The sequence below is a fragment of the Spodoptera frugiperda genome, chromosome 29 (assembly GCF_023101765.2).
Source record: "Spodoptera frugiperda isolate SF20-4 chromosome 29, AGI-APGP_CSIRO_Sfru_2.0, whole genome shotgun sequence".
Lineage (NCBI taxonomy): Eukaryota > Metazoa > Arthropoda > Insecta > Lepidoptera > Noctuidae > Spodoptera > Spodoptera frugiperda.
The window spans coordinates 10,075,029-10,651,744 of NC_064240.1; the positions used below are offsets into that span (position 1 = coordinate 10,075,029).

At 35.1% G+C, this 576,716-nt stretch overlaps 20 protein-coding genes and 2 long non-coding RNA genes across 49 annotated transcripts in view; 14 read left to right on the forward strand and 8 right to left on the reverse strand.

Moving 5' to 3' along the window:
- Positions 1–22,672: 22,672 nt before the first annotated feature.
- Positions 22,673–27,356, forward strand: LOC118268373 (uncharacterized). Its single transcript, XM_035582835.2, has 8 exons — positions 22,673–22,824; positions 23,112–23,363; positions 23,649–23,917; positions 24,793–24,979; positions 26,244–26,343; positions 26,432–26,536; positions 26,912–27,067; positions 27,262–27,356. The coding sequence occupies exons 1-8, from the start codon at positions 22,679–22,681 to the stop codon at positions 27,313–27,315; spliced, it is 1,269 nt and encodes a 422-aa protein (XP_035438728.1). The 5' UTR covers positions 22,673–22,678; the 3' UTR covers positions 27,316–27,356.
- A 20,893-nt stretch (positions 27,357–48,249) lies between these two features.
- LOC118268346 (molybdenum cofactor sulfurase) lies at positions 48,250–71,433 on the forward strand. 4 transcript variants are annotated; one of them, XM_035582340.2, is made up of 7 exons: positions 48,250–48,303; positions 65,288–65,383; positions 65,927–66,761; positions 67,137–67,431; positions 68,323–68,977; positions 69,056–69,489; positions 69,794–71,433. In XM_035582340.2, the coding sequence occupies exons 1-7, from the start codon at positions 48,297–48,299 to the stop codon at positions 70,013–70,015; spliced, it is 2,544 nt and encodes an 847-aa protein (XP_035438233.2). In that variant the 5' UTR covers positions 48,250–48,296; the 3' UTR covers positions 70,016–71,433. The 4 variants fall into 4 exon arrangements, with proteins under 4 accessions (XP_035438233.2, XP_035438691.2, XP_035438692.2 ...); XM_035582798.2 differs by lacking the exon at positions 48,250–48,303 and adding an exon at positions 62,975–63,095; XM_035582799.2 differs by lacking the exon at positions 48,250–48,303 and adding an exon at positions 65,004–65,022.
- On the reverse strand, positions 53,875–58,325 carry LOC118268083 (lipase 3-like). Its single transcript, XM_035582342.2, has one exon. The coding sequence runs from the start codon at positions 58,036–58,038 to the stop codon at positions 56,821–56,823; it is 1,218 nt and encodes a 405-aa protein (XP_035438235.2). The 5' UTR covers positions 58,039–58,325; the 3' UTR covers positions 53,875–56,820.
- LOC118268086 (migration and invasion enhancer 1) lies at positions 71,332–72,410 on the reverse strand. The gene is made up of 3 exons (XM_035582345.2): positions 72,230–72,410; positions 71,808–71,905; positions 71,332–71,579 (listed from the first exon to the last, which is right to left on the reverse strand). The coding sequence occupies exons 1-3, from the start codon at positions 72,283–72,285 to the stop codon at positions 71,416–71,418; spliced, it is 318 nt and encodes a 105-aa protein (XP_035438238.1). The 5' UTR covers positions 72,286–72,410; the 3' UTR covers positions 71,332–71,415.
- Positions 72,411–72,651: 241 nt separating this feature from the next.
- LOC118268314 (ras-related protein Rab-27A) lies at positions 72,652–78,072 on the forward strand. Its single transcript, XM_035582755.2, has 5 exons — positions 72,652–73,011; positions 73,197–73,264; positions 73,595–73,709; positions 73,836–74,032; positions 75,271–78,072. Exons 1-5 carry the CDS (start codon positions 72,868–72,870, stop codon positions 75,374–75,376), a joined length of 630 nt encoding a protein of 209 aa, XP_035438648.1. The 5' UTR covers positions 72,652–72,867; the 3' UTR covers positions 75,377–78,072.
- A 1,563-nt stretch (positions 78,073–79,635) lies between these two features.
- LOC118268087 (sorbin and SH3 domain-containing protein 1) lies at positions 79,636–288,170 on the forward strand. Of its 22 annotated transcripts, XM_050706568.1 has the most exons (29): positions 79,682–79,905; positions 113,541–113,836; positions 115,353–115,385; positions 127,687–127,838; positions 129,240–129,295; positions 131,859–132,902; positions 154,724–154,801; positions 211,172–211,219; positions 248,132–248,319; positions 250,485–250,650; positions 255,123–255,218; positions 255,802–255,953; positions 256,748–256,814; positions 256,925–256,960; positions 257,673–257,901; positions 258,480–258,594; positions 259,348–259,380; positions 259,751–259,816; positions 260,678–260,772; positions 261,045–261,214; positions 267,295–267,354; positions 276,609–276,769; positions 282,261–282,311; positions 282,596–282,850; positions 283,155–283,395; positions 284,514–284,675; positions 285,657–285,786; positions 286,026–286,171; positions 286,319–288,170. In XM_050706568.1, exons 2-29 carry the CDS (start codon positions 113,741–113,743, stop codon positions 286,339–286,341), a joined length of 4,149 nt encoding a protein of 1,382 aa, XP_050562525.1. In that variant the 5' UTR covers positions 79,682–79,905; positions 113,541–113,740; the 3' UTR covers positions 286,342–288,170. The 22 variants fall into 22 exon arrangements, with proteins under 22 accessions (XP_050562526.1, XP_050562525.1, XP_050562529.1 ...); XM_050706569.1 differs by lacking the exon at positions 115,353–115,385 and having other exon boundaries at positions 79,636–79,905; XM_050706572.1 differs by lacking the exon at positions 259,751–259,816.
- Positions 109,555–110,255, reverse strand: LOC126912767 (uncharacterized). Its single transcript, XM_050706677.1, has one exon. The coding sequence runs from the start codon at positions 110,253–110,255 to the stop codon at positions 109,758–109,760; it is 498 nt and encodes a 165-aa protein (XP_050562634.1). The 3' UTR covers positions 109,555–109,757.
- Positions 288,171–288,947: 777 nt separating the features above from the next.
- On the forward strand, positions 288,948–303,684 carry LOC118268545 (centrosomal protein of 290 kDa). The gene is made up of 32 exons (XM_050706630.1): positions 288,948–289,199; positions 290,093–290,168; positions 290,808–291,079; positions 291,719–291,854; positions 291,942–292,078; positions 292,152–292,259; positions 292,352–292,636; positions 292,712–292,899; positions 292,982–293,266; positions 293,336–293,472; positions 293,544–293,718; positions 293,798–294,633; positions 294,711–294,876; positions 294,954–295,092; positions 295,166–295,275; positions 295,426–295,602; positions 295,691–295,952; positions 296,028–296,271; positions 296,372–297,044; positions 297,172–297,306; positions 297,378–297,483; positions 297,560–297,733; positions 298,032–298,234; positions 298,818–298,967; positions 299,266–299,400; positions 299,887–300,041; positions 300,547–300,722; positions 301,041–301,201; positions 301,586–301,713; positions 302,226–302,329; positions 302,588–302,725; positions 303,150–303,684. Exons 1-32 carry the CDS (start codon positions 289,017–289,019, stop codon positions 303,213–303,215), a joined length of 6,420 nt encoding a protein of 2,139 aa, XP_050562587.1. The 5' UTR covers positions 288,948–289,016; the 3' UTR covers positions 303,216–303,684.
- Positions 303,685–304,607: 923 nt separating this feature from the next.
- On the reverse strand, positions 304,608–321,376 carry LOC118268374 (putative sodium-dependent multivitamin transporter). 3 transcript variants are annotated; one of them, XM_050706607.1, is made up of 10 exons: positions 321,033–321,376; positions 316,361–316,483; positions 315,513–316,075; positions 315,347–315,443; positions 312,250–312,414; positions 311,637–311,794; positions 310,630–310,834; positions 309,985–310,179; positions 308,120–308,284; positions 304,608–305,973 (listed from the first exon to the last, which is right to left on the reverse strand). In XM_050706607.1, exons 2-10 carry the CDS (start codon positions 316,475–316,477, stop codon positions 305,938–305,940), a joined length of 1,701 nt encoding a protein of 566 aa, XP_050562564.1. In that variant the 5' UTR covers positions 316,478–316,483; positions 321,033–321,376; the 3' UTR covers positions 304,608–305,937. The 3 variants fall into 3 exon arrangements, with proteins under 3 accessions (XP_050562564.1, XP_035438731.2, XP_050562563.1); XM_035582838.2 differs by lacking the exon at positions 321,033–321,376 and adding an exon at positions 316,930–317,092; XM_050706606.1 differs by lacking the exons at positions 304,608–305,973; positions 321,033–321,376 and adding exons at positions 306,448–307,287; positions 316,930–317,092.
- Positions 321,377–331,563: 10,187 nt separating this feature from the next.
- LOC118268378 (odorant receptor 19a) lies at positions 331,564–341,283 on the forward strand. Its single transcript, XM_035582843.2, has 5 exons — positions 331,564–332,587; positions 335,697–335,793; positions 337,618–337,731; positions 338,610–338,765; positions 341,094–341,283. The coding sequence occupies exons 1-5, from the start codon at positions 331,680–331,682 to the stop codon at positions 341,145–341,147; spliced, it is 1,329 nt and encodes a 442-aa protein (XP_035438736.2). The 5' UTR covers positions 331,564–331,679; the 3' UTR covers positions 341,148–341,283.
- A 142-nt stretch (positions 341,284–341,425) lies between these two features.
- On the reverse strand, positions 341,426–368,954 carry LOC118268379 (uncharacterized). The gene is made up of 5 exons (XM_035582844.2): positions 368,243–368,954; positions 351,596–351,656; positions 348,038–348,246; positions 343,864–344,026; positions 341,426–342,099 (listed from the first exon to the last, which is right to left on the reverse strand). The coding sequence occupies exons 1-5, from the start codon at positions 368,409–368,411 to the stop codon at positions 342,009–342,011; spliced, it is 693 nt and encodes a 230-aa protein (XP_035438737.2). The 5' UTR covers positions 368,412–368,954; the 3' UTR covers positions 341,426–342,008.
- A 1,310-nt stretch (positions 368,955–370,264) lies between these two features.
- On the forward strand, positions 370,265–372,014 carry LOC118268233 (NAD-dependent protein deacylase). Its single transcript, XM_035582627.2, has 4 exons — positions 370,265–370,703; positions 370,788–370,982; positions 371,254–371,413; positions 371,702–372,014. The coding sequence occupies exons 1-4, from the start codon at positions 370,380–370,382 to the stop codon at positions 371,902–371,904; spliced, it is 882 nt and encodes a 293-aa protein (XP_035438520.2). The 5' UTR covers positions 370,265–370,379; the 3' UTR covers positions 371,905–372,014.
- A 366-nt stretch (positions 372,015–372,380) lies between these two features.
- LOC118268341 (NAD-dependent protein deacylase) lies at positions 372,381–377,869 on the forward strand. Its single transcript, XM_035582790.2, has 4 exons — positions 372,381–372,814; positions 373,052–373,246; positions 373,572–373,731; positions 373,960–377,869. The coding sequence occupies exons 1-4, from the start codon at positions 372,497–372,499 to the stop codon at positions 374,163–374,165; spliced, it is 879 nt and encodes a 292-aa protein (XP_035438683.2). The 5' UTR covers positions 372,381–372,496; the 3' UTR covers positions 374,166–377,869.
- Positions 377,870–378,568: 699 nt separating this feature from the next.
- LOC118268246 (ATP-dependent DNA helicase DDX11) lies at positions 378,569–386,596 on the reverse strand. Its single transcript, XM_035582655.2, has 14 exons — positions 386,382–386,596; positions 386,018–386,138; positions 385,399–385,745; positions 384,796–384,962; positions 384,243–384,483; positions 383,633–383,900; positions 382,777–383,099; positions 381,764–381,943; positions 381,174–381,377; positions 380,315–380,503; positions 379,945–380,051; positions 379,583–379,746; positions 379,071–379,171; positions 378,569–378,715 (listed from the first exon to the last, which is right to left on the reverse strand). Exons 1-14 carry the CDS (start codon positions 386,499–386,501, stop codon positions 378,635–378,637), a joined length of 2,613 nt encoding a protein of 870 aa, XP_035438548.2. The 5' UTR covers positions 386,502–386,596; the 3' UTR covers positions 378,569–378,634.
- A 154-nt stretch (positions 386,597–386,750) lies between these two features.
- LOC118268270 (dynactin subunit 6) lies at positions 386,751–388,158 on the forward strand. Its single transcript, XM_035582688.2, has 4 exons — positions 386,751–386,904; positions 386,988–387,158; positions 387,321–387,493; positions 387,793–388,158. Exons 1-4 carry the CDS (start codon positions 386,894–386,896, stop codon positions 388,014–388,016), a joined length of 579 nt encoding a protein of 192 aa, XP_035438581.1. The 5' UTR covers positions 386,751–386,893; the 3' UTR covers positions 388,017–388,158.
- An 841-nt stretch (positions 388,159–388,999) lies between these two features.
- On the forward strand, positions 389,000–434,243 carry LOC118268102 (phosphatidylinositol 4-kinase beta). 2 transcript variants are annotated; one of them, XM_050706583.1, is made up of 10 exons: positions 389,000–389,536; positions 410,951–411,842; positions 420,461–420,661; positions 423,645–423,911; positions 428,288–428,449; positions 428,738–428,971; positions 430,511–430,689; positions 430,817–430,928; positions 431,024–431,165; positions 431,425–434,243. In XM_050706583.1, exons 1-10 carry the CDS (start codon positions 389,445–389,447, stop codon positions 431,604–431,606), a joined length of 2,463 nt encoding a protein of 820 aa, XP_050562540.1. In that variant the 5' UTR covers positions 389,000–389,444; the 3' UTR covers positions 431,607–434,243. The 2 variants fall into 2 exon arrangements, with proteins under 2 accessions (XP_050562540.1, XP_050562541.1); XM_050706584.1 differs by lacking the exon at positions 389,000–389,536 and adding an exon at positions 410,500–410,786.
- Positions 434,244–435,841: 1,598 nt separating this feature from the next.
- Positions 435,842–442,605, forward strand: LOC118268544 (ATP-dependent RNA helicase DDX54). Its single transcript, XM_050706586.1, has 12 exons — positions 435,842–436,147; positions 436,352–436,531; positions 436,842–437,025; positions 437,345–437,691; positions 437,947–438,157; positions 438,508–438,740; positions 439,414–439,605; positions 440,118–440,231; positions 440,514–440,653; positions 440,952–441,087; positions 441,731–441,881; positions 442,405–442,605. Exons 1-12 carry the CDS (start codon positions 435,956–435,958, stop codon positions 442,578–442,580), a joined length of 2,256 nt encoding a protein of 751 aa, XP_050562543.1. The 5' UTR covers positions 435,842–435,955; the 3' UTR covers positions 442,581–442,605.
- Positions 442,606–448,657: 6,052 nt separating this feature from the next.
- Positions 448,658–452,162, forward strand: LOC126912756 (uncharacterized). The gene is made up of 2 exons (XR_007707422.1): positions 448,658–450,780; positions 451,457–452,162. It is a non-coding gene; the product is annotated as an uncharacterized LOC126912756 (long non-coding RNA).
- Positions 452,163–482,267: 30,105 nt separating this feature from the next.
- LOC118268624 (uncharacterized) lies at positions 482,268–486,114 on the reverse strand. Its single transcript, XR_004783041.2, has 2 exons — positions 483,634–486,114; positions 482,268–482,375 (listed from the first exon to the last, which is right to left on the reverse strand). It is a non-coding gene; the product is annotated as an uncharacterized LOC118268624 (long non-coding RNA).
- Positions 486,115–491,544: 5,430 nt separating this feature from the next.
- LOC118268440 (UDP-glycosyltransferase UGT4) lies at positions 491,545–493,583 on the reverse strand. The gene is made up of 4 exons (XM_035582935.2): positions 492,717–493,583; positions 492,408–492,630; positions 492,090–492,309; positions 491,545–491,846 (listed from the first exon to the last, which is right to left on the reverse strand). Exons 1-4 carry the CDS (start codon positions 493,545–493,547, stop codon positions 491,558–491,560), a joined length of 1,563 nt encoding a protein of 520 aa, XP_035438828.2. The 5' UTR covers positions 493,548–493,583; the 3' UTR covers positions 491,545–491,557.
- Positions 493,584–522,148: 28,565 nt separating this feature from the next.
- Positions 522,149–524,994, forward strand: LOC118268543 (peptidoglycan recognition protein-like). The gene is made up of 4 exons (XM_050706625.1): positions 522,149–522,310; positions 522,698–522,899; positions 523,538–523,656; positions 524,783–524,994. The coding sequence occupies exons 1-4, from the start codon at positions 522,256–522,258 to the stop codon at positions 524,980–524,982; spliced, it is 576 nt and encodes a 191-aa protein (XP_050562582.1). The 5' UTR covers positions 522,149–522,255; the 3' UTR covers positions 524,983–524,994.
- Positions 524,995–576,078: 51,084 nt separating this feature from the next.
- The window catches only part of LOC118268542 (phosphatidylethanolamine-binding protein homolog F40A3.3-like), a 2,004-nt gene continuing 1,366 nt past the window's right edge, over positions 576,079–576,716 (forward strand). The window contains exons 1-2 of the mRNA XM_050706624.1: positions 576,079–576,249; positions 576,593–576,716. Coding sequence (XP_050562581.1) covers positions 576,106–576,249; positions 576,593–576,716 — 268 coding nt within the window. The 5' untranslated portion in view covers positions 576,079–576,105. The remainder of the gene's footprint in view (positions 576,250–576,592) is intronic.

Genomic DNA, 576,716 nt, shown 5'->3' on the forward strand with positions numbered 1-576,716 from the left:
CTGATATTTGTTACGTATTAAACAGTCATTATTAAATAGAGATTCTGGGCGTTAATTCTTGGAGAATTAGCCCCAAGGACATTTGCAGTTTTTTATGGTATAAGCTGGTAAACGAGCAGACGGATCACCTGATGGTAAGCAATTGCCGCCGCCCATGGGCACCCGAAACACCAGAGGCGTTAGCGTTGCCGGCCTTTTATGTTACCGGAGTTAGAAATACAGAGGTTGTTGGGGAATCGGGGATTGGGAAAGGTGGTAATTGGGCCTCCGGTAACCTCGCTCACACAACGAAACACAACGCAAGCATTGTTTCACGTCGGTTTTCCGTGAGACCGTGGTATTACTCCGATCGAGCCGGTCCAAGTATGCCGAAGCATGGCTCTCCCACACTTAAAAGTTAACCTACAAGTCTAAGACAGAAGGAGATCTCGAAAGGAAGACGATTCATAATAAATATGCAAAAAGTAAGCCTATCACTACAATCTACTGGGCTTATTTGCATTACCTATATAATATTCAAACTGAGCTATTAAGACGTACTAATAAGTTGTGTCAGTTAAATAGATTGAATCTAACTTTAAATTTTATTCCCTCGGTAATCTCGGTAAAATTATGGTCACTCGACTAACCTATCCTTATATTTTTTTAACCCGCTATCCCTAAATATATCACGAAAAAGTATAAAAACAAAATTGTATTACAAAAATCTTCACGGTTATAATTCTCAGAGGGGTAAGCACAGGATATTATCGAATGGCCACGGTTTGGCAATGTATTGAGTCCCGCCGGTATTGGGGTCCGGCCTATTCATTGAAAATGGTTCCAATGCTCTATAACAGAAATATTCTTTTGTAATAGAAAAACCCAATTACGGGTTTTACCTTATAAAGTTGAAAAGTCGTGTTTATTATCGGAAAAGTTATTTTATTGGATTGGTTATTAGGAAATTGGTTGGATTGGGAATTGTTTAGTGTTAGTAATTATGAATTAATCTATAGAACTGTATATATAGAGCTAAGAGTTTTTTTTTTGAACATACTAATCTCCAGAACTACTGGTTAGATTTGAATAAGTCTTTTTGTGTTGGATAGTGCATTTATCGAAGATAAAATCATGCTTCGAGCCGAGAAGAGCGGGTAACACCGCGTGCAAGTAGCTAGTATTATTGATTAAATATTAAATGGTACTAAAACGCTGTGTTTTTAAATACTTACTTGGAATTAAAAACCTTCACCATTTTTTTAAGCCATAGAATTACTTCCTACTTAAAAATAATTACGATTTCAATTAGCATCGACATATAATTATATTGCTTTATTAACCCTGTCACCCGCTTTCCGCCCTCGCCAACAGCTAACCCGCTCCCTAACCCTACCGCGGCACGTTTACGTTAGCAGAACGCGTGACTTTGCATGACACATACCAATATGTCCCACCAATGTGCCACAAATCGATCCTGATACGGTTTGTCACCTCTTTGATGGATGGATTGCCGTTTCATTTACCCAATTCCCTGTTTATGCGTAGTTTTTTCCTGTTATTTTGATAAACTCTAAGTGTGGATATAATGGATTTTTTTTTCTTTAGTGTTCAATCCCACTTTTGTTCCCAAGGGTTTGAGTTTGTCTTGTGTGTGTGTGTGTGTGTGTGTGTGCCTGGTTGTTTTACTGATGACTTTATTCAATATCAGGAAATGAGGTGCACGTGAAATAGAAACGGTTTCATTCATTTCCGAATTTTTTTAATGATGTGTTAAAATAAGAGGTTTGTGCTTTGTTTGTGATCTAAATAAGGGAATGTTTTGCAGAAATTGTAGATTCGAATGCACGGTTGATGCGGTGGCTGAACAACCCGCTGCCGTGCAGCGAGTAGTGGGTTCGATTCCCGTTCGAAGCAACTCTTTGTGTTATCCACAAATGTTGTCCTAGTATGTTTGTAAGCACACCCACGACATAGGTGAAAATCATACTAGAGGACAACGTTAAAAAAAATATTAAAATTATTGACTCGTTCAACGAAAGGTTTTTGTCAAGTAACTGTGAAGCAAGGCTTCTCGATGTTCAATTACCAAGTCAGTGAAAATATTATTACACATTTAATTCTTACTAAAAGATGTGCTATGTAGCTTTGCTACAAATATGCAATAGCTAAGCTGTGAAACTATGTGACGAAAACTTGAGAAGATGCGCCATATAAAAAACATAGCTTAGCTGAGTCCCTTACCACCAGTGCTGAGCTATGTGTACTCAACAAATATGATTGGTAAAAGCCAAACGCATCCACAGCAACGTAGCATAGCACATCTTTAATAGTAAAGCACCCTAAGACATTGATGACGTCATCATTCACTCGGAATCCACAACAATACGAACACTATGTAGGTAACCAGATCACGATTACATAACACAACACCTAATAATCACACTCCCATACCAACAAACATGGCCAACCGCAAATTGGCCGTAATATCAGCATACCTATAGGCTATCTAACTATCTAGACATTCTGCTGAAACTCAATAACCAAACGACCATGACTAAACTGTATCTAAGTAGCTAGGTAATAATAATATACCATAGGTTTAGTTTCACGGAGTAAAGTGGGAATGGAGGGATAAGTAAGATACGGTTTCTTTATGAACTGTTCAGATTTGCGTTATCTTCGCGACTTTCAGTGGCTTTGCATATGCGTTATTCCAAAAATTATAATAGGGGTGAATTATAGAATTTACCCCTATTATAATTTTCATCTCGATCCCTTTAGTCGTTTTGAAGTGAAGGAGTAACAAACAAACAAATATACAAACTTTGTAACTTCATACCTATTTTTACCCGACTGCGCCAGAAGGAGGGTTATTTACATCATTGTTACATGAATTATTATGTTTTTTTGGCTAACTCGCATAATTATTTGATGAGAAACTCGACTAGTTGCAAGCCATGCTAGAGGCTCATATTCAACGTAAACAAAATATAATAATTAATTTAGTATGTCGCACGAAAGTTATGATATAAACATTGATTACATTAATTATTTCTTTTAATAAACTATACAAGGAACTAGAATTAATTGCTTTCACAGACTCAAGGTATAACCTTATAAATTAAAATGCATTTACAAATCAAAAACAAAAACTTTTAACATAAAACCTTCCATTCTATAACTACTCTGTGTTGTCCACGTAATGCGGATGTTTCCCGCGCTCAACTTAAACTAACTTCCGGTTCCTGTGTAATCGCATTTCCTTTGTTTCAGTCGGCGTCCGTGAAAATTTGCAAGTAAATTGTATATAATAATGTTGGTTAAAGGTAATTATGTCGATAATAAGGTCTTATTGATACAATTACTTGTAGAAAGTGATATCTCTCGAGAGACAAATATATTTTATAGTCATAGTATTGTATCGGGTGATGGATATTACTTTCAAATCTTGGGTATGGACAAAGAGTTTTTAGTTTAGTTGATTACTTATTTTTGATAACTCAAAAGCAAAGAAGTCTTACAACTTGCAGTGAATGTAGTTTGTATATAAAAATTATCAGATAAAAGATAAAAATTAACAGGTATAAACTAATTGGGATGTTTCTTAAATATAACACTATGGGGATTTTTCACTAATTACACGTTTGGCTTCCGCTAATCATATTAATTGGTATACATAAAACTAACTCATCTGTTTTTGTATGGAATAGTTGCTATAGACGGCTAATAGGGAATTATTGATACATCGTAAACTCGATCTGCACATCTTCCTCACACAGCTACATAGCTTAGTATCGGTGGAAACGGTTACATAGTTTCACAGCTTAGCTATTACATCTTCGTAGCACGTAGGACATCTCTGCTGAAAAAAGCACCCTAAATGTCTTTCAAATCCTCAAACTACTAAAATAGTCTAAAATGATTTTCAGTACAATAATTGATGAGAATTTTGTAATATATTCCCGCAATACAAAGCAGTGCTCCAAACGGACTTAATGCAAAACTTGTCATTAACCCCCGCTCTAGTGGAATCCGTCATTTGTGCGCATCGGCTGTTAATTACAGCAATTGATTAGTTTGGGACGTTCACGCATCCAATTATACTGCTGATACGTTTACGTCATACATTTGTAGAGCAGTTTCAATGGTTTTAAGTATAAAGCTGTTGTATAAATTAAAATTGTTAACAAACAAAATTTCTAATCATTTATGTTTTATGGTTTACCTATTCATGCATGACTAGTTTCATGCCACGTTAGGAGCTCATACTCATAAGCAACATTGCGCGCGACAAACATCTCAGAGCCAAAGAAAATTACTATCAACTTAAAAACAAAACATTTATTTACCTTTAACAAATGTGTCTGTTTTACAAAGTCTATGATTCAATTCTCGTGTCAAAGACTAATGTTATAGTAAAATGTCGAAGTCTAGGTAGCATAGCCCCTAACTAACAAAATAACAAAAATTACTTTATATTGTGCCGTAGCCTATAATATTTCATTCACAATAACTGAATAAGTACAAACCCTATCTTCAATTTTCCAAGTATGTGAGAAATAATATGCTCAGTATATTTCCTATCATAATATCCTAGACTTAAAGGAACAAAATGACAGAGGAGTATTAAAGGGAATTTGGTTAAGCATCCTTTAATACCCTTTCAATACAAAAATCAACGCTTATACAGAAATTTTACAGAGGCGTTATCTCTTTATACACCTGAATGTTTTGAGCCCCTACCATGGATCCACGTTCGAGAATATTCGATGAGAATAGAACTGTATTTTTTGTGACATAAAATTACTTTTTACTTGATTACTGGGCCTTTAGTTTAAATATTATATCAGAAGTAGAGGAAACGTAGACTCGTAGCGTTTCGAAGCTGCGGAAAACGTAACAGGTTACCGAGGCTGTGACTCAAAGCAGGAGTAGAAACGGGGTTGTTTTTTTGAGTCAGTAAGAGTCTGACACTTCCTCCCGGAAGGCCAGAGAAGTCATTGGATGATTCCATCAAAAAAGAGACTCGTAGAGCGTTCAATGTATTTTATGATGGACTTGAGACTTTATTACTTTTGGATATAAGAACAAATACCGGGGTGGATTTGGCGACAAGCGGTTGGTTATGCAACCAAGTTGACAGCAAGTGTCGCATCACTGTGTTTTGTTGGTCATACGATCAAGGAGTTATTATCAAATAGGCCTCTTACAGGTTTTTCTTTACATAACTGAACAGTGGAAATCTTTCAAGTAATAATAAAATTATTTATTTTCGTGGCCATTGCCTTAAATTGATTGATACAATCACAGGTTATTCACTCATTTTCCGTTTATTACGTTACTAGTCACAAACATGTAATAGGGATGAACCAAAATATAATATATTGGGCACAATTCTAAAATCCATTAGCTACTACTGAGAATTTCAAAATTGAATTTAACAATTTTTTTCTAACTGTCGGACCTGGGATTTCGTAGAATTTATTTTGTGAATTTGTTTTTCAATCCTATATTTAAGTTTTCTTTTTGGGGGTGTTATTAAGTTTAAAATGATGAATATATCTAGAAATAGAAGAAGGTCTAATTTTCTTTGTTAACATAATAATTGGACGTTTACACGTAGGTACATTGTTTTCCAATCTTTTTGTTTAGGTGTCATAGAAGATAATTACTTATTGCAAAGAAATATCTTAAAGCTTTACCAACGAACATAAATTTTGTAGCCTGAGAATAAAGAAATATTAGTTAGTTAAAGTTCAACCAAAAACAAATATATTGTTCTATAAAACTAAATCAATGATGGCGATAACAGACTTACTAAAAATTTACTTACTTACTTACTAACCAACTAAACTTACTAACTAAACTAGCTTATTAACTTACTAACGGACTTACTAAAAGACTTACCAAAATTTTCGAGAAGCATTTAATGTGGAAATGTAGAAATATTCAAAATTCGTCACACTCGATCATAGTAGCGGCGTATGTTTACATTTGAACGAGGCCCAATCACGCGTACGCTTCGCCACGTCACAATAAGATAGCAACGGCATTGTCGACTATTTTGTTCCTATTGAAACGGCTATTATTTCGAGAACCTTCCATAAACAATGTTGTACAAGATACGAGATTGTTGCTTGATAGTGACACTATTGATAGTGATAGTTATGTGTGTTGATAACATGAATCAGGTACAAAGAGGAGGTGCCATATTGTAATTAAGCACTGTGACACAAAAAAACGACCCTGCCCATTATTATTTATTATAAGTAAATAAGTTGTGGTTATAAGCGTTCAAAAAGTTGCACATTAAAATGTGGACAATTGGCAATGTTTTTATACTATCCAATTATCCTCTCATCCAAACAAAACATTGAATTTTCAAATTTTCCCAGAAAACGCAAACAAGTTAGGAAGAGTTGCCATTATTTATTGTATGTCTTGTTTTGTAATTAATTACCTAAGTTAATACTATAGCCAAAACCATACACACTCGCATTGCAAAACCCAAAAACACGCGTTACCTGATAATTACAACCCAAGACCTCCCTAACATCCGGAGCTGCGGACAACGTTAAAGGTTACCGGGGCTCCGGCTCAAAGCAGGAGAAGTCATTGGATGATATTCCTACCTCAAAAAAAATTATGAAATGACCTCCCTTACACAGTCACAAAAAACTCACGTAACAAGCTAGGTAAGTTACAATGTTTATATAACAATATACTCCAAGTTTTCACCAGGAAAATTGTATGAAGCATACTTCCCTAAGTTGAAGGAAGGAGATCACGTAGAAAAGTTTTAATAAACTTACGCCCGCCCTCGAGATATCGTTATGACACTGAGGTTACATCGCTCAAAGGGAAATAGTTTACGATAAATATTCGTTTAGATATTCAATAATAGTGTTCTGGTGTTGATAGTTTGTTATAGTGAGTAATGATGCACTGTTAGCGCAGTGGTTCAGCGCGATAATCAGCTGCTGTGCAACGTTTCGCGGGTCCGATTCCCGCACCAGTGAGTAAGTGAGAATGGTATTTACTGAGGAAAATGATTATTAACCCAGAGTCAGAAAGTTTGGCAGTGTTTCACGTCCATGTCCCAGAAATCACGTAAAGCCGTTGGTCCTGCGCCTGACCTCTCTCCGGTCGTGTCGGTCTGCTGTCTCATCGGGTTTGGAGAATGAGGGAACAGAGTGCACCTGTGTTTACGCACACTCTTGTGCACTATAATATCTCTTATATAGTGAGCTAGTGTAATTAGGCAGACTGGTCACCGTGATTGAAATCAATCGGTAGATTTATATTTTTAGTGATTATTAAGGTAACATTTTTTTACTACAGGGAAATATGTTGGACTGAAGGATAAAACTCAGATTATTTAGGGTTATATTACACCTTTTAGTAAACTATGCATAAAACATATTTTATGACTAATAGAAAAAATCGCTTCCAAAACCAAATCAATGTATTATTAAATTTTCCCCGTGAAACAGACAGAACATCAACAGCCTTACATTAGACTAAACGTGATATTCTGCCTAGAATCTGTTATTAGATTTTGAAGTCAAAGCATACGTTGAATATCTATGAGACGCCGTTTGAGATGCTCTATTAGATCGCATTAAACTGGAAGTAACTCTACGTTTTGGTGGTGTGTGAGTATGATGGATAAAGAGCGCTTCGTTAATAATTATTTACTTAGAATTTGAGAAATGCCGTGATAGTAAAAAGGTTTATACTTACTTACCTTACACCTTCGCTAAGATTAATTATGTATCTTTAAGTTGTGAATGTATGGTTTTGGGACCGAATTTACAGTGTGTAGTCCCAAATTCTAACAAATTTATAACCGTCAACAACTTGGACCCACTAACTGCTGAAAATGACCTCAGTCAATTGCATATAGGTATGCACCAGCGTAATCACATGCATCCACGAAGTTCAGCTTTTAAAATTCAGCCATTACTTAAAAGTCAATTGGTATAAATAGAATTGGTATACCTCATAAGTACCTCGTCGAATTCATACGCAAAACATTAATCTAACCATAATATACAGCGTAACTCTGAGAAGCGTTCGACCCGTCATGTCTGACACTAGACGTCTTTGAGTACAAACGCGTGTGTTTCCCTGATAAGGGAGAAGGGATACATTCGTACACAAATAATCCTAAAGAATTTGTATGAAATTACCATTTTTATTTGCAAAATATTGTGTCGGAATCTTAAGGGTAGAAGGTAAATGTCAAAACTTTTACGCGAGAAAGCCTTTTAAATGGACGACTATATTTTCGTTTTACTTCTTTCTCTCTGTTTCCTATTGTTATTTAGTTACTCTGTATTTCTTTTTTTACAAGTGAATTACTTGGTTATTTTTTGCTGAACGTTTTTTAGATAGCGTCTTTGAAGTTGTGGATTGGCTAAGTATGGCATTGGAACACGAGTTGTCAGTAATAGGATGGATTCTTGTATGCTCAGTATGTAACGATTGGCTCACTGAGACATCAGACCACCGTAAATGGGGCCCAATACGGCTGATGCCCGATAAGGAGATGCGGAAGACATGACGGGTTGCCGGGGCCCCTGCGCAAAGAGCAGACGTAGGAACGGGGTGGTATTTAGTCAGTGAGAGTCTAACATTCCCTTTTGCCTCACCCAAGGCGGGAGAAGGCATTGGATGATTTACTCCCTTCAAAAAAAAGCTCACTCCCTATATCACAGTACTTTTAACTGAGCGAAAAGTTAGATGTTACACTTATTATGTGCACCTCTTCACCTTCGGGGAATACAAGGCATCATGTAATGAGATTCGTTGCACCGCCGTCAGTATAGGCTGAAGACAGGTGATGCATGTACTGGCACATATTTCCCACATCAAATTATACATTGGTGAGAGCGTATTGGATGAATTTTGAACTTGGAATAAACTTGCAATCTAAATTCATGGGACGCCGGATCCGACCGGACCGTGGCCGGACGGCGACCGGTCTTACTTATTTGTACGTTGGCACAACGTTTGTTTGTAAACGAAAATATTCCGGGCCGGAACGTGACTTCAACTCTACTAAATGATTAGGGTCCGAATAACTTCCGTGGATCGATTTCAGAAGGAAAAATGTAAATACCGATGTGGATTTTTTTTATTGTTACATTCGTGCATATTTATTTTTAGAATATGAAGAGAAATTCAGGCTACATCATATCCACCCCAGATGGGGCCCAGTAGGGCTGATGCCTAATCCGGAGCTGCGGACAACCTAGCGGGTTTACCGGGGCTCCGGCTCGAAAGGCAGGAGAAGGAACAGGGTGGTTTTTAGTCAGTAAGAGTCTGACACTCCCTCTCGCCTCGCCCAAGGCGAGAAAAGTCATTGGATGATTTTCCCCCCTCAAAAAAAAAAAAGGCTACATCATATAAAAAGAGATGTTCGATGTTAGTTTTTTTGGTTATAAATATCGAAATATTAATGAAATTCATCATTCATCATCCAATGACTTCTCCCGCCTTGGACGAGGCGAGAGAGAGTGTCAAACTCTTACTAACTAAAAACCTCCTCATCTCTTCTCCTGCTTTGAGCCGGGGCCTCGGTAACCTGTTACGCTTGTGTCACAAAAATGTACTTATGTCAATACAAATTATTTTCATGTTCATCTATTTTTGCATCAAAATCTAAAACAATTTGATCAGAAAATGTAACCAACAATAGTCGCATGTGTATAATATCATCAAAGTAAGATTCCACGTGGATCCACCGCTTCCCCATACGATGCCAGTGACTTAGTATTTGATGCAAGTCAAAACGTGATTAATTAAACTACTAGGAAACGTTTCAGTGTATGTAATACTTTAGTCTAAGTCTACTTAAAGATTTGCACAAACGAAGGATTTTATGAATTAAGTACACATGGCGCTTTTTGTTAATATAGATCCCATAAGTGTCCTACATGTCGTGGTGGCCCGGTGGTTTAAGATGCCCGCTTCTCATGTATGAGGGTGCGGGTTCGAAAGCTGCCAACGGCAGTGACTTTTTCCGAGTTAAGTATGCGTACTTTTTAAGTTTACTTAGACACCTCTGACAAACAGTGAAGGAAAATTTAGTTTATATTATTTTGTCCTCACCAGTCGAGCAGCTAAAAGTTTCTCATTTAACCACGTTTAAATTTATTTACTAAAAAATGACTACAATGGTCATTTACGAAATAAGCAACTACATACTTTACATACTATGCCTACAACTGTGTACTTTATTTCTTAATATGCATGTAAAAAAATAAATATTTTCCCTTATTTCTCATCTACCCAACGCCTTAATACTTACTTACGTTTAGTTGGTACGGTTTCATTATGAGTTTAATGTGCACATTATGACTAAGTAGCTGCTAACTAAGACGTCAGAATGGTAATTAACGTCGTCTAGTTGTTCTCTGTAATGAGAAACGCTTTTCACGTTATTGAGTGTTGTAGTGCAGTGGATAAGATTTAGTGTGTACGACGCCAGTTTGATTTAATGAGCCAGAACTGTTATATTGGTTGAAGATTTCAAAACTAAGTCTTTTTTTGTTGTATAAGCTGGTACACGAGCAGACGGATCACTTGATGGAAAGCAATAGCCGCCGCACATGGACACCGGGGATTCCCAATCTTCCCAATCATCGATTTCCCAACAACCCTTAAATTCCTAATCCCCAAAAGGCCAGCAACACAATTGTAACGCCTCTGGTGTTTCAAGTATCCATGGGCAGCATGCATGTTTCACGTCAGTTTCTGTGAGGCCGTGGTATCACTCCGGTCGACCCGGCCCATTCGTGTCTTTACTCGCCCTAACACGAAAGAAAAACAATACCTATTACAAAAACACAAAAATCTGTTCATGAAATTTCTATCTTCCCTATTGAAAGGGAGAGTTAGCTGAAGTATCAATTGTATTTGAAAAATATCAATTTGTTGACTAACAGGAGACGGTTACGTCCCGGCGTACGTGACTGCAATGTTGAGTGAAACAGATTTTGAAGACACAAGTCGACGCGACGACGCGAGGCGACATTCAATTCGACACTGATAGGGTTATAGTGTGAGGTGAAGTACTTGTTTTTATTTGTTTATTCTTTAATGCTTATATACAAAACAAATCATTTTTTTTTTTGTATTTGGTAATAAATATTTAATTAATTATGTTTTACAGCTTACTGTCTGACGAGGTAACTCGACTACTTTTAAGCCACGTAAGGGGCTCATGTTAATCAGCAGCTCATGGGATGTCTATTTTTTTACTAACATTAACAGAACACTGTACAAAGACTCATAGTTAAAAGGGCAGATATTCCTATAGATGCTTAATTCTTTTTTGTTATAATAACTATTATGAGATATACTAAATTAACTAAAAGTCACGGTTTACTCACGTATATCAATGGAGAAAAGGTCGGAGTAAGCTGTGCGACTGAAGTCGCCGCGTTTGCGCAAGCTGCTCATGATGAAGAGTCCTTTTGTGACTCGAAACTAGTAGAGCTTTTCTCCATTAAATATAAGTGAGTAAACCGTAATTTTTAGTTAGTTTATAAAAGTATTTAATAACTCGTCTAAATATCAACACAGCTCTAATTTACTAGTAAACAAATGTAGTACTATTGTTATAAAGGTCGCATAGCCAGAACAAAGTACAAATGCAGCTTGCACAGCATCTAACCTTGGGTAGCAAACTTCATGTCGTTAAAAGTTGAGAATGTTCCTGAATTCTGCTGTTGAACATCTAACCTCCAACTAAATAACAGGTTCGTGTTATTCAAAATACAACTAAATTCCATTGACTTAAAGTGTTAAGTTGTGCGTTTGCACTCGTGTATACGTCTTCTATTGTTTCTTCTTTACGTGTGACGAAGCTTATTTTTTGATAGCAATTTTTTAATTGAGCTGCTTTAAAGGCAAGTAATCACACTAGTTATAATATAATAAATATGAGTTTGTTTGTTTGGATGTTTGTCTGTCAATCACCCTAAAAGTACTGAATGGATTCTGATGAATTTGGTATATGTACTGACAGGATATGAGCTGATGTAGGCGTTAGGATACCTTTCATCCCACTGCAACGCGGGAGAAGCCGCTGGCAGAAGCTAGTTGATTTATAAAAAGAACTTAAACGCAAAAGCCTAGGTAATAAATAAATATCTATATAGTGATATTGTTTGTCAATTCATTATTCTTAGACACACAATTTTTGCATCGTTCCTTCTCTAGGTTCATGAGTAACAATAACAAGAAATATTAATTTGAAATCTGAATTCGAGAACTCTCATTTTTATATCTTACTTAAATACCGTCGTTAAGCCTCAAATCTCAAAATAAATATTAGTATTTAACCTAAGAAAACAGATTCAGAATGTACAGGTAACCTAGGTAACAAATAGCGTTAGTAACAGAAAAGCAAATAGTTTCAATATTCAGTCTAACTTTATCAACTCTAAGATACTATAAACTTGAATATTTCCAGTACATTTCGGAGAATATAATTAATATTTCTCAGTTACCGGAATATCAAATGTTTACTAAAGAAATTGCTCTCTTGTATTCAATAGAAATTGTCTATCCTCGTTGGGTTTGATTAATTTTAAGAATAGCTTAGTATCGAACTGGGCTTTAAATATTTACCTATTACTGTAATATCTAGTAATTCCTGTAACAGATAATCTAATGATTATAACATAGGTAGTAGCTACTTTTATGCAGAGTAAGTCACCTAAAATTTTCCATGAACTAATATAATTAAGTATTCAACATTTATTTTGCAAGAAGGCATGTAAAGATTTTTAGTTTCCTTTTAAGTTTATATCTGCTTCATTGCAAAAATATACACATACTAAATTATACACATATTATGTTTTTCGGCTTACTCATTAAATTATTTGACGATGAACTCGACTAGTTTTAAGCCATGCTAGATGTTCATATTCATAAACAACATTCCGCGACACACGACTTTCCACGAAACTAGTCGAGATCCTCGTCAAATAATTACGTGAGTACGCCGAAAAAACATAATAATTAAAATGCACACAGTAAAAACAAAACTTATTAAAAGTACACTTAAATACTACAACTCACAACTAACAAAATAAAACCTTCCAAAAATATTCTCACACAGATTTCTCCGATGTATTTTCGCTAATTTTCCCCATGAGGTCATCGGAAACCATAAAACTGTATAAAAGCATATATTTAATTAGGCAATTACTTCCCGATGGGATAAACGGTGGCGTATTACTGGGAATAGCAAGACGAGCCAAAGTATATCGAGTTACCAACAAAATGCCTCCCTTTTACAAAATAATGGCCGTGTTTTTCCCCCTTAAGACGATTTTGTTTTCGATAATTTCTGGTTAATAATTGGTTTGAGGAAAATCTGAGATTATTTGTGTAATTGTGTTGGTTTAGTTTTATGTTTCCGCAGTATTAAGTATGTTGTTACTATTGTAACGTTATACTGTTATTATTGTTAACTGTGATACCCAATATTTATCTTTAAATATTATAGTTATAAAATTTTTGTTTGGATGGGGTCGTTGATCGAATGGTTTACAGTTCGTATTTCCACGAATTAATCATTCGGCTACATGTATACACATCATATACATACGAGTAGATTCTATGTTTATTGTCATCTAACATTATTCAATCATTGGATTTATCTTTGGTTTTGACTCCCGATTTAGATAAAGTTTTTCGGCTTCAAATTCAGTAGGTTACACCTTAGCCCAATCATCCTTAGCCGTGACTTTCAGATCAGTCAGTTGGAGTCAAATGTAACCTGTGACTCACTCATGTTGTATGTAGTCATCTACCTGTATTACGGATGGAAACTCATCATAATAGAAATTATATTTTATATAATAATTTTACAAACGTAAAGGGCTTGTAGAACTACCCTTTGTACAAACCCACTCGTGCTTACACATTGAGCTCTAGCAAGCACAACATTAAATAACATTGTACTTAAACCAAGAAAATACATAGTAAACATCTTTTCTCAACACAGTGGGTAACTAAGTACGCATCTTGGGTAAAATCCCAACAGTAACTAGTAGGGAGAACATTAACCCGAATGTGTTATTGTTTATTTTATAGTGTGTTGGTCTAGGATAACTAGTTAGCGCCTGTTATTAGAGTACTTGCACACATTATCATTTTCCTAGTAACGTGGAGTGTGAATGAAGTAGGTGTTTGTAGGCCACGTGTATTGCCGTGGTGTTTTTGTTTACTGCTTTATAATGGTGTTGGGTTTTTTTAATACAGTTTTAGTTTTAATTTTAATTTATTTTATTGTTGAAACTAATACTTTTTTTGTTTATGGAGGGAAATATTCAAAAGGCGCCTAGCTTTTTGGGGAAGAACTAGTAAGTGTGGGGTTTTTTCCTCACTAATACCTCCCCGGTGGCCACCATCTGCACCTAAGGGAGGCTCCGGGTTCTCTTAGTAGACCAGCAACGAAAGTAATTCCTACTGAAAGGCAGGTTGAGGATTTGTCATTTATGTTATAATATACATATCTGTGTTTGGTGAATTCATTCACTCATTCTGGCAGGTTCGATCAACTCGCAAAACGCACAGCAATTTAAATAATAAGGGTGCAAGGCTCTCACTATATACCCAAATCAGTATATGATCATTACAACCCATAATTAGACACAAAAAAAACTAATTAAAATAAAAATACACCAACATATCAACGTCGAAGTGACACGCGGATGATCATTATGCTTAAAACTCGATGCCTTGCGATCGCTCAACGGCTGGAAACGTGCAAGCGTTCAGGGCATAAAGCCTCTACGACTCAGCCTGTGCTTCGGAGATAAGTCACGTTTTCATTACACTAACTTTGGATTAACCAACATACACTTCATAGACATTATTAGACATATGCTATATGACTAGGTAAGAATCAAGCTTGGGATTTGTGTTATTTATATGTCTGTGAAAGATTTGCTATGTTGTTTTCTATGATAGACGACTGTGCATTGATCAAATGGGGAGTGTAAATACCGAACTAGGGAACTCACGTGCGATTGCTGGGTCGGATAAAGTAATTATCGGAGGTTTTTCGGACTTTCGATAAAAATCTGATAATAGGTCTATGAAATGGTGTCTGGTATTTGACAGTAAACTTCATGTGAGAAGTGAGTCTGTTTCTTGATGGGTAAAGCCCAAGTGAATAAGTTTCTTCTGGGCAGACGTGCTCCATCGTAGGCAGCATCATTACGTACCATCATAGGCGAAATAGCGTCCAGACGTCGCCTCATCAAATGTAAAAACAAAAATCGTCACCCCATATCATACAAGACTCATAACATAAATACCTAGTGATAGTAACATTGTGTATGGCTATCTCTTCTTACCCCTTCGGTAAAAAGATCGTGACGTAATATTATGTTTAGATGAAAGACAGAAATGGAATTAATAATTTATTGTTTTGTGTTCTAGATCTCTTTGTTGAACATAAATTTCGTAATCCGTTTGTTTAAGTCTAGACGCACGTAATACCTGTATAGCTATTTTGTTATTAAAGAGGGTATTAGATAGATTAATAATTTTAATAAACCATGTGTGCTTAATGTAGGTACACAATGAGGAAAATGTAGAAGAAGAATCATTTAGTAACGCCTTTTATTACTGGAGAACTTCTTTGGATGCCCTCTGCCCAATCTGCGTGAGTCAGCGTTTTTTGCTTTGAATTATTCTTAAAACTTGGTCAAGAAGATGTTAATAATTATAAATGTTTATAATTGTGTTACTATATGCTAGTTCTAACACACTGCGCCATTATGTACGCGTACAAAACGTACGTTTTTCTAATAAAAAAATATTATTTTCCAGCATTTCATATTTTAACTTTAATTTTGTATAATAAAGACAAATACTTAGCATTCCAATATTTCCGGGGCTCCGACTCGAAGGGCAGAAGTAAGAACGGAGTGGTTTTTAGTCTGATACTCACTCTCACCTCGCCCATGGCGGTCAAAAATCATCCAAGATTTTCCAATGATGATTTTCCTTAAAAAAAGCATAACAATATGTTGAAATACTACTTAAACTTACATGCCTACATTAAAAGTTAAAGCTAGAAAATATTTAAAAACTTCACCTAGATACGCTAATCTCTAGAGTCTAAACGTTTACGTAATACTAAGCAAGACATAGAAATCCGTGGAGACTATGAGAAAGCCTTCATTTATTTATATTCCCGTTATTTCTCCCTGGAGGTAGGCGAGTTTATATCACTAGTGCATTAGCATAGCCTGAACCACACGTGCATGCTAGAGTATGTCAGAATGGTTTATTTTTGTTTTGAAAGATGTATTATGTTCCTAGGATTTATTGTTACATTTCATTAGTAATTTACAAGATACCAATTCATGTATAAATGTTAGATTTGTCAGTGAAGCATTGACGGCAAGACAGATTAAAACGAATAATTTTTTATCATAGCTTTTTAGTACCAACCTTACAACAACTTAAAAAAAAGTTGCCCCACACTAGGATTTTCTCCTGTATCGTGGATGCGTTAACAAATATACAAGTTCACATGCACAGGACACCTAGATCCGAGTACAGGAATCGAACCCGCTACACGTTGCAGCAAGTTGCCCAACCACCGCGCCAACCATGCAGTCGAGTCAAGGCCTTTATACTTACTTAAGGACTTTATTCATAAGAAGACTATCTAAGAAATATATTCATGCACATTGCACATATTATTCACCGTTTAAAAAGTTTAAAACAAAGTATGAATATTAACGTAACGCCTAACACATGTCGTTTGGATTATAATTGGTAGTAAAATGGGCCGGCAATCGGTCTCTGCCGTTCCGGTCCTGACCCTATTACGGACACATATTAATTTTTCGCATCCGGTACCCGGACACGGCCCTAATTGAGCTCTTTCACCTCCACTCAACATTGACGATGATTAGTAGAAACCGGATTACCCTGGCCGGAATGCAAGCCCACTGTTTTGCATATATCTGGATGGCTTGAAAAATTGCGGAGAAAATTATTTTATTGGCTGTTTGGATTTCACAGATTGTCTGTAATGGAAGACATTTGTGTCATTTATTAGATGAGACTATTACTATAAACTAGATATCTATTACATAAAGGAGATTGTCCAAAGCTGGCTATTTTTGAACAGGCTGCTCAACAAAAATGTAATTTACCAATAATTTTATTTATATTTTAGTAAATGTCTGATGCTAATAACTTTGTATCAATTAGCATTATAAAAAAATCGATTTTTATTGGTATTTGTTATGATAAGACCAAGTCTTTGTAGTAGTTGGCTTTGAATTTGACTTTAGTGCTGCCAATCTGCTGTCAATCTGTTGTGTTTTTCGTCAAAATGACAGATATTATTCGCTTTGTTCTTTTGCATTGTTGCACAATATAACTGCAGTTTCTTGCGTGGGAAAATAAAAAGTAGACACATTAGTAGGAAAACATATTTTATATATTTATTATATGAAAATAACACTGAAAGTAGGACAGCCATCGTAGAACAGTAGGTTACTGTGCACATATAATGACTATTATTTGGTTTTTAAGCTGGGCAAGGTACCAGAAAATTATTAATCCACCTGCCGAGTTCCTTGATCATATTTTAATTACATATGAATCGGATTAATAATGCATTTTAATAGAAAAAAATGTTTTATTTCATGCATAACCAGTTTCAATAAAATGTAAAAAAGTATCTAAATATAAATCTTGATACAAAACTAAGTTTGTATATTCATTCTTACTGATATGAACTAATAAATCAAACATATATTATTAGCTGGAGTGCTTGTTCAAAAATAGCCAAAGTCCCATACAAGTTGGTCAATCCCCTTTACTAGGTTGTAATGGGCAGGTATGCTCCATCGTAGACAGCATCGTCGCTTACCATTTGGCAAGATAGCAGCCAAGCGCCTAACTATTACCAATAAAAAATAAACCCCTTAAAATAACGGAGAATTTGAGACTTGAATTGATAAATAAAGTCATAATTCAATACTTAATGTGCCTTAGGGATTCATCCCAAGGGACCTCATACTCTGTGGTCCCACTTGTAATTACTAGACCAACAAAGCAATCGAAATTGAAAAGCTTAATAATACTTAGTCCTCACACCTAGGCAAACTCAAACATCAAACTAAGCTAAATAATATTTATGAGCAGTAAGAAAAGTAAGATATTAAATTTAAAACATTATGCATTGCCAACAAATACTTCATATAGCTGGCTTCCTTTTTGAAGTTATAGCCATGGAAAAATCGTACTCAGTGAACTGAATAAAAATGAACCGATTAATACTATCGATAAGGAAGCAATAAGGTTGATTTTTCTTTTTATAAACCTGTGCAACTTCATCTCACGTCTAGTTTTCCTTGCTTTTGCTTTTACTTTAGTTACCTATAAATATGAGCTTTCTGTAAGCTTTGAAGAGTGAATGTTTAGTCAAAGTTTAGTTGGCACTTAGTTAGGTTAAACTAAATTTGTCGTGAAAGGTCTTATGGGTGCTCGAATATCTAAGGACCATTATTAAGAAGTCAGGCTGTATTGACAGGGTATACATAATACATTTGTCACCAACCCTTCTCCTACCGCGGGTATCAAAAATGTCATCTATGAGATTATACATCATTTATACACCAAGCAGTGCTCTCTGATAACCTGATTCGCCTGCTATGTGTGCAGATTATGGCAAATCCTCTTGAAGGAATATAAAGAGGAGATCCATAGTCAGACAATGGTCTGTCGCGAATTTTTGATCTTGAGCACCTCATGTACGTTAGGTTACATATTTTTTTGGAAGTTGGTCACTTTTAAAAACAAAATATCAAAATAAATAAAAGGGCGAAATACTAGTCAGAGACAAATACCACCCTAATAAATACCAGCCAGAGAAAACGTCAGTTGGAACAAAAGTAATTACCAACAGTGAGCGTAACTAGCTCACATTACGGGGCAACGGAATGTAATTGCAAATCAACAGCCAATCACAGCTTACTGGATTACTAATCAGCCAATAGTATTACGTGTAATGAAATTCTGATCTGCTTTGCAAAGCTTTTTGTTTTTAGTGCATATTCAAATTGCAATACTGTTTGTTTGTAATTCTATTCACAAAATGTAAGTACTCCACTTTTAATCTTCTCTTTTTTTGAGGAGGAAATGCATTTTTAATGACTTCTCCTGCTTTGATCGAGGCCAATGGGAGCGTCACTCTTTTTTTTGAGGGGGAAAATCATCCAGATGGCTTCTCCCGCCTTGGGCGAGGCGAGAGAGTGTCAGACTCTTACTGACTAAAAATCACCCGTTCCTACTCCTGCTTTTCGAGCCATGGTAAACCCGCTAGGTAGTCCGCAGTTTCGGAGGTAGTCCGCAGCTCCGGAGTGTCAGATTCATACTGACTAAAAACCACCCCGTTCCTACTCCTGCTTTTCGAGCCGAAACCCCGGTAACCCGCTAGACAGTCCGCAGCTCCGTATCTTATTCGTCTCTTGTGTGTTGAAAAAATATATATACCTTAATTCCGTACTATCTAAAAGACAACATTATTAAATCAAAATCGAAACGTAAACGAGCAATAAAATAAACTCCCATAGTTTAGTAGGAGATTAAACTGTTACAAATTGTAGGTGTATAATAATGACGTGTAACAGAAGTGCCGCTAACATAAAGCTACGGTTTAACTGCTGGCAGCTGTGGCTCGCAGTTGTAAACGTTCGGCATATCGTTCATTGTTACTTTGAAGACAATTTGCTTTAATTACCTTTTAAGTTACATGGTATGCTGAATTCACTTTGTTTGTTAAAGGGACGTTTACTAAGAATGAGGGTATAATTGCATCTGAAACATCGAATGTCAATTTTCTAAGTAGGTAATATATATTTTTGACTTTCTATGTAAACAAAAATGTACTTATTAAAGCGCATTCCGTAATCATGTAACAAAAGGTCTTTGTTAATAGGTCTTGCAGATAATCATATTCTTTTATTAAACTATGTAGTTTCACTAGTAACTTACTAAAACTTCATTCGTAAGCTAAATATGGCTTAACCCGAGGTACGCTCTCAGATCATGAACCCAGGTTTCATATACTGATAGACAAGACGTTAAATCTCGGAGTGCTGACTTTGGCCAACAGCCTTTATTAAATTCACAAAGTAATTGGCAAAAAGTTTACTGCAAGTTCACTTCAAAGTCCTTTTCCTTATCTTTTCGCAAAACAGGTGTTATATTATCATCTTTTAATTGTTGCCAGTTCCAAATTGTTCTAAGTGAATTCTTAACTAATTCGTTTTGGATGGGAGTTTTATTTGCAAGGGTTCCGAAATGGACTTCGTTATGGGAGAAACTTTTCCTAACAGTCTATTTATAGAAGGCATTATTATTATAAGTGTTCTTTAAGTGAATTAATTGTTACTGCTTATTATATCCAGTGCGAAATTTTGATTGTTTATTTTTGAGTTTGTTATTTCAAAAATCTGTACCGACGATATCAGAGTCGCGAAGAGCCATTGGATGTTCAACGTGAAAGACTTAGGGGTAGGCTTTTTACGGAGCCGTAGAAGACCTGACGGGACGGTCAGACGGCCTGAGGCTCGCAGGAGTAAGATCGGGGCGGTTTTTTGAGTGTAATGATTAGTTTCGCCTCATCCAAGATGGGAAAATCATTAGATGATTTTGCCCCATCACAAAAAAAGGGATAGGCTTTTGTATAGCAGTGGACATTATATGATGGTTATGATTTCAGAAATTTCACCATTTAACATAAATCTCAATATAAGAATACAGATACTAATTAAATCTTTTCTCATTGTTTTATTGAACAAAGGACATGAAATTATGTTTACGATTTCCACCAGCAAGAACTTTATAACAGTAACTAAGGCTATACCTATAAAATTCCTCCCCCATATAATTCTATCACTTAATTTCTTCCAATATTAGCAGCCATTTTCAAACACTAGCGACCTCTCCTTTAATAGCAGTTTTATCGTAGTCAAGGACGGTTTTTACTAGCCACTTCGTAGCCTCTTCAAGCGATGCAGCTAAATGCTCTGTCCCATAATTGGCCATCGAAATGATAGCCCAGAAAATGTCAGGCTATAAAGACAGACAGTATCAGACATTTTTATTGTCACACGAACTGTTTAGGCGTTAAAGAATGTCCAAATTTATGAAGACGAAATTATTAAAGAATTTTCTCACGTAATTTTAGATTTTTTTTTTTCGATTGCTCTCGAACGTTTTTCGTGATTTTATAACAGTTTGCAGTTGTAACTATTATGACGTGTTTTGAATGAAGATTTATTTTGGAGTCGATTACTGTGTACACAAAACTTAAATGTTTAGGCTTCTTATCCACCACCAAGCTGCTGATTTTTCTACAAAAAAACAAAATACTACTTAACGCTGTGTTAAAGATGCCAAAACAAATAGATGATTTTAATTTTCTATTACCAACCAATATTTTTTTTAGCCAATGAATTGCCGATATTATTTACGCCATTATTGTTTTACACATGCATGGTCATTATTTTGTTAATTTTTAAGTATTTTAAATGTTTCAAGTTTGTGATGTCGTAGTACTTTTTCGAATAAATAAATAAACTGCATTTCTTAAACAATAAAATATTAAATAACAAAATATTCTTCAAGCACGATTCAAATAAGATTTTTCAAAGTCATTGTCTTTTCCAAAAATATAGTATGAATAATTACTATCAGAATTTCACGTTACTTTCTTAAAAAATTAGCATTGTCACTTTCGCAAACGTATCCAGATTTTAATTATTTTCCCATGAAATGGTACAAAATGGGCTTTTTCAGAATCACTTAGCTGACGACATTGCCTCGAGCGATAATACAGCAAATACAGGGTTATTTGGCTCACGGAATTACTGGTCAGAAAATATCGGCCGCGTAATAAAAGACAAGATATTTTCTACTCAATTGCACTATCATCGAATGCGTTGTATTAGTGATGGTTTTGATATTTCTATGGGATAACAAGTTATAGAAATATCAATGCAATTGTCCAATAATGATTCAAGTGGTTTTTGTTGCAACATCCTACGAAACAACGTTTGGTGACTTGGTATCTTCAATTTTTTTTTTAAGGGGGAAAATCATTCAATGAATTCTCCCACCTTAGGCAAGGCGAAAGGGAGTATCTGAATCTTACTGAATAAAAACTACCCCGTTCCTACTCCTGCCTTTCGAGCCTGAGCCGGTAATGCCGCTAGGTAGTCCGCAGCTCCGGATCAAGGTAACTTATACCTACTGTGGTGTTCCATAGTGCTGTTTTCTTCTGCCAGTTTCATTGTACCATATAATTTTTCTGGAAACTCATGATTATCATCGTCATCGAAAGAAAATGTTTGTTTTTTTTTAGCTTTTATAAGGCTGCTTTTTTGTTACAGGTCAATCAGGAATCGACTAATTAATTTCACAATCTTTATGTACAATATACAAAATAAATAAAAAAAAAATTTTTTTTAACGGAACCCTAACAAAAATGATGAGGTTTTATTACAAGGCACGACGCCGAAGTCATTATGTATTTGATAGTAATTTGTCATCATTAGGTACAATCCGTAGTCCGGCAGTGGATTTTCAGGAGTTACTCATATTATTTTTGAAGTCCGACCACAATACAAGCACTATGTGGAAAAAACTTAAAGATTTCTACAACAAAACCCATACTGACTTCTCTAAAGGCTACGTTGATCCTTACGAGTTTCATAAGACATTCTACCAAATACTAGTTAATTTTAAAGTTGCTGATTTAAGTAACGAAAATCCTCCATCGTAAGTTTAGGAAGGAGACAACACTATTTTACAATTATCCCCTCTTAAAATTAGCCATTTTTTTATTACATTTACTTAGTTGTTTAACTGTAAACAGATTTCTTGCTTCCTCCAAATAACGAATGATTCTCAATATATTAAACCATCCTTTCACTAAATTAATTATTATGTCTCGGAACTCGACTAGTTTCATTATTATAGCACCCTTTCACTATTCGAACCTTCTAAGTTTGTTTTCACTTTTATCCCAAGTTTTAATACAATTGGTTTTATTTTATTAATTTCAGTTACTTCAATCAAAATACAATTATCTTCATGACAGGATTTATTGCTAAAGTGTTATGCGTCATCTCATTTTATCACGGTCTAATGACCTTTAACTTAAGGCTCGCTACTGAAGCTGGTACTTATACTATTGTAATGGCATACGCGCTACTTATATCTTCTTGTACAAGAAAGAATGTGCCCCAATACCATAACTTTTTGCGAGCCATGAAAGATGATTTTCACTTTATTTGTACTTCGGGGGAGAAATACCGGTAAGAATTTCTGATTTGGTTTTTTTATGCTTTGAATGATATACTTATCCCTTATGTATGCTACTGCGCTACATATCTTCAATTTTAACTGTACAGTTATCTCGTAAGGTATGTCATCTGTATGGATCTACAATTTAGCTGTACAGTTAAAACTGAACCAACTTTGTCAAGGTGTGTAGCGTGCATTTATAATGACGGTCCCTCTGTATTGGAGATTAGAATAATGACTATGAGTAGACCAAACACCAGCTATTCTTCCTTCTTTGTCATTTTTATGTGTTTCAGGACTCAATACTTTCGCAACCAATTGCTGACTTGGAAGATCTGCATATTTGCTTGTATATTCACAGCAAGTATTGCCGTGGGAATGGTCTCCTTTGCTTTCTTGTCACTACTCTATTTTCTAGCGACTTATAAGGAAGAAATTGGAGGCAGTAGACCGTTGCTGTTTCCATTTTGGTTGCCAAACGTGGACTTTGGCGAAACACCAGTTTATGAGATTGCTTTTATGTTTTCTAATATCTGTGCTCTACTTTACGCTTATAATTACATATGTAAGTTTATGTTCTATGATTGGAGTATTGTAATTATTAGTGCTTAAGTTTAACATTTTATTAAGTTTCTGTAGTTTCAAAAAACCGATATTTATGTTAGTATTATACTTCAAATGAAGTAAAAGAAGTTGATCACCCTTTTTTCTAAAATTTGTTATCTCAAAGTTTAAAATTAGGTGGAAACATTACCAAATTTTCATTAACCGTCCAAATTATTTGAGATAAATGCTAATTGTTCCTTGATACTTTGCAAATGCGTTATGAGAGTTTCAGTTAAATACTTGAGCTTTTATCACTCCCTCGGGTCCTAAGATTTGGAAACTGTAGTTAGGGCAAGCTTGGTTGTGTCGAAGACGCGCAAACTGCTAATCTGATTCATTAAGTCTCTATGATTCTTCCCAAAACAGTAAGTAAGTAAATTATAATTGGAATTTGACCAGAATAATAATACGTAATTAGAGATTTGTGCATGATTATAACCTGTAACTATCTTACTAATATTATAAATGCCACAGTTTGTGAATTTGTGTGTTTTTTTGTTACTCAAACACGTGAAATCGGCTGAAGGTATCGGGTTGAAATTTGAAGCAGGGGTAGATTATGGTCTGGAATAACACATAGAATACTTTTTATTACACGGGAACGCAAGCGAAGCCGCTGGCAGAAGCTAGTATAATATAACTCAATGAAATTCTCACCCAAACTTATGCAACTAGCTGTTACAGTTACTTATCCTGTACACTTTTTGGTAAACATCAGATAATTTACTTAGGAAGTGCAATATTAACAGAGTAAAAACGCTGAACTAAATAAGGAGCTAATTACTGGTTGCTCAAATGTCAAAGAAGACTAAAATCCACCTTATTGCTTTACAGTTATGATACAAACTCAAATAGTTTGGATCAGACAGATAACTTCAAAAGTGGACATTGTTATTTGGAGTATTGAAGATCTCCTAATGGACATACATCCAGCGACCTCAGAGGAAGAGAGTGTTTATTACTCGTACTTGATAAAGGCCCGAATGAGGGACATTCTTCGGCACCATCAATCTATGTACAGGTTAGAACGAATTAGTGACTTACAGGGATTTTTTAGTATTCAAAGCATACAAATAAAGATAATCTAAATTCTCTGGATTGATCTCTGTTTAGTGGATCCAAGACAAAATCAAAATTTCGGTTTTTTTGAGGGGGGAAATCATCCAATGACTTCTGGCCTTGGGCGAGGCGAGAGGGAGTGTCAGACTCTTACTGACTAAAAACCACCCCGTTCCTTCTCCTGCTTTTCGAGCCGGAGCCCCGGTAAACCCGGTAGGTAGTCTGCAGCTCCAGATCAGGCATCAGGTCTACTGGGCCCCATCTGTGGTCTGGGCTTAAGATAGGTTTATCGGTCGCTACAGATTTTTTTATAGTCCAAGCCGGTAAAGATTGTGGTCCAGAAACTTTCAGTAACACTCACACAACGAAACACAACACAAGCGTTGTTTCAAGTCGGTTTTCTGTGAGGCCGTAGTATCACTCTGGTCGAGCCGGCTCATTCGTGCAGAAGCATGGCTCATGGCCAAAACTACGGGTCTATCTGTAGAAAACTATTTTATTTTTTTACATTTTATACATAGATGAAATCACTGTATAAAATTTGATTTCTGTTGTCCACGTTCATAATGAAATTGTGTATGAAACTTCAAGAAATGTCCTGATAAATTAATTATGTTACGTGTTAAATGAAAAACGGGACGCACAACGCACGAGTTGTAAACAACTTCCATATTTTCTGCATTTAAATAATTGTATGTGATTTTACACGACATAAAAATTAAATGTGAATACTTAATGAATCTCCAACCAGCCTGACAAGCATGAAAATTATGGCAGTTCTTCTTATTTAGAACAAGCCATATAATAGTCCAGGGGTGGATTGACACGGGCTGATAACGATGATCAATACTTTTATAGTTTAAAGCCTAGGCTTCGGTTCGATTTTCAGCTTTTCAACAATTTTTTTAGTAAAGTTATGCCCAATATATGGCAATAGATTCGTCACTTATTACAACGGACTTATAACACAAATGGTGAAAAGTACATTATACAGTGACTTTACGTACCGAAATGTTCACTTCTGCCAACCTAGTCGGGGATAAAAGACGTAACAACACATCATTTTATAGTTTTTGAGCTAAGTGGCTAGTATTGAAAAGGCTTATTTATCAGTAATGAACAGGGGTTGATGTACTGATGAGATCTTATACGTTGACAAGTATCTATAAATATTTTTTTATTACAAACAAAAATGCTTAATATTGAAATTGTTTATATTTTTACAGTTTAATGGAGGATTACGCGATAGTGTACAAAAAAATGTTAATGTTCGAACAAAAGTGTTGCGGTTCTGTGGTCTGTTTGACGGCTTACTGCATCGCTGAGGTTATTGGTTTTGCATGGTTTATTACTTTAAGTGCTATTTATTATTATGTGCCTACATTTAATACTAAAACGGTTATTTAACTTTCAGGCATTCGACGAAGGTGAATTCCAAGCAATTCTCCTGTTACTATGTATTGGGACCACTGTTTTACATTTTGTACCCTGTTACTTTTGCACGTTTCTTGCTGTTAAGGTAGGTGTATGATATAGGTCTAATACCTGTCTCTAGGCACAAAAAAATCGTATTTTTTTAAGGGGTGAAAATCGTCATACTACTACACCCCCGAGGCGAGAGGAAGTATCAGACTCTTACTGAATAAAAACCACCCCGTTCTTACTCCTGCTTTTCGAGTCTTAGCACCGATAACTCGCTTGGTAGTCCGCAGCTCTGAGTAGCAAATCATCACTAAGACTGCATTTGGAATACCTCTTCCCCACTACTAAAAACTTAATAAATGATTAGTAAAGAGTAAGTGAAGATAATATTGAAATTTACACACATATCCTTACAAAAGCCCGTCTTTAACAAGGTCTTGTTGAAAACTATACAAATTAATATAATTTCCAGGTTAGTTCAGTGTGCGATGCTTGTTGGAACATTCCATTCTGGAACGCGGGTCCCGTGATACGTCCTTACATGGTACTAATAATGCAACGCTCGCTACGACACTTGCCGCTTCAAGCTGCCGGCTTTGAGGACATTTCCATTGAAACATTTTCCAAAGTAAGTTCATATTCGTACAGTTCGTTCGGTTCGTATTCGTATATACCAGAAATGTTGCATTCTAGAAATTAAGGTAAATATTTAGTTGGACAGAAATGTTCTTAGCTTACTATTATATAGTGTGTTCGCCTTTGTAAATAAATGGTTTTATGTTTGAATGTATTCTATGAACTGTTTCTATGTTTATGTTTCAGAAAATGACTAACGCATATTCTTTGTTTAATATGCTAAGACAAGCTAACATTTAAAAAATGAAGAAAATAATTAATCACTGGGTTTGCACTGTTTTTTAGCAATACAATCAACAATGATAAATAAATAATTACTGATAGTAGAAATCTGCATCTGTTAGTAATACAATCAACAATAATAAATAAATAATTACTGATCGTAGAAATCTGCATCTAAATGCTTAGTTTAGAACAAAAAGCATTTTATCAAGTGCACTTAAAAATATATGAATTTTATCAATTAAAAGCACATAAATAAATACAACGGTGTTGTCTTTTATTTCCAAACCATATATACCTACTTTCTATTACAATTACTTAAGGTTAAGCGTCCTATTAGGTCCTAATGAATTTGAAATCCTTAGAAATCATGTCACGTATAAGTGGCGCCCAACGTGGGACGTTTTATATCCGTCGACAATATCCATTATAATTGTTCATTAGGGTTTTTATCAGAGAATTAAATCTTTTTAAAACCATATCTTGTATTTTATGATGAATTTGAGTAATGTAAATGTGATAGCAAAACTTAAAAGATGACTATTTTTGTAGGTTATTTCAAACATTAGACTCGTATTTTTTATTTTCTTATGGAAACAAATATTTTCGAGTATATATTGATTTGAAATATTGTGTGGCGTCACTTTTAGGTACATTTTTGCGTAGAAATGACGTATTTGTTTCCACTCCTAAACTTTGATTTCGTTTTATCTAAGTACCTATTGTTATTTTATAAGACATAATAAAAATACGTGTCTGCTATTTTTTCATTGGTACCTATCTGACGGACTAAATAGATTTTAAATTTTCATACACCGTCATCATCCCTATTGTCCCAGTAAAAAAGAAAACAACGCTCTACAAAGGGATTCAACTCAAAACCTCAAATTTATCCAACCAAAGATGCAATCAAATACCATGGAAACATCTATTCATCAATCGATTTAATTAGCTCGATACGAACTTCATACAAGCACATCACTAGAAGCCACCCCAAGAATTTAGTCGACAAACAACTAACTAAACACTGAGACCGCAGCACTAACTCCATCTAGTAGTAGTTCTTGGTTAATTTGATTAGTGCATGAATTTGTTTATGATTCAAACATGCTTGTACAGAACACTATGCCTAGAAATGTGGCCGCTAATTCAATTAATGTCCTTCAAGTACTAATTAGGTCATGTCCAGTGGACATTTATGGGCTCTCATGCTATGGTATGGACCAATTAATTATTGCTTTCTCGAGGTTATTATTGGAATTTGCCTATAATGTATTTACGATGTCCGTTGGGAACGTGAAATGGGTTTGGAGTAGCATAGATAGATATGGTTCAAATATAGTAACAGTTAAATGTCGCAAATAGATTGCTCTGTTAAGCAAGATAATATAAAAAAGCAAATAGAAATTAATATCCAATTATTCGCTTTTTATATGTCGCGACGAGCAAATCGCTAAGAAGATTGAAATAATTGAAATTTAATTAAGTCTCAAGATCACTTTTGCAATCAGAAAGAGGAGCACTGTCTTAATTAATCCGATTAGATGCATGGAGCAAGAAATGTAATAAAACTATACCAGTATCCTGATTTGCTTTAGCTTCCGAGTTGTTTCCTATTGCAACTTCCAGAACGGGCCATTTAGTACGAGTGAATTCGCAAACGTTGAAATTCGTGTCACGTAAAAGTGGCGCCCAACGTGGGACCAAACAAACACATTGGTGTTACCTTCTAATCTTATTATTTACCTCTTCTGTTGCTTCGTGCTAGTCTGAAACTTGATTCTTATAATTAAACATTACACATGGCTACATTTAAGTGTAATATTTTTTAATACAGTATGTGGAGTAATTACAAATACCATTTTTTATGAAAATGACTGTAATATTACATTGTACATACAACCATCTGTAGCGTTTATAATTCAGTTAACAACATTTTAACAAGATTACTAAGTAACGCACACAACAACAGTTGACGGATCGCTTAGTTGGAATACAAAGTTCCATTGATGTCCGTTCAATGTTGAAAAACCTAATACATTACTCGAACAACAGAAATTAAATGAGTACTAAGTCATTGAGACACGAAGCACTTTCACAACGCAATATCCAATACAACACGTAAATTATTACACTCCACTGGACACTGAAAATAGACAAGAAGGAAAGAGGCGAGCTTTATCCAATAATAATTCTCACTTGAAACGCTCTATTTGCTCGCCGTCGCACGATCTGATATTGAATATGGATAAAGTGAATTATATTCCAAACGGCGAGCGTCGACTCGCAGAGTTTCAGATAAGCGGATTACTTACAAGTTATAATTGGTTCTCGCTATTCGAGTGACTAAGAGAAAAACCCGGAGTCATTTCAAGCACCTTTTAAGTTCTTAGATAAAGGCAGCAATTTCATTTTTCCCCCTTTTTTAATTCGTTATCTGCGGTCGACGCAGTTTTGCACATTTCGAGATTGTGGTCATAATAGAGATTAATGATACAATTATTGTAGATTATTGTAATTATGATTTCTTAGGGACTGTTTAGTAAATAGGACAATAAGAAACCAGCATTTATTTCACGTTTCTTTGTATACTCATTCTCTATACCTAGACGCCATACCTCCTCTAATCTCACGAACCTATTTAAAGAAATCAAAACACAGCGCCAACACAATACCCTCTCAGATTACATCCGACATTAACATAGCCGAAATCTCAAACAAAGGCTCCAGTAGACTTTCCAAGAACCCTACAATTTGATTACGAACTTACAAACAACACTTACCACGAAATCAGAAATCTTATTTAATTCAATAATGCCTAAGTCAACAGATATGATTCGTAGTAATTGATATTTTAGTCTACCAGTTCGATGTAAAGTATCTGTAATAGGAAAACCAAATCTCATTGTTCTGCAAATTTTATTTCTAGATTCAATTCGTTCGTACGTCGCGTCCATTAACAATAAAATCCCCATCCAGGTCGTATGTAAAAAATGGTCACATCGAATGAGCACAGTTAGAGGACTGGTCATGTTTGTAGCTAACGCAATTACCAGTGCCGCCGACAGCGTCCTGCAATCTGAAGCCGATTCAATTAACAGCGGCTTTTAAGTTCATCCATTGTACGTATGTCTACTGCCACTCGTGTGCCGTCTACTGGCGTGATGTTCGCCGCTACGTGTTTATCGAATATTAGTTCATATTTTACTTCACTCTCTGCTTCATTTTTTACGCTAAAACCAATTCTGAACTGTCTTTGTATTTTTAGTTATCCACGTGTTTGCAAGTTTGGTACATGACAGCATTGAAATCTCTCGTTAGCTTTTTTGCCAAAAATGAACACTTCCGAACTAAACAATAGACTTCTTCTAAAGCCTAACCACAACACGTAAACAATCACTATACAGAAAACCGACGTTCACTATGAAAAAATTGAATAAAAATCTGCATGGAGCCTAGTAGGGTGTAGGGTGTTGCCAATATTTGATTGTTTCCGCGCTCCAGCGGTGCGAGCCGTACTCGCGTCATTCATGTATGCCCGCGTCATGTACTCAACGCGGCTCGACCCACGTTCACTTTTGTTACGTAAAAAACGATTTTTACATACAACTCACTGTTCAAACTAAATTGATCTGGGATTAATACCTACTATGTTACAAAAACCTATAAAAAATTACAATCATAAAGTCATCTAAAAAATTTTTTCTGCACCTTATCTACATAGAATACTACACCCAATATCAAATAAAATAATTTGTTAGTACTATCTGAGTAAAACAGTAAGAAAAAACACATCAAGTTCATTCTTAAGAAGGTCTCCATAACCGCATAGTTTACGCACCAATAAAACTTCTTTATAACAACAGTAAATAGGCCTAATTTGATAAAAAACAGTTGCATAGATAAAGAAACATTTTTTCATTGCAAACAAATTAACCTATTCGTTTGTCGTTAAGGCATTTTGCGTTCATTTTGAACGGTGGTTATGGTTGAGTGAAGACGGCAAATGAGCCAGTGTCCCACTTCTTGAACAATTTACGTCGAACCATGATAGTAGTTGTTACAAAAACACCTTTATTTACTATACCGTAGGTAATGTTGTCATTAAATTACTAACGAGTTATTTTTTTATTGTGTTTATACTGATATCAACATTTAGTCCAAAAATATACCCGTAATCTTACTTAGTAATTGCTTTGCTATAAAATTGATTAGGAAAGTAGATTAATGCTCTATTTTTAGATTATCATTTATTTTTAACAGTTACAACAACCTTGCTTATTGATTGGTATTTAATATGAAACTAGACTTGAGAAAATAACACAATTTATGTCATGCTATAATATATAATTCTTTAAATAATCATTAAAACAATTACCAAAAAAAAAAAACCGTAAAAAACGAACACAATCCATGTCGGACATTCCCTACGAAACACAAAAATGTTTAATCAACCTGCCAAATGCCAGATTTAATTACTGGAAAAATATTTAAGATTTTCTGAATAAACCTCGAAAAGGTAAACCTTTCTGGTGCCTTTGAGATAAAGAGGGAGGTTACAAAATGTTCAGTTACATCTGCATTCACGAGTTGTCGACCGCACTCAGCGGTCAGCGGGAACACGGATCGTAGAAACAAAATAATTAAATATCATGTAGATAAGAGGTCATAGCTATGAGTCAAAGTCAAAATCAATCAATTAAAAAGCTTCACTGGAGGACTGACCGACAGACAGACATTTTGTTTTTTGTTTATATTGTAATATTTGCTTTGACGTCCAAAAGTTCCGATCTATTTGAAATAAATTATTTTGACAGACTTTGACTTCGACTTTAAATGTCAAAGTTTTGCAACTCAGTCCATGAAGGTAATAATAAAAGATAAAGTTGAGAATTCAAAATTAAAAACAACGACAAAGTTATGCAACTCAATAAATAAGAAAAATGTTACTTTTTAATTATCCCCTACCAATTTTTGGATTTATTTATTAAAAAATCAGTAGTTTTTTATCAATTTATTACACGACCACAGTACCATTAACCAGTCCTTCAACCAAAACGCCAAACCAATAAACCAATTAACACTAATTTAAAACGCACTTTTGACCGAACACTCCAAGCAATACCGCATCCACTTCATTCAGCGATCCTCGTTGGAACCTATTTGCCGGACCGACATTATCGGCTCGGCAAATTTCTACAATCTCTGTCCCTTTTGTGACCACTACTGGTCATGACATGTCAATTACGATATCCTGTAAGCCCTCTCTTGATACATTATAATGACATTATATTCTCTCTTTATAAAGGAAAACTTGATTGTAATTTCTACTTTGTAATTTTGTTGTTTTTTTTCTGGACTAGTACTGGTTGGTTGGTGAATGGAGTGTTTATTTTCAGAGTGTTTATAAATAGATGGTGTTTTTTTCATTGTTTTAGATTTTAGGAAAAAATTTTGTACATTATTTATGGAGTGATTAGTAGGAATTTCGGTATTTTATTGTGAAAACCACTCGAAATATTTACCATGTTTATCTATTTTTATGAGTTTCCGATATTTCGACACTGTTGCAAGCGCCATGATCACGGATGAACAAGAAAAGTAGTCTTGATGATGATGATGAAAAAGAAAAGTACCGTGGTCTTAATGTTTTTACTATTTAGATGGAACCCGTTCTGATCCGGAGCTGCGGACTACCTAGCGGGTTTACCGGGGCTCCGACTCGAAAAGCAGGAGAAGGAACGGGGTGGTTTTTAGTCAGTAAGAGTCTGACATTCCCTCTCGCCTCGCCCAAGGCGGGAGAAGTCATTGGATGATTTTCCCCCATCAAAAAAAAAAAAAGAAGGAACCCGTGGTTTCACATAATTATATAACGGTGACTCTGATATACCTAAGTTACAAGGTCACGTATGCTTTATATAGCAAAACTCTGACACAAACAAAAAATTGCCAACGAATGTAACTCCACAAAAACAAACATAAATTATTAACTGCCCAAACAAACCACACACCAATCTAGACAACCCTTTATAACAGCAATCACAGTTTAATGACGTCATATCCTAATTATTGGTGACGTCACCAATCCGCCGGGTGTCAGCGACGCAACGATCCCACTTAACGAATTCGGACGCAAATCCGGCCACACACCGATCCGATTAAAAGCGTTCGAATTTTCCGCTTATATGCGTATGTCTATGGTTGGGTTTAGGTTGTACCTATGGGTACATGTGTAGCTATAAGAGATAAATGACTTGAAAATGTTTTGGTATACTTGCGACGATTATCAGTCACTAGTGCTGAACTGATGGACGGAATTTGGAAAAGTACTAGTATTTTACAAACTTCTGCCTTCTTATATTTGTTTTTCTATGAAGTTTAGATATCAACCCATTTCTTATTATTCACCACCATCATCAACAGACCGCAAGCGTTCATTGCTGGACTGTGAGCCAACTTAATAAAACAGGGTTTGCCATGGGGTGGTTTTTAGTCAGTAAGAGACTGACACTCCTTCTCGTCTCCCCCAAGGCGTAAGAAGTCATTGGATGATTTTCACCACTCAAAAACCTTTTTTTGCCATAATCTCCATGTTTCGCCGACGGGTTGGAGATCGATCTGGCTATTACTAATAAATGCGAGTAAGAAAAACCCTTCAAAAATGTTTGTTTGATACACAAAAAAATAAACCGTACAAACCAACTGACGAAAATAATAAACGACGAAATCAAAAATTTAAATCCAATACAGCCTCCATTAAACAATCAGAGACCCGCAAACTATTTTAATAATGAAAATAGAATGACTTTAAATACCTCTGTGCAAAACGTCAGAGCGACCTGAAACCTGAACTTCCACATTTACATTATATTTATAGGTTGTTATGCAAGCCTGAATTTAGCTTAACGTAAAAGCTTTTTCCTGTATGTGCAGTGGCAATTAAAAACCCTTTTAACATTGTCTTATGGATCCGATAATAGCCAATAATGGTGCATTCTGTGTAGGCTGTGGTACTATTGTTGTGATTGGGATTTTTAACGAGATGTACGTATGTATGTGTGTCTTATTTTTGGTCTTTGAATGTGTTTGAAAGAACTCGCTATGAGGTTATCTACACGAGCTGCAGACTACTTAGTGGGTTACCGATACTCCAGCTTAAAGGGCAGAAGTAGGAACGGGGTGGTTTTTGTCAGTAAGAGTCTGACACTCACTCTCGCCTCGCCCAAGGCGGGAAAAGTCATTGGATGATTTCCTCCTTTAAAAAAGCTAAAAATTAGGTTACCTAACTATACTTTTACTAGATTGTACACGTGGGTGAACATTTTTTATTAATTTTTTTCCGGAACTTTCTGTAGCTTTAATCTATTTTGGTGTAGCAGCCTGAATATTTTTTGTTATTTTCACATTTATATTTTAAAAACTTTATTTTATTAACCTATATGTATATCTTATATTATCGTCTAAATCATTATATTCAAAACCATGTTCCAATATAAACACAACATCTTCAACCCACAATTTAAAAACCCATTTTATTCGTAAAATATCAACAATTCAAAATAACCGGCGCGACAGTAACACGCGTGACACGTCCGCTAGTCACCGCTGCCGAGTTTTGAGTGACATCTTATTTCCTTAGCACACTAGCGCCACGTCCGTGTAATAGCCACGTGCTATTCTATTGAACGTTTGCCGGAACTACCGTCCTAGTTTGCATACTACATAAACGTCATTGTTTTTGCATTTCAACTTGTATTAACATGTCATCTGCTTTGATAAGTTTGATGGGGGTTTTGTGGGACGAGCGAGATATGTACGGCCACATAAAACAAACGATAGTGAATTTTATGGGTGGACATGTTTCAATTTGAACGGTTATCGCATCGTGCTCGGTAACGTGGCGTGAGTTAGACTTTAAACCGATTTAGACAATTGTTAACTATTTCATTCCGGGAAATAACTACAATAATTTTTTACTTACCTTTTTCAAAAAATCTGGTGCTTTGGGTGTCCATTGGCGGTAGCAATTGCTTACCATTAGGTTATACCATAAAAAATATATATACAATGTGATAGGGGTGGGACTTCTAACCCGTTAAGGCTGAGTACTACATCTAATTTTAATAGTGATTTTTTCGGTAAAAATAATTCACAAATGATTTTTTCTCACCAAAACATTATCAAACATATGAAAAAAGTAATGAATTAGTTAGCCAAGGTTATTAGCTACCGTTTGTCGTTTTTTTTTGTTTCTACGACGCATACAACCCTTGATATCAAAAAAAGTTAAAAAAATATTAAAATAGCCATTTTTCGACCCCCGACTTTTGTCTTTATAATTAGATGTAGTACTCAGCCTTCACGGGTTAGAAGTCTCACCCCTATCACATTGTATATATCTGTCAACTTTACTGCACAAGACACGACAATATAAAATAAATATTTTAAATTAAGAAAAAAAATCACAAACCACAACTAAAACATTAAACAAACTACATTCAGAATTGAAAATTAGCCCCAATACCGTAGAGATAGCAATACTTAATTCAAATTATAAGATCTGAAGTAGACATAAAGCTGAGCCATAACTTCCAGGTCCCTAGGAAGAGGTCGTAAGTAAGGAACTGTTATTGCGGAAGCAGGTTAACGTTTGTGGAGAACGACTTCACAGACTGTTGACTAACCAGTGCATAGAGGGAGCCACTAGCTAGCTATGTTAACAGGGGTTGTCACGGATCGGTGCGTGGTCTAAGTGTGGTTGAAATTAATAATTTGGTTCTTTAATGATCATCACTACATAGTATAATTTAAACAAAGTCGCTTTCTCTGTCCCTGTGTCCCTTTGTATTATGATTATATCTTTAAAACTGCCTAACGAATTTGGATACGGTTTTTTAATAGATAGAGTGATTCAAGTGGAAGGTTTTTGTGTATGATAAATGCATAATATATCACCATTGCCCCCATGCGAAGCTGGGGCGGGTCTCTAGTTTATTTATAAACAAAACCAATGTAGATTATTAATACTTGTTTCATGTTAAGGCTTTTGAAAATGATTTCTTTTTTTTTTTGGCAATCCTTATCAAATCAAGAGGAAGTTGAGATTACATGTGTAAATTACAAATACCAGTCACATTATCCCAAATTTTTTTACATAATATTTTATTCATTTACCTTCCAACTGCAACGAACTTACACTGTTCAACTTTGCATCCAAATAAAATACCTGCCTGTACAACGAACGTGAACAATACGCAAACAATAAATTTTAAACAGTTTTTCAATATCGTCCGCACTGTGTTCCATGACCTGTGTGTCTCCTGTGTAAAGGACGGAAAATGGACTTTTAAATTATGCCAAAAGTGCTCGACACTTGCCGGCTCAATAAAAACCTTTTGTTTACTTTGACAGCAATGAAGAACTGCAATATGTTTACTGAAAGTGTTCTATAGTGTTCGTTGTAGTTATACTCGTATTGGGTTTACTGGAAATTGGTTTATAAAATTTGAATTTGGTAATCAGTAGTAGATAGGTGCCGATGCTATTTTTTTTGTTAATTTGTGGCATGTGGTTTTTGATTTCAATTGTTAAGCTTATTTTCAATATAACTCGTGAGACCTGTTCAATTTTCAGTTTCAGCCATGATCGCCCCATTACAGGACAAAGGCCTCCCTACCCTCCTTCTACTCTTCTCGTGATAGCTGTTGTTCAAATATAAAATTACTAACATAAAATATAATTTTCTATACTAACTATAAAATTTGACTACACGGTTGGCGTGCTGGTTGGGCAACAGGCTGCCGTGTAATGTGTAGCGGGTTCGATTCCCCCACGGAGCAACTCTTTGTTCATAATCCATAAATTGTGGTTTCAGATCTGGATGTTATGTGCATGTGAACTTGTATGTTTATAAACGCACCCACATTACAGGAGAAAATATTAGTGTGGATCAACGTTATCAAAAAATATGTTTCAATTTACCTATTCTTTCCCGAAAAACAAATGTTAATTATGAAATCCTGGCGGAATGCGTGATCATGATGGCCATTGCAAGACTTATTAATGACTTAAAATCTACAAGGTTTACAGCCCCTGCTCTTGCCCATAGACAGTCATTTAGACATACAGACCATAAACTGTCGTGTTATCGCCTCTAGGTGGGTATTTATGTAACACGTTATCTATTATGTAGATATAACAACTTTATATAACACCTTAAAAGATTAATATGTATATTGAAAAACTAATATTCATAAAAAATTACAACTTTTATCCCGCAACGTACAGAGTACCTAGTTAAATTCACTTTACGCGAGTTATATTTCTAGTCTTTTCATTATATTAAAAAAATATCTGATAGAATAAAAATATCATGATACAGAACACTTTCATGTGAATAACGTAAGTTAAAAAATAGGATGGCGTAAAGATCTCCAAAAACAGCAGAGAGTCAGACTTCAAAAATATTTAAAGGTAAGTAGGTAAGTACTCCTAGGCTTCTCAACAACAACAAGGAAAATTAAAAATACATGACAGTAATAAAAAAATATATATTTTCAAGACCACTCCACATGATGTCCGAAAAAAAAGTTTGAATACCTACTTACAATAATACTTTCACATTTTAATTTCCGTACTTTTTCCGCGCGTTCGATATCGCCCCAATCATTTTGTATACAATTTCCTGTTGGCAAAAAAAGATTTCGAATTCAGGCATCCACTTGAAAGGTTTCAAAGCAGTGTCAGTAATAAAGGTGCATGCAGACTCATCGACGGTTCCGTGAATAATTCATGAACATGCTTAGCGCGTTCTCGTCACGCCACACTTAACCCGGCGATCGGTCGCACACACCCTTTACCTACGTGAACTTTACGGGAAATCTCTTCATTCTTACGTCGCGTCGACGAATTTTTTTGACAGTGTGAACGGGTCAGATGTTAAAGGTGGTTAGAGGTTAATGTTTGTATGCTAGATTATTGAGATACATGTGAGATAGTACTTTTTTAAACAATCTGACTATGATTTTTGTGAAGAACTACTAAAAAAAAAAAGAATAATTATTACATAAGCGAAGGTTAAAATGCATTTTTGCATAGATAATTAGTATGACTGCCTCGTTGGTCGAATGGTTGCAACAGCGACTCGGACGGCGACGGCGACGACGGTCTCGGATTCGATTCCCGGTTTTTCGATATTTCACATTTTTCGGCTTTTCGAAAATTTCTTAGTAGTAGCACGGAGTCTGGAATTGTGCCCCGTATATTGCAATAGGCTAATCCTTACTTATTACATGGAAGTCATAACACAAATGGTAAAAGTGGGTGTACTCTCTCGAGGCAAAAAAGGCGTGACGACATAAAAACAAACAAAAAAATTAAGAATGACATTAGGAAACGGAAAATCAAGACCAATGTTAAAATCCCATGTCCTCTAAAACTATCTAGAACAATCCGCCAAACAGAACTGTTTTACATATTCACTAAACAACAACATCAACAAAAATAATAATAATTAATATTTTCCTCATTTTTAGGAAGTTGACCAAAAAATAACATATCCAAGAAAAATACTACCATTTATTATTTCCCCGTTCCGCACACCCATCACAAACTTGCCGCAAAACTCTAAAGGTCAGGGTCTTCATTAAAAATTCATAGCAGTCAACTTAAAACCGTGTCACAACAGTTTTAAACAGTAGATGTGGCAAATATACCAATCAAAGTTTACTATTAATTCTCCACGTATGCTAATTTGTTTGTCCAAACCATTTGACACCAACTCAACTGTACTTAGGGTGTCCAAACCATTTGACACTCGTAAGTACAGTTAAGTAAATGAGAATTCAATATTATTGACATTAAATATTACTTAATATTACTCACAAAGATATTTTATAAGCTGATGTTTGAGTTATGGGAAGGTTTATGTTTCGTAAGCAAACGAAACTGATTGTCAAGTGTTTTATTTAGTCACATGGTTCAAATTTTTAGTACTAATACTAAGTTTAAGTCAATAGGGGCATGACAGGGGCAATGACGGGGCATAAAAATTAAAAATCTATTTAGCCCGTCAGTTAGGTAATGAAAAAATATTAGACATGTATTTTTTTCAATTTTATTTTATTTTTTTCAAAATTCAATTAAAATATTTCGAATATAACTGACCCATGAAACGTATAAAATCAAATCAACGAACAGTGGATTTTGTAAGCTCTCGAAAGCCAATGCAGTGAAAAAAATACGTCAAAAATTTTCTTCATCAGCAAAAATGAAAAATGAAAAACAATCGAACATCCAATCAGCCACATTATAATATTTTATACTGGTTTCTGTATCACCTCGTAGTTTAACATACAATGTATAAAGCGGTTATCCGGCAGGCGAAAAGCTTTTAAAACAATTAGTTGTGTTGTTCCATACAGGGAAAGCACTCAATATAATTTACGCGGATTCACAGTGAAGTATCAACCGTAAAGTAGATTTTATGAATAAAGATAAATTGAACGTAATATTGTTTAATTGACTTTAAAAACATGCTCTGTGTTTGCTAAATGAAGGCTTTGTGTTTAAATATTTTAATATGATTTTCCAGACAGATTATAGCTGGAGCTGCGGACTGCCTAGCGGGTTACCGGGGCTCCGGCTAGAAAAGCAGCAGTAGAAACGGAATAGTTTTTAGTCAGTAAGAGTCTGCACTCCCTCTCACCTCGACCAAGTTAGGAAAAGCCGTCGGATGATTTTCTCCCCTGAAAAAAAAAAAAAACAGATTATAGACAATTTCACACAAAAAATCCGTACCCAAGCACTTTGTCTGACCTAGAGATTGAACTCGAAGTCTTAGCAGCCTTTTATAGTACACACACACCACAAAATAAATATTATACACAAAAGCGACTTTAACATTCCTAAACATCATACAATCAAATGAATTGATGAAACCTGATGCCTAAGGTGTCTCCTAATTTACATCTAACCTAATGATCAGTTGGCCAATGGCTATTAGACATAATGCTCATTAAATTAGGTTATATACATGGATTTAGTCAAATTTCAAGAGCCGTCAGTACGCCTGTAGGCATTGAGTGAGCAACCAGCTATTGTATGATTCACAAATTATTATTTTAGGTCTGAGTGTATGATGTACATATTTTATTGTGTTTAAAAGTATTTATACGCACAGTAGAAAAAACAATAAAGTAAGCTTGTAGAGGAAACAAATTATAACTATGGGAGAGCCATGCTTCGGCACGAATAGACCGGCTTGACCGGAGTGATACCACGGCCTCACAGAAAACAGACTTGAAATAACAGTAGTGTTGTGTGAGGTTGTTAGAAGGTTACCGAAAGCCCAATCCCCATCCTTCAAAACCCCGATACCCCAACATCTCTTAAAATCGTAACCCCCAAAATGCAACGCGCGTGTAACGCCTATGGTGTTTCGGGTGTCCATGAGCGGCGGCGAATGCTTACCATCAGGTGATCCATCAGCTCGTTTACCGGCTTATAAAATAAAAGTTGTTAAATAAAACACCAACAGCATCTAAAATTATTATACAAAAATCATAACCAGTAGAATTTCCACAGAAAATCACACTTGATTACATCACAATAGGTGAACCGTCCTTTCGAAACATATTAACCTAAATGATTTACTCCACTTAACACATAAGCCCAGCGCACCCCGATGGATTTTATTTATACACAGCACTTTGATCCGAACCACTCCTCTGAAAGAGTTAATTAAGTGAAAGACTCTCAACCTATGGACTGAATGATCATGTTAGACAAATTATAACGTATTATTGAGCAAAGAACCCATATATATACTGGCAAGTATAATAATACAGTCCATTTTTCTTTTAAACACTCTTATTGTAAAGGTGTTAGGTTGAATTTGCAATGGTGTTTTGTTTTCAAAGGTTTTGTTGTATCGTGGTAGTTGTAGGCAGGGATGATCAATATGGTATTTTGGTTTGGAACAGTAAACGATGGTGGATTAGCATTTGGTGCGGTTTATGCATATGATCATAGACAGGGTCATCATATTATATCACTATGTTATTATAAGGCGTGCATCTATATTTAGCAAACGACCCATTTCAGGACACAAGAATGTATTTTGACAAATCTCTATACTTAAAAATCAATTGTTGTTCGTTAGTTTCGCTAAAACTCGAGAAGACTGGACCGATTTAGCAAATTTTGGTCTTAAATTACTTGTGGAAAGGTTTATAAGATGAGATAAAAATGTGTCTAGGAAAGGAATAAATGTGAAAAAATTTTTGGAGGTGGTACAAAGTTTGCCATAGCCGTAATACAGAATAGCAAGAGATAACAAATATATGATTTAATCTGCAGATTAAACTATTCTATAATAATATACATACCAAATTTAATGTTTAGCCTAATCTCCTACAGTTTCGACAAATCGAAAAAAAAAACAATAATAAATTGCGCTTTTCGGAAATCAAACTAAAAACATCCCTTTCTGGGTAGTCGCATTTATTAGTACCACTTGACTAACCAAGCTTCAAGTAAATCTGATAGTCATATAGCAATGACTGCACGGTTGGCGTGGTGGCTGGGTAACTGGCTGCCGTGCAACGTGTAGCGGGTTCGATTCCCGCACGGAGCAATTCTTTGTGTGATCCCCAAGCTTCAAGTAAATCTGATAGTCATATAGCAATGACTGCACGGTTGGCGTGGTGGCTGGGGAACTGGCTGCCGTGCAACGTGTAGCGGGTTCGATTCCCGCACGGAGCAATTCTTTGTGTGATCCCCAAGCTTCAAGTAAATCTGATAGTCATATAGCAATGACTGCACGGTTGGCGTGGTGGCTGGGGAACTGGCTGCCGTGCAACGTGTAGCGGGTTCGATTCCCGCACGGAGCAATTCTTTGTGTGATCCCCAAGCTTCAAGTAAATCTGATAGTCATATAGCAATGACTGCACGGTTGGCGTGGTGGCTGGGGAACTGGCTGCCGTGCAACGTGTAACGGGATCGATTCCCGCACCGAACAATTCTTTGTTAAATTGTTGTTTCGAGTCTGGGTGTGATGTGCATGTGAACTTGTATGTTTGTAAACACACCCACGACACGAGAACGGAATTCGAGCTAGTGTGGGACAACTTTATAAAAAAAAGCAGCAGCAAAAATAACAGCCTTCTGCCGACCCCTTAAAGAAATAAGTTTAAAGATATTATATTGTTGTTAATATACATTTTACTGGACCACGAACACAATATTGTGGAGCAAATAGCCGGAAGTCATACACAGCATACTATCGATTGGTTTATTATATGTTAGCAAGTATATTATGTTGTATGTATGTACTCGTATACGTAGGTACATATACGGCGAATAACTGAAGTGCTGCCACTTCAGTTCTCGACAGATTGGCCGGAATATCGTTGTGATGACTATAAAATGTGTTGATAAAACCACAAAATATATTATACGAGTACCTATATATTAAAAATCATTTGTATTTAAAATAAACTAAACTAATTTATACCAGTGACTTCGGTTGCTTTCTTAGAACGCCCACCTTCAAATGGGGTACAAAGTTCACCCAAGTCATATCACACCCTATTTGTACACCAAATTTCATCAAAATTCGTTCAGTAGTTTCAGCGTGATTGACGGACAAAAATCCAAACAAACAAACTTTCATATTTTTATATTAGTGTTATAAAAGCTTAATATCAAACAATTCCGTTCATTACAATTTATGTGTAACAAACACCATACTTTCGTCACAAACATTCACATTTATAATGTTAGTAAAATTTTATGGTAACCTTGATCCAAACGGAACGTCTCGCCATGACAAAACAAACAAAAGAAGTGAGATTTAGAGCCTTAATTAAGATCATGTGTGAAAGACAAATTAGATTTTTGCTGCTACTGAAAATTTTAAAATAAATTATTATTGAAATTTTAATAGGATCAAATGCTTAGGTAATAAGTTGAACTTACCTTATACGAATTGAAAAACGTATGAAAAAACAAACAAGTACAAGTCTACTTGTATTTATTTTCAAAAAAAAAAAAATATTCGAAATATAAACTCCCAAATAATAAAGTTTGTCTGCAAAACCAACCATTTAAAGTTTATTCTAAACATTTCAAACCACGTACCATAAAGTATATATTCCCGCTAAAAAATCAAAATCTTTATTCCAATTTCAAACTGGCCACTTCATTTTGAAACGGTTTAACTGAGTTGACAGGAGGTTAGTAGCAGTTCTATTTTTAAAAAGATGGCGTTAATCAAACAGCCAGTTGCAAAGGCAGAGCGTATTTGACTGAAGCTAAATTTTGTTAATTACGAACGTAACTGAGAGGCACTCTGCATTTTCAGCTCGATGCAATAATGAAAATAATGCTTGCCTGTCTTGCTAAAGAATTTTGTGACTCTTTAATGAACATTACACTAAAGGTAGCTGAATGTTACAAAGCTATCATCATCATTTAGAGGGCTTTTCTACCAGAGATTTGCTATGTAGCTATGCTACGAAGATGTAATACTATGTAACCGTTTTCACTGATACTAAGATATGTAGCTGTGCGAGTAAGATGCGCCGCCACAAAGTAGCTGTGGGAGGAAGATGCACATCTCGAGTATGCGATGTATCGATAGAAGGGAAACCATCTATAGCACACATCCAAATCACGCATCAATATAAAAAATATAGCTTAACTAAGTTCGTTTCCACCAGTGCTAAGCTATGTGTATCAACGAATATAATTGGTGGAAGCCAAACGCTTTACCAGAACTCGTCTACATAGTTTAGCATAGCTAACTACCTAACTTCAAACATAGCCAAAATCATTCAGTTATTTAGTACCAGTTTTGTACATACTTTGATGTTGGTACTTATGTACATAGGTACTACAAACTTAACCGAAATATTGGCATAACATTTGTGGTTTTAATGGTGGTTATTAGTGGTTGATTATAGCTTTGTACATCAATATAATTTACCATACCATAAGTAATTGAAATCATATCAATACACGCTAGAGGTACTCAGTTTAATAGCCCACTTTAAAGGAACCTCGTGTATCCCTCCACAGGTACTAAGTACACTTATTGCGTGCACAAGTAATACAATATTCTCATTACTAGAAGCACTCTGCTAAAGTCAATCATGCATTCAATTATAGCCCTTATAGATACTTCCGATCTTGAAGTTACAATATTTTTCGTTTCACGATACAGCGCTATTTTCGTTTGTCGTTTATTGGAGTCGGAATCCCGGGAACTTTTGTACAGATGTCATGTTCTATAAGAAAAGTAAGATGAGAAGACATCTTTTATGCAGCGCTCCGTTTATTTTTAGGATTAGCGAGGTACTGAACTTCTGGCAGTTTTCATAGAAAATTCTCCAAGTGAAATATTTAAGTGTCTAACAATAACTGGCGTGTCTATTCAAGGAAGTAGTGCTGTAACATTGTGAATATTTAATTTTAAACTTGCAAGTAATACCGTAAGTTAATCTTGAAAAACAATTGATGTTCAAACTTCGAAATGAAATAAATTGAGAGCCTTAAAAAGTGTTAGTAAAATCCTTCTTTTACTACCACTTGCTGTAATCGTTAAACCTTTTTATATTGCCTTTTATATTACGACCCTGAAACTTAGGGTACGGAGACCAATTACCTTTTATTTAAGATTTCTGTACAACCAAAATTATCATTTACCATACCATAACCACAGAAGTCAAGGCCAAACACAACTTCAAAAAACGAACGTTCGAAAAATGATACTGGCCGAAACAAAAAAAGCGCGTTCCACGAAAAATTTTTGAATGAAATTCAATTAAAAATTGTGGCTGTGTAACAGACGTTCACGTTTTTTAACGTTCGCTGTTTACTCAACTCATTCTTTTGTTCGTAGGTAGCGGAATTTGACAGTTCAATTTTAGAGGGAGAGGTCGGATTACCGTAAAACCTTCCAGGTACGTCAGACGTCAACACAATGAAGGATCGTAAAAGTGGGAATGTAGGAAGATGTTTCTTTATTGAATTTATTATATTCTGAATAAGTTATCATGAAAGAGTGCAAAGACGTTTTCGTGCTTGAGGTTTTAGGGTGGAAGTGTTACACTTTATTACATACAAACTGAACTGTATTACATTTAAATTCTTAGACTGAACTTGATTCTATATCAAGCATTATTCTACAGCAGTTAGTACACAACTTATATATTAAACTTAAGCTTTCTTACAAAACACCTCAGTAAACAAACAATAGATACAAAACACCTATCCACAATAACATAATAAATCCGCCAGACTAAACAAAATCAATTTTAAATCCAACAAAAAAGGCTCACCATGTCCGGACACGTTTCACGAACGTAGGACGCCATGTTTCTATTTCGATTACCGAAATATTGGAAATAAAATATAACCACTATCGTATTTCCACGCGACAGGCGGAAATAAAGCTTGCCGACAAATCGACACGGGAGCCGCATCGTGGAAGCGCGTACCGTCACACCGTCACAGCGTCACAGCGGCAGCGCTCTGCTAACGAAATTGTATTAATACTAGCAAAACTCTAAATTCACCAATTCTGGATATTAACTCTAAGTACTGATGGAATGGACAGAAGGTTTACTTTTGGATGTAAAATATAATTATAAAATGTAAAAAGGAAACAAGATCTCCGTTTTAAAGCTGTGATTCAGACAATGTGTCCACTCCTTAACAGTTCTGTACAGCAGTACCTATATAGGTATTTGCTTGTCTTTATCATCGGTCTAACTAGTCTAATCTATAGTTTGTTTTGTTTAATAAGGTTTAAAAGATATTTTGGTAGGTACGGAGTTGTTTTTCCTTAAACAGTTCAAAACTCATTAAATTATCATGTGCCGTGTGTGTGTCAAATTATCGCGGGTTAATGGGTCTCTGCCTCGGAACGGGGTGGTTTTTAGTCAGTAAGAGTCTAACACTCTGTATCGCCTCGCCCAAGGCAGGAGAAGTCCTTGGATGATTTTAATTAGGCCTCCGCTAAACTCACTCACACAACGCAAGCGTTGTTTCACGTCGGTTTTCAGCGAGGCCGTAGTATCACTCCAATTGAGCCGGCCCATTCGTGCCAAAGCATGGCTCTCTCACACTAATCTAACCTTCTGTCCATCATTTATCATACTGGCAAGTTCATTTCATAATGAACTATTATAAAAAACATAATACAACGCAAGCTGAGCAGTTTATGAAATTCATTGACGCCTCCCCGTGTAGTTCATAATATGCGTTTATTAAAACGGGATGATAAAGCTGATTCTACCGTCGCCATAATAATTTACACGCTTTTTGCAAGTTTCTAGGAAAAAAGAACGTTGTTTTACATTTTTCTTCTTCTAAAATTATTTTAAATTATGCTGTGAAGGAGTACTTTCACCTTTCTTTTGTAGTCTTAACACCACTTTACTGAGATTTAGAACTGCATGTTTAACTTTTAAAGAGCTGTTATTTGTTAAACTATAGATTACATCGGAGCTTTTTTTTTTTTGAGGGGGGAAAATCGTCCAATGACTTCTCCCGCCTTGGGTGAGGCGGGAAGGAGTGTCAGACTCTTACTGACTAAAAACCACCCCATTCCTTCTCCTGCTTTGAACCGGAGCCCCGGTAACCTTTAACGTTGTCCGCAGCTCCTACGATAACCGCGGGAAGAGAAGGGAAAGGATGGTGAAGAGAAGGGATGGTGACAAATATGGTTTCTATTTTGTGGTAATCATATGGCTAGCAATACATGCTCATTCTTACATATGTATTGTACCTCTCACATATTTAATATGTGCCAGTTCAATAATGCCCCATTATGTCCGTGGGCTGCGGACCTGGTGATCTGTAACTCAGGCATTTCATGGCTGTCTTAGCCGCCAGCTCCTTACACGTGGAAACTAGGCTAGGTTATTATATTAAGTGCCAAATTATGAGGAGAATATACATTAGAGATATATATTATTTTAACAACAATTTCAACCTCATAAAAATCCTCACATCATATTATCTTAGACGTAAAATTTTGTAATTCCTAAAAGACAATAAAGATTCCTTAAACCTAAGAGCAATTAATTAGTCGTTAAATTATTTTGATAAAACCTTTCAAAATATATCCCATTAACCTAGAATAAACACAACTGAGAACATTGTTTCAGTACAATGACTTAGGAACTACGTAATAGAGTAATTAAAAAAAATAATAGTAACTTACAAACAATCCTACCGTCAGTTTGTTCGAATTCAAACTGAACTGGTTTTGAAAAATTCATTAGAATTTTTTTCGAAACAAAATTGTTAACAAAATTGTTTTCATACTAAAAATGTTTTTTAGAACATGAAACGGGAAATGTTGACTAGTTTTTCGCTAACAAAGCACATTTATTAAAGTTAAACCAACAAGGTAAACTAAAAATTCATTGAATAAAACAGTGTTTCATTTCAAACTGTTGAATATTCGCTGTTACTTTTACTGATTTTAAATAGATAGGTATTATATAAACCTAAATGGTGTATTCATGTCATCCTTATTGTTTATAGAGAAGACAAATGCGAATTAATTACACGTTACGGTTTACCTATGAACCCTGGTTTAGCTGGAAACTCGTCGAGTAACCTTGTACAACATTCTTTTTTTAATTAAGTAATATAGCTACACCGCACTTTGATTGGTTGGTTCATTGGAGCCGGCCAATCAGAAAACCGAATAGAGTCTCGTTTCAAATAAACGCAAATTGTGTTCCTACAGAACAAAATGTGAGTTAATTTACTCGAGAAAAGCCGCGGGTTAAGGCTAGTGTATATTAGTGGTTCATTCTTAACCATTGTTATCTATTTTATGCAATACTTTTTATGTACTAAACATTTAAAGGTTGTTCTGTTTAGGTTTATGTGTTTTGAATAAATACCAGTATTGGTGTAAACTCCAGTCTACTTGGCTATCAGTTGTGTTGTTACCATTAGTGCCATTGTGGATTTATCAAATGGCAGGTAAGTCACAAAATGTATGTGCGACCGCAACTCCTAAATGCCTACACCAAATTGGATAATTCCTTTTTTGTCGTTTTCATTATAAGCATGATGATAATAAGTGAATTTAATAACACCAGGATGATGAAATAAAGGATAATAAAACATGATTTTTTATTTTTTGCTGAAACCATTATGCTGTAGTGTCTTAAAAATTACAAAATACCTACTTATGTAGTAAAATTATGTTCCATCTTTAGATACTACAATTTAACAAATATAATGGTCTAAAAAGTAATTAATTCACTTTTGCGATACTAGATAAGTATACATTGCCTAATTTACGTTTTGAAGTATTTAGCAAGCAGTGAGTTAAAAAAATCTCAATAAGGTAGTGGTAGACAGGGAATTAAAAAGATTAACAAATAAAATCACGATTTACTCATGTATAATAATGGTGAAAAGGTCTACTAGTTTCGAATCACAGAGAGACTCTTCATCATGAGCAGCGTGCGCAGACGCGTTTCGACGTAGCGTAGTCTATTACTGCTTGCGCAACATCGCATTTTTTAGTTAATTTAATGTCTCACTATAATTATCATAAAAATATATTAAAAAGATATCAAAACTATGACGTCATTTATTAACTCAGACATAAGACTTGTCTCTCTATGTGTATTACACATACAACGACCATCAATTTTTAAACAATATTTGCAATCCAGCTAAAAAAGAAGCTCATAAGTTATTTGGAACTTGATGTCCAATGGCTATTTATTATACGATCAAAGTTGTAAATATTTTATAGAATTAATGACAAAATTGATTGTAAGAATGTTTACATCGCTTGACCATTTGCATATTTTTCCAATTTATTTATTTGTTAGGTTTATGAATTAAATACAAATATTTCATTCATAAATATATCGGTACCCACTCAGTCAGCAGTCAGTTAATCAAGTCGAAAAGATTCGGTCTCGGAGCTGCGGACTACGTAGCGGATTTACCGGGTTCCAGCTCGAAAACCAGGTGTAGGAACGGGTGGTTTTTAGTCAGTAAGAATCTGACACTCCTTCTTGCTTTGCCCAAAGCCGAAGAAGCCATTGAATGATTTTCCCACCTCAAAAAAAAAACATGTATTCTCGAAACTTATTGGCATTAGATACAATGTGACCACTATTTTCGAAACAGAATTAAATGTTTTCTAATTATTTTTGTAACATAACAGTCCTACCAACGGTTAAAAAAACTGAAAACAAATTCGTTTTCCGCAAACAACCAATACTAAACAAAAAAAAATATTTAAACAACTGCAAATCCTTTACCCTAAAAATAATTACCCGTGCAACATGAAACGAAGTGACCCCATTCCCACCCCTTTAGGTGGCACTATGGCACGTGGCGCAGTTGTGTCAATCCTCCCCTCTCGACACATTATCACTCTTTTAGAAGCTTACCTCATGTTTCCGGACGAATGCCACAGTTTGGGGGCTAGCGAAGCGTTGCAAAGTAACTTGTGTAGCGTCTGTTAATTAATAGGTCTATGCTCGGATTATGATTTATGTGCACATGACTTGTCTATGTATAATTATTGTATGTTATATGTATAATTATTGAAAAACATAATACGTATAACACGATATTTCCTATTAAACAAACTTTCTAGTCCAGTTTGCTTAAACTTAGGGTTTCCAAGACTTACCAAAGCAGTGGACTTATATCGACCACTTACTCACAAGTTGGAAAAATATGCAAAGTGATACATTTAGTGATGCCAGAATCCTTCCAGTGCTCTCATACATTGATGCGTTAGCAGTGTCTTTTCTTTATAAATCTTAATTTCAAGTATCTTAATACTTGCATACAATCTAAAACTCGTCCCAGTGCGAGACATGTGGTGCAAAAAGCGACATGTTTTCTTATCACTGAAACATAAAATAGTTTTATTTTGATGAATGACCATAGCGTATTACCGTTATAAAACAGAAGAACTAGTTCTTATATATATATGTTACTTATCTAATTGATAGTCACACAGTGTTAATGAAACATGATGTAACATTTGCAAGGAAAATTAAGAGATCGTGATCCAAGGTGATAATCTCGGTTCAAGGTCAACTAGTAATAAAAATGAGGCTTTTATATTCTTTTGCGTGGCTCTACGATATAATACTGTATGCGGAACAGGAAATATTTCGCGAAATCCATATATAGTTAATTCGAGTTCATGTTAAAATTATCATACTAAGTACTAGGATGTAGGAGATTTACTTATACATATTTGGTAGTGTATACGGAAGTCGTGCTATATTTGCTCATTCATAAGACCGTCAAATAAAATTTTGGCATAGAATTTAAGAGTAAAATTAGTAGCATGTAGGTTTGTAGTACCAGTTTTTTTTTTTATGTAATAAACAAGAAATTATGAACATAACACATGCATTTGCATATTCCGGAGCTGCGGACTACCTAGCAGGTTTACCGGGTCTCCGGCTCGAAAAGCAGGAACAGGAACGAGGTAGTTTTTAATCAGTAGGTAAAAGTTTGACATTCTCTCTCGCCTCGCCCAAGGCGGGAAAAGCAAAACAAACTAAATATCATTTATCAAATATTTGAAAAAATAAACAAGTAAACAAATAACTAGTTCCTCTTCATGCAAATAAAATGTAGGAACTAATTAAAATAAATGTTTTAATAAAAATTAACATTAGGTATAATAAAATTATTCGTCGGTGTGGTTGCAATAACAATTAGCAAAGAAGTTGGTAAACAAGTGCGTCATCAGGGTCGATAGAGATCAATTTATTTAAATTTCTTCCCAATCCCCGTCATCCCAAGAACCCGGCGGATTAAATTCCTAACTCCCAGAAGGTCGGCAACGAATTTGTAACGCCTCTGGTGTTTCGGGTGTCAATGAGTGACGGCTATGGCTTATCATCAGTCGATACGTCTACTCATTTACCGGCTTATACCAAAACAATAAAAAAACGTTTACAAAAGTTTAAGGCAAGATGAGTTTATGAACTTTCTAGTTAGACATTAGTAAAGAGTACCAAAATCTCCCTTTACATTGCCAAAACAACAGCTTTATTTTAGCAGTAAACAACAGCAGTATCGAAAGTACACTCGAGCTCAGTATTTGCGTTAATCGTGATTCGTAAATGAAGTGTTCATGGAGTGTCCCAGCGCAGGTAGCCGTGTTCATTACCTAGACAATGCAGAGTGTTTTTCACGATTAAATTGACCGTAGAGAGGCAATTTGAACGGGCCGTCTGGTCGTGACATCGTTTCGGTCAGGTTGAGTATTTTAATTTTTCGTCTCTCTTTCTACTTTTACCTATGTTCCTATGTGCCTCTAGGTTTACTGAAATTGCAGATTTTTTGTACTCTTTGTCAGGATTATGTTTATTGCCGTAGTGGTTTAATGTACCTACTTACTTTCTTTGAATGTTAAGTAAAATTGTGTTCCTCCTTAACTTATATTGTTGTGCCCGACAGGGTCCACATTGTGTCCTAGTTAAGTTTACCACCTAAGCCTTACATGTGGAAAGAAATAAAGTATCGAGTATTGAGTGATGTTTAAGGGTCAAAGTCAAAGCGTTTGTTGCAACTAAGTGTACAGATGATGGTTATAGAATTATTATAGATGATGATATAAGGGATAATGGGTGTAAAGAGATAAGTCGTCTTAACTCCTTTTGATGCGTTAAGAGGCAAATAAAACAAATGTATGTGCCTATCATAATAATGACTAAATAAATTTAAACCTTTACCTTGCAAGAAATAAATATTAAAATTACTTATACAGTTTCTCTTCCTAGTGGCATAGCGTGATAAAATAAAATAAAAAATATTTACTCCTACGCTCTTTGACGCCAATGTCAAAATGTATCGAGTATCTATAATTTGCATATACAATCGTTACCACCGCAAGGTTATACATGACATTTGCTTAAAACGGCTGCATATTTGTTTCATTCACTTACACACCTACATGAATCTACATAGGCACGTTATACCACGATAAATAAATTTAACTTTCTTTTAAACATATTTGACGATTATGCAGACATCACTTATGAGAAAAACTGATAGAAGTTAAATTTATGTATGCAACGTGCACTTTATTCTTGTCTTGTGTGAGTGAGGTTACCGGAGACCCAATTACCCCCTCGCCAATCTCCCCAATTCCCCAACAACCCTTAAATTTCTAACCTCCAAAAGGCTGGCAACGCACTTGTAAGCTTGTAACGACTGTTTATGACCGGCGGTCATTGCTTACCATCGGATGATCTGTCAGCTCGTTTACTAGCTTATACTATAAAAAATCCACAAAGAGAATAAACCCACTTTATTACTGAACTCTCCACCCATCCATACGTATGCACCGTTATGTTTCAGTTTGCGTTAGTTCGACCGATACAGGTGTAGCGCACGACTTTTCAATTATGTTCGCGAACTCGCCGATATTTACAAAATGTTTTGTCGGCGAATCCTATTCAATATTTGACGCACATGCTCCAAACAAATGATCGTTGATGGACACGTAGTTATTAAAAATGTTGCCAGAATTTTTAAATTTCAATGTTGCTATTGAAAAAATGTCATGTCGATTTGGCGGGCAGGTGTATTGTTTTGTGTGTAGCTTTTAATTGATTTTACACTGGTGTGTTTGAGTATGTCAACTGCATTTGTTGGTGTACTTGCATTTCTGCCCCAAATGTGTTAATTAATACTATTACCAAATGCCAAATCAAACCCATTTTCTATTCGAAAGGTCTTTTATTTATTATATTTATATATTACTTCTCCAAGGAATCTTGGTCCGTGCCCTTATCATACATTTTTTTACAGTAAGCCAAATCAATATTAATTTATTACACACTACAATTTTAATGTCTTAGAAATCCTTCACTTATCAGAAGTTTATTACTTTATGATTGATTTATTTCTTGAAATCACCTACTAGTCGTTTTCCAGCATACACGACCTAAGTTTATCAGACAGTAGGTATAGGTAATTATGCACAAACAAAAAGAACATCATTCTTTTGTTTAAATTCTGTGAAAAAATCCGTAATCAACAGCCTTGTCCTAACTTATGCAGTTTTATTTTACTTGTTCTTTACAATGTGTGTTTTTATCGCTGTAGTGACGTCACAAATAATATAATTACTAACAACAGTTTTAGGTATGTGTTTAACAGAAACAAGTTTAATTTGTTTTCGATTAAAACATACGTTAAGTCTTATAGACGATATATCAATCCAAAATCGAAATAAAGATCGGTTTTTGACATTCGTTCTAGTGAGTTTCAGTTTCAAAATTGGTAGGTAATGAACCGAATTTGGCACATATAATAAACAGTTTGATAACTTTATTAGCCAAGCATTAAAAATAATTTAGGGAAACCTCCGTGTCACCAGGTAGGTACAAGGCACTTGTAACAGAGTTTTATAAAAATTAAAAACGTGTAATCACATCATTCAATTAAAAAAACAATGAAAAATAACCGACCACATTTTATAAACACTTCACCAAACATTACACTTAAAACAAAATGATAAAATAAAGTAAAATAAAACAGGCTCCATAATATTATTAATAATTTATTTTATCATGTACATTTTCTCGAAACACGACACATATTTTAGCATAATTTTATAGCACAATTAAACCACTGAAAGTGGCCTGTTTTACAATATCGGGTGAGAAATTATCACGTGTCAAAATTTTGCATAATGGACTCTCGCAACTATGAACGATTCATTATTAATTTACCTACAAACATAGCAAACAATGTTAATTTATGTACTTGGTACGCTATTGTAATTGATATGAATTGATTTACTACTGCATTCAAGTGTTGTTCTACTATTTAATTTGCTGAAAATGGTCGTGAATTTACATAAATATGTAGGTAGGTAAAGCTGGACTTTTCACTATCTAAGAAAATTCAAAGTCTGCTCGAGTTTGCTAAATCGTCTTAGAATTCTTTAGAATAAAACTAAATTGATCCCTTGTAAAATTTTTGTCACTATCTTGTACTACTTTTACTATCCTTAGCCTGTACCTAACCTAATGCCTTTTAGCGCATGTCTACTTGTTGAGGAGAAAACTAAATTGTATGGGATTGACGTAATTTTTTACACATGTCAGTGTCATCCTAATACGTTGACTCTTCTACTCTCTCTGTAGACAAGCGCTAAAGTGGTATTTGGCTACAGGCTCTTATGGTAAGCGTCCACAGGCCGCAGGCGATGCGTACAATGCGGGCCTGTGGACGCGTACCTTTATCGTCCTCTATCAAATATCAAATATAATACATACTTATCAACTAACTAAATATTTCACCCATTCCTCAAACTCAATAAGCATACGGCACACAATTTCTGATTGAACACAAATTTTTGATCACACTTAATCATAAAAAAGATTTCTTTGCACATTGTGTTAATAAAAATTCATACCGTTTGAGGTTATGTGCAATGACCCGGCTAGTATGGTCTGCATACACAGTCGATCGGAGCCAAATTAAACCGTAAGGTCGAAAGCACTGCCCCAGGCTTTTCTGTACACTGTACACTACCAATGCTCATGGAATATTTACAGCCAAAACTTAGATGAACCTATTTATTAGTTTACCTTATGGAATAATGAACACTATTGATTTTAAAAGTATAGCTTATATTAATACAATTTTATAAATGTACATAAAGATAGGTAGATTCGTATTAAACCTACACCTACATGCCTATAAATTATTTGTATTATACTTGTAAACAACTTAAAGACTTTACAAGCAATTTGTAGGCATGTATTAAGGTATACCTATAATAAATATTCTCATCAAATACGTCTACTATAATTTAAAAGGTGGGTTAAGCCTATACACATCTTATATATAATACCTACTTACCTATTATAATTTATAATCCAATCAAAATAAATTACAATAACTATCTGTCTACGTACAACCATAATAAAGATAGCTCCTAATGTTTTGCAGGCTTTATTTCTATATCACAATTCCCTTTGCGAAAATCCCATCATGTATTATAGATCCTCTTCAAAGTATCGCAATGATTGCAGAATCAATGTTCCCCCTCGCCATACCCTAAGCAATTTGACCCCTATCAATGAACCCTTTGGTCCCATGGAAAACCAAACGCGTGTTTATTTTATTTTAGAATTTCCAAAACGGTACCTATGTACTTGTACTTGTAACACGGGACGGTGAAAGGGATTGCATTGAGAGGTAGGTACATTTTGTATGGAACCTTTTTGCCTCCCATATATGCTATTTTTAACCCGTCATTGGTGACCTATATGTCTGTGATTATTAAATTACGTTGTGATTTCAAGTAGCTGCCTTAATGCATGCGCTCTACCATCAGTCCATCCCCGCAACAGCAACATGTGTATTTTGTTTACATGTCCTATCTATGTCATCGTCCTATTTTATATCATTTCTAATTCAAAATAGCATAAACAATGATACAAAAGAAATACAAAGAGCACAAAACCACGGTGCAGGAAACCAGGGTCACCGATTAAGTAAAACAAATATTGTATTATTGATGCAAACGGGGCTAAAAAAAGTCTACGAAGTTAAAAAAATTACGCCCATGTAATTTTTCCAAAACTAATTATAGATATAAGGTGTTCTAAAAGTACGTAAGTCTGCCACTGCTTTAATGGTAGTGTTCTGTTTGAAAATAATAAATAAACAATAGTAAAAAAAAATCATACCCCAAATTAGTTAATTTAATTTGACAACATAAAGAAGTTAAATAAACATTGACTCTACTCTGCATAGAATGGGTCACAAATACTCACGATGCGACAGAGAGAGTAAAAGAGAGCTCTTACATAACAAACTCACACTCAAAAAAAATACACATAATCAATCATTTATATTTACTAAGTACCTATTGTAATATTTCAAACACATCACTACCTTCCATTAATGTCGTGGCAGATAATTTTAGAACAGCTTATATATACCTAAATTAATCAATACCATGATAGAACCCATAAAATACTGTTAATACAAACAAGGATCATAATCACATATCTTAGAAGAAGAATTCAAAACAGTATGCTATCAGAACGATAAAATTATCTTATATGCATAAGTATGAAATATTTGAAAAATGCTTGGAATGTTATACCTATCTATACAAATTTTATTTCTATAGCATCTACTATGGTACTATTGTTTACGGATGTTATGGAATCACAGAGCTATGTAACAAAGCGTCTAATATTTATAAATAAGTATACAATAAATTATCATAAAAATCTCATCGAATTTTGTAAGAATATTTACGATATTTAGAATTTCTATCTATGTACCGTACCAATTTTTATAATACTTAATTATATTGTAAACAATCACAGATCAATTTAATTAAATGTTCAAAGCGACTGAAAATCCAGAAATCATCTAGCAAAAAAAGCTGACCTCTATTTCAAAACATAAATACCTCTTATTCGTAGACAAAAACAAAATAGGTAAAGTAACTAAGCGTACATTTTATAAATCTCCATTTAGTATTCTAATTACATCATTATTAACTATCTCGTTAACACGAGTGCCATAAATAAACTCTAAATGTGTGAAGTCTAACGATTCATTTAACTTCACATGCCTAACAATATTAGGTAATTGTCTTCGAAGTCTTTCAACATCTGTCGGTGTACTAAACCAATCCAAATCACTACTGAACATATACACAGGAGCTCTAACCCGAGACAAATCGTACGACGCAGGCATAACAGAAGAATACACCTCTCGATTCATTTTCATACCATAATCAAACCTTTGAAACCGCTTACTCGAATAACTTTGGAAATAATGAATAAACGTCTTTATAGAAACCCCAGCAGGAATATGACTAGCAACAATCGGAAGTTTCTTTGGATACAAATTACTCAAATTCCTTATACCATAACTTATATAATATTCTAACTTACAGAGAATATTTTCAGGTACACCCAAACGACACACTTTGGCATGATAAAGATTAGTCAACACATTATCCGCAAATAAATCGTACACGCCGACACTATCAAAGAATGTCTTTAGTACGTCCAAATTTTGCGCTAAAATATCTATAAACGGGTACTGAGTACTTGTGATCCACGCTATCGGAGCCAGTAATATCGCTTGCTTGATCTTCTCGTTGTATTCAGGCTTCATGCTACACATTACGAAAAAAATTGCCGTTCCTTGAGAAAACCCGATGTAGGACAGGTTACGTCGAGATGTTGTTTGGAGTATATAATCAATCACCGCTGGTAAATCTTGCGTTCCCATCTCTTCATAGCTGAAATCCCAATATTCTTTGTCAGGGAGATTTCTAATGTGTCCCTTACTGTATTTATTTCCTCGAGCATTATACATCCAAACGTCGTATCCTAGTCTGGCGAGCTGGAACGCTATCGACTTCTCAGGTCCCAGCAGCAACCACGAATCAGAACTGTCACCAATCCCGTGAACTAACAACACTGGTGGTCCTTTATTTGGTATTCTGTAACAATTCACTAAATATCCATCGTCCGTTGTCACTGTATGGCTTTGGGGTCGATACCCGTACTTATTAATGAGTTGTAAGGAGTTCAAATATATGTCAGAGTTTCGGTCACCAAAATCTACGTCACTGTTTACTTTTATCTTCCGTCGGTTTTGTACGTAACCAAAACAAAATACAAAGATTACGCACCGAAATATATTCGCGTCACCGAAATTCATCGTGATTGCGAAACGTCTCGCGGTCGCAAAAACAAAAATTCATCTGTAGTCGTACACACACGGCGGCGGCGTTATTTACCCGCTGATTGTCAGTCAATGCCATGCTGCCGACAAATCGCCGTCTGAGAGCCAGCACCTGTAGTTGTAACCGCAAAGCGGCTGCAACTAAGGAAATGAAGAAAAAATACAGAAAAAGTGCAGGACCAGGTACCATAATCTTAAAACTACATTTATTTTGTCTTAACACCATGCAACATCTAAAACGTGTTAACATTCAACTTCAAAACAAACTAAATAGTTGTGTCTGCTCTAATAATAGTGGTATGTTATGATTAACCTTAAATACCAGTCATAGACACCAATAACAATTAGTACCTTCAATAGTAGACATTTGAAACTTTCCCATTATCTAGCAATACGATCGAAACGATCAAATTCTATCGGAACGTGATCTACAAAAACATAACAAAAATCGATCGCGAGGGAATATTCCCAATGCTACTTAACTTTCAGTGTCGAACGAAACTACAAGTGGTTAAACAGGATGTATTATATCAGATTAATATGCGGAAAGGAGAAATGCATTATACGGTTGCATTCTCAGACATTAACAAGGTTACTTCTTTGTTTTCATGAGTGTGATAGTGGTCTGGAAGTTAATGCACTAGCTCTGAACCGTATGGGTGCATATTCAATACCAATGAGACTTATTCCTATTGAATATACAGATAATCGCCATTAATATACAGTGAAGGAAAGCATAGTGATGGAAATCTGGACTTTTTATTTCATATAATAAGATTGAAATTGCTAATGCACCTTGAGTAAAGTTGATTATGACATGACACTAATATTATAAACGTGAAACATTTTGTTTAGAAGTTTGTTCATAAATCACACTGAAACTACTGAACGGATTTTGATGAAATTTTGTATACAGACAGGGTATGAGTCGACTTGGGTGATAGGATACTTTTTATCCCATGTAATAATTATCCGCTCTGTGTGAGAAGAAGCCTTTACCCAATAGGGAGACAGGTTACGGGCTAAGAAAAATGATAAAGGCGACTTTGATTTTAACCAACAGTAGCTATCTTTGACCCATATTACATAGGTACTTGTTAATTGCCAAAACCACCTCCGTCCTTGAATAAGTACCTAAGTTAAGTGCATAATCGCGTTTTTTAAGTGTTATGTTACAACATCCTCAAGTAAATTGCAGATGAGGTGTATCTTATCGGAAGCTTCGCAAAGGTCGAGGCCACACTCATATCACCTTGAAACTTAAAATAGCTGTCTAGTTGCTTACCAATAAATTAAAAAGAATTATGTAAACAACCATACGTGTTTTGGCAACTATAGTAAGATATCTCATTGACAAAATGAGAGGTCAATGTTAATATGAGTAGCCAAACATTACATAAAAATGTATATATATATATACTAAACCTCGAAAGTGAAGCCGCGGTAAAAAGTGAAGTGAGCTAAGAAATAGTTTCAATTCACTTTACGTTTTAACACATTCCTTTTGTGTGTGTAAATAAAATATTTTAGTAATAAATGGCTAGACAGCAAGGACGGTAGCGAGGTTGACTGCCCTGGATGAGATCAACATATTATTAACAACTACTTATTATAGATTAGTAGGGACGATAACGGGTATGAAAATTATAACGAATTTAGTCCGTCAGTTAGGTAATAAAAAATAACAATACTTTTTAAATAAAAGCATCAAAGTTCAGGAGTCATTGACCTATACTGATAATGATGATGCTCATATATAAACTAACACCTTCGGTCCATGAAAGGAATATAGACGTGATAGAGGTCTATTTACTAGGTACTATATTTACTTATTTGTATTCTCTTTTACTCATTTGGGCACGTCAATTTAGAGTATTCAGGTGCTGCAACAGCCTAAAGGCCTCTACAAAATAGGCTCCTTGTATTCCAATCTATCATATTTTAAAGATGATCTTTCGAGAATATTTACTTCTACATCATTTGCACTTCAACGAAATTTTCTAATCATAACATTAAGTGTGGAACAATTTACAATATGTTATTGTTGAGACGAGAGTTGTGTTTTGAATAGCCAGACAAAAATGTAGATAGAATAAGATATCCTGAAACAATAGACTACTATACAATACGCAAAATATTAATTATGCTATTAGTTTTAACTTCTATTTGCCGAAAACAATGTGAAAAACAGCAAATTGTTTTAACAGCATGTAATGCATGTGTATTCAACGATCGAAACTTGTATAATCCATACTAATGTTATGAATGCGAAAATAATTCTGTCAGTCTGTCTATCTGTTACTTATTGACGCCTAAATTACTGAACCAGTTTGCATGAAATTAGGTATGGACATTTCTAATACCCGAGAACTACTTTTTACCGCAGGATAATGACCTATTCCCATGGAAAAATTCAGGTGGGCTGCTCGTTCTTACGCCTAAACTACTGAACAGATTAAAATGTTTGGTAAGGAGATAGCTTGAGACTTAAGAAAGGACATGAGTCACTTTTAACCGCGGGTAAATAACGCATTCGCATGGGAAAAAAATGCTTTCCGCGGAATCTAATCGTTTTCACTCCTAAATTAGCAAATAATTAAATTATATTTGGATAAAATTGATATTATGGGAATACAACGCAATCCCAACCCTTGTAAATTATTTGTAGAACATATTATTAACATGCTCGTTTATAAAAAAAAATATATCATAAATAATATTGCAAGTTAGTAATGAATAAATTGTATAACTACTAGTGCTAATGACAACATTAACTTTGTATAAACATATTTATTAAAATTATTTTATAGCGTCAATTACCTCTAATTAAGAATTCTAACTAATTTCATTCACTGCGATAATAACACTGGTGTTTAGGTAGATAGTTAATTTTGAATTTTTGAACAATGCTGTAGTTAATTCGGCTGTCAATTGAATAATTCATAATTGCCATTAGATATATAATTGAATAAATTGATTTGCGCAATAACACAGTTTGAACAATTAACGTTGTTGAAATTATGAGTGAATTGGGAATTTAAAAACCTATTTGAATATTTTGTTATGGTGACATTTAGCGTTTCCCTACAGGTAGGTCTCAAAGGGAATATGGACAAAACGAAAATACTTACAGAACTCATCGTAGGGAATAATGTCCCACAAAGTTGTAGCCTAAGTAGCTAGTTACATAGGTACAACTTAGACAAAAAAAATAGTTTAAAAGTCTAATGCCCAAATCGGATGGACAGCATTTAGATGGGATCTGTGTCACCACAGATCCATGGTCACACATGGATTAAAATATGCAACGAAAGAAGGCCTCCCCTTAGGGAGGATGCGTTTGTTTAACAGAATTTCGATTTCCACCTGAAACTGATATTGAAATTTTGAACACAACAAACACTTTGAAAGTTTTTCTTTTTTGAAGGGTGAATATCATCCAATGACTTCTCCTCCTTGGGCGAGGCACACTCTCTCAGTGTCAGACTCTTACTGACTAAAAACTACCCCGTTCCTACTACTTTTCGAGCCGCAGCCCTGGTAAACCCGCTAGGTATTCCGCAGCTCCGGATCCTCTGAAGGCTTGCCAAATTTACATCTACCGAATAAAATATTTTTTATATATAATTCGTACCTAAACGTAACGCTAGCATTGGGTGTTAATTTATAACCAGGTGTTGCATAGATTAAAGAGATACGAATTTGAGAGAGACATGCAAAATACTATATAAATAACTTAAAGATTTTTATGTACCACTCCATATAATTAAGCTAAGAGCATTGAACTTTAACAAATATTTTGCCAATGTCATTCTACAGTTTGACGGTAAACTACTTATAACAAGGATTTCTGATAGCGAGACGTGATGTGTCGCGATTAAAATAACGTTTTTAAGGTTAAACTGTTTACTGATTGAAACTAAAAACATAAACTATTGTTTCGGGTCTGGGTATCATGTGTATATGAACGTGTATGTTTGTAAACACACCCACGACACAGGCGAAAATCCTAGTGTGGGGAAACGTTTCTTTAAATAAATAGAAAAAGTTTCTAAAATCTGCAAGCTGAAGTAGCCGTGGATAAGCCACATAATATTTCAACTTACTTAAGTTATGCATGATAACTATTAACAGGTAAATCGAATCATGTAAAACTTACAGCCGCACTCAGAGGCATTTAATGGTTTCTTAACCCAGGTCTTAGCTATTGTTTTCGATACAAAACCATTACTATGGAATAGCTTAAAAATAAAGAAGTTTGTCCGTATCAGAAATATTTTGAACGATTTCGGAGAAGATTTTTTATGTTTAGATTTATACCAATATTCGAAATTGCACTTATGTGAAGGGCCATGGATTCTTGGCAATGGTCACTAGTCTTAAAAAACCACAATTAAAAATAGACATTCGAGTTGAGAGCTTTTTCGTAGTGATACCAATTGGTCATGAAACAAGGCAAGAGGTCAATGCCCTCTCGTTCTCTCGTGTAAGGCCTACGTATACGATTTCGTAAAATTCATATATTCGAATAAAGAATAATATATCTACTTACCGAAGGATAATTTTATTAATATTCGTTTTATTATAACACAAGAATAGGGTACTTAAGTAATAATTTTTATTTTAATATTCGTCTGGCAGATAATTTGAAACATTAGACAAGTATTAGACTCACGTTTTATATTCTCTCCTTTTCGTCCTCAACCCTGTTACTATCCATAGAATATGGTATTTCCACAATTAACAATATTGACAAATAATTTCGTGATATTTGTAAACACGGAGGTTAACACGTGTCTATAATACTAATAATACCTAATGATTAAATAAATAAATAGATATATACCTACTTGGAAGCGTGCGCACGCCTCCAGCGGGCAAGACATATTTTTATGCTATTGTTTATGGGTACCAATAGGGATAGTAATACACAATAGTGGCATATTAACGAAGGCTATAATACGAGGTGGTTGTGGTATCTGAACTCATTTGCCACTCGAGCAAAATGAGAACAACAGGAGGTCAAAGTTAAGGTTAGTGGACTTTCCTTTTTTTATTTTTATAATACGGAAATTAATACTGATATCCGAAGTCAATTAATTTTGTTTACGTGCGTGACTAGCTGCCATACTCAGAGTTATTTAATGATTACTTAAACTATTCCTTAGTCACGATTTTGTACCGAAAACGATTGCGAAGGACTAGGTTACCTAAGTACCTAACCATTGATACCTCTGAGTACCTGCGGCAGTAAGTTGAAATTGTTACATAGTGTGTATTAAGTGTGGGAGAGCCATGCTTCGGCACGAATGGGCCGGCTCGACCGGAGTGATACCACGGCCTGACAGAAAACCGACGTGATAAAACGCTTGCGTTATGTTTCTATGTGTGACTGAGGTTATCGGAAGCTTGATACCACGGTCTTACAGAAAATCGACGTGATAAAACGTTTCCGTTTCGGGTACCTATCCATGGACGGTGACGATTGCTTACCATAAAGTGATCCGTCTGATCGTTTACCGACTTATACTATAAACAAAAATGTTTTACCTTTTTTTATAAGTAAGTAGTTCGTACTCCCAACATTTGTCATTAGCTGACTTTTATCTATTTTGTTAACTGGATATTACAGTAAATAAATATTAATATTAAGTAGGTCTCTTTAAGTTTTACGTGAACAAGGATTAGTTTAAATTATGTCTAAAATCAACCAATTTATAGGCATGAGTACCTATTAGTAACAGCTACCTATGTATTTGCACTAGGTACTACCTATACATTATAAGATAGACCTTCAGCTTCCATACAACAAAATCTGTAACAAAAAAAAAAGATATCTCAGGTAGGTAACCACTTCCAATTTCAAAAGAGCCACTTTCCCCGCCATTTCTCAGATCGTAATTCGAAAACTTCTTCGCCACTAAAGGCGACGGCTGTCAGAACGTTCCCTAGGAAAAGTGTGCAGCCAGTAAAGCGAACGTTCTGTGTCATGGCCGTCAATTCACTTAGGGGAAGTCGATCATGCCCCGCTTGATACTAAAAGCTACTAAAAGCCCTCCATAAAAGCAATAATTAAATTTGTGTAACTCAATTTAGTAAGGCGATGCTGCCGAAGGTGAATCTACCTATGTATGAGAACCTCTTTTGTGCAATAAACTTAAAACTATTAGCACTGTTCCTTGCTTTTGATGTATTTTTTTCTTTATGCTACCTAGATAAAAAATTGTGCATTAATTATTTTCCCAAGGTTTAAAATAGATAATTACTACTAAGGTATACGACATTTCGTTTCCTAAAAATTATAAGCACTGCTTTGTGTTTTTGAAACTAACAAAAATGTAGGTAGGTAAGAACAAAATGTATAGTACATACATATCTACTAACATTGTTATACTTAAGTCACTGTTACATAGTAATTTGCTTTAACACCTACTTAATTCATTTTATAATCATCTACTTACAAACAAGAAAAGCTTCCACACGTAAAAATTCAAACAACTAATTTATTATTACTAACGCCATCTGTGTAAAATTAAGAGTAGCTCGTTGGAGGCATCAAAACCCGCGACCTCAAAATTAAGCAAGCAATTTTATTTGTTATAGATCTGCGTAACTTCTACCTACTTCATTCAAAATCTTATCCTTTATTAATATTATACTATGCATAGAATATTAGGATCCGGAAGTTATAGTTTTATTAAGCAAAATAGTTTTTATAACGTTCTATGTGTGCATACACTCCACATATCAACTTAGAAACTATTAAAAATGTTTTATTTAAATATTTGGCTATATTTTACGAAAGTTTATAAACAATTTAACAATAACATCCCGATTGTTATGTAAACTACCATTAGAAGTTTATGTTATAATTCTGGCAACACTTTGACATAAAAGTCAAAACAAACGTGTCTGTCAGTCTGTCACATTCCAGCTGTCAATGCTGTCACTCACGCAAATGTCAGTCAGATGTTCATTACCGTACAGTGCGATTGTTGTTGTGCTTATTATTTTGTAGATAATAGTTTTATTATTACGTACATTACACTTTTCCTCCGTACAAGGTTACTCTGTAAACGAGTCGTAACGTTTTAATGATGCTCATAGCATCAAATAACTAGTGTTCATATAGTTTTTTATTTTTATTCGTAGTTGAACTCGTGAGTTCGTAAACTTTTTTATTATTTTTTTTGCGCATGTTTATTCCAAGTTTTAATGATGTCAGGTCCCTATGAGGAGGCAAACGAGATGAACACACTGAGTCAGGTCATTGATCAAGAGCATATGATCAAAATTACATCGAATTTCACAAGGTTGGGAGGTAAGTGGATTCTAATTAGTTACTCTTTATAAAGTGCTTATCTTACTTTCGTTTTTAAAGTTAAATTGTAATGTGACACAAGTATACTTGTTGAGTCACAAACTGGATATGAAAGAGAAAGTTATGTACAGTGAAATGTGAATTAATAAAATGCTTAATTAATTTCAATATACACATGAACTTCTTATTCTTTAAATAACTAGTTATGTCGTTAATTTTGTTCTGCTGAAAAATAAGAATGCTATAAATTGCATAAGTAAAATTATTTAGATTATAAAAAAGTACCAATATGTTTGTCATTCGAAATTGATGTTCTTTTTATTAACTGTACCTAATAAAACAGGTACTTGCATAAACCCAGTTTGTAATTTATCAGTAATTACTAATTACATTTAGTTGGATTTCTCTATCCTTCAAACGAGTTGCTTTATTGGCATTGTATCTTACAAAGTATTCGTAACTTCAGCTGTATACACATTTAAAAAAATAAGTAATTTACATAAATTTCATGGTCGCTTATGTCTATATTTTGTATAATTACAGACAGATGTTATTTGGAAAATGCGGGAGCCACGTTATATCCGCAATGTTTACTGACTGCTGTACACGAAGACCTTGTGAATAATGTCTACATGAACCCTCATTCAGATAAATATACAAAAGACTGCGTTGAACAAATCCGCAGTAGCATCCTTAAGCACTTCAATACAGATCCGAGTACCTACACAGTTGTATTTACAGCAGGGACAACATCCGCACTGAAACTAGTTGTCGAATCTTTCCAATTTTCTGAAGACGATATAGATAATGAGAGAAACAATGGCTCATTCGTATATTTGAGAGATAACCACACATCAGTGCTTGGCTTGAGAGAAATTGCTTCTGACAAATATGCTGACATTATACACATATCACACGAAGACTTCTTATTAGCTGTTAGTAATGCCGGAAAGTCACATTTAAAGAGAAAGGATAAATTCTTAAACAAGTATGATACCAACACATTGCTGGTATACCCTGCACAGAGTAATTTCAATGGATTTAAGTACCCCATTGATTGTATAGACCTCATAAAAAATGGATGCCTTAACAGCCACTTAAAGAAACAATTATGTCATATCAATAATAACTGGTATGTTCTTCTTGACGCAGCTTCATTTGTGTCAACAAATAGATTAGATCTGTCTGCAACCCAACCAGATTTCGTTTGTCTCTCGTTCTACAAGATATTTGGGTACCCAACTGGATTGGGGGCAATTTTAATTAAGAATAGCAGTAGCGATGTTCTGTGCCAAAAGAGATATTTTGGCGGTGGGACTGTTGATTTTGTTTTAAGTACAGAAGATATGCATGTGAAGAGGAAAGATTTGTATGAAAGGTAATTATTAATCTATAATTTATTTTATTATGTCGCTAAGAAGTGTTGTATCTATACAAGGCTGTCGTTAACAAATATTTATTCACCCAAAAAGTCGCCTAACTACCTACACTTATCAGACTTCCTAAAAATGTTTTTGATAAAACTGAAAAATGCAAAACCCCATACCTAATTAACTTTTCATTTCATTTTTGTTGAATTTGGAACACAACTGGAATGATCCAGCATATTTGGATCAAACATACCAGTTTAATCAGTTGTTTTAAAAACGTGACCGCCAATTTAACAAACAAGAAATGGATATAACAATACCTTTAACTTTCATTATTTTTGCATATTTGAATAATATTTACTGAATAATTATTTATTTTTCAGGATGGAGGATGGCACGATACCGTTTTTATCAGTCCTTTCATTAAAACATTGTTTCGACACTATGCACAAATTAATACCTAAATCAATATACGATGATATAATGGATACGGTATCGTACCACACGTATTTTTTAGCGAAAGACCTTTATTTCCAACTGCACGATTTGAAACATACAAATGGTAATAAGGCAGCTGTTACATACATGGATTCCAACTTTAGTGATATTAGAAAACAAGGTGGAATCGTTACGTTTAATCTTTTAAGAGAAGATGGCTCCTATATTGGTTTTGTTGAGGTAAGAAATTTTATTACTTATAAGCATTGAAAATATTAGGTATGCTGACATTATCTCTAAAAAAAAAAACATTTTTAAATCCAAAATGCGTTTGTTAATCGTGTTTCCGGTAGCCGACTATCTGTATCTATTGCGGACAAATTGTGTGGTTAATTAAATCTGCAAAAGTCGCACAAAATCCCACATATAGATTTAGATAGTAGGTACCTATAATCTTCTTAATCAAGTGAAAAAAGAAAACATTATAAACTTGAGCAAAAAAAAACTGAGTAAGAAGAACCCAAGTCGTGCGCAAAATGGGCACGAAACGTGTTTAATTATGATTCAATATACGAATGGGCAGATTAATTATTCTTAATTTAGCACCGGAAAATTAGAACTACTGATAAAAATACACAATTTCAATTACGTGCTTGCCTACTCGATACTTGAGATTTCGGGGATGCTGGGCAACCAATAGATAACGTCACATCAGGAGGCGTTGTCGTGACATCGACTCGACTTACAATATTCCTACAAACAATCAATACAAATTATCTGTACTACACATACGTATAGATATGTCTATAGTAACTAAGAACAAATTCGTAAACAACGTGATGACGAAAGACCATTCTTATCATGACTGAGGCGTATTTTGAACATGCTACTCGTATTATTGTTTAATTTTAATATATTGGTATTTACTTTGCAAGATCTTGCATTCTTGCATTATTCCTGTTTACTTTTCACTGATAAATGCAAGCATGATAAAAGCTCAAAGCACTACATTGTAAAATAATGAAGGGTAGAATTAAAAATTTAACTGCTTCACCTGCCTTACTTGTGGTCGAAATTAGGTATTAAGCAAAGCTTACACTAAATTAATTAAATGTAAATTTTAAATTTCAGTTTCAACACATGGCAGACTTATTCAATATCAATGTGCGAACGGGTTGTTTTTGCAATTCCGGCTCTTGTCAACGTCATCTAGTAGCTTCTAATAAAGAATTAAAAGAAATGTACAAATCTGGTCACGTATGTGGTGACGAGATTGATCTCATTGATGGAAGACCGACTGGAGCTATTAGAGCCTCATTTGGATACTTTAACACGTTCAAAGATGTAGATAAACTAATACATATGATATGCCGATGCTTCGTCAAAACGAAAATGAAACCACCAAAACGATACTTATCAATAAGCCATAGAACAATATTAGATGCATTAAAAAGTAATAAATTATACAACGGCATAGCACAAGCACAGAAGATATGGAATCAACACGAGTTCTTTTTCAAGAAAGAATCAGAAGATATTCCACATAATAATAATAGCGACGCTAAAATCACATTAAAAGAAGTAGCCATATTTCCAATCAAGTCATGTGGTGCTTTTAAAATTAAGTCTGCATGGAAAATAGGACCCAAAGGATTTGAATATGATAGGGACTGGATGATTATAAAGGACAATGGAGTATGTTTAACACAGAAACACACGTCTAGAATGTGTCTGATAAAACCTAAAATAGATCTGCAGAGAAGAGTAATGGTATTATGTTTTGAAGGTACGGTATTCTTAATAAAGGTTTTTTTTTCAAATACTTTTACCACGGTATTAACTCTATTTTCAATTAACATTGCAGATAAGACCCCAATATCAGTGCCATTAGATATTACGTCCGACAAGAAAATGAAGAATTCATCGCTATGTCGTAGCAAAGTGTGTACAGACATTATCCAAGGTTACGACTGTGGTGATGAAGTAGCAGACTGGATATCGGAAGCCTTAGAAATATCCTACTTGCGTCTTATCAGACAATCGAGTGACGACAATAGAGTCCAAAAGAAGAAACAAAATGGAGAGAAGAAACTGCTTTCTTTAAGTAACCAAGCTCAATTCCTCTTGATAAACAAGGCCACAGTTCGATGGTTAAGGGAAAAGATCCAGGATCCTCAATTCGTCGATGATGTGGACAGTTTGACTGACCGATTTAGAGGAAACCTCGTCATTGATATGGAGGAAGAACTTGCCGAACGAGATTGGCACAGAGTCATCATTGGGAATCAAGAGTTCAAGGTAATTAAACACTCAGTAATAGATGACTTGTCTCTATTTTTTGTAATGTAATCAAGTATTGTACTGGCAAAAAGCGAAATAACCTGCACCTACAAGTGATGAATTATGCCTGATTATAATCACCTGTGATTACACTATTGACATAAATATTTTATAAGTAAGGTGTTTTATTACAATTTCAAAAATATTTGATGCCATGCAAGGACTGTACTGCGTGTTATTCGATAAAGGAGCATGTGGTCTGACAGCTTATAAACTGAATCCATTTTTAAATTACTTTAAAAGTTAAACCGATATTTTTCAGGTCGAAGGCCTCTGCCCAAGATGTCAAATGGTGTGCATCGACCAACAAACAGGTGAAAAGACAGTAGAACCTCTTAGGACAATATCTGAACAGTTTGCAGGAAAGTTGCGATTCGGTATTTATTTAAGTTATGTAGGTGCAGCAGACAATTCTAAAGACCGTTACCTAAAAATACATGCACCAGTAAAACCTATAATAAATGAAGATGATATAAGTAGGTGAAATATGTAGATAAGTGTGTGGTTACAACATTATTATAATTTAAGAAAATATATTTTCTTATTTGGGGTTAATGTAGGTGGTGGGGTTAGCTAATTAGGTTTTCTGAATTATTTTTTTACGCGGTAAATATGGGATTTACTTTAAAATCTTGCCTTCTGGGGCTATGATCCGTATCTCATTAGGTTGACATTATTTTTATGATACAATTAAAAAATTGTATCTACATTAAAATCATGAATTTTACTATGATTGCATCTTAATACAGGTGCACTCAGAATTATCTGTTAAAAATTACTGTTATAAAAAATAATTCGTTTAAAGACAAAATTCTAACAGTAAATATAATATATCCCACTATATTTGTACCTTAATTGAATATGTTTATATAGGTATCGTACATAGGAGCAATGCAATATTTGTCACGATCAATAATAATAATCTTGTTTTAATAATTCTAATAAGACCTTCATGAGATATGGACTTGTCCTTTAAAACTTACTAATTTACTAAATTTTCTAAATTTATAGATTTAATGTAAAAATATAGTGTGCAGAATATTACGGCTGTGATATGTAAATTACACATAATTATGTATCTATGTAAAAATTTTAAATTCTTTCTAAATCATTTTACTATAGTATTTTACCTATTTAGAAAATATTTATAATGTGATATCTATTATACCAATATTAGAGTATTAAAATACAACACCTTTTTACTGCCGCTGAATTAGCCAAAAGATCTTATATAGTATAAGATCTTAATAAATCATATTAATGGCCGCACTCAGGGACAAATAATGATTACTTAACCCAGTCCTTAGTAATTGATTTCAGTACAAAAACGTTACTAAGGAATAGTTTAAGTAATCATTGAATGTCTCTGAGTGCGGCAGTAAGTAACAAATTCCTATACACAGCATTAGTGTGGGTATAAATTTTAATGTTGCGAATAAATAAGCAGATAGAGGCTGAATCTTTAATTGGTTTTTATAATCAATATATTAGAGATTATAATTGAATGACAATAAAATTGCCATGAAATAGTCTGTGAATGTATTCTTAAATTCATTTATAATTCGAATAATATTAATTGGCTGCTACATTCCATTACGTTTTAAGTAGTGTAGACCAAATTTAAATAGATTAAACCATTCAATACCAAATTATAATTTGTTGTTTGAAATTCAAATGAAGTAACTATATTATTTTTGTGAATCTTTAAAAAAATCTATTTACAAAAAGATCAGAGTTTATTGGAAAATAATATTTTTATGTATTGTAATATTTTTGTAATAAGTAAATAGAAAAAAAGAGTTGTTATTTTCTCATTTTATATTTTAATATAATATAATATATAAGACTAGTTTATATTACAGTTGTTTACGAGTTGAATATATTTTATGATATTGCACAGTTTATTGGTTGTTGTCCTTTTATGAGCCGAGGCTCTTCCCCTAATGAAACATTGTTTACAACCTCTGCTACCTCGTCAAAGTCTGGTAATGCCATTGTTTGAAGCTTTGAATATATTAATTTGTCATTTACTTCAACCTCGAAGGCACCTGGAAGAGAATTACTTGTAATATTCAAATTCCTCACATAAAGTTCATTCGCTGAAGGATACAATTAACAAATTCATTAGCTTTGATTTATTCTAGACATATTTACTGTAAAATTATACATAAAATATTAGCTTACATTGAAGGAGAAAAGCTCGAGAAAAGTTTTGAGTCACTGAGTGTCATAGCTAATTTAGTATGTTTCACTAGTTATTTTAAAAAATATATTACCTTGTCTTCCACGCTTACAGTGTATTGTGGCATTAGGGGTCATTTTTCTGATTATTTGTCCAAGAGCTAAGCAATGACCGCCATAATCACACACTCCACTGAAATACACAAGTACAAAAATATTAAGATGACAGAATTTTCGACACTCGATTTTTCATTATTATTTAGTTGTATTTATTTCTTTATACTCTTTGATCCAATAAGAATAACTGCCTATATAACCTAACCTAATTTTTACCCTTCCTTAACAATTATTATGGTTTTCAACAAAATAAAAAAAAAAGCTAGAGAAGTAGAGAACAAATTAATCATAGCATACTTTAGTCATTACTGGCAAGTATTTTACATAGAGCCATTAACATATTATGATATTAAAACTACATAGGTACCTATGTAGAATGTAATGAATAAAGATACTGTACCAGTATTCCACTTTTACTCTGGTATGATTCTCTTTTGCAGGTTCATTGCTGGCCATTCTGTTCAGTTAATTTGATAATATCCTCCTTCTTTACATAGTCAGTTTAATTTACATAATTTAAAAGATATTCTACTTTAGACTTTACCAAATGTGGTGTTTGTAAACTTAGAACAGCTGATTTTCTAAATGTTGCCATTTATACTCTTCAAATGTCAATATAATATAAAATGTTATGGTATGTCTTTCGGTTGCACAATTAGGAAAATTTTAATTTTAAAAGCGCTGACGGAATTTCACTCGTTTAATTTCTCTGATTAATATTGTAAATCTGTTTTTAAAAAAACTGATAATTGGAATTATTGGTAGGAAACTGAATAGTTAAAATGGCAACCCCTGTGTTATCATAAGTTGGGAGTGGAAACGTCAAAATGACATTATTGACAGGAAAGTCATTAAGAAACCGATCGATTGTTGATGTTTTTTTCTGATTTATTTTGTGATTTTTGTGATAATGTACTAAACGTATACAATGCACCAGTATTATTAGATAAAGGCCCTGAAATATAACCAGTTACGTATGGGAGGTGAGACACGGAACCAACTTTGTTTGAACTTAGCTGTTTTAATCCCAATATCACTATGGACTACGACTATCTTATTAAACTTCTCTGTGTGGGAGATTCTGGAGTAGGGAAGACGAGCTTCTTATATAAATACACCGATGGGGTCTTCCACACGCAGTTTATTTCCACCGTGGGCATAGATTTTAGGGAGAAAAGTGTGGTAAGTTCATTATCAAACATTAATATTTTATCACATTAATTTACCTGCTTATCTCGAATGATTGATACAGATAAAATTAATTAACGTATGAGCTTTTTGCAATGTACTTTAATTGACCATTTGCGTTTAATATGAAATTGGAAGCTTTGATAAATTACTTCACTATTTTGTTTGAAATATTTCAGATTTACCAACAGAATGGGAGGCAGCATCGCATTCATTTACAACTATGGGATACAGCTGGGCAAGAGAGGTCTGATTTATTTTTATTTTATTTTCCCTTTAACATCATAATTACTTGCAGATATACTTTATTTTCTCTAGTTGCTTCATTCCATGTAATAGGTAACAAATGGTTTCCTGCTCGTTTATTTCCATTCGAAGCTATACTTTGGAACAAGCACTTAGCATCACTGACTGACAGACTAACAGACAGAATTTTCAAAAGTACCTATTTATGGTTTAATTAGAATAAACGATTGGACTTCTAGGGCTCAGGTAGTGCCATATTCGGACCAACAAATAATCAACTGATTACTCTATGCAAATTTTTGTCTAACACAATAAAAATTGTATGTTCTAGATTCCGCAGCCTGACTACAGCTTTCTACAGAGATGCCATGGGATTCCTTCTCCTGTTTGATCTGACCAATGAGGCATCTTTTCTTGAAGTCAGGAACTGGATTGAGCAGCTGAAGGTATTAATTTATATTGAATCTTATTGCAATAGTAGTAAGGTTCAGTTTAATAAAACTGTCTTACACTAGAGTTTCAAAGGTTTCTTAGTAAATGAAAATTACTTAATTATTCTAACTTTTTTCCAGACTCACAGTCTCTCTGATGACCCAGATATAGTGCTCTGTGGTCATAAATGTGATTTACAAGAAAAAAGGCTGGTCAACCAGAATCGTGCCCGGGAATTTGCCAAGAACTACAACTTGCCATACTTAGAGACTAGTGCCAAATCCGGACAAAATATCGACCGAGCTATCGAGATTTTACTTGACCGCATCATGAACAGGTAAGAATTATGTATAGGCTTATCTAATAGTTTAGTCACAACAAAGTCTGCGGGCTTCTTGATGGAAATGGTCACCATAATAACCACAAAAAATCCAAGTCAAGTAGAATCACTGTATTTTACTGCATTAATAATATTAATAACCAGTGTAGATTTTCTAGCGTCCGTATCTTGGCTACGATTCAGTAATCTCTTTGGAGAAACTGAAGGATTTGTCTGCGCAATTATGGACGAAGTTATCCTTACGAATAACTACCGGAAATATATTATTAAGGATGGGACCGTTGACATATGTCGGGCATGTCATAGTCCTGGTGAATCCATAAGACATATAATTTCTGGTTGTGGTCGTTTGGCTAATGGTGAATATTTGCATAGACATAATCAGGTGGCCAAGATTATTCACCAGCAACTTGCTTTGCAGTACCAACTTGTTGAGTTTGAGGTTCCATACTACAAGTATGTGCCCGATCCAGTTCTCGAAAACGGCCATATCACATTGTACTGGGATCGATCTATCATCACTGACAGGACTATTGTAGCCAATAAACCTGATATAGTGGTGATAGACCGACAAGCGCGCCGCACGATGATAATCGATATCACCATCCCTCATGACGAGAACCTCGTGAAAGCTGAAAAAGATAAACAAATAAAATATCTTGACTTGGCTCACGAGGTTGTCGACATGTGGAATGTGGATTCGGCTATCATTGTGCCGATAGTCGTGTCGGCCAATGGATTAATTCCCAACAGCCTCGACAACCACCTTAGGAGGCTGGGGTTGGGCGGATGGATCAAGGGCCTGATGCAGAAGGCAGTACTCCTCGAAACGGCACGTATTGTGAGGAGGTTTCTGTCTCTGGAGCCCTAACCACCGGTGGCTTGGACCATGCTCCCGCTACTGGTCGGCTCCTATTTTTATATTTTTAAATATTATTTTATTTTATATGTGTAGTATTTAAAAATGTAAATCTAGAGAATGTTAAACAAATAAAAAAAAAATTAATAAACTAAGAAATCATGGTTTATTCACATACATAAATGGGGAAAAGCTTTACTAGTTTCGATTCAACATTAGCAGCGAGCGCAGATGCGGTGACGACGTCGCGCAACATACATTAGCCTAGTTATTATAAAAATGGATAAACACATTTTAATTTAAAGAAATAGCTCCTAAAAGACGCCTTTAATCAATAATTTTCAAAACACTAAGTACCTAATATTTTTTTATGCAGAATGGAGTCTTCAGTGGAGTATGCGATGCTCTGTGCGTCAGGCCGCCGTCGTCAGTCTCTCCAGAAACTGCAAGCCAACAAGGACAAGAAGTTTTGTTCATGCTAAGTTTTATAGTCTGTGATTTTATACTATCTTATACACTATCTTACCTTGGAACTAAAAATATTTGACTATACACTTTATGAACATCTATTATATAAAAATAAGTCGGGTTTTCCTTCCTGACGCTATAATTCCAGAACGCACGAACCGATTTCCACGGTTTTGCATTCGTTGGAAATGTCTCGGACGGTTTATAGCAAAGAAAAATCAGGAAAAATTTAAGAGAAAAGCAGGAAAACAGGGAAAATCATTGGTGGCGAAACGGAGTTCGCCGGGTTTGCTAGTATTTTATAAACTTCAAAAACATTTTATATTTATAATCTTGGAACCAAAAAATTGTTTATTCCAAAGGGTCTACGGTTAATGAGACTGATTTTTGTTTTCTAGTTCATGGAACTAATTTGTTTTACATTCCATCCTTCTTACTGTACTTTTGAAAAGTGATTTTTGACATTTATGTCTATAATAGTTTTATTTTTTGTGTATTTCTTTTTTACAATGTTAATGATCTGAATTTCGTACAATATTTACAGGTTTACATTTATTCTCGAATTTTTGAAAGTCAGGTTTGTCGTTATTTTAGGGATGGCCATAACTCGAGCCGAATACTAGCATTTAATTACTATTCGGCGAAATATTCTAACAAAATAAATATCAGGCAAACTATTACTTTTATTACTTTTATCTTTTTAATATTTAAGATACAATATCTTAGCCAATCTGAAAAGATTTATCTATGATAGTTATTTTATATCCTGAGAAATTTTAATGTAGAATATTTATCGATTGTTGCTTTCTTTATCGTAAGTGCAGGGTAAGCCTAGTCACGCGAAGTTTTGAAGTCGTAGAGTTATTTTATTATTAACTAATACACAATGGACCTATGCACTTGACTTAATAGCTTGAACAATTAAATAAATACACAGTATTAATTTGAAACTCGCGTATCTTCAGATACGCTGAATTCTGATGTAATGTGTGACGTTGTTTTACACTGATTGCTTATTGTATGTAACCAGTGCTATTGCATACATACACCTCATTTTTATATATTTCTAAGGCCTCGTTTCTCTATGTTAAATGTTCAATGAAGTACCTATTTGTTTCATTCAAACGTTAGGTATAGTGACTGATATCATTCAAATATTCGGCTTTCATACTTAACATCACTATTAGGTTCGGCGAAAACTCGGCCTGCAAGCAAACTTCAACCTTGTGTATAGGTCCATTGTGTATTAGAATCGTATTGTTGTAAGCTTGTTTCTGTTGTTGAATGTTTTGCACAAGTGTGATATTTTAGTAGCACAAATTAATAACTTATTAAATAAAGTGTATCCAGTGAGTTTTGTCTGCTTAAGTCTGCTGTTTTTGGGAAAAATCTTATGATATTTGATATTGAGGAGTTAACCCTAGTCTATGGAAATGATACTAATCTGAATGAATTGTTATACACTTTTTATATTTGAATAATATTTAGATTGTAAGTCGACATTAGCGTCGGGATGTGTTTATGCTAGACGAGATGTCATAAAATGTGAACATTTAATAAAGCTGTAACTTCAATTTAGTCCGTGAATCGCTAATAAATGCAAAAATAAAACAAGCAGACCTATAAGGCAAGCGTCTACAAGCCCGCATCGTACGCAACACAAGTCGTATGACGTCATCAGTACGCATCGCATGTAGGCATTGCTGATGATGCAGTGCATACGATGCGGATCAGTGGACGCAGTTATATGAGTTTCTATTCAAGACAAACTAAAATCCGTTACGTGCGATGCGTACGATGCGGGCCTGTGGGCGCGCACCTATAGACAGTTTGACATCTTCCCTGTTATCAAATACCCGCATCACTTTTATTCTAGATTCTCCTCGTTTAGTCTAAACACATCTCATGTCGTGAAAGAAGTATACTTGATCACGAATGCGTTATCTACATACATTATATTAATATCTAGGTACTGTTTAAGAAAGTAGCAAACTTAATGAGTCTGTATACCCCTAGAAATATTCCTAATAAATCCGTTCCTCGTATAATTGATAACAATATACCAACCCTAGTAGATAAATCTCGTTGTCAAATTAAATATTATACCTGTACATAACTAATGTGACATTTTAAGGACGAACCACAGTTCAGTACACTTAGTATGAGTTTGCTTTACGTTGAACGAAAACGAAATGAGAGCGCGTTCGGCGCTCTGATTGGCCGACGTGAATGAACTAACCAATCAGAGAGCCAAACGCGCTCTCGTTTCGTTTTCTTTCAATGTAATGCAAACTCATACTAATGGTACAGAAAGTATACGTCAAATAAGCCGAATATTCGGCTTACCAAATATAAGGATATTTACTACATTTTTAAATAAAGGCTTTATTTAATTAAAAATCTTGCCATAATTATTAAGTTTATGCTAATCAATTCTAGTCATATTTAATCAATTTTATAATAATATGAACGCGCAAACTGAGAAAGGGCGCAAAAATTCAAACGAAACTTTCGTCGTTATTGTGATCGGCTTAAAAACCTATATTTATTATTAAATAATATTTTGTATCGTATTAATTAAAATATTAAGATTTACCCTTGACCAAATTACGATTTATATACATACTTATTATGAAGTGTCAATTTTGTGTACAATTATTGTCTATTTGATGTTTTCTGTGTCATTCAATTACATAATATGATTATTGAATTGTTTTTGTTTTACTTCACATCAAAAAATAGTGGTAAGAGAAATTGTGTAGGCTTGAGAAACTCCTTTTATCTAGTGCCAAATACTTTTTAGGTCAGTTGGGCGTTTGATGTGGCCAAAATCTCAGTATATATTGTATAGTCTATGGGCTAAAAGTAGGTGTAGCTACTACGCAATTACTGATGAATATATTTTTTTTATGACAGACGTCATATACGCTCATCATTTGAAACTGTCTACATTTGGAGTGCATCTAGAGCCGTCTAATTAACGCACATTCCTTCCAACTTACTCCGGAAAGGATTTAACTATCTACATATTTATAACTTATCTCAATCCAATATGTGTGGATTAAGGTCGATTTTTGCTAGAAAGTTCATATACATAGATAATGCAAGGTTAGCTTGCCGACCCGTGCGTACGGCGTATCGCGTCCGCACGAGCTTCAAAGAGCTATCAGACCAGCAGAGCCGGGGCCGTAGGCCGTAGATAGGGCAGTAGAGCTGATGCCCGACCCGGAGCTGCGGTCTACTTAGCGGGTTTACGAAGGCTCCGGTTCATAGAACAGTAGTAGGAACAGGGTGGTGTTTAGTCAGTTAGAGTGACACTCACTCTCGCCTCGCCTCGATTCGGGATAAGTTATTGGATGATTTAATTTTTTTCCCCCTTAAAAAAAGTATATTTAGCGCTAGCACAAGTAAGTAGGTAAGTAGAAAATGCTATTTAAGTCTACTTTGTTGAAAGTTTAGCATTTTTGCTTGATTCCACAAGATGATGCTATACTAGGTAATCTACTTAATAAGATTCTCTTATTTAAATGCCAGCCGTTTGGGGCAATTTTTTTAAAAGCTCTACGAAGGTTTCTTTTATCTTTATTTTCGTATCTAACTGAAAATTATTAATTAGCTATGTGTTACTTAAGTATCATCTCACATACACTTATTTCACACAAGGAAATACTGACTTCCCTCAAAACAAAATGAAATCGATACGAAATGTAAGTTTTTGTTAAATTGCATTTAGCTCCAAGCTTTGTATCGAGGGGTCGTGGGTGAGTTCACCAAACTGCGATCATCTGGCCCCCCTGCACGCACGTGACACGTCTGCCTGCAGTATTTTATACGACCGCCGTACAAATACAAACCGAATCATCGAGGGGTAAAGCTCAAAATTGTACGGGTACTTATAATAAGCTGCAATACAAACCGACAATGGCTCTCACTCATGGACTCTGTTATAAGGACATAGTGTCGAAATTGGCCTTTCTGAAGGACGCGACCCCATCACGCAGACGCGGAAGCTCCCGTACTACGTCACACTAGCGCTAATCTTGGCCCTACTTAACGTTGTTTTCGTTGTTTCCACGATACAATCTCATCATGTGATCTTTCGTGTCGATTATAAAATAAACCTTTCTTCATTTTTGTTTCTGTATCGTTTGTGTCTTGTTGTTTCCGTGTTTGATGCGTGCGTGTGTTTTTCCGGGGCGTTAGAGTGTACTGTGTATAGCCGCTTCGTCTGCGGCTAGCTTCATTCCGCTTGGCAGTTTGTTTATGTGTTGGAAGACAACAGATTGGTGCAGCCGGCTTCTCCGAGCTCCGTAATCGAGGCACCGTGTTTTCAGTAAGACGCGAGTTATCAATGAAGCTGCGTGAACGTGAATAGTGCACGGGATGCCCGCAACATTGTACGGCTGTGTGTGAAGGAAACCGCGTGGTTTGCAGTGCAGTGTTGACATTTATAACATCGAACTGAAACGATACGATAACGATAAATATTCCGATACATTAATACAGTATTTTAAGCAGTGATTTTAAGGATTTTTTTAAAGAGGTGAGTTGATTTTGTAATGTAATTTAGACTTATGTCTAATTAACTAAGAAAGTACTTATGTACTTTCTGGATATTTAATAGACCTATGTATTTATTTATTATCTAAGTTACAAGTTTTAAGTTAGCAGTTAAGTAACTAGTGGTAGGAGAATCAGTTACCATTCAAGAAAAAAATATTTGGGTTTACTTAAGTTGCATTTTATGTTTACTTATTGCTTTTTGTCACCTTTATCTACTTAGTTTTTACTACTTAAGTAGCTCTATTAATTAGAAGAGATAGATTGATATCGGCTGTTAAAATAGATAGGTACCTATAAGCATCGCATAACACACTAGAAAATCAAAAAGATCCAAAACATCAGCGAGAGGGTAACAGATAGAGTAATATAAAATCTAAATCCTCTAATTTATTTTCACGTCAACATCCTGAATGCATTCCCATTTAAGATTTTCCTTGAAGGTTCTTAGATTTGAGAGTAGTTCTTAGATAGAAGGGTATTTTAAAGACCCAAACCCTAACCCAAAAAGGCCATTGGATATTTAGAGAACCCAACCCCTTACCCATAATTTCAAGCAACGCACTTGCATCTCCTCTCGTGTTCCGGGTGTCCATGGGCGGCGCTAATCACTTACCGTCAAGTCAGCTAATTTGCCGCCCATTCCACTAAAAAGAAAGCAAAGTCGTTTCAAAATATGACCTAACCACATTCAGATATTTAATGATTACTTAGTAACTATTTTGTTCCGAAAACAATCACTAAGGACTGGGTTAAGTAACCATTATATGACTCTGAGTACGGCGGTACGTACTATGTAAATATACTTATTAAACTTAAGTTCGACTTACTAACACTAGCTTAGCTGTAGTATGTAACATAGGCATTAAAATTTTGGATTAGATTTATCATAACAAAAAAAATATGACAAGGGCACGGACCAAAAGTCCTTGAAGAACAAATAGGTCTAAATAGGAAAAAAATCACTAGCTTAGCACATAATATAGTTATTATGTGTCCTACGAAACTAGTCCGCAATCAGAACCCAAATTACGTTCACACTAACATAGGTTAAACTAATATAAAAAATTCAGTATTTAATCTCGGGAGGAGAGAAGCCACTGAATTTAACTTTTATAATGGAATTGTTAGATAAAGTGAAGTTTACTGGCTAAAAGTACCTACTTGTTGTTGTAGAAAAAGGTTGCGCTATTTACTTCAAGAGAAGCCTTTTTGAAAATAAAGGCGAACAGCGGTTAGGTTTATTAGGTACATAGAATAGTAATTTACCTGGAACCTGGAAACTCTCCTGGATAATCTCTTTGCCTGAATATTGGTGTTACATTGTTCTCATATAATTGAACCAACGAAACAATGTAACCAAGAATTGTATTGTGAGCCTGATTGAAAAAGAGTAACCTATGGAATTTCTTGCTCGTTTTTCTTCATATCCATCCATCTACACTTTGGAACGAGTAAATTAGCTTCACTAGAGACTTAGACTTTGTTAAAATCATTATATTTGGTCTGTTAAATAGGTATCAGACCGATCGGACGTCAAGAAGGGGTTAAATAAAATTATTTATAAAATTAACTAACAAACAAACAGGCCAAGCTTAATAAAATCGTTTTATAATAAAAAATAAACGTTAAATTCTTAAGACTCGATAAGATACTTTTCATTTTCGCAATAGAGCGCTGGATATGGAAAATTGCATCGAACGACTTTCGAGAGGTATCGTTCTTATGAACATCATAGGTGCATAGATATATAACTACAACGTTTATATTAATAGACTTTATTAGAATAAGGCATGATCTTCTCGTTAAAACTGCTCATTAATCTAAGTAAATTCAAATTGTTTGACAAAACGTTTTCAGTAGACTTAATTAATTAACCCGGAAAACACTTATTCATTACATCTATCTCCATAATATTATGCCATCATATCCTTAATGCATATAATTACAACATTCATAAAGGGTGGGAGTTTTAAACCATCTACTCAAGTTCTATTACAGCCAATTAATTTTAATTAATCTCAATAACTGGTTAATTTACACGCAGCGTTGTTGCCAAAACAAGAAACAAAATGTTCCTATAATAGAAATGTTACGGACAAAACGATATTTCTGTTACCTATTCATTGGAGCTATATTTGGATACGCAATAATGAAGAATTGAATGAAGTGTTTCGTTTGTAGAGTTCGCGTAGATTGGGTAAAATCTATGTACATATTCATCTATGTACAGATTTCTTCTGCCTCTCCACATATGATCCTTCTTTTCTTAAGGAACTTTACTTTCTGTTCTCTAAGCCTCTTACCTAATAAGCAATGTCTTATCATAGGACTTGTACGTTACTCTTTTTACTTCTTCGCTTCCCTATTCCTATTTTTAACCGACTTCCCAAAAAGGAGGAGGTTCTTTCTCAATACTTTCCTCACCTCAAGGAGCTAAGTAAGTAAGAAAGGTGTCAATGAATAAGAACTCCCTATTTTCACTTAATTGTCAGTTCGTTTATGGGCAATAGACATCTCCAATAGTACTAATCAAGTATTGAAAATACCTATACTAGTTGTATTATAATAATACACACATTTTAGCTTTCTTCTTGCTTCTTGCGTGCCAACTAGTGCCAAGTACCAGTAGAAGATTCTGCTCGGAGCTTTTGTTTAAATAAATAAGTATTATGGATTCTGTGTTACTGTTTCCTTGATATTGGTGAAAGATACGTATGTGCAGGATTCAGTTTATTTCACCTCCAAAATCTGGGCCAATGAAGCGGTGGATGATTGAAATATACACTGTTTACATTCCTTGCGGAAAGCGAATAATTTATAGCATCTGCGAATATGTGAGCCATGAATGTTATTACTTTTTTAAAGATGATAATCTTAAGATTTTGCGGTTAAGGGTTATCTAAGTGTGACGGAATTCGTCGTGCGAACTGCTCATGATTAAGAGTCCCAGTGAGGCTGGAACCTTGTAGAGGATTATTCGAATGATTTATGTAAAGTTACCGTAGGATTTTATAATTAATTTTGGTTATTTAGCTGGATATGAATTAATTTTATATTTGGAATCCTGGCTTTTTCCAACTAGGCTAGGGGTATACGTATAGAGTTTTAAACAAACCAACATCATGGCTGAACCAAGTTGAAAAGCTTTGGCACTCTAGTCTTCTGGATAAGCAGCATTAAGGTTAATTTTAAAAAACAATACTTGATTTACCGTTGCTAAAATTAACTTTGAACATACTTCATGTAGGCGTTTACATAATACGTTCACATATTTGCCTCATAACTGTACCTAAACATAAACAAAAGATAAACAAGAAGAATTTTGATGGAGTTCAAAGCTGATGTTGTGACGTCAAACTTTGATTGACTGCTTCTAAAATAATATGTTGGTTTGTAAATGTTACGTTATTCTATTTTTGGTTGTACCTGGAATCGTTATTTATAGCTTTGTCTAATGCACGTGAATTTGGACGTCACGTCAGTAGAGAGAAATCTCGATTTCAATTCCTTTTAGTGCAAGTTTTATTTTCTTGATAGTTTTATTTTGTTGGAAAATAGAGCTTGCATTTGTTTCAGGTGGATAAAATAAAATATGTTTTTTAGCTGCTAAGGAATGGTTAGTTCCTAATAATTATCTTCTGCAAATGGTATCTATTAGATTATTAACTGAGCAATCTAGTCCCAACTAGTCATCATACATCGTATCTATCAGTAACTGGTACATCAGTAAAGTAAAATATTTGAAAATGAAATCTCAATCAAAGATATTTTTCAAAAATATGAAAGACATTGTTGACTGATGTTTATATTTTTATAATTTATTTAGGTACCACCTCGTCTGGTGAAATAGTATTGAATGTTGGCACAATATTACGTAGATACTACAGACGAATTACAATAAGTATACGTAGATACATGGTGTTGGAATGTATCGCTTAGTTTCCTTGAGATTGGATGTGATGGTCGAGATTTAGGTTCTCATTTCGCATGAGAAATGTTATTGTTCCAATTTGGTATTCCTATCAGCCTGTAGCTGTTTCGTCCCAAAATTACGACTACATGGGGCATTCTAGAACAATATAGGGGTATCCTTTGACCTAAATCACTAGATCTAACTCTGATTGGGAGGATGTTACAATGTTGATGAAGTGTTTGTGTTGAAATTATTTAGTTTAGAAAACATTGTTTGATCGTTTCACTGAAAATTATAAGAAGAATAAAAATCATCATGATGATCATATACCTACATAATCTCACGCCTGTCTCCCATGGGGGTAGGCAGAGACAATGGACAGCCAAATGCTACGAATCTTACATATGTCTTTCGCTTAAAAAATCATCATGATAATCACTATGATTAATATACTTTTTGAAGTGCCCTTAGACTCAGACCATTTTTTCCGAATCCTAGATTAAACCGCTTCATATAGTGCAGCAGTCGGTACCGAATTCAAGAAGAGCCGATCACTAAGCAATAAGAAACTAGATACACTTAATCTAAAAACAATCAACACTTGACTTATCTTCAATGACCCTTACACCCTCTTTTATCAGTCAGACTTTAATCCAAACTTTTTGTGACCACAAGCCATTAAACCCACGGAGTTCTATTTTAGTCCTGCAATCTCCAATCTCTGTAACAACCTCGTTTATGTTGGCAGTAACCGTGGGCTGCTTAGTTACTACAGTTATAGTTAGATAGTCTATAGATAACGCACGTAAACAAACGTATTTCAAAACAGCTGTCATACTCTATTTCTGTGATCTAAACTATGAACGTAACATGGAATTAGGATTTGCTGGATATGGTGGTGCCGTCACCTGTGTAGCGAGCGGACGTAATTGTTTCTCAAATATAAGAAGGTATTTCTTTTGACCTATCTATGGTTTTTTTTTTGCTCGGTAACTTCAAGTTAATTTACTAACAAATAAGCCACTGACTGTAATGGCACCAAAAAGGCTTCAAATATTTTGCACTTTTTATATTGAAGAATTATACCATGCGCCTTCGGCCGTAGGTAGTCTTTTAAGAGAACTTTGGCAGTGCTTGATAAAAATCTCGTTATATGTTCATATTTGGAAACAGCAAGACAATGTAAAACTTGCACCATCCAGTTCTTTCATATCTAAGGGTCGTAGTACATTTGTGTTAACGTTTGTAATTTTATTTTAACACATAATCATAATTAATCACCAGTAAAACGTGTATGGACGTGCCAACTGGAGCGAGCCATTAGCAACATTAGTATTAACAAGTTCTGGGAAAATCTGATTCCCAGTATAATGATTACGTTGAAACTTGTGACGATGATGATAAAGCTGTCAATCATAATGGTAGAATCAGACCTGTTCTAGCTCGTGAAGGGATAGGCAGAGTTAAGGCAGAATTATGGCCGTATGTTGAATGTTGTTGACGGCTTGTAGTTCTACGTATAGGACTAAGGGGGAGGCCTTTGTCCAACAGTGGACGTCCTCCGGCTGATGATGATGATGTGTTGAATGTTAAGATCCCAATTTCCATCTGTTACGCTGAGCCCCAAGTGAGGGTTACGGTTGCTAAATACTTTTCTAGGAATCCAGTAATAGCAACAGAGCCTATTGCTATAAACCGGGCACAATTCTAGGAATTCAGTCTTCGTGCTGTTAACGAGGTTTTCGGTTGAACAATACATACTGGGATCCTATTCCCAAATTTAGGATTTGTTATAGACTAACAAAGCAGTACCTAAGAGGCTTAGGCAGTTCTCCGAAAACCAATTTTCCATGTTATTACAAATCCGTTTAAAACAAGTGACGATGACAGCGAAGCCATCAATCCGTTGTCAAATAAATCATTGACGAGATGATGATAATGATTTAAGACATTATTTTAATACGTATCTGTGATAAATTGTAGTAATTTGCCGAAAAGCAAGCCTTCATTAGTGTGATGGGCGTTTAGAAGGATTCAAGATCATTCAACCTTTGTGGGTTACAAAGCTTAGAAAATTATGCTTGGTATCAGCTGTGCTACTTGTAATTTTTTTTAGACTGGGAAAAATCATCCAATGACTTCTCCCGCCTGTGGTGAGAGATAGTGTCAGAATCTTACTAACTAAAAACCACCCCTTTTCTACTTCTGCTTTTCGAACCGGATCCCCGGTAACCCGCTAAGAAAGGCCGCAGCTCCGGGTCGGGCTCAGCCCTATTGTGGTAGTCTGATAGTTAGCCACGGGTCTGTTTCTGGTCGGGGTGCCACTTATACTAGGAATCTAATATATTTCACTGCGAAGACATTGCTAGTTTAAACATACTTTTTATCCTTTTTTTAATAATATATATTAAATTTTTATTTTACACCGATTATTTTATCTACGTCTGTTACTGTGCTCCTTAACTTATCGTACATTCACGATATCTAATTATTGCTCTCAAATTCTCAATCAACATTCCGTTCTCTATTGAATCATAGTTACCTCATAGTCCAATACGTTTATTGTACAGTCATTGCTAATTTAAGCACTCTATATTCAGACTGTTAATCAAATTGGTTGATTGGTTAAAAGTACAGGAAGCGACAAAAGTGGGATAGCATTGTCTAATGGGTTTAATAGTTTGTTAATCTTGTCATGTATACAATCATCCTATGTCGTGGTGGCCCGGAGGTTTAAGACGCCCGCTTCTTATGCACGAGAGTGCAGGTTCTCAAAAACAGGACGTGAAACAACGCTGTTTCGTTGTGTGAGTGAGTTTACCGGAGACCCAATTACCACCCTCCCCAATCTTCCTAAACCCCGATTCCCCAACAACCCTTAAATTCCTAACCCCCAAAAGGCCGACAATGCAAATGGCTATGGTATTTCGGGTGTCCATTGGCAGCGGCGATTGCTTACCATCAGGCGATGCGTACGCTCATTTACCGGCTTTTACCATAAAAAAAAACAGACCAATCGTACTTATCTACTTATTATTTCTGCATCTGCAAGACTGTTTTGAAACTGTCGTCTATTTTTTGTCGCTGATTATACTACTTAATTGGTAGGTATTGCTCATAATGTTCTAGATTACATATACTGAAATATTGCGAACTGAAATTAAGGAGTAATTTAAAAGTCATTTGCATTAAGTATGTGTGTCGCATGCCTGGACATTTTTTGCGGATCATTCTAGTAATATTGAGTTTAAAGATACTTATATTATAATATGGAATATTGCACTAAACGTACTTGAACGTCTTTAATATGGAAATGTTTGTAAACAAAATATAAAGGTCGTCAATTCCAACCCTAGTTTTCTCTATTAAGCGATATTTCTGAGTGATAGCAAAAGTATAGAAGCACGGAAAGTGCTACTTGGTGCGACGAGTTGTATTCTCACCTGTATGATTTTGTTATTGTTACGTTGTGTGAGTGAGGTTACCGGAGGCCCAATTCCCCCCTTCCCAATCTTCCCAATCCCCGATTCCCGAACAACAACCCTTGAATCCCTAACCCCAAAAAGCCGGCAACGCACTTGTAACGCCTCTGGTATTTCAAGTGTCCATGGGCGGCGGCGATTGCTTACCATCAGATGATACGTCTGCTCGTTTACCGGTGTTTCATAAAAAAGACGATACGGCGTTTTCTCTCATGTTCTGTTTTCAACTGCACATCTCTTAGTTTTTTTTTAATATCCCTGTACTTAACTCCCACTTTTGAACAGTTCATTCGCTTCCACTTAGATCAAGTACTAAGCTCTTCACCCCACTCTAAAGTAACGTGGGTGTGAGCTATAAAAGAGTTTATTATTTAAATTATTTAACGTGAAACCTTTATTTGTTGTCTTTTAGAGAAAAGGCAAAACACTTGACTATATTTAGATAGTATTGTTTTGTTAACGGACATTTTTTGTTGGTACTTCGTCTAGTAAACAATTTTATAATGTACAAATTAGTATCATCGTATGGTACAGCTTTATTGTATCTGTAACGTTATATGAGTTTCGAAATGTAAAGTAATCGAAATGACAGCGCTTTCAGCGCTCTGATTGGTTGGTTTATTCGAGCTGGCCAATTAGAGCGCCGAACGCATTCTCGTTGCGATTACTTTAAACGTAAAGCAAACTCGTACTAAGGGTGAAGTTTAAAATATTACAATTGTTCGTTTTAAAATTTTGTGTAGTTTGCAATAGAGAGTATACAAATACTAAAGGAAATTAATAAGAAACTGCATGTGAAAACGGCACTAATCTTCAAGTAAAGCTAACAGTTAAAATAACTCCTCGTTACGACTGTATACAATAATCATTCTTACGGTCTTATTAATTAAGATAATACTCCATTAACAACTTTAATCCGTACACAAATCATATTCTGCACAATAAACAAAAAATAAAGACAATTAATATCGGAATAAAATTTTAATTAAAGTTAATCTTCGCGTGACTAGCCTGAACAGACGCACCCAATGCAATCTAGTGATAATCATCTAGGATAAGCCCCAACGCTTGCATTCAACGCGCATTCATGTAGGACCCTAAGATACATATAATTACGCAAATGAACAAACAGACAGACATTCCAAGTGGCACTGCAGCGAATCATGTAATGAGTCTGAACATTATCATGCTATCTCTGTCCCTTAAAAGATTCATGTAATGCGATATGTAACAGATGGTAATTCGCTAATTTGAATGCAGCACTGTTACTACAGTATTATCTTTAAGATCACTTGACTTTCGCCAATTAGCAACAGGATTGTAAGGCAATGAAAGATTTAGTGTCCTATCGTAAAAAGAAATGATCAAAAGAAGAAATATTTTGAAATGAAAACGCCCCATAAGCAGCTTTCGACGCCATTTGTCGATGAAATTTATTTTAAATCGCATTTTCTTCACTTTAAATAGAAGAGAAAAAAATCAAAATCAAATAAAATACGTTTCCACAAATTGCGGAAGTTGTGACGGCGGGCGAGGTCCTTTTATATATTTTTTCTTCCCAATATCCGTCCGCTTTGATGACTGACGTGAAAGATTTTAAATAAAATATGGCGTCAACGGCATCAAATTGAAATTTTCTAAAAGATCTTGATAGTGCCGGGTCTTTTGGGCTTTATGGGCTGACAATGACGCGGCCAACTGTCCGGCAATGTCCGCCCTTATCTATCGCTGACCCAACCCTTTTCACTGCCACTCTGAGCATTCTATGCCTACCTACTTACGTTGATGCCCTCATGAAGTCGTGGGGCACGTATGTACTTAAGTGCGAAGGTACGTACTTGAAGACAGTTGTGAAAATACGAGGGTAATGTTTGGAAAAAAGTTTGAGAAAAACTGATACATACCAGAATGTCGTTAATTTAAGCGTTGTCTATTTATTTGGTAATAACCCGATTCTAGAAACATCATCTAGTGCATGCAGTTGGAAAATGTAAAACAACAACTTAAAAATAACCTTCGATTAGACAAAATGTAAACAACAATGCAGTAACGAATATAAAAATGTTTAAAATTAAACTCTTACTCAGATACATAGTCATTGGTAATCCCAAAGAGCTGCGAATAGTTCTGCAACCATACAAATGAATAAATCTCATTATATTGCTATCTACTAAAAATCCCATTACAAAATCAAAGATCTTCTAAATGTTTCATGATATGTAAAAATAGAGAGCAGCGTCAAATTCTAGACAATTTAATAGGCCATAATTATTTTACGAGACTCAATTACACGGCCATGACGTAATTTTCGGCAAACATTGTGTGAATTAAGATTTTATTGATACTTATGTCGTAATCAAAGTACGTGTCGGGTTGTAAGATGAAACACCCTGTCGCTAATTTGTAGGTAGGTATGTTTACAAGAACACAAGGGATTAGAGTTTTTTTATGTTATAAGCGAGAAACAAACAGACGGATCATCTGATGGTAAGCAATAGCTGCCGCCCATGGACGCCTTTTGGAGATTAGGAATTCAAGGGTTGATTATGAATCGGGCAATGAAAAGCTTGGACCAGCCCATTCGAAGTATGGCTCTCCCACACTTACTTACTTAAAACCTCGAATGTTAGGTAAAATATTTTGTTTTATGAGTGATTGGTGACTCTTGTTTATTTTTTGTAGTCTGCCTTTCATCAAGCAAAGAGCAAATCTTGTTTAAAAATATTTAAATTAATACTTCTATGTTTACAATGTGATAGGGGTGAGACTTCTAACCCGTTAAGGCTGAGTTCTACATCTAATTTTATCGATAAAAGTCGGGGGTCGAAGGGGTCGAATCCCCTCCCCCTAAAAATTATGGCTATTTTAATATTTTTTTTACTTTTTTTATATCAAAGGTTGTATGCGTCGTAGAAACAAAAAAAAAACGACAAACGGTAGCTAATAACCTTGGCTAACTAATTCATTACTTTTTTCATATGTTTGATATTGTTTTGGTGAGAAAAAAAAATAATTTGTTAATTATTTTTACCGAAAAAAGTCACTATTTTTCAATATTTTCAATTAGGGGTTCAAACCCCCATATTTTTTGTGGATAAAATTAGATGTATGTAGTACTCAGCCGTAACGGGTTAGAAGTCCCACCCCAATCACATTGTATATGTCATAAAGTAAGTTGTGTTGGTTACACTATTTATAACTCAAGGACGGCTAAATTTATTTAGCGGAAAATTGATGAGCTTTTTTATCCAACGATTTCCCGAAAATCCCACGGGAACGAAAAAAAACGGGATTTCGCATACAAAGTCGTGGGCAGAAGCTAGTCATACTATAAAAACGTAGTCTTGAATCAGAATGTAGGTAATTAATTTTCGTATTTATCCCATACTGGCGACCCGCCCCAGTTTCGCATGGGTGCAATGGTGATATATTATGCATGTGTTATACATATAAACCTTCCTCTTGAATCACTCTATCTATTAAAAAACCGAATCAAAATCGGTTGCGTAGTTTTAAAGATTTAAGCATACACAGGGCTATAGGGACAGAGAAAGCGATCTTGTTTTATATTAGATTGTGATTAATATTTATCTTCATAATGTTAAGTACATAATACTTTGTTAAGCTTTTATAATTCGTAATTTATGTGTCACTTGGGTCTTAATTAGTATCCTATTTTGTAACCTACCCTTTATGTCTAGACTTACAATTTACAACATTGTAGCATACTCGTCTGCCTTTACAAAAATAATGTCTTACCTCTAGATAAGTAGGTGTGTACAATCAACTGTTTTGAAAACTGATCTACCAATTATTATAAAAATGATCTGAGCTGAATGCATTAGTATATTAACTGAAATCCATGGCAGTAGCACGCAGTAGGCTGCGCGACGCCGCCGCATCTGCGCACGCTGCTCATGATGAAGAGTCCCTCAGTGACTCGAAACTAGTAGAGCTTTTCTCCATTAATAATACGTGATTAAACCGTAGTTTTTAGTTAATTTAGTATGTCTCACAATACTTATTATAAAAAAATACATTAGCACATTAGCTATACTACAATGTACTATTGAAGTAGCTTTGACCTCGCACCATCGGCTTTTCGCATACAGCTGCTGCTGGGCGGCGGGACAGTTTTCAGATATGGTCACTCCTCGCTTAAAACTGTTCTTAAATTTAATGTTAACTTCTTTAAAACTCTCGAAAAGCAGGAGAAGGAACAGGGTGGTTTTTAGTCAGTAAGAGTCTGATACTCCCTCTCGCCTCGCCCAAGGTGGGAGAAGTCATTGGATGATTTTCCCACCTCAAAAAAAAAAAAAATAAAACTTCTTTAAAACTGACCTCAAAATATCGATCGTTTAACTAAAGACACCAATCACATTACCAAGACAGAATAATTACTTGTCACCGCTAGTGTGTCCCGGCGGACGGTAAACTTGGAACTTGAGACAAACTTACCTAATTAGACAAAATACTTTTCAGAGGACTAAGGAACAGAAGTGGCTGGGTAATTGGTTGTTGGAAAACTACGTAATTTAAAAACATTAAAGAAAATATGTACCTTTACTTGCACAGAGAAAGTTTTTCATGCTACACATTGGTAGACGACGGTTAAGACCGTGTCGCAATTGTTTGAATTTTTCAAGTTATTTATTATGACTGCCTCGCTGGTCGAGTGCAACTATCTGGTACGGTATCTCGGGTTCCATTCCCGGGCAGAGTAGGTATAACTAGAACTTTTTCGGTCATTCGAAAATTTCTCAGTACCTAGTAGCACGGAGTCTGGAAATGTGCTGCTGCCAACTGCCAACCCTTTGCGGATATCATCACTCCACTTAACTGGAGGCATCGAATACTTTATTTACTTAAACATGGTCACTACTCGTCTATCATTAATATCTGTTTGTTACCTTTGAGGATGACCTTAAACTATTTTGTTGGTTGTCATAAAACCAAGTCCATGTACAAAATTGTCCCATCTACAAGACGACCGCAGCAAGCGGGGCTTACCCTTAATCAAGGCGTAGGTTAGTTCCCCTCTGGATTCTCCCCTCATCCCCATACGTAAAGATAGTAGTCACATAAATAAAGTAAATGCGACACTGTCCAGAATTACCCCTCCAAAAGTCCAAATTAAATTGGTGTAATGCAATTTGAGAACGTAATTTCAGTAATTAGTAAAATTGCACCAAAAATATATTGGTCGTCCATAGTTTAATATTGTTTCGATTTTGTGTTGAAAATAAACTCTGTACTCATTAAATATTTAATTATTATGTGGCATGTGTGTTACCGGATTTCGCGAATCGAAACTGAAAATAATAATTTGACCTGTTACGCTACGAAATCTGTACGGCGTTCGCCGCTCTGATTGGTAGGTTTATACGAGCCGGCCAATCATAGCGAAGAGTGCATTCTCGTTTTAATAACTTTAAACGTAAAGCAAACTCGTACCAAGAGTACTGTCTTTCGTATGATACATCATTAGCATGGTATAACTTTTCCCGGAGCTGCGGACTAACTATCAGGTTACTGGGGCTCCCGACTCAAAGAGCAGAGGAACAAGTTGATTTTTAGTCAGTAAGTGTGTACCCAAAACGGGAGAAGTCATTGATTAATTAGATAGAATATTACATTGGCAAAATTAAACCACGTTTTCTTAAAATATTTGCTGCAGAAACGCCACAAATCTGATACCACCTAAAGGGGTCAACTTTATGCGTGTCATAACGACCCCAATAAAAAGCACACAGGATATAGTTTTGAAACTAGTTTCCTATTTGTCGGTTACCCTTCGTAAATCTGTTGACAGATGCGTCTCCAGTTACCGTCTGAATGTCCCTCCTCGCGCCCTCGGCCCTCCGATACGGCCCCGGGTCTGTTATCAAGAGATTAAGTTTTTTTATTGCCCACCCCCGGCTCCCTTGCCTTATCCTTGAATTTATGGCGTTAGTGAATAAATTATGGTATTAGGTGAAGCAAAGATTGAAGTGAAACGTTGTCATAGGTCGCGGTTTGTTGGGGTACATAAATAATTCGTGAAATTTTGAAGTCTGAATGAGATATGAAATTCGACAAGTGGTGCTACATTTTGTTGGAAGAACTTAACCCAAAAATGGATGAATGATGCACAAGCTCGCAACGTGTACCACTTTCCTTGCATAGCGAAGTACCTGCTAGGCGCATAATTATTAATTTAACTAAAAATCACGGTTTCCTCACGTAAATTCGACGTCGCGCAGCCTACTAATGTCGCCGCGTACGCTGCTCATGATGAAGCGACCTTCTGTGACTGGAAGCTGGTAGAGCTTTTGTCCATTATTTTACGTGAGTAAATCGTGATTTGTATTTCTTATTTCTTACGATTATACGCTTATTATAAAATTATTATTTTGTTCAAATTTCTTAATTATCTATTCAGGTACTCGTTTTTTCTTTGAAGATTGTTACATATGTGATCTAAAATAGGTCAAAGTTATAAAATAATATATCTACCGATTGTTGAATTACTTTCAATAACTTTGCTGCATTTTCTGAAAACTGTTTATGTACCTAGTGTTTAATTTTAAACTATTCTCTGACAGCCTAGAATTATCGTTTCATTTAACGTTGCACACGCCGCATCTTGTTCCAAATATTTAGACTATCTCTTTTGAGTCTGCAAAAATGCAAGCTTGGCTTATAAATTATCTAGTCCCAGGTTACTGCAGAACATTTTTGTTGAAGCGATGCTGAAGTCGGTTTTTTTATAGTTTGAATAGTTAGCAAATAGTGGTTTTTCTATTACCTTAGCTTTCTTTGTTTTATGCAACTTCAAGGCGGGCGTTTTGTTTTAAAAGGCGCTACTAAGTTGAAGCATTTAAACAAAAATTGTTTTCGAAGTTTCTCTCTCTTGTTTCTTAAATTTTTTCTTTATCTACAGTTCTACGGTGGCATTTGTTTGTTTAATATTGTATCCTACGTATTTTCTGCTCTTCTAGAAACTAGTAGGTAAGTTGCTTTAATAGTTTTTTCTATAATAATTTTATGTTCCATCTACTCGAGTCGCAATGAATGCGGTGTTACCACAAAAATCCATTTACCGTGCGGTCTCGGAATATAAAATGGGCCGTTTTTACCCGTTTTTTGGTTGTTTAGCTATTTTTGTTCCTAAGTTTGTGAGTCAGTGTGTGTTTTATAATGATAATTAAATACTACAGTCACTTATAGAGCATAGTAGCATTTCAGCTGCTTGCCTGGTTATGCACAAATTATAATGTTTTCCGAAAATTAGTAGTAGGTAATAATAACTACGAAGCCTGGAAATAAGCCCGATGTACAGCAATCGGCCTATTCTCTAAGTGTAGCGACATGTGACAAGTAACAGATGACAGAAGTCGCACATAAACGAGCAAATCAACGGATGACGTCCTAAATGCTACATAGCAGATATGAAGTTTACGTGCGAATAAACATGGATAGAAAATCCCAACGAACAACAGTTGGCAGAAAGCCCGCCAGCCACGATCACCTCGCCTAGTCGAAGGATCCTCCTTTTAGGGAACTTTACTCTCTGTGCCCTAAACTGGTGATCCTGGCGTGATGCAGTGGAACAGGCTGCATAGATATTTATTTCTGCATGGGTAGCATTTATGGGGAATTAAGAGGCGTGAAGCTCTGTAGGTAGTATTTAACCACTATCAGTTTATTTAAAAACATATGTGTAACTGTTTATTTATCCTCAAAAAACGCAAGCTAAAAGTTTGGTACCCTAACTAAATAAATTTTAAAGGATATTTTGTCAGTGGTGTTCCAATGAGGACTTGGCTAAATTCCAATGGAAATAAAATTCCTGCTTTTAAAATATATAGCTGTTATGTCACTAATATTCTGCACAAATGGCTTGGCAATTTGTAAAACCATATCTAGCCAATTTTAGAATGTAACATTTCGAAGATGCATGTAGTGAGGTACTTAGTGGCTTTTTTGAGTTCACTAGTTATGTTATGACTTTTATAGTAGGTATAGGAAGTTGGTTACTAGGGTGTCCCAAAAAATGAATGTCGAAATTTTTGAACGCATACCCTCTAATTATTTTCGAATAGTGTCAACATACACGTATATAAAGTTTCATTTACCTAGAAGCACAGCAACCCGTGCCGAATTGCCTTGATACATGTCAGTACTTGCATATTTTGAGGCGTCGGAGTTATCGTATCGCAGTGCTTGTTATTACTTGTTTAATTTATTAGGGAACATATTGTTTTCGTTTAGTCAAGATGTCAGGGGCATTACGCAGTTCTAAAAAGTGTATATTATTCTTCATAGGTGATGTAAAACATCAAATCACCGATACGAAATTGCCCTCCAATGGCCAAGTATTGGTAGGTTTGTTTTACAACATTCAATTTTCAATCATTCAATCAATAAAAGTGCAAACCTAACTATTTGAGAGTGCATTAGTTATTGAGAAAAAGCCCGTATATTACTAATGCATTACCCAACTGTGTTAAGAAGCTAGTAGCCTTATACCAAGTTTGGAGAGATCTACAAAAAATGCGAACAAAACCGAAGACTTATTTAAACGCCCTCGTCAAATTTATTTCTAATTTGGACAATTTATTCGACATTGCATATCAGATTTGATGCTCATTAAAGATAGATGAGGATAGGATCTTCTTGCAGTGACAGAAAGAGTCTGGCAGGCCTGGTCACTTAGCTGGAGTGGACAAAAACCGGAACCTTGGTAAACTCTCTAGATAGGCCGCAGTTCCGGATCAGGTATCAGCCCTACTAGGCCCATCTATGGTGGTCTGATGGCTTTTTGTACCGCACGTGTCTGGTTCTGGTCGGGCGACGAGCTACATTTTGCTCGCCGTCCGCAGAACCACACTTACGGTGGCCAGAAATCGTTGCGCGATCCCTGACGCCCGGAGTGCCTCTCGCGACGGCTGGGTCTTGAGGAGGTTCGTTTCCATACGCGTCCCGCTTCTTCCTTAGCTAGCATGACTGCTTCGCATAAGAAAGAGATCGCATCCCAGTCTCCCTCACTCCGCACATAGCTTGAACCAACGCCGGACGCGAGAGGTCGCCGTAGCCTAGCACATCCCTGAGGACACGGCGATGCTCAGCCCATACCGGGCATACGGCCACCTGTACACCAATATGTTCCAACGTGTCCTTCAGGCGCTCACTATTGAGACACTTGGATTCAACATTGACGGTTATTCTACATGTAACTCGTCCAAAAGCAAGTCCTTGAACGATCATTTTAAAATTGATGACAGTTTCCTACACTAGATCCTATTCATGTTCAAAGAATGCTATTTTTCTAAAAATAAAGGCACAAATGTTAATACCAAAAGCCGTTAGTGATACAGCCAATGTGGGAGCAGTGTAATTATTGCAAGATTTCCACGAAAAAAAATCATACTTGAAGAGGAACAAAAACAGTTGTTACTACATTGCGCACAGGTACACAGACTGAAATATCCTGGCTGTAGAAGAAGTTGCCATTAATGAGGAATTTAATATATAATATTATTTTAATAATAAATAAATATTTAAAATAATAAAAAATATTAATTTATAACATTAAAGCTAACTTTAAGTGATTTTTCTTATAATCTCCATACAATTTTTTTCTTGAAACTTTGACATCAAGTCGGCACGGGTTCCCGTTATCCGATACCAATGATATTTTTTATTTTAGTTATTATGGTCAAATAGAAAAAATATAGAGGGTATGCGTACTTAAAATCGAAAAAATTTTTTTGCCCTTGTAGGCTGGGACACCCTATTGGTTACTATTTACCAACTTCAAAAAAGGAGGAGGTACTCAATTCAGTATGGCACCGACTTCTAACCTATCAGTTAGTACTTATAATAGTCATTTTATGCTTTTTAGTTTTAACTTTTTGTTTTTGGTTTTTTGAAGTCGGTTTTTAAACGCAGTTTTTTTTTATTTAGATACATTCCTTATTACGGTCAGAATATTACTTTAGTAGAATAAAAACTGTGGACTGATTCGAGAATCGAATCATGAGTATTTTAATCGGATGCTTAGGTAAGGACAATAAAACTGATAATTAAATGATCATTTTAATGTACAGCAAAAAAATCTTGACACCAAAAGAAAATACTCAAATCATACCAAACAACAAAAGAAAACAGCCATATCCAATTTCAAAAACCGAACCACAGATAACAAAGCTGTTTTTAATAAACAAAATGTTGCCAGTTATTACAGCGAGCAACGTTCTGAGAAGTCGACAACACATCTCCACTAACAAACGGCTTTTGTAGTATTAACTGCAGTCAGTTGGTCTCTCAAAGAACACTTTGTTGTACGAAGATAATATTTGAACGTTCCCAACCTAACTTTGTGTATAGGTAAGCACTTTAAGCTTAACAATGCTTTACTATATTGAGGAAATATCTTGAAAGTTAAGTCGCAAGTGGGAGAATCTTAGTATAACTACCTCTGCTTAAGTGTGAATGAGCCATACTTCGGCACGAATGGGTTCGCCCGGAGTGATACTATGGCCGAGCAGAAAACCAACGTGAAACAACGCTTGCGTTGCATTTCGTTATGTGAGGGAGGTGAGGTTATAATTGGGCCTTCACAATCTTCCCAATCCCCGATTCCCCATCAACCCTTAAATTCAAAATCCCCAAATGGCCAGCAACGCACTTATGACACTTCTACTGTTTCGTGTAACCATGGGCGGCGGCGATTGCTTACCATCAGGTCCGTCCGCTAATTTGCCAGCTACGTGTGCACCAGGTACCAAAAACGTGTATTTTCGTATCTTCGTAGATCCTAGGTATTCGATCCCAAAACAGAGCACCAATAGTACCTACTCATGAAAGAAACATTTATTCAAATAATCCTTGTATTATCTTTTAATACAATTTGTATCGGATCGCAAAAGAAAATGTAAACAGATAACGTTGGAACAATATGTAAATAGTATGTAATGTCAACATTATAATATTTATTGGCTGCTCATTTCTATGTAAATTGGCATGTGACTTGATAGGCAGGAGGTTAAATATATGTAGGTACGTACATCGTGTATGTCATGTGAATTTTGAATTGTTAGATCGGTTTTCGTTAAGTTAAATTGCGAAAAGACTGAGTCAGTTCTCTTTTGGGGGTAATGATTATCCAGTGACTTTTCCCGTCCTTGGGTGAGGTGAGATAGAGTGTCAGACTGTTACTGACGTTACTAAGCTGGCTAAGCACGATAGAGAATCACCCCGTTTTGACCTACAGTTCCCTGTATAATTGATAGGCAGATATGGCGCTAGCTACGCCCCGGTCGATTATCCTTTTAAAGTTTTGACAATGTCAAATCTCCCCTTGTAAAGAAACATACCATAACGTTGACATTTCAGTAAGGCAAATCCTGAGACAAACTCGCCAAAAGCTCTACCATCAAGCCTTATGCAACCATCGCTACAAAAACCTCGAAGACAAAAGATAAATTGCCTTACCTACTTTTTACTTTCACAATTTAATACACTCTCTCGCTTAGTCAACACACCAACATATACATATTACACACGCGCCAAAAAAACATATCAACCATTTTCCTCGTTGTAAATCCGGGCAAATGAAAAGTGTCGCATTTTATATTTCCCGCGGAAAGCCGTGCAATAAAGTATGTTAGCGATTTGAGTAGAATATGCATTTAGTGGGCCGACAGCTATAAATTCAGGGCCAGCGAATGAACGAGCATCCGTTGCCGCAACATTCTGTGGGCTTTTGTTACTGGGTCGAGTTCACGAGATATGGACTCGGGAAATGGAAGGATAGCCTCAAAAAAGTTGGTTGGTGTAGTAATTTTGTGTTGTTAGGACATCTAATTATATTGTTTTATAAGGTTACTGCCTGTAATGCTTAGCAAGATCCTTATAATTATGAAGGTGTCCCTTGTGAGTCTTCTGCTTTAATCGTGATTTGATACTTAATATTATAAATGTGAAAGTTTGTTTGTTTGGATGTCTAGATGCGTCAATCACGCTGAAATTTGGTATACAGACAGAGTATGAACTAAGGGATAGGATACTTTTTATCTCACGGGAACGCGAGCGAAGTCGCAACCAGAAGCTATTTGATAATATGTCCCAAATCTAGATGACTAGACAAACATTTTAGAATATTAAGTGGCAACTCGTATCTCTCAAAATAAACTTCACATTATTTGCTGGGATCCGACAAACACTGGGATGCAATCAGTTGCAACGAGCTCTAACTACGTAGGTAAATATTCTTCTGCTAACTTTAAATAAACAGACCACGGTAGTTAAAAGCTGAAATAACTACCGAAATGCTTTGGAGCAACTGATGGAGAACCTTAAATGAACGTCAGGACTTAAAAAATATAAGAAACGAGACTGTTGGCTAACGAACTTTACAAACAACTAAAAACAGTTTGAAACAACAACGTTGCAAATTCGATTCAATTATTTGTTTTCGTAAACCGATTAAAATTGTGTCACTTGGCCAACAAGAAAGAATTTTGGAAATAAATCAAAATACTTTCATAAACAAGTTCCAATATTTCACCTTTCAAAGATGTACGAAGTTTGAGGGCAAACATTTAATTTGCATCATAGCATTTTGTACTTAATGAATGATTTACTGAGGTCCATAATTGGTTGCAGTGCAGGTGTAGAATTTGAACCGTGTTCAAATCCCTAGGGTTGTGGTATAATTGAGCAGGTTTGTTACGAACGAATAGATGCCAAGGATTAGTTCGTGGCAGTGTGGGACTTTGGCGCAAGTAAATATCACTCTGTATTTCTTGTACGACATTACATTACATTAAGGTATAAGTACCTATGCTTTCGGAGCTGCGGACTACCTAGCGGGTTACCGGGGCTCCGGCTCAAAAATAGGAACGGGGTGCTTTTTAGTCAGTAATAGCCTGACACTCTCTCTGCCTCACACCAAGGCGGAAGAAGTCATTGGATAGATTTTCTCCCTTCAAAAAAGTATTTCTAAAATTTACTTAGGTATGCCAATCATTCTATTAGCTTCTTCTTTTCTTAATTAAGGCTTGCTATTACTCTGTACTGTAAACCTGGCCAACGATCGTTATCAGGACTTGGTAAAATAAAATAAAACAATGCTGATATTTAGCATCTACAGTTCGTTTCGACAACTTCAATCGTATCTTTCATTATCTACGGCTTATAACGATCATTCTGTGTCTTGACGTTCTCACCCATTAACAAACCAACAACAGCTCAACTTGTGTGGGAGATTTATACGCCTACTACAAAAAGAAAGATACAAGAAGAAGTACACTAACCAAATAACTGTATCCAAACTAACTTTCATAGTGAACTTATCTAATGACAGTTCCAACTTACTCACATTTATTGTCAAACAAAGGTCGACCTTAACGACATTTTGTTTCTTCAGCAATTATGTGATCTCCGGAACGAGCATTAGACCTCATTATTTCTTGACTATTACGTAATTACAGTAAATTGTTGAGAGTACAAATTGCATTGGTCATTCAGAGAATCAGTCCATTTATTTGTACGTACTACTAGGTAATCATGTTTGGTTTTTGAACACAATATTTTTTCCTATTACTGTGTTATGGATTAGCTGGTTAATTAATGGTTTAAATTAAGACTCGCATGTTTACCTATTATATCGTATTTGTTAAGCTTAAGTTAGGCCATGAACAACATTTAAACAGGTTCTTCAATTAATCAGAAAGTATTTTGCTTCTTACACAAGTCTTACATCGAAATTAAGCTGATGATTCCATATCGGTAAGAGAAGATATACCAAAACACACGACACCCCACACAATTTAAGATAAAAGAAGATGGTAACTCATAGGAAATACCTAGTTTTATCTCAAAACAATTATATTATTCCTGCCCTGGTTCGAAATTGAGAGCAAGCCAACATTATCAATAGAAATGTGTCATAGAGTGCACTTATTCACGGATACTATGAAGATCTTTATAATAGTGCCCATTGTGTGAATGACGATATTATTTATATTGAGTAAAATATAATTTTAGACCGTTTCATTGCTTAGTGCTGTTGTGTAAGTGAGATCATTCAGTTGATAGGTTCCTCGGTCAAATGGTGGTTCTTTTTTAATTTAAAGTATTTAGTAAACTATTTAAGAACTACTTTCATGACATAATTGTTGTATAATTCAATTGTAAATTTATGATTTTTTATAATAATCTAGACGTGTAATAGTGCTCTTGTAGCGTATTTACAAAAATAAATTCAATGTTTCATTGTTCCTCCTCGCCGAACAACACCTCGCCACCTGTAACTGCTGGCTTCCCGAGACTCTGGCGATGTCGTCGGTTCACGTATCCAAAAAATCGCTTTAACATAATATATTCCAAAACTATCCGTTTGTCAGACATCATTTTCCATTGAACATCGAACTAATAGCGCCCAGCTGCAAAACTTCCCCATTCTAAAACATCCGATCACTATTCTCGATTGAAATGTTAACACAGATGTTTCCGAGCTTTTATGAAATTATAAAATGTTGTCTCAATTACGTAGGTATGGTATGGTGGGTTATATTGGATCTTCATGGTATGTGGGTCAATGTGATTGCTATGGAATCCGTATATTTACATCAGAACCGATGTTATTGCGTTTTGAATACGTTCAAATTGAATGTTTAGAAAACCTTTTGGGTTATGAATTTTCTTGGACATCGGTATAATGATTTCAGTCACTGTCGAGTCCAATATAATTATTAAATTCGTTCTCTCTTCATCTTAAACAAAATATAGAGTTAATGTGCCGGGTAGAAAATCCTTTTTTATTTTTAAGAAACGTTGCCCCACACTAGGATTTTCTCCTGTGTCGTCAGTGTGTTTACTTACATATAAATTCACATACACATGACACCCAGACCCGAAACAACAATTTGAGGATTACTCAAAGAATTGTTACGTGCGGGAATCGTACCTGCTACACGTTATACGGTAGCCAGTAGCGCCAACTGTGCAGTCAATTAACGACGACACAATAAAATAAAATTAATGACCACACATGAAAAAAGAATAGGGAGGTCCCTTTTTCGAAGAATGTGATAATGATTACCTTCCACCAGCTCAGAAAACAAACTGACCTCGTTGAAAAAAAATCAATACCTTTAGTGAACAGAAATGATGATATATGTCCCAACAATATAGTGTTAAGACAAATGTGTGTAAATATAATTTACATTACATGAACAAGGGTAACAATAAGGCATCATGTTTATACATGGCACTGTACAGGGAATAATAAAGTAGGATCGAATAAGGTACCTCGAATAAATCAGGGTCCCTGAGCTACCTCCCGCAACCGTTTCTGTCCTCGCCCTCTAAGATAGAGGTGTATATTAAGTTCTTGAGATTAGAGGACATAGTTCGGTGTAATATTAGGGCATGGTGCAGAAAATATTGGTCTTATAATTAAGCTTTCTTGCTTTAGTGCCTTGTAGTTAAATTAAAGTTAAGTGTGATTGTGTCTATCACTAAGGAGTTTATTAATGAGTGTGTATTACACTAATAATATTATTGTCATATGTCGGGCATGTCATAGTCCTGGTGAATCCATAAGACATATAATTTCTGGTTGTGGTCGTTTGGCTAATGGTGAATATTTGCATAGACATAATTAGGTGGCCAAGATTATCCACCAGCAACTTGCTTTACACTACCAACTTGTTGAGTTTGAGGTTCCATACTACAAGTATGCGCCCGATCCAGTTCTCGAAAACGGCCATATCACGTTGTACTGGGATCGATCTATCATCACTGACAGGACTATTGTAGCCAATAAACCTGATATAGTGGTGATAGACCGACAAGCGCGCCGTACGATGATAATCGATATCACCATCCCTCATGACGAGAACCTCGTGAAAGCTGAAAAAGATAAACAAATAAAATATCTTGACTTGGCTCACGAGGTTGTCGACATGTGGAATGTGGATTCGGCTATCGTTGTGCCGATAGTTGTGTCGGCCAACGGTTTAATACCCAACAGCCTCGACAACCACCTTAGGAGGCTGGGGTTGGGCGGATGGATCAAGGGCCTGATGCAGAAGGCAGTACTCCTCGAAACGGCACGTATTGTGAGGAGGTTTCTGTCTTTGGAGCCCTAACCACCGGTAGCTTGGACCATGCTCCCGCTACTGGTCGGCTCCTATTTATTTTGTTTTTTATTTTTATAAGTAATGTTTAAAAATATAATTTTAGAGTGTTTTAAATAAATATATGGAAATTATTAATAGATTTAGATTACAGCCATGATCGTCTCACTGCAGGGTAAAGGTCTCCCTACCCTCCTTCTACTCCTCTCTGATTAAATATTATAATTGTGAAAGATTTTTTGTTTGGATGTTTGGATGCTTGTCTTTCCATCACGCTGAAACTACTGAACGGATTTTGATTAAATTTAGTACACAATACACATATAAGTATTAGCTGACATGAGTGACAGGATACTTTTTATCCCACGGGAATGCAGACGAAGCCGCAGAAGCTAATCTTTTTAGTTCTTAATATTTTTGCCATTTTCCAATCAACAGCCACTACTGAACTGTGAGTCTCTTCTACATAAGAGAATTAGCCATTAGTCTTCTTGTTGAAAAGACTGATTGGAGGTCACAGAAAAGGTTTTACGATAGCGTTGTTTTCCGGTTTCTGTCTACTGTCTTTGTTAGTGGACTTACGACACCCACGGGGATAGTTGAGATGGTGGCAATATATAACCTCTACTCTGTCGGCTAAATAAAAATATCACAATAAAAAAGTAACACGCACCTTTTCCATTTCTCCTGGAATCAAAATAATATCTCAAATCATCATCAAAATCCGTTAACTGAGCTGATTGTAAACCAACACAGCGTACTGCCTTCAAAACGGACTTACATAGTTTTAAAACATCACTTTTAAAATTTTGTCTAGACTTTAAAAGAGGCAGTGGCATTTGAGTTTGTTTCGGCATTTCATCTCAGAGTAGTCCGTTAGGAAATGGCGACCTCATCTAGATTTTTTTACAATCAATTTTGACGTGTAAAAGTGTTCTTTTGAAGTCTATTTACAAAATAAATTCATTTCATTTCATTTCAAATAAACCAAACACGTTTGACACAGAAACCTTAAGGAGTGTTAGTTATCCGATATCTGCATACCATATTCTTGACTTTATACAGGGTATGGAATATAGGTCATTCTTTTATGAAAATCTTTGCCGTTCCATTAATATTTTCTATGAAGATTGTGTGCTCTCGTCTCGCATTGTTGACTCTTACGTCAGCTTTCACAACACCCTGTGAAATTACTCCTCACCTTTATACTGCGTGAATGTAACATCAAGTATATTATTCCACATAGATTTTAGGTAGAATTCTAAGCTTTTTGCCAAGTTATACAGACCTGTTTGATTTTTTTTTTTTTTTTTTTAAGAGGGGAAAACATTCAATTGTTTCTCCCACCTTGGGCGAAGCCAAAAGAAGTGTCAGACTCTTTCTGACTAAAAACCAACCAAAGCCCAAATAACTAGGCAGTTCGCAGACAGTTTCGTAAACATTTTCATAGTTGAGACAATTTCTATGGTGAAATAAAATAGATGACTATTATTTTCATTAGTAACTCCTTAGTAATCTATACCTTCTAACACGCTTAATCCGATTGCATCAGGAACCTTGTGCTGCAGTTAACCTCACCATAATATTAATAGTTAACACATAATTTTGTATAAACCTCTCATAATACAGGATTACAAAGTTTTAGTCCATGGTTTTGTTAGAATCGTAAAATTAATACTGAAATACGAAATGTATCTGTAATAACACTAAATATAAACATGTTGCCGGAATTGAGAAGAGGGATAAACTCACTCCCTTAATGGGAGACCCTTTAGGAATCACTAGGTGAGCCATTCGAACTAATAAAATACGAAATTCTTGGACACTCCTATTTCTTTCTACGGCACATCGAAAAGAAATTTTATCGTGCGCATTTAAAGTTCAAATTAGATTGCGTGGCTTCGTGTATGGGTGCTTTCTGTGGTGTAAGGGTAAGGGTCAATTTAATTAATTACAGAAACCACGACATGCGCCCTATTAAACCTTTGTTACGCGGCTCTTATTTTATATACTTTCTACGATTGCCGCTGACATTTATTGTTATTATATTTTTTTTTGTTTTCGAAATTAAGTGAAGTGTGGGAGAGCCATGCTTCGGCACGAATGGGCCGGCTTGACCGGAGTGATACCACGGCCTCACAGAAACCCGACGTGAAACAAAGCGTGGGTTGTGTTTCGTTGTGTGAGTGAGGTAACTGGAGGCCCACTTGGCTCTCCCACACTTTATCATCAAAAACTTCAACTAGCCGTTAAAACATTAACATTGCCTAAAGGCCATATACATTTTTCACCAGCTTTAGTGCTGAATTAATCTTAACCACTATTTCACTGAAATGAGTTTTTCATTCTCCTCTCTAAAAATTCTTCCTAAAAAGTATCTTTAACATAAAATTAGCTTCGCTACTAACATACTTTTTAATACATTTTTTGAATTTCAAAGCTACACTTTTCGGTTTAATTTAAAGTACCTAAATGTTTTGACTTCAGACCTTCCATTCCATTTTTAATTTCAAATTCAAAAAGCCTCTTGTAACGGCAAATATACTTTCGCATTTACAACGCTTGCATTGTGAGACTGAGGCTACTGGAAGCCCAATTACCCTCCTTCCCAATCCCCGATTCCCCAACAACCCCTAAATTTCTAACTCCCAAAAGGCGGTAACGCACTTTTAACGCCTCTGGTGTTTCGAGTGTCAATGGGCGGCGGTGATTGCTTACCATCAAGCGATCCGTCTGCTCGTTTACCGGCTAATACCATAAAAAAACACAATAAAACAAAGGTTTTCAATAAACAAAAACTATTTGTAAATAAAACTAGGTTAAGTAACACCAGTAAAACCCCAAACGCAACAAAAAGCATTCATAGAAAAATCTAGAGTAAGTAAACATTTTCAAAATAAATTACTTGCATTACATCAACGTCTCGCCAGTCCATCGATACACATATTATGTAATTTTAACGTTATATTTAACCTTCGATTAACCAAATGCTAGATGAGTCAGACTACTGATCTATTATAAGCTACCATCACCTGCAAATCAACCTACCCTTTTCTGTCAGATTTCTTCATTAGAATTTCAACCTTACAGTTTTGATATAAAGTCGAAACTTCAATGTACAAAGAAGACTGGTTGGATAGCTGTATCTGCTGGCGTTTGTAGTGACGGTGATCTATTTACGTCAATAATGTCCTATGTGTCGATTATCGATTGAAGATCTAATTTCGTTGTAGACGTAAACTAATCAGTGTTCAATAATTTTTGTTTTACATTGCTTGATTAGTAATTAGTGTGATTGATGTCTTGTGTATGGAAAGAGCAATGGTTATTAAAAGGGTTTGTTTGGAAAAATCTTAAAATTATCCATCAGTCTGAATGAATTTAACCAATATCAATCAAATCATTTGTCAATCAACTATTGACTTACTCATTTAACTAACTAGCTGATGCCGCGTGGTTGTACCCGCTCTGTTAGACTCCTATTATTCATAGCATGAAGTTATATAGTTTTTAATCTTCTTCAATAAATGGACTATCTAACACAACAATAATCATTCTAATCAGTACAGTAGTTTAGGCGTGAAGAAGTTACAGAGATGTGAGTTACTTTGGTACAAAAATATACAAACAGTAGTTTCTGCGATTAGTGCGGTCAAACAAACAAATAACCTCTTCAGCTTTATATAGAGAAGACCTTTTGTCTCACGAGCGCAAAATCGAGAAACCTCATTCGTCGGAGATGAGGCCGTAAGGATTCAAGGAACCAATGTTATATTATGTTTAAATAGAGGGTGGTTAGGAGAGCTAACACACATGATTAATCAAACGAAAAACTAGTAAAGCTTCTTTGATGGAATAAGAAACCGTATTATAAATATGATTAATGATTTTTGGTCTATGCTTGGTCTATCACACTAATATTATAAATGTAAAAGATTGTTTATTTGGATGTTTGTCCGCCAATCACGCTGAAACTACTGAACGGATTTGGATGAAATTTGGTATACAGATAGAGCTGATTTGGGTGATACTTTTTATCCCGCGGAATGACGGGCAAAGCCGCCGGCAGAAGTAGTTTTCTCTATAAAAATAAAAATGAAACTCTTGAATCTATCTATCTTATCCTTACAATTATTATCTTCTATAATAGACCCCGTCTGATATGTGAAAAGACCTACCTAAATACTGTTTCCCCGTATTTAAACAAAATACTATTTCATTGTTTCTCTTTAAACAATTGAACAGCGGCGACCACAAGCTGTCGGGTCCAGCCGCAGTTTTTATTACACGTCCAAGCCCTTTTATAAATCGTTTAAAAGATGTCTGGCATTGTCAGGTGTATTCCCACGTCACATCTGACGTCAGCTACAGTCCTGACGTCATTCTGAACCTTGTTTCAAGTCAGGGAGCCTACTCTAATTCAACGAACGAACGAACGAACGAAAAATCTTCGCAGATTGCATACTACAATTCTATTTATTGCGAACTTTCGTGAACAAAAATGAACGAATGAAATGAAGATAAATAAATAGGTTTTGATATGAAATTAAAAATAAAACGTTATTTCAAGTAATTCTATTAGTAAATCAATAAAACCTACGGCCGAAGATTAAGTCTTTGACTGCCAATAGAAAACTGTTGAAGGCAAATCCTCCGCTAACGTCGGTCGCCGGTGACCACCACGGCGTTCAATGTATTAATCGAAACTTCGGATTCGAGAACCGGAGAAGGTCCCCAGGAATATAAGTAATAAACACTTTTATTCCCAGTATCTTACCGAATCACTTAAATATTCACAAACAATTTTGAACGAAATGCTCGAATAATCTGACAGTAGTAAGGCTTAGCTGAAAGCACTTATATTTAGTTCCAGTTTAGTAAACTGGGGAGCTGCAGGTAAATATTAACTTTATTGTCAAGAACTGAAAGTACAATATCCTGTTCCTGAAGAGCTTTCAGCTAAGTTTCAACGACCTACATGTTAGTATCTTCTACCTTGGAGGTTGCGTAAGATTTGATTTGGTCTTATTATAGATCTTACTTTTAAGACTACTAAACTTGGGAGCCAAGAAATGAAGACAATTTAGATTTTTTTATTTCTTGTTTAAATATTTTCTGATAAAAGTATTTTATTGATTAGTAATGTATGTCGTACAAAAGGTTAATTGAATTGCCATAAAAATGCTTTTTTTTTGTAAAACGATTTTTTTTTTTTTCATGAAAATGGGTGAAAGAGCTCTCTAGTGTAGCTGTAGCTAGTGGCTCCCATTATTTGCTCCCAAGTGTATTTTTGTAAAAATGGAGTCTTGGAGTCCCACTTGGAGTCTCGCAATTTTTTAAAATTATCGTAATTCAGTAAAATTTTAAATCAATATCAAACAAGAAAACAAGCAATATCTTATCCTTTAAAAGTAAATATATCAGGATCCAATACTTTAAGAAATAGAAGACGTGGTGTAGTGACATGCGGTTGGCGGTTCCATTCACATGTCAGTCACATGTACGACGTATATTGGGGGTCGTTCACAATGTCGTGTCAGTTTACCCCTCATAGGACTTTCGATTGTGGTAGATAACTATGGATTAGGAGAAAATATTTAATACCCAAAGAAAAGCCATCTTATGCTGCAACAAGTACTGTTTGTCAAGAGGCCATATATTAGGCCATCACTGTTTCAAATTTTAAAATTGCAAATTTCTATCTAAAAACACTGATCTTTAGAGTTACATAGACTGATCTGCAGAATTGATTACATAACTGTTGAGGTTAAAAATTAAATGCTTAAAATCTTTCAGTTAAAAAAATAATAATTTGAAAATATCGAATCATTTTTTTTTAATAAACGTTACCCACACTTGGGGTTTTCTGCAGTGTCGTGGGCGCATTTATAAACAACATAACATACACATGACAGCCAGACCCGAAATAAAATTTGTGGGTCACAAAAATAGTTGCTCCGTGCGGGAATCGAACCCGCTACATGTTATTTGACTGCATATGGTTGGCTTTTTTTTTTTTTTTTGAGGGGGGAAAATCATCCAATGACTTCTCCCGCCTTGGGTGAGGCGGTAGGGAGTGTCAGACTCTTACTGACTAAAAACCACCCCGTTCCTTCTCCTGCTTTGAGCCGGAGCCCCGGTAACCTTTTACGTTGTCCGCAGCTCCGGATCAGGCATCAGCCCTACTGGGCCCCATCTGTGGTGGTCTGGCTCTTTGAGGCGCGCGCGGAACGCGACGCGCCGTACGCACGGGTCTGGTTCTGGTCGGGCGGCGAGCTACCCTTGCTCGCCGTCCGCAGACCCGCACTTACGGTGGCCGGAGATCGTCACGCGATCCCCGACGCCCGGAGTGTCTTCTGCGGCGACTGGGGCGTGAGGAGGATCGTTCCCTCACGCGCTCCGCCTCCTCCTTAGCTAGCATGACTGCTTCGCAGAAGGAGGAGACGGCGTCCCATTCCCTCTCGCTCCGCACCATGGCCTGAACCAAAGCCGGACGCGAGAGGTCACCGTCGCCGATCACATCCCTAAGGACACGGCGGTGCTCAGCCCATGCAGGGCACACCGCTACTGTATGCTCCACCGTGTCCTCCGGGTGATCCACGCAATGCCGACACCCGGGCGTTTCCTCCCGCCGAATCCGAAACAGGAACCTACCGAAACTTCCGTGTCCGGTAAGCACCTGCGTCAGGCGGTAGGTGAGGACGCCGTGACGCCTCTCTAGCCACTCCTCAAAGAGGGGACTTACCGCTGCTATAACAGCGAGCCCATGCATATGGTTGGCTGCCGCATAAACTAACGACCACATATTTCCAGAATTCTTTTAACTCTTCTTCTGCAATAACAGTCTCAACAAATCAACCACAATTTAAATTCCCAATAAATTACAATTAGATACAACAGTTACCTAGCTTGTCACTTATAATTGCGCAGATGGTTGCCCTTGCCAACAAATCGATAACCTCTAACTCCTTACATCACCGACAGGAATGTAGATGATAGGTTACCGGTAGCGCACGGCCAATGGTCATAGAGTGCATAATTGCACAACATGATACTAATTGTGACCTAGTTTATAATAGGGTAGATGACTAATTTTTTTATTTGAATGTCCTTCTTGTAGATTATTTTAAAACATTACACACGCAATTTTTTTTCTTACAGAAACAAATGAATTGGCGTAAGTATTTGCTATCACGACTAGATTTGATCTTATCTTATCAAATTCACGTGATCCTCAAGCAGGAAGCTAATAACAATTTTATGTTCCTGGTTTTTATTAATATTTATATAAACAATAATTTTTATACTTTCATCATCGAACTAAAAGACAATCGGTGAAGCGTCATCGCTTCATGGTAGATATCACACCCAATCGCACGAAGCGCTTCGTTTCAAGCTTCCTTGTGCGAACTGCTGAGATGTGTAATTCTTTGCCAGAGTCTGTCTTTTCGGATGGACATTACCTGGGTGTCTTCATGGCCCCCAAAGCTATACGGTTGCTTATGGGCAAACGTGCGCCGTCGTAGGCCGCATCATCATTTATCACCAGGCGAAATAGTGACCAAAGGTCGACGTCGATTAACAAAAAAATGGGCGCCTACAAAGAACTGTCAAAAGACCGATACAATTATGAAGTCCGATCGGAACACATTCCGCACAAAGAGCCGAACACGTCTTTAATCAATTGAGCGATTAAAAGTTAATTGGTTAATTTGTATTGGCGCGTAAATCAACTGCTGTTCCTCTGTTATTTGTTTAACTCTTACGTTCTGTACACATGATTAAAATTTTCTTAGTAACTCTCGTTTCACTGTAATTTTTGTATGTTTTTTGATCCGGAGTTGCGGAGTACCTAGTTGGTTTACCGGGGCTATGGCTCGAAAGTCAGAAGTAGGAACGGAGTGGTTTTTAGTCAGTAAGAGACATTCCCTTTCGCCTCGCCCAAGGCAGGAGAAGACGTTGAATGATTTTCCCTCCTTAAAAATTAAATAAAAAAAGCTTATATGTTTTTGGTAATAACGTCCGAATCTGACTGTGTCATATTTTATTTTATTTACATTTCTGTATGTAACATATGATAGCGGACTTCATTCCAGGTAGCATTCTGTATCAGTCCACCATTTCATTGTGCATCAGGTACTTAAATATTTCTGTCAGTTACGTTAGTCCTATTATAATAAGGAAATAACACTAACCAGGCATTACAGATATTAAAAAAAATTGAGGAAAAATTTAGTTATACATACATAACATAGTTATATGACTTGTTTGGGCATAAAATCGGCGATGCTATATATAGACTTAGCCACAGACTATGAACTAAAGGAAAATCAACACACAATCATCTTCAGGCGGAACACGCAAGCATACAATATACGAGTTTACAAAATATCCACACAATATCCATAGCAAATTAATTTCAAAGAGTAGCCAGCGGTGTAACGTGCATTGTGTCACGGTAACACGGCGCATGTTTACGCATTTGTCAAATGGAGTGGTGTTCACTTGCAGCCGGAATGACCGCAGCGTTTCAGTTAGATCCCGCTCGGAACATTGTGGTCAAATTCGTATGCGGTTATCTGTTAGCCAGACGCGTTTGCTGTGCGAATTTGAACCTTAATTGGTAAATTATTGATATATTGACAATGTATGGTCACTGGTGTTTGTATTGGAAATTGGTATTAGTTTCTGATTAAATGAGAAAAATGCATAAACAATAAAAATACGCATTAGGTTTAACCTTCTGTAATGTATAGTTGACAGTCGATATTGTAAACTACTATTATTGTTGTAGCTTCCCGAGATTAAAAAGAAGTATAAACGTCTCTTAAATATAAAGCAGAGCTAAGTTCAAAATTTTATTGAATTTCTCCAGAGCTGCGGAGTACCCAACAGGTCTACCGGGGCTCCGATTTGAAAAGCAGGAGTAGGAACGGGTGATTTTTAGTCAGTACCTAAGAATCTAACATACTCTCTCGCCTCGCCCAAGACAGGAGAAGTCATTGGATGATTTTCCTCTGTTAAAAAAAGATTCAATAACTGAGTGCATCCTATACATATAACAAAATGTGCTATCAACCAATTTTATCTCAAAGACATTCCACTTCAAGCTTTGAATCTTGAAAGTACAAAACCCACAAACTCAGTTATTACACATTTGTTGAAAGTAAATTGAAAAATGATTCATACAGCGTAACCATTCGACCTTCATACTCCATGGTGCATCATACTCTGAAAATAATTCAGCTGTTAGTCGACCTCGCTACAAATAAAATAACTTTTAGTTTACGACACTGCTCTTTACCTAGTTACGCTTAAATAATGCTTGTACTCAGAATTTTAGAATAGTTTTAGAAGTTAGTGTTTGAGACTTGCAATCGTGGTGGCAAATTATTATGGTGTGACTAAAGCTAGACGAAATATTTATGAGTCAAATAATCTTTAGCCTATTGTGTCATATTTAACAGCTACAACTCCTTAAATAGAATATTTAATTAAGATCTCTATTTCTTTAAAAGCTGTCATCTACTGATCAATTTCATCATTCCATCAAAATTGCTTCCGTTTTATCAGAATGCTAGAACCAAACTTTATGATTTCCTCCACATTAATTAATACGATTGCTTCACCGAAATACGAAATCGGATGTTTCATTAAAATTGATTTAATTAAACAGATAATTCTACCCGACACTACAAAGCAACCATCTTTAAATAGGTTAATCGATTTTCATTCAAATCTCGAGTTCCGCTTAACAGCATCTGTCGACTAAGTATAGATTATTTTATGTACTTCTTTATGGGGTATTTAAAAGAACGAGAGGACTGTTCATAAAACTAAATATACCACCCGACTTGTTAGAGGTGATTAAGTAACCGAGCCAGCCGATAGATGTATCTTATTTCCCTATTCCAATATCGGAAGCCCGCAACTGCGCCCGCTGAACCGAACGACGTAATTACTCACTTTCAAACTACTAAACTGCTCTTAGCGATTAGTCATGTCTGTCAACATGTACACCTACCGCCGTATTATTAAGTGGATCCGTATCGTGTAATCTTGTTACTAATTTAATGTTATTTTGTTACAGATTCGAACCCCAACGCTCAAGCTTCCAGCACAAAATTGACTGAATATAACAAAATTGTGATAAAAAACGTCTACGGGCTTCCACTTTACGCTTTAATATTTTATACGACATGAAGAGAAGTTGGCAATCCATTGACAGTTTACGTTCGAAGTGAAGTTGTGTATTGTGAATTTGTGAGGCAATGGAGTGAAAAGAAGGCGATGACGGCGAGGGAGGTGGAGTTGACGGGCGGCGCGCCGTGGGGCTTCCGCATGCACGGCGGCACCGATCAAAACCAACCACTCAGAATCTCAAGGGTACGTTCAAAATGTTTTCTACGTTATTCCGAGCATACTTCCCGCGAGCGACTGCGACGCGACGCTTACAATCTTTGCTCGCGAAATATTAAACTACGAGACGCCTCCACTTCAACACAAACGACTCACAGTAGTTTCACAAATTGTTTCTAAATCCAGCTCTAACGGTTCTATATAACATTTTTTATAATAAACATCCGTTGAACCCTTATCCTATAAACCAATATTACGTCACGCCTACTGACACTGACGCTTTACACAACTAATCGAAATCAATTGGCGTGAAATGTTCCATAATGAAGCAGCTTGCAATACTTGGTTCGTAATGTAATAAGAGTGGGGAATATTTCTTCAAACTCCTCCCAGGATCAGATTACGCAATTAAAGTTCGTTGTAGATGGTGAAACAGCTCGTTCTTGTCTAAAGCGCTTTGTTTGTGGGAACTCAGTACAATTTACCAAGAGAATTGTACTATTGAGAGGAAACTAGTTGTTATATTACTGTTTGTTGAAGCTCGAAGAGTACGAGTATCATCGTCTGCCTGATTATTTAGTTCCTTCCTTTGTGAAAATATTAATTCATATTTATTTTCCTTCGGTTTTAATGCTCCAACCACCTGTTATGTTGTTTTGTTCCTGAGAAGTTTATGTTCTTTTGTATTTCTCCTGTTGGATTACAGTGAATATGTATGAAATATCATAATGGATTACACTTCTTATTTGTTTCCTTGAGAACCGTCGAAAGCTCCTTGTTTACAAAGGAATATCTAATAAGACAAAGCAATTGGTTTGTGCGTTTACCTGAAAGGTCTTTGAGTGGATTAGGTTACAGATTGCCTTTCAAACCTATAACTTGTAATAGTGATCTTCCTAATGCAATAATTTATATGCTCTTAGAAAATAGTGTAACCACTAACTAGTTAAGATTTTTCATACTTATTTTAATCAGAAAGTTATTTATGATACTAACTAAATATACTTAGGTAATACTTTAGAAGGAATGACCTGTCTTTTATTGTAAAGAATCTGATCCTTGACTATATTGACTGAACTATTATAATCTGACTCGTTGATCGAGTGGTCGCGAGTACGACTGCTTGATCAACGAGGGGCATCAAATTCGATTCCCGGGTCGTCTAATTGAAAAATGAGCTGTTTTCGCTTTTTTGAAAAATTCTCTGTAGCATAGAGTACTACTGAGAGAACCCCATATTACATGGAACTTAAACACAAATGGTGAAAAGTGGATGCACATTGTACAGTGGCATTACGTGTCTTAATGTGCAACTCTACCTTTCCTTTCGGGGATAAAAGACGTGACGTTACTGACTATTATAATCTGATCAAATCAAATCGAACCTAATTTAACTCTTATGTCTAATTAACAGTCACATTATTTCCTCACAGTAGATACTAATAGGTTTACAGTCTACTCACATATCACACATTTATTAACTTATCAATTTTCTTTTATTATTTATTTCTTTCTTTCTTATTTAGTTTTATTATTTTTCCAGCGATACAGCGATACTGTTCAGCGCAACCTTGATGTAAGTAGAGTGAGATACCAAGAAACGGTTTGTTCACCAAACAGTAATCAATCATGTTCTCCTAAGAGACCGATATCTTCTTCAATAAGTATTTGTTTTGTTTATCCAACCAAAATAACGGCACCCCTGACACTTATAATTTGTCTTACCTTTTTATTAACTTCTATAATTATTATTGCACGAGTTCCTTTAAGTATTGCTGTTTGGGTTTGTCTAATGAGTTTGTTTTTTCTTTAACCATATTAATTGATTTTGATTTTAGTTTGATTACTTATCCATTTTAATTATCATTGTTTTGATGAATGTGGTGCTTTATTTTAATATCGCTTTATAATCAAATTAATATAAACTGCCTCGTTGGCCGAGTGGTCGCAAGTGCGATTGTCGGGCAAGGGGTCTCGGGTTCGATTCGGACCCAATAACAGTGCTCGCCAGGGTCGAGCACTATTACTGGGTTTTTTTCGGTTTTTCGAAAATGTCTCAGTAGTAGCACGGAGTCTGGAATTGTGCCCAGTATATTATGGCAATAGGCTCACCCCCTATTACATGGGTTTTATAACACAAATGGTGAAAAGTGGGTGTACATTGTATAACGGCATTACGTGCCGTAATGTGCACCTCTGCCTATCCCTTCGGGGATAAAAGGCATGACGTTGCAATCAAATTAATAATGCGCTGATAAGTGAGTCTGCGACAAACTTAACTTTTAACTTTCATCGAAGAATCCTAAGGACTATATCACATGGTAGATAAGTATAATTTTGTGTATGTCATCACTTTTAAAGTGGTTCTTAAAAGGCCATCCAGCAAATCCAACACAACTGCCTTACTTGTCATCTTTTTTTGAAGTTTTGGACGCTTTCTAGTCTCTTCGCATAAAATTAATAGGCACTTACAAGATCAAAGAAAATTTTTAATATCTGTCAGCAATTTTTGAATATTGTAATTCTGATTGTACATCGTTTGTGTATCTGATTAACATAATGTCACTGATTTTATAATAGATAGATATAGAAAAGAGAGAAACTGATAGCGATTGAGCTTTGACGTCATTTCAAAACTAGGTATTAGGGTGTTCTTCTACCAGAGATGTGCTATGTGACATTAATACTAAACTATGTAGCTGTGCGAGGAAGATGCGCAGCTCGAGTATGCGATGTATCAATAGTAGGGAAGCCATCCATTGCACACATCCATAGCACGCATCCATAACACGCATCTTTATATATGCACCAATGAATATGATTGGTGGAAGTCAAACATTTATTATTTATTAAAGGTATTAAATATGTATATTCCGATACCACTTTTATTTATCACGGAAATATTTACAAAATACACCATAAGGATTATTATTTTTTCTTCTTCCAACCAAGTTTCGCTTCAATATCAATAGATGGCGCTGACAGTAGGGTAAATCCCTTGCTTAATGGACACGATATCGTAATCCTTTTGTATAGCCCTGAGTATAGCCAAAGATTATTGTTTGATGGCCCGATGAGTAAGATAGGGCCTAATTTAAGGGCCCTTTCTTACGAAGATAGGAAACGGTTTTGTTACGGAGCTACGGCTGTGAGATGAGGAATAAGGAAATGGAATTCGTTTGTGCCATTGATATGTTGTTAGCGGATCATTGTGTTAGTATTACGTGTTAGTGTTGCTATTGACAGATGATTATCTTGTGTTAATTGGAACTGTTCTTAGGTGTGAAAGTATGTTTTGTCTATATTACCCAGTTTAGTTTTCTTCCCAATGTGATGATGATCACAGACTTGACGGAATACAAAACAAATAATAAAAAACTGCGTAAAAAACTAAGTAAACAATAAATAAAATACTGAGTTCAAATACCGGCTTCAAAAACCTAAAACTAAAGACAAACAACAAAAAGTTAATACTAAAAAACATAAAAAGCATAATTGATGCATTACTCGCTGCTACAAATTTCCAAAGCTGCCTCGGTTTACCTAGGATTCCATCATCAGATCCTGACTGGGTAAAAGGGCATCGGGAATATAAGCTCTTGAACAAAAATAAAATCGATCCACAATTTGCGGAGTAATCGGTAAACAAATAAAGAACATCCGAACTGAGTACCTCCTCCTTTTTGGAAGTCGGTAAAAATACGAGGAAATTAATTATTACGGATATTTTCTTTTAATCTGAATACCAATCTATTTATAAAGTTATCTAGAATCCACAAAATCTTCAGTACCAAACCATAATATTGTATATGAGCAGTTGAGCTACACGTAATAAAATTAGCTAGGTATGAAAATTATGTAAATGAAATGGACTAGTCTGCTAATGATGTAAACTTAACCTTAATTTAATACTTCAGTTTATAACCCGCTGCGGTGCAATTAACCTTTTTCAAGCTAATTACGAAAAGATCGTCTGCAGCTTAAAATTTTCTATAGTTTATTATAACTAAAGTTAGTTTCATAAGTTTCGAAGATAGCTTAGTTTACCCCATTTTACGAGTAAGTACTTTTTAATAATTTTTAGGTCACCATTGTCCTAGTTTTAGAATAGACATTTAATAAAATTGTTTGTAATATTATTAAAATAACTGCTTCTAACTTCATGTATAGGAATATGCATACGACACATACACAAAAAATTTTTTTTTACAAATTTTGTTTATCTGTCTGTTTGTTCCGTCTAATCTCTGAAATGGCTTGACCGACTTTAGTGTTTTAAAGATTGAACTACAGGCTACGTAGTGAACTTATGCTTTATTGAGTTTATTTGCTGCCAATAAACAATGAAGTAACATAAACATCACATGACCCAAAATTGAGAAGCAAGAGCCTTATGTAACCTATATCTCTGAACATCGGGCTGTGGACGGACTCCATCTCAGAGACATTTAGGTACAGAGACACTTAGGTAGGTAGACAGTGCACCACTGTGACCATTGTACTCTCACGTCTAGATAAGCACTTAAACCATTTACTAAGATCTGTCTACATTCAGCACTTAGACTATTTACAGAGCATCCTCAGCACTAGTAAGATTAAGTGCTTGAAGTAACATCTAGGTGAACATCTTACCTACATCGAGCATCATGAAATAGTTGTTTTCTGTTTTGAGTATGAATAAGGAATCAAGCATTGATTCTTGGTTTCAAACCTCTGGGAGAGCAATAGGGTTAGGTATTGCTATACCGAAATCCTCAAGGGAAGGTCCATTGTTACAATGAGGACAGTTGGACATCAGATAACATCACCTCTCTACCCCTCCTTGGTGGTTACCTCTTGTCTGTAAGTATATGAGACACAATAGAAAACACATTGTGACTCGCTTAGATCTGTGTTGCGACTTGCGACACACAACGGGTTAAAGGACCAATAATTACCATGATTATAAGAAGGAAGCCTTTTAGATTTTTGATTCTGCAGCGTTTAATTACGCCTTAAACCGCTGAATGTGGATATTATGGAATCTTTCTTACGTATCTAGGGGAAGCATTTAAACCAGGTGTAGATCACTGGTTGTTTATAAAGGTCAGATCATACATAACAAGCACGTCTTTACGCGATGCATATAATGATACACAACGTTACTAAGTACACAAACAAAATAAAAATATCTAAGCAAATGTAGATTAAAACAATTTGTAATTGACCAAAGCAACCTATAGATATCATTTACGTAACATAAGTGTCGGTTTGAAAAGTTGAAAATGAACCGGTTTCAAATGGTTCTGAATAATTTCAAACTCTCAGAATACGAAAGTTTTCACAAAAGTTTGGATATTAAAATTAATAGACGCGGAAAGTCAACCCGAGTGAATGCTTGTATTTTAAGCGGTGAAATTTTAACCACGTAGACGTTATTTCGGAGTTATACTCCTCCATGTTTTGTTAGGCCCTCACTAAAGGTCATTTGACTTGGTTTTAGTTTACAGTATTGCGTATATTTTTTTTTCTTGGTTAAATGTCATTTTATCGCCTTATGTGTTTTCTGTTAAATGTCATATCAAAGTGTGGGAGAGCCACAGCCGCACGAGTGGTTCGGCTCGACTGGAATGATATCACGGCTTCACAGAAAACCGATGTCAAACAACGCTTGCGTTGTGTTTCGTTATATGTAAGTGAGGTTACCGGAGGCCCAATTCCCAGATTTCCCAATCCCCGATTCCTTAACATTCCTTAACAACCCCCAACCCACAAATACCTAACCCCTAAAAAGCTGGCAGCACACTTGTAACGCCTCTGGTGTTTCAAGTGTCCAGTGCGGCAATTGCTAACCATCAGGTGATGCGTCTGTTCGTTTACCGGCTTATACAATCAATACGCGCAATATCATAATATCTATAGAAGAATGAAGTAAAATCAGTTCTTGATGTCCAGTGAGTACGTGCAGTAATATATTAAAGAAGAATGATGTAAAATCATTCTTGAGTCCACTCTGTACGTAGTTTCACCTCAATCCCTCTGAGTCCTCTAGTCTACAGTCGACTAAAGTCTACCTACAGGTTGTCACAAAAGTGTCAAAGGGTAAGCGTGATTACGCCGAGATTGCGACGTTCACAACGCTTTGTCGTTTGTTCGCGCGTAAATTATACTTACGCGTGCCATAATGCCACGTTCTCATTTAGAAAATCATCCTGTCATGGAGTATACGGTAATGGAGTCCTTGCCATAGGTGCAAAACTGTATAAAGAATGTGGAACTGTAGGCACAACTATTGTTTTTGTAGTAAAACTCAATTCAATAAAGACATTACGGAAGTTAGTGAGTTGGTAAACTTTGAACTAACTGCTGTCATTTAATAGATAGTTTGGTATCTAAGCTGAGTGTAAAATTGTATATGTATATGAATATTATGCATTTTGGAACAAACGCGTTTTCAACCAACTTCTAACCTACTATTCAGTTCTTATAATAGTAATTTTATGCTTTTTAGTTATAACTTTTTGTTTTAGTGTTTGGTTTTTTGAAGCCGGTTATTTAAACGAAGTTTTTTTTTATATTTAAACACCACTCCTTGCCACAATGTTTCCTACTATATACATAGAGATAGTACTCCTTTGTCTCTATACTCCATGCATCCCTTAACTTCGTTCGCGCGGTTTATCGCGCACCACGCATAAAACGCAGCGACGAAGGGCGGGTGAAGTGTCTAGAATTAATAATTAAATTGTATAATTCGTGTTTAATTGCAAACAAGGCTTTATTGTTTAAGGTTAAGAACTATTATGCTATGGCGTGTGATTATGTAATTAATTTTGTTACTTTTTTGGTTGATTGCCAGTTTTCTTGTAAATTTTCGTATCGTGTTTTTACGTTTTTACTTATTAAGACGTTGAACTAACTAATTTTCATACTTTATGATCGATTGGGATAAAGTTTAACTTAGTATCACTAACCAAATCTGTACAATCCACAAACAAACCTAAAAACACGAAACACCATTTCAATAGACCTCTTATCTCTCTACACTATTAAGGGATGTCCTCAAAGAATGTATGACAGAAAAAAACTATTGTGGGTCTACCGTTATTGGGCAGTCACTTAACTGGTTGTCGGATGCAGGGCACGTGTTACTCGTGACTCCACGACGCACGTGTCTGGCCTCACGATATTGGGCCTTATAACATACCTACCTAATAACCACTCGAATCCTGAGCCCAATTTATCCCATGTTCTTCCTCCTATTCCCTGCACTTTTATCATGTTCCAAACCTTCTTCCTTTGTATTCTATGGAACTGGTAACTGTATAAATCAATACTGTAATATAATGGATTCCCCGTAAGCGGAATGCTTTCTGATTTTCTGGAAGTTTCGATCTATAATAGACTGTGTTTTTCGAGGAATCTCGATGTGGAATTTCTGTGTGATGTCACAATAATTAGTCACTAGTTGTTGCTAACGGTTTCATTTGTACCATAACACGTCTATCTAAGAAGAGTAAAGTGTTACAATATTTTCGCCAATTAGATACGGATATTTTTTATTTTATTGTAATATTTGGCCAATGGTTATTAGGTTAACCGACGTTGTTAGGTTCAGTGCATGAATAGTACACAATTCAGAATGTTTTTTAGATCCAAAAATGAATCTTAGATCCTTAGCAAAAAGTACAATTCTTTTGAATAGTTATGTTTTGTTTCTTTGTGAATATTATATCACCTTTTATATAACCATTAACACAATTCGCAGCACATTAAAACACAACAAAATAAAATTCAAAGATAAAATAAAACGAATCAAGTGGTAGACGCGAGCAACTCTTGATATAATTGCACTAACGAGAACGCTCAAAGTTGTGCATTTAATTATAACAATCTGGAAGACGAGGCTTCTACCAAGGAGTTTCTATATACACGTTTGATGCTCACTACCAGGAAGAGGTTCCACTCTGCTTGGCGGAATTTACTATGTTGTTGGTTACATTAATGTGTTTCTAGAATGTTCGATAAAGGTGATTTCATCATGAATACATTTTTAGTTCAAAAATAACTACAAGTTCGCTCAAATACCCTTAGTACGAATTTGCTTTACGTTTGAAGTAATTGAGCGCGTTCGGCACTCTGATTGGTTGGTTTATTCAAGCCGGCCAATCAGAGCGCCGAACGCGATCTCGTTTCGATTACTTTAAACGTAAAGCAAACTCGTACTAAGGGTACAGTTGTGTGTTCAAACAAAATTGATTCTAAACTTAAAGCAAACTTGCTTGGAGCTGTGAACTACCTAGCGGGTTACCGAGGCTCCAGTTCGAAGAGCAGCAGTAGGAACAAGGTGGTTTTTAGTCAGTAAGAGTCTGACTCTCCCTCTCGCCTCACCAAGGGCGGGAGAAGTAATTGGATGATTTTCTCCCTTAAAAAAAGTATACTTGCCTAAGTTAATATTAATTTACAAAAAGTGTAGGTAGTATTTGCTACGCAAACTCTTTCAAAACGAATCTTCTATCAACTTTTAACTACGTGAGAAAAGTTACCCTGTTATAATGTTTTCAATATAAATAGTTAGCTAGTAGGTAACTTACCTACTACATAAATAAGTATTGGGTAACTTTACGCTAAAAAAGTGGCACGATGATAAGTACCTAAGTAGAAAAAAAATATCTATAAATTCTTAAAGTCTTTACTATTATTTTAACAGTACCTAAACACTTTCATACTCAGTAAGAGTTTTATAACTAAGTACTTCGTAAGTTCCTAACATCCGAACACTACTTTTAGATATAAAGCATTATGTAGTAGACCCAATTTGAGAAATGTCTGTAGGTCTGTAAAAGTGGCATTTATTTTAATTACTCGTAGGTATAGCACAGGCACGTTTCAAACAACAAAATTGAAAGAAAGACAGAAAGAAAATTAATTCATTTGGCCAAACACCAGACACAAACAATATCCATAGGTAATACCACTTAGGTAAAATTAATCTAAGTTTAGGAGTGGGAGCAAATACGTTATTTCTACGTATAAAACATACCTAAGAAGTGACATCACGCGATATTTTAAATCGATATATCTTCTAAAGTATTTGTTTCCGAAACAAAATAAGAAATACGTATCTAATATTTTAAAACAATCTACATCTACAATCTACAAATTAGTCATCTATCCTATTGTACGTGTTTTGTTTACTCCTTCAAGAAGAAAGTGTTTCAAGGAAATGATATTAATCTGCAGCCTCTAAGTGAACGTCTCTACATGGTTAGGCTTTTGCATCGACTTACAAGGACGTGAAACAATGGAGTGCACTTACCATTTGAATTTCCCCACATACGGCCTTCTCCTTTCCTTATTCAACGCTCCAATGCAACTGTTTTTACCTTTCTTATTTCTTTGTTCGATTTGGTATAGTCTAGAATGGGTACACTAAGGTAGATTACTATGTTAGACTTGTGGGGAAAGTAGGGTTTGGGTGTGTTTTTTAGGTTAATTTATTTTGTACACACCTAAAAAGTATTTTGTGAACCCAAAAGATTACTAGATAGTAAATAGAAAAAAAAAACGTCTAAAAGAGGTTAATTAAATGGAGAAGAATGGCAAAAGAAGACGTCTCGATCCAATAATGTCGGAATTAAATAATTTTGAGGAAAAAAATCACATAAAAATATCCCAAATGTGCCCTTAACTATTTAAGGGCACATTTGGGATCACCAACACTAAGAATTTACAACCTAAGAAAATCTATAAATCCGCACAACATCTATTACATTACAATGTCACCAACGTAACTTACAACCCCATATTACTTAATTATCTACAACTAGCTACAGGCTATACCCAAAGCCGTCTAGTAATAGCTTTTGGGGGGTCATTTATACAGAAATGTCATTATCAGCGCCGTAACTGGTGGGACTAATAGACCGCGATGATTAGCAGCCATGTGGACATATTTCCATAATTCGGTTTCGAAATTGAATTTGTGGTCGCAGCTTGTTGTTCGAGCTATATGAGGTTATATTGCTACTGGTGACCGTTAATGAGTATCATGTTCGTAGTGTTGGTAATTTTAATTTTACTCTATTTTGTTGGGCGAGTATACTGATTAATGTTAAGCTCGATTTTGTAATTCTAGTAGTAATTTATATATTATGGGGGTATAGGAAAGGTCTGGCTTTTACCAGCTGATCTGCTATTAAAACTTAATCTACAATGAATAATTACAGGACTTGTGAGAAGTTAATGTTAGGTAAGCAAATGAATGCAGTACTTAGTAGTCGTTTGTATGTGACCTGTAAATATTATACACTCGATATTTTAGCACTCGTTCTTTTTCCTCTAGAATGTTTTAAGGATCAAATCCAAAAACTTACCTGTTAATAGTTTCATCTTTAGAGACTAACAAATAGTACTTATCTACCTAAAAATCTTGAGGGCAATGAATCACTATAAAGTTTCGCACCTAAGTATAAAAATAGGAGAAGTTTTATATTAATAAAGTAATTTGAAATATTAGCCAGTATCCTAATCTCATATTATTTCCATACAATGTGAGAAAGGTCATTAACCTATTGGGGATCGGAGTCCTTACGATCGCATGACTTAAGACCGTGTTACGCCTTCGTCGGGCATTCGACAAGATTAATATTCGAAGCGGGTGATGGGCAACATAACAATGGTCGAGTCTAACGCGCATGCATTTTCTATAATGCCCATATAATGTTTCGATGGAATTAGTTAGTTTGCGGGCAACCTCCTTCGCTTTTGTATCGTGTCGTGTGTGACTTTCTTCGCGTGTTTTTAGACTGTTTTAGTTTGTTTTGCGGTGAATCTTTACCTTTGTGGTATAAAAAGATACCATTTATTTGTTCACGATTAAGTAAAAATGTATTGAATTCACCACTTTGCTTTGGAAAGTTTCTGTGTTTCATTTCAAGTTCATCACAATTTTTTATAACCTTATGCAAAGATTGTTTCCTTTCTCCGAGTGTCGTAGATAAGGGTAGAAACAATGACCTTTCTCAACGTGAAATCGCGTGTGTACGTGTGTTGAGTGTTTTGTGAGTGCGTGCGAGGGGTGGGCACAATACCCGGAATACCCGGACTACCCGGACTACCCGGACTACCCGGATATGTTGAAGTTTTGCTCCCCGGGTGCGAGGCGAAGGGAACCCAATGCGGTTTGTAACTTCGCTCTGTTCCATAGTTCTACGCTTGCCAATAATATTGTATAGTTGTGTAAAATCAAATATATAAGGAAGGTTTTGTTTGCCGGTTGCGGTTTTTGGTTTTCGTGTTGTGTTTATGTTTAGCGGTCTTTATCCTTGTTGGATATTAGGTATAGTATAATATGAAGGTTTCTTTGTAGAAAGGTATTTTGGACGTAGGAATACATAGATATTAGATAGTATAGGCAAGTATACAATATAAATATATTCATTGATCTGATCAAAAAAGCTGAACGAAATAAATATTTTTCTGCTACATCCATCGAGGCTCTCTTTGCAAATTTCTTTCTTCTCAGGTACTTAAGAACCTAATAGTTGTAATCAACTGCTGCTGATGTTGTATGAATAACATTAAAATTATAAACAAAAAAAAAATGCAGCGTTTTTCGGGAGCGTTCCGTTTACACTCTTTATAAATAGGCACTTATAATCGTAGTGCTACGAGTATTCTGGCAGGCGTTGACATCAGAATCTGTACCTAAGCGCAGCTGGACACCATTTTAATGAATGTTAGTGACCATAGTCTAGTCTAGGCAACTACAATCCCTTTGTGTTTCTACTAAGCTTGTTGTGCAATCCTTTACCTACGTATACAACTGACAGGGTCTATTTGTAAATAGTTAGGTAGTGTGTAACATAGGTACTATAAATATTGAACTAAATTAATTATTATGTTATCGGCTTACTCACGTAACTGTTTGACGGGGAACTCGACTAGTTTCAAGCCATGCTAGAGGCTCATATTCATGAGCAGCATTCCGCGACACACGACGCGGCTATTGTCGCTCTGCTAACATAATATTATGCTAACGTAAGTCGATAACATAATAATTAATTTAGTATGTCTCACGAAAGTTATAATAAAATTTATTATACTTTTTATAGAAAAAAATATGACATGGGTACGGACCAAGAGTCCGTGGAGAACTAATATAAATATAACTAAAAAAAGTAGTAAGGTACGTCGTACTATTTCCCAAAGGGTAGGTCCCTATCTATTCATCATCCTCTTAACAGTTACAAGACATCTACTATTAAACATACAAATATAAAACATAAATAATAAATGTTTATTAGATAGCAATATATATTTTACCTTTCAAAATTACAAAGAAAATATCTAACTTTTATGATCAAAAGAAAGATAAACTAAGGTAGGTACTACTTTGTCTATCTGTCATAATACAAGTATGATGAATAAATAATATTTTATTTTCACATTTGTCTTCATGATTTATGGAGGTTAAAGTGTTAGATCGCTTTGATCTAAATACTTAGACAAAAACAAATAATACACATAACATTCTCAAGATACATTTAAGTATTTATTTGATAAGCCAGCTTCTCAAATAAATACAATATAATAGGGATGAAAAAGAAAAATCTATTTAGGTAATGAAAAAATTTTAGACACGTTTTATTTTATTTTTATTATATTTATAACAATACTTAGATAAAACGAATCAAAGTTTAGGAGTGGAAGCAAATACGTAATTTCTACGTATAAAACATACCTAGAAATGACGTCACGCGATATTTCAAATCGACATATCTTCGAAAGTACGGTATTTGTTTCCATAAGAAAATAAAACATACGTGTCAAATATTTTAAAACAATCTACAAGACGGACATTAAATAAAAATTAGTCATCTAGCCTATTGAAACAAACTCGTAACAATAAACAAAAGGATTTAGATTGATTAAGTACCTAGCTTCTATAATTATGAATCATAACGATTACGTATTATAAAACTATAAATAGACATGCGTATGAGTTGCAGGCGATCGAATCACGACGTATGAAGATGCATTTCCTACACTTAGGTTCCGTTTAGTCGTCGTTATAATATCCGCTCGTCTACACACTGGTCTTATGCTTTGTTGCTTAGAGTCCTAGTATTAAAAACTCGTAAAGGTATTCTTGACTAACGATGTAAACCGCATTTATTACCAAAATGTAATTTGACACCAAACACATGTATTTTAAAGCTGTAGCGAGGTCTGCCATTGAAATAACGTTCAATTTGTGTACAAAACAAAGTTCAATTGTGTGTCAAAGCAAGCAAAAAATTTGCTATCTCTTACTAACAATCAATAAAACATATCACATAATAAACCAATATGTAAATGCATACAAATATATTATTATCCTTCTAATAAAAGTTATCGAAAATGTTATCAACTACCAGTATTTGAACTTCTGCTGATACCCTGGAGTATTAGAGGCTTCTTCAAAACCGAGGATCAAAACATTCTTAAGTGTGACGACTAATCTCCATATTATGTAGATACCCTATAGACTTCCTTAAACATGGATGTAGTAAAGGTATGCTAAAAGTATGCTTAAAATAGGCTATTGTTACCATTCTTAAAAAGAAAACATGCTTTATATAGAGATGACAAACCTCAATAAACAGTTTGAATTGTTTTTAAACTGACATGGTCACTAACACTATTATTAGAACTTGAGACGGGATACTTACCATGTTTATTTATTTCATTTTACAGTTGATCCATGATCATGGCGCTTGCAACAGTGCCGAAATGTCGGAAACTCATCGAAATAAATAAACATGGTAAACATCCCGTCTCAAGTTCTAATAATAGTTTGAATTGTTTATCCTTGTTTACCTACGAACTAATTGAACTATTTCCCCTCTTTCCAGGTGAACCCAGGACGTAAAGCCTCACTGAGTGGCATCCGAGAGGGCGACATCATCTCCTCCATCAATGGCCGGCCTACCAAGAGTATGAGCAATGCTGATGCCCACGCCATGCTCAGATCAGCTGGGCCTGTACTCCGACTCGGATTGAACGAGTAAGTTTTAATATTTGAATTTCGTAATAGAATTAAAATGGTGACATGTAATTCTGATTTTTAGATATTAACGTTCGACATTTGATCCAGTATATGGAATTCGCCATGCATTCATTACTTTTTATTTTGAACTTAATTAGAAGCATTCAAAGTTACCAAAATACTTGCACTTATTTTGCAGCAATTACTTACAGCAATGGAAAAATGTCTCTATTTTCGTAGAAAAGAGATCCTTTCTTAATTTCCTTTAAAGCCAATTATTCCAAAAATCATAGCACAAAACCAAACATAACTAAAATATCACTCACACACACATCCCCCCTTCCACTTAAATTTCCGGCTTCCAACACTGAGACGCACAAGCTTCGATTCTGCACTCCGATAATCCGATCACTCTTCGACATTTCACACGAGAAACGAACAGTGGACCGTTTGTAGATTAGTCCTGACATAAATTGGACCACTTAGCTACGTTTCTCATAGGGAATCGCAAAATGTATTCAGAGTTGCACACAAGTCCATACTCGTAATCTCTCCGAGGACATTGACAGCTTTAATTTAGTTTACAACTGCGTCGGTTGCACTTCGGCTCGTTGTCTGTTCTGATAATGCATGTTGCAATTGTTGAGTTTTGTGAAGGAGAAAACATTTTTGAGGGCTTTTAAAATACGGACGTTAAAATAAAAATTAGACGTCTGGACCTATTTTTTATGGTATAAGCTGGTAAACGGGCAAACGGATTACCTGATGGTAAGCAATCGCCGCCGCTCAAGGACACCCGAAACACCAGAGGCGTTACAAGTGCGTTGTCGGCCTTTCAAGGGTTAGGAATTGTGCCTTTGGTAACCTTACTCACACAACGTACGCATTGTTACACGTCGGTTTTCTGTGAGGCCGTGGTATCACTTCGGTCGAGCCGAGCCATTCGTGCCGAAGAATGGCTTTCCTACACTTATAACCCTATTGGTAATCCCATTTCTAATCCTAATACTGTTCCGAATTTCTCTTGTTACAACTAAAAAGTATTGTTCTCTTTTCATAAACTTGTAGTCCTTTTTTCTTGACCAAATGAAGTCAAAAAATTCAAAGTTGTATCGAAATATTCAAATTGATGTTTTCCGTTAAATATATAAAAGCCAAATTTTATTCTAGTTAAAGATTTATGAGGTAACATAGTTCGAAGAAGAAAAGTACTTAAGCTCGATATTGTTGATAGCAGGTAATTTACATTTCAAAGCTACAAAACTTTTGATCAAGACTCGTTGCTCGAACGCTGATCGTATTCGTAAACTCGTCATGGCATACCTTACTAGGAAACCTAAAGAATAATACTGAATTCCATTATTTTGTGAAAGTTTTTACTTTATTCTCGAGTTTTAATCTAAGTTTTCTTGTCGCCAGAGACAGGGAGGTGTCACCAAGAAGAAGATCAATTGGCAAAGGATCCGAGTTGAAAAGTAAGTTTTTAGGGAACTTGCGTACGTTATGACTGTGCAGCAAGGTCGAAGTGTCTAGTAAAAGTAGCAATAGAACAGTAGAAAGAAAGAAAGAAGAACATTTATTCTCACACAAGAAACAAGGGTACAGAGTATTGTAACTACTATAGTACTGATATGATTTATAACGAAAATCCTTAACAGGCCTTGCGATCCCTTTTTAAAATGGGCATCATTGGTTGAAATACAGTCTTGTGCGTGGCGAGAGAGAATGTCCAGCTCTTACTGACTAAAAACCACCCCGTTCCTTTTTTTTTTTTTTTTAAAGGGGGGAAAATCATCTAATGAGTTCTCCCGTCTTGGGCGAGGCGAGAGAGAGTGTCCAACTCTTACTGACTAAAAACCACCCCGTTCCTACTCCTGTTTTTTGAGCCGGAGCCCCGGTAAACCCGTTAGGTACTTTGCAGCTTTGCAGCTCCGGATCAGTTGCTTGATCCATGGTAATCAAACACAGAACTTCTATAATGCGGGATAACTGTAAGCATATCACACAAAATTTAATTTCCAATGAATGTTGAAAAACCTTTTCTGTTATTTTAACTGTATTGGCATATCCTGTAGTTGTTACGTAGGTGCTAGTAAAAATGGCATCGGAAAATTCTCCACCATTTTTTGTGCACTTAGTGATGCATTAGTGCTGCGTATAAATTAATGAATTGTGACAAGGGAACCTGGTTACTAAAATGCTGTTGCAACAGCAATTTTAGTTTCGATTTTAATTTTCTGTGCTGTATCTGGATATGAGTATGTAGAAAATGTATAAAATAATATTTTGAAAAGTAGCATATTTACAAAGGAACTCGATTTAAGAAATGAAGTTTTTATATTTTACCAGAATAGTCAGCTTTTCTGAGAAATATGTCATCATTATCTTTTAGGTTATTAGCAACTAATCATACATATAAATGAATAAAAATCTATTGGGTGGTATTAGTCATAAATGAAAAAAGGAATGTGTGGTGTTCTGACCTATACATATTAATCTAAATCATAGGTTCTAAGTACCACTACTCTCCCATTGTATGCCATAGCTAGCTCTAAGCCGTCCGTTCAATATGTCCAACTAACTGAAGTAGATGCAACGACGCTCAGTTCCTTCGCAGGATTAGTCAAAGACAGAAGATATCTTCAGCTTATTGGAGGAACTCTGTCATATTTGTATCCCATTTTAGTCATACATGACAATACTTTAACTTGCATTTACAGGTATTCAGTATATAATGACCTTGCAGTAAATAAACTTTTTATTTGAAAAGAGTTCTATTTCTGGTGACGAATTAGCATTCACTATCGATTTGTTTAATACTTATTTAGCGGTAGTATAGCGGTTTCTTTATTTATTGGACGAATGTGTTTTGCATTTGATTTTAGGTATAACTGTTAGTGATTTACTTTATTTGCATTGTTTTACTGTTATCTCTTACTGTAAAGCGGATCTCAAAAACTGTTAAAAAATCCGTAGCATTTGAATCAGCAACGAATCGGTTTCACTGTCGTAAGCATTGCTTTTTGAACCAAAACTTAAAACTAATAATTAACCATAAAAAATATGTAAATGAGTCTGGAATCTGGAATTGTGCACAGTATATGCAATACATGGAACTTATAACGCAAATATGGTGAAAATTGGGTGTATATTGTACAGTTGCATTACGTGCACCTCTGCCTAGCCCTTCGGGGATAAAAAGCGTGGCGATAAGTATGAAGCCTAAATGATTCAATGACTTTAAAAATAGTCATCTACTTTAATCCTTACAATTATAACTCGACTGTTGATGTATTATCTGTGAACTGTGAAGGTTTATTCTTAACATAATAGGTACCTATGTTATGTAAAGTAAAATAAATTACAGAGTTACTGGGTTACATTAATTTATTCCGTAACACATTGTAAGCGTCGCGAAATTGTAAATGTCGTCAATATTTCCATGCCTATTTCCACTCATTCTCATTCATAACGGTCCTGCAAAGTGGTAGCACGTGTTTCCGCATATTCATATTTCATAAAGCAGAAAATTTACCTCGCTACTATCACTACACAAATATTCTCCGGTAACACTTTTACAAAATGATAATGACATTCAGACAAACCCAAATACGTAAGCTGAACTAAGGAAAAGATATCTAAATTCCACATTCATGCAAAACTAAAGCAATATAACTTGTTTAGTAGACAAAATATGAGCTGGCGTATAAATCAAGGAAGGTGGAATACATCTCGCAGTCTGGAATATTCCTTTTGTGTAGTAGACATGTATTACTTTATCGCACGTCTGCATATGCAGAGCCCCATTGCGAAGCGGGGACTTTATCGCTCCTCAGTTTGCCAGGAAATGTTGAAAGGCACTGCATCACTAAGTCAACTTTACGTTTGTGTCGCTAAAGTTCAATGTTGACTGACACCACTTCGTTTAGATGTATTGACAGGCTGAACTTTACGCCGCGATGTTCGTTTTTAGTTTTGTAGCTAGACTTTAAGTTTTATTTACTTGGCGCTGTGTAACGTGTTTTATTGCTCTTTCAGGGCCTTCGCAACTGATAGCTGAAGTGCAAGGCGGCAGAGCAACTCCCCAGGCTCCCGTATATGCCACTATCCGACCGTCGCAATCGCCACAAAATCGACCATCGCCTTCTTCCATACGGGCTTCCTTAAATTCTCTCCCTGCGGCGCTTAACTCAACCTCACTTGTTAAGTCAGTGGTACAGAACGAAGAACCTCTTAGATTCCATCCAACGAATCCATTTTTTACGACTTTACCCTCGAATTATTCAAGTACTTCTAAACTCCCCGTGCCTAACGGCAGGGCTTCAATCGCTAGCTTAGATAGAAATAAATATAAAGACAATGCGTCGAACAATGACTTCGGTTCAGATTTAAAATCTCCCACATTTTTTACGCAATCTTACGACTCCGGTCCTAGCAGTCTTCCATATTCATATCACAACGAAAATACAAATGGCTACAACAGTCACACTGTAACAAACACTGCCAATGAAAAATCTGATTTTTCTCACAGAAATCATTTAGATCAGATAGAAAATCAAAGTCTTCCAAACAATGCACAAAGTAATAATAAAAATCCGTTTGAAACGAAAAGAAATAGTGATCCTTTTGAAAAATATTTGCGACCAGAGAGCAAGTTGAATGGTAAATGTGAATATGAAAGTAAGACTATGTCGAACTCGATCAGCGACAGTAATTTCCATCCGAAGGAGGAAATTACAAAACGTTCGACGATCTCTGAGCACAAGATAAGCGAAGTTGAAGAAGTGAGGACTATAAAGAAGATAGTACTGAATGGATGTGACGATCAGCTGGATAGTGGGGAACGCAGTTTTAAAAGTGAATTGCGTTCGACGAACAAAAGTGCAATGAATGGCGCGGAGTCACCGAGCACACATGGAAAGAACATTAGCTTATCATCCCATCAATCAGCGAGGCAGGAACGCGAGCGAGCCACTCCGATACAGGAACGGAGCGAGTATTACAGCACATTCAATCAAGATGAAAGGGACTGCAGTTCCACAACTAGGGCATATGAGTCAGCGTACGAGGCGAACAGATCAGGTAAGTGCATATAATTCATCATAGTATCTATTTCTTTTTAAATATTGCGTCATTACAGGATGTATCGTAGTGTGTTCCATATTTTTATATTTCTCATACTGTTATGCTATTTAGGTACGTCTCAAATATTTACTAAAATTAAACCTGATACTTGCATTAAAAGCCATCAATGTAGGTCATATGGGTTATCAAAAAACTTATAGGGTCTATATATGTTCTTAGGAAATCATATACACATAGGAAAATTACCATACAAGATTATTGAAAACAGAAACCTTGAATCAATTTACATATTATGTATTATGTTACCTAGGTATTTATTTTGTATCTGTTCGTGAACATGATTTCAGATTACAGACGGTAAAACGTGCCTACATAAGTAAGCCGTAGAACACACTTAACTCAGACCCACATAAATACAAGTTAGAAGGCAGGTCGTTACGTAGCTTATATTGATACGAGCAAAGTCTGGAGAATCAGTGCCGAAGGCACGTCGCATGCAAACTTCATTGTGTACTTACTTAGCTTTATGTAATAGGGAGACATGATATGACGGAAAAATAAGTTAATTATTATTTGTGCAGTTTTTTTTGTATTAAACTCAATCGATCTCAATAATAGCGTTGTGTGGGACAATAGTGAACGTCGTGGTTGCCCGTAGGTTTAAGATGGCCCGCTTCTCATTTCGAGGGTTGGGTTTCAGAACCTAGGAACGGCAAAATTCTAATGTTACTTCTTTCGAGTTATGAGTACTCACTAGGATTATTTGGACACTCAAACAATAAAGGAATGATGCTTAATGGTCAAACGTTCTCCTTGTGAGGAGAGACATTTGATCAGCAGCGGTCACTTATAGGCTAATGATATATGACGTGACAATAGGTTCTTTACTTATTAAATATATTGGAACCTATAACAGAGGGCATCACTGTACCATGCAACAGTATGATTGTTATTTAGTTATTTTTTCCAAAATATACTTTGTTGCCGGTTCACATACAATATTCATAAAGATTTCTGTACAATATATTCGATCTTAAATCATTGGGTTAAACCTCTACGCCCTGGCATGCTCGTAAAACCGTCGCTCGTTCCAATTGTCATACTAAGATCTATTACTGTCGTTAGGGCTACCTAGCCAAAAGCCCGAAACCCTAATATTAGACTCTACGTTAAATACAATACTGGTCAAAACTCCGTATTAGAATCAAATTCAATCCACGTCGACCCTGGTTAGGGCAAAGTCTTAGTGGATTTTTTATTATATAGGTACGGAAAATCCCGTGGAAATGTAGGTGTCGGATATCTCGAAGAAAAATTAGATTTTTGTTCTATCTAATTAGCCATAGAACAAAAAAATACAATGAATTCATCTTAAATCTGTCTAAAATTATAATTTTGAACCTTTCAAATGTATAGATATAAGGTACACTTTAAGTATTTCTATACTTAATTTAATTGTTGATTAAAGATATGATTAAAACACTAATTTCAAAGCACGTCGGTTATCTACACCTTTGTGTAACCCTTTACCAAGAATAAACATAATATCTCACACATAAAATCACTAGGCAGAATAAATTAAACTCAGCTAGGGCAACGAAATTGTTTTTGTTCGCCCCTAGTCGAGGTAATAAAGGTTTACAGCATTTTCCAGGCAAGCTCATATATTGTGGGAGCCAGCTAATTTGTATGACAAAAACATGTCCTAAAGTCATGATATTAAAAGAAAAAAGCAATAAAGTTTATACTGAAAGCGTTTATAGTGAAATTTTATATGAGGTGAGAAAATTAGCACGGTTCTTTTAGTGCTGTTAAGTTTTTAAGTTCATCGTTTGTTTCTCTTTGCTAAAGGCTGTTATTTTGTTAATGTTAGATACTAAAATACACAAAACGTATGTAGATAATTACCTAGATATTACTGCATGGTTGGCGCAGTGGCTGGGCACTCGGTTGCCGCGCAAAGCGTAGCGGGTTTGATTCCTTCTAGCTTTTAAGTTTTCAGATTGTGTGTGTGCTGTGTGATCCACAATTTTTTGTTTCGTGTCTAAGTGTGATGTGTATGTTAACGCATCCACGACACAGGAGAAAATCCTCTTGGAGGGACAACGTTTTCTTTCTTTTTTAATTGCACTTGTAAATTTTGATACCTACACCGGTTCGCCTTGAATATTCTCACATAGGTATATGTAGATAAAATCGAATCTTGTTACCTTTCAACAACACACTATAGTTAACTAGACGCCTCTAACCATGTTTTGTATCAGTAATCTAAATTAGAGGCACCTTAATACTATACTTAGTATTGATTCTGCTGAAATCAAAGTAAATAGGTACCTACCACGAACCAAATTCAATTTCATTTCGTTACCTCTCAAAGGAAAACTTCTTCCTAATTCAAATGGAAACTAGAAAATTAATAGAAACACTGAACTCACGTGTAAGTTGGTACTTAACAGAGCTTCTTATGTATAAGTAGGTATGTCACACATCGGACTATACATAACCAGTTTATCATAGTCCAGCTTTGTATGATCTTTTCACACATTCAGCGGTCAGCATATACTGGTTCTGCATAGCTTAATGTGTGGTCTTGTGTACTAGGTCTATAACAATAGATTAATTAACTATTTCCTCTGAAGAGTAGATTACTTAGATAATAATTAATAGAACTTGCTCCATGAGCTCTATCTTGAAGAGTATAGAAAGGTAATTTACAATTACGTAGCATAGGTAGAAGAGTACTTTATACGCTATACTAATCTGAAGAGTTTGTTTAATATCCAGAACTACTGATAATTATTTTTGTGTGTGGAAAGGCTATAGGCTATAAAACATCACGGATTGGGGCATCATGAATTGGAGTTGAATTGAGTGGGTGAAACCGCGTGGAAGTAGCTAGTAGTTGATAAGGTTGTTGCTGTTGTAGATTGGTTTTGGAAGTTTAAGGTGTAGCAGTTAAAAAGACATACCAGAACGACCATAGAATTTAAGTGGTTAATTAGTAACTATTTCAATATTGGAGCTACTATATTAATAGTAGCTAGTATACTAATACTATTATAGTTTGACACCTTTCTATGTTTGCAAGACTATTTATTTTAGTAAGTATTTGTTAAAAGTTGTCTTAAAAATCGTCAAGGACTGAATCTGTGTCTAATTAGTAGAATTTATTTACACACCTAAACCAAATCAAAATGTTATGCAATGTCTGAATTGAGGGTCCAAGAAGAGATCCTTGAACTTTACCAATTAACATCTACGTAGTAAAGCTATAGTTTATCTCCGATCCACGTTAATTCTCTAATGCCTCCCTAAGTAATTAAGTGACAGTTGGCGGCCATTTTACTTAAGTTTAAAACTTCGCTTCTAGACCAAACTGTGCTCAACGATCAATGCATAAACTGTATCTACAACACTAAGGGACATGTTATGAGATGTTTTTCTGCAAGGGGAGAAGAGATATGTTCTAGAAGCTTAACATCTTCGTAGCACAGTAATTAGTAAGTAATTCTGATTAAGAGCAAGAAGAACAAACAAGAAGCTTATCAAAGTAATTTGGTGCACGCTCTAAACTTTAGCTCCTAAAATCCAGATCGGCCTAGCTGAAAGCCAGTTTCAGCTGAAACTTCTAACCATCTCAGTAGGTACGCAACTATTGGGCTGAATAATTCAAAATTCGAACATTTTCCTACTCGTTAAACGTTCGAAGTACGTCTGTGTACTCTAGTACTTTAGAGAATAGTCCAGTCGTTCAACCCAGCTGTTTTACAGTTGACACTAAACATACTTTGCGAACGTCAACTGGTTTTAGTGGTTTGACGTCAAGGGACCAATATCCTACAGTTTATTTTGAGTTTTATAGACCAACTTGACTGTTCTAATCCAAAAACTAACAATGAAATATATACCGACTATAATTATTTAAGCTAATGTTTGCAATGGCTAATTAAGTTAAGTTATTTATGCTGTGGATTGGAATAATCTTAAAAATTAATGCTGACCACGTAATTTCATAGTCCAACAGTCTTAATAGAAAAGATAATTAAGAATAACAAAAGAAAACCACAGTAAAAACGCTTAAAAATAATAGTAGCGCCTGTTATAAAATACATAGCAATACGTATCGCACGATTCAGTTGCTATTCACTTTCTATCAGGCGTTGAATTTACTATTTTTAAAGACTCATCATTTGTGTAATACAAGTTCTTGAACGGCTTGACGGAAATAGACATTTGACCTATTTTTGACAGTCAAACGATTATCTCTCGGTTACTTTAGTTTTTGTCGTTTTATAAACGTATCTATTGTAACGGAAACCGGGTTTCCTTCAAGGGAACTTTTATGGTACGCTTGGAGTTAATTAACTTTGATCTTAGTTACTTATCTAATTAGGTATCTAATGAGTTTTATTGCTTGATCAATGGAGCTTCATGTTTTAATATGTGTTTAAACTGATTTGTAAGGGTTTATGTTTCAGTTAATTTTGTTTTGTAGTGCGTTTATGTTAAGTATTTATATAGGTAATTTGTAATGTCTATAAAAACCTATTGCATTTATAGTATACTAGCTTTGCGTTCCCTTGGAATAAAAAGTCTAAAGATGATATTATGTATCCAAGTTAGCTCATACCTTGTCTGTATACCAAATTTCATCAAACAAACAAACTTTCACACTGATAATATGAGTGTGATTCTGTAGGTAGGTTACATGTTAACAAAAGCAGTTGCTTAAAATTGTGACTCACTTACGTACTCGTGAAAATACTTTTAGCTTATGTTATCTACGTTTCCCGACTCCTGTAACTTCTTTCGCGTGTCAAGGAAACAACTTAAGTTTTTCTTTTCAAGAAGAACACACATTTAAGACGTTTAAGACATTTTTGAGAATTTATCTCAAAATTTCGTCTCTCATTTAAAGAAAATAATTACACTCCTATAATAAACCTTTGCAATAGCCGTATAGACAAATCAAATCCAGCCATTTACACTCGATTTACCGCAGTCTCAGTCTGATTACGAGACGTTACTATGTTATTTGCCATTGAAGTCATACGGAGCCTAATTCAGATTAATTACGGCTGTAATCGATGGGCCAAGGTCCCCAGGGGCTTGTCTTAGGCGTGGTGTCACGGTCTACGGCCTTCCTCCAAGGAACATCCTCACTGAACATCATACAGTTTCCTCGCCGACTTTGAGCAACGTTCTTCAAGACCTCACAGTGAACAGTCGTCAAACACATTTAGCATATTTTATTCAACATGCTTTTTTAACCGTGTGTGATATAAGTCAGTGAATTTAGACTCTGCTTCTAGTGTAGTAGGGTTGAAAATGAATTCCCCTTGTTTCACGGGTAGCCCGTACATATTTCACCCTCCATCTGATACTTCGGCTACGGAATCCGAAGATAGTGTGGACTCAGGGCGCGAGAAAACCGTCGGCGATGGTTCACGAACGAAGTACACCGATCCGAAGCTAAGAACGATTAATAAAGTCAGCATCAAAATACTAAAGGCTATTGAGAAGCTTACCTGTAATATCAAAATTAATAAGAAGCAGAAGAAGGCTGCACCGACGGACAATGGTCAGTACTTATCTTGGCAAAATCATAAATACTCTATACTAATCTAGATTTATATACTAAGAGTACCTACGTAACAAAATTCTATTTCATCTAACCCCATATTCTGCGCAATACTTTCAAATTTATCTAATATTATTTTATGAATAAAAAGTTTGAGAGAACATTCAACTACGCTATTTCAACAACAATAAATATCATAAGCCTCATGTACGAGTATTGCGAATGGCAAGTAAAACTTGAGTATCATAATCCCCTAGTACCACAACCATCATAACAGAATATTACAAATTTCACGAGCTTCAGTACTCCTCCAATCTGATCCTCCTCATAATAATTCGACTTTATACTTGAACACAGATGCCCATTTTTAGAAGATTATAACTTTTTCCCATTCAAGATGTATTATTCTTTTGAACACTTTTTAACTGTCTTTATCTTCACTTTATTAATTGTCTTGTCTTACCATACAAAGTACAATAAAACTACTTTGAACAGATTTTATTAGTACAATCCATTTTCTGATAAACTCTGTTCCTTATTTACCAGGCATCTTGTTTTAGATTTCCCATTTTTCACAATTAAGAGACGATCATATTTCATCCGATGAAAATTTATGCAAAGCGTGTTTTTGCTTTATTTCTTTTCGCTTGTTAGTTCCTTTTTATAAATAGAGCTTTAATAAGAGGATCTTGTATAAACAAAGCGTGGTTCATAAATATTTAATTATGTCTGACTATAAACATGGTATGCGGATTTTATTAGATTTTGATAGTACGATGAGTTTAACTACCAAACATTTTGATGACATAATTATTGTGTCTCTAATTTAGTCAAAATGAACTAAACTTCGCTTTTTTTAATATTAATACCTACATATTTTAGGTAAGTATTATTTGTCATCAACCACAAATTGGTTAAAAAATATTGTGACCCCAAAATGAGCTCACGATACAATAACCCAAGCAATCATACCACGAAATATATTTCGTAAATATGAAAGGATAATTGGGTAACCTAAGTTAATCAATTCGTAAATTCCACAACCCTTCTAAAAATACTTGAAAACGTACAAAGTATATGAAAAGGCTTTCACATCGACCCTTACCAGTAAACACTCGACATTTTTCGACCAAACACGACAGTGTCAATTTACTCAGAGGTCAAATACCTTATTGACGCGTTGATTAAACTGTAATACTAATCAAACGATACATGACACCCCGGCCAATCAGCTTTCACGTTCCAAACGGTTATAGTTCTTCAGCAATCGTGTTAAAGCGTAAATTCCTCTGTATAAAGTTTTAGTGTGATAGCATTATTTAGACGAGCTCGAAGGGGCTTTACTGTCAAATAAAGTGTTTATACGAGAACCATGTGATGATATTAGATACTGGAGACGCTTCGGTTAATGTTAGAGAAATAATACTGAAAATTACATTTAAAATTGTGATGTTCTTTTAGTACCTACGTGACTTTAGCAGTGGCGGTTTTATTGTAAGTTTTATTTTTATAGCAGATTGCTGTGTTGATACCTTTTGATGAAAAGTTCATTTAGATAAACATGGTCTAAGACCATGACCTGAACTACTCAATAGTAAGACCGATCTGTACCCTTAGTATGAGTTTGCTTTACGGTTTAAGTAAGCGAAATGAGAGCGTGTTCGGCGTTCTGATTGGTTGGTTCATTCGAGCCGGCCAATCAGAGCTCCGAACGTGCTCTCGTTTTGACTAAAGCAGACCCTAGTAGGCACTAGTATTCTTAGGTACTTACTGGTCTTGCGGGTGTTCATGGGGAGAGCTGATCAATTGCCACTAGGTTATCTGTCTTGTCTTGTCCTATATAATAAGGAAACGAGCCTGTTGGCAAGTCGTTACCAAGATTAGAATAATTACTAAAAAACCCAATAAAAGGTAATTTTTATGACCACGAAAAGTCAGCAGCTGAGAAGTTAAGCTCACCCATCCACAGCACAATCTCGTTAAACATAGCTTAACTTTACGTAACTGGACCATTTTGTTAGTTTCTCTCACGAACATGTAAATACTAAACCCTAAATGTAACAATTACTATAGGAAGCCGTATAATATAGTGATTATCATAAACTACGAGGAGTTTGTTCTAAACAATCGAGTTTAGTCGGCTATGTGAAGTTTCAGGAAACTGTTCGCTAACACACCATTAGAAATTAGTTTTAAAGTTCAACTAGTTAAGATCGGTTTTTAATCAAACCCCACAGTTTCGTTTAAACTACAATGTATGATGTTTTAATTTTTTTAGTAAATACACTTATTTAAATTATAGTTTAATCCTCGTATAAAAATATATCTAATCCAAGTAATATGTAATTATGAATGATAACCAGTACTAATATAAATTTGGTTAAAATTCACGATTTGTTTTACTCTACTGCTTTAATATTATCCTTTCGAGGATTTTTTTATCGCATGACTGAGCTAGATATAATTTTAAATAATAATTATTATATGTATGTAAACTTTTATACGATTAACACAAAGTTTAAAGATCCATACAAAAAAAAAAAGTGGGACGAGGTGACCACTAAAAACTTAATTCATTTTTAATTTCCCCAACTCGTCCCAAATGGGCCGTAGGTATGTGGTCCGAGTTGACTACTTACTCAGATTTTTTGAGATTCAGATCCAATTAAAATAAAAGTATTTTATAGGAAAAACTTTAGTTTTCGACTTTTTAGACGTATCAAAAGTTATTAGCCATATGTCAAACAACCAACAGGAAAAGTAGGTATATCTTTTGAAAAAAAAAGCCAAAAGTATTGAATGTCAATTATTAATAGATACTTTACCTACTGCAGGCAGATGTTAGCAATTCATCGTCAATCAATATAATAAAAAAGTTATAAATTCCCAGTCTTTGTTTTTAAAATTTTAATGTTAGGTCATTCATAGAAATAGCTCTCGTAAAATGACCTGGATCTGGGTCGTGACGCCATTGTTTAAGATCTGCGTTTCAATCTAACAGCTGATTTTGGCAACAACAACATTTACTTTGGCTCAAAAAAATTGGCAAAATCGTCAGTAGAGAATGCAGTTTTGAACAAAGAAGACAATATTGTGATAGTGACACACTAACGCTGCTGTTTCATTTTTTTTTCAAGTTAACCGTTGCCCTACCCTAGTATTTTCTCCTGTGTCGTGGGTGCTTTTACAAACATACAAGTTCACATGCACATGACACCCAGACCCGTAACAAAAATTTGTGGATCACACAAAGAGTGGATTCGTGCGTGAATCGAACCTGCTACACGCTGTACGGCAGCCGGTTGCTCACCCACCAGGCCAACCGTGCAATAAAATTACATAAAAATGTGCTAAATTTTTATCAAATCTGGATCATCTATGATTACAGATTACGTCTTCCTATATCCCTATCGTAGTTGGTCTGGTACAGACAAAGCTGCCACATGTGTGCAATTGTGCATACACCAAATGTTAGATGATTTACATACTTCGAGACGGCAAAGACTGAACCAAGAAAAGCACTTAAACGAACGTTAATAACAAAACGAGTACTTGCAAAGAAAATGAAAAATACAATCCCGATTTTTATAAATCACTTCGAATCGAAAAACAACAAAAGCTTATCAATATGGCTAGCACACGATGTAAAACTTCCGTGAATGATCGGAAACATGCATAGGTAATACGGCCAGCTATTTATTTGTACATATTGGGTCGATGCACTCGCACTATGTTGCACAGAAATGCACACGGATCGCGCTGGGCATTCCCCACAGTTCCCGGGTCATTTGAACCGTTACGGGCATATGTAAGTACGCACCGTTTGCCCGAAATAGGTTAGGATAGTTACATATTGTTAGCTGCTATGCTTGACTAGATATAGGACATTCCTAAACATATGTTTAAGGCAATGCGGTAGTGGTTTGGTGCTTGAAGTGACAATAAATAGTAGGTTTCATAGGTTTGTGTTAAGTCCTGATTTTAACTTGAATACTTAGCTATCTATATATTTACCTATCTACTGGATTTTGTTTTGCTATATTCGTATTATAATAATATTATCACATCTTGTGCCTAAAAGAACCAGTGTTTTTTTTTGCGATACATATACTACTGATTGATGACAATCTAAAGTAAGTACTGATTTGACTGCTCATTGGCATGGCGGCTCGGCAACCGGCTGTCACGCAGCGTGTAGCGGGTTCGATTCTTTGTGTGATTTCCAAATAGTTGTTTCGGGTCTGGATGTCATGTGTATGTGAACTTGTATGTTTGTAAGCACCCATAACACAGGGGAAAATCCTATTGTTAAAAAAGAAAAAGAAATTTTGTTGAAATTGAAGTCAAAATGCGTTATTTGCTCAGAATACAATGATAAATCTCTACCAAAACACCACACTAACAACATCATCACTTTAAATACAAATGTCATTCAAAAAGTTCCCCCGAACCGGCGAGACGGAACCCGCCTTGCAGCTGTTGTTTAATATTATTATTAAAGTACATTACACTATTCATATAATGTACATACTTTCGTTTATAATAATCCTGTAATGCAGGAAGTTTCACTGGCGTATGTAATGCAAAACAAATTTCTGTGTTTACATCGGTTCGTGTGGCACCATGTGGCTCATATTAGCTCTAAATAGGATGTTATATTTGTGTAGGTACCGTTTGTGCCATGGAATTGTGTACGAATGGAGGGATAGTTGTGGCTTGTACTGTCATTGCCGGCTGTTATGCAAGCTGCTTGTGAATAAGAGTTCAGAGGTGACTTGAAACTAGTAGAGCTTTTCTAGAATTATTCAACTTTGTAAGAGCTACTGTGCGTAATTAATAGATTTAATTTATTTGTAATGATTATAGTATTTTTTTAATAAAGATTATTTGTATTATTTAAGTGACTAAGAGCAAGACCCCACATGGCCGTTACGCTGCATTGCATCGTCACACCGTTCCCTATATGTTTTATGACATGCCCATTTTTGGTGTAAAAAATATATGGAAAAGGATTGTACGCCGTAGCATCGTCGCGTAATATACAAGTGGAGTCTACATATATTATGTGAAAGTAGAATTGTAAAAAATAAATAAATGCGAAGAATTAAATTTGATAATCTACGAACTTAACCTAACCGTTAAATATAAACTAAATTGATTACGCGAATTTTGCTTACCGACGTATTTTTTTTTTTTTTTTTTTTTTTTTTTTTTTTTTTGGGGGGGAAAATCATCCAATGACTTTTCTCGCCTTGGGTGATTTGGCGAGAGGGAGTGTCAGACTCTTACTGACTAAAAACCACCCCGTTCCTTCTCCTGCTTTTCGAGCCGGAGCCCCGGTAAACCCGCTAGGTAGTCCGCAGCTCCGGGTCAGGCATCAGCCCTGCTGGGCCCCATCTGTGGTGGTCTGATGGCTCTTTGAGGCGCGCGCGGAACGCGACGCGCCGCACGCACGGGTCTGGTTCTGTTCGGGCGGTGAGCTACCCTTGCTCGCCGTCCGCAGGCCCAACCATATTTACGGTGGCCGGAGATCGTCTCGCGATCCCCGACGCCCGGACTGTCTCTCGCGACGGCTGGGGCGTGAGGAGGTTTGTTCTCTCACGCGCCCCGCCTCCTCCTTAGCTAGCATGACTGCTTCGCAGAAGGAGGAGACGGCATCCCAGTCCCTCTCGCTCCGCACCATGGCCTGAACCAGTGCCGGGCGCGAGAGGTCGCCGTCGCCGACCACATCCCTGAGGACTTGGCGGTGCTCAGCCCACGCAGGGCACACCGCCACCGTATGTTCTACCGTGTCCTCCGGGCGGTCCTCACAGTGATGACACCCGGGCGTTTCCTCCCGCCCAATAAGGAACAGGAACCTACCGAAACTCCCATGTCCGGTAAGCACCTGCGTCAGGCGGTAGGTGAGGACGCCGTGGCGCCTCTCTAGCCACTCCTCAAAGATGCTGGGACTTACCGCTGCGATGACAGCGAGCCCAGCCCTCGGTTGAACTTAACCTAACCTAACACTCCATTTTCAATGTATTCAGTGTCAGTATTTTCAAATATGGCGGTTCCGTATCTTATCACACTAAGTCTAGACTAACAATTTTCTAGGTAAGACTGCAACTGTCCCTTATCATGCTAGGTCAAGGTTGTAAAGATAAGGAAGAAAATGCTTTCCTCACTATTTATGGTAATGCTCTCATGTCTGATAAAAATAAATCTTGAATGGAGCAAAACATTTGTCACTTTACTTTCTTCAATGTAGCTAATAAAGGGTTTTGAAGGGCAAAAAGTATCGAATTGAGTTTTTAAATTTTCTTCAATGTGCGCAGTGACATATTTCTGGCCCATTGCCTACACACAACAAACAGTTTCATCAGTTGATATACAACTATATTAGTTACTAAACATAATACCCGTAAACTTTATGTAACCACCGGATGGAGTACAATACCTTTTCGTCCACACACATAAGGGTGCGCCCACGCATTGCGTTGCCGTGATGTCCATAGTTCCGCCCTTTTGATTGGCCAAACGCTTGACACGACACGGTCCAATGATACCGTACATCGGTGTTCACAACACGCTTGCATAACGCTATTGAAGATTTTTACAAAATAGACCAGACCAATATAACAAGGTCTTCATAGATTCTAGTAGAGCGATTTCTACGCTTGTTTTCCACAGTTCATTTTACGTTGGTTGGTTGATATGGATGAAAGCTATCGAAAGGACGATTCGGACACTCCTTCCCACGCTGTATGAATTGTTGTGATGTAATTGGAGGTAGAATGCGGTATATTGAATGTTTACAATCCGTAATAATGCTACAATTTTATTGGTTCCCTGTAAACTAGGTTTGTTAATGATTGGTAAGGTTGGAAGCTTCGTAAGCAATGTTTGGGTAATTTTACTGTTGATTGCTTGTTCATGTTGTTGGTCTAGTTTTCAAACAAATGGGGTGTGTCTTGTTTTTGTTGTCTTGTGTAAATTAGAACGTGGGATACGGGTTTAGGGAACAGAGAGTAAAGTTCCCTAAGCAAAGGAGGATCCTCCGAACAGGCGAGGTGATCATGCCTGGCGGGCTTTCTGCCCAACTGTTGTTAGTTGGGATTTTCTATCCATGTTAATTCGCATGCAAACTTCGTATGTGCGATGCAGGACATTTGTGACGTCATCCGTTAATTTGCTCGTCGATAGTCTATGTGCGACTTCTGTCATCTGTCACTTGTTACTTGTCAGAGTGTCGCCACATCACTCCCCCCCAAGACCGGAGGTCGATTCTGTTGAGACGGCTGTCGATGCTTGAGATGAGCGGTGCCAGAGCCAGTGTAGAATGTCCCTAGTTCCAGTGAGTCGGAACTGTGCCGCTGAATGCCCAGTGAGTCGGGTGAGCGGTGCAGGGTGATACTCCAGTGAGTCGGAGTAGTGAAGCTCGCAGTGTCCCACAGTGAGTCGGGGAAGATGCTGCGAGGGTAGGTGCGTAGTGGCTGGCGTCTGCGTCGACGGGAGGAAGACGTCCTCAGACCGTGTGCAGAGTGCTGTGCCTAGACGCTGATGAGGCCGTAGGGAAGAACCAGGCTGCATATCTTCGATGTTGCGTGTGGTGGTCCCTGATGAGGCCGAGGATGCTGGTTGGCTGCGACTTGATTACCGCTCAGCGGAGAAGTGATGGGTGAGGGAGATGGCGATAAGGATGACGGTGCTGATCTGCTCCGTGAAGGTTGGTTTCAATCACGTCGGGGGTCACCACTTTAGGGAACAGAGAGTAAAGTTCCCTAAGAAAAGGAGGATCCTCCGACCAGGCGAGGTGATCATGCCTGGCGGGCTTTCTGCCCAACTGTTGTTAGTTGGGATTTTCTATCCATGTTAATTCGCATGCAAACTTCGTATGTGCGATGCAGGACATTTGTGACGTCATCCGTTAATTTGCTCGTCGATAGTCTATGTGCGACTTCTGTCATCTGTCACTTGTTACTTGTCAGAGTGTCGCCACACGGGTTTCAATGTCCCTATGTACAAATATGGTAAGGAATCGATAATGACTCCCATATTTCTTTGTGGATCCCTATTACATAAGAATAGGTACTTATAGAAAATTAATATTTAGAAATGTTTTTTTTTTTTTTGAGGAGTGATATCTTCTAATGACTTCTCCAGCCTAGGCTGAGACGAGAGGGTGTGTCAGTCTCTTATTGACTAAAAACCACCCTGGTCCTTCTCCTGATCTTCGCGCCGGAGCCTCGGCAACCCGTAAGTTCTTCTGCGGCTCAGAAATAATACTCTGTAATTCTAATTAGTTAATTATGTAGATCTAATTAATTATTATTGTACATTTACACATTGTTTCCTTTATAAATAGTGAGGATAGAAGTATAAACATTCGAAGGTAGGCAGTTTCATTTGAACTAATTAATTTAAAGTAATTATTTTACTTGGCAATGTTCCCATACGATCGGTCTGGTAGATTCTCCGTCATTTATAATTCATAATTTTAAACAAAATAAATGATAATTTCAATTATTATCGATTTAATTGGTACATAACATTACGCTTTATTTGTCGAAGGGCACCAGAGAACTATGCACTTTCGGCATTTCTAGTAGTCCGATAGGAAAGGCCTCATCTAGTTATTTAAGAGACTAACGTGTAAAAGAATTACATTGTAAAATAATTAATTACATCTGCAAAAATAAATATCATTTATCATTTATCGAAACGCAAATCAGAGCAAAATCCCAAAGTTACTACAATTTGCGAAAACCGAAAAGCACAACTATTTAACAAACTTTCGAATAAAACCCGATCCAAACAAAATCTATACAACACTTATACAGCAAGAAAACCTGTAAATTCTAAACACCAATAATAAGAGTCTCGCTAAGTATCCCAAGAATAATGTTCATTCATCTTCAGTACCCCTGTTTAACGATGCTCTCAAGGGATTGTTACCATAACCACCGGCGGATTAGAGGAGAATGAATGATTTTATTGGCAGCCACCTACTTACCTACTTTATTAGGGACAAACGAGAATCAATGCGGTGCTTCGTTTAGCTTCATTGTGGATAACTACATGATTTATTATTTGTTTGTTTGTTTGTTTGCACATTACTTTAAATCTGATGAAGTTGTAAAACTAAACTGTATTTACATTGTTTTTAAGTTTCATTTTGTCCGGAGCTGCGGACTACCTAGCAGGTTTACCAGGGCTCCGGCTCGAAAAGCAGGAGTAAGAACGAGATGGTTTTTAGTCAGTAAGAGTCTGACACTCGTTTAGCTCAAGACAGAAGAAGTCATTGAATGATTATCCGCCGTCCAAAAATAGTTATATTTAGTGATTATGATTCACTCTAATATCGATAAATGATAACCATAAATAACTTATGTTGTGTGTCATCTGTTTAGCAATATGGCCCACCAACACGCATGGTTATACATACTAATGCTTAATTTATTATGTAATGACTAATGAATCTAATGATAATAATTAATAATTGCCCATCTGCTTGCATTCTGCATCATTTTATACCGTTTATATTTGTATAGTCATTGGGGAAGGCCTATGTTCAGCTGTGGACCTCCTATGGCTAATGTGATAATGATATTTTTATATCAAATAACTCCTAAGAACTAGATACAATTACATATAATATGTTAAAAAAAACTAAACGCATCCCATTTTAGGACACGAAAAAAATTAACAAAACTTTTTTAAATTAAAGAACTTTAAGGGCTCCGTTTCTATCAATCAAACTGACATAATCGTAGACGACCGAAGACCGCAGACAATTAATAAACAAGAAGTATACAATGACAAATTATTTCGCGTTTCCGTGTCCCAGTTTTTGGTTAGCGTTGAATAGGCTAGACATGTATCAGAGTGATGGATGGTTGTAACTAAACTTTGGTCTCGCACAATTAGGCTGACAATCCACCACACCTTGCCATCGGACAATATATTGTATGTCAATCACTGCGAACACGCACCGATATATGTATGGGCATTCGATGGACGATGTGCTTCATGGTATACGATACGGATACGATGTGGGGTGGTGTATGTGATGAATAGGAGATTTGTAAAATTAACTTTTACAATGATCATTTAATGTGATGAACCTAATTTCAGGAAAATACAGATAAAACTCGTTAGCGCTTTGTAAAATTAACTTTTACAATGACCGTTTAAGGTTTGGTTTTGTATGTCGTGTTTTATTTAGTAACAGCCTAATTTGAGATAAGTGAAAACACAGATATACAGATATAATTCTTCCTTAAACCTCTTTAGCACTTTGCATCTTAATAGTCATTAAAAGCTCTTTCATTTTTAATACTGATCGGTACATGGCCAACATGCTCCAGTTTTAGTGTTAAATTTTTTGATCGCAATTTAGTTTGTAGTATCAAAATAATGTTCGTCTTGTATTACAAGCAGCATTCCATAGCATCAGTAGCTACCGTATCGTAAAGTATAAACAAGAGGGCTCTGTTAGACGATCATGGAGCTCCACTAGACTTGAATCCGATACTATCGCTTTTGTTAAGTATCAGTTACATTCTGTAAGCTCTATTTATGCGTGTTGATACTGATATACATCTCCTTGCCATTGTTCACTGATTATGGAATTACATGGTGTGATTTACTAGAGTCAAGCTGTACATAAATTAGCTTTGACTTATAGTCTGTTTGTTAATCCGCTGCCTTGATTTATTCGCCAATTGAAGTTAGTATTTTAAAGCTTTATTGCATCAGTTACCTGTTGCATTTCTCTCGCTGTTGCTTCATTGTTGATCCCCTCATTCTCCATTTGGCCTTCGATTCCCCCTTATTCCCTTATGTGGCCCTATAATGTACGGAATAAAGTCAAAATTTGCTTATAAAAAAACTGGCTACCATAGTTTGACGTTCGGTGTTTAGTTTAGCGTGTCGCAATCAGAGCACAAAGCTGGTATTTTATTGTGATTTACATACAGAAAGTGTCCATTGTGAATGCGCGCCCTGTCACAGTTGCCCTCTGGCCTCCGTAGGCCAGTGTGGTCTAGTAGACCCGGTGTGTGTACAATTATACATACGTCTATTAGACCGATAGACTCGTCGCGGACTTTGTATGTATAGTGTTGTGTTTATTTTTCTCTTGTGATCTTGCTTGTGTCTCTTCATATGTGATTGCTGAATTGTATGCCTATGTAAGTTCAGTTTGTTTATTTTTTTTATATAAAGCTTTTTTAGTAGTAGTGCAAATATAAAGGATGTTTATTTTATGGCTGGAGATTTATTCATATTGTTGTTGTGTATTTCGTAACCGTCCTGTTAAGGTGACTTTGCTTTGACATCTCGTTAAGCTAGTTTCAATAAATCAAATCAAATATTTGCTCACGAAATTTTAATGGTATCTCTTTGATTGGATATTGAAATAACTCCAAGGATTTGAATCAGAAATGTTCTCTGTAACTGACACGTTCATAAATTATTAAATTCTTCAGCTCGATATGATAAAAAACGGTTTCGATTTCGCTATAGGAATTTGTACAATGTTTACAGTTGACAAACGTTCGTCTTCTGATTTGAATTTTCTTTCATTGATTTGAACCCTCGTCAATGGTAATTAAAATTGATTGCTTGAAATTATTAGTTAAGTTTCACTTCCATGGAAATTTATCTTTGATTTTGATGTTCCAAATATATCCATCCACACATAAGCTCACATTTTTGTACTATGGTAGTAAGCAGAACCACAGGAATACAAAGTACAACCCAGTAGAATATGTCTGATTAGTTCTGATATTTATATGTAAAATACAATATATCACCGCCTATTACATAGGACTTATAACATTAATGGTTTACATTGTACAGTGGCGTAATGTGCACCTCTGCCTACCTCTTCGAGGATAAAAGGCGTGACGTTCCATACAATATATCATAGTATGTTTATAAGACCAGCAGACTAGGTCACGAACACTCCCACATATTCTAACGTCACTATTTATTAACGTAAACACTACTTTAATCATAATATCATGACCACCGACAATACACTTTCATTATAACACTTAGGTCAGTAATTTACTTGGCAATTTTATATTATACTATTCAGGTAGTTAATTTTACTTATCGACGATACTATTTAGTACGTAAAGAAAATGTAATATGTTACCTATGTAGAATCTACAAGATCTTCAGTGTATCGTCACGTCTTTTATCCCCGAAGCAGGCAGTGATGCGGCACGTACGTTTATACGTAGAAATGACGTACCTATATGCTCCCACTCCTAAACTTTGATTCGTTTTATCGAAGTATTGTTATCTTGTATGACAAAATAACAAAATACGAGGCTAATATTTGTTCATTACTTGGCGGACTAAATGGATTTTTAATTTCCATACCCCATCATCATCTCTCAAATAATATCTTCGTCAAAGAACACGATCGATCCCATCATTTAATTCTGTGTTGAAGCACCATTCAAACCGAAATGAATCTTAACAGAAAGTTTAACTTCTTAAGGATTCGTTTAAAATATAAGAGTTTTAAGTAAGACAGAGTGGCTCTGAGGAGCTAGTGTTTACCCATTAAGACTTGGATTAATTTAGCTTTGGTTAGTAAAAAAGTTTGTCTTTAATTTCCAACCTTCTTTTTACTAAAAGAAGGCTGAATTTACTTAAGTGCTTAAGTCGAGATCTGTTTAAATGCTGAATTAAGAGAAATGTAGCTGATTTATGCCAATTTTAATAAAGGATCTCAATAAAAAAATCTTTAGATTAAGATCGACTTTTGGCATTACGTTCTTCATTAGGTACATTAGTTCTATAGAGTTTCTGTCAAAAACAAAGATTGATCCAAAGATTTTGGATTAAAATTGGTTATTGAAATTGGTAGTTAGCTTACCATTAGTGGTTATCCACATGATAAGCGTTAAGCGTGCAATTTGATAACGCGCGCTACACGCTTCCCATTTCAGACCATCACACATGGGGCCCAGTACGGCTGATGCCTGGTGCGGATCTGCGGACTACCTAGCGGGTCACCCCGTTCCTGCTCCGGCTCGAAAAGCAGGAGTAGGAACGGGGTGATCTTTAGTCAGTAAGAGTCTAACACTCCTTCTCGCCTCAACCAGGGCGAGAAAAGTAAATGCATGGTTTCACCACTAAAAAAACTATTGTCATGTGAACATACACTTATTGTTTACGCAAACTTATGAGCTTTTGATTTAAGTATATGTATGTTGGTAAATGTATGTATATTGTACTTATATCTAATTATATGCCTCATTGATCAACCGTAACTAAATATAGCCTCGACTTATTCTCTTATCCTCATTCTCAATTTGGGTATTTTATTAGCCGTCTGACTTTGTTTACGATAAGTATTGGCATTTCTTTCTTTGTAATTTTGGATACCATATTTGGTATAGAACCTCCCTTATATGGCTTTTTCTGTAAAAGTATTCAAAGTTGTAAGGAACACCTGTTTCGTACGATTAGGTACGTTATTAATAGATAAGCACGCTTAAACGCAAACATGATTCATGGTACTAAACCTACGTCAGAATATAAAAGCTCTATGATGATGCGTAATACATACTAGGCTAACGGGTCAATCTAATCCACAAAGTAACAACAAAGTTCCTAGTCCGGTCAAATTAGACCAAAAAATTAGGGTGAAATTACATAAATTCGCAACAAGCTGAATTTTGGTACAATTGTTCAAAACACGATTATAAACAATAGCGGAAAGTTCCCCATCATTCCCGTGTGTGGAAAAATTTTTATTCAAGGTCAAATGTCAAAAAAATGAGATTTTCGCGATTTTCAGCAAAACGGTAAGTTTTATCAGAAAAATACCTCAGACTAAAATTGTAGATCATTAAATTATCTATAAAAAATATATCAATACTTTTTTCTTCATTGTTCCAAAGTGGAAAAATGAGTGTCCCCCCGACACTCATTAATCCACTTTGGAAGCGTCTAACATTCAAACGGTTGATTTCGACGAAAAATGGTTTTAGGAACCTTAATCTCTTTTTTAAAGACCTATCCATAGATACCCATAAGGGATATGTTAGCTGAAAAAAAAATTTTTTGAATCAGTTCCATGTATGGAGTGCCCCCTTTAATTTTTAAATTTATGAATTTTTATTCAAAATTCGAATAGCGGTTATCGAAATACATCAACCTACAGAGTTTCAACTATGTAGACCCAACAGTTTCGGAAATAAATGGCTGTGACATGATGAATCTATAAGGGTTCCCTTTTTTGCCATTTGGCTACGGAACCCTAAAAACGCGCTAAGTACACTACCTCATAGGTGGCGTGGAAACGTGTGCATTTTATGACAATTGCAACTGTTACAACTTTTTACACTGCGATATCTCCGAAACGGTGTCTCGTGAGAAAAAAGTATTGATATATTTTTATAGATAATTTAATGATCTACAATTTAGTCTGAGGTATTTTTCTGATAAAACTTACCGTTTTGCTGAAAATCGCGAAAAACAATTTTTTTTGACATTTAAACTTGAATAATTTTTTTTCCACACACGGGAATGATGGGGAACTTTCAGCTATTGTTTATAATCGTGTTTTGAACAATTGTACCGAAATTCAGCTTGTTGCGAATTTATGTAGCACCGAATGTCTAATTTGACCGGACTATCCATTTAACATTGCCTTTATTGTTTTGATAATAATTAGAAAACATATTTTGACATAAAGCATTTGCTCAGGTTCTCACCTTGGACTTTAACTCTACCCTTACCCTTGCGCTTTCAGCCAGCACAAGCGCGATGTTTATCTTCATAATAGGACACACATACGTTAGAAAGACGTGATTTATTTAAAGTATCGTTTCAATAGGTTGTTGGAACACAGCTCGGTGCCAAATGTACCGATCGTATGCATTTCCTGGTACCAGATTCAAAACGGGCGACTCGCATCGCATTTAGTTTTAACTCTGTAGTTAGTGGTCAGCTAATCGTAACGCACTGCCGGGAAGTGCTGTGCTTTGATTACAACAACACCCCTTATAAATAACAGTGTGCTGTGGCTAAATTTAGAATTATCGGAACAGTTTCGAAAATTAATCCGTTCGTTCTCAATGCAAATGTAGCAACTGATACTGCATCGACAGCTGCACCTACTCCAGTTAAATCTTCGACAGTTATCGTCTCATTGTTCGAATGACATTTCCTAATCGTATCAGTTTTCTTTATTCGATATTATGGTAAGTGGACTTCTGTTTCTTGGTACCCGTGGGTGGTTATTTACGTTAACGATTCCAACGCTCCATTCATTATGATTCATTCGGATAATATCAACAGGTAGTTACAGAATTTGTGTGAATTCTTTTCAGCTGTGTGATTTTAAATTTGCATTTGTATTGTTAATTTTTTATTGATATGGAATTCCAGATTTTGTTGATGATTGTTGGTTATTTAGTGCTTTTAATTAATTTGCCAATATTCAGTGAATCATAATCACATGTTGCACTGTATCTATATCTAATTACTCATACTTTGAAATAGTCATAACCAGGAAACCATTACACATTTTGTAACCTCTAATGTGAGTATCAATATCTGACTGAATCTTTTTCATACAAATAGTGAGTGTTATTATTGGGACTTGAAGCTTGGTTGTCAGGCAAATAAGTGTAAACAAAGTAAGCAAGATCTTCTACTTCCGAATAATTTATCGTATCTAAGGACCTTATATTTGCCTTTGTTTTTCCTTCTCCGTCTTATTTTATAGTGTTCTTTGTGTCAAACGTTTATTCAAATACATACTTTGTGCGATTACGAGTCAGCCCACTGATGTCTTCCCTGTTTAAATAAACAAGACTAAACTCTTTTGATGTATTGCTGGGATTCAATCTCAGTTATTTTAGTACTTTGAACTTTCAAGGTTGTTCTTATTTTGGTGTTTGATGGTCTGTTTTGATATTATAATGAAATTGGAGTTTAATTAGGTTTTGCTATCGTTTTGTAAATTTCTAGAAATAAATCTTATTTCAGCTCATAGAAGTGTAAATTGATCGCCAATTCCAGCGACATAATAACAATTTGAATTTGAATTCTAATATAAATATAATACTACAAAAATACCAAAATGTAATACGAAGAACAAATCCCGATTGCTCAAATTGAGGTACGAGGAAAATACTTCTTGTACTGAATTACGAAATCCCGTGTAACGAGAGAGTACTATTGATGGAAATGATTTGTAATGTGATCTTTTTTGTTTACACAGCGGAGACGAAGGCGGACGAGGTGGTCTCGAAGCAGGCTGTGAAATCACCAAACACACCGACGGCTCCGTCACCGAAACGTGAGTAAAGCCTTTTTGTTACTAAATGGTCCGTTGTTTTCAACAAAAACCCCATTGTTTTTGAGTAACCTGAAACTTTGGAACAACACACAACCAAAACATCGAGTTATTTTGTTTTTAAAACGCAAAAAGTGTGAACGCCTAACCTCGGACACGACAAAAAATCTTGGAGCTTTCTAAAAAACATTTACAGAGTTCGTTTTTAATTTAGCAGTTAATTGTTCTTTTGTAGGATTTTCTCGCTTAGCAGCAACAAAACTCTATCGGAATTGACTTCAGAATCTAATTACCAGATATGACAAGCGTCATTAGTCATACTGACGCAACCGATGATTTTACATAACACATACACTTTGCCTACTGCAGATTTTTTATCTTTTATCAAGTCAATATCAAATCGACATTCCAATATTTCTGACAGACATGAACATATTTTTATCAGCAAGGTTATCTTCAGTATATTAGCACTGCAGCATTCAGTAGTACATTGTTTGCTCAAGTTAGGTCTTATCAAGATACAGGACAATACAAGGAGCGAGATAACAGGATACATTATGCTTAGGTCAGTTATATTAGCAAGTAAAATGACAATGGTTTGCAGGGACGTAGTCTGGTACTGTTTACATGGCACACCGTTGGTAAAACCTGAATATTTTGGTACAGATGCTATGCAATTCGAATTGTCAAATGAAAAAGTGTCCTATTATAATTGCTATAGGTCATTTATTAGAATGCATACATGATATCTAAATGCAATTGACACGAGCAATTAATTAGAATGTCATTATAGAATAATCTGTTTGCTAGACACACAAGAAGTCTAAACATAAATTAAGACGATAGATTTAGCAGAACCGTTCATTGCAATACCAGTAATTTGCAGCAATAATTGATGAGCAGATCAAACGTTAATAAACACACACAGTTGCATTATGTTCTTGGCAATAGGCTTAAAATACATCGTAATGAAAGACACGATGCATATCCCAACTGTTTTTACAATACATACAACACATGTTCGTTGCAAACATACTTTAGGATCGTATTGCAACTGTTGTATGGGAGTTTCTCTTAAATAGCGGCCTAATTAGAAATGGTTAGCATGTATGGGCGATAGCGCTATCCAAAAGTGTCCAGGCTCTTCAACTTTATGACCAAGTGATAGGGTTGAAAATCTATCAAAAAGTTTTGACTGTTTAGGGTAACTTGTTGTGCTGCTACGTTTATTTAAAGTGTAACAGTGAAGAATGGTTCTCGACACATTCACCTTATAACCTCTTGACTTGGAGCCAAAAAAGCGGCGCCGGAGTTAGCGGCAGCGTTTTGGCACACTGGCACGGATCTATGCGGCGATTATGTCATGCATTCTGATCCCGACTGTTTATTTCATTCTCTCTGGCAAATATTGGAATAGCGTTTATTGTGGAGAAAGCTGAGGACGGTTTGGATATTTCTGGAGCTTGGAAGGTCGTTGCATTGCTGTTTTGCGCCGTGTTGCCAATGCATTTCACATATTTGTCTCACCCACGATGTCTATAATTGAATTCGTGTAGATATGATTTGGTATATTTGTTTTGGTTTTGACGGTAAACTGTTGTTGCTTTATTAATTGGAGGTTATTTTTTATTAGTCATAACATACATTGTCATTCGTATTTCGATTAATTATAACTTTATCATCAAAGTTGAATTTCACCCACATAGGTGAAAATTGATGCTAGGACAAAAAGATGTAATAAACTTAGATTATAATCCGAACAGGATCTAGACCTTTTACGACAAGAACCCAAAGAACATACCATATAAAATCTGATAATCAGTCCCTGAAAAAGCAAAATAATATTCGTCCAAAGAAAAGGACGCATAGCTTTTTATTTGTTCACCAAGATTTACAACTTACGCATCCGGCATGGGCCATATTCGAATTGATTGATGGAATCTTAGACAGCTAAACTTGAATACGTGAGCTGATCTAGATACCGTATGAAAATAAACCAAGTATTTTGAATGAGACTGAAATCCCGATTTAAACACGTTTAATATAAGAGTGACCGTACTGACCCATTTTTGTTTGGGAATACGTTTTTATTTATGACGTACGTTTTCAAGTAATGTTATGGGAATGTTATGTATTGGTGTATAATGAAATATAATTAGGTAGGATGTCTGAGTGTGTGTGCGTACTTTGATGTAGACCGAGTCTTACAAATGCGTTTGCCAAAATCGGTTCTTGAAATCGATTTCCAAATTATATAAAGCATAAATAGTCTTTCGATTTCCTTGTGTTATTAAAAAATATAAAAGACACGATTTCTGTTAAAATAATGAAGTCATCTACCAATCACTTTCACTCCATAATTTGAATTTGTTATCGAAATTTCATTTTACTATTTGCCATTTATAGTCTGTAATAAATAATGTTTTTAATTTGCAAATGCTTTTATAGAAAGATATAAATCTATCGAACAATCGATGGATGATGTCAAAAGGAAAAATAGTGAATTAAATAAACATGCATATACGACGCAGCGTTTGGTTTAGACCTTACAACCTTTAAAATTAAATCTGAATTGTTTGTACTTGAAAGAAGGTTTTGAATTTTTTGTTACGTTTTGAAAATAAGAAACATAAAAGAGCCTTTTTTATGTGTTTGCTCTGTATCTCTCTGTCTTATTATGCAGGTCTTCATGACTCAGTCTTCGGCTAAACTGTTGGAATCAACTCATGAAATTTTTAAAATAAACATAGATCATATGTAACAATTTTTAACAAACATTGAAGCTGTCGGAAATTTTAAAGAAATTTTAATTATTTTTCTTCTAGGTTAGTAGATGACGTACCGATTCTAGACGTTTACAAAGATTAATTATTATGTTATCGGCTTACTCACGTAACTGTTTGACGAGGAACTCGACTAGTTTCAAGTCCTGCTAGAGGCTCATATTCATGAGCAGCATTCCTCGACACACGACGCGGCGATTGTCGCGCTGCTACTGGTAATGGACTTGAGTTTTACGTTAATAATTAGATGACCAGTAGTGGATGATCAAAGGCTGTCCTTAATTAATAAATTTACTGAAAAACATACAATTTTGAGCACAAAAGTTTAAATGTTTTTTTACCTGACTCGATGACTCGATGAAGCCAAAACCTGACACTGTGCAGTCTTGATAACAACGACTGGACAGCCTTTAGTAAATGAAATATAATTTCCTGAAATGCTGAGTTAAAGCATTACAAGTAAGATTATAATTAATGAGTCACGTTTAATTATTGAGATAAGTTCTCAATTCTTAAGGAACGTGACTTTGAATTCTAATGTGTAGGTACGTAGGGCCATCTATACCTAAAGAACCTAATAAGATGTAAAAGTGTGTATGGAAAATAGATCTTATTGTAGATGGAATAATGTAGAAAATTGTATTACTAGATTGTGTACTGCCATTGATTACTTTTAGGATTCTTTATATTATTTTTTTTAGTTCAAAATCGTACCTTTTACAAAATCAGACATTGGAACGTCACGCCTTTTATCATCAAAGGGGTAGGCAGAGATGCACATTATGGCAAAATCAGACATTATTTTTTGAGTTACTGCTAGCTAGGCCACCATCTAAATAATTTGATGATACAACGCAAATTCTTTTACTATTTCTTCTTCAACCCAAGAATCACTTATGTCATCGTCAAATCAACATTTTTGTACCAGATATTTGTAACAAAATAGACTCTAACCGAGTATTATTAAAAGCTATTATTGGATATTACCTCACCGCGGGTGTTAGGCGATTTGAGATCGAAAGACACGACTCAGTGGCATAGTTGGGTGCTATTTCGGGAAAATTACCTAGGTAATGATGTTGTACCAATATCTTATATCTTACTACCATGATTTGAAATATAATGGAACTTTAAAACTACCCTCCCTGTCGCCTCGACCAACGCTTTCGTGTGAGAAGAGAGATTGGATGATTTTCCTTCCTTAAAAAAAGTAGTAGTATGAAATTGCAACAAACAAATAATAAATTATGGAACAAAACTATTTAAAGAGTATTTTAATTTACTTTTACGTTTCTAAAGGAGACAAGCAAGGTTAACGTTTATTTTAATAAAGTAGCTACCTACTCAAATTGCATGTCGTGTCCATGTAATATACAAACAAAACAAATTCATGAAATGCAGTATTTCTGGCATCACGTAAACATACGTTCAATGGAAAAACCTATAAAACTGTAACAGGGAAAAACCCAAAAAAAAACAAACATCCCGCTGTATTAACATTTTTTCGATTAGTAGTAAAAAGCACATTCGATGGTCAGTTTATACAGGTTATGCATAGTTTAATATGTATTGCACCTAGCTTAACTGACGAACAGACTGACAGACTATTGTTTATTTCTTTCTTTGTTAACGTTTCAAAAGCACCTTAGTGTTTATGGTTTAATTGGAATAAATGATTTGAGTTTGACTTCGACTTGTTCGAGTGTACCCAACAAAAATCGAAACATTATCAGAATATAAATGGCGGATTTCGTAACCTGTTAATTTGACATCAAAATATTGCAAAAATCAAAAGGTTGCGGCCATGACATGGTCACCACAAATATAAACAAACAACCATATGTTTAATTTGCATAGTAATCATCTGATCATCAAACTGCACTCAAATAAGGTAACAACAGCTTCTTATTTCACCATCTCATGTATCTCGTCATCGATTAAAGTAAATGTTTACATCATCTATTTACTTGTTATTTACTCGTGTATTATGTACGATAATATACTGTATGTTATGTAAAGACAACGGCAGATCAAGTTACCTTAAAACTGACAATCGATTATCCACTCTATCTATACATATAATAAAATCGTAGAAAAGTGCTGCCTGTACATTGAAAATAAAAATAAAAAAAATAGCAGGGGTTATTGTTATGTCGATGTCGAACCCAAAAATGTAATTAACTTTTTTTTTTGTCTGTTTGTCTGTTTGTCTGTTCGTCTGTGCGCGCTAATCTCAGAAACGGCTGATCCGAGTTGGATGCGGTTTTCACGAATATATTGTGGGATGCTTAAATTTACATTTAGTGTTTGTTTCATGTCAATCGGTTCATAAATAAAAAAGTTATGTCAAATTAAAGAATCACGTCGAACATTCTATGCTTATACCATTAATCTCCGCAACTATTTGACGGATTTGGTTGAAATTTGGTACAGATATAGTTTAGAACCTTATATTAGAAAGGACATATTTTTATTTCAAAAATCAAAAAATAAAATAAAAATAAAAAAAAAATAAAAATAAAAATAAAATAAAATTAAAATAAAAATAAAATAAAAATAAAATAAAAATAAAATAAAAATAAAATAAAATAAAAATAAAATAAAAATAAAATAAAAATAAAATAAAAATAAAATAAAAATAAAATAAAAATAAAATAAAAATAAAATAAAAATAAAATAAAAATAAAATAAAAATAAAATAAAAATAAAATAAAAATAAAATAAAAATAAAATAAAATAAAAATAAAATAAAAATAAAATAAAAATAAAATAAAAATAAAATAAAAATAAAATAAAAATAAAATAAAAATAAAATAAAAATAAAATAAAAATAAAATAAAAATAAAATAAAAATAAAATAAAAATAAAATAAAAATAAAATAAAAATAAAATAAAAATAAAATAAAAATAAAATAAAAATAAAATAAAAATAAAATAAAAATAAAATAAAAATAAAATAAAAATAAAATAAAAATAAAATAAAAATAAAATAAAAATAAAATAAAAATAAAATAAAAATAAAATAAAAATAAAATAAAAATAAAATAAAAATAAAATAAAAATAAAATAAAAATAAAATAAAAATAAAATAAAAATAAAATAAAAATAAAATAAAAATAAAATAAAAATAAAATAAAAATAAAATAAAAATAAAATAAAAATAAAATAAAAATAAAATAAAAATAAAATAAAAATAAAATAAAAATAAAATAATAAAATAAAAATAAAAAAAAAAAAAAAAAAATAAAAATAAAAATAAAAATAAAAATTAAAATTAAAATTAAAATTAAAATTAAAATTAAAATTAAAATTAAAATTAAAATTAAAATTAAAATTAAAATTAAAATTAAAATTAAAATTAAAATTAAAATTAAAATTAAAATTAAAATTAAAATTAAAATTAAAATTAAAATTAAAATTAAAATTAAAATTAAAATTAAAATTAAAATTAAAATTAAAATTAAAATTAAAATTAAAATTAAAATTAAAATTAAAATTAAAATTAAAATTAAAATTAAAATTAAAATTAAAATTAAAATTAAAATTAAAATTAAAATTAAAATTAAAATTAAAATTAAAATTAAAATTAAAATTAAAATTAAAATTAAAATTAAAATTAAAATTAAAATTAAAATTAAAATTAAAATTAAAATTAAAATTAAAATTAAAATTAAAATTAAAATTAAAATTAAAATTAAAATTAAAATTAAAATTAAAATTAAAATAAAAATTAAAATTAAAATTAAAATTAAAATTAAAATTAAAATTAAAATTAAAATTAAAATTAAAATTAAAATTAAAATTAAAATAAAAAAAAAAATAAAAATAAAAATAAAAATAAAAATAAAAATAAAAATAAAAATAAAAATAAAAATAAAATAAAATAAAATAAAATAAAATAAAAATAAAAATAAAATAAAATAAAATAAAATAAAATAAAATAAAATAAAATAAAAATAAAAAAAATAAAATAAAGTCCGGACATACAGCGCCATCTATTGTTCAATTTCGTACTTATAGTACGGAATTGAACAATGTCGGGCTGTTCCTATACTCCGTAGATAGATAGCGTTGATCGCGCAATGGTGATATATTTTTATTTCAAAAATCAAAAAATAATAAATTAACGCTCTTAGTATAGATAATTCTATGTCGATCGTTACACGACTTCGGTTCATGTTATTGTTTTAATTCATCGAAAAAAAGTTAACAAATAGTAAAAAGCTATGAAAAAAATTATATCAATATAATTAAACTTTTAGTACAAAGAAAATGCCCGAACAAGTTGTCCAAATAATCCAAGTTGTCTTTATCCTCGATAGATGGCGTTGGGATCGAAATAGATTGCGCTATGGTTTTGTTACAATTATTTGGTTGGGTATCGGCCGAGCGCTTCGGTACTATTGTAGAAAATGTGTATCCCATCAAAAACATCCTGTAAAAAACCCAAGTCTCGCAGCTCAGGAGTATAGATAATTCTATGTCGATCGTTACACGACTTCGGTTCATGATTTGATTATAAGTATGTATCACACTACACAGCACGACGGGCCAGCGACCAACAGGAACGAGAGTTTCAATCGCGTGAGGCGCGAGAGACTAAAGAATCTAATATAATATTGTAATATTCATTTTGTTTTCATGCGATGTCCAAGTCGATCTATTTGTTTAAAACGTTAAATATTTTTAATATTGGCATGATAATAACTTATGTAATAACTTAAGACAGAAGGTCCTTCAAGTAGACACTAAATAGATTAACCGACTTGGTATTACATGGATCTCACAACTTTTGACGGTAGAAAGACTGAGCTGCGAGACTTGGGTTTTTTACAGGATGTTTTTGATGGGATCTCACTTCTTTTTGTAGAGCCTTTCTTTTTGATACCATCTACTTCTAACGAATTTTGTTAAAGGTCTTATGATATTTTCTTATTTTTATATGTAGTCTTCCATTTTAATATATTGTTTTATTAGATTTTCGTACTTCAAGACATGTCCAATCATGTGTTTTTCATTACGTCGACCATTTTACAAGTAATAATGTTGTTCAGTTTCATGGGCTAAACACACCCTTACCCACCCTATACCCCCTCCCTTGCCTCATATGGTAGGTACCTATCTACACCTATTAAATTTATAACCACCACCAACCACCAACTGCATAAATAACTTTGTAATCCCATATATATATGGGATTACAAAGTTATTGATGCAGTTGGTGTATTTGGAAAACTGGACCGAAATTACAAAATATTTAAGTTTTCCCATGATTAAGACACTAAACTCTATATGTATTCCAAATATGAAGCTTCTAAGTCTGCTAGAAGTGCCTTGGACTTTTGATGATCGGTGAGTCAGTGAGTGACAAAATTTAGAAACTTTAACAAGTTGTCATTCTTAAACTACTGGTTCAAATTGACTGTATCGGCCGAGCGCTTCGGTACTATCGTAGAAAAAGTGTATTATCAGTCGTATGATTATTTGTCTGTAGTGGTCCTGCTGTTTCGTATATTCTAAATTGGTTTCGTTGTATTTGTCAATTAATAAGTTTATTTGTTGGGTTTTCCTGGTTTTTTGGTTAAACTATTTAACGTAGGTTTAGTTTGATATCGATTATTAGTAGTTACTGTAGTTAGTTTTTTTAATAAAATTGTAAGTCTAATTTATAAATTAATTAGATTAGATTTAAGTCGTTTCTTTTAAATTATTTAGTTTAAGCTTGGTTATTATAGCATAGAGGATAGGTTGTAATATAGTTTCTTTTTTAATTGTTATAAATTCGTAATTCGTAGCTTTCTTTAGTTTTAAGTTAGTTTAAGTCCGTTTTTAAACTATTTTTTCAATGCCCTAAGTGAGTATACATCTATTAAATTCAAACGCAGAGCTCATTATGTTGATTTTTAAAGAGTTCCCTGGAATATCTACCATCACACATCGCTAGGCAGTACCTGATAACTACGTAGGGAGGCGGCGGCGTCCGCCTCTGTTGGCGGTTCCGGTGGCTAGGACAAACTTACTGGCGAAAGCCGCAGTCACGCGAGCTATCCGTAATATAAATGTAGTGCACGAGCAAATAGATATTTTTACATCAACAGAGTGAATTCACAAAGATTCTACTATATAATTTGTGTTATAGATAGACATTATAGATGGATATTTCTATTTTGTTTGGTTAATTATTATGTTTGTTTTTGTTTTTATCTCTGTAATAGTTTGGATTAGTTTATTAAAATTAATGTATAAGTTTAATTTGGTAGAAGGTGTGACTGGATTTTATAATACCTTGTTATCGCATTGGGTCCTAAAACCTGTAATGTTAACTTGTGTGTGTAATAATAAATAAATAAATAAATAAATAAAATAAATAAATCTTCCACATCTCATTTTTGAAGAGATCCCGCGAGATCGGGAACTATGTGGTTAAAACCAAAAATTTGCCGGAAGTCACTATTCCACGCGAACGAAGTCGCGGGCAAAAGCTAGTTCCAAATAAGTATGATAGAAAATCTATTAATGAAATTTTACGTTTTTGTATAGGTTGATGCGCTGTCTATAATTATATAAGGATTTGTTTTTAGTACCAAGAAAGGACGAGTTGCAGATTTTTATTTTCGAAGGTGTTTTAAAAACCCTTTTAAAGTAGGGTTTTATTTTCTTGTGTTGAAAGGATGTTTTAAATTGAAAATGACACGAGATTTTGCTTGCTTTTCCTTCGACATGTTTGTAAACAAATATATTCTGTAGGTACCTACTTTTAGTGTTAATATTGCGAAAAAGTAATGTTCTTATGTGCGATTTGTAGCGTCAGTGTTATTTGAATAAGCTACGTTATTAGTGGTTATGATTCATACTGTGGCTTAACACTAATGATAATATCAATATTTATAGAATGCTACTTAATAGTAATAATTAATAGTCTACCTAATGGTAGACTATTAAATTAATGAAGCACTTAATTGAGAGTCTCATTCCATGTTTGAGAATATTAATTAATCAACACATTTATTAAAGGAATAGTAAAACAATTCTTCGTTTTAAAATCTTTATAAACTAGAACTGTCAATAGGTAGATGTCTCGACATGTTTCATCGACGGGGGAAAAATCATCCAATGACATATCCCGCCTTGGGCGAGGCGAAAAGGAGAGTCAAACTCTTTACCTATAGCTCTATTAGTCTTATCAGGCACTCCGAGTCAATTAATGATTACCTAACCCAGTCCTTAGCAATTGTTTTCGATACAAAATAGTTACTAAGGAATGTGCGGTAGTAAGTATTCAAACATTACAATAACAATAAATAATAACATTTCTTATAACATCACATTCATAACTTAATTAGCGAAGGCTGCTAAACACTTAAACTCAAAGAAATTCCGCGTAGTACTTTGCAAACTACAAACATATAAATGTATCTTAGGACTTAGTATAACATTGAACATAATATGTAGAAAACTATATCTATATAATATAGAGAAAACACTCTCAGTTGTACTGGAAACCATCTCGTTATCTCCACCTTACTATCACTGAAGTATTCTCTGCTTCCAAGAATTGTCTTTTATTCTCCAAGTATATTTTGCAAGCCATTGCATTTTCTATACGTACGTGCATCGCAGGAACCTCCCAGTTTATCGTAAGAGAAAATGTTATGTGTCTCCTGTATATAGTTTGTTCTGTTTATATATTTTTTATTAGTAAAGGTTGCGTTTTGCAGTATTTCTAGGTTCTATTTGTTTTGGTTTTTATTCTTGAAAGTTTAGCTATAATTAAATAAGTGTATGTACAACATAAACTTAATTTTCAAAATTCATATAATTGACACGAATTACTGTCGTTTTCGAGGAAAAGTACGAAACAAATATTATACATTTTAACTTTTCTTCTAACTTTCTCGATCATTCGATTTGTTGTCTCAGGAAAAACTGACTATAAGTACCTATACGTAGATAGTGCACGTAGATTGGCTGTAATAACGTTGCGCTAGTGGAAGTGGTCAATCAGTCCATGTGACCTGCAAGTCTAGATTGTCTAGATCCAGGCTAGGCTACCTAACCTATTACCTAACGCGTAATATCCCGTCTTGACTTAAATTGTTGTTACGTACACTGATTTTTTATTATTATACTAAATGACGGTTGTGGCTTTTCCCGTCTTGAATACTGTTTACCGATAACTGTGACTCTCAGTTTGTTTTCTTAGAAAATGTTTACGTATAGGAAGTCTTTTGTATTATACAATAAGAGATTTTTTTGTTTGAAATTTTAGTTCCTTTACTTTTAACATTAGTCTTCTTCGGAGGTCGTGCAGACAAAGTCATGGATAGAATTAAATTATTCTAAAGGAAGTTTGTTTATTAATTTTTTTATAATCCTAAATTGGTTCGATTCTCGGGTCGAGCAAAGTATTAATGAGTTTTTTTCGGTTTTTCAAATGTTTCTCAGTAGTAGCACGGAGTCTGGGTTTGTGCCCAGTACATGGCACAAACAGATAGAACTGTTTAGTTTCTATATACTTATAATGTTATGTATACGTATTAAATATGTCCGCATTTTGCTATCGTGGGTGGCACATAACAGCACGTAATAGAGTCCAATATAATGCTGTAATATAAAACTGCTTTAAATTAAAATAATTTATGTAATGCGAAACTGTAATAATTTCGAAAGAGGAGTAATTACTTATCTTCATGTGGTATATTGATTAAATTGATTTACATGACGTCATTTCGTCAATGTTTTTTAATCCTCGAAAGGATAGGTAGACGTGCACCAATGTAACATTTAGTTATGAGTGTAATAGGAGGTGAAGCTATTGATATATACACCGAGTATTATTTCAGACTCTCTGTTATTTTTGAGAAATATTTAATTACTAGCTCCTGTCGGCTTCACCCGCATTCCCGTGGGATAAAAAATATCATTTCGTCCAAGTCAGCTCATACCAAATTTCCATCAAAATTCGTTTAGTAGTTTCAGCGTGAATGACGAACCATCTCCCAAACATCTCGAATAACTTTTTTGTATCCTTCGGCTCCGTTAATGCTATAGTATCCTTGAATGCTTTACTCTTCGTTCATATTTAGATGTTGGATTTGTTATCTGGATTTATGGATGTTGCGATTTCAAAATTCTATCTAACAAAATCAAGAGTCGTTTTCTACTAGGCACAGTCATGTCTACTAATATAGACTTTCTTTACAGATTTTAGGATTAAATACTCTATTGTTTCTGCATTATATTAGTTTTTCAAACAAATCCTTGGATGCACATCACTGCATTTGTCATTAGTTTTTCTATTTCTATCTAGATTTTAAGTCGGGAATTGTTCCGTAAACCGGCGTTGCAATCCATTGACTTTGTTCAATATTCAATGTCAAAAGAATTGAAATTATCTTAATTGTTTTACAGTTAGATTAGGTACAGATCCAGCTACTCTTAATTGACTATATTCTTCAATAGATTTCTAACTTTAATGCAAGATAATTAGGTCGAAAATTGATTCAAATTTGATGTGAAGCGTTGTATAAAAACCACGCCTAATTGCCTAGTAATATATTAGATGTTTGTATATTTGTTCATATTTATTACACTAATATTTTTTGTTCCTAATCTGTTCCTAATGAACTATTAAAGATTAGATAATAAATTATCTTAAATGATAACATTCTTTCATAAGATTATTTATACGTTTCTTAACCTATTAAACTAAATATTATTTAAAAACAATATTTAGTTCACTAAATTAAAATAATAGTTATACCTATATGATTTTTATTGTTACCTCAAGGTGAACAGATAAAATGGTTACCATCGATCAGTTTTCATCATAATTAGGCTTTATCAAATTGTAAACTGTATTTTTATAAAGGTTTTCAGTTACAATACACAATACACCGGCGAAGGTCGTGATTTCCTCTTTGATACAATGGTTTTACAAAGTTTTTATATAGTAGGTGTTTTTTGTAAGCATCCTACTGATTGGTTATAAATAAACATACTTCTATAACCACATTGTACAATTTAATTCCAATAATCACTATTTTTTGTTATAAATATTAATAGAATAGCAACGGACAATGAGACTGCATCTGGTTAAATATTATTCTCGACATCTGCACCTACTACCTACATAGCACTCAGTATCTTCGCAATAAAACCACAACACGACACACTGAATCATCACAAACAAATAACCAAACTCACCAAACTGTTTTATTGCTTAATGAATACAACTTAGAATTATGTTTGCGTCCTATCCGATCCTAATAAGTAATAGAAGCCATTGTGTTTTCGAGTTCCTTCCCCGTTATTCCTCCCTAAAATGGTAAGATGCGTGTGTGCAATATTAATTAGCAATATACGTTTTGAAGTGCGCTCGATGATAATACAGTCGGACAGTATTGGTAGCGGGCGGCGGCGAGCCGGCTCCCTTCGCTGTGTAGAGTCGCGCGCGCACCACGAGCGTACACGTCTCCGCGTAAAAATAAAGTCCACGGCCCGCGCTCTCGCACTTCAACCCATTTATAATTATCAGTAAATCGCCGTGCGAGTGCATGACTGCCGCGGCCGGCGACCGCTCGCCGAAAAGAAAATCACATTCGTTAACCTCGAACCCGAATCTCACGTTGCTCTACACCGAGCCCTTGTTTCACATACGAACGACGCGAAATCCCTAAATACGTTTAGACGAATATCGACGGAATCGTCACTCCTACGCAATAGATACCGGTGTCGCGAGACGCGTGGAGCCGTCTGTGAATGGATCGTGTGTGTTGTGTGATAAAGATTATGTTGTGCTAGTGATAACAGTGTAGCGATTTTTAAACATGCCTGAAAGACCGAAGCGCCGTAAAAATAATAAAAACAAACGTAAAAATAAAAACAATAAGCCCGAAGTGATTAAAAATAATAGTGATGAAAAGAAATTGGACAGTGGTGAATCGTGTAATAGTAAAACCGATAGCAAAGAAGATTTAGTCGAAAATGAGTCGGTTGTTTCGGAGGAAATTAAGCAGGAAATTTTACAACCATCGATTGAAAATGAAATCGCGTCAGGTAGTACTTCAAGTGATGTAGTTAATTTGAATGGTGATTTAAATAATAACAGTGATGAAATCGTTGAAAATGTGCCGCCCTCACCAACAGACAAATGCGTTGTTGTTGATACCGTAGACGCTTCAGCTTACGTTGTAGAAGCTCCTGGCCAATCCCGTCATGGTAAAAGTAAGGTCAAATTATCAAGCAAAAGTAAAAGTTTAGATGATGATGAGGCTACTAAAATTATTGATGTTACCGAAGATGTTACAGCTGAGCCCTCAAATGAAAATGCATTGGCTTTAATAGATACTCAAAATGTAATAGTCACTCATGTTGATTCTGATGTAGAATGGGAGAATGCTGCAGAACTTAACGAAGTTGATGTAAAACAACCGAAAGAACTTGTTACGGGAACTTTATCAGTTACCTCAATCCCTCTTACTGTGGCGCAATGTGAACAAACAAAATCTTTGACACCTGATGAAGAAAAATCTTTGAGAAATTATTTGAATACTCTTAACTTAGCAACCCAACCAGATGGTGTTAACTCTGTAGAAATAAAAACTGAAATCGAAGAAATAATAAATCAAGAAATTAAACACAGGTTACGCAAAAAAGCAATGGCTGATGACTTTTTCCTACACAGGTTAGGCCCTCCAAGAATGTTGGACGTTATTGATGAAGAAGGTAGTAGTGGATCATCTATGACCTCGAGACGTCAATCTTATCTTAGTGACAAAAGGAGTGATGTTGAGGATCTGGAAGACGATGTCTTTGAAGACAATAAAAACAAATTAACTAAACAGAAGAAAATGATGTCTACTGCTGTTCACAAGAAATCTTTTGGAAAACTAGTACCTCAAGAGTGTCTCTTAGTAGGTGCTAAAATTAAAGAACCTGAAGTAAGTGAAGCCAGAGGTGATTGGACTATGAAAACTGTTGAGAAAATGACTGGTGCTGAGGTTGTTTACTTAACAGATACATCCAGTAGTACAAGTTCGCTTCACGAAATTGGTGAGGATGATGATGATGGTGTTGATACTGATGCATCAGTACGTATGATTACACCAACAATAGAAGTTACCGACACAGAAAATTTCCTTAAGAAAACATTTATTTCAAACACTGATAACAATAAACAAGATACCAACACTGGGAAAACAATAGAAATACCTATTCAAATTATCCCTAATGAAAAGGTTAGTGATGAGATAGAAAAGAAAAATACAAATGCCGAGCGTATAATAAAGGTACAAGTAGAAAATGACACAAGTGTAAATATAGAAAAAATTGTACCTGAAAAAAGGACTACCGAAAGAATTGTAGAAGTTACTTATGATAAGGAAATAAAAGAAAACTCCCAACAACTTGTTCGTAATGAAACAAAATCTAATGAACACATAATAAAAGTAGCCTTGGAACAAGATGCCAAGAAAAATGACGTAGAAGTTATTACTAGTACAAATAAAACAGACAATGATCGTAACTTAAGGCTAGAAAGTGAAAAGACTTCTGAACAAAGTAAGAATATTGTAGAAAATATATCTAGTCAAAATTCCCATGAAATCGTAGTTTTATCAACGGATAATATTAAAACTAACTTATACGTCAAAGACATCGAAGAGCCTATAAATAAAGATGATAACAAAATGCAAGCAAAGCAAAACAAATACGAGTTAGAATCGAAACTCATAAAATGCGAATTTAATGATGCAATAAATAACTTGATTAAGGAAGTGGTTTCTGAATCGGAGGAAACAAATGAGAATGCAAAAGAAACATTTTCACGCCAGGATTCCTCGAGCAGTGTGGACTCCTCTCAATGCACGGCAAAATATAACCCTAATTATTCTTCCCTAAATGACATTGTTAGCATGACGCATGATGAAACTACCACGAATAACAAGACAAACACAGAACAAGTGTCTTCAACTGCCAGTCATGTCAAAGATGTATTTGAATGTGTTACAGGAGCCCCACGTCAAAATAAGACCATAGCTGACGATGACACAAAAGAACCATTAAAATTGAGAGATTTATGTGTCAGAAACATAGCCACATTGCCTTATGGGAAGAAAATACTTGAAGAATTAGCATCTGTATCCGAACGTTTACAGAATATTGCACTTTACGGAGCTCCGGCAAACGTAATAGATAAAAAACCAGACACTGACAAGATGCCACATTATCGGTTACCTGACGTGTCATCAATTGACACGATAACTATACCAGTTAAAACAAAAGATCCCGTACCTCCACCTGTTAAACCTCGTCGGTCCTCATTAAGGAAAACGTCTCAAGAAGAAGAACACTGGACTGGTGTACCTACAAAAACGGAACCAGTGTACGTTTGTCTTTCCCCTTCACAAAAAATGTTAATGGAAAAAACGAATACTGTGATAACGAAAGATGAAGCAAGCCATCTTGTTGACATGCACAGAAAATTCGTCGATCGTCGTGGTTATAATGAACAATACAAAAGTGATAAGGAGAGAGAAGAAAGTGATGTCGATAGTACCCCAGTTATACCATTTAAATCTCAGACTGGAAGCCGCTTGTTGGCTTTGATTCGCGATCCTACTCTCACGAATAATATCAACTCTCTGAACCAAAGATTAAACAGCAGCACAGACGATATTCAAAGGAAACGTACTACTACGACATCTACGACATTCATGAAAAGTAATCATGACCGATTTGCAAACAGAGACTTCTCATTCAAGCCAATTCCACCTCCACGACCTAAAAAGTATTCCTCATCATTTTATGAAAGTGACGAAAGTTCTGATTTTACTGATAGCTCCATGCGGTCAATGAAGAGTGAAAGAAAATTCTTCCATTACTCTACTGGAAACTTGAATAAAGAAATTGAGAGTGATGTCTCTTCGATACAAAATATGCATCGTTTCTTTACCGACAAAAGAGACGAGATAAACGACTATAAAAGTCCGAGAAGACCTTCACTCCCGAAAGATTTATGTGAACAACAAATGGAATACATCCGTAAAAAAGAAAAGGAAGTTGAAGCTGAAATACAACGTCTTGAAGCATTAAAAAGTAATATTCCTCAGATGCAAAAATCACCTGGGCCTAGAGCACCTTTGATATCAGAAAAGGAAGTTATTGATGAAAGAATAAAAGATTCAAATAACTATTCTATATCGCGTAAAAAAGATGTAGTTATGACATCCCATGGATCTGAACCTAAGAAAGGAAAGTTGTCTTCGGTATTCAGCAGTAGCCAGGAAGAATTACTTCGCGAAAAAATGTACTCAGAATACGTATCTCAAATGGCAGAACGTGAGGAAAGACGGCAACATAAAGTCATTAAAATCACCAATACTCCATCTTCTACTAATCACATAACGGTTTCCAAAAGCATGCCAGCTCTTGATATTCTTGACGCTAAAGTCAACAATAGAATCGAAAAAGAGTTTATATCTAAAGCTAGGGAACGGTGGGATAAACTAGGTATCAAAGACCCCGAAACTGAAGACGAACGCGAATCTAACAACGTGTACAAAGAGCCTAAAGTGATAGAACATAAAATTAAAGTGATCGAAGGTGGTGAGGAGAAGGACGTTAAAAAGTTACCGAGTCACCTGCAAGAGTTTGTGCGGTTTACGGCTAAAGACAGTGAAAAGAGCACGAGCAGCGCTGGTGAGTCCCCTGGACCAGCATCCCCGCATCTTGTGATTATGTGTGCAGTGATTATAATCGTGATAGCCGTTGGCAAATACTTTTTACGTTTGTTGCGAAACAAATGACGACTAACCTAACACGTACATTGTGACTGATGCCCTAAATAATTCGAATGCTTTAGTGTGTATTGTTGTGTGTAGCATTGCATGAAATGTTAAACCAAAATTGTAACAAATTATTTATTGTAGCCCTATCATTAATATACGTAATTACTGGACAATATAGCGTCATTTATAATTACATCAACATAGTAGACAAACATACAGGTAAGTTTATATACATTTACATTAATTATTATAATGTTTTACACGTCAAACATTTTGCCCTCTACACTTTTTAGAATAAGCATCATTACGTTCCATTTGCTAAATGGAAATGTTCGGAATGAGTCAGAAGATTTTACGAACGCATGGGTATGCGTATTGTGTTATAAATTTAAACGTATCCAATGAATTTTAAACTACTTCTTATTTCAAAAACACATCTATCACATATTTTATGTTAGGAACATGACCACGTGGCCCCTGCATACGCACACATAGCACTTAGAAACGTAATAAAATATGCTTGTTATTTGACCTATATGAAATAATTAGCATATTTTATTCACACACTCAATTTATTTTGCCCTATGTATGTACTTGAATACCAGGTTTCTAAACGCAATAATATTTAATGAGAGCATGAATGAATTTTCATTTTGGATCTGTTTCAAATTACTCCAGTATTTTCGTTTTACGATCCTCATAATGCCTTGGTCTGCCTCGGCCGGTATATTGGCCTGACGCAGATAGAAATTACACATTATTCCTGATTTCTGTTATGTACGTTCATGACATTGTTCTTGTACCGCATTGTTGTTGGAGCAACAACGAACCGATTTTCAACAGTAATGCAAAATGATAAGGTTGAAAATCTATTAAAGTTTGACGGATCGAGATAGCAGAATGTACAATTTCATGGTTCTCTAACAAAAGCTGAACAGGTGATCGACAGCTGTTCTCGGTCTGCGCCACTGCGGACTGCGGTCATTTGATAACTCTTATCAGCTATCACGTATGCACATAATCACAAAGATAATGATATCGAGACCGAATATAATATCGGTTGTGTGTAATTAATAGATAAACATGTTTGTTGCAAGCAATCATAATGTTGGCTTATCATCTTATATCTAAAGTTTAGTGTATAAACATAAATAATATGGAAATTACGTTAAGTATTCCATAATCTCGGTGTTAATGCAGGAGCTGCAATAATTTGTCGGAGCAATAACGTTCCAACCAATATCTGTGTCGTACAATTTCGCTATATCAGACGAAAATAATTTGCTTACCCAGTGTGGCAAGAGCGTCGTCCGTGAAAATATTTGGATCGTCTAAATCTGTGCTAAATGGCCTTTGGTGACTCAAAGTCGCTAACGCATACCTTGTTATTTGCACTGCCTTTAAATATGAACACATTAAAACTTTGTACCGAGTTACAGAGACGAAACGTTACATTTAACTTTGTTACGGCATTCATAATACATTTATTATCAGTTGAAACATGAGTTTACAGAAATAAATCTGCGCTCGATTTACGTGTAGGTACTTACTCGAGTAAATTATTCGTGTATCGATTTTCATTATGTTCGCATTTTCGTGTAAAACGTAGTCTCTTAGTCTATTTCAATGTGTATGTTAAGACTAAAGTTATTTACTTAATTGAATCCTTTCGTTTCGTATAATACTGTTGAAGTATTTTATTGTTTCAATTTATTCTGCAATGCACTGCAATTAGAAGTAACAATTATTTCTTCTACAATCGCATTTTCTTTGTTGGACTATTGAGTCGGTTCCATTGTGTTGAATATTTTGCATAGCAACTGTGAACTCTTTAAATAAATGTTTTAATAAAGAAAGTTCATTGACGTCGGAGTAAACAGAGAGAGTTGTGTAATAATCTTGTATCTAAATTATCAATCGCCGTCAATTAAATTGTCCAATCACGGTCGCTCAGCCGAGGGGCAATAACGATGGCATTTCAATTAACATTATTGGCCACTTTATTTATTCAATATTGTAATCGACTTACCCCTCACTCTTTTAACTGCTGTATTATCGAGGTCCTGGGTTTTAAAGTCGGATATAAGCTTGACATTTTCACATATTATGAGTAGGAGTGGAGTCTTTATGTTATTGTTTTATGTTAATAGGTTTACTGTGGTACAAGGTATTGTAAATAATAAAACTAACAAAGAAAATAACTCTACAGATCTGCCTACTTTTCTTGTTAAAAATAGTCGTGAGATTATCGTTCCACGTGCTCAATTTTCTTCACAATAATTTCAACAAAAGAAAGATGTTTAGCATTCCATAGAAAGTTTGGCAATCGATTCTATTAGTTTCTCTAATCGATTCGTTACGTAATCGGATTTGTGTCGAGGCGAAAGAATTTTCTTTTATGGGAACATTTAAGTGGTGCGGCTGGAATAACTTTTGTTACAATATAGTTGTATGTTTGTTTTTACGTTTCCCACCGAAATAAAACTTCAATCGGTCGATAGTTCAGTAAATGTTTTGCGAAGACGGGGTCGACAGAAATACTCGTCGTTTTTTGCTATAGTAAAGATGCAGGAAAATTTAGATTTGATCTAATCGTATAGGTATAATGCAGCGTCCGTTTACTTGAACTACATCATTACTTTATTTATACTGCTAGCGAGCTGTCTGTGTACGTGCATTGCAAATATTTATTTATCTTCCTACGCTCTGTTTTTGCTGGAAAAATTCTATTACACCTAGTCGCAGTCTGAGATGTGAATTCTTGGAAATATCTAGATTTAATGTCACCTTGTGTTGTTGGGATAAAATATCTTTATTGTATTTTATCTAATAGCTCCAGTTTTGCCTGGGAGGTAGGTATTTATTCCCAGATTATTCCCAGTGGTATTTCTAAATTTTTCTTTTTTAACTTTATGATTATGCACTCGTCGGTGACATTTATTTGTTTACAAAAAATATTGAAAACTCCACCGGTAGTTTCGCGTATCGAGCATTAACTCCTGTATTTTATACATATTATGAAGTCTCAAGAAAATAATTTACTTCCCCACTTACTTATACAGCAGGGCAAGTATAAACTGTTTACAATACTATCGGGCAGTGTCTGTAAATAGTTGGTATCTACGGTATTAAGTTTGGGATAAAAATAACGGATAAACACTCCACACTCCATTCATTATAGAAACACCTTATAGTTTATTGTTACTTCAGTATATTTAGAGTTTCGTATATGTATGTTAGGGCCAAAGATTGTTGTATAGCTGCTACTAACTACGTGTATATTTATTGATTTGTATTTCATCATCATCATCACCATATCAGCCACAAGACACAATGACTTCTAGATAGGCCGGTTGGAAGCGACCTGCATCCAGCAGCTCCCTGCGACCTTAATCAGGACGTATGTCCATCTTGCTACGCGACCTCGGGGACTAAAACGTTAGAGACTTTTGAAATGTGCAGTCTCTATTGATTTGAAACTAAAAAAAAATCACTGATAATGTTTCAAATCAGTCCAAATTGTTCTCCTCCGTAATATTACAATATAAAACGTAATTAACTCACACGTATCCATTTTTTTACTTTTGATAATGACTATGTTTTAATTTGACATTCTGAGACAATCAATACACCTACTACGAAATAACGGTATTCAGAACAAATAACTTTCCAATTCTATTCCTGAAATTATCGGTGAAGTAATAAACATACGCCTTCAATCTTTGCACGGATGACGTCTGAAACTGAAAATCTTACGTAATCAGAGCTATTAGATAAGTAATGAGTTAGTTCACAATCCAACAATATACTTTTACTCATCATTATAATATCCGGGTTGGATAAATAATATTCATTAAATTAAAACTTTGACTGCACGGTTGACGCGATGGCTGGGCAACCGGCAACGCAACGTGTAGCGGGTTCGATTCTCGCACGAAGCATAGCGGTCTGAGTATGATATGTATGTTTGTTACCTTACACTAGTATTTTCTCCTATGTCGTGGGTACGTTTCCAAACATCCAAGTTCAAATGCACATCACAGAAACAATAATTTGTGGATCACGAAAAAGTGTTCCGCGCGAGAAATGAATGATTGTATTACTCAAATTTTAAAGAAATGTAGAGTATGTGTGTACGTGTTTGTGTTACGTATATTCAATGAGTCCATTTATCTCGCAATTTATGTAACAATTTATCAAACGGCTTGTGTACGACATTTGTATATCAAAACATTTACAAATGTATTATTTTAGAGGTCATAGATCAAGATTTTGTGTTTGCTTTAGTACTTTTGAGGTATACAATTTCAGTATTAAATATTTATTTTAGTAGCTATACTTACTTTTTTACTTTCCTATTAAAATGAATTTCAATTTTGTTTCAATTAATTTATCTATAGGACATATATGTAACCAAAACAATTAAATCAGTTATTTGCAAAACTTTGTATTGGAAATTGTTTTTTTCTGTTTGTAAAACTTTTCACCTTTCACTCATTTAAATATTTTACTTTCAATATGGTAAAACACTCACAACAAAAAAGTTAAAATTATCTTTTTCAAATTGACTAGGAAGGCACTTTTAAAAATGTCTGTCAGTCAGTCCTGCAGTAAAGCTATTTGCTCGTTTCAAAGAATATATTCCTATGGAAAAGAACGAGCAAGAAACTCCATACGTTCCTCTTCTTCAATCAAGTTCACAATACAATTCTTGATTACATTGTTTCATCATCTCCCTTAAACCAAACGACACAAAATATAACCTCACCAAGTACCTTAACCAAGCTAAGTACATCTAAGTGCTACTACAGTTAAATAGCTAAACGATGGTCACAATTTCCACGTGGCTAATCACACGAGTCATTCAGGAGATAATTTTACGTGTCACGAACCCAACAAAGAGTGAACGTCAAAGCACCCGCAGGCGCGCCCGGAAGTGATTTGACTGCGGAACTGACGTCACTCTCGGGGGGACTCCACGCACACATTCGTGCTTATACGCATTTTGTTATAGGGTGATACTAAAATGGTAGGTTTTAAATATTGGGTGATGTATGGCAAGGAAGGTATGTTACGGTTTTTTTTGTGTGGTATGTAAAATATGATTTATAATTATTAAAAGCATTTTAATCCGTTACTTTTTCGAATAAAAATCTTTTGTATACGGTCTTTAAGAAAGGTGATATATTATTTATTTTTAAAACCTAAAATTTATTTTTGTCAAAAATTTAGTTTAAAATGTTGCACTTAATAAAATCGTGAATTTAAAATGAATTACGGTCACACGGAATTCTGACCTTTTTGCGGCGAATTTTAATTTAAAATAAGTATAAATACAGCCAAAATGCAAATTTCGCTTTTGTCTTCAACCGGCAGTGCTGACGTGACACTCCACACGGCTGTGTAAGTTCGTAACTCAGTTTATTTATTTCGGACTCAAAAATGCACAAAATTCAGTTTCTCTCTTTCGTGGTACAGTTTCAGATAACAAAGAAAAAATATAATATGATTATACTGGGCGAAAGCTTTACACAGAGACTGCGATCTCCAAAACGAAACTGAAGTTTGTAGGAAGCCCCTGTTATGTTAAGGACGCCCATAGTCCAGCTGTGGTTGATTTCTTTATTTATTGATATCTTTATGTACACCATACAGACAATATTACATGTAGGACAACATATTTAAAGTATGATATTACTATGATTAAACTCATAAACTGTGTCCCGTCTTAATGAGAGTTGAGATGTCTCAGCCATTTAGGGCCAACTCAATTTCTAAATAAGATTAGGTCACGATAGAAGTAGTATATTTTGTTACAAGTTTCGAAGCATAGGTATGAGAATAAAAAAAAATCTTAATTAAATCAAATATCTATACATATAATAAAATCGTAGAAAAGTGCTGTCTGTACATTGAAAATAAAAATAAAAAAAATAGCAGGGGTTATTGTTATGTCGATGTCGAACCCAAAAATGTAATTAACTTTTTTTTTGTCTGTTTGTCTGTTTGTCTGTTTGTCTGTTTGTCTGTTCGTCTGTGCGCGCTAATCTCAGAAACGGCTGATCCGAGTTGGATGCGGTTTTCACGAATATATTGTGGGATGCTTAAATTTACATTTAGTGTTTGTTTCATGTCAATCGGTTCATAAATAAAAAAGTTATGTCAAATTAAAGAATCACGTCGAACATTCTATGCTTATACCATTAATCTCCGCAACTATTTGACGGATTTGGTTGAAATTTGGTACAGATATAGTTTAGAACCTTAGAAAGGACATAGATATATTTTTATTTCAAAAATCAAAAAATAAAAATAAGAAATAAATTATTTATAAATAATTCTATGTCGATCGTTACACGACTTCGGTTCATGTTATTGTTTTAATTTATCGAAAAAAAGTAAATAAATAGTAAAAAGGTATGAAAAAAATAATATCAATATAATAAAACATTTAGTACAAAGAAAATGCTCTAACGGAGTATAGATAATTCTATGTCGATCGTTACACGACTTCGGTTCATGTTATTGTTTTAATTCATCGAAAAAAGTAAATAAATAGTAAAAAGGTATGAAAAAAATAATATCAATATAATTAAACTTTTAGTACAAAGAAAATGCCCGAACGGAGTATAGATCAATAATCCGAGTTGTCTTTGGCGTTGGGATCGAAATAGATCGCGCTATGGTTTCGTTACACTCATTTGGTTGGGTATGGGCCGAGCGCTTCGGTACTGTCGTGGAAAATCAAAAATATTATAATAAAATCTGTAGAAAGTTCAATTCTGTACATTGAAAATATTGAAAGAATAAATAGCAAGGGTGTTACTGGATCGATACCAAACCTAAATATGTGATTAAATTTTTTTTTGTCTGTCTGTCTGTCTGTATGTTCAGGCATCACATGAAAACTAACGGTTCGATTTCGATGAAACTTGGTATAATTATATCTTACTATCCTGAGCATAAAATGGGATACTCTTTATCCTGAATAATACGTAGAAAAAAAATCCTTATTTTTCAGTTTTATTCTACAGAACGCGAGCTCAACAGCAGTAGCTCAATAGAGGGATCTCCTTAATTATTATGGGCCTCGCCGTATTTGGGTCCAACAGATATTTATAAGATGTCATTGTCAGAGTTACTCAAAATGGAGAAATAAAACTTCCACGCGAAGACCGACATCCGCGCGGACGGAGTCGCGGGCGGAAGCTAGTCAATAATAAAAATAAAGGAGACAGCACAGCTTTATTTTCGTGAATGGAAAAAAATGTGAACACATTTTTTTAATCAACCTGTATCTGTATGTTGGTCATACACTTTATGCAAGTTATTTTTATTGACATTGACTTTTGATTTCGATGACATATAAATGTCGGAGGTCATTGAATGATGGATGTCATACTTACAAATCAGACGTTTTTATCAAAGCGTTTTAGGGTTGCCTCGGGGTAAATCGGTTTTGTGTTGTTTATTTGTGAGGTTCCGGGGAAACCTGATCTTACTCAACAAATATTGGTTTAATCCTAGAGGTTTTTCAACTTTTATAGGGAATTCAGTTGTAAATAACACCGCACTATGGAAGCCTCATTGTAATGAAGGATCTGCATATTGAACTGCCGTATCCAGAGTCATTTAATGATTATTAGAACCAGCCCTTACCAATGGTTTTCGGAACGAATGTTTACTAAGGAATAGTTTAAGTTATATATTATGGTGTAGGGACATACTCAGAGAGAGAGAAAATACTAATTAAATATCTCCTTTTAAATCCTTCCTCAAGTCAAAAGCAAAACTAGAGGTAGGTATACACGTATGGTCCTGATTCTAACTCCTAAGTCCTAACTCAAAACAAACTTAAACAAAGAACATTATATGTAATGAACACTTGTATAATAATCTACGAATAGTTTTATATCAATCAAATATTAGGATAGTGATCAAATAGAACAAGTGCTATCTTATCGGTTCTAGGAACTCGTGATTAGAGACTCGAGTGGAAACCGCAGAGCAAAGGTTAAGGCGAACATTAATTGTAGATATTAATTACTTGTCTGTGCAATTATATTTATTATACTTTTTATTCACACAAAGGAGTTAGCAGAAGTGGATTACAAAGCCATGGTGTTGGATTATGGTCATCTTACATCAAGGAATAACGTTCATTTGGTGTTAAATCATAATAATGCTTTGCTCGACCCAAGACTCAGCAGTTGCGCTTGCGACTAGTGGTCTAGTGAACAAGATAAAAGCATTTTAGTACTGGAAAATTTATTCATTTTGAATTTTTATGAGCATTGTGTCGAAGCAACCTGTAAAACGCACCCACGTGCTTTTTTCATGAAATAAACATTACACAATAACTAAAATTTGGATGATACATTTGGCACACACAGTCATATGTAATCCTATATTTATATTTTCGCGTTACTAGGTTCCAAAACTTTTTTTCATAAGTCTGCACTGAAATATTTTTTTGCAGAATTATGTCATGCCTCAAAAGCTTCCTTCCGCCGCGCCGGTGTAACATTTTCATAAAATCGAAATATTTTCTTTCGCCAACGCCATCTATGTTTATACGTTAGAACTAATGCAATAAGTTCCCTGTGTCTTCGAGAGATGTCAGTACTGTACCGAATGGAGTTTGAGATTTTCCTTTGAAAATAAGATGCTGAAATGTCTTAAAATATACTTATAGGAATAGGAATCCGGTTGACCCATTTTAGTTGGGCTGTGATGTGTATGATATGACAGTCGCTGTAATACAATTTTATGTTTTATGGGTGTGAATGAGCCAATTTATTTAATTCTAATTATGTACGGTATTAACTGAGAAAACTTACGAAGTTATGTCAATGATTTCCTGTTGTTGTTATGACTACGAATTTTGGGAATTCCTTTATTAAATACTGACTTCACTATTAAGTGTACGGTACCTTTCCCTCTCTTTAATATACCTCTCTGTTGATTTTTAGTTCTTTTGTAATTTTTAATGACCGAGTATACCTACTTACCTATGCACTACATACTTGAAAGCACCATAGAGACTATTGTTGTTACTTTATATACTCTCGAATAGATGTTAAAGAAATTGAAATAAAATATGGAAGGTAATTAGTAGACAATTTCACGTTCACACTAATAGGGGGACGACTATCTCAATAATTTTAATAGTAGAATCATTTCCAACTAGAAATGATAGCCGTGGTAAATACCAAATACCAAAGGAATTGCTTCCAGTGTTTGTAGAACTGAGCTTCATCATAGAAGACAATGAACTACTTGATGAACACCACTGTAATTTAGTGCTCCATATTGTTTGCTGTTGAAAAATAGACTGTATGTCGGAAGTGTTTTGTGTTAATATGTAATGGCAGCCTTGTACACAGGAGTCTCGGTTTTGGTTCTGAGATTTTCGGTACACCAAATGCTTGTGCTTAGTTCTAGCACTGAGCTAATATAGTGCATATTTCGAATTACACACAATTTTAAGTACCTTAAAGACTTGTCTATTATACCTATCTATGTAATTTCAATCTGCAAATACTTTAAACTTTCACCACTTAGATAGAGTAGTAGCCACGGCAGTAGCTTTATAATAATTTACAGTATAATGAGTCCCGAAGCTACGAACTGCCTAGCGGGTTGCCGGGGCTCCGGCTCGAAAAGCAGGAGTAGGAACGGTGATTTTTAGTCAGTAAGAGTCTGGTACTCCCTCTCGTGTCACCCAAGGCGGGAGATATCATTGGATGATTTTTCTTTCACAAAAATAGCATTAGGTATGTATGTATTCTAATGCCTTTCTATCAAACCAAAAAATAAATCACAACTATTATTTTACATCTCCTTCCTACTTTTAACCCAAAAACAACAACAAAATTAATCAAAATCTGCATTAAATACGTTAGCACCTACGTATATTGACCAACATGCGTCAGTGATGATGATTTTAATTACAGCGCGATATAGCGCCAGACTCGCACCAGACTACATTAAATTATCGGATGCGTCTGACCCCGGGCGACAAAATGTGTAGCTGTTAACTAGGTGTCGCGTGCCACATCAAACTATTAAACATTCATTACTAAGGATTGTAAAGTCGAATAGTTAGTTAATCGCTATTATTGCTATTTTTACAAAACGTTTTGAGATGTGGTTGAGAATAAAAAAAGCATTTACTGCTGAACTCAGATTCATTTAATGGCAGTTGTTTTCGGAACAAAATCGTTACTAAGTAATAGTTTAAGTAACAATTAAACGTCTTTGAGTGTGGCAGTTAGATACCGAGGAATAATTTTAAAAACTTTTGTAAAAAAATAATCCTGAGCACAATTTTTTACTATAACCAATAGTTATAAATACCTACGTAGTGAGTAATAAATTAGCCAATTAATTTAAAAGTTATTATTAGACAAAAATAATTTTAAATTATTCCCCCATTTCGGTTTTGCTTTCAAAAAATATTGTAGTTTGTATACGTATACGTGAGTCCTCAAAATTCCACTTATATACAAAATTATAATAATTTTAGTAACATTTCTTCCCTTCCCAAATACTGTTAATATTCTATTTATTAAAAACGTTTAATACCGGTGTTAACAGAGAGTTTCCTCTTTAATCCGTCCATTAAATGCACAACGAAATTATTTGTTTAGGATCAAATATTTTACTGCTGTTTAGATTTGTAAAACATAAAAATGAATATAAAAGAGCTGTTATTAAAAAAGTGTTTTAATTAAAGATGAAACATATTTCTGGATTCTTTGAGATAATTCTTTATTGCATGGATTTTGTTTATTAAGGAAAGATGACATTTTAGTAGACTTTTCGAGTTGATATCGAGTGACGATTTTCTCAAAAAATCCGTCGTATTTTACTGAAAATTATTATAATCTTTTGAAATTTGGATATTAGGTAGGTACCAAAAACAAAAAAAAAATCCTATATTTTGCACCGCGTTGCTTATTTATCTGCTTGTAAATTGTATTTTCTTTTTGCCTACAATATTTTATAACGGTGCAAATAAACTGCTTTCCTATCTTTCTTTCTATAAAAAACAAATCAGTCACAAAACTACATATCAATATAAATTCCATAGTCCAATATGTAGAATTGTGAAGGCTGAATCAAATGAACGGATAGATTTATTTGTTATGATAGCCAGTCTAGCCTTAAGCCCTTTGTCTCGTAAGCCAGGTTGTGAGCAAAGGTCGAGGGCATCAACCCTGTTTTATGAGCCATCTGATTCTATGGCCAGGCGATATGAGTCCTTATTTGAAGATCTCTGAAGTAATTGAAAAGATTTTTGCAGTTACATTGTTTGGATTGTGTGTCATTTAGGTTACTGTGTAGTGATAGTTTAGTGGGATATTCAATTAAATTGTTCTTGTTAAAAATATCATTGTTATGACACTCACACACACTCTTGTTTTGAAGTTTGGATGTTTGTCCGTCAATCACGATTAAGCTACAAAACGGATTTTGATTAAATTTTGTATACAGACAGGGTATGAACTGATTTATGTGGTAGTATAATGTTTATCCCATGGAAACGTGGGCGAAGCCGCTGGCAGAACTTAGTATTTTAGTGAGAATTTAGTTCCTATTTAATGATCACCTTTAGTAATACTTTTAATTTAATAGCATCTACGGAAGAAATAACATTTCCCCATTATAACTCAAATAGCTAGGTACTTTCAAGGTCCTTTCCTTTTCACACATTTTCTATAGTATACAATTTATAATGATTACTATAACTTACCGCCTTCTAAGAATTCAGCACGTATTTTCAATAGATCATAAAGTTTCTCTGTACTTGGAAAGTTGTGAGTAGTTAAAACTCTAGGCTCACGCGACGTTAGGAAAATTGTACATATTATAAGTACTAGTTATCTACCTAGATACATTCACTTTCTGAGTAAACCTCTTTGACATATTTATGTAATAAATAACTACCAATCTATTTTGTATTTCCAACAGCGTAACGTGAAAATGAAAAATTTAAAATATCCTTTATTTTTGCAATTTGTTAAAACATTGGGTAATCGTGTTTTAGATGACTCCTTTTAAGGAAAGTATGCATGCGTTAGTAGGTACTTGTAAAATTAGTGTCCTCAAAACCCGTGTGTATAAGTTGCTTATGGGCAGACGTGCTCCATCGTAGGCCGCATCATCGCTTACCACCAGGCGACATAGTGGGCAAACGTCGACCCACCAAATAAAAAAAAACCGTGAAATTATTTGTTTATTTCAGCGTATTGACTATTTTTAAACATTACAAAGAACACATGAACCCATTTAATACCAATAGTCATACTTAGTGGTAGCCTTATTTTAAATAACCATAAATGTATAACAAATAATACTCTTTGTAGGACCTCAACTGTCTGTCCATCGCAGCTAGACGTCCGACGTAGACATCGGTAAATAAGACATTAATCATAGGTATTCCGTCATCATTATAATGCGATCAGGGAAACAATACATTACAGAGGTACATGGTACTTTCCTGTAGTATTCTAGAATGATTTAAAGCCCTGTAAGTACATGTTTATATTATGCTCAAGTGCCTGAGCTATCGAGGAAGGACTCACGCATTTGTGTCATTGAGGAAGAAAATATGTAGTATCACCTAGTATGGTCCTTACCTGTAGGAACCTAAAGAAGTATACATACTTCTTTAGCTTCCATCACATTTATTCATACACACATACCCTCACGCCTGTCGCCCATAGGGGTAGGCAAAGACAATGGAACACCAATTGCTACGAATCTTACATACCTCTTTCCATCACATTCATGGCTCTGATAATACAAGCACGCCGGTTAAGGCACTTGGTCTTTTACTATAACTTCTTCTGTAAAAGCAGCTTATACAATATAATGATGGATATTGTAGGAGTATAATGATTTTCTTTCCACACCTACCGAAGGGTAGGTTTGATGTAAACATCAGACCTCTTATTCTATACCTATTATTACCGATAAATAAATAAACCTTTGTTCATTTTTGCGTACCTGATACGGTATCAAATTGTATGGCCTTCTCAGTCTCTTCTAAACAATGGAGACGTGTAAACGAGTCTTTATGTAGGATATAGGATATTTTTACTAGACAATATGGATTTATGATCAGGAGATTTTACTGTTGAGTCGAGAAACCTGTGCATCGTATTACAAGATAGGAATCGAGAACGTTGAAAAAATAGTAATTGTTAGGGCATACAAGAAACCTTACCAAAATCGCAACCACTGTTTTTATTTAAAAATAGCTTCTGCCCGCGACTCCGTCCGCGCGGATGTCGGTCTTCGCGTGGAAGTTTTATTTCTCCATTTTGAGTAACTGTGAAAATGACATCTTATAAATATCTATTGGACCCAAATACGGCAAGGCCCATAATAATTAAGGAGATCCCTCTATTGAGCTACTGCTGTTGAGCAGAATAAAACTGAAAAATAAAGATTTTTCTACGTATTTTTCCAGGATAAAAAGTAACCTATTTTATGTCCAGGATAATAAGTTAATTATACCAAGTTTCATCGAAATCAAACCGTTAGTTTTCACGTGATGCCTGAACATATATAGACAGACAGACAAAAAAATTATAATCACATATTTGGGTTTGGTATCGATCCAGTAACACCCTGCTATTTATTTTTTCTATATTTTCAATGAACAGAATTGACCCTTCTACAGGGGCCTTAGTCTGCTATTACAATTGTGTCAGAATGGTCGATCACTGAGCAGTGCGAGAGGGACGGAGCTATGAAGGTTGTATACCTCCGTCCCTCTCGCATTGCTCAGTGATCGACCATTCTGACACAATTGTAATAGCAGACTAAGGCCCCTGATTTATTATAGCCCGCGACTTCGTTCGTGTGGAATAGTGACTTCCGGCAATTTTTTGGTTTTAACCACATAGTTCCCGATTTCGCGGAATCTCTTCAAAAATGAGATGTGGAAGATATTCTAGGGAACTCCTCAAAAATCAACATAATGAGCTCTGCGTTTGAATTTAATAGATGTATACTCACTTAGGGCATTAAAAAAATAGTTTAAAAACGGACTTAAACTAAAGAAATATTATAATCTTTCCGAACTTAAGATGAAAACTAACTTAAAACTAAAGAATTCAAGAAAGCTACGAATTACGAATTTATAACAATTAAAAAAGAAATTATATTACAACCTATCCTCTATGCTATAATAACCAAGCTTAAACTAAATAATTTAAAAGAAACGACTTAAATCTAATTAACTTATAAATTATAGACTTACAATTTTATTAAACAAACTAACTACAGTAACTACTAATAATCGATATCAAACTAAACCTACGTTAAATAATTTAACCAGGAAAACCCAACAAATAAACTTTTTAATAGACAAATACAACGAAACCAATTTAGAATATACGAAACAGCAGGACCACTGCAGACAAATAATCATACGACTTATAGTACACTATTTCCACAACAGTACCGAAGCGCTCGGCCGATACCCAACAAATACTAATAATAAAAACGATAGAAAACAAATAAAAACTATCTTATGTCCTTTCTAAGGTTCTAAACTATATCTGTACCAAATTTCAACCAAATCCGTCAAATAGTTGCGGAGATTAATGGTATAAGCATAGAATGTTCGACGTGATCCTTTAATTTGACATAACTTTTTTATTTATGAACCGATTGACATGAAACAAACACTAAATGTAAATTTAAGCATCCCACAATATATTCGTGAAAACCGCATCCAACTTGGATCAGCCGTTTCTGAGATTAGCGCGCACAGACGAACAGACAAACAGACAAACAGACAAACAGACAAACAGACAAACAGACAAACAGACAAACAGACAAAAAAAAAGTTAATTACATTTTTGGGTTCGACATCGACATAACAATAACCCCTGCTATTTTTTTTATTTTTATTTTCAATGTACAGACAGCACTTTTCTACGATTTTATTATATGTATAGAAAAGTTTTCTTTTACCCTTCATACACTTTCGGGTCAATTATGTTATGTATTAACTTTAAAATACAATTCTAGACACTATCTTTCCCCTGAGAATTACGATTTCGATATCCAATTACACATAGTCATACCTTGCCTGTGCCAGGCAAATACTAATTGCTCTATGCAAACAACAAAGCGGTTCATATAATCCCTGAAAATAATCTAGTACTTAGTGATATTACTTAAATCCCTACTACAATCTCAGGTCTCAGTTATTGGTACTACAATGGACATCTAGTACTCGATATTAGAAGTAACTAAGAACGGAGCGGTGGACGCAATAATATCTTGTGTACCTTCTTCAGTCCTTCACTGTGCTACAAGATATTACGACCATGGAAAGGAGTGGATTTATTATTAGGTACTAGTCTTGGATTGACTCATTCATTCGCTTTGAGCTTTTAGCTATGAGATTGAATTAATGAGTAAAAACTAATTTAATTTTATTAGGTAAATAATAAAATCGCGATGAAAATATTTTAACAACCTGTTCTTGTACCGTACCAAATAAGGAGCCATTTCAAATTATTTCTTTTTTCCAGTAACTAGATCGGTTTTTGCATTTTCTAGAATTCTCTGGATCGTTATTCATATGAAATGTGAAGTACAGTTTGATGAAATGCGCTGTATTTATAGGTATGTACACGTCTTAATATAAAACTGCTGTAAAATATGAATTAATTGAAATTGCAATGTAATTTAATTTTTATATTATTTCGTAGTAAGTTCGTGTGACATGTTTTTGTGAATTAACCATTTTTCCTGGTAGGTATTTGTTGAACAGAAAACAATTATTATTAGTTTATTCAATGTATATCACCCAAAAGTTCAATTATTAAATGAAAGGTGCATTTTTGTTTAAAGTAGAAATAATCGAACATTTTTTTTAGCGTCCTAGCCCGTTGAATTTTATTCAGTTGATTTTGCAAAAAAGCAGCATTCATAAAGGTGACAAATCAAATAATAAAATTTTATACAACTCTACACGAATCAGTTCAAAATATTCACAAAATAAAAAACGCTTTGTTAAAATACCCAAAAAAAAAAACATTTTCAATGAAATTTTCATATCGCATCAATAACTATAGAAATACGAAATGTTACAAATATTTTTGTGAATATTCCCTACAGTAGAGTACGTATATAGTAATATTTCAGGGAATAAACAAAAAAATAGGAGAGATGGTAGTGAGTATGGCAGTGGCATATTTTTCATCCAGTATATCGTTCGATCGTTTCGACGTCCGTGTGAACCTGAAAAAGTGTTATTGAATATGTATATGTATGTATATCTACGTTTGTACGTCTATTGACCTTACACTCTCATGGATTGATTGGTGGTGTTACGGCTTTGTTAGTGGTAGTTCCAAAACCCATAACTTATATATAACTTGCCCCGTCGCGAATCTTTGAGAGAACTATTTAAAACTATAAACATTCTTACAGTGCCTTCTCAATTCATTTACGAAAATATTATGTACGTGAGAAAAAATCAACAATTGTTTGAAAAAAGAAGCGACAGACACAATTTTAATACGAGAGGTAAAAATAAGTTAGCTATACCGCAATTCCGATTGTCCAAAGTGCAGAAATCCTTCATGGGATTTTGTGTTAAGTGTTACAATAAACTACCAACCACCATACTGAATCTGAACGAGAAAAAATTTAAATCTTGTATAAAGCGTGAACTGTGTAAACAGGCATATTATAAAGTGTCAGATTATATTGAAGATAAAAATGTGTGGCAGCATGTTGGTCCGGCTCCACTGGACACTCGCTCACACTAGACAATGCTCTAATACGATCACTAGTTACACGTTAAATTAAAGTAGTAATTTATTCCAATGTAGTCTAGGGATCCTGTGGCATCAAGCAGTTATTTATTATTTTTTTATTTGAAAAATTAAATTAAAGATTATTTTTTATTTGTATAGAAGCATTATTTCAAAATTGTAAGTGTACATATGTGGGCACTATGTTTGAAACAACCCGCTTTTTTAATTTATATTCTTTACAAATTGGTTTTATTGTCCCATAGTTTTGACGTCATATTGTCGTTACATTGTTCCTACATATATAGACAATAGGTAAATGATCAAATAATGTATCAGAGATATTGTAAAAAACATTTTTTGAAAAGAGTAACGATGGAGTTTCTTGCTCGTTCTTCTCCATTCGAAGCAACACTTTGGAACGAGCGCCTAGCTTCACTGACAGACAGACTGACGGACAATTCAATTTGACGTTTCAAAAGTGACTAATTTAGGATTAATTGAAATAAATGCTTTGACTTTGACTTTGACCATAATAAGAGGAATATTTCACATAAATGATGATCACCATCTGTCAAATAAATGAATAAACGAATATAATTGGAAATTAGGCACTTGATATCGTACTTCCTTTGACGGTGTTAAGAATTATTATATCTCTTTTAAAAGTTTATACTACGGTCTAATTAGGATTAATTAGGACCGGTATTTACTGGTTATAATTCAACAATCTATTTGTCAGTTTATGTATGATACTTTTAAGGTTTAATTACCAAAAACTATCTTCCCTAAACTCACATTCTTTCACAATTTGTACATACATAGCAATACACTTTAAGAAATGAAAACTCTAAAGTTATTATATTTTAAGTTTTATGACACAGTGAATTCAATCTTACAGTTTTAAGCACTAAAAGTATTGTTTTTGAAGTGCTAGTACAAATAAAATACAATGTAGGAAAGGTTAGTAAGTTTGTCTGAACGTGGGTCGTAAGTTGAAGCAGTGCAGGAGTCACGATCGATGATCACACGGTGTACCTTGTTCTGTTGTGATTGTACATACACTAGTTTTTATTATATAGGGGTATTAATACTAGGGTTTCGGTCGGGGTTCCAGCTCGAAAAGTAGTAGTAGGAACGGGATTCTTTTTAGTCAGTAAGAGTCTGATACTGCCTCTCGTCTCGCCCAAGACGGGTGAAGTTATTATACGATTTGTACATATAAGGAGTTCTTTCAACTTTATCAGGAACAAAACAGTTAGCCAGCTGAAAGCTGCTAAAAATAAAATCAGTGAAGTTTTTGTCTTTGAAATAACAGTTAAGGTCACTGGGGCAAACGAACAATCTACATCACTTCTGGCCATCAATGTTTAACTTGCCATTTCTACACGGACGATTACCCACGAACTTTTGCATAAACCGACTGTTCTACAATCCACATTGCTGCGATTTTTGTGCGGGCAAAGTACAGATTTAGAAACAGGAGGGACTTTGAAATGATACTTTGTGTAGCAAAAGACTTAAGTAGTAGCACGGAGTCTGGAATTGTGCCCAGTATATGGCAATAGGCTCACCCCCTATTACATGGGACTTATAATACAAATGGTGAAAAGTAGGTATACATTGTATAGCGGCATTACGTGCCGTAATGTGCACCTCTGCCTAGCCCCTTCGGGGATAAAAGGCGTGACGTTAACGTTGCTAAAAGACTTAAGTTCCCATTCCATTCCATGGGGCACATAACTAGTGATAAGCGGGTGTTAACGTATAGTTTAACGTTAGTAGTCTTTCCACAAAATAGATAGGGATGCAGCCTGAAACAAGCTGAAACATGGCTTAATACGACATTTACAGGATTTAATTTAGGTTGTCAGATCGGCGGACAGGCTTTATGTAATACAAGTCATGTCAGTGGGAATTTGGTTGAAATGCGGCCACTTCGAATCCTAGTACGGCGGGAATCCGCAACGGACAAGATTAATTAGAGTTGCGGTTAAATTAATAACAGGGCAAGCACGCACCCGTCCGACGGGCCGACAGACCACCCTACACAATGGCTAATCAAATCGCATTATTGTTCATGAAAGTGCTTTGCGGATTATTCCAGGGATTATTTTCGCTTGTTATGATAGATACCGGTGCAAACCAGTTTACGTTTCGAAGATTACCACGGTTGACCGACAGTTATGACTGGGTTATTGTTTACATACAACGGATTATTGGTTATTGGTAATAAAATGTACATTTAGGCGTATTTACATTCGTCAACAACCTGACAATATATAAGATAGGCGGGTTGAAAATCGCAGTGTAAAATATAGGTGCAGATCTACTAGGTATTGCAAATGTGAAGTCCCTTATTCGGTTCTATCGATTAGTCGAGAGATGAAAAGAGATTGGCAAAGGTATTCTACTGGTACGTTACTACACAGCTCGATGCCTACATTAGTATTGGATATATTTTTTTTAAATACTCCACTCTAGGACTTTTTCCTATGTCATGGGCGAGTTCCCAAAATATAGAAATACAAATGAAATCCAGACCCAAAACAACAATGTATGGATCAAAAAAGTTACTCCGTGCGGGAATCAAACCCGCTTCACTTTGCGCGGCAACCAGTTGCCCACCGCACCAAACGTACATTCAGATATATTACATATACAAGTATAAAATAGGTACATTTTACACATAGGTGTTGAACAAGGACTCACTGCATGATGCAACTTCATTCTCCTCGACTACTTTAGAACATCTGCTACAAATTGCATAGTGAATTAGCCTTGCATCTTTCCACGTAGGTAGCCAAGTCAATTGGCAAATTGGATCATTTAAACGGGACGGAGGGGTTCAGCTAATCTACTCCTTGTCCTGTGCACTACGATTAAAGGTAGGTCTCGGTAGACATCTTGTTTCCTGATTAGAAGTAAACTTAAGGAAATTGTTTAATTATGTCTTTAGTAAATTAAACCTTATATTTTGCTCTATCATTAGGTTTAACAAAGGGCACGAAATTCTGATATAAAACTATTCTTTGAAAGTGCTCACATAGAAGTGTATTAAAAATTTTGAAAAATGCGTATTATAAAATGTATATTCTATTGTAAAAAGTCTGCATTTGATCCCAAAATGCACTTTTAAAAAGCAGAATAAAATAAGTATACGAAACCCACGATATTAAACCACGATTTCTAGAATTAAGAAGTTCAGTTTTAGTTTTGATCAATTTTAGCTATGGCTCTAGCTAAATAGCTAGAGCCAAAATTTAATGTAAAAAAATTTAATGTTAAGGAAATCCTTAACATTAAATTGTCTTAATGTCTTTCTATGACCATATATCGATGCAAACCATAAAACTACAGTTGTCGAGTCCTCGCTCAGGGGTTTTATTTCCAAAATCCTTTCTTATCTCACGCCGGCACTTACATAATCTTCTTTCCTTAAACGTACCCACTTATGGCTCAAGCTGCCTTGCATCTACATACATACATACATAAATAAGTTTCGTAATAGTACTCCATCTTATTCCCTAGTAGAAGTTTAGTAATCAGAAGAGTAAAGTCTAACCGCCGTACTCAGAGTCATTTAATGGTTACTTAACCCAGTCCTTAGCGATTGTTTTCAATACAAAATCGTTACTAAGGAATAGTTTAAGTAATCATTTTAAATGTCTCTGAGTGCGGCAGTGAGTTAAACATTTAAATTTCTCCAGTTAAGTTTCGAGTCCTGTGTAATGGGAAGTCAGCCTATTGTCATATACTGTCCTCTTTTTTATTGCAGATATTAGTTTACTTACTAATATACGGTGTGTAGATTCAAAAATGTTAAAACCATTTTATGATTTAAAATTGATCCCAAAAAATTCTTCACTATGACAAAAATGTGACTCCAGACTTTCGTACGCGATAATTAAACTTATAACTTCTCTGCCAAGAAGACTGTTTACCGTCTATTCATGCTAAAACAGTTTTGCAATAGACTGAAGAGTATGGCATCCCATCTAAATTTACCTGGATATATTAGGTGTTTCTGTAACGCCAACAATCTTCCAAACTCTGGGAAAGCGATAGAATATCGTAAAGTTAGTCTCGTGGCTGGCTTGCAGACTCCTGATGCATCCAATAGTGGCGAAGTTGGTACATTATCGGGTAGAATATCACGTTATAACACTAAATTAAGGATAAACGAGACCATTGTACCTTAGAATAGATTACTTCGTTGCTTTTAAATGGAAATTACAAGTGTTTGACTACAAAAACACCACAACAACATCAACAGCCTATTAGTAGCTACTGCTGACCAAATGCCTCTTCTAACGTGGAGAAGGTTTGAGCATTTAATCACCACACTTGCTCAATGCGGGTTGGCGATTTCAAACTTCCCAGAGAGAGAAAAGCCCAGATTTCCACACGATGTTTTCCTTCACCGTTTGTCAGTTGTGTCTAAATAATTTTAGAAAGTACATATAAGTCGGAAAATGTCACATTGGTACTTACTCTTAAAACTTATGTTTCGAACCCGGGCTTCTTAAACCTCCGCGATATTATATAACACAACATCCAACATTGCAATTCCATCAATATGATTGAACAGCTAAAGTTCAAAATGCATTAAATGTGTTTAATTTCCTCCTCAGTTCGGTTCATGAACGACAGTAGCTAGTTTCTGTAATAGAATCAGAGCGACACGACACTCGCATTGCGATGCAAATTACATTATAACATTCAATGCTTATGAATGAGTTCATACTATAATGGCATTGGCCGAAGGTCATTGGAATTGACACTAGTTAATAAAACTACGTTATTTAATACGTTAAAAGGATAATTTATGGAATATACTTTTTTGTGATGCAATTTTTGAGTCATATTTTGCTTCCGTTATCCTTGATCTGTGACCTCTGTTGCATATTCTGAGTCATCAATTTACAGTTTTAGTCTAATTCTATTCAATTCCATCTAATGTGTGATGTATAAAATTATAATATTAAATGTGGTGTAACATGACATAACTTGGAAATTTGAACTCAATTATATTGAGTGGTATAAGCACAATCACAACTCCTTTTTCTGTATTGAATCCATCTTTATTTTCTCACCTGCATCTATACGAATAAATAAAACTGGAATGTATGTTTGTAATATTGCAATAATTGCTTTTTAATATATTCATACGATACATACACTCAAATCACAATTTTTATTTGTCTGTCTGCCAGCCTGTCTGTTTGTTCAGGCTAATCTCCGCAATAGCTGAACCGATTTCGACGATTTTGTTGACCTATTCAAATTCCAAGTCATAGGTTAATTCCCGAATGTTTTACTAGTATGTGTCAACTACACAAGATCGGTATGTAAACACAGAAATGATTGCTTAAACATTAATGCTTGTCCAAGTTCTATAGAAATTTGTCTGTTATTACCTACTTAGGTAGGGTATAAAACCTTGTAATTGTGACTCGGTCACATGAATGCATTAGTCAATGTTAACAGAAGGTGCATAAAATTGTAGGGGAAAACCTTTGCATAAACTGAGGAAAAATGCATGTTTTTGTGTAAATATGTAGGTACCTAATGTTCATTCATAAACATCAATAAAATTGTGTTATCATACTTGTATACTTTTAATTGAATCTATGTCTAATTGAATGAATTCGTCGATCATTGAGATCACAGATTCGGGAATCTGCATATCACATATTGTTTATTTTAGTTGAAAGACTATTTTATTGTGCTATTGGAAATCAATTTTATACATTGTATTTTCTATAGTCCCGGCTAGGTTAAAAATCAGTTTGTGAACTGCATTTTTAAGTTAAAATCCATCTGGCATATAGAAACATTGATACAAGTAAAAGATTCATAACAAATTTACACATAGGTACATCGCTTTGCCAATCTTCAAGGAAAAACAGAAAATAAATAAAACTGGAACAACTATCATTATACATATATGAAATACGAGTAAACACACATATTAATCATTGGTTTATTTCAGAGAAAATTTACAAACAGCAATGGTATTTTCGTAATAAAAGCAGGAATTCAGGCAAAATAGGAAAAGCTTTCCACTTAACTATTAATCAACAAACAGTTTTACTTAAACGCAATAATCAAAATGATGCACGATGCACTCTATTTCAGCAAATTAAAAATTAAATGAGGCACTGCATTAAAAGTCGACCGGTGTAGAGCAAATCGCTATCAATTTGGTGAAATCAGACGAATTCGAGATGAATAATGCAGTTCATTTAGTGCTTCGAACATGAAACTATGTTTTTGACATCACATTAGGTTCATACGGTTGCACATAAAGGTATACAGAACCAGTTTATCTTGATCTTACTTTGTATGACCGTAGCGCAGATTTAAAGGTCAGTTTATGTTGGTTTTTTATTACACAGGACATAGGATTCCAATGCACCTAATTTACCAGCTGTAGCAGTAATAGACCAATTTATTTCACCCTCTGTTGCATTTCTGTACATTTTGTGTACGCGTTACGAATTTAATTAATGTACAATTCTAATTAGCTCGCCATTCATTTTCGTCGGTGTCGTTTTGACACTCGTTTATGGAACTGCAAGAAATATGGCGGAATTGCATTTGTACTGCACAGCTTAATTATAACGTCTTTCAAACGCGTTATAAATATTTATAAAGTTTCGACTTAATCTTGAAATAATAATTCTAGAGATATAAAAGGGGTTATTTCTTTTAAAAATGTATTTGGTTTAACGTTTTAACAAAGTTGCACTACTCGCGGTCACAAGAAGTTATAATAGACCCTATTAACTAGCTAAAATGAAGTATATATTATAGACCTGCCTTTGTTTTTGGAAAATAAATAGATATAGTTACAGATAAATTCCAAGACTAGAAGCCCAGATACATTTGAATTTTAATTGAAGTCCCTTCGTATCTGTAAACCGATAGGTATTTGGTTCACTTGCTACGATTGGTCAGTGGATACTGGATACCGACTCCAGAATATCGCACCACTCTGCGTGTTTGTGGTTTCGTGTAAAATATTTGGTTCCTAGCATTCAGAGAAATTTGGTTAAACCTAGAGATCAAATGAACAAGGTTATTTGTGTGAAACAGTAAAATAATAAAAGAAAATAAAAACATTTTGTATATTCCGTTTTCTGATTGTCCACAATACATGTATGTATAGGTACTTTATAAAGTCTGTCATCTACACGAAAAATTCATAAATCGAACAATATATAACAACCTTTCCGAAACGACAAATTCGAGAAAGCATTCTCTCATAAAATCCAGTTCACATCACATATTGAACGTATCTAATATAACAAATGAAACTGCTACTCCAACATGAAGTTAGCTGCAAGCGATGAGCAACTCGTAGCTAACTTCAGCCATTAAACTTCGAACATTCATACAAGGAACGTCATTTTTAATACTATCAAAACTCGAATAAATTTACTCGTTTAGGAATTGAAGTGAAATTCATAGATATTCCACTCGACATGTGTTCGGTATCGATAGAATTCAGATCTGTATGAGTTAGGTCATTAGATGAGTACTGATAGTAGGAGAAAGAGTATTTGATTTGATAGTTTCAAGGTTTTTAATTTCGAAATTCTTCGTACCTAAAATTAATTTTACTATTTATTAACATTACTGGAAAATAGTCAAACAACTAACTACATAATGTCAATTGCAATTAAAATCCCATTTTCGATTAATATGTTTAATTCATTTTCTGGGTTTGAAATTCCCCGAATCATTAATTGTGTTTATCTTCGTAAGCCTAAAAAACAATAAGTATATAATATAAAATGGTAAAACTATTAGATAGACATTTAATTATAGTATAATTATTACCAGTACAACCTGAGATAAAATATATTTAACGCAAACGTACTTTTTTATTACCTGACACAAAATCTTAATGAAATTTTTTGTTTATACAGCGAAAATGATTTACAGCTTGTATTAATTAATATTATTTTAACATTAAACAATTTCGCTACACACGCAGCACATCAAGCTATCCCCATGCCTAGTAGATTTTTAACCTTAATTCTTTGAATTAAAGTTGATAATTGAATAAAGAGACTAGCCAGCTAAGGATACTTTGATACGCTGTACCTGAAAACTCATTTAATTAGACAACTGAAGAAATTATATTTACCTTCATTCATTCAAGATTTGAAACAGTTTGTTTGTTCAACGAACAACTGAATGATTCCGGCCAAGAGTTTATTTCCAGATTCCTATATTTTGTTCCAGTTTATTTTCGGGATCTCTCGTGGGCAACGACGTGCGAATCTAAGGGCTTTAACTAAATGGATCGATGTTAGGGAAAAAACATATTTCTTGTATACGAAATAGAGGTATTTATTGTGTAAACGCGCGGATGGGTTAGCTGTAGTATGTGTCTGTTTTAGTTATTTATTAAGATATCATTAATATCTTTAGAAAGGGCTGCTTGGAAAAGAAGTAATAGTAATATAGAAGAGTCGTAGTTGATGACTCTATGTATTTTCTGTATAATCCCATTGCAATACAGAAAATCCTCTGATTTTCTAAAATCAATCAAAATCAGAAAATCAGAGGGTTTTCTGTATTTGTAATAATTGAAATACAGAAAATCAGAGGATTTTCTGTATTCTGTGCAAAATACTAAATTTTCATATTATATGCAATTACAGTATTTTAAATAAGTATGCCGATTACAGATAATTTTAAAATACAATAGAAAATTACCGTTTGTAATTATTCGAACATGTGGATAATAATAGGTATACATAAGTACTTTACATTATCATAAAATGCAAATACAAGTTGCTGCGAAACACATCAAAGAAATTGCATTTTTAATCGACTCCACTAAACCTCTATTGAAGTAGATTGAACAACACTTCATAACGTTACAAGCGAATCAAGTGTTTGCAGCAATATGAATAGTAAGTATGTATCTTCTTAACTGCGACCTTTAATGGAATGCAAAGTAGAGCAGCGAAAGTAATTCTTATCACATAATTTAACGACTGAATCAAACCACGTCTAATCTCATTACCGTTATCTCGTGAAATAACCATAACACGTCGCGTTTCCATTGTTTTCCATTTTCTGTCGAGTATCGTCGCGTTATCAGTGTGTGGGTTTAGTTGGCCGCCGGCCGCCACGCTCGACGCACGCTCGCTCGTCGCCGTTTTCCCGTTTCCCGAGTTTCCCGCGCGCCGTCCGAACGTCGGCACGTATCGAACCCACTCCCCTCGCCGTATCGTGCCGCATCGGGATATGTCACCCTGATATCGAATTAACGGTGTGTATAAACAAGCAGTGTTTATTCCTATGGATAAGTTAATCGAGTTAATGATAAGTTAATGTGTGTCGGCCCCGTGTGTGTGGCACGTGATCGGATTACTGAATCGAGGGATAATATTGTTTTTACTGACGTAAGTAGGTACGATAGGGATTTGTTAATGAATTAGATCGCGATTGTGTAAGATTACTGATAACAAGGACGCGGTGTCGAAGGTCGCACAGATTGAGTTGTTTATCTTTTTATCGCAGCGCTGTGACGCTCTCCGTGCGCTATTTGTCGTGACTTTTTATTACATTTTAGGAAGGTTATTTACTTTGACAGTTTTTGGTTGTTACTTCCTGTTATTGAGGTACTTTGTTTACAAATTAAATATGCATGTCGTATAGAAGAGGCTAAAAAATAAAAGGCGCAGGGAAAAAATAAGAGAGATACTTGGGAACAATACGTAAGGTTCATAAACCTCACGAAATGTGGGCTCCTCTTTTTATATGTCACCCTCCCCACATATTGGTCACCCCTCGCCGCCCTGCCCTATAATGCGTATGCATATTTGGTTTATTGTATACTTGCGGTGTATATCAGCCATATATCTTCATATCAAATGCTTTTTAAACGTCACCCTGGTAAATTTGAACGGGCGACGAAGATATATTACAACTTTATGATCATTTCTTTATGGTATTGTGTGATAAGGGATGTAATAACGTCGGTAGCTATGATGATACAGGTAGTTCTTTTAATAATAATTTATTTGCACAGTAAATAGTGAGTTTGAGATTTGTCACGTAGGATTCTGTGCTCTATTACCGAATATAATAGGTAAAGTATCGAATAATTCGATGATACAGGAACTATCAAACTGATCTGAGTTTAATTAATCTATATTTTTTTTCTATTGTGATATTCTTCGGATTTCCAAAACGGTATACGTTAAATCTCATTACCAACATACATTTATACATTTTTTTTGTATGTGTCACGGAATTATATAAACTTATAATTTACTTTATTAAACTATTCTGGAGACGAAAGACGTGTCTCAATGTCTAACAATCTAAACTTTCTATCCAATATGCATATAGAGACTATAAGTATAATCATATTTTAGATTAAATGAAAACTCCAAAAGATCAGATGTCTCATATTTATTTGAACAAAGTTGAATTTAAACCACTCTTTACCATCAAACGAACCGTTTATGGAAACTTCATGCAAATCAACAATAAATTATTATAACTGCATATCTATTGCATTCATTTCAACTGATTTATTTTAATTTACATCTTTTTAAATAAAACAAGTATTAATTTATATGTATTTAGATTGGAATCAATGTTTATGTTGGCATTCACCTAGTTAGCTGGAATTAATTAATTTCATAGTAACTACTATTCATTTAGTAGAGTAGAAACATCTGTAACAACATTATAGGAGCATTAGTCATATTATGATTATGTTTTGAAATGAACATAAAGTGGTCTTAGTAATATTACTGGAAATACTATCTACTACTATCGGTAGCAATAAAACTTACGCCCAGTATAATGATAAGCCATCTTCACTAAATACGATTTCAAAATAAGAGGTATCGCGAATACGTGACTGATCTCGAAATAAATCTCTAGTAATATTTTTTGGTGAAGAAAAGGCAACTTTGGTGTCTCTTCAAATCTTTTTTCATTTGGAAATAAATGTGTATGATTGACAGATAATTTTTAATCAAATATCTAGTTTAATAAAGACACAAATAGCAACTAAACTAGTCTCATAATACCGACAATTCACACTGTCTGAAGTTATACCAGAATATATTTGGATTAAAATAGTATCATTTTAATCGAAATAAAATATTCCACACACGTTCGCGTCCCTTTCCAAGGACAAAAACAACAAGATAATACTTAATATTGTTATTTTGTTTACTCAAACAGCTGTACGAATATAAATTACATAAAGACTTAACAATATGAATACTTTATAAAGAATGTAACCTTCCAACAAATTGTTCTAAATGTCGCAATAATTGATTCTCAGAAACAACATATTTAAATAGACAAGCAGCAGATCAAGCTACTCTCAAACCCCAAATTAGTCACTAAATTATTAACTGTATTGCAAAATAATAAGGTAGATAATCCATTAAACAATTTAACGTATTAGTGTACTTTGATATGCTGGCTCTCTATACGTTACATTCTTAATATGTCGTAAACAAGCATCTATTAGTCTTAAAAGGAAAATACGTTGGACTGACTCCAGTTTGCACGTTGGTGGGTGTGCTATTATGACGCCAGGTCAGGTCAGGGTTGCCACGTTATCAACGATCTCAAAGAATAGACCTACATCTTTCATTCCACCTTGACAGCCCACGTCAATGAAAATGGAGATAAGTAGCTGTCATTTGCAACTTGTGACATCCGAATTAATTTGACGTTAAGAAAATTTTGAGAAACTTTTGATGATATCGATTTGTTTAAGATCTTGGAAGGTTAATTTATCGTCAATTACTTTTTACTGATTAATGTCTTTGAAGAGCCTTATGTAAATGAAGTCATAGTTGAAAATCTATCGTTTCAAAGGTTTTTAGGTTATGACTATTTGAGTGACAATGTTGTTATATTAGTGATTCAGCCAACAGAGAGGTAAAATATAAATTTGGGTTTTTCGATTTTAAAATTCTGAGTCGCAGCACGGAATGTGAAATTGTATCCGGTATTTAGCAATGCATTCGCAATTTCCAATGACGTCGATAGCGTTTCTGGAAAAAGCCAGTGTACCTACTGTTAGTATACACACCTTTTATCCATTTGGAGAACAAAAGTAGTTACTATAATACGAGTATTAATAAATAATTTCCTAATTATATTTCCTATTACAATCCACTCCATACTTTTTAACTTTATACTACCAAAACACCTCTCTCATTACCATACCATAATTACACGTATTCTTCTATTTTTGTTGTGTTACTAGAATACTTAGTTTATGTGAATGATGACTCATGTTCTAACTAGACCATACATGTGTCATTACACGTTCGACTTGTAAGGAAAACCTCAGATACATAATGCGCACGACATTACAGGCTTCGCAGCATTCATAGCAATACCTGTATAGCTTGTTCTCTATAATAAATTTTGCAACACATATGTAAATCAGTGTAATGACAATAGGATGAAAGGTCTTGTTGGTCTAGATAGTTTCTTATAAACTAAAGGGATAGTACTAATTAAAAATCTTCTGCAACAAACATAAAAAATCAATCAACAATTAACGGCTACAACGCGGTTAAGTGTTTTCAATGTTCTAATCTCTTGTTGTCACAAGCCTGACATCTTACTCTCAAACAAAACTTGAGTAATAACTCAGTGTTTTTGAGTGTCTACATAGTTCCAGACTATTCCTCCAAAATTACTTAACCATGACACCGCTAGTATTTGAATTTGTGAGAAAATTAACTTCGGGATTATACGTGAAATTGTCTTAGATGTTTTATGATGTGGTTTTAGTGTTTACTTGAATAGACATTCCTGTACTTTATAGCTGTTTTATCAGTTGTTGATTGAATACTGTAATGGTAAAGTCTACCATTAAAGACTGGAAGTAATTAAGCAATCATGATAGCTCATTTCAAGTTCTTATCAAACTATCGACCCGCTGTATTTTGTAATTCTAAACGCGAGAGTTTAGATTAATGATAGCAAGGCTTCATCTGCTCATAACGATGTGAATTCACTCAATATGCACCTCGCTGCAGTTATGAAATAACTAATGGATGGTGCCAACTCATTAGTCCTTACACACAATTAGTTGAACAAATTGTCACAACGGTCGCGCTCGTTCGTGAAATGTGACACAGAAGTACATGAGCTATTTTCAAAGTGAACAGCTCTCTTATTAAAAATAAATAAAATAATATAATAAAAATGCCAAAAAAATATCTAATAAAATACTAACTGGGCGTTTTATCCGGCATTTGATTCCCATTTAATATGAAATATGTTTCCAATGACCTATATTTTATGTCTTAATTTTTGGGATGTGTATGGGGTACATTTATCAATGCTACTAGAAAAGCATTAAACAGGGAAATGAATTTTAATTAATTACACCGATAGACATTGATAGGAAAAATAAAGTAAAAAATATTGACTTCCTCAAGGCAGCATTTTAGGTCCATTACTCGTGGAACGATTCTATATAATCCTTATATTTACTTCCATTATTCCGGTGATAAATTAACAAAAGTTTAATAAGTACTAAGTAACCAGCATTACCTTTCCTGGAAAATCCTCCAACATTTTACCTCGAAACACAAAATCAATACTTCACTCAGACAAATTCCAATCTAAACGAAACTACTCAAAATACGACTTATGTACCATTCATTAAAGAGATTGGAGTTTCTGTATCACGATCTACGGACGAAAATAAATATATTATCGGTGTGTTTGGTAAACAGACGTTGCAGGCATCGTTATTTGGGTCAGGGACTTAGCACGTGGAGACGTGGACTACGCCCGTCCACCATAATGCCGGCATTCGGCTAATACCTATCTACACAACACTTGATCATCATGGACATTGTTTAATCGCTATTGATTGGATATTGCTAGACTTGGTTATTAATCTAGGTTATTAATTAAGCTTTCAGCTTCTCCAGCAAATGTCTAGAATCAATTTAGAACATCTATAAAGAAACAGACAGGATATGTTAAAGTAAAGAAAAATGGAACAAAATATTGTCACAGTAAACACACGAATAAATGTCCATCACTCTAAATAAACGATAATAAAATCCAATTTATAAGACCCGTATTCCCTACTGAACTCAACGAAAGATCAAAAGCTGAACTAAAATCCTCTATTATAATCTTATTATCCGTTGCACAAACAATAACCCTTATTTCACGGTAATAAAACCTATTGATCTTCACGACGCCTTTGACCAGTCGCCGCTACATCATAAATTGGTTAGCCAATCAATTTCCATGCTTGTTGTAGTAAATTGTAAGTCCACACAAGGCTTTAAGAAACCTTTTACGGTGTCCAAGACTAGGGTTTAGTCATAGATCCATAGTAATACATGTAAGTGGTATGAGCACTTTATGGATTATGCAAGTCATGGTAATATTATATTTTCAACCTTTACCAGGTATTTACTATTTGCTACTAATGTTTATGGTTTTATCTGATTTTACTTAGGAATATTGTGTTCATGCAGATGTGCTAGAATTTATTATTATCCTAAAATAGTTTTGTCTATTTCGTAAACATATGGTAAGTTATAATTAGTACTATCTAGCCAATACTTACTCCACACTTATACACTATAATAATCTGTAAATATAACATGATCATTTATAGATTCTAATTTAGAAAAAAATGAGGTCGTACGTATCGTATTTGAACGAATAATTGAGGATAATGATGGTTTAAATGTAATTTAAATACCAATAGCCTGTATTTTGTCGTAACGAAGGGTTAACCGAAAGCACTTGGTTAGCCGTTGACGATGTTATTATAGGTTCAAGTGAAAGGGTCTGTACATTAAAGTCAATAGTCGCATTGGGTAATAACTCTCAAATTCCATAGTAGGTATGGTTATGCAAATATGTACCTTGTACTTGTGAATTAGAGAGAAATTGGGTGAAAAGGTCAACCCTAGTATATTTACCTTCTAAACATTTATTACTTACGTCTAAACACGTTCTTCTCAGTAGTCGCTGCTTATTCAAATCTACTATAAAGCACCTACTTAGCATTGCCAAGTTCAGCTCGAGCTATCAGAATCTAAATATCATCATAGATCAACACGATCGACGTAATGCATTTTATATTTGCCAATCACTTAACGTTGAAAGCAGTATACTTCAGACTAGTTCATATTCTATTTTCGCCTAATTGTTAGGCAAATACAGTCGATATAAGAAATCTCAACAAACCGGAGAGCTCTAACAGAGAAACATCACGTACGCATAATTTTACAATTCCACATCGCATAATTGCTCGCTATGAATTCCTCAAACATTTGGTGAATGAAACAGAATCGTTAAAATAATCAATTGCACACCCGAATAGAATTCAAATACGCTGTAATTTTCTAAAATTAACATACTTAAAGTTCCGTAGGTGTTAGATTAAACAACGCGTTCGTACTAATTGTGAAATTCTGTGTAGCTACGTTTAATGAATGAGTCAGACTTTCCCATTTAAGAAACGGAAACATATCGTTTAGATGATTAATAAAACGCTAATTGATTTAGAAAATATGAAGTAAATTAACAGCATAGAAAGCAAATGAGAGATCAATAAGTCGATGCTTTAAATGTAATAAAAATCGATAACATGTTCAAGGTTATCTGTATGTCAATTAAATTACTGTTTTTTTTTTCAATAAAATTAAACATGACATGTTAACGCTATCGATCTTATGATGAAATGCAACAAAACTGATTTCCTATAACATTCTAATCTAATCATGTTTCTATTTCGAAGACTACAAAAAGACAAGTGTTAAAATCAGATAACATGAGGATTTTATTTTTCTTACTAGCACTAGAAGACATCTGTTTGAGAGGCAATTGGAAACGTGTTTTTATATTTTTCATAGCCGATACTGTGTGTTACCTGCGTGTAGTTGCCGACCTCGTCTTATTTCCCTTGGCACATGTGTAGATGCTTAGATGAATCTGATAAGCTTCAGTAAGGCTGATAAACTTGGTATAAGGATTTTCTAGATTAATGAAAGCAATATTTAGCATGATATACTTAGTACTTTAATGTTCTTAGCAAATGGGATGCTTTCTTTCAAAATAGATAGTCTAATGATTTGATCGCTATAGGTCTTTTGCAGTTGTTGATGTTTCTTTTATCACTTTTCATTTTGTTCAAAATATTCTATTTAATTATCGAAAGTTTCTTACTCATCCGTAAGTTCGAAATGTAGGTTAATCCTATTGTTGATTATTCGGTACCTTAAGACGAAACCAATAGAGTTCCAATTTTAATGATCAGCTTATTATAAGCAAATTACTACAAAGTTTTCCATCCTGTTTTGTTTCCTTAATTTAGCTCACTTGCGGTAATGATTCAGAGTTCATTCATTATGTGGCTAGCGTTACGTCAGTTGACGTATACTCTGACTCAATTGTGTTGTAATATTTTTATTTTCGAAGCTAAAATCAACTCGTCTGTTGTATATTTAGAACTAAATCTAGTGTTCGTTCTATATCAGTACCGTATGGGATAGTTGAATGACTTTCCAATATTAGTTCTTGAAGTTTCCCTTCATATACTTAATTGGTATTAGGTATTGTTGTGTCTACCAAATCCTTGGTTATCTGGTTTATATCTTCTATGTTGTATTTGAGGTATTCAAACACTAGTATGTCTATGTTAGCTTTAATTATTACAACAGTTATAGAAACAATGTTCCTAACAAGGTCCTTTAGTACAAATATTTAAACATCTGTTTCTTGTCCTATTACAGGGAGATCAAGAACAATAAATTCTCTGAATTTATTATGAAAGGAGGTTTCTAAATATTAGACACTGAAATAATACATTTCAATACTAATTTGTACAATACGAAGATATGATATTAAAATTTCAGTAAACAAGTAAAAGCTTTTAGGCACATCGATGACATTACAGAATCTACTTATTGTGGTGACCCAAATAAATATACATAATTTTTTGTAGTGCTTACTCGTATAATAAAGTTATTTGTATTTATCAATTTTAGTTAGTATAAAAAATATTTTACTGAAATTGAGACTTTATGCAGTATGCTTTAGTTTGCCTTTCCAATGTTTTACAAACTCCATTCGTAGTTGAACATGTATCCATAAAATCTGAATTTCAATGTTATCACGTCGTGTTCACAACATCTATACCCAATTTGGTACATTTTACACATTTCGCACATTGTTCTACTTCATTTTGCTTCAACAATTTTACAAAAACGACGTTTTTCTTCACCCTTTCGTGTGAAACGTGGCCTTTTTGCATAATTTGTCAGTGTTCTCGGCAGAATGTAAATACGAGAATCGATTGTTCTATCCGAGATATCATAAAATTTGTCATCTATCTCTTTTGGATTTAAATAAGATTCAGCTGTCTTGTATGGATTACGTTGAATTGCCTTGGGAGATTTGTTGCTTTTTTACGTGAACTAGAGTACGAATAGTTTTCGTATTACGGATATAGTATTACATTTAAGTTCCTTGGTTAGGTATAATCTGTAATCTCTTGGATTTGTATGATTTGATCAGAATTAGGTTCTCAATTTGCATCGAATATTTTGTCATCGATTTGCTAAGTTATTGCTTTCAGAATACATTTTATATGGTATTCAAAGTAAAATTTAAAAATAAATTAATCATTATTTTTATAGAGACGCATATTAAGGCAAAAAGAATTGGCGAACTCAGTACGAATACCAATCTCCAATTCAAAATACTCTTTGTTCCCACAGCAACAACAGACATCTTTATTGCATAAGTATCATTCATTCATGCAACACAAGTCACCATCGCAGATAACTTGATTGTGTGTGACGACAGGCGCGGCGCAGATCACATTCTATTCAGACGCAACTTCCTACATTCGTACACACACATTCACATCCGAACTTCTAACTGGACACTGGGAACGGATCCCCTTTACTTCTCTGTTGATTTTTGTGTCTGTGAATGTTTGCATGTGTGCGTGGCCGATGGATATAGGAAGTCGTGTGTGTATAAAACGTCTGATTGTGTGGATGGGTGCGGCCAGTTCACACAGTGCACAGGATCTGGGCTCTATTAGCTGCGCCCGCGGCTCGCTCGGCTGTGGAGACTCGCCCTGATTCATAAAAATAATTCCTACCAAATGACGTATGATGGCGCTGACGGAAGTTTTTCTTTAGGAGATTTCCGATGTGTTTGAGATGTTTGTCATCGTTAGGCTTTTAACGGAGTGTCCAATATGGTTTCTGTGAATTTTCGCTAAGTATTTTTGGTGAAAACTTTGTTGTTATGACATAAATCTTTGACATTAATTATGAGAACTCGTATTGCAACAAAACGATGATTAGAATCTCAGAAAGCTAACACCACTTTGTATATGTGTATGTATAAACTCAACAAGTACATCTACATGTACACGTTGGGTTGAATTTGCACAAGTGATGAGCTCGAGAATTTGCATCAATACCTGTATTCAGCCTTAGCGTTTTGTAATTGTAATTATTTAAATATTTGAATGTGTGATTCATTGACACACCTGCAACACCGTATCGGATTCTTGTTTCAACGAATAAGATATTATTCCGCTTATTTTCGTATCTGACAGTGAGCCAATTCGATTTCATGGACCAACCGCTGCGTGTAGCTACCACTGGCTGGTTGATTTGCTATTCAAAATCATATTCTCTCGCATAGTCGCGTTACCCTTCGGATTCGGATACATTTCTCACCTCAATTACCTAGGATTTTTTAGTTCTATGTTTTTATTTGGACAAGAATAACATTTAGGAACTCATCCCATAATCTTCCTTGCAATTTGTCAGATACTTCGAGATTGGTATTACCAGACCTAATTCTTCATGGCGTACTTACTAAATGGTCAGTCTTCATAGAAAGATTATCTTATTTTGAGAACTTTAGGAAAAGCACAATCGCAAATTCTAATCCATTTGAAGATTTCGATCAGGTTTCGAAACAAAGTATAGTTTTTACTAAATGTTATACAACTTAAGTTGCTACCTTAAATTTAGCCCAGCTTGTAGGTGAGTACCCAATGAGCTTGACACAGGGATCCAGTCAAAGATAATATCGGACAAAAGGGTCAAGATTTCACACTCTCTTAGATGCCTCCATTATACGACCTTAGGCTCTTCTGAATGAACCGAACCCAAAACTCATTGACACACTCATATTCAGTCGAATGCTCATATCTTTAGCTCTTTGCTTAAGTCAACTATATCTTAAAACAAATATTATTTTCACACGTCTGATTGATCTGTGACTGTGACCTTTAAGTAATCGATAAAAGGACGTTATGATGATGTCTGTTATCACAAGAACGTCATATCTATAAATAGAGAGGTGTAATAGGATAATGGATAATCAGTACAGAGTGAGAGGGAAATGATCTTTGCAATCTGTTAATTGAAACCAAATATTAGTAGTTAATAGGAAGTAAGTATAACTTTTTCTAAAAGGGTTTTAGGGAAAAGATTTCCATATAATCCTTTTGAGGAAAAGTAAATCAGTATTGCCAAGATGGCACTTTCATCTATCGTAGCCTTAATATTACTTATATCTAGCTAAAACTAAAAACATGTGTTACTATGAAGCTACTAGAGAGTAAACAGATGCCAAAGAAACAGCTAATGTGACGTTGTAAGAACATTTGTTGGACATGTATTGACTTTGACCTTGACTTTGAACTACAATACATATTGCTTGTATCATGTTGTTCAAGAAATATCCCTTCGTATTTACCTGCATTTTAATCTCAAATATAACCTCTTTACTGAGCACACAATCTTCAAAGGCTCAACGTCACGACAAAAGCAAAGCATACAGATAGTAAGGTCCCGTACAGTTTACCCAAAGCGTACTAAATACATAAAGTGATGGTAATGAACCCAATTTTAAACACTTGCTAGTCCCCAACTGATAAATGTTTGGTACACTTTCTCCGCAATTATTCTGTGCGCGTTAATTCAATATTAGTTTAACACCGTTCTCGTTGCGACCCACATCCTTCACCCTAATATTGTTAAGCTGAATGTAGACCGTTTGAGTTGTTCGTTGTTCCATGTTTTTATTGATTAATTGCATTTTGTTAACTCTTTCGGTCTAGTAAGGCGCGTTGTACACTGACGGAGCATCGTCTGCCTTATCTAAATATTCTTAAGATTTTAGTCAGTGATATGTTCAAGAAGTGGGATTATCGTATGTGATAGCAACTTTCGTATCATAAAACGTAGAACAAACTCTTAATGACTCTGTCATAAGTGTTCCAATTTTATCAAAACCTATAAATGTCGATCGGAACGCCCATAACAAAGTCAGCGATTCCTATTCAAATTATTTTATTGAGAAGATAAACCGACGATGTTAAATTGTACGGAGGAAGGAATGAAATATGATAACGGACAATCAAATACCGAAGTCTCGTGGCCTTGCTTGAGGCTCGTAAAGATACGAGCGTCGCTTGATAACGATGATATAATTAAGTTTGTTGACATACATGCACATAAACACTTTCCCTTGTATAGTCATTACACGTACGATGTAACGAACGTTTAAAGGGAAATTCTCTTTTCTCTATTCGATGTAATTTTTGTTGTGGTGTCAGAATTTTTGTTTTGACAAAATTAGGTTGTTTAATAGACGTAATAAAGTTTAATTTAGCTTAATTTTATTGGAAGTCTATTTCTGATTAATTAGTTACAAACAATACATTTCTAGAAAACGTATTGCTCATTGACACAATTCTGTTGTAAATATAAAAGAAGAAACGTTTGACTTTGCCGTAACACTCATTTGCCATTTTTAATTGTGGTTCCCTCAGTAGTATTACCTAGTATTCTTTTTTCATTTATGCATTTGTATCCATAGTTGTGTTATCCTGGTTTTGTTCCCTTTATTTTTCTTTTAGTTAGTAGAATAGCATTAGTTTGTGGTATTGATTCATATTTATACAGCTGTAAAGAAATACAATGGAATAATAATGTTATTTATTTATACATGGTGTGTGTTATAAGCAAACAGAACATTGACGTATTTTACAGATTTATATATTCTACGTGAATTATTTATATACTATACTGGCCACAATGTCAATAGGTGACTAATAACCTCATTAGCCAGTTATTGCTAGTACCAGGTACGTTTAGGGTCATAAGAAAAAAACATTGTTTTTTTATATTTCTAAATACAAATAAAAATTCTTACCTATCTATAATAGCTGTTATGTGATATTTAAAATTACCTAATTATGACAACAGTCACAGTCAATATGGGTCCCTCTCGTGGCCTGAAACTGGTCGAGTTACCTCGTTGAACAGTTACTTGTGTAAGCCATACATTGTTTAGCTAGTAGACAAGCCTTTTACTCTAATTAACCTTATAACATAAGTATCGAAAGATATAGATGTAGATACATCTACATGGATCCTTGAACTTATAAGAAAACTGAAAGAATACAGAATTAGACCAAATCTTAACTTTTAGACTCCTTAAGAGGAGTTATTTATATTATAAAGTATCGAAAAACTGTGTAGGAGTAAACGAAAATATGATTCTGATCGATAATTCGTTCAATTTGAGGTGAAAAGGCTTCGCAGTTATTTATAAATTAAGAACTTTTCTTTGAATATTATTCTGTTTGCGATACTCGTAGTCAATATTATTCGATTGTGATTGATGTATTATTGTAGGATGATGAGTGGGCGTCTTTATTATGTAAGAATCGTTTTCTTTCATTGATGACTTTATTGACCAATAGCCGATAGAGGTCGCTAGTTAAGCCTAATGGCGCCATTGTTTGGAACATTTTTCATATTGACCTTGAAAATAGAAAAAAGAAATGGTAAACAAGACCCGTTAAAAAACGTCGTAAGCGATAATAGGTCTTTTAACTGATTATCATCTTTAGTTGTTATGATTTAAGGTTTATTTTTTGTTGTATTTCATATTTCTGATTGTAATTTCCAGACACTGTCATGATCGCACCGACCTTCAAAGCGCGCTCGACCTCTCCAGGTATTGGATAGTCCCCGGCGACTAACTGCTCTGCTGACCCCATTTTAGTACTTAATGATTCATATGCTTTGATTGTTGTGTGGTAGTTAGTGGAGAAAGTGGTGTATTGGGTATTGAGACCATTATCATAGAGTTCATTTTAAGAATCCGGGACAATCCCGAGTTGAGTCCTGAATTGGCCAAAGTACTTAGTGAGTGTTTTGATCAAGTACCTATTATATTGGGTTTTTTCTAAAATTGATAATAATATTGTAGTGTACAAATATCCTCGGTACTACGATTTCATAACACTTAAATATTAACATGTGTGGAGACAGAGCTTCCATCTCCTCGGGGAATTGGTTGGTATACACCATAACTCATGTTTGTGTAGGGTTTAATTGACTTAAACCTAATCTTATCAAAATTAGTCACACCATAATCATACCCCATAGAAGATAAAATTAAACCTTAACACCACAGTGCTGTGGCTAAGTAGACGCTAAAAACACCATAAATAATTAAATACGTCTGTCTCTCTCTGACTCAGCCAATATCCTGAAATAGAACGATATTTAAACACCATTGAATGCTAATTGGATAATTAATAAGCCTTCAATGGGGTAGCCGAAAATATCCTACATAATTTAAATGCCTATGTGTATGCCTTTTAGAAGTCCTGTGCCCTTAGTACGATTAAAGTAATCATAATGGTTGGTTTATTCGAGCTGGCCAATGAAAATGCGCTTTCGTTCCGATTTCAAGAAACATAAAGGAAACTCATACTAAAGGTATTGTGAATTAAGAAATAACATTATGGCTAAACACCGGGCATAATTTCTAACTCCAAAACCTAGAGATAAAAAAATCTAAATATCTAATAATGCAATTTAAAAAACTAAATATCGAATAGCGAATCAATTACGATCGTAAACATTCGTTCATTGAGGCAAGTTTTTTTTAATTGACAACTAAAATACACGGACATATTTTTAGTTATTCAAAGTTGAACAGAAACATGAAACAGAAAAAATAAACAAATCTGTATACAAATGTATATGTATAGGCAACAAAAATATATGAATATGGTTTCATTCGCAGCTTTTCATACCCTTTCTATTATACGTAGAATTGGTTTCTATGAAAATCAAAGGTTATGTTCGAAATTGCTTTTTTCCAATTTCCCTTGCATACTCATGTTATTAAATACGTAATTTTTTTATATGAAATATACAGATTTGTATATGATTTTTTTACACCAGCCTCGTGGATTTACCAGTTTACTTATTTACTTATAAAAATATTATAAACGAAGTTTGAAATTGTTTAAATACCTTTCATGAATAGTACTCAAAAGCAAAACTATTTTTTATAATTGGACTAGCGTTTCAAAAGCAGAAATGCGAGCGAATTTTTAAAGTATGGTTTAAGCTGCTAAAAATAACTTTCTATATCAGATTTATAAGAAACTAGCTTCTGCCAGCAGCATCGCTCGATTTCCCGTGGGATAAAAGTATCCTATCACCAAAGTCAGTTCATTCCTTGTCTGTCTAAATTTCATCAAAATCCGTTCAGTAGTTTCTACGTGATTGACGGACAAACATCCAAACAAATAAATTTTCAGATTTATAATATTAGTGTGATAATTGGACTAGGGTTTTCAAAGCAGAAAAGCATAGCTTTAAAGTAGGGTTTAAGCTAAAAAACAACTATCAGATGTATAACAAATCAAAGCATATGAATCATGGTCTTCAATGGAGTCTCAATAAGTCCCTTAATAAATACCGAGATTTTGAAAATGGTATTTTTAAAAGACAATTCAAGCCCAGCTTTTCTTGGAAAGCTACGTAACTTACCTGGTTTTCTTTTGACGTTGTTTTTTTTTATTTGAACTTAACAGACAGAATAACGTCGTTTTATATGAGTTTATCTTGGATTCGATTAAAGTTTGAATATAATATTGTGGAATTGTTAAGCTTTGCATATAGTTTTAGAAAATCAATTCTATTTCCAGTTTGTTAAGGTACAATTTCGCAATATTTGTGTTCTTTCTTTTTCGAAATACGGAGTTCAAGAAAACTCATTGTTTTATTGATGTGAACTTTACCTAACTAATTATTATAATGTTTTAATTATTTAACCTTGGAATGACGATTGCAGTGTTTTAACCGTGGTTTTAATAGTGTTTGATTTTTATGTGTTTTATCTGTTTTCTGTTGGTGTTGACTAAACATTTTTATGTTGTCGTTTCTTTATATAAAATAGTTATTTACAGCAATATACAAGGAGGTAAGAAATCAACAGTAGGGAGATCACTCATATGATTTAAATGAAACTACAAGTAGTACTCGTCCACAGAAGCATAATCTATATATTAATACGTGATGCAAAAACTTTGGACCTCTTTTTACGAAAATTGCGCGGACGTAGGAGCATAAAATTTGGTACACTTATAGTTTATGTGTAGGAGAAGTGAAGAACGCTAAAATTTTTCAAAAATAATGCTTATAAAGTACATTAAATCAATAAATAAAACATTACACACACATGCATAGTATCTGATCGTATTTGACAAAACGTCAAAATCAATAGACATTGCGATGATATTCTGACGTCTCATATGAATAGAGTTTTATAAAAGAGTTTGTTTGAGTTTGAGTTAAATAAAAATTATCCTTGAACGTATGTTAAGTGGTATTGTAAATTAAATCGTATATGGTCGAATTTCGACCACTAGGCGACCACTAGTATAAATAAATATTTCAACGAAAATTAAAAAAATCAAATAAAATAAAGAATGAAATTAATCAAGTATTGAATTCGGTGGACTCAGCTTCATATTTCTTAACTTTTTGGCTTAACTACTGGGACTATATCGCTCATTTTTCGCATATTGTCAGCCAAGATGAAAACAAGTATGTGGTTTAAATTATTGTTTATCCAGAGACAATAAGATATGTTTGATTACGAAACACTATAGCAATCCCATAAATGACCATAGGCATTTGACTACTAAACACTCAATAGGAATAGGCCCTATGAGTGACCATAGGGTAAATACCTATCGAAAGATATTCTTATAACAACAAACTTATTCCGAAGAATAAACAGCAGCCCTTGAAAGGATAACATAAACCCTGATCCCTATAAAACCGTTTATAAAGAAAGTTTTTTACGACTGTCGACAATCATATCCGAAATAACCATAAGAGAGGGAAAACCGTAAAATAGGCATTAGTTCCTCCATGGCACCGCTGACGTAGCATTTTCTTGGACATTCGTAAAAAAACGTCATATCTGACCACACATTTGCATAACATTCCCGCCCCTATTGCCAAAGTAGTAAAGCTTTTTATGCCAGTAACGCGTATTGGTTCTTACTTTTTTTTGTAAGTTAGTGGAGTTTTGACAGTAATATGATTCGACTGAGCGATCTAGGGATTGGTGTTAAGTTGTCTTTTTTATTTTTTTATTTGATTACTGAAGGCCGTTTTCCTGATATTTTAACCCGAACCCGACTGCACGGTTAGCGTGGAGACTGGGCAACCGGCTGTGGCGCAGTGTGTAGCGGGTTCGATTCTTGCACTGAGCAACACGTGATCCTCAAATTGTTGTTTCGGGTCTGGGTATCACATTTATGTGAACTTGTATGTTTGTAAACGCACCCACGACACAGGAGAAAATCCGGTACCCGGCAACGCATTATCAAAAAAAAAATGGCCTGATATATCAATTGTTTCGTGTGAGAATCGAACCTGTGACACATTGCTTAGCAACCGCTTGCCAAGTAAATAAGTACCTCAACCGTACAACCTTCTACACTCTATACAATAATATTAATATAATACTGTTACCTTCACACAACTTCTCCATCTGTAAGTACAAGAGGATAAAACTGGAAAAGCACAGCCTCCCACTGAATAAAACTTTATGAATATTCCTGAAAGTCACGTAAAAACGTGTCCCGTTAACATTTTCTATGAATATAAAATTTGTTACGACATGACGACATTAGCTCGACAGCGACAGCCCTATAATCTGAAGTTTGCGCGCGCGCCGCGTGTGGCCCTGCTCTGCATGTAAATATTACGTCACGGCTTGATAACGATAAAACCGTGCACTTCCTTCACACCGGCGTGTAGTGTAATATAAATATTAACACGCTACTTGTACCAAACAGATTCTTTTAAACGTGTTTTGGTGTAGAAAAATGTTCCTAAATGATGTATTTCTGGATATACTGTAATTATGTTTTACATACAAGTAATTTGATCAAAATAATATTATGTAATCGACATTATACTAAAATAAGAAATAAAATCACTAAAAATGATTAACCACTTAACCCAGTTCATAGCAATTGTTTCCGATACAAAATCATTACTAAGGAATAAATTAATTAATTGTCTCTTAGTACGACAGTAAAAGTATTTCACAGTAAAATTGAAATACAAATAATCTTCGTCACTTTAATATGGTGGAAGCAGACATTACCCTTGTATGGAATAAGAGTAAACTTTTTAGTTAAACTAATTCTCTAAATATCTACTCAAGGTCCCATGTCCCCTAGATGGGGCAAAGGGCGTCCACAGAGGTCCTCCATTTCGATTGGTCTTGAGCTTCTCGCTCTATGTCATGACGATACCCACCGCTTCTGCCACTACGCAACGTTTGCCGAGGACGGCCACGCTTCCTTTTCCTCTGGACATTCCACTCTAAGACTTGTTTTGGAATGTGAATGAATGGAATCATCCTCTAAATGTCAATATTTTTTTAATTCCCATAAATTACTATATGTATCGTCACATCCTTATATCCTTATTTGCATTATAAATAAAACTTAATTAATTAATATAATATAAAAATAGATTAGTTATTTTTATAAAAATGTCATCTGCGACCACAAGGTAACAATTTGATTGCCCCAACCGCCTTGAGATTCTGTAGCCCTGGTACAAACATTTAGTTACTCGTAGTTTACGACATCCCACATTCTGGCGATGACAGACAGACAAACGGTTACATGAAATCATCGATGTAAACTTATTTTATTTGAGGTTTGGTTATTTATTATTACATGGGTTTTTTTGTTATTAATCGAATTTAACTACGGAAACATGTTTTTTTTTTCTGATAAAGCCTTTGCTGTTCAGACTGTTTTTATTTACATTTACCTTATCTTTGAGTAAATATTTAACAAAGAAATAATATATGTTCTTTGATAACTCAAGTTTTGGTATCAAATCTTTATCATTATAATATTCGATGCACTAAGTACATAATAATCTTAATATGCTCGAATTTTACAACTACTAAGATTTTACTACACTAAGCATCTAGTAGAGTCAGAAGCTGATGACCAATGGAAAATAGTAAAGGAATAGTAGTAGTAGTAATACGTAGTAGTCGTACTACGTATTTTAAGATTAATCCATTAAGATAATACCACGTCACTTCTCAGCAATACGAACGAAAGTCTCAAGGAAAATATCGAATTCAATATTACTTCTATAAATGTTAAGGCTCGCAATTCTCAGTACGCTCGTGTAACCCCTATTTCAAATTATTGGTCGATTATATAACTATTATTGAAATATCGCGATTGAGAGATATTTTAGAAACAATACTATGTCCTCGATATCCGGCTACTTGATTGATATTACGAAGTTGAAGACACAATGTTCAATTTTTGATCTATTTTAGCCTCTCCGTAGAAAGTTCTGAGATTCAGCCAAAATTTGTTTAAGACGTAGACCGACCCCAACCTAGTTGGGAAAAGGCCAGGAAAAAGAGGTCTATATCAAAATATCTAGCAGCTATTTTGAGTATATGTACAGTACATACAGCCAAATTATTTGGTATACAGGTAAGAAAATAATGCTGATTCGTTACTGTATAGATAGAATAGACGATACGGTATCTGAAAAACTTTTTATTTTGTTACTTGCTAACTGATAAATTGTCTGACTGTACATTATATTATTATTATTAGAACTTATAACGGGATATTTACCATGTTTATTCATTTTATCGAGTTTCCGATATTTCGGCACTGTTGCAAGCGCCATGTTCACGGATTAACTGGAGTAAATGCGGGTGAGTGTTTACGAGCAGACAAATCGGTCTATCGCAGAATATCTTTCAAAACTTAAACCTAAACCCAACGAAGAATATCTTTTAAAACCATATTAATAGCAATATTGTCTGTGCGTGTACAACAACCATCACCTCTACCTACCCTTTCTAAAAATGACAGGCGAGATATTTAAATGGCTTCCGTTTGTATTGATATGAAGTAAATTTATTCGTCTATAATGAAAGACACTTCAAGCCACTATATCGGCGTTGAATCAATTAACCTTTGAGCCAGGCTCTTTCAAGGTGAAGGCAATAATAAGACTGGATAACGTACAATTTGTACAATAACTTGAATAGATATCCTTGGTCAATGTCGATATGATCTATGTATTCACGGTTGGTGCGGTGCTTGGGTAACTAGCTACCGTGCCGTGCAACGCGTAGCAGGACGATTCCCGCACGGAGCAACTCTTTGTGTGATCCACAAATTGTTGTTTCGGGTTTGGGCGTCATGTACATGTGAGCTTGTATATTTGTAAACGTACCCACGACACAGAAGAAACCTCCTTTATCTACAACATTCTATAAAAAAATACACGGGATTTTATATTCAGTCCGTCATTCAGTCAAAATGAATTGTTAGTGAAGCTAGGTGCTTATTCCAAAGTGTAGCTTCGAATGGAGAAGAACGAGCAAGAATCTCCGAAGTTACACTTTTCAAAAGACTTGTTTTTTTTATAATCTCTCTGATACATTACGAGTACGTCAATCTTTGACTATATGCTATATCAGTCTCCTCTCTTTTCGAGGACCCTTCAAGGAATAAAACACGTAGTGTTACATAATGTTAATACATATAAGTTGAACAATAAAGGAAGGTTGCGCTAAGTTTCAATGGCTGTTTAACTGTTCTTTTGGGTCAAAGATAAATGCTACGGTCAGTTAGCAGATATGTTCATATAACACCTATATATATAGTTTCCGATGTATATGTTTGGATACACGAACACGTGTATCTCTCGCAATGCTTTCTATCTCTTAAAGTTTTACCATTTCTATGAGGGGTTTATTTAAACTGTATCGTCATTGAATATTTACTTTACATAACACACTTGTTTCTTGTGAATTGCTTACAAATTATGAAAATTAATATTAAAAATAAACTCATGCAGTTTTCCAAGTAGTGGTAATTTATATTTTACTGAGTAATTATTCTTATTGTAAGTGCATAGTACCTATACCTCTTATACCATACAAAGTATAACAAGGAATATATTGAAATACTGTTTATGGTGTAAATGACTAAGTTGTGACATAATACTTAGGTATTATGTATTTAGACATATTCGGCTAAAATTTATGAAGCCCTAAACTCAAGTCTAAGGGTTTTTTGCCCACAATAGAACCCATTTCTCTAGTTACCATTGCTTTAATATGAACATAGCACATAAATTTAATGCTTCATATTATTAAGTTATACAGCTATATATCAAGTTACAACCTCTGTACATAGTTTCAGTTAAATACAACCGCAACCCTTTCCCAGACTAATTAAAATGTAAGACGAGACCGTGGACATGATTATTATTATAATAAATTAATGTTGCCTTAAGTTTTTTCTTTCATTCTTGAAAACTGAGAATTTTCTAAGATGGCGACTTTGCTTGGGTTTTTAATTAAGGCTTTGATTTTTATTAGACTGTTGTTACTGAGATGGTGAAGCGACTAAATAGATAGAAGTACATACATTCGAATGATCTAGGTATAGACTAGATCTTAGTAACGATTTTGTTCCAAAAACATTTGCTGATGGACTGGGTTAAGTGACCATTAATTGACTCTGAGAACGGTAGTAAAGTCTAGATTTAGCATTTGATTTTGAAATTACAAAGACTAAAGCGGCTGGAATTTGCCCGAATTTGGTCATAACACGAAAGTCGTCTGTTATCTATTTTGAGGCATAAAATCGAAAGTATTTTTGATCTTTGACGTTGAAATAAACTTGATTAATAGAGAAAATATATACGGTACTTATACAAATTGCTTGAAGTACGGCAATTTGCGTCTTATGTAAACAAATTGGTTTTTATAATAGTTAACATGCGTACGACAGACGTAGTTACTAGTTATATTGTATCTTCAACATGGCTATATAATTCACACTTACATCACCACAATTTACATAGTCTGTAGGAATTTGAAGAATTAAAGGCTATTAAAAATGGCCGACTTAATGTTGAAGTCGTTAAATTGTATTAAGGAACTAGTATGTAAAGTATGTACGACTGCCTCGTTGGCCGAGTAGTCGCAAGTACGACTGCTTGACAAGGAGTCTCGTGTTCGATTCCCGGGTCGGGCAAAGTATTACTGGGCTTTTTTCGCTTTTTCGAAAATTTCTCAGTAGTAGCACGGAGTCTGGAAATGTGGCTGGTATATGGCAATAGGCTCACCACCTATTACATGGGACTTACAACATAAATTGTGAAATGTGGCGTTATGGCACATAATGCCAATGTACACCACATTGGCATTATGTGCCATAATGTGCACCTATGCCTACCCCTTCGGCGATTAAAGGCGTCACGTTATATGTAAAGTATGTTTAGTTATATTACTACTAGTTACTAGTTCTACATATTATATTATTGACAAGTTTCTGTCGTTTTTCCCGCTTATGTTTACATTTTGAAATAGTGTATGTATTTCTAATATTTATCTATTTATTCGTTTATCAATATTTCGAGCTGTATGAGCTGTGCTTAGTTTAGTTAATAACTAAGTGGTGTGTTTTTAAAACGTGTAGTGTTTACATAATGTATTTATTTGGGATGTTATTTATTATCATAGATAAGTACTATTTTTTTTAAGTGCGCACTACTGCTGTCTATATTATGCGAAATACCAAACAAATATTTAGATGTGGCCTCGATGTCGCCTTGACACTTTGACCCAATACGTTATTTACTTAATTCTCAAAACAAATAAATCATAAATTCATGCCATTTAGGGGTTTCACAACTAAGTGGCGTACAGCAAAGGGTTTTGCTTCCCTCAAAAACATTTCCTCGCCTCCTACAAACAATAGGCTGCTCAAAAGGGTACGTTTCCATTTGTATGAAATCCTTTTTTATATTTTTCTGCCTACAAAAGGTGAAAAATTGAACCTCTTATTCCCGAATACGGCTGCGGACCTCTGTATCTCTCAGATTATTTATCCAAGTAAGAATTCGTTGAGTAAATATAATAATTCTTTAATTTATTACGATTAACCGGAAAATCGGGTATTCGGAAATCTTGTATCAATTTTATTTAATACCAATTTCGATCAATAAAAACATTTAATAATTTTTGCATATTTCTTTGGTTTGCTTGTAATAATAGCTCATGTTTTCAAAGCCCTGTCAGTTTTTTTTCTGAAGTTATGTCGACATGGGTTGTAAGCCCAGCACGTTCGTCACACGTACTGAAAGTTTCAGATTGATCTGTGAAAGCAACACAAAAATCCTTTTACACGAATGTTCATCTTTCGACATAAAAGTTTGGGTTCGTTCGGCGTGAGTTTTTAGCACGACCTAAACAAAAAATCTTATTTTTATAAAACCTCAGCTACGTAATACTATTCATTCTTTCAATACAGATTTCCAAAAATATATTTGATACTCATATTTCATCCAAAAAAAATTTTTTTTATATGTTTTCCTGCCTTTCAAAGTCTCCCTTTTCACAAGGTACAATATAAAATATAATACATAACATATAAACACGAAAATTACAAGCTACCGTCGTCGTGTTCATTGAACTTTTATAGGGTTGCCAGCGTCGGCGACTCGTCAGAATATTAATGGCACATAATATGTTCAGAATACTTGTTACAACTTTTCCCATTACCCCCAGATTTACACCAGGAAAAATTGTTTGACGCGGAAAAGGCGCTCAGTGAAACTCAATGAAAGTTAGTCATGTAACAAGATGTAAGGGCCGATTACAGGGCTGTCAATTTGTTTGACGCTGTCAAACCTCAGCTCGGAGTATAACGGCCTGTAGATAGATACGTAGATATGATACAGCGTGTTGATAAACGTTTGTGTGACGTTTTTACGTTTTGTGATGAAGTATAATGTTGTCTTTTGTGGACAACTAATAAATTAATTTGACTGCACGGTTGGCGGCTGCCGTGTAACGTGTAGAGGGTTCGATTCCGGCACGGAGCAACTTTTTGTGTGATCCACAAATTATTGTTTCGGGTCTGGGTGTCATGTGTATGTGAACTTGTATGTTTGTAAATGTTCCCATGACACAGAAGATAATCCTAGAGTGAGGCAACTACACTTATTTTACTTTACAAAGCTAAGTAGAGAAGCAAACGCTAGACCCAAATCAAATATTGTATCCAGGCGTATATAAATACTATGTATGTATAATGACATACCTAGGTACTGGTATATCATACGTATCAGATAGAATCCAACAAAAAACATTGGCAAGAAACAACATTCAAAGAAAGCCAACGAAAACTCGTTACAATATTTCCCTCTCAATAATATTCCCTCTTTGTTTGCGATTGTATAACTCGAGAGCAAATGTGTTGGCGTAGTCGATAACGCACTTATATGAGATCTATGTGGCTCACTTCTCTATAGGAGGTAGACAAAAGGCTGGGTTTACTGTAAAAGCCCCATTTTACTAGAGTAACCATCATTGTTTGAGTCAAGCCCACTAAAAGCACAGCGATTGAGGAGTTGACCTTTTTTACTGTTTCGATTTTGTGAACGGTTCTATACAATGTTGTTGAATTCAGAACTGTGACGTTGCTCGTTGAAATTTTATTTGGAGCTCGATCTACAATTTTTTGATTGCATTTTTGGCATTTTTGAATGTAGATAATATAGATGAAGGAGAAATAGAAATACTCGTCTAATAGCCAAAAAATTTTCCTACAATATATTTTTCTTTACGATTTACGAAATTTTATAGCTTGCTATCAATTGATAACTAAGCCACCTTGTTATAAATTCAATAATAAATAATAAAGTCTACAATTTATTTACCAGCGTAACGGTCTAATAACGAAACTGTTCTAAACACCAAGTAAAATTTATAAAAAACAATATACTTAATCAGCTGTTAATATTGACACAATTTTTTTATCAACATCACAACGAAATCTGTTTAATAATTCCCAGTTTTTGTAGGCGTACAGTTTAGTACGATATCAGTGTTGAATGGCGAGCGATAAAAATAGCGAGCACATGTGTTCCTACGCCAGATGCCCTGTGACCTTACTCAGCCGCCGCACAGAACATATGCACCACAACACAACACATAATAACATATACTTTACTGTAATAATATTGGCAGCAGTACCCGTTCACACTACATTAAAATCTTATAGAACAATATGTTCATTGTCTTTTTGACAGACGAACCTTGAACACCATGTGATGTTTCTACATAAGTAGGTATTTACCCTTTAAGCGCCCAGTTGAAAAATAAATAAGTACCGTTACTATAAGGCACAAATCAAACAATTACGTATCTACACTAAATAAGGAGCAATCGTGTGACTAGAACGAAAAAATCATTTAAGTTCTCTGTCGCAGCAATACGACATGAGCGGCTGGGACACGGAAATATGTGTCACATATGCGGGACAGGCGGTTAATGGGTTAATAAGCATGTTATCTCCAAAATATTGTGTTTATCAAAATTTAGATACATATATTTGACCTCATACGTCGAATAGTCAGTCGCCAAATCAAGTCACTATTTGTCTGGGAGCTAGCGAACTGAATATGGCAACAATATGACACGAAAAAAAGGTAATACAACGTTTACTACTCGTTTTTCTCTATGTACATTTAGTACGGAACGAGTAGCAACAGTATAACGTATTTTGACTTTTTAAAATCAAACAAAAAACTTTGATTTTGGTCCCGATTGCAAACTCAAACGTCGAACTGAGAGTCCATTGTTCATAGCTTTTGTTTTTCGACAATATATGAGATAGTAGATGGATAAAAGTTTTATCTGTACTGTACCTATATACTCAGTAGGGCTGATGCCTAATCCGGAGCTACGGACTACCTAGCAGGTTTACCGGGGCTCCGGCTCGAAAAGCAGGCTAAGGAACCGGGGTGGCTGTTTTAGTCAGTAAGAGTGTGACACCTTGCCCAAGACATTGGATGATTTTCCCACAAAAAAAGAACCTAAATACTCAGACATTCATAGTATTATATTGTTTGCAATATTTAAAAAATCCAACAATATTTGTTATAACAGCCAATATTTTCCCTTCAAACTAACAATATAAAAACTAAACTGAAATAGGACACCATTTTAGCGAAAAAACAAATAAAGCAGTATCACGGTATTAAATTGGTATTAAAAGTGCTGTCGAATTTTGATCTGCGATCGACGGAGCGTTACTGTAATATTAGTATTCGATACCGTATCGAGTTTTCGAATAATCGAATAACAATTTTTATTGACGTCTATTTTAATGGAGTGTTTATGAATGGGTGTTTACATAGCAAAAATCGATTTGTTGCTTCGAAATTGAGTTGTAGGAAATATGTATTATGTTCTATAGTCACAAATAGTATGTAACCCATTCTGTCATTTTTTTATCTCTCTATCTGTTTTTTTTTTTTATGTTTCTTTTTTTTGCTGAGGCAGTTTGTAGTATTTTCATATTCTGTCATCTGTATCTATGTATGTGTTTATGTTAAATCTATGAAGGCACAATATAATAGGTATTTCAGTATTTTCAGTACAGGATCTGGGTTCTAAAATCTTCTTTGTGTAAAATGATCAGACGTAAAGACGATGATGACCGCGCACGGAGACTTTGAAGTCTATTTTGGAAAATCTTTTGATATTCCCAGTAAACCCAGGCTGTTAGTGAACCGTCAGCTAGTTAATTATTCATCAGAACAGAATATTGAATGAAAGTTCGTTTGCGCGCAATATTTTGGTTTTATTCAGCCAACCGACAATGAAATGCTATTGCCGAACTTTTGAATATTCAAATTTTTGCTAGTTTTTCGAAATTGCGATTCGCGGTTTTAAGCGCAAAAGGTTTTAATTTTACGTTGGAATATCAACGTTTTTACTATGTAGTTCGACGAATAAGGTACAATGATAAAGACTAGGTTTTTTTTTATTTCTATTTATGTTATTTCTCCACGGACTCTTGGTCCGGTGCCCTTGTCAAATATATATTTATTATATTTAGTCCAATTATACTAGAACTACGTTTATTAACATAAAATTACTTCTGGTTTTCAATAGAAACCCCATTTTGTATACTATAGTCATTACCTCATTAACCCCCTTTTAAAATAACAAATGAATGACAAATTAGTTTCCTACCATATGATACAAATTCAGCCTACATGTCACTTGTTACATAGAATTTTGAAATCAACTCGTTAGTTTTCTGGCAAAAAGCCACAAATTACGTGTGACATAAGAAATAATGTCATAGCTCAGAACAAAGTCTAGGTCATGGCTAACTTGCTCTAGTCTTGTGTCTGATGACTAATAACACTACACTTAGATACTAAACATATGTATGCTGTAGTGAAACTGAAAAACCAATATAAATTGACCGTCGAATGTACGGACATATTACGCGAAGCAAGACCACGATAAACTGGTTATGTATAGCCTTATGTATCGTGTATACCAAAGCTATCTATTCATAAGTTTACTTGAAAACAATTACAATTAAACTACACGTGTTTGTCTATTTATAAAGTTAAATAGTCGTATATTAATTTTAACGTGACATGTGTCTAGGTAATTGATTCATATCTAATTAATCATGAAGTATTTAATGTATACAGGCTTTGCTTTAAATAAATTAATTACCTTTGTAATTACTCTGTATACGAGTATAAAACTCTTCTGTGATTGACTGAGTAATAGACTGACAACGCACAGTTAAAACTACTGAACCTAGGAAGCTGAAACTTGGCATGTATGTTTTTTAAGACGTTTAGGGGAACACTAAGAAAGGATTTCCCTAAATTCCCATGGAAATGGAAAAAACAGGAAACACCTATTCATGCGTAAGAAGGCAGAAGTTAGTTTATAATACGCGAAAATAGAAGTGGAAAGTTCTATGTAAATATTACAGCAAAGTGTTACTAAATACAAATTCAAAATCCCTTCTAACAGAAAATATACCTAAATAAAACAAATGCTACGATGATGAAAAACGCAAGAAAACATGGAAATCTTTCTTTCCTTCCCTAAATAACGAGGAAACATATGAAGTCTTCCGTATATCATTGAAAATACAACTATGATTAAAGAGTAGCCGCCATGATTATTTATACGTTCATTCATCACATTTTTCTATCTTAACCCACTGTAGAAACGATACATAGGTATATACACCACAACCCCTCACAAACGATTTTCACACTTCTCCTCCAAGATTTAAAGCTCCTTTTTCCTTGCCGTCAGATTTACATACGATCTTTCAATGTAACTAATTTATAAATTCTCTGTATCACATTTTATCCGAGTTTGATAATCGAATCAATTGTGATATATTACTTTCGTAATACGAATAGATATCTAATTTGAAATGATGAAGACATGTGGATTCCTTTAGTGTTTTTGTAGGAGAAAATATTAAAGATTTTCGTCTCTATTACGTTTAGAATACGCTTATACTGGTTATAGACAGAGGTGATGAATAAAATACTGGTTTTGAGGTAGTAGGAATGATGATGGGGTATGAAAATTAAATATCTATTTAGTCCGTCAGTTAAGTAATGAAAATTATTAGACACGTATTTTTTTACATTTTTATATATGTAAGATAATAATACTTAGATGAAACGACTCAAAGTTTAAGAGTTTCACGCGATATTTAAATCAATATATCTTCGAAAGTATTTGTTTCCGTAAGAAAAGAATAACTTCTTTAGAGTTTTACCTTAATTGTTTCCATAAATGGATTTCTAAACATCGGTGGCAGTGCAATATAACTTTTAATTGTGCCTATTTTATATTATAAAGATAAATAATTACCCCTTATGCCATTGAAGGCATGACATTCAACTCAGAACAACAAAAAACAACAACTAATCATCGTAATTGCGACATAAAACAAGCACAAAATACAGGGTGTTAAAAAAAGTAAAAGTTGAAATATTACAAACAATATTTTTGACTGCGAACAAAATGTAATGTGGATAATAAAACTAATATATTGCGGTACCTACATGTTATATAATGTGTATATTTTATATATACATATATATGTGAGATATATATCTGTAGATATATCTGTTAGGCATCGTCTAGTCATTACGAGTCGACAGACAGAAATAGAGTTTCTATTCGGGAACCACAGATGTGTGTCAACACGAGTCTATTTTAACCGTCTATATTATTCATAACGAAAATTAAGGGCTCCATGTACCTTAGTCGTGAAAATAAAAATAAATTTCTAAATGTACCTAATGATCGCTTTTTAATGGTCTGTGTGTATTTTTTTAAGTGTGATGTCATTTGGCAAGTTTCTTAATATAATAGAAGATGTTGGCTAAATTGTGAACAGTACTATTTCCACAATTGTGAGCGTTTGTCGAAGACAATGTAAACGAAAGTTTACTGTAAATGTGTTGTAAATATACCTATACTGAATATATGTACATGTTACAAGTTATTGTTAGTTATTTATTGTATACGTAGATTTCTACAGATTGTGTTTTGTCGTAGTTTCTTCTCGTCATAGAACTAACGTTTAAGCCGGCAGCATGGCCTCAAAAAATATAATATTTAAAAGATCAAACGTATATATTTTTTTAAATACATTGCCTCACACTAGCATTTTCTGCTGTACCATGGGTGCGTTTACAAACATACAAGTTCACATTCACATGACAACCAGACCCAAAACAACAATTTGTGCATCACACAAAGAGTTGCACTTGCAGCACTTGCAGCACGTTGCGCGATAGCCAATGATCCAGACACCGCACCTACCGTGCAGTCATCAATATTATAGATACAGATTATGGGATTATTATTGATAAAGAACATAAAAACATAACTGATAATACACACATTCGTAATTTCAATGAACGATGTTCAAAATACAATTTCAATAAATCATCAGTAAATTATGTTAACGCCGGTATTATTGATAAGGTTTATCAACTAAATAAGTAGGTAATTGAACTAAAGCATTCCAAGTTTTGATAAGCGACGTAATTATTAATCAGTTACTATTACATTACTGACTGATATTACTTAATATTAGCGGTCTTTCGTAGTACGAGTCTTCTGCCCTCGATTTGGCCGACGATTTGAAAAGAAAAATGTGTAAAACCTATATCACTATCCAGTCTTCTAATACTAAGCTTATTAACGTAAAATATGAGTAAACCGAAAAAACATAATAATTAATTTAGTTTGTCTTAGAAAAGTTATAATATAAATATAATTTGTTGGTCTACGTCTAGGTAAGTCTAAACGATGATTTTTTTAACAAACTTTCCAATTAAATAGATTCGAAGCGATTTTCACTTGTTTAGACACTACTGTAATGTCAGCAAATACATTCTTATTGAAGAAATAATAGTCGTATGAAGTTTTTTTCTTTTTATCTAGTGTTAGGCAATTATTTTTTCGTCTAGAATTCCCTTGGACTACCAATCCGTACCTTTTCTGTGCAAAAGGTCAATATGAAGGTCAGACAGCGGTTCAATAAAATCCTTGAATAGAAGAAGCACGTTGATTGTAACGTTAGGGGTATCGTCATAAATATCGATAGTTAGGGATCCTACATATTACTGACATGATCATTGAATTTAGAAATATGACTGCCATGGATCTTTGTGTGATTCCTCGGTTGGACTACACATTTTTTATGTTATAAGCCGGTAAACGAACAGACGGATCACCTGAAGGTAAGCAATCGCCGCAGCCCATGGGCACCCCAAACAACTGAGGCGTTACAATTGCGTGGCTGGCCTTTTGGGAATTAAGAATTTAAGGGTTATATGTGGGTGATAGAATTTTAATTATCATGTGAAGTCTAAATGCCGTAGGATTGATCTAAAAATACTTTATTTAAAGTACCAAACCATGAATTACGTTGTTATTTTTCAATTAAACTAAACACGTTATACAAATGACAAGATTTGTTAGCAATAAACAATGGAAGTAATTAAAACAAGATGAAATCTCACTGGATTCGAGTACTTAGTCAGTAATCGTCGTTAGAGGTTTAATTAGAACTCTGTCAGAGTAATAGGCGAGATAATTTTAATTAAATTCTATTCCTATCTATCACTAGGACAGCCATCACTGAACTTTGCTTAGTCATTCAAAGTTTGTGATGGTTCAAATTGGATAAATTGTCTGAACTAAAAATATACTGTCTTAGTGTGACCAGAAGGTTCGCTGTTTCTTCGGTCAGAAGATAAGCATTGCCATTCAAAGTGGCTATGTGGCCAGTCTTCTGGGAACGACAGTGACAGTGATACGGACGAGTATTTTGACGCCTAATTGAGGGAATTTCTGTCTTAAACAAATGTCTGAATTTAACAATAAAATAACTTATGATGATAATGTCATCAACTGAGAAATCAAAAATTGTCTTCCTTTGTAAAACTGCACCTAACCAGAAACTATTGGTAAACTTCATGGTATTTTATATATTTGTGTAATTTCAATTAATAGTATATGCCGCCTATAATTTGCGCCATTACCCTATAGAGATACGTAAAACAAAGTCAGCTTCCCAGTAAAACCACGACCGAGCACAGATATCCGCCATCGGTAAATACTTTACCGGATGATTAAACCCGCCAAATTACTTCACCGAAAACATGTCCATTTCAATTCAACCGATATCACGGAATACATTAAGCGACATTTGTAATCTGGTCACATCGTTACCATACAGCCTCGCTTCGCACAGCTCCCGCTTCGGTCCGCTCCGTTTCGAACCAAATGAGCCCATAATGTGCGCCTCTTTTATTACACTTCATTATCTGTCCAGTTTTTCCATTAACGATTCCCTTAATGCGACCAATAAATTCAACCTGTCACAATTGTTAAGGGAAACTTTACGACTGCTATATAAATGATACCCATCAATTTATCAAGTATCCATTTTACAATAAACCTCACGAAAATATAACGTAAAATGCCCACTTCACAGATGTTGATAAAGTAATAACCATTACGAATAAATGATATTGTACGTTGAATAGTATTTCGGTATAAACATATTCATTTCGTAGACTGAATTCATTTTCATCACACTCCCTTTTTAATCTGTATTATTTTAATCTGGTAGAGTGCGAAGTATGATTGTGCTTATAGAGCTTAACCTTTATTCGTGAACTGACGAGCAACCTCCTTTAATCCTTAACACTATAGTAAACAGAATAAATTAATATAATATGTAAATAAGGAATCGTTCCGTTATCAATCGTGGTACATATTTTATATCTATAACAAAAATCTAGCGCCTAGTAAAAAAAAATGTTTTATCAAAATCCCCACTTTTGGCAGGTGGTTCGGTGATTACAATTAGGTCTCTGAAAGTTTGGAGGATACTGCTGCCTCCTGACGTCTTGTAGTAACTTAACAGTTTTAGAACATAGTCATTCATTTTCTTCTCACAGCATTAACCATTATAATAGATAATTCAATTTGGCTAAGGCTAAATGTACTGATCAGTGATCACACAGGGACATGAGTCACGTCATGTGTCAACAATCACGTCACAACTGAGGTCACAACACCTGAACAGTTGGCAGCGTGACAAGTTGCATAACCGAACGTTTGCCGCGAAAACAGGAAACACAGACTATTTAAGTAACCATTATAAACCAAACACAAATACACACCAACTCTGTTGGCAACACCGTGTGATTCATTTTTGTTTATTTTTTTGTTTCAGGTAAGTTCTTCAGTGGTGTATTTGGAGTGTATTCGAATTTGGATGGTAATAGTCATAGAGAAGGTAAGTGTTGCTGTAGAAATGAGGTGGCAACAATTGCTCTGTTAATTATTTCTTTAATTATGTGTGGGAGAGCCATGCTTCGACACGAATGGGCCGGCTCGACCGGAGTGATACTACGGCCTCACAAATAACCGACGTGAAACAACGCTTGCGTTGTGTTTCGTTGTGTGAGTGAGGTTACCGGAGGCTCAATTACCCCCTTCTCAATCCCCGATTCCCCAACAATTCCTGATTGGCAAGGCACTTGTAACGCCTCTGGTGTTTCGGATGTCCATGGGCGCCGGCGACAGCTTACCATCATGCGGGTGATCCTTCTGCTCGTTTACCGGCTTATACCATAAAAAAAAAGTTTGATATATGGTAGAATCTGTATTATTAATGGGATTGATTAATTTGAGTTTAACTTTAACCTGTCACAGGTTTAATTTAGGCAAATTACAGTGTGTTTAAATTATAGTTTTTCAATACTGTCCCTAGCATAACAAGTGATGTGAAAACAACACATACGTTGGTACTCATTCGGATTCATTATCTAGCTGTCCACTCTTTAAACCGATGCAAAGTAACGATGCTGTCCTCAGATTAATGAGTTCTGTCAATACTTGTCGCTTCTTATGGTTTTCATTCCATGGCACCTATTTATTCTCCTACCAAAGCTTCGATCGGAATTTTAGAAAAGTACAATCAAGCAGTAGGTGGTTATGGAAAGTAGTCTACTAACGGCCAGTTTCAATAACCTATCTATCTGTAGATTTGCCTACTAGAGATAGTATTTTGACATAAGCTCCATACAAAATGTGTCAAAATTCTATCTCTAGTAGGCAAATCTACAGATAGATAGGTTATTGAAACTGGCCGTAAATCATGACCACCATATCTTCCAGTTACCAAATTATCTGCCAAGTATTTTTATTTTGTGGGACAAGCCCGCCACATCCTCCCAAACCCGCTGCAACTCCTATAAGCCAGGATCTACAGTAGATACAACCATGAAATTACCGGAACACTGAAGTCTGCCAAGTATGGGGATTAGAAGCCTGATTAGACGGGCAGGTTTTTATTCAGTACCTAAAAAGAAAGATGTCCTAAATAGTAGACACTTCTGAAAAGCAAAAAATAATGACGAATTGAATGAACGTAGACAACTGATTTCACTACAGAAATTCTATTTTTAAAACTTAAAAATGTAACAAAGAACTTAATGGGCAGAATCCAAGGCCATTGAAAAACTAAAAACAAAAGAAAAAAATTGTCTTTGAAGATCTAATTTCGTATTTGGAACTTAATCTTTTTAGTGTTGTTTTTACTAATCACTGTAAACGGATTGGACGTCCTTGTTTAATAGACAATTAGTTCTCATTATGTTAGCACTAGCTTTTGGCCTGAGCACTCAGGACACAAAGATAATTATAAAAGTATTTTTTGCAACTTGAAAGAATGAGAAACAATTTGCATTTAATAGTTAGTAACATAATATTACACCTAGAATGAAAATGACAAGGGTCTTAAACAAACAAAAATCTTTAATTAATATCTAAATTTTTGTCTGTCTTGAGACATACTAAATACTTAAACTAAAACTAAAAGCTCTACTAGTTTAGAGTCGCAGAGGGACTCTTCATCGTGAGCAGTGTACTACGACGCCGCGACCGCGTTTTACGCGAGTAAGCCGTTATTTTTAGTCAATATTTAAATACTACAACGTAAATAATGATTAGTTCCCGTAGTAAACAACCAATCAATCGAAATAGGTGTAGGTAGAAGATTAAGTACTTTACACCCACTTTCACCAGTTATGTTACTATTATTACTCCCATTGGAATAAATGGCGACCCTATTATTTTAATGGGAAAATCTGTGTAATTATAATGTGTATTGTTATGTTAAAAAAATATTAAATCATTACTACCTACACATGTGGGCGTTACATTTGTAATGAACACCTTTGCCTACCGTTTTGGGAAATTACATGATTATTATTATGTACCTTTGTAACTTGCGGACGTTTATTTTTTTGTTTTTGAGGGGATAAAATCATCTATTTACTTCTTCACACTCCCTCTCGCCTCGCTCAAGGCGACGCGAGAGGGAGTCTCAAACTCTTACTGACTAAAAACCACCCCGTTCCTACTCCTGCTTTTCGAGCCGGAGTCCCGATAACTCGCTAGGCAGTCCACACCTCAATAGGTACTACATAAACTTTATTTATACCACAAATTCTATCGGCAAAAATCGTATCAAAAAAGCCGTACGCCTGAATTTCTAACTGGCACGGTAGCAGCGTACTGAAATATCACAAGTTTACTTTTGAATATGGAATGTGATACGTGTGATGTGAGCAGTGTACCTCGTTTGTTTTTTCACCAAAAAATAGGATATTTTTTGTAAAAACCTCCCCTTAGTAGGAGAACATGAAAGTTGTTTTCATTGATATATGAAACGATAAAACATATGCTTGAATGCTTGAATGTCTCTTGAGTTTCTTTCGTGTTTTAGTTAGGTAAAGTATTATTCGGTTTTAAGTAAATTGTTATTAAGTATATGAAATTTGTATTTTGACGATGATTAAGATTTCGAGTACATTTTTTTTTTTTTGAAAATGTATGCCTGGGACAAAGCATTCGCCTCTTTTTCCATAGGTCACATCATATTTAATTTATACGCCTCTGCAATTCACCTCTTTAGACAATATAGAGCGAATTTACAGCCATGTTAAAACCCAACCACAACAATAAATAATAGTTAGAATTAGTACTGACACATAAAATTGACCAGTATTTATTTAAACCATATTGAACCTTAAATAAACCTTTATACATGAATAAATTCGCCCCCACAAAACTAATTAGTTTAATCAACATAATTCGATTCACGCAGATATAGTTTGAATAAAACATTTCAGTCTAATTTTAACATTTTCAGCGACTGTCTACAGAATTTATGCTTAAACTTAAGATATATTTGGAGGTTAAATTTGCTATTAGACGAATGAAAATTTCCAGTCCTTTCAATTTAAATTCTTCAAATCTGATGGGAGTCAGGCCGTTTTCTTTAATAAGGGCTAGCAAACAAGCCTAGATTGGATGGAGTATGGGTAGACATTAGCATGACCTTGCATAATTATTATTTTATTTAGCTACACACTTGAGGTTTAATATACTATTTATACATGTAATATCATAGTAGAAAGATGGCATTATACGTATGGTTACAAACATGACATCAATAGTTCGTCAAAGTCCACTGATGGAATATGGGTCTTCTCAGTATGAGAGAGATTTGCCATCATTTCCACGCTTGGCAGATGAGTTGGTGATCACTTATCGGAGAGAACTTAAAAGGCTTATATAATAAAGACTGATTCACACTACACCGTGTCACGACCGGGCCGTGCACCGGACATTGTGGTATACTTTTTTATATGAAGCGATTCATACCTTAGGATACTCGCGAGTGGGACACGGTGCAAACAATTATTATGTATAGTTTGCCATCACCCCCAGTACATGGACAGTACTAAGATATAATCTACACAAACACACCATTAATCTATCATGAGGTTGGATCCCCATACGAGCAGTTACTCATGTTATCTCCACTAAATGTATGGCGCAATGATATGCAATATACATGCTCATCTCTTATCTATATACCTAGTGATATGTTGCACCAAATATATGTGCCATAGTCTGTATCTCTAACATGGAAATGCAATTCAATAACGCTTTTAATATCAATGAGTTTACAAAATGTTATCTTTAATTTACAGTGAATTTCATTTTGCACTGAAACATTGATCCGTCATACATATTTATAGGAATTATAGGTATACAAACAATATGTATGTATGTGTATAATTCCCAAAATGACTGTACAAAATAAGATGATATTTGAATGGTTGAAATGTTTGATAAATTCGAAGCGGACATAAATAGCACTATGTGAAGCCGGGGTCGAATACCTACTCTAGTCTCGGATAAACTGCAGGTATTATAATTATATACAATGTATTTGTTACCCATGATCGCCCACCTACTGCAGAACGAAGAGCAAAATCTGAAACTTAACACATACAAGAATCGAAATATATTATTTTGCGCTGACCAAATGCCAAATCGATAGCGTGTAGCGTGAAAACCGTAGCTAAGGAATATTCCAACTCTAACTCTACTCTCTTCAAATTCGCTAGTAATTTTAAATTTGTTGGTTAAAGTAAAATATCACTAGAGCCCCTGACAAAAACAGCAAAGAGATTAAAGCTTACCCTTTTAATAATTAATTTACTTATAGTAGGCTTACGGTGGCAACTTACCTAAGCTACCTTTTATGTAGCTGGTCCGTGCTCATAAACAGACCGTGTCGAGCGGAAAAAATATACACCAACGTACACTGGAAACTTGCCCAACTAGAGCTCTAAACACTATTTGCCTAACTAAATTACCACATTAGGTTTATCAGGAGACCTATTACTAATATTACCACATTACCATAATACAGTACTTCTATAAAATTAGGTTCGCTCCGAAATCAGGTGATATGATAATTCCAGGGATGTCCCAAATCGCCAGACGCATAATAAAGCATTCGCTCACAGTTTTTGTTCCTCCTTTTAAAGTGATGACCCTATTAGCATTCCTTAGAAAATAATTTAATATCTCCATAGTCCTTTAGCAAAACGAATCGCACGATGACATCTTTCTTCCTTTAAAAGAATTATTCCTGACACCCTCATTTGTTTTACGTTTATTTTCAACGTCTTATTTTTTGTTTTCTAAGGCGATTAGAATTCGTGATTCGAGAGGAAAATTGGTGCTAGGGAAATGTGTCTTATTTAAATTATCCTGTTCTTTTTTACTGCTAAGAATTTAAAATACTCTTTTTATTATAGCATTCGTGTCTATAACCGTAGAAGAATGGTGAAAAAACTATTTTCAAAAGCTTGTCTGAACGAACCGCCCGCTAAATGGATATCGGGAAACGCAACGTGTGAACATATAAAGCGTTTTATCCGAACAGGCTCGAGGCGAATCAACGCGCATTAGAACGCGCTTATGTGAGATTGTGCATGTCACAGAAAAGATATATTGAACTTAAACCATATTTAATTAGATTTTATACTTCTACGAAACATATAAGACCTAAATAATTTGTTTGATTGAATTCTTTACTAAGGTTTAATTTGCCTTGCTAGATATATTATGTAAGGCTTTCGTATTCACAAACTTCAAAATAGTTTCCAAATAAGTTGGCAACTCTTACCCATGAAATTACTAATTTGATACTTTTCAATCAGTTCGGAAAAAGGGTTGTGAGTGGACCGAAAATCAACTTCGTATTCAAGCATCATTACCAGATGTTTTTCGAGCACCTATCGATATTATTATGAGAATTCAACCGTACATGATATTAAATCAGCTAGGGGTCGGATGCCAACATGTTTTTCGGCGCCATATTCCGCCATTTTCCGGTCCCCGAGTATTCATACGATAACAATCTAGTTATCGGACGGTCTGGCCGATATTAAAATCCGATGCTGCGCCTATGTACGCGCGTACGTATACCGTGTTATGTTTGTTGCCAATTTCATTAAAATAACATTACGCTACCTATGCTCAGTTTGTATGTATGTGGTATGAGTTTATTGCAAATTGTCACCTGTTTTAAATCTATCTACTGAAAGTGTTGTGAAAGCCAAAGTGTATTTATGCTTATTTGCAAGCAAAAATAAGTGAATTTAGTATAGGTAGGTACTTAATTCGAGATTATACTTCAAAGTCTTAAGACTCTGGGATAGGCTTTAATAAAATAGGTAAGATGTGTTATTAAATTTTAAAGGAATTTCAAATCTTTTGATATCGAATGAAGCATTCGTAATTAAATGTCAGTACATGTACCTTACCAGGTCGAAAAACAGGAGTAGGAACGGCGTGGTTTTAAGGAGTAAGTGTCTTGTCAGACTCTTACCCATTGAAAACTCGCTCTCGCCTCACCTAAGGCTGGAAAACCGTTAGATATTTTTTCCCGTCTCAAAAAAACTGATATTGTTATCACTGATGTTTTTATCATGAATTTTCACTGTAACAGTAAAGAAATTTCAACTTTCATGAGTCCCATCATAAAAGCATAATTTCTCATATTTTTTGTAAACAACCATTGTTGGAAAAATCTCCTATAGTTGAACAAATTGCGGGCGTTCCACCAATTACGGCCGTCCGCTGTACCTAGCCGTACTTTAGTTAATAATGTAATTATTGCAACCCAATTAGATTGTTAAGCGCAGGATACTTCTCAGTATTTAATGCTATTCCACGCTTTCAGGGTCCCGTAGGTAGGTAGAGTGTAAATACTTTAGGACCAACCTCTTGGGGGTTGTAAATTATTGTTATGTGTCTGTTAAGGCCTACTAGATAAATGGCATTTTAGATAATAGTCTAACTAGTGGAAAAAAACCGATGTAAGAGCTTGATATTTTGTTAAAGTTTTGACCTTATTTGTCGAATATCAACGTCAATTCGATACATTGAGTTTTCTACGAAGGTTTATATTATTCGTAAATTTTATACCAAAGTTTTTTTTTATGGTATAAGCCGGTAAACAAACAGCCATTACCAGTTATAAGTGCGTTGCCGGCCTTTTGGGGGTTAGGTTCATAGTGTGTCTGTCTCCTAAATCACATCTTCTTTAAAAGATAAAGACATTAAGTCTTCATCATCGATCGAGAAGATTCATTGTTTGAAAATAAACAAAACAATCGGATAAAGTATAATATCATGTGCGAGAATGAAAATAGAAGACACATTTCCCTGAGTTATTTTAAATAACTTAGAATGCAAATAAAAGAAGAATTTCTTCTATGCACCTACAACGAAAAGACCAAAGAAGTATTTAATCATATTTATAAACAAAACACTGTTCTACATACCTTAAATAATGATTTGTATCCTTCATAACTGCGTGTTATAATATATTGCTCCGAATTCTTTATAAAGATTTAGTATGAACATTAACATGACGAAATTATTCCTTTGATTTTTTGCTGGTAGCACACATCAAGCTACTCCTATCTGCTGCATTTCTTTAATAGATTTTCAACCTTAACTCTTCACAAATAGGGTGTAAAATCTATTGTGACAGTTTAGTATAACTTGATATGCCGTTTTCTGTACGAACAGAAATGACATGTGCAATAAGCATAAACAAGAGTATTACGTTTCTGTACCAGAGACAAAGGTGGAATTACGTGTCATGTCCCTGTAATTACCTACACTGGCTTCTAACTGAAAACTGCAACATACAAATAGCTATGACATCGTTGGTTAGAAATATACATTCTACATTAAATATGGTTGGTTTTTTGGTTAGAAAACAGATTTTAGCTATATTTTATAAGCATGATAGCTATGTTATATAACTCAAAAAGAGTTACATTGGTACTTTTCCATTAGTAGGTTTCAAACCCACACCCTCATCCATGGGCGAGGTAGGGTAGACTGGGTACGGTTGAAACAGTTTCACTTATAACGTCCATAGTTCTGCTTTTTATAACCCGAGCGATGAAGAAGATATGTTAAATAAAAGAGCATGTTTCTGTCTACTAATAGGCAATATGTTTTTAGTCCCAGGTGTGTTATTTTTAAAAGTAGATCAAATTAAAAAATAAATCGGATTTGTTGCAACCGTCCCCATACCAGGGGCGGTTGAAACAGTGAATGGGGTCAGTTGAAACACATGCGAATAATACAAAATATAATATTACAACACGTTTTATTAATTGTTTATTTTAAATCTAAGAATAATTAAGTAACTCTTTGACATTAGTAATCAATCTTCAATATTTATATACTTGAAACGATATTTTTAATCAGACTTTAATGTTTTAAAGCACACTATTTAAAATAAATATTATCAATCATCAAAAAACTAAGTAACTACAAATTACTTAACATTGATATAAAATTTACGTAAATTAAACCAAAATCAACTGTTTGTTTTTTAAACATAGCAAACTAAACAATAATATTTAAAAAAAAGTTTGAAAGAAAACAATTTTTGGCTTTCATTAGTCCAATAAGGATAAGCCAAATTTAAAGATCAATCAGATCACTCTTCACACGTCCACATTAAAAAATATTATTTGGTGTAAAAACAAGAAAAAAATAATAAGTACACTGTTTCAACCGTACCCAAAAAAAATGTTTCAACCGTCCCCAACTCCTACTTTAGGTAAAATTCAGTTATTAGTCATTGTAACAATAATGATACATACAATCTAGTTACAATGTCATATTCCGCGAGCTTCATTTCAAACAACAACGCACCCTCAATGCTGTCACTTGAATAAAAACGACAATAATTGGAAAAATCTCCAAGCAAAAATACTTACTTTTGGTTATCAAAACACAATAGGGTCCCCTAGAAACAGCCAAAGCGCGCGGAGAGTGACGCAACACTAAGATTCGTGTTTAGACCTATCGTCCGCTTCGTTCTTCCCTTGGACCCCTAGCTGCCCCGCCAACGGTTTGCGAGATATTCGTTTTGTTTCAACCGTCCTTTGTTTCAACCGTACCCAGTCTACCCTACTTAAAGCTACCTTGCAACACTAAAACTATTATACTCAATCTTATCTTTTCAAAGAAGAACCAATCAGAACAGCATCAATTACCAATAAATCATTACCTATAGTTATGCGGAACCCGAGACCTCTATATTTTTCCGTCTCTTGCAGCAACCGGCCATTGTGGCTTGATTATCTCGGAGTAATTAAATCACCGAGTGGATAATGTGGGTCCAGGAATGCGAAGTAAAAGACCTTCTCTTGGAAAAGTGTTGAGATTCAATGTTACGGAGAAACGTGGCTTGAGGCTTAAGGACGAAATTAGATGACATTAGTATGGTATTAGGTATGTAGAAGTTGGTAGATGGTTGCGGAGTAATAATAGTGGTTATGTATTGTATATAGGAATCTGGGGGCACGGCAGTACCCCGCCAAGTCGAGCAAAAAAAAAGCGGCACGGCCGTACCATCCTTTTCTCGAAGCAATTCGGGCCTTTTTCGACCCCTATAATTCGGTTGTGGATAAAGCAAGAAACCTGAATCTTCAGTAACTAATCCGGCATTGTATAAACACGGAATATTTAAAATTTCAGTCAATTTGAACCAGTAGTTTAAGAATGACAACTTGTTAAAGTTTCTAAATTTTGTCACTCACTGACTCACCGATCATCAAAAGTCCAAGGCACTTCTAGCAGACTTAGAAGCTTCATATTTGGAATACATATAGAGTTTAGTGTCTTAATCATGGGAAAACTCAAACATTTTGTAATTTCGGTCCAGTTTTCCAAATACACCAACTGCATCAATAACTTTGTAATCCCATATAAATATATGGGATTACAAAGTTATTTATGCATTTGGTGGTTGGTGGTGGTTATAAATTTAATAGGTGTAGATAGGTACCTACCATATGAGGCAAGGGAGGGGGTATAGGGTGGGTAAGGGTGTGTTTAGCCCATGAAACTGAACAACATTATTACTTGTAAAATGGTCGACGTAATGAAAAACACATGATTGGACATGTCTTGAAGTACGAAAATCTAATCTACAAAAAGAAGTGAGATCCCATCAAAAACATCCTGTAAAAAACCCAAGTCTCGCAGCTCAGTCTTTCTACCGTCAAAAGTTGTGAGATCCATGTAATACCAAGTCAGTTAATCTATTTAGTGTCTACTTGAAGGACCTTCTGTCTTAAGTTATTACATAAGTTATTATCATGCCAATATTAAAAATATTTAACGTTTTAAACAAATAGATCGACTTGGACATCGCTTGATTTGATTATTAGTATGTATCACACTACACAGCACGACGGGCCAGCGACCAACAGGAACGAGAGTTTCAATCGCGTGAGGCGCGAGAGACTAAAGAATCTAAAATAATATTGTAATATTCATTTTGTTTTCATGCGATGTCCAAGTCGATCTATTTGTTTAAAACGTTAAATATTTTTAATATTGGCATGATAATAACTTATGTAATAACTTAAGACAGAAGGTCCTTCAAGTAGACACTAAATAGATTAACCGACTTGGTATTACATGGATCTCACAACTTTTGACGGTAGAAAGACTGAGCTGCGAGACTTGGGTTTTTTACAGGATGTTTTTGATGGGATATGGTTAGTCTTTTGGTTTAAGTTTTCTGAAGCTAAACCATTTTTTTAGTTTTTCTTTTGTTTGCCTTGATTGCTCTTCTGTGTATTCCTGTCATAAATTGAATACTTACGTTCAAAAGTGCATCTGTTGAAATTTACGTATACTTATTCTTTACTATTCACAATTATTTCTCCAAATACGTTGGTGTCATTTACCAAAATCCTCAAGACACCTTAATTTAGCATTTGCCTGCTCTAGCCTACCGTTACCCTAAGGCTTAATAAATACGCTGAGGCCATTATTTCACAAATTACTGCTTCAATACCTCACGAATCCCCCAAAGTCTGTCGCACTCTCTTCTAAATCAACCTGTAAATGTTCCATCTCAACTACTATGTACAGGGCGCTCCACATATTAACACCAAGTAAACGAGCACAAAGGGAACGTAATTGTGTCACAATTACTTTTCTTTGTGTACACTACATACACTTTGTTCAAGATTTTTCGATATATTACGTTGTACTATGTAGTTGTTATTTGCACACCCTTTGTTATATTTCGTTTCGTTTGTAAATATTTGAGAGTAACCATTAATTTTGGAATGTTTGGTTTATTTTTTGCAACAGATGTAGGAAATACAATTTTCTTAGTTCGATTACTGTTGCAAATAAAAAATATTCTTCAAACTCAAAGTCAAAGTATTTATTTAAATTAATTCCTAATTAGGCACTCTTGAAGCGTCAATTTTAAATGTCCTTCAGTCTGTCTGTCAGTGAAGGTACTTAGATGCTCGTTCCAAAATGTAGCTTCGAATGGAAAAGAACGAGTAAGAACCTCCATCAAAAGATCGATTGCATAAAGATTTACTTATTGATATTTATAAATAATGCGAGCAATGTTATTTACAAAGTCTACCGAAAAAGATATAGATTCAAACACTTCTTCGTAAGTACATTTACTCAATAGAAAATACTGAAAAAAGGCCTCCAAAAGGTGAATAAAGTGTAGGCATCAAATTAATTTCAGTCGAGCTGTCTAAGCGAAGACCGCGAACCGTAATGCTACATTTCACACAAGATTTACTTTGCACAGTGACGCCATATTCCTATTGTCTGTTCTATAATGGGTAGTAGGGATGGCAAGCAACGTCGTAGAACGTAGACTAGTCGTATTTCCCTAATGTCATTCTCATTTGGCTGGTGAAATACCACGCCCTTTGACAACACCCCCTATTGAAGAGTCGCTGGCTGAAAAATAATGCGGCAACTATTTTGTGATTTCTTTGTCTTTTCTTCTACGATTATGTTTGTTGCGTTTTTAGTTCTAAATGTAATTATTTTGAGAGTTGATTGTAGTAAAAGTACTAAGTTTATTATGGTTCATTATCATTTTTTAACCGACTTGTAAAAAAGGAGGACACCGACGCCAGAAATAGCAATAATTGTACCTACATTACATTATAATGTGTGTGATGAGTTAGTAAAGTTAGTTGATCTATTAAGTTGTTGAAAAATACGCAATTATTTCTTTTACTTTTTAGTTGCATATTAATTTGTTTTGGAATATTTATTTTTTGAAATTGGTTTTATTTTGTTAAAATTGTAATAAAAGAGTGTTGGGGTGGCCCGCAGGTTTAAGACGGTTTAAGAAGCTCCTCATGCATGAGAGTGTGATTGAATTGAAATGAATGTGACTTTTTCCGAGTTATACGTCTATATGACAGACGGTGAAGAAAAACATCGTGAGGAAACCTAGGCTTATAATTTGTAATTATAAGTTTGAAATCGCCAACCCGCGTTGAACAAGCGTGGTGATTAATGCTCGAACCTTGTCCGTGCGAGAAGAGGTATTTTCTCAGCAGTAACCACTAGTCGGCTGTGTAATAAAATTCTGAGTTTTTAGTTCTCTATTGAAGGAACAAAAGAGTCAATACTGTCTGAATATAATTACCCATTCAATGAATTAGTAACAAACTCCTAATGCAACTCCTAATGTAACCACAGGACTTGGCAATAATGAAATATTAATTTATTCATTTGGAAAGTTTACGGGAAGTAGCCAGCAGAGTGAATGGCTCACTAAACAAACAGCTCCTTAACGAGAAAACTTTACAAAACTTCCACTAGACGGTGCATTTGAAATGTGTAATACTTCTTTAAATGCAATCCATCATATTTTCTTACATGTAGTGTTAATAGTCCTCTTTATATTATGATCGAATAGAAGATAATTAGTTTGTAACATTTCTTTAAACTGCTTTACACTGCCTCGTTGATTGAGTAGTGTTCAGTGCGACTGCCGGGTCGGGCAAAGTATTACTGAGTTTTTTTCGGCGTTTCGAAAATTTCTCAATAGTAGCACGAAGTCTGGAATTGTGCCCAGTATATATTATGGCAATAGGCTCACCCCTATTACATAGGTCTTATAACACAAATGGTGAAAAGTGGGTGTACATTATTAAGTGCCGTAATCACCCGTAATGTAGGAACATGTGTACCTCTGTCTATTACTTCGGGGATAAGAGATGTGACATTTTATATATTTTATGATATTTCTTTAAAAACGAGCATGATTTTCAGTTTGTTTATTAACTTATACATCTACTCTAGCTCTTCGTTTCTCGGAACACTTTTTCGAAAATGTTTTTAACTAAATATCTTTTATAGCTTGTTTATTGTATGTATACTAAGTTCTGTGAAAATCATGTAAGTATTTACTATTAATTTTCTTTTAAGTGTAGACTAGACAGTATGTATGAAATATGCTGCTACCTAAACGATTTCTCCGAAGTATTTTTATGACTTACTGTTACCAATCTTTATATTAAGAAGATTTATTTCGTTTTTATTTATTTTACTAAAATTTATTTTTTACATGTTTTGTTTTTATAGTCTTTTATCACTTAATTGTAGTGTTGGTTAGCCTAAAATTGTATAAGCCCAATACTTATTAGTACCCTTTTTTATTACTTATCGTCACGCCTTCCATCCCCGATGGGGTAGGCAGAGCTGCACATTATAGCCAACTTTTAACAATTTATGCTGTAAGTCCCATGTAATAGGGGGTTAGCCTATTGCCATACACCGGGCACATTTCCAGATACAGCTACTACTGATAAATTTGTTGAAAAACTGAAACAAGCGTAGCAATACTTTGCCCGACCCGGTAATCAAACCGGAGACCCCTTGTCCGGTAGTCGTACTTAGAACCACTCAGCCAACGAGGCCACCCTTTAAACTATGTATAGATAGAAACTGTTGGTATGCCTATTATAATAAATAAATGAGATTTATATTGCTAACCTGATCACATAGTTTTTTTTATCTTGATTATAGGTAAACTTTAAAAGAAATATCAAAGTTCGATGCGATATCGACTAAGTTTTTCTAGTTTACTCACTTTTCTATCTTGATTTGAAAAAAAAAGAAAAACTTTCCTAACTCCTGCTGCACCAATAAAACTCTACAAGGTGTTCTTTTGAAGTTCTGCTTATTAAGAGTACTGTTTCTATCGATGTTATTAGTTTTATCTAGCTTTTGTTAATATATGCTTACCATCAGGATCACCTGATGGCTTGAGGAAAAATGACCATATGGATCACCATATGGTCGTTTGCCTCTATTCCATAATAAAAATATATTATGTATATTAATTATTATGTTTTTCGGCTTACTCACGTAATTATTTGACGAGGAACTCGACTAGAACATAATAATTAATTTAGTATGTTTCGTGAAAGTTATAATATAAATTAATAACGTGTATTATGACTATTTGTTGTTTTTTGTGAGTATTGATATAGTCTATTGGATATTGTGCAGTTGTTTCAATAACCGTCAATAATTTCAAAGTTAACCAACCAACGTTTTTACCAAGCACATAAGCGTAAATTGTGTCAAAACATATTTGAGAGGAAAGATTTCGAGATCCACCAAAGTATAGCTATACTTTCCATAAGTAGGTTTATTTTTCTCAAGCTTCCACGCTTCTTTTTATAACTTTCACATCGACACAGGAAAAAAACAAGACAATGTAATAAATAACAATCTGTTGTCCAAAATACGAGCGTGGTGGTACCAGGAGTTCATAATACAATTAGAAGTAAAGGCTGTAAGTTAGCCGCCGGCACGACCACCGCTGTGATTTGAATCCCTAATGGCCGAACGGAAAATAAAACGCCTCTGTGAGACGCGAAAACGTGATGTAGGAGGTATTTTCAACATTTTTGGAAACAAGAGGACAAACCGTGTCAGTGGTCCAGTTATGTAATTGGGTTTGTTAGAATTGTTAGGCACAATTATAATTTGGAGTTGAAATTTTCCTGGTATACTCAAGTTTATGGGTTTATATTTATATTCAAGCACGGCTTCTCTAGATTTATTACATTTTTTTACGGCAAACAAATATAATACGCGTCATTTTATTTTTCGTCATTTCCCATTCTTGCCAGCTTGCCGCATATACTCGCTGACAATGAGTAACGTTAAACAAACATGCTTATGTCCACCCTCCAACACTAGTTCCATACACATAATTAACTTAGTTAGTACTTAATATTTGTTTTAAGCTTTACCAACCGTCATAATTCATCAGAACTAGAACCAAACCAATTCACCGCCTATGAATTTCCATGCATATTTCTTCCACCCCAATCAACCCGCCCCAAAAACTGGTCAAACTGTAAACAATGTGTAGCTTATACGCTGCAACATATATCGTTAGCAAAAAAACTAAGCGTCGCGTCGCGAGCTCGCAAATCCACACACACATTTCACCTGGACGCCGTACAGTGTACACTGCAATAGAGGTGGACCAACACCAACGCAAAAGGGATATTTTCTCCGTTGTGCCATAATTGGATTCGTTTTCAGCACACTTTTAATTTTATTTGCGTTCACTTTCTCACTTTGATGTCGGCGCACGGTCCCAGGGCTTTTAGATAAATAACCAATTATCGGATACGATTTAATCCCCCGACTCCGCCATGTGATTTGGATTTCAGACCATATTATTTCGATGTTTTAATCCGTCTAATTATAGAAAGCAATCCGGACGAGAGCACTGTTAATATGAAATGAAGCTAGAATATCAGTAAACGTTATTAAAGGCATATTGACATTGACGCTCGGTCCGGAACAATTTCAATTTTGATTAGCAAACGTGTGTGCGAAGCTATCAGTGCGTGAGTGAAGGTAAATATGTGAAGATTCGAGTTGGGGCGTGATCACATCACAGTCCTAACAGGCTAAGCGATTACGTCGACAGCAGGGCGCGGTACCACTAACCCAATTTGTTAAAAACGACCGAGTAAACACACTTCGATTCTACGCCCCGCCGAGATTTATTACAAGATCGTAAAATGCAGCTCTCCGTGTAAAAACGTCCAAATTGAATGGAGCAGGTATATCATTCAGCCTTCGAATGGAAGCGCCAGTATGTGCTACGTTTTATGAAGGCCATATTGTTTGGACAGACTTTAGACAATGGCACATCTTGCTAGTGTCATAAAAATGGTTGCTATGTTCGATATTTTTTCATGATATGACAATATTAATTCATAACTTAGACCGAGTACTTACACAAAGATGCAGTATAAATTAGTTTTCCCAATCAGAAGAGGAAAACTACAATATATTTCAGCTATTAAACACAAAACCAGTCTGAATAACTTACAAAACTTACATTTTAACACAACAATTAAATATATTGTTCGACAACAAAGTTTAAATTAAAGTATTGTTTTAGTTTCCTTTGGAATTGACATGTTGACAACAACCTTGGCACTTCTGAGCGAACCGAAACACTATAATATTTTACGAGCCCTATTTTATGATTGGCCACAAAAGCTTTACTTCATATTTATTAATAAACTGGCTCTTTCTTCTGTACCTAAATATTGTAGGGTTATACCCTCTTCTTCTTTTACTGTTATATTTTCCTAAATTATTTGAGGTCAGCGCACAATGTCTTCTTTTTCTACCAGACAGACATTCCCTACTTTTAAAACAATATGTATGATACAATAGGAGGACCTTTTTTGATGCCAAGTGTAACCTTCAAAAGGCGCCTAGTTTTTTTGGGGAGAAAGACTAGGGAGTGTGCGATTGTTAACTCACTTAAAATCACCCTGGTAGTCCACCTTCAGCACCGATAAGGGGCACCGACAATAGGAGAACCTACTTATTTTATAAGTGCTGCAAATGTGTAGATACTTTCACGTGTTATAGAATAATTTCTATTTTTACCAAACATCCAAAAGTGTCCTTTAATAACACCGTTGGTTAATTCTGTAGAATCAACATCTTATTTTAACTAAGGTGTATTTTAATGATTAATTAGCTTTAAAGTAGCCTTCACAGGCATTGATAGCTAGACGTACTAATGCCCGGCACACCTCGGTATAATAACGTAATGCTTTAGCCTTCTAACCATCGGGTCATCAACTGCTCCATAAGCAAGTCAAAGGAGAAAATAGTTTAAAAATGAAATGAAGTACTTGAGTAATGGACAGTAAAGTACAAAAAAAACAAAGCAAGAAGTTTATAACATATCATTATTTCTTTTTTCAAACTAGAAAACCAAGATCTTTCGTGGGACATATTGAGTAATTGATGATAATAATATTGACTATTGATTAAATAGAAAACTTTAGAGGAAAAGATAAAACACCATACAAAATTGCATGCAATCAAAAGACTTGCATTACATTAAACATATAAGACCAAACAACAACGACACAACCACCATATTTAGCTTCATTACCACCATTCCTCTAAAATCATGTACCTATTTCAAATACCCTAATTTGTTCTAACAATATAGCTCTAAGAAATTCCTAAACAGGCAAGAGTATTACTCTCTTCCCACGTTCATATAAACTGTAAGGTCAGACACATGAAGCTGTAAACCCAGATATAACTACACTGCTCTCAAGTCTCAGCCAACCGATTGACTCACGTCTAATTTAGGAGCGACTGACTGCACCTGAATTTAGGTGCATATGAGATAGGATAACAGAAGGCTCATTGAACTGTGAACTATGCTGAATAATTTGTAGATGATTACAACAATAGATTATATTAGAGGCAATAAAATGTAGAAGGAATTGGGCAGTTTGCTCAGTTAAAAATTAATTAGTATAAAATTAAGTAGCACGTGTCCATAGTACGCATCTTTCTATATAAAAAACATAGCGTAGCTAAGTCCGTGTCTATCGGTGCTAAGCTATGTGTACCAATGAATATGATTGGTGGAAGCCAAATGCATCCACAACAACGTAGCATAGCACATCTCTGATAGACATGCACCCTTAAATTACCCTAAAACTACGACGTTGTGATTTAACTATTTTAGATTAAGTTGTAGTTTTTAAGCAAATTCGACCTATAAAAATCTTTTATAACTGATTCGCCGTTTAAATAAATGTCACGGCAAACAACGTTGATCCTCCTCATATTCTTCATTAACAGAGTATCTACCGTCTGTAACCAAGAGGAAATATCAATCAACAAATCCGACGTTGCCAGGCAAAGTACTCTTGCTTTAAAATTTTGTTTGGCACGAGTATGTAGGGACTAATCTGTCAAAGACCTTCAATATATCTTAGGATTTAGTTTAAGAACAATAAAGTTTAAATTAGATTGGTTTATCTTAATCTACTGACGTCTGGTCATCCCATTCTAATGTAATTTTTAATGTTACAGCTATTTGGAGGCCGGGCGCGCCGCCCCCGGTAGCTGGCACTCCCGCGCGGAGCCCGGGCGTTCCGCCACCACCACCGCCGCCGCCCGTGTGGACGCCGGGCAGCGCGGGCGCTTCGCCCCAAACACCGCGCAAGACCTTCAGGCCAGTGCACTTCGAAGAAACGCCACCCGCCCGCCGTAAATTCCCGGTATGATTTATGTTTTACGTACTTACCTACAGTAAAGTCAAGAGGAATGTGACTCAGTATGCATTTTAAGACATTACCATACATGTCTTGTTTGTACAACTAATATTCGTATTATTACGTAGTAATATTATTCTTCTTAATTTGTGACGCATTGAAATCTACCTATAGTTGAACAATCCTCTTGTTGGGCAAAAATGTTGAGCTTTCCTTCTTAAGGCATACAATATGATTTATGCTATCCATCATGTGTTGGAACTTGGATCATAACAGTCAAAAATCTAAATAAATAACCCTTAAAGTAGAAACACCGTTATTTCTAAACTGTATCCAATCCACACACTCACACATCAGTCCACATGAACTATAATATATGAAACGTTACCGTTCAGTTCTTGATGACGACCGTGACCGTTTCAGCGGGGTGTGCCAACAACAGCGGTGTCGTAGAACGGCTATTATTACAAAGACCAGTTTAGCCACGTGTATAGGTAACTCAGCGATGAAAGACTTATAGAAACTCACCTTTATAAACATCTATTTTCTTATCTTTAAGACTTTCTGTTATTGAATAAGTACCACTCTTTGATCGTGATGATAAAAAATAAGGATAGAAGAAAATTTATTACGTTTTCTACATACAAAAAATGTAATGCGGCTTAGCTTTGGTAATGTCAAATAAATATATCCTTAACCTTTCCTGTTTTGGAGGCATATTGACATTTTATTGCGGATACTCACACAAACTACGTGATAATATTACCTATATTAGAGAATATGTGGTTATATTCTTAAACTCTTGCTGTCCAAAAACGACACCAGCGCCATCTCTTAAACGCAATTCTTAAACTAATGCAAATAGGAGTGTGTGTGTGAAGTGTTGATCCTCCATGTGAATACTCGCATTATGTATCCACGTCCCAACCTTCATGGATCACTGGAACCACGATTTGTGGCTCGTAAAATATATTTAGGGGCCATAAACTATACTGTTTGGCTATACAAATAGGAATATGTCTGTTTTTAATTTTATACTCAGGTACGTAAGTACTCGTCTTCTCTAGGGAAATCAATAGGTACTACATTATTAGACAGAAGAAAAACATTCTGTCGTTTATAATTAGCTTATTATAGTAGATACTTATAAAAGTATATTAAACCGTAAACCCATCCCAATAAAGGTTAAAATTGCGCATCATATACTTATAAACATAAACGAAAATACATAATTATTTAACTGTAATGTGGTTTTAATAATTAATGAATATTCGAGTTAAATGAAAATTTTATTGCAACAGCAACACGACCGTCAAAGTGTTCATTGGTCTTTTATGAATATTTAATAATCGTAATTCAAACGAGTCTCTTTAGAGAAATGACCAGTAATTTCCAGCCATTTCATAACAGTAACAGAAAATCGTAAAATCTTACAATTTTCTTTAAGCATTTTCAACCACTCACTTGAAAGTTGAATAATTGAATTCAAGTAAACACTCCCAACATTTTTATTTAACAAGTTTTTTTGGCCACATTTCAAAAAGAAAGTAACATCAAAGCTATGAAGTTTCATGACGACTTCTAAGAATGCTGAAAGCTAAGGAGTCGCATTTTGTAAATATTTTATCAAGTTACAGATTTATGTACTAAGAATAATAAATTTTGGTTACTCGGATAGTGTTTTTAAACACTAACTCCGAGGACTAGATGCTATCCGATCAGAAAACGCAAGTCATTGGGAATAAGTGTTGCCGTGGTTTTCTATAGCAAAATTGTAACTAAGTACAGCTTTAAGAGAATTTTGTGTACATAATATCCGTAGAATTAAACCTGGTTTGCAATGTATTTAGTCCTTATAACTTTGATCTAAAATCCTATGCCTGCGGAGAATACTAGGTACATTACCAATCTACATCAATATTGCGTTACAAAAATTACCTTTTTAAGGGGAAAATTTTATCCAATGACTTCTATCCCAGCCCCAGTAAACCCGCTATGTAGGCCGCAGCTCCAGACAAAAATTACCTTACGACAGTTTCGGAGCTTTTTTGACGACAATTCAATATTACATCATTAGTATTAGTTACCACACCTACAATCCCTACTTAATATACAATTCTAAAATGTTCCAATAAATAACGTATTTATACCCTGATAACATCCTTTGACAGAACTCAGAACAGAACGGCGCCACAAGTGGATCGGAGAGCGAGGGTCGGCTGAGGACGTCTCACAGTGCGCCTGTCACCGGCCTCAGCAACCTGGGTGGCTCCAACTTCGGCAGCCGGCTACCTAAGGCACAGAACCCCACTGTCACACTGCTGCAGAAGGCACGAGGTAAGATATATTATAAACCATTTAATCCTAAATAATCCTTTTTATGGTATTTTATTACCATAGAAAAAAGAGATTAGAAATCAGTGATTATAATGGTGTAGTCTACCTGTAATGATGAAAAAACGTGTCAATGCACGGTTGGCGTGCTGGCTTGGCAACTGGCTTCTGTGCAACGTATGGTGGTTTCGATTCCCGTACGATATCAGGTGTCGGGTCATCGGGTCTTTGTCAGGTCTGGGTGTCATATGTATGTAAACTTTTATGTTTGTTAGCGCAACCATAAAGAAGAGAAAATCCTAGTGTGGGGAATGCTTAAAAATCTACAGTGAATTGCAACTGACACGTAGTTATTGCAATACCTATCAATAATTTTCCGAAGACGTCGTATTTTCCCAACCTACTGGGAAATTCCGTAGCAACTACTCATTGCGTATCATCGTGTTAAAAATGAAGATTAGCATTGACACAACATCATATTGTTACCACCTACCAACCCGCAGCCAAATACATAGTGAAAATAATAACATATTTTCTTATGTGAGTATTTTTTGGTGTAATTGGGCCCCGGTAACCTCACTTACACAACGCAAACGTTGTTTCACGTCGGTTTTCCGTATGTGTCATTGCGGTTGAACAAGCCGATTCGTATCAAAGCATGACTCTCCCACACTTAAAAATCTGAAATAATTTGGTTCCAAAACAGTGATACCTACAAAAGAAAAATACGTTAGAGGATCCATAGAAACAAAATCTGCTAGAAAAGCAGTATCATCCAAAACCATGGCAATATTTTCAAAACTATTCAGAATTAGGATTCTGGACAACGTTTAGAATCGTGTTAATGAATCGCAATGGACCTTTATGTTGGCCTGTCGGAAATTACATCGCTCGTTTTGAACCCCAAAACTTCCCTGTTAATACCAACTCGAGGTACTGATGTAAACGTCTTAAGACTATAATTAATCCAGCTTAAGTTCAAGAATATTTTAACTAAGTAAAATAAAAGCTAAGCGTTTCAAGTGCCTAATTTAAATTGTTTTTCTTGGAAATGTGGCGAGTTGATAGTAACCAAGGGGTCTTGAATTCGATTACCGAGTCTTACAAAGTATTATTTCGATGCGTTTGCGAAAGAAATTCACAGTTATTGAAGATTTCTAGTTAATAGTAGGTAACTTGATTAATTGAACTTAAAATATACCTTTTCCATGTCCTACCAACCCTTTTAGAGAAAGACAAGCATTAATTAATAAGTACTAATTGAACTTTATACAAGAGCCCTTAACAACACAAATCTAGGTTCATATTTAAGCTGATATTTGAAAACAAACCCTAAATGGAACTACTGAAGACTTATTTTCAAGAAGCACGTATAACATAGCCAGAAGTTTTCATAACCTACTGACCTACTGATCTGTTTCACAAGAATTTTGATCTTTCAAATTTTGTAAGACTTTTAATGAAACTTTGGCTTTCTTGTGTCAGAAATATTACAATTTTGGGATAAGTAAAATACGTTTTCGTTGTTATATTTTACGTTGAATACGGGTTACAACCATTACTTCAATGGTAAATATCTATACTTACGGAAAGTACTCACCCTTTTCTGAAATACTATACGTACTAGGTCATTTCTACACAATAAAATATACCTAGAAATGACGACGCGTAATATTTCAAATCGATATATCTTCAAAAGTATTTGTTTACGTAAGAAAATAAAAAATAATGTTTCAAACTAATCTACAAGACTGACATTCAAATAAAAAATTGTCATCTACTCTATTATATAAAACTCTAACTCATGCCGAAATCGGGCAATGAAAAGCTTGATCCGATGTTACATTAATAAAATAGATAAGTACAATAAATTAACCACATATAAATTCAATTTAACTTGAACGTCAAGGCTCTAATAACAATTTATCGCGTGTCATATCCATCATCGCGAGATAAACAAAATATATTGGCCTCTCAAAATTTTGATTGATTTTTAATACACCTCCAAAAATATATCTGTATGAACCTAAGTGCCTCTAAATATATTAGGTGTCGTATCCAATTTCTGCCTGTATACTTGAACTTGATCGTTCATAATTTACACATACAGAAAGATTTCCATGAAGTGCTACAAATTCTAATGATGTGTAGTAATCCTAACTTAATATTTAGTTCATTAGAAAGTTTGTGGCCACGAACCTCTGAAAATGGATTATCAATGAGTTGAGAATGAAAAGTATTGAATCCAAGAATCGACAGAAACGAAATACTATTAGAGAAAGAAATGAACAAGAGCACCTAGCTTCGTTGACAGACAGACTGACTGACGGACAATTGAATATGACGTTTCTAAAGTGCCTTAATTAAATTAATTAAGGATTAATTGAAAAAAATGCTTCGACTTTGACTTTGAAAACTAAAAATTACATAAATGCAAATTAAATTGGACGAAAGCTACAAAAGTTAATTGAATTAGACATCTAGCAACACACATAAGCTTAAAACACCTGGCAACCTAACCTGCCCCATTTCAGTATAAAAAAAGTCGTGATGATTTACAATAACACTCCCGGTGCGGCAGTACACTTCACGAGATACGGTTGGATCAAGGACCATAGAGTTTATAATTTATTCCGGAACGCTCGCCGGCAACGGGAGCTAATTGCCGCGAAACTTTCGTTAAATGGCTTACGCATAGACAACAGACCGAATTTTAAATGGCGGAAAAGTTATAATTAGTGACGTACCTTGGTGACTTGTAAATGGGCGAGTTCTGCCGTGGAATGCACCGAATGGAGATTTTTTAATGTCAGTATTTTCATGTTTAGTAATAGGAAGTAGGTGACCCCCGCAAGATTTCGTAGTCAGAAACATGTACATATTATGTTTTGTCAACTACATCCTAAGCGATTAAGCATGTACTAGGCAGGGGTCTTCTTTTTTTTTAAGTATTATCCAATCAATTATTATGTTATCGGCTTACGCACGTAACTGTTTGACAAGGAACTCGACTAGTTTCAAGCCATGCTAGAGGCTCATATTCGTGAGCAGCATTCCGCAACGCTATAATCCGAAGTAGGTAAGCCGATAACATAATAATTAATTTAGTATGTCTCACGAAAGTTAGAATTATATTATCCAATCATTATTTTTAAATCAATCAAGACAAATATCACGTCATACAACATTATTGACTGGCCTTCAGTCAACCGTAAAATAACGATTTGTTCCTGTCGAATACTGATTAGTAGTTTTGATAAACTGACTCAGTGTGACAAACTTTTATGATGATTGTAGTACTTATAGTTGTTAGATTCCAATCAACGATTCATATCGATAGTTTTGAATATACATACACAGAAATATGTTAAGGTAATTAGCGCTTGAGCTTAGTAAAAGCCTAGTTAAATTGAGAAAGGACACAAAATTATTAACAGAATTATTGATTTTTTTTTCAATGTGTGCATTTATCACGTTTTGGGTGCTCATATAATCTAGTCTTAGACTACCACAAGGCAAATTTATATTAAGTACAGCCCCTGCCCGTTAGAATGGAGCCACAATTCATTATTAAGTGTTTTTTATGTCAACTACACCTTATCACAAAAACCAGACGCGAGCCTTCGCAGTGAACGCCCACTAACGCGTATTATTTCCATGCCATCGTAACAGGGCATTTTCATGAATACTTTAAAATATTATGCTCTCATATCGAGTCGGATAAATCCACATGCGTATCAGATACCTGTCCTACCCAATAGGCAACATATCCCTCTATTTATAAGCAGGGAATGTGTAAATTTGAAAAAGATATTATGTCATCCATAACGTCTGGTGACGAGGGTCGCATCGTGTCATAAACTTTGATACAAGTGAGAATGACAACCCGAAGGTTACAACTATAACAGCGGAGGAAAGTAGCGGATAATGATGTTGGTAGATACAAAAGATGTGCTGGGAAAATATAATATATCAACGTGTATTTTATTTTTATAATTTTATTATAATTTTCCAGAGACATACTAAAGTAATTATTATGTTATCGGCTTACTCACGTAACTGTTTGATGAGGAACTCGACTAGTTTCAAGCCATGCTAGAGGCTCACATTCATGAGCAGAATTCCGCGACACACAACGCGGCGATTGTCTCGCTGCTACTCTAGCACGTGCCGCTACGTGTGAGCCTCTACCATGGCCTGAAACTAGTCGAGTTCCTGGTCAACCCTAATAATTAATTTATTTTGATAGCTTTATTATGGTTAACTTCGGTAGAACAATGGCCAAAGTTATGTGTAAACATTCCTAACTGTTCCTTTACCGAGCGTTTGGTCGTTTTGTTTTCACAAATGAAGCGTTACCGTCTGTAAGGATACACATTAAACATAACTACAAAAAGATGATACAAATCATCACGTTGTCTTCTGTCAACTGATCAGTTTATTATTGACTGATGTGATTGTGTTCTTGTTTTCAGAAGGGCAGATTTCCCGTGGCTCCAACTACATCCAGCAGGAGCGAGACGCGGCGAGACTGCCGCGTGACCGTCCATCTCCACCAAGAGGCGATCCAGGTAAAGTACAATTTATTCTTCAAAAACGCAATGAAAGGAAACATTCTTCTCTTTCATGAAGTGGCAAACATTTATGTTGATAGTAAAATAATGTAAATCATAATCATAAAGTCAGTACTAATTTTGCGTTAACCCTTAGACATTTGAGTTTTCTAATAAAGGAAAAGTCAGATGTTTGAGTCTCGCGTGGGTAGCTTAAGTAGGTATAAGTCAGTTGCCCACGCAAGATTAATACTACTAGGGCGTATACAACCTACCTAGTCACTATTTGAGAAAATTCTGCTAATATAAAGTAAATACATTTAAAACTTTAAAGATAGTTAAACATAATTATAAATCTGTAATGTTAAATATTAACCAGATATCAAGAAAAAATTGTTGTTTGTGTTGTTGTTCCCGTGTAATAGGAGGTGAGCATAGGCTCATATACTGGGCTTGGACTTATAACACAAATGGTAAAAAGTGGGTGTATATTACGTGCCGTAATGTACACCTCTACCTACCTCTTCGAGGATTATTTTATTCGAGGTTACTGACTGACTGTTGTTGTTGTGTCTAAGACCACAATAAATAAATTTTCCAGTTCATGCTCTTCGAAAAGAATACGCGAGCGAAGGCGAGGCCGACAGAAGCGATTACGAACGCGGGGGGATCCGGAAGATGGCGGATGCCCAAAGAAAAGTAGAAGGAATCGGACCCATCACCAAAGACGGAATGCCAGTCGCACTTAGATCTGTAAGTATAGATTTCTCCGGCCACCGTAAGTGTCGGGCCTGCGGACGGCGAGCAAGGGTAGCTCGCCGCCCGACCAGATCCAGACCCTTGCGTGCGGCGCATCGCGTTCCGCGCGCGCCTCAAATAGCCATCAGACCACCACAGATGGGGCCTGAATAGGGCTGATGCCTGATCCGGAGCTGCGGACTACCTAGCGGGTTTACCGGGGCTTCGGGTCGGAAAGCAGGAGAAGGAACGGGGTGGTAAAAGTATAGATTATAAAAATGACTTTAATGTCTTTATCATTAGAACTTGAGACGGGTTATTTACTAAGTTTATTTATTTCTATGATAAATATCCCGTCTCAATTTCTAATGATAGTGTTAGTAACCATGTCAGTTTAAAAATTATACATCATTTTAGTATCCTATAGCTGTTATAAAGAAATCGAATTCTTGAAATTTCACTTCATTTGTATTTTCGCTCTTACTGAATATTATAAATGTACAGGCCACAGAGTTTGAATATTGTTTGTTTGAACTGGAATCATATATTCTCAGCCTAACTTACCTGGTACCCCGAGTGTTGAATAATCCTACAACTTTTGACTAGTCTGAAGCAGTGCATTATAACTATTAGGATTAGGCTATAGGCTACGTCCCAAAACATCACTTGGACTACACACCCAAACTCAGGAGTCCAACCACTGCTCGCTAATTTGCGTGAAACCGTTTCATTGGACGGATTTTAGTATCGTTGCTGTAGTCTATTATAATTAGGACTTCATATTATACGAAACTTTTCTTTTCTTGCAGGAAGTCAAAGACCCCTCGAGGTGGTACAAAAAGATGTACGACACCATACACAAAAACAAATACGACGGTAAGTTTGCCTGCATAAAGTCGATTTTTGTTTAATTTCGACCTTTTCATTTTATTAGGTACAAATGTTAAAATGAGGTTTCCCCAATTTTTGTTAATTTTCTTTTTCAGACGATTATGTGACTATTCGATACAAAAGTCGTCGAGGTGATTATTCGTATTATTTTTTCCAAATTATTTTTTAATTTTTTGTTACATCGGTGGCTGTTTACATCGCATACTTTGTGCCGTTTTGAACGCTTTTTTCCATGATTTTGGTGCCATTATTGTAAATATAAGTCATTGCTTTGTTAAAACATAATTGTCTTGTAAATGATATAAAAAAAAACTAAACTAAACTTACGAAAACAAACTAATCGTCACGCATTAAAATAAAATCATTGATATAGTTTTTTAAATAAAATAATAAATAATTTAATTACCTAACAACTCGTAACAATACTATATTAGCTGCTTATAAGCTTAAAGATTAACATAATTTACATTAATATACTCGTACTACATACAACATAAAATTATATTTGAATAAACGCCTGCTGAAAATCGTCACGCACTAATGTGCAACGTGCAACGCATTGCTATATTAATCTTAACAGGCTCGAAATTAAAGAAACCAAATTATAGTATAACTTTTTAATTGAATATTAAATATTATTTGTTTTTAACATCCAATTATTTACTGATTTTGTTTTTTTGTTTTATTCTATTAGATATAAAAGAAAATACCTATTTTTTCTCATTGAGTTTTTTTTTATCCTCATCAGAATTGTATCAAAGGATTTTGGCTTGGAATTTTGCATTTGCAACCAAAACTTTATACCAAACATTGCCATCTAATTTCTTAATATTTTCTATCTAGGGCAACCACCAGAAAGGGTGCTCAGCAACAAATCCCAGTACGCATACTTTGACCCCCGCTCCGGTTACCTAAGTGAGCCGGAGGGAGGTCTGAGTAGACTGGGCAGCAGCACGTGGAGCGATGCTTATGACAGCGACGTGACCACTGGCCCTCGAAGACGGACTGCTTCAGTGCAGGAAGATAGAAGATTCAATGATGTTAACTCACAGTATTCGTCTAGTACTAATAAGTAAGTATGGCCCACATGTGAACATCAACGATCCCAAGGCAGACATAATAGAGGACCATCATTACCATCATAGTCCATTGGTAAACATAGGGCTTCCTCCACCACTTCCAGATCGGCCACTTGAACGTAGACGTGGCCTGCATCCAGCGAATTTATTTCTTCTTCGACATTAACACCATCTGGCTTTCCACCCGTTTCCACGCCTTGATTTAGTTATTATTATTTAACTTTTTATTAATGACTGATGTTGTGTCACTGTGACAAAGAACGGTGCTTACTTAGATTGCTTGAATCGTGATTTACTGGTTGCGAAAACCAGTAATTTTATAAAATGTTTTTGTGGTAACTGTAAATTGTTATATTTGTGGCCATTGCCACGTCAGAATTACTCGAGATGATATTAGACGATGGTAGTATTCAATTATTTAAGGCTATATTTAAAACTTCTCTTTTCATGTGACATACAAGTCGGATCCTACTAAAGCAGAAAGCTAACCAACTGATTTATGCCAACCTGAATACCTCATTCAGAATTTTCACAATAAAGATATTAAATCAGATATTTTCCTTTTCCACAGATATAGCACATTAGCATCAGCGAGAGCAAGCCAAGAAGTGTACAAGAACCAGCCAGGAAGAATAGAGAACTACGTACCAGGAAAGTCGTCAGTCGTAGACAAAGAAGCGAAACAGGTAAACCTCTCTCCATCTCTCTCGCACATCACACAAACAAGCTATCTGCATTTCATTGGGTTCATCACATTCATCGTCACAAAAATGGTGTCATTTTTTGAAGTGCTTCAGGAGTTCTATCACCAAGCTCATCCACAATTCATTAAGGATTTTACATTATAAATATACTTATTAGGACCTCTTTATATATAGGCTTATTAGATTTCAGTAGCAGGGAATATTAAGTACATTAGGTATACAATATAAGAATGCTTTTCCACCAGAGATGCGCTATACTACGTTGCTGTAAATGTGTTTGGGTTCCACCAATCACCAATCATATAGCTTAGCACTGGTGGAAAATCTTTAGTTTTAGTTGTATTTGCATTGCATTTCTACTATTAATAAAATTTGAACTAAGTCCTAGATTGATTTAGTAAAAAAAATAAGGTATAACCTCACCTCTCTCCTATAGGTTTATCATAGGTTTATCTCAGAAAAGTATCACACCATTTATGTAGGCTGAAGAAACCAAAATACCTACATAAATATCATAACCTTCATTTCTTTCATATAGAGTACTCTAGTCCTATCTATGCAATAAACCTTCGTTATAGAAATCTTTAGCTTTAGATTAAACATAATTATGATCTAAAATAGTTTCAACAGTTGCTAAATATTTTTCTCCCCATACTCTGCTCTCATCTTCATCCGGACTAACTGCCTGAATTCACGTTCATGGAAGACATCACCAATATTTTTTTTCTTTTCTAGTGGTGGGACGAGGTCATGGACATTTTTGACGGGGTACGATATTTTTATTATTTATATATGTGTGTATTTGTAATAACCATTAATTAATAATTCATAACATTTGGTTTTTCGTTGGTTTCATAATATTTATTATCTTATATTGATATTTATATTTAAAAAAATGTGATAATAATTTTGGTGAAGTAATTAAAAAAATTGTGTTAAAAATTATCGATACTTTTTTCAAATAAAAAGAAAACAGTTGGCTTAGCTTATAATATTTTTGAGTATATTAATTTGTAAATATGCCGTCAACTGGTGTCCTCAAGCCTTATGATGATAACGCTAAGAGTTCAGCTGTACTATGTTCGACTAACGTATGTTTTCCATCGCTGTCTGGGTCGCGTGGTGGTGGCACTAACAGTGGTTAGATGACAACTCCCCACTCCCCCCCTACACCACATTGCTAGCTCGCGCGATACAGAAGAGTGTAAGGCCCTTAACATGAATGTACTCGTATGCCTGTATTGTGAGCATTTGTGTTTGCATGCACGATGTTTATTATTGTACGTATATTTTGTTGTATGCCATCTGAATACGACGTTTTTATACTATTATTGGTAGTGACAAAAATTACAATATTTCTGGTCCTTTGATTTGCCACTTCTAAAGACGTTGTCAGCTTATCAGATGTCAAAACATTTTCTAAAAGTTTTGGATTAAAATAATTAGCTATTAAAATATATCGATAATATTTATTCTCTACCGAGGACCTCTCTATTAATGATTAGTTAAGTGGAAATTAAATAATAAATAGAGCAGAATATTAAAACAAATAATTTATATCCATCAAAAATAATTTCTAACGTATTTCGATAGCGTATTTATTTCCTTTGATAAATCTTGAAATAAATTGCCTTTTTTGAAAACATACTTATAATAGAGTCAAATGAAACTATTTTATAATCTTTTCATATTATTCTCATTGGTGATGGGTATCATTTCACTTTTTTTTATTTGCATGTTACTGGTGTATTTCATTCTTTGTTTTTTTTTTTAAAAACTATTGCAGAATTGGAAGGCAGACTTGTGTTAAATTAATTTAGTAATCTCTGTGTGTAATTTGTTTTAGAGCTTTCTCTCATTTATATTGTAGCATGATTATAATTATATAAAATACTTCTTTGTCATACATTTCATTCTTTTTTAGATCGTGATATATTTTTAAAGCTTTTCAGCATGTTTTTAATGGAAACTCACTTGAAACTGTGAGCTGAAACATTTGTTCTGTGTTAGGAATAAACTTAAATATAATTTATTGAGTACTAATATTTTAATATTTGTCTTGCAGCAAAACATTTCAAGTACGACATCTTTGCCACAATCATCACCGAAGGAGAAAAAGGATTTAACAGCTACGATCCTGTCTAAATCGAATATGGCAAGGTAAATAATAACAAGCAATTTAAAATACGAATTTTGATTGACTTAATCTGTAGAGTCACTATTAATGAATTGTATAGTAGTGGTATAAATAAGAAAATATGCAACATTGGATGCAAAATTCAGATGGCGCTTCAGTCTATAGTAGAAAAATATTCTTAGTGGCAACTCTTTACCCCTATTTACTATTTAAAAACAGTACAGTTTCTACGCGGTCACGTATACACGAAATCATATTTTTAACTTGATTTAAATAAAACATTTATTTTTCCCAGGGCTCTTAAAGAATCGGGGTACGAATCCGACTCCACGTTAGTTTTCCGTCGTCGTGAGGATACGGAGGCGCCTTTGTCACCAGCAGAGAGGAGAGCTGCCTATAGAGACCTGCAGGCTGGTGGGGAACCTCCTCTCAGAGGGTTCAGGTCTCCAGCACCACCTCGACAAGGTCAGCATAGCAGTAGTTTTATTAATTATTACATATATAACTATCTGGAGGGTAAGATTGTACAGTTACCTATATTATGTTTCAAATGAAGGTTGACTAGCATAAGAGTGAATATATACTGTACGATCTTGCCCTATTTCTTAAAACGTATTTATAATTTTCAAAAGTTATGGCTAATTAGAAAGAAAATATATATTTGGAAATAATGGCTACCTAGATATTTAGTTAGTTAGCTACCTCTAAAACAACTTTAACTTAAAATTTTTATTTACGTATTCTTACATAGTTTAAAATACTAAGGTTTAACAAATAAAGTGTAAACTAACTAAAATACTGTAACCTAACAAAGCATGGTTTTATAATAACGCGGGTCCCTTCGGTGTTGGCGGTTCTAACTAAAATCTATGGCGTGCTTACTTAAACAACTTTATTATCGGCCCTACAGTGTATAGTAATGTTATATTTGGTATATTAACAATATCTATGGAAAATCGCATTTTCCACTAAGTCGGCCAAGGTCGATGCAGATTCCCAACACATGACATCTCGTCACAACACGCCTACAGTCGGATGTACGAACTCAAGGCCGCTCTATAATGACAATGACGCTTTTCAATAGCACACACTAGTCTATACTGTTATACACGTGAGGTAAGTCGATTATTTGCCTATAAATGCTTTCATCTATATAATAAGGTGCTGGGTCTTCGGCTGTAATACCAGGTAAACTTGCATGAGCACAAATTGACTCCAAAATTAAACTAGCACTTATTGAACACGTCACAAGGTTGAATTTACGGCACAAACGTAGTATCACGGTTAGAAAGTTGAAACATCGCTTACGAGATCACAATTAGAACAGGAGCACGAGAATCACGTTTGTATCACACCTAACGAGTGCAACCGAAAGACTACCATCACTGAAAAGTGATTATATTCCACAGACGAATCAGAAATCGAATATATTCCGATTTCTTCAACACTGACGAAGATAAGAGTTCATAAGAAAACGCCAAAGGTACACGAAGTCATTTGCTACCCAGTGACAAGTATCGAAACGGGAGAACAAGTAAAGTTCAAAAGGGTCGCTCCTTCTTTCCTGAGCATTGATGTACCAAGTAAAATATCTGACTATCCACCTGCTCCTCCTAGAAGGATTTCATCTAAGAACAGTCGAACTCTAAAGCTGGTGACTTCGACAAGACCTGTTTCCACTTCACCAAAGCGGACAACATCGTATTCACAATCCAACGTCGATTTCCTGAAGGATAAAATAAACCACAAACTTTCTCGACAAAACACACAAATACTTAGCAAGTCTGGATCGTCAGTTGAGAAAAAATGTGTAACACTCGAACAAAAATTACCGAAATCTAGAATTATGTCAACATCCGCACCACCAGCCATCAACAGAAAGTATAATTCAACAATTAACTTAAAAAGCTCAATGAAATCTTCAGTTAGTGAAGCTAGGAGTGGTACAAGTAGTTTTGGCTCTTCTCGCCGAATTCTGCTACCCACAGAATATTCGAACTCTGTTCACAGCAAATATGGCGAACCACACTCATCCGTGATTATAGAAGGAGGAGCCGGTCGTAAAACACCAATATCGAATATACTGGACAAAGTTACTTCTCTTGATAAATTGTGGAGTGCCGAAAAAAGAAATGAGCGCATTGATGTAACAAAAATACGAGCTAAATCTCTGTCTAAAGACAGTACACATAGGCCTATTATAAAATCAACCATAACTCCAAGCACCAAATCTTCTTCACCAACTAGTACTCATAAGAGTAGAGATATGATTCGTACCGCTGAAAAAGTACAAAAACTCAAAATATCAAAACAACACACAAAGTCAAATCCTTGTTTATCCATTAAAAATGAGCCGAAAGTACTAAAACCTAGTTCCCTGCAATCGTCATCAAGCATTTCAAAATCCACTTCAAATATTTCAACTGGATTAAAAAAACCCAATCAAGTGAAAACAGCAGTAGTAACAAACTTAAAAAAGAAAAAATCTTTAGAGAGTGTAATTGTCAGACCTCGAAGCGTACCCTGCCACGAAGCATGTAGTAAGAAAGCTAAAGATCCTAAAACTGTGAAGAAATCACCCAAACCTAAAAGTAGTAAAAAGTCTACTACGAAATCAAACGATGATTCTGAATCTGGTAGTCAGTTTGGCGACACTTCGAACGAAATTTCCAATTTCGGCTCTTTTGAAAATTTAGGACCAAGACGAATCAGTTCTAAAGAAATAAAAAAATCACATGATGCTGTTGTGTCAGATTCGTTTTTTCAACATTTATTTCTGGGAAGAGCTTCGACTCCAACTTTAGTATATCCGATGTTAGAACAAAATACTACAGTGTTGCAAAAAGCAAGAATGTTTCAATCTCTTCCTCAAGACACTACTTCCCCAAAGTCCCTTAATACATATTTAATACATAGAAAACCAGTATCGTTATCCCGTTTCAAAATGTGGGATAGATATCCCAGTCCATCTCGAGCCCGTAGTCCTAGATCCATATCTTGGCCCGGCAGAATGCATGATGAAATACGCAAATTTGACAGTCTGTCTAAATGTGATGATTTTGGATCAACTTCGTCTTTAGCGACAGTCAGAAGTAAAAGCGAACCACCTTGTAATAAAATGTATTTTTCTCAAACATCTCGTCCAAAATCACCTACAGTTGTGTTTTATAAAAAGGAAAAGCCAAAAGAGATTGTGGTTAGGAATACTACATCGCCATCTAGATTGGTTTTCACGCAGACCAGAAGGCCTGTTTCTCCCAAAATTATACATAAACGTGAAGTATCTCCCCTACAAATGAAACGTAAATCTGTATCACCATCAAAAATTGTGTTCACTGAGACTGTTCGTCCGATATCTCCAGTAATTACTAGACGGTCTCCTCGTTTAGAAAACCTTGATGTCAAATCTGATAATGATAAATATCCTTCAACAATATTCTTTTCTCAAACTTCGAGACCCGTATCCCCAAAGGTTACAAGAAAAAGTACCGCAGCAAGTGTCAGTAGGAGTCATTCTACATCTCCTGTTTCCATACGATCTCCATCCTACCGGCGCATACATAGCGCCCGTCTGCAAAACAGTAAGCAATATGCTGATACAGTCCCTAAAAGTGTATTTCGTACCAGAAGTGCTGGTGATGCTGAGAGAAAAATTCTCTCAGATAACCTTCCCATGAAAACAAAAAGTGATTCTAATTTATATGCCACTGACCCAGATTACGATGAATACTGTCGTGACATGCAAAACACAAAAATGAGGTCAGAACGCTTCAGGGAATTAAATAGGTACTATACGTACTTGGAAAGGGTTGCTGAATTAGAAAAGGCTACATCTACTAGTGATTTACGTCACAGAAGAAAAGATGAAGAAATAATTGACTTTGATCGTTGGAAGAAAATAAGAGCCATAGAGAGGGCTGAAGAAGAATTAAACAACTTATACCGTAAGTTGAAAATAGCTCAAACGGAAAAAGATGTTTTGTTTTATCCACGAGATTTAAAAGATTTTCGCTGGAATTATGACTCAGATAGGGGTTTACGAATAAAGGAAAAATCTGTAGAAGACTTAAAAGATCATTTTCAACAGATACCTCAATATGATTCGATGGAATTAGAGCAACCCCAATCTAGAGACACTTATAAGCCTTTGTGGCGTGGAACAAGCGTAGCTGAAACAGCTTTTTATATTAATAAAAAGAACGATAATGACAGACTAGAACAGCGAATCACTGTAAAGCCTACGGTTACTTTACAACAAGAAACTTCGTTAAATGACCTTCGAAAGAAAATAGGTCTGGGTAGTCGGTTATGGAGCAGTCTATCTATGGAGCAAGTAAATGCTCTCAAAAATCAGCTAAATGCAATATACAGCAAAGAACTGGAATCAAAATCTAATAAAGAGGCGGATATGAAATATACTATTGACGTAAAGGAAGATAAAATAGAGGCAACTCCATCATTACATGTTAGATGTAATTCATTGATTACATCCAATTACAACGCAGACAGAGAAAAACCAGCGAAACTAACTAAATCTGATTCTATAGCTGCAATTTCTTGTCCAATCACATCGGTGAAGGAATTAAAAAATAATGTCAACAAGATTCAAATGACTCTTAGCGAAAATGAAAAAAGGAAGATTTCACAAACATTAAGTAAAGAGATTTTAAACAGAATAAACAAATTCGACACTCCGACACAACCACCACTGTCTCTAAAAGAAGAAATTGAAAATTCTGAAATCAAAGAACAGTTAATAGCTGAAAGTAAAGATGTTCAAAAAAACTCAGAGAATAATCTGAAACAAGAAAGTATTAATAATGCTGAAAATGATCAAAAGCGACATGTCATTTATCCCAAAGAGAAAACAGAAACACCGTGTCAGTCTTCAGCCAGCGAAACTGAGACTGCTAGTTCAGACATTTCCAATAAAACCGTAATATACCGTGGTCCCAGCAAGGAAGTGCAAAAAAAGGTTCAATATTTCGAATCTGTGAAAAATACAGCTGAACAAACGAAAACTATCTATCATGCTAGGGAAAGCTCTGATGAAAAAGAAAAAGAAAATCAAGATCAATCAAGTTCTAACATAGCAGTGGTGGTCAAGGAAGTTGTTTCAAATATAAACGAAGCCAAAATTAACGAGCCCCCAAAAAACCAGATGGTGCAGTCACAATCTTGTACAAATTTTAAGGAGCTTTTTGGCGAAAGCGAAAAGAGTAAGTTTCTATCACTTCCTTTGAAACCCGATCTACATTCTAGGTCAGCTTCACCTCATTCTGAATTATACGCTGACAGACGGACGCCTGACACGCTACGTTGTTCAAGCGATGAGACAATCTGGCGCAGTCGGAGCCCGTCACCCGACCCGGAGAGGTATTGGCGCGCGTATCTCAACCTGGCGCGAGCCGGTGAAGTGCGCCGCTTGGCCCGGCGCTTCGACTCGCCTGCGGCAGTCGGCGCCGTGCTGCGACGGTATCGCAGTGATCCCGAACTTGCACGGAACGCATTCATTACCAGCTGGTCCTCCTTCGAAAAACTATCCTCACGACGGGACAAGTCTAGAATAGCCCTTCCCGTGGCTCGAGTACCCTTAAGATCGACCAATCGTTATATGCCCCACATTGATATAATATCCAAGTTAGCAGCTCTCCGTAGACGCACCACTCCTCGATCTAGATCTGCTGAAGAAGCGTCAGAATGTCGACAGGGAGAAGTGGACCGTATACGTCGAAGGTTCGAGACAATGTCGTTACTAGGACAGATATACGCTTCCGCTCCTGACGTAAGTGAGCTGCACGACATAGCTCCATACTTAGCGGGCTCGTGGATAGCGCACCGTTACCCAAAGCGTAGTGATAACAACAGATCCATAGAGGATCCAAATGTTTTAGTCCGCGGACACACTTCTCCTGTAAAAAAAGAAACAAAGCGAATAAAACCTAAAGAATCCATTAAATTGAGTTCCATTCTAAAAAGCGACACATTTGCGAAGCAAGAATTTAATCCGGCGGCACACCGCCCGGCGAGCCGGTATGAACCGCCCCGGGCTCCGCCTCGCCCGCCGCCCGCTTCATGGCCCTACAGGCTCTCGCCCTTCGTCACGCCATCAAGACATACCGTCACATTCCAAGGTTAATTTCTTTAATTTCTGAACTTTATTACAACTCAATTTAGTTGACACTAAGTCGTGTTTAATTTTGGAGTAAATTTGAATTTTGTAGAAGTTTGCATCCTATAAAAGATTTATTGATCATCGTTATGTTTCACTGTATCGCGTTTCTGCTGTGCGTGTTTACTTCGCGTGATTACTGTTCGAAAACGAGCATGGTTTGCAGCCCTGCAATAAATGTCACTTGTTTTTTTACATGCTCTGTATCATATTAGGAAATAATGCAACTTGCTGTAAATATTTATGTAAAAATATGTATTTTGTCAGCTTAGATGTTAACACATAACGAGTATCAATGTTTCTTTTATTTATCATTTTCATGTTATTATGTTTTGTGTTTGGTCCCTTACCATTTTTTGTTATACACTATTAGAGAACGACTCGGCACCGGAGCCTCCACGCAGAACCTCGCACGGGAGCTACTCAGACACAGGCAAGTACATACACTCACCGTTAACTATTTGTGCTCTTATCCGTGAATAACCATACAGCGAGACGTTTGTCTTACAAAATAAATAAAAAAGTTATCTAACCTACTTTGGTACATTAGGTAACAGCAATTCACTTCCGAAAATCATTCGGTGTAAGCATCATGAGAGCCAACAAAGTTTATATTCCATAAGATTACTATATGCGAATAAAAAAGAAACAATAGCCTTTGTTCAACAAAATAATCGGCGCCTTAACTTATTCCCCTGACCATCGTCGTCTACACACGTTGTCTGGTGCGAATAAATGTTACTCAAGTTTATTTTTGAAGTGATTAGGTTAATATAAAATAAGTTATAATATTTGTGTCATAACAACTTTACAAAAAATCGTTCATCATATCGTGCGATTTATCAGTCAACCTCTGCCGGTTTACGTCATTCAATTGGATCGGACTTCCAAAACCTGTCGGTTGAGTTTTTACAATTGTAAATAGTTCGGCGAGCCGCTTGATCACACGCGGTCTGCTTGTTGTTCGTCAATTTAATAAATAAAGTTTTGAAGTAACTGACAGCGCGAAATATCGAACCGTATCGACAAGTGTTATCGAGTACAACTCACCGATATAATACTTTTATCAGTGTTATCACTACTTCAGTTTAACTAGAACCATCTAGGTGTGTGCAGTGCTAATATGATAAAATAATTTGTGTACCACGAAAATGAGCGCGAATTTTGCGAGTGACACCAGCAACAAACGGCACAGCAATATTTCAAACCGTGAAGATCCTAACTATGAAGATGATGGATTTTTTAGTGACGTGCCAGGGTCAGGATCTCTGTCTAGATCTCAGCTTGCTCTAAACAGATACATGAAGAAGAATTTACTATATGACGAAACCGAAGAATATGAAAGTGACAGTGCTTATTTCTCAAAAGAAACCAGCCCTAATGAATCTCGTACAAAATATGATACAGACAGTTTGAAGAGTAATGAATCTGTTGAAGATAAGTCTGGAATAAAAACAACGACAGCCACTATTACATACGGCGCTACAAGTGTCACGCAACTAACAGATGACTACAAATCTCTTCAGTTAAAAGATAAATCGTTCAATGACTCTGATACATACAATGGCACAGTATCAGATAACGCGGATACACAGAGTGTGACCATATCAGAAGTAGTTTCTGAACCAAGTGAAGTACACAATGAAGTCCAATATCAACGGGACTATCATTCAGGACATTCAGCATCAACAAACAATTTAAGGAACATTGTTGATTCTGAAAGAAGAACAAATGCAGATCCAGTAGTTTATCGTAACACATCAAATGTAAACAAAAATAATGACTATCGTCACACACTGCATGAATTTTCTGAATGGGGGAACAGGACGAATATCTATCCGGATGTTTACGCTCCATTGCCGTACAGTGAGTACAGACTCATTCACTATTTGTATCATTCTTTGTGTTACAAGTTTCTATGGGATTCTCTACGGTAACACGTAATTTTATTGTGTTTTCAAGGTTACTATCTAAAGCGAGATCTACTTATTTATAAGCATTAGCGGAAACTTTTAACTCATTGTGATTTGTTTCTACGTCGTGTAGTGTTGTACTTACAGCTACTATTAAATTGATTTGATCGATTACTTTGAAAACAACTTATTAATTAAATGATTTATTTATCAATATAGCATAATTGCTTATAAGTGCATTATTTACTGCAGAAGATAACATTATCTACATCATAAACATATCGACGTACAACGCAAAAACCAAAAGTTCTTTACCATGACTAAATGATTGAAAAATGTGGTATTTAAAAGTGACCGGCCTTTTGATCATTTTAAACATTTGACCTTAACTTATAACTTGTAATGCAGATAAATGAGCCCAGTCATTAACACAGTTTTGATTGTAATCTGTTTTTTATGCCACTTTAAGAAATAAGTAGAGTACGGACTGATGAATATCTAAAATGATTTTCGCTGCGTATCAAAGTTATTAAAGCATGACCTGTTTTCGTTCAGAAAAACTTCTGTTTGCTTGCAAAAATTTACAATACCTAAACTATTTTTTGTTATACACTACGTGCAGAATCTCGAAATCAACGCAATTAAGCGACGTTATATTTTGCAAACAAATTCCATACATACAAATGTGACTATTAAACAAATCGAAGGTCAAAATTTTAATATTCAAATTAGATTTAATCTAACAACCTTCATCCATTGCAATAACATTAATAATCGCTTCCGATCAAATTAAATCATAATACGAAACGAACATCATAAAACAGTTGCATAACATAAATAAGATACGCCTTAAAAACCGAAAACAGGTTTCTGTCAAATTGTGAGATAGCAGCATCGACAACGTGGGCCGTTTAGCGGCTACCAAAAATGTTAAATAACTTTGTTGACAAGGCGTGCGTGCGAAGCGAAAGTGTAGTAAAGTCAAGTCAAGTCTGGCGGGAGATCAAGAAGTAAAGGCGTCGATTGGAGTCGAAAGTGCATCCGATCTATCGCCGCCGACAGTCGGTGACAGACCGTCTCGTGCTCGCGCTGTGTTGTAAACAAACTGTCGCTCGTGCTGTGTTTGTGACTGCTATGGGCATACTAAAGCAAATTAAGAAGATGACCACTCATGGTTTGTGTCTCATCTCTTTTTATAATTTTCTATCAATTAAAGTGTTCACGTAATTAGCTAACCACGTAATTAATGCTCTCTGTTAATCTTTATTATGTGTTTTAATCAGTGTTCTGCATAATTATTATCTTATAAGTGTTTACTTTCTTTATCTGGTGTGCATTTGATCTTATACCTTTAGATACGCAGTGATTTATCTAATGTAAATATTGTTTGATGACGGTTTTAATTAATTAGACATGTGACGTTATTTAAATTAATTACAGTGGAAAATTTACAGGGACTGCATTTTAATAATATGTGATTGAAAAAATTAAGTTAAATTGAGAAAGAATTACTTATTGCTCACTGAAGGTTTTAATATGAGGTTGCATAAATATTTGACGATGACTTACTTGAATTAAAAATAAATATGTAGGTAATATGTTTAGAATTGTTATCCTTATCACATTAATGTTATAAATATAAGAAGATAAACTAAAATGAAATTGCAATTAATCATAGATTTTTCGGAATATAATATTAACCACAAAATTGTGACGTCAAAAAGAAAGATTACAGGATTATTTTTATTACGGGAATTGCACAAAAATCAATGACACATACGCAATAGATATTAAATTTATCATACTATATAATATTATAAATGTGAAAGTCGGTTTGTTTGGATGTTTGTCCGTCAATCACGCTAAAACTACGGAAACGCTGGCGAAAACCACTGACAGAAGCTAGTTTAGAAACATTTTTATTTAGGTTACCAAATTTAAAGATACCTTACCTAATTTCTGCTTCAATGACGAATAACGAAATCTTTAAGAGGTCGCACTGTACTAAGATACCAAGTTACTTAATTTGTAACTTGAAACGGTAATTAAAGGCGTTGCTTATTGCAAAATGTCGCGATACGAGTACCTAGCTCTTGTAACTTAACGAACTTAGAACTTTGATATGTGAGCAGTTCTTGAGATAAAATTTCTCAATCAAACTCTTTTAAGGCTTTAGCGAAAAAGGTGAAATTAACTGCAAACAAGAGTCAAAAGTATGTTCATTGATCTCAACTCAACTCAACTTATACATAGTATCTCATCATATTAGGTACAGTAGTTTTGTTTTGTATTTTGTGTGATGTAGTAAATATGTATGTTTTTACTAGCACGTAATCAGCGATTTTACTTTTACGGTATTTCAAATGATGCGTGTAAATAACAACATATTACATAAACGATAATTATTCTATAACTTAAGTTATACTATCATCAAGTCATCATAAAATATCGAAACCATTAGGTATTGTCGGAAAATATGTGTAATTCGTGTGCATTAATGCGGAATTACGGATAAATACTGGAATCACAACAATCTGTTGTTAGTATACTAATTACTATTGGTAATCGTTTTTTAATTGTGAGTAGATACTTTTGTTAGAACACCGTCTTTGATTTTTTTCATTGTGCATAATATCAAACAATTCACGGTCAAAATTACTGGCCGTAGACATCTGAAATAAATAGACTGATATAATGTGTTTCAATAGACCACTAAGCTAATTTTTTCCTAAATTCTTATGGGAATAAGAAAAAACAGTGCCATACTTATTATATAAAATAATTTTTTAAAGAAACTATTTTTATAATTACTTTTCCGCACATTTTTTGCATTACAAAGAAATGTTTACATTCCTCACTTGCAATTGTCCTGTATTGTGAGTCACTTTTAACTATCATCATCTATTTATCTATTACTCTATACCTTATCCTAATCTATTTCTCTTCCTTTCAATTGTTTCTTTTACGATGAATAGAAATATTTCGACCATATTTATATCTTATGTATTGTCTCCTGCATTTCGTAGAAACTAGTCAATTTTGAGTCAGTTTTTAGCGACTCTCTGATAATAATTACTAACTTATTACAATGGATAGGATACTCGTATAACAATTTTATGAATTCCAAAATATTACAACATATGCTGAAAGTACACCATGTTTTTTAGCTCTCGTACTATAAGATACAGACAAGTATAAGTTCGTACTTATATTAAAATACCATATAGGCTTTACATATACCTTACAAGTATTCAAAACATATAACAAAAACCGTCTCAAAAACACAACTAACGCAGACGTTGTGCAAATGAAATTCCTCAGCTGTAACCAACAAGGAACATTTGCTCTCACTCGGCAAATACTAAATGAAAATTATGTTTCCCCCCATGGCATAAGGTAGGGAATCCAGTGACACTACATTTGCCAATTGTAATCTTATCTTTGGTACTCTGGGCGTGTCGTAAGTACGTGTTAAGCATGATTATCCGTAGAAAGTCACGAGTAACAATTGTTAAAGTTATTCTGTCAAGTGTCCAATTCGACATGTTTGATGGCGAATTTAACTTTTTCATGTGTGGTCTCAAATGCTGATTAGTTAGTGTTTTGCTTTAGTAGTGGAACTGTAGTACCGTACTATAATAGTCTTTTCAAGGTGGTTAGTTAGGAAATGCTCATGAATCTATAGTTTATTACTTGACTTGTAAATGTGCTGTCTTGTTGCCTATTTACAAAAAATAAAGTCATTATTTCATCACATTAGTAAACAATCTATTAATGTCGATTAATAGATTGTTTACTAATGTTCCACATAATTTTATTTTCATATTAAAACTATTTAGTTCGAAGTTACCTGTCATAATAAAAATAAGTGCTTAATTTAGTACATACGAAATATTAGTGTAAATACTTAAGTCCTATCTTCTTCTTCTTATCTTTATCAATATTATACAAGGCGTGTAATTATGAAACAAGAACATTTTACGGCCTTTTTATAGCTCAAACACATCTAGATCGTTCGTCTCAGTTGAATGACCTGAAACTGTAAAAAAAATTAACCAAATATTTAATGAACAATGACGATAATAATCTAGGTAAAGGTTTAGTTTAAAAATAAAAGGATTTTTGGTAACTTTTTGTCAATAAAATTATCAATAAATGTTATCAAAATATTGATATTCTAAGGGATATTTATATATTATCGTGCTGTCTATTAAACATCGTGGTTTTAGATAAAAGTTATGACACACCTACCGATAAAACGACATTACCTACTTGAAAATAAAATTATACACAGTTTTAAAAGCGATTCATTTAATAGTGATTTATATAATTATTACCTATCTCATGGATAATATCTTCAGTTATGGACAAAGGTCGTACTCAATCTTAATCCGTTTATTTAAGGTCCAATTTCACTTCTACTTTCTTCTTTCATTACTATAAACGTTAAGAAAGAAACTTGCTAAATACCTTATAAGTACAGGAACTTTTGAGTTCATATTTTGTTTTATTGATTATAACTATAATATTAATATATCCGCTCTGCTCGCCTCCTATTTATTGTAGTGTGATTTTCTATAGCCTACAGTCTACCTCAATAAATGCACTATCCAACACAAAAATAATTATTCAAATCGGACCAGTAGTTCCGGAGATTAGGGCGTTCAAACAAACAAACAAACTCTTCAGCTTTATATATTAAAATAAATATGTTTACCTGTTATAATCTCGCACACCAGATGCGAAGACATATCCGTTCCGTTACTTCAGAACACAATTTTATACAAATAATAAAATACGTCCGGTATCACCGGAATTTCTACCGGTTACCATTAATTACCATGTAACTTAAAATAAACATAAAATTACACCTTTCTCTGAAAGTATAACATTGTCAGTTATGTTAAAAATCCCATGTCCCATCCACATAGACAGAATATTATCGTATTCTTAGACTAATCTAACGACCGGAGCTACGGACTGCCTAGCAGGTTACCGGAAGTCCGGCTCGAAAAGCAGGAGTAGAAACGGGGGGGTTTTTAGTCAGTAAGAATCTGATACTCCCTCTCGCCTCGCCCAAGGCGAGAGAAGTCATTGGATGATTTTCCCCAATCAATAAAAAATACTAAACTAACGTATTTATTTTCACATGAATTTACTACGCCTGCTTCTCGATTTGAACCTGTAATCACTTACTCGATAGTGCGACTTGTGATCACAAACAAAGAAAGTGCATTTATCTAAAAATGCGAGTTCTAAAGACTAATATTATATCACCTTTATTTTGTAGGTCATAATGTCTACTTTAAACAATTTTAATCTAATAGCCGTTGATAAACGTTGGAATGTTAAATATTTCGCGAGTAATGTCATAAATATGGAATTCTTATTCAACTAATGTACGCTTAGGAATGTAATTATCTTGTATAAGTAATGTATGATTATTATAAATAAACGCGTAAGTACATACCGTATAACAGTACAAAGGCATTTTTAGCATGATGACAGATTTCCCTTTGTATTCAGAGTAGTAAAATATTTATAAGTATGTACATAATATACTTCGCGAATGTCATGCCTTCATTTAGTCTTAAATATATTTTTTTATGGTATAAGTCGGTAAACGAGCACACGCATCACCTGATGCTAAGCAATCGCCGCCGCCCATGGACACCCGAAATAACAGAGACGTTACACGTGCGTTGCCGGCCTTTTTTTGGGTTTGAAATTTAAGGGTTGTTGGGGAATCGAGGATTGGGAAAATTGCAAAGGAAACACAACGCAAGCGTTGAGACACGTCAGTTTTCTATGAGGCAGTGGTATCACTCCTTTGGAACTCGCGCCTTCGTGCCGAAGCATGGCTCTCCCACTTAATATACAAGCCAAATGTAGAATTATCAATTCTATTTACATACAAATAACAACTTTATAACCTAAATTATATTGTCACAAAAACATACATCATTATCTAAAACGTAGACAATTAAACAATCTCGTTTATTAAAACTACACATCATATTAATAATTGTGTATACTATGTATTTAATTCGTAAAATGACTCGCCACCTCTTACTTCCGTAGTTACAAAATCCGACCGGTTCTCAAGTTCTTACGTATCATCACATAATAACTAGTAGATAAAGAAAATCGCCGATCACACAACGTAACATCGATGGCCGCCATATTACAAACCGCTTTCACTTTTGATGGAAATTAAATATTATACGTAGTAATATAGTTTTTTTATACAAAATGTCCGCTACGCTTTACGGGCCTAGTAACTCGCATTGTTTAAGAATTTGTTCATCTTTTTGTAAAGAAATGAGATGATTATCTTTACAGTTTTGTGTTTTTTTTTTATTATATGTTAAGACTGGTATTCATTTCTAAGTGTAGGAATGTGTTTTAGTATTAATATTCGCTTTTATAATTTTTTTACTGTATCCAAACATACGTAAGTATCTTATCAAAGAAGTGAATGAACTATGTTTTAGACTCTGTAACGTTTTATTTGATTTATGTTTTAAATTTTTTTAGTACGTGTGTACAAAAATTATACAACTAAGTAAATTAATTATTATGTTAACTACACACTGTATGCGTCGCGAATTACTGCTCATGAATATGAACCTCTAGCATGGCTTGAAACTAGTCGAGTTTCTCGTCTAACAGTTACTTGAGTAAGCCGATAGCATACGAGTAATAAATAATTTAGTATGTCTCACGAAAGTTATAATAAACCACGTAAATCAACAAACATTATAAACATTTAACTACAAACACCATCTACACCGTAAATAAAAACTTTTCTCTTTTACAAACACCATGTAACCAAAGAGCCGTCAAATAGAAAACTATCTTTACTTAACGAGCCCTTTCTCAAGACCCTCTAGTTGTGTGTATCGTGTTAAAAGCAATATTAGCAATTATCAGCTTTTCATGTGAAAGTACGTAATTACAGTACGACGTTACGTGTTCACAGTATCCGTGTATCCGGGAATAGATATGGTCTCGTGTCTTACGATATTTTTGAGTAATTAATTTAAGTACTAGCGATATAAACGAGGTAATTGACCAGTTGTAAAGTCTGTTTAGTGAAAAAAATTGTAAAGAAATAGAAACTGTTTCATTAATCATCGAAATTATTAGTTGTCATGCTTCTAGTTGTATTAGATTGTAATTGGGATAATTATTTACAATCAGTGTTTAACAATAACAGTCAATGTTATTGACACTAACAACACATTCAGTGTAAATTAAGAAATATGAAATAATCATTTTTGAGACACGGAATCTTGATCACTTAATACGATAACCAAAAACACGTATTGACAACTTTTTTACTTTTCCAAAATAATAAGTAAAGTCTTCCTACAACCGAAATATTAAAGGTAAGCGTCCACAGGCCCACATCGTACGCATCGCACGCATCGTACGCATTCCGCATGACGTCATCAAACGACAAACTAAAATCTGTTGCGTGCGGTGCGTGCGATGCGTACGATGCGGGCCTGTGGACGCGTACCTTTAAACACCATAAATAACCTGTACCCTTAGTACGAGTTTGTTTTACGTTTAACGAGATCGAAACGAGAGGGCGTTCGGCGCTCTGATTGGTTGGTTTGTTCGAGCCGGCCAATCAGGGCGCGGAACGCATTCTCGTTTCGATTACTTTATACGTAAAGCAAACTCGTACTAAGGGTTCAGAACACCATAAAACAAGTTAAAATACTCAATACCTTTGCTAATTTATCTCCATTATCTTTCCCTATAGAATCCCCTCGGCGCTACGTGGAGAGTGACGTGAACATCCACTACAGATGTCCGGTGCGACACGATCCCCTGCCTCTCGTGCCGGAGAGGGAGCTGGCGCGCCAGCAGGCCGAGCACATGAAGAGATTGTACAGAGAACAGAAGAGGAACAAATACTTACAGGTAAATATGTATATCCTGCCAAGTAGGGAGATTGTGTCTTAGGTAGGGAAGGTCAATTTTATATGGAATACTGGGCAAACGAGGAGACGTAGGGTAAACTTGCCCAATTCGTACCACTTAAGGAGAACCTCAAAAATTTTGGAAATGAACAATGATACACAGTTATTTATATTAAGTTATTATAATTTCACTAATGTTCTATTAGTATTTCAACAAAAAATAACATAAATCTTGTAAACTTCTGAGAAATAAATAATTTTCAAAAACTTAAAAAAAGTACGATTTAAGACCATTCATCTTAAATCGTACTAGTATATTCTTAAATCGTACTTTGAGATCCTATCATTGGTTTACAGTCTTAAAAATCACAATCTTAATAATCTTCTCCTCTTTTTCTTAATCTTAATGTACCTAGATTAATTCTTATTAATACAGCGGATGGTCTTTGCCAAATCCTGACAGTCATCGCAATAATAAATTTTGTTTTTTAGTTGTTCCTGCACATAGCTGATGTACCCATACTTCACAATTACTGCATTTAATCATGTTTTCTTTTACGTCTTCTTGACATATTTTGCAATACCAACTGTCATTTTCATCTTGTTCTTGTTTCTTTTTCTTGTTTGCTTTTTGAGGTGCTTTCGTTTTCTTTAAATTTAGCTTCTTTGATATGGTCTTCTTCTTGGTTTCTTCTATTTTTATTTCGAGCTAAAATGTTGATGATGTTCATGTTGCCCTAAAATAGTAACAAAAATAATTAGAAACAATTAAATAAAAAAAAAACTAAAAAATAATCAAGTAGTTAATATTCACTGTGAAATTAAAAATTGTTTTCCTAAATCGTACCGGTACGTTTTAAGAAGTTGCTGCGAGTACGAAATAGGCACATGTATCAAATTATCTTCAAATTTGCCGCAAAAAAAACTGTCAACGAACAAGCCGGCTTTACTATGTGAAATATATTCACAAATATACGCATAAATATATAATAAAGAGTTAAACGACTTATGAACGGTATACTTGGAAGACAGTTCTTGTGAAGTATGCGAAAAAATTACTCAAAAAGTAAGAAAAAACTTACCTGTTCAATATTTTAGTCGGGAGCAACGTAAAAGGTGTTTATTTGTCACATGGCAATATGACCGACTATTATTGACATTTTATGCTACCAGAGGCGCTGGTAACTATTACCCAATCCGAGATATAGACGAGGTACGATTTAGGCGCAGGTACGAATTAAGCAAGTTTACCCTATTACCTGATGGTAAGCGATCAGCATCGCCTATGGACATTCGCAACACCAAAGGACTATTGTAACTCCTTAGTTACAATAGTCCTATAGTGGACAGGATGCCTGTTTTCGTTCTCTGTTGGACATTTTGTCTCTTCTTTATATAACACGTGACTGAAGTCGATAATCAGATCTTCATATCCTACTTTACTGATGCAAGGCGTCTTAGGTTACCCATATATATTTATTTGGGTTTAAATAATCGCTACAATATTGAAAAAGAATCTGCTAATTTGTCGTGGACTAAATTAGATGTAATTTTTATACACGTAACTTAGAGACTGGTAGATTTTAAAGAAAATTAAATTCATGACATTTACAATTTAATGTATTTAAATTGATTACTTGCAATATAAATAGGTAGGTATTTTCCATGTTGAATGAATGATGCTACAGCCGAGAAACATAAATGAATTAAAAAGTGCATGTTTAAAAATCGTTAAAGAAATAATGTAAACTTTATGTTAGTTGTCTTTATGGTAGAAGTTCCTTTTATCAACCAATCATTGATAAAAAGATCCGTATTTCTTGCGATAGTAAATAATTGTATTGTTATGTTTATTTCCATTGCGGTTTGTTCAATAGTTTTTTTTTTCTATCGCTGAGTACTTTGATACCTATCTATTGTATTATCTTTTGTTAGATAACTGACTTCCTATTGAATAGATATCTTAACTATTGAAGAACCATAAGATATACATTATTTTAGTAAGTATATAAGAAGATGCAATACCACAAAAATTCTATGTGCCATGCAAATTATAACGTAGAAGGATATTTTTGCTTATCAACACCATTATTAGTGCCTCAATACTTCTAATAATACATCAAAATATTAGACGGAGAGGATTATTTCTTTAACAATAATTACAATTTAACCCTACTAAGCTATAAGAACCCATAAAAAAATACAATTTCCAAATAGCTATAGAATGGTATGTCGTAAAACTCCGACAAAGAAAACTCATAACTTTCAATTCGATTCCAATACAAGAATTCTCTCATAGTATTACATTACGTTGCATGCAATCCGCAATCGATTCTGAACCGAGCATCGATATGCGCAAAAACGGACCGTTTTATCGGAATATTCCGAATACGATTATCGCGTCACTCAATGTTGCGATTAACGATTAATCTTGTTAAACTAGGCGCCAACACGCGACTGCAGTTTGATCGATAACCTGATATGGGTTAAATTTATTGAACTTCGGGTTAAGGGTAGAATAGTATGTACGTATGTTAATTTTGTTGTACACAGTGAAATGGTCTTGTAAGTACAAGTTTTTGATTAATTAAATATTCTTTATACATGTGGTTATTAGTGATTTGGTACTATAATTGGCTTTGAGAGTAGTTATTATTTTAATTCTGTGTAATTAAAATACGAATCAGTTGGGGTAACTAGGTACGTACGTACGTCTTTTTTGGTAAAATTTGATGATTCCATATCATCTGATGAATTCTACATCACTCCTTTTAAAATAGTGAAAACGTCCATTACCATCATAGGCTAAAAAAACAATATTATTATAAAATGTAGTCTGCTAGTGTAACCATTGCTCATGGTGTCGCTTGTAAACAAACGTGGAGTAACCAAGAGCGACGCTTATAATATCAACTCTATCATAAATTGTTTAAATATAGATACTATAGCGACATCTGTTACTATTGTCGGTAACTATAGTACAAACGATTCTTGGTGTTATATACGGAGATGAGATACATTAGAATAAATTGAACATTGGTATAGGCTAATAGTCTGGAACGGTATGATCGATTGAGTTAATTTGGTTTTGAATATAATTGTAGTAATATTGTGGCAATAAAAATTATGGAAAACTCATACTCACGTAAATAACTTATACTTTACTTATACGTCAATAACGTTATAACACCTTATACGTTACTCATTTCTCAATCTCAAAAAGTAACTTACTTCTATATAACTATAAAAGTATCAAAAAATATTATCAAATCATAGATATATTTAACATTCCTTAAATTTTCCAATCATACCTAATCTCATAGTTACGATCCATAGAGGCATTCAAAATATTTCTATTACAACACGAAATTATGCCCAATTTCGTAGATTACATCTATTAGCGGTTGGATAAACTGTGGCCATATCATTATCCGCCATAAGTCCACGTATCTAATAGCAATAGTAATAGTTGATACGACGCAATGTCTACAGCATTAACTGGTTGCTTGAAGTGACCGGTTTAGCTTTAATAAGATTGGAATATGGATCCAATAAGAGGAAATTATGAAATGCATATAAATTTTTCATTTAGTTGTTAAAGTTTGAAATAAGGAACTTCTCTATCCAAGTGGTAAGAAGGTCCCCAAGCTGTGGACTGCCTTGTAGGTTACCGGGGCTTCGGCTCGAAAAGCAATAGGAACGGGGTGGTTTTTAGTCAGTAAGAGTTTGACACTCTCTCTTGCCTTGTCCAAGGCGGGAGAAGACATTGGATAATTTTCCCCTCAAAAAAATTGGTTAAAAGGCGTGCTAATCATCCGTCTTACTTATAATAAATGCGAAAGTTTCTGATTTTGTGTCTGTGTGTAGGTATATTTGTTACTCTGATTTATGTCTGAACGGCTGAAGGGATCGGTTTAAAATTTGGAAAAGAGGTAGATTATGGTCTTATATAACACATAGACTTATCCCAAGATAACGCGGGCGAAGCCGCGGGCTGAAGCTAGTTTGAAAATATAATTGATGGTACATCGACCAATTAGGCAGAGCCCCTTAAAAAAGTTTGATGATAAATTAAGTGATCCTTTATTTATTTCTATTGTTTCCCCCTAAATGGGAAAGTGACGGAACGATATCCGAATATTAACTTGGACTGGACTTACGAGGTCTATGCACTGATAAGGTCAAAAATAAATACGTTTCAAAAAATAAATAAGTTTTTCTAGTAAATTGTTTCTATAAAATAATAGTAAAGAAGAAGTATGTATAATCATTATGTTAGATTTGTTTACAAACACTCGTGGCTATGTGGTTTTCTGTAACAGTATACTGGAATAGTTGTGGCTACCGCGCTTGTATCCTTTATTTTTATTCTTCAATAAAATAATATTTTAATGTATACAATAATATAAAGGCCACTACAATTTTATACATAATAATCTCCATTTAATACATAATAACCCACGCGCGTACAATTTGAAAACGTATCCCTCCAAATATACCTATCACTAACACATAATTACTGGTGTACTTGTAGTGTAGTACTACAGTAGTGAGTTTACGCACAATACAATACTCTCATGTTCACATCTCATACAAATGAACACTACCGCTCCGGATGCGCACGCACTGTTTGCATACGACCTACTTCAATCGCACAGATGCAAACATTTCACTGATTTCACTTAAACTTAACTACTCATGGTGAAAATATCCGCAGATTATCAACAGTCTCTGATCGAGCCCTTCGAGAGAAATCTGTACCTTACCGTCACGTAATACTGATCATTCGAGTTTTTATTAACATACGAGTTAAGCAGCTTTTACTACGAACATCTATAATGAATCAAGAAAACGAGACTTACTGTTAATCTTTATACTTCACACCTCTTCCAAAATATAAATTTAAATAATGCTATCAGGAGTATTTGCCATTCATACCGACCATTATGGTAATATCGACCAGTTTCATTAAATATTCAAAAAAACCCAAACGACCTTGTCTCTGCATACCGACGAAAAATCCGTTGACCAATTGACCACACGTATTTTTCGACTCCAACCCGATTATTATATTTTCAACCTTAACGACTTTTAATAAAGCTGCTTTTTATAGAGAAATTGGAGATGTTAATGTTTTTGTTATATAGAGGTATTCTTGTATTGTTATGAGCATGGCACGGCTGGCCCGGTCGGCCCAGTGTGAGCGAAACGTGCGCGAGAGACGATCATGATACGCGTGCAAATGATTTTCCAAAGTGATTACGTTCAATGAGTGTATAATTACGTAAATACATTCTGTGAAATGAGTGTTACTATATAGTGATATTAGTATTAGTTGACATAGTACTCTAGTTTAGAGCGTAAATTAATTTATTTTGTAGATACTAGAAAATACGATATGTAAAATTAAATATGTATTCAACATCAGAAAATACAGAGTTCCATCACGTCATGGAGGTAACATTTTTCTATCAAATATTAAAACTTTTCAGGAAAACGAAATACATCCCGCTGATATAGAAGCATTCGATGCCTCAATGAAGGTGACGTTTGAGAGAGTGTGTGAAAAAGTTCTAACTGACTCTACTGTTTGGGTTGATTTCTTCGCGTTGATTACACAAGACATACACACGCTGTATAACATTATTTGGCCTAACTCATTTCTAAACACTGTCCCTTACACTGAGATGAATTCTAAAGTGCGACGGACATGTGAACATTTTAACAAACTTTTTCAAAATTTTCCTCAGTTTTTAAGCTTTGTATCATACGCCTTCATCTAACATTTTAACTGAACAAAGACTCAATAAACTATGGTATGTTACAGGAGCTACAAGACATGCAGAACCGCCGTCACCAGGATAACTTCACGCCTTCACAGAAGAACATTCTTCCGCTAAACAGATACGATGAAGCTGAGAAAGTGATTGCCAAGGCGTTGTACACATTCAATGGACAGACAGCCAGAGAACTCAGCTTTAGGAAAGGAGAACTCATTCACGTGAGGAGACAGATCGACAACAACTGGTACGAAGGAGAACTCCACGGGAGAATAGGCCTGTTCCCTTACAATTACGTCGAGGTACGTGTAACTCATGATATCATTCCGTGTGATAATCCTATTGTCTTTATAAAAAGAATATCCTATTGATTTCCCACAATATTACGTCTTCAGTGAAGTTCAATAATAATATGCATTACTGCTCTTGATTTAGAAATCAGGTTTCTGGTTTGTTTAGATTTATTAATGCTATAAAAAACAAACTTGCCTTTACATCAAGGCCAATAAGTAGAACTCGTTACCATAGAACATTTAAACATGAATTTATACATAAATCTATTTTTGAGGTCTTGTCTTCATAGAAAATCATTTCTCCGTATTACAGATACAAAAAGGCGATGTAGTACAAACTCCTAAAAAGCCAGCGGTAGTCGAGGGTCGAGCTCGAGCGAAGTTCGATTTCACCGCGCAAACGAACTTGGAACTGCCTCTGAAGAAGGGAGAAGTGGTTGTGCTGACGAGACGCATCGATCAGAACTGGTGGGAAGGAAGAAACGGCTCCAAGACGGGAATCTTCCCTGACAGCTACGTGACTGTGCTACAGGAACCTAGCCCTAATAAACCTGGTGAGTACCACTCCTAAACAATCTTAAATTTTAGGCTAACAAATGAGGTTATAATTCTTCAATAATCCATCAGTCTATAATCTCAAATGTTAATCTTTACCTACTATTGCTTCATTCAACACGAATAAAATTATATAATTTAAAAAGAATAAAATAAATACGATAATCTCTTTTGTGCAAGTAAAAGTCAAAGCAAGAAACATAGCTTAACAATAATTCGATGCGCTTAAAATCAAGCCTTAATCTTTTGTCACAATATCTAAAAGAACAGGAAATTAATATGTAATCATTCAGTCACAGACACTTAGCTTGAGTTTTGACCTTTTCAGTTCCAACTCTTTCGCCATCTTAGATAAATTGGCGGCAAATTCTGAGCTGTCACTGTCATAATAACGTTTTAGCGCGAAAATGTTGTCTATTATTACGCAAGATAATAAACAAAGCGTTTGACTAATGAGGCTGACTAACCATATTGTAATGTTGGCTAACGAATTCCATAAGTTTATCTTATCTTGGAATGATGAGTCAACTTATCGGTGCTGTATCTGCAAAGCCCTTTAATTAAAATACTGGGAAAAATCGCTATCAGTCAAGAGGTGAAGTCATATTTTTAATAGTAAATGGCAATTTTTCTACTTTTGAAATGCTATTGTCTGTGACGGCTCTAGATTTAATGAATTAATTGATAAAAACAAATGATGTATGTTTCACGGGACAACTTAACTTAAGGCAAATATTTATATCAATTCAATGCAAGGTAATCTCATTGAACTATGAAATAGATTCGTTGCGATTGAAAAAGAAAAGTGAAATGCCTAAATGTTTTCATTACTAAACAATACATTAATCCAGTGTTCGCAAGCATAGTCTCGAATATGATTGTGTATAAGTTGAGAACGATGTACGACAATAGAATTCAACCCCTATTAGGTCTTACTTAGCGAAGATAATAATAATTAACATATTGTTTAATTTAGCTACCTTTGTCTAACACTTCCAGAAATAAGAGTTTGATTTTATTTCTTTTGTATTTATTTGTAAATATGAATTCAACCAAGCACATAGTTGTGCCTATTTTTTGTATACTAATACTAACTATAACCATCTCACATTTTCAGATCCCCAGCCAATCCTGAACAGCGACAAGCCAGTGGCATCTCCGGCAGCTCACGGTCTACTCAATGGGTCAGCTAAACGCAGCATGGGCTCCCACAGTTACACTCCTCAACCGAACAGTCCCGCGCTCTCCAATGCACCACCCGCCACGCAGCCACTTCCAGGTAAAAATATATAAACATCTGTGATACTTTTGCAAAGAACATTGATGTCGTAATTAATGGAGTGATCACAGAAAACATGGGTTTTCAAAAGCGCTAAATGTGTGACTTGACTACATTTAGCTGTGATGTGTAGTAGGACTTGTATAAATTGCACTAGATCATTCCCCGTTTTTTTAAGCGATGATGATCATCCAATGACATCCCGCTTTGGGCGAGGTGAGAGGGAGTGTCAGACTCTTACTGACAAAAAACCACCCCGTTTCTCCTCCTGCTTTTCGAGCTGGAGCCCCGGTAAACCCGAGAGGTAGTCCGTGGCTTCGGATAGACCTTTCCCGCGGTTCAAGTACAAATAAATTTTTTGTTGATATATCCCGTTATATTCAGTTACATTGTTCTGCTATATAACACTATACAAGTAGTGACATACATTCGTATTTATGTCAGAACCGCAGACCGCATTATTTCTGGTCTTATGTGTGACGTATTATAGTACTCTCAGGTTATAAAACGGAACTGGTGCATAGTTATTGATGTTCTGTTTTGTCCTCACATCAAAAGCATATTAGTGGCCACTGGAGCGTTAATCACCACGTTTGCTCATGCGGGTTGTCGATTTCAAACTTATAATTAGAAATTATAAACCCAGGTTTCCGTACTTTTTCTTTCACTGTTTGTCAATGGTGTCTTAATTATCTTAGAAAGTACATATAACTTGGAAAAAATCACATTGGTACTTGCCATTGATAGGTTTCGAACACGTACGCTCATTTATGAGAAGGGAACGTCTTAAACCTCATGCCAAAATCTTGTTTTGCCTAAAAATAATAAGACTATTATAATATTACTATATAACTGCTTATTTTCACATGACCATTGTAAACGAATGTGTCTCTTCTCCACAAAGGATAGCTGTCTTCCATATCATTGTTCATCGTTGTTCATGTTACATCTGTTGTTCTAAACTGTGACGTCATATCTCAGGTCACGTCGCGAAACCTGCGCAGGCGACGCTGACGCCATCGGAGCGCGGCTACGGGCCGCCGACGGGCGCGGGCGTTGACCTCAATAACACGGAGCCCTTGTATGTGGACACCAATGCGGAGGCCATACCGTTAGTATTCATATAATTTTTTCTTGTAATTTGTAATGAAGAAATTATGCATATTAATATTTATGGTAATGAGAAGAAAGAGGATCCAGTGAGGCTACTTAGTTATAAAAATAAATGAGTTTGCATTGAATGTCATAGTGAACAGTTATTACTAACTTAATTACATATTATAGTTAACAAAATAAAACCCCAAAACATAATACAACATCTTTATATAAATGAAACACCTCACATTACAGATACCGCGCCATGTACAAGTACCGACCACAGAATCCTGACGAGCTGGAGCTGAACGAGGGCGACACGGTGTACGTCCTGGAGAAATGTGACGACGGCTGGTACGTCGGCTCCAGCCAGCGCACTGGACGCTTCGGAACCTTCCCAGGTACGGTACTCTTCTAGATAATCCTATATGATGATTTTCTTTGGTCACATTTAAACTTTATTCTCGCTATTAAAATATTTACCTAAAAGAAACTTTAACATAAATGTGTTGATATCTTTAAAGTAACTCTTTTCTCCTCTATTGCAGGAAACTACGTGGAGCGCATCTGATAGCGCGAGACATCGCTGTTGCGGCGCCTGCGCCGCGCCACGCTGTGCGCGCGCCGCCCGCGATAACACTGCACGCCACACGTATTCACTGACCATACTGCGTTGGATAGACATTATCAAACACGGAGTAGTCTCTAAATACAATGCTAAAGGACTTACCAACGAGTGAATTGTAACCCACAAACCTCTCCCACCTAGTACTCCATTCGTTCACTACTCCGTGGCCCGATACTTAGCCAGTGAATATGTACATGAACATTCGAGTGTTACGAAACAAACAAAAAGTTCGTCACCTAAAGCGGTGTGAGTTTGTAACCAATATCCTAAAGTACCCCGATCTACCTTCTATAACAATATACCTAATACATATGTAAACCACGCCCTCGACTACGTATCCTTCCCCACGAACGGTGGAGGTCATATATTAAGTGTAAGCTCCGATTTATGTTAAATGTAACCCATAATGTACCTTAGAGTCTATCGTCAAATGATACCAAAATTACGCCATGACTTTTTATAATATTTTGTACAAAGGATGTAAGCTAATTAAGCGTCCCGTCACCCGCGGGAGTCGGCCTTCGGTGGAACTAGTAGCTGACCAAAGCGTACCAATGTACGGCATTAGTACTACATTCAAGCCTAACATACTAACAGTAGAACGTATGAATGTATCGGTGTACCTATATTCTCGCTTCTGTCATCCGTGGACTAGAGTATCTAACCGCGTCACATCAATGTAATCTATCCAAAGTTGTTTTATGCGTCCCAAAGAGTATGTTTATCTGATAATTACGATGTTGTATAATTGTAAAAAAATAATAAAAATACTTATATACTTGTAAAATTGTTTAGCGTAGTATTTATTTATAACTTAGGAGTGACTTGTTTGGGCTCGTCTTTTAAAAGTGATATTTTAAAAGGTCGAAGCTGGATTACTAATTCTAAAATACTAACCGATTTATATACATCAATACATGGACTACATATCTGCAAAAGTCAAACTTTGAATTGGTAGTTATAGTTAAATTCAGGAGGTAACAAAGTTTCGACGTTTTGTAAGCATTGGCGTCAATTGTACCCATAGGTAAAGAATAATGGACTCGTAATGTATGGGTGTTAGTTACCACATATATACCTATTATATAATACTCAAGACTATGCAATGGTTAGTATATATAGGGCGAGTAATTATTTGGCAACGTTTGACAATATTGTATGCTTAATTTAATATAAGTTGTATCGATATTAAGAAATACGCGTGCTATGTATAAACCATGGTGTCATGTGTTCAGACATCTATATACTTCATTTTTATATAACTTTCTATCAAAAGTATTAACTGTTTTCTAAATAATGTCTAGTCATCGATCAGATTCGAAATATATTTTTGCGATGTTCGTAATTGTTTGGTCCTATATCATGTTTTCATCTTGTTTTAATTTGTGAAGTCCTGAGTAGACGGGAGACAAAATTGTTATCGAACAACTTTATCACCATCTTTGAAGAATTAAGATTTCAAGTACAATGGTTTCTGTGTCTTATATTCACAGTGAAAAGTCTCTCGTTTGCACCGGACTGAAGGGATATACAAAAATACATGCAAAATGTTTGTTACCAAAGTCCTATCCCTCGCCCTATGTCAATGCTTCGTTTGTGTAGATGCAAATTATTTCACAATCCCCGTTAACCTATTGTATTGTTGTATTTACTTTTGTTAATTTATTTTTAAAGCACAAATGTTTTATTTTGTTGTTGACTTCGACACACAATATAACATTAACTGCTATTGTTCGATATCATCACATCTAATAAAATAATCTTTGTATTTATCTACGTGTTTTATTTACTCTTGCGAAACTTGTACTAGGATCCTGATAATTAAAGTATGTAGTATCGTTAGTTTATTTGTATATATTTACAAACCATTAGAGCTAGACCGAATAGCTATGAATACCTATCGACCGACCATACTGACTACTTGTGTTGTGTGCGGCACATCCAGAATTATTTCCAAACGAGATCTTAGATGTCAAAATAATACATATTGCTTATAAATAGGTTTAAATATTCGAAATACCTGCAGGTATTTCGAATATTTAAAGAATAACTAAAATAAATATTTATGAACGGACTGCCCAGTCATTACATGACATTCGTTTTATTATTTTTTGTAAAGATATAAAACCTCATTCAAAATATAAAATCAAGTCATTAAGTCACAGGCCGTATGTGCTAAAAATAATTGAGAAAAGCCATAAAAGTTATAGAAAAATAAACTCGTTTCTTTTTTTAAAATCATAAATGGTCTCCATCCAGAGTTTTTATAAAAATCAGCCAGTACCTATTATACTACCTATATTATGAAGGTCGAATACATTTTGTATTATTTGTTTTTAAAAGGCATTCTGTGATTTATTTAATCTACTTTTTTAGCAATATTTTTTTATGTAAATGTGTTGATAAATTATCTCATAAATTTTTGTTTCAACGTTTACCAAAATAAATAATATTTTTTCATTATGCTTTTTTCACTAATGGCAACATACTCATAAATTTCGTTGCTTAGCAACGGAACCAAATATAAACAAACATTCATTTTACGGAAATGAGTCAGACGCGCATTGCAGATCTTAATTATTATTCTTGAGGTAAAAGATAAAAGTTTATTATCAAAAATGGTGGAAACGGATTGGCGAGAAATATTAAGTTTCTCACAGAAGGAACTGACACAATCGGATAAAGAGAAATTATGTGAAAGTTTGTGTTGGATGGAGGCTGATGATATTGAATTGAACTTTACTGACTTGAAAACACTATTTAGACTTGCACAAGATATTCTAAAACTGAAGAGCGAACAGGTATTTAAAAAAAAGTTTTAATGACTTGCGAAAATATGAATGCATCATGCTAGTTTGCAATTTCATGGTAAAATGCACAATTAGAAAGCTCTTTAAATATTATTGTTTTCTATTTCATAAATGCTTATAAATAGCTAGACATAAAATGATAGACAAACTTACATAATTATGAATTATATTTCCAATCAATGTAACGCATGATTGACGCCATTGATGCAGTAACTGCATGACCGGCTGCTGCGTAACGCTTCACGCGTTCAATTCCTGCAACTTTATGTGATCCCCAAATTGTTGTTTCGCATCAAATTTCGTTCATTTTAATAGCGTAAACAACATATGCATAATGTAACGGTTGAGTGCAGACAATCCCACCTATAATTAGTGAATATTTAAATAAGTTGTTCAACAAAATATTAAAGCACGCGACCTGGTTCCGTCTAAATCAACAGCTGACCATCAATCAAATAGAAATTGAAAATATCCGAATAAGTGCCTTTTCTCACGCTCCAGTGACCGGTACTTTTAGTATGAGCTTACTTTACCTATGTTTAAGGTAATCGAAATGAGAACGCGTTTGGCTATGTAATTGGCTGGCGCGAATAAACCAACCAATCAGTACTCTTAGTACGAGTTCAATTTACGTTGAACGAGCACGCGCTTTCGTTTCGTTCTTGTGAAACGTAAAACAAACTTATACTAAACCCTCTAAGTGCACGAAAACTATCGAGAAAGTATTCGTATCAGAGCACCGAATGCGCTCTCATTTCGATTACATTAAACGTAAAGCAACCTTGTACAAAAGGTACGGGTATCCAGCGGCATAAAACAGCAAAACCAAAACTTCTGACAACAGCTAATAATTACTATTTATCATAACATTCATATTACTTCAGGTAAACAATTTAGTTGGACAACTAAAGTCATCACATAAGAAAAGCGGTAAAATGAAAGTGGAGAGTACATACGCAGGTAAGCACAACTTTCTTAGTTATTGCAGCAACACTAAGTCCAACATTATGATATTGTGTTAAAACACTTTCTCATTTAATATTAAAAATTACCACATTGAATTTCCCTCGCTGTTTTCTCTTTACAAGTACAAATTGCTTATTTTACACTTGAATGTTTCCATTCATTGCTAATCTTGTGTTTTCAAAGAGAAATGCAATTATGTTTTCTAATGGACACCTTATATTTTGCTACACGCCGTCTTCCTAACAAGACAGATAAACCTAGTATAGACATTAGACACTTTCTATCAATCACTTAAGGTGTTTGTTAATTGGCATTTTGTCGTAAGTATGGCGAGTTTCAAGCTAAGCCTGTTATTATGTGCTCTATGCAATCTTAAAATGGCTAACGTTTGTAACTACAGTACTTATGGTAACACACAACGACACGCCTTTTTATCCTCGGGGTAGGCAGAGGTGCACATTACGCTGTACAATGTACACCCACTTTTCACCATTTTTGGTATAAGTCGCATGTAAATGTGAGCCTATTGCTATATACTGGGCACATTTCCAGACTCCGTGCTACTACTAAGAAATTTCCGAAAAACTGAAAAAATAAAATCCCAGTAATTCTTTGCTTATTTTAATGACACAGTGTCCCCAACACAAAGTAACGACAGCGCACTAGAAACAATAACTCACCAAGAAGAAATAATAAAAGCAAACAAAGAAATATTGGAGCAATTGTACGCTGATATTGCTGACTTGGAGTCAAGGAAGAGTAAACTGGAAGAGAGTAGAAGTAACTTCGATATAGACAGTGACTCCAGTCGTGATGTACTGTCTGAAATGAATGCGGTTGCTGAACTGGAACAAGAAGTTACTATGAAGAACAAACATATTAGAAAGCTACTTAATGATGTTAAAGTAAGTACATTTCAATGTCTAATGCCCGGTTTACATTATTCCAGTCCAGCGATCCAGTCCAGTACTGGATTGCTTACTGGACTGGATCTGTTACGTCTACATTATTCCAGTTATTTAGAAGCCGGTGAAGTCTGAACACTACAGTGACAATGATTTCAACAAGAGATCCTTCAATTTCCATACCAATGCACAGATTTTGCAAAGCAGTTTGACGCATAGCTTTGTTTTTATAATTTTCTGATGTTATGTCCCATAAACACGGATTATCTCTGTATATAGAGACAAACTTTATAGTTTCGTCTTCAGATAACTTCTTCACCATTGTTAAATCCTTTTTCTTCGCAAAAAAGTCCGCAAAAACAACCAACACGTGTGTACTTCGTCAGCACTGGAATGGCACTGGATTGGCCGTCTACATTATTCCAGTTGCACTGGATTGATCGCACTGGACCGAAAAGTAGACCGCGAATCCAGTTACTGGACTGGAATGCTTACTGGATTCAGTTCATTCCAGTGCCGGTTTTTTTTCCAGTAAGCAATCCAGTACTGGACTGGATCGCTGGACTGGAATAATGTAAACCGGGCATAATGAACGTTTAAAACCTACAGAACATAACGATAAGTATTAATCGTTTACAGATTTTAGAAGAAGAGAATACGAACCTAAAAGAAAAGGTTTCCGTTCTTAAGGATAAGTTAACTGAAGCTACTAATTTGATCGATAACTTAACAGAGCAAATAATGGCGATCAATAGTGAATGTGGACAATTAAAAGGTAAAGTTGTTACGAATTATTGTTTTCTTATACTATCCAAGATGAATAAAAAACTAATTAAGTTGTTACAATATTTTGTTATTATAGAGCTATTAGGAAAGTCAGAGCAAGCCAAAGCTCATCTATCGGTTGAAATGGAAGGATTGAGGAAAGAACTTTTTGAAAAAGATTCCAAAAGAGAAAACCTGTATGAAGACATCAAATCTAAAGTTCAACATTGGAAAGTAAGTATAAAACAATATCTACGTTATTCTTAATGAGATTATGTACATAGACACTATGTTTTAATTTTCTCAGAGCATAGCAAAGTCAAAGAAAGCTGAATTAGAAGCAGTATCTAATGAAAACTTGAAGTTAAAAGAAGATTTGAAAGAAGCTACAAAAACTACAACTTCATCACCCAAGGTAAGTTCACAATATTAAAATTAGACAGAACTATCCATTCAACTGTTAAGCATTTGAGTCCAATTACCTAACAATTTTCTCATCTCATACAGAAAAGTGACGCAGAAAAACGTAAAATAAAGGAGTTGCAAGATAAATTGACTGAAGCTTCAAATGAAATTGAACAAACAGCCAATCTCATTAATTTATTGAGAGCTGAAAATAAGCAGCTGAAAGCAGTAATTGAAGAAGTTCCTGATAATTCTGTATCTGAGGCTAAAAATATAAGCGACGATAACAAAGAAAGAACAATTATTAACAAATTGAAACGTAAAGTAAAAACGTTAACGGTTAGTCTTCAGGGCGCGGAAGAAATGGTTGCAGCCAGGGAAAAAGAGGTAAGTTACAAAAATGAACAATGAATATGAATTCCTTAGAATAAAATTTTATTATTCATTGTTATTGTTGATAAGTTGACAGAAATAACATCACAACTACAACTTTTGCAATCAGACGAAGGAATAAATGCGTTACTTGAAGGGTTAAAAAATAAAAAACGACAACTGAAGTTCAAGGACGAAGGCATCAAAACTTTGGTTCAAGAAGCAAATACTTTGAACAATTTAATTAATGATTTACAGCTTGAAAATGAGACACTCAGGTAATTTAGTAATCTTCATAATGATACATAATGAACTTTCAATGTAAAAATTATGTAATTCAATATTTCTTACTATCGACAGGCAAAGATTCAACGTACCTTCCGATGAAAAAATCCCCGTCAAAGGAATTATGAAAGACTATCGTAATTTACAAGAAACCAATACGAAAATCACAAAAGAATTAAAGAGACTCGAAAATAAACTTGTCGGATCAGAACTGAGTAACCGTCAATTGAATACTAAAATTAAAAAACTGATTAGTGTTCTAAATAAAGTTGGATACACAAAAAGTAAAATAGATGAAATAGTTGAGGATAGTGAAAGCGATGAAAAAGAGCCCAAAGTTGAAAAAGAAGAAGTTACAAGGTAATTTTATATTTACATTCAAGTTATAATTTTCCTTGATCTAGTCATTCAACAAGGTAACATTTTCAGCACTGTAACAGAATCTGAACTTCAACAAGTTGTAATAGAGAAAGAAAATCAAGAAAAGGAAATGTTGGCCATTATTGAAGAAAACAAAGGTCTTCGGAAAGGACTCCAAGAAATCCTAGACTTCTTAAAAGATAACAGTAAGTAGGCCACGAAAGATTGGTATCGGATTAAATTATGTCATTCGTCATTAAATATATTAAATTCCCAGGTAAGACTTCTTCTGGTGTGCTGACATTAAAATGTCCAAGTTTGGAAGCAATTCTGTTATCAATGGATGCACGTAACTCGGCTGGCTGGTTCGCACCACATATGTCCACGGTGATGGAATTACGAACCGCTTTGGGTGGTAAAGATGCACTTTTGACAGCCTTACATGAAGCAAGGTAGTTAATGTTTCTCCCTCTTATGTTACTTATTTATTTGTATTACATATTTTATTTTAAAACGATAAATGGTTCACAGAAAAGAAACCTTCGACGTAATGGCTCAGCTATCAGATGCAACGAAAAAATCATCAGAACTTGAAAAGAGATTGAATGAAATGGAGGTTAAAAATAAAGAAAAGGAGGCTGAAGAGAAAATATTGCAACAAAAGAATGATGATATTGAATTTGGTTCATGGATGTCAGAAAAAGAACAAAATGACATTGACTTTTATGACAAATCACAAATAGATAAATTGGTCGAAAATGGAAATTCTTTGTACGAATGTCAACTAAAAAAGGGATTGGAGTATTTTCATGTGAAATTCAAGGAACTATTTGATAAACTGACGTCTATGGCAATACATGCCAGCGACGATCTCAATAAGTGGTCTATTCAGGAAGAAAATTACAAAGCACAGATAGAAAGATTAAAAAGTCAATTGCAAGAAGATGATAGCAGTGACCATTCACCAGGAATAGTTCCCATCCCTATTCCTAGTATTACATGTTTGGAAAGAAAGTGTGCGTATTTAGAAGAAGCATATAAATATCTTCGGACCTTGAACGAAAATTTGAAAAACGAAGTTCTGGAAAGCAAAAGAGATGCAATGGAAGCAGCATCAGAGTATGAAACACAAATACAAAAACTAATTCTTAATGTCGCTAATTTAACTGATAGATTGCGTTACTCAGTGTCACTTGAGCTCTTTTGGAAACAAAACTTTGCCCTCAGTGAGATTCTTTCGAAATACAGGAAACTTGTGGAAGCTGGTGTTAACAATAAAAATCACATGTTAAATCTATTTAGTCGACTTGATGAAGATAAAGTTAATATAATTAACTGCATTCGATTTGAAATGAACCAACATAAAGGTATTTGTAGTTATATTTTAATATTAATTACTGTTCAATCTCTAAAAAAGAAGTTTCACTCTATGTTTTGTTCTTAGGGAAATCATTAGAAGATAATATACAGAAAATGGAATCAAAAGTAGAACAAATGGTGCAGAACACGCAAATAAAGCAACTATGTTCTGAGTTGGATGATAAAAATAAAAAGATTACTACTTTAGAATTAAAAAATACGGAGCTACAAGATGTTCAAGTGAAAAATATGTAAGACATACAAAATTAACACATTAAATAGATTTCTTTGAAAATATACAAATAATAATTGCGTTATCTGGTTTTAGAGACGAAACTTTAGCTTCTTTAACAAAACAAGAAGCTAATTTAATGAAGGATCAACTACACACGTTATCTGACGAAAACGTGTTACTAAAAGAAAAATGCCAACATATTAGTAGTCAGTTAGATATTGCACTACTCCAGGTACTTAAACTTTCGAATGAAACCGACATTCGTAGATAGTATAAGAGTAAAATAATTTAATTTCTTATTACAGTTGCAAGACAGTCAACAAAGACAAATGAGCAATGACTTGGAAATTAATATGCTGCAACATCAGATCTTAGATCTACAATCTGCAAGTGACAATAAAGCTATAATAGCAAGGTGAATCAATCCTGTATATTCCTTATGAAAACACTTATAATTTTTGTTAGTTTATCGAAATTCAATACAAAAATGCATTCTGTTTTCTTACTATTAAGATCCAAAAGGAGAAATTAGTTTAAAAATTAATCAGTAACATTGTATTCACAGACTTAGTGGAGAAATCTTAATCGCCCATCTTCAGGCTTCAGAAAGCCACAAAAGATTGGAACGACTTCAAGCAGCTCTTAATAAGGAAAGGGAATTACGAATACAAGCTGAAGATATGTTCAGAGCGCGTCAAAAAATCTTCGATGTATATTCTACGAGATATGAGTCTAAATTCAGGTATAAAGTGTTAAATAAAAAACATTTCAGACACAAAAATAAATACTGATAGTTAAAATTTTCTGAATAATTCACTAAAATATTTTAGATATTTGTATGAGATTTTGACAACACTCCGACAACAGTATCAAGGAAGCATTCCACTAATATCTATTGAAAAATATTTAAATAAATTAGAAGAACTTTCTCGCAAAAATCGAGCTGTCGACGAAAAGCTTTACGAAATAGAAAATTTGCGAGCCAACTTAATTTCCAAACACGCTGTATTCGACCAAATTTTGGATGTGTCCAAAAATAAATGCTTGATAGAAGAAGACAGTTGTCCGCATAAACTGAAATACATTATGATGGTAAGTAAAAATCCTTGCGTAAAAGCTACGCCAATGATTGCTATTATTTATACTTATTTGTATTTATCATTACAGCAATCAGTAAATACCAGAGAAATAGAACACATAAATAAAAAATTAAAGGCTATGGAAACGTCTCAGGAAGATTTAATGAAGCATTGTACTAATATAGAAAGAACTCTTGTACTGCTAAACCAAGGGTTTGAGAAAACTGGCACGAACGACCGACGTAGAAGTATTGGCGAGGACACCGATGATCAATCTGTTCAAATGGAATTGGAAGATGTTCAATCTGAAGATGACTCTAGTAGTCCTCGAAGTAGGTTTCTCAAAATGTTTTCCTGAGTTTTTCCCCTGTACTTAAATAATAAAATATAATAAATTTCATACAGTATTGTCAAACTTTCATTTTATTGCAGGAAGTCAAACAATAACATTAACAAAACCACAAATATTACAAGCGACTACTAACCAACCAAAAGAAACGACAGATAGACAATCGGAAAATAAAAAGGCAGATTCTCCAGTTAAAGTTTTACAAAGACAACCAAGCAAGAAATATTCCGATGCTGTTACACAAACCATTGAAATAATGAGTACTAACAAATTAATTCAAACAGATGAAAACAATGACGTAATAAGTAAAATGCGTGAGCACATAGAATCTCTAACAATTGAAATAGACAAAACAAATAAACAGTTATACGACGCTATGTCATTAACACATAAACGTACTGAAGAAATCTTAGCTCTCAATAATGAGAAAGTTACTTACGAATCTAAACTGCAAAATCTTAAAGAATCGAGTAGTCAAAAAGATATTATGAACGACAAATTGCAATTAGCTGTTGATGATTTAAAAAAACAAATAATCGATTTGCAAATGAAACAATACGCTGAAGCCAACCAAAAGAGAGAAACGGCCAATGAAGAGAATAAATCTCTATTGCTTGCTTTGAAACAGATGGAAGACGATAAAAATGCAATAATTGTGGAATACAAAGGACTACTAAATAATGAAAGAGATGAATACACAAAATCCGTGAAAGATCTACAATTAAAAATTGTGGAACTGCAGTCAAAGTTAGATAGGTAGGATATTTATGCTTACATTTTTACCGGAATGTCTTACATACAAATCAATCATTTTGACAAGGTGATAACACTTGTATGACGCAACAAGATCCTAAACATGCCACTAATCACTTATTTATTGCAGACGAGCCAGTGAATCAAGTGCTTCCAACGGAGAAGCGATAAAAGAAGTGGTTACAAAATATACAATGAAAACTTCAGAATTGGAAGACAAGTGTTTCAAACTACAGAGTGAACTTGATGAGTGCAAATCGGAACTGTTGGTATTGGTAAAATTAGACGTGATAAACTATAAATAATGCTTTTGATTAAATATTCATTTTATTTTAGGACAACATATCAAAGTGAATCCGCACGGTGGAAGGATTTGGCTACAGAAAGACTTATGAAAATGGAACAGCTTAATTCACAGCTAGAAGAACGGCATTGTCATGAGGTGATGTAATGGGCCCACAAGATAAAAATACTACCACAGAATATAATATATGTTTTACATAACATGTCATTTACAGGTGAAATCGTATAAAGCAGAGAATGAACACTGGTTGACTCAGCTGAATGACATGCAGCGAGAACACATGGACCTAAGGACAAGGCTGACTGATCAGAAAACTGTTTACCTGAAGCAACTGTCTGATAAAGATACACAGATTGAACAGCTGCGGATTGTCATCAACAACCTGAAAGTAAGTGGATTCTTCTCTACATATTATAAAACAAAGTTGCTTTATCTGTCCCTATGTCTCTTTGTATGCTTAAATCTTTGAAACTACGCAACGGATTATTGATGCGGTTTTTTTTATAGATAGATCTATAATACATGCGTAATATAATATCATTGCGCCCATGCGAAGCTGGGGCGGATCGCTAGTTTAATAATAAAAAGTATTTTTTCGTAACAAAATAGTAGGAAAATGAGTGCACTACAATTTCCATATATGTATCCTAAAGGAGATAACTACATATTAAAAACCTTGTTTTCAGACACAAGTTATGAATATGCAAACTCTGATTTCCGTAAACGACCCCAGTTTCGACCTATCAGCCATAGTGGAAGTGGATGAAACAAGCGATGTGTTATCCCATCACGGTTCGGACAGACTTGAATTAAAGTTCGAGTCCTCTGTCGACCTGCACGATTCGCATGATGATGTTATGAGGATTCCAGCTTCTTCTACAACCATATGGTAAGATTCTTAAATATCTTCTGGTAGAAGTGCACCTATTAAGTTTAATACCCACTTTTCGGCAATTATGTTATCTACACAGTACCTGTCTGTCTTGATTTTCTTCTGATCTTCTCGCGTATACACTGATTTCACCAAAACCTTTAGGTGATTAGGTGAAGGCACACTTATTCAAGCCGAACGAGTCGAACAAAACGAATTTTCACTTCCCCAAGTCGAAACGACCGCATATGGAAGAACCCCAGAAATCCTAGACGAATTAGAATGACGTCATCAGATTCGGCGCAGTTTATGCGGTCGATTCGACCGATGCGCTCGCATTCTTTCAGTTGCGTATAACAGAGTGAGTGAGTTACGTATGACAGAGTGAAAGACAGAGAATGCGACAGGAGTAAAATAAATAGAAATGATTTCTTCGATGAGGTGGATTCTTGATATTGTGTTAGGCCTTTGTGATATGTGGGGATTCAGGAAAGTGTGCAGACACCCTTATACTACTTACGACACACTCAATCAAGTCTATTTTCATTTTAAATAAAAAAAAAATTAAATATTCTGAAACTTCATTTTATTTTTTTCTCAGGCAAGAGCCAGTAATAGAACGTCTGCGTCGAGAAAAGCAGTTAGCTGGAAAACAAAACGCAATCCTTCGTCGACAGATCAAAGTCCTGGCTTCAAGGGAGAGGCGAGCTCGCTTGGACGCACAGAACCTCAAGAATCAAGTCTTTAGAATGTAAATTATACTTTGTCATTTTATGCATAAGGATTATTTTCCAGAATAAATTAACATTCTGATATTCAGACAGGATTCTGTCTGTGCTACTCTTAAGTATTTGCATGAAGTACGGTCAGAGGAACATTTAATGAAATCATTTCATTCAAGTAGTACCAAGGGGGTGGCCTTTGTTCAGCAATGGACGTCTCTCGGCTGATGATGGTGATGAAGTAGTACCAATGGTACTTAATATAAAAACATCATAATAGATAACAAAAGGAAAATAATCAAAGCAATGGTTATATGATGGTTACAGTAGCACGACCGGGCACAAGGTGACGACGGCTGAAACAGCGGCGTTGCACAACAAGATCGCGTCGCTACAAGCTCAACTGACCAGCGCCAGGCGAGACACCAACTCTAGTCTTGCGCTCTGGGACAAGTGGAAGAGGTAATCTGCTGTTATATTTTGGCCCTGATAATAAATTTAGACTTATCAACCTCAAAGGCTGCAATTAAACTTTAAGTTGATTTTTTTATTAATCGACTTCAAAAAATAAGTAAGTTCTCAGTTTGATCTGTATGTATGTTTGTGCGCAATTATCTCGCGTTTGGCTGAATCGATTTTGATGCGGTATTTTTCAGACTTAGGGGAAGATTTCAGTGACATTACCTAACTTAAAATAATGTGGGCGATAAAGAAAGTTAATCACCAAGTAACAGCTCATTATTTAGACGGTTTTTATTTTGTACATACTAGTAGCAAGCACTAATGAAGCGTAAGGCTTTTATTTCCCAATCAACTTCAATAGCTTCATCTATAAATGTTGACTGACGATTGTGATCCTTTAACCAACCTAACAAACCCCTGCTCTTTTTCAATTTTTTCCCAAATCTTGTGCATCCACCTTGCAATAAACATAACGAAATTGGTCAGAGCACAACAAGCGTCCGAACGTTGGCAATCACGCTACGATGAGAAATGCCAGGAAGTCATTAAACTGGAAGCCGGTCTGAGCCTCGCCAAGTCAACGGTGTCAAGACTAGAGAAGGAGAAGCGAGTGCTGCTTGCCAGGCTTAATGAAGCTAAACGTAAGTTTTGTAATAAAATTCATACTTATATGATGACACACACTATGTGTGATACCTCGCCCTTATATTAAGTAGCGTAATTTAGTAGCAGTAATATTGACACTCAATTAAAGCTAATAATAAGAAACAGACGTCTCCTCATTTGCTCCCAAAGTGTCGTCCTTGCATGGTTACTCTGCCAGAATTCGAACCTGGAATCTTCTGATGCAATGACGAGGCTTCGGGAGCAAATGAGGAAATGTCTGTTTCTTATGATTACCTTTAATTAAGTGTCATTATATTACTAATTTTAAGACGCTCTCAAATGTAGTTCTGTCACTATCAATTTTTTATACAATGACAGAGATAGCACGATATTTAAATACAACTTAAAATTGAGTAGCGTTTGAGTATTCGGGCGTTAAGCTACTTATAAAGGCGAGGTGTCCCACACGTTACACTTACGATTGATTCAGTTCAATCAATAAGGCAGTTGTTCATATTAATTCTCATTCTAAACCTATAGACGACAGCCAAATAATAGCAATTGAGAAGCAAGAAGCAGAGACTCAAGAGAAGCCAGAGCGGTGTAGCAAGGAATGCATGTGTTCAGAGGCAGCTCTGCCGGTGTCGTCACAGGCCTTGCTGGATCGAGTACAGGCTCAGCAGAGGAGGATCGCCGCCTTGGAGATTGCTGAGAAGGTAATATTCTTGACATGAGTAGTTAAAGGGTTTATTTTTATAATAACTATCGCGAGATATACTAAATTAACTAAAAATCAAGCTTTACTCACATATTTTTAAAGGAGAAGAGCTCTATTAGTTTTGAGTTTCGCGACGTCGCCGCGTCTGCGTACGCTGCTCATGATGAACATTCCATAGTTATCTGTGGTTTTGCATTTATTTTTTATTTAATTCCAGTCCGTTCCATTTTCATATCTTCTTTTTATTGGATTATTTTTCTTTTATTATTTAAAATACAGAAATAACTGCATTATTTTTTATTAATTACTTTTATAGGGTAACGAGCTCCTAGTATCGGAATACGAGAGGTCTCTAGCAGAGATTACCTCACTGAAGGGACAAGTGTTGAAGCTGGAGTCCACGCTACTGGAGTCTCAAATACGAACCCCTCTCAAGTCCGGAGGCGATGCACAACCTGAACTTAACTATTGGAAGAGGTATACTAACTTTTTTATGGAATAAACTGGTAAACGAGCAGACGGATCACCTGATGGTAAGCAAACGCCGCTGCCCATGGACATTTGAAACTCCAGAGGCGTTACAAGTGCGTTACCAGCTTTTTGGGGGTTATAAATTAGGGTTATAATTTAGGGTTGTTGGAGAATCGTTGGCGATTAGAAGGGGGACAAGTAACGTAAGTTTTGTTTCACAAGTAAGTCGGTTTTCCGTGAGGATAACCGACGTGATATAACGTGGTATAACTCCAGTCGCGACTGGAGTCGTCGTGCCGGCCCATTCTTGTCGAATCACTTGACTAAATCACTTAACTAAATAAAATACTGACTTGTACTAAAACGTTCCTTATTATTTTTTTCTGTTAGTTACTGCGAGATGTTGAAGGAGGAGAACATCCAGCTGACCCAGAAGATTAACTCGATAGAGACGATGCCCACCACTGCAAACCAACACAGGATCAACGACCTTGAACAAACTGTCCTTACGTTGAGAGGTACGTGAACATTGATTATTTGGTTATGCTATAACAACATGTTTTGCAGCAAACATAGGACTTATCATCATCATAATTATCAACACTGTGCTGTGTAACAGCGCACAGCTAGACTATGGGCCTCCCTCTACTACTTAAGTAGAACCTGCCGTAAAGGCAGACTGCTTAGCAAGTTTACCGGGGCTCCGGCTCGAAAAGCAGAAGTAGGGACGGGGTGGTTTTTAGTTAGTAAGAGTGATAATCTGTCTCGACTTGCCTAAGGCTGGAGAAGTCGTTGGATAATATTAACCCCTCAAATGTCGAGCGATGCATTCATTAAAGTTCAGGTTTATCAGAGAGCTCTAGTACCTATCTCTATGCTCTACTACCTTGGAAAGTGTGGTGGCAAGAAAAGCGATACTCACTCCTCAATATGATTTTATTTGCATAATATCTCCATTTTTATCAGAAAGATTTCCTGAAGACTATGGATTACGATACGGTAAAAAGTGTATATATAACTTCTGTTTCAGGCGTAATTAACAAGCTGCAAGCGGAGCACAAGTCAGGGTCTAGTCACAAGAGAAGTGATTCCAGACCAAGCAGTAGCCGTAGTACCCGAAGCAATACGGAAAAGGTAAATGTTTCGTTATTAATCATTCCTAAAATATCAGAAGTTATTGTGAACAACTGCTTCAAATAATTCTTTGTCCGACTTTGTTTGTATGAAAATCTAATTTACTGAAAAAATCGGGATTACTGTCAATTTAATGTTAATGTGACCTAACTACGACAAGCTTACTAAATTATTAACTTTGTTAAATCCTCCCTAAAACATAATAAACCAAAAAAAGTAGGAAAGAGTATGAAATCTTTCATCTATATTTACTTTCAGGGTCGTTTTCAATCGGAAACCCATCGGCTAGAAGTTGCAAACCTGAAGAGAACTATACACGATAAAGATTTACTTCTAGAAAGATCGAAGGAAATGCTAAAAATTGCTGCCGAGAGAGAAGACGAGCTGCTCAGAGAGGTGATTAGAAAATAAGCTTTTTTTATTTCATTTTATACGAAAATAGTTACCTACCCTTAGTACAAGTTTGCTTTATGTTGAACGAAAACGAAACGAGAGTTGCTTTACGTTGAACGAAAACGAAACGAGAGCGCGTTCGACGCTTTGATTGGTTGGTTTATTCTCGCCGGCCAACCACTGAACGCACTCTTGTTTCGTAAAATATACTGTCGGTTTCATTTTACAAAAAAATTGACAACACAAGCATTTCAGAGAAATGGTAAGCTATTTTGAGCTCATCTCCACCTCACCTCACCTATGTGATATAAATATTAACAGTGTCCTACTTTTGTTGGTCCAACTATTATTGTATTTTTTTTTTCATTCATCGTAGATCAGGGGACCTATAAATATATTTAAATAATTGTGTATTTCTTTCTTCCAGAACGCCTTCTTACGACGCCAATTGGAAGAGATTACGCGGCCAAAAGGCGGTTTCCTGTCAGCTTAAAGTATTATACCTAAGTTTCATTTTCGTAATAATCTATTACTAAACTAAATATAGGAGGCTCCTTAATTATCTTCTTGTATTTTTTAAATAAAATAAAAACAAAAATGTATTCCGTCATTTGTTTATTTCCTTTCCAATACACGCACAAATTGTACAACGAAATGAGTGTGGTATATAAATTAAGAACATTATTAGACAATATTGGTGCTTATAAACACAATAATACACAGCCTGTTTATTTGATTTCGTTATTTGTTTTATACAGTGATTGCCAGCAACGTGTTAAAGTATTTTGAGCCCTAGTTGAAAGACATTTAATATGTAAATTAATCAGTACAGTCCATAAAACGTCGATGACTTGTCCTAATTTAATGGACTTTCTTGTCCAACTTCTACACTTCGTTTCTTATGGGAACTTTTGCTCAGATTTTCGTTATGTTATCATTATTTTTATTAAACATAGAACTAACAAAGTAAAGTACATAATGTAGTAGTTTCCATTGCATCAGTTTAACCCGTTTTTTAAATCGGTCACTTGAACATCTAATCCAAGCAATCACTGTACAACTTTACATAGTAAAATGATCTATAGAAATATCTGCATTGTGCATAAAACTAAATTAATACTAGAGCTAAACTATACATTTCTAAAATGCAACAATTATCAACAATACGCGAAGCTTAGTAACAATAATGGAAGACATTGCATCAAACTTGTTTTTAGTTGTTTCTCAAACATTTTACATAGACTTGGTCATATATTTGTCTTATGAATTACGTCATAACATTTTGTTGATTCGATGGAATAGGACAAAACATCTTGCCCTTTGATAACACGATATTTTATCTATTTATTTACTTCCTTACATAAAATAATATGTAAATATTTGGTTGTTTACCAGTAAGTGAATTGAAAAAAACAAAGTATGAAAATAATCTACTAAAGCAGTATAAAAAAATAAATTTAATTATATTCAAAAGATATGCGAAAGATTTTTATAGTGTCTGTTGATAAATACCAAAACAAATATTGTCCATACTTTCAAAATTCCATCAACGCTTTCTATACATACATAGTACATACTACATACACATCCCAGAAATACATAAATATTCATTATAATGTACATAGATCTTACAAAACAGTACAATAACATGTTTATTACTCTTATATATAAAACATTCAATAAATATTTTTTCCATTATATATTATATAACATGGACTACTGACACACATCGGTACATACTATTGTAAGGCCCAGACAAAAGCACATCAAGCTACCCCATCCCGTCAATACATTTTCAATTCTATCATAAAAGTAATAAAGATAAAAATGTATTAAACACGTTAGGGTAGCTTGATATTCAAACATCTGTTCCTACTACAACCACTTTTTAAACAGCAGAAGTGTTCTAGTTTACACTTCTATTAATCCAATGATATTTAGTCCCATTACACAACAACGGCCTTGTTCTAACGACAGCGGACCCGTTGCCCAATACCCAATTCCATTCTATTTAAAAAGCCACTCTCTGCTAGTGAATACTTTTAAAACAAACATCAATTTTCTTAAAATTACGTGTGTAAGTATTGAGCTCATTTTTAAGTCTGGTAACATTTATTTTTTTAATATCTGTGAAAGATCAATTCTGTCATAAAATTGAAATCCATAAAATGGTAACTTTAATTTCTTTATTTTTAATTTTTTTTTTAAATATCGTTATCCAACTACATAGATTCACATTGAGACTAAACAACAAACTATTGTTAATTTAAATAATTATAATTTCTTCAATAAAATAAATAAGTACCTAAACTTTTCATAAATTATTTATTTATTGCTAATTTAATACTAATTTTGTAGTTCACAATCCAACAACATCATTGCATTTTTATTTCTATATTCAATAATTCATTTACCCGAATATAAAACGATTATTACCATAGTTATTCTCTTTAAAAAAAACGGAACATAGGTCTATGAATTTATGTGAAAAAATAAACATAACATCTGGTGAATAAACTGTATGAGTTGTATAAAAATATTGATCCAAAATGTATATAATTATTATTGGTAAATACATTTATGGTACCCATGGCACTAGAGGTAGTAGGTACCACTTGAATAGATCAAATGAATAAATCAATGGGCTTGGTAAACTATAGGACTGACACGTAATCTAACAAGCATCTTTAGAGCTAGTTCAGACACGACGGGAACCGCACGATTTCAAATCGCATGGAAATCGCGCAGGTCTTATTTGTATGAGTTATTAAATAATTATCGTTCAGACATAACCGCACCGTTCCCACGCGGTTTCCGCGCTGTTCCCGCATGTCTGTACTAGCCCTTATTATACGGTAAAACGGTGAAAAGAAATCAAAAGGGTGAAAACACACAAGGAAAGGGGAAGTAGTAAGAAAATCTACTCGCCCAAAAAAATTTGAAATTCTAGTCGTAAAAAAGTGCCGCTGGTAGATATTTTTCTATTGAGTACTTGGCTATAGGGAAAATTATTCTCCTTATAACATTTCTGATAGTACCATTAGTAATACCATGGCCATGGGCACCAAACGTACATTGGTAAGCTAGGAATGTACCAAAAAGCTAACGAAATTAAAGTAAAAATCACAATCATTGTAATCATAAAACTATTATATAAAAAATAACTTAAAATTTGTCTACTTAAATAAATACGTAAGTAAGTACAAGTTGGTAAATTAATCTTGAACGCCATTCGATTGCAACAGTTTACACTGAAAATTTAATAAATAATAATTAAAATCTATATTTTTTTAATAATTTTGATTGAGTACATAAAATTATAATTATCACAATAACAAAATAATATTAACGGTTTACAGACGTAACACAAACCTGCATCAAAATGCCCGACTAGTTTCGAACCACACCGGGACTCTTAATAAACTGTGTGACTCGCTCAATCGCTCACAGAGATCATCAGTAAACCGTAAATATTATTATAATCCAAATAATAGTACTTCAACAGAGTATTAATTTTTATATATAAACCCAATGAGACCCTTAAATAATACTGAATAATTTCATAAAACAGAATAACCTTTATAAGTTAGTTAATCACGTAATGACAATACTAATCTAAGAATAGCATACAATTGTAAGTAATTATTATAAATAAATAATACACTCATCATGCAAGAAACCGTGCACAACTAAATCAAAGTAAATTCAGGCCAATTAAATTCCCAATTTAGGCAGTTGTCCCACCGGCAACGATGAACGAGTAACGAGTAGAGCTAGAACTAGAAACGAGTGAAAACGAGTGAAAACAAAAACAAACAAGTGAAGCGAGCACTCGCCGGCAGTGTGAACAGTCAGCGATCAACTATTTGTATATGCATCTCTTTTGTTTACACGGAAAGTATATCTATTGTACGTTTCTTGAGCGAGAAAATAGCCGATAGTTAGTCGTTCACTCGCCGTTGGTGGGACAACTGCCTTAGTGCAACTACTTATTTTGGGTTGGTTTCATCAACTATCAATAAATTATTTTAAATATTTCTAACAAAAGATGATACACAAAAAGACTGTACTGAGAAACGCTCAGAAAACTTAGTATCAGTTTGTTTTACGTTTATCATATCGTACGATCTCGTTGATCGATCGTTACCGTGTTCGACATTCTGATTGGCCTGCTCCAATGAACCAATCAAACAGAGGGTTAAACGTAGTAACGTTTAACGTAAACCAAACTAACTGGTAAAGATTTTTAATTCACTGATGGAACCCACCTTTATTAAACGTATTCCACTGTGGACTATTATCATTCTCAAAACTGAACTTCTTATCACTAAAAACAACGTGCAAAATAAAATTTAAAAAACAACTTGTGCCAATAATGGCTCTTGTATTGTAGTGTATGTATTGTGCCCAATGCCCAAAATGAAATAAGTCTTTATCAAGCCCCATTGCAAATATAATAAATTAGCGTGCAATAATACTGAATAAAATAAAATATTAACGCAATATACAAACCTTGTAGCTCTCAAACGAGAAATGCGCTTTACTCAAAGCACACTCGTTGACATCTAGAAAACAAACTATACTACTGAAAATGATGAAATGAAACTACAGAAAATTATAAAAAGAAATATTTGTTATAAAAAGTGGAACATTTAAGAATAGTAAATTAGTTTGGCACATTATTATTTACTGCCAATAATTAAATCTTACTGCCACACTCAGACACATGACATAATGATTACTCAAACTGTTCCTTAGTAAAGATTTTGTTCCGAAATCAATTTCTAAGGACTAGGTTAAGTAACCCTTAAATGACTCTCTTTATAGGGAAATTAGTAATACTGAGAATATTATACAATGTTAGGTCAATAGTCTGTTACGAAGATTAGTACGACATATCTTTGCAGTATAATTAGACCAAATTAAACGTTTTAGAACAAGCAAAGAGAATAGAATCATTACAATATTCTAATCATAATATACTCACTAATAATCACCAGCACGGATGCTACATTATATTTATTTATTTTGTTTATTTGGACTTCCAACAAAGGATACACTTACATGCTAAAATATAATTTGCTATACATGGTGATACTTCAATTAAAGGGGAATCACATCCTTCTCCATAAAAATTGAGTAATAGATATACCTAGATGTAGTAGATGTATCTATAACCATGTGTTACCTTTTACCCAAATAAAATGAAACTTCAAAAGAAAAATCCCTCGAAATAATTCCATATACAAAGCTCAAAAACAATCCAAAAATCTATATACAATTAGTTACTATGTATAAAAGCATCAATTTTACTACAAGCAGTCATGCATATCACACTGCTATGGTGCCAAAAAGCGGTTCCATTCTGCATGCAATATAAAGTTATTCTTTCGTTACCTGCACTGCAGGTTTTTCTTCATGCCGTGCCCGTAACCTGTTGGCTAGAGGTGGTGTGAAGAGTTCTGGGTCCGGGTGAGCTCTGCCTTGGCGTTCCCAAGGTTGTTTCTGTCGCCACAGTAGGGATATCACCGTCCCTACCACGATCACCCAGATGAAACCGATCTGGAATAACAGAAATGTATTTAGAAATAAAAAAGTTGACATTTTTTGCGCACATTGTGGAGGAAAGTTTTATATTTTCTATAATTATAGGAAACGGTGAATCGATTGAAGTTGAAATAAGCTAGAAACTTCACTGACTGACGGACAATTTCGCTCTTATTTCTTCTTAAGAATGAATACGAGAATCACGTAATAAATGTCAGTGCAATAATTGCTATCTTTTGCGTAAAATACTATCATTCAAAGTTGATCAATAACATCAAAGAAATAAACATACTCTAGAGATTGTAATGTATTAATGTGAAATCTATTTAAAAGTTCATTTACATAATACATATAATAATAAACATACCTATATCTATTTCGACTTTGAGATGACCCAAACACACCGAAGTTATCGCTATCACATCCCTAGTTTCCTGCCCAGACGTCATATTCACAGATACAGTACCCTTAGTATGAGTTTGCTTTACTTTGAACGAAAACGAAATGAGACCGCGTTCGGCGCTCTGATTGGCTGCCTCGAATAAACCAACCAATCAGAGCGCCGAACGCACTCTCGTTTCGATTACTTTAAGCGTAAAGTAAACTCATACTAAGGGCATAGTTCACGTCACACTCAGAATCACAATCTCTTACACAATAATCTTACATCTATACTTTTCAACCTTTTGACATTATGACCGTGAGCTCATTCATACACATGTGACTGATAATACATAAATACATTCTTAATACATATTCCTACGTAGTAACTACTTTAATAAGAGTGTGATGTAATATTTTACATAGCATTGGAATAAGGAAGTTTATTATATGTACTCTGTTGCTTGTTGGTGTAGTGGACGCAAGTGTGAATGACATGTAAGAAGTATCGGGTTCGATTGAAAAGCTAGCTAAAGTGATGCTCATCATCACCATTACATTGATATAAATACTAGTGGAAATCTTGTGGTCAACCACACTGCTGAACATAGGCCTCCCCCAACGACTTTCAAATCGGTTGGTTGGAAGCGACCTGTATCCAGCGGCTACCTGCGACCTCTACTAGGTAAGTTCATGAGGGTTCATTAGGTTTTCAAATAGTTCAAGGTATCTATATCCGAAACTGATAAAGTAGTTGATTAGTTTATGAGTTTAGATTACTAGCACAATAACTAAATGAAATAAATCAAATATAAATCAGAATTATAAACAAACACAAAATATACAAAAATATTCCTTAAGTAAATCCCGTAAGTAGATATTACATAACTACACAGGACAGGTTGAAATAACCTCTACACAGTGTAAAAGAAAACAAAGTAATGAATCCTGATTAATCTGGTTAAAAGTAGTTTCAATCGATTCTATCAACATGTCGCATTGCTTATTGTAAATCCAATTAAGACGTATGAATTAGCTACGAGTTTTTTGCTAAAATGTTAATGTTTCTCTAGTTTATAAATGCACCTATAGCACTGAAGCAAATCTTAATATGGGCATTGTTTTAATAAAATAATTATAATCACAGTTTACATTAATATAATAAATGTGTAAGTTTGTTTAGATGTCTGTGACGCTAAAACTACTGAACGGATTTTGATGAAATTCGGTATATAGACAGGGTATGAGCTGACTTGGGTGATAGGATCCTATGACATGGGAATGCAGGTGAAGCCGCTGACAAAAGCTAGTATGAATATGAATACAATTCTCACCGGACTGGTCCACATATAAGATATTCTGTAGAGGTAGAAGTAATCACTGGGGTTGGTGACTGCAGCAGTCGCCTGCGTGACGTTGAAGCCACACCCTTCAACGCTGAGAGGTAGCTTTGTGACTGGAGGTCGGGGCCCTCCGAAACTTATCCACAGCGTCGTTGCCATCCCACTTAGTAAAGCTACAGATACTGCCTGAAAGAGAGAAAACATGATAAAGTTAGTATTGAATAGGCCAAGAAGTTAAGTTATTTAGGAAGGTAAACTGTTAATTGTATTAATAGGTAAGTAATTATCAATATCACAGGAAAACGCATACGGCATAACACATCAATGTATTCTAAAATAGCATAAGGCATGGAGACAAACCAGATAAGATTTACGTTATAAGAACATCTCGACCAAAGTGCTATTTTAATTTCAGTTTTCAAAATTCTGTAGCTAGTAGTTAGTAGTGCAGAAACTAGAGCCGTAATTTTGAGCGCTGGATATATTTTACCTCACTACGGTACTTAGGTATCTCGACACGAGTCTTTAGTCTTTTTCCCCAAAAATCTAGGCGCCTTTCGAAGGTTTCCCCCGTCACTTAAAAAAGGTATCTCGACGCGAAACAAAAATCACAATACTAAACTTCAAAAAACTCACCCTTTCATTAGCGAACGTAGTGAACATGCCAAGCGTGAAGACTCCCAACAACGGTCCACCAACAGCTCCGAAGATTGTGAGAGCAGCCTGGAGTACTCCTCCAAGGTACTCGGCTATGAAGGCCAGAGCTAGGAACACTAGACCGTATCCACAGGCTGCTAACTTCGTCAGCCAGGGCGCGTAGGACGCAGGAACTTTGCACCATCTATGTAAAGTCAGATTGTTTTAATAAATGTCAGAATTAAGAAGATATTGTATGGAACAAACATATATGAGTTAATTTAAACCATATATTTGCTGACAATGAACGAAAAATTAGCGAAATAGGCCGGGTAGCCAAAAAGTGCATTTTTCTCTTTTAGTTAATTTGAACACTCTTTACAAATACGGGATTGCAACAGCCGCGCCTCATATTCGTAACATTTCTAGACAACCTACAACATTGCAACTCTTTTGTGGTCAAGGTACATGGAGCTGTTCACACAGAATTTAATACTTGATTTATTTTTGGTTTTCGTTGAAATATTTAGTTTGGACAAGTACTTCTTGGAGTTTCACTTAACTCATATGAGTGATATCCATACCGTATAACAATAGGCTCTATTGAAATTAATAAAATGCGTTACTATTTACAAGAGTCTAGTCTGGAATTGTAGGACTAAAACATTTTGTTCTCGTGAGGATGTGAATGAAAATCACTTAGAAAGTGAGGGACATACACAAGCAAACCAAGGTCGAGCCACTGTTTTGATTTAAAATAACGTGCAAGTGGTAAAATATGCTCTAATAATTCTACTAGTAAACAAAAACATAACAATACTACCTTACTACCGTTCAAAACTACATCAAACAAGAAATCCATTCGTGTAAACAACAAAGTTACCTTTCACTAAGCTTTCCTCTTGAAGTGATAATAGGAACAACAAAAGAAATATCATAAGTAACTATGCAATGTAAAATATATCTTAAATAGAAAGACTTAACTCATAAATTGCATTGAACCTTACCTGCCGACGTAGTCATGTAGAGTAACAGCAGCTAAAGCGTTGCAGGATGCTGAGATAGTGGACAGAGAGGCGCTGAAGATGCCAGCTACAAAGAGTCCTGCCAAACCGGGAACTTCCTTCATGGCATCCACCACGTAGTATGGCATCAATTGGTCAATCTGTTGCAAGAACAAACAATAGTTAGAACTTTACTGTGCCTCTATCTTAGACGGCTTCAACTGCTGTAAGACAGGATCTACAGTAGATGACAGGATACAACTATGAAAACATCGATCGCTTACCATACGGTGATCCGTCTTTTTTAAAGATACAAGCCGATAAACGAGCAGACGGGTCACCTGATGGTAAGCAATCGCCGCCGCCCATGGACACCCGAAACACCAGAGGTGTTACAAGTGCGTTACCGGCTTTTAGTACCGCGGGTTAGGCATTATAGGCGCATATCCGGTAACCTCACTCACCAATGAAACACAACGCAAGCGTTGTTTCATGTCGGTTTTCTGTGAGGCCGAGGTATCACTTCGGTCGAGCCGGCCCATTCGTGCCGAAGCATGGCTCACTTATTTACACGTCTGTTCATTAAAACCATAAAACAATTAAAACTGCAACTTACCGCTGAAATACTGTGGCTAACAAACGGATCACAGTCTTTGTACACAGCATAGATGCCGAGACCACTGATGCAGGTGACGACACTCAGCACGGAGAGGACTGGCCAACTCCACCACAGGCATTTCTGGGACCGCTCCAATGTGTTCACCGTTTGTAACCTTTGTACCTAGTGATGAAGACATGTTGTTAGAAAATATGACTTTTTTTGAGGGGGGAATTATCCAATAATTTCTGCCGCTTTGAGCGAGGCGAGAGGGAGTGTCAGACTCTTACTGACTATAAAACACCACGTTCCTGCTCCTGCTTTTCGAGCTGTAGCCCCGGTAATTCTAGTAGGTAATCCGGATCAGGGCTAAGTAGTCTGCAGCTCCGAATCAGGCATCAGCCCTAATGGGCCATAATTCTTATAGGCATAATTCTTAAATCTCTCTAACGAAATGTGTGATAAAAAATAGATGAGCAAATGATATGTAAATCTGATAGAGAGAAATCGCAAAACAACTGTCTGGTTTGGAGTTTTATTTCCGTGGGTTAGTAACTATGTAGTATACTATGGAATGCAATACTATGTCTAAGACATACCACAACCAATAACTCAACCAAAACAATCAATGTTTTAACTTATCATAATGTTCTTTAGACACCTAACAATGGCAAAACTATACCGAAGAGAATTTAATGTCTCATATTTTGATAATTACGTCTAGACATTAAAAAACAAACATCTTCGTCCGTGCGACTATTTCGGGAACCAAGCGACCTGTTTAATAAATAATGTCTTTAATTTAAACAAAGGTCACTCTTATGGTGCGTCCACATCAACCGCATGCGTCGAACGAACAACTCAGGATTTATTTTATGTACCACCTGTGTGCTGTTCGGAATGCTCGCGCGCAGTACATTCGTCAGATGTGGTCGCACCATTATATGGGTTGATACCGAATCCAAAACAATCATGAGTTGGCAATAAAATTTGGAAATTATATCACATGAGTTCCCCAAAATGACAAAATAGGATAAAGAATTTTCATAGGGGTGTTGAATGACAAAATATGAACATCTACATAATTTAGTTCGACAGTTAAATTACGAAAAGAACTCGTAATTTGTTATTGCACGATCCTTGAAATATGTCATCTCTATTTCTAACTATAATTTTATAGAAGGATGAGGTTAAACAATCCTACTGTTTTCATTGTAACAAGAACCGAATTTAGTCTTGAAGACATTATTAAAAAATAAACTCTGATATGTAGACAATTTATTGAAATGACCTGGCAATTAATTTTATCTAAATTATATACTTACTGTGAAATGAGTTAATAGTTTAAACGATACAGTTAATGTTTATTGTTTAATCAATAAACTTCATATGAACTTAATAATATGATATAATAAATAATAATTATTAAGTTGATGTAATTTTGCCCTTTAGAGCCGTGGCATCCGTGCCAAAGCATGGCTCTCCCACAATTAAAACCTAATATAATATTCCTTGCTACTGAATTCTAAAACAGAACATAACGACCTTCCAACTAAGACCACTATTATCTAACGAGTGCACATCTTCAGTGCAAATATAAATATTGATAAGGAGCAACGACAAGTGGATTTACACTATTTGATGATAAAACCTCCACGGTACGGTACCACTAAATATTACTTATCTTTATAAATATTTGCTAAAGGATTCGGTTTACGATATCTACTAAATCTTCATAGCAAACTATATTTTACTTTAAACTTATTTAATTAAAGTGTTATCTTGAATATCACGTGTAGTATAGAAACGAAAAATGTACTAAAACATATTTAAGAGACAGTAGTCAACTCGTCCTACAGTTAGGACATTCTTGTAAAAAAAAAGAACTTTATTAATTATTTATTTGAGGGGGAACTCAACTAGTTTCAAGCGCGACACGACTCTGAACGACGACGTCAAACGTTATTATAAACGTTGTTATATGTCTCGAAAATTATAATAAAATTTGAACCTTAACTATACTAAACGGTCTCGGAAACATAGTCTCATAGTTTTTGTTGCATAGCAACTCGACTTTAAAGATGCCATCTAAGATGACTTTAAAGATAGATGACATAAGACTGATAAGCAATTCTTGGGATTAAACATACTGACAGACAGACAGAGACATTACGCTGCATTTTTGCGAATAAAGATAATGGAATGAGAAAATGGTACGATTGATAACTACGAGGTAATGGTTCGACCCTCGAACGTAGTACTAGGGAGGTTTTATTTCATGGGACGGTTACTCTTGAAACCAAATTCAATACATGCAAATGCAAAGCATTCAGAGTACGGAATATGAAGGCAAACTCAATACCATTTGGTTCATTCAACATTCACGCAATACCGATGCAATGGGCGCTAGTGTTGCAACTCACTAGTACGAAATTTCACGATATCGATGTCGATCAATCGAAATCGGATTCAAGACTAAGCCCCCAGGTTTGCACTACCGGTCATTTCAGTATCATCATCATCATCATCAGCCGAGAAACGTCCACTGCTGAACAAAGGCTGGTCATTTCAGTATAAATGCATGTTAAATCAAATTATGCAATAGTTTTATTTTTGCTTCCTGTTATGCAGACAGGAAAACCCTGGAATCCTACTTAGACAATTAAACTAAGTACTTTATATATTTTCCTTTGTCCTATATTGCAATAATGTGTTTAAGAACATCATATTCCTACACACATAGAATATACCTAACGTTGAGATATTACATAACAAATAGAATATTTATGAATAACGATTTTTTTCTTTGAGATGATCCAACAGGACATTACTGTACTCATTAACAAGAGAATTTTATTCCAGTCTTCCATTGACGTAGGCAACGAAACTTAGGCATGCGTTTAGTAACATAGACTAGACGCGACTTAAAATTCACGACCATACCTATTGATTAAACAATTATCTAACTTGTAAGAATGGCATGAGTCACTGAAGAAAATATTTTCCACTCTTTACCTACTATTGTTATATGAGATAGTTATAAATAAACGTTGAAATATTGTTATATGAGATAGTTTACATTATCTACAAATAAACGTTGAAATATTCTACTAACCTGCGTGTGGTTAACAGCATACAAAGACAAATAAGTAACCAATCCTCCAATAATCAAGGACCACCAAGTATGTCTCTCAGTAGGATCCACGCTGAAACTAAACAAAGAGTATTAAAACACAACCCTATCTAATAAAGAATAGAGTTGATATTAGATTAACACTTACTTAGAAAAGTCGAGTCGCCCACCTTCCCTTGCGATAGCAAATATTTGTCCGAAGCTTCCAACTTGTATGGAAGCGAATACCACCACGCTGAACACAGCTCCGAACATGAGAGCTGATTGGAGGAGATCCGTGAAGAGTACAGCCTTCATCCCTCCCAAAGTTGAGTAAAACGTACAAACTAAGCCTACCACTAATATAGAGATCAGTCTGTCTAACCCTGTCACTGCCTCGAGAACTATAGCAGGAGCATATAACACTATACCGTTATAAAGCACCATTTGTAAAGTATAAGTCAAAGATGCCAGCATTCTGATATGCGGTCCGAATCGCATCTCTAAGTATTCATAAGTACTGGTTTTTTGGAGTCCAAAGAAGACTGGTAAGTACAATCTGCTGGCGATAGGGGTGGCTACGCCGTATGATATGTTGATGACTACGAACTGCATGCCGTAGTAATAGTTCTCGGCTGACACCCCTAGTAGGGTGATGGCCGACATGAACGAAGCCATCAGAGATACGGCCACAGGTAATATCGACATGTTGCGGTCTGCCAGCAGGTATTCCTAGTGGAGATAAAGGATAATTTAGTAACAGAAAAAATTTAGACATTATGAAAGCGTATTTATATTACGTATTACTTAATTAGAATGTTATGAATTCAAATATTCGTTTTGAGCTTATAGCAACAGCTAGCTAGGCAAAATGGCAGAGAATAATTACTTATTGTACACAACAAAAAACATAAAACACAATAAACATACCAAAAATTGCAATTGCAGATATTAAGAGACAGAAATATCATGCACTAAAATAATAAATAAATTGTAGACCAGAATAGGTGCATTTACCTCATTAGTGGCCTGTTTCCCTCCACTGAATCGGAAATATAGACCGATGGCTATGGATACCACCATCGTGGCAGCCATGATGGCGTAGTCCCATACTCCGAACACCGACTGCACCATCTCGAACTGAAACAAAAAGAAAATTCACTTTAAAACCTATATAAATAAATCACAACATATTGAGAATCGTACTGATAGAGCAAAAAGTTACTACATCGAATTCACACAGTTCAGAGATTTTGAAACTTAAAGGTATACTAGTAAAGTTAAAATATTGTAAAACTAGCGACAATGGTGATATATTATTATGAATGTATTATACATAAAAACCTTCCTCTTGAATCACCACATCAAAATTCATTGCGTAGTTTTAAAGATTTAAGCATCAAAAGGGACTTAGGGACAGAGAAAGCGACTTTGTTTTATACTATGTAGTGACTAGATTTTTAGACTTAAGATGTGATTTTTCACTTTACGAAAAAGACTATTACACTAAAGTAACACACACGATTCACTTTACGAAGGAACCATAAAAACTAAAAACGTTGCTTTAAAAAAAACAAAACACTCACTCCTAAAAGCTTATACAGCAACATTTTTAAAAACCACTTAATAAAGAAAAAAAAACTATAGGTATGACGTAAGTAACTAACTACATAGAGAAACGCAATGTCATATTTGTTTGATATTTTTTCTCTTCCTACTTAAAGCAGATGTAACTAATACAATATTTGCTGAACAAATATCTTCTGCATATATACGAAGTTTCTATCTGATACTGCAAGATTATTCCTATCTCGTAATAAGACTTTTATCTCATTTGTAGTTGCTACAAGTGCAATAATGTAACACTTGAAAAGGTTTGAAATGCTAAGACTAAGGAAAATTGTGAAGATAAATGCATTGCATCTATTTATATATGGTTGGAAATATCGAAATGGAAAACCAATGGTATAAGACTTGTATTGCCTAGTAGACCTTCGTCGACTGTCGATAATTTAATGAATCCCATATACCTAGGTAGATAGTGACGTTAAGTATAGTATAAGATGGTGAACTTTGAAACGAGCACCAGGCCGACCTAGCTTCATTGACGGACGGGCCCAGTAGGGCTGATGCCTGATCCGGAGCTGCGGACTACTTAGTGGGTTTACCGGGGCTCCGGCTCGAAAACCAGGAGTAGGAATGGGGTGGTTTTTAGTCAGTAAGAGTCTGACACTCCCTCTCGCAGACTCGCAGACAGTCATCGGATGTTTTTCCCCCTTTAAAAAAAAATTCAATGTAAGAAATGGAACTGAGCAATAGATACGGCTAAAGTTCGCTATCTCGAATCATTTGCATTCACGCAATAAAACGCTTAAGACAAATCTTAAATTGTAATTAAGTGCAACAAAATTGTTACGTCAGTAAATTGTAAAGATAAATTGGAAATATTTAATCATTACTATTAAGTATTTCGGCAAAAAAGATGCCCAAAGCAAAATATTAAGAAACATCACTAATATCTTGCTGCAAACTATTTGACATTAATTATTATTAAATAATACACATAAATTAGCACATCACACATAAACAGGCTATTGTATGTGGCTACAAGGCCTCTTCTTGTATGAAGAAGGTTTGAGCATTAATCACCACGCTTGCTTAATGCATATTGGCGATTTAAAACTTATAATTAGGGATTATAGTTAAGCCCAGGTTTAAACACGATGTTTACCTCCACCGTTTGTCGGTGGTGGTGTCAGTTTACCTACTATTCCGTAATATAATAAATAGTTATTTTAATTTCATTCATTATCTCCACCCAACAAATAAAAAGATGAAATGTAATTCCAAGAAATATGACAATCATATTATGACTTCACAAATCATAGTTAACCACGGCAAAAGAGCCGTAATCAGGTAATATTCTAGATAACAACAAAACTACCTACAGCCTACCTCTGTAGGCCTTACAACGATGCAAGGCAATCAATAAGTCGGCAAACGATGTCATGATAATGAAAGCACTGTTTAAAGCGGTCAGCCCAAGTCAAGTAATCAGACGAGGCTACTGAAGAAATCAATTAAAGATGATTGAGAAGTCTCTTTGTGTACACGCTTCATACTCGTGATACGGTCTTTATCATATGGCAAACTGCAGCTACTAACTTTTTGATTTATAACTAATCGGTCAATCTCACAATTTGTTCTACGTGTAACAATCGATTAAGTAAGGATTGATTGATTATACTAACTAGCTCGAAGTGTAGGAAACAGTGAACGTGGAAGAATTCTCAATTGTTACATAATAATAATTATTAATTTTTACTTCAAAAAAAAAGAGGGTAAAATCATCCAATGGCTTCTCCCGCCTTGGGCGAGGCGAGAGACTGTGTCAGACTCTTACAGACTAAAAACCACCCCGTTCCTACTTACTACTGCTTTTCGAGCCGGAGCCCCGGTAACCCGCTAGGCAGTCCGCAGCTCCGGATCATTATTAAAAACGGTAAAGCTCAATAACTTTAGTCATCTAAAGGAAGGAATTTTGGGTGGCAGTCTCGAGATACCTATGTTCTTCACCGCAAATTCTTTTCAGCGTTTAGATATTTATGAGCCGACGACGTAGCTCGAGTAGTACTGACATACGATTATGTGCGTATCATAACGATAACTACCAAAAAAAATTATATGAATCAGAACGTAAAGTAAAAATTTCATAACAACGGGTAAACAATAACAAAAATTCAATTGGGCATTTGTTTTGTTTTCGTATTTACCTTTTATATTTTATATACGAACAATTATCTAAACAAAGTAACGCAATTTCTTACTTACTTTTGACTCTGTACAGAATCAAGAATCAGATGAATCCACACAAAACATTTCTTAAAACAAAAATAGAGAAACAAGAGAACAGCATAACATTTAACAACCCAAGATACGGCGACTCGACGTGTTAAACTTCTTTAAAACATTCTTGGTAACATTTTTTCTGTCAAATTTTCCGTTACAATAGAAATAAAATACATAGCTACCGCTACCAAAGACATTAAAAAAATACGAGTATCTGACATAACGGTAAGGAGTTTTAGTCAACACGGTGGAGCTACTAGCCACTCGTGCGCAAAACCCATCGTGTGCAAAGTTATTTGGTCTTGTCACGTAATCTCAGTTGATAGTGATAATTTGATGAAATTGATGAATGACAGGCTACTGTCATTGTTGTTTACTTATTAGAGAAGGTTTGTTCTTAGTTTGTTTGCCCTCATTTAAAACCTTAGTTAAACCTGTCATCATCATTTCTAGTACACTATAAGTAACTAAAGACTAAAGCTACGTTCAACTTTTTTTTTCTATAGTATACTATAGATGGTAAACGAGCAGACGGATCACGGAAAGAAACACCAGAGGCGTTACGTGTGCGTTGCCAGCCTTTTGGGGGTTAGGAATTTGAGGATTGTTGGGATTGGAAAGATTGGGAAGGTGGGTAATTGGACCTCCGGTGAAAAATGATCATCGATCTCATATCTTCAAGAGATCTGAACAATCTAAAGCATCTCATCCTGCCTCCATAGCTCACTAGCCACTGTGTCTAAATTGTATGCATATTTTAAAGTATTTTAGAACTCATATATAACTGTACCCAATTTTATCTTTATAACTGACCTACATTATCGATATATTTTCGCAGTAGGCTCGCAGTGATTTTATCAATCAAATCGTTAAAGTAATCGAGACGACCATTCGACTTATCTTCGTAGAGAACAAAGGTCTGTTTATTCAACTCTTTAATAACATTACATAAACACATATTACAGTTAATGTAACATATACAAATTATTACATAAACTAGCATCTACTAGCGGATTCGCCCGCGTTCCCATGCGATAAATATCTCATAATCTGGCTGTAACTATACAAAATTTAATCAAAATCCGTTCAGTAGTTTCACCGGCAAACATTCAAATAGTTATCGTAGTTATATAGTATCGATTTTCAATGTATCGTTTCGGTGTTTACAAACAAACGTAAAAAGTTATTCAAGTACTACCCAAACTATAGTATCAAAACTTCCGTGTGAATCGTACATCGAACTTCTGTCATTCGATTCAATCGGTATAGTTACCTATGCAACACATCATAACAATAGTAAAACAATCGATAATCAATCAAAACAAATCATACAAAATAAAATAAACAAAAAAAACCTCATAAAAAAACTTTTGTACCTACAGAATGTACCTACTGTTACGTTCATGTAAATTTATTTTAATAAGTATGTATAAATAATTTAGGCACTTAAACCACGAACGACTGTTGTAGGTATTAATTAAATCTACACTCTATCTAATTAGCATAAAATTCAAAATTAGGGAATGCATTACTTTACGTAGTTAATTTATATTTCTAGGCATAATATTATATCTACGATTGAATTTAAAGTTTACCGCTATACCTATCTAATATTTAGATATTAAATGCTAAGGTGAGCAAATAATGTTACTATAAATATAGCAATTTGCCCAATTTAATGATTTCTGCATGAATGCAATTTTATGCATTAAAAAAGAATGCTTAGTTACTATACTAAACCGTGGCAGTTGCAAATAATATTGTTGATTGCAACATTTTAGCCGGTTGTACAGCGTATCGATGTAATTAAATTCTACTAACACAAATAAATGGCACTTACAACTTTATTGTCTGGACAGGATTCAAATCAATCTCTTCCTTGACTCCAATCAGTTTTCCAGTTTCAGGAAACGTTTTTCAACACATTATAATTGTATAACACGAACTCTTATTACATGCATTTTACATCACTTAACCTTGGCTAAACAAAATAATACTGAACGGCGCGAAGTATTTGTTTCTAACAGAAAATGTGGAATTAAATAAATGTCAAAACTCATTGAACGTTCGTTTAGGTGCTGAACACCTGGCAAATGAATATTCGGCTCGGTCGGGTCATGAGTGAATAAATTATTTGTACACCCGTTCACTGGTCCGACTCGCGTAGAGCTAACTGTCAGCAGTGGCGTGAGGTTATGTTTTCAATATCTTCCGATGTCAATGCGTTGTCGGTTTCCAGCCAATAAAGCGCTTTATATTTTTGCACGGGTTCGCCACGTGACATTATTTTTTAACTGGAGTTAGGATCGTCCCACCATGTAATTTACAAATGTTTTCTTAAATATAACAGCAGAAATACCATCCATTACACGTAAATAAAATGAATATAGGTAAAAAAATTATAAGTTCTTCGTATTTCTGCACTATAAATAAAATTACATAATTCAATATTTTTACCTACTAAATTAAAAAATCCTTAGTAGAAAACAAATCAATTATCGTTAACATTCATTTACTGAAATCCACTCGTAATGTTATTTAATTGCTGTAAAAATTACACCTTTTTCTAACACGTATCCACGCTTAAAAAATCGCTTCAGCGCTTTAATGGCTACAAATGCGCGCGCACATTTTAGCAACGAGGGGGAAGTTCAAAGACTTTTCTAGTCTCGATCGTTTCCAATAAGCTTACCTACTGCCCAATGGATTATGTAATACTACCTATACAGTATTAAAACATGTCCTAAGAAGGTAAATAAACCACTTTTTGTAATAAATCACTTATAGTTAATGTACTCCTAACGACATCTAGGTTTTGTAGCGAGCAACCTGTTACTAGGCAACTGAGATTGCCAAGAATGTTTCGTTAGGCTCCACGTATGTGGAGGTACAGACGCCAGCACATCAAGCTTCACTATTCTTAAATTGATTTTCGAACTTATTACCAAACAAGAAGGTTGAAAATCGATTAAATAAAATTACTGATTGGTATACTTTAAAGTGCGATTGGACATTTCAGTTGATGTTCAATTGTCTCTTATATTATTGAATGCTACGAAAACTTCCATTGGCTTCAATTAATCAGTCAACCAGAGAAGACCCGCGTATACATGTTGTACATTCATGTACACTCAATAAAATTAAGTCATGACCCATTTTCTTGATACATCTCAAAATAACAATTATTTTCCTTCTATATACATACCACAGAAAATTATTATATAAATAATTATTAATTATCATATTCATTATATACCTTACTATTACTTAGTAAATAAAACCTGATTATGTCGTAATTATAGATGCTCTGAATGAAGATTGGTTCCAACTGGAATATCCGATTCATTGGTACCTATATTCAGCAACCAAGAATTGTATTGTGTATCTGATTGAAAAACATCTATGGAGTTTCTTGCTCGTTCTTCTCCATAGTAATCTACACTTTGGAACGAGCAAATAGCTTCACTACAGGACTGACCGATAGACAGACATTGTGAATATTATTATATGTATTTGCTTTGACGTTTAAAAATGCCTTTCTGATCTATTTGAAATAAATAGTTTTGACTTTTGACTGCAATAGACGTCTTGTTGTAATGATGTCATTAATACTATAATAGCCTCTTCTTCAGACATGAGTTCCAACCCACTCGCGACCACTCGACCAGTGAACCAGAAGTCTAGTTCAAAGTTAACTTCAACTCAGACCAAGTTAGTTAAGTTAACCGCTAACTTGACACCCATGTTGAGTTGGGAAACTCGAGCATTGAATCTTGTTTTAAACTTAGTGGACCTAAATGGATTCCATTCGATGAAGATTAGTGTTTAGTCTTAGTCTGGTCAAAACAAAGTGGCAAATTTGTTGATGTTTAGTCAATTATCACACTTTAAAACACGGCTACCTGTCTTCCCAAGCGAGACGGTTTTCAGTAATGACTTTTTTTTATTTCTATTTATATTAGTTCTCCACGAACTCTAATACGTTCTTTTTTTACAATAAGTCTAATCAATATCAGTATGACTTTAAAAAACTTAAGGGTAAATTTGTAGATACAATGTGTGTACATTTTCTTGTTAAATATTATTTCGACTTCAGTCTAGTTCGCCATGTTACTGGATAGTTCTAACTTATATCGTCAGATGGCGTTGCTTACATCACTTAGAGCTGATTTTTCCAAGGCCAGATTAGTGGAAGTACAATTCAAATTTTTAAAACATTTTCCATACAAAAACAAAAATAGTATGTGTAAAAAATGTGTTAAGAGAAATTATTTCAACACCCAGTTTCTATACATAATCTAAATTGGCAGGTAGTAAGTCAGTACCTATTTTTTATTTTCAGTCATGGTCGTCCCACTGCAGGGCAAAGGCCTCCCTTCCACTCCTCTGTTTGTAGAGCTTCCTGTGGCCAATCCTTTTCATAGGCATCGATTTCATCCCGCCATCTCCTTCTGGGCCTGCCACGGCGTCTATTCTAGTACCTATACTATTAAAAAATAGTTGATCCAGAACACAATTCAATAAAGTATTCTTCATACCAGGCAACGTGCAATGTCACGCCTTTTATCCCCGAAGGTGTAGGCAGAGGTGCACATTACGACACGTAAGAACAGCCTTCATATCACTTCCTATAAAAAAGTTTTTACTTGATAATATCTAAGTAAATACCCTAAATATCTGAAGTAAGTTTACGAGATCGATTCACACCAGGATGCTAAACAACGTTAAGTTCCGACACGCATTCTTAGAAGGGAAATAATTAGAACGTTCACACGATTTTTTCCAAAGAATCTTAACAGGATTGACCGTGTAATCGACGGCTGCGTAACGTGTGACAATTTCTACTCCTACATGGAATAATTCGTTATGTGATGGCAATCCTCAATTTTTATCCGGATCTGAGTATGAAGTGTTTGCAAATGCACCTAATAATTAAGACTATGCGTAGAGGCACAGGCACAAAATACTGTAGAGGTTGCTCCTACGTTCAAGCGACTGAGCAACCGGCGCAACGTGTAGCGGGTTCGATTCCCACACGGACACCTCTATGTCTGATCCGCATCTAGTTGTTTCGAGTCTGGGTGTCGTGTGCATGTGAACTTGTATGTTTGTAAACACACCCACGACACAGGAGAAAATCCAAGTGTAGGTAAAAAAAACAACAAGAAATTCAGTTGTACCCATTCTAAAACCGTTGTCCCGAGGCTATTGTCAAATACCCTGTGAAATGCTAGACTTCGTGCTCAGAATTTGAACGCGAAAACCCTCACTACCTACATCAAGAACAGATATCGAACTTAAGACACAATAACCTCCACTACAAACGCTGGTAGTTAAGAAAAAATAAACAAACATTACAAATAACATCTAACTATTATTTGAGTAGGAATATTCCACCAGGCTGCCTTTCCAAGACTTTTTCATTTACGTAATATTGTTCTACCCTGGAATGTATGCAGAACAAGCAAATGAATTCAATTAAAAATAAACATCACGCACACGACAGACAAACACGCGTTTGTTACAGTCTTAAGGTAAAAGACCTTTGAATTTGAATAACAAATACAAGAACAAAAGACACAAAGACTGGGATTTCTATTATATTATACATAAACATTATATTTACATACGCAAAGACAACATTTTTATATGTATAAATACCCTTTGATAACCTAGACATTAGCACTCTCTTGTTTGTCTTGTGTTACGAAATTTCCGACCACACAATTAGCTAAGTAGCTTCTATAATAGTTTTATTTTTATGGAATAAGCTGGTATAAGAGCAAACGTATCACCTGATAATAAGCAATCGCCGCCACCCATGGACACACGAAACACCAGAGGCGTTACAGGTGCGTTACCAGGCTTACGAGGGTTAGGAATTTAAGGATTTTTGGGGAATCGGGGATTGGGAAGATTGGGAAGGGGGAGTAATTGGGCCTGCGGTAACCTCACTCACACAATGCAAGCGTTGTTTCACGTCGGGTTTCCGTGAGGCCGTAGTATCACTCCGGTCGAGCGGGCCCATTTGTGTCAAACATGGCTCTCTGTTATGAAGTGTCCATTAAAATTTTTAACTACACAACTAGCTTAGTAAATTCTGTAATAGTTATTAATACATATGTTGAAAGTTTAACAACATGTATTACAGTCGTTACGACTTGTAGGGAACCCAAAAAGTCTAATTACCGCATTTATCAAGGATATTCACCGCTTGCTAACGATGCCTGTCTCACATTATGTCACTGCGAAAATGTCCGTACGAGTACAGCGAGTGAGTTTTTGTCATAGAACAGTTAAATCAATTAGGTATGTATTTTAATTTTTTTTTTTCTAATTTTCTCACTTTGATTGTTACCCCTGTATTGTATACCTTTAATTTATTTTCGACCTCATTGCAATATAATAAAATTGATAATTTACGAAGGAAACATAATATACATATTTACAACTAAAAAAAAACCGATGATAAAAATATCAAACTTCTGCCGACGGCTTTGCCGCAGTTGCGTGGGATAAAAAGTAGCTTAAATATTATTCCAGACTTTCAGATTCCTAACCTACCCCTGTTCCTTTCATCCCGATCCCCTCCGCTGTTTTTTACATGAAATAATAAGCAAACATACAAACTTTCGCATTTATAACATTGTTAGTAATATAGACAAGACAGTTCGCTTCTCTAATTGAACTCACTTGTAGAACTTCGCAAATGTCAGTCCAACTTCACTTAATAAGCTAACATTTACTTAATAGGTACCTAACCTACCTACGAAAATAACAGTAATATGGAAACTATTATCCAATTCACAGAGAAATATCAATTTCAACGAACAAAACTAATTAAACAGTCAAATAATAATGTGATTTCGTGATCGCCTATTGTTATTTATTCATAACTCAGGTGTAAATTACTGGTTGTAACGTCAATTCGTTTGGAAAACTAGTAATTATGTCACCTAGGTAATTTAATATGCTAGCAAGCAATCCTCGGTCTATAAATACGTAATACAATGGAAGGGTGATACTTTATACAGGCTGATTATAATTATGTACTTAAATTTTTTTGTGTTATTATTCGTTGACTGCCTCGTTAGCCGAGTGGTTACAGTACGGTCGCCAGGCAAGCGGTCTCGGGTTTGATTCCTGGGTCGGGCGAAGTGTTGCTGGGCTTTTTCAGTTTTTCAAAAATTTCTCAGTAGTAGCACGGAGTCTGGAAATGTGCCCGGTATATGGCAAGAGGCTCACTACATGACAATAGATAGTGATCTATTACATGGGACTTATAACATAAATTGTGAAAAGTGGGTAACATTTACGTGCCGTAATGTCACCGTACGATGTACATCTGCCATAATGTGCACCTCACGCCTACCCTTTCAGGGAGAAAAGGCAAGACGATAATATTCTTTGTGTCACTTATTTTCTCCTAATCATTAGAACAGATACTATAAATATTGGGACTATGTCGACTAAGTAATAAACACCGACACAAAATAGATATAAACATAAAGTTTATTGGCACTAACAGACAATATGTGCCAGTTATTAAGGTCATTGTGACCCTTATTATTATTACGATCCCATTGCCAAACACCGGGCTCTATTCGAAACACCATACCATGCATTGCTATTATATCGCTCACCTAGTAATATTGCACATCTACAAAAAATGCGAAATTGACTTTATATGGTTTACATGTTTAAAAGTGCATATTAATCTATTTATTTCCATATTCATCGAGAGAGGTCGTAAGTGTCATTATACCATTATTGTAGTTTCTCCCCTTACGCGCGTAAAACAACGGTTCATTGGTCAGTAAACTAAAAGTTAAACAAGTCAGGTAAACTATGAAAACCGTAAATGTGCCAATATATTACAAGGTGTGCGATATAATCTCGAAATGAATGAAAAGTTATTTTATCACATTTTATTTTTCACTAACACTCATATAAGCGTCTATGTACGTGTTAGCGACATAGGGACCAATCACATTCTATTGACGATAACAATCAATGAAACCTTTTTTTGGATCCAAATCTTCTGTAAAACCTGAAGAAAATTATTTTCCTAGTACCTATACAACACTTTACCCTACTCACTGCTTACAAACGGAATCAAATATCAGTACCTCTACTACGCTTTTAAAACTCGTTTAAAGTATTACTCGATACTCGATAGCGGCGACGTAAATTTTTTGTATGACAAATTTTAGTTCCGTTAATGACCGCAAGAGGCGCTGTAAATTTTTTTAAACAAAAAATTTACATACTTACATATCGTGCACATTATGACACGTAATGCCACTGTGTACACCCACTTTTCACAATTTATGTTGTAAGTCCCATGTACATACAAAAAAATTACGTCGTCGCTATCGAGTATCGACAAATAATTTTGCTTTAAACTCATGGTAGAGGTAACGAATGGAAAAGGGTGCGTATTCTGGTCACGTTGGAACGAACCTTCGTAGATAATACTCTCCCATACCTGGTTCCTACTGATTGTCGATTATACCCGTTACATCGTATCATGGACGACACACTTTTACTTTGTCATTTTTGCTAGAAACCTATGAAAATTGGTAGAGAAATTTATTTGATAAGAGTGTGTAATGTGTATTTGAGAATGAATGCGACTGTTGACAGTGAATTGGTTAAGTGTTGTTTTATTAGGATATCGAATCGTAGCACATTTTTTATGCTATAAGCCGAAAACTTATATGACGGATCACTTGATGGTAAGCAATTGCCGTCGCCAATGGACACCTCACTCACACAATACAAACGTTGTTTCACGTCGGTTTTCCCAGGCCGTGGTATCACTCCGGTTGAGCCAACCCATTCGTGCCGAAGCATAAATTATGATAATCGATAAATGATATTTATTTCTGTAAATAGATTATTAAATAACACTTTTACACGTCAATATTTCAAATAGCCAGATTTCCTATCCGACTACTCTGAGAAGAAATGCCGAAACAAACTCAGAGGTCATAGTCTCTTTTAAAGTCCAGACAAAATCAATTAGAGATGTCGTAGAACCAAGCATAGTTCTCCCACACTAAACATAAGATAAAAACATCCAATTACTATACATAATGTACAGTATGCAATCGAACACATACATAGCAAAACACATCAATATTCATAGGCTAATCACATGCGACAATTACACGGTATGCGGTGGATACTATTGGACGTGCTCGGTCATCCGCGGCCACATCGGTGGGAGATGTGGTCACATGTAATGGTCACTGTCCTGGTCTATTAATAGGGGTGGGGGGGTTAAAGTTGTTTTATAGAGAGAGTATGTATTAATGTAATATATGTATAAATGTATGAAAATTAAAAATCTACTTAGGCCGTCAGTTTAATAATGAAAAAATTTTAGACACGTATTTTTTTTTGTTGTACTTAGATGAAACGAATATAATTTTAGGAGTGGGAGCAAATGCGTCATTATTACCTAGAAGTAACGTCACGCGATATTTCAAATCGATGTATCTTGTCTTCTTTAAGATCTACCCAATTCACAAAAAAATGGAGAAAAATTTGTTTCAAGATAAGTGGTTTTGCAGATACTACAAATATTAATGATTTTAAAAACGCCATCTATCTTTTGCAACTATTACTTAGTTGGCTCAGTATCAATCTTATTTTCTTACCTGTGTACCAAATACCGTGGCTGACTGTACCTACATTTGGTACAAGCTACGTAATACTACGAGGCTAAGTGGTACCTATCTCGTCTCGGCCGCCACCGTGACGGTCTCAAGAGGACACAAGCACGAATATTAAACATCTTCAGGAAACGTAAAACTTAACTGGAGTTTTATAAAATAAGAAATTAATATTATTATTTTTATAAAGATAAGATAATATAAGGAGTGATCTTGTCGTCGTAATCAAATCACCTATCACACTAATATTATTAATGTGAAAGTTTGCTTGTTTGGATGTTTGTCCGTCAATCACGCTGTAACTACTGAATAGATTTTGATAAAATTTGGTATACAGACAGGGTAAGAGTTGACTTGAGTAGGATAGGACTTTTTAACCCACGGATACGCGTGCGAAGCCGATGTCAGAAACTATAGTCGAATGAGACAATAGAAAAAATAAAACTTTCACATTTATAATATCAATGATTAAGCGTGAATATATTTACTAGCTTCTTAAACGGACTATCAAAGTATTACTATTTGAAAAATGTAAAACCATTTTCCAAGTAAGTTGAGTTACTGCTATAGTGCTATTGGCGCATAAATCTTGATAGAAGAACATGGTATCGACGGTTTTACGCGCTCTTAACGCTCTCGGCATATAACATAAAGTCGCGTCTGAAATCTTTTAGATTATAGTGAGGTTATAAAATCATTGTATTGTATTTTGTGCGGCTTAAGGTTTAAGATATTTTGAAATATTAGGGCTTACGTACACCTATGTAAGGTGTACATAGGTGTACCTACGTAAGTCCTAATTTATACTTAAAATTTATACTTTTGTTCGACAAATAAACATTTGATTTGCGATTACGATATACCCACTTAATGTAAGTCTATGTCATCATCAACAGCCCTTTTCTAAATAGAAAAGATGGTTTGCCACGACACAGGTACAGATATAACCTACACTGAAATATAAATAATTAATAATTTGTTAAAATAAAGTAAATATCAATATGTAAGGAAAACCAAATCCCAGTTCATACGCGTCACTATATTAATAAATGTAGACTAAAAGAACGAAATTATTTTTTAACAACCTCATCTTGTAAAGTTGCCTAAATAAGGGTTGCCCTAAATAGGTAATTACATGCACGGCCACTTTTTCAGGCTACAGCCTGAAGCCGAGACTCAAAAAATTCGTTTACGTTTTACGTATTAATGAAAATATGAATAAATGAAATCTTATTTTTGTTATATTCACGAATGTTTCGTGTTACCTAAAAATATCCCGCCACAACTTTGTCTCAAACATAAAAAAAAATGTTGAGATAAATCTATCCTTTTTAATTTCGTCACGACCTTTATAATATATGTATGTCTTACTGCCATACTCAGAGTCATTTAATGATTACTTAAACTATTCTTACCCGACTGCGCCAGAAGGAGGGTTATGTTTTTCGAGAGTATGTATGTATGTATGTATGTATGTATGTATAATTGTTTGGCACGCTCTGCAGCCTAAACGGCTTGATGGATATTGGCTTGAGAGGTGTCGTTAGATTCGTATTTACCGTGAGAGTGACACTGGATACTTGAAATAATAAAAAAACAAAATGGCGGATTTTTGGCGCCAAATTCGAATATTTCTCACTCCCTACATTGAACGACTTGATGGATTTCAGCTTGATAGGAGTCGTTTGATTCGTATTTACTGTAAGAGTGACTATAAAAATAATAAAACTAAAAGAAAATGAAATAAAAAAGGTAATTTAAAAAACTAAAAAACCCGACTGCGTTTCTTTATAATAAAAAAACCCTAAAACAAGAAAGTCATCTTAAAATTGAAGCAGTCGGGACCCACTCTAAATATGAAGACTTAGTGAGGGCACATACTTTCTAAAATGGGTCCCGACTGCTTCAATTTTAAGATGACTTTCTTGTTTTAGGGTTTTTTTATTATAAAGAAACGCAGTCGGGTTTTTTAGTTTTTTAAATTACCTTTTTTATTTAGTAATGAATTTGTTCCAAGAATAACTTCTAAGTAAGCATTAAATTATTATGAGTACCTACGGCGGTCATTCTCACATGAAAAGGTGCGTATGACCTACCATAAACCACATGAGTTTTCAAAGAGCCCTTAAAAATATTTTCTCCAACAACAATATATTCACTAATCGCTAGTTTAATGTAATATCTGTTTGTGGTTACACAAATAATATCTGATCGTAAATACTGAACCCTCCTTTGGGGTGAAATTTCTCATTAACTCAATATGGTTCCGCCCTTGTTCATTCAAGAAATAATATTTTGATTTCACTAACACAAGGCTTAATTGTCAAAATTCTGCAGTTCAATTTTCAACTTTATCGATTTATAATTAAGCTTAAATTCGAACTTTTAATAAAACGCAAGATTTAAGAGTAATTTCAATGTAACATTCCTACGTAATTTTAAACTCCCTTCTACTGTATTCGTTTTATTACACTTACTGAACGGACTCCTAAATATCGCGTGGAAAACTTTTATCGCAAATCTATAATACCTACTTTCAATCACTGTTTACAGTTCTATTGTTTTATAGGTTCCCAGTATCTACGATATTGTAGTGTAACACGTTGGTATGTATAAAGTACTTATTTAATGACATTTTTATTGTAACAAAACTAAAATGTATCTTACGCAGCAACAAAAAATGTTAAATACAACAAAATAAATTTTGTATCAGCCTGTATAGTACGAGTTCAAAGGGGTATTTATAATGTCGATCACGGCCCGCCCAAGTCAGAGACCACAGAATATCAATTACACACAAAGTCACCATGACTGAAACACGTCCTAAGCATTATTTCGGTTTCCATTACCGCATCCTGCGATTCCTAGGTCTGGGCTGGTGGCATAACCCTGAAGAAGGAAACACCTCCAACTTTCCAGGATGGTATCTCTACTACTCCATTGCCACCCAACTTGTTTGGGTAGCTGGCTTTGTCGGTCTGGAAACTATAGACCCATTTGTCGGAGAAAAAGAAATGGATAGATTCATGTTCAGTCTCTCTTTCGTCATCACTCATAACCTCACGCTCATTAAACTCTACATATTCTTCTTCAAAAATGCTGACATCCAAGAAATAGTCCATACTTTAGAGATTGGCATTTATGATTATTATCAGAACGATGAGAAGAATCGGAAGACGGTGAGAATGTCAAAAATAATCACCGCAGCGTTCATTTTCTTTGGCTGGGTGACTATTGGGAACGGCAATGTATACGGGACGATTCAAGATCTTAAATGGAAGTCATTAGTTGCGACTTTGAATGATTCTGATGCGCGGCCAGTAAGGACTCTTCCTCAACCGATTTATATTCCTTGGGATTATCAGAGAGATGCTTCGTACATCCCTACGTTTGTGTTGGAGACTGTCGGCTTGTTGTGGACTGGTCACATTGTGATGACAATTGACACGTTTATTGCATCCGTTATCCTGCACATGGGCTCGCAGTTTGAAATACTTCACGAGGCAATAACAACTGCTTATGACCGAACAATGGCTTCACTGCGTGAAGGTGTTCATGCGGATGCTAACAATATCCGAGAAGGTGAATCTTCCAAGTTAAGTGAAGATGAAAATAATGAGAGAATCGTAAAGTCCTTTGTTCCTAAAAAAGACATAGACGCGGCCTTGAAGACTACTTTTAGGAACTGTTTTCGACAGCATCAGGTGCTTATTAAGTGAGTATTAAAGTCCAAAATAACATAAAAAATATCCTATTGTGTTTAAAAATTTTTATCCTAGAGGCAGATCATCCCAGTATTGTATGTATTGAGTAATTTGATCTCAATTGTAAATTCATTACATTAATTGACGTATCAATTAGGATCCAACATCAATTTAACTTCAACTAGCTTGCACTTGACATCTATTGTATTAACATGTTCGATTTCATAAAACAAAAGAACGAGCTATAATAAGGACAAAAGGAATAAAATATTCGAGAGAAAATCGCACACAAATCATATGGGGAAATAAATTTTATTTAATCCTTGATTGGTTACCGAGATAAGCCATAGGAAGCCATATTTACTTTTAAGGGTCGGTTATGTGTAGGTACGCTGTTATTCAATGAAAAGGCTGAATTGAAGTGAACAGGATGAAATTTGGAACAGGGGTACTTTATGGTCTGGAATAACATATAGTGTATTTTTTACGCAACGGCATAGAACATATAGACACGGTTCAGTAGATAAGTACTTCATTTTAATTCGTCTTTAACCTTAATCAATATGATTGGAAAATTAAAGGTTATTCAATCACGTCCCCCCTACAAAATGAACATAATATAACATTATGTGTAAATACCAAATCCGAAAGAGCACTCTTTGACGTAACACCTACGTAATGTAGTATTTAGTTGATCTATACATATAATAAAATCGTAGAAAAGTGCTGTCTGTACATTGAAAATAAAAATAAAAAAAATAGCAGGGGTTATTGTTATGTCGATGTCGAACCCAAAAATGTAATTAACTTTTTTTTTGTCTGTTTGTCTGTTTGTCTGTTTGTCTGTTCGTCTGTGCGCGCTAATCTCAGAAACGGCTGATCCGAGTTGGATGCGGTTTTCACGAATATATTGTGGGATGCTTAAATTTACATTTAGTGTTTGTTTCATGTCAATCGGTTCATAAATAAAAAAGTTATGTCAAATTAAAGAATCACGTCGAACATTCTATGCTTATACCATTAATCTCCGCAACTATTTGACGGATTTGGTTGAAATTTGGTACAGATATAGTTTAGAACCTTAGAAAGGACATAGATATATTTTTATTTCAAAAATCAAAAAATAAAAATAAGAAATAAATTATTTATAAATAATTCTATGTCGATCGTTACACGACTTCGGTTCATGTTATTGTTTTAATTCATCGAAAAAAGTAAATAAATAGTAAAAAGGTATGAAAAAAATAATATCAATATAATAAAACATTTAGTACAAAGAAAATGCTCTAACGGAGTATAGATAATTCTATGTCGATCGTTACACGACTTCGGTTCATGTTATTGTTTTAATTCATCGAAAAAAGTAAATAAATAGTAAAAAGGTATGAAAAAAATTATATCAATATAATTAAACTTTTAGTACAAAGAAAATGCCCGAACGGAGTATAAATAAATAATCCAAGTTGTCTTTATCCTCGATAGATGGCGTTGGGATCGAAATAGATCGCGCTATGGTTTCGTTACATTCATTTGGTTGGGTATCGGCCGAGCGCTTCGGTACTATCGTAGATAAAGTGTATTATCAGTCGTATGATTATTGTCTGTATAAAAAATAAATAAATTGGATTGGTTGTATTTGTCAATTAATAAGTTTATTTGTTGGGTTTTCCTGGTTTTCTGGTTAAATTATTTAACGTTGGTTTAGTTTGATATCGATTATTAGTAGTTACTGTAGTTAGTTATTTTAATAAAATTGTAAGTCTAATTTATTTATTTATTAGATTAGATAGATTAGATTTAAGTCGTTTCTTTTAAATTATTTAGTTTAAGCTTGATTATTATAGCATAGAAGATAGGTTGTAATATAATTTCTTTTTTAATTGTTATAAATTCGTAATTCGTAGCTTTCTTTAGTCTTAAGTTAGTTTTCATCTTAAGTTTGGAAAGATTATACCTAATATTTCTTTAGTTTAAGTCCGTTTATAAACTATTTTTTCAATGCCCTAAGTGAGTATACGTCTATTAAATTCAAACGCAGAGCTCATTATGTTGATTTTTGAAGAGTTCCCTGGAATACCTTCTACATCTCATTTTTGAAGAGATTCCGCGAGATCGGGAACTATGTGGTTAAAACCAAAAATTTGCCGGAAGTCACTATTCCACGCGAACGAAGTCGCGGGCAAAAGCTAGTATTAAATAATATTCGGTGTTCTCTTCACGTCACATCTCCCGCGTCTGACTGTTCAAATGTAATAAACTTATTCAATATGTCTTTATAACATTCTTGTACTTATATGTAGGACATACAAGCTCAGCTTTACATCCATTACTATTACGAAACGCGTTCAGTATCCCAGACTAAGTACAATAAAGTTTTTGGCAGCAAACTGACTTGGACCGGCCGTAACTAAACTGCCATAAAGTGCAATGTGAATTAACTGGAAGGTTCGCCGGCGGCCTGAGCCAAACTTGTCTGTAGTTCAACAAATTAGCCCACAAACTGTCGTCAATTATCGCTAAATATTTATGTAATTTATTAAAATAATATTACTGGTGAAAGTGGGTGTAGATATGAACCTTCCCTTGATATTATCCCTTTGAAGTATTAAACATTAGTTAGTTAATAAAGCTACAAATACTAAGAAATTCTCCGACTTCGAAACAAACAAACAAGAACTTCCATAAAACACACGCTGTATGCAAACCCATTGACCTAATATTAAAATATCAAGTCCACACTATCCCGCTACTTTCAATCGAATACAATATGAACATCGCAATCCGTACTTATTGGAAACGTGCCGCTTACTACAAATACAGATATTTGCGGGGTCAATAAGGGACAGGTCTGAAAAATGATGGGTATCCCGCTGCGTAAAAAATGTCAATTCACAGTCGATACGAAGGCAATAAGGGGACCGCGGGCCGCGTTCTCGTGGATATGACGTGCTGCAATATCTCAGGATTACACCCTCAATATTGTCAGTCGGTTTGTCTTTTTTCAACACCTAGATCAACATAATCTGTGCTTTATATTCACCTCTCTCGCTGATATTAGAATAAAGTTTCGCAGCGCATACTACTGTTATGAGTATTCCATTTTTTTAACTTTATTTTCAGTTGCGTGGAGAAATTCTCTAGAACTTATTCTTACGGCTTCATGACTCAACTGCTCTCGAGTATGGCGGCCATTTGCGTAGTAATGGTTCAAGTTTCGGTAAGATTCATAGATACGACTTTATTACATCTCCATATTTTTGCATAAAATGTTGTAATTTTTTGTGCGTATTAGAGTTTATTTCCATGACAGTACAGGCGCGCTCACACATGCGTAGTCTGCGGCACTCTGTCTGTGTCTGGTATCAAAATATGACAAATTCTGTTTGAGCCAGGCTACGTGCTTAGGAGTGAAGTGGTGACCACTCGAGCGCTCGCCAAAATTCATGGGCACCAGTTCAAGAGCTTCAAATTGTACTACAAAGATCCTTTATCTTTATGTATTGTGTCGTAACAACAAACACAGTCTAACAATAAACTTAAAGGCTTTAGATAGAATTTATGAAACTTTGTCATCGCCATTGTTTTACGAGGAAGGACTGGATGGAAGCATTAAGTACCTAGTTTTGTGATTGTAAATGTCGACTTGTTTACCATACACTTTAAATCTTACTCTTCAACACTTCACCCAACTCGAAAATGATAACAAGAAGAAAGTTTCATACATTCGACATATTAATTAAAGTGGCAAAATTTATTGAAAGCAATCTAAAAATACTCGCAACGAAAATATCTACATGTTTTTACATAATTTAGGAAACAGCTGCCACAGACAGGCAGTTCATAATTAATTAATAAGCTTCGTAAATGTACGTACACGAACACGTACATCCTGGCGTGTACTAAAAGCCATAATTCATATACAACATACAGATTTAAAATTTCCCCAAGAGCACTGAACATCAGAACTAATCACTTTACATGCAAAAGCTGATAGAACAATGCAAGTTTTAAATCCTACATACAAGTACTCAAAACTTGTGACATAATGGTGAAGTTTCGGAAAATAATACGAGCAACTCGAGAACCGAAGTAATCTGAGACTTGCATGAACGTGAGTGGTGTCCTACAAATGACAGTTTGATGTCTTTCCACTGGCATCGTGCCAAAAATAACGAGCCTCTTGTTAGGCTTCAAATAAACTTTCTTTTCCTGAAGATGTTTGCCTAAAATTAATTACTTACACGGCTTTTGTATAGGTCCCTTTGTGTAGGTGAAAAATGTGTCAAGAGACACCTTTCCGTCGGCTAATGATGATAATCAGCTGTGTGACAAGTTGGGTGATGTTTTGAACAGGCTTCTTTGTCTGTGACTGTATTGTAACAACCACTTTTGTTAAGGGAGAAAATCATCAAATGTGTTCTCTCGCCTTGAGCGAGGTGAGAAGGAAAGTCAAACTCTTACTGACTAAAAACCACTCCGTTCCTACTCCTGCTTATCGAGACGGAGCCCCGGTAAACCTGCTAGGTAGACCGCAGCTCTGAATTAGGCATCTGCCCTACTGGGCCCTACCTGCGGTGGCCTGATAGCCCGCGCGGAACGCGACGCGTCGTACGCACGGGAATAATAATACTCACAACTTCCTTCTGAATATGTAACTATTACCATAGAAAAAAATTTACAAATTATGTCGATTAAGTTTACAAATGCAGATTTAATGAACGTGTAAAAAAATAAGATATAAATCGTATTTGAGTAAGTTTTTCAGTACCCAGCATTTGCCCAGTAGACTCTTCCTATTACGTTTAGATACATATTTTTGGCACTAATGCTTACTTTAGAGAACTACACATGTATCATGATCTATAAGTACCATCTACCTGTATATTTAGAGAACATCATTATACTTCGATGTAATACCACAATATTCTATATTTTCTTCAGACTTTGAACAAAGCATACACTTAGAAAGTCTCTCAATATATTTTAAGAGACTCCGGCGTAGGTTCCGATACAAGATTGATTGATGGCTGACTTGTTACAGCAAGATGCTTCCAGCTTCAAGTCGGTGAGGCTGATAACGTCAGTGGCATTCTTCGTGGCCATGATATTACAGCTCGGCATGCAGTGTCTCACTGGAAATGAATTGACGCTTCAAGTAAGTCGAATTAACGATGATTTTTTTTTTTTATGAAACACGCCGTTAATCGAGCAGACGTATTACCTGATGGTATAAGCAATCGCCGCCACCCATGGACACTTAAAACACCAGAGGTTTTACAAGTGCGTTACCGGCTTTTTGGGAGTTAGGAATTTAAGGGTTGTTGTTCGGGAATGGGGATGGGGAAGATTGGGAAGGGGGGAATTGGGCCTCCGGTAACCTCACTCGCACAACGAAACACAACGCAAGCGTTGTTTCACGTCGGTTTTCTTTGAGGCCGTGGTATCACTCCGGTCGAGCCGGCCCATTCGTGCCGAAGCATGGCTCTCCCACATTTAAAAAGCTCTGTCTATAAGTACAGTTGGCGTACGTGTTCCAAATTAGTAAATATAGCATTTTATATAGTGTTGATTTAATTTTAGTGTTACTAAGTTAGTAAGAGGGGACTATAATCTTCAGAGGGCTTAAAGCAAACTCGTATTAAGCCTTCAGTAATAGGCTACTGAAACTGGCTTGTGTTACTTACCAAGTACTTATCGTTTTTTATGTTGCCCCAGTCAGTTATGTCAATTGAATAACTATTTGGATAAATGTTCTAATAATAAAGTTCAAAAACATGGTATTATGGCAAACAATTTCGATCGAGAGGTTACAACTACAACTTTACTGTTCTATAACTCTAAGCAAAATAATAATAATAGTTGACAAAGATATTTAATAATACGACGCAGTTTTCAATTGTCCCTTACGTTAGCAATGCTGGCTTTACAGACTCATATAAGATCCATGGGCAAAATGGTGGACTAAGCATTCGTCAAATGGAATATTCGCCAATTTTTTAAACATAACGTTTTTATTACCTTCATCATTTACAGGCGGAACGTATATCAGACGCGATAATGCAATGCAAATGGGAACGTATTCCACCGTCTCAACGTCGACTTTTGCTTATAATGATGATGAGGGCACAGCGTCCATTACGCCTGACCGCAGCGGGGTTCACACATATGGATAACGCGTGTTTTCTAGCCGTGAGTATTAAGAAGTTTTTCCTTAATTTTCCTCGAGGAAATGCCAGAAGTTTTGCTAATTTTGAGGTTCAAGGTAAGCCTGTTAATGTTTTACCATATTTTCGGTACAAAATCCACTTAATTTTCTGTTGCTTTTAATATTTTGATGCGTAGTAAAACTTACTTTAGGAGATCTAAGATTAAAGTTCAGGAACTCTTTCTAGAGCTTAGCACTGTGATATTTTCTGAAATTAAGCTCCTTATCTCACGGATAACCCAATTTCAGTTTATATTAAAACACTTACCTACTTGGATAATTTAGATTTTTTCAGAAAAAGCTGTTTGAAAATGTATCTTTTTCTAAGTGATCCTTTGCCGTACATGCCCTTCAAAGAACAGTGTTATGTTAGGTAATCTTTTATTTACATATCTTAAAGTATCGATTAAGTATCCCAAAGTAATCGAATAATATTTGTACTTCCTGCCTTTAACATTTTTGTTCAAGAAAATATTTTATTTCCTTGCGCGAAATAATTCCGTGTGATTAAAGCAGTGGAGTGGAAAGTACGGCGCGTGTACCACAACCTACATCTTGCAGGATACGCTTTGATAACTCTTGAACAATACGTACTTACTTCTAGCAAGATAAAAAAGTAATGTAGTTAACTAGTTAACCTCTTAAAGTATGAAAACATTCATGGTTATAAAGAGGTTGTACAAAAGAATCATTGAATAAAACAAGTTTCAATAAAAACTGTTCCCAAAACTTTTACTAGCTTTGAAGCTAGTAAAGTCCAACATTTTCGCCTATTCAATCTATATCTATACTAATATTATAAAGCTGAAGAGTTTGTTTGTTTGAACGCGCTAATCTCCAGAACTACTGGTCCGATTTGAATAATTATTTTTGTGTTGGGTAGTGCATTTATCGAGGAAGGCTAAACATCACACTATGACCAACGCTCTGCTTGGATCCTATTGGATCCAAGCAGAGCGGGTGAAACCGCGCGGAAGTAGCTAGTCATTACTTTTTTAGTCAACTGCTTCGTTAGTTGAATGGTCTAAACGCTACAGTCACTGACGACTAGAGGAGTCAATTGGCTGATCAGTTTTTCGGTTATCAAAACTCTCATGCAGTGGTAATAAGCGTGTATGAGTAAAGGATCGGCTAAACTATAATTATAGGTATTATAGGATTTTCGGTTATTGAAACTCTTAATAATAATAGTATAATCCTGGAATTGAGCCTGGTTTCTAGACTTGCCTTCTAATAAATAAGTCTTATAACATAACTGGTGAAAAGTAGACGTAGGTACCTTTTTTTTTTGAGTGGGTAAAATCATCCAATGACTTCTTTCGCCTTGGGTGAGGCGAGAGAGAGTATCAGACTCTTACTGACTAAAAACCACTCCGTTCCTTCTCCTGCTTTTCGAGCTGGAGCCCCGGTAAATCCCCTAGGTAGTCCGGAGCTCCGGATAGACGTAGGTACCAAACACTAACTTTTGTTTCTAGCCTTGATTCCCATTAAAGCAATTTATTAGGAAACCATGGTTTGAGAGCGCAATATAAACAAATTAATATTCCTAAAATCCAATATTCGACCACACATTTTAATTTAACGCATTGAAAGCTTTGAATTAGTGTGCTCACGCTCGCGTTGCGCTCGTTCGCGTTGAATTGCATTCATTACAGGTCGGCCCAACTACCAATTGACTCGATTCGTATCGGTTAAGTGCAATACTCCGCCTCATTAGATTGAATAGTTCTATCTTAAGATGTGGCTACATTTGCAAAGTCGTTGCGAATCTTATATTGTATAAAAGAAAAATATATTTAAATGTTTCTTCCGGTGACTCGAAAATGTGTCTAAATGTTTTGCAGATATTTAGTACTCTGCTATAATTATAGACCAGTGTCGAAACCTCTAATAAAGGTAAAAAGTAATAAAAAATTATAGTAGAATGAAACCTATTGGAAATGGAAGAGAATATGCTAAAAATGGAAGAAAACATAAATTCCACTCCATCCGAGTTCGGGAAGTGGGGAGGGGGGAGGGTTTAAGAGAAAAAATCGGATTAAGATTTTAATAGTAAAACTAACTAAACTAACTTTTATAACTATTTCACAAAGAAGTATAACTACAAGTTTACCTAAAAAATGAAATAAAACCTCATTGGAAAATTAAGAATTTCCAATTTCCATTTTCAAAATTATGAAATTGAAATCCTTCTTATATTAGGTTATGAAATTCCTAAAGCAAGTAAGTTAAAGTTGTATTGGCACGCTGTAAACCCGTCTGAATAAATAATATGAAAATTAATAATTTCAAGAAAACTTTGTTTGTTTCAGATCATGAAAGCAGCTTATTCTTATTACGCAGTTCTAAGTCAAAAACAGCAGTAAAATATATCGTCACGCCTTTTATGCCCGAAGGGGTAGGCAGAGGTGCACATTATAGCACGTAATGCTACTGTACAATGTACTTTTCACAATTTATGTTGTAAGTCCCATGTAATATAAATAGTAAATTTTCGAAAAATTTAAAAAACCCCAGCAATACTTCGTCCGACTCAGGAATCGAACCCGATACCCCTTACCCAGCAATCGCACTTGCAACCACCAAAACACACGGCCAACGAGGCAAACAGCAGTAAAATATTGATAGGGAGTAATAATACACATTGTTTATTTTTTAAATAATTTAATTAGAATATCTTATAACTCTGAACTTTGTCGCACATAACTACAATCTAAACTATCACAGTTTCTTCGTACGTATAAAAATTATAAAAGTAATAAATTAATTAGTTGTAGTACTAATTAAAGGTAAGCGTACACATGACCACATCGTGCGTATCCCACGCATGATGTAATCAGCAATACCTACATGCGATGCGTAATGATGACGTCATACGAAATGCGTACGACGCGTGCGATGTGTACGATGCGGGCCTGTGGACGCTTACCTTTAAACACCTACTTAAACTTGACTACTGTAGAACAACTTGGAACTAATTTACCGATAACATGTTTTTTTAATACAATATTTTAAAAAATCTCTTGTCTTTTGTTCAAACAAGCACACAACAAATCCAACCCTAACGCACCAAAAAATTTAAAATTAGAAAAGAAAATACATTTGCAAATCGAACGCGTTCTTTTTTTTAAATATTAAAGTGTCAAGTTGTTCATAAGTATAGCGTAACGGTGTTGCCATAGGCGATATTTATTAACTAATGTAGTCTAGTCTCGATTGAACATATTTCACGAATCAAAGTTCAGTAGCGGTGGCTTCGGGGTCGTTGACCGCGACCTGTCCGTGGTCCTCATATCCAGAACTGTCATCTCTTCTGATCTGTAAAGAACAAATGGAGTTTAGACACAAACTAAAATAATATCCATGAAAAAAGGAAAAAAGATAAATACATATTACTGTGACATATTTTTAAGTGTAACAACCCTATTGATATTAATTTATTGGGCGATATGGTCGCCAAGCGACAAAGCCCTTTAAATAAATAAATAAAAAAAAACCCTATTGATAGACGTTTACAAACATGTTTTGCCTATTTGTAAAAACATCATTTTAATTGATCTCTATTATCAGATTTGTGAAAATCGACCTTCAAAATGACTACATAGCATAAAACAAAGTCTCTTTCTCTGTCCCTATGTCCCTTTGTATGCTTAAATCTTTAAAACTACGCATCAGATTTTGATGCGGTTTTTTAATAGACAGAGAAATTCAAGAAGAAGATTTATAAATATGTAGGTATAATACATACATAATACATCACCATTACCGCTGTTCGCTAGTTTAGAATAAGAAACTGATTATTTTGTTTCGCTTTAAAAATTAACGTCATCGGTAGAACTAATAATATCCTGCATTATACGAGTAATACATTACACATCATCAAATGAGACAAAGCATACACATGTAACTTAGGCACTTAGCATTACGCTAATATGTTACCACTTAGTGTCAATTGCTCTATCATAAAACAGGCATGAAACCGCATATATGTATGTTAGTATATTACATTTAATAAAGTCGGCAAAGTGTTAAAACACTACATTATTATCTTATAAGAATAACTCGTTTTTCAAGTTAGAAATACATATATGCAAGTCAATATATGAATTGCGCACGAATAACATTATGACTTAATAAGAATAGATCTAATTGATCTTTAAAATTACGATTTTCCCTTCTATTATGGAATAAGGGACAAACAAGCTAATGGACAGGTCAGTGTGATGATCAGCATGACCCACAGATACTCTCAATACCCAAGGAGTTACAATGGCGTTTCGTTATCATCTTTATTTACTTATAACTATAAAATTTGAGGGCTAGATGTACAAAATTAGGTCGTAGATCGTTTTCAACCGACCTATCTGGAAGTCATTGGGGGAGGCCTATTTTCAACAATGGCTTGTGACGTCTTATGGCTGATATATTGATGATAAAGATGATGAACAAAATTAACTTTGATCACGTGTACAAGATACAACCACTAATAAGATGTGCTTTACTTATAGTTCTCTTTTTTTCTCTTTCCCTCTTCCCAAACACGTCCAATTCAAGGATCAGTCCCAAGTCCTATAACGATTTAACTGAATTTTACATGAAGGGACTTCAATCTGGCCTCTACAGTCCATTTGGGATGTCACGACAATGTGGTTCAAACCGGTTACCTTGTTTTAGGCTCCTCACTATTGCATTGATTATGCATTGGAATCATGACATTAAACATGAATTTTGTCATCTTGTCTACAAACGTAATTTGTCAGTTGATTAAGTCAACATACACACACGCAATATCTGAAGTTTAAAAATATTAAAAACCCACATAATGTGTGCTCTGTATGTTTTCTTGCTTTCGACATTACGAAAACTTCCACGGAAAATTCGAGAATTTACTAAAATAAATACCTATGCAGGCTTAACAGTGAGCTGCCGGCTCTTAAGTCTTTGACTGCCAATAGAAAACTGTTAAAGGCAAATCCTCCGCTAACGTCGGTCACCGGTGACCCCCGTGGCGTTTAAAGTGTTAAGGAGAGAAGTCTGCGCGTATGCTAAGAAAAAAGTAATAACGGTGCTGTGGGTCCTCACCTGTCTTCCTCAGTATGTGCCGCGTTGTAGAACACGTCAGGTAGCGGCGAGTCATGTTGGCTCAGCAGTGAGCTGCCGGCCCTCGGGGAGTGGGGTCCATGGGTCGCGTACGGGGAGAATGGTACCGCTGCCCTCAACGCTGCTAGGACTAGGAGCATGCCGCCTGGTGACAAAAAATAAAATAAAGATTCATGGGAATAATCGTTCCAATTTTATCAGTATATGTACTGCCGAAGTAAGTAGTTTGAAATAATCCAAAACATTATTTTTACCTTGAAGAGTTAATACTGAGTAAAGATATTGAAATATTTAAAAAATATGATAAGATAATAGACGGTAATGATACCAATGCAAATAGAATAAATGTAGGACGTCATTAAACTAGATAGATAAAATGATGTAATCTAAAATTAAGCTGGCAGTGCTTGAATACAAAGAGCTGAATATCCAGCTATGGCTGAATATCCAGTTATGGCTGAATACCCAGCTATAGCTGAATATTCAGCTCTTTGTCTCTTTGGCAAGCCATAAGGCCATAGAGTTAAATGGAACTCTATGGCCTAATGGCTAGCCTCTATATCTCAATGAAAACATTTATGTTTAAAGATAACAAAGATACAAACTAGCAGAACATGGCTATGCTTCTATCTATCTTTACTTTCTAGTCCACCGATTCTTAACTTATCATAATAAGTCTCTAAGGCAAATTAATTCTACTTAAACTTCCCGCGTATTCAATTAATATTAAATGATTAATACATTATAGAATAATACTAAGTGCTTAACATCGGAACCTGCTTCTAATAATAGAATTGTAAAATCTCGGTCCAGTTATTCCAGTAGTATATTACGTAGGTACTGCATTGCGTAACTTCATCCTTAGTCCCATATAAGGATTAATTTATAGTTATAAATTTAATATCGGTGTAGAAATACCTACCATATGAGGTCAAGGGAAAGAGACTGGTATAGGGTGGGTAAGGGTGTGTTTACCCGCCGAAACTGAACAACATTATTACTTGTAAAATGGTCGACTTAATGAAAAACACATGATTTGACATGTCGTATAAATTAAAATTATTATATAAATTAGTTTGCGCTATTATAACGTGTCGGAAAAGAAGCCAGGTGGTAGCATAGCACGAGAAGGAATTTCTCGGTAAGTACAAAAACATAAAAATACTTGTGATATTTGTAATTATAACATTAGCATCCTGAAATTTATAGATAAAAACGATAGTATCGCAAGCAGACTAATAGTAATACATTGCTTGCGATACCGATGAGTACAAGTTGTAGATCGCGCATGTATTACGTATCGCGAGAGTCCCGAGTACCGAATCAAAAGTTCATGTCCTTCAAAATCTTGACATCGGACCTTCAAATTTGTAATCAAGTCGATTGTTACTATGATACAGTCTATTATATTCAATAGCCACTTTATAATTAAAATAATAAGTATTAACGTTATTACGACTAATTAGTAATATAGATTTGGAGTGAATGTTTTTTTTTTATATAGAATGTGACATATGATACAATTTTAATATTAGATGTCTTTAGGTTTCTCGCGCCTCCACGGATGTAAGAAATTGTGGATTGACACAACTGGTAGAATTCGCTGGCCCTAAATGCTGTGTAGTGTGATACATACTAATAATCAAATCAAGCGATGTCCAAGTCGATCTATTTGTTTAAAACGTTAAATATTTTTAATATTGCACCAAAAACTTATGTAATAATAAGTCAGAAGGTCCTTCAGTGTAGAACTAAATAAAATAACCGACTTGGTATTATATGGATCTCACAACTTTTACTGTAGAAAAACTGAGCTGCGAGACTTGGGTTTTTTACAGGATGTTTTTGAATGGGATTATTTTTACCTTAAAGAGCACTTGAAATATAAAAAAAAATGTAGGTAAAGTAATTGACAGTAATTTATTTGTAAAAAAAACATGCGTAATTTTACAGCTTGAGCCATAACATTATACAGTTAAAGTGATATAAGATACGTCACAATATTATCTAATTACCTATGTAGTTAATGAAAAATGGGATAGGTACCAATGTAAATAGAATACATGTAGGACGCCTTTAAACTAGGTAGATACTTAATGAAATTGAAAATTAAGCTGGCTGTGCTTGTATACAAAGAGCTGAATACCCAGCTATGGCTGAATATCCAGTTATGGCTGAATATCCAGCTCTTTGTCTTTGCCATTAGGCATAGAGTTATATGGAACTCTATGGCCTAATGGCTATCCTCTGCATCTTAATGAAAAGATATATTAATTATTATGTTATCGGCTTAGCTCACGTAATGTTTTGACGAGCTTACTGGTTAGTGAGCCCCTTGCATGACTTGAAACTAGTCGAGTTCCTCGTCAAAACATTACGTGAGTAAGCCGATAAGCATAATAATTAATTTAGTATGTCTCACGAAAGTTACGAATGAAAAGATTTATGTTTAAAGATTACAAGGATACAAACTAGCAGAACATGGATATGCTTCTATCTATCTTTACTTTCTAGTCCTTATCCATAAATACTCAACTTATCATAATAACCTCTAACCAAATTAATTCTACTTAAAATACTTCCCGCGTATTCAATTAATTATTAAATGATTAATTAACATTAATAAATAATACTAAGTGCGAGTCTGAACTTGGGAACCTGCTTCTAATAATAGAATGGTAAAATCTCAAAGGTCTTTATTCCAGTAGTATATTACGTAGGTAGTATTGCGTAGGCTTCATCCTTAGTCGTCATAAGGATTAATTTATTCTTAATAAATTATAATATCGTAATAAGTTCAAAAATACAATTCTAGCTAGTAATAGGTCAAAATATCAACATATTGTTACGCATATTAATTTACAAAGGTCACTCCTACACACTTTTGCGTTGTTATGTATGTTACCTATTTACTTTTTGTGTACATAAAATAGCAATAAATAGTTTATTACTTCATAATGTCACCGACACTATAAACTAGACAATGCGTAGTTGTTTACTGACAAAGAAAGTTAAAAGTTAACCTTTACCTAATAATAAGATAAAAAAATCTTAGAATTTCGCAATCAAAAATGACAACTTCACTTTTGGACGACCCGGATATCAAAAGCGGCACCTCGTTCGTACCTTCACTCAGGAAAGACACATGGCCTATCATGTGAGGGACACAGCCACAGTAGATTCGGAAGTCCCACGTTGGGTGCCACAAGATTTATTGCCGCAAAATGTAATACATTAATGACTCACTTCGAACTTTAAAGTACGTAAATATCAAACATCACGTCTTTTGTTTCCAGATTCGTTGCACATTGTGTTTTGTATAACGTTAGTTTTTGCTAGTTATTTTTAAGTGTGGGAAACTCCATAAATTTCTCGACCCGGATCTACAACGCAATCTATGTAAACTATTTAATTAGGCCATGCAAAAACATAAAACATATTTACATTAAGTAGTATCATAAAGAGGTAAAGCTCTCATATATTCTAACATGTGTTTTCTACGTAGACCAATTCGTCACACTTGGTAAAACGGCCCATATTCGACCAGGAAAACTGGTCTTGCTCACCCAATTTCAAGGGCCAAGTTCGAACACACTTAGTGAAGCAATGAGGGAACAAAGAGTAATGGCACTGGAATTGCTTTCCTCTACTCCCATTTACTCGTAATACTTAGTAGTTACGTCTTAGCAGAAAAACATGGCGCGTAAACAACTCTTGGCTTGCACAAACAAAATTCGGGTCGCGCGGCAACTGACAAAGCTAAAAGAAGTTTTGAAATGTACAGAAGTTTGTGTTCTCGAGTGGCGACGAGATGGGAAAATATGCGGATGAAACATTTATTAAATGCAAAAATTTTAAGTAAGGAGAATGTTGGCAGAGATAGAGTAAATTGGTAAAGACTAGGCACTGTTCTAACTAGCTTATAAAGTCAAAACTCAAATCATTTATTCCAATTAAGCCATAAATAGATTACGTTTGAAATGTCAACAAATAAAGAAATAAATCAGTCTGTCAGTCTGTCCGTTAGTGAAGCTAGATGTCCTTTCCAAAATGTAGCTTCGAATGGAGAAGAACGGGCAAGACACTTCGTTCGAAGTATTAGACAATGCTTAACGCCTAAATTGTAAGTTTAATAAAATGTAAATAATAAACTAACCTGAAATAGTAGCGAACAGCGTGAGATGAGCAAAGAGCAGTGCGGTGGCGCCACAGGCGTACATGGCGGCGCGGGCGCGGCCACAGGACCACCGCGTGAAGTCCCAGCACCGCAGAGACAGGGTGTACTCTCCTCGTCTGCACAGCAGGTCCACGAACAACGCTGCCACCCACATCGTCTCCAGGATCAGGACTAGAGCTGCGCCCACGCTGTGGACAAATACATGTTTAGATCTCCCATTAACGAAATTATATGTCTACTTCTTAAAATATTATAAAAGTTATAAGGGATTAGTTCAATTATTGGTATTGATGCTCAAGGCTTGCTATGAGCACAATAATTATTATTAATTAAGGGATAAACCAACTTAGTTCTACGTGGAGAGTTAAAGGGGCTTGCTATGAGCACAATAAGTATTAATTAAGTGATAAACCAACTTAGTTCTACGTGGAGAACTAAAGGGGATGCCTTAGTTCAGCAGTGGACGTTTCTCGGCTGATGATGATGACGATGATGAAGAGGCTACTAATCAGTTGTAATCATCAGGTAAAATACTCATTACTGACGAAATTATTTCATTTCCGAAAACATAAAAAATTGAGCCAATAAGTATATGGCAGTCGATATCATATTAAAGGAGGATTAACAGCATAGCGAATTAATTCTACACTCAGATTTCTTCTAAGACCAACCGCTAACTTTCCTCCCATGTAAAAGTTTATGGATCTCCGTAAACCGGATCCCTAATTACAAGTTTCGGTTATTAGTGCCCGAAACTATCCGAGCAGGAGTGACATTTACGAGCATTTAGATTCATACGGCGTAAACCGGGAATAGATGGTACACATGCATCACCAGAATATACGATGAACTCATGCTTTTAAATAACGCAGATAACTGGAGAGTTTATTGCAACCACCGCGTAAAACCTCATGATTTTACCAAAAATAAAGAACATTAAGTACTGGATAAGCTCCTATAGTACCTACCCTTCATATTTCCTAAACCAACTTTGCCGAGTTATATTTTTACGCCTAAAAAGTTTTTAATATGGAAATTCTAAAGGCATCGTGGATATTTGAGTAAAATCGATTTCTCGCTATGTTAAAAAAAAAATTTGTATTTTAGATTATAATTAAAACATGTTAAAGGCCACGTGTACTAATCTTTCTTTACAAGTCATTTTTTTTTTTTTTTGAGGGGGGAATTTCATCCATTACTTTCTTTCGCCTTGGGCGAGGCGAGAGGGAGTGTCAGACTCTTACTGACTAAAAACCACCTCGTTCCTACTCCTGCATTTCGAACAGAGCCCGGTAAACCCGCTAAGTAGTCCGCAGCTCCGGATTCGTTACAAGTCTTAGATTTTAGTTAGATAAAGAAGTTCTTACACCATGGCAGTTACGTAAGTATTTATACACAGACCATATCCCAAGTGTAACTATCACACATACATTGGCCCAATTTCGTTAAAAGTGTTTTCTAACTTTACAGCATGACATACTAACATGAGTCTAGATTCTAGACTGATATGGTTTCTAATTTTAGCCTAGATACAAGGTCATTGTTATTTTTGTCATGTTTCATCATTGTCGTCTATCAATCTAATGCTGTCATAGCCGTTTTAGGTTCGTTTATCATTTTTTTACACACGTCTCTATCCTCCCAGCATCAGCTCAGTTCTATTAATCACGGATTATCTTATCTAGTATATCGCTGACTATACTTGTTTAATAATACCTCTTCTTAACGTCTTCCTTCCATTTTATCAAACAATATTAAGAGGTCTTTCGTCTTATTAAACAGACTTAAGGGGCCTAAATACAGTATTTTAAAAAGTATCCAGTAAAAGGTTTTCTAAGAAAAAGTGTTGTAAGTAGACATTTTTATCCATTGATTAATTTTTTTTAACGTAAATTTGTGAATATTTTAGACTTTTTTTACTCTTCTTCTTTTTCATTTTTCTGAGAGCAAAATAGTGTTACATTTCAACCCTTTCGGGAATTTCAATTTAGGTAGGAATGACCCGCCATCCCTTACATAGAGGTACGCCATAATTATGATTTGTTTTTTAAAACACACATGGGCACACGTAACAATGTTTAATTGTAATAAAAATAAAACACAAAGAGCTTTGTTAAATTATTTCCGCAAAACCTTTGTTTTCGTCGATAAATTTTAACTTTTTTCCAAATTGGAAGCTATAAAAACATTTATAACGGTCTTTCAATATTACGCAGAGTCATAAATTGTCTGAAGTTTGTCTTAAATTTTGTTACCAGCTCGGAAAACAGAAGTACGGGCTCCACTCGTTATTGAATTCAAATGTAACAAGATTAAGGAAATAGTTTCTGTGGAAATTTTAAGAAACAATTTTAATTCAATGTTCGTCCCTTTGAATCTCTTCTAATTAGATAATTGGAAATAGTAATTGGAGGATCTTGCAGTCCGCGTGCCGTCTCCGTTTTATTTAATTTCGAATTTTATCGATTACAACTTTTAAGGTCACTTAGGCTCGATTCATGTCTGTGGTAAAATATGTTCAATTGTTTATGTTCACGGAACATGTGCGTATTATAGGTCGCGTGACGCCAGAACAGATACATGTATAAAAAAACCATTGACAGTCACACTCAATGGATGATACTTCAGGACGACCAATGATACGCTCGACGTATTTTACGTCAGATATGAACCGACCCTTAAACATTGAACAAGACTTAAAATTCTTGCCTTGCTTACCTAGTGGGCAGAGACACACCTTAACTGCAAGTATGACCATGTATATGAATGTAATGGAAGCTAAGATAAAAACGTATGTGACAATTTTGGCACTCTGTCTTTTTTTGCATACGCCTATCTCTCTTCTCTTCTTAATCGTTTCCCTCACTACTGAGAATCGTGACCCCATACCTATAGGACTAAGACTTCAATTCATGTGTGAGTAAGAAAACATAAATTCCCTCATAAATGTAACTTCAAGTCTTCAACAAAGCAAATACAGCGTTCGTCTGACAGATTTTTCCTTCAAAAATATAAAACACAAAGGCGATGACAGAATGGCGTGGCGTCGGCGAGTCGTCGTCGTTACGGCACGAGTGTACCGACAGCTTATCTGATTCAAATTCAATCTCAGCCTTTGCTGAAACTTTTTTCAGTTAGGCATTCAATAATATGTAGATAACTCGTCCGTACAGGAGATTGGGCCTTCCTAAATATTGGTAAATGGTGATGAAGTTTTGATGCTATAGTTTTTGGTTTATTCTACATTGTAGCTTTATTAATGTTAATTTGAGGTCTTGATTGAACACAGCATTAAACCGTTGTATGGACATGATGTGCGAGACACATTGTGTTTTCTATTGTGTCTCGTATACCGGCAAACGAGGGGCTACGTGTACTAGTAAATAAATTTTGAGAAAATGATATTGAAAAAAACTCGACTAATTTCGAGTCACAGAGGGACTCTTCATGAGCAGCGCGCGCACGCGTCGCAGCCCCTTTTTTAAGCAATATAGTATGTCTCATGATAGTTATTAGATAAAAATATAGTATACTTACAGTAGCCCCGGTGCTACGTCGTACCCTAGGACCAGTAGTTCTGTGCCTGCCCCGCTCATCACTGCAACAATCAAAATAAGTGTGGTCACTCACAAATAATATTGAAAAGAGTCTGGTAGTAGTAAATAGTGGTGAATATATTAAACGTTTTACAATCCTTTTTTCAAGCTCTTCGTACGTATGAGCCATTAAAAAGAAAGGTTAATTTTATCCATCTCCATCTGTTTGGCAACAAGTATCTCATTTGCATGCAATTAGGTACTTCTGACAAAGTTACAAAACCTAATCATAAACGTCTCACAATTCACACATAAACACGTTGATACTTGTCTCACAATTCACACATAAACACATAAACATGTTGATAATTGATAAAAATATTTTGCAATACCTAAGTTTTTTAAGTGTCCTATATTAACCCCCATTCTATAGCCCGCCATAGCCTTCGTCGATAATATGAAAATTTTTTCAAATTCTTTTAAAAAATATTTTTTCAAAATCTTTTTGGGTTTAATTAGTAGGTAAATAAACATTGTCATACAATAAAGATTCATGTAACTGTTTGACGAGTAACTCGACTAATTTCAAGCTATGCTAGAGCCTCATATACATTCCGCAACAATCGCCGCGTCGTGTGTAAGCCTAACATAATAATTAATGTAGGTAGTATGTCTCACGTCTCAAGTTATAATAAAATTACCATAAAGCTTTTTTTATCCCGGAAAAGGTATATATAACAGCAACTTTTCCAATAAATGTTATGAGACCCTAGTGTAATTTAAGACTTCTCCCATTACTCGGAATTTCCGAAATACCAATAGGTAATACCTAGCCTCCTCTTCTCGGAAATATGAAAGATAAGCTCGACAACTCGCGTCAGTCGAATTATAATTGAAACATCAGTTAATATATTCAACAGTTTGTTATGAGGATAAACAAATCCCCTCGACTGAGGTATGAGGTATACCTTCACGTAATATACATATTCTGCATAATAACGCCATGAATTTACTAAACTACATTCAGCTTAACGCTACGTTGTTTTAGAGTATTCATGAATGTGTTTTAATTCCAGTTTCGGGAAGTATTTTAATTAAATTGCAGCTTCGCAGCGCAGTCTGCCGATGCCGTCTTGCATCGCTCCATATTTAGACACATAACTCCAGGGTTGTTATTACTTTCACAGGTAACCGACGTTCGTCGCATTCCATTTCAGATCTCCCAAGTTGACTGTCAATCTTGGGGGATTATGGCGTATCTCTCTGACGCTGGACGGTCTTAGGACATCCGGCTGGTGATAACCTAAACAAACCTTCAAATTCTTCTGTAAGAATTAAGAATTTTATCAGTATAATCTCTACAGGATTTTTTGTCAGTTATGCAGTTGAATCATACATAGTTAAGTGTGGGAGAGCCATGCTTCGGCACGAATGAGCCAACTCCACCGGAGTAATATATACCACAGCCTTACAGAAAACCGACGTGAAAAAACGCTTGCATTGTGTTTCGTTGCGTGAGTAAGGATACCGGAGGCCAGATTACCAATTCCCAATCTTCCTAATCCTTGATTCTGATTCCAGCAGTACTTTGCTCGACGCGGAAATCGGAGACCCCTTGCCAATTTATAAATACGAAAGTGTGATAGCTTTTTACCATGTTTCGCGTATCAACATCGCGATTAATGATGTGATTGATGGGTCTGAAGATAGTTAGGCTGGAGAGTGATATAGGCTATTTTTTCCACACCACGCCTCGGGTGGAAGTGGAAAATTCGTTATAGCATAAGGAAAGATAATAAATAACTCCAAAACTCCTGAAAACAGAGCAATAACCTCTGAACAGGATACTAAACTTTATTTTGCACTCAGTGCCGAATTCCGTTGAGATTGAAACATTAATTATTTATTAGTGAGTACCTTCTGCCCTTGTTGCCTGATATTTGAATACGTTTCTCCTTTTATCACGTAATGCTACTGCTGAGGGAGTTTATAAACAGGAATTTGTTATTATATTTCATGTTTAATTACGTAGTTATGTATTTGAGTATTTTGTTTGTAAAATTGTAGCTGCAACTGCCGATCAAAAGATGTTTGATGTGGTTCCTAGGTGGAGTAAAGTGTTTTCTTTATGAAGTGATGTGTAAATGAACATACAAAACATACGTAACTGGTAATGGAAAGCGATCAGCAGCGCTCATAGACAGACACCCACAAGATCAGAGGCGAAACAAGTCCGTCATAACTAGTCATAAGAACGTGATATGAATGTGTATCCCGGGCTCTCTGGCTTGCCAACGTCAATTTTCATTTTTACAATTTTTCAAAGTAGTTACTGACTTATCCGATTCGCTTAAGTAGTTTTTTATGAAGGAAGAAAAATTGGTCTCCTTTTGTGATAAAAACTGTAACCGTCGGAAGCAGGTGTCCACTCTCAGGGAAACTTTCATTCCTTACTGCCTTTACACAGTACGTACTTCTAACTTTTACACAGTAACGCTCCATTAACAAATATCTTGTAATTTTTAATGTTTTAAAGGCTCTCAAAAGATGATCTCAGAATAAATATCAAGTTCGCCATAGATTATTGTCTAAAAGATGACACTGATCAGTTACAACCAGGTGATCAGTCTGCTCCGTTATGTTCTCTAAATGTCAGAAAAACAACAAAAAAAACTATTCACAAAAAGTTATTCAAATAATCTGATTATTTTCTAGTATTCCGTATATCAAATTAAAATCTCAGAAACGTTTGTGTCAACATCTATGTCCATGTTCGCGTCTGTCTACTCTACAGTCTACCCAAACTAAACACTGAACAAAAACTTTTTCCTCATAAACGCGTCAAGGTATCGAGTTGAAATTTAAACCTTACATATAAACACATATCCGGAGCTGCGGACTACCTAGCGGGTTTACCGGGGCTCCGGCTCGAAAAGTAGGAGAAGGAACGGGGTGGTTTTTAGTCAGTAAGAGTAACACTCCCTCTCGCCTCGCCCAAGGCGGAAGAAGTCAATGGATAATTTTCCCCCTCAAAAAAAAAACACATAAACACATACTCTAAGCACTCAAGTCTACCGTCCCTTAAAGCTTTACAGCTATTTACGTCACAAAAACGCGTTTTTCGACCATCATAAGGGAATTAAGACCTAAGTCTGCTGTTGACCTAGTTCCACCTAGACTAATACGCCCATTTCAGGCTCCGCTCCGTCGGTGAAAATTCCAAAATTGGATCCAGTCAAGACGTCGATCTTAGTTAACTTAAGATATCACACTGTTTTTGGCAATTATTTAAACGTGAGAGGTAGTTAACGCTTAATACAAATTTATTTTTTCATTTCATACTTATGTACCTACTTGTGAATTAATGTGTCTCTAATATACATACTCGATTCAACCCTGACTGTGTCGTTCATTGTGTGCAACACCCTAATATACAGTACCTATGTATAGTTTAGCTCCTAGTCGTTCATAATAGACATTCACAAACTGCAAGGCAAATTGTTAGAGTTAAGATTACAAAATGCACAACAATGAAACGTCTTGTCGTATCCCACGGCCTAAGTACATAAAATTTTAAAACATAAGTAAAAACCTATTACAGGGAGACGTGTTGTAAAGCCCATAAATCATTAGATTGCATGTATTCACCAGATTGCCGATACAATAAAGACGGGCCAAATTAAAACCCTTAATTGACGAGCATGCGTGAAAATACTGATGACTGTTGATGAAGCGAAAGAAGTATGTAAGAATCGTAGCAATTGACGTTCCATTGTCTCTGCCTACCCCCATGGGAGACAGGTTATGTATGTATTGTATGTATAAGCGTTTTTACTGCTGATAAGAAACTGTACAAAGAAAATTGATTCTGATTTAGTGTTTTTCACGTATATTCACGGGTCATTCACGTATCCTTTCATAAATATTTAAGTAAATGCTTTTAAAACTTTCCGATTGATGCCACAGGAGAGGCCTGAGTGCAGATGCACTCAAATTGGGACACACACTAATTGTAGGTCAATCACCAAACATGACACAACAGATCAAAGTCATTGACCCCTTCATTCAATACATAGATTGACGTGTTTTCGTAAATCGACCTACTCGACAGCACTTCCATCCCCATCATATAGATGGTTGGCAGGCCACAACTGTGCGCTTCTCGCGATACGTTCTGCCTCGCACAGCAAAACTATGGAATGAGCTGTCGTCGGCGGTATTTCCGAACCGATACGACCTTCAAACCTTCAAGAAAAGAGCATACTCCTTTTTAAAAGGCCGGCAACGCACTTGTGACTCTTTTGGTGTTGCGGGTGTCCATGGGCGGCGCTTATCGCTTACCATCAGGTGACTCGTTTGCCTACCTATTCCATAAAAAATCGCAACAGAACAAACAGTTTAATAGAGAGAAATTGAACGGGAACACCATAGAGGTTCATGAACAAATCAATCAGAGAATACTACGTAGGTACATTCCATACTAAATAATATATTGTTTTGTTTACGTTTGTTCGGAATTTTCCATTGACAATTAGGGTTGTCAGATGGCCGGGATTTCCGGGATTGTCCGGGAATGTTGTGTGCTGTCCCGTGTCCAGTAATTTTACTTTGCTGTCCCGGAATGAAAAAGTAATAGTTTTTTCTTTCACAAAAATACAATACTAAAGCTGGCTTTGGCTTTTTAGGTGTAAAGGTCAAACCAAACATTATAACATGCACACAAGTCGCGCCGTGTGAGTTGAGGGGCGGGAAGGGTAAGTTCTAGGTACCTATTTAATTCCTACTTTTACAGTTTAGTCTCGGATAGGACACCAAAACTAAGATTCTGTACGTGGCCCTAGAAATGTTCCACTAAATGACCAATCTGGATCTGGCAACCCTATTGACAATAGTACAATATTTGTAGCGACTTGTGAACACAAAACGTGCGCCATACAACCATACTTTACTTAAGCAAATTGGAAACTATCAGCTGTATGCTGTATACGTCCACACATGTTTCAATGCAATGAAGTTGTATACAGCGGCAGACCAAGCTATACTTGACCAGTTTACCATGGTCTCGCTTTAAATGACATTTCCACAGATTCCACTGTCAGTTTATACTGGTTTGTCGTAGCTTGATATGTACTCATGTGTACATAAATGTATGTGTTTATGTGTACCGGTTAGATTTCACACCTTTAGTAAGAAATGCTTGTTTGAAGTTACGAGCACGTGTATTCATAGAGCGTTTAGTTAAACGGTCGTTTGTTGTCGCAGTATTGTGATTGTGAGCAAATATTAATGTTTTTTTTTTCAAGTCATGTCGTGTTTTTTGTATCGTGAAGGTTCTTTTACAGTTAACTGGCTTATAATTGTGTTGTACGACTTACTTATGTAACTGTTCGATGTGGTGTTTCGACTAGTTTCAAGCCATAGCAGGGGCTCATAGCGGTTGCCTCAGTTAGGTGAGTAACCCATACCTGCACACAGGCTTTCTTTATATAGCACTTTTCACTACTAGATAATCCTCCGTATTAGAAAGACTGCTGTACTTAGCTGTAGAATTACCAAAAAATATGCAAAGTTAAAGCATTTATTTCAATGAATCCAAAATAAAGCACTTTTGAAACGTCAAATTGTCCGTCACCCTGTCTGTCAGTGAAGCTAGGTGCTCGTTCCAAAGTGTAGCTTCGAATGGCGAAGAACGAGCAAGAAACTCCATCGTTACTCTTTTAAAAAAAAAATTTTTTACAATCTCTCTGATGCAATCAAAAGCTATCTAATATACCTCTATAAACCAAATCTAATCCAACCAATTTAGCACACTAAACAGACTTGGCACATACAGGTACAAGCAGACTTGTTGCAATGCGTTACTCAGGCAAATTGAAAAGGAATCCCGAAAACATCTCGAGCGGAGATTTATCACGGCTGCTCGTATAAATAGGAGCGCATTATATGCTTCTCCGAACCCGATATTTATAGCTCCCGGTGATTTCCTACACGATGCAATAGATAGTTCACCCGTCCAATGAATACATTCATTATTAGCGCCATTTTTTACTAAAGGCTGTTGGTTACGTGGAGGGAAAAGCGGAATTTGATCTGAATGATCTGAATAAGTGGTTTTAGAGCTGTTGTGGTAAGGGTGAAAGAAAACGAGTAATATATAAAATATTTTTATGTTAAACGGTTTTAAAGAGATTATATTGTATGGTTATCAAGATTTATAGTGTGTCTTAAATATCAGATCGATCAGACGTCACGAAGGGCCTGACGATCACGAGCATCGCGATCACGACCCTGATCAATTAAAATCGATCGAGTTAAATGCCAATTACAACATGTTATCCGAACAGGTCCAGCTAAATAAAAATGTTTAATAAAAATTTAAAAACATGCGAATGATGGGAGCTTATAGAAACCATTTTCCATGGAAATAATAAATAAAATGATATCTCTTTTCAATGCATTCTTTTGTCATCATTTCAGTCGACCATCTTTATTTCAATCTTCTGCTTTTTCTCAGATAGTTTGAAATCAACAATGAATCTAAATGTTGTTCATTAGTATTTATTAAAATACTAGTCGTCTATAAAACACATATTATGCAGTGACTACCATCTCACCTGTCTAACAAACCATGTTCTAGATTGGGCCCATGGGCAGATTTTCATAGTCGTCCGAGACTTAAAGTCTATCACACATACTATCCATATACTGTATGTCTGTTTATCCAGCTACAAATAGCGTTTTACTAATTACGTTGTTGATCCAACAAAGGTGACTGCAGCGCGCTTATTTCCATAAATCTGGCGCAAATCCAGATTCCGTAGAGGATGGAAAATTGAAAAACCTAATAATACTTGGCACGGAGCGAATTCTAATCAAATCATTTATCGCACACTATATGGGTGTGCAAATGTTTTGTGTCTTTTAAAGGTGAACAGGACAAAAAGGGTTGATTTGGAAATGATTTGAAATATAAATATATGAAATATGCAATATTGTTGTTCGGTTTTCTTCATAGGATTAATAGATTATCTGATAGACAAATCGTGGCACAGTTTTAACCTATTATCTACTAGTATAAACATCCATGTATTAAGTTTTGGAATCTATGGATAAATTCAATAATTAATTTTTTTAAGATGGGAAAATCATCCAATTACTTCTCCCGCCTTGGGCGAGGTGAGAGGGAGAGTCAGACTCTTACTGACTAGAAACCACCCCGTTCCTACTTCTGCTTTCGAGTCGGATCCCCGGTAACCCGCTAGATAGTCAGTAATTGTAATAGACTAACAGGGAATCTATTAATTTTCTTTCTAAATCAACACAGCAGTTACATTTAATCAATCTTATGAGCATTAAACGAATCAGTACGGTAAAAGGCAGATTCATTCGCATGACGAAGTCAAAACAATGACACAATGTTCCACGTGAGACGCGAGTCAACATGTCAACACGAACTCGATCATAACTTGTAATAAAATATTCAACAAACGCTTACAAATGACTTCGAAGGTTGATTAATGCGGAAAATTATACAGGAAAAATATTTTCACCCGGAAAAATACTGTTGTGGGCTGAAAAGTCGCTTTTGATAAAGCCTTGGACAAAACAAAAACAAGCTAAGTAAGCGAAAGGAAAAGAAATTTCTTAGAAGGACGTACTTGTACTTAAGGAAAAGTAAATTTTGGTTAATTAAGTACCTAAGTAATATAAGTTTTTAAACTGACATGGTCACTAACACTAGCATTAGAACTCGAAACGGGATATTTACCATGTTTTTCTATTTCTTATCATGGCGCTTGCAACAGTGCCGAAATATCAGAAACTCATAGAAATAGAAAGACATGGTAAATATCCCGTTTCGAGTTCTAACACTAGTACCTAAGTAAGTTATTACTTTGTATCGTCAGTTTATGGCTGTATTAAGACGGCGAAGCATATGAATATGGTTGTAACATCATACGTAAGCCATTTTCCCGCATAAAAATCATCTCATTTATAAACTAACGACACGATTGTCTATTGCTATAAGAATAAAATTCCATGGGCATTGTTTTGGCTACTCACTGAAATTGCTACTTGTCTGGTAAGTTCTTATTTAAATAAATAATAGGTACTTTTGTAACCTAACATCTAGCTGATTACTCGACTGCACTATAGCAAGCGATCGGATGACGTGCAACGTGTAGGGGGCTCGATGTACGTATGGAGTAAATCTTTGTGTCTTCCAAAAAATTTTATTTCTGGTGTAAGTGTCATGTGCATGTGAACCTGTACGACATAGGAGAAAATTCTAGTGTAAAGCAATGTATATAAAATACGACAGAATAACTACAAAGAAATTAAAATGCCGAGAACCCCATCAAATTCCTTTCTAGTATAGCTTGATGTGCAGCCACTGTTAGTTAAGTATTTCCCCAAATAAATAGAAGTAATCCACAATAACAAAACATAACCGCATAAACACGAACGCGATAATTTGATCCCAACATGTTACACTGAGGTCAGCTTCTGGTCAAATCAAATCTGGATGAAAATGAGTACGGAATCAAATGGGTCACGTAACATGCAGTGGACCATGTCACGTTAACTGCTAAATTATAACTTATACCATAGTTATTAGGGTTAGTTTTCCAACAATAGAAGGATATACATCTAATTGGTGGGTAATGACACAGCACCAGCTGAGTTATAACTTTGTCAAACTAAATATAATACAAGTTAGATGTGTATACTCGTAGTGAGAAGAAACAGGTTTACCTTGAGATAAGATGAAATAAATAGAATGATAAGATAAAAAATAATGATAAACGTTTTATTCCTATTTTCTTATATTTACATACAAAATATCTTGCAGGAGACTGTTGCGTTGTTTTAGTAGGCGTTTGAGAATCCCTTAAGTATGAGATTCAGGATTTTTGTCAGCAAGATGTTATAAAACATTTTTGCAATGCCTACATTTTTTATGTAAATAACACATAATATTTCTTTGCTCATAGTCTTGCCGAAAATGCTATCTTCTGCTACAAATACTTGTCCTATATACAACTCTTTTCTCTTTATACACCTTCACAAAATGAATGAATTCATCACCAATTTATACGAGAGTTATTAAAGCATACTTTCCTCCTTGAGCACAAATTCTACTTGGACATCTTTCCGCTTATAATTCGAATAATATGACATACTTTGCGCGGTAGATAATTTTACGGAAAGTGTCGGAAAATTGCATTGAAAGCCGGAGCGAGTTTCTAGTTTAGAGATAAATCCTCAACTTGTATACTTAATCTTTGTCCATTAGTCAAATGTTTTATGGTCGAAGTTATTGCATAGTTATGGTATAGAAACACGGTACACTAGACCAGTCAACACTCAGATTCCCTTGGAACAAAACTAACTTTAGAAATTAGTTTCCCTTCATTGTTTTAGCACTAGCGTGAATTGTTCAGCTCACTTTTAGTTTTATTGAATTGTGTGAAATGAAATATTTCCACAGCCTCTGCTGATATGATTAAATTGAAAAAGTTTTGTATTGTTCACCTACGTTTGTTCTAAAAACACAAATAGTCTGGGTTTATTCAATCTAGGTGGTCTAAAATAAAACCGGCTTGTTGGCTATCGAGTTATGTTCTACACGTGTTATATAAAGTTCATTAAACTCCAATCCTAACGTAATTTATAAATTATCACACTTTACACACTATGTAATATTGTAAATGTAAAAGTTTGTTTGTGTGGATGTTTGTCCGTCAATTGTGCTGAATCTACTAAACGGATTTTATCCCACGGAATAAAATTCACATAGAAGAATTTATACAATACAAAAGTATTTTTTATTGTAAACGCACTCACGTTACAAGACAATCCTGGGCCATGTTTTCTTAAGAACATAATGAATTAATTAATACCTTCTTAACTTAGATACTTATTTAGTGCCAAATAAAGGAATTACCTACCAATTTCAAGAACACTAGATAAAAAACAACGAAGTAAATGAAGTCGCTTTAGCTAGGAAAAGATCTTAATCAAATAAATAATGATTGATGAAGAATAATGATGATAGAATGTTACACACTAAAGTAAATATGTCCAGGGTTATACAAATACCTAATGAAGCTTGTGTTTGTATAAAACACTTTATGTATCAAAGGTTAAAACTGAGATTGGCATAGCCAAAAAACCATCGTTAAGTTAACAAACGGTATCCAGTATCAGTTTAAAATTACAATTGTATGTATCTAATTTATGAGGCCCAGTAGGGCTGATGCCTGATCCGGAGATGCGGACTACCTAGCAGGTTTACCGGGGCTCCGGCTCGAAAAGCTGAAGTAGGAACGGGGTGGTTTTTAGTCAGTAAGAGTCTAACACTCCTTCTCGCCTCGCTTAAGGCGAGATAAGTCATGGATGATCCCCCCCCCAAATGAATAATTTAAAACCTACTTTCGTCTTACTATATTGAATTGTTCACCTATTCACCGATCCACGTTAAAAGTAGATTTGATAAGACAAATCAACTTAAACCATACATTTACGTACTTATTTTATATTTATAGAATCTCACAACAATTAGTGATCGTGTCTTATGAATATGAATGAAGATCATTATCTATATCTATACATATAATAAAATCGTAGAAAAGTGCTGTCTGTACATTGAAAATAAAAATAAAAAAAATAGCAGGGGTTATTGTTATGTCGATGTCGAACCCAAAAATGTAATTAACTTTTTTTTTGTCTGTTTGTCTGTTTGTCTGTTTGTCTGTTTGTCTGTTTGTCTGTTTGTCTGTTCGTCTGTGCGCGCTAATCTCAGAAACGGCTGATCCGAGTTGGATGCGGTTTTCACGAATATATTGTGGGATGCTTAAATTTACATTTAGTGTTTGTTTCATGTCAATCGGTTCATAAATAAAAAAGTTATGTCAAATTAAAGAATCACGTCGAACATTCTATGCTTATACCATTAATCTCCGCAACTATTTGACGGATTTGGTTGAAATTTGGTACAGATATAGTTTAGAACCTTAGAAAGGACATAGATATATTTTTATTTCAAAAATCAAAAAATAAAAATAAGAAATAAATTATTTATAAATAATTCTATGTCGATCGTTACACGACTTCGGTTCTGAAAAAAATAATATCAATATAATTAAACTTTTAGTACAAAGAAAATGCCCGAACGGAGTATAAATAAATAATCCAAGTTGTCTTTCGATTTCGGATCGAAATAGATCGCGCTATGGTTTCGTTACATTCATTTGGTTGGGTATCGGCCGAGCGCTTCGGTACTATCGTAGAAAAAGTGTATATCAGTCGTATGATTATTTGTCTGTAGTGGTCCTGCTGTTTCGTATATTCTAAATTGGTTTCGTTGTATTTGTCAATTAATAAGTTTATTTGTTGGGTTTTCCTGGTTTTTTGGTTAAACTATTTAACGTAGGTTTAGTTTGATATCGATTATTAGTAGTTACTGTAGTTAGTTTTTTTAATAAAATTGTAAGTCTAATTTATAAATTAATTAGATTAGATTTAAGTCGTTTCTTTTAAATTATTTAGTTTAAGCTTGGTTATTATAGCATAGAGGATAGGTTGTAATATAGTTTCTTTTTTTATTGTTATAAATTCTTAATTCGTAGCTTTCTTTAGTTTTAAGTTAGTTTACGTTTTTAAACTATTTTTTCAATGCCCTAAGTGAGTATACATCTATTAAATTCAAACGCAGAGCTCATTATGTTGATTTTTGAAGAGTTCCCTGGAATATCTTCCACATCTCATTTTTGAAGAGATCCCGCGAGATCGGGAACTATGTGGTTAAAACCAAAAATTTGCCGGAAGTCACTATTCCACGCGAACGAAGTCGCGGGCAAAAGCTAGTTCTTAATACAATGCTATTTTACTTGAAGGTACAATATAAGTAGCTATTTAGTTTATCTACTTATCTACATTAGAATGTTGTTATTAGAAATAAAACCTTATTACTATTCAATTTAAATGCAAAATGAATGTTTTATACATTCAAAATAGGTAGGTATAGGTTTATGCATTCAAAACAAACAAACTTTTCAAATAAAAAAGGTAATTTAAAAAACTAAAAAACCCATTCTAAATATTATGAAGACTATGACATACGGCTTGCTTTCTAGAATGGGTCCCGACTGCTTAAATTTTACGATGACTTTCTTGTTTTAGGGTTTTTTTTCATTTTAATATTATAAAGAAACGCAGTCGGGTTTTTTAGTTTTTTAAATTACCTTTTTTATTTAATTTTTTTTTAGTTTAATTATTTTGGTATTTTGATATATCTAGTGTCACTCTCACAGTAAATACGAATCAAACGACCCCTATCATGCGGAAATCCATCGAGTCGTTCAGGTTAGAGAGTGAGAAATATTCAAATCTGGCGCCAAAAATCCACCTTTTTGTTTTTTTATTATATTGATATATCCAGTGTCACTCTCACAGTAAATACGAATCTAACGACACCTCTCAAGCCAAAATCCATCAAGCCGTTTAGGCTAGAGAGTGAGAAATATTCGAATTTGGCGCCAAAAATCCGCCATTTTGTTTTTTTATTATTTTGATATATCCAGTGTCACTCTCACAGTAAATACGAATCTAACGACACCTCTCAAGTCAAAATCCATCAAGCCGTTTAGGCTGCAGAGCGTGCCAAACAATTATACATACATACATACATACATACATACATACATACATACACTCGAAAAACATAACCCTCCTTCTGGCGCAGTCGGGTAAATATCGAGTTTTGACGCATTTATACAAAAAGTACCGACACAATAATGACTATACATAGGTACCTAGGTACCTATGTATCTTGAAAACGTTCTTACAAAACACTCGAAGACAAATAAGTATACCTAAGCGTCGTAAAAAGTTAAATATTATTTCAAAAGTTATGTTTTCAAGTCACGTAACAATGTTTAAGTAGGCAAATCATCAAAGTCAATAAGATAATGAGTCTTGTTTTTACTTTAGAAGATTTTTCTTTAAACGTGTACTGTCTTCTTATGAATATTATTAACGGTAATCTAACTGATAATTTCAATAACCGATTGGTTATCCAAAATCTTTAGATTAAGATCGATTTTTAACATTAGTTCTATAGAGTTTCTGGCAAAAATGAAGATCGATTCAAAGATTTCGTATTAAGTTTTTTTTATATATTCTCGCCTGGTGGTAAGCGATAATGCGGCCTACGATGGAACACTGGCCATAAGCAACCGATTTACTCGGGCCTTGAAGAAACTAAGGAACCAGGTTATACCCAAGATCGATTAAGGAAATCGTCAATTAATTGTCTCGTTGGCACAATCACAAGCCCTGCGAAGCATGCTTTCTCAAGTGAGATTCTCTGGTCGTCGGTGCTCTCTGAAATTCTCAATAATGGTAGTATTGTGCATTACTAGTAGTATTATGTAGTATTGCGTATAACTTGTACAGTAACTATGAATACATTCGTCCATTTTATCGCTGGAAAACTGCTGACTGAAAACTGCAAAACATTTAATGTCATAATGCGATCTCAATCTCGCGATACCTCGTTCATTTTTAGCGAGATTAATCTCGTTTGTAAAATGGACGTGAATTCGTGAGGTTAAAGTGATTGCTTTACTATAGGGTTTTTTTATATTGAGGAGAATACTATTTGTTTCTTTCACTTTCAAAGAAATCGTGAAAATAAATCTAATATATAAAATTTCCATGTCACCATGTGTGTTACCGTACTCCTCCGAAACGGCTTTACGCATTTATACAAAATTTTATAAGCGTATTCAGTAGGACTGAGAATCCGTTACTATCTATTTTCCACACTCCTAAGTAAGGTTGTTCACCCTTACATTGTTTTTTGCGAAATAATTTATGAGACAAAACAACGTTTGCCGGGTCAACTAGTAATTATCTAACACTTTCAATCCTTTCCAGCAAAAATAAACTCTATTTAGATACAAGTCAGTTACATTTAATGCTTACTTAAGCTATTCCTTAGTAACGATATTGTTCCGAAAACAATTCTTAAGGAATGGATTAAGTAACTATTAAATGACTCTGAGTACGGCGACTAATCATATTTTGTTAAATATACTAACAATTACTTACAGAGATAAGTAAAACATAACTTACTTATAGTTTAATAAAGGAATAACACAGCGGTATTTCATTAATACGTATATGGATTCCATGTGCGATTATTCTAGAGAGGTTATCTCCAGACACTATAGACTACAGCCCATTATATCTCCCCAGACGATGTTATCGGCGTTATCAGGTAAATAAATAATTACAGATCAATGATAGACTGTCCTACGCAGGTAATAGATGTCATAATTCATTGTAATCTCGACGTTAATTGATTATTACGAGCAATTAGTTCCTATACTTAGGTACTCTTAATTTATTAATATTAAGTAGTAGGTACTGCGGAACTATTATATTTATTGTTTTTAATTCATTAGATTGTTATCGATTTTTAAATTTGATGTAAATATTAGTTGGTAATGTGACGACGTTAATTTTCCGCAAACTATACCTTTTTAATAAAAACTAAATTCATGAGTGACAAGGTTAATGAAACGTCCAATGTCACATTTGGGTGAAATTCCAGGCTTTGGCAATATGAAAAAGACATAGGTATTATTAGTATGATACAAACGTGTTATCATACCTATCATGTATATCCAGTAAATAATTTTATGAAGTCATATAAGGAAAGTACCTACTGGTAATAAAACATGTCTGCATTGCAATTGTTGACATTGCAATCAAATATTGTTAGAATTCTTACCGACTTACATAGTTTGCAGTAAAGATAAGATTAATTACTGCAAATAGTTTTCCACCTATTATGTGATTCATCGTCATCACAAGATTTCCATCTGTCTTCTGCTGAACATCGACTTTTCCAATAGCATAATGATTTCAATCGTCAATTTTTTTCATGCTTATACCTCTGCTAGTCATACGAAAAAATATACAATACATTCAAAAACACCATGTCATATTGACTGCTGGACAGACACATTCAAGGAGTACCATGTACCGTCTGCGGACTGCCTAGTGGGCGTACCGAGGCTCTAGTTCGAAAAGCAGTAGTAGGAACGGGGCTGGTTTTTAGTCAGTAAGAGTCTGACACTCCTTCTCGCCTCGCCCAAGGCGAGAGAAGTCATTGGATGATTTTCCCTTCTTAAAAAAAACATATAACGTAGATAGGTCTACAGGCAAAAACACTTCAATGATACTCATATCTACGCACAAATTGTTTATTGTCAAGCGCATTTTTTAGTTCCAATGCGAAGTCTACTTGCGTCACTGGCAACCTCTTAGAAAAACAGAATTTCAATTAACATACATATGATGACGTTTGTTATTCTCTGAAAGAGATCATCAGTCAATTACCAGTTACGTAGTGTATCCCATGAGACAAGGCTGAAAGTATTTGACTGCCAATAGAAAACTGTTGAAGGCAAATCCTCCGCTAACATCGGTCACCGGTGACCACCACGGCTTTCAATGTGTTAAACATTTCTTCAGCTTCATCACATTCACCCATCTGATCATTCATTAGAATGCTAAACGCTGTGCACTATAACGTCGGTTTTAATTTAGACAAACAATTAAGGTACCTGAGATTTCGTGTATTTTTGGAAGAAGTAAAAGTGCAATTTCGTAGTTCATCCATTTCGACCCCACAGTAACATCACGCCCAACTAGGCAACCCTATACCCACGTAATGCGATGTTCGTGCAAATATAAAAAGGAGGGAACCCCTTACATCCTTCGGGAATTAGAGTCCTTTGCCATCTTATTATACCAAAACTTTTCCGTCACATTTATTCGCATAGCCATTCATTCACAGATGCCACAGGAATGTTCACAAATTGCCTTTGAACACGCTAAGGGGACTATGTCATGTTTAACCAACTTTTCCCACTTGTTTATTCAATAGTCCTACAAAACTTTAGTGGCAGTGACACGCACAATTGTTTTGATTTTATTAAAATAGTCCCCCCCTCTCCCCTTGTCCTTAACATTCGTCTACGTCAGATCATTTCCCTATCTGAAATTAAAGCAATTAATAACAGAAGCAATTCATCGGCCGAAGAAAAACTGGAATTGTTAATTGTTAGTCAAAAATTTATGTTAAGACCTGCGTGTTAAAATTCCAATTTCGTTGAGCTGTTTATCCGTCATTAACGGTTGGTACTTATTGATAATGAGGAGGGATTTGGGAGAAATCGCTTGGGGCTTTTTTATCTGAGAAAGAATATCTTTGCTGCTATATTTAGACAGATATATATTAATAGATACCTACTTTATGGTACACAAAAGGTTGCAAAACTGGTATTAAATGTATTAGCATAAAATCATTATTTGAATTAATTAAATATACTTATACGTTATCTTATTTAACATATTTTTTATTCATGCGTGTGCGATATTATTTTTATACCCAAGCACATAATTTTGTATACAAATAGGTTAATTACCTAATGATTACATTTTTTGTTTCGAAAAAAAAATAAAAAACAATATTTCCTGGTGTACTTAACAACATCATAGTTAATGAATTCCATAAATAAAAAAAATATCAACAATAATAACAAGTTAAAGCTAGGTAGGTAATACTAACCAACGGCAGTTATAAGGCCCCATAATCTCGCTAGGGGCTGCAGTAAGTCCCATAGCTTTGAGGCGACCGACTTTTTAGGAGTTCCAGTGGTTCTCCTCGGCTGGAGACGAGACGTACTCTGCGTCTGAAGGTCCACCTCCGAATCCGTTTTAATCGTTGGCACATTCATAGCAATGTCATTGCCGATTTAATATTTATGTAGAAAATATTTATCTACCTTTGCACTAGCACATATTTTTTAATCACTGTTCTAAATTCATTTAAATGTTTAATGAAATGTTGAATTAAGTTTATCCATTTTTTTTATTGTTTCGTTTACTTATGTAGGTTTTTTATTTATTTAATTCAAATTGCACTTTTTATTAAACTTTTACGTATTTTTATCAATGTTTACTAATCACATGGCGATCGTCACAGAATTATAATCAAACTGTTTGGCATGTCGCCCGGGTACCAAAATATCCCACCACCTTGGTTATATGTGCTTACGACCTATATTTATTTAATCATTGTTAAAAATTTTATTTAATTTTAAATTAAATAGCAAATTAAATTCACAAAATACACTATTCTAAATTTAAAACTGCGTTAGTGATGGGGTAAAACTCCGGGAAAATTAGTCCGGGGTTTTCGTCGCGGTTCGCGATCGTGTTATCGGTTTGTGCGACACGAGTGCGCGCGTCTGTGTAATGCAAGAAACTGAGGCAACTGAGGCAGGAAGGCAGAAAGCAAATATCTAACACAGTAATATCTACATAGCGTGCTCTCGAGAGTATTATACGAGTGTTCAAGAATCTCGTCGCGTCTCAATATCTCCCCTTTTTAGTAAAGTTCTTATGATGTAGGTGCGTGGAGACAGTTTCTTTAGGTTCAACTTGAGAGCGATATCATTTTCTTTTCGAGTGTACGTAAGTACTTAAGTGCTCAGGTACAGTCGGGTTAGTCGGTATGAAATCGTAATCAGGTGAAATATAATGGAATGTTAATTATAATTATAGGGAAGGCGGAAGAGTTTAATTATCGTTACTGATTAAGCCGTGACTATCAAGTAACTAACGACTTATATAAACTACTAACTACTTAATTTGATTTGACGTATAATACCTAATTTCAAAATAACATAGGCACTGATTTTTTAACCCTTACGTGTCATTTTGTTACACTATTACTGACGTACGTATGATATAGGTAGGTACGTCTTGTTTTTTGAGGTCCTCTGGTGCATCCATTAACTAGTGAAATACGTTAAAATTAATTGCCTTGTTGGTTGATTATTCGCAAGTGCGACTAACGATACGGTGTCTCGCGTTCGATTCCTAAGTTGGCAAAAAAATATTGGATTTTATCAACACCAATAAGGGTTGGTTGGGTGGCAGTAGACTCAACCCCAGCGTGTCGTGGGTTCTATTCTCGCGCGGAACAATTCTTTGTATAATCCAGAAATCGTTGTTTCGGGTCTAGTGTGATGTATAATATCTACATAGTACCTACCTATGTGATTTGGTACCTATATTTATGTTTAAAACATCCGAAACCTTTTAATCAGCAGTCGTGCGGCCTCTGAACTAAAAATCTAAACATTAGGTACGATTTATGTATAATTGTATACCTGTTAAACACTGACCTATACACAAACCGTTTATTATTGTCATGGTTATGACTGCATTGCCATTGTATTACATCCTGGGAACAAATCCCATAACAATGCTTCTTTATTTTACTTGATGACTACGTATGTGACAATGATTACCTACTGTAACTGTAGATAAGGTACGTAATTCTACCGGGGCTGCGGAAAACCTTATCTGTTACTGGGACTCCGACTCAAAGCAGGAGTACCAACTCCTACTACTTCACCAGCTTTCCATCTATAAAATTCAAGGATTTTGACCTCTTACTATTAATACTTACAGGAAATATTGCTTTTTATTTTTTATTAACAGGAAATAAAAAAAATTTACAAAGTTTATGAACGCAATGTTTAATGTCATCAGAACTGACATTTGACAGATTTGACTTGACATTTAGTAGATATTTTGTTTTTATAAATAAAATACTCAAAATTTTAGGTTATAAGGTTTAAACATCGAACTTTGGCTATTATAAATTCGATTTGACGAACAACCTTATAAATATAATGCCTTTAAAAATCACTCCTCTATGTCTACTAGTTCGTAGTAATTTAATAGTTTGTAGTGTGCCTAGAATGATGGTTACCCGGCATAATAGTTACATGCCATTATTCAAAGAATCTTTAAAGGCTGCAAAAAATATTGCTATAGTCACTGGTGACGATATTAGCACGGAATCTGGTGTTCCCATTTACGGCAAAACTAGTTCTTGGAGGAAGTATCAGACTGCCTCACTAGCAACATCAGGGGCTTTCTTAACATTCCCTAGTTTAGTTTGGGAATTCTATCATTATAGACGAGAAATGGCTGCAAAAGCACAACCTAATGAGGTAAATAACTATTAAATGTAGTAAGTAACTTATCATGCTCTCTTTCCTTTTTTTTAATTCATAGTCTTATTTTTCGTTTTTCAGGCTCACAAAGCGATAGCATTGTTCGAAGAAAAACACGGCAAAGACAAGTCGATAACTGTAATTACACAGAGTATAGACGGACTTCATTCTAGGGCCAACACTAAAAACCTGATAGAACTGCATGGCAGTCTGTTCAAGACAAGGTGCATCAAGTGCAATGATGTTGTGCCTAATAATGACCACCCTATTTGTGAAGTAAGTATAAAATAACAAAAACTTAATTTCTGGAGAATTCAGACACTAAATAATAATTACTAAAATATTTATAACTTAAAAATACCTGAATAACTTAGTTCAAATAAAAAAATGATATTATATTGATATTTTTTTATAACAAAGTCAATTCTAGCATTAGAACTTAAGATGGGATATTTACCATGTTTATTTATGTAAAATATCCCATCTTAAGTCCTAATGTTAGTGTTAGTGACCATGTGTCAGTAAAAAAAGTCTATTCTTTTTTCAGGCTTTAGCAAACAAGGGGTCTCCAGATAGCAAAGAAACTAATTCAAATATCCCAGAGAATCTGCTACCACACTGCAGTAAGCCCAGTTGCACAGGCCTCCTTAGACCAGACATTGTTTGGTATGGAGACAGCATAGACCCCGCTGTAATTGAAAAAGCAGGTGAATATAGATATCAATGATTGGCAACTAATTTAGTTTGAGTACTGTTTGTCCCATAAAAGGTAGTTAGTATAGCATCAAATCAGTGAGATGGGGGCTAAACAAACAACATCCTATTAAGTAGACAAAAAAACTATTGGATGTTCAAATGTTTACAGCTAATAAAAGTGATTGAATAAACAGACCTCATGCTACATTAATGCCATCTGGTGAGCAAAAAATAATAGCTCTGTATTGAAAAAGGTGCTGAATGACACATAATATTTTTTTGTTTATTTTTTTTTTCAGAAGCAGCAATTTCAGCTTGTGATCTGTGCCTAGTGGTTGGGTCACCCTCTCTACTATTTCCAGCCGCCCAATATGCTCCCGAAGCAATGGAAAATGGGGCTATAATAGCAGAATTTAATAATAATACTGATACAAACTCTAATTACCATTATTCATTTGTTGGCCCCTGTAGCACTACACTGCCAGAGGCTCTAGACATTTAAGTATGTCGTTTTTGAAACTGTATTAGTATTTTATTGATGTAAATAAAATGTGTATTGTAAGGAAATTTTTGAGTGTACAGCGCTAGTATTTATTAAAACGTTATTATTTAGATTGCATTTTTGTATTGAAACCTTTTAGCTAAGTAGAACCTGACCCTAAATATTATGTATCTGAAGATTTTTCAGAAGAGGTCTATGTTATTATGTAGTTAAGATTGATTTTTTATTACATGAGTCAAAACCTAGCATACAAAGGTAGATAGAAAGGTCGGCTTAAGACAGATTAGGTACTTAAAATTCAGAAAATACCGGTTTTGGTCACGTACCTAACTGGCAAAGCCGAGTGGGCATTACGATATGTACGACGACAAGATAAGAAAAATATTCCAAATAGTATTAAACAACTGTCTGATAAATAATTATTATCAATTCTGAATGTTATCATAACAGATAAGTCAAAGTCAAAAGTATTTGACATCTGTCAATTGTCATCTGACTACCATTGCCATTCGCAGTGTTTTCAATTTTCATACGAGTTTTATAATGAATTTATTTAAATAATTTACATTTGAACTTTGTACAGTAATTCAATATGTCCATTAGTTTATTAAGAACAATACGTAGAACGGTAGTGGTTTGTAGTTTTCCTAAAATCATGGTTTCGCGGCAGTCTAGTGATATGCCAAAGTTCAGGGAAGCATTAAGATCGGCTAAAGAGATTGTTGTCTTATCGGGAGCCGGTATTAGTGCAGAGTCTGGAATTCCAACGTTTCGCGGTGCAGGTGGATTGTGGAGGACATACGAGGCGACGTCTCTTGCTACTCCTGGAGCATTTCGAAGTAATCCTAGCTTAGTTTGGGAATTCTATCATTATAGGCGCGAAGTAGCAGCTAACGCACAACCGAATGCTGTAAGTAGTATTTCTTTATTATTCAACTCATTATAATGATGTGCTGAAGTGATGTTCCCTATCTGTAAATTCTGTAATGGAGTTTCTTGAATAGATAAATTTTTATTTCCTATATTTTACATCACAGGTAGGTACTTACTCTATTAATCTAGTAAGAAAATAACAAAGTTTATTGCACTATACTTAAAGATTTAAATAGCAACATACATTAATTTTTACTCATAATTTTCCTTTCAGGGTCATTTAGCCATTGCTCAATATGAAGCTAAGCATGGAGGTGATAAAAAAATAACAGTAATCACACAAAATGTTGATGGATTACATGCCAGAGCTGGTACTACTGACTTGATCGAACTCCATGGAAATCTGTTCAAGACTAGGTGTACTAAATGTAAAGAGGTTTTAGTCAACAATGATAGTCCTATTTGTGAAGTAAGTTGAAGATGTTGCTAAATTTAAGTTAAAGTAAAAATATTATTAATGCTTACCTATCAAGTAGGTACTTAATTGTGCTTCAATACCTTTAAAGTTGTTTTAGAATGTTTTATAAATATTACAAGTTCATATTTCTCTAATCTCTGAAAGTCTTAAACTAGAAGTGCCTGGGCAAATTCTAAACTCCTCTAGAAGTCAAGTGCTCTTACAATATTAGTAATTTTTCCAAGTAAACAGTGGACACTATGTTAAATTATCTTCAAGCCTTTTATTCTAAACATAATCTTAAAATAGCTAAATACCTTTACATTATAATTTCCAGGCTTTAGCAGGCAGAGGTGCTCCAGACTTGAATGTAAGAGGTTCAGATATCCCAATCAGCTCTCTACCACATTGCCAGAAACCTAAATGTGGTGGTCTACTGAGACCACACATTGTATGGTTTGGAGAAAATTTAGATATTGCTGTGTTAGACAAAGCTAGTAAGTGTTTCCTTATTTAAAATAAAAAAAATGTAACCATATTATATTTTAAAAGAGTAACAAATGAAGTTTAAGTTTTTTTTATTTTATTCGGAACTATGCTTTGGAATAAGCACCTAGCTTCACTGAAGGACAGACTGACAGACTATTATTTTGATCTAGACCTTAAAAAAGTTTAAAAAATCATATCTTATTTCTAACTTTAACAATAATTTATTTTCTTCACAGAAACAGCAATGTCCACCTGTGATGTCTGTTTAGTAGTGGGTACATCATCAGTAGTGTACCCGGCGGCAATGTTTGCGCCAGAGGCGGCCGCCCGAGGAGCAATTGTAGCCGAGTTTAACTTAGCACCCACTCCTGCTACCTCCGAGTTCCACTTCTACTTCCAAGGACCTTGCGGCACTACACTGCCAGAGGCTTTGTCAGAATAGACAAATAATGTACATACTTATTAACAGCAGTCACTAGCATATCAACCTACTCCAATCTGTGAATGTTTTCATTGTATTTTCGTCTTTATAGTTTAACGATAAAGTTGAAAATCGAATAAGACAAAAAGGAGTAGGTTCATTTGCTGGCCACTGTATCTACTCTAAGTCATATTATGTTGCTAAGCAATAGATATAACTTTATGTAAAGTAAGGAGCATAGCTCAATTGAAATAAATCAACAGTCTTAACCAAGTTGGACTGTCTACAATTTGTTGATATTATAGAAAACGAAGTGTGGGTTTTATTCATTATCACTACCAAGTCATGTGGTGAACGTAAACAAATCAATAAGTCGATTGATAGACTACAATCTTGGCTTAAGCTGCAGTTTTGATAAGTCACCTTGATAAACTGCACCTATAATAATTTTGTATTACTTGTAGTCTTGTAGATAATATATGTATGTACATAATTGTATATTATGTTTGTGAAGTTAGGATAAAAGTTAATAATAAGTTATGAGCTTACATACTTAGTATCTGTTAATCATCAATCTAGAAGCAATGGAACAAACTATATTGTCACAAACTGAAAAGACAGATAAAAACCTACAATGTTCGAAAGAATTTTGAAAAATTAACCCATAATCATTGTTGGACCAAATTCCATCTTATAATTTTAATTTTGGCAATACATGAGTATATAGTACATAGGTTTTTAGTGATGTTATACTTTGAGTTTGAAATGACAATACTCATATTGTAGATTGTAGAGAATCAAAACTAGCAAAAATCCCCTCTGTAAAAGGAAATAAAAATGCTTTGCGTGAACTTTCCCCTCACATAAACACACACTTTGCTAAAAACTCAAATAAGATTTAGACAAACTACATTTAGAAATTTGGAGAAATTAAACAATTCTTTAGCTAGTAAATTAAGTATAAAAACATTTGATATTAGTAATGTGAATAAGTTGTACAACGATTTCTTTGAACTATTAAACAAGGAATTTAACAATATTTTGCCACTCAAAAATAAAGATATTCATACCAAATTTGTATTTAGCGATTGGGCTACTGTAGGTATTCGAAAGAGTAGAAATAAACTTTTTGATCTTTATGGCATGAAACCATATAATAACGACCCCCATTTTCAACAATATGTAACGTCGTACTCAAAGACTTTTAGATTAGTGTGCAAAGCCGCAAAACGTCTTTATATCAGCAATAAAATAAAATCAGCTGATGACAAAATAAAGACAACTTGGAAAATTATACAAAATGAGACTGGTAGGAAAAAAATACATAATTCAGAAATTAAATTAAGATCTGAAATTGGACAAATTTCTTCAAAATGTGATGTAGCACAGGAGTTTGAAAATTTTTTTACTAATATTCCTATTAAAATAACTAGAGATTTAAATTCTTCAGCTACACTCTCAGCTAGTTTGCTTAAAAAAAATGTAAAATCATGTCAACATGACTTTATTTTTCAATATACGAATCCTCTAGAGATCGTAAAGGTCTTTAAAGAAATTAAAATAAAATCAACTGAAGATCTTTGGGGACTATCAGTGAAAGTCTGCAAAACAATTATTCAAACTATAGCGCCCTGTCTGGCTATGATTTTTAATAAAAGTATAGATGACGGTGTTTTTCCTGACCTTATGAAATATAGCAAGGTTATCCCACTATTTAAAAGCGGCGAAACCACAGAAGCTAATAATTATAGGCCTGTATCTATTTTGCCGGTCCTTAGCAAAGTGTTTGAAAAGTTGATACTGTCTCAGATGCTTCATCATTTTAATAAAAACTCCATCTTCCACCATCAGCAGTATGGTTTCACTAAAGGTCGTTGTACAACTGACGCCGGTGTTACTTTAATGAAAGAAATATTTGGTGCCTGGGAGGAAGCACAGGATGCCATAGGTGTTTTTTGTGACCTCTCAAAAGCATTTGATTGCGTTGACCACGAGACACTTTTGCTGAAATTAAATCATTACGGGATTAGAAACACTGCGCTCCGTCTATTGAAATCATATCTAGGAGATAGGCAGCTAAAAGTTCATATTAACGGTGTTAATTCACAAGGGTCTGAGATAAAAATGGGCGTTCCTCAAGGTTCAATATTGGGTCCTTTCCTCTTCTTAGTGTACATAAACGATTTGCCACTCATATTCGAAAATGAACCAAAAATGGTTCTGTTTGCAGATGATACATCACTGATTTTTAAAATAGGTCGACGTACGAATAATTTTGACGACGTGAACAGCTCCATTCTTCGAGTCTATGAGTGGTTTACTATTAATAACTTGGCGCTTAATGAGAGAAAAACCAAATGTGTTAAATTTTGCTTGCCAAACGTACAAAATAACGAATGTTATGTTGCTTTGAACGGACAAAAGTTGGAATTTGTTAAGGAGACTGTATTTTTGGGTATCACATTAGATGACAGATTGCAATGGGGGCCCCATATAAAAGCACTTTCGGGGAGACTAAGCTCAGCTGCTTATGCAGTTAGACAGATTAGGCAGCTAACGGACGTAGGTACGGCAAGGCTTGTTTATTTTAGTTATTTTCACAGCATAATGTCTTACGGCATTTTGCTGTGGGGGCGAGCTGCGGATGTAGAATCAATTTTTATTTTGCAAAAGCGAGCTATTCGAGCAATATATAACTTGCCCCGTCGCGAATCTTTGAGAGAACTATTTAAAACTATAAACATTCTTACAGTGCCTTCTCAATTCATTTACGAAAATATTATGTACGTGAGAAAAAATCAACAATTGTTTGAAAAAAGAAGCGACAGACACAATTTTAATACGAGAGGTAAAAATAAGTTAGCTATACCGCAATTCCGATTGTCCAAAGTGCAGAAATCCTTCATGGGATTTTGTGTTAAGTGTTACAATAAACTACCAACCACCATACTGAATCTGAACGAGAAAAAATTTAAATCTTGTATAAAGCGTGAACTGTGTAAACAGGCATATTATAAACTGTCAGATTATATTGAAGATAAAAATGTGTGGCAGCATGTTGGTCCGGCTCCACTGGACACTCGCTCACACTAGACAATGCTCTAAGACGATCACTAGTTACACGTTAAATTAAAGTAGTAATTTATTCCAATGTAGTCTAGGGATCCTGTGGCATCAAGCAGTTATTTATTATTTTTTTATTTGAAAAATTATATTAAAGATTATTTTTTATTTGTATAGAAGCATTATTTCAAAATTGTAAGTGTACATATGTGGGCACTATGTTTGAAACAACCCGCTTTTTTAATTTATATTCTTTACAAATTGGTTTTATTGTCCCATAGTTTTGACGTCGTATTGTCGTTACATTGTTCCTACATATATAGACAATAGGTAAATGATCAAATAATGTATCAGAGATATTGTAAAAAACATTCTTTGAAAAGAGTAACGATGGAGTTTCTTGCTCGTTCTTCTCCATTCGAAGCAACACTTTGGAACGAGCGCCTAGCTTCACTGACAGACAGACTGACGGACAATTCAATTTGACGTTTCAAAAGTGCCTAATTTAGGATTAATTGAAATAAATGCTTTGACTTTTTTTTTGACTTTTAAACAGTTTTTATTTCTTTCGGGTGATTGGTTTTTGTAATAAACGCTGAAATGTTTTTATTATTGTTATATTACTTAAGCACTTGTTAATACATACACCTAAATTACACAAAGATTCGTTTAATTTGAAAGATTTCCAATTTCTCCTAAAATTCTTATTATTTTTAAAGGCGTTATCATTATTATATCTATCTTGCTTACCATAATCCTCATACTTGGGGAGTGGCTTTAGTATTACAGTCGGTCACCAACAGTAAAGAGCGTAACTAAAGCATCTGAATCGAATTGTGGGTTTAAAATATAACACAGTGTTACTTTTGAGTATTTATTTAAAGCTTTTTGTTCTCTATCACATTTACATAGATTTCAGAAATCGTATCTCCACATAGACCATGTTTATGAAGGCAATTTCATGTTTCATGCATGCTATATAATAAATTAAGATAATGCATAATTACTATACTAGCTTATAGCGGTACCATTGTTTCTCACAGAATATCCTATGATTACCACCAATGTTCTCAGGGGCCATCCATAAATTACGTCACACAAATTTCATGATTTTTGACCCCTCCCCCGTCCTTGTCACACTTGTTAACATATAAGACCCCCTCCCTAGTGTGACGTCACATTTTATAATTTTACATCTAGATTTTTTGAGATTGATTTTTGAGATTTTAGATTATAGTTTTAAGTTAGTGTTTTAACAGTTATAATAATTGAAATGTGACGTCACGAAATTTTAAAAACCCTCCCTCCCCCTTGTCACAGTAAGTCACACTTCGTTCACCCCCCCCCCCCCCCTTAACGTGTGACGTAATTAATGGATGGCCCCCATGTAGAATTTCTTCGTGTAATCACTAGGCCATTTCGACTTTTCATCTCTCTTTATGTCTTGCAAAGAACCTCGCTATATTACTAATCGTCGTGCCAAAATTGCAATTCGATATCAGCGATTTCTGTAACAAACAAATATAATTTGAACGAAATATAGAATTCATGAATAATATAGGTAACAAATATGTTTTACAATGAATATGCAGTACGGTACCTTAGTATGAGTTAGCTTTACGTTAAAAGTAATCGAAACCTTAGTACGAGTTTGCTTTACGAGCGCGTTCGGCGCTCTGATTGGCCAACTCGAATAAACCAACCAATCAGACTGACGAAGGCTCTCGTAAGACAAACTCGTACTAAGGGTACTGTTCAACAATCTTATAGTCGCACTTGTGAAATCTCCAGCCATGGTGCAACCCAGAATATAAATTGATTAACAAGATTCTCTGTAGTTCATGAATAAGAAAATTCATCTACCTGTACAAATGAAGGCAAAGCGGACATAGTTTGAGGCCTCGAGTATCGTTCATCCACTAATAGCACGCAAGCGTAGTCGTTGGCGTGTCTCACGGCTCGACCTGTACACATACATATATTTATATCTTTAACAATTTATTAACGGTTTGTCTTATACCTGAATCGTTTAAATTAAATTTGGTATCCACGGTTTAAATTACCGTAAGATCGACCGTTTTTTGACCCTACACGGTAACTTTCACTTTAACTTTTAGACCAATGAAAAACTAATATACGCTATACAATTTGGGGCAAAATTACCCCAGCGGGCTATAGTAACCTGAAACTACTGGTATTGATAAGTTTACTCGACTAGTTTCAAGTCACACAGGGGCCCATAATCTTTGAGCAGAAGCGATACCTAACTAAGATTACTAAAATCAACCTCGTCAAACTGATACTTTAGTAAGTCATAACCTAATCAGCTCCAAGTTTTGTTATGTATCTCATATATGTAGAAGTATTCTACTCACCAATACATTGGTTCACGGCTTTCATACAAAGATTCTCATAGTAAATATTCCCCGCGCTGCCGCCTGCAGTTTTATTCAAATAGTTCATCTTCTCCTGCAACTCTGGTGATTTTACATTGGGGTACGGCATACCCACCACCATTACACATCGCCCGAGATCATCACTGAAAAAATAATAAAAGGATTATACAATATGTGTAATAACACTAAAAAGGAATTGCCAATCGCGGTCAAATTATTGTAGGAAACAAACTTTTGGTTTTCAATTTAACTTATAACGTATTATTATAGTATTATTTATCTAAAATAAACCTTAACTACATTAATTTAGAGTTCACTTTAAAGCAGCTGTTGTAACTTACCTAAAGTTCAGACCTTCACTGAGTTTTCCCCCAACGACACTTAACAATAAAGCTCCATTATGTTCACCATCCTTATTCTTGACAGCTGATGCAAATTTATTTAAAACCTATAAAGAAAATATATCTATATGAATTATATTGTTGTTAAACAATAATGAACTCTCTTCTTATAGCATTAAAGCCCAAAATAGATTAACTACCTACAGCATATTCGAATTATACAATGGTTCAATCCTAATTATGAACTCTCTTTTTATAGCATTAAAGCCCAAAATAGATTAACAACCTACAGCATACACGAATTACACCAATTAAAGACAAAAATGAACCTTAACTTTAAGAAATAAGATACAAAATCCCACATCCTTACCTGATCAACATCAGACGCAGATTTTGGCTCACGGAATATGGCTTTCTTCTTAGTGATAGCTTCGATAACTTTATTGGTTTTTAAATGTTCGTATACAGTATGTTCGTAAGAGTACGATGGTAGGAAACACACGACTCCTCCGGGAACTATGCTGCATATATTGCGGAGAATACGGCCGACTTCGCTGAGCTGTGAAATAAAATGGTCAGCTGTAGTGAACAGTGGGAATGTTTTTTATGTTGAAAACGTCGTAGTGGCCTGAAGGTTTAAGACACACGCAAACGTGACGATTAATGTTCAAACCTTCTCCGTGTGAGCATAGGCCTTTGGTCAACAGTGGTCTTTTATCGACTGATGATGTGATGTGATGTGTGAATGATTATGAAAAGTAGAGTGATTATCAAGGGGTGAAGCATTTGTCTTGACTTTTTTTTTTACATTTCCCCACACTAGGATTTTCTCCTGTATCATGGGTGCGTTAACAAACATAGTTCACAAAAACTTTCGCAGCAAGAAAGTTGCCTAAAGAAAAACCAATGTTTTTTCTTCTTTTCTTCTTTATTAAAACGCTGCCCCACACTAGGATTTTCTCCTGTGTCGTGGGTGCGTTTACAAACATACAAGTTCACATGCACATGACAACAATTTGTGGATCACACAAAGAGTTGCTCCGTGCGGGAATCGAACCCGCTACCCGGTGCACGGCAGCCAGTTGCCCAGCCACCGCGTCAACCGTACAGTCAGAATGTACTGTCAAAAACTTCGAACCATCTACTTTAAAAGTCGTTAAAAATGTACCTCGTTGCAGCATGTACACCACCAAATTATAGTAACTAGCAAAGAAGTAATTAAAACATACCAATTCATTAGACATTCTGTTCTCATATGAGAAGTTGAGGCTAACATTGGTAGGTCCCTTGGACAGACAGAGTCCTAGTACATTCTCCGGCGGCACTACATGTTCACACCGTACTACGTTTACTGAGCCAGTGTCGTTTGTGTGGCTCGTTAGTAACGCTTGGAACTCTGCTATAGGCTCCATTGTACCTCCTGCTACGATCACCTGTAATGAAGGAATAGTAATAATAAATATATAAAATAGTTACTCTACTCACTATACATAATATAGATGCGAACTGTAACCTGCGCAACACTAAGATTTTCACCAGGGTCACAGCAGTGTTTATGAGTTTTTTTTTTAAATAGTAACGATGGAGTTTCTTCTCCATTCGAAGCTACACTTTGGAACGAGCACCTAGCTTCAATGACAGACAAACTGAGGGGCAATTCAATTTCGACGTTTCGAAATTGAGGATTATTTGAAATAAATGCTTTGACTTTGACTTTGAGAATACAATACTTATCACATACCTACAAATCACACAACTATTCGTGGATTACACAAATCATCATTAAAATTCTAATAAATAAATAAACGAAAATACTAACAGATCGACACTGCCTCACGACTTCAGCGAAGTGTTCAGCCGGGTTGAGTAACAGATACTTGAGCATTCCGTTCTGGTCTCCCTGCGCCAATACTCGTCCATTCTCGCTGCGGTCACATAGCATCTCTAGGAAATCCAGTATGGCGTACAAACCACTGCCCGCTGACGTCTCTGTTGGTACCTGGAATGTAGAGTTTATGGGTATTGTAATAGAGTACAGTTTCAAAGTCAAAATCATTTATTTCAAATAGACCAGGAAGGCACTTTTGAACGTCAAAGCAAATATAATAATATTAATAACGTCTGTCTGACGGTCAGTCCTCTAGTGAAGCTATTTGCTTGTTTCAAAGTGTAGATTCCTATGGAGAAGAACAAGCAAGAAACTCCATAGGTTAATCTTTTTCAATCAGATTCACAATACAATTCTTGGTTACATTGTTTCGATTACTTCAACTATGTGAGAACAATGTAAAACTAATTTTCAGGTTTGGTTGATTTGGTTGTTAAAATAAAAAGAGAAATATTTAAAAGATCTAGCATTGTCAGTATCGCTTTTTAATGCACTGAGATTGATATATCATATTGTAATAGTTTTTAATATTAAACATTTTAAAGAAAGTCTGATAATATAATCTGGAACTAATAAATACTTATATTATCAAGCATCAACAGCAATAAAATAATAGGCAAGTGATATCAAGTTACCCTTTATGAATAAACCTTTGATTAAAGGAACTAGGTACATAAGTAATAAAATCTAATATATAAAATTCCCGTGTCACAGTTTTCGTTGCCATACTCCTCCGAAACGGCTTGACCGATTTTGATGATTTTTTTTTTGTGCTTATCCGGTATCTATGAGAATCGGCCAACATCTATTTTTCATCCCCCTAAATGTTAGGGGTAGTGCAACCCTAATTTTTTTAATTTTCCGCGGACGAAGTCGCGGGCAGAAGTAATAAAATTGGACGCACTATATATTATAAGTCAGTTACCATAATATTATTTACTTACATTAGCTTGAACAGTAACATTCTCCTTAACTTCTGGCTCAACCTCAACTTTTTCCCCCTTCTTCTTAGATATATTGCTCATAAACATTTCGAACGAACTTTTTTTGCTAACCGTACTCTTCTTCATCTCCTCTTCAAGCGCTTGCTGACTGTACCTCATAGAGAAGCCATGTAACTTAGGAGCAAGTCTAGTGTTCCTACAGAATTCTACTAAAGGACGCAAATTCATGTGATCAATTTCAGCCTTTATTACAAAGTCCTCAAGGGTGTAAATCGTAGTTTCATTTTGTTTTTTGTCGGTTGAATCTTTTGGTTTTATCATACCTGAAAAAAAAAAATTACAATTATATGTAAGGGTCAAACTGCTTTAGTATTTCAACGCCTCGTAGAGTACGCTATTGCAAAGCTCGGACCGCTAGGATCGATTATTCCACAAAGTAAAATGAAAGTAAAGCTTGAAGCTTGAAATTATGGTTTATGGCAAACAACACTTAAAAAGGTAAACAGTGGGATGGGGTGTCATAATTAACGATATAGACAAAGGGCTTGGGGATCACAGTTAAATAACAGGTAATTAGAGGATGCTGTCTCAGTCTGTGGTCATAGTTTTAAGACATAATCGGGTCTAATTTTTTTTATGTTGCCCCCATTATTCTTTTCTCCTGTATTGTAGGTGCATTTACAAACTTACAATTTCACATACACATGACACCCAGAGTCGAATCAACAATTTCTGGTTCAAAGAAGGATTTATTCCACACGGGTATCACTTTACATTGCAGTCGGTTGCCCAGCCATCGCGATAACCGTGCAATCAACTTTTTAAACTAGTTGCTTAATTAATAAACAAAACTCACCCAATAGCTTTCCCACAACAAAACTAAGTTGATTCAAAGTCAATAGATTCTTGCTACTCAACCTCGCTCTATACTTGTTGATATAAAACTGCAAGAATGTCTTCACTGAGCTCAGTTGCTTGACTGTTACTGGGGCTGAATGAGCATTTTCTAGGGCCGCCGTCAGTCCATGTGCCTCATCCAGTATTAGTATGTTATTATCCAGTTTTAGTGATATACCTGAACGGGCACCTGAGCTTACTATGCCGGCGTGACTTATGAGAACCATCTGTAATATACAATTTCAGCTTTATGTCAATTGTAGTAGAGGTCATTTTAAAAGAACTATGGAAGGTTTTGTGAGCAAAAGTGTAATGAATGCTAATAAATAATCAAATCAAATGGTCTAAAGTGTGATTGCCAGCTAGGGAGTCCCTGGTAGGATACCTGAGTTGTTGCTTGGAGTATTTTAGTTTACATCAATGGGACTCATAACTCATAAATGACCAATATTTAGGTATGCTAATATGTGCAATCTTCTGTTTAGATTCAGCATCAGTTTTAAGAAAAAGGAAGGTCAACATATCATCAATGTATCTACATACAAAAATCAGTAAGTAATAAACATTACCTCAGCGTCTTCCATGGCCATTCTAGAAGCATAATAGGGGCAAGCCTTCAGCTCTTTGCCACATTTGACTAAATCCTCCATATCCATAATATCCACCAACATTCTCTCCTTCAACCGTGTTATATTAGTCTGATTGTAGTATGGACAGGCGGTACATGATCTTGTTTTCGTCTTTTTAAGCACTTTCCCCTCTTCCCCTACTGCTGTTGACTTCGATTTTGATTTCTGCATGTCTAGACATCTGTTAAAATTAATATTTTTTGAGATATATAGGCATAAATCAGCAAACAGAACACTTGATGTCAAGTGAAGCGATAAGCATCACCTATATATACCTACAACACTAGATAAATTACATGTGACCTGTCTTTGGCCTGTGTATCTGCCTTTTAAAGGACTTCCAATCTCTTCAATAACATGGTGGAATACAACTCAAGCATTTTAATGAGAGTTTTCTGCGAAGGTGGTGGTGGTTGTCTAGGACAATGGTATCACTCCAGCTCATCTATGCCAAAGTATGACTCATCATTATAAAAAAAAAGAAAAATCTCACCTCTCATTAATAAGATTTACATTTTTCAGCTTTACAACTTCAGAATTGATGCAGTAATGTTGTCTAGAAGCTAAAGTCACTACTCTGGTATCCTCTTTGAAAACAGTCCTCTTGATCTCTCCTATAAACTGAGACAGTTGGCTGTGTGTTCTACTGCTTATGTATATCTGAAAAATAGAATCAAATTTGAATCTGAACGAACTGACTATTGAAACTGTAGTAAGAAATTTACTAAAACCAATGATGACCAGCACTCATGGAAGAAATCTTATCATCTAATTGTTATACATAATAATGATGTTATTTTATTACCTATAGTTATAGCATTTATTCATTTTACACTTTATGTACCATACATTAATACATTGGTGGATTTCATGCCAATTTGGCATTCTCTAACAATCAACCTTAGGGTGATGCAGAGAGACACAACAGTAGGTGTAAAAGTTTGAACTAGGTATCATCATCATCATCAGCTGAGAGACTTCCACTGCTGAACAAAGGTCTCCCCTTTACTTAGCTAGGTATAGGTACCATTATTTATTTAACCTCAAAATCTTAAAACTAAAAAATGCTTGTAACTTAAAATTCTTCAAAACTCACTTTAGTCATTTGCTCACTATCATCCTCTGTAATTTCTTCTGTATCAGAACCACCACCTTCCTTATCCTCAAGCTCTTCTAAAATGAGATCTCTATCTTCTTCAGACTCCTCTTTTCCTTCTAGAACATTCTCCTTATCATCTTCCACTTTCTCACTCTTATCTTTCTTATTAAAATAGAATTCAATAGTTTTGTTAGATGCATTTGTCTTCTGTTTGGAAACTCGAATTTTCATTTGATCAAATACTTCTTTTTGCTTTTTAATTTTGTCTAGTTTCAGTTGTAAGGATATGAGATTTTGATTCTTTTTTATTTTTTCGTATTCCTCTGTGAGCCAGTCATCGGATGCTGAAATTTTAGTAGATTATGTGTGAATTAAAAAAAAATCAATCCAGTTTATGTCTTGTAAGCAAGCTAACTTACATATACATAATGAAATAGTATTTAATAGTATATTTACTTATAAATACACATACTACGATGAAATAGTAATAGTAAAATAATGCCTTGAGGGTCTCAGGGCGGGTGGATTGTAAAATACCGACTCTCACGAGTCGAGAGTCGAGTAAGGCATTACACCACACTAAATAGTAATAAATAAAAATGCACAAAAAATATACCTGTATTGTTGGATAATTCTGCCTTCAATTGAGCCACTTCTTTTTCAAGATCTTCAAGTATTTTCTGATTACTGTCCCTCAACCATTTTAAAACTCCACAGCAAATGCTCAATGATTTACCCTAAAACAGTGAAGAGTAGTTTCAACATAAAATCACATAATAAAACAGCAAAAAAAAAGGTATGTAAAAGAAGTTTTGAATCAAGTATGAAATTCTGTCTGACCAATTTTTGTGTGTTAAAAAAATACCTAACCTTAATTAATATTTGGATTTTAAGATTGATTGATACTCACTGCAAGTCACCATAAAAAATTAGACTACTTACTTAGAAGTTATGAGTAAAAACGGAAGCAATGAACTTACCGTTCCGGTAGGACTTTCGAATATTCCAAGTTTTTGTTGTTCTAAAGTAAAATAAAGTTCTCTCATAAACTTTTCTTGAATATCATAGGGTTTGAAAGGAAATGGAAATGTTATCTCCATACTTGAAGTAATTTTATAAAATATAAAAACATGTAAATAAACTTCGGCAATGAAATCCAACCAACAATCAACAATTTGTTTTGTTTCCCGCCGTAGGTATTATCTTGACACTTGACACATGATATTTTCCCGAAACTAGAGAACTACTTTGTTTGATTGTTTAGTCGATTAACAAACGATTACATAAACTTTTATCATAGAAAACTTCCATAGAGTTTCATGAGTCATCACACTACTTTTACTGTCAAATTCAATGTCACTTGCTACCTCTGTCAAATCGGTGACGAAAGATGAAATTTTAATTATTCCAAAATAGTTTAATACTTAGTTAAATAATTCCCTTTACTTTTATTGTCATTCCAAGTTCTAGAGTATAATTTTGTCTAAATAACATGTCTCACAAGTAAGTGTATTTTATTATAGACTAAGTTCAATGCTCCATTGAAAATACAAATAGTTCATTGGTTTGTAAATTATTTCTTTTAGCGTTAAAATTCTTCCTGGGGCTACTGTTTGCGAGGATTGTACACTAGAAGGAGATATCACAATCGGTGGAGGCACAGTTATTCACCCCAGAGTAACAATCATTGCGGAAGGAGGACCTATTATAATAGCAGAATACTGTATTATTGAAGAATATTCTACTATTATTCACAAGTAAGCAGATGAGATTTATTTTGTAGGATTAAACATTACTAAATTATTATCCTAAGAGTTATAATCTAACTGCAGATTCTTCTCATTAATTATAATTATGAATGTATCCAAGTTTGCACACACAGATCACATTGTTTATGCCAGAACATTTTTAATTTTCAGAAAAAGTGACAAGCAGGAGAATCCTCCAAAACCCTTATTCATTGGAGCTCACAATGTGTTTGAAGTGGGCTGCAAGTTGGAGTCCCCGTGTGGCCACATAGGAGAGAGCAATGTCTTCGAATGCAGGTCATTTGTAGGTGTTGATGTCAAAATAGGAAGCGGATGTGTTATTGGTAAATTTATATTAATTATTAGTAGGAACAAAATTAAGCAATCAATGGCAAAAATTGCTGTAATTTCTTTACAGATAACTAGATAATCTTAAATAAACCTATGTTTAAAAAAATTGTTTTCACCACACAGGCTTAAACACATATTAATGTGTGAACCTCCATTTGTTAAGTTGGTTAATATACCTAAAATCTTCTCATAAGTCTTAAAAATACTATGCTGCAAAGTGCATCAAAATTGCTTCAGCCTGATGCGAGATATATGTGCCTATTACAATTATATGTCTTATAAATCTTTCCAGGGGCAGCCTGTCGTCTGACAGCACCACAAACTCTAGCAGACAACACTGTGATATGGGGCTCTGAACATCATGTCCGAGAAGCTCTAGAGAAACAGCCATCGCAGCTATTACAACTAGACTTTTTAAGCAAAGTTATGCCCAATTATCACAGACTGAGGAAGCCTAATGTTCATAAAAGACAACCTTCCACAAGACAATCTCAAGAATCATCCCCAAAACCATAAACAATACTAACTAAACTTACTGTGCAATGCTGTATTATATTAATTTCTACTAATTTGTAGCTTGTAATGCACTATGTTAAGATTTTATATTAATTTATTTAATGCTTTCACTGAATAATCAAGTATTTTGATAGTGAAACAATTTGTTTTATTTCCTTTCCTAGCGTCTGCTTCTGCTCTTTGTCACACCTGCATAAAATTATGTGAGTCCATGAAGGGATTCACTGAAATAAAGTTATTTTTATTTTGAGAATATTCTCTTTCATCTTATGTTACTATTAAGTAGTACTGGGATTAAAACTCATTTAACACTATTATTAGAATGACGGGATATTTACGGAAACTCACCAAAGTGAATAAACATGGTAAATATTAAGTTCTAATAATAGTACTGGGACATTACATTTTTAATGATAGCACAAATCAGACAAACTGATCACCTGATTGCAAAGAGTATAATAAGTATAGGGGAAAGTAATCTGCGTGTCGTCAGCGTCACCCATGCGTACGGTTTGGCGTGTGGACATTCGTAAACACCAGAGGAGTTGCCGGTCATTAAGGGAATGTGATTTGGTGATGAGGGAAAGTTTGGGCCTTCGGTAATCCCACTCTTAATGAAATATTACTCAAGCGTAAAGCATAGTTCAGACATGTAGATATATATTATGGTGATTTGTGGCGTAGTTTCACGCCGGCATTCTGGGATGCCGTTATCACATCGAGTTGGCCCATTCATCCCAAAGCAAAATTCTGACACCTAATTTTTTTTTAATTTTATAGCCTACGCTCTGTAAAAATGTAAAAATATAGATACTAAGTACAGACTATGAACAGATACATTTAGTATTTCGTATTTACACTTTTAAACAAATAGTATTTCTTGATGAAATAGTCCGTTTTGTTTAGTATTCTTAGTAATCTGTGCAATACTGCAAAGTGTTGCCAATTATAAAATACATTTACGTGACTGCTAACAAAAAAAAAAACACAAAATGAAAAATAATAGGATGTCGTCTCGGTTGGAGCGTCATCGATTTCTTTAATTTTGAAGAATTTGTTTCTTTTATTACGCCTACCGTTGATTTTTATTTGAAAATCGTTTTAGTGTTTTTCGTTGTTTGTTTTTCTTCACACAATACCTACGCTGGGTTACGTGTTGAAGAATTTGTAGGGCAATCAAAGGTTTACATACTTTGATTGTTACAATACATACATACTGCTTTGCAATAAATATTGATGATACATCAACGGCTGTGAGTAGATAGATTTGTTGGGAATTGGGGTAAAAGAGCAAGAGCAAGGGTTCTCTGTCTGCGTTTGTAGTATTGGTTGCGGACGCCATGTTGTTATTTACTTTGTGATTTTACTACGGGGAGGTAGTGCTATGGGTATATTATTGTGTTGTGCCGCTGCATCGCGTGTGTGAGAATGTTAGAGGATGTACCCGTCCACGGAAGTCGGAGCGACGTCCGAACCCCCAAAGCCACGACTCATCAGAGAAACCTCAGTCTGGATTTCAGGTATGTAAATTTTATTGTCCCGTTTTCTACTTTTTATCAAGATTTGAACGTACTATAGATTCTGTGTCAGTACGCTTAGTCACGACAGTGTAAAATTTCCAAGTTTACTTTTGTCTGCTTGCTCCAGTGTCGTAGTAAACAGAAACTCAACAAAACTTCATGTTGTTTACTTTTTTTCATTAGTCACCAATTTTCGACCGTACAGCTACGTAGGCTTTAACATATTTATCAACATAAAATTATCTACATTATGATACTGCAATCTTCTGATATAGTGTAATCTATACTAATTTGAATTAGTGAATATTATTTTCTTATCGTCTTTCACTTCAAAATTCAGAATGTGCTAGACCATTTACACATTTCTATATCTACATTATGACATAATTGTGAGTATTTGCTCAAAAATAAGTTAACTGCAACTAATGATCATTATAGTTCAGCAATCTAATTTATCACTGAGGGCCTAGGGGCAATGGATTTATGAATCATTTTGGAGGCAATAACTAATCAGAAATACCTTTAACACACTGTATTGCTACATAAATATACTTTTGTCTTACTAAAATTGTTCTAAACAAAGTTAATGTTTGTAATAAAACCAAATAACATTCATCTATTACATTAATTAATGACTATCATGGTTTTAGGGCCTATAAAATGTAGATTACCAATAATTTATTATCTTTTTATGAGTTGGCTCACACGCAATAACCATGCATGCACATGAGCAAGCTTAGATGACGTAAATAATAAAGAATTACCTAAATAAAGTTTGAAAACATTTATTAGATTACCTATATTATTTAAAGGTGTTGGTAAATACCAACCTATTTCATCTAAAGGTAAATACCAACAGGTTTACCTGTAGGTGAATACCAAACTAAGTACCAATGTACTGAAAACTTATTTATAAATATTTCTAAAAAAAATATTCAATTTATCTACAGACTGAATTTAAAGTTTCTATAAAGGTACAAACATATCTCTGTTTATTAATGATATTGGTACATTGATCTGAAAATGATTCAATTTAATCAGATTTGTTCAGAACTTGACTCCAATAAATAAAGTGAATGGCTGTCCTTAAATTTTATCTAAGGTAAATGAAATAAACAATTTTATATCTTATCTGTATTAGTCAGAGAATGCATTTCAAATTCTAAATTATCAATCACATAAGGTAATGTGTGTGAATAGATACTAAATACTCATACTTGTTTTCAGAGTTAGATTTTGTTAGACAGAGAAGATTTTATTGTTAGATAGATAGACTTTATTTACTTGATATAGACTGTATTTTATAACCAATCTGGTTTATTATTATAATCATTGTTGGTTATAAATAAAAAAGAACAGGTTTATGTTAGTAAAAATATCTGAATTCTGAGCAACAAGTAACAGTACAAGTTTTAGGTTTCATTAAAAATAATAGTGTAGATAATATGTAACAAAATTATTTGATATCTCCAATCCAGTATTAAATTCTGTCTAGTATTAAATTACTATTATCAAGAATAACTAATGCCAGAAATATGTGTCTATTATGTCATTTAAAACTGTTGAGTTCCTGTTAATTAATAAAAAGAATGGATTTGTCAAGAAAAACTTAGTAAAAAGAACCTTAAAACTAATATCAGTAACTTATATGTACATATTAATGCTTTTGTATATTTTATTACAAATATAAAAACTTTCCTTTGTCCGTAACACTTATTTGCATCATCATAATAGAATATAATCTTAAACAAAGAATATAATAATAAAATTATGAAAATTTTACAGCCATAGATGATGGAGTACATTTTTAATGGCTTAATTAGGTATTTTTATGTTAATGTATTTGAACATTACATTATATTAAAGCCTTGGGATCTTGCTCATTAATAATGAGTTGTTTCCTTTTTACTCGCATTCCATGAACCACTTGTTTTTTTTTTCACACATAAGGTATGTTCTGCTAAGTTGAACACCTGTCACTGAGTGTGAAGGAAGCTTAGTAATGTTGCCAGTGTGAATATTCTAAAGAGTAAATAGAAACCTTTATAATTTGGAAAGTGTACTACCTAATTAGCTATTCTTTTAGGCTTATTTACTTCTGTTTTGTTGTTTATTTTGGGCCTGTGTATTTTTACTTTTGTTTTTGTTCTGAGCCTTACAATAATTTTAAGTAGTTAGCACATAATCTGTGTATCTCTCATATTCCTCCTTTAATTATTATTCATAACTTCCTCATTTAAAAGAAAAACGTGATTATTTAAATATCCTGTGTGGCTATTTACAATTAAACTTGTTTTACTGTATTTATTTGTTACAATGATCTCTGGCATTTATTAACAATGATAGAATAATAACATTAAAGGACTATCTACAGTTTAGTATTATTTGTATTCAATAGAAGAGATAAAATCGTAATTGGGTAACTAAATGTGGTTCACACAGTCGTAATGACGTAATACGTTAATGACAATAAATCAATGAAGGATTGCTATTTATATCCGGAATAATTAACTAAAACGTTTAGAAACGAGTTTTTATTATAGGCTTGCTTCCCGATTTCGTGTTATCGATTAGCCCAGTGTTTGTCTATTAAAGATACTGTACAATGTACACATTGGTCGGACGCTATGTAGGGCGTCTTTGACCGCGGCAGTTGGCCCAGGTGAATGTACGGGGGGCGAAAGTAAAAGTGGTCAGCGTCTCGACGGAAAGCGGCCGCCTCGATTTCCTGACGGTCTCACCTCAACACGCCAGATTCTGTACTTTTTCTCCCCAGGTTACAGTGCCGGCGTTAGGGGGGGTCTGAGGGGGCGATGGCCCAGGGCGACAAATTCTGGGGGGCGCCAAAAAAATTAAAAACTACTACTAACACTTGATAATGCTTCCCTCAAGTGGGCGCCACAATATTTTCGCCCGGGGTGTCAGTGGCCCTCACGCCGGCACTGCCAGGTTACCTACCAAAACCCTTGACATTAACGTAAAGACTTTATACCGTTAAACATACTCATAATACCGAAACAAATTCAAGTATTTTCTCGATTTTGTATGATGAAGAAAACATTGATTTGTTCCTAGATAAACTTATCCGTGGGCGGCCAATTTTATACGGCTTTAGCCAAATTCGGGTCTCGGAGGAATACTTTCGTATCTCGGAAATTAATATTTTTGAAGCCAACTTAAGCTTGTAATTAATTTCTGTCAAAGCTGAGCTGGTCTCGTTTTGTCTTAGAAGAATAATTGATTAAGGTTTGAGGATAATGGACAGCCTCCCACTAGTTATTTATTTAATTCGTCTGACGAGTTTCGTGGAAGTAAACAAAAATAATTTAGGTACTATATTTTTTAGCTACGCAGGATATTTGTAATAAGTAGAGAACTAAAACCTCCTACTTTTCATTGCAATGATTGAATGTTGCAAATACATATAGTTATACAATAACTAAACGTATACTTATTTTCTCAGCAATAACTAACTACTTAAGACTCCTTGTAGACTCTCAAGCAAGCAAGATAGGTTTTTTCTTTTCATAATAATTAACTTTGTTAGATTCTTTAATATTTTAAAGTTATTGCTTGCTAATCTGTAGTAGTTAGTAGAATAATCGTTTGAAAGGTGTTTATTTCATGTTCTTTGTCTTAAATGGTGGTCTATTTGTTACATTGTCAGTAGTGTTGTGGTATTGTTCTCGTTGAATGATACCTACTCACTTAAATGTCTTACCAGGTAACGAAGCGACGCACCAAGTAAGTGCTATTTTCGTCGCCGTCTCTGTGACATTCGCTTCCAATACAACACAAGGTTGGCAAATTGTCGTCAATCTTCATGATCCGTAATTTATAAATGTAAATTCCTTTTGTGCTGCAATGGAGCCTTACCTTTTAGTCATGCTTAATGATTTCCTTGAGTTTGTTTTTCCTCCAAAACCTCCTCAACTTCGTCGCTCATCCGTGTTACGGATGGATAGTATGTTAGCAGAAAATATACAAGACGTTTCAATGAACAATTAAGTTAAAACGTCATGTTTAATATTTCTAACAGAGCGTAAATATTCACGAAAAGCTAAACTCTGTTAAAGATTTTCAAAGCATTAATCAACGGCTTTGTCCGAAGATTAATTGCTTTTTGTTCATGTAGCGCTTGAAACAAAGCATTTTGTTGGGCAGCAATCGATCATTTGATTTAAAACAATTGATAGTAATGTAGAATGTATTGGGTTTAACCTTGTTTTTGTCGCTTCAAAGCCGAGTAGCACCGGTTTTGTGTACCAAGCCAATTAGTGGGTTTCAGAAGCCGGCCATGCGACCCGCCCAATGCGACTGAAATTACTGCTGCAATAAAAACATTAAAACATCTTGAAATTACATTACTAGGTAATTCCATTTGAATACGGAATCATAAGATCTTCACTCGCAGCCTTAAACGGAAATCGGAAGTTAACACATCACTAGCCTAACTTTTTGCTCGCAAACCGAAGCTGAAGCAAAAAGTGGATAAAAGCAAAAGTTGGTTGCGTAAACTTTTCTATAGGAGAGGAAGTTTCATTCTGTCTGTATTACAATGTTATCAGCTCACTGCAGGCACTACTGTACACTGTTTGAATTACTCATTGCTTTATCTGTTATACCTACTATCTTTTTCAATCTTTTGGCGCCAGCTTAAAATTCCTTGCTGAAAGACCCGAGTCATGTACTTAGCTTCAAACTAAGCCAATTACCACGCTAATTATGTTGACCCTTCATTGTTGCCAATCAACATCGGCACTCGAGGAATGCGACACGCTACTGGCCAAGACGCCCGCGATTATTAAACGAGCTGCTTTATTGTTATCGCCCAATTAAACTAGACCCTCCAGTATTGGACCAATGTAATAAAAAAACATTTCTATTCGAATGATAGTAAGGTTAAACTTTAATCGGTAGCGATGCCTGTATAGAGCTCAGCATATAATGGTTTCTATTTATCATAATCATTTTTTGTAGTCAATCCATGACACGATTGCGTTTGTCAGTATATGATATGAGTACTAATTATTAGAACAGTACACAACGTGAATTTTTCACCCGTATCTAAACACGCTTTTGAATAAATTAAACCAAACAAATAGAGCTGGTGAAATGTGATAAGATTGTGTGGTTTGCTTTAAAAGTGGATTTCACGTACCATACAATTACCTAGGAAAATATAAAAGTGGGTGACTAAAAGTCAATTAATACTGTTATCATTTCGTGTCGAGAGTTTCATTTAAGTAGTGTACATTTTTTTATAGTACGATCTGGCTCTGAGTCAGAATCGTACAACCGCGTCATTGCGTCTTATAATGAAAATCGCTAAACCGTCTAATTCGGTCGTTTGATAAGTCATGAGCATGAGTTCGGACAAACTCTCGAGTGCGGACACGTGTACCGAAAACGTTTATGTTCACGTGGCCACGAATGAGTTGTGTGATGTTGATACCAGCCATTTTTTTGGTCGTAACTCTTCGTAATATAATTAGCACAATAAACATCCTACACTAGAGATAAGTGTAGTTAACAGACAGATTTAATTTGAAATTCCGTCCGTCAGAGGTTTTCCCTATTGTTACAAAGTTTGATGTGATAATTATGCATCATTATTTATTCTAGTTTTTATCTCAAAACTGGTTTTGGAAAAATGCTGTGTTATTTGAAGAAACTAAAATGTTATTCACAAAAAATAAGCTCTTCGAAAACAATACAAATGTAGTATATTATATTAACAAGCGTTTTACTTAAGTAATTAAAAATAAATCAATCTAATTCGGCAGCATGCATCGCTTGGGTAATTAACCCAATTGTTCCGTGAAACAACGATCGAAATTTAATACAACTGCACTATTGTAATTGTATACTGAACCGCATGTATAACGTTTCAGAAGCTTATAAAGTAAAAAAAGAATGTTAGTAAATGTATTAATTTCATTTCAATAAAGTTCATATGACATTGTTTACAATCTTTTATTACATAACAGTGTTGTTTCTAAAGTCCAAGTTGGAAGTGGTAGTCACACAGTTCCGTCCGCAATGGCGTGATTCATTTTTGATCTTGTTTACATACAGTTGTTAATGACTAGTGTATCACTAATGAGTTGATGACTCGTTCATTATCATGTACTGAAGGAACGCCGCTAAATATAGCCTCGTTTGCTATCTTACACAATTTATATTAGCCTTTTAATGGGTCAGTTAATTGAGGACTGTTTTAAGTTTGAATTTAACAAGCATGTTACGTAATTTAGGTGATATTATGATTCAGTCGATTCTCGATAATTCAAACCTTTCGGTAATTCGACGTTATCACGAGGTCCCTAGAAAATATCTTTATATTCCGAACTAAATTAATACATTTTTGTGAACTTGATAAGTCGAACAAAAAATTATTGCTACGTAATCAAACGTACTCTCGATGATTCGAAGTTGCAGATAGAAAGGGACATAAAAATCTCAGAATTTGCAGAGATTGAATTAAAGAGAGTCGACTGTACTTACTGTTGTCTGAGCAGTTTTCAGATCTAATCTTGTCATTACGTAATAAATAAAATAAATGAATACCTCAACCAATATTCGGAAAGGAAAATCAGAACAAATAGCTACTTCAAAGCTGGAAGCTAAATCAGTCCTCCGTAATGGTATTGAATTTAATAATGAAAACATTCTTGTGGTCTAACTCGACTACTTGCGATCCAGAGCAAAACCAAATACTGTGTAACAAGAGCCAATCTCATCTCGGTGTACTCGATCTGCTATTTATTGAAGCAACTGAAGTATTAATAAAACAAGCCAAGACTTCTGAAGTAGATAAATTTATTGTGAAGTCAATAATGAATGAAGAATCGAATTCAACTTAGAGTTTCTTATCAAAGCCTTTAGTGTAATGTAAGATATTTCCGAAAAACTAAATTAAATCTACTTGAGCAAATAGTTTTGAGAACATGAAAGCTGAATACAGATAGAATCAAAAAGACTTCCGTTTTGTTACGGTCCACAAACCTTGTCTCATTCTTACTTAATATTGTAACTGGAGCTAATCTCGCTTCACAGCTAAAGTGTTTATTGGAAGCAATCATAACGGATTGCGTCGCATTAGCAATCTCATGAGACGTGTAACGGACCCAACGTAGAACAGACTCCATTGTGAGACAACATCGTCCATAATGGTTCTTCCCACGGATTTATATCGAGGCCGAACTAAGGCTCCAACATACGATCAAATTAGTCGTGCTTGGTAAGTAAGTCGAGACTAGAGAGTGGCATCGTCAAGTACTCAGAACTGAAAGAGTTCACATGATATTGTATTAAACGATCCGTGAACTACTGTCATATACCATGTATGTATCTAGGTTAGAGTCACAACAACAATACGATACACATTCAATCTCACATTGTTTGCTAATTTGTCACCGAGAAGACTTTGTTTACAATTTTACCGTTACGTTCACAGCTTCACAATGTCAAACTGATAGTCCACTCGAAGTTGAAGAATTTTGTACAGTGTGCCGTATTCCTAATACACCCACAAACATTATAAAAGCTGAGTAGTTTACCATTAGTCGTGATCGTGATTATTAAAAATACAGTCGTCTGATCTGGTTATAGTCAGATGACGCATAAACAGAGCTTTAAAATCTTTGAAGTCGCTGGTGAATATCTCTGAATGACATCATAGAGCTCTGTGTTAGATATAATTGTATTCTGTTCTACCAAAAGCTGGCATAAATAATAAATAGGACAAGCATGTAATGGAAATATCGGAAGGAACTTCTCTTTAGGGACTTCAAGGATAATGACCGAAGAAATCACGTAACAACACAGATTCGGCCTTTCCTACATCAGTAACAAAGAATGGCTGATGAAGCGAATGAGTTATATTAATGTTGGGTAGGCTGATTTTATGCCAGAGAGAAAATATTTCCCAAGGAAATCTAGTAACCTAGATGTCGATGTCCACGGTATAGATTTCAATGTTGACAGGAAGTTTTTGGTAAATGTTATTGTTCAATGTTTTGTGAGAATCTTTTTTGTCAGTAATTTTGTAGACGATCTGTTAATTACAGAATGCAAATCCCGAAGTAATGTAATGTTTATGCAACATTGATCTGGGGGCACGGTAGTAGGGCACTACCTACCTTTTCTCGAAGCGCTTCGTCGTATTTTTGAACCTTCATAACTTGAGTTTGGGTTATACCAGATAAACAAAATTTTCAGGATATAATGTCAGTGGTAGACTTAATAAACCTCTAAAGTTTCAATTGCATAGCTCTTATACTTTAGATTTTATTGATATCTAAAATACCCCGATTTCGTCACTCACTCACTCACTCACTCACTCACTCACTGATGATCAACAAAATTCTTAAGGTACTTCCTGAAGTCCTAGAAAACTGAAATTTGGTATGTAAGCTAGTATTAGTACCCAAACAACAAAAAAATCCTAAAACTTGGAACTTTTACCCCCCACCCCTTAAACTAGGGGGTGAAAGTTTGTTCGAGACTTCCGCAACTTTTGACGCTAGAGGTCTGAATGCGGCCGCGGAGGGGTAAAAATCTGAAATAGGGAAACTTAATTCCCTATTTCCTGCTTGGATCTGAAAATTATACACAAGTACATAGAACACAAATTTTTCATCAAATCAAAACATTATCCTACCCATAAGTACTTAGATATGAATAATATTACTACACTTCACTTCGGTAAGTGTTTATTAATCAACCTATACTTTTGAACATAAGCATCGTAAGTATAGTATGCGCCAACGCCCGCCGCCTGCCCCCTCGTCCCCGCGCAGTAGCTAAAAATAATAATCGGCCCGTCAGCGAGCGCGGCACCCGAACGCGGGCAGACGCGCGAGGGCAGACGTCGTTGACGGTTGTCTCGTTGAATGAAAAGTTTTCGGAATATTTCGGTGATTTAAAAGTTTGCTATCGCGGAGAAAAAAACCATTTGCCTAATATTTAATTGTTAGTAGTTTAGTAGGTAAAGGTTTAGATACTAGTGTTTTAATTTTCATTGATAAAAAGTATTAGGATTACGTTTGCAATTTTCTTATAAATTTAGTAGTTTAGTAGGTGAATTTGTCGCTCATTTTATCTTTCTATCATAAGCAACCTACAAAAAGAAATGAAATCCCACAAAAACATTTCATGTTAAATGTTGCCAAGACGAGACCATATAGCTCGCACTGTCAAAAAGTAATCAGATCCCGTGTAGAGCCAAGTTTCTAACCCTATACTTTTGAACTGGCGAGTTGGCCGCACGGAAAGAGTTTAGAAGATTGAATAGATTTTTAAGCTCAAGCCCATATGACGAATAGCAAAAAGTCCGTGCGTCTCGTCTTGGCAACATTTAACATGAAATGTTTTTGTGGGATACATTAATACGTATTCAATAATTCTGCACAAACATCACATTTGTAATTTCCTGTTAGTCGCAGTATTACGTCGTGTTGTATATTTTGCAAGTTGACTCACTCGAATCTTTTAAACACTGTGGCAGTAAGTTCTTATTTATTTTATTTGCGATTGCTCAGTGTGCAAGAAAAGTTGACGCCATCTGTATTTATACAAAATTGCTTCTATTTAGATATGATGTTCAGTTAAATCTCCTTTGTAAGGAATTATGCTGTATACACGAGCGGTAAATACCCTTGTTAGATATGGGATGAATACTGTGCATTGACCCTGCAAAATGGGGACGCCCCAGAAACCCTCAAATAGGTTGTTATACACATGATATTTGAACACACCCCTACATAATGACGGAGGCGATGGCACCAGTGTAGGTCGTAGGACCACTTAGTATTGATTTGAATTTAATTAACTTCTGTGATGCAGCTCGCACTATACAATTACAAGTTAATTAATTGATCTCTGAAACTGATTAACTTAAGTTATTTTTATCTCGAAAACAATTCTCGAAATGCCAACTAACAACATGGTTTTATATTTTTAGAAACAAGGAACTTACGTCAGTTGATGGTCTATTTCGATGACAACAATCGTTACGGTGAGCGCTAAACGAGGCAGAGTGTTGTAGGCCTGTGGGGTGTATAAAAGGGAGTGACACAATGGACGGAAATGATCAATCAGGGGCCCTCACCCACGAGAGGGACACCGGTGTAACGTTCGCCCACAGTCCAATGCAACTGCCCCCTTTACTGTGTCTCAAGTATGATGATTTAATCTACGTAATCATCGGGTCAAGGGACTTAGATGTCATCCACATGAAGTTAGTCATCTCGTCTGCTAAATGTAGATTAGGTAATAACGGGTGCCAAGGTTACAGGCCACTAAAGTTGGGTGGCAGTAATTTTCTTCAGTAAAGTGAAGGTTAAAAAGTTTTTTGTGAAACATAAAACGTTATAATTATGTGTTATTTATAGCCATGTAGACCTAGGGTACGTGATTCGTACAGGAATATGTTCAAAACAGTACATTTTAGTTTCAAATAAATCCCAATGTTTACTTGTGAGTTGCAAGATATTGGCAGACGATTTTCCTTGCCGGTTAGTCACGTCATGGTTGTTTTGGTAACCGCCAACCAAAACATTGTGCGGGGAAATCCTTGAATTTTTTTGCACTATTGAAATAAGATTATCATTCATTCTATTTATTTTAAATATTTTTAATGAACTAAAGCTGTTTAGTGTCTCGCTTTCAATTGGAGCATGTTCGGATAATTCGGCGGTCGGCCTCGTTCGCTCTGTTCGGAAGTGGCAATTCATAGGTTCAACTCGCCTTGCACGCTACAAGGTCGATACTATCGTAAAAATTAAGCGGACCACTTGAGCGTGGGTTTTAGTTGGTGTATTAACTAAATATTACTTGAGCCAACTATAGATCGAATTGTGCCTAAGTAAATCGATCTTCCTACTGCGAATGAAGCTTGATTATTGGAACCGCAACCGCAAAATGTTATACATAGACCAAAGACCCGAGGCTTAAGATTTCATATATTATGCGATAAGTTTCACTCAGATACATTTCACTGATAGATCATAAACAGCGACTAAATATAAATTCAGGAAACGGTCTGTTAGTTACGCAATTAACTAAAACAAACGTCTGACGCGAATTTTGAGCCATTGTTTGAAATGCGGGCGTTGAAATAGACTAACGTTGTGGTTAATGCTAGTAATATCAGCACTATAGATGTTATGATACCGAGAAATAATCTCAATAGAATTTCTATCCTTATGAAAAGGAGTATATGAGGGGTTTATCCTCAATCAGAAGCACGTAACAGTAGTAATTTACACCAACTGGGTAAAAGGCTACTGTAGGCAATAAAATAACAATGAGGTCAATAACGAACTGGTATCTAGTATAATACATTACAACTTGATGTGGGTGTCTAGGAGACATGAATCGTAAAACATCAATCCAATAGATTTATTGTAAGTGAACCAGATCGTGTACGTGTTACTTTAGAACCATTAACCAAATCACTTTCTATGGTCTTATCTGAACTTTTTTTTGGTTAATCTAAATCCCAATTGTTTGGATTTGGTGGACGATAGTTTGAATCGTAACTGGGCGTTGTTCTCATTCATCTTGTTACATCATTGTCTGATGGAGCTGGTGAATGCAGTACAGGGCGCTGCCCCGTAAGACTCTTATGTAGTAAATAGCCATCGTGCTTTGAAGGCGTATTGGTGAACGTACTATGATGTCATGCATATTTGTTAGCCATTTTTGAATACTTCCGCAGTGTTGTTTTTTATGGTAGGTAGACTCTAAAATGGAATAAATATGCAGGTTAAAAAATGTTTCGCGTCTTTCTTCTTCATTATAAAATTCGGCTAAACATTGCTTGGAACTAATGCTATTTGCGGTTAGCGGTTTGTGGTTGTTTCCTACAGTTGTAATTAGCGATTGACATAACTAACAATGGATGTTTTCTTACATTAAAATCCTACGAATTCATCTGAATAAGTTTCATGTACTCGAAATACGAAGCTTTACAGACGGACATAGATTTTTTAATAACATGTTGTTGTGTCACCCTCACTTAATTGTTGCTTCGTCACGCCAAGTGACTTTTACATTCTATTGTGTTCAGAGGAAGCAGTATAATTGCCCCTGCAATGGAAGGAAGCTAACGTTTTTGAGTGTTTAGGAAACTACATTGTGTTGAGAGGAAAGCGATGATGACTCCTCGGAGTGTTATACATTTGAGGGTTAGAATATATTTTGGGGATACATTCACAGTAATGTAGGTAATTCCGGAGCTACTATTGTCATGAGAAATTCCCGTATTATTTGAAATTTCCATGTCTCAGTCCATTCTGCCAAAATTAGTTCCGAACTAATCTAATTTTACGCTAAAGAATACTTTGATCTTTGCTAGGCAAGTGTGTCAGTAGGACAATATACATAACCTTTTTATCAAAAACCAGCTATCAATTTTACGCTGTTAACGAATGCCAGTAAACGTAACTAACGTGCAAATATTTTATATCCATGAATAATTTACGAATAGTTTTGAACAGAACGCCCACAACGTCCCCGAGGCATTTCGTGTTGAGGCCTAGCCTGGCCAATTCGATATATTGAATTAGGAATAACGTCAGCTGATTAATTTGGCCGAGTCTCGTCTATTTGTTCTGAATAAAACGTCGATATTGAAATGAAAAAGAAAGAAAGAAATAAGTATCGGCAATATTTACTTAAAATTTGTTAATATCCTGTCTAAATTCAACTGTAACTTTAACGTATTTCACTAATAAACTTTACTGTTAGTTGCAATAAATCATGTTTCAAGTTAATATAAATCAGAAATCTGTTGGTTACAGTACTACAGCCCCTGTTCGACGGCCTCGAAATATTTTAGCAATCGTCGACATAAGTACATCAAATATGAATGTACCAATCGGAATGTAAGATGTGCGAACAAACATGATCTATTTGAATTGAAGACAATTTGTTACGTCCACAATTAATAAGAAATTGTGTTCTGAAATGAACTTTACGATTTGTTTAATTTTCACTGAACTTGTTGCTATCGTAGTAAGTAACACCTGTTTCTACATAGGATGACGTTAGCGCTGCGCACGCGTTTCGGAATTACATATTTGTTTTGTTTTCTAGAACAATGTTTGTTTTGAAATATGAAGACTAGATTTATAAACCAGAAGCTTGAAATATACTTAGATCGGTCGTCAAGTGGTTAAGGGGGCATTATTAGGTCAAAAGGAAGGACGTAGCTCGATGATAGATGCATAGCAGAAATAGTATAATCCGGTGGGGAGCGGCCGGATATTGCATCGGTCACTTTGCCTGCTACTAAGGAGAATGTCTTGTTAGCTGTCTTAGCGTTAAAAGCCGGGATAAAAGCATACAGCACTTGAGAAAGCTTCAGTGTTCTGTTTACAAGCAGTTCCTGCGTTCGTGTTTGTGTATTCTTTCTTTCACAGCTAACAGAACATCACTGTTCTTTTTCTTCGAAATCATAGAGGTGTTTCGTACGCTGTTCTATTTACCATGCCAGTTCAAAGAATCTTTTAATATGAAACTATAATCCCGAATTAGTCCAGGAAACATTATTAAATTACTATCAACCACACATATGTTAACTTCTGGTGAATTGATTTTCGTTTCAGACCAGGAAAATGTTTTAAAACTTGTTGCCGTGTGTATGGACTTCTAATACCTAGTTTGTTTTAATAAAGCAAATACGTTACGCATGAAATGCCCTATTTAACCTCTAATAGGGGACTACTAAATAGGATTGATGACGAGGAATCTCCTTAATTAATACAATTTTACGTGTGATGTCACGGTACATGTGGTTGTTAAGAGCTAACCCTTCGACAAACATACGGGTCTATTGAATCCCCGATTCAATTTATTGAAATTTAGATCACAATAGGATCAGCACGCCTACGGTCCCGTCTGACCTTGTTAACATTCAAGGTCTATTATTTACTTTGTTGAATATTTGATTCAATTTTTTCCCACAATACAGCTGTTATTGACTGGAATGTCAAAGGTACCAATTTAGGAGGAATTCAGAAATAACTATGTTGGAACCTACTTGTATTCATAAGTAATGTGGTAGACATTTATGCTGTCTTGTGCATCAAAACTGTCGGGGAAGCCCAGAATTACGAAATAATAAACATTACCTATAAAAACCTTGATAACATGATGATTATACTTTGTTATTCACAGCTTCATATTTTTAAATGAATATTTATAATTGGTATTTTGTTACAACACAGGGAAGAGTTAAGAACCTTGAATAATAACTTTGGGACTAACTTTCTACTCAAAACAAAGATAACAAGGGGCCTTGAGAACATTAACAGAGAAAGTCTCATTAAAACACGACTCAAATTCTTAATTGATATGCGCGTCGACATGAATACACTTTGTACTGTCTCCAAATAATTGAACGATAACACTATCATATTTTGTACGTGGCTTTCTAAATACATTGGCAACTGGACAATCCTTGACTCAGTTACGTCCTTACAAAGAGATTTAAATAGTTAGGTGTTTCACATAAATGCCAAAGATTGGCCAATAGTAAGTATTCATTTAATCAATTTCGTGTATAACTAAACAGTTATTTTACTTATCATGCACGTGTCCAGTTGTATCGCATGCGTTAATGCGTTTCAGTAGCACAATGGCATTCTTTGGTTTACAGACCAAACGCTTGATTTATTTTGCAGTTTTGTGGTTATCCAACATAATGAGAACATTAGAAGTTATCCACGACAGAATAGTATGCTACTAACTATTTATAGCAAGTTCAAAGTACATTTTCTTATCAACGCATGTAGTCCGTCTAAGTAAATTATTTCTGTGATGTACGTCATTTCATTTACTGGAATAAGAAACTCTTTGAGTCGTTTTATGTCTAGTTATGTACACTGCCGGCAAGTTACAACCGTAGGAAATCTCAATTTAACTTTATATTTATTTATATTGTTCAGAATTTTTGCATCTGTCGTTATCCACTTATCTCTGTATGAAATCGAAGCGGCTGGCAGATGGTTTGCGGACTCCCGCCAATCCGGGACCGTTGAGCATTCGACAGATGTACACTTTCCGCAGATGCGACCCTGTAAACATTTGCGATAGCGAGATGTTTTCAAAAACTTCGTTTTATGTGTTATTTATTTGTATACCAACTTAATTTTATGTTTCTGGCAACTCATCATTATTTTCATTGACGTCATGTTTCTTTGCCTTACCTAAACCAAAGGCTACAATTTTCAGGCCTTCAACTAATTGTTTAATTATTTGTATACCAATCTCAAACGACTACTGCGCAAAAACTGTTAATTAATTATCATTAATTACTTCTCACGCATTTTTTACTTTAGCCATCCTAAGTAAAATAACGTTTGACAACCAGCTGTTAATTAAGCAGATGGTTTCTTGTTACTCTCAAAATATCAACATTTAAACATTAGTGATGCTCAGAAGTGCAGATAATGTCGAGTAATGAATTCTGAGAATTAACAATCAAACGAGCTCAAATCAATCATACCATTTGTAGCGAATAAGTAGGTAGAAAGTCTAGACTCTAGAAAGACTAGAGAGTATAGACGCTATACTCTAGATACCTTGAGTTTAGAGACGATACTGACGCATGACGGTACTCCAAAATTTAGAACTGTTTCATACAATACTAATCAATATCTCTATTGTGAGCTATTTTGATGATTTGGAACCTATAAATAACATCTTCAAATTGGAGTATCATCTGTAAACAACAACGTTTATTTAGTCTATAACGCTAGAATTATCCCCAGGGCAGCTAATTGTGATCGTTATACGCGGGAGTCTCGACTTGTTCAGATTTATGACATTAGTAGACTTTTACGATTCTCCAGATTGTCGTTACGTTTGAAATTACGCGTTTTTGAAGTTGAAGATTTATTTATTTTGCCGGTGTACCATGTTTACAATATTTCATTTTAAATTGTCTAAACATTACTGGTTTTCTTCACAATAAACAGTTAATCATCCCCAACGTACCATGGAAGCAATATTTATTGAATAAAATCGCGTAAAACCAGTGTCAGGGAAGCCTTACAAAAGATTCAAGTATACGTTGGTTGGTTGGAGTCGTATATTGGATTACGTGGTACCTGCCCTCAAATAGAGTTAATTGTATACCACGTGCTGGTAAACATTTGCAGGTAGTCTTAGCTGCTAATTTATTTATCGATTTTCTATGAGTCACACGCCTGCGTGCTCTTAAACGTGACTAAGTTTGGCGCTTACCAAATAATGTCGTAGAAATGTCCAAAAAGCCACTACTCATTTATTTAAAATATTGTTTGGTCACAGCTTATGAATACTAGGTGTATTCGTCAATTTGAGTTTATTTTAAATACGTAATTTTTTTAGAAGTTTTTGCGGTCTAGACCTATGTAAAGAGTCTGCTGACGTTTTGTATGTTTTGTGTTCCACAGCGTCAAATTATAATGAATTCTTCATAGCTATTTAACCGGTGATTTGTAATGAGGTATGTACGGAACAAAACACGTTTATCTAGTGATTCATGTTATCTCAGTACACAGATTAATATTCTTCAATCAATTCCAAACAGCCAATTACATATCTCCAGGAAAACAGCGTCGCTCGCGGATTTGGAACAGATTAATAATAATGCAGAAATTATGTAAATATCTTATCTCTACATTTTAATTAGACTTAGCTGATAAAAATTCACAACACGGCGTTCACAATATCTTGCATAACGTTAATATTACGGTCCATGTGCCATTGAGAATACATTCTGTTGCTTAATCGTCTTTTATATTAGTTTCGGGTTTTCATTTCGATATTACAAGTGTAATGTGTTGCTTAAAATTCGCATTATGTAATTAGAGCGTACTGCATACATCTCGTTTGCCTCAGGAAGTATGAATATGATCTAGAACAATTTTGCAGAATTTTCAAATGATCCCCGTTTTACTCAACCACTAGATTGGAAACTAGTGTCTCTTTGAACTATTTTCCAATCAAAGAGGGCTTCGGAACCAATTCCTTCGTCCATTTTACATTTAGTTCTTAGATTGGCTTCACATCAGACTTATTAATTTTCATTGACTGGACGAATTTTATTCTATTAACTACTTACGTATTTAGGTCAACCTAGACGAGGGTTTGTGCCAAATGTTTAGTGTCATATTCATAAAGTAGCGTGTTATTTAATTGGCCTGATGATATTAATATTACTCTACATTGACCTTATTTTTCTGTCATGTTCGTGAATTTGTTTGCACATGTGTAAGACGTGTTTGTCGTTCTATTATAGCTAGTATAGTGGTCCTGGCTTAGAGACGGGAATGCCAAGATTAGTGTGACACGTATAATGGGAGGTATCCTCTGGGAGGTTTTGGACGTGTGGGAGATTAAATCCGGTGTACAAACACCAGTAAATGTTTGCTAATACCATTATGTTGCGGTGAATAGTCACTAATCCGTTATGTTGTTTACTGTTATATTCTCTCAGGATTAGTTCTCAACGTCGTATCTAGAATAGCTAGAATGTAGAGTTAATTTGATAAAGGAATTAAACTTAGTCTTAAGATTACATTCTGCTATAAATATCATAGAAAGTTAGTTGTGTTAAACTTACAGACATTAATTAATTCTGCTGAGTAAATAGAAATTTATCAAACATGTAACAAACAACAGACGCGGTTATTTTATATAGCTACGTGCTCGTATATAAATATTGTTCGTTATTATAATTCTGCGTGGAATAACAAAGATTTAACGTACATACCACCAGTTGTGCCCTCGCCTCGTAATACAATATTTCAAGTTGTAGAACAACTTGTGTAATATTTTAAGTAATACTTACGGTAAGAACGTTACTGTAATAAAATACTGTACTTTATTTGGCACGTAGAACAATAGACGTTTTTTTAGTAGGTAGAATGTTCCAAATTGTAAGAGGTTTCTCCAATCTTAAGAATTCGTTGAAAGCCCCCAAACAAGCCCGTGGATTTATTTGAATACTTCAAAGGCGTGTTCAAAATAAACATCAAATGTTTATTTTCTAAATAAATACGTCTTCTATGGCGCAGTTAACTTAACTAAGTTCTTAGTACGTGATATTATAGTTATTTTGAATGTTTTACGAAAAAAATATACGAGTGTGTATTATGTATAGACATTTTGGAGCCAATTCCTAAGAAAACTAGAAAACAGTTTTATGTAGTTCTCTAAAAACATACACTCGTACAAATACAAGGTCGGAAGAGGCGTTCACTTTCGCTACCACGATTTACTAACAGTGAGCCTCACGATTTTCATGTTCCGTCGACAACGACAACCAGCAGTTGGAGATTATTGCTTATAAAAACAATTATACTCTAACGACTCTAACAGCTGCTACCACGATCTTTTTCTATTGCCTTTTATTTTTGCTCAAATTGCGGCATTTTTCAACTCAACTTTCTCCGCCTCCCAAATTAATTACTATCTGCTGTGTATTAACCATCACGAATACTTTGTAGCAATGCATTGTAACCCGGATGGTTGATTCGGTAGTTTAATGTTACAATCTTTAATCAGAACAGGTGCTTCCACAGATTAAATACTCACAATGATCGATTGTGTACGAAATCAACTCGCAGAAGCCAACACGACTGGCTTTCACCAATATTCATACAATAACAAAACAGTATGGTGCCGAGTCGAATCAATCCGCTATTGTTTGACGTTGACGTCAATACAAATCGTGAAATGTACCCATACCCTACCGAGGCCTTGTAAGTTTCTCGTTCGCCAATACTCGGTAACATTCACCTGTTACTTGCAAAGATCGCGTGTCAATAGAATATCTGTCGAGATCATCGATGTAATAGAACATTAAAAGCTTTTTCCAAAACGCCGGAATTATCCGTCACGGCGGCGGACGGCGCTTTTACTATTTGCTTTTACAATTTGCGAAAGGTCATCGTGGACGCATTTAATATCTTTTGGAATTATAATTTAGACGCGAATGCCAAAGCGCTGGCGTCATTGGGAGCTGTAAATAGTCCTAATTGGAATCAATATAGGAAGACTTGTTGTAAAGTGGTGTATCAATTCATTTTATATTTTTCATTGCTGCTTCAGTCAGAGGTCTCACATTCAATAATTGTTTTGTTGTGTTCGTTGAGCTTGTTCTCTGCATTGTCACGTTCATCGATTAATTGTTTTGGTGTGATTCCCAATGCGTGGCGTAAAGTAATTTGTTGTCGTATTGAATTGGTCGGGTCAAACATACCTGTCAGGCACGCGAGGTCGAAGAGCGGGTAGTTGTATAGTCCATCGTTCGTAGCGGGTTGACCTACTTGGGGGTGATAACGTAAACAAGTCATCGCATAACACCGGAAAACATTTTAAGCTTAGATGTAACCGACGAACAACACCACACCTCAAAAAAAACCTTTTGACCATTAACTATTGGATTTCTACAATTTCTACATTTTTATTAACTGACGATGTTTATAATATCGCTTGTTAAATGTTATTGTAAAAAAGGGTTGAAGGTGACATTGTTAACTGGCCATAGTTCTCTTCCGCATAATCATGAATGACAGAAAAGGAAGTGCCATTCAATATTTTTTTACTGATGAAGGTGAAAGAACATGTATTTTTTTGTTGATATGCAGAGAAAATACTTGGTGAGAAGTAAAACTTAATAAATGGTGTCATTGTACAAGTATACACATAAATCATTATACAGTTGATCGTCGTAAATATTTATTGTATAATTGAAACTACACGCAAACATTATCTGGTAAAAAGTACTTACTTTAATAAGTAGACCCACAGCGTTGTCAATTATTAGCACACTTATGTAATTAACATAAATAGGACGATAGTCTTGAAAGCACGTCCTTTAATACTTAAAAAACAATGGAAATGATAGCGTAAATAATGTTATCATTTCCTTATCATAGATCAATCAAAGCATAAACAGTCTTCTTAATGAACGGTTGTTAAGTAATGGAGGTTTCCGTACTCCATATTTGAGTGTTCCGTATGTTACTGAAGTAAGCTAGCTGGTGTGAATGGATCCTCTCTTTCGGTGCCTCAAAGCTGTAAAACGGCACATCTGTTGGCAGGACGCAGCACATGTCGATTCCCGATAACGTTCCAAAAATAACCCAACGATAATTCGTTCACCACTCACGCTGCGCATGGAATGTTCACTCATTGAGTGGCCACTATACACACTTCCACTTCCTCTACTTTCTTGTGTGAATGCGCGGCCGCATTCAGAACGCCATCGCCGCTTATGTCTGCGCTGTGTTTTATGTATCTTCCAAGAATGATAGCTAAACTGATGATAAACTTTTCGGGGTCAACGGCCGCTTTCTCCTACTTAGTAAGTTGGTATGCGTTCTTGAATCTCGGTTATGTCATGTCTGCTGCTTGTTGCAAAAAGAGAACAACTGTGCGGAATACTAGAAGACATCTGTTTGAAGTCTTTGACACGTTTTACGATTGTAACTGTAACCATCTCATTGAAATTCCTAGCAACATTAACAATTACGCCGCGCAGTCTCATAAGGAACTGCTTTGGTAATCGTTCGTTGAATATAAAATATGTGGCTCTAATGCCATCCTTTACCAATAAAGCGTGAAATCAATTGCTTTCCGGAATATAAAACTATAGTACTAAAGTTAATAAAAACTAAATTTCAGCCTCCCCTTGTTTGTATAAGATCCATGCAATACAAAAAATGTATTACGTCACTTTACTCAAGTGGTTTGTAAAGTTAGTGTTAAGTTTAAATAAAACAGAAATTAGTTTCACGTTTATGAGAAAACTTAAGCCTTAACTAATAAGTCGGTCATCAGCGAAATCTCTGGCCTGCAAAGATCTTTGTTTATACTGTTTCGAAGTTGTTTAGTTGCGTTTCGGCTGCGTAATCGAGGTGATCCTTATTCGAATGGTATGCGGAGCGGCGCGTCTATTTGTTGCGTAAAACAGTTTGCCATACGGCGGCCGCGGGGTAGGACGTGTGTGCTGCGTTTGCACAATGTTCAGTGTTTAATTACGCGCTATGATATATCGCAAGGCTGCTCGCATTGTTTTAACGCTACGCCAGTGTTAGAGCAGCTACTATGTTTATGTGAGGAGGCTAATTGAATAATCGTGCTCTGTGTTCTGAAGTTAGTGTTGAGTTTCTGTGCGTTATAAGTGTGAAATGGTTAGAAAGATTATTGTCGTCGGGATTCAGCATTATGAGGACCCTTTTTATAAGTACGTAACATGATTTAGGGTTTATTTACATTTACGATACGATTTACATTTACGGGTTTATTTGCAATTTATTTCCTCGCGGAAATTAAAGTTGTGGGAATTCTAGGATATTTAATATCATTTGTTTATCAAATGACTTTATATATTTTTTTATTTTGTTGCAGACATGTGACGGGTTCTAACGGGCCGCCTGCAGGATGCGGCCACCAAAGAAACAGATCCCTGGACTCTGTACTCCAGAGGATACCAGAAGACATGACACCTACGTCACCAGAGGGGGCGCCACTTCGAATTCCTATCGAAGTGCCCGCTCCAAGATTAGCGCTTCCACCAGAGGTGCCCACCGGCTCCGATGACTCCGGCATCCACACGCCCCCGGATGGCAATGATGAAGAACGGCCACAACCCCCAGCCGCTGCAAGGTCGAGAGAAAGTTTAGACTCCGGTAACCCTGAAGACACAGATAAACCCCCAGAACCCCCCGATGCAATAGAAACAACAGTGAAATCAGATATTTGTGCCGCTGAAACATCTAAAAACAAAGACTTTCTGCTCCGGTTGTTCGAAAGTAAACTGTTCGACATGAGTATGGCGATCTCATACTTATTCAACTCCAAAGAACCGGGTGTGCAGAGCTATCTGGCGAACAAACTGTTTTCATTCCCATACGAAGACGTAGATTTCTACCTGCCACAATTAGCGACTATGTATATAGAAATGGGCGATGTGGCAGACGTGTTGAAACCGTATTTGGTGTTCAGGTGTAAACAAAGTGCTGAATTTTCACTAAGACTCGCGTGGTTATTGACTGCTTTCGGAGGTGACGCTAAGAGATCGAGAGCAACGAAACTTAGGGATTCTATATTGGCTGAGGAGATCAGGCCAGCAGCGAGAAGAGGGCATCACAGGTCGCAGTCTGATGCTTCTGCATTAAGGCTTGCCACTCCTTCGGGAAGGCACCTTGGAGACTTGGCGTCTGGTCGAGCTTTCGACAATGGATGCCTCTGTGGTGAACAGTGTTCGTGTGGAGCACCAAGACTGGCGCCTCAAATACAGGTAATTACACAATTTATTTTAAAATATTCCGTAATCTACTTTTTCTTTGTATATACAACTGTCGTCATGCACAGTTGTATGTATTTTATTATTTACAATACTTATGAGGCTTGACATTGATTATAATGAAACGTGTGCTGATAACGTTAAAGTGCTCACTTGGTTGTTATGCTCGGCTATACTTTTCCGTATCACGTAGTCTACTGCATCTACGAAATAAATGTACATACATACATAACCTCACGCCTGTTTCTTATGGTGGTAGGCAGAGGCAACATCCTATTTAAAAATGCCTTGTGCAGTCCGAGTTTTGTTTTCGGGAAACCTTTTCTATGATACCAGATTTTACTTTGTCTTTGTATTTAAGTTTTGAAATTGTCCACAAATATTGAATCTTGTAACCATATTCTAATATACGAGATTTGCCTTATGATATGACGGATATTTCATAACTGTAGAGCAGTTGCCACGATACTAAGCAATTCCTTGAGTCTAATGTCGAAATGTTTGCAAAATTGTTAAGGACTGGGTATTCACGTTCACATTCTGTAGCACGCGTGTATCCGTGTCGTACTCGTGACCAGTCACCAGCCTACGTAGAACCTTGGCTCAAAAGACACGGTACTACGATCATTAACATTATTACGAAATCATATCTTGTTGCTAATTAACAGCACCATTATGATATAGTCTTTTAATCATGGGAATAAACTACATTCATTGTGGTCTTGTTATTAGGGCTAGGTCGTTAAACGGTAGTTAAATTCAAATCATTTGGTTCAATGATTTCCTTATTCTACTTGTGAACCATTTTGTCCCTAATGAAGGGTATATCCCCCTATTAATATATTCAAACTTGCCCAGTAAAGAGCACATAATCCTAGGTCATGGGAGTAAAATGTGCCCTCGTTTCCACATGTCCTTTAAGTAGGACAGCTCAGAGTAATGGTATAATTTACCACCCATAAAACATTATATAGAATGTCCATCTACATCACAAATTATTTCGAGAACTCATCATAAATTCATTCATATAGGCAGGTAATTTTTGTTAGCATTTACGGAAGTTTTTATTTCGTGTCTGAAAAGTTATTTTTAGTCACTGTCATTTATGAGAGTATGTGAGATTTTACGTGTTGAAACATTTATATAAATATGATGGTGAAAAGTAATTATAAAAGCGATGTGAATGGTCATACTAGTAGAATAGGATCTGCCCTAGGAGAACACCATTAATAGAGAAATCTTGGAAAAAAATATACGGTGTATTCTTAACCCACGTTCTTGTAAAACCATATGTATGAATGTGATGGCAGCTAAAGAAGTATGTAACTGTCGTAGGTGGTAATCACTCTGTAGTTTCTGCCTACTCCAATGGCACAAAGGCGTGAGTTTATATAATAGTTATGTATTAATGTATCTTGTAAACTAATTGATTGGTTCTTTCGTACCTATAGTGGTTTTGCAAAGCTCAGCAAGGTCGTACAGTTGCCTTCACTTAACATCCAACTAGCAAAAAGAGTGGGCATTGATCTTGAAATGTAACTGACATTTAGGAGCATTTATTGATATTATAGATTGCACAAGTAGGTTATAGTATCAATTGAAATCAAATATTTTAGATTGAATTAAACACCTACGAGCTGGTTGCTTACAAACTTGGTTTTGGTTTGTATGTTGCGTATTATTGTGTTCAACACAGAATAAAAGTGTATACTATCATTATGGAGTAGTATTAATAAGGATAAAATAGGGTACCTATATATTTTCCTGTTTTGGTGAAACAAATACTGAATATTATTACTTGTCGTTATAATTCGCCTGAAAATCGGTTAATTTGCTCTGTCTTACAAGTTTTGTGCTGGTTGTCACGAAAACACAATTGAACCTGAACAAGGAGGGCACAATATATCAGAATCCATTTATTCTTTATTCGGAATATTCACATGTCCAATTCTATTTAGGTAGTTCATTGCCCGGAAAAGTTCTGAGAAATTGTACGCTTTCTTAGAAGTCTCAAATTGTCTGTATTTCGTTTAGATTTACTATGAAAAAAGATTTTCTTTTAGTATCTTCTTTACCTATCACTGATTCATATTTACTTATTCAAGAGATTAATGTCTACACAAGCTTACCTACTTAACAAATAATACCTACATGTGTTTATGAATGAGTCCTGATTGTATGGACAAACGAGGTTCTTAGTCGGCAGTTCTCACAAGAAAGCTATAGAAAGTTGTATGACGGTTTTATGTTGATTAACAAACATTGTTGTATGTTGATAGGATCGCTGTTAGATAACACGACTTACCGATTTCCGATAGATTACATGCATAGTGAGGAAATGTCCTTCCTCAGTTTGTTGCTATTAGTTGCTTTTTTTTAAGGGGGGCTATTAGTTGTCTGGTGTTCAGTTGAAAGAAACTTTCATCTTTTATCGTCATCACTGGGTTTCCATCCAGTTCTATACATCGGATCAGGTGATCTGACTAATACCACAATTCTAAGCTGGATTTTCAGCTTTTCCCAACCAACCACTGCCACTTGGATATCTTAGTTACCAAATAAGACTGATGACTGGGTGTTCTGACTACAACCTCCTATTTTCAACTTTATAACAAAATAATAAAGTAGGAAATCTATAAAAGAAACGCCAGCAGTTTAACTTAAACAGCTGGCGTTTGTACTAAAGTTATCAGTGACAACAATCAATTTCAGTTTCCGTAATCCACTCATTCATTTCAACACTTAGCTTCATTCACGAATATCGCAATATCTAACAATTACCTACTTACAAATTTTGCACTTGTATTTCTTAACTTGAAACAGTCTGATAGTTTTGCCCCTCTAAATACCTATATACGAATTTGGTTACATTTTTAGTGGTAACTGCTGATGGTAGCATGTGTTATAACCATGTCCTTGGTGGTTAAAGATTAAATAAAGAAACCCTGTGAGTTTAAGGTTTAACACAACCAGATTATGGTATAGAAGGAATAGTAACGTATTTACCGAGTGAAAAACGTACGTGTCACGTTTCATAGTTTGACACATATGAATGTTTAATTTCACAAGTCGATACAATTGTACAACAAAGTGACTCCGCTAGCACCTGCTCTCAAGTCCTCGAGTCTAATGATTAACATTGATACATTATGTTGTGTACTTTTACACGTGTTTTAATTAAAAACTCTTTGGTAAATGTTTCTGTAAAATCATCACGTGAAATGTGATAGTGTTTCTAATAAACTTAGAGTAATTACTAGTCACATTATGTTTAATGGAAACATATTGATTCTCTAGTTATATGGACACATGACAGTCTGTCAATTGGTTTAACCAAGAAACTTGTATCACCTATTGTGGATTGTGAAGGTCGTCTCATGTGAAATACAGACTTTTAGTACAATCAGTGCTGAGCCCAAAACTATACGGTTATTTCTTCTGTTAAAACATCGATCCTCTAGTGACTAGTCGAAAAGTTCTTCGTAACTTTAAAACTCATCTCCAGAATGGTCAATCTTTTCCTAGTTCCTAAGTAATCAAGTGAAGTGAAGCCGAACACATCTGCGTCTACTTGATTAGAAGCTTGAATTACGCCTCAAGCTTTCTAATAGAGTTTCTACGATGTTTCCACTGTGAGATGAACGAACTTTTCCTATTTGTATGACCCACTTTGTTGCTGTCTTCCTGGGTATCCTGTAGTGCAACAGATAAATGAGAATTTGAACTAAGTAAAAGAAGATCTCACACATGATTTCATTGTTGTAAATTATGGATTACGAGTACCTACGCACGTACTATATCGTCAATTGCTTTTCCTCAAAGGAATAAATCTGTATTGCTGGTAACACCCAAATCCTATCTGATAAAAAATTAAAATGTACATCCGAGACATAAATCCTCGATTCAACAATCACCCTTGTGAACAACGAATGTGGTAGTAAATTCTCACATGTATTCGCATACAATATACTTAGCTGTTTTGATCCAGGTTGACCCAGTTTACAAGTCAGGGTCGTTTGTAACAATACAGGCAATACAATCAAACGTAACTGGTCGAAGCCTTTTTTTTTTTTTTTTTTTTTTTTTTTGAGGGGGAAAATCATCCAATGACTTCTCCCGCCTTGGGTGAGGCGGGAGGGAGTGTCAGACTCTTAATGACTAAAAACCACCCCGTTCCTTCTCCTGCTTTGAGCCGGAGCCCCGGTAACCTTTTACGTTGTCCGCAGCTCCGGATCAGGCATCAGCCCAACTGGGCCCCATCTGTGGTGGTCTGGCTCTTTGAGGCGCGCGCGGAACGCGACGCGCCGTACGCACGGGTCTGGTTGTGGTCGGGCGGCGAGCTACCCTTACTCGCCGTCCGCAGACCCGCACTTACGGTGGCCGGAGATCGTCACGCGATCCCCGACGCCCGGAGTGTCTTCTGCGGCGGCTGGGGCGTGAGGAGGATCGTTCCCTCACGCGCTCCGCCTCCTCCTTAGCTAGCATGACTGCTTCGCAGAAGGAGGAGACGGCGTCCCATTCCCCCTCGCTCCGCACCATGGCCTGAACCAAAGCCGGACGCGAGAGGTCACCGTCGCTGATCACATCCCTGAGGACACGGCGGTGCTCAGCCGATACAGGGCACACCGTCCTTGTATGCTCCACCGTGTCCTCCGGGTGATCCACGCAATGCCGACACCCGGGCGTTTCCTCCCGCCGAATCCGAAACAGGTACCTACCGAAACTTCCGTGTCCGGTAAGCACCTGCGTCAGGCGGTAGGTGAGGACGCCGTGACGCCTCTCTAGCCACTCCTCAAAGAGGGGACTTACCGCTGCTATAACAGCGAGCCCAGCCCTCGGTTGCGACAGTCGTTGCTTCCATTCCGCCATGAGATCCCGCCGGAGCTCATCCCGCCACGCACTGATCTGACGCGGCAGCAGAGTTTCGCCCCGGCGATGCGCCTCCGCACGTAACCTATATACGTCCGCGAGCACTTTCGCCTCCAGATCCCACGGCGGTAATCCGGCAAGGAGGTTAGCCGCCTCCCCGGAGATCGTGCGGTACCCACGGATCATCCGAATGGCCATGACCCTCTGGGATGAAACCAGCGCGCGAGCTGGTCGTCGCCTTAAATGTGGTGCCCACACCGGGGCCATGGACCGCACAATCCCCGCGTACAACCTCCGGCAGGAGGCATTTGGTCCCCCGAGGTTGGGTAGGAGCCGCTTTAGAGCAGCCCCCGTTCGTTCCAACTTGGGAGCCAAACGTCGGAAATGTTCCTCGAATTTCCACCGACTGTCGAGGACGAGTCCCAGGTACTTCATCGTCACCTCGATGCCGATGGAAACCCCTCCTGCCATGATCTGGAACCCACCCGGAGGTGGCGCATTCCCGCGGCCATAAAAACACATGGCCTCGGACTTATGAAGTGCCACCTCGAGTCCCAGCTGCCGGATCCTTGCAACGACTATCGCAACCGCTCTCGTCATCAAGTCGGCCGCCACCTGGTGCGACCTCCCGTGTGCTAGTACTAGCGTATCGTAAAGTCGAAAACGTATTGAAGAGCGGTCCCAGGACCGATCCCTGTGGAACACCGCGCGACATCTCTCGCCGGTTCCACTCACCTCGGTGACCGGGGTAGATGACGGATCTGTCCGTCAGATAAGCCTCGACTATACGACGGAGATAGGTAGGCACCCGATGATACCGTAGTGCCTCCAAAATGCAGCTCCAGGGCAGAGAGTTGAAGGCGTTGGCGATGTCCAAAGACACCGCCACGACGACCTTACCCCTGGACACTGCAGACCCCGTCGTAAGGTCCCTCACGCGCATGATGGCGTCCACCGTGGAGCGCCCTCTGCGGAAGCCGAACTGGCCGTCCGCGAGGTCCGGCCCTGTTCCCGTCAGGTGCGCGACGAGGCGGTTTGAAATTATTCTTTCAAACAGTTTTCCCACCTCGTCGAGTAGCACGATGGGCCGGTACGCGGACGGAGAGTCCGCAGGGCGCCCCGGCTTCTTCACAAGGACCAGTTTACCCGCCTTCCATGATAGCGGGTCCAAACATGCGCTGAAGAGACCAATTAGTCGAGGCCTGAGAGTCTCCGAAGCCAGGACCCACGCCTTGCCAGGCAATCCGTCGGGTCCCGGGGCGGTGTTCTTGGCGCCCATCCGGCGCACCGCCACTCTCAGCTCTGCCTCGGTCACTTCTGGTGCTGTGTCATCGTCGTCGTCGCTGTGGCCCGCATCGGGCACCGCAGGGAGCGGAGTCATGCACGGAGGGATGTAGCCCCTCTGTGATTGGGGGAACAAGGTGGTGACCACCTCCTCTACAACCTCTGGCCGGAGACTCTGTGTCAGCGGGGGAGCCTGTGTGCGGAGCTTGTCACGCACCATTAGGTAGGGGCGTCCCCACGAGTCTCTGTCCAGAGTCTCCAGCATCTCCTGGCGGGCCTGGTTTTTGGCCCGCCGGATTTCCGTTTTTAGGGTGTCTTTCGCCGCCTTGTACCCCTCATATAACTCCGCCAACTGGTCGAAGCCTGGGGCGCGAAAGGTCGTGGAAACCTCTCTATACTTTTATCTAATGAAATTACATGTATTATAGACACCAGAACATCAAACAAATCACAACTGGCAAGGTCCTATCAACGTTATTGTCTTGTATTAAAGTCGAAAACGTATTGAAGAAAGTTGTCAGTTTCGTATATTTTGATGTGCTGTTTGTCTTCCAAAGGACTATATTTAGATATTAAATTGCTACCTAAGGGGAAAATGTAAAGGACGTTCTCCATTATATTTTTGTAGGACTTTTCCTCGTTCGAATTGCGTACTAATGAACTATCTGCACTCGTGGTTTATTTTTATTCCGTTTGATGTTTTCTGTGTAATGGCGGACCTGTTCTGTGATACCGGGATTTTATGTAGTTGTGAAAGCTTGTGGGAAAGTGATTTTTCGCAGTAAATTACTGCCTTCTTTCTATAAATATCTTCTGCTGTAAGACGTAAAATAGACAGTTTTTCTTTTTGGAGAATTTAAGTCACTGATATATCTACATGTAAACTCATACTCATCACGTAGACTTTATCATATAATTTTATTACAAGTTTTTCTTTTTTATTCAATTTTTGTACTTCAAAAGCGCTTGTACAAGTTGTCTTCGCTCTCGCTAGTCTTATTTTTCCAATTGAGCAATTGTTCGTCATTCAGACCATTGGTGAAGTTAACCGCTCGTTCAAACGCGTAATTTCATAAAGGTAAACGATAAAGAAAAAACATATTAGCTATCTATCCTCGATATATCGGAACCCTTACTAGATATGAGGCTAGGGTCCAGTGTTCAATAGCCCATATACAGACAGGTCAGTGAAGAAAATATTGATTAATAACCAACCTATCATGGACTGGCTTGGAAAGACCAATTACTGTGACTAGTCAAGTGGAACAACTTGTAATATACGGAGGCTTAAAATATCCTCGTAAAATTTTCATATCGAAACAGTTATAGTGACTTAACGATGTTTACCTCGATAAAATCGCCCCTAAATTCCTTGGACGAAATAGATGAGTTTTAGGAAAATATTGGTCTTTGTTATCGAAGTAGGGAGAGGAATTTTAATAACAAAATGGCTATAAGCCCTTAGTTTGGCTCGAAACCAGTTGAGTTACCTAGTGAAAAATGTGATATCATCAACATCACCATCTTAAGCCCTTTTCAACCGATTTAATTTAGGAGGCCTCCTTCATTTCTTTCCATTTCGTCCTATTTTGGGCTGCTAGCATCCAATTTTGTCCCGCCACCTCTTTGATGTCATCTTTCCATCTCATCTGCGGTCTACCAACAGGTCGTTTATGTTCCCACGGTCTCCACTCCAGCAGATCCCTGCACCACGAGTTGTGATTTCGGGCTATATGTACCGCCTTTGAAAAAAATATAAGTGCAAAAAAAATATACTTCCGAGAAAAGTTGGACCAGTTTCCTTCATAATAATAAATAGAATATAAAAATTGTTGGAATAGACCATTCTGCCCTTCAGAGTTCTAACATTGAAACATACTTACGTACTTACAGGCACTTAGGTATTATTACCCTTAATACCTGTGACCTGTCTATACTTACAGTATTCTCAACACGTTACGAACACACGTGACTCGTTCATGTACGATTCTGATTCACCCGCCAAAGGTCCTATACACAAGGAGAAAAATAATAATACAAACGTACATTTATACTTCGCTGTACCTAAAACACCAGGGAATTGCCGTATAAATCTCTACAGTTGGCTTGATTTATCTTAATGCCAGATGCGAGCTAATATTTTTAAATCACTGCTCTAGTTGGCATGGTATTGCTGCAAAAAGTGCTTTTTATTTTAATATGTTTCCTGTGAACTTATCTTGGACGAATGTCGAGTGATTTTGGAGATGAAAATCACGAATTCTAATGTGATAATTTTCAGTATTGAAAGAGCAAACCTAAAGCGAATACGTAAACACACACGTACTGAAACATGGTTATCAAAATATCTCATGCCTCCACATTAGAAATCTCTTTGCGAACTTTCGCTCCACTGGCCTCACTCACCTACTTCAGACGTTTTCATTACGTAAAATAAACATGAGTATAACACATTTCAGTTTCTGACGTCACTGACGAACATTGGCCGTCGTCTCGCCGGGGTCGCGGACAAGGAGCGTCGTAATGGCCGTCTCAGGGCCGAGCTAGCGACGCTAGACCTCAACCTCCCTGCTCGGGTGTGGTTACCTTTACACCAGAGGCCGCACTATGTGCTCAGGATACCACCGCATGCTGCTGCCGTCCTGAACAGCAAGGATAAGGTGAGTTTTGTACCATTTGCTTTTATGAATAAGTACCACTATAAACTAGTTCGCATTCTTACATAAAGTTCTTTCTAAAACATGTTAAGCAACAACACCCTTATAATCTCTCAGCTAAAATGAATGAAATGACTGTAACCCAGTCAAGCGTAAAATTTGTTGAGAGCTAAATCTGGACTTAAATTAAGTACCTTACTCGGCTGGCAAAAGACTGCGATAAGTACTTAATCTCAAAGTCGGATCTTAAAAGTCGTCGGCAATTTGTGAGTTAAAAACTAAAACGGATTATGCTTAAAAGACTTTATTCCTTTATAGATCATTCTATAATTAAAGTATTGTATTAAATAAAAACGAAGGTCGTTCACCTTCGATTGTGTTAGATATGATGCACGATACCCATTACCCCGATTGAATTCTTGTAATAATGAGAAGGTTGCGCAGCGCGCTTGCATTGCCAATCAACGTAAATCGCATTAGCATTGAGTACAAACTGCTAATGTTGCTTGCAATACGTTTCGCACATACAAACTCGTTTTAATTTCTGTTGTTTACATAAAAATGCCATTTTAAAATCGGTCAACGATCTTAAATAAGCGTAATTCAGTAAAATTATGTCCCATCCACTGTGTTTTTAGTTTTTTTTTTCTTGAATACTTTAAAAACTAATAACGGATTTTCTTTTGATGTCTGCCTTAGCACTTACTTTATCCTAGCACTCGATTCCATTAAGCTTTAGCCTTTTTGAAACTCAATTCCAATTCAGGGGCACTTTTATAACGATCCGAGAGACTTTCCAACGCAATTTAAATGTTTTTGACAATTTGTTTTATTTGGTTTCAAAGGGATAAATGGGTGAAGTTTGAATCCATGTTTTCCTTTATATTAAAACAAATAATTTCTATATCGAGCCTTCTAAAGCCTAAGATTTACGAGCTGATTTATCTTTACAACTGAGGTAATATATTCAAGTCACATTATAAGGCATTGTGTGTTTTCTTTTGCGATATGTTATTACACGTAACTAATCTTGTGAGGATTACTGTTAAAGTTGTTTAGTTTACTCTGTATTTCGATCATCATGATAAAGCATGTGACGTATACCACGTAGTGACATTATCAGCGTTTGTTGTAGACAATCGTACGTCCATGGAAACAATATGACATTGATACTGATAACTCTTATGTCGTAACAGTAGACGCCATTTTCGTAGTTCAATAGCCCGGTACGTAGCACATAAAAGATCTTTTTGACACCATTCTAATGGTGGTTTGTCATCGTGAGTCATAGTCCTACTATCCATGGTAATTATGACGTCTTTGAATTAGTGGAATACTGCTGTAATAAAAAAAATATCACTTTGAAGTCACATTTTGATACAATTCCGAATATTGTCATATCAAGCTACCCTAAACGGTCATGGTGCTATGATGGTTAATTATCAACTTTATTTACTAAAGAATTGAGTATAAAATCAATTGAATCTTGGGCAAAAAAGGTTTTTAGTATTGGCAATCGTATGAATTTCAACCTTCAACTAGGTCTCGAGAAGTCATTGAGTAAGATATTGGACAAATAAGAGCGTAATGGATAGTTTAATTACTCGAGATTTCGTACAAGGGCGTTCCCACGGACTAGTTTGGTTTAAAGAGTGCGTGTAGCCTAATACATACGTAAAACTCTTTAGTATACTCACCTTGAGTTGGCGTATCCACATAAAATCAAAGTTTTACACTAAAAGGGTGGCCTTAGCACACTCAAGGCAAGTTTTATGGTAATTTCCTCATAGGATTTCCCTTCACCATTTAACAAGTTACATTTGAATACGAATTGTGTAATGCAAAGTCATAAAGTTTTCTAAATTCTGTTTTTTATTGCCCACATGGTAGTTAGAAATAGTATTATGAATATTATGATACGTTTCGGAATAATTGTCTATTTTTTTTTTCATAATATGCTATGAGGCTCGTTTTAGGTAGGCACGGTTATTTTAATGTGACTACGATGAAATTCTGTGAAAATACAATGTGTTAATTTAATATTATGAATGGTATATTATTTTTAAGTTCCTTAAAAAAAATAACAAACATAATAATTACATATCTAAATTCACTAAATTTCAATGAAAAAGTCGACGCAGTTTACAGACGATAAGAATCGTGTAATCCATCAATGGAAATAATACCAGTCTGTACTATACATAGGTACTAGTAGGTACGTGGTATATCTAAAACATTGACAACGTAATGGAGCATAGAGCGCGATATCTTTAAACTATTACCATACAATGCTCCGCAATACTGATAAAACCATTCCTCTATTCAATCTAACTGATAACTTCTAAGATAAAAACTGTATCAATTGTATTACAATCAGTATGGTAATAAATTCCAATATAACATTCCCAGCTGTCTGTAATTGCCAATTAAGAACAGTATTTATTAAGAAACAGACTATACAATAACAGAATATAATAAATACATGTTTTACTAATTTTTTACAAGTAAAACTATTTGCTTATGCAGAATATGAAAGTGTCAGGGAAAACCGCAACACGATAACTTATCCGACAATTATTTCGAAAGATAAGATTAACTTATAATGAAATTTTTATACTTGAAGTAAATAGATAAACTGGCGACCAAAATGCAGACGTCAGCAACTACCTAATCACATTTTCCTTCCTTACTTTTTTTTAGAAGGTCTTAATAAAATATTAATAAAATGTACTAGGTATTGTAATGTTCGTTAGAAATTAATTCAACTGGAAGTCTGGAAATGTGGAAAACCTAATTGTTCAACTGCTTTTGTGATTTCTGCATTTGGTTCGGTGTTACTTCCTAATAATCAGAATTTCAATATCATAAAACTAAATGAGACGACCTCATCAAGTTGTTAAACTGTGCTCTAGTCGCTGCATTAGTATCTTTCAATCAAATATCAAGACAAACGAATGTTCTAACAATGTATTTCCTTCTCCCACAGGCCCCATACATAATGTACGTGGAAGTCTTAGAAACGGACGGCCATGAGCCTTTACCTCCTCGCCTCCTACCACCAGCGCCGCCTGCACCGCACTCACCGCCAATCAGACATACGAAGAGTGAAGAGAACCTGGTGCCGGAGTGGCCGGCACTGTCCTTATACTCTGGGTTAGATGATGTAGACGCTGGCGACTGTTGGAGTCATGATGATGAGGAGCTTAGCACCCAATATTCACATAGAGCACCAGCACCGGATAGCTTGTCACAGGTAAGATTTATTTTATACTAGCTGACCTGGCAAACTTCGTACCGCCTCAAACATTATTTTCTCACCTTTTAAACCTTCTCTTGACTTCTACAAATAATTCAAGACCAAAATTTGCCAAATCGGTCCAGCTGTTCTCGAATTTTAGACGAATAGCAATAGATTTTTGTATATACATATATTATTAAAAGAATTATAACTTTATAATATTCCACATGTACAATAATATAATATAAAATATCATGATTAGGAACGTAAACGGCTGTACTAAATTGGATAATTCCTGTTTGTCGTGTCGTTTATTGTTAGGAATCTGGAATAACAACCGTGTGAAGCCGGGGAGAGCCACTATTATCATAAATCCTTACGATACGAATAAATTCCCCTTTTTTATCCGAACGTCAGAACGGATGACATCTATTTACAGTTGTGAATCACAGATTGATGGTGATGAGGCCACAAATGGATGACACATACACCCAAATCACAGCCCACAAAAACTGACAAATGATCTTAACCGCCAACGCTTCACTGTAGATTATGTAGACATTCTAGCTTCTAGCAAACATTTTATAAATGTTATGTTAATTTTGACATACATGCTGAATGCGAACCGGAACGTTTACGGAAACAGTTGATACACAAACATGTCCGATTCACATGCACATAGTATATACAGTTTTTGTCCTACAGTTTCATGTTTACATAGCTATTACAGCTAATTGGACGGTTGTTGCACGCAGACAAGCGATTGTGACAACTCGATTGATAAAATTGAATCGATTAAAGGGGTACTGCGTTCAAGTAATTTGAGTACTCGTATTGGTTGATTCACGCGATGCATTGTATATTAATTTTAAAGTATTTACTGCACTTAGTGTTTTAGTAAGACTTCATCAGCTGTGCAAAGACTTGATAAGCCCACTTTGTGACGCGTTTCTTAATATTAACATACCTAGAACAAATACAAAAATGCTGATTAACCCAACTTTTTGATAATACTGCTTTTTATTGCTCAATATCGTTATCATTTGATAATGGTACTTATGTACGTAATAATAACGTAATTAATACATTGAGGATTCGTCCTTAAACTCGTGAAATTAATTGGTAATTTTATAGCTGCGGAGGTTATTTTCGTTGAGAGTTTATGATGCTAATTTCAGCTTCCTGTGGCAAATGATTGCCCTTGAAATTGACGTGATAATTATGAGTATGAAACTGAACGTTGTACTGTATTCGTGAAAAGGTACCTTGTTTTTGTATATTTTATCGAAACTGAAATCTAAATTAAAATTATTTGTGATTTGTTATTGACGAATATTGGAATATTAACCACTATCGTGGAATATTTACAACACAGTATACGTAAATTACTTTGTGAGATAAAATAGAGCATTTGCTTATTAGATAACTAGCATTTGCCCACGGTTTCGCCCGCATTAAATCCATTAGGGGATGCCTACGTCATAGTAGCTTTATGCATGCAAGTCTCAGCCCGATCCGTTTAAAATTGACAAAGTTTCATATAAACTTTAATTCCCTATTTTATCCCCTTGGGGGTAGAATTGATCAAAATCCTTCATGTTTGATTTCAGCCCGATACGTCTAGTGGTTTGGGCTGTGCGTTAATAGATACCTATGTCAGTCAGTCAATCACCTTTGAGCTTGATAAGTAAATAGTAAATGAATAACTAAAACCATACATATCGTATGAAACCATATCTAAACCAATTTTAAGGCACTTACCTAATCTTATAATGTTAGTACTTAGTATACATCTAAATAATTACACCTAATTGTTACTCCCTAATAGTTAGTCTAGACGACTGGAACCCAGAACAAAGTTCTTTGTCCTTACCCCCGTTCACCGATAAATCGGAGTACAGTGACCAGCATATCAACCTACATCTTTCCGTCAAATTCCTGTATTAGATATTCAACTTTATTATTTGGATATACAGTCGTAAATTCTATGAAAGGGATTGATAGATTAGAGTAGGTTGACCTGCCAGCTAGTACTTCAGTACCAGTGCCATTGCACTCGAACACGTGCGTGTTAGGGCACGTGTATTTACTCGTGTGTAGGGAACAGTTGAACGTTTTCTCAGTAATATAGTAACAATTTAATACCAATATAATGACGAATTACTGAGAAAATTTAAACCTTATCATGATCAATCTCTACAGTTTATTATATTACTTTCCGAGACATAATGGACTTTATTATAGAAGTTTATTCTCTCATTAGTGTTTTCTCTTTAGTTGTTAGACGATTAAGGTTCAATTTCAAACGTTTTTATACAAGTTTTTGATACGTTTATCTATTGGATAGTGGATATCTAAAGACTTTGAAACTTTGTTATATTTTTATCAATGATTTATGTAAACAATCTGACGTTGAGTAATTAATTACTATTCAAGATGAAAGAAAATGCCTACTTCTGACTGATATGGAGCTATTGTGTGTAGAATCATTAAATAGATTAGGAACAAAATTGTACACGTGGCTGTCTAGCAGTCCAACTATAATTTGTGGAGCTATACTTTTTTAAAATTACAGACTGGTTGAACAAAGAAATCGCATGCGTTTTTCCCCGTAGCATATACATACCTATATGTTTTTAAAAACGCTGTATATTAGACGAGCTTACGATAAATTATTCTCTTTATTACCTATTCACAGTGTTGCTTAGTGATAAAATCTAAATGAATAACTTGAAACGAACAAAGATCATGAAACAGGTTGTTGAATGAACTTTTTCTGCTCTATGACACGTAATTATATTTAATCTGTTGTCGCGGTATACGTCACTTGTTTTTTTTAATTTGACTTGCGTGACATTTTAAATTATGAATGGTGTTGATGACGTTAACGTTAAAGATCTTTAGTAAAATCTTTGGGTTTATCCATAAACAGATTACGTTAGTCTGTTGGTTAATAATATGTAATTATATATGTTTTTAAATTACATTATTATAATGGATCATTGGCCTTTCTAAGTATGACGTAACGGTACATAACATTTATGTAAATAATTAATTATGTATACGTATTTCGAAATTATTTTCCATAACTGTGCTAATATGTGGTTTATAACACCTACCAGATTGACTTTGATTCAGATTCGGAAGTATTACGTTATTTGCTTATTATCTTTATATATATAATTCTTCTGTAAGTGTGTATGTCACTGAACTTCTCTTAAACGACTGGACCGATTTTGATGAAATTTTTTGTGTGTATTCAAGGGGATCTGAGAATGGTTTAGATTCACAATTTTATCCGCTGGATTGTAGTAGTTGTTGATTTTGGAATGTTTTACATTGGATCCGACAAATTTTCAAATTAAAGACGTGTAGATAGGACAACGTCTGTCGGGTCCGCTAGTTTAATGTAAAATGTTATAAAACCAGATAGTTTGTTTACTATTGGCTACGAACTTAAAAAATCTGCGAAACACAGTATTCTTGAAAACTTAATGATTTGACTTATCTATTTTTTAAGGCTACTATAAGGCACTAAGTGGCACACTACACACTACTACTTTATGGCACTATTAGTGCAAACACTCACAATGTAGGAAACACCTCGTTCATGACAAGATAATGACACAGGAAAATTACTTGATGCAATTATAATAGGAGAGAGGTAATTCTCACTTTATTGCACCCTTTCACCTCGCTGCAACATGCAGCGGAAGATGGTTAAAAGCCATGATTATTGCTGCAGATAAACTAACAATTATAATTTTCCCTACTAGCTTATGTAGAGAAATGTTTATTGCTATTACTACTACAGGTGTCAATATATCTAGTATATCCACGTTTGATGTCGTACTTTCTATACGCTTCCAAGCGCCTTAAGAAAAGTTGTTGGTTTAGCACTAGGAGTCCCAGGGATTCACAGATGGAGCCCAGTAGGACTGCCTAGCGGGTTTACCGGAGCTCCGGCTCGAAAAGCAGGAGTAGAAACGGGGTGGTTTTTAGTCAGTAAGAGTCAGCTACTCCATTTCGTCTCGCCCAGAGCGGGAGAAGATATTGGATGATTTTACCCCCTTAAAAAAAGAGATTCACAGAAGAAAAGTAATGATATCCTCGGTCCTCTTATACTTTGTTATAGCACGGAAGCTAGACAAGGAGGATGAGTCCCATCATATAGTTTTTTGACATTTCATACTTGCACCTTTGCCCCTCTCTTTAGGGGATAAAGAGATACCTGCATTGAAAATATGCTTGGTTTAAGTTAGGCTTTTGTCCCAAGACATTTTACCCCAAGCCCCAGTAGTATCAGTTAACATTTTAATGCATTATTTTTTAGCTCCAGGGCAAGGAAGCTTATTCAACATCTCCTAATAATGGTCTCGTATTGTCTCCAGGTGTCAGCAGTATCAGCTCTATCGACGTCATCGTGTGGGTCGCGCGAGTCAGTGGCGGTGGGCGCGGGCGAGGTGAGGCGCCGCCTGGCCGACGCCACGGCCGCGCCGCCGCCCAACGCCTTCCGACACGATCCCGCTGATCCATCCGCCACGGCACTTAAGGTAAATTATCTTATTATAGGGTTAACAAAGAAAATTTAATGTGATATGTGTCTTTCAAAGAGAAAATCGTCTTAAGAGTGATCTTATGACGATTAAGTATATCCACTTGTGTGAACAAGTGCGCACACTGCTCCACACTTTGCTTCACATGAGCAATTTAAAAATGTAGGCGCTTTCTTTTTATTCAATGTAATTTTGGGCTCTAAAGACACGAGATATAAGAACAATAGAGGTAACCCATATTATATAATTTTCACAAAATAATACCTACCATATTATTTGTTCCAGGAATCATGGGAAAGCAAATACGCTCGAATGCGTTCATCGTCCCCGTACGGAGCGCTCAGTGGTTGGCGTCTACTGGGCTGTATCGTCAAAGTAGGAGACGACTTGCGTCAGGAAATGTTGGCGGCGCAACTGCTCCGAAGGCTACAAGCTGCCTGGGTCGCTGAGCGAGTGCCACTGAAGCTCAGGCCTTACGAAATACTCTGTCTTGATAAGGAGTGCGGTCTTATACAACCGGTGAGTTCTTGTCATTATTTCATCAGCATCATCAACCTACTGCTGAAAAAGGCCCTATCTCATACAGAGAAGCATTAATTACCACAGTTGCTCAAGTCGAATTGGTCATTTCAAACTTATTATTCTAACCAAGAATGGTGACTAGGCTTGTGGAGGAGTAGATGTCAGTTTCTCCCGTATAAAAATGTTCCACTGAACCATCTCTTGTTAGAGCTTAGAGTACCAACTCAAATAAGTATAAATATTGATTATTGATACCTATCGAGTGATAAACTTTGGATTGTGTGTAGTTGTTTAGTAACCTGCTGCACAGTCGAGCTTTATTAAATAATATAAACAAACTTACTAAACAAAACTATAAATATGCGATTTTCTAAGTTTACTTAGTTACACGAATCTTCATAAGAGCTATAGCATGTTTTATCACAGTGACTAATGTAAGTTGGTTTACACAATACAATACCATTTGATATTATGCTTTATTTTCGTTTATACGATATTTATGTTTCATTTCAAAACAATGAGTCAATATTTCAAGGCAGGATTTATTTTTAAACGTTAATCCCTTATCATGATAAGATAAAACGTCTGCATGATGAGATAAACTAGAACTCTAGCACTGAATGTGATAATGAGTTCCTTTTCACTGCATAATGGAGTGTTCTTAAACAATATTAATCACTATATAGTATAGAACAAAGTCGCTTTCTCTGTCCCTATGTTCCTTTGTATGCTTAAATCTTTAAAACTACGCAACGGATTATGATGCGTTTTTTTTTTAAATAGATAGAGTGATTCAAGAGGAAGTTTTTTATGTATAATACATGCATAATATACTACCATTGCACCCATGCGATGCTGGGGCCGGTCGCTAGCAATAATAATAAAAGAAGTAATATAGACAACCCGTTGCTTCATTATGCCATTGCTAATGGCAGCCTTCCCTTTAGAAATGATGGCGCAATTAAACCGCGCAAATTCCTACATGATCCGAAACGCATTTGTTGTACCTCTGGTGTTGAAAGTGTACTTAGGCAATGGTAACAGCTTACCATCAGGCGGGCTATAAACCTTGTTGCTACTGCTTAATAGGTAGCATAAGAATATTATTCTACACGAGTATACTAATGCATATTTTAAATATGATGTAGTGCTAATACGAATTGTGTATTGCGACGCGGTTACTCAAATAATGAGTATTAGGTACGTCTATCAGTTGGTTATTTAGTGAGACTAATTTTATTGCTCGATTAAGTATTACGTGTACATTACCTATTATTCTGCAATTAAAATAGGTTTCTATATAAAATATTCCATAGTAAGGCGTATGACGTATTGGTTAGGGTTATTATACGTTCTAAAATTATATTCGTGAATCACTCAATGGCTGAAATGAAATTGGAGCAAACGATTTAGGATACTACTATCAAATACCCATGTTTAAAATATAACTTTAAACATAATAAAATGTTAATCAATAAATATATCGTTATATTATGTATGTAATACCTATCTAACCTTCTTATTATCACATCACAGGTCCTGAACTCAGTATCGCTGCATCAGATAAAGAAGCAATCAGGCAAGTCTCTCCGTGCCTGGTTGGAGTTGGAACATGGTCCTCCGAACAGTGAGGGCTTCCTCCGCGCACAGAACAACTTCGTGGAGTCCGCAGCTGCGTACGCCCTTACCAGCTACCTTCTACAACTTAAGGATAGGTCAGAATCTTTATATTACTCAACTAGAAAAAAAAGCATTTATATTTCGTTGTATAATTTTTACTTACGACTGTCCCGGTTGAAAAGCGCCAATGAATAAAACCGAAAATATAATTGTTTATTTCAGGCATAATGGAAATATTTTACTGGATAGCGCGGGCCACATAATCCACATAGATTTTGGTTTCATATTCTCAATATCACCCAAAAATCTTGGATTTGAGAGCTCACCGTTTAAGGTAAATGAAATGCACTTTCATGCGACTAACAAAAATTGTTTGCTTTTGTAATATCCTGTTGCCTCATGTTATTAATGTTTTTATTTTCCTTTCAGTTGACACAAGAGTTTGTGGACGTGATGGACGGCGAGAATTCCGATATGTTCCAGTACTTCAAGATTCTAATCTTGCGCGGACTCATTGCGGCGCGCAAGCATTGCGACCAGATCATACACGTCGTGGAACTCATGCGCATGGGTGAGTTATCAATATCTTCTATTCACTTTTTTATATCTCTGTTAGAGGTCCTAAGGTGTGCATCAAAATAACTGAATAATCCCTGTGCTGAAATTTGTCTCGTAGTGCGACATTTTACTCTGGGCTGTTGTATTTCCTAAAACTGCACCACACTGTTGAGGGCTGGGTGACAGAATTCTCTTCATTTTCGGTACACGGAGATTAAGATTTGTTCTAGTTGATGATGTTGGTGATATGTAATGTACGTGTGTGTCCGCAGGCGGTCAGTTGTCGTGCCTGCGCAGCAGTAGCGCGGTGTCGTCGTTCCGCGCGCGGTTCCACGTGGGCCGCACGGAGCCGGCGCTGGCCGCGCTGGTCGAGCGCCTCGTGCGGGACGCGCTGCACTCGCTGTCCACGCGCCTCTACGACAACTACCAGTACTACACCAACGGCATCCTCTAGCCGCCTACACTCCTCCTGGCTTCTCTATAGCCCGCTACATTATACCATAAACATTCATCGAGTACAATTGAAAATTGTATGTACGACACTGAAATAGGTCAATTCTACACATTGACTTTTTTGTTCTATTTGATTTGTGTTTATGGTATTGATCTAACGTGTCTATTTTGTCTCACTTTTTCACCCTTTACCGACTCTTACATATAAACATGTAATGGCAAAACCACGCGATTGTAATCCTAGATCTCCTTCATCAGAATTACTCAAGCTTCGTAACGTTTGTTGCCGTATGATTCATTACATCGCACCAGCCCCATACTACGATATATTACTTCGTAGCTGAGCTCTTGTAAAACGAATCAATCGCTTGTTATATACGACATCAGTCAGTATACTGTCGTTGAAGGGTACTTTATTATTTAATTTAGTTACTATTGTCTAGCTTCCTGTATGAGCACCCGCACCTTAGGAAAATTTATAGTTAAATGAAATGAGAAATTCTTAAGTAATATTTGAATTGAATGTGTTATCGCTCTCTTACTGAAACTCATTTTCTCATTATACAGAGTGTTACATGAGAGTTGACATTGATCTTCAATGCATATATTGGTTTAGAAAATTCAAGATTCCCACACTACGTTAACTTGTAAATCATAGCTTACATCACGTAGATTTTGTAAATTGTAGTGCCATAACCCACGGACACACGCTGTACCTTGAAACTTTAGTCTTATTTGCTCAAACATTAACACTCGATCATTCACGAATATTTTTAACCCGTCCACTGTAGATCCCGATAGTGCTTTGTAAAGATAAAAAAAGATTGACAGAATATTTTTCATGTATAAAGGTTACTGTGCAAATAGAATGTTATAAAATTCTAAAATAAAATATGTAAATAATAAAATGAAATTATGATAATTTTCGCAATGAGAAGACTGATTGTTCAGGCATGAAGAGTGGTTTAGATTTAGGTTTCTTAGCCGATTAAATTTAAGTTTTATCCTGTATGTACATTGGAAGTCATGAATGTGAAACGAATGCGGAATGCTAAATTGCTGTTACAGACGTGAATGCGAACGATATGCCAAAGGAATGTGTAAAAATGGCATTGTTTTAGATGTTAATACTTATAGAATAATATGGAAATCGAAAATCTTATTGTTAAATGTCCAACGCTAGATAGACTCAGAGACACCAAAATAAATTAGGTGGATCTATATAACAAATAGATGTTTTATGAATATATCAATGTATGTTTGATGTATGGGGTTATTGTTATTCAGTGTTGTGGGCAGTGTTGCCATTAGGTAGGTAATGGAACCAATATTATTGTACTATTAAACGATGGAGTAAACATTGATTAGAAGTATAATTTGTATCATTGACCTTTCGACATCTTAAAGGTTTCAAAGGGGAGTGAGAATGTTGCCAAATTTTTAACTATAGCAATGACAAGATGTTATATTTTTAAATATGTCCACTCTAATATTCCGATTTTCTCCTCAAAATAAATGACATACTTTAAGTAATGTAATGCAGTATAGACCGGGTTTGCCAGTTTGTTGCATATACATATTTCATGAGAAGTTAGTTATACAATTTTGAAGGTTTCATCATTAAATTCGAACTATTTCTCTTCTGTTGTTGTTACAACTTGTAGTTAAATGACACACACTTATAAACAAACTGGTTGATTCCTGGCTATACTGAGATAGGAACGTCAGTCACAGATATATAATGTTTTTATATCATAATAAAATGCCTGAATATATAGCATGGCAATATCGTCTGGAGGCAAGAATGTATAATACCGTGCATTTTATTTTACGACGTCATATATTTTATATTTATATTTCTTGTATAATAATACGATTGTTAACTAGATTACAGTGTCAAGTTTTAGTTGACACATTATATTTGGGGCCAGTTTACGTCGTTGCTTTGGTTTTTGTTTTATTGAAATGCTAGAAATCAAGCTGTTAGTTAATATTCAACTTGGCTGTTTAACTTGTGGAACATATGCAAGAAAACTGTTGGAGCCAACTGTTTATAGGACATCATGTCTTCCTCCCTTTTATCATCAAATCTTTGTGAACTCCACTTACGTGAATTAGATCTGCATATGAATTAAGCAATAACATGCCTTATTTTAGAATAATTTAAGATTATTTTGCGCTTTTTATGTACTTAGCTCCTTCGCTAGGCGTACAAGATGTAAACTGGCCTTTAACGACGCTATTCATAGTTTTGTATAAATTGCCTCTCAGCTTAAGCTCTAGCCTTAATAAAAACTGTATTTATTACCATTATATTTGTGTGTGGGTGAACTATTATTATTGTCGCATTGGACAAATACATAGTATATAATTGACGTACCTTTAATAATTATATTCATTATAGTCTCATATTTGTTTAAAGTTGAAAATTATAATTATATATTTGTATATAAACGTTTTCGCTTATGGTCAATATTAAATTATTCTGTTAAGAAAATATTGAAAATGTCCGAAACTAAGATAAACTTTCTCCTCGAAATTAATTCGTTATTTATCATCATGTACAGGTAATTGTAAGTAGGTACTCTAACATCTATCGTTTATCTTAATTTTTTAAATATACATAATCATGATTTTTTATGTGGCTTTTATTGTATCGTTTCCTTTGATATCTATTTATATTTTTATATGTAAAAATCAATTGCTGTTACGAACAGCAGCAGTCTTGCTAAAACTCGAGCAAATTTTGGTCTTGAATTATTTGGGGAAGTCCAGGGGAGGTTTTGAAGGTAAGATTGAAGCCGTACGAAGTTTGCCGGGCCAGTAAAGAGAATATAACTTGGTCACGGGGACTTACTGGAAGTTGAAGAACTCCTCTCCCAGGACCTGGAGACAAGTCCATGGTTATTCTTTTCTTTAAAAAATTCGTTGCCCCACTACGATTTTCTCATGTGTCGTGGGTGTGTCTACAAACACACATACACATGACACCCAGATCCGATACAACAATTTGTGAATCATACAATGAGTTATTCCGGGCGGGAATTGAACCGTGATCGTGACAGCCACCACATGACTCTTAACCATTCTATAACTTATCTGATACAAGTGGTTGTTAATTTCGCAATATAATATATGTGTAACTCTGACTCAATCCTTTTAGGAGATAAAAGATAATATCCTTTATCCTATATATAAAAATCTGGCATTTTGTTAAATTTTACAGATTTTTTTAAACAACAAAATAGAAATGACAATGCCAGAATATCTATAGAGCTTTGCCCCACCAAAAAATATATTGTACAGGCATACCAAATGTAGCATTCTATTGCTGCTCTATTAGTGATAACTAAATACAGGATTAAAAGCCTTTAGAGCTTGCGGTTTCTATATAAATCTAAGAACAAAATATTACATTTAGGTTAGGTACCAGTTTAGATTAATTGCAGTTATAATGGTAGAAATAATTAAATTAAGTGCTTTATATTATTACAATGCTATCATAGGGTGTTTAGCTATGAAAGGAAGGAATTTCATCACCAATATCACCTTTAGTAATCCTACTTTTCATTCATAGCCATAACGAAACAACAATGTAAACAGAACAGACAGAGCGAATGTCAAAAAATGACTTTTTGGACATAACTGACACAAGCACGCCAATGACGTTTCGTTACATCTGATCACTTACGTTCAAATACGAAATAATAATTAGAATAAGCATTCATTATAATATATATTATAAAAATAAATAAATTAACTAACAGTATGTATTTATACCAAATTCATATTAAAATCCTTACACATTACATTAATAAATCTTTTTTTATTGAATGACTCGTTTTGTTCCTTGTGCAAGCGTACTAAGAAACGCAGATAGTCGCGATAAATACAGGAAATAGGCCTTGGATTTTTTAGATTCTTTTTATTTCCTAATTTTTATCCGCAACCTTATTAGAATAATAATTAAGTAACCAGGGGTCTTATTTTCATTGCATAATATTGATTAATTTACATTTCTTGTACATTGATGAAATTAAGTGGGGCAGGATCTGGCATTGTCATTTATTTTAATTAAATCAATAAAATAAAGAATCCATAGAATGCAGCATTTGAGTTTACCGATAATCGACTAAATACCTAGAATCGGTCAAAAGCTAAACTTCCATTGTCTATGGTGATATTGTTTGTTTATTAATGTCAATGTCAAAATAAAGTCTGTCAAAGAAACGTCAACGTCAAACAAAATAAAAACACGAGTGTTTCACAAGTTTCACGTGTGTGCATGTGAATTGTGAAATAATTTTATTAGCATGTGAATATTGAATTTTTTATATAAGGTCAGTCAATATGTCTTCTAAAGACAAGGAAGATCATCTTCCGGGTTTTGATGCCTCGGAAGAAAACCCACAAGATGAAACTCCGGGTAATAAGAAGAAAAAGAAAAGTTCTGGTGGGTTTCAGTCGATGGGATTAAGTTTTCCTATACTTAAAGGTATTACAAAACGAGGATATAAGCAGCCGACACCTATACAGCGTAAGGTGAGTGAAAGAAACAGATATTTTGAACTTAACCTCAAAAATTTCATAACAACACTCCATTAAAAACTTTCCTTATTCAATAAACTTCAATACAATCAATTAATAAACGTGTAAAAAGTGATTTAATTACATCATTATAACTGTATTTGTTTGATATATTAAAATACAGATATTTATAATTTGCTGCTTGGTTTTTATTTTCAGACGATACCTCTTGCATTAACAGGCAAAGATGTGGTTGCTATGGCACGGACAGGGTCGGGTAAAACAGCATGTTTTGTCCTCCCTATATTGGAGAAACTTCTGGCTCCAGACACCAAGCCTCTGCCTGGAAAGAACTTTAGAGCTCTCATTTTATCACCAACTAGGGAGTTGGCTCTACAGGTAATGATAATTTTGAAGTTACATATTAATAATAATATAATTTATATAATGAAGTTAAGGAACTAATCTATGTAGCTAACAAATTAACAATGGTAATTGTATGGTTCATGTAATATTCTCTTGGCAAGTTTTTGTGAGGAAGAATGAAAATTACCTCTCCAATTCGTCTAACTCTCTAATTAATACCTTAAAAAGTACTTACTAGTTTAAATTCCTGTATCATTTCGCGTAAGTAGATAAAAAGTAGCATTCAAAGAAAAAACCATCAGCACACCATCTTAGCACTCTATCCTATCTTAATTATTTCTAGACATTAAGATTTGTACGAGAGCTTGGAAAATTCACCGGGCTGTCATCGGCAGCGATTCTTGGTGGAGAGTCAATAGAGCAGCAGTTTAGTGTGATGTCCGGCACGGCACCTGATGTTGTGGTCGCAACTCCTGGACGGTTCCTACACATCTGTATTGAGATGAACTTGAAACTTGATAATATACGTAAGTGTATTACGTATCTATTTATTTTGTGATTTCCTACTTCTTAAGTTCAGCAGTCTTTAATATGAATTATTATAGTTATCGGCTTACTCATGTAACTGTTTGACGAGGAACTGAGCTGTATCAAGCAACTGTACTGGGCGACAATCGCCGCGTTGTGAGTCGTGGTATGCTGTTCATGAATATGACCTTCTCTATGGCTTTAAATTTTCTCAAGTTCCTCGTCAACTAGTAATGCGAGTAAGCCGGTCATAATGCAATTAATTAAGTATGTCTTTGATATTATTGACACTAAATTCTTGATAACATATCTTTACAGAGGTCATAGTATTTGATGAAGCTGATCGCCTTTTTGAGCTGGGTTTCGGAGAACAACTTAGAGAAATTGTCGCCCGGCTACCGTCATCCCGTCAAACCCTGCTGTTTTCGGCGACATTACCAAAGATGTTGGTGGAATTTGCCAGGGCGGGTTTGACAGACCCGACTCTAGTGAGGTTGGATGTAGATTGGAAGTTGCCATCAACTTTGTGGCTGGGTTGGATAGCAGTGAGAGCGGAGTTAAAGACTGCTGCCTTGTTGATTCTCTTGGACAGAGTTCTAACTGCAAAAACACCGCAGGCAGTTGTCTTTGCGGCGACTAAGCATCATGTCGAGTATTTGAACTTGGTAAGTAGATAGTAATTTGTATGATTTCCTTTTAATTCGTTTTTTATATGCATGTACATTATTGCGTATCTTAAAAAATCATTTCAAATAAGTATTTAACCATACAAGTTAGAATCCTTTGTTAGTTATTTAAATCAACCACTTGACCAAAAAGGGCTTGAATTTAGATCAGAGTAACAACGTACATGTTTACATAGTACCTATTTTTACACTTTCACAGACCTTTTCATTAATAATTACTATATTATTTTTCAGATTCTGCAAAAGGCTGGGATATCATCTACATACGCGTACTCCGGCCTCGACCCATCGGCTCGTAAGATAGCTCTCGGTCGCTTCACTAACAAGAAGTGCTCAGTACTAATAGTTACTGATGTCGCCGCTAGAGGTCTCGACCTGCCCGCTCTAGACACTGTCATCAACTACAACTTCCCTGCCAAACCAAAGCTGTTTGTGCATAGAGTTGGTGAGTTTTTGTTTTATTTAACAATAATTACGTGCTTATATAAAACTAAAGCATTTAATTCTACGAGTAATAATGTATTTGTATTTATATTAACATCGAAAGGGATCATTACAACTTGAATAACTTATATTTCCCATGTCACAAAAGGCAGTGTATCTACACCAGCAACCATAATTATTTTAAACTAATTCAATTCCTACAAAATGACAATTCGTTAAGTTTAAAACAAAAAATATGGACCTTGACTAGTTAAAAAGTATCCTATAATGTTAACTCAATTCATGATCTTCCTTTTTCTCTATCGTCCACCACACCAATCACATTATTATAACAATAATACCATCCCTCAGGTCGCAGTGCTCGAGCCGGTCGCGCGGGTCGTGCATTCTCCCTAATAGCACCAGAAGACGTCGCTCACCTCCTAGACCTACAACTCTTCCTCGGAGCAGAACTCATATCTCCCTCCCAAGTCAAAGAGAGGGGGCTGACCTGCCCCAGCGGTGTCTGGGGAGCTATACCCACGTCACAACTTGAGCTGAGACATCAGGACATTGTGGCGTGGGAGAAGAATGTCTCGGAAATTGTGAGTACTGTTTTCTTATTTAAGAATTTTCATGTGTTATAGCCATTCTTCTGTAGCTATGTGTTTGGATCAACTGGAGATAGCACAGTCTTACAAAACACCAGAGTGAAAAAACTCTTGTGTTGTTTTGCATTGTAATTGCGGTTATAGGTTTGTAGTCTGTGGCCTTCTTTATAATTTTTTAATTGTAACGATTAATTCTGGAGATTTTCCTTAGATTACTTATAAAACAACAGATAAAGATAAAGAAAGTTTATTTGCAAATATGGGTTTTTACATTATAATGGTGGTGTTTAGTTACATTGTGAGCTCAGCCATATTTTACCAGGAGGCATAGGAAGCAAATATAAATTAACAAATTATAAAAGTTAAAATTGAAGTTCAAAGATATATTAACACTAGCTACAAATCGCGCGGTTTCACCCGCTCTGCTCGGCTCCTATTGGTCAGGCGTGACGTTTTATAGCCTATAGCCTTCCTCGCTAAATGGTCTAGTCAACAATAAAAGAATTTTTCAAATCGGGCCAGTAGTTCCAGAGATTAGCGCGTTCAAATAAACAGACAAACAAACAATCCAACAAACAAACTCTTCAGGTTTATAACATTAGTAACATTAGAAATAAACAAATATTCAGCAATTTTATCCATACCTAACCATTCACTATATTTACAGGAAGACGCAGCCCGCGTATGTGGTCGGGGTTGGCAGCAATACATAAAGTGGCGCGAGCCTGCCTCAGCCGAGGCGAACAAGCGCGCCAAACTGACCAACTTCCCTGTAGTCGCGCACCCGTTCTTAGTCGATGAGACAGAAAGCGAAGTTGTGGACATGATTGAGAAGATCAAGAATTATACGCCTAAAGGGGTGAGTACATAATGTTTAGTAAATATTTGGTTAGTCGATAATAACGAAAGATCACAAAACCCGTTAATTAATTTGACGACATACATAAATCGTCAAATAAGTAAATTACCTGAATTACTAAATTATTATCACAACATTACATTACTTTTCGGTTTAACCCTTCGTATATCGAACGCAGATCTACGCGACACACAATTTGTTTTCTATTGTTGTCTTATATACGAGAGTTTAACATGTAAAGAATGTTGTTGATATTTACGACTAGCTATCTACTTTTTTTTTGAGGGGGGAAAATCATCCAATTATTTCTCTCGTCTTGGGCGAGGTGAGAGGGAGTGTCAGACTCTTACTGACTAAAAAACCACCCCGTTCCTACTCCTGCTCTGAGCCGGATCCGCGGTAACCAGTTACGTCCGCACTCCGCAGCTCCGGACACTAGCTACCTACTGGAGGTACATACGAATTTCTAGTTAAATATTGTTACAAGTTATTAAAATATGTTTCTGTTTCAGACGATTTTGGAACTGGCCGCTAAGAACGACGCTCCGAGTTATTTGGCTATGAAGAGGAAGAAACAAGTGCACGGCAAGACGGTACAGAAAGTACGGGACAATAAGAAACTGATGGTAAGCAAATACTTATAGGAATACAGTAATAATGACAAAATAATATTCAAATGTTTATACATTTAAGCGTACAATGGGATATAGGGACAGGGAAAGCGACTTTGTTTAATACTATGTAGTGATGAGCTGTAGTTTTATGATAATATGTATACGGTTATTAGTTTTCTTTTAAAGATCATTAAAAGTGCTCACAAAATGAACTACAATTTTATTAAAGTAGGTGCGAAGTGTTAATACTACATATATTGAATTAATTTACAATTGATACGAATTTATTTGTAGGCTGAAGGCGTGTTAGAAGACTCGAGCAACATAAAGCCGAGCCGGCCGCCGAACCAGCCTCCCAAGAAGAAGAAGAAAGAAGTCGTTCGCGATGAGAACTACATCTCACATTACGCCAGTGACCAACATACTGAAATGGGGTAAGTAAACAGCTCTTTGATTGATTTTCAACCTTATTTCTTAGTAATAAAGTCTTTTTTATAGGGCATTTCAATGTAAACGTTAGAATTGGTACCGACTATGTAAGGTCGTACATGGATTTATATAAAACTGATGTAGTTCTATTACACCTAGCTTGCTAGCAAAGTTTTTATTTGTGAACAAAGTAAATTGACACTTACCTTTATAGATTTAGAGTTCATTTTGACTTTTCCGTTATTTTTTTCAGTGAAGTGAAAAGTATTTAATTCTTAAACATTGTTATTTGTCTGTATCCAGTATGGCCGTAAACTTCGCGGTGGGCGCGGCGTCGGCGCAGCTCGAGTTGGCGGCGGACAGCGGGGACGCGGCGCGGGCGCACAAGGCCATGCTGCGCTGGGACCGCAAGCGGAAGAAGATGGTGCATGTCGACCCGGTACGTTAGTCACTGGCTTATATAGCGACGCTATGGAATCAACTGTCGACTGCAGTTGACCTTTAAATCTATAGGAAAATAGTGTACATATTTCTTTATAAAAAATCGGTTTGTGACTCCTATTTATTTGGGTTCTTTATATCCTCTGAACTTGCGTCTTGGATCTAGGAGGGCAGGGGTTGTGTGCCTTCTGTGTCCTTACAGACACGGCGAAATGATGTTTGTGTTGTTTTACGCCGGTTATCTGTGTAACATATAATGGGAAAGTTGGTAATTCAAACAAATTATATCCGATAATTTTTTTATGTTATAAGCCGGTAAACGACTAGACGGATCACCTGATGGTAAATGATAAATGATATTTATTTCTGTAAATAGATTATAAAATAACACTTTTACACGTCAATAAGCAATCGCCGCCGCTCATGGACACCTGAAACATCAGAGCCGTTACAAGTGCGTTGCCGGCCTTTTGGGGGTTAAGAATATAAGGGTTGTTGAGGAATCGGGGATTGGGAAGGGGGATAATTGGGCCTCCGGTAACCTCACTCACACAACGAAACACAACGCAAGCGTTGTTTCACGAGTTCCACCACAAGACTGAGTATTGAAACTGTTTCTAAATAAATGATCTATGTAACAGGACGGCGGTCGCAAGATGATCCGTACAGAGAGCGGGGGTCGCGTGCCTGCCTCGTACCGTAGCGGTCGGTACGACGAGTGGAGGAAGCGAAACGTCGCCGACGCAGGATCCGACGACGAACAGGGACACGATACTAATAGGAAGAAAGCTGGTATGTACACTTTTTTTAATTATTTACTCTGTACGCATAGTATAAGTTTGCTTTACGTTGAATGAGATTAAACGAGAGCGTGTTCGATGCTCTGATTGGCCGGTGCGAATTAACCAACCAATCAATCAGCGCCGAACGCGCTCTGGTTTTCATCTCGTTAATCGTAAAACAAACTCGTACGTAAGCCCTTTGTGAGCTCAGCGATTCACAGTGGATCTTGGCCTCCGATAAATGATTTCGCCATTTCGGTTCTTGGCAGTTTCTCGCTAATTTCTTAGCTCGAAACTCACTCAAATACACATTTTAATTATAAATGCTTATGTAATAGATATTCTTACTGTGTCTTAAAATATTTTTTTACCTTATATCCAATGATATTATTGGATTAATTTTGTTGCGGATTCAATACAATGCATCGAACTTATTTGTTGAGCTACTTTTTGAATAATGTTTGAAATGAAACGAAATTAACAAATAGTAAATATGAGCTTGATAATAATACAATATATTATTCTCCTCACAGCTTCAGAATTCAGACCGCACTGGGTGAAACACAACGAGCGCATCGCCAAGAAATCGGCGGAGGGCAAGTCTAAGGAGTTTAAGAACAAACAACAGATCGTGAAGGAAAGAATACGCAAAGAGAAGATCAAACAGAAACTCAAGTACAAGAATAACAAGAAAAAGAAGAGGAAATAAACATAAATAAATTGATTTATTAAGATTACAACGTTTTATTTGTAATAAAAAAACTATTTTCCATATAAAGTATCTTGGACGCTGAACAAAGAGTGTCCCAAGCTTTGAAGGTTCTTCCTCGCCCATATTTGCTATTTTACAATATAAAACAACTACATATACAACATAAGAATAATATTAAAAAAAACTGCCTCCTTATTGGTCGATAAAATGTTTGTAGGAGGGATTACCTAATTTGATTGGTCGAAAACCACGCGCCACTACGAATTTCGTGCTCTAATTGGCTAATGCAAAGTCCTTCAACACCGGTAGCATTACAATGACCAAAACAAACTTTCAAATATTACGATATTATGAATTTAAGAGGACCTGTTTTTTAGTTAATTGATGTTGCGGTCGTGTTTGAGAAATCGAGAGACATTCATCATACAAATAAATATGGAATTGAATTCATCAATACGTTCTGTTATTAAAAAAAAAACTTGAATGATGCCCCCACGTTGTCTGTAGGTATTCGTAAATTCAATATACAGCTTATATAATTGCTTACTTGTTTTATTTAAGTAGGGACTAGTCTGTTAATATACTCTTTTTAGGATGGGTTTTCTAGACTTCTTGTAATACCTAATTATATAATAATATGATCCTATGATTTATATTATACCTAACTTGGAACATGATACCAACATTCATTTAATGACCTATGTTTACCGAAATAAATATACCTAGATAATTATACAGTTTGTCATGAATTCACCTTGCTGAACGTAATTAAAGTTATATTTAACTACCGTTTATTTTTTACGATCACTTAAATAGTCATATCATTTTATACGTGTAGGTAGTATTTGTTTCCGTCCGGTTCATGTGTCAAGATCATTGCCAAACCTGAGTAGGTAGTAAAACGTTTACTTAATATGAAGTAGGCAACATGTAGAACGCGAAATTAATTGCGCAAGGTACCATAATGTCAAGTTCAGAGCGTTTGTAATGCGCGCAAAATATGCAAGAACTGGTCAAGTTTAGTATGAATATTCGGCTGTTTCTTTTTTGTTTGTATGGTGACTTGTTGTAAAATACGTTGTAGTTGTATTTTAATATTTTTATGGAGTGAATGGACGAGTAACTAAACGTACGCTCTAAAATGGCATGCTTTTATGTAGGAAATCATCCAGGTCATCATAATGCTTACCCTTTTCATAGGTAGGTAGATACACCTACTTACCAACCTAATACCAAAGATAATGCTCCCATTTCAAGAAATGAAAGTGGCCACGTAGTTATAAATAAATTTATTTTAATTTCAACCATGAGACTAATTACGGACAGTCTCTTCTTCAACTTCAGACGCAAAAACATTATACCTAACCGGTTTTCCCGCAATGAATAAATTTATTAATAATTCCATATTTTTATAATCAATAAACTTTTCATGTTATACTTAATAAATATTAAAAGGAGATTCCACGTGTTTGTTTTGAATAACGAAGATTATTACTTGTGCAAAAGTGGGTATTTACTTGAGGGAAAGGAAATACCAATACCTATAGTTTTATTTTTTTTGAGGGGTGGAAGGCGAGGCGAGAGGGAGTGTCAAACCCTTACTGACTCAAAACCACCCCGTTCATACTCCTGCTTTTTGAGCTGGAGCCCCGGTAAGCCCGCTAGGTACCTATATAGGTTAGGAACATATTTTTTATACAATAGCTCTTGAGAATTCAAGATTGTTTTCCTTAGATATGCATTTATGTATCTAGTTACTTAGAATAGTTATTTCTCTTATAATTTGTACCCACTTAACCTGTTACCTTGTGGTGGGTATTTTTCTATCTATGCTACTTACCCATGAACATAAATATGTAGATATAACCTTTTTAGTGTTGAAGCACAGGTTGAAGTGCGAACGAGACTTAGTTAATATCGGTAAACTATGGCAACTTTACCGGGCCCTTGGCAACTTTACCATACTATAGGTATTCGGTATAAACTCATTTATCTAAAAATCTACCCACTAGAATTCCGTTTTGTAATAGAAGTATTTTTTAGACAATAAAAGGAAATCTATACATATACATATAATAAAATCGTAGAAAAGTGCTGTCTGTACATTGAAAATAAAAATAAAAAAAATAGCAGGGGTTATTGTTATGTCGATGTCGAACCCAAAAATGTAATTAACTTTTTTTTTGTCTGTTTGTCTGTTTGTCTGTTTGTCTGTTCGTCTGTGCGCGCTAATCTCAGAAACGGCTGATCCGAGTTGGATGCGGTTTTCACGAATATATTGTGGGATGCTTAAATTTACATTTAGTGTTTGTTTCATGTCAATCGGTTCATAAATAAAAAAGTTATGTCAAATTAAAGAATCACGTCGAACATTCTATGCTTATACCATTAATCTCCGCAACTATTTGACGGATTTGGTTGAAATTTGGTACAGATATAGTTTAGAACCTTAGAAAGGACATAGATATATTTTTATTTCAAAAATCAAAAAATAAAAATAAGAAATAAATTATTTATAAATAATTCTATGTCGATCGTTACACGACTTCGGTTCATGTTATTGTTTTAATTTATCGAAAAAAAGTAAATAAATAGTAAAAAGGTATGAAAAAAATAATATCAATATAATAAAACATTTAGTACAAAGAAAATGCTATAACGGAGTATAGATAATTCTATGTCGATCGTTACACGACTTCGGTTCATGTTATTGTTTTAATTCATCGAAAAAAGTAAATAAATAGTAAAAAGGTATGAAAAAAATAATATCAATATAATTAAACTTTTAGTACAAAGAAAATGCCCGAACGGAGTACATAAATACATAATTCAAGTTGTCTTTATCCTCGATAGATGGCGTTGGGATCGAAATAGATCGCGCTATGGTTTCGTTACATTCATTTGGTTGGGTATCGGCCGAGCGCTTCGGTACTATCGTAGAAAAAGTGTATTATCAGTCGTATGATTATTTGTCTGTAGTGGTCCTGCTGTTTCGTATATTCTAAATTGGTTTCGTTGTATTTGTCAATTAATAAGTTTATTTGTTGGGTTTTCCTGGTTTTTTGGTTAAACTATTTAACGTAGGTTTAGTTTGATATCGATTATTAGTAGTTACTGTAGTTAGTAGAGATGGGTTGTAACAGGTTAAACACTATATCTGTTATAACTGTTACTGTTACATAAAAATAACAGATCCAAATATCTGTTACTAAATAACAGCCTGTTATTATTGTACGGACGATAAAACGTCTTCTTTATCTAGTACTCTTTAAAACCGAAAATCGTATAGAAAATAGATATAAAAGAGCATTTTTATTTATGTCGTCCAGTTACTACTACAAATATCAAGCACTTAACTTTTTTTAAGTTATCAATTCTTATTAAATTGCAATTATTTTGAAAAAACTAAATTTTCAAATAAAAAAATTAAATAAAATTATAAATTGTAATTATTTTGAAACAACAAAATTTTCTCAGTCAATCAATTTCAGTCAATTTTAGTTAAAACTGAAATTGCCATAGAGAAAATAAAATAAATTATACGTATTTTTTAAAATGGTCACTGGTCAGGCCTTATAACACTTGACAGGTAATGCAACTAAATATAGAAGTCACTTTTTCCTTACTATTTGTTCTTGCAAGACCACCGACTATATTTTAGGACTAATAAATACTAGGTGCTTCTCTTTTTAGCGTCGTTTAATCGCTTTAGTAAGAGTGAGAAGTAAACATGTTCCGAAATAAATAATAGGTGTGTCTCTTTTCGCAAAGGTCATTCATTAATGAGGAAAAGAGAGAGATTGAATACGCATGTACAACAAAGTAACAGCCGTACGTAAGTAACCTATGGTATTGGTAACAACTAACAGTCGGTTTGTGTAAGGACTGTTACAATGAATAATAGTAATAGCCGTGGTAACAGGATTTGAGGGTCTGTTATTAAATTAACAGATAAAATATGTTGGCAGTAACAGTTGTTGTTAGTTATTTGTAGATATCTGTTACTTTTATCGGTTACGATAAATATGCCTCACTCCTAATTAGTAGTTACTGTAGTTAGTTTTTTTAATAAAATTGTAAGGCTAATTTTTTTTTTAATTAGATTAGATTTAAGTCGTTTCTTTTAAATTATTTAGTTTAAGCTTGGTTATTATAGCATAGAGGATAGGTTGTAATATAGTTTCTTTTTTAATTGTTATAAATTCGTAATTCGTAGCTTTCTTTAGTTTTAAGTTAGTTTAAGTCCGTTTTTAAACTATTTTTTCAATGCCCTAAGTGAGTATACATCTATTAAATTCAAACGCAGAGCTCATTATGTTGATTTTTGAAGAGTTCCCTGGAATATCTTCCACATCTCATTTTTGAAGAGATCCCGCGAGATCGGGAACTATGTGGTTAAAACCAAAAATTTGCCGGAAGTCACTATTCCACGCGAACGAAGTCGCGGGCAAAAGCTAGTATTTACTATATTTTGCGTAGACGTAAGACTGCTATTATGCCAGTCATGGCCGTCACAATGTATGCGTGAAAATGAGCTAAAAGTTAGTTGTTCCTAAATTGTGCTTACAAAGCCTTAACTATTTGTCACAGGTGAGTGAAATTTTGATCTTGTATGTATATTATAGTTGGGATTACTGTTGTAATGTCAGCAATTGCTTTTTCTTTAATTTATTGATAAATAATCGCTTCGGTAATGTTGACACAGGTTAGGTAAAGTTGCCACGGCCTGCTTTGTGGCAACTTTACCTACAGTTAGGGTTGGCAATAAATGATTTTTTCTTGTTTGTGTGTATGTAACCATTTTCGAATACCTAAATTTCACAGCATAATAGTGAATATCCTGGATGATAAGATATAATGTATTTAATAATACCTTTTGTTTTACAGCCAAAATGGCTCCCATGAAACAAAACCGCAGAAAACTCGGAGCTAGACACTATAAAAATTATAGGGAAGTGATGTTAAAATTAGCTATGGAGATAGTGAAGTCATAAAATTAAAAAGTCAAGGATTAAACATTATTTTGTAGCCTTTTTTACAATTTTAAACATAAATACTTAAAATTTTAGGACTTAATTTAGTTTAAAAGTGAATAATATTTATGTTAGAAATTTGTGCGTTTTTTTACTTTAGGATTTAGGTTTATTAATTTTTTTTTTAAATATACATGTCATAAAAAAGTTCCTCCTTTTTTGACAACCCCGAGCGTAACAAATTATTTGTATGTAAATTACGATGAAACCCGTGGCAACTTTACCTACTGTCTGTGTAGCCGTTATCTTTATAGATTTCCTCATACTGTTTGCATTTTAATACGAAGTAGTCCTAGATGAAGCCCTCTGTACCTCAACAACTCTTCAATATGCAATACACGATGAATACGGCGCGTAGGTAAAGTTGCCAAAAATTTGGTATCTTTACCCATGTTGTTTTTTCTTTACTACGGCTAAAATAAGTGTTTGTATATAATGACGATTACGGTAAAGTGAGCCAGATAGACTACAATTCTAAATATATAGTTTTGGTTTCTATGCGTCTTATGGTTAAAAATATATTTCATGTTTTGTTCTAAAATATGGTAAAGTTGCCATGTTTTACGGTACCTACTCTGATTCCCAATTTTTTGTTCTTATTTCTATTCTAATTATTGTTTTTATTGCTCTTACCGTCTTTTTAAGGTTTTATTATTTGGTTTGTCTCCGATTATTACTAGTAATTTTGAATCCAATTAATGGTTGCATACCTGACTTTGGTTTAATTTGTATACTACAAGGTATAATGCATGTTTTGCTTTTTTTAATAAAGACAGCCAGACCCGAAACAATTTTTGGATTAGGTACACAAAGAGTTCTCCGTGCGGGAACCGAACCCGCTACCCGTAGCGCGGCAGCCAATTGCCCAGCCACCGCGCTAACCGTGTAGTCAAATATTTATGTATACATACTTAGTCCACGATCGATGTGAAATACGTGCCTATATGAAGATATACGTAATAGGTACATAACTTACACTTGGTACCTACACGACGGCAAAGGTTAATATAATAGGTTAATAATTAATAATAATGTCGTCCGCAAGGCAGCTTGTGGCGAGCTGTTGGGCAGTGGCGACCCCACGGACCTGACTCCCGGGAGAGGCCCTACTTTTTAACTCCGGTTAGTACTCGTGACTATCCGGAGTGGCCTCTCCTACCTCACTCTTGCCTTAATCGGCTGGTTTGAGTGGAGATTCGCAAGAGTGGAGTTGCCTTCAGCTCCACTTGGGGGAAGGACGTATCCCAGTAAGATGCTGGTAGGGGTCTTGACCGTACTTCCGGGATTGCTCTGATAGCCGTGGGATGCCCCCCCTTCCTCAAGCAGCTCAACGGATGTTGCTTCCCTTGTCGCTACATGCTAGCGGCCGTTTCCGGGGGCCCACTATTGAGTTTGCGAGTCACCCCCTGCCTGTTTATCCGTATGTATCAATATTGGTCAGGGGCAGGGGCCATAGTCCCCATAGTTAACCGGTTAACTATTCCACAGCCACCCACACCCATATCCCTATCATTTCCTTTTACCATATCTCGCAATAGTCCTGCATCAACCGGGGATTGTCCTTTGGTGTACTTCCATAGTGCATACAGGGATAATCGCCGGCTGATGTCCCATTACATTTAGATCAAAATTGTTCAACGGGCCTCTGCGAGTTGGGTTCGGCCCCTCGTACGCCTTCCAAAGGTCCGGGACCCTGTGGTCCCGAGATTATGTAAAGAACAGACATAATAATAATAAGTCCGCAAGGCAGCTTGTGGCGAGCTGTTGGGCAGTGGCGACCCCACGGACCTGACTCCCGGGAGAGGCCCTACTTTTTAACTCCGGTTGGTACTCGTGACTATCCGGAGTGGCCTCTCCTACCTCACTCTTGCCTTAATCGGCTGGTTTGAGTGGAGATTCGCAAGAGTGGAGTTGCCTTCAGCTCCACTTGGGGGAAGGACGTATCCCAGTAAGATGCTGGTAGGGGTCTTGACCGTACTTCCGGGATTGCTCTGATAGCCGTGGGATGCCTCCCCTTCCTCAAGCAGCTCAACGGATGTTGCTTCCCTTGTCGCTACATGCTAGCGGCCGTTTCCGGGGGCCCACTATTGAGTTTGCGAGTCACCCCCTGCCTGTTTATCCGTATTTTTCAATATTGGTCAGGGGCAGGGGCCATAGTCCCCATAGTTAACCGGTTAACTATTCCACAGCCACCCACACCCATATCCCTATCATTTCCTTTTACCATATCTCACAATAGTCCTGCATCAACCGGGGATTGTCCTTTGGTGTACTTCCATAGTGCATACAGGGATAATCGCCGGCTGATGTCCCATTACATTTAGATCAAAATTGTTCAACGGGCCTCTGCGAGTTGGCTTCGGCCCCTCGTACGCCTTCCAAAGGTCCGGGACCCTGTGGTCCCGTGATTATGTAAAGAACAGACATAATAATAATAAGTCCGCAAGGCAGCTTGTGGCGAGCTGTTGGGCAGTGGCGACCCCACGGACCTGACTCCCGGGAGAGGCCCTACTTTTTAACTCCGGTTGGTACTCGTGACTATCCGGAGTGGCCTCTCCTACCTCACTCTTGCCTTAATCGGCTGGTTTGAGTGGAGATTCGCAAGAGTGGAGTTGCCTTCAGCTCCACTTGGGGGAAGGACGTATCCCAGTAAGATGCTGGTAGGGGTCTTGACCGTACTTCCGGGATTGCTCTGATAGCCGTGGGATGCCTCCCCTTCCTCAAGCAGCTCAACGGATGTTGCTTCCCTTGTCGCTACATGCTAGCGGCCGTTTCCGGGGCCCACTATTGAGTTTGCGAGTCACCCCCTGCCTGTTTATCCGTATTTTTCAATATTGGTCAGGGGCAGGGGCCATAGTCCCCATAGTTAACCGGTTAACTATTCCACAGCCACCCACACCCATATCCCTATCATTTCCTTTTACCATATCTCACAATAGTCCTGCATCAACCGGGGATTGTCCTTTGGTGTACTTCCATAGTGCATACAGGGATAATCGCCGGCTGATGTCCCATTACATTTAGATCAAAATTGTTCAACGGGCCTCTGCGAGTTGGCTTCGGCCCCTCGTACGCCTTCCAAAGGTCCGGGACCCTGTGGTCCCGAGATTATGTAAAGAACAGACATAATAATAATAAGTCCGCAAGGCAGCTTGTGGCGAGCTGTTGGGCAGTGGCGACCCCACGGACCTGACTCCCGGGAGAGGCCCTACTTTTTAACTCCGGTTGGTACTCGTGACTATCCGGAGTGGCCTCTCCTACCTCACTCTTGCCTTAATCGGCTGGTTTGAGTGGAGATTCGCAAGAGTGGAGTTGCCTTCAGCTCCACTTGGGGGAAGGACGTATCCCAGTAAGATGCTGGTAGGGGTCTTGACCGTACTTCCGGGATTGCTCTGATAGCCGTGGGATGCCTCCCCTTCCTCAAGCAGCTCAACGGATGTTGCTTCCCTTGTCGCTACATGCTAGCGGCCGTTTCCGGGGGCCCACTATTGAGTTTGCGAGTCACCCCCTGCCTGTTTATCCGTATTTTTCAATATTGGTCAGGGGCAGGGGCCATAGTCCCCATAGTTAACCGGTTAACTATTCCACAGCCACCCACACCCATATCCCTATCATTTCCTTTTACCATATCTCACAATAGTCCTGCATCAACCGGGGATTGTCCTTTGGTGTACTTCCATAGTGCATACAGGGATAATCGCCGGCTGATGTCCCATTACATTTAGATCAAAATTGTTCAACGGGCCTCTGCGAGTTGGCTTCGGCCCCTCGTACGCCTTCCAAAGGTCCGGGACCCTGTGGTCCCGAGATTATGTAAAGAACAGACATAATAATAATAAGTCCGCAAGGCAGCTTGTGGCGAGCTGTTGGGCAGTGGCGACCCCACGGACCTGACTCCCGGGAGAGGCCCTACTTTTTAACTCCGGTTGGTACTCGTGACTATCCGGAGTGGCCTCTCCTACCTCACTCTTGCCTTAATCGGCTGGTTTGAGTGGAGATTCGCAAGAGTGGAGTTGCCTTCAGCTCCACTTGGGGGAAGGACGTATCCCAGTAAGATGCTGGTAGGGGTCTTGACCGTACTTCCGGGATTGCTCTGATAGCCGTGGGATGCCTCCCCTTCCTCAAGCAGCTCAACGGATGTTGCTTCCCTTGTCGCTACATGCTAGCGGCCGTTTCCGGGGGCCCACTATTGAGTTTGCGAGTCACCCCCTGCCTGTTTATCCGTATTTCAATATTGGTCAGGGGCAGGGGCCATAGTCCCCATAGTTAACCGGTTAACTATTCCACAGCCACCCACACCCATATCCCTATCATTTCCTTTTACCATATCTCACAATAGTCCTGCATCAACCGGGGATTGTCCTTTGGTGTACTTCCATAGTGCATACAGGGATAATCGCCGGCTGATGTCCCATTACATTTAGATCAAAATTGTTCAACGGGCCTCTGCGAGTTGGCTTCGGCCCCTCGTACGCCTTCCAAAGGTCCGGGACCCTGTGGTCCCGTGATTATGTAAAGAACAGACATAATAATAAATAATTAATAATTAATAATTAATTTAATAGGTTAGGTTAGTACCTACTTGTCTTAACAATGCAGAACAATGGGTTTCAGTAGATTGGTAGCTAGAAGTACTACCAAGACCTAGACATTTTTCTTTGCATTGTGTGGATGACATTGAGTTATAGGTGGTACCTACCTAATTTTCCCTAGAACGGACTTATTATGAGCCTAGGTAGGTAATATTATTATTTATTAATGATCACGTGGTGGCAGGTGGTTAGTTACCTACCATGTTATATTTATAAAAAAAAGAATGAAAGAAGCAGCAATTGAATAAAATTGTCGTTATTATTTTAATTAGGTTCCTATTTTCTAGAATTATCTAGTCTAAATAGGGCTGCCAACATTTTTTTGTCGACATAAATACTTAGTATTTTTTTCAAACGTGATCTAAAAATATAGAATTTTAGTAGGGCATTCCTTACAAAACATATGAGATTTGCATTTTATCAGTGATTTTTATGGATAACGAAAATACGAATTAAAAGAAATACTACCTATTTCTTTTACATTGTTTATCTATAATTTTGGTTTGAACACGCTAATCTCTGAAACTACTGATCTGATTTGAGTTGAAAATTAAAAAAATCTTAACAAAATATCTGTATTATGAACACGCATCAAATCTTCAAAATATATTGTTTGATTTGAATAAATAAATACGTAAAATATAGATATTTTTGTATTATTTTGTTTAAGCAAAGGGCATCCGAAATAAAGTATAGTTGGCAAACCTAGTTGTAGAGACCATCCATCCATCAGTCTGTTTCTAGGTCATCGGATAAGTTATTAAGAAAGAAGTTCCTAGTATCTATCTACATGCACTTGAATACAAAGAAACTCGATGGAATTTCGCATAAAAAGTGAATTAACAACTCCATAATAAATCCTTGGTTGACATGAGGACAAGTGGCGAGGTGAACTTTTTATTTAAGTAGATGTCGGTTCTATGATAAATGTTCTGATTAAGTAATAATTCTTCCTTATTAAGAAGTAGTAAAACTATGATTAGGTAATAAATCACATGTTAATGTATTAATGATTAAGTGCATACATATACATACAGGTTTATTATTATTTTGTGTCAAATTATTAAATGTTAAATGTATAGGAAACGGGTAGGTTATACAATATACGAAGTTATTTTCAAAAATATTCTAAATATTTTCCTTCACTAAGTTGAAAATATTTTACATACTTCTCTGTCTTCTTTTTTGGTGACGGAGAAATCCTTATATGTACCTAAAGGAAGACGCCTTTATAAGTTTCGAGAGAAGGACTTGAGAGTGTGAGTTCTATATATGTAGGTACCATAAAGCAAACAAAAAGAGGAGATATATCATAACTGAATTTCCCTTTAACATTATGCGTGACACTTTACGGGGATCGCGGGACGTTACAAACCACACTCCTCACTCCATCTAGCGGCACAGAATATAACTAGCGGTTCCATACTACAAAAAGTTACCAATTGTCAACATTTTAATGTGCTACTTTTTGAGCGCTTAAAACCTATCTACACCTTTTTACTCATAGATATTAACAATTAACATTGGGCAGGGCCGTTTTTTTGTGCCGCTCCTACTTGCTTCATGGTACCTACCTACATACGTATTTACCTAATGTTCAAATGTAGGTATAAAATAATGACCTACCCTTTGCTAAGTTATACAAACCTAGTAACCGAGACCGACAAACACAATTCGTATGTTAGTGTTTACTTTACGGGAGTTTACTTATGCTAATTTACAAAGTTCTAAAGTTTGTTTAATCTATAGAAAGTTGTGTAAATTATGAAGACATTACAACCTACGAATAGGTCAGGCGTTCTCAACCAACCACTTTTATATCATTCTTGTTAGGTTATGGATCATTAGTACTAAGGGCCCATGCACACCACGTTTTTTCAACGCGTCGCCGGCGCGTTTTTCTCCTGCAGAGCAGTTTGTTGTCCTTTGAATCGCTACACACGCGCGTTTGCATCGCGTCTGTATTGCTACAAACGCGCGTCGACGGCGCGTTCTTCTTCTGCAGATCAGTATGTTGTCTCAAACGCGCGTCTGTATCGCAACACACGCGCGTTTGCATCGCTACACCTTGAAATATTGACGTGTAAAAGTGTTATTTTATAATCTATTTACAGAAATAAATATCATTTATCATTATCATTTACACCCGCGCGTCAGGTGTGCAAAGGTCTACAGGCTGCATCTAACTTGCGTGCGTGTCGCTATAAACGCGCGTCGACGGCGCGTTTAAAAAACGTGGTGTGCATAGGCCCTAAGTATTACGTTTTTCATGTGAATAAGTAGTGACTTAGATTATTGAAATCTAATTGCTTCTATCAGTAGTTTCCTTTAACATAACGTTAATTCCAGCCTTCCTTACCTAACCGTGGCATTTATTGGACATTGGTGTTATCTTGTGTATTTACCTATGTTCGTTTTGCAGATCATATTTTGTTTTCTGTAGACAACTAGTGGTTCCCGGAGCATCGGTTGGGAACATCTTATAAAACTCATATTCTCTTCCTTCACGATATATTAAAGAATATTCCCTACAATTGTAAATCGGGTTGGAGACCTCAATTTGAAAGGTCCAGGTTCATCAGAGGACATTGCAGCCCGGTCTCTAAAAAATCTATTGTGCTGCTTACGACAGCCGCGAGACGAGTAGGTGGTGATATATGCATTCTACTCTGTCGTTAATGTGTCAATGACTTTGTTGCGATTCCCATTTCAAACCATCCATTCAACATAAACTCTCTTTAAGGTCGCTCTACTTGTTCTTTTTCTCATACAAGTTTCGGGCTAGATTTCTACCACTGTTTGGCATCGTACATACAAAAGTAAACATGATATCATTTTGTCTCATCATTAACTTTATTGGTACGGTTTTAGATTTGTAAAATAATAATCCACTAAGGCAGTTGTCCCACCGGCAACGATGAACGAGTAACGAGTAGAGCTAGAATTAGAAACGAGTTAAGCGAGACGTGGCGAGCGAGTGTGTAGTTCTGATATTTGTGTAGTTCGGCTATAAGCGAGTGTGCGAGTGAGGCGGGCGATTACTCGCACTACGATACGCACTGTAGAGAAATGACCACTGGTTGCTCGCTCGGCGTTTGTTTTAATCGCTTGGCGAGTGTCGCCGAGCGAGTGTTATCTTTCATAGCTCTTGTCAAACTTGACAAACTAGTGAAGCGAGCACTCGCCGGCTGTGTGAACAGTCAGCGATCAACTATTTGTATATGCATCTCTTTTGTTTACACGGAAAGTATATCTATTGTACGTTTCTTGAGCGAGAAAATAGCCGATAGTTAGTCGTTCACTCGCCGTTGGTGGGACAACTGCCTAACAAGTTATAAGCCGTCAAAGTCTTATTTTTCTTAGTAATCTTAGCGCAACTTTGGGTTCAAATAAATAACCAAAAAATCGTATAATCTCCAAAACAAAAACCGTACAAACAAAATTCGAATACTAATGAGTTTAATTAACTTTGTTTGTAGTTAATATAAGCAGTAGTTTTTTCATAAAGCCCAAACTTTGAAAGAGCAAATCGTACATTTTGCGCGGCCATTTTACTATGAATCTGTCATATTTCCCGTTATCAGAGAATCAGATATAAAGAGAAAATTTCTTCATACTACAATTTTTTTGAAAACCTTGCCCCACCTTAGAATTTTCTCCTGTGTCGTGGGTGCGTTTATAAACATTCAAGGATCACAAAAAGAGTTACTCCGTGCGGAAATCGAACCTGTTACGCATTGCATGGCAGCCAGTTGCCCAGGCACGGCGCCAACCGTGCAGTCAATGAGTAAGTCTCACTTATTAAGTGAAACAGCATGCATATTTTCCACACCGGCAAGCAAGTTCGTGGCGCGCGACTAGACCACCTTTAAGGCCCGAGTGAATAGGTTGCTTATGGGCAGACGTGCTCCACCGTAGGCCGCATCATCACTTACCATCAGGTGAGATAGCGGCCAAACGTCGACCCATTAAATGTTAAAAAAAAACAATGTTAAAAAAAAGTGGGGAGGCCTTTGTTCAGCAATCAACGTCTTCTAGCTGCCGATGGCTTTAGGAAAAGAAAAATGGTAATAACCTCTATTATTGTAACCGGAGGTTAAGCTTCATCATCACACTATTTTCGAATGAACAGTTTTTAAAGTTTTTTATAAAACGAGGCACATTGAACACCTACTCATACACATTACAAAATAGTTCCGTATTGTTGAGTCCATTTGTAGGATCGACAATAATATCATCCGCTAATATTAAGTGCCAATAGAATCTAAAATTGGTGGCTAATTGATATTTAAAACAGCCTATTTAGATGCGCTTGCGGTTCCTGTTAATGGTTATAGTTTATTGAGAGATTCTTATGCGTTATATTTAATGATATTCTATACAAAACAACGTCACACTCCTTATTTAGGAGATAAGTTGAGACTCATAAACTGTCTCATTGTCATCTACAGGTCATTTCTTATAATCTTTTATTTTAAAAAAGTCACGCCTTTTATCCCCGAAAGGGGTAGGCAGAGGTGCACATTACGGCATCGCAACACCGCTATACAATGTACATCCACTTTTCACCATTTGTGTTAATAGGGGGTGAGCCTATTGCCATATACTGGGCACAAATCCAGAGTCCGTGCTACCACTGAGAAATTTTCGAAAAACCGAACAAAGCCCAGTGATGCTTTGCCCGACGTGGGAATCGACGCCGAGACCTCTTGCCCGGTAGTGGCACTTGCGACCACTCAGCCAACAAAGCAGTCTAATCTTTTATCTGACTTTTTATGTAATTAGAGATGCCTTAAGCTTCTACCGACCCCTTTAAAAAGCAGACGTAACGTTGTTTACACCTATTCTATACATATTAAAAACTTTCAAAGCGTGAACATCATAATTATATTCAAATTAAGATCAACGATAGATAATATAGAGAGACTAGCATCAACAACAAGTCTTGGGGAAACCCACTGTCTATTGGCTTGTTTTTTATGCACAAGTAACCTTCTATACAGCCACGCAGTCGCTTAGTGGTTGGATATACTCTGTGGTGAATAAAGTGTGCTTCTAGGTCGAATTGTGGTATCTTTATGACTTGATTTTTCTTGGTAATCAGTAGGGAAGTAATAAAAGGTAATGTTTTAAAGCTTAGAAGAGATTTATTTAAGTCTTTCGTGTATTTTTGATTAAGTTCTTAAGTTTTATTGTCCAAAGATAGATAGGGAGTGAGTTTTTCTATTTACCGGCCTCACTGGACTGCCTCTATGGTCTAGCCTGGTTGTAGGTAAGTGCTAATTGAGGTTACAAATTCGTTTCCCGTCTCACGCCTTTTCGTTCCCAAGCGGATAGTGACGGTAGAATCTTTTCAACGTCACACTGATTTTCTTTATGTCGTGAGTTCCGTGTACATTAGATAAGACGTCAAGTAAAATAAGTACATACCTAATTGCCGTTTCTCTCTTTCTCTCTCTGGTCTTTCTCTCATGTCTGAGGATCGTGGACTGCATCAGAGTAGCATCCGAAGCGGATGATCTGCATCCAGCGGTTTTTGTCCAGCGAGTATCTTACAGCCGTGTAAAATTTTAAGGACGAGTACTTCACCTGATTGCTCCATCTCGTTGGGGAACGTCCACGCGATCTCTTGAATTCGGCGTTCCCAACCACAATCAGGGTTTTCCAGGTTCTCACAGTGTGGCCAAATAACGAAAGAATACGTTGCTGGCACATTACTTAGTACTATTTCTTAGTAACAATTTTGTTCCAAAAACAATTGCTAAGGACTGTGTTAAGTAACCAATAAATGACTCTGAGTACGGCGGATAGTATTTTGAATTCTATTTTGACATTTTTAATAGGTACTTAACACCTAACGGGGATTCCAAAATCTTTTATTATAATTTCTTTTTCTATCTAAATTTAGATAGATAAATTATAAACCTCTTGTTTTCTTTTCAATAAACGCAATAATTCAATGGTAGATGCAATAAAATTCTTAGAAAATGGTCAAAACGATAAATAAAGTTAACGTTTCAAAGATAAATGACGTGTTATTGTTGAGACTGTACGAAAATACCATCAATTTGTAAATATTGTATAAAAACCATAATGTGTCTGGTAGGTAAAGGTGCGTCATGACTTGTTTATAGAATGTTAAGAAAACGTTGAATTTTGAAGTCCGGGTATTAAAGTAGAACTGCAGACATAACATCATAGATAACGTCACTTTCAGTCCCCAATAAAGAAGTAGAAATAGGAGCTCATGTGTCTACAATTGGTCTGTTACCTGACGCGTCTTTTTACCATCGACCCTCACGACAGTGCTTCCATTTCCATCCTCATCCTATATATGAGCAGTTGGCAGGCCACTACTGTGCGTTTCTCCCGAAACTTTCTGCCTCGCACGGCACAACTTTGGAATAAGCAGTCGTTGGCGTTATTTCCGAACCGATACGATCTTCAGACCTTCAACGCACCTGTAAATCCTCTGGTGTTGACGGGCGGAGCTGATTGCTTGCGGTCAGTCGAAACGTCTGCTCGTTTGCCTCTTGTTTGATAAAATAACACCCATTTTCACTAGTTATATTATGAGTTTCATGACCCATATAAAATGCAAGATCCATAAAAGGAAAAATGTGTGATTTAAAAAAAAATATACGTTTTAATATTGCATTCTTTGTTCAGTGGTCTGATCAGTGACCTGGTCTACTCATTTAAGTACAGTAACAGTAGAGATACGTCAATGGTTTTTGCAGCAAGTTTGGGTCAGGTGTCAGCTCACTGGGTCATTGGTGACGCAGTAATGACTGCCTGACTGTTTATTGCGCTTTTGTGCCTTCATCGTCGATATTGTAGGTGAATGCCTAAGGTGATTGCACTAAAGAATTCTTTGTACCTAATTGTAAGGCTTGTTCTTTTATGTATAAGCCATAATCAATATTTAAATAATCCTTAATCCATTTTCTGGAGCTGCGGGGTACCTAGCGGGTTTAAAGGGGCTCCGGCTCGAAAAACGGGATGGTTTTTAGTCAGTAAGATTGGCTGATTTTCCTATCTTAAATAGAAAATAATTAGCTTGGAATTTTCAATGCTCGATTTCTTATTATTAATTGCAACGATAGGTATGGAAAAATTAAAACTCAAATCGTATGTGACTGTCGAAAGTCCTTTCTTCCTTTACTTGTTTCAGACTACGGAGAGTAAAAATTATGATTTGTTTTACTATGCAAATCCGGATGACGTCTGTCGTCCATCTGGACGATAGATCCGGATGTTAGATAACGACAATTTAAATGTTTGAAAGTGTGATCTTTCAAAACGATTCTTGGTCGTTTTTTGATAGATGTCCTGTGAATGTTTTTTATATTAGGGATCCAAAAATATTCATACTTCCGTGGTCTTTCTTTTTTTGGCCCCGTGTTATATCTAAAATTGCGACCAGCCAGAAACGTTATTTGATTTACTGTGATCTTAAGTCGTCTGCGTGGGAGTTAATGTGATTTCAAGTCGTCTGCCAAGCGAGGGCATCCCAAAGTCAAAGTCAAACTTAAAATTATTCATTTTAAATAGACCGAGAAGGCACTTTTGAACTTATCTCCTTTTAAGAACCCTATTGAAACTGATGGTGATGATTGAAAACATAAATAAATTACCTACAGGTACTGGAAAAGTAAAGCCTTCACTATTTGCAGCAGAGAAACCAGATCTTCGAAAATAAAACGTTATCTCAATCATTATTAAGTTGAGTATAGTATCGACAACCTGTCTATACTTGCTGCTCTACCTTCGTCAGCAATATTGGCCCTTATGTCCACGTGCTAAAGCTTATCTTATCATACGTGGTTATTGTCTGACCTTGAACTTTACAGTGAGGGGGTTTGTTTAATTTCTTTCGCAATTATTTTTGGACCAGACCAGCTAAAGGGTGCTGGTCAAACAAGATCAGCATTTTTAAAAAGGTTGAGAACATGTCGGTCTATAATGACCACGACTAAAACAGTTAAACCTGAGTGTTTTATTTTGCATGTTTCTGAGTTCGTTTTTCGATTGTTAATAATTTTAGTAATAAATAAGGAAAATAAATAAGAATAGTAAAAATATAATCAAATTTATTACTACAAACTTTACAATCATTTGTTCTTAATGCTGTTTCATAAATTGTTTAAATTATCATAGTGTTGACATTAAGTGTATCGTTAGTCCCCAAACTAGGATGATCCGGTATCTTGGGGAAATGTTTATTTATACTGAGTGGTTTTGTTTTGTTCATGTAGGTACTAAACTCTTAAGTTCTGATGTTTCTAGTAGTGGTGAAAATCTTCAAACATTTACTTTAATTTTAGCATCTAAGTTGTATTTTTTACCATAAGTGGTAATCATAAGTACAACTTTCGTAGTCGTAAAATTATTAATTCGGTTTTTAATTACGAAAGTCACTTACATTGTTACAGATTTTTTTTTATGGCATAAGCCAGCTTATGCCTTTAAAAAACATAAACGGGCAGTCGGATCACCCGATAGTAAGCAATCGCCGCCGCCCATGGACAATTGGATACACGTTACAAGTGAGTTGCCGGCCATTTGTGGGTTAGACGTTTAAGGGTTGTTGGGAGATTGGGAAGATTGGGAAGTGGGGTAATTGGACCTCCGGTAACCTCACTCATACAACGCAACACAACGCAAGCATTTTTCACGTCGGATTTCTGTGAGGCCTCGGTATTAGTCCGGTCGAGCCGGCCCGTACGTGTCGAAGCATGGCTCTCCCACATTTACTTTAAATGTTTGTAACAGGGTCTTACAATGAGACTAATAATAAAATCTGTATAAGAGAGCTATTGTAAGTAGGTAGGTGACTAAACTCCTATTAATTCTATGAATAATAATAGTAACTGGACGTTGTAATATAGTGTCAAAAACAGATTTGAAGAAACATCTTATGAATCCATTAGCGTAGCCAATAATATGTAAAACAGACAATGATATCATATATGATGATAAAACAAGAAAATATAAATAATCTATCATTGGTTTTATTCTTATTTCTCTTAACAAGATAGAGTTATAAAACAACCATACATTTTGGACTTTGACTATACATATTTTTTATTCAAAATCTATTCATGTAAAACTAACAATTAATATACTATAATCTTATCTCGCGTCTAATTGGAAATACCCACAAATACATTATAAGTTATGCGCAATAAACTTGTTATGAATTTAATTGTACCTCTTAAGTTTCTAAAATACGTTTTTTAATAAACAGCTGTAGTGTATCTCAGTTTTTGGGATTTACGTTCAATGTTAATTTTGATTTCGTTGCATTTATTAACTGGTTGTCTTTTTAACGATCCTGTCTATGACCTGAGCGCACGTGATCATGTTTTCTGTTTTTTTTTTAGGTACACGATTTAGGTTCATATTGTACTTTTTTAAACTGCAGCACTATATCATTGTGGTATGTAGAATGACATTAGTAGCAGTATTTTTGTTTATTTTGGGACTGTCTTAGGATGGACTCCTGATTTATTTTCGGTCGCTCCCAATTAACAATATTCTGTGATTTAGTGTTCTATGGGTCTCTATAAAAGGATTCATGTTTAAAAAATAATAGGTTAGTGACCGACATAACAGAGCAAAGCACTAAAAATATTTTAGTTTTTGTTACAGCAACACGCAAAGGGCCTTTGGCCTGCAGTGGGACGAACATGAATGAAAAAAAATCCACGTAAATTGCAATTACGCAGAACATTTTAGTTAAGTGTATACAATGTCGGTACCTACATACGTATATAGGTACATATGTAATGTTACGTAAAACGCGCCAATTGTTCTTACTACAGCGGAAACATTGACACAAGGACTTGTAAACCAATTAGTCTACGTAGGGAAACCTCAGGGAAATCCCTGAGATTACAATCATCACGACTATGAATGACAGTTTCTATCCGACTTAATTCACTTAGCTGTGCCTACTTATTGCATTAATCCGTACATAGATATTTAGATATAGTATTGTGTTATAGTACAAAGCTATTATATTACGAACTGACGACGCACATACAGCCCAATGTGCTGTAGAAAAATTATAATAAGAAAGTGGGTGCCTTTTAAAAATATATAGGAACGTAAAGAAGATTATTATTTGCGAGTTTTTAAGGGAATAATAATATAAAAGTCTTTATTAACTTTAAAGTTACAAATCTTAAATTTTTATATTTTTTCTTATCTATTTCGTACTATGAACATGATTGTTTTTAATGTAACTTATTAATTAATTGACACACCGGTTACGTAATTGTCTTGCCTTTTGGCATAGCATAAGCCACCCCAAATTCTTCACAACTCTCTATTCCTTCCTGTCCTCATCCAACACGGTTCTGCTACCGCTTTAATATCACTCTTTTTACCTGGGACACTGAGTCTTACGAGTATAGTATTAAGGGATATATTTTATGCGTGTAGGCGTCTAGAGCGGTTGCCAAAGGCTAGTAATTACTGGGGTTATAGTACATTGTTCTCCTATAAAGTTATGCAGATAGACCAATTAGTTAGCTGATTCTAGGTAGTAGCAGTATATATTATGATATTATAGTGCATGTTATTTACCTAGAAAATGCGTTGTAATGCAATAAAGACTAGCTACTTAGCCAGGTATTCACCGCTGTTCCGGTATTTAGATGGATCTGATGTCACGATGGCTAATTTCCATAATTGTATTTTCCAACTTTATACAGATATATATTATGGGAATTCAAGTGATTGGTTTTTATTCTTTAATTTGTCATTGAAAGGAATGTGACCTTCTTGAAATGTCAAATAAAGTATGCTATAAAGGAAATTGGTATTGTTAGTTCTCTAATTCTCTAATTCAACGAAAAATGAAGTTTTGTCCATAACTTCGCAGATTTCGTACTACAATTCCATTTATTGCATACTTTTGTGAACAAAAATGAACGAATCAAATGAAGATAAATAAATAGTTTTTGATTTGAAATTAAAACGTTATTTTAAGTAATTTTATTAGTAAATCGCTAAAACCTACGGCCGAAGATTAAGCGAAACTTCGCATTCGAGAACCGGAGTAGCCCTACAGTTTAGAGCTGTTAGAGTTTTCTTATAAACATAGGAAATTCAGGTAAATATGTATATTTCTTATGAGGTCATGGTGACCGACGTTAGGTTGTTACGTTAGTTTTAGTATTCATATTTGATTGTTGTTTTTTAGTTTTATTATGTCTGAACGATCGCAATATTAGTAGACGATTAGAAGATTTGTAGAGCTCTATAAAGATACGAGTGGAAGGAGGGTAGGGAGGCCTTTGCCCTGCAGTGGTACGACCGTGGCTGAAAATAAATAATTAGAAGATAGTGATTCAGATTCCAATCCGAACAAGGAAATGTGTACATTATAAAACTTAAATACCTACATATTGTTCAATGTTAAAGGTACAGTATTTTACAATGTTTAGGTCCGGTTTCAAAATGTCTGGATAGTCACTATGTCTAGAAAAGTATGAACTATCTGTTATAGAAGTTTCTCGGGCATTTACATATATGGAGGTGGTAAAACAGGCGCTTTATTTAATAACTGATAGGTATATATGTATTTTAACACATTTCGTATGGAAAATACCTATCTACGTCAAATTAGACTAACTAGAAATAAAATTAATTTGACATTGTGGAAAGGGCCCTGACTATGGTTTCTCCACCCATATTGGAAGTGAGTGAAAGTGGAAAAAACCGAATTAAATATGTAGGTAGCAGATACTTATTAAAAGTAGTTTATTTATACATATAAGCATAAGTATGTACATATCGTAGGATTTTTGTCAAGGTTCCTTTAGAGTATTTCAAATTCCTATCTAAAAAAGCCATTTCTTTTTGTTTTAAGTTTTAATGAAACATGTTTCATTTAGTACATTACAGTGCTATATTCATAAAAGTGCATTGAACTTAATACCTTGTTGCTTTATGAATAAAAAACATAATGACTTGTTCTTAAACGTCGGTTGTAACATTGATCTTTGGACCATGGAATTCCCTTGTACTGCAATTGACGTCACAAGTTTGTTTACTTGATTTTAAAGATAATTGTTTACTTAAGAAACATACCGGAACGGACATAAACGTGTCTATTCTAGTAATGGTTATGTCAATATGTAATTTATGATCTAACTCTTAATGGAAATAGTAATTCGTATTACTTTGTATTCTTACAAGTTAGGTAGGTACCTACTAGGTTTTATACGATTTCGCAACTTGCGAAATATTGATTCAGTAATTTGGGATCTTCTTTGGATCGTGGCAAATTGAAATACTAAACTATTAATATCAAATACTTATATTTATAAATAAAACCTCTTTCCTTATTTTGGTCTTAATTGACATACTACATCTTTGTTCCGCAAATAAAGTTATTATTAGTGTTTTCCTACTGTTTATAAATGTATAATTATGTAAAAACCCAGGACTTTTCAAGATCAAGAACAACTCAACGAGGATTTTATTTCATTAAGTACGGTACCGTCCTACAGCGATTTTTAATAGCTTGTGAATCTCGTGATGAGTGTACTAGTTGCATACATACCTACTTTATAAAATTGCATGGCCACTTGGCATTACCAATGATTGGAATTCCCAAAAAAAACTATTCACAAGGCTTATGAATGACCCATCTTTTGCTAATTTTAAAACACAAATAAGATGCAAACAATAAAAAATATCATTAATCATCAATGTGTTCTCTTCACAACTCATCAGATGGTAAACATCTTTTTACAACCACGTGGAAATTTACACAAGTACAAAGTGAATGGAAAAATCCATTGGACTGTATTGTAGAATGTCAATAACAAAAAGAAGAGAAACAAAGTTTAGCTATAGGCGGCTATACTTTTTGCCAAACTTAAATACAACAGTACCGTACTTAAGAAAAAATGTATTTGCCTATTGTATTCTGATTGATTTTAAGGTTCCGCATTCGTGAACCTTCCTTCGTTTTGTTTAACTAACTGTACCGACATACGGATATTGCGTTCCTTGTTGTTTTTTTTTTTTGTAAAAAGGCTAGGAAGAGCTATCTTTTTGTTTCGTCACGTTTTTTAAAGGAAGAGCTTACCTTTCGTCGTTTCTGTCTAGCGTGTCATGGCAAATTCCTTTAGTAACAGAATTAAACGTATATCAAGGTAAATGACTACCTAGAGGGTTTCGGCTCGAAAAGCAGGAGTCTGACACTCCTTCTCGCCTCACCCAAGGTGGGAAAAGTCATTGGATGATATCCGCCCCCCCCCCCAAAAAATAATCCAGCTACATGCAAAAGGAAGATTTAAATAATAAAATTACGGTTCTAAATATTGTGAAACTAATAAGTCAACTTGGAAAGAAAATAAACAATTTGTTCATGCATCTTTTGGAAAAACATTACTGATGCTATCCGGTTACTGCTGTATCTGATAAAATCTTTATGACTATAATTATTCTCTGTTCGTTTCTTTACGGATAGTTCCAGTTACAGTGACCTTATCAGACCTTTGAGCAGGGGAATGAATAGAGAGTGTACATTTTATATAGATGGAAGGAACGGATTGGTTTTTAGTCAGTAAAATAGGCATCTGCTACTCCACGAAGAGTAACAAGTGCGTTGCCGGCCTTTGGCCTTCTAGTAACCTCACTCACACAGCGACGAACAGTGCAATCGTTGTTTTACGTCAGTTTCCTGTACTTACTTTCGCAGCATAATGTGTCATACTCTATTAGTTGACCCCGCTATAATCCAATATGAAGTCATTACCTTATAAGTCCAAATGAATGGAACTTTACCGACTAAACCGACACGTACTTAACTGTTTTGCAAATAAACACTTTACCTGTTTATTAATAGAATCTATTATTAGTTTTATCTGCAGACTTCCAGATAATAAAGTTTATTGTTAACACATCTTTGTAATGTCAATGTTGATATTTGTTCAGTTATATGACGAGTTTAAACAGCTAGTTAACTGCGTACTACATAATAAAGTTAATATTTTAATATTATTGACAATGTCTTTCAATTGTGCAATTTTGAAAATACATCCTATTTGTATCTACATGTGTCGGAGAGCCATGCTTCGGCACGAATGGGCCGGTTCTACCGGAGTGAATTACCCCCCTTCCCAATCCCCGATTCCCCTATAACCCTCAAAAGGCCGAGGTACTGGCTGAGAAATGTAACGTACTTGTAACGCCTCTGGTGTTCCGGGTGTGCATGGGCGGCGGCGATTGCTAACCAACAGGTGACCCGTCTGCTCGTTTACCCGTTTATTCCATTAAAAAAAACTAACTTATGTCGTATCTGGGTAGATTTTGTTGTTCAATCAATCAATGAAAAATTTTCTATTTTTAATCTGGCTAGATTAGTTTAGGATTAATTTAGCTTAGCAAAAGTCATACGTAGAAAGTAAATAATTACGTAATTGACATCAAATCTATATTATTATGTCTGTGTTATGATTGTTCAAATTATCTGTTTTTAGTAGTTATTTGAATGTTATAGGTAGGACATCATTAGTGATGTCCTTTAAAGGAAAACCTATGTTTAATTTACCTGTATGATATAACAACCAATTGTGCAGGTAAATTGTAAATTAATTGCCGCTATTTTCATTATGGTTCACTGATACAAAATTACCAAAAAGCGATCTCTAAAAAGTCTGAACTCCAGCGAATGAAAAATCTTAATAAATTCTGGTCACATTTACAATGAATCCAATCCAGCTTTTTTATGGAATAAGCCGGTAAACGAGCAGACGGATCACCTGATGATAATGCAATACAAGCCGCCGCCAATGGGACAACATATATGATAATAAGGTCCAGAGGTCTCATTTACAAGTGCGTATGCAGACCTTCTATGGGGTTTAATGGATATTTAAAGGGTTGTTAAGTTAAAAATCGGGGATTAGTCGAAGATATGTCAAAGGGGGATAGTTGGGCCTCCGGTAACCTGGACTCACACAACGAAACTAGAATGATAAGCGTGGTTAGATCTGTGAGTGAACATGTAGTTATGAACTCCGGTCGAGTTATAGAAAAAATTCGTATTTTTATTAGTATGACCCTCCCACACTTTATAGCAACAGATAGCAAATTGTCTTTATTTCTACATATATGAATACAAGCCACCATAGACTAGGTTGACAACATATATTATAATAAGGTCAAAAGGTCTCATTTATAAACGCGTATAGTTCTATGTTTAATGAATATTTAAATTAAGTTAAAAATAAGGTTTTTGTCGAATGCTCATTCTTTCCATTCGAAGCTACACTTTGGAATGAGCATACTACTGACTTATTATTTCTTTAATTGAATTTGACGTTTCAAAAGTAAATATAAGATTAGAATAAACGATTTGACTTTGAACTTTGTAGTTTTGAACTTGTTGGAGTTATAGACGGGTAAAAATACTATGAGGATATAAATAAACATTATTAGGTACTGCTAAAACTGGCGCTTTTATGAAAGATTTTAGTGCGATAGGGTTATTTGACTTTTTAGCTGAGTGGTGCCAGAAGCAAAACAAGATTAATCGCGATTTATTTTCTATGGAACATTAAAATGTCTAGTTTATGTTACTCTCAAATGGTTCATGTTACTTTAGACTATAATTAAGTAGTCAGATTTTATTAACATAACGTGGTTATGCTCCAATAATGGAGATTTTTGCTCAAAAGTACCTAAAATATATGGTTTAATTGGAATAAATGATTTGACTTTGACTCTGAAATATCTCTAATAATAAATTGAAATATCTCTTATAATAATCTTCTTGCTATACAGCTTTATACAGTCGGGTAAAAAATTTGAATGAGGATATAAATCGACACCAGCAATTTATACTGCGCTAACTCAAAAAGCGTACTTTACAGTAGAGGCGTTTAAAGGGAAAAACGTGATAACTTTTACATTAATTAAGATACTTTTTTGAAATTTGGTACGCTTAATATTTAATTTATTCATTGTAATATCTCATATTTATATTTTCTTAATTATTTCTATTTTTTGATTTAGCGCAAGTTAGCCGTATATAAATGTAATTCAAAAAAAAATTACATCTTATACACGTCTAACTTATGTTAGCGTAGTGTAGTACGGGAGGTCGTAGTGCATCATCAATCATCTGATGCATATTTCAATATTTTATAAAGAACATGTACTTACTCACAAAAAGAATAGTCAACGTACCATTAATAAACCAATTAATACGTTAACACATAAGTATTTACTATGTAAAAGTCGCTAAGTCGTTCATTTTACAAACAAACAAGTAGACACACGAACGCACTAAACTACGCTAACTATGAGTTAGTGCAGTGTTGCACGGACTTTGACCAAAGTGATCCGCGCGCACACTCCGCTAATAATAGTTGGCGTAATATAAATCGAGTGATTTCAAAAAGTACCTTTACTTAGCGTTTTATAAGATTTGTAACTTTCTTATTTTTGCATATTTCTTCTCAATTTTTTTATGACGTATGTAAACACACATTTTAAGCAACTTGGCATAAAAAAAGTTTTTTCCAAATTTCGAGTTAGCGTAGTATAAATTGCTGGTGTCGAAATAAACAGTTGCAACAAGCTACATTCTTAAATCTGTTTTGTGTGTGTGTTAAATAATATTTTTATCCTTTTGTAGAATACACTAATCTTGTAGCATATCAATTTCATCTTTAGAAGCGGCCATTTTAAATTCGAATTCAAAATGTCTACCTCACGACAAATAAGGAACAATTAAAACAAGATGGCGCCGAAACTGTCACTCGATACTGCTTTAAACATTCCGTGCACAATATTACTTCCTCGACTTAAGATTGAGTGAACTGGATAAACGTAAACACGATTTATTAAGAGTTGTTATAGCAGTGTCAGATTTTGTAATACCGAGAATTTCATTAATTTCATGAATTGAGAGATTTGAATATTAACGGATAATGAGCTTAGGGATTTATTTTAAGTAATTTGCAATGTCCTTGAGCCTGGTTTTGTTTCGACGAATAATCGTTTCCTGGTATCTTTTTAAAACCCGACCTGCCCTGACTAAAATTAAACGATAATGAATGATCTTATTACGCAGAAGTAAAATCTACTCATTGTTCTTTTTTTTATTATTTATATTATAAAGTAAAAGTAAGAAAAAAAAAATAAGTGAAATCGACTCTTATTGCGTAAAAGTAAACATTTTACTGGTCTCTAATTTTATCTAATATCTTAATTTTATATCGTGTGAATCTGAGAAAGCATGTGTGTCATTAGTCAGTTAAAACTACTGGACAGATTAAGATGATATTATGCAAAGAAATAGAAAAAAAAATTAAGGAGGGAAAATTATTCAATGGCTTCTCTCGCCTTGGGCGAGGCGAGAGGGAGTGTCAGACTCTTGGTGACTAAAAACCACCCCGTTCCTACTTCTGCCCTTCGAGCCGGAGCCCTGGTAAGCCCGCTAGGTAGTCCGCAGTTCCGGATCAAGAAATAGAAACAATACAAAGAGATTAAAGTTAATTAATCTAATTTTAATTAAGCCATTATCAAGTTCAATATTGACATCACAGTGACGATAGAGTAAATACAATAAATTAATAATTAATCTATTTAAATTAAATTAAAAATCCATTTGTGTTAGTATGACAATTTGTTTAATTTTAATAAAGTAATTCTGTATGTTTGTTTGCCGGAGATTTTTTTTAATGTTACAAATTCTTGTAGGTAAAATAGGCACTTCTAATGTGAGTACATATTTTGAAAATTTAAACTACCTGTAACTTTCATTGTCTGAACACTCCTTTTCATATTTGTGCGAAAATTTCTATTTTTATGTTGTGATTTAAGGACCATAAAATTACAGAATAGACATGACAAATGCTGAAGTAAGAAGACTTTATTATGCAAGAATCGTCACACCTTTTTATCTCCGAAGAGGTAGGCAGAAATGCACATTACGGCACGTAATACCACTGGATAATGTACAACAACATTTCACCATTTGTGTTATTAAGTCCCATGTAATAAGGGGTGAGCCTATTGCCATATTATTATACTGAGCACAATTCCAGACTCCGTGCTACTACTGAGAAATTTTCGAATAACCGATAAAGCCCAGTATAACTTTGCCCGACCTGGGAATCGAAACCGAGACCTTTTGCCCGGCAGTCGCTCTTGCGACCACTCAACCAAATTATGGAATAAAATTATCTAATATGTATTTAACCTTAGAAGAAAATCCGGACAGCTCTATTAGCTCACCTATATGATTGACGTTTTCCACTATTATTGACGGAAACTAAAACGATGTTTATAAAAAAAAAACAAATTAAAAATAAATGTCCTTTTATGTGTTTTAAATGTGTTTGCACATTAGCTTAGTGGTGTTATACAATGGTTGTGTAATTAGGCGCTAAGCAGTGGCATTTTCCGAGCGTTTGACGTCATTTTCATAATGCCTTGATTATTAAGCTAATATAACAGAGATTAGGTACCTATTGTTTGTCTAGTTTTAGGCAATGATTCTAGTAATTATTTGAAGATAGGCTTACACTGGCTTACAATGATACCTAAAGATTATTTATTTATCTGAAACTAACTTTAAAATCTCATTTAACATAAATAATTTCAAGACAGATGACTGCACAGTTTGTGCGGTTGCTGGCCAACTGGCTGCCGTGAAACGTGGCGCGGGTTCGATTCCCGCACGGAACAACTTTTAGTGTGATGCACAGATTGTTGTTATTGTTCCGGGTCTTGGTGTAATGTGTATGTTTGTTTGTACCCACGATACAGGAGAAAATCCTAAGGTAGAGCAAGGTATTTTTTTAATAAAATAAACTGAAAGCTGTATATTAAACCATATTAACAAAATAATTATAATAACTATGACTACAATATTTACAACTTAAAAATACCTAATACTTATTACAGCTTTGCTAATATTTTTTTAATTTTTAAGGGTTATAAAAGACAATGGAATTAGAACATACCGTTTAGGTACATTGTGTCAATTTACAACTTTTGGGTGAACTCAAGTTACCTTTGGGCCCTTGTTATTAAAATACCACATCCTACTATAGGTACATTTCCCATCAAAAGATCAACTTAGCTCATTATCAACGGCAAAATACTACACGTGTAGTATTCATTCATAATCGCAAAAATACGCATTGTTATTGAACACAAATAACTTCTGTACTCAAATCTTATGTCATAGGAATATTTGTACTTCTATAAATAGAAGTTATTCGATGACAAGTAAGCACAGCTACATAGCTTAGTATCAGTGGAAACTGTCACATAGTTTCACTTTTTTTAAGGGCGGAAAATCATCCAATGACTTCTCCCACCTTGGGTGAGGCGAGAGGGAGTGTCAGACTCATACTGACTTAAAACCACCCCGTTCCTACTCCTGCTATTCGACCTGGAGCCTCGGTAAACCCGCTAGGTAGTCCGCAGCTCCTGATCAGGCCCTGATTAGCCCTACTGGGCCCTATCTGTGGTGGTCTGATAGCCCTTTGAGGCGCGCGTAGAACGCGATGCGCCGTACGCACGGGTCTGGTTCTGGTCGGGCGGCGAGCTACCCTTGCCCGCCGTCCGCAGATCCGCAAGTTTCAGAGTTTACCTATTACACCTTTGTAGCATAGCTACATAGCACATATCTGTTGGCAAAACACCCTAAATACTAGTCGAATAGAATAGCACATAATTATTGTATGTATGTGATTGACATTGATATACGACAAATAATGTCACAGCTTATGTCATAGAAGACAGACGTGTCTCATGAGAATATTTCTATAAGTAATCAGACGTTCGATATTTCCACTTCTATGAACTGATGAAGTTTCAGTGATGTTTAATTGCTTTGGGCGCATAGATATAATGTCTTAGGTAATAGGTTATAACTCTATGTTATGTTTACTGATGATCTTCAGATCAATGTAAACGTTACGTGATGTCATTGACCTTAGTCTGTTATAGTAAATAGTGAGTAGGTACACATGTGATGCAACTACGAATTGTGTTAAGTGTAAAGCTAGCTATTACATCTTTGTAGCTATGCTATGTAATAGCTAAGCTGTGAAACTATGTGACTGTATCCACCGATACTAAGCTATGTAGCTGTGCGAATAAGATGTGATATGAAGATGCGCCGTTCAAGTATGCGATGTATCGATGGAAGGGAAGCCATCCATTGCACGCACATTTTTACATAAAAACATAGCTTAGCTAAGTCCGTTTCCACCAGTGCTAAATTATGATGGACCAATGAATATGATTAGTGGAAGCCTTTTATCTTGTTCAGTTTAAACAACAAATCCAGTTCAAAATAGGCTAAGAGGTTCATCTCTCACATCTCACTTTCATACACTTGAACTTTACACCAAACAAAACTGTTCTGGTTCCAAAATTGTCCGACATTAAATGGACGTATCATCGTAGTAGACAACTTGACATTCATCTCAGTATTTGGAGGTTAAGTGACACTTAACTCAAGATGTCATTCACTTGTGGTCACAAACTATGCTACTCGTATTATAGTGAGTTTAGGTTTCGATTTCAGAGTAGAGCTATTCGGTTATTAAGATGGGTGGTTCTGTATGTAGCTGTGTTTTTGGCTTTTTCGATAGGGCAGTTCTCAAATGACTTACCGATCTGATAGGGGTTGCAGGAAGCTGCTAGATGCAGGTTGCTTCTAACCAGTTCATCTGGAAGTCACTGGAGAAGGCCTATTATGTTCTGCAGGACCACTTCTGACTGATATGACATCTAATCAGTCCCATGGATAAGGAATGATCCTATTGCTTTTGCCTGTACAGCATTCCAAATTTCGTGCTACTAAAAATAAATAACATTTAAGGAAAGAAGACTTCGTCAGAGTCGCAGGGAGCCAGTGCATGCAGTTGGCGGATTATCGTTCTACGTGGAGGACTAAGGGCCTTTGTTCAACAGTGGACATCTCTCGGCTGATGATGATGATGAAGGAGAGAAGATCTCGACCTCGTATGGTCACAGAATCAACAAGACAGCCACTAAAATCACGAGATTGCAAGCCATAACTTACACTACCTGTAGAATACACACACGTGATAAATATTAGGTACTTGATGTTATGAATGAAATAAAAACACTCGTAAGACGTTATCAATCTCCCACGGCTGTTTACTTGGCTAAAGTAACACATACCAGTAACACATATATCAACATAGCATCGTAACAAATTAGCCATTGAGCATATGTACCTACTTTATTTAAGTGTTTTGGTTACACGTTTTTATAACAAATCATCTTGCTTGTTAGGTGGTAAGATATTATATTGATATAAGACTTTTATCAACTTATACTATAAGTGATTAAATGTTTTTACTGACTTGATATTTTTATATCTGCCTCGATTTCGAGAAGTAAAAGAAGCAGTATTTTCTTTGAATTTTTCACATGTTAAGAAGGTTCTGTTATGTGCCATATGATCGAACATAGGTTGGATAGTTTTGTAATCCAGAATTTCTCATTTCAAAATCACTAATTAAGATTATGTCCAATGTCATCATGAGATTAATAACTTACTGGTGAAATACAAGCATCTAAACAAAAGTTCTGTAATAGCGTATATGCTTCTTGTACATTTATACAATGACCAATGATTTCTGTGTTTTGTTGTACTATTTGTAATGGTGCAAATAAACTCTATTTTTTTCTTACTTCTATGAGCATATTGCGTCGATTATGGTTTGTATCGCAACACATTATTTTATAGCGCTAAAATAAATGTTATGACATGGGCCATATATTATGAAGTTTCAATGTAACTTATTATTTCTTCAAATTTATTAGCTCAAACGATGTTTTACAGCATGTCTTCGGAGATAAACCAGATGTTGAGATGAGTTTCCAAACTACTGGAACCTATCAATATTCTTAACAGTACATATCTCATTTAATCTTCACGATTTTTAAATGTCTTACAAAAGTACTACGTTTCTATATCGAAATGTACATACATATACGTAGGTATATAATATATATAGTTATGTTTATGTATGACTCTAGTTTCTTCAACCACCTACATTTACATGAAACCAAAAACGCAATTAGTAGCGAAGACTCTTTTAACAAGCCATGTTTATCACATTACACTAAGGTCTAAATTCGCTTAAATTCCCTAATAAAATGTACTTAACCATACAAAAATGCTAATTGTACGGCAGCGGTACTGAAGTGCAAAGCTTTGCATACATTATCTCTTCATATCTCAGAGATTACGAAATATTACTTTCTTTAGCCGGCGTTAGGTAACAGGGAAAGGTGATTAAGATCTTATTTAACACATGTTAGTTTATGGTGTTCTTAATGACATAAATAAACAGTCTTCTATTGTATTGGAACCTGTCTTTGAAGAGGTTTTATGGGAAATACTTGAGTAACGTTTTGTATCTTTTAATGTTGGTAGTCCATAGTATGGTTCTTGTGCCATTGCATAGACTGTTTTGTTTTTGATAAACACATTAAAATATTGTTGGTTAGCTATTACATCTTCTTTTTTATCCCCATTAAGTCTTTGACTGCCAATTGAAAATTGTTGAAAGCAAATCCTCCGCTAACGTCGGTCACCGGGTGTTCAAAGTGTTTATAAATACTTACGTGAGAAATTTTTAGTTAATTTAGTATGTCTCACTATAGTTATTATCATGTTGTTCATGACCATAAAACATTCACACTCGATTCCAAATAATTTTAGAATACTAAACCTATCCGACAATACATATTAATCACAGTTAGTTAATATTAATTCACGCACATCTGACCACAATGTAAACCACGGTCGGATTTAACGTTAAACAAACCAGCTCATGAATATGTCGGGCCTAATATTTCATAACAGTCGAGTCAATACACATCACTTTTTATTGGAACTATGTACAGGATGAAGGAAAACGTCACACTGACGTACAACTATTGTTAGTACAGTGAATATTTGTCATATTTTGTTGAATACAGTTGAGTGTATAGCGTGAAGGTACATCGTCATGATCAGCTCGACACCGGCGGCTCTGTTGAATATAGGTATTTTTATATAATAAGTATAAGGCGCATCTGGATTTGCCTGTGACTAAGAACACAGGCCTTTCCAATAATACGTTGGTGGACTTTCATCAGGATCATCAGATAGTTTACTGCTGGATTGTGGGTCTCCGCCTTACAAGGGGATCTGTTGTGTATAGGGTTACAGGTTAAGTCGACCTAAACCCTTTAAGAGGTGATAGTTTTCATAATTTATGACCGATTTGACCAAGGAACCATATGGAATTTCCTAAGCTAAGTCACAAATTATAAAAACTATCATCTGTTACAGTCGCACTCAGAGACATTTAATGATTACTTAAACTATTTCTTAGTAGCGATTTTGTATAGAAAACAATTGCTGAGGACCGGATTAAGTAGCCATTATTTGACTCTGAGTACAGCGGTTAAATAGTATAGGTCGACTTAACCTGTAAGTCTGTATAATCTCCACGCTTGGCATAGGTACAGGTTGGAGATCCTAGTTTATAAGAAAATGCCGTTGCCCGTTCAAGTAATATTGAATCATAAAATCCTTTCGCGTGAATAGTAGGGGTAAGTGAGTGACAAGTGTATCTCCCGACATCGCGTGCATGGTAGAAATAATTTGATCTAGACAATATTATGCAAAAATCTGCACTATAATACCTACATTAAGTCTGAATATTTCAAATTAATAATAGTAAAACCAGCTGCCATTATTGAATAGCAGTAAAGATCAATATCGATTGGCAGCAAACAAAAACTTGACTTGTAGTCTTTTGACGTCTGTACACGTTTTTGTTAATAATTTAATTGTGAAGTTGTTAAGTTTTGCGTCTGTAGGTACATAATTATAAACTTATACTCTGTTTGTTACCAGGCAGAGAGGTCAGTTTTTGTGTAATTATAGATGTTTATTTTATCCATACTTAAGTTATAAAAAGATTTTATACCTGTTTGCTTTAAATAGGCTTTGAAACTACAGCAGACATTTGAAAATTCCTTAGAAAACTTCTGAAGGGTTTCATCTAATTCTAATATGCCTGTAAACTACATTTGGATGACACTAAAAACTGTAGGCAGAAAGCAAATATGAGTATACAATACTAGCTTCCACCAGCTGCGTCGCCCGCGTTCCCGTGGGATAAAAAGTATCCTATCACCCTAGTCAGCTAATACCCTGTCTGTATAAGAAATTTCATAAAAAATTTGTTCAGTAGTTTTAGCGTGATTTTGATGGACCCAAGCACCCAATCAAACAAACTTTTACATTTATAATATTATGGTGATATACCTATACATGCAATATGCATATGCTATTAAAGAAATAAATATAAATGGCGAAAATATAAATGTCACAAAATAATATACATTAAGTATTCTTTATAGTTTTCCAGTAAAGTGTTTAAATGTGTTGTATTAATTTATTAGCTAGTATTTTATTTAAAACGTTTATGTCATCGACACAGGCCCTCGATAAATATCACAGAGTAACTATGCGAATACAAGGAAAACAATAGATTATTATTCCATATTTATACTTAATTATAACTATACGCTGCAGGTATATAAGTACTAATTATTAACTTTTTTCCTAAAATTACAATAGGTAATTTATACATTCTTACATGAACTATCGCTTTTGTTCTTGCAGTGTAGACAAAAACTACGGTATGGTAACTTAGTACTTAATTAATAGGAGAGTATTCTTTTTTTTTCTTAATATCCGTCTTTTTTTTTTGAGGGGGAAAATCATCCAATTTTTCCCGTTCTTAATATCCGTCTGGTAGATTATTTTAAAACATTAGCCACATATTTTTTTTATTTTTTTAAAAGATCAAATACTTATGATTTTGATTTGAAACTCGCCTTTCGAAATTCAAATATACGATTTAATTTACAATACCACTTAACTACGTTCAAGGACTCTTTTATAAAACTCTTTTTATATTGAGAATAACATCGCAATGTCTATCGATTTTGACGTTTTGTCAAATACGATCAGATACTATGCATGTGTGTGTAATGTTTTATTTATTGATTTAATGTACTTTATAAGCATTATTTTTGAAAAATAACTGCACTTCTCCACACATAAACTATAAGTGAACAAATTTTATGCTCCTACGTCCGCGCAATTTTCGTAAATAGCGGTCCAAAGCGTTGCATCACGTATTAATATAAGTATCGCGTGACGTCACGATTTAGTACATTGTATACTCCGTTTTATCCAAGTAAAGTTTATACGACAAAATAAAAAAAATACTTGTAAGTTAAGTAATATTTTTTAGTTATTATCTGGCGGACTAATTAGATTATTAATTTTCATACCCTGTCTACTATCCTATTCTTTATGTATTTCTTTGGCTTCCTTTACCTTCACCTAGTGATACAAGCGTACCGGTTACCTAGCCATTTATAATTTGGCTTAACAAATTTTAACTAGAGTAAGGGTGGAAATAATTTTCATTATCAAAGAACATTTTAATTCCGGTGCATATCTGTACTAAACGCAATGTCCAATGATAGCCAGTTACGTTATGACTCCTATTAAAGACACACAATGGGTTGTGTGTCTGATATATACTGAGTGTAAACGGAACACTCACGTAAAGCAGCCTTAAAGTTGTACATTCATAAAATAAAATTGCATTCCTTATATTTTGAAAATAAAACTCGTTGTTTACGATCACCTGTTTGCGGCGTTTAAGAGCGTTCCATTTAAAACCGACCCGTTCCTACTCCTGCTTTTCGAGACGAAGCCCCTGACTGGAATAAATTTCAGACCATGTGCCTATTATTACTGACAATTTCAGAAGTCGTCAAATTTTATTTTACTTACTTTTCAAAAATTTACTAAATAACCAATATTATAATTTGGTTTCAAATCATTTGAAGTGGACACAGCAGTTGTAGGAGGCTAATACGTAGGAATGTTGCAATTGTGGACAATCAGCCTAATTGTGTTGCGTGTGTCTCGCCAGACATTCCATGCGACGGCCCCTTAATTGTTTAGGGGGCCACTCCAATTACTGAGGATGAGACTTCCACTTGAGACTTTTTTATTGCTAACTTGTTTCAGAAGTTTAGAAGTGGGGTTAAGTTTTTGTATGTAAGTAGTAGCTATGTTTATTTTTCTCTGACTAGCTCAATTTTGACTTAATTTGAACAGGATTTCGTCCGCATTGACGTAACGTTAACCGATTTATAATGTGGTACACTAAACAATTTCGGAACTGCGGATTGCCTTACCGGGCTTCGGCTTGAAAAGCAGGAGTAGGAACGGGGTGGTTTTTAGTCAGTAAGAGTCTGACACTAACTCTCACCTCGCCCAAGGTGGGAGAAGTCATTGGATGATTTTCTCCCCTAAAAAACCAAACTATTTGTTTAAACAACTCTAAAGAAAACTTTTCTAATCTCTTCTCTTTTAATTCGTTTGGTTATTTTCAACATTTGTAATGTGTATCTGTTTAGACTTACCTACAACAAGGTTATTTGAGTTTACATTATCGTTTATTCTGGGTGCATTGATCTATACATATAATAAAATCGTAGAAAAGTGCTGTCTGTACATTGAAAATAAAAATAAAAAAAATAGCAGGGGTTATTGTTATGTCGATGTCGAACCCAAAAATGTAATTAACTTTTTTTTTGTCTGTTTGTCTGTTTGTCTGTTTGTCTGTTTGTCTGTTTGTCTGTTTGTCTGTTTGTCTGTTCGTCTGTGCGCGCTAATCTCAGAAACGGCTGATCCGAGTTGGATGCGGTTTTCACGAATATATTGTGGGATGCTTAAATTTACATTTAGTGTTTGTTTCATGTCAATCGGTTCATAAATAAAAAAGTTATGTCAAATTAAAGAATCACGTCGAACATTCTATGCTTATACCATTAATCTCCGCAACTATTTGACGGATTTGGTTGAAATTTGGTACAGATATAGTTTAGAACCTTAGAAAGGACATAGATATATTTTTATTTAAAAAATCAAAAAATAAAAATAAGAAATAATCTATACATATAATAAAATCGTAGAAAAGTGCTGTCTGTACATTAAAAAAAAAAAAAAATAATAGCAGGGGTTATTGTTATGTCGATGTCGAACCCAAAAATGTAATTAACTTTTTTTTTGTCTGTTTGTCTGTTTGTCTGTTCGTCTGTGCGCGCTAATCTCAGAAACGGCTGATCCGAGTTGGATGCGGTTTTCACGAATATATTGTGGGATGCTTAAATTTACATTTAGTGTTTGTTTCATGTCAATCGGTTCATAAATAAAAAAGTTATGTCAAATTAAAGAATCACGTCGAACATTCTATGCTTATACCATTAATCTCCGCAACTATTTGACGGATTTGGTTGAAATTTGGTACAGATATAGTTTAGAACCTTAGAAAGGACATAGATATATTTTTATTTCAAAAATCAAAAAATAAGAAATAAGAAATAAATTGTTTATAAATAATTCTATTCTCTTCGTTCATGTTATTGTTTTAATTTATCGAAAAAAAGTAAATACGTAGGAATGTTGCAATTGTGGACAATCAGCCTAATTGTGTTGCGTGTGTCTCGCCAGACATTCCATGCGACGACGGCCCCTTAATTGTTTAGGGGGGCCACTCCAATTACTGAGGATGAGACTTCCACTTGAGACTTTTTTATAGCTAACTGTTTCAGAAGTTTATAAGTGGGGTTATGTTTCTGTATGTAAGTAGTAACTATGTTGATTTTTCTCTGTCTAGTTGATTGTTTACTTAGTTTGAACAGAATTCCGTCCGCATTGACATAACATTCACCAATTTATAATGTGGTACACCAAACAATTTCGGAACTGTGGGCTACCTAGCCGACTTACCAGGGTTCCGACTCGGAAGCTAGGTGTAGGAACAGGGTGGTTTTTAGTCAGTAAGAGTCTGACACACCTTCACGACTCGCTCAAGAACGGAGAAGACATTGGATGATTTTCCCTCTAAAAAAAAACTATTTGTTTAAACAACTCTAAAGAAAACTTTTCTAATCTCTTCTTTTCTAATTCGTTTGGTTATTTTCAACATGTGTAATGTGTATCTGTTTAGATTTACCTACAACAAGGTTATTTGAGTTTACATTATCGTTTATTCTGGGTACATTGATTGAAAGTAAATACTGTATGAAATGGCAAATGTTTATATTGTACTGGCAATAAAAAAAAATACAGATCCAGGGGTTATACAAGCTCAATTTTGAAAAATCTCTGGCACTTACCAGGTAATTGATATCAGTATGTATGAAAATATGGTATATAGTAACATAATAACTTTAAGTCTACTCTACCCACTTCGAGGCCCACTAACCAGTTCGAAAATGCGTTGATATGTAAAAGATTTATATTTAATTAAAAAAAATGTCGTAGTGATACGTATTTTATTTAAATTTTCTTATTAAAGGACATATAAAACTGGTTAGGAACACGTTTTGAGCTGTGTTCAACGCGTGGCGTGGTACAAAATTTGTCAAACATGTTTTGAGAAATTAGAAACATGTGTCACAAAGTCTAATGTTAACATTGATATTTTGTTCTCAAATTTCACTTTATTGTGATTCACACGTGAATGGGAAATCCATAGTTGTCAAGCAATAAAATGTATCTTAAAATAAAACTTTTTTTAAGGTGAGAAAATCATCCAATGACTTCTCTCGCCATGAGTGTGACAAGTGGGTGTGTCAGACTCTTACTGAAAAACCACCCCTTTTTACTCCTGCTTTTCGAGCTGGAGCCTCGATGGTATCTTAAAATGAAACTTGATTAACAGTTTTACCTAAACTTTGGAATAAATATTGTGAAATAATGTGATCTCTGGCTCATTACGAGTCCGTCTGTGTTTTCTCAGACGTTATATATGATAGTGCATGCTAAATTGAATCTTAAATAAATATAAACTAATTTTCTTTTAGATTGTGGCTTGCAAAAAATCTGTCTAGGATTTTCACATGCTTTGAAAATTGATAATATCATCAGAAGTATTTTTATTCAAATGGCATAAGCTTAGAACGATGAATGAATCTTTACTAACATTCTTAACCTACTGTCTGCCAGTATATGAGGAATGTATCAAGTTCTTAACCTATTGTCTGTTGATATTATGAGACACAATAGAAAACATATTGTGTCTCGCGTGGATCTATGTTCATACCAGGACATACTTGGGGTTAATCAGAAACTTTAAGATTGCCCCTAAAACAGGTTACAACGACCAACAAAATACACATTTCCTTTATCAAGAGTCACATGTCGTTTAGCATTATCAGTATTAATGTGAATATTTATAAATGCACTTGGACTTAATAGGTCGTTTAGTACAGACAATAGTTGTCTGTTTCGTCGTATAATGAACTTGCTTTGTGCCGTGTGCTACAACTGATTATAATTATCAGTATTTGTGAGTATTGTCACAGAATACTAGTATTGTCTTAGTTGATATCGCTTTGGGGTGTGTATTTCTGTATTGTTTTTGTTTAAACACGACTTATCAACGTTAAAAAAAGACACGAGTAGTATAGTTTATATTACTGTTTAAGTATTATTATTGTTCTGTTTGAAAACTTGAATGTCTGATGTTTAATTTGTTTCGCCACATGCTAGCCGCTTAGGTATTTGAAATCGCTTGAATGGAATCTTAAGCAAAGCTTTTGTAGGTACTAGTGATTTTGTTAAAGAATTTACTGCTTTACTCCAGTGTTTTTGATTCAAACATATAGTAGGAATATGTGTGTGATTTTACTTTCCAATTTTCTGTTTTAAAGTAGAAACTGTTATTACAAACAGTGTGTTTGTTGAAGATTTAACTACATCATCATCGTGAACAGCATATCGGCCATAAGATGTCCAATGCTGAACATAGGCCTCCCATCAATGACTTCTAGATAGGCCTAACTACTATTACATCTTAACTTAAACTTCTAACTACATAGTTTTCTACTTTTGGTAACTTAGGTATAATTTAGAATCTCTAAATGAAACAAATAAATTAGAATAAAAAAATAAATTTATTCAATCATTTTTAATGGGTAGAAGTCCCACGTCCACTGGTCCACGTTCTTCTGACGTCATCCAACCGGTCTCAGCCACACTCGACCTGGGGGCAACGGAAAAATAACTTTTAGACTTTCTACTTAATATTGCTTTTAGTGTGACCGTTAATCGTGTTGGTTTTGGTGAGCTCGTTAATACAATATTAATGATTGACGTAAATTAAGATGATGAGGTTGATAGAGACATTTCCAAACAGAAAAACGTGATAAGTTTCAAAGAAGATGGTTATAATGTGGCGTGCTTTGGGAACATATGTTTTTGGATTCGTCTAAAGCGTTTGACTCGTATAGCGTTGCTTTATGTCTGTGATATACGACACAAATGCATTAAACGTGTATGACTTTAAGTGTTGTTTTGTAAAACTGTCGCAATATTTGGATTACAGTACCATATTACAGTCTACAGTTGATGTTGAAGTTGCTTTACCAGTTTCATTTAAAACAAAACATCCTGATTCGTGTCTAATAAAATGGATGCGCATGATCTCATTTTTTTCGCCTTTTCAAACGATCTCTCTCTTATTTTATTATTATAAAGCTTCGCACATCCGCAATTCTATATTTTTTTTAATGTCAAGGAGCGTGAGAATCATTGTTTTATTAAAACCCGTTCGTTTTAATTTACATTTGTTGTTTTATACGTTAGAGCGCAATTAATGGGGCCTGTAGCAAAATGATGTTCTCTTGAAGCCATTTTAAATTCATTTAAATGTTAACGAACAGTTACTATGGACGTATTATCAGCTTTATGTGTTATAATGGAACTCTAAAAGAAGATATTCATATCATGCTATCTGATGCAAAATTGTTTGTTCAAATGCTAAATGTTTTCGGCTTTATACACGTTTTAGTTGAAATAGCTTTGATTAGATACATTAATATGCGACCCTGTGTATTCTAGTTGCAAACGTGGGGAGCAGATGTTTTGAATTCGTATTCATTTAGTGTTTGTATTATAATCCAAATAATTAATTTGTATATTCACTACTATACTTTGTGACTTTATCAAGGAATGTTTCCCAATTAATGAAGCCTGAAGAATAATTAAGTGAATTGATGGCAATGGACAGACTTGGTTTTAATTTAAGAGAATGAGAAAGAGATAGTGATTCTTTTAACCGAATGGTCTTGACAAATTTTAGAATGTGAATTGATCTTTAACCGATTTGATACAAGGGTAACTTTGCGACAATATTTACAAAACGAGGACTAATTTATGGACAGTAACTATGAAGAGTAAATAAATACGGTTCTGGATGATATGAGTATGATGAGAATAGTATAAAAATCACAAATACCAACCTGTTTTGAGAGTGTAACTGGCAATAATAATTCACTATCACAACACACACGATTGTTCTCTTCACCTCTTCTCGTTAAACTTAGGTTTGTAGTTGTAATCCATGTTTGAAGACACCATGGAAGATGTACTGCTGCTTGAAGACTTGGATAAGTCCGTCTTCTTCCTGAAGCTGAGGCGGGTCTCACCCCTCATGAAGCGGTCAAGGGCCTGCCTCAATGACGAGTGTTTCCTCTCGAAAGGGTTTGTGTACATTTTGATTTGTTTAGAGTAAATTGTAATTAAAAATTTACAACACGTCTGTTCGCTGCTAGCGCTCAATGAGTTGTGAGGAGTTGCACCTCCCACTTCTTATATATAACGATTGCGCGATCGTTTAGGTCAGCGCGAGTTCAAACATTGGTCGGCCACAGACGTCATAGCGGCTTTTTGTTTTGATGCTCAGTAATTGGATGGTTCTTTATGATGAACGGGCGTGTCACTGACGCGCGTTCTTTTTTTTTTCTTCGTAAAAGTTGTGCCGGAGCGGTTTCGTGTAGTTTTCTGCGTCGCATTCTAGGGCGGCGTGTTGCGTGCCGTAATTATCAAAATAAGGATGTTTTGTATCCTCTTTGACGTGTTTGATAACAACAAATTATGTGTTATGAAATGATTCGGATTTATTACCTCATCATCAATGGAAATTTTCTCGAAGCGTTCGGGAAATCCTTACGTTATGCGTATTTTTTAAATTAACACCTTTTAGTATCTACATTCATACCTAGCAGTGATATCATAGGCATTTATTTGCTTGATGAGTGGTTTTGGGATTTCTTAGTATATTAATATTAATATCCTTAGTATATTTGGGATTTTTTAGTACATTGACTACTCGAATGTTATATTTGTATTGTTAATTGTTTTTTTTTAATAATTGGAGTACTTCAAATTAAAACATTTTAGTTTTAATATTTATAGTTCAATAATCTATTCTGGTAATAAGATAAGCGCAATCTATATAGGTCATTAGGAAGTGGCAATCATGCGTGATGTCGAGTATTAATGATAATTGTTTTAAAATATGTGTATCATCAAGAATTTTCTCTAATACAATAGGTCATTATGATTCCTTCTAAGAAATCAATGTTCAATAAGATAGAAAATCAAGAATAATTGCTATTCACTACAATTTACAATAATTATTGTAAATTTTTCTTGCATAACCCAGTAGAGAAACAAAGATTGGAATTACAATTGTTTAAGTATGACATCCACGTTTAGGTCTTCGTCTGTATATCTATAGTTATATATGCATTATTATTTATAATAAATATAGTCAAGTTTTTCAACGGTGTGTTAATTTGTACTGAATAAGTGTATTTTAATGGATACTGGCACTGCTTTAGTTAAAAAAATATGTTATGTTATCAAATGATTTGAGATTTACCTGCATTATACATGTATTTAAAGTTCAGATTTCTTCACAATTAGTATGGAGAACCAACTTTTTAATGGTATAAACCGGTAAACATGCAGACGGATCACCGGATGGCAAGCAATCGCCACCGCCCATGGACACCCGAAACATCACAGGCGTTATTAGTGCGTTGCCGGCCGGTTGGGGGTTAAAAATTTAAGGTTGTTGGGGAATCGGGGATTGGTAAATTTGGGAAGAGGGGTAATTGGGTCTCCGGTAACCTCAGAACAACAGAACGAAACACAACGCAAGTGTTGTTTCACGTCGGTTTTCTGTGAGGCCGTAGTATTACTCTGGTCGAGCCGGCCCATTCGTGCTTAAGCACGACTCTCCCATTCTTAAGCTTAATTCTATTATGGAACAAAAAGTTTTCACTTCATCGACATGACATATTTTATAATGGATATATTTGTCAACTTTCAACCGTTGTAAAATTTAACAACTGTGGGAAAACAGAAAACCCGTTGAGATCATTATTTTTATCTAAATTTATGGAAATATTCAATTTTCTTGATAACTCCATTCCATATCCGTCGTTTAAATTGTTTTAATGGTAATGAAATGACTTGTTCTCGGTAGATGACCACCTGTATTCCTTATATGGTTTTTCTATACTAATATCTATGACTAATATAATATACATGACTACACGTGGTAAGTTGGGCGAGTGGCGACAAGAGTAACTACCGAGCATGTCTCAATTTTTATTTTCGAGTCTGGTAGAGTCTTCTTATTATTGGATTAACATTTCTCTGACAAATGCAGAATAGTATTGGGATTTTTGGTTTGCAATATATCTGTACCTGTATCTGTATATGTAGTGGCTGATGGATGGCTCTGTTAAATAAAAAAAGATCTAACGACAGCCCACTTTTCGATTTACCGTCACCATTTTTATTTTGACTTAAACAATTGTTACAATCCGCATTGATTCGGACCTGGCAAATTTTAATATTTTTTAAACCTTCCCTGGAAAAAGAATTCAAGATCAAAATAAGCCAAATCGGTCCAGCCGATCTCTAGTTTTAGCCAGTTTAATATTTCTGCTTTCTCATTACCGTGATCATTTTCATTTTGACTTAACACATTATTTACAAAAATGAACAATTGTTACAATCCACATTGATAACTGCATTAAGTATTTTTTTTATCTTTGATTTTTTTTAATCGTTTCCCCACATTTATTTTCTCCTGGATCGTAGGTGCGTTTACAAATATACAATTTCACATACACATTTTAGGTTATTGTTGTTTAGGTCAAAATATGAAATGGTCATGGTCCATAGTAATTAGAAACGTTAAAAAGGAATGTCGAAACTGGAATTAACTACTGAATAGTAAAAAGTGGAAACTAATAGTTATGTGTGCGTGCACCTATAGGTACCTATTTTCTATTCTGAGAAATGAAGGTAAGATGAGTCTTTATGCGTATTCTCGTTAAATATCATTTAAATTACCTCAATAGCAATAAAAGTGGCACGTTCTTCTGCACACGTGCATTAAGTATGTGGTTTTTTATCAATTACATGAGGTTCTATTAATTCTATTCCTAATAGGCATTTAGTGTTATTAACGACAACATTAAGCCTCCGGTACTATCCCTGGTTTATTGGGTTTTTATGTTTTCGACTCTTTTAGTCATGGTGTGGATTTCCTTAGGGGTGTCCCCTATTGGGCATACAGGCAAAGACTCATCACGGTTTAAGTAGAGGTGCCAGAGATAGGTACACATCCAGGCCAGTAATTCCAGGCTCCATAATTATTTAATTAGATTCATACTAAGATTTTTTATAACCGAAATCATCTAATAGCCTTTTGTACGACTCGGGAATTTAGTCTATTCGAAACTATTTGCTCGGCTGTTGAATTTGTAACTATTAGATTAGATCAAGAAGATATAAATGATCTTTATAATGTTAATCATAAATTTTTCACATACTGATTTAGGTAATAACAAATAATTATTTGTAATAATAATTGACATATTATACATATTATTTAAAAGTGTGTCTTGTTATCACATAATATCTACTAAAATTAATTTTTAAGTTCAATGTTACTAACAATATTATGGACAAAAATTCTGAAATAAACAATTATTATTATATTATCTTCATAAATTATGGTAGTAAATATAAAATTATAACGAATTTCGATAGGTACCAATAAAGATGGGACGTTGAACTAAAATCCCTTAAAGGACATGCAAAGGGCAAAAGGTACAAAATTAAATCTAAAAATATTAACAGCAAACATCTAGACAATTCTATAATTGTTTTCCTCTTACAAACGTCAAAAGAGTTTTATATACATATACAGCGTGTAACAAAATACCCATATACATCAAGAAGCACTGAAAAATACAGGTTGAATTGAATCTCTACACAAAGTTTCAGCTTAAAATACGTTTAAAAAAAAATAGTACCAAGTTCTTGGTGTCGTATGGTTCTTGATTTTAAATCATACAAACGTGTCACAACATTACAGGGGTCACTCGCTAATATTACGAAACATTTCTTCAACATGAGTTTAAAAAACCCTTCCCGTATCGTTTGTTATGTTATCTAGAAACCGTGCACTTGATATGTATACCCCCTATTTGTTACACCGTGTATATACATACATATAATATATAAATAGATACCTGTTTGTAACAACGTTTTTGTAAACAGAGAATTGTCAAGCGAAACAATAACGGTCAATAGGTTATCTTGAAATAGTCGCGTATTATTATATTGTAATAATAGTACTGTCTCAGTGTCTACGTCTAGCGTGTTTGTGACTACTCCAGACCTCAAGCGTCACCAGTGACACCCGGTGGTAAGGTGTGACAACTTTTTGTTGGTATTTTTTTTTGTAATGAAAGAAGAGATAAATTGTTTTTGTTTGTGTTGTTGATGTTTCTATGTACTTAGGTACCCTACAAAGTTAGCTTATGTTTGCCCTTTATGAAAAACAAAAATAAGTGTAGATAGTTTTTTTTTTTAAGGGGGGATAATCATCCAATAACTTCACCTGCATTGTGCGAGGCTAGAGGTAGGCTCTTACTGACTAAAAACAACCCTGTTCTTACTCCTGCTTTTCGAGCTGGAGCCCCGGTGAACCCGCTAGGTAGTCCCCAGCTCCGGATCAGGCATTAGCCCTACTGGGACTGTGGTGGTTTGATGGTTCTATGCCAAACACGGGTAGTGTAGATAGCTAGACCTATAAGAACTTAAGTATTAGGTGATTTTAGCGCACAATGACTAACATTGTCGTTCTTAATCACATAAACAAATATAAAATTTAAATTTATTCAAAACCGCAGAATATTCAGCTATTAGCAATTCGTAGTAATAACGTTTTACATTAACTAGATATATTAATTTCCTCCTCATACTAGTTTTAAGGAAAAGTCAAGTTCATAATAAAAAATAATAATCTTTTTCTTCCTAGTTGCTAGCTCAAGAAGACTACCTAAAAACAAGAAATACATTTTGTGCACTAAAAGGATTTTGAAATAGACAAGCCCAATAAAATAAAGGGAGAGCCATGCTTCGGCATCAATGGGCCAGCTCGATGGGAGTGATACCACGACACCCCACAAAATCCAAAACCGACGTGACCGTTACCGGAGAACCAATCACACCCCTTCCCTATCTTCCCAATCCCCAATTCCCCAACACCCTCCTTCTGTCGCAGTCAAATCCCTAACCCCCAATAAGCTGTCAACGCACTTGTAACGCCATTGGTATTCCGAGTGTGGTGGCGATTGCTTACGATCAGATGATCTGTGTCTTTATTTACCAGCTTATAACATAAAAAAACCAACTGCTTAGAAAACTGCCGTCAAAGTCTCGTGCGCAATTCAATACTGACCATAACAACGCATTTCAATTACTGGACACACCCCCGTCATATAAACGAACGCTAAATGGCTACGTATCACAGCCGTGACACTCGCATTAATACTCATTACTGCAATTACTCAGCAATTGATTCGACATTGGTAGACATTATTGTTATTATTGTACACGTCATCGTAAGAGTCATAGCATTAATAGGAGTTTCTTGCTCGTTCTTCTCCATAGGAATCTACATTTTGGAACGAGCAAATAGCTTCACTAGAGGACTGACCGACAGACAGACGTTATTAATATTATTATATTTGCTTTGACGTTCAAAAGTGCCTTCCTGGTCTATTTGAAATAAATGATTTTGACTTTGACTTTGAGTACAAGTGTCAGGGTGCTTTTCCAGCAGAGATGTGCTATGTATGCTAAGATGTAATAGCTAAGCTGTAAAACTATGTGACCGTTTCCACTGATACTAAGTTAGGTAGCTGTGCGAGGAAGATGCGCAGCTCGAGTATGCGATGTATCGATAGTAGGGAAGCCATCCATAGCACGCATCTTTCCATAAAAAACATAGCTTAGCTGAATCCGTTTCCACCAGTGCTAAGCTATGTGTACCAATGAATATGATTGAAAGCTAAAAGTAACCACTGTTCCAAATTTCCTTCCAAGCCCTTCAACCGTTTCGACGTGATTGAGTAACAAACATACACACTAACTCACAAATTTTCGCATTTATAATATTAGTAAGATAATAAATAGCAATTCAGTGTGAATTGTGGATATATGCCGTTAATCTGAAGATAGCAAAGATTTTTTTAAATACCTAGCCATGTATTGTTATCAATTATATAAATTTAATTATATATTTATTATTATCTGTATAAAGAGGAAAATATTAATTTATATGTTATTATCTTATCGATACTTAACGACATTGAAATAGTTTTTACCTACGTAATATATATTATTATTATCTTTTTATTTTGACAATTAAGTGATTGAGTATGAAACAATGAATAGACAATTATAAAGAAAAAGCAATATCATTCAATTTTTTTTGCTTAATCATACTGATTTAACACAGATATATAGCATACAGTCATCTTTCAATTATTAAGTCTATCGTACGTTAAGTGTGAGAGAGCCATGCTTCGGCACGAATGGGCCGGCTCGACCCGAATGGTACTACGGCCTCACAGAAAACGGACGTAAATCAACGCTTGCATCGTGTTTCGTCGTGTGGGTGAGGTTACCGGAGGCCTAACTATTCCCCTTTCCCAAATTCCAACAATCCATCCTTAAATTCCTAGCTCCCAAAGCGCCTCTAATGTTCGGGTGTCCATGGGCGGCCATGTTTACCATCAGGTGATTGGTCTGGTCATTTACAAGCTTATCCCATGAAAAAACAGAAAGTCAACCTAATACGAAATACCATCTATAACTCCAGACTCCAAATGGTTACTGAGAATTTCAAAACCCAAAAATACACCTAGCATAAGCATAGGTTTCAGTGATCCGATGTTCAGGAGTCGCAAAAATACTATATTTTTCTTAGAAGAAGGTTTTAGGGATATTAACTGACAAAAAGATTACTGGGACAAGGAGCTCATTAAGTCTTTGACTGCCAATAGAAAACTGTTGAAGGCAAATCCTCCGCTAACGTCTAACGATGGCGTTTAAAGTGCCAGTTGTATGTTTTCCACCACTGACTTAATTTTATAAAGTACATAGACAACTATGACCTAGTAGTTACTATGTACTAACAGTGCACCCATAAAATCATCCAATCATCACACGTGTTTGGTGCACGTGAGAAAATAATTTGCCAATTAAAATTTTCTGCAGAAACAATATGCAATGTAAATATGGCCTAAAGACCCTAAACGTAGGTACCTATTGTGTATTGCCAGTCACCATGATTCAGCAAGAATTAATAGACTAAGTATGACGTTTTAGATGCAATTAAATTATAAGATAAATGAATAAAGTCACAGATTCTCAGTGGTAGCATGGAGTCTGGAAATGTGCCCGGTATATGGCAATAGGCAACATGGGACTTAAATTGTGAAATGTGGGTGTACATTGGCATTATGTGCCATAATGTGCACCTCTGCCTAACCGTTAGGGGATTAAAGCGGTGACGTTATAAAAAAAAAAGTTACAACTAAAAAAGTTTTTACTAAAAAAGGTTTAAAAAGTAATAACATGTCTATAGATCTTTTAGTTTAAAATTTTAATTCGTTCGTTTATTTTGCTTCATTGATTTACTCGTATTTATATTTAAATCTTTATTAATTTTTTAGTCCTTTTGTTCTCTATATGTAGTTTGTAATTTAATATGTCGCCTATTAGTAACTAAAGCGTTTTAAATTGCAATCAACTTCATTTAATTTTCCGCATTCATTTTTCTTCCGCGTGTTTTGTAGTACGGTACGGGTCAAAGTACAAGACTGCCATTTTGTAATGAATTAATTTTATTATTTACAATGTATAAATTATTAATTTACTTAACACTATTTTATAATATAAAATAGCAATACTGTGACTGGTATTTAAACATTTCGTAGTGTACAAAACTCCAGTCCAATGGACCGAAACCCAAAGTCCTGTTCAAGTCAAAATTTTAAATCCAGATCAATTCCGTTTAATCTTAACATCACTAACTAAGTAAGATCTTACAGCTCTATACACTAAGCGAAGTACTATAACGCTAACTGTGACAGCTATTAACAATACTGATAGTAAGATTAAGACCAGATCAAGTTCTAAGTATTGTCTCCATGAGATATTGGCACTGGGTGCACGCAGGTGCTTGGCGTCACCGTGTCGCAGCACGTATTCCGTCCACCACACAGCGCGCTCCAGCGGAGTCTGCGGCGAGTCGTTTATTATCGTACGGAAACGTTCCATGTTGCGACGGTAGCTGCAAGAAAGAAGAAAACATTTTTGAGATACGACGAAATGTATAACAAACACTAAACCAATAGCTAATCTGCGACATTTTGCTTTCGGAAATGTTCAATTTTGAGCTAGTTGCCGCTAGTGCACAGGTTTGAAATGTGGACTGATGGCTTGACATTGTCAAACATTCTGTTGGTCATAGTCTCACATCACAGTAGTGTGCACTGCACAGTATAGATTTATTAATTTAATTTCAAGGAAATACCTGTCGTCTGCTATTGTAGCGTTTATTGCATGCTTAAGTTTTTCTTCAGTCAGCGTTTTCATGTCGAGTTTGATTCCAAAACCATAGGAAACGTATCTTTCTACGTTGAAATGTTGGTCACCCAACATCGGCATGCCGATTAATGGAACTCCAGCTGTGATGGCCTCGTCTGTGGACTGTAATCCTCCTTGTGTTATAAACAACTTGACATTGGGATGTTCTGAAAGAAATTCGCACAGTCAGTTACTCTGTCAGTTTGTGTTATAGCAAATTGGATATTTAATATTCAAGTATTTTTTGTTTCATGTACAAACTCACTGAGTAGATCCGGTTGTGGAAACCATTTAGCTATCCTAATGTTTGGAGATCGACCAGGCAATTCATCTTTGCTCCATTTCCACAAAACATCGTAAGGCAACTGAGAGAACACTCGTAGTAATATTTGTATTTTTTCTGGCAGCAAAAGAGCAGGATCTACATTGGTACCAAAGCTCACATAAATGACTCCATGTTTCGATGAATCTAAGTAAGACTTGAGATCCTGGAAAACAAGATTTTAATCAGATCATGTCTATTAACATTCCACAGTGAAGAATGAACAATGTATCATTCAAAAGCATTACGTACCTGAGGGAGGTCTTTTGTGGGTTTTTGATGTAAGCCATGTAGGTAGACAACATTGGGAGGAACAGGTCTAATGCCTTCAAACATCGGATGTATATTCATGAATACCATATCAATATTATTTACTAATTCTTCAATCTTGGGCACCGCTGGTCCGAAGTGCTTTTTCAGTATGTTGTCACCGACATCGTAAAAACTATACCAAAGGTTTTCTACTGCATAATGAATAAATACTTCAGTGAATTTGTCCCAAAGCGTTAAGTCGCGCAGTTTTTGACGAGTATTTAGTGGATACAAGAGTGGATGCGTGGGAGCTCCCACTGATTCATAAGTTCCGGTCAAAGCACCAAAAGTACTAACTTGAATCACTGGTGCCTTATAAATGTGTGAGAATACCAGGAGTGGTGGTAAAACTGCTTCCAACAGCAACAAATCGAACTGTTTATTTTTGTCATTGACCAAAGTCTGAATCTGCTCATCTTGCAGCTGTTTATCCAATACCATGTACATTGTCTTCATTATTGTTGCTAGTTGAGCTCTCAGGTCACCTACGTCCTCTCTTGCTTCCTTCATAAGTTGTTCTTGCCATATCTCGTAAGAGATGTCATGTAGATCTATTTCTGTCAGGTTTGCTGGTGCTTTCCCTTTGGGGAAGGCGGGATCTGCGGTGATGACGGTGACATTGTGGCCTCGGCTGGCTAGCGTCTGCGCCAGAGGACGGTACACCACTTGATGGCTGATGGACGGTGTGGGGATGTAGAAGAGGATCCTCGCAGCTTGTATTGGACCTACGACTAAAACGTAGGCACTAACTATAAACCAGAGCACCGACATTGTATTCGAGAGTTACGACACGATTGAATAAAATCTCTGTGATCGTCTATTTATATAAATATAATTATGTACTGATAGCATAGCAGATAAGTCCCAGTCGCAGTTATGACTCAGTTATGTTCAAATATAATTTTGATAATATATTGTTACTTAATGTTTGTTAAAAAGTCTAGTGCGGATGTTGCTAAAACGGGAATGAAGTAAATAATCAAACCTATTTTTTTTTATCCCAGGAACATCGGGCGCAATTTTTAGAAATCTTTTGTTTAAATTAAGTTTTCGAGAACGGAATTTTTTGAGTTTAGCTTTTGGGACAAACGAGTCATACAACCTGTGCTTCATGTCCAAGAGCGGGATAGGCGTTGAGTAGTATGCCATAGGCATTTTTTTGAGGGCAAAATTTTGGAAACCCAAACGATTTGATCGATTTTTTATACTTCTTAATAAAAAAACTAAGTGAAACCACAGGAAAGAGGTAGTTTCAAATACAAGCTATCTCTGTCTGCATATCTATTTAATTACAGATAGGTAGAAAACAAAAATAAACAAATGACAGCATCGTCTAGTTCTTATCGTCACCGTGACCAAGCATGTAACAAGATAAATTGTTTGGTATGCCAATTTTTCGACTGACGGTACTTGATAGGGCGAGGCCATAACACTGTTGCGACTTCGCAAAAAACAGCATCGGCCAGTAATGCGATACGGCGATCGAAAAAAACGTTGCTTAAAACATTTTTGTACGATAGACATTAGCCATTATACTTACGATAAATCTTATTATGCCACATGTGCTCCATTATCAACATCCATCGTGTTCATTCTGGGCCAGCTCGGTGGGAGTGATGCCACAGGCTTCACCGGAGTGATTTTCAAGTCACTTGAAAACGGTCGTGAAACAACGCTTGTGTTGTGTTTTGTTGTGTAAGTGAGGTTATCTGAGACCCAATAACTCCCTCTTCCCAATCCCCGGTTCCTCAACAACCCTTAAACTGGAGCATTTGTAAAGCCTCTGGTGTATCAAGGGCGGCGGCGATTGCTCACTTATTCCATAAAAAATTGGCTATCCGCTGAGTTTGGTTTTCAACTCTTCGCATTCAGTCAATGGCAGTTATACTGCACGATGCGTATATGTAATAGTATAATTACATCCACGACGCGTTGTGTTTGGTACGTTTGCTTGTACACATTGTTGTGTCCTCACCCTTAGAAATCTCTTCAACTAACATTATTTCATAATCATTTCATTATTATTTAAAAAGTCGTTTGACATCGCGACCCATGTCATTTTGTTCAGTGTTCCGTACTAATGAAAACGTAGAAGACATCATTCAACCTGGACAGGCAGTTCTCTTTGAAATTCTATTTACGTGTGAACTTTTCTGAATGCACGTCATCGTAGGTCGTCGGTGAAAATATTTTTGGAAAAATGTCATAAAAATAGTTTTTAATATTTGCAGAGACGCATAGCAAAAGCATCTAGCTTAGTAATTAATATCTTCATTAACAAAAACGTAACAACAAATATTTAAAAAATACTACTTTATCATGTAATGGAAATCTGAGATGTTTCTTAACTCGTGAAAATGTTATGAGGACATAATATTGTCATTAAAAATGGTCTGGCTTTTAAAAATGCAAATTTTCGTGCTACTATACAGTACAATACTGACTGATTCATAAACAAAACGTTTCCAAAAATGTTATTGCTGATCTCACACAAGCAAAAAAAAAAATGCAACAATGTCATTATATACTGCTAAATATATAAATTGTTAAAGTAAATAAGTATTCTTTGACGGATTCATTGCGTGACCATAACATTGAATTACTTAGAACGATGTTCGAAGTTTAATATTGCGTGGATTTTCAAATTCTGGTCTGTGACTAACAATTAGAGAGAGAAAGAGAAAGAGAAAGAGAAAGAGAAAGAGAAAGAGAAAGAGAAAGTCACTGTAGGAAGAATACCACCTGGTTGCACAACTGAATAGTTGTCGGCGGTCGAATCTTTCGTTGTGCAATTTGTTGTCCGACTACTGTGTCCTTATGAAATAGTATCACGTGAATCTGTCTACTCGATCAATGACTGCACTGTAGGAAGCGGTGGCTGGGCAACTGGTTGCCGTGCAACTGAATAGTTCGTCGGCGGAACGAACTCTTTCGTGTGATGCAATTTGTTGTTTCGGGTACTGTGTCATGTGCATGTAAATTGTATGTTTGTAAACGCACCCACACGAGAAAATCTGTCAACGTTTTAAAAAAAAAAAAAAAAAAAAAAAAAAAAAAAAAAAAAAAAAAAAAAAAATGAGGAAGACTGATAATGGGATTAATGGATAATATAAACATTATTGATAATATTGTGCAATGATAAGTTTTATTTATAATACAACACTAATAATGATGGTGCAATTTTATTTATTTTTAATCTTATTGACGTAAAGCAACACATGCAAAGAATATTTCAACTACTTTATTAACTAAAAACTAAAGTCTGTCTGTTTAGTTTCAAGCCAGTTCAATGAGCTAACCTGTGTTTGCGAAATTCCTTCGGTATCTCTTAGGTCTATTTTTTGATGAAGGTCAATGAAAGTTAGTATAAATATTATAGAAAAACGGGTGGAATTTCCGAGAGAAGTTAAGACTATAACATATAAATAGTGGGTACCTACATACATAACCTCATGCCTGTCTCCCATGGGGGTAGGCAGAGACAATTATTATTGAACGCTAATTGCTATGTACTTTGTTGAACCCTAATAAAATTGCTACGAACTTTGTTGGTTATGTGCAGTAAAATGAAGTTTCACTTTTAGTAAATGACCAGCGTTCTTCAGATTCTGTCTACCTTCGCACAAAGGTGTGACTTTATGTACCTATCAACAAAATAATTTATCATCAAACATTTTATTAATACTTTTTATGATAGTCAAACATATTAGTGTACTGCGAAAAATAACTACATAGTTATATTTAAAATGTGTTTCAAACTAAAAATAGGTTTACCCCGAAGGATATCACTTAAAAAAAAAACAGCGGAAAACTGAGATGAGCAAGTGAGAAAGTAAACAAGAAACTGAGGGCTTAATGCGAGTTTTTTAACGTTTATGCGTTTTTGCCCTATGATTGGTTGAGGAACTTGGAGAAGCCAATCAGAGGACTAAGCGCGGTAACGTTTCGATAGCGTCAACGTAGAAAAAATCTCGCACTAGGTCATCTGGTGACCTATTGGGTTTCTTTGTAAAATAACCAATAGTTTAGTTATATTCTTTAGTCTTACATTGTCCGTTTTCTTAGTACATGACGTCAATAGTACTAGAGTTACTCATTCTGGTGTAAATAACTAGATGTTATATTACCGATTTTTATTACTTTGTTAATTCTATAATTAACAAAGTTATAATTAACTACTAATACTATTATTAGTAGCAGATTATTCGACGAAATAAGTTCTAAATCTTTTCTCAAAGCGGACACGTGTTTGTTGTTTGCTTAGCAATAACTATTAAATAAGTTATAATTTTTACGATTGATTTACATAGTCTCAAATTGATGCGAAGCACCCATTAAAAATGTGGATTTTGTCGTGGTTATAGGAGTTTAAAAAAAATCCTCTTTAATATTCCTTTTTAGTCCCAAACTGATTGCTTAAACTGCCGATTAATTTTATACAGTTGGTAGTCTTTTTTTATTTATTCATTTATTTCAGGCTATATAGGCCCAAATGCCTAGCAACTATAGTATAGACTACTGCAGTACGAATATTTTTTTGTATTAGGTTTGTTTGTTTTTTTGTCAATCATGTTTTCTTTGATATAAAAAAAAACTACTTACTCTTTTTTGTACAAAAGCAGCTTGTAGCTATAACTTTACGTCAATTGTGTGGTTAAAAATTTCTATTTATAAGTCAAAAAATCTTTTCTATGATACAAAGTAGGTTAATATATTACTATTTGTTTACGTACTTGTAAAAACGATATTTGATAGGTAGTGTTTCTAGTCACTGTTTACTGACGTCAATGCTTCAACATGAATGCCATTTAAATGCACATCTGCATACCAAACCAGTATATTACATAGGTATTATGAAGAATACCAGTTTTCTAAATATTTATTATTATTCCCAGACGTTCCTTATTAAGTTTTCGAATCTTTCTTTCTTTCATAGAAACAAGCTTTGTTCTAACTATAACAAACATAACTAAAAACACTTAACGCCTGTTTCATTACCTTCATATAAGTGTCCGATAAACTTATGTGACAGATAGTGCATACAAATTACGCATTTAGTCTAGTAGTTTTGGAGTTATGTGCATACAAACATAATTTTCGGGGATTCATTTTTATTTACATAAATGATGATAGAAGCAAAACATTGTTTATGCGTTAAAGCTAATATTTTACTATATACAGGTCAAATCTAGGTCAAGTCAGAAGAGTTCGTAAATAAAATAAATCTCAAAAGTGGCTGCATAATTTTGGGTATGTTTTATTCCTTTTTTATTGTCAGGATAAAGTTTACATGAAAACGTTGGCAATATCGTATCAAAAACCAGTAGCTAATGGTCCGATCTCCTGCGGGTCTGCAAGAGTAGCTCGCCACCCGGCCAGAACCAGACCCGTGCGTACGGCGTGTCTCGTTCCACGCGCGCTTCAAAGAGCCATCAGACATCACCACAGACAGGACCCAGTAGGGCTGATGCCCGACTCGGAGCTGCGTACTGTAATTTTACTTAAAATAAATACTACTAAAATAGCCACCGGAGACTACAATTTACTAATTATATCTAAAATATTTCAATTATCTAAAATATAACAATATTTTGGGATGAAACTTACTAAAATAACATTTCCATGAAAATCTGTCTGAATCGATTAATCAGAGGCGATTGTTCGACACTTCAATGGAATTGGACCAATTAGTACTTACTAAAATAATTTTCGTCATTTTAATCTATAGATTACAGAAATAGATATTAATACAGATACATGAAGGGAATTCAGAAACTACAGAGCACGACCTTTTGGCTAATTTTATACCGGCAAACTAGTAACAAGGGAGAAATGCGTTTTTTAACTGTTCTGAGGTCTTATTACAAGTTTGATTTACGTTTAACGAGATCGAAACGAGAGTGCATTCGTTGCTCTGATTGGTTGGTTCATTTGCACCGGCTAATCAGAGCGCCGAATGGTTCTCGTTTCGTTTCGTTTTCGTTTAAGATAAAGGAAACTCGTAAGTTGTATTAAGGGTACACTTTGGCTATTCTGTAATTGTGAAAAGCTCAAACCGTGTTCTCGCTCGTCATTGATCGAGATTATTCTCACAACCAATGACAAAGCGGACCGCGATCGACCTCAATCCGAATTGACAATTTTATTACAGAATAGCCTAGCTGTAGCCAAAATTTTATTCCTTCAACATTTCTTCCATCACACTGTACATGTGTCCTTTGGGTGTAATGTTTGGATCTGTTATAATTTTCTCTCTATATGAAATGTGTAGTACCCCAGAATCCTTGACTGCGAACATAAATTATTAAAAAAAATACACGACAGTGAACTTTTCGATCAGTGAGATAATAAATATATGAAATATGCAATCGTTCGTAGTTCATGAAAACCAGTTCAACCGTTTATAGGTTATTAATAATATTTTAGGTTTTTATTTGATATAGGTACTAGATAGTAGATACTATATGTATATAGAATGCCAATTTTAATGACTGTTGTTATGTAATTGGCAGTCTTAATAAAGGAAACATTGTGATTTCATAGCTTGACGTCAGAACATATAACAAAAAATATATAATAATATATCTATTTCATATATTATATAACTACATATATTTTCATTTTGCAGGTCGACCTTTACGATAACATATAAAATTGGGTGAAAAAATGCGACTCATTACGTTATGTACCGAATCATAATATAGTGATATGTAGTAGAGTTAGGAAGTAAAATGATAAAGTTGTTTTGACTGATAACCAGTCAAAGATCACTTATTTTTAAACTAAGTATGATGAAAGAAAACTAAAGGTACAAGTTAGACCGGAGCTGCGGACAACGTAACAGGTTATCGGGGCTCCAGCTCAAAGCAGGGGAAGGAACGGAGTGGTTTTTAGTAAGTAAGAGTCTGACACTCCCTCCCGCCTCATCCAAGGCGGGAGAAGTCATTGGATGATTTTCCCACCTCAAAAAAAAGTACAAGTTGGAAGCGGGCGACATGAGGCAGCAGCGGATGACGTATTGCAGTGACACTACTGGTTTCTATGTATTTCTATGAGGCAGCGGCGGACCACGTGTTGTCGCTTCATGTCGCAACACCACGTTATTTTTTTTTTGCGAGGCGAAAGTCATCCACAGTCTTCTCCTGCCTTGGGCGAGGCGAGAGGGAGTGTTAGACACTTATTAACTAAAAATCGCCCCGTTCCTACTCCTGCTTCGAGCCGGAGCCCCGGTAACCTGTTACGTTGTCTGCAGCTCCGGATATTATTTAAAACCGTTTAACATAAAAAATATTGTTTATGCATTACTTATGTCATTTAAGAACTACGTTTTAAGTGCTATACAATTCTACAGATGTTTTGTAGCATGACTTAATATACTCGTAAATTGTTACCTGAACGATTCTTCCATTTGACACAAAAAGGACAATAGTTCCATTAGGTACCTAATGGATTACCTATAATTTATGTATCAATAACACACCTTAAAAGTCAAATAATTTATAGCTTATGATGCCATCCCATCATAGTAAACTGAGAATCGGCATGCCTTTTACTCCCGAAGGGGTAGGCAGAGGTGCACATTACGTCATGTAATGCCACTGTACAATGTACAACCACTTTTTATCACTTAAGTATATTATAAGTCCCATGTAATACTGGACACAATTCCAGACTCCAGGCTACTAAAGAGAAATTTTCGAGACAACGGAAAAAGCTCAGCAATACTTTGCCCGACCCGGAATTGGAACCCGAGACCCCTGGTCTAGAAGTCGCACTAGTTAACAGTATTTAATAACATTGTTAAAACAATCTATAGCCGAATAGTCCTACCTTAGGCACTGCAGACTACCTTCTCGCACTGAGAAGGTTTGAGCATTAATCGCGCTTGCTTAGTGCGGGTTGGCAACACCGACTTAGACAGGAGAAAACCGAGCAAAATAAGGCCAAGAACAGTTTAGAATTCCCAATACAGATCTGTCTATAAATAAATCGAAGAATAATACAAATTCTACGAATTTACTATGTTATTGATATGTAACAGTTATCGGATTTCCCACGTTAATTTACATTTTAAATCTACTATTAAAACTTTGTTTGGGTTTTTGCAAAGCCAGGTGTTTACATTAAACACTAAATCAAATCTCAATTTGAATATCTACTTTTGGAAAATTCTAGAAATTAGAATGAAAAACCACAATATGTAGTGTTTTTATAATTACTATCGTGAGACGTACTAAAAGCTCTACTAGTTTCAAGTCACAGAGGGACTCTTCAACATGAGCAGCTTGCGTATTGTAGGTATATGTCGTTGAATTGAATGAGTTGAATATGCGTAAGTGTATTTTTTATAAAATTGTAAAAAGAAACACGTTTTTTGGTTTTCATATTTTCTTTTATTGATTTAGTGTTATCTATGTTACCTATTTTTTCAAATTAGATGTACTTCAACGTCTTTGATTTTTCGGGAGAACACAAATGTTATTAACACATTTTTGAGATTTTTATGTGGATAAGTTAGCTCTTACCATGTCTGTATACCAGCTTTCATCAAACTCCGTTCAGTAGTTATAACGTGATTAACGGACAAACATCCAAACAAACTTTCACATTTACAATATTAGTGTGTTGTGAACGCATTTTTTAAGAATTTTCTATACCAATTTAGCGTCACTATAAGATATGTATTTGTCGATCAGTTTTAAACACTAGCTGCCGTCCTTACCCCCTTAGCAATTGTTTTCGATACAAAATCGTTACTAAGGAATAATTTAAGTAATCATTAAATGTCTTTGAGTAAGGGCTTGTTTCACAATGTCTGTATAGTCGCTATGTATCAAATAACTTTGAATGAAAAACGCAATTTGTATGCACTATCTGTCACATAAGTTTATCGGGCACTTATTTGAAGGTGGTGAAACAGGTGCTAAATGCTGATGTTATGTTGTTGATGTGTTTAGGAAAACAATGATGTAAACAATAAGTAATATTATTCAATTTTCTACGAATTGAACTAGGTACCTATAACATAATAATGTTGTTCTATTAATTTGTGCATAATAAAAAGGTACCGAATCAAGGACATGTTTTGTCGTAATGGAAACTCGTTTGTAACGTACTTCAGTATCCAAATATTTGAATGATGACGTTTGATTTTAAGTTGCATTGTTTTTTTTATTTAACTTTAGTAACTTGTTTTGTGAAGGTTTTAAAGAATTGAAACGGATGCACTGTTGTCCTAGTACATTAAAATTTTATAAGATACTGGTAGGTATTGTCTAAGCCTCTAGATTATCTTTATACAATAATGTGTTGTATTATGCTGTGAATAAAATGTCAATATTTATTTTATAACGGGAATGTAATAATATAATGAGTCTAAATTAATTAGTCCAAATCTATAATTTTATACTACTAAACTTATTCATTAATTGAATTTTTACCGTCAAATAACCTTTTTCCTAAGCGACGTACTTTCGGCACAATTTTATAAGAAAAATAAAAAGATAATATTATTACTGAATTAATATTGATAGTAATTGGTAGGATCTTAAATCTTACCAATAAAACAAATGCGAAAAATTGTGAGTTTGTGTATTTGTTACTCAATTACGTCAAAACGGTTGTAGAGATCGGGATGAAATTTAGAACAATGACAGATTATGGTCTGAAATATCACAAAGGTAATAGGTAAGCCGCTGGCAGAAGCTGGTTTTTAATAAATCTTGCCTATACCTAACAAGTTGATGACTTCTATTGTTCTATTTTAAGGTATAACCTGATTTTTATGTCTAGACTTTGTGTAAATACCTAGTATGTGATTGTAATAGTGATAGGTATGTAAGCTAAGTATAGTTCTGATCTCAATTTTACAAAGCCATTAAAAATGTGTGTGTTTTTGTTAATTTCATTCGTAGGTACCATGCCATGTTACGCAGTTCGTTTAATTGTAGGAAATATTTTTTCTTACTTATGACTCTGACATCTGACAAAGTATGACATTGTTCAATTCGGGAATTAGACTTAATACCATATTGGTACAAACTTAAATTGCTCAGCAGTTGTACTTGTCAGAACTCAATAAACGACACAGATCTTGATTCTTCTTAAAATAATGACAGTTTATAAATATTATTTTACCAATTGTCTCTTATTTATTTAATTTGTTTACAAAAGCGTCATGGACACAAACAAGTATACGGATGGACTCAATACCGTGAGTATTTTGTACCAATCTGACTCTTCGGTGATGCAGAGTCTTTTCCCAAAGAGTTATTGTTTTCTTATAACATTTTATTGACGTTGAAATGCCTACGTCAAGAAATTGGGTAATCCACAAAGAACACAGTGAGACTTGGTGACACACACAGGGTAATTGTCATTATCCAATACCTATAGGGCATAAGTATAGGTAGGTAGGTAGGTAGGTATATACGTAAGCAGGTACCATAAATATAGGTATATTTATGTCGTGGTAGCCCGGAGGTTTAAGACGCCCGCTTCTCATGCATGAAGGTTCAAAACATACCAACAGCAAGTACCAATATGACTTTTTCCGAGTTATATGTATGTATTTTCTAAGATGATTTTTAGACACCACTGACAAACGGTGAAGGAAACCTTATAAATTCTAATTATACGAGTAAGTTTGAAATTGGTAACCCGCGTCGCCTCGCAAGCGTGGCGATTAATGCTCAAACCTCCGTGTGACAAGAGGCCTTTGGTCAGCAGTGGCCACATATAGGCTGGGATAGGGCATTGTACAAGGGGTAAAATGCTTACGTGACTGGGGGCATGTCAATCGTAATTAAAATAAACAATTAGACAATTTTTAATAGAGAACATGTAATGTTATCTTGTGTTTATTTTGCTTCTATTGAGGGCATTAAGTATGCGTGGCTCGTAATATTTATAAAATTATTAATATTTAGTAGATAATATCTAGTGTAGTTTATTGGATAGGTATTGTTAATTATTGTTTTTTCTTTCATAAATTTGTTTGCTTTTTCGATAATTGTATCATTAAGCCGACGTGTGATTGCTATAATAGGAAAAGTGACTTTCGTTTATCCATCTATACATATAATAAAATCGTAGAAAAGTGCTGTCTGTACATTGAAAATAAAAATAGCAGGGGTTATTGTTATGTCGATGTCGAACCCAAAAATGTAATTAACTTTTTTTTTGTCTGTTTGTATGTTTGTCTGTTTGTCTGTTTGTCTGTTTGTCTGTTTGTCTGTTTGTCTGTTCGTCTGTGCGCGCTAATCTCAGAAACGGCTGATCCGAGTTGGATGCGGTTTTCACGAATATATTGTGGGATGCTTAAATTTACATTTAGTGTTTGTTTCATGTCAATCGGTTCATAAATAAAAAAGTTATGTCAAATTAAAGAATCACGTCGAACATTCTATGCTTATACCATTAATCTCCGCAACTATTTGACGGATTTGGTTGAAATTTGGTACAGATTTAGTTTAGAACCTTAGAAAGGACATAGATATATTTTTATTTCAAAAATCAAAAAATAAAAATAAGAAATAAATTATTTATAAATAATTCAATGTCGATCGTTACACGACTTTGGTTCATGTTATTGTTTTAATTTATCGAAAAAAAGTAAATAAATAGTAAAAAGGTATGAAAAAAATAATATCAATATAATAAAACATTTAGTACAAAGAAAATGCTCTAACGGAGTATAGATAATTCTATGTCGATCGTTACACGACTTCGGTTCATGTTATTGTTTTAATTCATCGAAAAAAGTAAATAAATAGTAAAAAGGTATGAAAAAAATAATATCAATATAATTAAACTTTTAGTACAAAGAAAATGCCCGAACGGAGTATAAATAAATACATAATCCAAGTTGTCTTTATCCTCGATAGATGGCGTTGGGATCGAAATAGATCGCGCTATGGTTTCGTTACATTCATTTGGTTGGGTATCGGCCGAGCGCTTCGGTACTATCGTAGAAAAAGTGTATTATCAGTCGTATGATTATTTGTCTGTAGTGGTCCTGCTGTTTCGTATATTCTAAACTAGCTTTTGCCCGCGACTTCGTTCGCGTGGAATAGTGACTTCCGGCAAATTTTTGGTTTTAACCACATAGTTAAGATATTCCAGGGAACTCTTCAAAAATCAACATAATGAGCTCTGCGTTTGAATTTAATAGATGTATACTCACTTAGGGCATTGAAAAAATAGTTTAAAAACGGACTTAAACTAACTTAAAACTAAAGAAAGCTACGAATTACGAATTTATAACAATTAAAAAAGAAACTATATTACAACCTATCCTCTATGCTATAATAACCAAGCTTAAACTAAATAATTTAAAAGAAACGACTTAAATCTAATCTAATTAAAAAAAAATTAGACTTACAATTTTATTAAAAAAACTAACTACAGTAACTACTAATAATCGATATCAAACTAAACCTACGTTAAATAGTTTAACCAAAAAACCAGGAAAACCCAACAAATAAACTTATTAATTGACAAATACAACGAAACCAATTTAGAATATACGAAACAGCAGGACCACTACAGACAAATAATCATACGACTGATAATACACTTTTTCTACGATAGTACCGAAGCGCTCGGCCGATACCCAACCAAATGAATGTAACGAAACCATAGCGCGATCTATTTCGATCCCAACGCCATCTATCGAGGATAAAGACAACTTGGATTATGTATTTATTTATACTCCGTTCGGGCATTTTCTTTGTACTAAAAGTTTAATTATATTGATATTATTTTTTTCATACCTTTTTACTATTTATTTACTTTTTTCGATTAATTAAAACAATAACATGAACCGAAGTCGTGTAACGATCGACATAGAATTATCTATACTCCGTTAGAGCATTTTCTTTGTACTAAATGTTTTATTATATTGATATTATTTTTTTCATACCTTTTTACTATTTATTTACTTTTTTTCGATAAATTAAAACAATAACATGAACCAAAGTCGTGTAACGATCGACATTGAATTATTTATAAATAATTTATTTCTTATTTTTATTTTTTGATTTTTGAAATAAAAATATATCTATGTCCTTTCTAAGGTTCTAAACTATATCTGTACCAAATTTCAACCAAATCCGTCAAATAGTTGCGGAGATTAATGGTACCGTATAAGCATAGAATGTTCGACGTGATTCTTTAATTTGACATAACTTTTTTATTTATGAACCGATTGACATGAAACAAACACTAAATGTAAATTTAAGCATCCCACAATATATTCGTGAAAACCGCATCCAACTCGGATCAGCCGTTTCTGAGATTAGCGCGCACAGACGAACAGACAAACAGACAAACAGACAAACAGACAAACAGACAAACAGACAAACAGACAAACAGACAAACAGACAAACAGACAAACAGACAAACAGACAAACAGACAAACAGACAAACAGACAAACAGACAAACAGACAAACAGACAAACAGACAAACAGACAAACAGACAAACAGACAAACAGACAAACAGACAAACAGACAAAAAAAAAGTTAAATAAATTTTTGGGTTCGACATCGACATAACAATAACCCCTGCTATTTTTTTTATTTTTATTTTCAATGTACAGACAGCACTTTTCTACGATTTTATTATATGTATATGTTACAGCCAAAGTAATAAATCTTGATATTATATATACTGTTTAGCAATTATATATAACGTCTACTCAATTTAGATAAAGTGATAAATGACACAAAATTAATCACATTAACTAGCAATTTTATATACTATCTTCGAAGACTTGGATAATGTAATAAAATGAGCAGCATGCAAGCAAATCAGGCAGGGTTTCTGTCATGGCTCCGGCGCTGCGGGCCTGCGGCGGGCCCACGCGTGCTAATTGTCGCAGACGGCTTTCGGTCACCACCGTAACTTCGGCTTGTTGGCCGGCTTCGCCGGCCAGCCTCAGCCGCGGTGGCTCGCTAGCAGCCTCCTGCTCCTCAGCCCGCGGGCCGCCTCGGTCCTACGCGCCTACGCGATTTTAAATTACACTCTAGGGGTAGGACAAACAAGACTACGTGGAGTCCGTTTTGTAGCAATTCGGTTCTGTCACTAACTTTTGTTGCACAGCATATTAAATTTTTAACCGACATTATTATTTAATTGTTACAGGAACTTATAGCAAATTAGTTTGATCGGAATTATGTATAGGGCACTACAAGTTCACTACCACCATTTCCTACATAAGTCATTAGGCCTACTAACGTTATGCGACTCAAATTTATGCCAAAACAAATTAGTCTTTGATCTTAAAGACTAATTTTTATTCTTACAAGTTATTCTTACAAGTAAGAGTCTTGTGACATTTTGAGTTACACATGTATTATTACTTTGACTAACTTGGACTTCCTATTATGAATAATGTCCAGATAAAGTGATTAATTTATTACATTGTCTAGTGAATTTGGTATTTATTTACAATTATTCATAATGACCAGTCATTATCAATAATTGCTATTTAATCACTCTGACTGTAACATATAGATTGGTTTCGTTATATTTGTCAATTAATAAGTTTATTTGTTGGGTTTTCCTGGTTTTTTGGTTAAACTATTTAACGTAGGTTTAGTTTGATATCGATTATTAGTAGTTACTGTAGTTAGTTTTTTTAATAAAATTCTAAGTCTAATTTTTTTTTAATTAGATTAGATTTAAGTCGTTTCTTTTAAATTATTTAGTTTAAGCTTGGTTATTATAGCATAGAGGATAGGTTGTAATATAGTTTCTTTTTTAATTGTTATAAATTCGTAATTCGTAGCTTTCTTTAGTTTTAAGTTAGTTTAAGTCCGTTTTTAAACTATTTTTTCAATGCCCTAAGTGAGTATACATCTATTAAATTCAAACGCAGAGCTCATTATGTTGATTTTTGAAGAGTTCCCTGGAGTATCTTCCACATCTCATTTTTGAAGAGATCCCGCGAGATCGGGAACTATGTGGTTAAAACCAAAAATTTGCCGGAAGTCACTATTCCACGCGAACGAATTCGCGGGCAAAAGCTAGTATTTAATATATTAACTATTAACTCTGATATAAGATAATGGACATAGGAGACATAATCTGCAGATTTTACTAGGTAATATCTGTGGAAAAGAGCAAGAAAAATATACAAAAGGACTAATAAGAAAACTGCCATAAATTGGGTAAGGAAAAATGTTTGTTTGATAGCGGCCAAACGTCGACCCATTAAATGTAAAAAAAAAACTACTTCTTTTGATTCCAATAAAATATACAACTCATATTGACATAGATAAATTATTATAAAGTAAAAATAATAATTAACCTAAAACCTACATTTATACAGTCACGTCTTTAACCCATTTCTCCAGAAACATTATCAACTTCCCTCATAATTGGTTATTATCAATTTTTACATACTTATGTAAACTTTACTGTTTAACGCTTTTTATCTTTCTTTTTTTCCTTTTTCCAATAATTTTGGGTCATACCTAATAATTTACTATCAGTAGCAGCGTGACAGTAACCGCGTCGGTTACTGTCTATATGGGCATCTAGCATGGCTTGACACTAATTAAGTTCCTCGTCAAATATGTAGTTACGTGAGTTAGCGGAAAAATATTATTATAATAAATTTTGAGCCAGCACTGAGTCTTAAGCAGAATTTGTTCAATGTTTGTGTCTTATATGTATACCAAAGTGAATGTCATCTGCCTGCAACACGTCAAGGATGATAGTTAGTGAACTTTTGGTTATTGTAAAACTTTTAAGGATTCTGATTAGCTACAACGATATTTGATCCGGAGCTAGGGTTACTGGGTTTACCTGGGTTTCGGCTCGAAGACCAGAAGTAGGAACGGGGTGGTTTGTAGTTAGTAAAAATTTGACATTACTTCTTGTCTCATCCAAGGCGGGAGAAGTTATTGGAAGAAGATTTTCCCCCTTTTCCAAAAAGGTATAACGACATTAACAGATATTTGTAACAACCCTATTCAACGTATTATGAATAAAATTAATGTCAATCAAAATATCAGGGTCATTTGTTAAACAAGGACATTCTTATTAATTCAGATCGTCTACGGCTGATACTAACCTGTTTGGTCCAGATGAAGAGTGGTCATTCATAAGTCTCGTCAATGTGCATCAATTGATATTATTAGTAACATATGGCGTTGTAGATATCTATACATATAATAAAATCGTAGAAAAGTGCTGTCTGTACATTGAAAATAAAAATAAAAAAAATAGCAGGGGTTATTGTTATGTCGATGTCGAACCCAAAAATGTAATTAACTTTTTTTTTGTCTGTTTGTCTGTTTGTCTGTTTGTCTGTTTGTCTGTTCGTCTGTGCGCGCTAATCTCAGAAACGGCTGATCCGAGTTGGATGCGGTTTTCACGAATATATTGTGGGATGCTTAAATTTACATTTAGTGTTTGTTTCATGTCAATCGGTTCATAAATAAAAAAGTTATGTCAAATTAAAGAATCACGTCGAACATTCTATGCTTATACCATTAATCTCCGCAACTATTTGACGGATTTGGTTGAAATTTGGTACAGATATAGTTTAGAACCTTAGAAAGGACATAGATATATTTTTATTTCAAAAATCAAAAAATAAAAATAAGAAATAAATTATTTATAAATAATTCTATGTCGATCGTTACACGACTTCGGTTCATGTTATTGTTTTAATTTATCGAAAAAAAGTAAATAAATAGTAAAAAGGTATGAAAAAAATAATATCAATATAATAAAACATTTAGTACAAAGAAAATGCTATAACGGAGTATAGATAATTCTATGTCGATCGTTACACGACTTCGGTTCATGTTATTGTTTTAATTCATCGAAAAAAAGTAAATAAATAGTAAAAAGGTATGAAAAAAAATAATATCAATATAATTAAACTTTTAGTACAAAGAAAATGCCCGAACGGAGTATAAATAAATACAGTAGAACTCCAATTATCCGAGTTAATGGGGACCGGGACCCATTCGGATAATCAAATATTCGGATAATCGGATTTTTTCAAAAAAATTGCCATTGAAGAGAATAAAAGCTACGTTTTGATATTGCACTATTTTTTTATTGAATTAAATTGCGGGGGAAGTCAGCGTAGGCACAACGGCAAGTTAAGACAAGTCATATGAAGTGAAAATGTAGGTTTACAATATTAATAAATTGAAAGCCAATGCACTACATTTAAGATCTATTGTACTCAATTCCTCGCAATAAATTAATATCTATATTCTATATTGTCATACGTAATCAGGAAATTGTCTAGACTAGGTTGAACACTAGTATGAAAGCAGATTTACGAAAGAAATATACAAGTAGGATGTGACTGGGGAGTTGGTAGAGGGCGCCCTAGACGGACATAAGTATAACAACCAGATTGGCGATATATTAAGGAAGGGCCAAATAAAAAGTACTTTTAACCGACGAGCATGCATGAAAAGACTGAAGTTTATATTCATAATACGTTTATCATAGAAATATGATATCTGTGGATCATTCAAGCAATACTTGCATAAATATATAACCTGTCAAATCAAATTTCTTAAATCAAAGTGTAGGCTAAACACGAATCAAACTCAAATGCTTTAGAGATACGTTAACCAAATAGATATTATAAAGTAAAGAAACATGTTCAATCAGAATTAAGTCATACGTGCAAGTCGGAATGAAGTTCGAGTAGAGAAAGCAAACACTATTTTGTACCTCGCGTCTTACATCAAACAGTGGGTCGCGGTATCGGAATTAACATTCGTACTACACTGGATCTCTTTAATAAGTATAAAGTCTGATTGTAATATTTAGTTAAAAAAGGTTAAGATTGATTATGTAGGTAGTTTAACTTATTATTCCATGAAAACATTTTTAGCTATCTCCTACGTGGGAAAGCCATGTTGCATATAAAATAAAAGTCATGCTTCGGCACGCGACTTTGTCCGCGTGGGATAGTGATTTTCGGGCAGAAAAATATATGTAGCTGTGCCCTCGACTCCGTCAGCGGGTAACTTCTTCCGTTACAGAAAAATAATCCCGCACGATGCTTATTAGCGTTTTTCACATATAAGTTTGGTGTATTTTTTTTTACAAAAATCTATCCGTTTGATCGTTTAGCGACATATATAAAAAAATGGGAATCTTCCACGGTTTGAAAATGAATCTCTCATAAGGATACAAAATCATTCATCGTCTACATACAGAAGGAAAAAGATAGCAAAAATCATAGGTAAAGTAAAATATTCCTTAAAAAAAAAGAAGTTAGTTTCTAAGAAATAACGGTCAGATGCAGAAAAATAAAAGATCAAAAGACAGATAGAGGAGAAATATAAAATATTTGACCTTCGACGATCGATTAGGTAGGTAAACATAAAAACGTGAAAACAAAATAACTTTTTGTTCCCAAAAACACATAATGGCACTTAAAGAGAAGTAAGAAATCAAAATACATATAAAAGCAGTGGTATCCAACCGCGGACCACTAAAGGCCCAAAGAAGACAAGAAATGGTCCGCGAAAAGATAAAATAAAAACACTAGACTACACCTCTGTCCGATAAATACTATAGTTAAAACTCGAATTAAACTTATATCGAAAAAGACAACTGTAAGAAGCAACTGACTTCAGTACGGTAATCCAAAAGTCACTATTATTAAATATTATAAGTGAATCAGAAAATCACAACGAAAAAAGTAATATAATAACCACCGTATTCAGAGTCATTTAATGGCTACTTAACTCAGTCCTTAGCGATTGGTTTCGGAACGAAATCGTTATTGAGGAATAGTTTTAGTAATCATTAAATGATTCTGAGTACTGCAGTAATAATAGTGATCTGGGGATCACATAACAAGACCAGAAAATAGTTTAAAACTTCTGCTACAAAGGAACAAATTTCACAAGAATTCGTAGAAAGTCTAGTTAAACCAAATCAATAACTACACACGTTAATAATTATACTTTAACAAGTTCAATGAACCTTTGCCAACTTTCACGAGTTCATCTAATTGGTTGGGAATGATTTTGATTAACGTGGTCCAATCTATCAAGTGGTATGGTTAGAGACTGTTGATCGACTGAATTCCAACGCTAATCATTAGTTTGTGAATGAGTTTAATAAAATTACTTTTTTTAAAGGGGGAAAATCTTCCAATATCTTCTAAAACCCTGGGCGAGGCGAGAGGGAGTGTCAGACTCTTACTGATTAAAAATCACCCTGTTCCTACTCCTGCTTTTCGAGCCGGAGCTCCGGTAAACCCGCTAGGTAGTCCGCAGCTCCAGGTCGTGCATTAGCCTTACTGGGCCTCATTTGCAAAATGATTCCGAGCGGCGCATTCTTTGCTGTAGATACGATATCAAAAATACGCCACTTGCATTAAAACAGAATTAAAAAATAAACAGACCGTCAAAATAAGTTATCACAAATTATGTGGCCTCTGATCTTGAATATCTTAAGTTTTGAGTCCCTTGATCTAATTTCCTTATCAGTGTCGTAATAAATAGACAAAGTATGTGTATTTTAGTATAGTCTTGAAGATATCCGTATCAATATCATTCGCTCTGTGTATGAACACTATCTCGTATTTTAGACGTAACAAATAAAAACAGCATACCTTAAGAGGATAGGTTGAGAACACACAATGGACCTTGTGAGTTTACAACCACATATTCTATTCACTGAGAATATTTTTACTTTTCCTGTTACCCATCTACGAAATTTTAACTGGTACTACTGTGCAATAGATTTAGTTGGAATTTGGCAAATACAACGTTTGCTTGAGACCCGATGACCCGGAAAGGGACATAAAGGGGTAGGAGTAGGCGTAAGTGTAAGGTAGTGGTATGATGTAGGTATGGTGTGCGTATGGTGTGGGTATGATGTGGTTATGGTGCGGGTATGGTGAGGGTAAGCTGCGGGTATGGTGCGGTATGGTGTGGGAATGGTGTGGGAATGGTGCGGGTATGGTGTGTGTATGCGTGTAGTTTTGTGCGGATGCGGTTGCGGGTGCGGTTGCGGGCGCGGGTGTGTGTGGGCCTGATGTAAATGGGTGTATAATGGACCCAAATGCTGCCAGAAGTCGTTATTCCACGCGGACGAAGTCGTTGGCAAAAGCTAGTTAATTAATAAATCCTTCATCTGGTTAAAGATTTATTTCTCAATCAATCCAAGCCAATTAAAGAGATCGAATGATTGATATCTAAAGAACAGTTAATAGGATAACTACGGAAACTCATAATTATATGAACCTATTATAATAGTAGTTGATAATTAACATCCTTATAATTGCATAGAATTAGTTTCGAGATAACTGTGACAAATAGCTATATAATGGGCCTCATAAGAAATTGTCACGAGGCAGACTAGCTTCTTATTATAGTTGAAGCCTGCTATGGAATGTATGACATGTGAACTGGTCTAATGATGAACACCTGTGCTTATGTAGGTATAAAGGGAGGATTCTACCTAGATTTCATAATAGTTCTCGAGTTGTATTATAGGTACCTAGTTTAAATTCTTAGCGGATTTTCCTGAATTTTGGTTAAACTTTATATTCCCCATTTTGCAACGTGGAAACGTAGAAGACAAACAAATAGCTTAGAGTATTTATAAAAGTACTAAGAGTTACGATTCTATTAAAATACTAGCAATACCCGCGAACTCCGGTTCGCCACCAATGAGTTTCTCTTGAAGTTTTCCTGAATTATCTTGAAATCTGTGTGTCTCTTCAAAACCGTGGAAGTCCGTTCGTGCGTTCTGAAGTTATAGCGTCAGGAAGGAAAATCCGACTTATTTTTTTATTATGGATTAACTTGTCTCAGAGTTATTTAATGGTTACTTAACCCAGTCCTTAGCAATTGTTTTTGGAACAAAATCGTTACTAAGAAATAGTTTAAGTAACCATTAAATGTCTCTGAGTGCAGCAATAAGAACAAAAGTCTGCGTTTATTTATTCAGACAGTAAATATTTTATAGGTAGAATATATTTACCGTTATCGAGGACATCAAACATGCTTTTTCCTTTGGCCTTTAAAAGGAAAATTCCGTCAAAATATGTATATGAAATTTTTTAAAGTTATTTATTTTTATTTAATTAAATATTCTCAGAATACTTTGAAGGAAACTCTTTCGAGTATATTCGTTTCTACCTACATTGGTAAATAGTTTGAATTTTTGTTCGATCTGAACATTGTAGTCGCCATTTTATAACTACTATTATTTCAGACGAGCTATGGGATCATTTTGGATGATGATTTGTATGTATTTAGGTTTTTTTTTTAAACGAAGAGTACGCGCGTATTACTCTTGAATTGTCCCTGATGTTCCTTGAAACTAGTAGAGCTCATCTCGATTATGAAAAACTCTACTAATATTTCATAACTTGAATAAGCCGTATATTTGGGACTGTCTCGATAGCTTGTTTCGGTCTTTCGAAAATTTATGTAGCACGATGTCTGAAAACGTGCATGGTATATGGCAATAGGTTCACCCCCTATTACATGGGACTTAGAGCACAAATGGTGAAAAGTGGGTGTACATTGTACAGTGGCAGTGTATACCATAATATGGACCTTTGCCTACCCCTTCGGGGATAAAAGTTGTGACGATGCAAAAAAGCCGTATATTTCACTTAAACTAAGAATAGCCTTCCAGCTTATATACATTATATATCATAGCCGTATGAACCTGATATCACACCGATTATGTTGAGCGGTCAAGGCGCAACGTCTTGTTGTATAGTAGATATAAATAAACTAATGATCTGACCTAGTTATTTAATACCTTTACAAGGGATACGATTATATTAAAATACACCATCTGGTGAACTAGTGTAAGGTCGATTGTTATGTTACCAATACATAAATGTATTTATTTTAATAAATAATAAAAGGAGGGAGTTGGTTGAAGGTCTCTTCTAACCTGCCTATCTGAAAGAGATTGGGGTAGGCCTTTGTTCAGCAGTGGTGTTCGTTTGGCTGATATAATGACGATAATGAAATAATAAAAAGTAATGTATAAAACACATGACAATTGACAGATGACAGTAGTCGCACATAGAGTATCGACGAGCAAATCAACGGATGACTTCATAAATCCTACATCGCACATGTGAAGTTTACATGCGAATAAACATTGGCAACAGTTGGGCAGAAAGCCCGTCAGGCATGATCACGTTACCAGGGCGGAGGATCCTTTACTTAGGGAACTTTACTCTCTGTTCCTGGCCGGTTAGTCTACTAGGGAGAGACCAGACCTGAGCGTACTGCGCGCTGCTTTCCACGCGTTGTTGGAGCTCCGGCACCAAGAGCAGGAGTAGGAACGGGGTGGTTTTTAGTCAGTAAGAGTTTAACACTTCCTCACTGGTCACTGGATGATTTTTCCCGTCGAAAAAAGGTACAGACGGCTACTAAGACGATTGAGTACGATTTTCAGAAAATATTATAATGTGTGAACATAGGTTAACATATAACGATATAACAACAACAAATTATGTGAGCACTTATTTGTTGCTAGCTCTAGTTTATTAGTCCTACAAGAAGATTGCACGCGACACAACACGTTTTACATGTAAACATATCATTAGTTACTAGTCACATGCTTTTAATCAACTTCTCAATTACTTAACATTGTTAATTGAAATATGGATTAATTTGTAACGTCATAGTACAACCTACGCCAACGCCTACGCCAACCTGATAATTTCTTTCACTTGATATTCGACTTTATAATTAAAACGATATAGTTGAAAGTTTAATTAGAGAGAAAGTGGTAGGTTGACTTGCTGTTGTACTAATCAGGGACTTAATAGAGCGGTGTAGGGCTAATGAGACTATGAGTGGCGTTGACCGCTAACTGAAATCAGATTGGTTGAGGGTTTAATGTACGAAAATGGTTATGTATTGTGTCTTATTCAGGTTTAGCATTACCCATGGTTTTATTTACTAATCACTTGCTGACCCGGCAAACTTCGTACCGCCTCAAACATTTTGTTTGCTTTGGTTATTTTGTGAATTAGCTTGCCAGCACTGTTTGTTATCCGGAGCAATTGATGATGATTTTCACCCTTAGTAAAAAAAGCGCCGGTTGTTATTGGATTCTAATTGCTCACGTTTTAGTTTTCTTAAAAACACTATCTTGCCGTCCATCGTTTCAATTAAAACCTGCTAGATATAAGACGCGAATAATTATAATTGGGAGCGAGCTTATTACTTGAAACAGATCCAGATTATTTTCCGAGAAATTCGACATAGAAAATCTAATGAACAGTTCGTTTACCCGTTCAAAATCCTTGTTGTTTGTTGCAAATTTCTACTTATATTTAAAGAACAATAGAAAATACTTTATTATTAACGATTTAAGAAAAGATTAATTGATTCTATGCCTTATTGTTAAGAAGATTAGGACTATATATAGAATTATACGGACTAAGACAGATTAAAACAATGCACAAAGCAAAATGATATTATCCGAATTACGTGGCTTACTTCAATCGATTTTGGACTTTATCTTGTTAAGGTAGGGTTGAAAATTCAATGCAGATTTTTTATTTTGGGATAGCTTAATGTGCTGTCGCAACAATAGTGCATTTATAAACTTTGACAAGGACTATCATTAGTTATACTTGTATCTTACTCTGTGTATAACAGTAAAACTTTATTAAAAGACAATATTATATATTGTTTCATATTATTTATCAATTAACTTTCTTCTCGTATATTAATTAAACCTTTTGACGCATTTAGAGTTTCTAATAACCGTTGTCAATCATTTTTGAATGAAATTTGATTGTGTGCAATGACCCTAATAACAGTTAAATGTTCTTTGATCAGACTAATATTATTATTATAAATGTGAAAGGTTGTTTGTTAGGATGTTTGGCGTCACCATTGTCTCTGCCTATCCCCATGGGAGACAGGCGTGAGGTTATGTAAATATGTACGATGCAATTTAGGCATAAATTGCCATGCTTTTATTGTTTAAGTTTTTATTTTATGTAGTAATATAAATAATACCTAAAATATAGTAGACTAGTAGTTACCCGCGACTTCGTCCGCGTACAATAATGACTTGCGGCAGAATTTGGACTTTTGAAGTATTTTATTTTTTCCTCACGGAGCTAAAGACCTTTCCAATGAATGCAAAACCATGGAAATCGGTTAATGCGTTCTGGAGTTATAGCATCAGGAAGGAAAACCCGATTTATTTTTATATTATAGATAAATAATACCCAAAATATAGTAGATTAGCTTATCAGTATAGAGTAAATAAAGTATCAAAATAGAGTAAATAATGCACTGATTAGTACAGTATATAATATATGTATCTATATATTAATACGTGATGCAAAAACTTTGGACCGCTTTTTACGAAAATTGCGCGGACGTAGGAGCATAAAATTTGGTATACTTATAGTTTATGTGTAGGAGAAGTGCAGGGCGCTAATATTTTTCAAAAATAATGCTTATAAAGTACATTAAATCAATAAATAAAACATTACACACACATGCATAGTATCTGATCGTATTTGACAAAACGTCAAAATCTATAGACATTGCGATGATATTCTCACGTCTCATATGAAAAGAGTTTTATAAAAGAGTTTGTTTGAGTTTGAGTTAAATAAAAATTATCCTTGAACGTATGTTAAGTGGTATTGTAAATTAAATCGTATATGGTTGAATTTCGACCACTAGGCGACCACTAGTTATATTAAATGCTCAAATACTGATCGATAAAGATTTAGTTAAGTACACAGCAATTAGTGTAGCCATTATTAGGGTTGACACTATACCTGTACTAGTACCTATAGTTAGTTTATGCCCGCGGCATTGCTCCCATGGCTTCTAAGTACCTAATAAGAATCTCCTCTATATAAGAGGGTTTGTGATAAAATCTCCACGCTTGGTATTCGAGTTGGAGATCGCAGTTTATAAGGTTCTGTTACCCGATCTATTTCGTGAGAGGTAGGAGTGATGATATTATATTACTTTTTTATGGTATAAGCCAGTAAACGAGCAGACGGATCGTCTTAAAGTAAACAATCGTCGCTGCTCATGGACACCCAAAAATACCAGAGGCGTTGCAAGAGTATTGTAGGCCTTTTGGGGGTTAGGAATTTAAGGGTTGTTGGGGATTCGGGGATATGGAAGATGAGTTGAGGGGTGAAGTGGTGCATGGCTCTCCTACACTTGCCTTCATCACACAATATAAAGATCACCAAATACCTACATGAAGAGTATACGAATTAATTTCCTTATATCTTTAAAATTAATGATTGGTACTAATAAGGAGATCCCCCATCCCTTTCGGCCCTACAAATATCCTTATTTGAATATTGGTACTCCATTAAATTTTGTGTTTACACTTGATAATTATTCGAACAGTGTGCATATTAAGCCAACACCGCGTGATTACACACGGTTACATATTGACTGCTTTTGTTTGTAAATTAAACATTAATTTATAGGTATTAAATGTTAATTTTCATATTTTGCTTTCCTGTTTACCTTTTAAATTGATTGAATTGTTAGTTTTGGTGTTTAAACAGATTGCATGCTTATTTCAACATTTTATATATTATATTTATGTACATGTTTTAAGTTTGTTTGGTGTCATGAAGCAAATACAAAGAGGAGGTGTCATAAGTTCATAACTGGATTTCCCTTTAACATAATGCGTGACACTTAAAACAAATCCAAAACCGCTTGGCAAATTATAAATAATAACAAAACCGTAAAAGAACCAATTTCTCAAATAAAAATAGGCGACAAAATAATATCCAACCCAATCTCAATAGCTGAATCCTTTAATGACTTCTTCATCAATCAGATTACAGATATAACTAAACGTAATTCATGTAACTTAGTAAACCTAGATATAAATCCTCACTCAATATTTATGACCCCAGTTGTCCCTCAAGATGTCATTCGCATAATAAAAAATCTAAAAAACAAAAAGAGCGTTGGCTTTGATGGTATCTCAACTGCAGTTATAAAATTTGTGTCTGACTGTATAGCTGCACCTCTCGCTCATATTATAAACGCTAGCATATATTCCGGAGTGTTTCCAGAAAACCTCAAAACCGTAATAGTTGTACCAGTATACAAAAAGAATGATAAAGATGAACTAGTAAACTATAGACCTATTGCACGTATTTCTATATTTTCAAAGATAATCGAAAAAATAATCTATGAATCTATTTATAACTTTTTAACAAAACACCACATACTGTGTAACGAGCAAAAGGGTTTTCGGAAGAATAAAAATATAAATATGGCCATTTTTGATTTTCTATGTGAAGTAATGCCGAAAGTTGACTCTAAAATACCGGTTTGTGCAATATATGCTGATATGTCGAAAGCTTTCGACTGTGTGGACCACGATACACTCTTAACTAAACTTGATGCATATGGTATTCGTGGCAATGCCTTAAATTTAATAAAAACATATTTGAAAGGTCGGAAACAATGTACGGAAATATCAAGTCTATGCATAAAATCTAGAAGGGAAATAAAAACCTTATCTTCTTTCAAACATATAAAATACGGTGTTCCGCAAGGAAGCGTCCTCGGACCCCTACTATTCTTACTTTATATCAATGACCTCCCACGTACCATATCTAACCCCATGGTCTTATTTGCCGACGATAGCACCTCAATTGTATCATGTACCAATAAAGACTCATATGTAACGGATATTAATAATTCAATCAGCAGTTTTATAAACTGGCTTGAGAATAATAACTTAGTAATTAATTTACAAAAAACTAAAACTATGCATTTTCACCAACGAACACCTACAGAAGACACAAATAACAACTATGATGGCCAAATAATTGAAAAAGTTAACAGTGCAAAATTCTTAGGAATCCTAATTGACAGCCAGTTAACGTGGAAGCCGCAAGCGGAAAATATATGTAAACGTTTAAGTACAGCCGCGTTTATGTTGCATAACCTCTCAAAAAAAGTTGATACCCCAACAGTGTTATTGGCTTATCATGGTCTTGTAATGTCCGTTCTAAGATTTAGTTTAATATTTTGGGGAAATTGCAGTGAGCGAGAAAGAATTTTCAAAGCACAGAAACGATGTTTGAGAGCAATATTTGGGCTTAAAGTAACTGATAGCTGCGTACCTATATTCAAGTCTTAGAAACTATTAACCTTTCCTTGCCTTTATATCCTTGAATTAGCAATATTTGTAATAACCAATAAATGTTTATTTCCAACAGTAACTTCAACCAGAAAACGTGATACAGCTTTAAGATCTCAATATCAGAACCTATTATCGATAGGAGTATTCAAAACTAGTCTACTAAAAAAAGTGTAATCTGTATGGCTCCTATTATCTATAACAAAATTCCTAACCAAATTAAAAACTTACCGCTTCAGAAATTTAAGAAATGTATCACAGAATTATTAGTAGACAAATGTTATTACTCTGTGCAGGACTTCCTAGACGACAACTTGTAATATTTTAGTTGTAAGCCTTATATTTGCACGCCAACAAGGCCGAATGTATATGGATCTCCCAAATGTAATTTACCACCCTATTCCTATGTACCTACATTCTAAGCAAATAAAAGATTTATTATTATTATGTATGTTCTTTACATAATCACGGGACCACAGGGTCCCGGACCTTTGTAAGGCGTACGAGGGGCCGAAGCCAACTCGCAGAGGCCCGTTGAACAATTTTAATCTAAATGTAATGGGACATCAGCCGGCGATTATCCCTGTATGCACTATGGAAGTACACCAAAGGACAATCCCCGGTTGATGCAGGACTATTGTGAGATATGGTAAAAGGAAATGATAGGGATATGGGTGTGGGTGGCTGTGGAATAGTTAACCGGTTAACTATGGGGACTATGGCCCCTGCCCCTGACCAATATTGAAAAATACGGATAAACAGGCAGGGGGTGACTCGCAAACTCAATAGTGGGCCCCCGGAAACGGCCGCTAGCATGTAGCGACAAGGGAAGCAACATCCGTTGAGCTGCTTGAGGAAGGGGAGGCATCCCACGGCTATCAGAGCAATCCCGGAAGTACGGTCAAGACCCCTACCAGCATCTTACTGGGATACGTCCTTCCCCCAAGTGGAGCTGAAGGCAACTCCACTCTTGCGAATCTCCACTCAAACCAGCCGATTAAGGCAAGAGTGAGGTAGGAGAGGCCACGCCGGATAGTCACGAGTACCAACCGGAGTTAAAAAGTAGGGCCTCTCCCGGGAGTCAGGTCCGTGGGGTCGCCACTGCCCAACAGCTCGCCACAAGCTGCCTTGCGGACTTATTATTATTATTATTAAAGGTACGCGTCCAAAGGCCCGCATCATACGCATCGCACGCAACGGATTTTAGTTTGTCTTGTATAGAAACTTATACAACTGCCTCCACTGATCCGATGATTACTTGTGATATTATTGAGCAGGGCCATTTTTAGTACACAATCACAATATGTCTTTGTACTTGCTTCATTGTTATCGCATATTTTTTGTGCATCAAATTGTAAGTGATGTTTAAATAAAAATCGAGAGTAGGGTTATTGTAAGTCCCCTCTACCAATAATTGATATTTCTTCCTCATGATTACTAACTCATTCATTGCATCATTATTTTCTTATCTGTGCGTTGTACTTACGTATACATTGCGTTTGTTTGTGTAATTTATTATAAGGTTTAAGTTATAAACCGCATTGTGGTTGAAAAAAATTATACGTATTAAGGTATTAGTGGAAAGGTTTGTTAAAGGTAAAATGTCTGTGCCCTTAGTATAAGTTTGCTTTACGTTGAAAAGATCCAAGCGCGTTCGGCGTTCTGATTGGTTGGCGCAAATGAACCACCCAATCAGAGCGGCGAACGCGCTCTATTTTGATTTCATTGAACGTAATGCAAACTTATACGTACTGTTTTTTGAAGACACAAAAAGGATTTTTTGACAGTTTCAACTTAAAACGAATATACACCCAACGTGCAATCTAATGAAAGATTTAATCCTTCCACTTTAGTTGAACTTAATCCTTCTACCGAGGTGACAAATAAGCTTACGGTCTTCTGACGTAAAAACAATTGCTGTCGTCTACATACGTCAGCAACACCAGAGGCCTCAATAGTACATTGTTAACTCTAAATTACTCAACCAATGGCACATTGTGACATATTGTTCTGTAGCCTATTTACCCTACCACTCGTGGTTAAACAAGATAAAAAAATATGTAACATTTCTACTTATTTGTTAGCCACACAGCTTCTCTTATCACCGACAATGTGAGGAAATCCAGTAAAAGGGAATAACGCAATTTGTATTGAGAAAAGTCTGTGTTTTCCTAAAGATAAAGGTTCTTTACCCTGGCGAGGTTTTAGCTAATATATAAAGAGTATGAATCCAATAAATTGTGCATTAACATCTCAGAATTTGATTCGAAAGTAAGGTCTGAATTTAGTCCTTACATTTACTTAAAATTAGGTCCTTTTTGGTTTGTACTGAAATGAAGGTTTTTCTGTTCTTGGCCCTAATTGTGAAGATAATGGCTGAAGCAAAAGGTAAGTTTTTAGGTGATTAATTACATTGACTGTTTGCTCTCAAAGTTCTGGACCAAAAATCATTAGTTACAGATACCTTTGATGGATGCTGTCCATTGTAGGAGTGTAATACTTTTCTTTTTTGCAAAGAATTAATCAGTCAACCGCAGGTTTTTTCGAAATGATTTTCTTGGAATGTTACTGAATTGTTTAAATGTATTTTTTTTTCTTTTGCGGCAGTTAAATAATTTTAAAGCTGTATAGGATCTTCCTCTTATTTTGTTTTTGCTAGCCATTTCGATTAGTCACACAGTTCACGGTGACAACTAGACATACCAAATCGTATTGCTTATATTTAAACAAAAACGCACTCTAACCAATTGTAATAAAGTAAATTTTTCTTTTAAGGAGATTGTGATGTGATTCCTATTACGCAGTGGGGAGATTCACCTCTTAAAAGGGAGGATCCTCTTCCAAATCCAGTGAACATTGTGGTCGTTCAACACACTGTGGTACCGGAGTGTAACAATGATGAAGAGTGTGAGAAAGCAGCCAATGGAATCAGGAGCTACCACATCAACAAACGTGGATTCACTGATATAGGACAATCGTAAGTATTTATTTTGGTATAGAGTTTAAATTCGTTTGGTGGATGAAAGTGAGTTTGATTATGCTGTGGTATTGTTAAGATGTTTTAATAAACAATTTAAGGTGTCTAATGATGTTTGCAGTGCACATTATAGCACGTAATGCCACTGTACAATATACAGCTACTTTTCACCAGTTATGTTGTAAGTCTCATGTAATTGGTGGTCCTATAGCCATACATCGGGCACATTTCCAGACTCCGTGTAAGTACTGAGAAATTTTCGAAAATCCGAAAAAAACCCAGCAGTACTTCGCCCGACCCGGGAATCGAACCAGAAACTCCTTGCCTGGCAGTCGCACTTGCACTCTGCCAAAGAGGCAGTCAAAATGTACCTTTTAATAATAACCTGTGAATTATAACCACTACAATAATTAATAGCGATGTACTTCATATCACCCAAACTTAATTAATTGACCGGTATAAGAAGAAACCTTAGCAGTCAATCACTTAAGGCAACTAACAATACGAGGGTCAAAAACCTTACTAAGTAGTTTCCTCAACTTCCAACAGATTGCTAATTGACCAAATTAGTTCCCATTCCTTGATTTCCCTTAAGGCATTTTTTCCTTTGAGTTCAACGAGGTTTGATGGATTCCCAGGTTCCTGATTGGTGGAAATGGGAGAGTTTATGAAGGAGCCGGCTGGCATCATGTTGGGGCACATACTTTGGGATACAATGCAAGATCTGTGGGGATCTCCTTTATTGGCGATTTTAGAAGTAAGTTTGCTTTTGAATTAACTAAAAATCACGGTTTACTCACGTAAATTAATGAAGAAAAGCTCTACTAGTTTTGAATCAAAGAGGGTTATAGAGACTCTTCAAGTTAATTTAGTTATGTCTCACGATAGTTTTCATAAAAATAATTCTAAAGAACTTCTGAGTACGAAATTCTGGCAATGGCAAACATATAAACATAGGATTTAGCTTCTTGGAATTATATATGTGTAAAAATGGTGGTAGGTTATTAAAATATGTCAGTTTAATTTATTTTTGCAAATCTTAATTTGCATTTCGAATATTATCAACAGTAAATGCGTAATCCAGCTTTTATGGCTTTTATCGTAGCCGTATACAGAAGCATATTATTCCATGTTTATCATAACTGATAACAAAATGTAATTTAAATATACAATTTTATCATATCGTAAAGGATTTTCATACAAGCTCCGGGGTAGCACGGCACCGATTATTACCGTGTCAGGGTCAGATCAGGGTCGTGAATATGTGCGTGAATTATACATGAAGTCCTTGGAATCACGCCGGTGTTGGAGCTCCAGTAAATATGTGAATAAGGCTGGCCTAGATACGGCCCTGGAGCGACACATATTGTGCAAGGATAGCCTAATAGAATATAGTTTTAATAAACATGGCTGTGACCTCGTGGGTCTGGTGAGGATAAGGGAAAATTGATTCGAATTTCCGATAAGGGTAACTTGGAGGACATGAAATTTTGTTCATGTTTACATAGAGTCTGACAGTGTAATTGAGATATAACACGCTATTAATGTAAAAGTAATACCGTATACACAACCCATGATTAAAAACTTCTATTACAAACTTCTTAAAATCATAACAAACTTTGTTCGATTTTTGTTTAGGAGGTACATACGAGTAAATACATGAGGATCTGGTTAGGTTCGGTCTTTCTAAAACGTTCTTGTTCCTAATGTTAGGAATCTATAAAAAAATTGTGTTTAGTAGGTACAAATATATGGAATCTGGTTAGGTTCGGTCTTTCTAAACCATTATACTTAATGTTAGGAATCTTGAAACAGGCTCATTCATATAAAACAATATTCGGAGAACTTCTTTGTAAGTTTTAATCAATTTCTTTTTTTCACAGCAAAATTACCAACACCACAAGCTCTGAAAGCCTTTAACAGTCTGCTGGAATGTGGAGTCACGAACAATTATCTGTCAAAGGACTATCACCTGGTGGCCCATAGTCAGCTCTCTATGACTGACAGTCCCGGAGATATGTTGAGGAAGCAGGTGGAATCGTGGCCTCATTGGCTGGATAATGCCAAAGACATACTTAAGTAGACGATAACTAAACGCCGTACTCCAAGCCATTTAATGGTTACTTAACCCATTCCTTAGCAATCGTTTTCGATACAAAATCGTTGCTAAGGAATAGTTTAAGTAATCATTAAATGTCTGAGTGTGGCAGTTGTCAAAACACATTAATGAGTGTGTTTAAGATTTTGCTAGTGAAAATTGTTTTGAAGTACGTGTTTGATGTAAGTGAAGGTATCAGTACCCTTAGTACGACTTTGCTTTACGTTTACCGAGATGGAAACGAGAGCGCGTTCGGCGCTCTGATTGGATGGTTCATTCATCACGCCAATCATGGCGCCGAACGTGCTACTCGTTTCGTTTTCGTTCAACGTAAAGCAAACTCGTACTAAAAGTACTGCCGGCTTTAAAATAAGATACCAAAAGAGTATTACCTATTTACATAATTTTATTTATTTTAGGTGTATTGTAATTCAAGTATTAAATTAATTATTGTAGATTAATTGCATGTTTTTGTATTGGATTTCATTGAATAAAAAAATATTTCCTTAATGTATTCTTAGTTTTATTCCTATTTGCAACAACAGATATAGTAATCATTAGTCGAATTTAGCAAAAATTAAATATGTATTATGACGGAAATAATTTAAAAATGGTGTTTCAAAATTTTTTCATTACTAAAAGAAGTGATTATAGATCGATTGTAAACCTGAAAGCCACACGTTAAGAAAAACTGCAACGACTATTTCTTTGTATTTATATTTTCCTATATGTTAAATAAAAAAATTGACGTCAAAACGAGTAAGCAGTAACTACTTACAAAGAAAAAAAAAACTTATGAAAATGTTACAGGTCACCAGATTTCAGGCCCTATAACGTAAGTTTTATTATGATTAATGTCACATACACACACATAATAACACATCATGTTTTAAGTATTATTAATTCGTTACGTAGAATGTACAATGGTGGTCACATGCGCTTGACCACCACTAAGTTAATATGTATTTGCTTGTGCCTGATTAAATTCCTGATGAGAGATTTTGAATTGACGAATGAAGCGGGGTGGTAGATGGTGCCGGCGCACGTAGCTGAAGAACATCAAACGTATAACTGACTAAGGGCGACATCACCGCTTTTTTATTACATTAGACATTTATGGGGCATGGCTTAATATTTTTCTTCGTTCATGCTATAACAATTTAAAATGATCAGGTAGATCTGTCTTCCACTGTACAGTCGAGGTAAAAGTGATAAACTACTAAAATTCACTTTTTACTTACTTCGCTTGTCCAAGAAGCTTGGCTTTCTAGTCTCAAAATTTTTTAAATAAAAAACTAAACAAATAATTCCATTATCTTTCTAATTTTCAATCCTAGTTAGGATTCTTTGACGTCGCACATAAACTTTGTAAAATACTTTATTGTAAAAAGAGTTTTTATTGAAGAAATAGTTTTGCGGATTAATAATAGTTTCTGAAAGTAGTTTTAATTAAAGTTGAAAAGTGAAAGCTTTGGTGGATAACAATTTTATTGTAAAATGAGTTAGAGAAATTTTCTGAGGTTTAAAAAAATATTTACATGTATTTGGTATTGTTTATGAAAGTGTTCTGTCAGAAAACTGACGTGAATCAACGCTTACGTTGTGTTTCGTTGTGTGAGTGAGGTTACCGGTGGCCCAATTACCACCCTTCCCAATCCCCGATTCCCCAACAACCCTTAAATTCCTATCCCCCAAAAGGACGGCAACGCACTTGTAACGCCTCTGGTATTTCAGGTGTCCATAGGCGGCGGCGATTGCTTACCATCAGGTGATCTGTCTGTTCGTTTACCGGCTTATAACATAAAAAATATTTGTCCCTTCTAGTACTTAGAAAATAATTTTTAGTTTTCTTTTCAGTAAACATGTTTTTGCGTGTTATTGTATATAATAATTACGGACTACGTCATTAAGTATTGCGTAGTGCATCGTGCTATGTTATTAAAGTCGTAATTACAATGATGCGTAGTCAACAATAATATTATGTTACGTAGTTACGTACAAGCCAAGTTTACGTACACGGTAATTGATTGTTTGCATGTTTTTTGGTGACTTACTTATTTGTGAGTAATAAAAAAAGAAATAATCAGATTATTAATATTGTTAGTTATATGATTCAAAGTCAAAATCGTTATAAAGACGTTTTGAAAATGAATCGAAGTTCAATTTTTGATTCAGAGTTGCAATTGCAAGATATGAAAATGTCATTAACACTTTTTGGTCGATGCGGGGAATAAAGCTGCGACTTGTTGTATAGTAGCCGCTCAACCGAGCATAACATCAAAGGTTTAATGAGATATAGTAAAAGAAGTTGTAAGCAGAAAGTCAGTCCACATACAAAATGGTATCTTAAACCTTTAATATCTTAGCGGGATTACCGGGGTTCCGGCTCGAAAAGCAGGAGTAGGAACAGGGTGGTTTTTAGTCAGTAAGAGTCTGACACTCCCTCTCGCCTCGTCCAGGGCGGGAGAAGTCATTGGATTTACCCCCTTAAAAATAAATATAAAACAAAGCCTTTGATATCTTAAACATAATAAATAATTAGAAATCTCGCGTTCAAAGCACCCCTGGCTAGCTTTGACCTTCCACTTCATTAAAAAAGAGTTATTGTTTCGCTGTAAAAGTAAACAAGTTTTGATTTTCATCTCAGTCCGAACTTTAACCCGAGTGATAACAATTATCTTTTATCATGTTTGAACTCATCTGTTAAAGTGCTACGGGTCAATGACCGTCTGCTTAATTCCGAGTTCCGTGTAATTCTGTTCTTACTGAAATTTTGTTTGGTTATATGCTTGAGTACTATGATACTCTATACGTAATAAGTTATAGTTATGCTACTTGAGTAGATTATATGAGATATTGTAGCGAGTTCTCACAAAGGCTTTGCTTTTGAGAAATAAGTGATAGAAATGTTATTTCGATTAGTGTTAAGGGTTTTTATACAATATTTGCCGCGCAACGGGTAGCGGGTTCGATTAGCGCATAAAACAACCCTTTGTGTGATTCACAGATTGTTGTTTCGGTTCTGGGTGTCATGTGTATGTGAACTTGTATGCTTGTGCACCCACGATGCAGGAAAAAATTCTAGTGGGTTAAAAAAAGTAAACAAAAGTGTGAGATTTTTCGAATAATATTATTATATTCGAAAAAATAACAAAATATTTTTAATTAAAATTTATTACGATATGAGTTTGGTTATTTCCATTTGATATAGGATCTAAATTAGTTTTTTTTTTATATTGGCAATATCCATAATATCCATATTACTTTTTTTGAGCGTGGAAAGTCAGCCAATGACTTCTCCCGCCTTAGGCGAGGCGGGAGGGAGTGTCAGACTCTTGCTGATTAAAAACTACCCCGTTCCTACTCTCGCTTGTTATATCTGGCTATGATTTCAAATTTGATTATTTCTGGTTTATGCTTTCTTATTGTAACAGCTCACAATCATTTTAACCCAAATGGTATTTCAGTGTTTCTAAAACATTTCTCATATGCATCCCGAATAATAAAAGGCACCCCTAATTTTAAAAATAAAAGTACCTTTAACCGACGAAAAACCGATGAAAAGACTAATGACGGTTTATGAAACGAAAGAAGTAAGTTTCGTAGCAATTGGCGTTCTATTGTCTCTGCCTATCCCCATGGGAGACAGGCGTGAGGTATTTATGTATGCATTTATGCATCCCTAATTCATAAATGTCTATTTAATTAAGTGTAACAAAACGTGTTTGTGTTACAAAATCACTTCAATCTACCTGTTCGTCTAATAATAGGTTTAAAGTTATATTTATTATCCAATTTAGCGTCGATTCGAAATTTACGCCTTTATCCCTCTCATAAAGACGAAGATTTCGAGGTTTATCGCTCTGTTTATTGCCAGTTAAACATTTACCTTAATTTCGTATTAAATCTATTGTAAATTTTCACTGGCTATCTCAGTTTTTGAGTGATTGTAAATGATTAATTTTTATTTTAATGTACGTCTTGGAAATTATTTTAAAATTCTCACGGAAACAATATGCGGTTTGAAATATCACGTGAAAAGAAATTACGTATTTGCTCCCACTCCTAAACTTTGATTTGTTTTATCTAAATTTTTTTTATTCCCTATTTTATATATAATATTTTATTCCTATTGACGAATTAGATAGATTTTTAATTTTTATACTACGTCATCATCCCTATTCCGTCAGATGGCCGAAAGACTAAACATTTGTCAGTTATGATCAGTTGATCTAGGTTTAAGACAAAATATGGGTTGGTGTGAGAAAATTATCAATTAATCATTGCTTGAAGTAAAATTTATGAAAAATGTTTGGTTTTCAGAAATACTTTTCTTGATATGTTTATGATAATAAAACTGGTCAAAAGTGTGTTTACTGTTTACTACTGAAACAGTTATAGTCTGAAATTTTGATTTAATTTCTTCGCAACGTGTGTAATATCAATGTCATGAAAACTAACTTTAATAAGACCTTGTACTGTTTACAGGTCGAAAGAGCACCCTCTATTGTATGCTAATGAAATAAAATTGATCAAAGGTAACAGCTTCAAACCGGACAATACTAGCTTATTTTGCGTTTTTGTTTGTCTAATGTATACAAACACTTTTATTTTTAATCAATTACTGTATGGTAATTAATTTGAATTTACGCATATACCTATTGATTGTAAATAGGTTTACTTATGTGTATTTATACCTTTTGATTGAAATGTGTGAATTTGTAACAATTTTGGTCTAGGTTTATGTTATGAAAACAACATTGTTTTTGTATACACGAACTTATTTGTCGTCATCATCATTATTGATAGTCAGAAGATGCTGACTTTCTCCTTAATATATCGCTTTAAATGAGAATTCACCACTTGCATCCAACAATTTAATGACATCAATTTTCTGTTTTGATTGCAAACACCTGTCTCCCATGTTGTCTCCCAGAGACAAAGGAACGCCAATTACTACGAATCTTACAATTTACATACATACTTCTTTCAAACACTAACTTGCTATTGAAAATGCTTTATGCACAAACAAACGCTACTAGCATCTTCAATCTATATGTCATGGTGTTCTCAAACGAAAACACATTAATTGGATGGCAGTTAGTCTACAATAGCACATTAATTATGTCGCTAGACAGTTCTCCGGACACAGACCGTATTAGCCCCTTTAATCTAGCCACAAATCAGCAGACAGAAACAATGAACTAGTTGACTGGGCGACACTGGAATTTATAGTGCAAAAGGTTCATATTTTTGGTGTTAAAAACTTGTTGTGTGATTCGGTGTCTGCATCTCCTCATGCACGCACGAACCCTTCATCTTACTACTTAGCTATCTTATCTCCTAATGTCAAAGTCAACATTATTTATTTCAAATAGATCGGGAAGGCAATTTTGAACGTCAAAGTAAATGTATATTATTTAAATGTATGTGTTGGTCAGTCCTCTAATGAAGCTATTTGCTCGTTCCAAAGTGTACCTTTCTATGGACCACACGACATCAGTACCTGTAGTCTGTGATCTAGTGCTCATTTTGTTTTCCATTAATAAATTGTTGTGTCACTTGGAAGCTTATCTTTATCACCTTCTGTACTGCTAAAGAAAATACGACCATGTACAGTAAGTACATGGTCGTATTTTCTTTACACACTTATTTATTTAATGTATGAATCTTCTGATTTATTACCTCTATAGCGAGCCTAATCCGATGGACTTCAATTAGCTTCACCTAGTGATCAGGTCTCCGCCTCCACGCTCCGTGCTGAACTTTAGAATGTCAGCTTTACCGGTGCTTTTCCACCAGAGATGTGCTATGCTACGTTGCTGTGGATGCGTTTGGCTTCCACCAATCATTTTCATTGGTACACATAGCTTAGCACTGGCGGAAACGGACTCAGCTAAGTTAAGTTTTTTATATGGCAAGTTGCCCTGGATGCTTTCCTACTATCGATACATCGCATACTCGAACTCGCATCGCATACTCGATTCATATCAAAACTGTAGCACAACTACATAGACCATCTCTGGTGGAAAAGCGTCCTTATGTGGTCATTGGAGTGTTCGGGAAATAATTAATTTTATGAAAGTAGTTAGTGAGGTCTAAGCGTCTATACCCAACAGTGGACTGAGATGATTAAGGGCGTAAATAAAGGTGAATTGTTATTTGTGGGTCTGTCTTTTATGAGTCGTGGTGACCTAGAGGTCTAAGACTCCTTATGTACGAGGAAACTTGCCGTCGGCAAGAGGCAATATGAGATTTTCAGAGCTAAACGTACTTTTTAAGATTATTTAGATAGCACCTGCCAATGACAAACGGCGAAGGAAAAAATCGTGAGCAAATCTAGGCTTATAATTTCTAACTGTAGGTTTGATATAGCCCACTCGCGTTGAGTAAGCGTAGTTAGTAATGCTCAAACCTTTTCCGTTTGAGAAGAGGTTTTTGGTCAGCAGTGGCCACTTATAGGCTGTTGATATGTGTGGATTATGTGGAATTGATTTAATTAATTCACTCACTCTAAGGACCATGTTACATATAAAGTGACAAGAAGTGTATAGATTAGGTATATTATGTAGAAGTTTAAAGGGACATTGAGTTATACACATACTAAAACATGTACAAGCACTTCTTAGAAATATCTCTATAGCCAGTATCTTTGAAAGCCTTTGTCGTTTACCTCTGGGAATCGAAGTAGTTACTCGCTTCACTCTAGCGGTGTATCGACCACTCAGGTTCTCAGTTAGGGAATTTATCTAGGTACTACTAGAATTGAAATGTGATGAAGTTTATCTTAGAGTCTATCTCGTTTTACCTTCAAATTGTATTGTTTTTCTTTCATTTAATGGCTATCGTGTGCACTGTGTAGTGTTTTGTTTTAGGTGCAGTTGTTATTCTATTTTTTTGTTCTATTTGGAAGTCCTTAGTCTAGACTAAGCTATCATTTGGTGGTTCGTAATGTAAAACTCATATAGATTCTGTTCTGTACTTGTACTTTTCCAAAATAAGAACTTGATAGGTTTATTCGTTTTGTGTCGAAAATGGTTACTTATTCTTCTACTACTACACATTTTAAATTGTGGAAATTAAAACTGTGGCGTACCCTGGCCACGTCCCCGTATAAAACATATTTGGGGGCCCTTATTTTTTTTTAGAGTCAGGCACTTACTCACTTAATCCCAGTATTAACTCAGTTACCTTCTCATAATAACAACAAACCCAACAAAAAAGAATTAGCGAAATCGGTTCAGCTGTTCTCGAGATTTGCGCTTAGCAACACATTTAGCGATTCATTTTATATTACATATACAATGTGATAGGGGTGAGACTTCTAACCCGTTAAGACTGAATCTACATCTAATTTTATCGACAAAAGTCGGGAGTCGAAGGGGTCGAATCTAATGGCTATTTTAATATTTGTTTTACTTTTTTTGATATCAAAGGTTGTAGGTGTCGTAGAAACAAAAAAAAATACGACAAACGGTAGATATTAACCTTGACTAACTAATTCATTACTTTTTTCATATGTTTGATAATGTTTTGGTGAGAAAAAAAATCATTTGTGAATTATTTTTACCGAAAAAATCACTATTTTTCAATATTTTCAATTGGGGGTTCAACCCCCATATTATTTTTTTTGTCGATAAAATTAGATGTAGTACTCAACCTTAACGGGTTAGAAGTCCCACCCCTATCACATTGTATATATATAAGAAAAATTAAAATAATATATAAATCGACATATAATAATATATAAACTAGAATCTAGATGGATGATAATAATAATATGTCTACCACACCTTTAATATATTAGACCCAATAATTAAGACCCAAAAAAAAAAAAAAATTACTCAGCAACATTTATCTCAAAGCTGTTTATTTAAGGACTTTGGACTGGCATTAACCTACGTCTGTTCACCTAAGAATACGTCATTGGTCATCCTGTTGCCAGTTACATACCGGTTTATACAGATACCAGCAGTTCAACTTGCTCCAAATTCTTATTAATTAATTTCAAACTTTATTACCTTAGGATAAAGTTGAAAATCTGTGTAAGTAATCTGTGTATAAGGCAGGTGGATACACTGGCGTCTGTGAAGCTACAATAGGTAACATTATATTTTAGATTAATATCCTAAATGCTGCAAAAAATAGTTTAAGTATTAGTTATACTGTTTTTTTTTGGTATTACATAATTTATATCGCTAGTTTTTAGTAACCGTTAGGTGCATTTGATTAAATACAACAGTCCTTAGCAATTGTTTTCGGAATAAAACCGTTACTAAGAAATAGTTTAAGTAAACATTAAATGTCTCTGAGTGTGGCAGTTTGTGATTTAATGTTTATAGTGGCAAGGCTCTAAAGAAATACGAGACTAACTTTATTTTGTTTAGTGTTTTATTAACTTTATTTTTTTGATTTGGTTTTAAGGTCTTTATGTTCGTAGAATTTCCACCCACGTAAAGTTCTTGGGTTGATGTCCGATTTGGATAAATGTAAAAAGATATTCACTTCTATATATTTATGTTCATCAATCTGCAACGACTATGGTAATGTTTTGACCACTCAATTTTGAGGTTCATTAACTTCAAAAGGACACCTAGGTTAAAAGATTACACTGAAAAATACAATATTACTTTGCCCAATCCCTAAAACCTTGTTTAGCATCTACGCTTCTAGTCCAGTGGTTCCCAACCGGTGGCCGTGAACCACTAATGATTCGCGAAAGACAAAAATAATTCCGCGAAATAAAAAAATATACAAGACTACTCCTCTGTCCAATAAATGCCAAGGTTAAAGCTCGAATTAAAATATTTTAGTAGAAAACCGAGAGTTGCAACTAATTTCAATAATCCAAAAGTCACTTTTTTATGAGTCAATGAGAAAAACAGTGTCCACATGAAAAAAGTAATAGTAATAGTGGTCCCTAACTTAACAAGAATTATAAAAGTGATCCTAGACCAGAAAAAGGTTGGGAACGCCTGTTCTAGATTAACAGATTAGTTCAACAAAAACTAGCCTATGACATGCTAGCATCCATATGATCATTAAAATTATCTGTGGCACATAAATCAAATTCTAAATCTGTTCTAAAAAAAATAAACACTCGGACCACAGATAGAACATTTTTTTCTATTGTTTGACGTCAATCGATATTTTATTTAATCGTTTTTATTTGACTCGTTAATTATACGGTATTATTCTTATTTTCGAAATACTAACCGAATTCGATGGGGTCATTGACTTTTGAGATTTAAGGATAATTATATAAGAATTATATAAGATTATTATATCATTTGAATAAAATCAAGAACTGTGTATCGAATTAATGACATAAAAATAAGTAAATAACTGCCATACTTACTGTCATATATTGGGTACTTAACCCAGTCCTTAGCAATTCTTTTCGATAAAAAATCTATAAAGTTACTAAGAAATCGTTCAAGCAAACATTAAATGTCTCTGAGTGCGGTAAAGCCGTTTGTCGAGCGATAAGTGTTCGTCACATCGAGCGATGTCGGGCGACGTCGGACGCTATCACGGCGGCATTGTTGACTATGCGACAAGGAACAGTTTCAAGTGTCGCAGCGATGTCGTCTGACGCCGTCTGACATCGCCTGATGTCGCCGTCAGACGACATCGCCGCACATGTCGCTCGACAAATATTTATAGGATTTTTTTTTGACGGATTTCTTTTTTGAGGGGGGAAAATCATCCAATGACTTCTCTCACCTTGGGCAAGGCGAGAGTGAATGTCAGACTCTTACTGACTAAAAACCACCCCGTTACTTCTCCTGCTTTTCAAGCCGACGCCCCGGTAAACTAGTGGGGACGAGACTTAAGTCTCTAATTATTATTTGTTTACCCCGACTGAGAATGAAAGGGGTGACTAAAATAGTATCTCTAAAGCCGATGAGCTAATTAATATTGAATTCAGTGCTAATTTCGTGATCAATCAATACTGGCAAAGTTTTAACTTTCAAATGTGTCTGTGGGACGTGAGGCTAATTGAAATAAATGCTTTGACTTTGTTCTATCTTTAGGTAAACCTAAATAAACTTCGAATACGATAATTACTTAAACTAATCTGTTCTAGAGTGGTTGGTAAGTGGAATGTTTAGTCTAGTTTAGTATTAACAGAAACGTTGCCCCACGTTACTTGTTTTTTTTTTGAGAGGGAATCAATCCGCAAATGACTTTTCTCTTACTGAATAAAAACCACCTCGTTCCTACTCTTGTTTTTCGAACCGGAGCCCCGGTAAGCCCGTAGGTAATACCGCAAACGCTAGGATTTATTTTCTGCTTTGGGTGCACTTACTAACATACAAGTTCATTTACACATCACACCCAAAACATCAATTTGTGCATCACAAAGAGTTTGCAAGTGAAGATTGGGTTGGGTATGATTACTTTACATTTTCGATAAGGTTGATGTGATACATCCAGCTTGGAAAAATATCTACAGTTATGTATAGCGTAATGGAGCAGAAAGTGCACTTATGCACCGCAAAATACTTCACGTAACTTACCTCTGTTGAGATTGACCGCTAACCACCATACTCAGGGTCCTTTAACCTTTTTTATGCCGGTATATTAGACACAATAGAGAATACATTGTGTCTCGCGTGGATCCGCGCTCCGGTTAAAGTACCTACATAATACCACAGGTTAATAGTTACTTAACCCAGTCTTTAGCAATTGTTTTCAATACAAAATCAATACTAAGTAATAGTTTAAATAATCATTAAATACGGACGTACTCCCACGGACCATCCGATTGTGGAATGAAGTCCCTGCCAAGGTTTTCCCAGTAGGCTACATTATGAAGTTCTTCAAGAAGGAAGTTAATAGGTTTCTTAATGGTCGGCAAAGCGCATGTAATGTCCCAAGAGTTGCAACCCTTAATAGGCCACGGTAACCACTTACTATCAGATAAACCATGTGCTTTCTTGCCACCGTCGTGGTATAAAAAAATATTAAATGTCTCTGTCTCTTATTAATCAAAGTAATAGCAGTGAGTTATTACATATTGTTTACTTTAAACAGTTTCATGCGGTGTTGAAAATGTAATCAATTACTATTGTAATGAATGGCCCAATCCATTCATTCACAGATTAAATGCGACACGCCTTGAATGCGGCCATTCTTCCTATCTTTAAATACATAATGTATAAGTAAATGACTGCCCTCTGACCTGAGAAGAAAGATTGTCTCTGCCCTTATCTTTTGGACTGATTTCTACATTAATGGGTTTGGTCGATTGGGTAATCGCTTCATATCAACATGTGATAGAACTAATTTAAAAGCTGTTACAATAACGTAACCGTGTTTAATATTATATATTTCAGTATTCTTATTAACAAGAAAACACGGTAACCGACTTCTTGAGACTTGGACACTTGATTTCTAAAAATAAATAGAAGATAAATTTTTAATCATAATTAGTAAAGAATGTGTACTATCGTGTAGTATATTGCGCCTGTGTGTGTTGGGTATCTACTTTAAAGAGATTGTCCGCCGCCTTCGCATATTTGTAGACCACAGGGTTAACTTTTACTTTGTACAAAATGTGATACAGCGGGGCAATTATAACAGTTTTTTGGGGGGCGTTTTACAATGACGTGATATGCAAAATATACCGGTTTTTCAGGATAAATAAGCAATGTAGCTATGCGAGTAAGACGCGCAGTTTGAATATGTGATGGATTGATAGTAGGAAAACCATCCAAAGCACACATCTATAGCACACATCTTTCCATATAAAAAACATAGCATAGCTGAGTGCGTTTCCATCAGTGCTAAGCTATGTGTACCAATGAATATGATTGGTGGAAGCTGAACGAACCTACAGCAACGTAGTGTAGCGCATCTGTGGTGATAAAGCATCCTGGCCATATGCGCCAACATATTTTTTAAACTTAATACCTAAATTAGTCTATGAAACAACCCCAAATTTCCTCAACATCCATATAAGGCTAGCAAGTGCCCACTATTAAAATAACTACTTTGCCGACCATTATTTAAAAATAAACTATGAGAGAATATTTCAACTATCTAGGGAACCTAGCATAACATCACGACCGACTCAAAGAGTTTGGCAAAAGACTAAAAAGCAGGCTCCTAATATATTATGTACCTAAATAAATAGGCATTTCGTTCAGATAATAATATAATATGTACTAAGAACTAAGGGTTTGTATGAGTGGGTGTAAGGTATCTCAGTACATTATTTTAAGCTACATTTTAATATCTACATCGGCCACAAGTAATGTTTTTTTTGCGGTCCCGATACTTGAAACTCATTGACGTCATAACATCAGCTTTTGAGAGCAAATAACCAGTTCGAACCGGCTTGGAATGCGACTTATTAAAGAACTGTTGTATAAAAAATGCAAAAAGAAATCAATGTATGTATATATTGCAATTTACGACTTAGGGCGTTTACAGACTGAAAAATGTCCCAATTCTTTTCATTCTTGTTAAATTAAATGGAGATTGTTATTATATTACTGTTAATTTGTAAACGTTAACAGCAAAAACCATTTCCGTGATGTTAAAGAAATAGAGCCATTAATTTGGTTGACATTATTATAGTTAAAAAATAATGCATTTAATTGGACAAAACTGTAGTCTGACTACAAGGTCCCTTACCTCAGTTCTGTCACGAAAAAATATTAGAATGGACAAGCCATTCTACACTTTATAACATAGAAATACAGGTTCAATTTCATATTCCAGTTAAAAAAAGCCAAACAGGGTGTGTGCAACTGTGCATAAGCGGTTGAGTACCATTTAGGGGATTGCCAATTAATGGAACAAAGGTGGTAGAGGTCTATCGAAGTATTGCTGGTGGAAAATTGACTTTCGTACGCGCAAACCCGTGAAACGTACAACCGTTTTTAATTAAGCGCCGAGGCTTTAGACTTGATTCAGTCGAATCATTCTGCATGTGGTATGGTGTGAAGAAATTGATAGCTATTTTCGTCTTCAGTTTTAATTTATGATTTTTTTTTTCAGTTATTTTTATGATGCTCCGGTTATTACTGCAAAATAGTACTACCTTTTTTTGTGTACTTTTCTACTTGTCTTATCTACTTCTCCTGCCTTGGGTGAGGCGAAGGGGAGTGTCATTCTCGTACTGACTAAAAACCACACCGTTCCTTCTCCTTCTTTGAGCTGGAGACCTTGTAAACTGTTACTGTTACGTTGTCCGCAGCCCTGGATAAAATAGTACTACCTAGATAGACTATTAAATTGTCTGCACGTTTGGCGTACCCAGTGGCTGGAGTGGCTTCAGTGTCCATTCGAAACAACACTTCAAATGATCCATAAACTGTTGATTCGTGTCTAGACTAGTTTATTTAACACACTACAACTAGGTGTAAGTAAACACTGGTTACGTATACGTTAAATTTTCTTTTTCAAAAGATGTAGTTATCAATAAGTCTATATTTTGTAGTACTGCCCTGCAAGCAAGGATACAAATCCCCTTAAACGGATAGCAAGCATACAACTGTGATTTACAAAGTATAAAATCTCTTTTTAATCTGTAGTTCCCTTGCAATAGGGGCGATCCTTTCATGCACTGGAAACTATTCTTATCAAAAGGCTCCCTGGACACTATTCTAGAATTTAGTTCGACACTAGATACCGATACTATACGTATTATTGAGTCTATTCAATTTTGATTTCTTAGTAAGAGCAGAGTAAAGTCTCAAATTGTACTTTATGTTAAACTAGCTACTTCCGCGCGGTTTCACCCGCTCTGCTCGGCTTCTATTGGTCATAGCGTGATGTTTTATAGCCTATAGCCTTCCTTGATAAATGGACTATCCAATACAAAAAGAATTATTCAAATCGGACCAGTAGTTCCGGAGATTAGCGCGTTCAAACAAACAAACAAACTCTTCAGCTTTATAATATTAGTATAGATTGGTTATAGACTTGACCTTGGTCCATGTTTTTATGTAATACGAGGCAAATGAGCAGACGGATCACCTGATGGTAAGCAATTAGCGCCGCAATGGATACGCACGACATCAGAGGAGTCACAGGTGCATTGACGGCATTAAACGTTTGTCCGTGAGAAGCGAGCTTTAGGTGTATCGGCTATTATATTATTATTTATTATCATAGCCGTTCATAGCCAAGTAGTTCTCATGACGCGCGGAAACTATATAAATTCAAAAGCGTAAGAACGGATTGAAGTGTTCAATTAATTTGAACTTTTTATTTTCAACCGTCTTTTATATATTTTTTTATATGCAGATACGCATCAAGGAAGCCTAAAAGTCCGTGGTATGATAGCAACTATTACTCTTATAAAAAATAAGTTTACTTTTTTCTTTTTTCAGCGCATAGTAAAGGTATGAAGTACAACCCTTTACTTTTAATAAATGACGCAAGTTTGTATCTAAACTATGATCTGAGGTGCCAATTAAAAATAAAAAAAAACAAAAGTAGCCTGCTGTTTCGTATATTATTATGTGTTAATAATACTAAACGGAAACATTAACTTGAATCGTGTGAGTTTTGAAAAATGTTGTCAATAAGTTATTACAATATATTTTCCTGTTTATTTAATTTGGCAATTCATAATCGTTATTGTCAGAAATATTGAGTTATGGGTTCCTTTACAAAGATAATATGAAAAAAAAAAATTAAATTATCATTCAATGATTACTCCCACCTTGGGTAAGGCGAGAGGGAATGGCAGACTCCCACAGACTAAAAACAACCCCGTTCCTACTCCTGTTTTGAGCCGGAGCCCCCGTAACCTGTTACGTTGTCCGTAGCTCCGTATCAAGCATCAGCCCTACTGGGCCCAAACTGTGGTGGTCTGGATTTTTTGAGGCGTGTGCCGAACGCGACGCGCCGTACTCATGAAAGTTAATATATCTACTGTTACTTCATTAAGTAGTATCATTTTCTATCATATAATAAATGTGAAAGTTTTGTGAGTTTGTGGGGGTTGTGTATAATTATGTTTATTGAAGACTGAAGTGATCGGGATGAAACTTGGAATAGGGGTAGATCTTGGTCTTGTATGACAAGTAGGCTGCTATTTTTGCCCCACGGGAACGCAGTCGAAGAAACTGGCAAATCCTGATAATAAATAAAAAAAGCATTATGATGGCATAATGCATATGAATGGTTAACAGTTCAACATTGAACCATAAACAGTTACGATATAAAGGACAAAATAAGACTACGGTACTTTTACATTCATAATACTAATATTAATCATGCATAATGAAAGAGATTAAGAAGAAAAATGCCTTGCTTTTATTACCCTGCGAAAACGACCCTTATTACAACGGCATAAAGCACATAGAATATTTAGATATTACTCACAGGTAAATGCGTGATTATTTATTCTAATTCTGGAACTCTAACCACAAAGCGAAATGCATCATCATGCGGTTGGCTTGCTAAATTAAGAATGGAAAATAAAATTCAAAATTAGAATTGAGAGGAAAATTTTATTTAAAATTAGAATACATTATTTGTCATAAATATTATGGCTGTATATTTGTTTTATGCTCAAAATAGTTTTTTTTTTTATTTGAGTTTAAAAATATTTGAACCTGGTCAAGGAAGTTGGCTGATAAATGTGTCATTTGTGATTTACTATAGAACAGAATAGAATAAAATAAAAATAATTTGCGTTTTAGTTGTGTAACTTGACATTTTGTTACTAAAATTAACTATTATTAAATATCTTTTAAAGTTTATTTCGCAGTTTAAAATTATTCTAATTTTTTCGTTCTATAATAGTAAATGTTCTATGTATAAGCAGTAAAAGTAACCTACTTTTAATCTAAAGCACAAAGTTTTTTCCATTATAAAGCCATCAGCAAAATTGTGCAATGAATATCAATAAAAAGGAAAATAACAACAAAAATGAGTCATAAAAACGCACTTGAAAAAAAACACCATTCGGAATTTAAAACACGTTTTTTTGATCTTGCCACACCGCATTTCACCCTTGAACTCAAATTGATAAACAACATTCCTATCCGCATGTAAACCGCCACCGGAATACAGGAAGCTGGCAACACCAATCATGACCGTCAATTGGATCTTTTGAAACTCAATTTCAACTGTACCTACCTAGATTCAAGGTTGAAAATCTAACGATGGTTATCTTTGCAGAATGTACTTTAAGGGGTTTGGGTAAAGTTGGCGTCGTTTTGAAGTTGAGCGGCCATGAAACTTAAATATTATGAAAGAACAGAATACAGCGATCAAAAGCTATTATGGTCATATTTCTCTAAACCATATCGGAACTGAGATATTTGGTTTTACATTGGTCATTGAAATCGAAGAAGTTATTAAATGTTATTGCACTCTTTATCTATGGGCCGATGGTGTGGCGCGCTTCTAATCTCTCGTGGACTTGTGGATAATTATAACGACCATAGGCGTAGCCAGGGGGGTGGGGTTGGGGGTTCAAACCCCCCCGAAAAATGCGTACCTAGACATTACAGAGCGTTATGTGTCTAGTTAGCATAGTACATCCCCTGTTTGGCAAAGGTCTGTATGACTACCTATTTAAAATATTACATAAATTATTTTTTTTTTTTTGTCACACATTTCATGGGTCGACTTTCTAAAGGGCAAGATGCACAAGGGCTAGAATATTGCTCATGTATAATCGGAAAACGGAGCTTAGGCTGCTCTTCGCATATAATGTCCACATGGGATGAGGCAGATATCAAAATAATCACTCCGCCGGCACAATTTTTAGATACCATTATTCAATTGAGAACGAAATGGACTAAGAAAGTTAATATTAAATGTGTTTTTAAAAATCATGTAATTGCAATAATACTGTGTTTTTAACTGCCCAATACTAACGTCACATTGATACGAGAGGTCGAGAAACAGTAGCCAATAACTAATATCAATCTTCTAATAATATTAACTAAGATTTTTTTCACACAGGACGGTAATTGAAGTAGTTATGAAAATCTAACGATGGTTATCTTTGCAGAATGTACTTTAATTTATAGCACAAAATTAAAAGTAAATATAATTGGTATTACAGTTTATTGAGGACGGAAGCGATTACTGAATAAATGGAAGTAAGTATTATAGGAATTAAATAATAATAAGTTCATTGCCTAAATAAAAATCGAGGCAGGGTCATTGTAAAACCGTTCACGGAAACTTCAATTAAATATGATTATGTTTTATTAATAAAACTGCATAATAATATACTTAGTATTTATGCTTATGCAATAATTACTCTGTATGTATTGTAAATATTTAGAAGTAGACATTTTTTAGAACGCAATATCGCATATCTTTACTTAGTTCCCTCAAGGAGTAACAGTAAATTACATACAAAATTCACTTTTTATCCAAGGGTGCTTTTCTACCAGAAATGTGCTATGTACTACCTATGCTTCAAAGATGTAATAGTTAAGCTGTGAAACTATGTGACCGTTTTCCCCGATACTCAGCTATGTAGCTCTGCGAGTAAGATGTGCTATGAAGATGCATCGCAGTAAAGTAGCTGGGCGAGAAATATGTGTAATTCGAGTATATGACGTATCGTTAGTAGGAAAGCCATCCATAGCACACATCCATAACACGCTCCCATAGTACACATCTTTCCATATACAAAACCTTATGTGTCATACACACCAGAGACTACACTCTACACTCAGTCTCTGGTGGAAAAGTACCAATATCAGACTACGTTTTATAATAAATAAATTCTGAAAACTTGAAATAACAATAATAAATACTTTGCCGAACTTTTATTTAGCATACTTAGAAGCAGCCATATATTTAGTTAAACAATGAGACTGACTATAAAGAAACATTTTACCCAAACAGCTAAAACCCAACTAATGAATTCAAGCAAATGTCGCAGGCGTTTTCTAGTCAAATAAAAGTCTAGACAAGACATGTAATCTAGCTGAGTCTAGACTAGTATTAATAGACAGCATCCCTAGGCATCGACAAGGCCATGCTAACACTAGGTATTAATATTTACCAACTAATTTTACCTTATCATATGAGGGAGGATTATTGCCCAATCTAGCGTCTAGAATAGTACTTAGTACTTTAGTTCATTGTTAGTAAACTTGGTTCTAGTGAGGTGTTTGGTGTTAATAGACGGTATCTATTGTAGTGTTCTCAGATAAGCTAAATGCATTTGTTTGGCATGAAGTTTTGGATTCGATTAATACTAGGAAAGTTATGTTTTGTTTTCATTTGTTGAAGTTTAGTAACATGTAGTGTGAATTAATTGAATAGCTGTGTGATATCGTTGTCAGTCTCTTTGGGTATAATATAATTTTTTCTTTGTTGGGAAAACACACAGTTAGATACATACATAACCTCACACCTATTTTCCATGGCAGGCATTGACAAGGCAAGGCAAGGCAGAGACAATGGAATGCCAATTGCTACGATTCTTACGCACACTCTTTCGCTTCATCAACAAACAGTTACAATATGGTTGTGTACAACATATGATACTTTCTAGAACATATGATATGTAAATTGTAATGTAAAAACGTGGAACGTTATGCTATGCGATGCGTTGCATGCTAATGAAATGCGTTTTTGAGTTCATTCCCATTTCCCCCAAACGTTTCTCCCCAAATGAGGAAATGGAAATTTTCATGGCTTCTTCTTCCAAATTTGCAATCGGGGGAAGATGGGAAGTAAAAGTCCTCAAAATATTTTTAATAATTTTTTTTTATGTCCGTACATCGTCATATTATAATCATGTTTATTTCAATCAGACCATATTTGGGGAACACATGGTTGGTTTTTGGTCGGATGGTATGAATAAAGAGCATCAGATATTGCCTCCGTGGTATAAAAACATTAAAATTCAATAAAAGCCAGGTATTTTTACTAGTTTTATCCAGCACAACTGAGCGGTGGCTGTCATAACACGGTATTGGACATTGCGAGCCGAGCCTTATACTCTACAATGGGGGTTGTGTGGCCATAGGAACACAGATTATTATTTAATTTTGCATCTTTATATATGAACAAGATTATATTAGTAAAGTTCAAACTGGTAGCATGGAATATTATATTAATTAAAAAAAGATCAACTGACATTTTCGAGTTTTTTTCTTAGGATAAAAATAAATACGCACACATTCGTATAATTAATGAACGTTGTAAGAAAATTCCATATAGAATACCAATATGAAGTACTAACATACTGATCATATTATCCATTTTCTGTTTTTTTTTTGGTTCTGTAAAACGTGGAACAAGTTATTGCAATGTATGGTACCATGTTTGTTATTTTTGAAATGTACCCACGAGAGTACATTATCATTGCTGACTTTGTGGTCATACAAGAACTAGTGGAAGAGGTATTAAATGCCGTCTAATCTGTTATAGCCTCCATTGTTGGACGTGCGATTCCAATTCCAAGTCTTGATTAACCCATGGAATACTGGAAAGAAAAACTCATATTTTTTGGGTTCCGCACCCAGAGGGTTAAAACGAGAATCGTATGACTTTGCCTGTTATTCTGTCTATTACCAGGCTGTATCTCATGATAATAGCTTGACAGTTAAAATTTGGACAGATGATGTACTTAAACACAAAATATACAATACCCTTATTGGTTGATTGGTTGGTTTATTCAATCCGGCCAATCAGAGCGCTGAACGCGCTCTCGTTTCGATTACTTTAAACGAAAAGCAAACTCATACTAAGGGTACTGAATATTTAACGGCGGCTCCCAAACAATAAAGTTGATTTGAATACCGTGTATTGTTTGAAGTAATAAATAGTCAATGATGTAACGTAATGAAAAAATTAAGCAACGAAGCGTAACCCTTTGTACGCGAGTCCGACTCGCACTTTTATAATACAAACCTTTAGGTGACAAACTTTCTTTAACCCTAGACAGTTTAGAATTATAAAATACTTTTTTCATTTCTACAGCTGTTTACAGGGACTAACTTTATCTTGTTATAACTTGTATGAATGTTGAGAATACAATAACGCGCCCACAACGGCAAAGGCAAAGGCATCCATAGCCCATATCCATAGCGCGCATCCATAGCACACATGTTTCCATATGAAAAGCATAGTTTAGCTGACTTCATTTCCACCAGTACTAAGCTATGTGTACCAATGAATATGATTGGGGGGAAGCCAAACGCAGCCACAGCAACGTAACATACCACATTTCTGGTGGAAAAGCAACCTAACGCAATAACCAAGATATATTATGGTTTGGTTAAGAAATTGCATTATCGATGTTCGATTATATTAGCTGCATTCGTAAAATAGCATCAACATCAATATCTCGTCAAAATATCTATCTGGATTCTCTTGCAGCAGTGAACTGCAGAGTCATTCAAAGCTCTTTGTATTGTATATCCCTGGCTAGACTAGTGCGGGTACAGTGGATTTCTGTGGGTATTTCTGCTGAATCTGCTGAAAATTGTAGTACTGCACATAACTGGCTTAGTTTGTACTGAATAGCTGTTGTATTGGTGAAGGGAAACTATTTAGTTGTTTTGTTGTCTGTCCCTCATGACATCATGTCTTGGTGGCTCGGTAGTTTAAGGACACCAGGGGATTTTAAATCTACCAACGGCAAGTACCAATATCACTTTTCCGAGCTATGTACGTATACGTCCTTTCTAAGATTATTTAGACACCACTGACAAACGGTGAAGGAAAACAACGTGAGGAAGCCTGCACTTATAAATAATTTCTAATTCTAAGTTTGAAATCATCAACCCGCATTGAGCAAGCGTGATAATTAATTCTCAAACCTTCTCCGTGTCAGAAGAGGCCTTTGATCCACTGTGGCCATTTATAGGCCGATGATGTGAAATGTGATATGCTGAAATAATGCCGGAGGCATGAAATATGTCCCAAGAATTATGATCCGAACTATGTTTATGAAGTTGCAGTTTAAAATTCTTTCTTGTTCCCTAGAGAATCGAGTTATATTATCATTGATATACATATTACAAACTAGATTAAAACCTACTATACTAAACAAAACTTTAAACGATTTAAATATTAAAAAAGATTACTGTTAATGTATAAAATAAAGGCATGTCATAAACATTTGTGTGGTGAAATTTTCAGTGCATTTTAAATTCTGTTGTCAGCTTTATATTCACACAAGTCGTTATACTGAATCCAAAATTCGTTTTATGGATGTCGTCTCCATTTTAATTTTAAGTTTTATTCGTAACTAAATAAAGTTGAAATTAAATTGGGTGTGTTGAATGTTTGAAGATGTGTTGCTTTTCTCGCTAGAGTTGCTTCAGTGCTTGGCTGGGCATTTGTGTTTGTATAGTTAAGTGGAGTTTTGTGAAGCTGTGATGTGCATTAACAAAACTATTCCTTGTGTCAGTTCAACAATTTTACATGGAAAATATTAATTTCGATACTTGCAAAACTCGTGTCATCGGAAATCTTTTGAATAACTACCAGGTAAGCCGGTTGTTCAATGCAACGCAACTGGACAGCTCAGTACTTTTGCATTGCAAGTTTTAATAAATATATAAATACGATGGATCCCAATATAGACAGTATGTTTGTTTATTTGAACGCGCTATGTTTTGTGTATCTCTGGAACTATAGCTCCGATTTAATTAAAACAACAGGCTACGACCAATAGGTGCCGAACAGAGCGGGTAAATCCTCTGAAGTAACTAGTAATAAAATATAATACTTGTAAAGTAACTTACATTAATCCACAAAATGCACACAGAACAAAATGCATTTTGTGTTTAATTTCTCCACGTGAATTCAATGTTCTGTGCAGTTAGTGGTACATTTGCATTCGACCGAGGTCTGGCAACGAATTAACAGTCTCATCTGGTATACATTCATTAACCCTGGCTTGCACTTTATGCTGCAGTTTTTAACTTTTTAAACAGAGTAAAAAAGAGAACATATTTTAATATTGTCGGTTTGTTAGCGTGGTAAGTTTGTTAGCTAGTTAGAGTTTCTTTGTCTTTTTTTATGATTAAAAATGTATTTTTTTTTACTAAAGTAAAATGTAGTCTATTTGTTATTCCATGCTATTATTTATCTTAGTCTTATATATTGTTCAGACTTCATAATTCTTAAGTAAAAAATGCTCGTGTAGCAGACATCTCTATACATCTTCAGAAATACTCGTACAATACAATAGATTTTTAGTTTTCATTCCGCTTATTATTTTGCAGCATGCGGTGTGCAGCACCGCCCTCCCGCCCGCTATTATATCGAATCCTCTACACGTGTACACATTATACAATTTCATTATTTTTCTCCCAAGGAGTTTAGTACACCCACTTTTCTCTTCATTATTATGTCCCATTAATCCTTTTGTTTCATTTCGACGATTATAATCCTTTCCTGTTTTGATAACTCAGATATTTATACTCCAAAGGGACCCCTAGTCCCCGTTGAACCACTTATAATATGTGAGTTGTAGGCGGTAATCTTACTCCGTGGGTAGACTTCGTTCCTTTATTATTGTGGTAGAAAGAATAACATTTTTGTTATAAGGGTAGAGAATTGTGTATTCTAGTATTTGCGTATGTCATGATGTTTTTAATTTGTACACGTGTATGTTTTGAACAGCAGCAGCTGAATTATAAGTTATCTAGTTTCTGTCAGCGGTTTCGCCCGCGTTCCCATTGGATAATAAGTATTCTATAACTCGAGTCTATAACCGAAGTCAGCTCATACCCTGTCTGCATATCAATTTTCAATCAAAATCCGTTTAGTTTCAGCGTAATTGACGGACAAACATCCAAACGTCCAAAACAAAAAAACAAATTTTCACATTTATAATATTCGTGTGAAGTGTGATGTGATAGAGTGATTAGTGTGATACTATTTAAGATCTTATCCCTAAAGAGTCAAAATGGGATACAGAGTGTTAATGTTTTTGACTCTTACTTTTTTGATTTGTAGTCTAAAGACTCTAAACTTCTTATTAATAAACCTTGTTACATAATTCTTTAAATAATTTTCTTTACACCGATAGATATTATTAGTACAACAAAGTTAACGAGTCGCTCAATCGTAAGCGATACATTCTTAAACATTAACGACATAAGTATTTACTTATAACCAATTTAATCACTCTCATTTCAACCGAAATATAATTGAATAGAGTTGAATGTAAATTGCTTTCACCATAAACGCCACGTGGCGGAGGTTTTCATTCAATTAAGGGTTTTAATTGAATGTTACATTTGCGATAAAGAACCGCCGTAATAAATTAATAATTAACACGTTAATTACTCACACATGCTTTATTAATACGAGTAGTCAGCTTCTGTCAGGTTTTGCTTTTATTAAGAAAATTTAAGTAAAGGAATTACAGAAAATATAATTAGTACATTATGTATACTTACTGCCGTATTCGGAGTCATTAATTGATTACTTAATACATTGAACGCCGTGGTGGTCACCGGTGAGCGACGTTAGCGGAGGATTTACCTTCAACAGTTTTCTATTGGCAGTCAAAGACTTAAACTATTTCTTAATAACGATTTTGTTCTGAAAACAATTGCTGACTGGGTTAAGTCATCATTAATTATTATTGACTCTGAGTACACCGGTTAGTCAGCTAATTTTGTTAGTATCCAGGTAAGAAAATACAGTTTGTTTCCTTACAGAGAGAGTAACCATTGGTTAATCCAGAGACAGTAACTACCAGAGTCCCTACACCGCAATGCGACAGTATTAAGATGGACCTCTAAGTACTGGTGCTTCCAGAGCTGCGGACTCTGCGGAGCTGCGGACTACCTAGCAGCTACCTTTGGCTCTAAAAGCAGGAGTAGGAACGGGGTGGTTTTTTATCAGTAAGAGTCTGACACTCCCTTTCTCCTCGCCCAAAGCGGGAGCAGTCATTGGATGATTGGATGATTGGCTTAGCAGAGACAGTTACTCACAGAGAGACACATTCTTCCTTCGCGCAGCCTACTACGCATTATTCATTTGAGTAAACAAATAACTTGAACAAAACTCTTTTTCAATCAATTCCCACAAAATAATGAATAGGCACTGAACTCATAAACAATGTATGTTGATTGATTGATGCGATTACCATTCATATAATGTAAGTGTAATCCTGCAAACCGAGTGATCATCATAAATACGCAGGCACACCTGATGTTTTATCAATAAAGTCTATTAAGAGCTTAGCTGCAAAGCCTTTTGAAAGAGAATGTGTGGTTAAAAAAAATTCGATGAATGAATGATGAGCGGGAATCCGGTGGGGCACGGATTATTTAATAAATGGAGCGTTGCTCGTCGAAAAGTCGGTCAGGGTAAGGAAAAGTTCAGGGGAAATGTCGGTTTCGATCGTTGTTGTGTATTGTGAAGAGGGTCTTGTTGATTTTTTATTAGGTAGGTATTTTTTATTTTACTTTATTATGAAGAAGTCTAAGTCAAGTAATACTCCTGACTAGTTTATTTGATAACCTCCTAATAAAATCTCACCGAAAACCGACGTGAAACAACGCTTGCGTTGAGTGAAGTTACCGGAGTCCCAATTTCCCCCTTCCCAATCTTCCCAATCCCCGATTCCCCAACAACCCTTAAATTCCTAACCCCCAAAAGGCCGGCAACGCACTTGTAACGCCTCTGGTGTTTCAAGTGCCCGTGGGCGGCGGCGATTGCTTACCATCAGGTGGTCCGTCTGTTTACCACCATGTTCCATAAAAAGTGCCTAGATCATATTATTGAAAACTTTAAATAAACTTCTAAGTTTATATTGACGTTGTCACTCTGTTTTGTTTATTCACGTGTGTACTCTGTGACGGGAGCGGATTATAGACAGCTTTTTAGATTGGAAACTGATATGGTTGTGAGCGAGCGGCTTTTCCACTGAAATATACACAGACTTAGATTTTTGTTATAAAACCTACTGTCAATTTAGCTAGGCTTTTTATACTGGAAAATGGTCGGTTTGACAACAGAGGTTTTTGAAACGTATCGTGTTTTAAAGTTTTACTGAAATTCCCTATAATTGGAGTATCGAATGGAATGGAACTATTTGATCGTGTATCGGTATTTGTTTGCATGGCCTGTCATTTGGTTAAATGGCCTTTTTGAATGAAAATGTTTAATGATACAACGCTTGCTTTTTTGTTGTTGTGAATATGTTTTACAGGAGTTTCTGATTGAAGTTAATTGATATGGTTAACTAAAATTTATATTTTAAATACATAGATTGACTCGAGAGAAAACCCAGTCACCTTAGCCGTTACTTAAAAGTCAAACCGATATCATACCACAAAAAGATATTCGAAAAAAAAAATTCGGTAAAAAAGCTTATCAATTCAAAATAAAAAAGTCCAACCCATTTATTTCTATAAACCAAACACGATATTGCCGGCTAAATAGCCAAACTCACAACGATCCCTTCCATATCAACATACGTCAAACGATCTATCAAATAAAAAAAAAGCTCAAATCCGGCTCACATATTTTTTGGAGAAGAAAAAATATCTGAGGTATAATAGGTACGGTACATATACATATAAATACATAATCTGGCACCTGTGTTCCAATGAGGTAGGCAGACACAATGGAACGCCAATTGCTACGAATCTTACACACCTCTTTCGCTTCATCAGCAGTGATCAGTCTTTTCATGCATGCTCGTCGGTTACGGTACTTTTAATTTGGCCCTTCTTTAATATATCGCTAATCTGATCTCTAGTCCGTCTAGTTTTTAATTATTTATTTACTATGTTAAGTCATATCAACAATGGAAACACATACATTGGAAGTAAAAAGTTTGACAGAGATACAAGACTAGTGTTTACATCAATTGAAGATATGCACAGCATTGAAGTATAATGTGTGTGCCAGTTAGTACAGTAACAAGATGAACAATAAATGCATCACAAACTACCGCAGGCTGTTTATCTTATGAATTGCTTAAACTGTGTACCAGAGCAGAGACTAACCATACCTAAATCGGAAGCAAACATAACATACAACCACTGTTATGGAAGAATGGCTGGTATTCTAGGCTTTATGACAAAAGTTTAGTTAAAAATATTATAATAAATAAAATGTTTTCTTATACATAGTACTTTGTGATAGGATCAAAGAAACTATTGGACCTGTTTATTGCCAGTAACGGTTTCTAGCCAAGGGGTTTCATGAAATTAAAAAAATGAATTTTAATGTGATTCCTCTTCGACTAAACCTTCTTTACACCAAAGGGTAAGGCCAGCGTTAATATTACAGTTTTACCAAAGAGTGCTAATGTAACCCTGTTCAATTTTGCAGTCTAATGCAGACTTTTAATTTTGCAGTCTCTTAATCAGGGTCTAACGACACCCGTGGACAAACTAAGTGTGGGGGACATTATTTATTAATACTCGAAGTCCGGAGTTTGTAATTGTGCTCAAATTTTCGTCGTAGCAATAATGAGGCTAATACTGTCGAAGTGAAGAAAAGTTTCAGTAAGTACATAATATTTCCAACACTTCGGGGAATAACTCAGTGATGGTAAAATGCTGGTTTTCCTAATAAATATTTTTTCGTCTTGATTTAGAAATTCTTAGAAGTAATAAATAAGCTTATTATTACTGTGGTTAATAACATACCTAAACACCAAAAATATTTGGAGATACAAGTACAGCTACCAGCAGCTTAACATACTCCAAACTGTTAATTAAACCATTGGGTTTTCCACTTTGTATCAAAACAATAAAGTACATTTTTTTACAGAACGGTGTACGTTGATATGCTGGCGTCTGTTTCTGCTTTTAGTATTCTGAGAAGTGTCGCTCTGATGTTTCTTAAGATACCACAGACAGGACGTTATGTCCGTGCAAATAAATGTGCACGTCATTCAACAAAAAACTCTTCTTTGAAAAAGTCATTACATTATTACATTCACTTTTAGGTGTAAGCATAAGATGTATGTAAGACTGGCGTAGCAATTGGCGTTCCATTGTCTCTGCCTACCCCCATGAGAGACAGGCGTGAGATTATGTATGTATGTAGTCATTGCATCAGAGAAAGCAGTAATTGTTTTCTTTAAATACTTAAAATTAATTATCAACTCTATTAAAATATATTTAGAAATCAAAATCAAAGGTTACATTTCACACCCTCTATTTATCACTTCGGGGAACAAGAGACGTGGTAATTTGACCTACAAGGTAAAACTTCAGGCACATACCAACAAACATTTCGGTCTATCCTTAATGAAAACTTATCAGTATTTTTGGGACACAATAGGCTACCTTAGGGTTTGGGGACCTTTATATCACGTAAGGGACTCATAAAGTAATTTCGGTCAGTCTTTTAGATCCAAGGTTTTTATACTTAGTGACCTATATTTTCTAACTTGCACGATGTGAAAAAGGTGTACCTCAAGGTGATAACCTGGGCCCTTTTCTGTTTGATAGGTCTTTGAATGGTAGGGTTCACTTACGATTTTGCGGTTTATGACAATTATTGAAGGTTAAAATTTTGATGTATCATAATGTGATTGATATTGAACTGTTATGGGTAAGATATGATTTTAAAGTCACAATTAGCAAGTGTGATAACCGGTCATGAAATTTCGAATTCGATCCGAAATTGAATAAAATATTAATAGCGACTTCTAGCATAAAATGTAAGTAAAATTGCAATTATAGTCAATCGAACAAAGTCTGACTAAATTAGATATATTGTAATAGAATACCTATTCATCACAATGCTAATAGATGTCATTTATGAACGATATATGTATACTAGATATAAGAATCGGTGTAAACACCAATTTAAATTCGAATTTATTTAAATTTCCATTATAACTTTTCGGATCTCGCTTCCGGGACATACGCATACGTCTATAAGTCATCTACACGTGTGTAAAGGTAACTCATTAACCCATTTTACAATGCAGGAGTTCGGAAGGCACAGACCTTTGAAAATGGCTCTCAATTTCTCACGGTTCGTCGATGTCGTCACGAACTCACCATTAAGCCGGATTTAGATTACGAAATTAATGACATGAAATTATTTTTATTATAATACTAATTTGATCAGTAATTTCACGTGTAAGCGTTCAGTTTTACAATGCCTTTTTTAGTCATCTAATGACTTCTCCCGAAGCGAGAAGGAGTGTCAAACTCTTACTGACTAAAAACTACCCCGTTCCTACTCCCGCTTTTACAGCCGGAGCCCCGGTAAACCCATTTTTTGTGACACTGGAGTAGTTTCGTGCTAATTCATGTTAAACTATAATGTCATGCAACTAATTTTATAATGTCAATCCGACTTTAAATACAAACCTAAATCCAACGAAGTTTTTCTATCGTCTACTATCAGTGAAAACCACTAGCACATAATTTTGATTTATATCTCAACTCTCAGACCATTTATATTTGACCAGAAAAAGTGACAATTGACGTCACAAAACACAAAAAAAGAATGGACATTCAGAACATATCAGACGGATTGTAACGTATGAGTTAACGGTAACTAATCATATGTATAACCTTAGGCCCGCCCCTGAAACCAGTATTTGATATCAAAGATTATTTTAAACTGGTTTTAATGATTGATAAACATGGTTCATTTCCAACCACAGAAGTGATCTACGCCTATCATATGACATGCAACGTGACCGGAGTTGGAGTAATCCTTAAAAAATGCGATGACCGTGGGATTAAGATTTTTATTAAGAAAAAATTTGCAAAATAATATGTTGCCTCGTTAGTTGAGCGCTTATGAGTGCTAATGGTCGTTTTGGTAATATAGTTTTAGTAGGCTTTTTTTTTTTTTTTTTTTGAGGGGGGAAAATCATCCAATGACTTCTCCCGCCTTGGGTGAGGCGGGAGGGAGTGTCAGACTCTTACTGACTAAAAACCACCCCGTTCCTTCTCCTGCTTTGAGCCGGAGCCCCGGTAACCTTTTACGTTGTCCGCAGCTCCGGATCAGTTTTAGTAGGCTGTGTTATACTTACAGAGCACAATAGTTCCATCTGTTTATTTAATGGTGAAGGTGGACGTTTAGTCAAATTACTACAATATTGTATTAATGTAGGTACTGGATATAATTTTGTAAATTCAACTAGACTAGGAAACAGTGTAATTTGAACTCAATAATCACAGCTATTAAGGTACTATTTAAAAAGTGTCATATACTGAATATCAAAATAAATCAACACAGCTTTTATATTACCTACGTATTGCAAAAAATATTAGTGTTTTTAGTGCTAATATTGTAAAAAAATGTTGGCAAAAACTAATAATAATTAGCCTCTTATCCCGAACTGTTTTCTTCTTTCCTTTTTAGTATGGTTGTCAATTTGGTTATAAAATATCTCTGAGTTCAGTGTGCCTCTTGGCAAAGGCCTCCTCTAACAATTTCCATTGCACTCTATCTCTAGCAACCCTTCTCCATTTTGGGCCTGCCGTTAGTTTTAGTTCGTCTTCCCATCTTTTACTTTGTAAAAACAAAGTGGCAAAAACTAGCTCATAAAATAATTACAGGTACTAAACTGAAACTTTAGTAGCAAACCACACGTTTAGTGTTTGAGGTCCTCTTACGGTCTTTGACCTTTGTGAGGTGAGCCGACGTCGACCGACCGTTGCCTCAACAGACAGACTGGCGGCCGTTTTAATAGGAATACTTGGCGCATATTTCCAGATTCATTGTTACTTCTTTTTTAATTAAATTTATTCACACTAGGATTTGGTTTTGTGTCGTGTGTTTATAGAGTACGTGATAATTCATATATACCAACTCAACACTGACCCGTAATTACAATTAATAAATAACTAGCTGACCCGGCAAACTTCGAATCGCTTCAAAAATTTTTTTCTCACCTTTTAAACCTTCCCTGGACTTCTAATTCTAGTACAATGTCAAATTGGTCCAGTCGATTCTAAGTTTTAGCGAGACTAACGAATAGCAATTGATTTCTTTATGTATAGATTATGACTCGGGTTTGATGAAGGAATAGATCCTGCGTCATCTAATACATATTTTTTTTTTACAAAGACTGATTGATGTCTTGTCATGTATTAATGTGATGAAATATCTGTGTTGAGACGAGTTATGGAATTAAAAGATTAAAATGTTTCCTCAACCACATAGATTTGTAGTTTGACAGTCAGATCTGTTGTATACTGAGAAAAACTTAAACATGTCATTAAATTAACTCTAATCTAATCTAATGTCTTATGTTTTTGTAAAGGTTAACTTTTTTAGTAGGTGGCACGTGCATACCTCATTTAGGGGCCCTGGGTTGTTAGTTGTTACGTGTTGGTTAAAAATCGCAATATTTTATCTAACTATCGTAAGCCATACTAAATTAACTAAAAATCACGGTTTACTCACATACATTAATGGAGAAAATCTCTACTAGTCTCGAGTCCCAGAGTAAGCTGTGCGACGTCGCCGCTGCTCATGATGAAGATTCCCTCTGTGACTCGAAACTGGTAGAGCTTTTCTCCATTAATGTACGTGAGTAAACTGTGATTTTTAGTTAGAAATCACAATAGTGACAGGACGTATAAAAATAATGTTAAAATTTACTGGTTCATTTCCAACTGTATTCTGAAATAATAAGTTGGACTCATTATTTTTTTGTTGCAAAAGTTAATTGTATGATTACAGTAATATTCAACTGACTAGACCTAGTAAAAAAAAAACATTTCTGTTATTATATCATTACATTTTAGTAGACACTAAAAAACTAACATCTAGAATTAAAACCAAACCCATTTCACATTATCACCTGAGGTAACTCGACATAACAGAAATAACAGAAAATTAATTTAAACAAATAAGCAATTAAGTAAAAACACAGAGAGGCATTACTAAGAAAATAATTCTACAATTCCATTATTATATTAACAAAGAGCAATTTAATCATTTGGCACTAAGTCTGGTTACAACCACAACCACGTGTAATAAGCTAGAAACCTAAGCACACCTAAGTATGCGAGTTCACTGCGTATCAGCAGATCAAATAATCACGAATTTGTACTTTAACTTCAAAACATTTAAGCTCGGTTTACCTTGGTGGTTAGGCGATAGTATTTCTAAGATAAGTACAATTGACTGTTATGTTGATCTTGTTATTGCGTTGTGTTTAATTGTACATAGTTACTCGAATAAGATCCAATCCTCCACCTCAACCCGCAAAAGGCTGGCAACGCACTTGTAACGCCTCTGGTGTTTCGTGAGCGGCGAAGATTGATTTGTTTTTTAAAAAAATACGTTGCCCCGCATTAGGATTTTCTCCTGTGTCGTGGGTACGTTTACAAATATACAAGTTCACATACACATCACACCTAGATCCGAAACAACAATTAGTGGATCGCACAAAGAGTCGCTCCGTGCGGGATTGAACCCGCGACACGTTGCGCGGTAGCCGGTGGCCCAGCCACCACGCCCACCGTGCAGTGTCTGGGTGATCCGTCTGTTCGTTTAGCAGCTTATATCATAAAGAAAATGTAAAATTATCAGTACCGCGGATATTATACCTATTTTAAGGGCGTAGTCTTGTTGCCTATTTTAAGGGCTTAGTCTTGTTGCCTATCATAATATAAATCCCACAACAAGTCCCAAATAAAAATACCCAATTAATGATGAGTTACTCTATTTAGGTGTCAAATTGAATTGGATTGGATGACGTCCATACTTTATTATACTGGTATTTACTTAAAGATATTGGTAATCTGTTTCTAAGGATGTGGTTTCGTTAATTGAGGATGTACAAAGACATACTTTAATTGATTTCCAATGGATATGACGATCATCATTAGGCAGTCAGGTCAAGCTACTTCAATCTGTTTATTAGATTATCTGCTTTCAGATTTTCGGTTAAGGTTGAAAATCGATTAAAGGAATTTTACAAATTGGATTGGTTTGATGTGCTGAGATCTGTAACCAATTGATGATTTTGCATAGGATGTTGTTTCTTGTTTAGTGTTATTAATGTGGATAACAATTTATTAATCTTTTGGCCTAATTAGTTTGGATGGGTTTTGTTTGCATCCTTTATGACGTCAGTGAAGTTGATTTGGACACGTTGCGCGGCAGCCACTTGCCCAGTCACCGCGCCAACCATGTAGTCAAAAATATAACTTTAATCTAAAGTTTAGCAATGATTATACTAAATACATATTACATACGATAAAGTCCAGTCCATAGCAAAGAACGACCATATCCCTATTCGTATGTAAGATCTCTTCAATTGATGAACTCCACACTTTTTATCACAGCACTTGGTATATATTGGCTTTGTAATCCCCGAACAAATTACCCTGAAGCGCCCTAAATCCTGGTAGGGAGTGATTCATTGAAGGTCAGATAGGTTGTATCACTTCCAGCTTGTCGCTTGAGGTGGAATTTATCACCCCATCCATATTATTGTATGGTTGAGTTAGTGCGAATGACTAAACGGTTGGCTTTTACGGTACTTTAGTAATGGGTCTAAAAAATGGTGTTTGTATAGTCTACAGGTGAGTATGGGTTAATATAATAATAATAATATAAACTTCATTGTACACCTTTTACAATTCAGAAAATTAAATATAAGTAGCGCTAAGTGGATGGTAGGGTACACAGGCGGCCTTACCGCTTACAGCGATCTCTTCCAGGCAACCTTTGCGTGGACGGAGATGGTGAATGTTAGTGGAGGTGGTTCTGGGTGTACTTACAACTTAAATATATGAATATACAATTACATACATACATACACACCTACATACATACATATATACACAAGAAATAATAATTATGTTACAAATGACAAGAAAATGTGACAGTAGAAAGAAAACGACTGCAAGGAAATAATGACGCTGTGTTACAGCTTGGAAAGATAGTGATCCTTCACGGGCACCTTAAACGAAGCGAGCGATTACGCTGTGCCTGCCTTACTAAAAGTGGTAGCGCATTCCACAGTCGCACGGCTCGAACCGTAAAAGATAATATAATATAATGTTGACGTCGATGTTATATTACTATGTTTTCAAAATATGTGTGAGAGCAAGTGTCAGCGAGCCATGCTGCGGCACGAATAGGCCGGCTCGATCGGAGTAATATACCACGGCTTTACAGAAAATCGACGTAAAACAACGCTGTGTAATAAGTCAATTAATCACAAGAACAATACCTACATCACTGGAAGATCAAACTCTAGACATTTGGCTATTTTCTGGAACAAAGTTTTGAGCTCCTTTCTAGTTTGAAGAAGTCAAAATAAACTTAGAATGGAGCATACAAAATCTTAAACAAACGGACATCAGTGAGTTCTGCAATAAACTACCGCACCACTGAACCGCACTATATGACTATTTTTATTCCATGCAATACAATAAGTCGACTCCGTCCGTCTTTATGTCAAAGCCATATTCCTCAAAATTGAAAGCCAGTGTGCAGAGTCAGCAAATGCATGCAAATGGCTTCAAAGACGATGTCAGTATTGCATCTTGTGTCATATGTATGATGTCAGTATTGCATCTTGTGTCATATGTTTGATGTCAGTATTGCATCTTGTGTCATATATGTATGACAATAAGTCAAGATTCCGTCTCCGTGCTATTATATTGGTAGTCTTTGTCCAATTCGAATCAAACTGACTGTGACGTTTCTAGGTGTATGTTTGATTAAAGTCAAAGTCAAAGCATTTATTTCATATGAAAGGAAATTTAATACAGGTCTTCTAGTGCTCTTCTACACTCTCCGAGGAAACTAAGGGAGTGTGAAGCTTAATGGCAATTAATACAAAAAGAAGTTTAGAATGTGTAAAATAAATAAAAGCAAGTTGACTAATTTAATTTAATTTGGCGCCCAAATGGGACCAAGGACCAAAAAAATCTTGCTAATATTATAAATGCGAATGTTTGTGCGTTTGTGTGTTTTCGTGTTTGTGTGTATATTTATTACTCAATCACTTCAAAATGGGTGAAGGGATCGGCATGAAATTTGGAGCATGGATACTTTTTATCTCACGGGACCGCAGGCGAAGCCACTGGCAGAAACTAGTTAAATAATAAAAATCAACCTTCCTTTTTATTTTGACTCTGGTCTTGTTAGGCGGATCCTGGTTCTTTTAAATCTAGAAATAATTAGCAGCTTATGTGTACTTTATATTATATTTTCTTTGAATCTGTGTATGTATGTCTACTGTGGATTATTTATAGAATTGCTGAACTTTTGTAGAATTTCATAAGTAGGTAACTGCTACAAAGTTTATATAAGTACGACGTTAAAATATTTGAAGCAGTATTTTGTTTTATCTCTTTTCTTTAAAAGTTTTAAGGCGAGCGAAATTTCCTTCAAATTATTTTCGAAGTTTTGTAGGTACTTAGTTATTTTTTATATTAAGTGGGAGGTGAATTTTATTATCTTTTACTGAACCACAAAATTCTAGACTCCGAGCTATTCCTAGGAATTTCGAAATCTAAAATGTAGTATTTATCCGTTTTCAAAAGTAGTACAATTAAACGTTAAACGACCTGGAAAATACGAAGGGTTGTTAATTCCTAGAATTTTGAGAAATACAAATAATTGCCTAGACTTCTTCAAGAAGTCTAGAAAGTTGTCTTTCTTGGGAAATTATTTTAAGATAATGAGATAGAGTGTAAAACTGACTCTTCATTTAAACAAATAGTTTGGAAGTTTGGAGGGTGTACATTTTTGAAGCGGAAAATCACGAGCAAAGCAATATGTGAACACTATACTATGTTTAAAAAGCCCTAGAATAGCCAAAAACAAAAATTATATATAAAGCCCTAGGATTTTTACTGACCCATAATAATATGTATTTTTTAAAATGGAATCAGTTATTTTAGTAGACAAAAAACACCAACGTCGAATATAGAAATGTAATTTTAGAAAATTTGAAAATAACGATTAATAAAACCGAAATGTCTACCAATAAAACTGCTCGGCTATTGATAAAAGTAAATTCCTCTGACATTACCATTAATCTCATTAATCACATTTATTTATGGCCTAATACTAATACAAGCGGGACGGCTCGGGATTTTCCGGGAAACATAGGCCTATCTTTGAAGAGCATTCCCTATCGGCCTATACGACTAAGTTGGGTAAAGTTTTATTGATGAATACTTCTTTGGACATAATTATACTTAAATATTTTCTTGGAATATTGATCATTAATTTTGTTTGAAGAGCTATCCTATTACTCACTTAAAATATATTATTTATTAAAGCTTTATTTTTTGTTCTTAAAAAATGTCATATTTAACCAAATAACGACGGTGATAGTATACATGTAAGTACTTTATACTTACTTTTGTATCAATGATGGATGTTTTTTTATGGTATAAGCCGGTAAATGAGCGGACGGGTTACCTGATGGTAAGCAATCGCCGCCGCCCATGGACACCCGAAATACCAATGGCGTTATAAATGCGTTGTCGGCCTTTTGGAGATTAGGAATTTAAGGATTGTTGTTGGAGAATCGGGGATTGGGAAGGAGGGTAATTGGACCTCCGGTAACCTCACTCACCGGTTGAGCCGACCCATTCGTGCTGAAGTGTTCGATTTACAAGATATAAGGGAAACAAACACATACAACAAAAACAACTCATTATTATGATCATATATGTACTTTTGCTGATTTTCCCCTTAGTTGTGAACAACCTATAAATTATTAAGTAATAGCTATAAAAGAAGTTACAACATTTAAGGTCTTGGAACCGGAAAATATCTTAAATAATAAGAATTATATTACAATTCGTCCAAATCCTTGAGAACATGTGACATATGAATGCACGTGTTGGACTTAAAACAAAATAAAATCGATTTTATATTCTTAAAAGCTTTCGTAGAGTAGGTACTCCCCCGGAGCTGCAGACTGCATGTTGATCTATATCGATTCCGATAAAAAGTATTCTATGTATTATTCCAGACCATAATCTACCCCTGTTCCAAATTTTATTCCGATCCCTTTAGCCATTTTTATATAATTTCATAATAAACAGATACACAAACATTCGCATTTATAATATTAGTAAGATTAACTAACTGCATGTGATGATGTACTGTTGGGCTTAAAGCCTTCTTACACATAAGGGCTACTTTAAAGCATTTATGCTAAAAACCTTCTATAGACTTGTCATGCTTAGTATAAGCTGGTAAATGACCAGACATATCACCACCGCCCATAGACACTTGAAACACTAGAGGCTATACAAGTGCGTTGCCGGATTAAAAATTTAAGGGATTTTGGGTAATTGAAGATTGGGAAGGGGAGTAATTCGGCCTCCGGTAACCTCACTCACACAACGAAACATAACGCAAGCGTTGTTTCACGTCAAAGATTTTATCAAACAGTTGCATTGCTAACCGGTATTACTCTGACTCTGCTCTGCCGTAATACCTAAATTATTTGTAACCTTTATACATTTTGTTTATTACTTAATAATAAAATTCTTTAAACAAGACAAAGGTCAAGGTCAAATATGAGATAATGATAAGTTTTACATTTTTAGCGGATATCCTTATTTAGACTTTTGGGGGACGGTTTGGTACCTATAACTGTAATAGTATATTTAAAAAAAATAACCTTATTATAAAATTTGTAGAATGGGTCTTTGTTATTCGTATCTCTCGTATAATAATTGTAGATGGGATTTTTAACCGACTTAAAAAAGTAAGTTCTCGTTTCTCGTTTGTGCGCTATTATCTCGCGTTTGGCTGAACCGATTTTGATGCGGTTTTCGGCATAGTATTTTCCAGACCTAGGTTTTAGGTATATTAGCCGAGGTTCGTACTTTATCTTTTGAAGGCGGTTCCCTTATTGTAACAAAGGCCGCCTACGAAGCGTAGATTTTCCGACAACCCATCCCCATTTATTTACCGTGTGATGATGATAAGAATGATGAAATAAGTAGTCCCAATAACGAACGCATTCCTAAGTAAACTCGTTTTATTAATAGTTATGTTATGTTCAAAGACTACTCTTTACATTTGTATACGGATACTTTCAAGGTGAAGGTCACTCGTAATGAAAAGTACATCGAACCGAGAAGAGATAAATTAATCGGATAATTAATTAAAAAGGACAAATTGAAGACATTTGTCTCAAGTTCTATGTCGTCCGTTAAAATGTTAAATGTTTTGTATACAATGTGATAGGTGTGGGACTTCTAACCCGTTAAGGCTGAGTACTACATCTAATTTTATCGACAAAAAAGTAATATGGGGGTTTGAAACACCAATTTAAAATATTGAAAAATAGGGTTTTTTTTTGGTAAAGATTATTCAGAAATTATTTTTTTCCGTCTCACCAAAACATTATCAAACATATGAAAAAAGTAATGAATTAGTTAGCCAAGGTTATTAGCAGTAGTAAGCTAAAAACGACAAACTACTGTTTGTCGTTTTTTTTTGTTTCTACGACGCATACAGCCTTTGATATCACATAAAGTAAGAAAAATATTAAAAAGCCATAATTTTAAGGGGAGGGGATTCGACCCCTTCGACCTCCGACTTTTGTCCATAAAATTAGATGTAGTACTCAGCCTTAACGGGTTAAAGTCCGAACCCTATCACATTGTATAGGTAGGTACTTACTTTTGTCTAAGTAAGTATTTACACACAATTCAAGATACATATTGTTTTACCAAAGTGAATTTTGGAATTTAATAACTAAACCTCACTTTACGAAACCCGGATATCAAACCTGAGATTCCGTTCACTTCCGAGACGACTCGACCAATTTTAAATAATACACCGAATTTAAAAAAAAAGATCTTTTGATTTTTGTTTTTCGAATAACATTTTGGTTGCCATGGCAATCTATACATATAATAAAATCGTAGAAAAGTGCTGTCTGTACATTGAAAATAAAAAAAATAGCAGGGGTTATTGTTATCTCGATGTCGAACCCAAAAATGTAATTAACTTTTTTTGTCTGTTTGTCTGTTTGTCTGTTTGTCTGTTTGTCTATGCGAGCTAATCTCAGAAACGGCTGATCCGAGTTGGATGCGGTTTTCACGAATATATTGTGGTATGCTTCAATTAACATTTAGTGTTTGTTTCATGTCAATCGATTCATAAATAAAAAAGTTATGTCAAATTAAAGAATCACGTCGAACACTATTCTATGCTTATACCAATAATCTCCGCAACTATTTGACGGATTTGGTTGAAATTTGGTACAGATATAGTTTAGAACCTTAGAAATGACATAGGATAGTTTTTATTTCAAAAATCAAAAAAATAAAATAAAAATAAGAAATAAATTTATTCCGATGGCGATCACGGTTTCTTGTAGTCGCGGCATATTGTACGGAACGCATACCCCGCGAATAAAGAGCTTTACAAAATAAATAATCCAAGTGTGTCTTTATCCTTATAGATGACGTTGGGATCGAAATAGAGCTATGGTTTCGTTACATTCATTTGGTTGGCGGACGTTCATTTAACGGCCGAGCGCTTGTACTATCGTAGAAAAAGTGTATTATCAGTCGTATAATTTACTTGTCTGTAGTGGTCCTGCTGTTTCGTAATTCGTTTCGTTGTATTTGTCAATTTAAGTTTATTTGTTGGGTTTTCCTGGTTTTCTTTAAACTATTTAACGTAGGTTTACCTATCGATTATTAGTACCTGTAGTTAGTTTTTTTTAAAATTGTAACTAATTTATAAATTAATTGGATTTAAGTCGTTTCTTTCGTTTCTTGGTTATTATAGCATAGAGGATAACCCGAATATAATTTCTTTTTTAATTGTTATAAATTCGTAATCGTAGCTTTCTTTAGTTTTAATTAGTTTTCATCTTAGTTAGAAAGATTTTAACATTTCTTTAGTTTAAGTCCGTTTTTAAATATTTTTTATGCTCTTGAGTATAATCTATTTTCAAACGCAGAGCTCATTATGTTGATTTTTGAAGAGTTCCCTGGAATATCTTTAGTGGATTTTTGAAGAGAAAACTATGTGGTTAAAACCAAAAATTTGTCACTATTCCACGCGAACGAAGTCGCGGGCAAAAGCTAGTATAATATAAATCTTCATTAGCCGGAAGACTTCCATAACGAATCCCCTTGTCCTCCACGTAGAACGACAAGCCGCCACCTGCATCCATTTAACGATGTTCGGTCTCAATAAGGTCTCCCCAATATAATTACTGATTTAAAAGACTAACTACTTTTGTTTCTCGAATAAATAATACAATCAACATTTTGGTTTCCATAGCAACGCGGATTTTTAAATATAACACACATTAATATGTTAATAATAGAATCGTTAAAACGATTTACACTATATCGTTACTTTAGTAGAAGTGTATCAACGATTCTTTCGTTTCAACGGTAACCGGTGTGGTAAGTAGCTGTCCGTTACAAAATGGCGATTGGTGACAAACTGTTATGTAATGACTTGTGTAACGCTATTGCTTTAAGTGTTTCACCTTGACCAGCCTTGACACTTTATAGTGGTAATTTGATTCGTCCGTGTGACACTTGTCGAACAGTTTGTGTAAATGGATGTGTTAAGAATTACTTTTATTATAGGATTTTTTTCCTGTTATAATATATGACCTTGAAAATGTTTTAGGTGTTTCTTGTGATAAAGAAAATATCTTTGTAATGGAAACATAGCTAAAATATAACCTACATAAACCTAATAATTTGTGTAAGGCTAGGCTATGTACGGTATTATACATATAGGCCAGGCTTCGGTACTTTCCCTATTGGCGTTGATGCGGACGAATTTTTTGACGCTTTGTAAATGGTAATAGTTAGTAATACATAATTAAGTTTTCTTTGATTCTAATTTGTTAATGTTTTTTTTTGTATCTTGATCCTTTCTTGCATTCTTATAGTTTAGTTGTATATTGTGTGGAATACCTATAAGATAATAAAGGAATTCTTTATCTCCGTTTCATTAGTGTTATTTTAATTGGTTTTCTTACTAGAAAGATTTTAAACCACAGATTTATTTTCTTCTAGATCTTACTGTCAAATTTTCCTTATTCTATCTCATTAGTGGACTTGTAAAAACACTTTTGCTCATTTCAACGTGTAGATTGGTTAAGATAAACCGACTACCGGATCTTATAATGAAATCTGTTACACGTGTCAACAAATAATTTAACTTTGAGTTGCTCATAAATCTACTAAATTAACTAAATACAAATTAACCACATTACTATTATGTTGCTGGTTTTAATTACGTAGTTTTATGTATATAATACATTGTTTTGCGAATACAATTTTCGAGAGTAACAAAGGATAACATTTTTTGCTTATCACAGTCTAAAAGACTCTGCTGTTGCCATGTAGTGAGAGGTAAATGAAATTGGTTGCTATTTTTTTTTGGTTATAAGTCAGTAATGAGCTGCCTGAGCAAGTGAACACTCATAGACCCCCAGAACACTGGCGTTACAAGTGCGTTGCTGGCCTTTGGGGGGTTAGGAATTTAAGGGTTATTCGGGAATCGGGGATTGGTAAGGGGAGTAACTTCTACGTTAACCTCACTTACACAACGATACCCAACGCAAGTTTTTCACGTCTGTTTCACATTTCTGTTATGAGCTATTCCTAAGTCATATTGACTTAAAATAATTAGGGTTTGTAATCGCCTGAATACAAACATACATAATAATTGTCATAAAACCTTTTAGTATATTGTTTTCTGAATAATTCGTCTATTTAAATGCATTCTAAGTGTATAAGCACTGATTATTTTGTTTTGTAGTTTTGACATGTAAATGTTCCATTAATGCATTAAAATGCGACATTGCTATCGATGGCTTTTGCATTTTATATAAGAGGTAAATTATCTATTTGATAAAAACAAAATAATTTAAATAGTTATATCATCCATCTTTCCTTGCTAACAATATAACAATATATATATAACTTTCAGTCACGTTTTCGATATCTACAAGGAAAAATAGCAGTTTAACGTATAATTTTGTAAAATAAGTGTTTGATTTTTATTTTATTTTCTTCGGTCCATGTCCGAAATAACTTTTATTACGAAACGTTGTTGTCCCTCTTAAGGAAAAATAAACATTGTTATTATTATCACGTGATTAATTTATTTATTCTTTTTTATTTCTATTGAGACGTGATTTGAAAATGATTATGTTCATCAAATATTTATTATGTAAGAGTTTTGTTATGTAATAGAAATAATAATATATTTAAATACAGTCGACGCTTCGAAACTGGAGGGACTCTTAAAGTTTTTCGAATTACTGAATGTACGAAATATCAAATGGTAACCTCAAAGTTTCAAATGTAGATACTTATCTCTGCAAGTTCTCATATCTCTAATAAACTCTATGGATGAAGCGCCCCTAGCGGATGCACATACTAGTCATATAAAGTATACTAACTATCACACTCAGAGTCATCTAAAATTTTAATGATTACTTAACCCAGTCCTTAGGAATTATTTTCCATACAAAATCGTTACTATGGAATAGTTTAATAGTTAGGGAAGTTTAAGTTGTTGATCATTAAATTTCTCTGATTGAGGCGGTTAGATTTAATTTAATAGTGAAATAAAGAAATGGAGGAAACCTCTACTAGTATCATTAGTCATTTCAATTACACACGTGTTTATACTTACCATTAAACTGTAAAGCATTGGAAAAATTTCTACCAATCAAGGTCATTAAGTTCGCATATAGTAAACAAGCGCAAAATATTTACACTTGAATCTCCTAGAAACCTTTCCGGAATCTTAATATGACAGGAACATATTATTATGAAGGTTATTTAAATGCAATGGAAACATACTTATTTGTGTTTTCTTAATATCAAGGTAAAGGCTAGACTTTATGACTAGGCATGCTGACTAATTGGTTTGAGGCGCAGTTACTTTGTTGAACATAGTATTTGTAAATTGATTGATTGGTTAGAGGTCATTGAAGAATCTCAGAATTTGGTGGTGAGTAAGTTTCTTATAGGTAACTTTTAATACATGAAGTTAAAAGGCGTGACGATGTAGTAGAAGGTAGAGAACATTGTAAAAATTGTACGTGCCGTTATGTACCTCTTTGCCTCGTTAAAGGTGGTGAAAATTGCTAAAAAACATGTTTTTTTTATACTTTGCATTGTACTTTCAGATTCACGCAACTTGTACCTGTTTGACTTATGATAAACAAAAATATGTATGTATATATGTAGATACAATAAAAATCTGACACAAACAACATGATCGTAAACCGAAGACCAAACAATGACATGTTAACAATATTCAATGTTTTATTAAATTACAAATAAAGCAAACAATATATTTTACAAACATTTTATTACAATAAAAATATTTTTCAAATAAATAATAAAACATAAAATACAATAAACAGTTTATTATTAAAAGATACAATTAAAGCTTCGAATGGCGTAAAACTTAAAAAGACATAATATAATTTAATGAAGAAATAAAGAAAAACAAGTTTTAATGCAAAACTACAAAATTAGTTCATATAATTTAAATATAATTAATGTGCATTATGTGTATGTGAACATGAATTTTTAAACACACCCACTACACAGAACCATAGTCCTAGTATGGGGCAAAGTTATTAAAATAAAGTAAAAAAAGGTAAATATGTGAAATAGCAATATTTCCTATGTTTTCAGTGAAAATCTTCTATATAGTAATTAATTATTACTATTTTATAATAATAATAGGTACGAATATAATAATATACGCAGATGACTACACTGCGTTTAAAATTAAAACTTATTTGTATTTATGTCACTTATTATGACAACTATGAAATAAAATATTTATGCAGATATTATTTTCTTAACTAAAATTTATTGTGCACTGAGTTTCATATCTACATTTATGTAGGTACTTATTCTATTAAAATTAAATTATCTGTATGATTATAGTATAGGTAATCAGGTGCCTTTTTAATGGGGAAAAATCATCCAATGACTTCTCTCGCCAGGGCAAGGCGAGAGGGAGTGTCAGACTCTTACTGACTAAAAACAACTCCGTTCCTACTCCTGGCTTTTGAGCCGGAGCCCCGGTAAATCCGCTAGGTAGTCCGCAGCTTCGTTTTAGTGGTGATCAAGTGACTTAAATCTTTATTGTAATATTGTTTGAAGTATATGAAGCTTAATGCAAAAATGTATACCTATGTAACAATTAGCAAGACCTTGATAAAAAATCTGCTTATCATTTTTATATTCACATATTGTGTAATATGGAAAATACACATTATTTTAACAGAAACGGTTTTCGTAACATAATTATCTTAATGCTTACTGAAGGTTCATTTTATTGTTCGAAAACTAAGGCGAATACATAATCCTATTTTATAACGTTGCATTAAAATTAAATTTCGCAAAGCAATATTTTTTTTATATAGTGTGTAGGTGTTTTTTCCACTATCTCGCCTGATGGTAAGCGATGATGCGGCACTACGCTGAAGCACGTCTGCCCATAAGCAACCTATTCACTTGGGCCTTGAAGACATACTTGAAGATACTATGTAGATAAATACAGATTTTACTAGACAGACAAACCGCTTAGTTTGACCCAAAGCTATTTTCTACATAGTTAGGTACACGAGTAGTGCTACATTAAATTTTTAAATAATTCTGATATCTCCCAACTTTATCTCAATGAGAAAAGTTGATTAACACAAACTAAAGTTTAGCAAAGATTAATTAGTTTTGAATTTGCTTTTAATTTACAACTTGTTTACAACAACTAATGAAGTGTAGTTGAAACCACAGAGCGTATTCAACTTATTTTTTATTTGTATTTTAAAAAATAATAATAAAATTCATGAATAAAATAACAAAATTAATTCACATAATAAAAGGTTTGATTTGGAATTGGAGTAGAGGAAAAATATTAACTTAATTAAAATCTATTTTTATTTAATGAGTTTAATAATAAATTATTATTATTATTTTTATATACACAAAATGTTTACGAGTTTACGGATATATTTACACTATATGGTATTATTCAAATGACTTTTTTCCACTAGGAAATATTCATAAATTATTAATTACTTTGTCCGCTTTTGTTTTGTATGGTTAATGAATAATATCATTCTGTTTTGCAGTCCAATGCGCCATCACGTACCTGTAAAGATAGAAAACCACGTTATTATGATATGGTCTAGATTATCTACTATAGATTATATATTAATGTCCAACCGGTAGATTATTTTAAAATATTAGACACGTATTTTTTATTTTCTTATGGAAACAAATACTTTCGACGACATATTGATTTAAAATATCGCCTAGCGTCACTTTTTAGAACGTTATATACTCAAAAGTAAAGTAATTACTCTCTTAAACTTTTATTATTTCATTTAAGTAGGTTTTGTCATACATGATAACAATTATCATTTCTTATACCACAAAATAATAAAAAAATACGTATCTAATATAATATTTTCATTACCTAACTGACAGACTGAAATAGATTTTTAATTTTCGTACTGCGTCATCATTCCTATTTCATCATCAGTATACGTTCATTACTGAACAGATGGTCTCCCTCTTATGAGAAAAAACATTATTTGCACGTGATTTGCACCTTAGATAAGGCGGCCGCCTTGTCTAAGGTGCCGTCTACCAAAATAAAAATAAAAAACAATCTCAACGCAAGAAAGTAATTTCTTTCAAAAACTTAAACCATTACGATTTTGGATCACAATCAGTTCTCAATTTCATTCTACTTCAGTAAAATCTAATAATAATAATTCGTGAACGATTGATGTGTTGCGTATTATTACAAAAAAAATTGTTAAGGTCACCGCGCATTCGAAACAGGTTAATAATAATCGGAACTTAAGTATTACTTCCATCCCATCTATACACGGTACATACATACATATTAATTACTAAGATCTTACTAAGTTATTGATTTAATGAATGAAACGAGTAGGACTTTTTGTTATTATACGTAATGAACCGGTAAATATGTCGAACTCGTTGAGCAGACCGATCATCTGATGGTAAGCAATCGTCACCACCCATGGACACCCGAAACATTAAAGACGTTACAGTGCCCGCCATTTAGGGGTTAAGTATTTAGCTGGCCCATCCATGCCAAAGCATGGCTCTCCCACACTATTCGTCAAAAAGATAATATAATCATATTCTTAATAATAGTTACATTGTAATCTGTCACAATTCCAGCCTCGTGTCTTTGTGTTTACGGTTATTCGAAAATATTGAAAAACCCCAATAACATTTTAATTGACCCTAGAAACAAAACCTAGGTCGACAATCGCATTTACGACCAATTGACAACGATCTCGTTAGGTGATAGATTTAGAAAATAATAAATAACGATAAATATTTTTATTTATAGTACACTACATATATAGGCGGAATTAAATTTAATATGATTCATAATTATTATTTGCTATGCATATAGGAAATTATTGTCTGTTTATTTTGATGTCTAAAATTGGCAATAACCTGTCAATAGCAAGGTTAATATTATTTATTTTTATTTAGACTGGCTGACTCAATATCACGGGCTTTTTCCTGGTGGTTTTCCATTTGTCTGCCCGTAAAAATACTTATTGGCTTTTTACATTTTTGCAAAAATAAATGAACGTTTGCCAATTGTTGATTCAGAAAATAAATTAACCTGTTTATACAAAATTAATGTTATGAATCTAGACTAATAATATGTAAAATTGAAATGTCTGTTAGTAATATTGAAATAACCGTTGTTTAATGTGCTTAATCAGAATATACAGACGATATAATACACCAAATTTATTTATTTTTTTCAATTTTTGTCTGTGTATATCTATTTGGATTTTGACGGGACTTTTACTGGCAGATAGCTGATGAACTAAGCAGTAACTTAATGCTACCTTCAAAGAAAAAAAACATTTTATTTAAAAATAAACATCAAATGCTTAATTTCTGTCAGAAATCATTATTCGCTAACAAAGTCATGGGCAGCAGCTACATAAATAAAAATACAATGAAATAAAACCATAATTATTATACACACATAAACATCCATAGCCATCAACGAACAATCGAGAAAACAAAAGCCTGCGTCAAAGAAACAGTTATAAAAACACATTACGATAGAGTTACGATGATATTGAGCAAAAACTAATGTACTACAGCAAGGTATTTACGTAAACATTTGTATGGAACTATGCTTGAATGAGGATTCTAGAAACGAGTGAACTAGACATAAAAACTTATGAAGCGTTCAATGCAATCGTTGAGTGCAGTGAAAGATATGTATGTATGCAGTTAAATGTAGGACAAATGGAAGTGAATATCATTAAAAGGAGATTTAATAATATAGAAAGAAAGAAGAAGAAAGAAAAACAGTTTATTTGCACCGATTACATAAGTAATTGATCAAGAAAATAAAATAAAAGTATCTATACACGGTGCAAAAAGGCCAGTACTCTGCTAATGCCGTAAACCGAGAGCGATATATACAATATAAATATACGATATATTGATAATTATATACAATGTTTTCAGCGTGGTAGATTTTTTTTTAAGTAAACTACTAGGTAATTACCGTATATCACTGAAGGCCTGTGAGGTTTGAACCTCGGCTCAGTGGGACCATGTTGGGGAAGCAGCGAGTAGGGACAGGCTGGGTCTGATTGTTTAAGTCGGTTTAACGGGGGTATTTAACGCTAATGGGACTCAGCTACTCGGGCTGGCGCGATTTGCATGGGACAAGGGGGATCCTTACTAGGTCGTCGCGCAAGACCTTGGCGGCGGCAGAGCAGAATAACACTATCAATATTTAACAGAGGTTGGGTAACAGGGCACTCTGATAAATCCAACCTGTGAAAACTTATTCTCCGACCTAGACTTGGAAATTATGGGAGAGGAAAGATACCTCCTCTGTTGTAGAGAAGGCCCTAAAGTCTACAATGCATAAATATAAAAATAAACATTAAAAGGAATGAACGGAAAAGAAACAAATGGGCGATTAAAACATTAAATACGCCATGCTTTCAAGAGCCGTTTGTCAAACATATAAAGAGATCTTTTTCCTGTTATTTATTTTTTAAAGGAATTTTATCTGAAGCCAGTCCTATTGATATACAAATCAAAAGAAAGATCTTTGGTTTGGGACATTAGTTAGTGAACAAATGGCGTAGGTAGAGAGTGGGCTTTCGTATCGTTAAATTTCTGGAACGTTCTTTTGATACATTATTTTAACCGACTACAAAAAGAAAGATTATTGTGCTATGCCTACACCTTCCACCAACTCCAAGAAGTACATTATTAAACTTGTATTACATTAGAAATAAGGAAAGGTTTCTACTCTAAATAAAAGATCATGTATGTTTTAAGTCTCTTCTTTAATAAAAGGTTAGAATAATGTACCTTTGCCTACTCTCTGTAAGTTATATTGTTGGTTTAAGTAATAGGGACACGCCTACGGTTGTACTGTGGGTTTGGAAGTTTGAAGTTTACAAACTTCTTTCTACATAGATTTTTGAAACAGAAATTAAGTCAAGGATACACTAGGGGACAAATGTCCTGCGACACGTGTCGCCAGCGACATTGGGTGAAGTTGCGCGACGCAACGTTGCCGGACTTTTTGGTTGACGTGTCTATATCAACGTCGCTGTTGACATAAGTTGCGTGTTATTGCCGCCATATACCTACATGTCGTTAGACATTTGTCCCCTAGATATATCTTTGCTTTCCGGAGCTGCCGACAACGTAACAGGTTACCGGGGTTCCGGCACAAAGCAGGAGAAGGGTGATTTTTAGTGGTCAGTAAGAGTTTGACATTAACTCCCGCCCACCCCAGGCGGGAGAAGTCATTGGAAGAATTTCCTCCCTCCAAAAAAAGGTATATCCTTGCCTCTTATAAATATGTTTGATAAAGGAAAAAGACGAAAATAATTGATGATACCGTTGAAGTTATGGTTAAAAATAGCTTTTCTTGTATTAATGATTCAATGAAATACGTTGTCTATACGGCGATATGGAAAGCGTATATTTCGCCATTATACGCGATGCGTTCGCTGTGAGACCGGTCGGCGCGGAGCACGCGCTGCAATCGGCCATATGTGTCGGCCATTTTATACGTTAATGCTCATAATTCTTAATTGTTTTACTACGTGCTACAATTTTATGGTCGGATTAAGGAAAAGTACTGCCGTTCTTACGAAAGGCCGTGATCATTGTGGAATTAAACTTGGCTTGTCAACTAGTGGAAATTTTGAAACGTCCAAGAGATTTACGTTTTGTTTTTGTGGAATAAAACAATTGGTTGTAAAATTTTATTAAGAAAAACACAGCAAGGAAATCCCAGGACATTAAATAAAACATTTAAGTAGACGTACAAGATTTTAATCAAAGATTGATTGCAAATCGAAATATCTGGAAATTCTATCAGATAGTATTGAATCTCGTGAACTATCTAAGCAGAAAGATCGTTAGGGATATCGAAAAGTCGTAGCAAGGTCACGAATCAGACTGCTCCTAGATTTACGTCTGACTTGAGTCCTTAATCTTATCTTTATATCCGAAATCTCCCTTCCTAGAAAAAGCCGTTATCACAAGAGAAACAATCATGCAGAAACAAAGAAATGGCAACAAAATAGATTTACTATTCTACTTTATTTTTCCTAAGAGTAATCGCTGTGTGTGCTGTGTTAGTTGATTATAATCTTTATATATAACATCTTTATGATATATTTTGGTTTGTGCGATCATTGTCAATTATTGTCCATTGTGTTGAAAAGGTTCTTGATGAGAATATTTCTGAATGAGCTCCGGAAAATTGTTGTTGAAGTAATAGTACTACAATTGATGTCCTTAACGAGATGTGTGGGTCGTTTAGGATATTTTTTTCCTTTATTTGAGCATTAATCTACTGGTTTTTCCTGATTAAAATAGGCACGTCAGGCATTCAGTGTAGGAGAGCCATGCTTTGGCACGAATGGGCCGGCTCGACCGGAGTGATACCACGGCCTCACAGAAAACCGACGTGAAACAAGGCTAGCGTTGTTTGAGTGCCTCTCGCGTCCGAAACTGGTTCAGGCCATTGTAGTCATGTACAAACTGTCGCTAAAGTGATTATTTGAATACTTTAAGTTACAAATGGTCACAACTATTTTAACAATACAAACAGAGCACCTACACAGAACTCATATTCAATTCAACATAATGACTAATTAACTATCAATTGACTGGGCAAGGACAAGTCAGACTGACCCTAACGGTAAAACAAGTTTCTCTCAATTGACCTGAACAATTATTGTTCTACACGCATGTTTCATTAACTACTGGAATCGTTGTTCAATGAAATTACCAAAGTTTCTTCAAGTCTCTTGTGAATACTGCCAATAGAATAGATAAGGCCAGGTACACACAGATGAGACCCACGTGTATAGTCCCTAAAGATTTGAGTATAATAGTTTTTAAATTTGGCTGTTATCAAGGGAGAATTGGGTAGAAGTTCTGAAGTAGTTGTGTGAAAATTAAAATTGATGGATTGTAACTATTTATCAAACTAATGATTTAAGGGTTGTTGTCATAGGCCACGATAACCACTTACCATCAGGTGGGCCGAGTACTTAAAAAAAACTATCTCCTATATATCTTAAAGAAATTGACACTGTATTTTTACAACATAACTCACTAATATTCCACATTATTTAACCACGCAATTTTACGATGTTACTCGACCAAAATCCAACACAATTAAAGCTATAATCCGAACAAATTAAAAAGGTATCACAAGTGACGTAACGGCCCTTAGACGCAAGCGAAGTTTTATCACAGACGCATAATAGTTGCAAGGTCGAACAGAAATAACGGGCAGGTTCCTTGCGAAACACTGCCGTCTTCGTATAAATAAATTAAATTGCTCAAGTTTAAACGGGCGTTTGTGTGGTGTAATGGCCGGCCAAATGTAATGCGGTTAACAACGAAACTGAGACGCCGGTAATAGTTTGGTTTAGCACTAAATGAAAGACAGCAATTTACGAATGTTGAATGGTAGAAGTAAACCAAAGGCTTATGTTAGATTGGGTTAATGATGGCGCCCAGTAGGCCTGATCCGGAGCTGCGGACTGCCTAGCGGATTTAACGGAGCTCCAGCTCGAAAAGCAGGAGTAGGATCGGGATGGTTTTTAGTCAGTAAGAATCTGACACTACCTCTCGCCTCGCTCAAGGCGGGAGAAGGCTGCCTACACGTTATGCCGCTATACAATGTACATCCCACTTTCCACCATTTGTGTTATAAGTCCCATGTAATAGGGCGTGAAGTAAGATCATAATACTACTTGCAAAAACAATGAATTATGATATTAAGATGGTTCACTTTATTTATTCAATTATTTTTACTTTATACTTCTATCTTCTACATTAGTTGCGCTTGATAATTTATAATATTTCATATATTTATACACTTATATATGTGATACTGTTCTACCAGTTACTTCTGGAGTCTGCCACTTGAGTCAATATTATTAAATATGTGATACTTAGGTACTACTGTTACATTTAGCTTCTGCCAGTGACTCCGTTTGCGTAACGTGACTACGCAGGTTTTTTGTCTTACGTATCGTCAAGCTTTTTATTCCCGAAGGGGTAGGCAGAAGTGCACGTTACGGTACGTAATGTCACTGTACAATGTTGTCACCAATTATGTTGTAAGTCTCATGTGATAGGGGTGAGCCTATTGCCATATACCGAGCACTGTTCCAGACTCCGTGCTACTACTGAAAAAAACTTTTTTTGTAATTCTTTACCTGACCCGGTAATCGAACCTGACGCCTCTTGCCCGACATTCACACTTGCAATCACTCGACTAATGAAGCAGTCTTTTTTTAGGTTGTACTTTTCCATATCGTATGTATTTTCCATAATGTATAAATATATGCTAATATTTAATATGTTATATCTATACTAATATTATAAAGCTGAAGAGTTTGTTTGTTTGAAAGCGCTAATCTCCGGAACTACTGGTCCAATTTGGATAATTCTTTTTGTGTTGGATAGTCCTATACTCTAGGCTATAAAACATCAGTTGTTCAAACTTAATAATAATATATTATATAGGTTATTAAACATAGGTAACAATGTAATGTTTAAACAGCTGAAAGTTATTTTGTAAGCACTTCAGTACGGTACATATAAATAGAAATATTCCAAAATTTATTTTTATAACCAGAATTGGACTGTCATTAAGATGTATCGATTGTGTGTTCTTATATTTTTTATCTATTTAAATAATTTTATTGCATCTCCTGTGCAATCAGATATAGAGCAAAAGTTTTTGGAATATGAGATCGTTCCTGATGTTTTATCTGTGGCACCCACGGATTATTTGGCCGTAAGTTGTTTCTTTTTTTAATAAATTCCCGTGTTTTATCACTACATAGTATAAAACAAAGTCGCTTTCTCTGTCCCTATGTCCCTTTATATGCTTAAATCTTTAAAACTACGCAACGGATTTTGATGCGGTTTTTTTAATAGATAGAGTGATTAAAAAGGAAGTTTTATATGTATAATACATGCGTAATATATCACCATTGCACCCATGCTAAGCTGGGGCGGGTTGCAAGTACATTATAATTATATCTTAATTTTTTTATTGCATTGCCCTATATTTTACTAAAAATTTGATTTCATCATTCTAATTGATCGAAGTATTTACCTTGTTTTCATGATTCTAGGTGACATTCCCGAGTGGTGCTGAAGTGCATAATGGCAACGTGTTGACTCCTACCCTGGTGAAGGACCTTCCCACACTCTCATGGAATGCGAACCCTGACAGCTTCTATACAGTCGCGAACGTTG

Bases quoted from the DNA above. Each gene is read 5' to 3' on its own strand.
- LOC118268373 (XM_035582835.2), top strand. From the start codon at position 22,679: ATGTGGAAAAAACTTAAAGATTTCTACAACAAAACCCATACTGACTTC. The intron at 23,364-23,648 runs GTAAGAATTTCT...TATGTGTTTCAG, and splicing joins ACTTCGGGGGAGAAATACCG to GACTCAATACTTTCGCAACC. The intron at 24,980-26,243 runs GTTAGAACGAAT...ATATTTTTACAG, and splicing joins CACCATCAATCTATGTACAG to TTTAATGGAGGATTACGCGA.
- LOC118268083 (XM_035582342.2), bottom strand. From the start codon at position 58,038: ATGAATTTCGGTGACGCGAATATATTTCGGTGCGTAATCTTTGTATTT.
- LOC118268346 (XM_035582797.2), top strand. From the start codon at position 65,278: ATGATGTCAGGTCCCTATGAGGAGGCAAACGAGATGAACACACTGAGT. The intron at 65,384-65,926 runs GTAAGTGGATTC...GTATAATTACAG, and splicing joins GAATTTCACAAGGTTGGGAG to ACAGATGTTATTTGGAAAAT. The intron at 67,432-68,322 runs GTAAGAAATTTT...TTTAAATTTCAG, and splicing joins CCTATATTGGTTTTGTTGAG to TTTCAACACATGGCAGACTT.
- LOC118268086 (XM_035582345.2), bottom strand. From the start codon at position 72,285: ATGGCCAGCAATGAACCTGCAAAAGAGAATCATACCAGAGTAAAAGTG. The intron at 71,906-72,229 runs GTACAGTATCTT...TGTGTATTTCAG, and splicing joins AGAGTAAAAGTGGAATACTG to TGGAGTGTGTGATTATGGCG. The intron at 71,580-71,807 runs GTAATATATTTT...ATTCTCTTCCAG, and splicing joins CTGTAAGCGTGGAAGACAAG to GTGCCTTCGAGGTTGAAGTA.
- LOC118268314 (XM_035582755.2), top strand. From the start codon at position 72,868: ATGGACTACGACTATCTTATTAAACTTCTCTGTGTGGGAGATTCTGGA. The intron at 73,012-73,196 runs GTAAGTTCATTA...GAAATATTTCAG, and splicing joins ATTTTAGGGAGAAAAGTGTG to ATTTACCAACAGAATGGGAG. The intron at 73,710-73,835 runs GTATTAATTTAT...ACTTTTTTCCAG, and splicing joins ACTGGATTGAGCAGCTGAAG to ACTCACAGTCTCTCTGATGA.
- LOC126912767 (XM_050706677.1), bottom strand. From the start codon at position 110,255: ATGTGGTCGTTAGTTTATGCGGCAGCCAACCATATGCATGGGCTCGCT.
- LOC118268087 (XM_050706574.1), top strand. From the start codon at position 168,411: ATGCCTGAAAGACCGAAGCGCCGTAAAAATAATAAAAACAAACGTAAA. The intron at 248,320-250,484 runs GTATGATTTATG...ATCCTTTGACAG, and splicing joins CCGCCCGCCGTAAATTCCCG to AACTCAGAACAGAACGGCGC. The intron at 255,219-255,801 runs GTAAAGTACAAT...TAAATTTTCCAG, and splicing joins TCCACCAAGAGGCGATCCAG to TTCATGCTCTTCGAAAAGAA.
- LOC118268545 (XM_050706630.1), top strand. From the start codon at position 289,017: ATGGTGGAAACGGATTGGCGAGAAATATTAAGTTTCTCACAGAAGGAA. The intron at 292,260-292,351 runs GTAAGTTCACAA...CATCTCATACAG, and splicing joins CTACAACTTCATCACCCAAG to AAAAGTGACGCAGAAAAACG. The intron at 292,637-292,711 runs GTAAGTTACAAA...ATTGTTGATAAG, and splicing joins TTGCAGCCAGGGAAAAAGAG to TTGACAGAAATAACATCACA.
- LOC118268374 (XM_035582838.2), bottom strand. From the start codon at position 316,953: ATGTTGCTGTATAAGCTTTTAGGA. The intron at 312,415-315,346 runs GTTAGTAGAATA...CTTCATCACTAG, and splicing joins ATGCTGTTAACCACACGCAG to GTACAAAGGTTACAAACGGT. The intron at 310,835-311,636 runs GTAAGGTTCAAT...GACTTTACATAG, and splicing joins CTACATGACTACGTCGGCAG to ATGGTGCAAAGTTCCTGCGT.
- LOC118268378 (XM_035582843.2), top strand. From the start codon at position 331,680: ATGACTGAAACACGTCCTAAGCATTATTTCGGTTTCCATTACCGCATC. The intron at 332,588-335,696 runs GTGAGTATTAAA...CTTTATTTTCAG, and splicing joins CAGCATCAGGTGCTTATTAA to TTGCGTGGAGAAATTCTCTA. The intron at 338,766-341,093 runs GTGAGTATTAAG...TGTTTGTTTCAG, and splicing joins ATAACGCGTGTTTTCTAGCC to ATCATGAAAGCAGCTTATTC.
- LOC118268379 (XM_035582844.2), bottom strand. From the start codon at position 368,411: ATGAATGTGCCAACGATTAAAACGGATTCGGAGGTGGACCTTCAGACG. The intron at 348,247-351,595 runs GTAAGTATACTA...ATTTGTCCACAG, and splicing joins GACGTAGCACCGGGGCTACT to CGTGGGCGCAGCTCTAGTCC. The intron at 344,027-348,037 runs GTTAGTTTATTA...TTTTGTCACCAG, and splicing joins GCTGTTCGCTACTATTTCAG to GCGGCATGCTCCTAGTCCTA.
- LOC118268233 (XM_035582627.2), top strand. From the start codon at position 370,380: ATGCCTTTAAAAATCACTCCTCTATGTCTACTAGTTCGTAGTAATTTA. The intron at 370,704-370,787 runs GTAAATAACTAT...TTCGTTTTTCAG, and splicing joins CAAAAGCACAACCTAATGAG to GCTCACAAAGCGATAGCATT. The intron at 371,414-371,701 runs GTGAATATAGAT...TTTTTTTTTCAG, and splicing joins CGCTGTAATTGAAAAAGCAG to AAGCAGCAATTTCAGCTTGT.
- LOC118268341 (XM_035582790.2), top strand. From the start codon at position 372,497: ATGTCCATTAGTTTATTAAGAACAATACGTAGAACGGTAGTGGTTTGT. The intron at 373,247-373,571 runs GTAAGTTGAAGA...TATAATTTCCAG, and splicing joins ATGATAGTCCTATTTGTGAA to GCTTTAGCAGGCAGAGGTGC. The intron at 373,732-373,959 runs GTAAGTGTTTCC...TTTTCTTCACAG, and splicing joins TGCTGTGTTAGACAAAGCTA to AAACAGCAATGTCCACCTGT.
- LOC118268246 (XM_035582655.2), bottom strand. From the start codon at position 386,501: ATGGAGATAACATTTCCATTTCCTTTCAAACCCTATGATATTCAAGAA. The intron at 384,484-384,795 runs GTGAGATTTTTC...TAATTTTAACAG, and splicing joins GTAAATCTTATTAATGAGAG to ATGTCTAGACATGCAGAAAT. The intron at 380,504-381,173 runs GTATGTTTTAAT...TTTATTTCACAG, and splicing joins ACAGAATGTCTAATGAATTG to CTCAGCGAAGTCGGCCGTAT.
- LOC118268270 (XM_035582688.2), top strand. The intron at 387,159-387,320 runs GTAAGCAGATGA...TTTAATTTTCAG, and splicing joins TATTCTACTATTATTCACAA to AAAAAGTGACAAGCAGGAGA. The intron at 387,494-387,792 runs GTAAATTTATAT...AAATCTTTCCAG, and splicing joins AGGAAGCGGATGTGTTATTG to GGGCAGCCTGTCGTCTGACA.
- LOC118268102 (XM_050706583.1), top strand. From the start codon at position 389,445: ATGTTAGAGGATGTACCCGTCCACGGAAGTCGGAGCGACGTCCGAACC. The intron at 420,662-423,644 runs GTGAGTTTTGTA...CTTCTCCCACAG, and splicing joins TCCTGAACAGCAAGGATAAG to GCCCCATACATAATGTACGT. The intron at 428,972-430,510 runs GTGAGTTCTTGT...ATCACATCACAG, and splicing joins AGTGCGGTCTTATACAACCG to GTCCTGAACTCAGTATCGCT.
- LOC118268544 (XM_050706586.1), top strand. From the start codon at position 435,956: ATGTCTTCTAAAGACAAGGAAGATCATCTTCCGGGTTTTGATGCCTCG. The intron at 438,158-438,507 runs GTGAGTTTTTGT...ACCATCCCTCAG, and splicing joins GCTGTTTGTGCATAGAGTTG to GTCGCAGTGCTCGAGCCGGT. The intron at 441,882-442,404 runs GTATGTACACTT...TTCTCCTCACAG, and splicing joins TACTAATAGGAAGAAAGCTG to CTTCAGAATTCAGACCGCAC.
- LOC118268440 (XM_035582935.2), bottom strand. From the start codon at position 493,547: ATGTCGGTGCTCTGGTTTATAGTTAGTGCCTACGTTTTAGTCGTAGGT. The intron at 492,310-492,407 runs GTGAGTTTGTAC...AATTTCTTTCAG, and splicing joins TCCACAACCGGATCTACTCA to AACATCCCAATGTCAAGTTG. The intron at 491,847-492,089 runs GTATTTCCTTGA...TCTTTCTTGCAG, and splicing joins GCTACAATAGCAGACGACAG to CTACCGTCGCAACATGGAAC.
- LOC118268543 (XM_050706625.1), top strand. From the start codon at position 522,256: ATGAAGGTTTTTCTGTTCTTGGCCCTAATTGTGAAGATAATGGCTGAA. The intron at 522,900-523,537 runs GTAAGTATTTAT...ATGGATTCCCAG, and splicing joins TTCACTGATATAGGACAATC to GTTCCTGATTGGTGGAAATG. The intron at 523,657-524,782 runs GTAAGTTTGCTT...TTTTTTTCACAG, and splicing joins CTTTATTGGCGATTTTAGAA to CAAAATTACCAACACCACAA.